Source organism: Balaenoptera acutorostrata, chromosome 6 (genome assembly GCF_949987535.1).
Source record: "Balaenoptera acutorostrata chromosome 6, mBalAcu1.1, whole genome shotgun sequence".
NCBI lineage: Eukaryota > Metazoa > Chordata > Mammalia > Artiodactyla > Balaenopteridae > Balaenoptera > Balaenoptera acutorostrata.
Window position 1 is genome coordinate 93638123 of NC_080069.1, and position 440451 is coordinate 94078573.

The following is a 440451-nucleotide window of genomic DNA, read 5'->3' on the forward strand; positions in this document are numbered from 1 at the left end:
CAGCAGGAGGTCCAGCAAGGCCTGAATTTTGGCTGGGTTGGGAGTGTGAAGTAGGATTTGCCATTTACTCCTCCTCTCCGCCCCCACTCTATGTCTGTTTAGTGTTTATCACACTGAGTTGTAATGATTAATTTTTAGATGTACGCCCTCCCCCTCCCCCAGCAAGGAAGGACTATTTCTTTCCCCCAGAGGCTATTGCGATGCCTAGCATGCAGCTGATGCTCACAAAGATTTCCTGAAGGAATGCAATGTTTTCCATGAATGAAGCTTTACTGGGGAAAAAACCAACTCACAGGAGAGGGCACTACCTCTGGCTTTTTTTTTTTTTAAACCTGAGCCAATAAATCTCTTTTAGTTTAAGTTAATTCGGGTTGTGTTTGTTTTCTATTACTTGGAACTGAAAACATTCTGATAGAGCATAACTAACGGTGTTCAAGTATGGGATCTCTGATAGAATATTGTTAAAAAATGTTCATTCCATAGTCACTCCTTCTTACCTCCATAAAAAGAATAGACTTCTCTACCCCTATGTCTTTGGGCTCAGCTATGAGACTTGCTTTAGCCAGTGGGATGTTAGCAGACATGTACAAACAGGGGTGTGAAAAGTGCTTGCACAATTGGGCATGCCCCTTGTACCACTACCTCCTCCATAAAAAGAGGTTCCCCCAGGTAGCTTCTGCCCTTTCAGCTGGGACCCCAAAGCGAATACTCCTGGAGAAGATCAGAACTCAACCTGTACACAGGAGCCAAGACAAGCTGAACCTGCAGTTTAGAGCAGAGCCATCCAGCCAAGCCTATAGTCAAGCCCCAGCCCTATGAGAAATGAATGTTTCCTATAGCACATTGCTGACATTTTGTGGTTGTTTGTTATGGAGCAATAACTGACTAATAAGGTTAGGCCAGGGGTTTCCAAACTGGCAGTGCATGTGAATTACTTAGAGAACATTAAAATAAATAAGGGATACTTGAGCTTCCCCCAGAATGTCTGGAGTGGTATTCAGAAATCTATATTCTTTTAAAACTCTCTGCGTGGTTTTTATGTAGTGAGTCCCCCACTCTTTTGTTATCTGACATTTTTGGGTCACCAATATTAAAGCATGTGATGGGGGTTCTATTAAATGACCACTAAGATTTTTTTAATTTGGGACGTTGGGATTGACATATATACACTAATTATGTATACAACAGATAACTAAGAACCTGCTTATAAAAAAATAAATTAAAATTCAAATAAAAAAAGCAATAAAAAAAGAATTTTATTGAGTTATAGTTGGTTTACAATATTAGTTTCAGGTGTACCACATATGGATTCAAAATTTTTATAGATTATACTCCATTTAAAGTTGTTATAAAATGTTGCTATATTCCCTGTGCTGTACAATATATCCTTGTAGCTTATTTATTTTATACATGGTAGTTTGTACCTCTTAAGATCTTTTTTCGTCTCTGAGACTGGATGATTGAAGTCAGAGAACTCCTGTTTCTGAAGTACAATCCTTTTCAATTTGAAAACTTTTGAGAAATCTGTGTTGAATTTTTCTTAGCTGATTTAGAGAAAGATGCAGAAGTAAATTAGCTGTGATTTATGGCCATAGGAGTTTTGTTTTTTATTTAAGGATTGTCTCCTCTTAGTATTTCTGCCTGGGCTACGGTTAGCAGTCAAATGAAAATTAAAAGCAGAAGACTGGGGCTGGGAGAGTCAAAACACATGGCAGGAAAAAAATTACTGGTGAGGTCAAGTTTAGGGGAGAAGCTGCTGAAGGAGTGGTCTGAGAGGAGCCTTCAGCTGTGGCTTAGCAATTAGGAACCTGAGATCACACCTGATGCAGAAGCCAGCTGAATTTTAGCTGAATAATTGCCATGCCACTGCCCAGTTTAGAGGTTTGAGGCAATCTTAATAAAATGTTACAAATGTGAATTTATATAAAAAGCATGATAAAAGTATAATTTAAAAGAAAATAGCTTTTTCAAGTTATAACAATAAAAATTTTCATTGACAAAAATTTGAACAATATAGAAAAGTATAAAGAACAGGAATCTTTTATTTGTAAGCCCACCTTTCAGAGATAACCACTGCTAATATATTGCTGTGTATTCTTCTGAACGTTTTTCCTATGGATGTGTACACACACATGCCTATTTCAGAAAAATAGGATTTTCTTATACATACTCATTAGTATCATTTTTTTCCATGTCAGTAAACACTAACCAATCATCACTGTTAAAACTGCATAATACTCCATCGTACAAAGAGGTACCATGCTGGGACTTCCCTGGTGGCGCAGTGGTTAAGAATCCGCCTGCCAATGCAGGGGACATGAGTTCGATCCCTGGTTCAGGAAGATTCCATGGTTCGATCCCTGGTTCAGGAAGATCCCACGTGCCATGGAGCAACTAAGCCCGTGCGCCACAACTACTGAGCCTGCGCTCTGGAGCCCGCGAGCCACAGCTATTGAGCCCGCGCACCTAGAGCCCATGCTCTGCAACGAGAAGCCACCGCAATGAAAAGCCTGTGCACTGCAACGAACAGTAGCCCCGCTCTCTGTAGCCAGAGAAAGCCCTCGCGTAGCAACGAAGACCCAACGCAGCCAAAAATAAAGAAAGAAATAATTAAAAAAAAAAAAAAAAAGAGGTACCATACTTTAGTTCCCATAGATGGATATTTAGATTATATTTACTATTATAAAAAGGCTGTGGTGGATATCCACACAGACATTTTGTGTACTTGTCCAGTTATTTCTTTAGGCAAAATTCCAATATGTGGAATTGCTAGATTAAAGGATAAACATTTTAAAGGTTTTGATACATAGTCGAATTGCCCTCCTCAAACATATAAATTAATAGTGCTAGGTTTTGTCATTTCTTTTAACTCTTGTTAGTCATCAACAGGAAAAAAAAAGTTTTGTAGATTTAATCTGCCTTTTACTAGTAGTGGGTTTAAGTATCTTTTCATACATTTACTGTCTGTATTTTATGTGAATAAGACATTAGCTTCCCATTTTTCTACTGTATCAACTTTTTCTTACTGATTTATATTAAGCATATTGCCTCCTATTTATATTGAAGACATTATCCCTAATGTGGCTTTGCTTGTAGTGGCTTTCCACACATTAAAAAATTTTATGAGTCAAATTTATCAGTTTTTCAATGAGATTTTAAAATTCCTTCTGAAGTGAGAGGCAGCATAATAGAATGAAAAAAGTAGAGGAATTTCAAACAATTCAGTCCATACTCTTACTGCCTGTGGCTGGGTCTCATTTCGCACAATGTGGTAGGAAGAGCACTGGATTGGGAGTCAGATCACTTTACCCCTCTGGGTCTCAACTTCCTCCTCTGTAGAATGGGGATGAGAATGAAAAATCCCTTGCAGGCTGTAAAAAAAGAACTGGAGGGGATTCATGTAAAGTACGTTGTCCAGGTCTCGTATGTAGCAAATCCTATCTAAATATTAGCTATTATTAGGGGGAGAGTGCAGTATAGAATTTAAAAAACTATTTTAAATTCAGTTGGCGTTTGTGGGAATAGGGTGGGGATGAGGATCCGAGTACTTTAGCCATTTATCCCCATCTCTAAGAACTATAAAGCTGGAGTCAGAACTTGAGTTCCAATTCTGGGGTCCTGCCCGTTTCCTCGTAGGTGACCTTGTAGAAGTCACCTTCACTTCTCCGCGGCTCAGTTTCTTCACCTAGAAAATAGCTATATCATAGACCACCTGCCCTTTTCCCACCCCGACTGCTGGGCCAAAGAAACGCTTCAAAAATGCTCGCAAAGGGCGGCAAAAACGTCTGTTAGGGTAATGCTTTCGGAGCCTCCTCGGCGCCCGCCAGCCCCCCGTGGCCGGACCGAAGGGCGACACCACCTCCTGCCCCCCGCGCTCCCGCCCCGCCGCAGGAACAATAGCTCCCCCGGAGGCGGCGCCGGCCGCGGGCGGGGGCGGAGCTGCCGGCGCGAGCGCTGGGGGTGTGCGCGGGGCGGGGTCGCAGCCACCCCTCCCGCCGGCGGCTCTGTCACGCTCCCCTCACCGGGCGGGCCGGGGTCTTTGTGACGCGGCGGCGACGGCTGCGGACACAAAGGGAAGGCAAGCAGGCGAGCGAGGGGCTGGGCCTGCCCCCGCCCCGCGACCCCCGCCCCACGACCCCCTCCCGCCGCGGGCGTGCCCGCTCGTCCCCCGGCCTCGGTCTCCCCGGCGCGGGCTCGAACCCTCGCGCGCACCCGTCCCGACCCTCCGACTCCGTCCCGAGCGCGGCGGGCCCGGGCCTGGGGGGCGCTGCGGGTGGGGCGGGGATGCTGAGGGGCTGCTCCCGGGCGCAGCGGCGCGGCTGGTAGTTGGCGCCGAGGCAGCGGCGGGGCTCCCGGTGCGCGGCTGGATGCCCGGGGCCTGCGCTTCCCTGCGCTTCCCGCCGTCCAGGGGCGCCAGTCATGGGCGCCGCGGCAGCTGAGGCGCCGCTCCGGCTGCCGGCCGCGCCCCCGCTCGCCTTCTGCTGCTACACGTCGGTGCTTCTGCTCTTCGCTTTCTCTCTGCCCGGGAGCCGTGCGTCCAACCAGCCCCCGGGTGGCGGCGGCGGCGGCGGGGACTGTCCCGGCGGCAAAGGCAAGAGCATCAACTGCTCAGGTAGGACTGGCCGGAGCGCGCCCCTGCGGCCCCTCCCTCCCTCCGCTCCCGCTGCCGCCTCCCTGCAGGTCCCCGCGACCCGGCTGGGCCGGGCCCGGGCGTGGGGGTCCCGGGAGCGGGGCCGAGGGTGAGCGAGGGCGCGGGGCAGGGCGCGAGCGCGCGGTGCGGGCTTGGGGACCGGCGTGGGGCCGGGGAGTGGCTGTGCGTGCGTCCGTGTGTGCCGGGTGGCTGGGCGCGGGCGGCCGGGAGTGTTGGGAGGAGGTGAGGCCCGGCCGGCGAAGGGGAGGCAGCGGCCGGGGCCCCCGGTGTGATCGTGGGTGTACACGCGGGAGCGCGTGTTTGTGTTGTGAAGGCTCAGGGGAGGGAGGGCGGCCCCAGGCAGGGATTTTCTGTGTGTATGTGTGACGGTGAGGGGCCAGGGGAGTGACCGTGCGCTGGGGAGATTCCTTCTTCGGGCACTCGGGTCTCAGAGGGGTCGTGTGGGTAAAGGGAACGGGTGGCCCAGAGGACGCAGATTGACCAAGTAGAGTGACAGTGTGTGTGTGTCTTTTGGGTTGAGAGGTGGGCGCTCGGAGCTTGGAGTGACCCCGGGTCTGTGGATATGAGCAGGGAAGGTCCTGGGGCCCGGGAAGTGACCCTCTGCTTTTGTGTGTTGCGCTGGGTGAAGCCAGGCGCTCTGGGATGTGCCGGGGGTATGCACTGAGCAGGAAGGGTGCGGGTCCTGGGGTGAACCTCGTTTGTGTCGATTCAGAGGGAGGTTAGCTAGGGAATCATCCTGTGTAGGATTTGGCTAATAGAAAGAGGCAGTTAGGTCTCAGGGAGTGCCTCTGTGTAGCAAGGTGTGAGCCGGGTTAAGGTGGTGTGGAAAGAGGGAAGCGGTTCCGAGAGAGTGATCGTGTGCGTGCGTTTGTCTGCTTTGCGGGAGGGCCTGGAGGTTGCAGCCACGGGAGCACGGGAGTGACCTCTCCCTTCTCTCCAAGGCCGTCTGCACCCCCGCAGCTGCTGGAAACAAAGAGCCTGCTGGGGACGAGACTGTGGAGGAGGGTATCCTGGCCGTGAAGTTCCCTTTTCCTTTCACAGCGGGTCCCAGAGGAGCCCTGGGGCAAGGAGACGCTTCCAGGTCTCATTTAGGGGTGGGGAGGTCCTCCTGGAGCTGGCCTGGCAGATACTAGTGATCATAAGCCACAGCCTTGCTAACTTGCCCTTTTATCAGTTCTCATTCTCCACTTGTCTTCTTTGAACCAAGGGTGGGAGAAGCAGCACGGCGGGTGGGGGAGAGGGGGAAAGAGAGGGTGGACAGGCCACAGGGAATCCCGCTGGTCTGCCTGCCAGACAATCTTTGTACCCAAAGGGCTGTTGAAGGGGCATTGTTTTTGGGGGAGTGAGGAGGGAGCCAGAGGGCCTCAGCACAGATGCTTATGCTACCCTACATTGAAGAAAACCTTTGGCCTGCTGTTAAGGTTTGAAGGTCTAAAAATCTTTTAATAATTTTCATAATGGCGTGTTTTATGATGGGGGAGGAGTTAGCATTGTAAACAACAGTGTGTCCATTAAAACTTTTCCATCCATGAAATAACTTTTACTTTATTTTTCTAATTAAAAAAAACTTTATTTATTTTTCGCTGTGTTGGGTCTTCGTTGCTGCGTGCGGGCTTTTTCTAGTTGGGGCTCACAGGCTTCTCTTGTTGTGGAGCACGGGCTCTAGGTGCACGGGTTTCAGTAGTAGTGGCACGCGGGCTCAGTAGTTGTGGCTCACGGGCTCTAGAGCGCAGGCTCGGTAGTTGTGGCACACGGGCTTAGTTGCTCCACAGCATCTGGGATCTTCCCCGACCAGGGCTCGAACCTGTGTCCCCTGCACTGGCAGGCGGATTCTTAACCACTGCGCCACCAGGGAAGTCCCTATTTTTCTAATGTTAAGTGGAATAGGGGATAGTACTTTAACCATTAATCACACTTTAATGGTTAAAAATAAAAGTCATTTGTATATTAGAGTGCCTTTTTGTAACAAATACTGGTTATCAAACTAGTAAGTGATCACACCATGTCAAAATATTTTATGGGCTAATGTGCTTATTTGTTCTTGCTGAGCTAATTTGTCCTTAGCAAAATAAAGTGTGTATTGACGGATGTTTTTGTGTATGCATTCTAACTCTTTGTGGATAGTACAAGTTTTAAGAAAGGACATACAGGGCTGGAAACCCACATGGTGTGGAAAAAAGGGACTGATTTGGGGATTTTGGCCCTTGCTAAGCAACTGTGTGATTTGGAGCAAGTTACTTAATTTTTCTTAGTTTCCTCTTTTATTAAAAGAGAGATTTGGATTTAATAATATCTGAGTCTTCTTTCAAGGGTATATTGATATTTTGATATATATAACAGTAAATTAGGCTCATCAAATAAAATGTTTCCTAATGCTAAGATATACTTGAATAACTGGCTCTAAAGCTAGAGTTTTTTTTTTTTAAGATTTATTTATTTATTGATTGATTGATTGCTATGTTGGGTCTTCGTTTCTGTGCTAGGGCTTTCTGTAGTTGCGGCAAGTGGGGGCCACTCTTCATTGCGGTGCGCGGGCCTCTCCTGTTGCGGAGCACAGGCTCCAGACGCGCAGGCTCAGTAGTTGTGGCTCACGGGCCTAGTTGCTCCGCGGCATGTGGGATCTTCCCAGTCCAGGGCGTGAACCCGTGTCCCCTGCATTAGCAGGCAGATTCTCAACCACTGCGCCACCAGGGAAGCCCTAAAGCTAGAGTTTTAACCAAATGATATTTGTAGATTCTTGTCCTCTTTCTAGGATGAAGATCTGGGAATGAGTCATATGAAAAATAAATTTTTTAAAAAAATTAATTAATTAATTAATTTATTTTTGGCTGTGTTGGGTCTTCGTTTCTGTGCGAGGGCTTTCTCTAGTTGTGGCAAGCGGGGGCCACTCTTCATCGCGGTGCGCGGGCCTCTCACTATCGTGGCTTCTCTTGTTGCGGAGCACAGGCTCCAGATGCGCAGGCTCAGTAGTTGTGGCTCACGGGCCTAGTTGCTCCGCGGCATGTGGGATCTTCCCAGACCAAGGCTCGAACCTGCATTGGCAGGCAGATTCTCAACCACTGTGCCACCAGGGAAGCCCTAAAATTAAAAAAAATAAATTTATTTATTTAGTTTTGGCTGCGTTGGGTCTTCATTGCTGTGCGTGGGCTTTCTCTATTTGTGGCGAGAGGGGGCTGCTCTTCATTGCGGTGTGCAGGCTTCTCATTGCGGTGGCTTCTCTTGTTGCGGAGCACAGGCTCTAGGTGCACGGGCTTCAGTAGTTGTGGCATGTGGGCTCAGTAGTTGTGGCTCGCGGGCTCTAGAGCACAGGCTCAGTGGTTGTGGCGCACAGGCTTAGTTGCTCCACGGCATGTGGGATCTTCCCGGACCAGGGATCGAACCAGTGTCCCCTGCACTGGCAGGTGGATTCTTAACCACTGTGCCACCAGGGAAGCCCTGGAAAATAAATTTTTTTAAGTTGATTAATTAGAAAGCTATAATACTCCAGTCTGAACATAGGCATCTTTAATGCAGGTTGAGATTGTGCATAGATTTTTTTAGTAGCTTTTATTACCCAGGTATTTTCCACAAAGTTTACTCCTTTACATGTTTGAGTTTTAAAATCTAAATGCTGGCCTTGACTCCCTGTTGATTTTCATTTTGGGTTTTGGACCATCATTTCAGCCTACTCTGACCTTTCTGAAGCCTGATTCTGTCTGGCTGTGTGAGTTGGGTCACTCACAGCTTTGTGGCCCTTGTAAATGTGAAGAGCAGATCTGTGGCTTTATTAAATTAATAGAAGTTGTCTAGATTGTGGAAAAGAATGGAACTATGTGATATTTTACTACAGACTTCCTTCTAAATCGGTTGATGTTGATACATTAATCAACCAGATGTTCAGCCAGCTATGCATCCTCCTAGTTGCATTTAACAGATTTTTGAGCTTCTGCTGTTCAACATTTTCCCATTTTGTTCGTCAGCCTATCATTAAAAGATTCTGTCAGATTGTCTTGTTTGAATCAGTATATATATATGTCTGTATCATCCATTTTCCATTTTAGTAATCATATCAAAAAGCAAATGTCGTATAGTCTGCCTTAATCAAGAGCACATGGTGGCTTTTTCTTTTTATTGTGTTCAAAAACTTATTTACCCATTCTAGAGTTTTTCAGTGGATATGTGATAACTTTACTTATGGATTTTTTTTCTGGATTTCCATTTCTCCTTTTTTGAAAATTGAGAATGCATTCTCTCATTTCTGGTCTTCTGGCACCTTGTCAAAATAGCTTAGATAATCAGCAGTCAGATCTTAAAGTTTTTTCAGTACCATGGAGTATGATTTGTTTGGATCAGAAAGCAAATTCTTTTGAACTAGCTCTCTATTCCGTTACTGTCCACTTTCCATGCCACTTACCTTAGATGTTAGCTTTGTTTTATCAGAGTTCTACCTTTCCTAGTTTGAAGGTCATGCTCTTTGGAGAAGATTATGTAAACAAAGAAGAAACTGAAAGGATCTGTATTATCCCTGCTATCTCTTGATATTACAACATCTTCCCTAAGCAATGGGCCCTTTGTTTATCTCTTCTTGTTGTAAACAAGACTTTAAAAAAAAATTGTCCTCTGTCTCAGTTCTCCACTCATTCTGGACTTTATATTTATTGTTTTGATTTTATATCTTTTTATTTGTACTTATTCTTTTAAAAATCTAACTTATCAGAAAGCTCCATGTTCATCCAAAGAGAAAAAAGTTTGGAAATACAGGATTTATGTGAAGAAAAATGAACCTTGAACCCAGGGGACCAGGTAACCTTAGACATGCCCCCCCCCCCTTTTTTCATTTATAATGTGAAGATAATGATAATAGTCTTTTTTGGCTCTAGGGTGTTAGAGAAGAAAAATGAGGCTAAACATGTGAGACATAGATGTCTTAGGGAATGGGGTTAAAGAGAAAGAAAAACATTCAGAGAGACCAACAAGCTGCATTGGTGAGAGACGTAAGGTGGAGAATTTGAAGTAGGTTTTTAAAATGTCACGGGAATTAGAAGTGGATCCTCTGGATTGTGGTGGTGGTAAGGATGGTATAAATGGATGATATAAACTTCAGATTAAGAGAAGTGCCTTGTTGAGAAATTAAGGAAACACTCCCATTTACCATCACATCAAAAAGTATAAAATACCTAGGAATAAACCTACCTAAGGAGGCAAAAGACCTATATTCCAAAAACTGTAAGACGCTGATGAAAGAAATTGAAATGACACAACAGATGGAAGGATATACTGTGTTCTTGGACTGGAAGAATCAATGTTGTTAAAATGACCATACTGGGACTTCCCTGATGGCACAGTGATTAAGAATCCACCTGCCAATGCAGGAGACACGGGTTCGATCCCTGGTCTGGGAAGATCCCACATGCTGCGGAGCAACTAAGGCCGTACGCCACAGCTACTGAGCCTGCGCTCTAGAGCCCGTGAGCCACAACTACTGAAGCCCACATGCCTAGAGCACGTGCTCTGCAGCATCAGAAGCCACCGCAATGAGAAGCACATGCACCGCAACAAAGAGTAGCCCCCACTTGCCGCAGCTAGAGAAAGCCTGGACACAGCAACGAAGACCCAACGCAGCCAAAAATAAATAAATTAAAAAAATAAAATAAAATAAAATGACCATACTATCCAAGGCAATCTACAGATTAAGTGCAATCCCTATCAAGTTACCAATGCATTTCTCATAGAAATAGAACAAAAAATTTTAAAATCTGTATGGAAACACAAAAGACCCTGAATAGCCAAAGCAATGTTGAGAAAGAAGAGCGGTGCCGGAGGAATTACACTCCCTGACTTCAGACTATACTACAAAGCTACAATAATCAAAACAGTTTGGTACTGGCACAAAAATAGACATATAGATCAATGGAACAGGATAGAAAGCCCAGAAATAAACCTATGCACTTATGGTCAAATAATCTATGACAAAGGCAAGAATACACAATGGTCTCTTCAACAAGTGGTGCTGGGAAAACTGCACAGCTATGTGTAAAAGAATGAAATTGGAAGGAATTCCGTATTGGTCATGGTTAGGACTTGGCACTTTCACTGCTGGGGCTCAAGTTTGATCCCTGGTCAGGGAACTAAGATCCTGCAAGCTGTGTGGCATGGCAAAAAATAAACACACAAACAAATAAACAAAAAAATGAAATTAGAACATTCTCTAACCCCATGTACAAAAGTAAACTAAAAATGGATTAAAGACCTAAATGTAAGACCACATACTATAAAATGCATAGAGAAAAACATAGGCAGAATACTCTTTGACATAAATTGCAGCAATATTTTTTTGGATCCATCTCCTAAAGTAATGGAAATAAAAACAAAAATAAACAAATGGGACCTAAGAGAAGTGCCTTGTTAGTGGCAATTCAGGATTTTGGGGAATAAAAAGTGAATTTTTCCTAATTAGTATAAAATCTTGATCAGAACACTTCTAGATCCCTGGTATGTAATATGTGGGTGTTTATTAACTTATTTAATGAAACTTGATTGAATACCTGCTTAGTATAACCTAATATGCTAGATATTAAGGGAATATATGAGAGGTCATCTCTGCCTTCAAGGGCCTTATGTTCCAACAGAGGTGGTTAGTTAGCCTCTTATAAATATACACAGGAAATTTCTATTTACTAGACCTGGGCTTTCTCCCTCTTCCCTCCACCCCACTCAAAAGCAAGCATTTATTGAACACTGACAGCGTTGGAATTTTTAAAAGGTGTACAGTTAAGTGATTTTTAGTATAGTCACAAAGTTGTACTGTCATCACCACTATCTAATTCCAGGACATTTCACCCCAAAAAGAAGTCCCATACCTATTAACAGTGATTCCATGTTCCTCTTTCCCCCCAGCCCTTAGCAACTACTAATCTTGTTTCTGACGTTATGGATCTGCCTATTTTGGACGTTGCATATAAATGGAATCATACAGTATGTGGCCTTTTGTGTTTGGCTTCTTTCACTTAGCCTGACATTTTCAGGAGTCATCCATGTTGTAGCATGTATCAGAACTTTATTCCTTTTTATGGTTGAGTAATATTCCACAGTATGGATGTATATGGCACATTTTGTTTTTCTGTCAGTTGATGGACATTTGGGTTGTTTACACTTTTTGGCTGTTATGAAAAATGCTGCTGTGAACATTCATGTACAAGTCTTTGTGTGGACATATGTTTTCAATTTTCTTGTTTAACATTTTGAGGAACTAGCAAACTTTCCTAAAGGAGCTGCAACCATTTTAGATTTTCCCCAGCACTGTATGAGGGTTCCAGTTTCTCCACATCCTCTCCAACACTTGTTATTGTCTTTTTTTTTTTTTTTTTTTTTTTTTTATTTATTTTTGGGTGTGTTGGGTCTTCGTTTCTGTACAAGGACTTTCTCTAGTTGCAGCAAGTGGGGGCCACTCTTCATCGCGGTGCGCGGGCCTCTCACTGTCGCGGCCCCTTGTTGCGGAGCACAGGCTCCAGACGCGCAGGCTCAGCAGCTGTGGCTCACGGGCTCATTTGCTCCGCGGCATGTGGGATCTTCCCAGACCAGGGCTCGAACCCGTGTCCCCTGCATTGGCAGGCAGATTCTCAACCACTGCGCCACCAGGGGAGCCCCTGTTATTGTCTTTTTGATTATAGTCATCCTAGTTGAAGTTGTGGATCAATGTGGTTTCGATTTGCATTTCCCTAATGATGTTGAGCACATTTTTATATGCATAACGGCCATTTATATACCTTGTTTGGAAGAATGTCTATTCAGATCCTTTGCTGGGCTTGATTTTAACTTTCTGTATTAAACATTCCCTTAGTAAACCATACTGTCCAAATCCCACAGCACAGAAATGCTCCAGCGGTAGGTTAACTCTGGTTTGTCTGTGTATCATTTGATTTCTCTGCTTACCAAGAATCAGTTGTGTTTGTTCTCAGATTTACTTATACCACTGGTACTTGTGAGTATAAATTAATAAATATTACTCAAGTAGATGAAATGTGAATGCACGAGGAATTGTTTTTATGCATTGCTTTGGAAAGACTTGATAAAGGCATGAAGCTGAAAGAATTGCCTTTCAATGAATTACATTGTGGTCAAGACAGCTGAAACAGATTGGGGAAACCTTATAAATCTCTGGAAGGACTCTGCTCCTAGAAAACTTTGCAAGTATTTTTAAGTCCTGTTCTACTGTAAAAGAGAGGAAAACGGACATTGTAGATAATGGATTATGAGTGTGGTTTATCCAAGGAAGGGGGGAGCTGCATTTGGCAGACCCAAAGGTCTTGATGCTACATGGGGAAATAAATGTACATTTATATGTTTAAAGTTAAAAATGGTTATAATATGTATGTGTCATTTTAAAAAATCATTCCTTGATCTAACTGACTTTTATGATTAATTCATCAGTGAGAGTTTTCACTATGCAAGGTGCCCTAAGGAAGATACAGATAAAGTGTTGAGGAAATGAATAATTCTGATTTCTAGGAATCAAAACAATGCTTTCTCTGAATAAGTGACACGCTAGCTGGGCTTTACAGGCAGAATGTCAGGCTGAAACACCAGCCCCACTTTTGCCTGAGGCCTTTGCTGTTGATGTTCCTTTTGCCTGTAACCTTCTTGTCCCAGTTATTTATCCCCTCAGCTCCTTCATGTCTTTAATATCACTTTCAAAATGATGCCTTAAAATTGCACCATTTTCCACCTTCCACCCCTTCTGCCCCTCTCCCACTCTAATCCTCATTTATGTTTTCTTCCTGCTCCAAAGCACCTTTTCCTGTGTGACCTGTTATACATGTTACTTATTCTCCGACTCCTCTGTGTAGATCCATGAAGGCAGGGATTTTTGTCTGTTTCTTTCACGGCTGTATTATCTGTACCTAGAACTGTGTCTGGCACAAAATTAGATGCCCATCTCATATATATATATATTTTAAATTAATTAATTTATTTCATTAATTTATTTTTGGCTGTGTTGGGTCTTTGTTGCTGCATGCGGACTTTCTCTAGTTGAGGCGAGCGGGGTCTACTCTTCGTTGCAGTGCACGGGCTTCTCATTGCGGTGGCTTCTCTTGTTGTGGAGCATGGGCTCTAGGGCGCGCAGGCTTCAGTAGTTGTGGCATGTGGGCTCAGTAGTTGTAGCTCGCGGGCTCTAGAGTGCAGGCTCAGTAGTTGTGGCGCATGGGCTTAGCTACTCCGCGGCATGTGGGATCTTCCCGGACCAGGACTCGAACCTGTGTACCCTGCATTGGCAGGCGGATTCTTAACCACTGCGCCACCAGGGAAGCTCCCCATCTCATATTTATTTGAGGAATTAATGACTGAATGAACGTAGAAACTGAGAAGAGTTGGAAAGGGTATTCTCTGGGCCATGGGAATGGTGTTGGAAAAGGTACAAAGATGCGACAGCGAGGGGAATATTTGGGGATACTGGGATGTGGGGATTAAGGCAGGAGGTGAGTCGCACAACTGCCACCATGTTAGAGGAAGGCCTTGAAGACTGAGCTGAAGATTTGGCACTTGCTCTGAAGACAAAGGGAAACTTAAAGGATTCGAGTGACATTGTGGTTTTAGAAAACAAAGTCTGGAATTGTTGAAGATGAAAGGGAGAAGGGAAGAGACTGGGAGCATGGTGAAAGATAACAATAGTAGAAATGGGGAGAACTCAGAGGACTTGTTTGGCCTGCACTGTATTTTTAAAAATTGCATTGGTTGTTAACCATTAAAAATCTTGAGGTGTCGCTTAAAAATCTGGATTGTGGTCTGCCTTTCTAAACTTGGAGGTATTGGTAACATTAGGCTCTTGCCACGTGGCAAAAATCCTCCAGAGTTGTCTAGTGGGGCATCAGCTGTTCGCTTTGTTAGTCCCTACCCAGCCATCCTTTCACTGATCTTTTTCTCCCTTAGCTTCTGGATCACCTGCCATAGGAGGCGGGATGAACTGTGATGCTCTTGATTTGGGATGGAGAGCCTGTTTGGAGGAGGGTCAAATTGGTGTGTATTCCTTCCCTTATTCCTGTTACTCACCATCACCAACTTAAATGCAAATCCTTATTTCTGCAGTTTCAAACCCTTACCATCTGAGCACCTCTCCTGCCTGTAGTCCTTGCAACTTCTGCTGCACTCTGTTCTTTTTTTTTTTTTTTAACATCTTTGTTGGAGTATAATTGCTTTACAATGGTGTGTTAGTTTCTGCTTTATAACAAAGTGAATCAGCTATACATAGACATACATCCCCATATCTCCTCCCTCTTGCGTCTCCCTCCCACCCTCCCTATCCCACCCCTCTAGGTGGTCACAAAGCACCAAACTGATCTCCCTGAGCTATGTGGCTGCTTCCCACTAGCTATCTATTTTACATTTGGTAGTGTATATATGTCCATGCCACTCTCTTACTTCGTCCCAGCTTATCCTTCCCCTTCCCTGTGTCCTCAAGTCCATTCTCTACGTCTGCGTCTTTATTCCTGTCCTGCCCCTAGGTTCTTCAGAACCATTTTTTTTTTTTTTTACATTACATATATATGTGTTAGCATACGGTATTTGTTTTTCTCTTTCTGACTTACTTCCTCTGTATGACAGGCTCTGGGTCCATCCACCTCACTACAAATAGCTCAATTGTGTTTCTTTTTATGGCTGAGTAATATTCCATTGTATATATGTACCACATCTTCTTTATCCATTCATCTGTCGATGGACACTTAGGTTGCTTCCATGTCCTGGCTATTGTAAATAGAGCTGCAATGAACATTGTGGTACATGACTCTTTTTTTTTTTTTAAATATTGGCAAATCAGATCCAGCAGTGTTTTTAAATTTTATTTATTTATTTATTTATTTATGGCTGTGTTGGGTCTTTGTTTCTGTGCGAGGGCTCTCCCCAGTTGCAGCAAGTGGGGGCCACTCCTCATCGCGGTGCGCGGGCCTCCCACCATCGCGGCCTCTCTTGTTGCGGAGCACAGGCTCCAGACGTGCAGGCTCAGCAATTGTGGCTCACGGGCCTAGTCGCTCTGCGGCATGTGAGCTCTTCCCAGACCAGGGCTCGAACCCGTGTCCCCTGCATTGGCAGGCAGACTCTCAACCACTGCGCCACCAGGGAAGCCCTGGTACATGACTCTTGTTGAATTATGGTTTTCTCAGGGTATATGCCCAGTAGTGGGATTGCTGGGTCATATGGTAGTTCTATTTTTAGTTTTTTAAGGAACCTCCATACTGTTCTCCATAGTGGCTGTATCAATTTACATTCCCACCAACAGTGCTGCACTCTGTTCTTTTCCTTCTCAACCTTTGCCTTGAATCCACCTCCTACCTCTTCGTATTTGAAAGCTACCCTGCTATCTCTGACTATACCATTTTCCTTGAAACACTCTCTAATGATATTTTTATCATATTTAGTTTTCCTTTATTAATTTTATATTTTAGTTTTAGTACTTCCTCTTTTTCAACTTTCCCTTTTTTTTCTTTCTAAATTCTTGAGGTGGAAACAGATCATTGTTTTTTTTTCCCTTAAGACCACAGGCATTTATGATAACACTCCTTTCATCATTGTTGTAAAATTTATGAATTTAGATATGTTACAGATAGTTTTGTGGTTTTGCATTATGGTCTAAGAATGTGTCATAGAATTTCTAGGTTTTCACATTAGAACTAGCTGTGTCTCTGCGTTCTAGTATGAGAACACATTTTATGAAATATACTTATACCTCAGAAAAGAAAGTATTATTTCCTTGGCTTCTTAGTCTCCTATTATATAACTATTAATTTTACTTAAACTTAAAAAAATTTTTTGAATTTCAAACTTTGAGATAAGTTGATGTAGTATACCCAGATTTCCCAGTTAAGGTTTCACCACATTTGCTCTATCGTAGTCTCTTTCTGTATCTAAGTCTATCTATCTCTATCTCTATCTATATGTATGTATGTCTCTATCTACCTTACATCTATATCTGTATCTATATTATATCTATATTTATGTATCTAAATCTTTCTTTTCTGAACCTGACTCTGCCAAGTTCGCTCCTACCAAGGGAAATGCTTTAATTTATACTTTATATCAGTTCTGTACTTTTAATTCTTTGTGTTGTCATCTATTGTTAATGAAACATTGAAGCCTCCAGTTATGATATAGGTTTATTTTTCACAATTTTTCTTATATTTTTGTTTTTCTGTTATTCTCTTAGGGACATATACATTGAATAGTTTTTGTGTCATGTTTTGTTGTACTTTTTATTTTTGTGCAAGGCAGATTTAAAGAATCTCCTGAAGTCATAATGTTGCCCATTCCTTTTTGGATTTGTGTTTGTTTTTTAGTTTTAAGTGTTGGGATTTGTTTCCCAATGTATATGTAGACCATTCTGCTTTCATAGGTATTCAGCCCATTTACATTAAGTGAAGTAATTATGATATTTGTGCTACCCTCCATTATTGTGATTATCTTTTAAAATGTAAAATCCAGTTGTTTTTAGTATAGCCACAAGGTTGTGCAACCATCACCACAATCAATTTTGGAACATTTTTTTCCTCCCCAAAGAGACCTCATATTCTTTAGCAGTCACTCCCCAAACCCCACTCCCACAGCCCTAGGCAACCACTAATCTATCTTTTGCTGTAGATTTGCCAATTTTAGACATTGCATACAAGTGGAATCATACAATTTGTGGCCTTTGGTGATTGGCTTCTTTCACTTAGCATAATGTTTTCAAGGTTCATCCATGTCATAGCATGTATCAGAATTTCATTCCTCTTTATGACCAAATAATAGTTCATTGTATGGATAATACCATATTCTGTTTATCCACTCATCACCTGATGGACATTTGGTTTGTTTCTACTTTTGAGCTATTATGAATAATGCTGCTATGAACATTCATGTACACTTTTTTGTGTGGACATATGTTTTCAGTTTTCTTGGGTACATACCTAGGAGTAGAATTGCTGGGTCACATGGTAAGTCTATGTTTAACATTTTGAGGAACTGCCAAACTGTTTTCCAAAGTGGCTGCACCGTTTTACATTTTCACCAGCAATGTCTGAGGGTTCTAATTTCTCCATATTCCGGCCAATACTTGTTATTGTCTTTTTTATTATAACCAACCATCTTTTAAGTTCATATATGTTATCCCTCATTTCCCCTATATATGTGATTTCTCTAATGGCGTGTAAATTTTCAATTTTTTAAAAGCTGAATTGGGAGATACTGTCAACCCATTTACCTCCTCCTTCCCTCTCCCCCCTTTTTTGCATTATTAGAAACATTGTTTTAGCAGAACTATTTTCATTATTCTTACTTTTAATTCCATTATTAGCTTCTCTCATGGGAGAAATGAAGCATCTAGGAGTTTGCATATTTTTCTTCTCATGACCTTTGAAATTCTATGTTTAAATCTTAAAACTCCCTCAGTATTTGCTTTTAGTTTATTAGATGATTTACTGTTAATCTTTTGTTACTATTTGAATCTATTTCCTTTTACAAGTGTCATGTATTTTTCATGGCTCAGTAGTTTCATCATTTTTTGAATTCTGAAGTTCTTAACATACTCTTCTGCCTTCAGAAACTTTTTAGCCATGGCGCCTTTCCTCTCATTTTTGTGCAAATATTCTGAGTCTTTCTTTTCCATGGTTTAAAAAAAAAAAAGCAAAGCAAAGAAAAGAAAAAGGAAAAAAAAACCCACACCTTTTTTCTTTGTTATAAAGGCAGTATTTGTTTGATATAAGAAACTTGAGGAATATGGAAAAATGTAAAGAAGAAGTCTGTGATGATTGCCGTTCTCCTCTGCAGTATCTTAATGTTTATGCTGAAACGATTTCAATTTATACCAGAAGAAGTTTGAACTTTTTCCTTGGTATTAGTGTTTGCTTTGGCATATCCTGTTTAACCTGGAGCCACTGTTGTTCACAGGACAGATCTTTTGGAATTTTTAAGTTTAGCTTATTTTGCCTTGTCAGCTTTCGTATAATACCGTTTTACAAGTGAATCTAAACTGCTGATATTTCTATTTCAATTCTGTTGTTTATAGCCTTATTGTATATTTAGATCCTCTATTGTTCACAAGTCAGCTCAGTCTTTTAGTGTCTTCTGTTCATTTTTTCATAGTTTTTTTCTCTTTAAAGTAGTTTGAGATATTTTTTAGATGGTGCTATTATGTTTACCGTTGTTTCCGTCTCCATGTTCAGGACATAAGTGCTTCCTAATTACCATTTAATTAAACTTAGTTTTTTAAAAAAATTATTCACTATTTTATAACAGTTTGCCGTGGTTTAAGGTTGTGGTTGTATCAGAGTTTCTGTCCCAAAGGGGAGAAGTAACCTTTACAGTTTCCAGTGGTCTTTTGTAAAGATGTCATTTAATCTTTGCAACCCTGTGAGGAGGGATTATTATACCCATTTTTACTCTAGGGAACTGGGATTTCTCAGAGAGATTTAGTGTTGGCCAAGATTATATAGTTACTTAATCAAATAATCAAAACTCTGACTCTGGAGCTCTTTCTAATGCACCAGAGTTTATGAAGTCCTTTTAAAGTTCTCTTTTAAAATAGTTAATATCAGTTTCTTCAGTGCCAATTTGCAGGTTGTTTTGTAGATTTTTGTCCTTGTGGGTGACTTCTGGGTTCTGGCTACCTCCCATTCCATTTGGTATTGCAGACACTAAGGAATAGTGGTTTGAAATAGAGCCAGAGATGGGAATTCCCTGGCAGTCCAGTAGTTAGGACTCAGTACTTTCACTGCTGTGGACCCAGGTTCGATCCCTGGTCGGGGAACTAAGATTCCACAAGCCTTGTGGAGGGGCCAAAAAAAGAAAAAAAAAAGAAAAAAAGAAATAGAACCAGAGAGTGTTTTTTTGTAATTAGATTTATTTATTGATATTTTAAATTTTTTGATGGAGGAAATACACTGAATATACATGCAGAATTTTAAAATACTTATGTAAACATGTATATGTTGCAAAATATAAATTGCATTATAACTATATAGTTTATTTTTCTTTATTTTTTTGGCTGCGTTGGGTCTTAGCTGTGGCATGCAGGCTCTTCGTTGAAGGATGTGGGATCTTTCATTGCGGCGAGGGCTCTTCGTTGTGGTGCACGGGCTTCCTTCTAGTTGTGGTGTGCGGGTTTTCTCTCTCTAGTTGTGGTGCGTGGGCTCCAGAGCTCGTGGGCTCTGTAGTTTGCGGCATGCAGGCTCTAGTTGAGGCGCGAGGGCTCAGCAGTTGTGGCGTGCGGGCTTAGTTGCCCTGCGGCATGTGGGATGTTAGTTCCCTGACCAGGGATCCAATCTGCCTCCCCTGAATTGGAAGGCGGATTCTTTACCACTGGACCACCAGGGAAGTCCCTATATAGTTTCATAATCTGCTTTTTTTCACTTCATAATGGATTTTGGTCTTTCCGTATCAGTGTATGTGTTTCTGCTGCATACTTTCATGGCTGCATAATATTTCATCAATAACTTATTTAATTAATCCCCAACATATGGACACTTAGGGTTTTTTCCACTTTGCTGCTATAAAAAAACAAAAGCTGATGTTACCAATCTTGTACCTACATTTTTGTATGTTTTGTCTTCTATCCCTATCATAATTTCCTAGGAATAGAATTGTAGGGTTAAGGCATAGAGACAATTAAAATTTCCATGTATACAGCCATATTATCCTGTGAGAGGTTCTGCCAATTTATACTTTTATAGTTGGTTTGAGTGCTCATTTTCCACACCTTCTCCAGAGCTGGTGTTAATAAAAAAATAATAGCAAACACTTAACATAGCACTTACGATGTGTCATGCACTTCTCTGAGCGCTTTCCCTATCTTTATTTAATACTTCATCAACATTATGAGATGGGTACTGTTATTGTCCCTAGTGTTATTGTCCCCATTTTACAGATGAGGGAACGGAGGCACAGAGTGGTAAATTACTAAGGTGTCACATATCTGAAAAGTGACAGAGCCAGGATACTGATCTAGGAGGTCTGATTCTAGGGTCTGCCTCTTAAACACTGAATTATAATGCCTGTTCATTTTTTTTTTTTTAACTTAGGTAACATGGTTATTTTCTCTTATTCTTAAACTTTTAAATTTTTTATTGAGATATAAATTCACATAACATAAAACTCACCATTTTAAAGTATACAATTCAGTGTTTTTTAATATATTCAGTATGTTACACAACCATCACCACTATCCACTATCTAATTACAAAGCATTTCCATTGCCCCCAAAAAGAATTTCCATACCTATTAACAGTCCCAATACTCTTCTGTCCCTGTCCCCTGGCAACCATATAGGACTTCAGTTTATGGATCTGTGAGAGTGAAGCACACAGGTTTGCCAAGCTAGTGAGAAATAGTAAGGGAGAGAGTGTTGAAGTTTGAGATCTTTGATAGGGCTAGAAAGACCCTGGGTACCATTAACACCCAGCTCGAGATCTAGGTATTTCTTTCTGATCCTGCAATAGACTGTCCTCCCCATCACCTTGCCTGAAGCATACTGACATAGAGGCATTTAGAATTGAAGTAGGCAGCAGGGAATGATTGTAGGTGTTGGGGTAGAGGATTGACATGATCAAAGTGGTGTTTAACAAAGGGTGGTTTGGCAGTAGTGTGCAGAATGGGATGAAAAATATTGGAGTCAGATAATTATGTGGCACATGTGAATTTCTTTCGTTAAATATAGCTTAGAGAACTTTTAGTCATCTCTGCTGCGGATGCTGTTTAATATTAATGTAAACTGCTTTTGGTTTTCTATCATGAAGTATGAGTACAGTTTATTTTCCCCCTCATATTTTTATAGCAGAAAATCACAATGTAATATGGTTAATTTAGTAAACAAGTTGAAGAGAATTTAATTCCTAATTCATCTAATTTGCTGAGACTGAAGTCAACATTTACTAGATAGATCTGTTGTTTGATTTTCAATGATTTGTGTCATTAAAGGTATCTCTCAAACTGGTCTGGGGAAAGAGAGGAAGTGAATCTTTGTTGTATACCTACTTGTTCTAGGCACTGTTGCTTTTTAATACATTATCTCATCTAATCATTACAATACCTAGGGAAGGTGGTATACTCTACAATGTGAAGCACCAGCATGTGAACCTGGCCCGTACTGACCCCCAAACTCACGCTTTGTGCATTGTATGGCAAGCTGTCTCTGGGGTTGTTTGAAATCACATTGAGTCTTTTCCCCCGTTAAATATAACTGGTATAGAAACTTTTAAAGAGAAAAAATCATCCATGTTCAACTGGTGCAAACACAACCCCTGTTAACCAATTTTTGTTTTTTCCTGGCTGGATTTTCCTATATGTGTTTTTTTTTTTTTTTTTAATTTTTATTTATTTATGGCTGTGTTGGGTCTTCATTTCTGTGCGAGGGCTTTCTCTAGTTGTGGCAAGTGGGGGCCACTCTTCATCGTTGTGCGCGGGCCTCTCACTGTCGTGGCCTCTCTTGTTACGGAGCACAGGCTCCAGACGTGCAGGCTTTGTAATTGTGGCTCACGGGCCTAGCTGCTCTGCGGCATGTGGGATCTTCCCAGACCAGGGCTCGAACCCGTGTCCCCTGCATTGGCAGGCAGATTCTCAACCACTGCGCCACCAGGGAAGCCCCTATATGTGTTTTTTATACATTATCTTGGTGTATGTGTATAGCTTTGTTTTCTGCCTTTTCACTTGACATTCATCAGCTATTTCCACATTGCTATATAATATACACAGCCTTTTAAACAGCTGTTTAATGTTTCGTGGCTGTGTCACACCATTTCCTGGTGATATTTTAATGTTTAAATATTTAATATTTAAACATTAAATATTCTTAATATTTCCACTGTTTTCAGTGTAGAGATCATGGAACTGTCTTGTAGGCAGTTGGATATGGGGTCATGAACAAGCTGGGGTTTTTCTGGGAGTGAAAGCATCCTACAGGGGTCCTGTAAGACTGGATTGGTATACAGGTTTTCCCAAATACTATTAACATCTAGAGAATGAGAATAAACCCATTGAAATTTTCTTAAGAACAAGGTACAAAGTTTGAACATGTCCTGAAAGGGAGTCAATAAGGAATCAACTGGCGATGAACTGAAAATTTCCACGTGTTGATAAGTACTTAAAGAATACTTATCGTTAAGTATTATTTAAGTATTCATTTATAGGACTTTGCCTAACAATGCTCTCTGAAGGCTGGAAATAGCACTGGCAAAAGCAGATGAAATGGCTTTAATAAGGTTGGGGAAAAGCAACTGAAGACTTGAGTGGTGGGAGTGCATGAGAATGCTGAGGGAGAAGAAGTAAAATGAGATATCACAACGGGATGGCTGAGGGCAGAATATTTTTATATATGGTAGGAGCCGTCTTGTCTCAGTGCTTTAAGATTCTGGTAGTTGGTTAATCAAAGTTTTTTAAGTGTGGAGTCACAAAATAATTCATAAATGCATGTAACATTTTAACTTAAAAATATATATTTATTAAACAGTATTTTGAAAGACGGCCCAGAATTTTTCTTTGAGAATAGCTGGAATTTCCCCTTTCTTGAATAAACCAGATTCATAATGCATTGAGTACACATTCCAGTTTTAATGTCTTTAAAAAGGAACTTAAAGACTTGTGTATACAAAAATCTAGATTTTTATCTTGCCTACACCTAAGGCAATAGCTATTTGTAAAAAGCAGCTCATCTTAAGTCTTTCTGTAGCATTCAATTTTGCTTTCATAGAAACAATTTATTTTCACTCTTATGAAGAGTTGAAACCACAGAATTACAATAACAAATACAGTTGGCATACACAGGCTATATAACATACATAACTGACTCTTGAAGCACAAGATCTGCTCTCCTGGTTGGAGCTAAAGTACTCATGAATGTTCTAGAGAGTGACCTAGTAGCCTTGAGGATTCATTGAGCCATGGGCATTGGTTTGTATGTTTTACAGAGAAAAGCACACTTTGGTTAATCTGGAGAGTTGATTAAATTGGGAATAAATTCTAAGAGTGACATGGACTGAGCAGTAGGAGAAGGGAAAAGGAGTGATTAAAAGGGAAGTGGTCAGAGAGTTGGGGGGATAATCAAGATTATTAGTTTGGAAGGGGAGGCCAGGTGTGTCAACTACTGTAGAAAGGTCAAGAAAAGAGTTGTAAGACTAAGAAAAAAGGTATGGATCTTTAGAATAGAGGTCATGTTGACCTTTGATAGAGTTTTGATATGAAGGGGGAAGAAGCCAGGCTTGCTAGAGGTTAAGACATTATTAAAGGAGGGGCACCCACTCTGAGCCAGGACTTGACATAAACTTGGAGGCAATATATTTAGGTCCTCCTGTTGAAATGAAAAACAGCCGTAGTAATGTGCAGAGATCTTGCAGATTGCTGCTTATTTGACTCACTTTCTTTATAATGATTGTGTTACAGAATTGAATGTAAAGCCTTTCATTTTATCTTTTATAGTGGATCTAACCCGGGGGTGATTTTGTTCCCTAGGGAACGTTTCGTAATGTTGAGACATTTTTGGTTGTTACAGCTGGTCCTACTGGCATCTAGTGGGTGGAGGTCAGGGATGTTGCTGAACATCCTGCAGCGAACAGGACAGCCCCCACCCCCAACAAAGAAGTAGCTAACCCAAAATGTCAGTAGTGCCGAGATTGAGAAGCCCTCAATTCTGTCGTAACATTTCCAAAGTTAATTCACTTTTGGCTCCTGTAATTACTAGCTGACTCATAAGATCCTCCAACTACCTTCTGTTTAATTGGAACGGTGGTAGGAAAGTCACATCATTCTGGAGTGCTAATAGGTCTCATTTTGAACTGCAGCCTGAAGCTAGTTAGTGCTGCCAAAAGTTGGGGATTCTGGCAGTTCAGGTTCACAGTAAGTAGGGTTCCTTCCCTTACTGTGTATTGTTCCCCAGCTTTGAAATGTTAATGAAAATTGAGACAAGTTTTACATTTAGAGAATTATATGACTGGCACATTTGTAACCAGAGCAAAGTATATCTGTTTTGAGCCACTCTGCTGAGTGATTCCTTGTGTAAAATATTTCTATTTGGAGAACTGAGTTTTGAGGGCCTTAGAAATGGCTCATCCTTTTTGCTGAATTTCCATTTTGGGCTCAGGAAGGCAGGTGTGTAATCATCATCATCACTGACAGGTAGTAGAGTGCCCTCTTGATGCCTGGTACTGAACAGAATACTTGAAAAGAAATAACATTCAGAAGATGATCCCAATATAGAATTCCTTCTATACTGAGTTTGAGCTAAGGCAGTAGTTCTCAAATTTGGGAGGAGTCAGAGCACCGGAAAGTCATGATGCTCTTGATAATGTAATTTTATCATGTAAACTGTGATGTAGCACCAGATTATTTAAGACTTTCCTTAGAAATGTTTATCTTAAATTTACATGCAATCATTATGTCAGGATTGTCTTTAACTTACATGTATTAGTGACCTGACCAATAGTGGCTTAAATGATAAGGACTTTATGTGTTCATTTCCCGTAACAGTAAGTCTGGAGGGATGAAATCCAGGGTGGGTGTGGTGATTCCATAATTCTCTCCACACTCTTGCTCCTGTCTGTCTGGTCTACCATCTTTAGCTCGTAGCTTTCACCTTCACGCATGTAAGATGGTTTCCACAACCTTAGGCAAGAGGTTTACTTTCCAAACAGAACAAAGAATGGAAGAAGGAAGGAGGAATGGACAGTGCTTATATATCAACTGTGGTACACAGCAAGGGATTTGGGGAAATAGATTACTTAGCTGAGTACCTTGTTTCCCAACAAAATTGGGGTTCCCTTACTAAGTAAGAAGGAGAGAATAGATCCAAAGTAGGCAATTAGCCACGACGGCCACAATGACAAAACAATTTAAAGTGTATGTTCGTGAGCTTGTGACATTCATTATCTTGTGTTCTCATAAAACACTGTTGGAGGACTTCCCTGGTGGCGCAGTGGTTAAAAATCTGCCTGCCAATGCAGGGGACACGGGTTCGAGCCCTGGTCTGGGAAGATCCCACGTGCTGCGGAGCAACTAGGCCCGTGAGCCACAACTACTGAGCCTGCGCGTCTGGAGCCTGTGCTCCGCAGCAAGAGAGGTCACGATAGTGAGAGGCCCGCGCACCGCGATGAAGAGTGGCCCCCGCTTGCTGCAACTAGCGAAAGCCCTAGCACAGAAACGAAGACCCAACATAGCAATCAATCAGTCAATCAATCAATCAATAAAAATAAATAAATCTTAAAAAAAAAAGAAATCTAAGTGAAAAAAAAAGAAATCTAAGTGAAAAAAAGCTCACTTAAAATGAGAAAATTCTCTCCATTGAAGTTTTTCCCTTTCAAATGAGAAACTGAAATTCTACTTGATTTTAATGAAGGTACACTATAGTCTAGGACACGAGTTTTCCTAAGGAACATGGTTTGGGAACCACTGATAATTAATGTTTATGTGTACTATTAAATTATTTGTGTCTCTGCTTTCACTTATGTTGTTCATAGATAAGAACATTCTTTTCTCTCTCTTTTAATATTACCACATGTTGTGGGCAATTAAAACAATGCCATTTCTAAATTTTGTGTAATGATCCTATCTATATTAGTTTTATAATCAGAAAAAGTCTTAATAATTTTTCAAGGTCAGTGCAAGTGTTGCTGTCTTTGACACTGCACCCTATACTTCAAATCCATTTTTATTTCCTACTACTTGAAACTCCTAGAGCAAACATAGTCTGTACAACACAATTTCCCCCTTATTATAGACTATATTTATATTGAATTAATCGCTTATTGTTCCATATGTTAGCAAGATCATAAGCTCCCTGTTATGTTCTTTCCAGTGTATACCAAATTCTTAGCATAATATTAGATACATAGGAGATACATAATTGCTTCCTGATCAACTAACTACATAATCACATTTACCACATTAACACACATGAAAATAGCATGGATTTGATAGCAAGATAGGTGTAAAATAAAACATGACAAGTAACCAGTATAATCAGAATTTCATGACTTTTCACCCTTACCTGTTAAGGTAGGACCTCTAGCTCCCACAGAATGCCTCCTTGCCAAGTTTATTTTTGGAGTTACCCAAGGGTGTACCATGTAGGCTCACTAATGTATTCTGGCCGCTGCCACACAGCATGTCTTGTTTTTCTTGTGATGTTAGCTGCCCCTGAAGTTGCGCATTGGTACCTCCCCCTAGATATCAGAGGTGTACCTCGGAGCCTGACACCACTACCTCCTTGGCTTTGTGCTGGCCTGCCCAGGTGAGCTGGGCTGGGGATGGTGAGGTGTCCTAGCCCCTTTTCTACCCCTCTTATATCTTGTCATGTGGGTATCAAAGTGGAGCTCTTTGTGTCTTGTTGCCTCAGAGCTTTTTTTGGTTTGTTTTTGTTTTCAATTTTTATTGAAGTATAGTTGATTTACAATGTTATGTTAGTTTCAGGTGTACAGCAAAGTGAATCAGTTATACATGTATCCACTTTTTTTTTTTTACATTCTTTTCCCATATAGGCCCTTACGAGAGTATTGAGTAGAGTTCCCTGTGCTATATATAGCAGGTTCTTATTAGTTGTCTATTTTATATATAGTAGTGTGTATATGTCAATCCCAATATCCCAATTTATCCCTCCCCCCCCCATCCCCTGGTAACCATATGTTTGTTTTCTACATTCGTGACTCTACTTCTGTTTTGTAAATAAGTTCATTTGTACCCTTTTTTTTTTAGATTCCACATATAAGCGATATCATATGATATTTGTCTTTCTGTGTCTGACTTACTTCACTCAGTATGACAATCTCTAGGTCCACCCATGTTGCTGCAAATGGCATTATTTCTGTTCTTTTTTATGGCTGACTAATATTCCATTGTATATATGTACCACATCTTCTTTTTCCATTCCTCTGTTGATGGACATTTAGGTTGCTTCCATGTCCTGGCTATTGTAAATAGTGCTGCAGTGAACATTGGGGTGCATGTATCTTTTTGAATTATGGTTTTCTTCAGGTATATGCCCAGGAGTGGGATTGTTTGGGTGCTTCAGAGTTTTTAGTGAAAGGCATTCTTTAGTTTCTCATTGTTAGCCTCTCTGTCTCCGTCATGATGACCCTTTGGGGCAGTCTGGATGAGATACCACCCTGTGCTTGGGATCACTCCTCCTTTCCAACCAAGGCTTTGTTTATCAGGCTGAGCTTTTCTGCCTCACTTTAGTAAGGATGATTATTCTCTAAAAATGTTCCTTCATCCCTCATGCAAACAGATGCCTGAACAACTCTCACAGACATGTGAGAATCTTAGTGGCAGGGAGGGTTTAGGCTCTAGATTGCAATCCCGTTGTGCTTTTAAAATGCAACAGGTAAAACATTGCAACAGGTAAAACATTGCAACTCAAAAGAATCTCAAGCCAGGATACCAAGTCTTAACTCAGAGCATGATCTTGACCCATGGACAAAATAAAAACTTTATTCTTGTTTGGTATGTGTGATTGTATTGGAACCCAGTGTGAACTTTAAGGCTACAAAGAAAAGAAATAAGAGAAATACACTAAATTTTATTTCTCAAATTGTGCAGTTGTTTTTATTTCTATGGTCCCTTAAATTGATGAAACCTGTGGTTGAGCAAAGATATTATGCATTCTTATCTTCTTTTCCAGAGCAGTTCTTTATTAATATATAGTTATCTTCCTTGGGTTTTAAAATGTACATTAGACAGTAACTGGAACCCGGACCTTGTGCAGGTTCCCAGTAGGAATGTAGGCAGATTGAAAAAAAGCAAACCCCACACTTAAGATTGAGCCTCAGGAGGTAATGCAAGAGGTTAAGGGGGGAAGGGAAGAACAAGCAAAAAGTGGGAGATGAGGAAAACCAAGAACATAAAGCCTCCAGAGCCAGGATGAAAGAAGAGAAAGATGGTCATTTGTGCCTTGAATAGTGAGAGAAACAGAGAGAGCAACAAAACAGCTGCATTAGTTTCCTGTAGTTTTCATTTCTACTCATCTTTTTTTTAAAAAATTTTACACATATGCTTGAACTTTAGAACAATCCAATTTTGTGCACCTGAGGTCCATTTAAGGAAAAGAAGAAAAAATTTTTGTAACCAATAGTTACATAGACATATGCTTACTTTAGTGCAGTGCTTGGTGCAGAGTGGTTTCTCAAATAAGTACTGTGACTATCAACTCCTTGTGTATTTAGGTACTTGACTGCCAACTTATTGGAGGGTCAGCTAAGAGGAGGAGACCTGAGACACATTGCAGAGCACTGAGGACAAGTGGGGCAGAGAGAGGAAATGATGGTCAACCAGGACAGATGTCACTAGATAGAGAAGTAGAACCTCCTTGACTTAGTCCACCGAGTCCTGATTTGAAGTCTAGAAGTAGAAAACAACCAGGGATGAAGGATTGCTGGAGAAAAGCTCGCTGAGATCTGTTTGCCAAGACCTTGTCTCCATCTAGAGCTGCAGGAGATCTTGTGCTCTTTCCAGAGTCTCTCAGCTGTTGAACCACAGGGCCAGAAGCTAACTTAGGCCTCTCTGCTCCCAGACGCATGAGTTCACCTCTACACTGGGATGAGTTTTTAAGCAACCGTTTGTTTACTGTTTGTGTAAGTGCATTTGTTGTTATAGCTCTCATTCCCAGTAGGGAGGATATGAAAATTGTCTTTGTAGTGGTTTTCACCCAATTCCATGTGATTGGCTGCTTTACTTAGCACTAACCTGGAAGCAGTTTATTAGGTTTCCTAGAGAGATTATTTTGATAGTTCCAGAATAAGACTGACAGTTTTGGAACAGGCACAGAATGACCACAGAATACTAGTATTATTGATAGGCTCTGCTTCCTGTGGTAGTAAAATTAAATCAGTCCTTTAAAAAATTTAAGTTTAGAAAGATTTTGAATCTTTCTTTGCATGTAAATGCTCCATATGTACCTATTGTATGAGATTCAAGCTTACTTCATAATTCTTTTGTAATTAAAACTGTTTGTTTGTTCTAGAGTGAATAATGATCATCCAAAACTTATTTTGGGTACCAGAAGAATCAAAATTATTTTTAGTTATTATTTTTTATCCTTAAAAGTAACTTAAACACTAGAAAAATAATCTAAAACGTTAAGACAATAGTAAGAAGACTGTCTTAAGCTCTTGGCAGGCAAAATAGAAAGATTCTTTGGATTTATCTTTGGGAATTATGTGAAATCCTGAAATTTTGAGTTTTATTTTTCTTTGCTTTTATATGCTTTTGGGCATATTATGCAGGACTCTCTTTGGGGAATCTTGAACATCTTGTGTCCTGTAGAACTTGTTTTTTGTATGTTGTGTCTTATTATTATACTTGTGAATGAGGTGTAAGGATTTTTTCTTTTATTTATATATGTACCTTTGGATAAAAAAGACAAATATATATGAAACAATGTTTCCTCTTTTACAGAATTAAATGTGAGGGAATCTGATATAAGGGTTTGTGATGAATCATCGTGTAAATATGGAGGAGTCTGTAAAGAAGATGGAGATGGTTTGAAATGTGCATGTCAATTTCAGGTAAGGAAATCAAACCTCTTTTCAAAATTTTTATATTTGTCATATTTTATAATTCCACATTTTTCAAATTAAAAAGCTTATTAAGGGGCTTCCCTGGTGGCGCAGTGGTTGAGAATCTGCCTGCCAATGCAGGGGACATGGGTTCGAGCCCTGGTCTGGGAAGATCCCACATGCCGCAGAGCAACTAGGCCCGTGAGCCACAATTACTGAGCCTGCGCGTCTGGAGCCTGTGCTCCGCAACAAGAGAGGTCGCGATAGTGAGAGGCCCGTGCACCGCGTTGAAGAGTGGCCCCCACTTGCAGCAACTAGAGAAAGCCCTTGCACAGAAACGAAGACCCAACACAGCCATAAATAAAAAAAAAAAAACAACAAAAAAAACTTATTAAAACACCTTGAACCCCACAAGAAATTTGGGTTCACAGACCACGGATTCTTTTTTGTCAGATGAAGCGCTCTTATTTGTACCTTCCATGCTTCTTTTCTTGAATTATGGGAGCAGACTGGCTCTAATAGAATGTGAAAATGCCTTGAAAAATATATTAAAGTTCTATTCAAATGTAAGGTATAATTGTCACTGAAAGGAAATAAAGGACAGATTGCAGTAGAGTCACTTATTTAAAATGTTGGCCTTTTTCTCCCATTTCCTTCTCTTTCTAGTCTGTCTCTTTCCCTTCCATTCTTATTTGCTGCTGTCTCATCTTTTTAGGCCAAAGAACATGACTGATTTGGTACCTCAGGGTAGATCAGGGTTAGAGATGGACTAGAAAGGGGAACCTCAAACCAAGAGTGTGAATATCTTTGCTTTTCAAATGCTGTTTTAGTTGTGATTTTGTTGTTTAAAAAAAGAAAAGGAATGGAAATGAAATGTGTTACATTCAATTTTTCTTCTTTTTTTTTTTTTTGGCTGTGCCACCTGGCTTAAGGGATCTTAGTTCCCTGACCAGGGATTGAACCCGCGCCCTAGGCAGTGAAAGCACAGAGTCCTAACCACTGGACCGCCAGGGAATTCCCTCAATTCTTTTTTTTTGTGATTAAGTTATAATCTGGCTTCAGAGTATTGTTCACAAGACGGTCCCTTATTAAGGATTTGAGATGAGACAAAGAAGGAACTAGAATTTTTTAAACTCATAATCTTATTCTAACTGTACCCACCATTTTGGATTTTAAAGGTAGGAAAGGGAACAGATCAGGAATAAAGGCATAGGATAGTCAGTTACTTCTAGTAACCCTGTAACTTCAGGCATGTTTCTGTATGATCCATCTGAAAAGAGAAGGCATATTTCCCACCCTTTCTTATGATACTGTAATGAGAATTAAAATCAGAAAGGGAGCTTGAATATGAAGCCTCTTTGAAAACTATTAACTATCATGTTTATTTTCATTAAAAGAAGTAGAAAGTTTAAGTAAAGGAGGAAGGGTTGGGGAGTGTACTGTTGACCAGCCAAAAAGGTTGTTCTTGGTCAAAAGGGACTTTACAATCCACTATTTATTCACACTAGCCACCTTTGAAGTCACTTAGCTAACCTTATGCCCACCCCTCCATGGTTGCTCATGTAACAATAGTCAGGCCAGTGTAACTACTATTTATAAAATAGATAATCAACATGGACCTACTGTATAGCACAGGGAACTCTATTCTGTAATAACCTACATGGGAAAAGAATCTGAAAAAGAATGGTTATATGTATACGTATAACTGAATCACTTTGCTGTACACCTGAAACTGACACAAAATTGTACATCAACTATATTCTAATATAAAATAAAAATTAAGTTAAAAAAAATAGGTGGTGATGTGTTTGACTGCCCTCCTTCTCCCTAAACCTTCTTAAAAATGATAGTAACTAAAGTGGGCTTCTTTCCTTAAAAGGAGGTGTTGGTGTACATGGTATATACCAAGCCCTCATGAACTTTCACTTCTTCCTATTCTTCACGTTATATAAGTTTTATTGACCTATCTCAAGGGTCACTAATCCTTTCTTCTGTCATCTCCATTCTGCCCATCCAGTGAGTCTTTAATTTCAGATATTTTTTTTAAAATTAATTAATTAATTAATTAATTTATGGCTGTGTTGGGTCTTCGTTTCTGTGCGAGGGCTTTCTCCAGTTGTGGCAAGCGGGGGCCACTCTTCATCGCGGTGCGTGGGCCTCTCACTGTCGCGGCCTCTCTTGTTGTGGAGCACAGGCTCCAGACGCGCAGGCTCAGTAGTTGTGGCTCACGGGCCTAGTTGCTCCGCGGCACGTGGGATCTTCCCAGACCAGGGCTCGAACCCATGTCCCCTGCATTGGCAGGCAGATTCTCAACCACTGCGCCACCAGGGAAGCCCCTAATTTCAGATATTTTATTAAGAATTTATAGTTTCTATTTATCTGAGATTTCCTGTCTTTTCATTCATTACAAGAATATTTTCTTTGAGCGTAGATATTGCTGCTTTAAAAATCTTTGCCAGTTTCAACATCTGGGACATCTTAGGGATCATCTCTGTTGATTGCCTTTTCATTTGAGAACGCATTATATTTTCCTGTGTTTTGTTTCATATTTATTTTGAATATATCCTACACGTTGTGAATGATATGTTTTTGAGTGTTTGAATTATGTTATGTTCCTCTGAGTATTGTCATTTTTGAAATAGTTAAATTGGCTGAACTTACACTGCAGACTCTATCTTTCCCGTTGAGGGTAGAAACACAAATATCATTTCTTTTAGTCTTAGCTGGGCTACTTGGAGTGTGCCCCCTGAGTGCTTGGTTCAGAGGTCAGCCACAGAATCTGGGACTCCGTGCTCCCTCTCTCCTTTCTGGGATTTTCTCTCTCACTTTCCAGTGGCTTTGGTTCTTCATGCCACAAAGATTGCAGGTTTTTTGTTGGTGTTTCAGGTATCCTGTATGGGGAAAACTGGGGCTGTTCCCTTCTTCCAACTGTCTTATATTTCCTTAGGTTAAATTCTTTGACGTGGAATTGTTGGGCCAATGAGATATTCATGTACAGGTTAACATTCTCACCAAGAGCAATATATCAGGCTGCTTGTCTCCTTTCAACCTCTTGGTAGTGGATTTTGTCAGTCCTTTAAAATTATATAAATCTGAAAGGGAAAAAGCTTTTTTATTTGCATTTGATTACTAGGGAAATTGGAAATGTACCATAAACTTATTAACCATTTCTTGTGAATTAATATTTCATATTCTTTGTCCATTTTTAGTATTTTCTTTTTCCCTTTGTTGATTTGGGAAGACATGTGTATATACTATATATAATATACTATTTGTGTCCTTATAATATTGCTTATTGTGCTGAGCATTTTATATCCATTGACTATTCTAAATATTTTATATATATATATAAGTTTACGTAACTCATAAACTCTCATGAGAACCTATGATGTAGGTGCCATTTTGATACATTTTTTAGAAGAGTGATATATGCCCATAGTAAACAACTGGAACATTATATAAGATATATAATGAAAAATGTCTTCCTTCCATTCTAGAATACCAGTTGCTCTTCTCAGAGGCAACATCTGTTAATTCTTATACTTCCTTCTGCAAATATTCTGTTATACAAACACATAGGTGTTTTAATTTCTCTTTTAAGTACTAAATCACTTCATATATTTACCTTAGAGATGGTTACTTTTAGTTTATATAGATTACAAAAAAGAGTTCTGTATTTTAAAAAAGTTATCCTAGTATCACTTTAATTTTCATTTTGTTTCTATTTTCTGATATAAAGAAGTTTTAAATTTTCATTTCATATTTATATTTGTCTTTATGATTCTGCTTTTCATTCTTTGAAAGTCTTTCCCTGCAGCTCTATGATTATGAAGCCTTTCTGACCTTTTGACCAGCTAGAGAATCTTCTCATGATCTGTCTGGAATCCCTTGTATTCTTACCTTGCGGCAAAGCAAGAAAGGAAAATAAAAGTTAGGAGTTTAGATCGGTAGACATTTATCCAGTGCTTACTTTGTGCTAGGCACTAGGCTAGGTGCTAGGGATATGAGGATGTTTAAAGACAAGTTGCTTGCCTTGTAGGAGCAAACTGCCTAAGGGCTTATAGTGTGATTTGATCCTGCTGCTGAGCGAACTTTCCTTTGACTCCTCTGCCTTCTTACAAGATTATAAATCTGTTCAAGTTAGACTTAGGTTCGTGCCAGTTTAAGAACAATGACCTCACATGCCCATTAAACACTCCTCTGCCGGATGCTTTAGCAGTATCTTTCGATTCATTTAAAAACCTTGCTTATGAGGAGATTGGTTCAAGATGGTGGAGTAGAAGGACGTGTGCTCACTGTCTCCTGCGAGAACACATGAATCACAACTAACTGCTGAACAGTCATCAACAGGAAGACACTGGAACTCACCGAAAAAGATACCCCATGTCCAAAGACAAAGGAGAAGCCACAATGAGATGGTAGGAGGGGCGCAATCACAATAAAATCAAATCCCATAACCACTGAGTGGGTGACTCACAAACTGGAGAACAGTTATACCACAGAGGTCCACCCACTGGAGTGAAGGTTCTGAGCCCCACGTCAGGCTTCCCAACCTGGGGGTCTAGCAACGGGAGGAGGAATTCTCAGAGAATCAGACTTTGAAGGCTAGTAGGATTTGATTGCAAGACTTCTACAGGACTGGGAGAAACGGAGACTCCACTCTTGGAGGGCACATACAAAGTAGTGTGTGCATCAGGACCCAGGGGGAAGGAGCAGTGACCCCACAGGAGACTGAACCAGACCTACCTGCTAGTGTTGGAGCATCTCCTGCAGAGGTGGGGGTGGCTGTGGCTCACCGTGAGGACAAGGACACTGACAGCAGAAGTTCTGGGAAGTACTCCTTGGCATGAGCCCTCCCAAAGTCGGCCATTTGCCCAACCAAAGAGCCTGTAGCTTCCAGTGCTGAGTCACCTCAGGCCAAACAGCCAACAGGGAGGGAACTCAGCCCCACCCATCAGCAGACAATCAGATTAAAGTTTTACTGAGCTTTGCCCACCAGAGCAACACCCAGTTCTACCCACCACCAGTCCCTCCCATCAGGAAACTTGCACAAGCCTCTTAGATAGCCTCATCCACCAGAGGGCAGACAGCAGAAGCAAGAACTACAATCCTGCAGCCTGTGAATGAAAACCACATTCACAGAAAGACAGACAAAATGAAAAGGCAGAGGACTATGTACCAGATGAAGGAACAAGATAAAACCCAGAAAAACAATGAAGTGGAGATAGGCAACCTTCCAGAAAAAGAATTCAGAATAATGATAGTGAAAATGATCCAGGACCTTGGAAAAAGAATGGAAGCAAAGATCGAGAAGATGCAAGAAATGTTTAACAAAGAGCTAGAAGAATTAAAGAACAAACACCTAGAAGAATTAAAGAACAAACAAACGAGATGAACAATACAATAACTGAAATGAAAAATACAATAGAAGGAATCAGTGGCAGAATAACTGAAGCAGAAGAATGGATAAATGACCTGGAAGACAGAATGGTGGAGTTCACTGCCATGGAACAGAATAAAGAGAAAAGAATGAAAAGAAATGAATACAGCCTAAGAGATCTCTGGGACAGCATGAAATGCACCAACATTCACATTATAGCGGTCCCAGAAGGAGAAGAGAGAGAGAAAGGACCCGAGAAAATATTTGAAGAGATTATAGTGGAAAACTTCCCTAACATAGAAATAGCCACCCAAGTCCAGGAAACGCAGAGAGTCCCAGGCAGGATAAACCCAAGGAAAAACATGCCGAGACACATAGTAATCAAGCTGACAAAAATTAAAGACAAAGAAAAATTATTAAAAGCAACAAGGGAAAAATGACAAATAACATACAAGGGGAATCCCATAAGGTTAACAGCTGATTTCTCAGCAGAAACTCTACAAGCCAGAAGGAAGTGGCACGATATATTTACGTGATGAAAGGGAAGAACCTACAGCCAAGATTACTCTACCCAGCAAGGATCTCATTCAGATTCGATGGAGAAATCAAAAGCTTTACAGACAAGCAAAAGCTAAGAGAATTCAGCACCACCAAACCAGCTCTACAACAAATGCTAAAGGAACTTCTCTAAGTGGAAACACAAGAGAAGAAAAGGACCTACAAAAACAAACCCATAATAATTAAGAAAATGGTAATAGGAACATACATATCGATAATTACCTTAAACGTGAATGGATTAAATGCTCCAACCAAAAGACACAGGCTCGCTGAATGGCTACCAAAACAAGAGCCATATATATGCTGTCTACAAGAGACCCACTTCAGACCTAGGGACATATACAGACTGAAAGTGAGGGGATGGAAAAAGATGTTCCATGCAAATGGAAATCAAAAGAAAGCTGGAGTAGCAATACTCATATCAGATAAAATAGACTTTAAAATAAAGAATTTTACAAGAGACAAGGAAGGACACTACATAATTGTAGGAGGGATCAATCCAAGAAGGAGATATAACAGTTATAAATCTGAATACATAAGGCAACTGCTAACACCTATAAAAGAGGAAATCGACAGTAACACAGTCATAGTGGGGGAGTTTAACACCTCACTTACACCAATGGACAGTTCATCCAGACATAGAATTAATAAGGAAACACAAGCTTTAAATGACACAGTAGACCAGATAGATTTAATTGATATTTATAGGCCATTCCATCCCAAAAGATCAGATTACACTTTCTTCTCAAGTGCACACTGAACATTCTCCAGGATAGATCACATCTTGGGTCACAGATCAAGCCTTGGTAAATTTAAGAAAATTGAAATTATATTGAGCATATTTGCGGACCACAATGCTTTGAGATTAGAAACCAGTTACAGGGAAAAAAGCATAAAAAACACAAACACATAGTGGCTAAACAACACGTTACTAGATAACCAAGAAATCACTGAAGAAATCAAAGAGGAAATCAAAACATACCTAAAGACAAATGACAACAAAAACACGACGATCCAAAACCTATGGGATGCAGCAAAAGCAGTTCTAAGAGGGAAGTTTATAGCAATACAATCCTACCTCAAGAAACAAGAAAAATCTCAAATAAACAATCTGATCTTACACCTAAAGGAACTAGAGAAAGAACAAACAAAACCCAAAGTTAGTAGAAGAAAGAAATCATAAAGACCAGAGCAGAAATAAGTGAAATAGAAACAAAGAAAACAATAGCAAAGATCAATAAAACTAAAAGCTGGTTCTTTGAGAAGATAAACAAAATTGATGAACCTTTAGCCAGACTCATCAAGAAAAAGAGGGAGAGGACTCAAATCAATAAAATTAGAAATGAAAAAGGAGAAGTTACAACAGACACTGCAGAAATACAAAGCATCCTAAGAGACTACTACAGGCAACTGTATGCCAATAAAATGGACAACCTGGAAGAAATGGACAAATTCTTAGAAAGGTATAACCTTCCAAGACTGAACCAGCAAGAAATAGAAAACATGAACAGACCAATCACAAGTAATGAAATTGAAACTGTGATTAAAAATCTTCCAACAAACAAAAGTCCAGGACCAGATGGCTTCACAGGTGAATTCTATCCAACATTTAGAGACAAGCTAACACCCATCCTTCTCAAACTCTTCCAAAAAATTGCAGAGGAAGGAACACTCCCAAACCCATTCTATGAGGCCATGACCACCCTGATAGCAAAACCAGACAAAGATACTACAAAAAAAGAAAATTACAGACCACTATCACTGATGAATATAGATGCAAAAATCCTCAACAAAATACTAGCAAACAGAATCCAACAACACATTAAAAGGATCATACACCATAAGGTTGCAGGATGCAAAATTAATGCACAGAAATCTCTGGCATTCCTATACACCAACAACGAAAAATCAGAAAGAAATTAAGGAAACACTCCCATTTACCGTTGCAACAAAAAGAGTAAAATACCTAGGAATAAACCTGTCTAAAGAGGTGGAAGACTTGTACTTAGAAAACTATAAAACACTAATGAAGGAAATTAAAGATGACATAAACAGGTGGAGAAATATACCATGTTCTTGGATTGGAAGAATCAATATTGTGAAAATGACTATATTACTCAAAGCAATCTACAGATTCAATGCAATCCCTATCAAACTACCAGTGGCATTCTTCACAGAATTAGAACAAAAAATCTTACAGTTCGTATGCAAACACAAAAGACGCCGAATAGCCAAAGCAATCTTGAGAAAGAAAAATGGAGGTGGAGCAATCAGGCTCCCCGACTTCAAACTATACCACAAAGCTACAGTAATTAAGAGAGTAGGGTACTGGCACAAAAACAGAAATATAGATCAATGGTACAGGGTAAAATGCCCAGAGATAAACCCATGCGCCTGTGGTCAACTAATCTATGACAAAGGAGGCAAGGATATACAATGGAGAAAAGATAGTCTCTTCAATAAGTGGTGCTGGGAAAACTAGACAGCTACATGTAAAAGAATGAAATTAGAACACTCCCTAACAGCATACAGAAAAATAAACTCAAAATGGATTAAAGACTGAAATGTAAGATGAGGCACTTTAAAACTTTTAGAGGAGGGCTTCCCTGGTGGCGCAGTGGTTGAGAATCTGCCTGCCAGTGCAGGGGACTTGGGTTCGAGCCCTAGTCTGGGAAGATCCCACATGCCACGGAGCAACTGGGCCTGTGAGCCACAACTACTGAGCCTGCGTGTCTGGAGCCTGTGCTCCGCAACAAGAGAGGCCGCGATAGAGGCCCGCGCACCGCGATGAAGAATGGCCCCCACTCGCCGCAACTGGAGAAAGCCCTCGCACAGAAACGAAGACCCAACACAGCTTTAAATAAATAAATAAATAAGTAAATAAATTTATTAAAAAAAAAACCTTTTAGAGGGAAACATAGGAAAAGCACTCTGTGACATAATCCACAGCAAGATCTTTTTTGACCCACCTCCTAGAGTAATGGAAATAAAAACAAAATAAACAAATGGGACCGAGTGAAACTTAAAAGCTTTTGCACAGCAAAGGAAGCTATAAACAAAACGAAAAGACAACCTTCAGAATGGGAGAAAATATTTGCAAATGAAACAGCAGACAAAGGGTTAATCTCCAAAATATCCAAACAGCTCATGGAGGTCAATATCAAAAAAATCAACAATCCAGTTAAAAAATGGGTGGAAGACCTAAATAGACATTTCTCCAAAGAAGACATACAGATGGCCAAGAGGCACATGAAAAGATGCACAACATCACTAATTATTAGAGAAATGCAAATCAAAACTACAATGAAGTATCACCTCACGCCGGTTAGAATGGCCAGTATCAAAAAGCTAGAAACAATAAATGCTGGAAAGGGTGTGGTGAAAAGGGGACCCTCCTACATTATTGGTGGGAATGTAAATTGATACAACCACTATGGAAAACAGTATGGAGGTTCCTTAAAAAACTAAAAATAGAACTACCATATGACCCAGCAATCCCACTACTGGGCATATACCCTGAGAAAACCTTAATTCAAAAAGAGATATGTACCCCAATGTTCATTGCAGCACTATTTCCAATAGTCAGGGCATGGAACCAACCTAAATGTCCATCAACAGATGAATGGATAAAGAAGATGTGGCACATATATACAATGGAATATTACTCAGCCATAAAAACAAATGAAATTGAGTTATTTGTAGTGAGGTGGATGGACCTAGAGTCTGTCATACAGAATGAAGTAAGTCAGAAAGAGAAAAACAAATAACCATATGCAAACATATATATATGGAATCTAAAAAAAAAAAAAATGGTACCAGTGAACCTAGTTGCAGGGCAGGAATAGAGATGTAGGCATAGAGAATGAATTTGATGACATGGGGTGGGAGGGCGAAGCTGGGGTGAAGTGAGAGTAGCATCGACATATATACACTACCGAATGTAAAATAGTTGGCTGGTGGGAAGCAGCAGCATAGCACAGGGAGATCATCTCGGTGCTTTGCGATGACATAGAGGGGTGGGATAGGGAGGATGGGAGGGAGGCTCAAGAGGAAGGGGATATGGGGACATGTGTATGCATATGGCTGATTTGCTTTGTTGTGCAACAGAAACTAACATGGTATTGTGAAGCAGTTATACTCCAATAAAGATCTATCAAAAAAAAAAGGATCATACGCCATGATCAAGTGGGACTGATCCCAGTGATGCAAGGATTCTTCAATATATGCAAATTAATCAATGTGGTACACCATATTAACAAACTGAAAAAAAACATATGATCATCTCAATAAATGGAGGAAAAACTTTTGACAAAATTCAACATCCATTTATGATAAAAACTCTCCAGAACGTGGGCATAGAGGGACTCTACATCAACATAATAAAGGCCAGGCTTACCTGGTGGCTCATTGTTTAAGAATCTGCCTGCCAATGCAGGGGACACGGGTTTGAGCCCTGCTCCGGGAAGGTCCCACATGCCGTGGAGCAACTAAGCCCATGCACCACAACCTCTGAACCTGCGCTCTAGAGCCCGTGAGCCACAACTACTGAGCCTGAGTGCCACAACTACTGAAGCCCGCACGCCTAGAGCCTGTGCTCTGCAAGAAGAGAATCCACCCAATGAGAAGCCCAGGCACCACAATGAAGAGTAGCCCCCGCTCATCGCTTAGCCTGTGTGCAGCAACAAAGACCCAATGCAGCCAAAAATAAAAATAAATAAATAAAATTAAAAACAAAGCAAAACAGAAAAACATAATAAAGGCCATATACGACAAACCCACAGCCAACATCATTCTCAATGGTGAAAAGCTGAAAACATTTCCTTTAAGATCAGGAACAAGGCAAGGATGTCCAATCTTGCCACTTTTATTAAACATAGTTTTGGAAGTCCTAGCCAGGGCAATCAGAGAAGAAAAAGAAATAAAAGGAATACAAATGGAAAAAAAGAAGTAAAACTGTCACTGTTTGCAGATGACATGATAGTATACGTAGATAATCCTAAAGATGCCACCAAAAAAACTACTATAGCTAATCAATGCATTTGGTAAAGTTGCAGGATAGAAAATTAATGCACAGAAATCTCTTGAATTCCTATACACTAACAATGAAAGATCAGAAAGAGAAATTAGGGAAGCAGTCACATTCACCATTGCAACAAAAAGAATAAAATCCCTAGGAATAAACCTACCTAGGGAGACAAAAGACCTGTATGCAGAAAACTATAAGACACTGACGAAAGAAAGGAAAGATGATACAAACAGATGGAGAGATATACCATGTTCTTGGATTGGAAGAATCAACATTGTGAAAATGACTATACTACCCAAAGTAATCTACAGATTCAATGCAATCCCTATCAAATTACCAATGGCATTTTTTATAGAACTAGAACAAAAAATCTTAAAATTTGTATGGAGACACAAAAGACCCCAAGTAGCCAGAGCAGTCTTGAGGGAGAAAAACGGAGCTGGAGGAATCAGACTCCATGACTTCAGCCTACAAAGCTACAGTAATCAAGACAATATGGCACTGGTATAACAACAGAAATATAGATCAATGGAACAGGATAGAAAGCCCAGAGATAAACCCATGCACCTGTGGTCAACTAAGCTATGACAAAGGAGGCAAGGATATACAATGGAGAAAAGATAGTCTCTTCAATAAGTGGTGCTGGGAAAACTGGACAGCTACATGTAAAAGAATGAAATTAGAGCATTCCCTAATACCATACACAAAAATAAACTCAAAATGGATTAAAAACCTAAATGTAAGACCAGACACTACAAAACTCTTAGAGGAAAACATAGGAAGAACACTCTTTGACATAAATTGTAGCAAGATATTTTTTGACCCACCTCCCAGAGTAATGGAAATAAAAACAAAAATAAACAAATGGGACCTAATGAAACTTAAAAGCTTTTGTGCAGCAAAGGAAAGTATAAACGACAAAAAGACAACCCTCAGAATAGGAGAAAATATTTGCAAAAGAATCAATGGACAAAGGATTAATCTCCAAAATATATAAACAGCTCATGCAGCTCAATATTGAAAAAACAAACAACACGATCAAAAAATGGGCAGAAGACCTAAATAGACATTTCTCCAAAGAAGACATACAGATGGCCAAGAAGCACATGAAAAGCTGCTCAACATCACTAATTATTAGAGAAATGCAAATCAAAACTACAATGAGGTATCACCTCACACCAGTTAGAATGGGCCTCATCAGAAAATCTACAAACAACAAATGCTGGGGAGAGTGTGGAGAAAAGGGAACCCTCTTGCACTGTTGGTGGGAATGTAAACTGATACAGCCACTATGGAGAACTGTATGGAGGTTCCTTAAAAAACTAAAAATAGAATTACCATATGACCCAGCAATCCCACTACTGGGCATATACCCAGAGAAAACCGTAATTCAAAAAGACACATGCACCCCAATGTTCATTGCAGCACTATTTACAGTAGCCAGGTCATGGGAACAACCTAAATGTCCATCAACAGATGAATGGATAAAGAAGATGTGGTACATATATACAATGGAATATTACTCAGCCATAAAAGGGAACGAAATTGTGCCATTTGTAGAGACGTGGATGGACCTAGAGACTGTCATACAGAGTGAAGTAAGTCAGAAAGAGAAAATCAAATATTGTATATTAACGCATGTATGTGGAATCTAGAAAAATGGTACAGATGAACCAGTTTGCAAGGTAGAAATAGAGACACAGATGTAGAGAACAAACGTATGGACAGCAAGGGGGGAAAGTGGGGGGAGGGTGGTGGTGGTGGGATGAATTGGGAGATTGGAATTGGTATGTATACAGTAATATGTATAAAAGAGACATTAATAAGAATCTGCTGTATAAAAAAATAAAATAAAATTCAAAAAAACCCCCTTGCTTATGATTCATTATGCTTTCAGTGTTAATATAAGCTTTCTGGGACATAATTTAAACACGTTTTAACAGATAATAACAGGATTTTAAATTCTAAAATTGTTTTGTTCAGCCTGTTGATAGGAGCTATTACATCTTGCCACATATATAAGCAAAGCTACTTTTATTAATGTTGAACAAAGAAGAATGATCAGTATTGCATCTTTTCATTAAAACCTGGGTAATATACAAAGAAGAGTGCCTGTGGCTTTTTCCCTGTTTTCTTTCTTCTTTCTTTCTCTTTGTTCTTCTGACTGGAGTTCTTGGGCCTATGTCTTTTTTCCTGAGTTTTTTAGTGTCTGCTCTTGCTAGGTACTGTGTCCACTTATTAGACCTTTGTATTAGTCAGAGTTCTCCAGAGAAACAGAACCAACAGGATGTATATATGGAGAGAGAGAGGAGAGAAAGAGATTATAAGGAATTGGCTCACTCAGTTATGGACACTGAGAAGTTCCACAATCTGCAGTCCACAAGCTGGAGGCCCAGAAAGGCTGGTGGTGTGGTTCCAATCCGAGGCTGAAGGCCTGAGAATCAGGGGAGCTGATATATAAGTCCCCGTCTGAGTCCAAAGGCCTGAGAACCAGGAGAAGACCAAGGTCCCAGCTCACCAGTCACGCAGAGAGTTAATTCTCCCTTCATTCACCTCTTGGTCTATTCAGGCCCTCAGTGGATTAGGTGATGCCACCCACATTGGAGAGGGCATTTATTCAGTCCACTGATTTAATGCTAATGTCATCCAGAGACACCCTCACAGATACATCCAGAAATAATATTTAATCTAGGCACCCTGGGGCCCAGTCAAGTTGACACATAAAAGTAACCATCACAAGTTTGTTAATATTATTTATTGTATTCAGCACAGTTCCTGACACAGTAGGTACACGATAAATGCTTGAATGAATGTGGCTGCAGAGTTGTACACTGCTGCACCTTTGTAAACGACTTCAAACCACTCTTGCAGCTAAAGAGAAGGTGTAGGGGAGAGTTCTTTCCCCCAGCAAGAGTGGCAGTATGGAGGAGGCAGACCTTAGGTTAGAGTCAGTGCCCAAGTCAGAAGTTGTATGTTGTTAAAATTGCCCAAATCCCTTAATTTTTCCATAGCATAATGAGAGGCTCTTAAAAGAGACTTCTGGAAACAGAATGGCCAAAGAACTGTAGGTCTGCTTTTCCCATCTCATGCTCACTCCTTGGTATGTGCTCGTTAGTTTGCATTTCAGGGACATTGCCTACACTGTTTTAAGCCCCCTACTCACTACCACCAAGTGACATATAGTGAGATCCTGCTGAAAAACTGGTGTGTAGTGGTGAGAGAACATCACTTGTCAGGAGTCATGGGTCTTCCATTTGTTAGCTGTGACCTTGGGCAAGACTTAAGACTCAGAAATGATAATAGCAGTAGCAGAACCAGCTAATGTTTGTTGTGAATTTACTATGGCTAGCTGTAAATGCTAAAGATGGATTTCTCTTATTTAATCCTCATAACAATTTTATTAGGTAGATACTATTATAATTACCATTTTATAGATAGGGGTAATGGCACTGGTGCTAGCCCATAGTCACATGGATGGTCAACCTAGGATTTGAACTCAGCATTTTACTTCAGAGCCCCAGCTCTAAGCACTAAGTCATGTGCTTCGCAGGATTGTTATATTTAAGTTAGTTTAGGACATTTAAAGTTGTAGCCAGTGTTTACTAGATAGAAACTCTTCAATAAATCTTAGCTATTACCATATAGATTCTCAGCCCTATCAGACTTAATAACGCATTTTTATAACCAATAATTTGTATTCCATTTCTTTTCTATTCTTAAATGAAATTTGTAGATAATGTAACCTACATAAACACATAATTAAAGAAATCACTATAATATACACTTGCAATGTAAAGGAGAAATGAAAGTAATTTATAGTAAAATAACTATTTCAAAATGTAAATGTTTGGGCATGATTACACTAGAAGACAATATAGTCAGATGCTTATATTTACTTATAATGAATATTTGGATTTTTAAAAAGATCATCAGTAGCAATTTCATACTAGTAGTATTTGAAAACAAAAAAGTAGAGGTATGGTGGATGCTAGAATAAAAGCTATTAGGAGAAGCTAGAACAGTCTTATTTGTATATGGTCTTACCATAGTTCCTACATGAATGGCTAGAGATGCATTCAGAAATTGTATGGTATGTATGTTGTGTGGAACTATCCTTTCCTTTGCCGTACACCGAGCACCATTGGAATCCATCTGCTAAATGACAGTAATGTCCCGTTCTCATTGTGACAACCAAAAATGCCTCCATAGGGGCACCCACCCCTAGGGGGCGATATTAGTACCTTTGCGAGCACTACGTTAGAAAGTTATTAAATGTTTGTTGAGTGAAGAGTTGGCTTGAGAAGTCCATGGACTTAGCATTTGACATCTTGGAGCTTATGGTCTTTTTTGCTAATTATACATTGTATAATTACAGAGTAACATTGATTCCTGTAGACATCATACAAGTTATTGTGTACATTTTAGGGGGGAGAGAATAAAGTAAGTGATCCTTGAAGAATTAGAGGAGTATAGGAAGGCATCCTAAAGTAAAATTTTAATTTTAACTAAAGTTGATGTAGGAGTCTGCTGATATTGTATAGCAAATCAACTTGGTTATAAAATATTTTATTAGAAATTGTTTTTACCAGTGTTTGACCTGGGGTAGCATGCCATATTTAAGATTCATAAAGTAAGTTGACCACTTTTTAAAAAGTAAATAAATGATAAAAGTAAGCCTTGTTCTTTGCAGAAAAATTGAGAAATACAAAAAACCATACACATGGAAATAAAAAACTATGGTGACAAGTAATGTGAAAAATTTATTGGTGTTTTCTTCCAGGATTTACTCTATGAATATTTATTTTTTCTAAATGAGATATATATGTGTATATATATGTAATTTATTTTCTTGCTATATTTTTATTTTATATTATCGAATTATTTAAGAAATTTGCATTCAGTTTTGTGGACTAGATAATACATTTAAAAATGGCAGGGACTTCCCTGGTGGCGCAGTGGTTAAGAATCCACCTGCCAATGCAGGGGACACGGCTTCGATCCCTGGTCTGGGTAGATCCCACATGCCGCGGAGCAACTAAGCCCGTGCGCCACAACTACTGAGCCTGCGCTGTAGAGCGTGTGAGCCACAACTACTGAGCCTGTGCTCTAGAGCCCGTGCTCCGCAACAAGAGAAGCCACCGCAGTGAGAAGCCCACGCACTGCAACGAAGAGTAGCCCCCTGCTCGCCGCAACTAGAGAAAGCCCGCGCGCAGCAACAAAGATCCAACGCATCCAAAAAAAAAGGGCACAAAATTCTCAGAAGTTACGTATATGGTATTATCACCTACTTTTCACCTAACATCTTTTTCTGTCACACAGTATTCTTATAAAGGGTAATGCTCAGTGACTCCTTGAACAGATATAGCATGGTTTAAATAAATATTGCCTGGTTGGATATTTAGGTTGTTTCTATGTTTTAGATATGAATACATTTCTATTTGAAATGATTGTAATAAATTTTCATCTATAATAGTTTCCTTCAGATATATCCCTAAATGTGTAATTCTAGATAAAAAATCACATTTCTTTTTTAGAACTCTTGAAATGTATTGTTAAATTATGTTCTCAAAAGATTGAGCCAGTTTAAATTAGCACAACAGGTATATTGGTATGCCCACCAAATTGAATTTTTTGTTTGTCTAATAACCAGTTTTATAAGCTAAATATAGCATTGTTTTCATGTACCACTCTGATTGCTAGTGAAACTCAGCATTTTTTATATATTAATTGACCATTTGTTATTTTTTGTAAATTTGTCTTTTGTATTAATTTGTACTGTCTCTCTTTTAGTAATAAGTTATGTCATATTATACTATTTTCCCCAGATTTTATTTTATTTTTTTTTCCCCAGATTTTAAAACTTTAGTTCTTTATGATATTTTTGACATTTAGAAGTGTTAAAGTTTTTTAAACATACCAATTCAGTGTCATTTCTCAAACATGAATCATCTTTTTTCTTTTCATCTACTAATCCTTCAAGACCCAGTTCACATATCACTTTCTCTGAGGAGGCTTTTCTTGAATACTTCAGTTTACAGTAATAGGTATTAGATATTACACTTATTGTCTATACTTTTGATTTAGTACATGATCATATATATATATATATATTTCCTATTTATATGGTTTGCTACCAAGATCGTAAGGTCTCTGAGAACAGAGTTCATTTTTCTACTCTAGCGTTTACCTTGAGACTTTGTGTACTACAGGTATTGAATAAGTGAATTTTGATAATAATGAAATGACATTACATCATTAGTGCTCATGACAAACATTGGCAAGCATTTCCTCTTATATTATCTCCCTGGATCACAAGCAAATGATGTAGATAGGATAGGGATTTTCATTCTCATTTTTATGGATAGTTGATAGTTAATTTTCATTATGAATGTGAAAAAAGGTATGAGAAAGTAGCATAACTCTTCTTTTTAAAAACCAAATAAAAGAACAAACTCTTTTGTAGTAGAAGTATGTCATAATACTATGGTATTGCTTTCATGAATATGAAATGAACTATTAATATTCATGCCTAGTCTGAGAATTTATTTTTGTTTCTTTTGCAGTGCCATACAAATTATATTCCCGTCTGTGGATCAAATGGGGACACGTACCAAAATGAATGCTTCCTCAGAAGGGCTGCTTGTAAGCACCAGAAAGAGATAACAGTAGTAGCAAGGGGACCATGCTACTCTGGTATGTGTGATATTCTTCTGAAAAAATGTTAGAAATGGTTCTGCCATACTTGTAAGAGGAAGTTTCCAGTCAGAGGTTTATTCCCAAAACTGCTGTATGGATTGGTGATGATTATGTGGGGAATGGGGGAGCTCTTTTTTGCCTCCATTTCGCGTTGCTTTTTAACCCCAGGTAGTCTTGTACTGACTATGTTACTTCTCAGGACATTTTTAATGCTTAATGCTTTTTTTTGGTGGGGACTTTGCATATCTTTTGCCTTACGGTTTGAATATAAGACAGGATAAGGTTTGGGGTGGGAAATGCTATGGGATCCATTTTGTTGATTTTTATCTTGGGGGGTGGGGAAGGAGTGGGGAGTATCCATAGGAAGTCTTTAGTAGCATCCCAGGATGTGTCTCTGTCCAATCTCTTCTCTTTTTATATCTTCTCATTTCTGTTTGCTAGCCCTCGTCATCCACCTCCCCCAATTGTTTGTATTTACTTCCTTGTCTTTTCCTTCCTGAATTGGTAATGGTTAATTTTAGAAGGCATTAATATTAGTATCTTACTTGCGTTTGTATTTGGGGGCAGGGATGCAGAGTGAGGTATTGTAATAGAATTATTGTATGAAGGTTAGCAGTAAAGGTGGAGACTATTCTTATATGATACTCCATTTCCTTTCTTTCCCTGTATATTACAGTGCCTGTGTTTTTATTGGGGCTCCATTACATAAGCGTAATTGATTGATGGTCCATGTGGTTGATCTCAAATTCCAGGTACACTAATACCACATGACTCAAAGCCCCCACTCTGAACTGTGTGGTTGGTATTTCTGGTGTGGCCAGCCCCTGCCCTAAGAGTATTGAGTGTGGCTTGTCCCACCCTAAGGTCTGATGTGGTCAACACCCTTCCTAAACATCGACTGCCTTCCAGAAGCTGAGGGCGAAGGCCAAAACTCTCTTTGGGCAAGGCCAAATTCTTTTCCATACACTAAATAATTAGATGCTCTTAGGCCAATAGACTATCATTTGATATGGTTCTTATACACTTCTCTAAGTACATTATGTTTCACAGACTTGATTTAGTAACTAAAAAGGAATATGGCGTTCTTTATAATCCCAAATTAATTATGCATCCTTTATGAGAAGTTTAAGACACCAACTGCTTTGATAAGCAGTGAATATTAAGCATTGGGAGGCAGAGTGGAAAGAGCTGGAAAGAGCACTGCACTAGGGTTACAAGACTTGACTTTAAAGTAACTCCAGCTCTTGTTTACTGTATGACCTTACACAAGTCACTTAGCTGCTTTGAGCCCCAGTTACATACCTAAATTGTTAGATGGATGTCATCTCCTGGGGTTAAGTGAGAATTGAATGAGCTAAGCTATAAGGTGCTATATTGATTTTGTTATCTTCTGGCTGGGGCCAGAGTTGTTCATGTCATTTGGTCTGGTGTTGGTCCTATTCCCTGTGCTAGGAACAACATTCTCCTTTGCTTATTTGAGAACTTTTTTATGCTTTAAGATTGAGCTTAAGCCTTTTCTACTCTGTGAAATCTTTCTTCTCTGGTATCTCCTGGCAGAATTTATTCACACTTTGTGCATATCTCTATGTAAATATCGTACTGTATTTCATTTATCCAACACATCTGCCTTTGGCCAGATCCTGTTTCTCAACAGGAAAGTACTATGTCCTGTCTAGGGAGGTATATCATAATCCCAGGGTTGGGGCAGGGGAAGGCGTGTGTCCAGTGAAAATATGATTGACAAGAAGAACTCAACCTCATTATCAGAATAGTCACAGTATATTTAATTTATTTCACAATTTTAAATGACCCTTAAGGAAGGTATGAGATATTATATTTATTAAAATTGGACATTAGTTGGAAAAAAGATTGGGAGTGAGTAAGTATGTCATGCACTGGAACTGTCTTATTTATCAGTTTATATCTACCTTTTACTTATTATGTGTATGTTGTCTAACACATAATAAGTACCCAGTCAATGTATATGGAATAGAAGGGACAAAGAGAGTTTTCCTAAGAAAAGTTTGGTAATAAAAATACTTTTGAGTTCCCTTTTTCCTTGTCTTTTTTTCTGCTCTTTTACTCTTTCTTTTCCTCTTTACTTTCTCAGAGAAGATATAATTTTTTTATGGTTGATCAATCAAAATGAATACAATGTAAGACTTTGTATAAAATCCCATGAAGAGTTGAAGTGGATGCTACATAAAATATGCATTTTTTTTCCAGTTCTTCCTGTTTCTACCACGTTTGGGACTTTTATTACAGTCTGCAGGAGATTGAAGGGAAGGGGGGAAGGGAGCGATATTGTTGAGGGTGTCTCCTACTCTGGAGAACTATTTGAAGAACTGGAATGGATTCTCTAGGAAATCCTCCTCCCTAGAAAGTGCTGGGTAAAGTGTTTAGTTCATCACTTGCCATCTCTGTTCCACACTTATGATACTGCACCATTGCCCTCTTTTCAACATGCTCTGCGCCATATGTTGGTTCTTTTAGGATTATAAAATACATATTTTAAATTAATTACATTTTACTCTGGCTTCTTGCTGGTAACTTTGAGGGAGGCTCTTTAATTTGACTAGTAACAAGTTTCTCACCTACACCTTGGTGAGATTCCCTCTGGTGAGGTTTCCTAGAGGAAGTTAATTTCATCAGTAATATGAAAACCTCAACCTTGAGGTTCTTTCCTTCTAAACCTTGGGGCTTTTCATATCTTTTGGCTTTTGGCTGTTATCCACAGATTTAATGAAGAAGATTTTTGGAGCAAGACCCAAAGCTCTTTTCCTCCCTTTTTAATAAAAGCAGTTTATTCTTTATTCCTTTCAAGCTTTAACAAAATTAAAAATTTCTTCTACCTTTTAAGTGAGTTATTTAAAGTTATTTCTATTTAGCCATTTACTTTATAATATTTATTGGTTTTTACTCTGTACAAGGCACCTGGGTATTTCCTGAATGGGCTACAAAGATGTATGAGGTATGGATTATGTATGTCCAAGTAATTTATATTTGAAGAAAGGTACAAAATAAGTATATAAGAATAAACTGTTAGATACCCAGAAAAAATGAGAAAAGGGGCTACATGAGAATGGATATCACAGTTTTATTTTTGATAAGAAATTTTACTATTTGATAAGATGAGATTTCCAGGAAAAGTATTCATATTCATTCTTTTTCTTCTCAGATAATGGTTCTGGATCTGGAGAGGGAGGTAAGTTTCAAATACCCGTTAAAAAGCATTTTTTTCTTTCACTTTTTAAAAACAGCTCTATTGAGATAAAATTCACATACCATGCAGTTTGCCCATTGAAAGTATGTAATTCAGTGGCTTTTAGTATATTCACAAAATTGTACATTCATCACCACAGCCAACTTTAGAACATTTTCATTACCCCTGAAAGAAACCCTGTACCCCTCAGCTGTCACCCCCAATCCCTCTATCCCCCTTAGCCCTTAGCATTCTTTTTTTCCTGCATTTATTTTTCATTATAGGTTTGTTGTCAGACAAAGGGGAAATGTTGCTCCTGTTAAACTGAAGTTACACCAAGGTACCCTCTCCTTAGGATCATCCCCAGATGATTTTAGCTTGGACCAGAGTATATAACACTCTCCCATCCCTTGCTTACAAATTTTTGCTCATAAGGAATTTTCAAGGTACAATATTTAAAAACTGTTTGAAAAACTAATATTTGGTAATTCAGTTTACTCTGAATTATTAGAATTGAGAATGACTGATCTATTTCATGGTCTAATGAGGCAGTAATTCTTAATGAGTATCCACTGTATGCAAAGTAAGTTTGAGGTGCTCTGGGGATGCACTAAAAGAAAAAACATACTCTGGTAAAATTCACACTTATGCAAATGAAAACTACAGTTGTGATCCTTTCAGTACTATCTGAAACCTTATTCCACCCTTCTACATTTCATAGAATCCTAACATTTTAGAGTTGGAAGGGACTTTGAAGGTCACCTAGAGAGTAGAAGAACTGTTCTGAGAAAGAATTTCAAGGATGACAGTTTGACCTTAAAAAAAAAAAAAAGATTTAAACTGTCCAACAATAGAATTTAATTTAAATGGACATGTTCAAGCAGAAACTTCGTGATCATGTGTGAAGGATGAGATCATAAATTCTGGATCTTAGAGCTGGAAAGGACTTTAAAGGATTATGTGGTCCAGCCCCTGTGGTCAGATATTCAGTTAGGAAACTGTCATTGTTACTATATTAAAGAAGTGGAAGTTGATCTCCAGATTTGCTTATATGGTACAAATACTGGATATCTTGCCCTGAGGATGTTGGTTGTTGGCAATTGTTTTTTAGGGAGTATGAGTTAGAAAGGCTAAGTGGTTTGCTCAGATTAATATACAAACTTTAGTGAGTTCATGGTGGCTGTATGATTTCTAGATCTCATTATGTTTCTGAGGCCTTAGAAATACTTAGGATTATGCTCCCTGGAATTGTTTTGGGAGTATTCATTAGAATTTGGGGAGGATTTCTACTTAAAGTGTAGGCAGACACACAAAATGGCAAGTTTGGTAATAGTACCAAACAGGCACTTAGGTTTGTGTGCTTTCCTTATAACATCTTCTCTGCTGATTGACACCCCTTCAATAAGGTGTGCTTTCCCAAACCAGACTGGGAAATCCCTTGAGTAAACTGTAATCCCTAAATTGGCTTCAGAACTGATCTCCCTGCCCAGTTTGCGGTTATCAGGGTAGGATCCACTCTAGTTAAGACCCAGAAGTGTAGGGTTCCCTAAATGTGGGATATGAGCTGAGTTGGGGGCTGGTGGTATGCACTGTTTTTTTGTGCTGGGTCATGGGAGACGCGTACCCTTCTGTATTCTGGGTGTTGTTGGCTGTGCTAGGTGGTAAAGTAGAAAAGGGCAAGTCCTTTGTAAATAGACCCCTTTCCTTTTTAAAATTTGGAGATAATTTTTAAGGCAGGTGTGAAACTGATGTGAGGAAAAGGTAGTGGTTAGACTCTGCTTTGTTTAATCACTTATTTGCTAACCAGGATTGCACAGGCTATTTCGATAGGGTAATCACTGGACTAAATTTATTGCTCATGTTTTTTTTTCCTCTCTCTTATTTAATGTTATGGTAATTCTTTTAAAGAATCAACAAAATCTAGCATACTGTTCCACTGTACATAGGTTAAGGGATTATTTTTCTAGCCCCAATACTTTTTTTTTTCACAGAATATGTTGTACTCTGTATTGTCAACATTTTTGGACTCAAGCATTGATAGATTTTTGGAACTGATTTTTTTCAAGAGCTTGGGTACATTTTCCCCAGAAATAGGATAATGGCTGCTGAAAACATGAAGCATATCTGGAAAGGATCCCAACTTTTGGTTGAAAATTTAATTTTTCTTTTTAAACAGATGAGGAAGGGTCAGGGGCAGAAGTTCACAGAAAACACTCCAAGTGTGGACCTTGCAAGTATAAAGCTGAGTGTGATGAAGATGCGGAAAATGTTGGGTGAGTTGATTGAGGGAAGGGGATAAACTTACTTGGAGGTTAATTATCAGCATTATTATATTATAGAAAGGTATCATCTAATTTGCTTCTGTGTATTTTGTGCGTGCCTTCTATGTCTTTTTTGTTTAATGCTCGTCTATTGGCTTTTAAATTGATATAATACTATAGCTATTTAAGTGTTTTAGAATGGAAATCCATTTATAATTTTTTTCATTTTACCGCTGCCTTTTTTTCACTGATAGTTTTGCATTTTTTTAAAAAATTTATTTATTTATGGCTGTGTTGGGTCTTTGTTTCTGTGCGAGGGCTTTCTCTAGTTGCGGCAAGTGGGGGCCACTCTTCATCGCGGTGCGCGGGCCTCTCACTATCGCGGCCTCTCTTTTTGCGGAGCACAGGCTCCAGACGCGCAGGCTCAGTAATTGTGGCTCACGGACCTAGTTGCTCCGCGGCATGTGGGATCTTCCCAGACCAGGGCTCGAACCCGTGTTCCCTGCATTGGCAGGCAGATTCTCAACCACTGCGCCACCAGAGAAGCCCAGTTTTACATATTTTATACCAAGTGCTAATTTTATTCATCAGAATTGCTCTTATTTGGAATTATCTTACTATTATATTTTTAACTAGTATCAATGATAAATAGTTTTTCTTTTTCTTAACTTGCATTTTTATACACAAACTTTTCATGTATTTCAGTGCATTAAGAAAAATTCAAAACATTCAAAATTTTAGAGATAGTAAGTAAATATTACATAATAAGTAAAAATTATTTCTGGAAATCTCAGCTGCACTGATTGACATTTTGTTTTATTTTCTCACTCATGTTCAGCCTTCACTAAGGTGGGTTTTGTAGCTGGACAGCATTGTTTGTCCAATTTCCTGTGCACACCCTGTGAGAAGGGTGTTGTTTGGTGGAGTAGTAACAATATAGACCTCATCAACACAGTCATGTTTGTTTCTTCCTTTCATCAGGTTCCTGTTTGTTTATTCCCAGTCTCAACCTTCTTTCATTTCTCTGTGGTGCTTGCTTTTTGCATAGGTGATTCTAAAAGCTTTAATGCTGTCTTTAGGACCTTATGTAGCACAAATGGATCTTCTTCACTTCCTCAATTTTCCCTTAGTGCATATTTTACAACACTTATTTTATAGAGATTTGCACTTTCTTTCTTACTCATATGTATTTTCACTGTGAATTTCCAGACTCATGTTTTATTCAGCCCTTAAATGCCTATTTGAGCCTTTTACTGATCAATGGTAGTATGGTTTAATTAGCATTTATGCCTGGAATGAGTTTTACAAATCAGGATAACCACATTTTCAGTATTTTGGTACAGAGTCACGTATTTGTCTGGCACTTGGTAAAATTAAATGTCTGATAATTTACTTGATAGATGTTTGAAAGTAGGTGAGAATTGGCAAAAGACACGGTCAATAAAAAGTGAATTCAGCAAACCCTGAGTTTGCTCTGTTTCTGCATATTGGTCACTTGGATTGACATGTCCATCTGTTTCAGTCAGAGTGGATTGGTTTGTAAGAACATGTTTTCCAGGGTAGATTTTGGCCTGTAGAACATGAGAGAAATGCTAGCAATGTGGACTTGCAGAGAGAACAGGTAATAGGTATTATGTTCTCTTCTTCTCTCTTTGTACTAATGACATGCATGATGAAACACCAGCATTTGTGTGTGTGTGTGTGTGTGTGTGTATTTTTGTAGCTATTTAGTTCTTTTCAGTATTTTTCCTCAGGACTGTTCTATAATAGTGTTCAGATTCAGAATAGCTGTCAGTGATTGATTGGCTTGGTCTGTTGATCTGTTGTTATTCCTTTGACAGTACCTCTCTTCAGTCCTATTTTTTACATTTCTCTGCTGTCATTTTTCGTCCCTTAATTGAAAGAGATAGAGATCTTTTGCTGGGAAGTAGAATGGATTCTGTGTAGTTTCAGAGGTGGCCCCAAGTATGACATCTCTATGATAAAATACACATCTTTCTATGTACCCCTTCTCTTGATGGAATATGTAGCCTATGCCCAATCAGAGCAACTCTGTTGTATATACTAAATTCATTTTGTGTGTGTCTGTTTGAGAACTTGTAACTGCTGTTCTTGCAGGTACAGGCTCTAAGCATAAGAAAGTGGGCATAGACCAGGGAAGGGCTTAGCGATAGTAAGGAGCATGCAGGCTGAGGAGCTTCCTAAGGAGCACATGGATAGATTGGGACAGGCAGCCAAGACCAGGCCAGGAAATTGATGCAGTAATAGGAGAACATTAAGGAAGTAAACTGTACCTTTACCTAGAAAATAAGTACATATATACATGGTAATAATAGATATTAAGTAAAACAAAATTCTATAAAATACTTAACCTTTACTAAAAATAATGTAGTCTAATATTTTCCATACTGATTATGACCTACAGTTTAAAAAAATTGCTCTGTAATGTAACTATAATAGATATTTTATTTCATATTACATTTTTAGGTATGGGTATTCATTTTTCATTTAAAAAAATATTTTATCTTTTCTCATTTTGAAATGTCTTTCCTATCAAAAGAAATGCTATATATAACCTATCTGGTTTCCAAAGGGCAGCTAATCTTTTTTTTTCCTTTTGTAGTTGGTTAATTTATTATTATTTTTTAAAATTTCTTTTTTTATTGAAGTATGGTTGATGTACAATGTTGTGTTAGTTTCAGGAGTACGGCAAAGTGATTCAGTTATACGTATATATATCTATCCTATTTCAGATGCTAGAATCTTTCTCTTGCTTTAAAACTCTTTCTTTGTTTCTTGCTAATAGTAGGAAAGAAAACTGGCTATTTGGGGGAGGGGATAAATGGTACCATGTAAGTTAATTTTCTGCTATTAAGAGAAGTATAGGGCTTCCCTGGTGGCGCAGTGGTTGAGAGTCTGCCTGCGAATGCAGGGGACACGGGTTCGGGCCCTGGTCTGGGAGGATCCCACATGCCGCGGAGCAACTGAGCCCGTGAGCCACAACTACTGAGCCTGCGCGTCTGGAGCCTGTGCTCCACAACGGGAGGGGCTGCGATAGTGAGAGGCCCGCGCACCGCGATGAGGAGTGGCCCCCGCTCGCCGCAACTAGAGAAAGCCCTCGCGCAGAAACGAAGACCCAACACAGCCAAACATAAATAAATTAATTAATTAATTTAAAAAAAAAAAAGAGAAGTATAGTTTTTTATTTAGCCATTTAAATAGAAATTGATTTAAATATATTGTCTTAGAGTATACAAAACATATTCTAACATATTCTTAGAGTCATATATTGTATAGTTTGTTACATTTTTCAAATGCTGTTATATAGATTATTTTTTCAGCTCTTTATGGCAGCCTGTCCAGTGGGTAGGGCAAGGAAGCATTATCCTGATTTTACTGGGGGAGCTGAGCTCAGAAGAAGCTGAATGGCTTGTGATCAAGCAGCAGAACCAGAACACAGGTCTCATGACAAGAGATTTATCCATTCTGTTGTGCACACACGTGTGTAATACGATGATCTTCTCAGAGGCCACTGCTGTTTTTAGTGGTAGCTGTTTCACACCTACTAAAGGCTCCATTCTGCTTTGTGTTTTGGGTTCTACATTGTTTTATAAAAATGATTTTTCTTCTCCTATGTCAGGCTCTTCGCTGTTGCATCTGGGTGCTGTCAGTATGCCTTGTCAGTGATTCTGACTGTAGATGACTCCAACTTATTAATTGCCTCTCTGCTTCCCTGAAATAGGAAACAGTATGCTTGTAGAAACTATATCAAATGTAGGAATAAATTCTAAATGTAAAATCAGAGTAAATAGGTTCTTAGTGAAGCGTATGAACTTCAGATATTGCATGAATTTTGTCTCTCTTGTCTGCTCAGTGGCTATTTTATTTATAATTTAAATTATTTTTGCTTGTGAGAGGCTTTTTTCCTCTTTCTTCCTGAAGCACACTGTGTCTCTCTAATGGCATCATGGGACTTTGCATGGGTTTGTGATGGCTGTCTTCATTGATGCTTACCTTTTGAATTTATACCTAGAGCAAGATAGTTGAGGTTCCAAGAAATTTGACTCCCACATGGGTGAGGTTTCAGTATTCCACTGCGACCGTTGTGACATACAGTGGCTAGACTTTCTGCTTAGTCTTAAAACTTGGAAACAATACCTGCTTTACAGAAAATTGTATTTCTTAAACTACATAATTGTAGCAACCACACCCCCTCTTTATCTAAACAGTATTTCTAACCTGTCCAAGGCTGAGGTTATTGCTGCAAGATAGCCCTCAGCTGTTTGTCTGGATGGTGGGGCCAGGTAATCATAGAACTGCTTCAGCCAGGTAGACCTTTTATATTACCTGACCTAAATCCCTGCCATGAACGATTTGAATAGTCTGTAAAATCATCTGGCATAATGTCAATACAGGCGAGTTATAAAAAACCTCCAATTATTCCTTTAAACTTTGCCATGTGCTTTATGGAAATTGTCCCTGCTCTTCTGCCTTTTTGATGTCAGTCATTTTGGAGATGCTGTTTCCCTTTTCCCCTGAGTGATGTAAGCTCTCAGAGTTGCTCAGAGAAAGAATCATGTAGGTGTGCAGTATGACAGACAACGCTGAGAAGCAGTTAACTCACCTGTTGGACATCTTTGTCATTTATGGTACCATTTTCTGTTTGGACACAGTTGCTGGCCGCTATCACAGTCTGATGAGTCTCTCCCTCAGAACGTGGAATGAAATTTTTTTGTTGTTGTTTAAACAGAGAGAGTAATGCTATACATCTGTCGTCTCCATTAATGTCCTCCTTTCTGGAAGTTGCATATACTTTAAAAAAAAAGAACAACCAAAGGAGTACTTTTCTACCATTATCTACTCTTCGCTTCTGATTTCCTCCTAATCAGAGATGACAATAATTTTCATCATTTAACATTGCCTGACTCTGGATATTTGGAATCTAGACTTTCAAAACTATTTAGGTTTAATAAATTTCTACCAAGGCCCCTTAGATTATAATGGAAAAATAATTGTGTGTTGTCCATTATGCTCTGATAACAGGAAATAAACGCTATTAAACATTATTTTATACCAAGTATAACCCAGATGTTAATAATGACAGGCTCATTTGTCCAGAAATGCAGAACACAGTATCCCCATGGCCTCCTGCAGTTTGCTGAATGCTCTGTTACTCTTTGATGATTTGCCTCTGTTATTCTGTCTGCCTGAAGTCCCACCCCTGTATACCTACTTGTTTAATTCCTACTGTTCCTTCCAGCTTGGCTGAAGTATGACTTCAGCACCTCTTCCTAGCAGCCTCCCTTGCTGTTTCTGCAGTCCCTATGAGTTAGGTGACTAACTCTGTGTTCCTCCCTTGGTCTTGAGAAAAACAACCTCCACATAGCACTTACACTGTTGGGATCACTAACAGATTGTGGGCTCCCTGAGTACAGGGACTTTGTCTTGCTTGTTTCTATGTTGGATGAACTAGCCATAAGGTTGGGTATCTTAGGGTCCCTCTATAGGTCTTGTTGAACTCGTGGCAGTTCACACAAGGCTTTCCTGTTCACTTAGAGCCGCACAAAGGGTCGTTGTGATGGTTTAACGTGTGAAAAGCACTAGTAGTATTGTGAGGAATTTGTAGCAGGTGAACTTGTTGCAGACTTCGTTAGGTGTTTCTGAAATCTAAATAACTTCACATGAATTAGTTTAAGCCAGTGTTTTCCTAACTGCTAAATAAAACTTATCATATGGAGAAGGAATGACACTTTCTATGTACAGTAAGGAGAAAGGAAGAGACAGGATAGATATTTTTCGATAATAATACCTTTCAGATGTACATAGTATTCGATAATTTCAAAGGGCTTTTTACAAAAGCTTATTAGATTCTGTCACCAGTGTTTGAGGTATTATCGCTATTATTAAAGACTCAGAGTTGTGATTTGCCAAAATCCTAGAGCTAAATCAGAGAAGTCATTGAATTTATTCATGTATGTATGTATGCATTCATGCCTTTGAAATTCATAGTGTTAGAAATGCAAAAGCTTTAAAAGGCTATACAGTAAAAGGTCTGTTTCCCACCCCACCCCTGATCCTCAGCCACCCAATTGTCTTCACTAGAGGCAGTCACTGTGATCTGTTTCTTAATCTCCCAGAGGTATTTTTTGCAGGTACAAGCAGGTATGTACACGTATTCTCTTTCTTTCCTTTTTTTAAACTAATGGCAGCGCACTATACGTACTGCTCTACTCTTTATTTAAAACTTTTTCTGTAAAATGTACATTTTGCATACAGATGTGTTTAAAACATACACATGCAATTTAGAGAATACTACACCTATGTACGTAACACCTAGGGTACAAAATAGAATATTGCCAAATTCACAGTACCGAGTGTTGACCTAGCCGGCACTGTTAGATGAAGGCTTACGGAAAAAGACACATTGAACAGGCTCTGTGTCAGAGTCTGACTTTTGGCTTCCTGGTTTACAAGATTCCCTTCTGGGGAAGTGGATGGGCAAGACCCTGAGTGAGTTATGGGGAATGTCATAGGGCTCATAGTTGAGACATCTGGCAGGATTCTCATGTCACCAGGTATGGATGATTGGCAGAAATGTGGTCAGAGAGTGGACTGCTCTGTGTTTTCTACCTCCAGCTCTCAGGAGTACGTCAGTTAAATGAGAGTGCTCGTTTGGTTCAGGTAGTTGACATGAAGGGGAGAGCAGGAACTTCATCAAGGCAAGTACAATTAAGAATCTGAGCCAGGCTTACCTGGGCATTCTGTCCTCTGGCTAAAAAGAGGGTAGTAGGTATCTTGGTAATGGCATCTAGCAATACGACTGTCCACAGAGTGCAACTATCAATATTTCAGTATGGGGACCTCCCTGGTGGCGCAGTGGTTAAGAATCCACCTGCCAATGCAGAGGACACGGGTTCGATCTCTGGTCCGGGAAGATCCCACATGCCATGGAGCAACTAAGCCCGGGCGCCACAACTACGGAACCTGCGCTCTAGTGCCTGCGTGCTGCAACTACTGAGCCCCCATGCCGCAACTACTGAAGCCCGCGTGCCTAGAGCCCAGTGCTCTGCAACAAGAGAAGCCACCGCAATGAGAAGCCTGCGAACTGCAATGAAGAGTAGCCCCCACTCGCCGCAACTAGAGAAAGCCCGTGCGCAGCAGTGAAGACCCAACGCAGCCAAAAATTAAAAAAAAAAAAAAAAAAAAGAAAAATTTCAGTGTGGACTGGTTGCCCTCTTAATATAGCTGTCATCTTGGAACCTTCCTTCAATGTTGTGTCTTTTCCAACAACAATCAGTTCTCCAGTTCTCCTTCACCAACTGGGTGTCCTACAGTTTATTTCTTTTTTTTTTTTTTTTTTTAAAGGATTTTCTTATTTATTTATTTATTTATTTATTTATTTTTGGCTGTGTTGGGTCTTCGGTTCGTGCGAGGGCTTTCTCCAGTTGCGGCAAGCGGGGGCCACTCTTCATCGCGGTGCGGGGACCGCTCTTCATCGCGGTGCGCGGGCCTTTCTCTATCGCGGCCCCTCCCGTCGCGGGGCACAGGCTCCAGACGCGCAGGCTCAGCAATTGTGGCTCACGGGCCCAGCTGCTCCGTGGCATGTGGGATCTTCCCAGACCAGGGCTCGAACCCGTGTCCCCTGCATTAGCAGGCAGATTCTCAACCACTGCGCCACCAGGGAAGCCCCCAGTTTATTTCTTTTATGCACTTCTTGGAGTCAGCACAGACCCCACAGGGTAAGGGCTTAGACCCACAAATTGCCCCTGCTTTAGACACCAGCTGCAAATGAGGTTCCTTGCACTTCTGCCCAGGATACTACGAATCTGGAGGTTCCTACGACCTCCCTTAAGGTTCTATAATTTGCTAAAATGACTTAGAATTAAGGAAAGAGCTGAGTCATCTCATTAGCATACAAAAGACTCTTTTGTCAAAGTTCCAAGGGTTTTAGGAGCTCTGCCAGGAACAGGGGACAAAGACCAAACATATTTTTTGTTATACCACAAGCATCATCCTAGAAATTCCTTTACCTCTCTCCTACATAGGATATTCTGTTTCTTGCATTTTTTACTTTTAACTTTTTTGTTTTACTCTCCCATTTTAGTATATCTTTCAGTAGCTTCTTGAAAAAGGGTACAAGGTGAGACCTTATATTTAAGGTGTTTTTATCCTACACCTAATACTTGACTTATAACTTGTTGAGTGCATAATTCTAGGTGGCAGATAATTTCCCCTCAGAATTGTGAAAGCATTGCTCTGTTGGCTTCTAGCTTCCAGCTGAAGTCTGAAGCCACTCTGATTCACGGTCCTTTGTACAAGATTTGTTTTCTCTCTCTTGAAGCATGTAGAATCTCCTTTTGGTCCTCAGTATAATGAAATTTCACAGTTCCTAGAATCTTACTGACTTCTGATTTGAGAAATTTTCTTCAGTTAGTTCTTTGATGACTTCCTTTCCTCTCTTTTCTATTTCTGGTACTTCTGTTATTTGGATGCTGGACATTCTGGACTAGTCCTTTAATTTTCTTTTCTCTCCTATTTTCTATTTAGAAAAATTTTTGCTGTTTTTTTGAATTTGTCATTTCTCCTGTACTTTTTAATTTCTTAGAGCTCATTTTTGTTCTCATGGTGCTTTTTCATAATCCTATTTTTGTTTTATGATTGCAGTATCTTTTTGTGGCTTGCATTATTGGTATTCTATCTGCTATAAGGATGAGGTTTTCTTTTATTCATTTTTATTCAGTGAGTTTTAATCTGTTACTTTAACTTGTTTTGGGGGTTATATGGCTTTATAAAATGAATTAGTAAGTGTTCTTTCTATTCTCTGGATGATTTTGTGTAAGAACAGAAATGTCTATTTATTGAATGACTGGAATGAATGTGTTCATGAACTCTTTTTAAAAAAACACCTGGATCTGATGCTGTTTTTGAGGGACATTTTTTAAACTGATTTCTTTAATGATTTTAGTACCATTCAGCTTCTATTTCTTTTTTGGTCAAATTTAACAGTTAATATTTTTTAAAGGTTATTCATTTCACCGAAGTTTTCAAATTTGCTGGCATAAAGTTGTTTACAATAAACTTTTATCTTTTAAACCATAATCTGTAGTCTTTTTAAGTCCAGATACTGTTTTTTCTCTCATCCTGTTTTGTTGATTTGAAAGTCTTTTCAAAGGACCAACTTTTGGCTTTATCGATCTTCTCTGTTGTAACTTTGTTTTCTATTTCTGTTTAGATGTATCTATAAATCTATATCCATATCCATGTCATCTTTTTTTGTTTTCACTGGATTTATTCCATTGCTCTTTTTCTAATTTCTTAAATGGATGCTTAGTGATTTAACTTTTGGCTGTTCGTTTAATATTTGAGATAAAACTTGAAAAAGGTGAGGGATCAAACCGAGTGGATGTTTGAGGGAAAAGTGTTCCGGGAAGAGGGGAAGCCCTGAGACGGGAGTGTTCCTGGTGTGTTTGAGAGAAAAGCAAGACCAATTTAGTGAAAAGATTTTTCATGATATAAATGTGGAAAATAACTACTTATCTCCTTTCATCTGTCACTTTCCCTGCTGAGATGTCTGTTTTATGTGACAGCTGTGATGAGTGGGGAGAACACCATCTCAGTCACTCATTAGATTTGTGATCTAAGGGTTTTTAATGTCTTTCACATTCAGCTTCCCTGTTCATAATTTGTTGTCGTGATTAAAGAGGCAAATGTGACTATCCCTGCACAGTAGGTGCAGAGTAAGTGGTTGTTAAATGTTTGGAATTTGATGTGTTTGCTGAAGCGATTTCTTTCCATTTTAGTGCACACTCCTGTGCTTGAGCATCCTGCCCTCTTCTGCCGTTGCCAGTGTGCAAACACCGGGAACCGCTGTAATCAGTAGTGTCAGCGGCCTTTAGGGTCTAATACTGTCCTCCCCTCCTCACTGTTTCACTGAGCTGGACGTTCCTTGAGATGGTGGTTTCATTTTCTTTCGTCACGTGCTATTGAAAACATTAGCAATGGTTGTTCTCACAGCTCTTGGTCTTACATGGACCTTTTCTACACGTGATCAAGGAGGTTCCTGTTGAGCTGCAGTGCCCTCTTCTGAGTCACTTGTTTCTCCTTACTAGATTGGTTCAGGATCTTGCCTTTGTTGCTCAGCCTTTTCTCATCCCTGAAACTGTTCTGTAATACTTTCTTCCATTGGTCACCATTTATTCCTTAAACCTAGAGTAGGCAAAATTTTTCTATAAAGGACCAGATGGTAAGTATTTTACGGTTTGGGGGCCACATATGGTCTCTGTCACATATTCTCCATCCCCACCCCTTTAAAAATGTAAAAGCCATTTTTGACTTGTTAGTAAATATTCTTATGAATTTAAAGTTTTTTTTATGGTGCCTTAATTTTTTTTTTTTTTTTTTTTTTAAGGATTTTCTTATTTATTTATTTATTTATTTATTTATTATTTTTGACTGTGTTGGGTCTTCGGTTCGTGCGAGGGCTTTCTCCAGTTGCGGCAAGCGGGGGCCACTCTTCATCGCGGTGCGGGGACCGCTCTTCATCGCGGTGCGCGGGCCTTTCTCCATCGCGGCCCCTCCCGTCGCGGGGCACAGGCTCCAGACGCGCAGGCTCAGCAATTGTGGCTCACGGGCCCAGCCGCTCCGTGGCATGTGGGATCTTCCCAGACCAGGGCTCGAACCCATGTCCCCTGCATTAGCAGGCAGATTCTCAACCACTGCGCCACCAGGGAAGCCCGGTGCCTTAATTTTTAAATTGTGAAACAGAGCATATATTGAAAAGTTTATGAAAAACTTACACATTTAGTTTAATGTGCAGAAATGAAACAAATTGTGACTCCTGCCTTCCAAGCCAAGAAATATAGGGTATTGTCAATACTTTAGAGCTCCCCCCAGCCCTGTGACCCTCCCCAACTGCATCTTTTTTTGATCCACCCACTCTACTGCATTTTGTGGAAATCATTCCTTTGCTTTCCTTATGGTTTTATCACATGATAACCCTCCTAATAATATATTACTTGGCTTTTGTTTGATTTTGAGTTTTGTATAAGTGGAATCATACTATGTGTACCTTCTTTTGTTCAGCATTATGTTTTTAAGATTTATTCATGTTAATGCTCATAGTTGCTTAGCTGAATTCAGTTGCTTAAAGTTTCCACATCCTTTTATAGTCCATTTTAATGTTGATGGACATTTGGATTGTTTCCAGTCTTCTGTTCTCATGAATAATGTTCTGTGAACATTCTTATGCATGTCTTCTGGTGCACATGTGTAAGAGATTTTCAAGGGCCTTACTCAGTAGTGGAATTATTGGGCATGTGCACGTCTAGCTTTTCCGGGTAATGCCTGTTTTGCAAAGTGGTTGTACCAGTAAGTTCTCCCTTCAGCAGAGGGTAAGAATTCCCTTTGCTCCTCATCCTTGTCAACACTTGGTATTGTTCTCTTAATTTTTGCTGTTTAGTGAATGTGATGGTATCTCTTTGTGGTTTAAATTTACATTTTTTTGATTATTGAACAGATTGAACACCTTTTTACATATATTGTTTTTATATGCTTCCAAGTTCTATGTCATTTTTTAAATTAATTTTTATATGTATTATGGATACTGATTATTTGCTGGTTACATGGGCTGTAGTTTTTTTGTCTGTTTGCAGATTGTCATTTTTATTCTCTTTGTGAGGTGTTCTTTATTTCAAAGTTCAATTTATTGGTCTCTTACATTTGATCTTGTAAGTCTTTTGTAGTTTTGCCTTTCACATTTAGGTCTTTAATTCACCAGGAATTAACGAAATCTTCAAACATGTAGAAGAGGAGAAAAAAATAAAGTGGACCCCTCCCCATATACCCATCACTCAGTTTCAGCTAGTGTAAAAAATCCAATTTTGTTTTATCTCTTTTTCCCTCCACCTTTTTTGGGGGAAGTATTTTAAAGAAAATCCCAGCATTATGTCCTTTCATCTCTAGTTATTTCAGTTTTACTGATATTTTCTCTGCTTGATATGTGAGTTACAGAGAGATGCATGTTAAAATCTACTGTGGTAGATTTGGCTGTTTCTCATTGTGATTTTATCAGTTTTTGCTTTATAGATTTTGAGGCTATTTAAAAATATTTAGAATTATTATATCTTCCTGGTGAATAAAATTTTTTATTATGAGGGATCTTCTTTCTCATAAATCTTTTCTGCCCTGAAGCCTCTTATGTTTGACATATATATAGATATATAGCCATACTAAGTTTCTTCCATTCCAGGTATGATATATCTCTCACAGTTCTTTTATTTTGGTACAATACAGATAATAAAATTAACCATCTTAACTATTTTTAAGTGTGCTGTCCAGTGGTATTAAATACATTCATAATGTTGTGCTATCATCACCACCATCCATCTCCAAAACTCTTTTAATCTTGTAAAACTGAAACTATATCTATTAAACAGTAACCTCCCCATTCCCCCCTCCCCCAGCCCCTGGCAACTACCCATATCATTACAGTTGAATATGTCCCTTACAAGCAGCATATAGCTGGCTTTTGTATTTTTATCCAGCCTAACTATCCTTGTATTTTAACTAGAAAGTTTAGTTCACTTAAATATATTATAGGGAATTCCCTGGTGGTCTAGTGGTTAGAACTTGGCGCTTTCACTGCCTTGGGCCCAGGTTCAATCACTGGTTGGGGAACTAAGATCCCACAAGCCCCGTGGCATGGCCAAAATAAATAAATAAATAAAAGGTAAGAATTAAAAAAGATATATATATATATATATATATATATATATATAAAATAAATACTGATGTACTTTGATTTTTAAAAAAATCTTATTTTGTACTTTTGTCTTGCTTTCCCTTCGTTTCTCCTTTCTTGCATTCTTTTGGATTTTTTTTCTCTATTAGTTTCAGTGTTATACATACTCCTTTTGGTGGTAACCTTAGCATTAACATGCTTATTCAACTTATCACAGTCTAAAATTCATCAATATCTTTGCTCTTCTTAAAATACTGTAATTTCATTCCCTCCCAATTTGTATGCTATCATTATTAATATTTTAATTTACTGTTTTAAAAAAAATTTAGCAGCACAGAGCATTGTTGTCATTATTTTATATTGTCAATATTTTGTTAATATTACCTATATATTTACACTTTTGTTCTTCATTTATGTTTGCATCTCAGATCTTACTTGTAGGATCATTTTTCTACTGCCTTTATAATTTCCGTTATTGACAGTTGGCAGGTGACAAACTCTCTAAATTTTTACTTCTTCCAAATTATTTTTATTTTACACTTAACCATGAAAGATAGTTCTTTTTACATAGAATTTTATTTTATCCCAGCACATTGCAGGTATTATTTCACTGTCTTTTGTCTATAAATAAACAATTTGGCTTCAGTATTGCTTTTGAAGACAGCTGTCTCTCTTCTTGCTTCTTTGAAGGTAATCTTTCTCTTCTTTCTGGCTGCTTTTAAAATATTATTTTGTTGCTCTTGTTACAGAAATTCCACTGTGATATTTCACTGTCTGGATTCCTTTTTAATAATCCTGTTTAGAATTTATTAGGCTTCTTGGTTATTTAGATTAGTATCTTTCTTTAATTTTAGAAAGTTTGAGAAATTGCTGAGAATATTGCCCCCACCTTATTCTTTTAACTCATCTGGAACTCCAGTCAGATTTTTATTAGCTCTTGTGACTCTGTCTTCCATGTCTCTTAATTTTTTTTCATATGTTCTCTCTCTTTGACTCTGCCATGGTCTGGGTAGTTTCCTCTGACCTGTCTTCCAGTTCACGGATTCACCTTTAGTTTATCTAATCTCCTGTTAAATCTGCCCATGAATTTTTTATTTCTAACAGTGCATTCTTTATTTATTAGAAGTTCTCTTTGCTTCTTTTTCATATCAGCTTGTTCTGCCCATGGTGTTTTATTTCCTTGTCTCTTGTGGGTATGGGAGTGAGTGAGCACGTGTGTGATATACTTGTTTTTCTCAGAACTGTATCTTGGAAGTGTTTGAGGTCTAGGATAATAAAGTTGTGTTTCTCCAGAGAGGATTGCATTTACTTTTGTCAGTTGTCTAGGGCCCCTTCCAGTCTTTGACTCTTAAAATAAATTCTGGACTTGAGGTTTTTCAGAACACCCAAGCAGTATTTTAAGTCGTAATTACTCATGTGAGGGCTGGCTTACAGTTTTGAATTCTCGGGGAGATGTTTTTTTCCCCCTGTCTTCAATGCTGTGTAAACCACAGCAGAATATTTTTTTCCTTTAAAACAGTCCCCTTGGAATATGGCAACTCATTTATACTCTACCCTCATGCTTTTTTCTAGGGTCTTTAGACTCTTCACCTTAGGTAGGTCAGTATTCTTCATCTTCTGTTCTCAGAGGCCTGCGAAACCAAAAAATTGATAATTGAATTTATCTAGTTTGGTAAATGCCTTCAAGGTGAAAATCAGCTTTAGTAAACTTAACTGACCTTTCTCTATTCCTGTCTTCATATAACTTTTGTCTTAAAATTCCTTGCTTTCTTGACAACTTACGAATGCATTTGAGGGCGTTTTGAAACATTTTGTCCAGTATTTTTTGTTGTTTTCATTAGGAGGATTAGTACAGGTTCTGAGTTCACCATGTTGCTGGAAGCAGGAGAGTCTCTGTGTTTTTTATTTTTATATTCCAAGTTAGATTTTACTGTCCTTGAGAGGAGTGACCATACCTTGGACTTTCTTGGCCTTCTCTATAATGCAGTCTCAGTGTTAAGTGGACACTCAGTTTTACAGGTGGATGTGCAGCTAGGAAACAATTTTGAGGGTCTTCTATTTTACATGTTTTATATCTATTATGTTCTTTAATCTTCCCAATTATTTGGTAAGGTTACATATATTATTACCTCTGTTTTACAGATCAGTAAACTAAGACTTAGAAGGAGAATATGGGCACAAATCTGGTTGTTAGTTGGGCTAGGATTTAGATTCATGACTTTTGACTTATAATTCTGTGTCCTTTCTGCTATACCATGTTGCTTTTTAACTAATGTCATTGACATTTGACATTTCTTGATTATTATCTCTAGATACGAAAATTTTAGAGAAACCACTGGATTAATAATATCTGGATGAAATTATCTCTAAATTCTCACCTGAAAGAAATTGTTAGCTGAGCGTTCACTTTGCTTAAACTTTTATCAGTGACTTAAAACAATGTATTGACTTCTGTTACAGAAAGCAGAAAAAGAGAATTGCTTACAAACTACTATGTATAAGATAAATAAGCTACAAGGTTATATTGTACAGCACTGGGAATATAGACAATATTGTATAATAACTTTAAATGGAGAATAATCTCTAAAAATATTGAAGCACTGTGTTGTACACCTGAAACTAATGTAATACTGTAAATCAACTATACCTCAATAAAAAGTTAAAAAGTAAAAAAAAAAAAAAAAAAAGAATTGCTCATTTTTGCTGTTACAGCATTGTGAAATACTTTTGTTGTAAAATATAGGTAATTTTTGTTTTTTTCCAACAGGTGTGTATGTAACATAGATTGCAGTGGATACAGTTTTAATCCTGTGTGTGCTTCTGATGGGAGTTCCTATAACAATCCCTGTTTTGTTCGAGAAGCATCTTGTATAAAACAAGAACAAATTGATATAAGGCATCTTGGTCATTGCACAGGTAAAATTCATTCTACTTATCTAGAGACCTGTTTTTAATATTGAATATCACATGTCTGCAGTCTTATTTGTACATTTTGGTAGTGTTCCAAATTTGGAAAATGAGAAATCTTTTTCTTTTTTTTTAATTATTTATTTAATTTATTTTTAGCTGTGTTGGGTCTTCGTTTCTGTGCGAGGGCTTTCTCTAGTTGAGGCAAGCGGGGGCCACTCTTCATCGCGGTGTTCAGGCCTCTCACTATCGCGGCCTCTCTTGTTGTGGAGCACAGGCTCCAGACGCGCAGGCTCAGTAGTTGTGGCTCACGGGCCTAGTCACTCTGCGGCATGTGGGATCTTCCCAGACCAGGGCTCGAACCCGTGTCCCCTGTATTGGCAGGCAGATTCTCAACCACTGCGCCACCAGGGAAGCCCTGGAAAATGAGAAATCTTTGATGCTTTATTTTTTTATTACTATATATTTTAGAATTTCTTTGTTCTGTTACTAACTTAGCTTTTTTTTTCCCACTTATTTTCATTATCTCAAGATACAAACAATGGTCTTGGTTTATTTATTTAGTTACTAAGCTGATCCTAACATGGACTTGTAGATATATTTATAGTTCTTAAAAATTGTCTCAAATTTGTAATGATTTTAGTTGTTTAAGAATTTGCTTATTTTAATTATAGTAAAACTATAAGTATTACCATATTTTTTTTCTTTGGCCGCACTGTGTGTCATGTGAGATCTTAGTTCCTGGACTAGGGATCAAACCCATGCCCCTTGCAGTGGGAGCACAGAGTCTTAACTACTGGACTGCCAGGAAAGTCCCAACCATATTTTTTTTCATCTTTTTTTCTAGAGAATAATAGTTTACTTTGTTTTCACATTTTCTCTGTAGCTTTTGCTCCTACATATTATACACTGTTAGAGATTTTGGCGTGAAGTTATAGAATGTAAGGAAAAATTATTACCTTCAGTTTAAAATTCTTTTTCTCTTCTTGCCATCATTTAGAAGCCATGATACCAACTAAGAATGAATTTTGGTTTCTTTTCCTACTAGAAATATCCAGTCACTAAAGGCACAGGTTTTCAACCTTTTTCCTCAGTAATACACACATGGGCTGAAATAATATATCATTTCCTAGTAACAAACAAGGGCCCCACACATTTTCATGGCCTAGGATTGTGCATCTTTTCTGCTTACGAGGTCTAACGACCCTCCCTCTAAGCCCCGTCCCTTTTTTGGACTTATTAAAGGGATATGTTTTTTATCTGAGCTAAGGGAAAGAAAGTTGCAAGCCAAAGTTTGCTACTTTATACTGATAGCAAGCTATTTGTGAAATACTGAACAACTGATTGCAATATCTGTGGTCTCAGCTACCGAAGAATGCCCAAGAAGCTCATCATAGGGTTTCCACGTGGGGGTCAGGTGTGCACATGGTACAGGAAACTGCTGATAGGGACCTCTTATAGGTGGAAGAAGTAGTATGGTTTGCTTTTCTTTCATGGGGTGGCATTTAGAGTGTAGGTAGGTTAAAGAGTAGCTTACAGAGAGAATATCTTTTTTGAGGAACTGGTATGTGATTGAATGGTACTGTCTGGAATTTCAAATTCAGAACAGTTGGTCGTTTGAGGATTTTGTTAATTGAAACTCATGCCGATTTGGAAGTGAGTTTGGAGTAGCTGGTCCTTAATTTTTGTCTTGGTTCCCATTTACACCTGAGTATTCCTTCCCTTTCCCCCCCGCTAGTACTGGGAAGCTGAAGCTTGTGCTTCTCAACAGGTGTTTATGGTTCATGTACAGTCTTCCTGTCCTACTACAATTAATCAGTCAGAGGTCATTTTTATAGTAAATTTTGTCTGATAACAGTTGAGGTTCCATGTTTATCTTAATCTGATATTTTTCCAGGGAAACTGGTGGGAGAAGGTAAATCTTGAGACCATTGTCCCTTGGAGAAAGGGCTGATCCTTTCTCTTCAGGGTATGTGTTATTTCAGTTAACACAGGGAAGACTTTTTTTTTTCAGGGAAGACTTTTTAAGGAGATGATATTTGAGCTGAAGTCTGAATGAAGTTAGACTGTTCATCACGCAGAGTGCGTTTATACCTGGGATGCCTTGAGACTGAGATGGAAGTGACACAATAGATCAAGAGAGTGTTAGAAAATGTGAGCAGGATAAGTGGAGAGAGTTGAGAAGGACCTGGAGCATTTGAAATATTTAGGAGTTTCATGGTGTGACTTATATATCATATGTATCTTAATTTGAAAACTTTTCTCTTACAGACACAGATGACACTAGTTTGTTGGGAAAGAAAGATGATGGACTACAATATCGACCAGATGTGAAAGGTACTGAATCACAATTTCCCAAATATTGGCCAACTACTGAAATATGGTCACTAGCTGTCCTTAGTAGTTCTATTTCTATTATAACGACCTTTCTAACTTTGCTCTCTGTAGCAATATACAGTTGAATATTAGTAATAATACTGAAATAGTTAAGGTACTTCTCAGTTTACAGAGTACTTTCACATACGCTTTTTTTAAATTGAAATTTTTATTGAGATAATTATAGATTCACATGCAGTTGTAAGAAATTATATGGAAAGTTCTCTCATATTTGCTTGTAAAATCCTCTTTACTTCTCTAGAATCTACTGTTAACACTTACCCTCTGTGCATGGGTCTTTGAACCTTGTTCCCTCTGCCTGGAACTCTTCTTTGCCTAATATTCATCTTTCCAGTCTCACCTTAGAAGTCATTTCCTTTTGGGAACTGTCCCTTGACCCTTAAATCTAGATTAGGTGCCTCTCCTACATGCTCCCCTATCCAAGCCCTTAACCTGCTCTAAGTATAACCATCTGTTCTACTCATCTGTGTCCCCCTCTAGGCTATGAGTTCTGTGAGGACAGGAGACTGTATCTATCATGTTCACTTTGGGATTCCTAACACTTAGCAGAATGTCTGGTACTTACATAGATGCTCCACACTTGTCAAAAGAATGGATGCAGCTCAAAGAAGCTGTAGGATTTATTTGTACAAAGTCTTACGTGTAGTAAAGGTCAGATTCTTAGGTCCTTCGACTGCAGGGCCAGTGCTCTTTCACTCCTCATTTTCATATTCATTATTTCATTTGATTCTTACAACTACTCTGAGGGGTAAGGACCAGTGGGAACACTGAGGCTCAGTGAGGTTATATCTAATGAACCAAAGCAGGTCTCCATCTTGGGATCCTAGACCAAGGCTTCTGTATAATTGCTTTTCCACGTGTGCATCTTCTACGCATTTGTTTGGTTATACTAATGGACAATTTTTTAAAGATATGTGATCTACCTTTTATGCCTAATTTCTAAAAAATATATAAAATGAGAATAACAGGCCCTATCTCATAGAGTGTCATAAAAGTAAAATGAGATAATGCGTGTCAAGTGCTTTGAATAGTATCTGACATACTCATAAGTGTGCAAGAAATGGTAGCTGTTATTATCTTTGAATAATTTGTTATTTCTGTCACTTGAATCAGTTATATCCCATGAGCCCCTGACATATCAGTTTCCTCTGTTGATAAAAAGTGCTATATTTAAAAGAAGAAGTCTCTGTATTCTCATAGGAGACATAATAGATCAGTGCTAGTTTTATTCTTTATACTGATAGTACATGACCAGAATAGGAAGGCTCTTTTTCAGTAGGTAGAAGCTCCTACTTAAGGCAATTTGGGGAATTGTGTATACCCAAAATACTTGTCTGCCTTTGATAAAATTACAGGGATAATTTAGTGCCTAAGCCATTTTTGAGATACTGAACATTCTTTACACATAAGAATTTGTCTGTAATGCAAATGAAATTATCATAATCAGTAGATATAATTTACTAAGTGCCTACTTTATACTGGTTATTTTACTAGAAATTATTGGTGGATAGAAAGATATCTAATACATGACATCCATCTTTAAAGAGCTTGTGATACAATAAGAAATGAATATAACCTAATTCTAACAAAGTAGAAATGGGTTATTGTCATAAATGTAGTGCTGTTAAAAAGTGCAGTGAGAACTCAGAAAAGAAGAGATTACTGTTTGGTGGGGGATGGTGAAGATGTGAGGAACTCATGGAAGAGGTGGAATTTGAGCTGAACCTTGAAGGATGGTTAGCATTTGAACAGAGGTCAAAAGGGTATTTAAGGAGGATGGAAGAGCATGAGCAGAGGTATGGATGCAAACAAACATTGTGATAGAGAATGTATTGGAGAATGATAAGGAATCCTTTTTTGGCTGGAGAGTAGGGGGCTTAAGAGGCAGAAGTGGAAGGCAAGACTGGAAAAGTAGCTTGGGGCCAGATTGTGTACAGCCTTTTTTTTTTTTTGGCTGAGTCCTAACCACTGGACTGCCAGGGAATTCCCATGTGTAAAGTCTTGAATGCTGTGTTATCCTAGGGCATTTAAACTTCATTTGTGGGCAGTGGCAGAATCATTATATATTTGAAAAAGGCAAGACAACAAAGTTAACCAGTTGAATGCATTCTATCTGGCAGGAGTTGTGCTTATTATATACTTTGGACTAGAGGCAGGGAGATCAGTTAAGTAAACTCAAAAGGAATAGATCCCTGCTTAGATATGGGGGATAAAGAGTTCAAGCTCAGATGACTTAGATGATGGATTCTATTTGTAGAAGTAAGAATGTCGGGAGGGGAAAGGTGTTTGGGGTAAGGTAAGGGAGGAGGTGATTAATTTTATTTTGGAGTTTGAGTTGCTTGTGGAACTCACCCAGGTGACTTTGCTTATTAGCATAAATTTATGAGTCAGTCAAGGTGATAACCGAAGTCATGAGAACAAGTGAGAGAGATTATAGAGCTGTATTGTCTAGTAGGGTAGCCACTGGACACATGGCTATTTAAATTTAAATTTATTAAAATAAAATAAAATTAAACGTTTTGTTTCTCAGTTATACTAGCCATATTTCAAATGTTCAGTAGCCCCATGTGACCCGTGGCTACCATATTGGACAGCACAGAAATAGAACATATCAAGAGTTGCAGAAAGTTCTGTTGGACAGCATTGTTATTTAGAAAGGAGAGGAGGCTAGGGACTTCCTTGATGGTCCAGTGGGTAAGACTCCACGCCTCCAATGCAGGGGGCCTGGGTTTGATCCCTGGTTAGGGAACTAGATCCTGCATGCATGCCGCAACTAAGAGTTTGCATGCCACAACTGAGAAGTCCGCATGCTGCAACTAAGAAGTCCACATGCTGCAACTAAAGATCCCACATGCCACAACGAAGATCCCGCATGCTGCAACTAAGACCCGGAGCAGCCAAAAATAAAAATAAATAAATAAATAAATATTTTTAAAAAAGAAAGAAGGAAAGAAAAAAGAAAGGAGAGGAGGCCAGGATGAAGCAGAAAGAGGATCCAGAGGGAAAAAATCAAGAATACAGTGGCACAGAAGTCAAACAGAAAGGTTGCCTAGTAGTTTAAAATGCTGCATGAAGGACTTAGATGACAAGCATCGAATTTGAAGACAAGGGGATCATTGGTAATCTTGGACCAAGGAGTTTCTATAGAGTTGTGAAGATGAAATCCAGATTGTAAGAGTTAACACATGTGCTAGTAGTAAGGAATAGAGGTCAGAGGTAACTCTATTTTGTATGTTTACCCCATTTGCTTTTGTTTTGCTTTTTTTGTTCTCACAAGCATTTATAGGAGCCCCTCAGTAAATATCCGTGTCCCCAGTACACAACCAAGACTAGGTAAGCAGGGTCTAGGAATGGAGGCTACAAAGTGAAAAGCAGGGGCACAGCATCAGCAAGAAAAATTGGAAGATAGTGCTCAGTAAGAACGTTGTAAAGCTGAGCTCTTGGAGAAGAGTGCTCCCAAAATGGAGCATTTGAATGTCCAGCATGGTGGCTGAATTAGTGCTTTTCTTGGGCTGTTGGAAAACCTGTGGTAAATATTGAAATTGCAGTGTTAGAAGCTTGGTTGCAGATGTTGAAGTCATAAAGGGATATGATGGCAGAGCATGAGGTGTGTGGGAGCTGGGTAGGTGACATTTTAAAAACTTGATTGTAGAAAATTTCAAACATGAACGAACAGGATAGTATGATGAACCCTCATGTACCCAACCACCGTCAACGGTTAAGAGCATTCTGTCTTTCTTGTTTTGCCTATATATCTCTACCCAGTGGATTATCATTATTCTTATTTTACAGGTGTTTTTTTTGAGGTGTAATTTACATACACTGAAATGCACAAATGTTAGCTATCAGTTTTGACAAATGGATATACCCCATCTGCACTACACCTTATCGTAGTCTATAACGTTTCCATCTACCCAGAAAGTTCCTTTGTGGCAAATGACATTTTAATGTGGCCATTTTTATCCAAAGACGTTTTCATACAGCCTAAAATCTAACCATATTAATACAGCTTGTTTGATATGCCCTTTTAAAAATGGCCTTGATAAATTTGCCTCATCAAAAGGTAAGCCTGAGAAGATTGCTAAAATCACTGAAGGAAGGTGAGAGTGTGTGTTGTGGAGCGTGGTGGAGAGTCACGATGAGGATGGTTAGAAGGCTGCGTAGGTGGATGGTACAGACCCCTACGGGAGGGCGGTCGTTGGGAGATGAGAGTGGGATGCTGATCTGGAGGTGACAGGTGGTGAGCACAGCAGGGGAAGATGAAAGGAAGGGGGATGGAGGAGTAATGTGATTTTGGTATATCAGGGAGATGAAAGGAGTACTTCCTAAGCAAACAGCTGTGGAGATGGATGAGTTTATGTGCATTAGAAAAGGTGTTTCACTGGGCAGAGTAGAAAGACCAGGAAAGAAAGAGTTAGGGTTGATAAGGAAAAGAGTGGGATTTAGACATGAGAGAATAGGGGGTGTTAGAGGGTAGGTAAGAGTTTCTACCTAGGTAAATAATTCTCTGTTGGGGTCCAAGGAGACTTGGGTTAGGGAAGGATGTGTTAGTGATGAAGCTTGGGGTGCAGGGTGGTATAGGGGAAGCAAGAAAGAGTATATTGAATTTCTTAACTGTAGGGATTTGTGGAAATAATGAGCCCTAGAGTTACCTATGCAGTATTGATGATGTTGTTTCCGCCTCAGCAGCACCTTCTAGGTGCATGTCTTGGTTGTTAATAGCAACTCCTGATGCTTTATTTGAGTGGAGCATGGATGGACCAGGACAGATTGCCAGTGAAACATGGCTTTGCAGATAAGCCATCCGGAGCTGGGCTTTCTTACAATACTATCACTTAGAACCATACTCCCCTTTGTATTTGAAAACATTGCCGCTGATGGCAGATTTGTTTCTGCATGCCTCTGTGGGTGGAAGGAGCCGATGGGTGACCAAGCACACTTTTTATAATTGTTCAGAGACTAACAGTTGCAGCTGTTGTTCATGGAGCCTGTCACAACTTGCCCGAGGGCATTGTTTGTGCTGGACTGTGCCCAGTTCTTGCTGTGAGGCTACATCTCTGCTGTGGTTTCTGAAACTGTGCTTTATTACATCTTTAATGCCTTTTAATCTTTCCTTTTTGAAGTTATCTGATTTACTTGGCCTAGAGAACAGGTGCTTGGACATACCACTTTTGTCCATTCCTTACCCATCTCCCAGCGTAGCTTGGTGAAGTAATAGTGTGATGGTTAAGAGCTTGTGCTCTGAAGTCAGACTTGGTCTACACTTAAAGGCTGTGTGGCCTGATTTCTCTGAGCCTCAGTGATCACTTCTATAAAATGGGGGCAGTGATATCTACTACCTAGGATTACTTTAAGTATTAAATGCTGTGTCACTGAATTCCTTATCAATGTTATTATGGTGATTGTAAATATTTTTGTTTTCTAATTTCATTGTTAGTAGCCTGGCTGTGTTAAAAGTTCTTGCCATTGGTGAGTCTGCCTGTCTATAGCATGTTTCATGTGGTTCATGAGTGACAGTAGGGTGTTCATCCACTCAACAATTCTTAATCATCACCGCCCTACTGTGTGCCAGGTGCTTACGCATATTTAATCCTCATCACAGCCGTATTATTGTCATTTTGCAGATGAAGAAGCTGAAACTCTGAGAGTTTGTGGCTCATGTAGAATGGCAGAGCAATGATCAGAATTCAGACTTTCTGACCCTAAGCCCTGGTGCTCTTTCTCTTGTATCACAACTGTTCCAGAATTCTGCACATTAGAAAAGGTGTTTCACTGGGCAGAGTAGAAAGACCAGGAAAGAAAGAGTTAGGGTTGATAAGGAAAAGAGTGGGATTTAGACATGAGAGAATAGGGGGTGTTGGAGGGTAGGTAAGAGTTTCTACCTAGGTAAATAATTCTCTGTTGGGGTCCAGGGAGACTCGGGTTAGGGAAGGATGTGTTAGTCATGAAGCTTGGGGTGCAGGGTGGTATAGGGGAAGCAAGAAAGAATATATTGAATTTCTTTTTTTTTTTTTTAATTTTATAGCTACTTTATTTATTTATTTATTATTTATTTTTGGCTGTGTTGGGTCTTCGGTTCGTGCGAGGGCTTTCTCTAGTTGCGGCAAGCGGGGGCCACTCTACATTGCGGTGCGGGGACCGCTCTTCATCGCGGTGCGGGGACCGCTCTTCATCGCGGTGTGCGGGCCTTTCACTATCGCGGCCCCTCCCGTTGCGGGGCACAGGCTCCAGACGCGCAGGCTCAGTAGTTGTGGCTCACGGGCCCAGCTGCTCCGTGGCATGTGGGATCTTCCCAGACCAGGGCTCGAACCCGTGTCCCCTGCATTAACAGGCAGATTCTCAACCACTGCGCCACCAGGGAAGCCCCTGAATTTCTTAACTGTAGGGATTTGTGGAAATAATGCCTGCTTTCTCTTGCCTGCTTTCTCTAATTTTCTTCAGAATATTTAATCTGCCCTCAGCTATCACCTTGGCGAACACTTGTTCTCTAGCTTTAATCTTTCTCTAAGAACTAGTTTCAGCTGCCTAGTGGGTCTTTGCACTTACATTTTGTTTGAACTGCCATTGCCTGAACCTCCAGGAACTACCGTCTTGCCTGGAACATAATAGGTGCTTAATAAATACCTTTCGGAGGACTGGAGGTCTGAATTTGAACTCAGTTTACTACATTCTCTCTCCTGTCATTAGGCTCACATTAGAGTCATTTTTGCAATTTTTTTTATTGTGGTGAAATATATATAACAACTAGTACCATCTTAACCACTTTTAAGTGTATAGTTCAATGGCATGAAATAAATTTATGGTGTGGTGCCACCGTCACCACCATCCATCTCTAGAAGTCTTTTCATCTTGTGAAACTGGAACTATATCCATTAAACAACAGCTCTTCATTTCCCCCTCCCCTCAGCCCTTGTAACCACCATTCTGCTTTTTGTTTCTATGATTTTGACTACTCTGTGTACCTCACATAAGTAGAAATCATACAGTGTTTGTCTTTTTGTCACTGGCTTGTTTCAATTAACATAATGTCCTCAGGATTCATCCATGTTATAACATATGTCAGAATTTCCTTCCTTTTTAAGGCCGGAATAATGTTCCATTGTATGACTATACCACATTTTGTTTATCCACTCATCCATTGATGGACACTTGCATTGCTTCCTGTTCTAGCTATTGTGAATAATGCTACCATGAATATGGGTATATAGCTATCTCTTTGAGACCCTGCATTTAGTTCTTTTTGGTATATATCCAGAAGTGGAATTGTTAGATCATAAGGTACTTCTACTTTCAATTTTTCGAGGAAGCACCATACTATTTTCCCTAGTGGCTGTACTGCTATATATTTTCACCACCAGTGCCCAAGGGTTACAATTTCTCTACATCCTTGCCAATGCTTGTTATTTTCTGGTTTTGGGGTAGTAGTCATCCTAATGGGTGTTAAGGTGCTATCTTATAGTTTTGACTTCCATTTCCCTAATGATTAGTGATGTTGAGCATCTTTTCGTATGTTTATTGACCAATTGTTTATCCTCTCTGAAGTAAAGTTGTTTTACACAATTCTGTATTAGGAGCATCTTCAATAAGGAGGACAGTTCTGTTGTACTAAGCACTTAAATGTTAGTGGGTTGGTTGTTTCAGACTATATAAAGGGTGGAACTGGGGGAGTTTGACCTTAAGAAAAAAAATTGGTAGGCAGTGGGTTAGGTGGTGAGCAGACATGGGGAAATCCACACAAAGTTAATGAGAGAGAGATTTCACTTAACATGAGGAAAATTTGATAGTATTGGAATTAACTGTATTATGTTGAGTTCCTTATCTCTGGAAGTATTTAAGTAGAAATGGCATCTCAAGGCTATAACTAAAGAAATTCCTTCATCAGACCAAATGGCCTCCAAGGACCCTTTCAGATCTGAGTTTCTGAGCTCATTTACTTTCCAAAGCATCTTCCAGCCATATTTATTTTTTTCTGTGTTTCTAATATCTATTCCTACTTCTGAGCTCAAGCTTTTCAGTGCCACAGTTTGGATTATGTAGTAACCTCCTAATTGGTCACCTGGTTTTACCTTTATCTTCCAATTAATTTTTAACAGCTTTTTGAGATATAATTTACATACTATTAAGTTCACCTGTTTAAAGACTGCAATTCAGTGTTTTTTTTAGTATATTTGCAGAGTTGTACTAGCATCACATCATAATCTAATTTTAGATCATTTTTCATCACCCTCAAAAGAAACCTCACACCCATTAGTCACTCCTCATTGCCTCTGAACCACCAGCCTTAGGTAACCACTCTCAGTTAACTTCTGTTGTAAAACGTGGCTTTCATTGTGTTGCTTTCCAGCTAGGAGGAGTTCAGGGTCCTCTCTGTCCGTATGATTAAGAAAACATTTCTCACCTGAGGTTCAAATTTTTCCGTACTCTGATTTCAGCTTATTTTTCCAACTTTGACTTACACCTTTCTCCAGTCTGAATATACAGCTCTTGCTAGGTCCATTTCACTCTCGTTCTTGAGAGTGAGAACAGGTGTGTTATACCTGTCTTTTGGTTTCCACCATTCCTCTATCTAAATCTGTCTATGCTTTGAGACCTAACTTGAGTCCTACCTTTTCTATGAATCCTTCCCTGGGTTATTTTGCCTAAAATGAGTTCTCCTTTGCATGTGAACTTCCTTAGCACCTAGTATTATAAAACCTTCTTTTGGTATTTTGTTGTGCACTCTCATGTGGGACCCCTTCCCTTTTGTTGTTCAGCTTTTTGTGTGATTCCCTAAATTGATTATAAGCTTCTTAAGGGCAGGGACTGTGACCACTTTTTCTTTATACCTTCTGTAGCTTAGCTGAGCATATGGATGTGCACAGAAATAGTATGTAAGGATAAAGGAATGAATAGTGCTGGCACTGAGCAGGATGCTGAATTTGGACTCTGGAATAGACACAGATTTCAAAGTCTTAATAGACGTGTCCATGTTTTATATGGCTTTGCTTTGTCTAGAGCTTGAGACCACATTCTTTATTAATTCATTCAATAAATGCTATTGGTGTCATGCTTTGTCTATTAATTTCTCAAAACCCATTATTAATTTAGTTAACTTTTTCTTATTGCTATCATGTATGTGAATTCTCTGATCGCTTTCAGCTCTGCATTATTCTTGAAATTTCCTGCTGTTTCTAGGACTCTCTTATGGTAGATTAGTACATTACCACAGCCTCTGTAGACCAATATGGTCTTTTTGTTATACACTTTATAGGACTTTGTTATTATAGGTTAGTACATAACCTCAGTCTCTATAATCCCATTATTATATACTTCCTGGTATACCATACCATGAAAATATCATGTTCTGAGAAGTTGCAGGGTGGTGATAAGCACTGTGGGAGACAGTTGCATTTCTCGAGTCACTTAATGGCTTGATTGCGAAGGTAGATTAGTACTTTTGGCTTGATACCATAGCAAGAAAGTACTACATGCTAGGTGTCAGGAGTTATACAGAAATGAGTAATACAAGCATCTAGATTCTCAAGGAGCTCACAGTCTTATGGTAGAGACTGATTTAAAAAACCTAAATAGTTATAAGACAATATCGTGAGTATTGCAGTACAGAAGTGGGTGCTAGAGTTATAGCAGCCCAAAGGAGGGATTGATTTCTTTTGCCACGGCAGAATTACAGTTTGGGAGCTGGAGGAGGCCCTATACGCCCTTTGAGGACAGGATATATCTTAACCGTTTTTCTATCCCTGGCACCTAGCAGAGTCCCTGGCATATGGAAGGTGATACATGATGATAAATGAGTAAGTCATCTATTCTGTGCTGTCCAATACAGTAGCTACTAGCCACGTGTGACACTATTGAGTATTTGAAATGTGGCTAGTCGGAATTAAGATGTGCTGTGAGTGTGGAGTGCTCATCAGATTTTGAAGACCTATTTGAGAAAAAAGAATGTAAACTATCAACATTTCATGTGTTGATTATATATGTTGAAATGCTATTTATTTGATGTATTAGGTTAAATAAAATATATGATTAAAATGTATTTCTTTTTACTTTTTAAAAATATGACTACCAGAAAATAAAAAATTATGTACATGTCTTGTATTATACTTCTGATAGACTTTGCTAATCTCATTCAACTCTCTTAGAAATGATTTGACTAAGGTTACAAAATAGCAGAGATACCCTTAAAATTGAGACTTTACGTGTTGGATTTCTCCTAGTTTAGTTCTCTTCCTAGGCATAAATTAGTATAATGTAAATATATAAAATTTGAGGTAAAGTGATATAAGTTTTGTCTTGTTAAGGATGACGTGATACTCCCTGCTGTAGTTATCTTTGAGCTTAATAATCATTAAAAATTTTTTCCTTTTGTGTGTAAATTTTGATCTCCAGAAAAATCTACATGTTCAGTTCTCAGTTTTTTCACATTTGGTACTTCTATTCCCATTTCTCCCTTGCTTTTCCTCTCCCCACACTTATATAAACAGATATACACATAGCCTCCTATTTATTCCTTCTTAATTTGTCTCCATTAACTTTCTTCCGATTATATTAACACTTTATTTGTATTTTGGGGAGATAAGCCTTTGCTGTTGCATGATGTGCTACATGGAGAGCTGGTTCGTTTAGTGGTCTTGTACGTGCATTAATTATCTCACATAATCCTCTCAAAACTGCACGAAGTATAGTCCTGTTGTGGTCCTAACTTTACAGTTGTGAAATCTCAGGCTTAGAGAGGGTGGTATGTTAAACGTCACACAGCTAATTATGCACAGAATCTGTAAGCTGGAACTGTACGAAACGGCAGGAAGCCTGGGAATTTTTCCTACACACGGACAGGTCTGTAAACATTGGGGAACTCTGGGTCCATAGAGCTGAGGACTAAAGTATTAAGTATATGCCAGAAAAAAAAGTAAAAAAAAAAAATCCATTCCAGATTGTGTGAGTATGTGAATGAGTACGTGTGTATGTAACTAGATGAGAGAAAGAGACAAATAAGGATAGAGAGAGAAATGAATGAATGAATGAATATCATTGATTTAGAAGACTGGGTCTCTATGCCTTCATGTTTCCTGCCCTTTTCTATCTTTCCTTCCTGACTCTCTTCCCATTTCTGATAGTGGTATTACTCACCACCCTTCATATTTTCTTCAGTTCAACACAATTCAGTTCAAATCAGTATGCCTAAGTCCAAACAGATGTTCATTAACATGTTTACAATGGTTCTCTTCGGTTAGAGGGATTTCAAGTGATTTTAAATTTCTTTTTTATTTGTTCTCTGTATTATTTGAATTTTTTTATAGTAACATATACGAAGAAAAGCTATATAAAAAGAACAGCAAAACTATTTTCATTTGGGAAAAAATCAGTATGCTGGATAGTTTTCATTCCAAAATAAACCTTTTACCCTAAAATTTCAGAATCTCATACTTGTTCTCTGCCATACCAGTGTTCTTTGGCCTCAGTTTCATAGCCTCAAGGTGAATGGTTACAGTAAGTCAGTGTTCCAAAAGCCAATGCTGTATACACCATCTCTCTGTCACAGAGGTGAGGTTTCTTTTAGAAGTAACATTTATTTTTATAGCAAAGATGTTGAAGGTTTTTTTTTTTTTTTTGGCAGATTGTTTTTAAACAGCAGTAGCTCACAGTGGTCACATCCTGCAAATATTTTAAAATGCTTTGAGTCTAAAGAGCCTACCTGCTGTGTTTGTGGCATAATGAGACCTTGGTTCTTGTCCAGCCTCCTATCTGATACATTTCCTTTCCAAATTACCCAGCAAGGGGTGAATTTATTTGTTGCCTTAGAACCTTTGAAAAGTCCATATTTTTCAGTTTGCTTTTCACTGTTTATTGACCTGTTTTATGTTCTTGTAAGATGCTAGTGATCAAAGGGAAGATGTTTATATTGGAAACCACATGCCCTGCCCTGAAAACCTCAATGGTTACTGCATCCATGGAAAATGTGAATTCATTTATTCTACTCAGAAGGCTTCTTGTAGGTAAGTCAGAGTACCTCCAGATCAGAGGTGAGACATTTTTTCCATCATTGGTCACTGCTCTATAGAAGGCAATGAAATGTGGATTAAAAATATTACTAAGAGGTAGTATTTATTTGCAGGTGAGTTAAAAAATAAATTAGCAGCATCATTTGGAAAAAACTGGCAAGTAATATGCAAAAACAAAAACAGATGTTCTGTTAGGGTTTTGAGATGGACTTAACATTTTTAATATTATGCTATGTATTTTTTAATATAAAAATATGCCATAAACCAACATTATTTTGGTTTTTAGGCAATCTATCACAGAGTGGTTTGAGGGACTAGAGAATGTGTTAAGAACCGAGGACATGTAACTCAAATAAAATTTATAGTAAAATAGATTTCTAAAAATAAGGGAATGTGGATGTAGAATCAGGTGTGATATGAGAGATGGAAACAGAAAGGGTGTGAATCTTCAACTGTGTGATTCCAGAGAGGCTATGTGACTTGTTCAAACTCAGTAGCAAGTTAGGAATAGAGCTGAGACAAAACTAGGTCTCAAATTTCCTGATACTCAACCTGATGGTCTTTGTGCTTTTTGCTCTTCTGTGTCTGTGCTGATAACACTTCTTGCCGCTGCTTCTGGGAGCTTGTCCTCCACCTCAGGATGGTCTAGTGGGCCAGGCAGTGTTTCCAGACTGAAGGAGATCACTCTCATTCTGCTCACTCCTGCCCCCCTGCAGTTTGGCCAGTGAATCTTTCTCTCAAGAAGTAAAAGAAAGCTGTGTGAAACCAGGTCTCCTGGTTCCTCTATTCCTTTAGCTCCATTCTCCTGACTCTTTCCCCTGCTGCCCCACTCTCCTCCTCCTTAAAAAATAAAACAAAACAAAACACTATAAACTGTTTTAATGGTTATTAAGAATTCTTTGTTAAGCTTTCCGCTTCTTCCTGATTGAAAGGTTTCCTTGTCTTTGAAGGAGCTAGCACCAGCCTCCCCCCCCACCCCACCCCTTTTCCTGAACATTGAAAAAAATACAGCCATGCAAGGGAGAACAGACCAGTTTTAAAATAAAATCATACAGTGGATTCCTCATACTTGTCTCACAGTGACATACATACCTTGAAAGAAGATCAGATCGTGTTGTCCTCTTAGGATAGAGTGTCTTTTAAGATACCTAACATTGAGGGATGAGAGAGGATGATGTCCTGATAATGAAGTGATACCAGGTCACTTTGTAGTATTTTACTCATTGACAGTAAGAAGACTGAATGGGGGCTTCCCTGGTGGTGCGGAGGTTGGGGATCTGCCTGCCAATGCAGGGGACATGGGTTCGAGCCCTGGTCCGGGAGGATCCTACGTGCCGCAGAGCAACTAAGCCCGTGCACCACAACTACTGAAGCCTGCACGCCTATAGCCTGTGCTCCGCAGCAAGAGAAGCCACCGCAGTGAGAAGCCCGTGCGCCGCGGCGAAGAGTGGCCCCTGCTTGCTGCAACTAGAGAAAGCCCGCATGGAGCAAGAAGACCCAACACAGCCAAAAATAAAAATAAATAAATAAATAAAATAAAATAAAAAAACAAAAACAGAAAAGAGAACTGAAGAAGAGACCAGATTTGTTAAAAAAAAAAAAAAAAAGAACACTGAATGGTTTAGTAGTTAAAGGCTTTGGAATCAGATATATCGGACTGGCCAGTTTTTGGCTATGCCCTTTGGAAGTTACTTAAATTTTCTAAGCCTCATTTTCCTTATTTGTAAAAAAAATAGTAATGGTACTTGTTTCCTAGTGTTGTTAAAATTAAATGAGCTAGTGTATGCAAAGTGCTGAGCACAATGCCTGTTACACAATGTGTGTTTAAGAAATAGCAATTGATGTTATTAGACTGTACGCACCATTAGGTTAGGGACTCTGCTCTGCTAACCACTCTCTCCCTAGTGCCTAGCACAGGACCGCTTCCAGTAGCTACTCAGTAAATAGTTTTTGAATGACATGTGATGATGGCCAACTTTTCCCTCTTCTTCAGACCAGAGGTGTTTCTTAAATGCTACAGAATCTCTTTTCTCCATTCTTGTAACTCCAAAAAGCAGGTGATCTTTTTTTTTTTAGTCTAAGCATTTATAGTGTCCACAAGAACCAGGCCATAGTATCACATGCATTTCCACTGGTAGGTGTATGTGTTTGAGTAGCAGTAAACAGGCAGGGATAAACACCCTTTAGGCACAGTCCTATTATTAGGTTAAAATCTTTTAGCATTATCCCATCATTAGTTTGTTTATTTATTGCCTATTTTGTACCAAATCCTACCTGGCACTGGGGTCTCAAATTCAAATATGACATGGATCTAGCCTTCAAAAAAACATACGGTCTGGTGGCAACGACTGACAAATAATACGCAATTAAAATATAATATGAAAAATGCTATCATACATAGATATGCATGAGGTGATTTGGGACTTCAAAAAAGCACTTCAACCTGAAGGGGGCATGGAGGACATTGCAGGAGGAGGGGCAGGTCTTACAGGGACAGTTGTGCCAACCCAGGAGGTTGTCCTCTGTCTTAAAGGCAGTGAGAAGCCATTTAAGGATTTAAATAAGAACGATGTGGTCAGATCTGAAAGCCACCCTGGTGGCTTGGGGAAAAATGGATTAGAAGACTTAATGTTAGGAGACTGTGTATGAGTGAGGAGTGAGAGCCTGAACCAAGTAAAGAAGTTGTAGTGGGAATGAGATGAGGAGATAAGTTGCAGAGAGAAAATAGGTGGCTGAATCCATAGGTTTTGGTGACCAGTTGAGTCTGAAGATGGGAATGTGGGAGTTGGTGGAGGGTCATGGGAAGGAAGAATCAAGAGAGTCTCCCAGGTTTCTGGCTGATGCAAAATTGGGTAGGGAAAGAGTAGGGAAAGAGAATGGGGGCAGGAGGTTTGTGGGGACATGATGTACTGAGCTTCGTAATGCTTGGTCTCAGGTGCCTGTGGGGTATCCTCTTACCTAGTAGGCTACTGGGTATCTGTGGTTTTGGAACTCATGAGACAGATGCACATTGAAGGTGTGTTTGGGAATCATTCCATCTCTAGCATATCCCTTCTAATTCCTACTCAGCAGTCCTTCCACCCCACTGGGCCTCCAATTGATTGATCTCTCACCCTGCATGTCCTCTTCGCCTCCTTACTCAGCTTAACTCGTGGTCAATCCTTGCAGTCCCTCTCTTGCTTCATCATATACTCACTTGACAAAACTATAATCCAGGTTCATTCCAGCTTCCCGCCTGCTGTATACCTACACCCACCAGACTGACTGGTCTCACTGACCTTTATACTCAGTGGGCCCTGTATGCTGCCGGCAGTCACTCTATAACTGCAGTCCATTCATCCTCCTCTCCTAGATAAGGTGACTGCTTTACACCGTCACCCCTCTCTTCAGACTGTCAACACCTCCTCTCTCATCCTCACTCTCAGCTGATGATCTTGTTTCCAAGTTCACTGAGAAAACTGAAGCAAGATGAGGAGAATGCCCACAGACTTTTTACTATCACTGCCAGCAGTGCTCCCCCTTTTTCTTCTTATCATATATTCTTGTGTACATATATTTTTTAATATATTTGTAAATATGTTTTTATTTCTTTTATCTTGAAAGATATTTCTCATTCTTACCTCTCCCAGCTACTGTCCCATTTCTGTCCTTTCCTTTGTAGAAGAACTCAAAACAGTTGTCTATAGTCTGTCTCCAGTTTCTCACTTCCCATCTCTCATGAATCCACCCCAATAGGCTTTTGCCACCCAGCACTTCACTGAGACTGTTCTTGTTACTAAATTCATTAGTCAGTTCTCAGTCTTAAATTACTTTTTTTTAAGATGATAGGCAATCCAAGACTTCAGCTTTCAACCAAGATGGAGTGAAAGAGAATAGATTTGCCCACCTTACTGAAACAACGTTTTTATAACATATTTTATTTATTTATTTATTTATTATTATTATTATTTGGCTGTGTTGGGTCCTCGTTTCTGTGCGAGGGCTTTCTCCAGTTGCGGCAAGCGGGGGCCACTCTTCATCGCGGTGCGCGGGCCTCTTCACTGTCACAGCCTCTCTTGTTGCAGAGCACAGGCTCCAGACGCGCAGGCTCAGTAGTTGTGGCTCATGGGCCTAGTTGCGCCGCGGCATGTGGGATCTTCCCAGACCAGGGCTCGAACCCGTGTCCCCTACATTGGCAGGCAGATTCTCAACCACTGCACCACCAGGGAAACCGTTAAATTACTTTTGAACGATCAGTGGCGTTTGACCTCCTGTGTGACAGGCATTCTTCACCTGGCTTCTGGGACGACACTCTCTTGGTTTTCTCCTACCTCACTGGCCATTCCTTTCAGCCTTCTTGCCTGGGTCCTCTTTTGCTTCCTAGTCTCTCAGTGTTGGTGTACCACCAGGATCCAGTCCTGGTCCTTTTCCTTAGTGATTCCATCCAGCCTCAGGGCTTTACATGACGTATGCTAATGACCCCCAGACCTCTCTCCTCAATGTGGGACTCACAGATCTCTCTCCCTCACTGCCATTTTCACTTGGTTGTCTGACACCCCAAGGTAACAGGACCTAAGCTGATCTCCTGATCTGTCTACCCTCCCGTAAACCTATTCCATCTATAACTTCTCCATCTCAGTTTATGCGAACTCCGTCTTTTCATTGGTTTAGACAAAACACCTCTGATACATCTTTGACTTCTCTCTCTGTCATACTCCATATTTAGTCAGTTGAGGGGTCCTGTTCGCTCTATTTCAGAATATATCCAGAATTTGATTACTTCTCATCATTGTCACTGCCATTCCTAGTCCAGGCACCATTTTTCCCCCTCTGGCATTATGCAGTAGCCTTCCTGATTGTATCCTAAATAGTCCATATTCACCACAGCAGCGAGAGTGAGACTTTTAAAATGAAAGTCAGTTCATGTCCTTCTTCTGCTAATGCCCTTCCAGCAACTCCTCCATCTTCTGAATGAGGAGAACTTCACAGGTGGGCCCCTTCACCTCTCTGTCTTGGTCCTCTGCTTCCCTTCGGCTGGCCCACTCCAGCCATACTTGCCATTTCTTGGACACACCATGCACTCATGCTCCCACCTCAGGGCCTTTGCACTGACTCTTCCTTTGCCTGTTATGCTGTCCTCCCACTTGTCCACATGGCAAACTCCCTGACCTCTTTCACATCCTTACTCACATGTCTCTTACTGAAGCCTACCTTGACCACCTTACCTAAAGTTGCAGTCCTCCCTTCCTGGCCCATACCTGGCACTCATGTTATCCCTTAGTTCTCTCTCTTCTCTCTCTTGTGTAGTACATGTCACCTTCTAACATAACCATTTAATTTGCTTATTGTGTTTCTTGACCCTCCCTCCCTGACTAGAGGGTAGACAGGCCAGAGATCTTTGTTCACTGATGTATCCCAAATGCCCGTTATAGTACTTGGCACATGTCAGGTGCTCAATCAGTGTGTTAAATGGATGAGTGAATGAGTCAGCCCATGAGGCCATGGGAGTGAATGAGATTACTATGGAGGGTATGGGGATGAAAGAATAGGCAGTAGAGGACCAAATGTCTGGATCTGCCTTTAATCAGCAACAGAAGAAGTAGTGCTAACCTAGAAGTTAATACTCTGGGTATTTGGAGAGTATAACCCTAAAGTCAGGTGCAGAAAATAATGTCCAGGGAGGATTGCCTGAATCATATATGGCCTATACATTCTTTTTGATATTCTGATTTTTAATCTTTGGGTTAAGCTAAAGTGTCAGAGAGCTGAATAACTAGGACATTGTTATAGCTCCCTATGGAACTATTTTTATTTCACTGAGCTTTGAGTTTTGGCTGTTAGCCTACCATGAAAGACATTATTTTAAATAATCCTATGAGACTTCATTATTGAATTTATTGCAGCTATATTATTGAGGATGATGTTCTCTGTATGAGAAAGTACCCTCTTTTTTTTTTTTTTTTTTTTGGTCACACCGCGTGGCTTGTGGTGATCTTAGTTCCCCGACCAGGGATTGAACCTGTGCCCTTGGCACTGAAAGCGCCTAGTCCTAACTACTGGACCGCCAGGGAATTCCCAGAAAGTACCCTCTTTAAGTGAGGACTAATGAGATAAAGTTCCCTTAAATTTACTGAAAATAGTAACTGTGATTCTTTATTTTTTTAAATTGAAGTATAATTGATTTATAATATTATATTAGTTTCAAGTATACAGCATAGTGATTCAGTATTTTTATACATTATACTCCATTAAAAGTTATTACAAAATAATGGCTATAATTCCCTGTGCTGTACAATATATCCTTGTTGCTTATCTATTTTAAGCATAGTAGTTTGTATCTCTTAATGCCATACCTCTATCTTGCTCCTCCTCCCTTCCACCTCCCCACTGGTAACCACTAGTTTGTTTTATATATCTGTGAGTCTGTTTCTTTTTTGCTATCTACATTCATTTGTTTTATTTTTTTAGATTCCACAAATAAGCGATATCATACAGTATTTGTCTTTCTCTGACTTATTTCACTAAGCATAATATTCTCTATGTCCTTCCATGTTGCTGCAGATGGCAGAATTTCATTCTTTTTTATGGCCGAGGAGTGTTCCATTGTACATATATAAAACACATCTTTATCCATTTGTCTGTTGATGCACACTTGGGTTGCTTCCGTATCTTGGCTATTGTAAATAGTGCTGCTATGAACATTGGGATGTATGTATCTTTTCAAGTTAGTGTTTTTGTTTTTTTCTGGATATATGTCCAGGAGTGGAATTTCTGTGTCATAAGGTAGGTCTATTTTAGTTTTTTGAGGAATCTCCATACTGTTTTCCATAGTGGCTGCACAATTTACATTCCCATCAACAGTGTAGGAGGGTTCCCTTTTCTCCACATCATTGCCAACATTCGTTATTTGTGGACTTTTTGATGATTGCCATTCTGACAGCTGTGAGGTGATATCTCATTTTTTTTTGTTTTTTTGATTTACATTTTGTTAATAAATAGCGATGTTGAGCATCTTTTCATGTGTAAGCCATCTGTATGTCTTCTTTGGAAAAATGTCTCTTCAGGTCTTCTGCCCATTTTTTTTTTAATTTTTAAAATTTATTTTTATTTTTGGTTGCATTGGGTCTTAGTTTCAGCACGCGGGATCTTCGTTGAGGCATGAGGGATCTTTCGTTGTGGCGCGAGGGCTCCTCGTTGCAGTGCGCGGCTTCTCTCTAGCTGTGGCGTGTGGGTATTCTCTCTCTAGTTGTGGCACACAGGTTTCAGGGTATTTGGGCTCTGTAGTTTGTGGCACGCAGTCTCTCTAGTTGAGGCGCGTGAGCTCAGTAGTTGTGGCATGCGGGCTTAGTTGTCCCATGGCATGTGGGATCTTAGTTCCCTGAGCAGGGATCGAACCTGCGTCCCCTGCATAGTAAGGCGGATTCTTTATCACTGGACCACCAGGGAAGTCCCTTCTGCCCATTTTCTGATTTTTTTTTTTTTTTGATATTGAGTTGTATGAGCTGTTTTATATTTTGGTATTAACTCCTTATCAGTCATATCATTTGCAAATATTTTCTGCCATTCAGTAGGTTGTCTTTTCGTTTTGTCTATGGTTTCCTTTGCTGTGCAAAAGCTTTTAAGTTTCATTTGGTCCCATTTGTTCAGTTTTGCTTTTATTTCTTTTGCCTTGGGAGCTAGATCCAAAAAAATATCGCTACGATTTATGTCAAAGAGTGTTCTGCCTATGTTCTCTTCTAGGTGTCTCGTGGTTTTCAGGTCTTATGCTTAGGTTTAATCCATTTTGAGTTTATTTTTGCATATGGTGTGAGGAAATGTTCTAATCTTATTCTTTTACATGTAGTTGTCCAGTTACTGTGATTCTTTTGAACAACTGGCTTGATTTCATTTTGTGGAGATTGTATTTTGTATCAGTGATTTTATCTCTTTTCCTTTTCCTCTTCCTTTTCCATTTCCTTTTCCTTCTCCCCCCCTTTCCTTCTCCCCTCCCCTCTCCTCACTCCCCTCCCCTCCCCTCCCCTCACTCCCCTCCCTCACTCCCCTCCCCTCCCGTCACTCCCCTCCCCTCCCCTCCCCTCCCTCCCTTCCCCTTCCCTCCCCTCCTCTCCTCTCCCCTCCTTTCCTCTCCCCTTCTTTCCTTCATCCAATGGTTTTTAGTATAGTCACAGAATTGTGCAGTCACCACAGTCAGTTTTACATTTCATTACCCCAAGAGGAAACTCTATACCCTTTAGCTATTACTCCCAAATCTCCCCATCCTCCTCAGCCTTAGACAACCAATAATCTACTTTGTCTCTATAGATTTATCTATTCTGGTCATTTCATTTAAGTGGATTATATTCATATAATATGTGGTCTTCTGTGTCTTTCACTTAGCATACTGTTTCCAAGGTTTATCCATGTTGTGGCATATATTGGTATTTTGTTCCTTTTTGTGGCTGAATAATATTTCATTGGATGGGTAATACCACATTTTTTAATCCACTTACCAGTTGATGAATAGTTGGACTGTTTCCACTTTTTGGCTATTATGAATAATGCTGCCTTGAATAATTTTTTGCAAGTTTTTGTGTGGACATATGTTTTAATTTCACTTGGGTAATTGCGTAGGAGTGGAATTGCTGGGCTAAATGCTAACTCTGTATTTAACTTTTTGAGGAACGGCCAGACTATTATCAAAAGTGGCTGCATCATTTTATGTTCTCTACAGTAACCTTGCCATCACTTGTTATTATCTGACTTTTTGATTTCTAATGGGTATATTAGATACCTCATCATACTGTGGTTTTGATATGTATTTCCATGATGACTAATGACGTTAGTGCTTATTTGTCATTTATCTATCTTGTTTGGAGAAATGTCTATTCAGATATTTTGCCTATTTTGTATTTTTTTGTCTTTTTGTTAATGAATTTTAATAGTTTTTTTTATATATTCTAGATACAGTCTCTTATCAGATATATAGTTTGCAAAAATTTTCTCCTGTGGGTTATCTTTTCACTTTCTTGATAGTGTCCTTATGTACAAAAGATTTAATTTTGATTTAGCCCAATTTAACTTTTTTGTTGTTGCTTTTGTTGTCATATGAAGAAATCATTGCCTCATCTAAGGTCATGAATATTTACTTTCCTTCCCCCCCCCCCCACCAAGAGTTTTGTAGTTTTAGCTCTTACATTTAGATCTGTGATCCATTTGAGTTAATTTGTGTATGTTGTGAGAAAGAGGTCCAGCTTCATTCTTTTGTATGTGGATGCCCAATTGTCCCAGCACCATTTGTTGAAGAGACTGTTCTTTTCCCATCAAGTTGTCTTAGCACCCTTGTCGAAAATCAGTTGACCATAGATGTATGGGTGTATTTATGGGCTCTCAATTATGTTTTCTGATCTGTATATCTACTGTACTACTATTTTTTGTCTGCTAGGAAGCTTAGAACCGAGTGTGCAACCTTCTGGCAGGCGGCTAGGAACCTCAAGGGTAGGATTGGTGGACTCACATCACCCCTGGCTTCCCCTGTTTACTTGCTTCCAGGTTTCTTTCTTGCTATGTGTGTTTTATTAAAAAAATTTTTTTTTGTAATGAAGTGTGGGTCATTAATAAATACCCTTATACGTCAGATGTTTTATTAATCAGTTCTAACCGAAGGCTGGCTAATTTACACATTTTGCTTCTGTCAACTAAAAAATGTGAATTTTCTATTAAGTATTTTAAATGTTTCCCCCTGTCAAATTACCATCATCACCTGATGTCGCCTTTTTATTTACTCTTAATTGGAATTCAGATAATTTCTAAGATTCGCACCTATTTGACTGCTTGGCTGTGTTTCTGTCATTAATAACTTATTTTCATCTCCCCCTCTGCATTTTAAATGATTATATTATGTGTACTGAAAAGTAACTTGAATATAATTTGGTGTTATGTTCAGAGAACTGTAAATGTTTATACCTATTTGTTCAATAATCCCACTTCCAAGTATCTAGCCTAAGGGATAACACTAAATACAGAAAAGTGAGCATTCATCGTAATATCCACCACACCTAATTCATAATTCTGAAAAATGGAAAATAACTGATATGTCTAAGAGCAAGAAATAGATAAGTTAGCTGTATTATAGCCACTGAATGGGATATTGTGAATCCATTTTTAAATGGCAGTAATAAAGTAGTATAAAGACTACTTAGCAGCTTTAAAATTAATGTGATATAATGATAAGTGGAAGAAGCACTTTATAAAATAGTCATATTAGAAAGAGTAGAAAGAAATACAATGATGGTAATGTTTTTTTTTAGATGGTGGGAGAGTGTCTGATTTGCTGTTTTTGTTTAAGTGTGTCATTCTTTTGTATGTTTTAATTTTAAAACCTGGAATTATTGAAATTTATAGGAATCCTTTTTTTTCCCTTTTTCAGATGTGAATCTGGTTACACTGGACAGCACTGTGAAAAGACAGACTTTAGTATTCTCTATGTAGTGCCAAGTAGGCAAAAGCTCACTCATGTTCTTATTGCAGCAATTATTGGAGCTGTACAGATTGCCATTATAGTAGCAATTGTCATGTGCATAACAAGGTAGGTAATGGCCTAAGAAACACCAACTTTCAATTAGAGGTGGGTGGCTGTTAAAGAAAAACCTTGAAACACTCAAAATGATAGGGACTTTACGTCCACCAGCCTATTAGGAAGAAATCCTAGGATCAGTTCTCTAAGGTTTCCATGTAGGTCTGACCTCTCAGTGTCGTGCTGCTTTAGAATTTGGTCAAGAAATCACTCCCAGGATTACAGGCTGCAAGCAGAGGAAGCGTGAGGATATTCAGTGGCTTAAAGGAATTTCGAGATCTTAGAACTATGTGTGTGCTTCAAGCACTGAATTTAGGGACAGCGATGGTAGCAGAATGGTCTGCACATGCACGTAAGAGCCATGCAGAAACTTTTTAAGTCCTGCAGAACTGATTAGGTCTTATGCCCTAAGAATATACTTTATCCATAGTAAATATAATAAGGGAAGAAATCAGAGGTTAAAGAAAACTGCTTTTTTATATGTTGTCTTAACATTACTTCATTTTCTGGAATACAGTCATAAATATTAAACTTCAAAATTCTCTATCATAACTATAAAACTGTTGGAGTTTATCATAACTAACCCCCAAACTAAAGGACATATTTGGAGTGCAGTTAGCCTAAAAATGGGTGTTTTCCAGGCTGAGTGGAAATATGTAAGTCAGAACGGAACTGGACCTGGGAGAAGTCAAAGCAAATTAAGTTCATCTTGTCTTTATGCTTCCCAGTCTCATGTCTTTTCTTCTTGCTTGCTTTGTCCAACCTCCTTTAAGGCTTGGTTCAGAGTCCCATAAACATCATCTCTATACTTTTCTGTATTATTCTGGGCAGAGGGTTGGAATTTATCAAGTGCAGATATTGGCAGGCCATAATGGATTTATGGCTCTTCTATCCAAAGTCTGGATAGAAGCAGATCTTCAGTGGTCTCAGCCATCTGGAGCTAAAATGATAAATCTAGAAATGATAAAAAATATTCTCTGAGTAGCAGATATTTTTCATAAAATTTAAGCACTAAAGCCAGTGGACTTTATTCTGTAGAACAGATGATCTGCCCTTAGGCAAGACTACTGAGTATAAAATTTGACAGTAGATTAAAGTAGAGACATAATATTATAAAAAATAATGACAGCACAAAGAGAAAATAGGAAAAAAAACTACCATGTAACAGCAGGCCTGCCTCTGGCTATTTAACATAGGCTCAGAGGTTAAGTAATTTGCCTGTGGTCATCCAGATAGCAAGTGGAAGTGTCTGCATTTGGATTTGGTGCTGCCTCATTTCCTAAATCATTCCTCTTTCCACTGAACCACCAAGAGGAGGAGGGTCTATGTTGAGTCATCTTGGGAAATATATTTGCCAAGTATGACCATTGCATGGGAGCAAGGTTCAAACCTGATTTTGTAGTGGTTCAGGGTTTTTGAACAGGGGAGGGACTTGGTATGACCCATTTTTCCAGAGCATTAATCTGAGTGTCATCTGAAAAATTCACCAGAGGAGAGAAAATGTGAGGTTGGGGGAGACCATTTGGGACATTATTAGAGTAAAGCAGGAGTGGAGTAATAGATGATTTGGAAGATGAACGAAAGAAATAAGGTAATAAGGTAAAGGTAAGGGAAGATTTTGAGGCCCAGTGATAGTGCCATCTTTAAGATCAAAGGATGTTAAAGTCAGCAGGAAGTTATTTTGCATTCAACCCCTTCATTCTAGAGAAGTGAGGAAACTGGAGCCCTGGGATGGGAAGTATCTTAGCCAAGATCACAGAGATAGTTCAGCCCTTTTACAAATCCTGTCCAGCGTTTTGTCCAACTCTGCTTTGATTCTCACTGTGCTGTAATCCTCAACGACTAAATTAAAGATACCCGGCAAGTAGTTTTCAAGGTAGTAACCCCCCCAATTTATACCCCAAATGCATTTGCTGCCTTCACAGACATGTCAGCATTGCCACATATTTATTTTTAACTGCGTTACAGTGTCTTCACTGCCCTCCATCTCTATGTCTGAAGGGTCATCTCATTGAATTTATCATAGATCTCTCCCTGAGGGCTTTTTATTGTGGCATTTTCTCCTCTAGAATGTCTTGCTCATGTGGATTTAGGATATTATAATTATGCACTTGGACTTATCTGCATTGCATTTTTAAGGAGTGCCTCTCCCACATAGTCCATTACGGGACAGCTGTTCGCTTATCCTGGGGTGGCTGTTACATATGAGGAATCTTCCTTTAAAAGGATGTTCTCACTGACCCACTTATCAAGACTGCATAAGTGAAATTTTCTTCTTTTATGCTTGTAATCTCCTTTCATGTTGAACATCACCTTAGCCAAACCCCTTTATTGTATAGATGAAAAAACCGTGGTCCTGGGAAGTTGGAACTTGTCCAATGTCAAGGTGAGTTTGTGACAGTTGCAGAGGGTTGCTTGCCCTCTCAACCAGTGTCCCCATTTATGAAATGGAGATGATTCCATCACTGTCTACCTCCAAGTGTTTTTATGAGGATGAGTAAGATAAAATTTGTGAAAAACAGTATGTAAGATGGAAGCGTTACCATCAAGGCTTTTAAGTCAAGACAAAGTAGTGCTCTTCGAAACTGAATAAAAACCTGGAACCTTACAGTAGAAGCACTCATTCTCTCAAGACTTTCTTTCCATTAGATTATAAGTTCCTTGCTGGCAGAGATTTTTGAGGTTCGTCCAACTTTAACATTTTGCTTATAGGAAGAGGAGGTTGCACAGCTAGTTTCTAGCAGAGCCCAAACTCAGAATTACTGGAACTCATCTCAGTCCCTTTATTCCATGTTGTGTAGCATAGCACTTTGTGCACAGTGAGAGCTGAGATGTTTGCATTCTAGTGGGGGCAGGCACAAGAGCAGTGACGGCACCATGAGCTTTATACCCCCGCGGAGGAACATGTACGGAACAGTGAGAGCAGAGTCGAGGAATATCCCTCATGCCCCGGAGGGCAGTTCTATTCTGGGTTCTGTGGTTGTGCCCTAGCAGGGTGTGGAATGACTTCTTCTTAGTTACTGTCTAAAATCGCTAGGCATTTCCTGTGTATTCTGATCTGAGGTTAATAAGCACATTTCTTCCTGATTTCTCCTTCATTGAAGCTGTCCTTGTCATTTTTGGGCGTGTCATCATGCTCAGGGGAAGTACATAAGCCAGGAGCCTTTCTGTTTATATGTTAGCAGTCACTGTGTCTTGGGAGCCGCCAGCCCAGAAGAAGGGTGGGGATTCCTCTCGGGGATGCACATGCAACAGGGGAGACCCCAGGAGTGAGTTTCATTTGTATTCATACCTGCATCATATATCTAACCCTCTCACCGCCCAGCTTTATAGAGAAGATGGCAGTCTGACATGTTGGTCTCTCATCAAATAGCGTCTGTTTCCCTTTCATGTGGTCACATGCAATATGGCTTTACGTGTGAAGTGTGTGTTACTCTGGAAACATTTGAAATATCCTAAACAAAATGACATTTTTCTTTTTCTTTTTTCTTAATTCAACAGAAAATGCCCTAAAAACAATAGAGGACGACGACAGAAGCAAAACCTAGGTCATTTTACTTCAGATACATCATCCAGAATGGTTTAAACTGATGACTTTTATATGTACACTGACCATGTGATGTACATTTGTCTTTTTTTAAAGAATGGAAATATTTATTTCAGAGGCCTTATTTTTGGACATTTTTAGTGTAGTACTGTTGGCTTGTATTTAGAATATTCAGCTACAACAGTTTTGGACTGTTTAGTAGTCTTTGTTTTATGTTTTTAAATACAGAAATTGATTTCACAAATTTGTACCACATGGTAATTCTAAGACTTGTTCTTTACCCATGGAATGTAATATTTTTGCAAAGATGGACCACTTCACAAATGGTTATAAAGTCAGACCCACTTCTTCCACAATGACCACAGCAAATGACCAAGCATGAACTGAAGGTAAAGATGTTTACAGATTACTTTTCTTACAAAAAAAAATCTAGAAGACTCTGTGTTTAGACATTTCAATGTTTTTGAGATTTATTAACCGATTTTTTAGACACTGCCTATCGCATGAATTGTAAAGCTGTGTGTGTTAGATGTAAAATATTTATAAGATGTGTGGACTGGATTTGATCCTTTCTCTCTTTGAAAAAATAATTCTGAATTTTTAAAAGTATATGGTAGCAATGATGGAACGGATCACTGAAAAGTAGATTTAGATGTCGTGAAAATAGTCTGTTTAACAAACAGATTGGAATAAAGCCTACTCTATCATTTAAATTACTTCTATACACATTCATTTTTAAAGAAATATTTGTTTTAACATAAATAAACCAATTGTATCAGTGTTTGTGAATAAATGCAAAAATGATTGTTAACGATTGGTGCTCTTCACATGAGCTTAAAAATCATCTAAGACCTCTATCCAAATTTGTCCTGTAGTAATAGCTATACTAATAGATTGTTGGTGTTTAAAGATCTGAAGTGTGAATAGAATGTATTCAGCTGTTTAACATGTAGTTTAGGTATTCAGAAGTATGCATGTAGAATTTAAGAATACGTTCAAAATATTAATTTTAATATTTGGTTTGGAAAAGCATGTTATAATATAATGTTTTCACTATACAGCCTCTGTTTTGGTGTGTTTATTTACTGCATTCTTTGATATTGACATATCAGTACGTTTAATATGTGAAATTAATAGAAAAAGCAGATTCCAGTTCAAAATTCCCATTTGCTTTTACAAATACTGCTTGAAATTGTCTAAAGATAGAAGTTTCACCCAGCGCTTGGAGTTTGCTTTTTTGGTTATTTGGCTTCTAGGCTTAATATTAGTAACATGGTGGCTTTAGGGAACTTTTTTTTAAAAAAGCTTTCCTCTTCTACCCACACAGTCTTATTTGAGTCCCTTAGTCATCAGTAAGCATGTTTGGAACAGCACCCAGTGCTTTTGCAAGGGTTCATATTGCAGAACAGTCACGTATGGGTATTTGTAGTTACAAATACTTGACCAGTCTCCAGGGGTGGGGTTTCCAACCCTTTAAACAACCCTGTTCCCTGTTATCAAGCTAACTTTTTGCTCTCAGTGCCAGAATTGATTGTGCTAAGACATCTTTCACTGAGAAATAAATAAAATGGAACATAATGGGTCTGCTTCAAATGCTGATAAAATCCACCAGAATCGCCTGTCGAGTGTGACAGAAGATGAAGACCAAGACGCTGCTTTTACCATCGTGACTGTGCTGGACAAAGTAGCTGCCATCGTGGACAGCGTGCAGGCCAGCCAGAAGAGGATAGAAGAGAGACACAGGGAGATGGAAAATGCCATAAAGTCCGTCCAGATTGACCTGCTGAAGTTTTCACAGTCACACAGCAACACAAGTTATGTCATTAACAAGTTGTTGGAGAAAACACGAAAGATCAGTGCTCACATTAAAGAAGTGAGGGCCCGAGTGGAGAAGCAACAAACTCACGTCAAAAAAGTTGAAACCAAGCAAGAGGAAATAATGAAGAAGAACAAATTCCGTGTGGTAATATTCCAGGTAAGCTTGCACCTGTGTTTAGCTCGATTACTGCTATCTCTTGCATCCTTTAATGGCCAACAGGTCCTATCAGACCTGTCACATGGTAACTATTGTGTATATGCGTGTGGTGGAGTTCTGTATCATCAGAGATCTCAGGATAAAACCATTTCTGTGTTAATTGGTATACTATCATGTCAGTGTTTTGAGCTTCTCAACCGTTTCATGTAATATGAACTGTGGATCGTAGCTGAGTCTATTTCTTGCCTTTGAAACTTAATATTGGTAAGCTGCTTTTGGCATATTAGCCATATTAGCATGATGCCCTCTCAAAGCCTTTGAGAAGGTTAGGACTAGAAGATACCTAAGAAGCCTCCAGTTTAAAACACCTCTTTGTTGTAGAGAAAAAGAAACTGAGGACCTGTAGCCCTGCAGTGTGGTTCTTTCCCTTATTATGGAGAGCCCAGAAAGCCCTAAGCAGTAAAATGTAAACTTTTCAGAATATAATTTGTCTATTGGAATTTTTACCTATAATAATGTATAAGTCACAATAATAAGACAAACGGTCTATTTCTTAATGAACAATCAGACAGTTGTTCTTTTTCTTATAGTTATATAAATGTAGGAGTCACATAAGTAATTCCTTATATTTGATTACCAAGTCTTTACTTAGCTGAATTCTTTTAGCTGCACCGCACAGCTTGTGGGATCTTAGTTCTCTGATCAGGGATCGAACCCGTGCCCTCTGCAGAGGAAGCACAGAGTCCTAACCACTGACCGCCTGGGAAGTCCCTACTTAGCTGATTTTACATGATAGTTTTTGTGTGGCGTTGTTTGTTGAGCTAATAAGTTCCTATCTTACTCTGCACTTGATACTCATATTTTTTGAAATAGGAACACATCCATGGCAAATGCCTAATATCTATAATATATTTAAAAACTCTTACAAATTAAAAGGGAAAAAGTTGAACTTTCATGGTAGAAAAATTGGAAAGTCATTATCAGTTCACAAAAGACAAAGTAAATGAGCAAAATTCCATTTTCACCTATGTAAATATTTGCAGTTACTGAAACATATTCGCAGAGTTTAAGAGTAGGAAATAATAAGCACTTTCATATTCTGCTGGTAGAATATTAAATGGTACATTTCTGGAGGGCAGTTTTGGTAGTATGTGTTAAGAACCTTAAAAATTTGCAAACCTTTTGGCCCCAAAATTTAATATCAAAGAATTTGTTGTAAGCATAAAATCAGGAATGTGTGCAGGCATGTTCATTGGTACAGATATGCAGTGTTATCACACTGTATTTTTAAAATAAATGTACGCCCATATGCATAGGGAAAAGGCCTAGAAGAATAAAAGCAAATTGAAATAGGAACACAGTTGGCAGGTATTTGTAAGATACCAGGGATGTGGGCCATAACTCCCGGGGCATTCTTTACACTTTAGTCAATTCTCCATAGCCCACTGTTGGCTGATAAGGTTACACGGGGATGGCAGAGTGGTATTTTGGATCTGTATTTAAGAGCCTGTTGGTTATTTAGGAGGAAGAATGGGAGGAGAGAGAGGGTTTCTAATTTCAAGGGTAGTCAAGTTCGACTATGCCATCTGAAGGCCTTTACCATTTCCCTCTCCTCCCAGGTCCCTGGAAGTCCTTCTCCGGACTTAAATTTTTGAAAAAAAAAAATTAGTCATCTTACTCTCAGAAGCCAGTGGTAGTATATGTAATGGGGATCTAAATTTATTACTGGAGAATGTAGTATACATTCTTGAATTCGCTTTTCCACGGGCATTAACAGTAATGGGTATAACTCACCCTCCACTTGTGTGGGGCATGCCAGGAAACATTCTTGGTATCCAGCATTTCTCCTGAGAACCTTTGTGTGAAGAGTAGACCAGGTTAACAATCAAGATTTACAAAGGCTAAAGAAAGCAGAGTTGCTGAGAAGTTCTAATTGACCCTTGTTTGTCTATTGACATAATTTTTTTTTAAAGTTGTTTCTATATTCACCTGTTTATTCCCTGAAAGTTGCTATTTTTTTCTTTGAGCGCCTACAGTTACTTGAATAAATAGAGATGGTATGAAAAAGGAAGCGAGAGGCACTAGTGAGAGACATAATGCTGTGAAGAGTCTGTGAAATTAAGTTGTTCAGAGTAAGCAGCACTTATCAATAAGCAGTGGCTATCTCTTGTAATGGGAGAGCATGTAAAGAAAAGATAAAGTAAATACCAATGGATTCAATGATTCATTAGATATTAGAACACTGTATACAGCATTCATATGGGATTGCTTAACAGTTAAAAGTCATATATATATATGTGTGTGTGCCTATATATATATATATATATATATATATTTTTTTTTTTTTTTTTGGCCAAGCTGCGCACCTTGCAGGATCTCAGTTCCCCAACCAAGGATTGAACCCAGGCCACGGCAGTGAAAGCTCCAAATCCTAACCACTAGACCACCAGGGAACTCCCCAAATTCTTATAATTCATCTTATAGTTAATATGTTTAAGTGGCTATATTGAGATTGCGCCTTCTACTAAAATTAACTTGAAGCTGAGTAATTCAGCTGTAGTATACTTTCATTTCGATTTGGGTTTTTCCTCAAAAAGATTTCCCTAGATATATCTTTTGGTGGCAGTCTTTATTGCTATTTTATCTCCCACCATTGTGTATGACAGAACTTTCACCTAATTCTGGACACTGGCATTGAAAAAAATTATCTGCTCTTTATCATACAATTATGATTTCTCTTTGAACGTGCTTTCACCTTAGTGACCTTCTCACCATGAAAGAAAGCCAGGAGGCTTACCATATCTTCTAACAATTTTGCTTACTAACCACATGCCCGTGCCTCCCAAATGAGGTATTTGGCCATTCCCTAATGATAAGTCCTGGACTTCTAAATATTCAAAATTCTCTTAGCAGTATTACTTTGATAATCAAGGCCATTATACTCTGACTCATAATACTCATTTTGTTACAAAAATCATCTTTTTACCTAGAATTTTACATGAAAAAATGTATAATAATTGTATTTGGAAATCAACTATAATTCAGCCCTATAATTTTCAATTATTATTACAGTGTATTTACCACTAACTCATGGTATCTCTGACTCATAGGAGTTGCAACAAATAGATTTACATAGCAGGTACTTTCTCTGTCTCTACCCCTGTTTTGTTTTGTTTTGAAGCCTGATTTTGTAGAGTTTGTTGTGCAGTTGAAGAAGGGTTTGTGATTCCTGAGTTAAGCCATAACTGATTTCTTCACAGCAGGATTGTGAGGGTTTTTCCCTAGGAAACAGTAATTATTGTTTGGCTCCTTTTCTAATTATACCTACTCAGTCCATACCCACCCACTCAGTGCTGCTGAAGCTACTCCCTGTAGTAGGTGTCAGGAAAGGAGAGGAATAATGTTGCTGCTTCTGATTCATCAGAGAGCTATGAGATACCCACCCTGCCTTTTTTTTTTTTTTTTTTTTTAAGTTCCTAGACTCTCCAATCCTGTAGCCAAAGAATTTAATTTTAAATAAGGATCCAGAGAAATAAAGTTCTGGGGATACATTCTTGACTATCAGGATGATAGGTTTTGGAATACGTATAAATGTATTTCTTACATAGTAAATTTTTTGGTTGAACAGATTTAATCTGGATCTCAAGTAGGAGCACAGTTTCTTTTAGAAATTTCAACTCGTGGATTCAGTTAAAAATCTCATGATCTTTAAAGTTTTTCCTGTTTAGTTTTAGAAATAACCCCTAAATAGCAAGTTGGGGTCCTTTAGCAGCCATGTTTCTGGCCTGCTTCTCAAGGTTACCAGTGTCTGCCATGTTCCCAAATCCAATTTGATGAATCCTTATCCATTTGACACATTTGACATAGTTGGTCCCTCCCTCTTCTTGAAACTTTTTCCCCCTTGGCTTCTGGGGGTTCCTCTCGCTCTTGGATTTCCTCCTGCCTCACTGGCTGATACTTCTCCTTTTTGGTTCTTTCTCATCTCTTCCTTCCTCCTCTTCTTCTTTTTTTTTTTAAAAATATTTATTTATTTATTTGGCTGTGCTGGGTCTTAGTTGCGGCATGCGGGATCTTAGTTGCCCCGTGCGGGATCTTTGTCGTAGCATGAGGGATCTTTAGTTGCAGCATGCAGGGTCTTTAGTTGTGGCATGTGAACTTTTAGTTGTGGCATGTGGGATCTAGTTCCCTGACCAGGAATTGAACCCGGGCCCTCCTGCATTGGGAGTGCAGAGTCTTAGCCACTGGATCACCAGGGAAGTCCCTCATCTCTTCCTTCTTATCTTCAGGTCCAAAATCCATTTATCTATCAATAACACCAAAATTCAAAAATCTGTAAAAATAAAGTTTTTATCGTAACTTATTTGGCAGACCTAGCTTTACCTGAACTCAATGGATGCCAAAACCCAACCTCAAGTAGCATGAGGCTGTTTATACTCTTTGTCCCACCTTAGAGTGAATATTTGTATTTTTTTTGCCACAAAAAGGTTTCTTCCCAAGATCTCACTGGGAATGTTATGTAATATATTATTTTCCCCAAATCTGAAATATTCTGATTTCTGAAAGGTAGCTTGGTTCCAAGGAGTTTTGAATAATGGAGTGTAGACCCATTCATTCAATCTCTTGGTGATCTCTTTCATCTGGTCTCATGATTTTTAGTTTCATCTTTATGTTAATGATACCTAAATTTATCTCTAGTCCAGATCTCTCTCCTGAATCCCAGACTTATGTACTCAGCTGCCCACTCAACATCTCTGCTTGGATGTACAGTGGGCATCTCAAAGTCAGCATGTTCAGATCCCATCCTTTCCCATCTCAGTGAATGGCTAATCTGTCCTTCAGCTGCTCAGGCCCTGGACTAGAGAATCATCCTTGACACTCTCCACATCTCAGTCTAGCAGCAGCAGATCCTGTTGGCTCCTACCTTCAAAGTGGATCTGGAATCAGGCCACTTCTCACCGCCACCTCTGTCAACACCCTGATCCATCTCTCACCTGATTGAGCTCAGTGGTCTCTAACTGCTGTCCCTGCTTCTCATCTTGCCCTCGATAGCCTCGTTTCAACAGGGTGACCCTTTTACAACATGGGTCAAATCATGTCACTATCCTCCTGAAAACTTTTTAGAAGTCTTCCTATCGCACTCGGAATAAGAGCCACGGTCCTTATGATCAGATACAGAGCCCTACGTGAGCTGGCCCTCCCACTACCTCTCTTACCCTCTCTCCTCCTCTTGCCCCTTGGTCACTCTGCTTCAGCCACGCTGCCTTCCTTGCTGTTTCTCATTTCCTCCCAGTTATGTGCATTACCTTCAGGTCTAGGCTTGGATGTCACCTTGTTAGTGAGGCCTTTCCGAGCACGCTCCCCAGTCACTGTGTATCCCCCTGCCCTGCTCTATTTTTCGCCTTAGCGCTTATCACCATCCAACATACTATGTAAGTAACTTGTTTATTTCTCTCTTCAAGAATACAAGTTCTTTTACTCTGTTTTATTCACGGGAGGTTCTCAGTTCCTAGACTAGTGACTGGTGTGTGGTGGGTGCTTAGTAACAATTTGTTGAATGAAGGCGTATGCTTCTTATTTGTTCCAACGGTCATTTGTTGAGTATACCTACTATGTACAAGGCACTCTGATAGATGCCAGGCATAAGACATAAATAAGATACAGCTCTGCTTTCATGGAAGCTATTATTTAGTGAAGGCCTCAGGGAGACATATATAAATGAGTAGAGTTCTAATTCAATTCAGACTGTGATAAATGTTATAAGTAGAGGAATGCATGTGTCATTTTGGTATAAATTGGAGACAGGTTTGACCTCTGGGGGAAGTTGGGGATATTTGAATTGACTCGAAGAAAGATTTTATTCACAAAGCTGGAAAGAGGTGAAAGGTAGCAAAAACCACGTTTATAAAGGCATGCAGGGATGAAAACAGTATGCGTTTAAGGAACTCAGAGGGGTTGTGTTGCTGGACTGGAGGAGTGGGAAAGTAGGTTTTGCTCAAACTGAAGAGCTTTCTAATTATGCTGAAGAATTTGAACTCTATCCTTTGAGTATTGGTGAGCTCCCCAATGTTTTAAAGTAGATAAAGCATGTGATCAGAGCTATGTTTTAGAAACATTTCTCAGGAAATACTTTGGTGATGTTTTGGAGGTATAGCTTATTGCACGAGTTCAGGCCTGAGATGACAGGGCCTGAATTAAGACGTTGGTAGAGGCAAGGAAGAAGGAGGCGGGAACAGAGGAGTTAGTAGTTATTAAGCAATATTATCGACAGCGCTTAGTGACCAGTTGGATATGGGATGAGGAGAGGGAATATTTGGGACCATGCTTCTGAGGTTTCTCTGGGTAGCACCTGGAGGTATTGATGCTGAGAGGTCCAGGAAAGGATCATGGCTGGGCCTTGATTTTTGGATATGTGAAGTTAGAGATTCCTGTGTTACATCTAGGTGGAGAAGTCTGTCTGACATTTAGAAATGGGTTTTCATCTTAGGGGAAGGGGAGAGGTGAAGGTAAAAGATTAGTGAGTCTGCTTGCTTGGATTTGAAGGTAGAGCAGTGGATAAGTTTGCTCGGGGTGAGCTTGGGAGATGAAGAAAAAGAAACCCTGAGAAATGCCAGCGTTTAAGGAGTGGGGGGAGGATAAGCAGCCCGTGGAGGAGATTGAAAAGGCATGGCCGGAAGGTCAAAGAACCCATTGCTAACACGCTTGCTTTCTCTTTCCTTCAGGAGGATATTCAGTGTCCAACGTCCCTGTCTATCATGAAAGACAGAAGCTTGACTGCTGAGGGTCCAGAGGAGGAGGACGATATCTTCGATCCCCCAGTTGATCTGTCTTCGGACGAAGAATATTATGTTGAAGAGAGCAGATCTGCCAGGCTTAAAAAGTCAGGCAGGGAGCGCATTGATAATATCAAAAAGGCCTTTTCCAAAGAAAACATGCAGAAGACACGGCAGAATTTTGACAAGAGAGTGAACAGAATTAGGACTAGAATAGTGACACCAGAGAGGAGAGAGCGGCTAAGGCAGTCGGGGGAGAGGTTAAGGCAGTCGGGCGAGAGGCTGAAGCAGTCAGGGGAAAGGTTTAAGAAATCTATTTCTAATGCAGCTCCTTCAAAGGAAGCTTTTAAGATGCGTAGCCTTCGGAAAACTAAAGACCGCGCTGTGGCCGAAGGTCCCGAAGAGGTCAGGGAGATAGGGGTGGACATCATTGCCAGGAGCGAGTCTCTGGGCCCCATCAGTGAGCTGTACACCGAGGTGCTCAGTGAAACAGACCCCGAGGAGGCCAGAGCCTCGCATCCTCCCCGAGAAGGCGGGGAAATCTCGGCTCCCGAGCCTTTAAAAGTTACTTTTAAACCCCAGGTGAAAGTAGAGGATGACGAATCTCTTTTGCTAGATTTAAAGCAGTAATTATAAAGAGGAATTAAGTATATTATAATTGTCAGTCTCCTTAATCACACAGTTTTAGTTTAATTAGTGTAGTCATTTACATGTATATGCCATATAGGAAAACATAAATGGTATGGCTGTCTCATTTCTGAGGTTTAAAATTTTAAAGGTAATACAATTATTAATATACATTTCCTTAATTAATATACACTTCCTGGGGAATTCTTTTTTTTTCCTCCCTTGGGGAATTTCTTTTTTCCCCTCCCCCAGGACTTAATGATTCTATCAGCTTTCTCTCTTAGGTCACCTCTCATGGCAGCTGTGGATTTTTAAGTTCCTTTCTCTTGCCCATCAGAAAAATACTTTCCTGGTGAGGCCCAATTCGGTGTTTGGTAGTCTACAATAAATGAAGGCCAAATTTATGGCCATCATTTATTTGCAAGTGAACTCTCGATTTTGGTCTAGATTAATATTGTGGCCAAGCTCAAAGGGGAATAAGTCACATGTGGATTTTATCTATATGTTCAAATCAATAGATTTTTTAGTAAATTAGCAGTCACACCCCTTTTTGATGCTTTTGCATAAAAACATTGAAGTGCTGGACTTCAGCATTTAGTTCTGGCATCACAGCTTTGCTTACAGGGAGCCACTTGGCAAGTCGTCTAATGGTCTGGTCAGTACAATGGAGAGGGTTCGCCTGTCCTACCCATCTCAGAGGACTGTTGTGAAGATAAGGAAATGTTATACATTCTGGGAGAACAAGAGCTATTTCCAGAGAAAACAAACCCCACCGGTTCCTCAAAAGCAGAATCGAAATAACTCCATCTTCTGAAAAAGTCCTGAGCTCCAAGCAGTGAGGACCTAGGTCAGACAGACACTAAAGTTGGTCTTCAGAAGCGTTTTCACAGAATCAGGAATCAAAAGTCAATGTTTGGGTGACATCTTTTTTGTCAAAGACTAAAACCAGACCTTGGGTTTGAGTTGGGTCTTCAAACGTTTCCTGGAAAATTCTTTTCTGATTTTCTTCTGATTCAGATCTCTGGTAGACCGGAGCAGCATTGTTTTGAGCAGCATGAAGCCTGCAACTGTGGCTGTGTCTTCTAGAGGCCTTTCTAAAGTCAGCCCTTGTGCAGTGCTTGGAGATGACCTCAGATGCTTATGATTTCCAGAGTGAACCCCTCAGGGCCCATCTGTCCAAAACAGCGTTCTTAGGAGTTCATCATAACTGCTTTGGGAGGAAGCCAGATTCCACTTATTTGTTAGCTGTAGATCTAGCCAATCTAGAAGTAGATATTATTGCTAAAGAAAGAGAAATGGTCATACTGGTCCTGCACTTGTGTATGTTTAAATCTTCTGGTTTGTAAAAGGGAAGAAATGATGGAATTGTGGAATTTGAAGAGTTTGGACAGCAGTCAGCTTTCAGTCAGTTTTGGATGCTCAAGTAGTAATTAAAAATTGTAATGTATACACACACACACACACACACACACACAAATCAGCTTTAAAATATTTAACTCAGTTACCCAGCTGTTTGGGTTTGAGAGTTTGATTCAGCATCATTTCCTCTTCACTCTGCGTGAATACATAAAATCATGAATTGTTAATCTCATTATCTTTTTTATTGAAAACTAAAGTGTATACAGCTTTGAACAATACTTTAAAAGGAATAATTTTTAAAATGTTACAGTTTAGAAAGAGCTTGGATGCCTAATCACACATTTCCTTAAAGCCATAATAAATTTGAATTTAAAAAAGACATTATTACAAAGTTTGATGTCAGTGTCCTATTTGTAAATATTTTTACTAATAATGAATGCAAACAGTATGGCATGTAGTTGATATAGTAACCCTACTCATAATAGATATGTTTCTAGGTTAAGCAGAATGTAAAGAAGTTATATGCTTTTTTTTTTCTGGCCCTACAGAGGATAAATATCAATTGAGCAAAATATCACTGTCAAGGAATTTTTGTAAAGTCCATTTGCTTACTGACCCATTATATAAGCAGACTTGATATGTTATGGAACATTTCCCACATAGGTATGTTTGAATTTTGATTTAGAAGGCATTATAGCCTGGTCAGCTCTTCATCATGGTAGGCGCTGAACAATTTCATGTTCCCAGAGGTTCATTATCACTTACACTGCTTTCTTGGCACTAGGATTTTCCCCTCTGTGTCACTTCTGTCTCTCAACATTTCCCCCCGTGTTTAGAGCATTCCTCAATTCCACATTCATGATTTTTTCTCCTTTCACCCCATTCTCTTGACGTAAAGAATGTCTGTTTATTATAGGCTGCAGAATCATACATCTTCATTTAATGCAAGGAATAGTCTAGTCAACATTCTCTATTTTTAAAGTTTCAGACAACACAGATTTTCTGCTCATTTTACTCTTCTGTGTTTTTGAAATTATATGTTAGATTTTAAACAGTTTATTGAAATAAAACCATTAGCAGGATTTGTCCCCTTTTCTTTCCGTGAGGCAGAACAGTGCAACATCCATAGACACCCAGGGCATGGAGCCCGCACTCAGGCTCTACTACAGAATAGACAGGCGAGAAGAGGGAAGTGCAACTCTGTCTCCTGCACGTGATGGATCCAGAGGCTTTCCTCTCAGGGTCTATGGTGGCCTGGTTCTGGGTCATAGGTTAGAGAAAAGGGCCCAGTGTGAAATAGTGATAAGAGGAGCATGAAAATTCAGCTTGTTGAGAACATATTTGTGGTGTGTGTAAACTCCCTTGAACAAGTTTTCGTAAATTAAAAATTCAAACCAAACTACAGTATCTCATTTTGACTTTATCGTTTGCCTTCCATGTACGTATAAGGGTTTGGTTCAGAACAGTCTGAGGTTCACTGTGATTCTATCAGCTAGAGAGCATGGGTCATGTTATGTAAAATATTTCACAGAATCACTGTTAACTCTACAGTCCCCATACATGAAATTACTGCACCTGTTTTTCTTCTGAGACATGTTTTCTATAGCTTTTATTGAACCCAACTAAAAATATTATAGGTTACAATCCCCAAATAATAGCTGTGGCGTATCTGAGTCAAGACTAGGGAGAATGACCACTGTGGTCTCATCCTCAGTTCTGTTGGAATTTGGGGCATGCTATTATCTGGTCTGTAGTGAATGAAAAATGAATAAGCCTTAGTGCTGAGTTTTGTGTGTCATTCTTGTGACCACTTCTGAGTTATGTGATTTCTGAGGATTTATAGCTGTCCTTAGCAAGTCAGAATCCTTCAGGGTATTTCTTGGGTGGATAGGCGATCTAGGATAACTAGCTCTTCACTGTGAGCCTCTTAGGACATCCAAGGATCCCCAAGAGGATAGCATGGAGTGGCAGAATATCCTCAGGCTTTGAATTTACTCTGGGCATCTTCCTAAAATCAGCTGTGCTTGTCAGGGGCTGTCCTAGACTGCTCTGTCACTTGATGCCTTTGCTCATGCCGTTTGTCTCTCTTGTGGTTTGGGAGATGAGTTTCAAGTTCAGTGATAATGTCCATTTCCTTCTTTTAGCTTTCCTTGCTTACCTTCCACCCCTTAGGAAGGGTGTGATTAATTACTCCATATAATCAATATACACAGCACCTTTGATCTGTCAGATTCTGTGTGAGGCACTGAGAATTCAAAGATGAATATAGAACATAGTCCTTGTTCCTTCCCCTTCCCCCCTCCCCTTTTCTTCCCTCCCCTTTCCCAGCCCTTATCTCAGACTCACTGTTTCTAGGAGTCCGTCAAGCCAAAATTCAGCAACGTGACTAGTGCTGTATGTAATACGATGGAACTGTAGAGATGGAAGATGTTGATATAGAATTTTGACTATACGTCAGTCATACCACTTATCATTACATTTTAGTTCATTTGTGTGATTGTCTTCTAGACCAGACTGTGCTGCTCAGGGGCAGGAACTCTATTCTATTCATCTTTTGGTCCCCAGCACTTGGAAGCCTCCCAAGTGCTAGGCATCATTAGGTATCATGATATGAAAAATATGGACCCTGCACTTAAGGAGCTTTTCCTCTGGTGGAGAAGACAGACATGTAATCCAACATCATTGCATAATGTGATTGGAGCCTCATGTCTAAGAAAGGATGATGGGAGCATAGAGGAAGAGCGTCTAACAAGCTGGGGAGGGGGTGTCAGGGAAAGCTAGAGAAAATGCTGCTTCACTTGCCATTTGAAGACCAATCAAGAGTCAGCTAAATAACAGAATTCAAGGCAAGATGCAGCTGGAGAGGTTGTATGAAGATGTTTTGGGTTTTATGTCAAAGGCCATAGAGAGCCATTGAGATCGAAAGCCGTGGAGTGCCATGACTGACGTTTGTGGAAGGATGCTCTGTTAACACAGCAGGGGCAGAGGGACCAGGTACTAGGCCCCTTACATTTTTCCAGATGAGAGTAGCACCTGACCTCAAGCATTAACAGAGCTCTGCAGGGGATAAACTTAGGTGTGGCTTGTGACAGGGAGCAAATGATAGCCAGGTTTCTGACTTGGGTGAGTGGTCCTGCCATTCACTGAGACAGGAAATGTGGTATCCTGTCCGGGGACTCTTAGTACTCTCCTGATGCCCCTCTTACTCTCTGCTCTGACAGCCTTTGTTGCTGGTCCCTTGCATAGCCTGAGAAACAAAGGGGAGCCATGCGTATACTCCAGAAGCTCCCACACTAGAGGTCTGCCTAGTCTAGCCATTGTGGCTCTCACCCGTGCTTGAAGAAAGCCTCATTTGGAGTGATCCTTTCCTGGTTCTAGCAAGTGCCTTGCCCTCTCCACTAGGACTCAAAAGTCCTTGGGAAGGAGCATTGCCTTGCAGATCTAAGGCCATTGTGAGAGCTTCTCTCCCATCAGTATCTTTGTTCAAGGCCAGATTTTTGCTTGCTCATTGTATGGTCCAAAGAAAAGCTGCCCTTGATCTTAGAATGGATGCTTTTGATTTGTTTATTACTCTTTTTTTAATCTCAGCTGTTGTTTGGCACCCAAGGGTTCTAGCCAAAGCTGTGCTTGGTATTGCAGCTGACACTACAGTAAAAGCTGCTATAACCTGGTATCTTGGCCAAGGCCAGTCACCCAGGTTCATGTAGCTACTCGGCGGCTGTGGCTACAGTAAGAGCCTCGATCTCATCATGGGTGCTTTGGTTTCAAACCTCATCCCTTGGTGTCTGTCGCATGAGATCTGAGTCATGGCATCACAAATGTATTAGGGGTTCAAGATGGGCTTTGATGCAACCCATTTTTCTTCTTTTCCAAGGTTCTGGCTGATGGAAGAGTTCATTTAAGGATCACCAGCAAAATGGAGACCAAGGTGTCATCTTATTACTGGCTGGGCAAATGTCTAATACTTCCCCCAAATGCAGAGCATCTGGTGGATTCTGTTGGAGAATGTGGCTTAGACCTAAGATGGGAGAGAGAGAGAGAGAGAGAGAGAGAGAGAGACCCCGCTGTGTCCCTGGGGACCTGCATACTTTGGTGTGGCCGTAGAGAGAGCAAGGTTTGTCAAGCAGAAGCAGGGTCCATTTTATCAGCTAGCAATGAAGCCCACAGGCCAGCCTCACATACTCAGCCAGGGGGAGCAGGGGATGGAGGGACCCCCTCTGCCCCCTGGCTCAGGTGGGCAGGTAGTAAGGAGATGGGAGGCAGGGAGGCTGGGGCTCCTGACCCAGAAAACCCACCATACCAGAACGAAGGGTCCGATTTGAAGCCATAGCCTGGTTTGTGCTGTTGCCTAACATGCAGAGTTAAACCTAGCCCACGGAAGGTAGCCATTACCCCTAAGGCCTATTTTGGACACACTAAATTGAGGTGCTGATCTTCAGTGAGGACCACGAGGAGCGCAGGCAAGTAGGATACTACAGATCCCAGACCAAAGGAGAGGGCTGGAGAAACGCACTTGTTAGACGAAGAACAGGTAAGTGAAATTCTGGGTTTTCATGAGAAAGTTCTGGCAGTTTGACTTTGAAAGAAACAGTGGATAAAGATCTTTCAAGAAAGGAATGGGTAAAGAAGTTGGCTAACTTGTAAATTAAGCTTTTCTTCTGAACAATTCTTCGTGGGCTCTTATTTCAAGAAGAACTTTCTCCTGGTCAGTCTGTTAACTATCTTTGTAAGGGCAAGAATTCTCTGTTAAACACTGTCTGGTTTCCAAACCTCCCTGATACAATTCACTTTAGGATAAGAGAAGCACTAAATATTGTTCTAACCTTAAATTTAGAACTACAATGGGCACCACAGTCTGGAGGGTTTCATTCAGTTTCTTGCTGTTAGTCCATTAAGGTATTACTTAATGGCTAAAGTTTGCCTACAGCATAATATTACAAAGCAGCCAGGTTACCCTTATAATCTCATGGGCTAATATTCACAACTTCTCAAAGTCTCATTAGGCCTTTTATCTGAATAAGCTTCAAATTCTCAGGCTGTGGTTATGTAGATAATGTTGTTTTAGGGTAATATAAAATCCATTGAAATGCGTTTTTCACTTTAATTGTATTAGTACCTTTCAAGTGGCCACATTTATTTGGAAAGTTTCTGTAAGGAGAAGAAATAAATTAGCAGAATTATGCATGGGATGTACTTGGCTCTAGTTCAAAGCAACGGAGAAGATTTCAGAGGGAAACATTTGTATGCTTGTCAACTGTTAAGAAATAGGACTAAATCTTCTTCAAGAGGAGAGAAAATATCCTATTAAACCATAGGTTGTAGATGCATGAGGAGAGTGCACCCAAATATTCTCTGCCTGAAACTCATACATCTGTCTCACATAAAAAATCACCAACATTACAGGCAAACCTGTGTTGGAGAGTAAAATCGCTTAAGATTTACTAGTTATTCTCCTGTATTCTTAAATAATCATCTTCCAGTGATAATCTACTTAAACATCTCTCTCCTTGTTTTTCCTCTGCAGAATGACAGCATCTGTGAGGGTAGAGGGGCCGGAAAGAGACTAAATCATTGGTTATAGGGACCAAAGGAGCCTGAATTTACTCCTATGGTTTGATGGAGGCCACATATACATATGGTAGATTATGTTTCTCTCAAAATTTTGTGCCGAAAAGGCAGTGATTATTACATTTTTTTTTTCCAGGGGCAGACGATATAGGAATGGAGAGAATGGACATGGAAATCATGAAACTTAGTCATGAGTCTTCTGGGCAAAAAACCAACTCTCTCAGCTACAAATTAAAGATCAAAGCCAGGAACACCTTGAAATAGTGCACGTTGAGGAATAAGGGTAAATGGGTGGTCTCCATTGTCAGTGAGGACAAAGCAAAATAAATGGGTTTCAAATGCAGGGGATTTCCACAAAGAAAGGCTCCTACTGTGCAGAAACATTTTCAGAGGGTTTAAGAATTGAACCCTCTTCTGTTTGGAGGTAGGGTAGTAACTGCAGTGCCTAGAGATGAATGCATGCATCATATTTTTGTTGTTCCATAGTTTCTTACAATGTGCAGCCATGATTGTCATATTCATATTGTTCTGTTTGTAAAGCCTCTTAAAATATTTTTCATGCCTGCTCACTGGGATTTTATGAGTTAAGAGCAAGAGACTGTATTTCCCACGAATAAGATAATGTCTTATCTTGTACCTCCCATAATTCAGTGCTTTCTTTATATTAGGTATTTACTAAGTAGTTATTGAATGAAAACAAATGATTCTTTGAAGTATGACATCTTTTCTTAATATCTTTGAATTAAGGTCATTTATTTATTTGGTATTTATTGAGCACCTCCTATAAGCCTGGCACTTTTCTAGGCTCTGGGGAAAAAGCAGTGAACAAGACAAAAAGTTCCTGCTTTCAAAGAGAGCTAAACTAACATTCCAGAGGGAGACAAACGATAAGTAAGTAAATGTAATATGTTAGGCGGTGAAAAGTGTTAGGAAAAAATAAGTCAGGGTAAGGAGGTGGGACATTATGGGTGGGGTGGTGCCCGATGGGTGCTGTTTTACAAAGGGTGTCCAGGAAAGCCTCTCTTGAGAAGGTGGCCACAGTCAGTGTCCTGAATCTAATGCAAGAATTTCTGGGAAAAGAATTTCAGGTGTGTTCAGAGGACAGTGTGGCTGAAGTGGGTGAGGATGGAAGAGTGAGACCAGTGGGGTGTTACATAGGCTGTGGTAAGGAGTGTGATTTTTACTCTGAAGGAGAAGGGGGCATATTAAGCTTGTTGAGCAGAGTGACAAGATGTAATTTATTGATCTATTTATACTTGTTGAAAAGTCAAACCATTGTGTTCATACAAAAAGCTAACTAGGGACTTCCCTGGTGGTGGTGCAGTGGTTAAGATCCGCCTGCCAATGCAGGGGACACGGGTTCGAGCACTGGTCCGGGAAGATCCCACATGCCGCGGAGCAACTAAGCCCGTGCACCACGACTACTGAGCCTGCGCTCTAGAGCCCGCGAGCCACAACTACTGAGCCCGCGAGCCACAACTAGTGAAGCCTGCGTGCCTAAAGCACGTGCTTCACAACAAGAGAAGCCACCACAATGAGAAGCCTGTGCACCGTAATGAAGAGTAGCCCCTGCCCGCCACAACTAGAGAAAAGTCTGCGTGCAGCAACGAAGACCCAATGCAGCCAAAAATAAAAAACAAAAACCAAAAAAAGCTAACTAGAGTTCCTGTCTTAGTTCACAGTGCAAAGGAAAAATCATCCAAACTCCAAACACTTTCCGTTCTACGCTCTCCTTAATAGTTTAGTCCTTTGCCACATCCCAGGAACCCCATTGCAGCTCAAGGCTGACATCTAGTGGATATTTTCACAATTGTTTATAAGCCGGCAAATTGGAACATTCCAGCTCTTGATTAGAAATAGAGGGTGAGCTTTAACGTAAAAATCACAAACAGGATGATAAAACAATCATAATGATCTTAGGAGAAGATTACAGTAGATTTGCCTCCTTGTTTTTCTTTGGATCATATTCTGGTAAGTTTGCATTCCTCTAACAAGTATTTGTTAAAACTGGTAGGTTTAGCTGCCAGAAGATTGTGGCAGGAAAATCATGGGCTGGTAAAGGGAGAATAAGTCAGGACTGGGTGGAATCACTAGGAGAAAGTGCTCTGGTTCCAGGAGTGGCCTTCAAAAGGTAGCCTGTGGTTTGTTGTGTGGTATCTAAGGGTGTTTGTGTTCCATACCTGACCTGGAGTCAGGTTGACACTGATTTACAAAAGGGGTCTGAGCTCATGAGCAGGGCATGATGGGAGGAAGTTCAGGGCAGTGGGGAAATACTCAAAGTCAGGTGCAGTTAGGTGGTTCCCAAAGCTTAAGTGGGGTATTGAGTGCAGCAGTCAAGAGCTTTAGCTTTATAATTGGACATCTGGCTTCATGTCTTATGCTGCCATTTACATACTGACTGTAAGAACTTGGGCGAATTGCACTCTCTGTATCTCAGTTTCTAAATTGTACCCACTTTGTAAAGGTGTTTTATTAAGTTAGGTAATTTATGCAAAGCACTTAACATGCTGGCACTTAGTAAGCAGTCAGTAGCAGCTAGGTGTTATTTTTCAGAAGAACCATGAGTAGCCATTAGAGGTAGAGAAGCAGGGTATTGTAGTAATAATAGTACCACACTAAAAACCTTTTTTTTTTTTTTTTTGCCCCCAGCACTGAAGATTAGCAGAATTGGGCTTCCCTGGTGGCACAGTGGTTAAGGATCCGCCTGCCAACGCAGGGGAACACGGGTTCGAGCCCTGGTCTGGGAAGATCCCACATGCCGCAGAGCGACTAAGCCCGTGCGCCACAACTACTGAGCCTGCGCTCTACAGCCCACGAGCCACAACTACTGAAGCCCGTGCGCCTAGAGCCCGTGCTCTGTAACAAGAGAAGCCGCCACAATGAGAAGCCCGCGCACCGCAGCGAAGAGTAGCCCTCGCTCACCGCAACTAGAGAAAGCCTGCGTGCAGCAACGAAGACCCAACGCAGCCAAAACTAAATAAATAAATATAAATAAACTAAATTAAAAAAAAGATTAGCAGAATTTAGGTTTTAACTATTTCATATATCTATATGATCCATTTTATCTGCATTGACTGGGGGTAGTTGAATATTCTGCCTAACTAAGGTATATCATTATACTACATAAATATTAAAATTGTTCAGTGGCTTTCATTACTTTTAGGGAAAAAGATCCAAATATTTAGCTCTGTGGGACCTGGCTCCTGCCTGCCTCTTCAGATGACCTCTTACTACTCCTCCCCCTCAGTTTCTGCATTCCAGACAGGCTGAGATGTGCTGGCATTTTTTTGGGTCCTCCAACACCTTGTTCCACCTGTCTCAGGACCTTTGCACAGGCAGTCTCCTTAGCCAGTCCACATCTCTCCCACCCTACCCACCCCAACAACCAAGTACACACCTACTAATGCCCACTCATCTTTCTGATTCCAGCTCAAATGACACTTCTTCAGGGAAGCTTTCCTGGCCTCCACCCCACTTCCATGCTGGGCAAGCCTCCCTTGTTATAAGATCTCATAGCATTCTGCACTTTTAGTTTTTCTTCAGAACACTTACAGTTTTAAAGTATATATTTGGATGATTATTTGCTTCCCAACTAGACTGTAAGCATCTTAAAAGCTGGAATGGTGTCTGCGTGACCCGTCGTTCTGTCCTTGCCAGAGTGCCTGATACATTTAGACTCAGATATTTTTTTGACTAGTAAAGAGAGTAGTGTGAAGGAGGTGGGATCTGATTTGAATATTAAAGTGCAGAAATAGGTAAAACAGTTGATGACTAACTCAAGTGTGAGGGGTCTAGTGGGTACTGTGGTGTGATGCCCAGGTTCCCTCTTTAAGACTAGGCATTCATTCCTCCAGGGTGCTGGGAGTTTTGATGGCTGATGGCAGTCAGCTTAATCCCTCCACAGGAATTACCCTCAGCAAGGAGAGCCACCTCACCTAAGGTCACACCCCCTCCTGAGAGCAGCCCACCACATCCAGTGACAGGTTAATTGGGGGGTATGTGTTCCACCCCCTTGCCTAAGTCTGGGACAATTTTGAAGGGCCATTCCAGGTCCAGAGCTCACCACGGGATTGGCTGAGGCTACCGTGAACAGTTCAACTCCCTCCCCCGATCCTCCCTCCCTCAGCCCTCACAGGTGCTGTTTCTGAGGGCACTCCTCTACCCCCAAACCACTTGCACATAAGTCTCAGTGTCTGTTTCCTAGGGAAACTGATCCACAACTGGGCGTGGAGGAGAGGGAGGAATCTAAGGTAGCGCCTCGATTCCTGGCTTGAGGCAGCAGATGATGCCATCCACCGCGATGAGGAACACAGGAAAAGATGTGAAGTTGAAGCAGGCTTTCTGGAAAAGATAAGTTTTGGAGGTTCTAAGTCAGAAGTTCCTTTGGGATAGCCAAGAGTCTGAAGCTCAGAAGAAAGATGTGGGCTGGAGGTATGGATCTGGGAGTCATTGGCACAGCAAAACAATGACATGAGACAGCTCACCCATGGAAGTGTGGAAAGTGGCACAGAGGACTAGTGTGACCTGGGAACCAGCAGAGGGAGGCAGGGCAAGGAAGACAAACCCGTGGCAGATAAAGAGCGATCAGAGCGGCAGGAAAACCTCTCAGGAGTGTGAGCGTTATGGATAGCAGAGGGAGCAGCAAAGGGGTTTACAGCGAATACAGGCAGATGTGTCAGGTGCTGTAGGGAACGCAGCACGGAAATGTCCTTTGGATTTAATGATATGGCCACTGAGAACCTTGCTGAGGACAGTTTTAGTGGAGTGAGTAGAAGCAGCCAGATGCCAGTGAAGGAGATGGGCTTGGAGGGACGAAGAAGAGACAGACGGGGTAACTTTTTGGTTTTTAGTAGACAGGAAGAGCGACAAAGGAGAGGTAGATACAGCAGTGAGGAGCCAAGAGAACAGGATATTTGTGTATAAATGATGGGAAGACGGGCTGAAGGAGAAGGTCCAGTTAGAAAAGTATAAAGTGAAGGCCACAGGAGTGACAACTGGCTAGAAGTTCTTGAGAAGGTGAAAGATGATTGAGCGCGCAAGAGGAATCTTGGGAGAGGTGGAAACAAACTACTACTGACGCTGGAAGGAAAATGAGTAGACATGGAGGCAGTAACAACAGCTACAACTTATTTATGCTCTATAAGCATCAGGAACTTTTAGTACTTTCTTTAACCCTCACAGATCTTTCAGTACAATACCACGCCACCTGTCCCAAACAGGCGATGCGAAAGGGGCGGGGCCTTGGCTCTGATAGGGTTCCTCCCTCCCCGGGGCCCCGCCCAGTCCCCCAGATTGGATGGTGAGCGCACGCTTCCGTTAGGGCAGGACGTAGGGGGCGTGGTCTCCAGGACTGGGCGGTTCCAGAAGCCACCCCTAACCGTCTGGAAACAGGTTCCTCTAGGAAGCAGGAGGAGTGAAAGCTGCATTTCTGGAAGGAGGCCCACGGGAGCCTGGAAGATGGATGTGAAAAAGCACTTCCTGGGTGATACACGCGCGCGGCAAGCGCGACCGTGAAGGGTCGGCTCCAGTGCGCGGGCGCCGAGGCTTGCTGGGCGTGGCGTTTCTCTTCTGGTGCGTTAGAATCCTAGCTCTGCGCCTGACTGGAGTCCCACGTGACTCCGCAATTTGGTTTCCAGGAATTGCGTTAATAAAATAAGTTGGTAGCAGTCGAACCGTCTAACAAATAGGGAATTTGTTAATTAAAATATAGTTATGTACCTAGGGTGGAATATTTTGTAGCCCCACCCATGCAAGCCAGAAATCTAAATTGTGTGTGTGGGGGTGTTTTGGTCTCTTTGCAGTCGAAGTACCAATATTCTCTCGTTGAGTTATTAATGGCTGGTGTCCAAGCTGTTAATTCAAAGCTTTGAGGGTGAGACAAGTGCAGTTTCTTTCCCTGGGTCGAATTAGATTATGAACACGTTGTTATAATGAGAGAAGGGCAATGATGAGTGAGTTTTCTCTGCGCCAAGTGGGTCTGTGGTAGGGAGCTAGCGTGGAGGTCACTTGGAAAAGAACTGTCCTTAAGGGCATTGCTCAGAGGTGAGGCGACCTCAGCAGAGGGCCTAGAGCTGTACGGTTAGATGCGGAAGTTGCGGAGGGTGGTGGGGTGTAGTCAGGGACTTGCTGGAGGAGAGGCATTGCAGGAGGAACCTCTGAAAGACCACAAGAAAAAGAATCAGCCACCTGTGGAAGGCACCACTGTTCTCCGGATTTCCCAGGTGGGAGTAGACAGCGATCCACTGGGACTCCTGAAGTGTAAGCTCTTTGGGTGGTCTTGCAGAGGTCCCCTTGCTAAGCTTGAAGTTAGAAAGGTAGGGCTCTCACACCCACCACCTCTGGTTGGAGGATCAGCAAGGCTCTCCGAAGAAATCCTCCAATTCCCTTCCAAACTTTACTCTGACCCTTTTATATCTTCTTTATGGGCAGGATGATGGATTGAAGAAGTTTTTAGCTGAGTCCTTCTTTGCAAATGCACCAGGATGGTCTGTTTCATGACTGATTCATGCTTCAAAATATTTTGATATATCGATTCACGCCTCCAAAACAGGAAGAGTTTGGGTTTGATGCTGCAGCATTATCAAAATTGACCTTCAAGAAGCAAGCAAAACTTACCCGGAATAAAAGAGCTTGCTGATCTCTATCTCAGGAACCAAGGCTACCCCTAGATTCAGACTTGTCCAAATCCTAGTTCCACTGAACAAGCAGAGCTCTATTCTACATAATTCTTTCTCAACGCTAGGGGTGCAGTTGTATTGAGAGCTGGAATCAAAAGGGTGCCAGCAGAGGGAAACTGTTCTTTCCCCACTGATTATGTCAGGCATATCCTATAACTTCTTTAGCCACTCTCAGATAGGAAGTCCTCTGGTCACTTTCAGACTCAAAAGTAATCTTCTTTGAGTAATTACAATTCCAGTCCAATGTCATAATCTAACAACTTTCTCTTATCCACTGGAAAGCTTCTCTCCACTTTCCTTTCAGGCCTGGTTAAAAAAATATCAAACCACATAGAAGGGTTTATTTAAAAATCACTGCCCCGCTCCCCTCCCCATCCTCAGTCTCACCTCCCAGAGGGATCCATTATACACTGTTGTTTATCTTTGTGTTTAGTAAGTTTTAGTTGTTGAGAAATTTACCTCAACCTTCGCTTCCCAGTTGGTACTCAAGTTCTACTACTTGGCGATGTTAATGGTTTGGAAAAATGAGGGGGTGACTCCTTACAGACAAGCTGTGGCACTTTACCCCCCTCACCTGGACCCTGCCCCCCTGATGATTTTGGTACAGTGGGTAGATTCAAGATCTGTATGAAAGACCAGAAAGTCAGGCTTGCTGGCTGTTAAAAAAAAAAAAAAAGACCACTCATTTAAAAGCTTTTTTAAAATGGGAGTGGATGGTTTGTCACAAGTCATGCTCACTTTTCTCTAGTAACTTATGAGACCCAAAAGGCCTGCTCTTGCAAGCCCGGCTGTGGTGGTATTTGCATGGATTGGGTGCAGCTTTGATTGCCCCTGATGTGTTTGTTAAGCCTGGCAAGTCTGTCTCTTGGGAGCAATACTACTCCTGTGCCTTTTGTATAGAAAGAGTTGCCTCAGTATGGCTGGTGCTGCCCATCTCTTGTCCTGGGACCCCTGCCAGCTGACCCTCCTCGTTCTCTTAGCCATGCTTTCTGAGGCAGCACTTCTGCAAGTCCATTGAGCACAAGGACATAAACTGTGCTTTTTGGTGTCTTTCCTGTAGCCCATGGGGGACTTGCAAGTGTATTTTGTCCAGCACCTTATAGATTATTACCACTTTCTCTTCTTTCTCCTGGACTACTTAAGTACCTCCTAACTGGTCTGTTTGCTCCTCTTTTAGAAGGCTCACCAGATGGAGGCCAGTGTGTGCTGGTTATCAATTTATAGCCTCTCAGCTTCAAATCCACTTGCATTGCCTGCTCTGCTGGGTCCCTTATATATTTTTCCTTTGCGGGCTGGCGTGATGCTAAGCTTTGTCAGTAGAGGGCACTAGAGAGACACTGTAGGAGGAAGGAGTTTTTTTTCCTCCTTGGGATGTCCTGCACTCTGCAGGTTCCGCTGTGTGCACTGCTTCTCCAGCCCTAGGATCCCAGGCCCAACTCCTGCAGTGCACAGTGGCCAGGAGCACCCAGCAGCCAGAAACTTCTCGTGGTGCCCCCTTTGGGTGGCTTCATAGCAGAGTGCCTCCAGAGAGTTCCTGCCCTTTGAACGGCTTCCCTTGGCACCCTAGAGGGGGATGGTGACCGGTTTCCAGCTCTGCAGCTTCTCTGCCATCCAGCGAGCCACAGAGGTTCCCTCTCCAACAAGGTCTGGGTCTCAGCCCTGGGAGTGGGAGGCCCTCCCTTGGGGTGTGGCTCTTCCTTGTAGCTGCTACACCTGTATTTTTTAGAATTCTCTTCCTGTCTTACAGGCCAGTCCCTCATTACTCTGACCTCCTGTTAAATAGTTAATAATTCCTGATATTAAACTTTCCCTCTTCAAATCACTGTGTAGTTTCTGCCTCCTGATTGGACCCTGACTGATACACAGTGTAATCTTTGTGAAATGTAAATCTGATTTTGTCATGCCTCCTTGCTTAAAACCATTTTATGGTTTCACTCTGCTTATAAGATAAAAAACTCCCCCCCCCCCCCACCTCATTTTCATGGTTTCTGAGGCCCTGCATAAACTGGCCCCTCTTTACCTCCCTGGCCTTATCTCAGACCAGAGTCCCCCTTGCTTTCCTCCTGCTACAGAGTTTTTACAGACACTGTTCCCTTTCTCTGAAATCATCTTCCCTCACTTTTTTGCCTGGTAAATCCCTACTCATTTTGAGTTAATCATCCCATCCTCAGAGAAGCTTCTCCACCTTCCCTGCCTCAGTCGAATCCCTTTTATTTACTTTCAGAGCACCTGTGTAAGGCTCCTTCAGACTATTTTTCATGGTTGTAATTTTACATATGTTTGTGCAATTTAAAAATTAGTATTCATCTCCTGTCTTACAGACTGTAAGCTCCTTGAGGACAAGAGACTGTGGCTCTTTTGGTTCCCTGTATAGACGCATATCTAGCACATGTTACAGAGTGGCTGTTATGAAGCAGGCATGTCACCTCGTTGCCCTTGTCTTTTTTGTTTTTAATTGAAGTATAGTTGATTTACAATGTTGTGTTAGTTTCTAGTGTACAGCACAGCAGTGATTTAGTTATATGTGTGTATATATAGATTTGTATATGTGTATATATATATGTATACGTATTCCTTTTCAGATTCTTTTCCGGAAACGGAGCTAAAGGGAACTGTTTTCAATATCTTGTTGCCCTTGTCTTGGTCCAAGGATTTCCCTTTGGAAATACTCCAATTCGCCACAAGATGGCAGGCTAAGACACTCTGGCACTTAATTTCCTTTGAGAAAGAAGTGGTGTTTCAGGTTAGAAGGCCTTTCTCTGAGCCAGAAGAGGATCCCTTTGAAGTGAGGTTGAGTCACATATTACAGAAGATTTCTCTGAAAATGTCCTCTGCATCTTCACTTCTTCACTGACTCGGAAGAACAATCTGGGATACTAATAAGCAAGACAAAGGAGAGATTCTCCGCTGCTTGCCTGAGGGGCTACTGTGCTATTTAGAAAACAGTTCTAGGGAGACACAAGGACCCTGAGCTCTGATTCACCTGGGAAAATAGGGACCTAGCAGTGGGTGCGGGGGCGACAGGAATATTTATGCCCCTCTCCTCAGTCTTTGTTTTGCACTAACTGTGAGTTCTAGAGGAAAGTCTAGAGCAATGGGGTCAACAAACTGTGACCCTAGGGCCGAGTCTGGCTCTCTGCCTGTTTTGGTAAATAAATTTAATTGGAACCCAGCCATACCCATTTGTTGATATACTGTCAGTATTTTGTACAACTATGAATACTGTGACAGAGACCCTGTGGTCTGCAAAGTCAAAAATATTTACTGTCTGGTCCTTTAAGACAAAATTAGGGGACATTTGGTCTAGAGGCAAGTAAACTTTTTAGAAGCCTTGATATCTGGTTAGCATTTAGCTGACATTCCTTAAAAAGTAGTGATTTGACCTTTTGGGGGAAAGACTTGTCTTTCTTTACAAGAAGCAAACATTCTGGGTGGAAATGATATGGATTCCTTGAGGTTACTTATAGTGGTACCCATATAAGTCAGAAATATATTTATTAATTCATTTCAAGAGTTGCACATTTAAGTGTGCTACATCTTTTCTTTTGTAAATGGAAATATGGGCATACATGATGTAATGCTTACCATGCTTTCCAACAGCAGGATTAGTAAGTCACTGTTATGCTAATTACCTGTACTTCATTTTTCATGGTACCAACCAAAGGTCTTGTAGCTATTTACCTTTCATTCAAGAAATATTCTTGGCATGGTTGTTGTGGCTTATTTATGAATTTGTAAGTGCTCAGACAACGCTGAGTCAGAATCACATTAATTCATTTTGCAAGTTTTAAACAGTAAAATACATTTGCTACAAACCCAGAGCTGTATTTATTTATGATTTAAATTTAAGGAATTTCAGTGTTAAACTTTTTTGCCCTTCTAGAGTTCTTTTTAAATATATTTATTTATTTATTTATTTTGGCTGTGTTGGGTCTTCGTTTCTGTGCGAGAGCTTTCTCCAGTTGCGGCGAGCGGGGGCCACTCTTCATCGCGGTGCGTGGGCCTCTCACTGTCGCGGCCTCTCTTGTTGCAGAGCACAGGCTCCAGACGCGCAGGCTCAGTAGTTGTGGCTCACGGGCCTAGCTGCTCCGCGGCATGTGGGATCTTCCCGGACCGGGACACGAACCCGTGTCCCCTGCATTGGCAGGTGGACTCCCAACCACTGCGCCACCAGGGAAGCCCTAGAGTTCTTTTTAAAAATTTTTTTATTATTTATTTTGGCCGTGTTGGGTTTTTGTTGCTGCGCGTGGGCTTTCACTAGTTGCGGTGAGCGGGGGCTTCCCTTCTTGCGGAGTTTGGGCTCTAGGCGTGCAGGCTTCAGTAGTTGTGGCACATGGGCTCAGTAGTTGTGGCTCACGGGCTTAGTTGCTCTGCGGCATGTGGGATCTTCCTGGACCAGAGATCAAACCCATGTCCCCTACATTGGCAGGCAGATTCTCAACCACTACGCCACCAGGGAAGTCCTTCTTCTAGAGTTCTTAATGTTGATTTATGCTTCAGTATGCTGATTTCTTCAAGCACTTTTAATAATGAAGGTATGTGTGTTCCATATTTTTTATATGTGTCTGTACCTTTACATGTGTGAGAATATCCTTGTGTTGTTTGTAAAAAGTGGGCATAAACATTTGACATAAAAACCCATTTTGACATTGGTTTTTTTTTGAAAAAAAAAGACTTATAATTATAGTGTTGAAGATACTTCAAAAAAAAGTGGAATCATGATTCTCATACAAATATAAAATGAAATGTGTATCAAGATTTTATTTAGCTCATTAGTTAATAAGAGAACCAGTAAGATATTACAATTGGTTCAAAGGGAAATTCAAAGAACCACATATTATATAGGCAAATAAGGAATGCTGGAATGAATCTACAAAGAGATTCAAAAAAGGTCTATTGGGGACTTCCCTGGTGGCTCAGTGGTTAAGAATCCGCCTGCCGGGCTTCCCTGGTGGTGCAGTGGTTGAGAATCTGCCTGCCAATGCAGGGGACACGGGTTCGAGCCCTGGTCTGGGAAGATCCCACATGCCGCGGCGCAACTAGGCCCGTGAGCCACACTACTGAGCCTGCGTGTCTGGAGCCTGTGCTCCGCAACAAGAGAGGCCGCGATAGTGAGAGGCCCGCGCACCGCGATGAAGGGTGGCCCCCGCTTGCTGCAACTAGAGAAAGCCCTCGCACAGAAACGAAGACCCAACACAGCCAAAAATAAATAAATAAGTTAATTAATTTAAAAAAAAACATTAAAAAAAAAAAGAATCCACCTGCCAATGCAGGGGACACGGTTCGATCCCTGGTCCGGGAGGATCCCACATGCTGTGGAGCAGCTAAGCCCATGGGCCACAACTACTGAGCCCGTGTGCCACAACTACTGAAGCCTGCACACCTAGAGAGTCTTTGCCAATTTTTCCTTACAATAATAACAATAATATTTAGTATGTCTGGTATAGTTATAAATATATTATATACACTAACTCAGTAAATGCTCACAAAATTAACTTCATTTTACAGGTGAGAAAACTGAGGCATTGAAGTTTTAATTTGCTTGTGGTAAAGTGGAAGACCCAGAAGTGAAAAAAATAACATGCATACTATTCCAGCTATATAAAATTATACATATATATATGCACAAAAATATTAGAACAAAGAAATTTGACCTTTATCACTGGCTAATATGTCCATGCTTTGTGTTAAGAGAAAAAGGGAAGGTGTAGAGTAATATGTATAGAATTATTTTCTTTCTTTCTCAAATTTTAATATTCATTTATTTGGCTGTGCCAGGTCTTAGTTGCGGCACACGGAATCTTCGTTGCGGCATTCGGGATCTAGTACCCTGACCAGGGATCGAACCTGGACCATCTGCATTGGGAGCATGGAGTCTTAACTGCTGGACCACCAGGGAAGCCCCTCCCACATTGATTTAGACCACCCACTTCTGCCATCTTTGCACTGCAGCCAAAGTGATCTTTATAAGGTAAATAATCACCTCTCGTTAGTTTTCCCATTGCACTCGGAATAAAATGAACATTTTTTTTAGCTTGGCTTCTAAGGCCTTGGATGGTTCACCCCCTGCCTGTCTCTTTAGCTTTATTTTGGAACATTTTTCTTTTCTTTCTTTTGCTTCAGGCATAATGTTCTCTCAGCTTCTACAGAATGTCACGATCCCTCCTGCTACAGACCTTTGCCCAGGCCATGTTTTCTGACTGGAATATTCTCTCCATCACCTTCCATCTAAGTTGGGTGTCTTTTCTGTAAGAGAACCATGTTCTTACTGATCCAAGTTTGTGGCCATTAAGTCATTAATGTTATTATTTGGTTACATCTGTACTCCGCAGTCAGGTTGTGCATTATACAACATATATGAGTGGTGGCCCTTCCTTTCTAGAACACAAACTTCCAGAAAGTCAGAACAATATCTTTGTGTACCACTTTATGCCCAGCACATAAAAGAACTCAATATACATTCATTGATTGAATAAATAAATGGCTACCAGAGATGTCTCTCTCTTTTTAAAAAAATTAATTAATTGATTAATTTTTGGCTGCGTTGGGTCTTCGTTGCAGTGTGCAGGCTTTCATTGTGGTGGCTTCTCCTGTTGCGGAGCACGGGCTCTAGGCACGCGGGCTTCAGTAGTTGTGGTGCACAGGCTTAGTTGCTTTGTGGCATGTGGGATCTTCCCAGACCGGGACTTGACCCTGTGTCCCCCGCATTGCCAGGCGGATTCTTAACCACCACACCACCAGGGAAGTCCCCAGAGATGTCCCTTATTCAGGCTCGTTTCTCTAGCTTAAAAGAAATTAAAGTTCCTAAAGTTTCTTTGACTCATTTATGTATATCATCCATTCTTGTATCTTCCATAAGGTTGCCTCAAACACTGAATTAGTGAATACTGCATAATTGCTCCTAAGGGAAGTACAGGGTTAGGTTCCTGAGAGCCTTTGGTCACAACATTTTTGTTAACTGGTCAATATATAACCAGTTGTTTTATGTGTGTTTCTATTTAAAGACACTTTATTTAATATCATTATTGATTTTTTAATATTGAACTCATAGCTAGCAGCACTATAACTCATGCCTGAACGAAGCTTATCTAACACACATATTTTCTCTGTCAGCCACATCAGAGCCTTCTTGCACTTAGGAAACTAGACGGCACTTCAGCACTATGCTTGGGGCTCGTGTAGAATCACCAACTAAAAGCATAAAAATGTGAGAAACGTGGCACTAAATAAACCATGAAAAGGACATTTGTTTAAGTAGGAGAGCTGAAACAAGAAGGTAGAATGTTGCCTTGTTCAACTTCAGCTGAGAAAGAGGGCATTGGGCAACTCAAAATTTTCCCTGCTTTTCAAATATCAATGAATGAGACTGCAAGGGTGCCATGAAGATTGATTTTGGGGTTACAAATAAATTTTGGCAAATAGACAGAATTGCAAATATGAAATCGAAGAATAATAAAGATCAACTGTATCTATAATAACAATGTATACTATATAAATGCATTTTATATATATTTATATTTCCTATGTAAATAAGAAATATATAAAATACATAATAACACAATTGTTACTATCTTATATATAGTGTCACACTACTTGGCAATATATTGAATGCATGTCAGTAAGCATATTTACAAATAGATTCCAAATCGTGTTTCCCAGACCAGCATTAAATGTGTCTTGGGTTATAAGGATTCTATGAGAGATCAGTTTGCCAAATGCTGATATCAAGAAATCCTCTAAGTGTGTGGCATTTGAAAAAAGCCCAGGACTTCCCTGGTGGCGCAGTGGTTAAGAATCCACATGCCAATGCAGGGGACACGGGTTCGATCCCTGGTCCGCGAAGATCCCACATGCCGCGGAGCAACTAAGCCTGTGCACCACAACTACTGAGCCTGCACGCCTAGAGCCCGAGCTCTGCAACAAGAGAAGCCACTGCAGTGAGAAGCCTGTGCATCTCAACAAAGAGTAGCCCCTGCTCGCCACAACTAGAGAAAGCCCGTGCGTAGCAATGAACACCCAATGCAACCAAAATAAATAAATAAACAAATTTATAAAAAAAAAAAAAAAAGAGAGAGAATAGCCTGTGCCCCAGATTCTTATAGTTATGCTTTGACAGGAACAGGGGCACATGTGCCAAAATAGAGGCTAGAGTCAGTTTCCCTTTTACAGTTGTATATTTTACCCATCTTTTGTTACTTTGCTTTTCGAAGCTCTCATAGCCCATTATACTGTATCTTATTGGATAGGGCCTTGTTCTGGGCTTCCTCATGTCCTATCTCTCTAGGCATCTAACAGGAGCTTAATTTAACAAGAAGCCATAGCTGTCCTCAGTTGAAATAATTTCAAAGTCTCTCATCAGATGGCTCTTTTGGAAATGTCAACAGTTTTTAAACTGTCAGTGCTACAATATAAACAATGCTACGTACACTGTTAATCATGGAAGTGATTTCTGGTTTCAGTAAAACAGACCCCAGGGAAGTTTGCTGTGGTGACATATTTTTCACTTGAGATTGCTAAAGACTCAACTACAGCTGGCTGTGGACACAGCCTGGCATTGAATTGTCTCATTTCCTGAGACCTAAGCATTATAGATTACATCTGGTATGTTGAAACATTATTTGATAATGGGTGCAATATCATTTTAACTACATACAACTTCTGCCAGTGAATATGTATAATTTTTGCTTTTAGAATTTATATTCTCTCCCTGCTCCTGTATGTTTTTTTTTTTTTTAACCTTTGAATTGGGAAGAAGCCCAACCACTCTAATTGAGAATATCCTCATAGTATGGTTTTTATGTGCTTTGTTTAATATTCTATTATTATTAAAGAATCAAAACCTAACAGATAATGTGAATGGTAATAGTGCTGTTCTGATTTTGTTTTTTCTTATATTTATGTACTAAACCCAGATACTATGAAAAACAAATTGCAGATGCAAAAAATTGAGAAGATAATGATGATGAGAAAACTCCCTGTAAGAACCGTAGGATATGACCAAAATTGCAGTCAGAGACAAATCCATAGCCTTAATGCTGTCACGGTTAAATGAGAATGAAAGTAAATAAAACCTAAGCAGAATTAAAAGGTAAACCACAGACTCTATAAAGAGCTCTTATAAATCAATATGAAAAAATACAATATCCCAGAAGGAAAATGGAGGAAAGAAGAGCTGTCAAGAAGAAGGCCCATGTGCAAACAATTTTTGGGTCCCCAGAAAGGGAAGACTAGCCAAAAAATTTTCAGGTCGTATTATTTGGAGAAGGTAATAGAGAGGACGTGACCGCTGGTTGACTTGTGAGCTGTACCTGGGCAGTCAGAGGCTCCTCATCCCTCCCCTGTCCTTGGAATCTATGTTCCGCCCTCCGTTCCCATGTGGGAGTGTTTTCAAGGCTGTAGGCTTGGGAGAGCAATGTGTTGCTGAGACCATCTGGATGGTATACGTGATCGAACCCCAAGAATTCCATATAAACCTTCTGGCGGGTGGTACAGAGGTCTACTAGTTATGCAGCCGCCCAAGAGAACTCTCATGAGTAAGTCCCCTCGCTGTATAAACCTGCCCCTACCATTCTGGAATGCTGTGCCTCTTCAGTCTCTGCTTGCCCTCCGCATGCTGGGGCCAGTTTGCAAACCAATGTGTATTTGCCTTGGGGCCCTTGACCACCAGGACTTTGTGATTTGCCAGTTTTCCTCCCTCTCTTCTGCTGTGGTGAAAGGTAGGAAAAGGCAGTTTATGAAAGCCAAATTACATGTTTAATAGTAAATAAAATGCAAAATACATATAATACTGATCTGCCACTTTGTCCTGCCAAATTGGCAAAACTATAAAAGGAAAATATCGAAGTGGACAAGAGTGTAGGGAAATGAGCATTTTTATACTGTTTTTGGAAGTGTAAGCTGATTTAGGTTTTCTGGACAATGGACCCTGTGCATCATGAATCTCTTTTGGTCCATCAATTTCACTTCTAGGATTTTATCCTGAAGAAATTAGGGATACGTATAAAGATAAACAGGATTTTCTTATAGTGTTTATAAGAGGGGACAATAGGCTACTATGCAGTCATTAAACATACTCATTGCTATCCTTATCAACATTTCTTAGATCCACAGATTGTACTAAGTAAATGAAATATCCCATCGCTGGGGTCAGTATTTAAAAAAAATTGTGGCATAAGAAGGTTGTAATAATTTATTAAAGGTCACATGGTTAAGAATTATTAAAGCTTAAATGAAACCCCAATCTTAACTAACTGCTATAATTAGTGTCCTCTATAACTGAACAAGTGACATAAGGAAATGTTTATATAATATATTGCTCTATGAAAAAAATCAGGCTATATTCAATTTCTCTAATGGATATAGGCCTATGCAGATTTCTGATGCTTTTGCTAAGTTATGTTTTCCTAAGGACTATTTATCACTTCAAATTTATCAGCATAAAGTTAGTAATATCCACTTATATTTTAATGTCTGTAGACACTATAGTTGATGTCCTTTGTAACTCTTCCTTTTTGCTATTTTTCTTGGTCTTGGCAGGGGTTTGTTAATTTTATTAGGGCTTTCAAGGAACCAACTTTTTGCTTCATTGATTCTCTCATATGGATGTTTTTTATTTAATTAATTTCTGATCTTATCTTTACTTTTTCCTCTCTTCAGTTTTCTTTGGATTTAATTTGATATCCTTTTCTCTTTCTGTCTTCTTAAGGTGAGTGTTGAGATAATTGATTTTCAGCCTTTCTTGTTTAAAATATGCACATTTAAGACCATAAATGTTCTTCTAAGTGTGGCTCTAGTTCTTCATCTGCAAAAATGCATATGTAGTTTTAAAAAAATTATTGTCATTCACTTCAAATATTTCTCATATTCATTATCTTCTTTAACCCATGAGCTATTTAGAAGAGTACTAGTTAATTTCCAAACATATGGGGATTGTTTAGTTATCTTTTTGATATTAATTATTACTTAATTCCACTGGTTTGCTAGGACATAAACTATATTATTTAAATCTTTTGAAATTTGTTTGGTTTTTGACTCAGATTTTGGACAATTCGGTAAATGTTCTGTGTGGCATTTGAACAGAATGTATATTTGACACTAGGAGTGCACTGTTCTGTATTTGTCCATTAGGGTCATTTGTTCATCTTGTTCAAATCTATATCCTTACTGACGGTATATTTGCCTTTTCTAGCAGTTACTGAGAAGGATGCGTTAAAGTCTCTAAGCATGATGTGAATTTTTCTATTTCTTCTTTTATTTCTGCCAGTTTTTTGTTTTATATATATTTTAAGGTAATGTTCTGAGATTCATACATATTTAGACCTCTTGTATTTTCCCTTTAAATCTACTCTTTTATCATCATAAAATGTCCCTCTTTATGTCTGTCTAGTAATGCTTCCTGCCTTAAAGTCTGCTTTGTCTTATAGTAGTCAAGGCGTACCAGCTTTCAATTGGTCAGTGTTTGCATGGCATTTATAATTTTTCTATCCTTTTATTCTCAACCTCATTTTCTTGGGGATTAAGTTGCTCATTTTTAATCTGACAGTCTGACAACCTTTTCTTTTATCTATGTATTTGATCTATTCACGTTCAATGTATTATTGATATATTTGGGTTTAAACTTATCTTAATACTTATTTGTCCTACTAGTTTGTTCTTTTTTTCTCCTTTCTTGACTTCTTTTCTTTGTATTTAATTATATAAACTATTATTCAGTATACATAATTTTTTTCACATGCTTCTTTTATTCAACAATAGATTTATATCTAAAATACTTATAAAATACTACATAATATTCTAATGTACAAATATGTCAGTTTAGCAGTTACCTTCTTAAAAATTTTTTTTGTTTTTGTTTTATTTCTTCAATAAAAATCCTGTTTCACGTCTTGTAAAAGTGCATTAATACTTTTCTAAGGAAGATGCTTCAAAGAATTACTGGATCATGTGGCATTTGTACTTCGTATTTTTTTTTTTTTTTGGCCATGCTGTGCAACTTAAGGGATCTTAGTTCCCCGACCAGGGATTGAACCACAGGCCACGGCAGTGTGAAAGCGCCGAGTCCTAATCACTGGAGCCCCAGGGAATTCCCTGTCCTTTGTATTTTGATAGCAGCTCCACATTGCCATTTAATTTCCCTGTGCCAATTCCCCCCCACAGCAGTGTGTAGGAGTTTCAATTCCCCAACAAACCCACCAAGACTTGATATTATCAAACATTCGAATGTCTGCATTCTGATATGTGAAAAATGGTATTGTTTAATCTGATTTGTCTGATTGCTAGTAACTTAGAAAATCTTATTCAATGTAGTATGACAGTTTTTTTCTTTTTTTGCCTTCCTTTTGATTAATCAAATAATTATCGAAGTATTATATGTCTTACTACTTTTAGTAGTTCTGAATAATGTAAAAATGGTAGACCAGCCCCTTCCTGCCTTATGTGCTATGAATGTCAAGGATATTAGTGATATATTTTAAACTCCATATGACATTGTTACTATTATTTTGTAGTCGATTTTACTTAGAATAACTGACATATTTACCCTTTTTATTGTTCTACATTCTATTCTGTATCTTGGTGGTTCTTTTGGGGATTATTTTCCTTTCTCTTGAATTGTATTTCCATGAGTGTATTTGTGCTAATCACAAATCTTCTCAGTTTTTGTATTAACTGTATTTTGCCTTAAACTTTGAAGGATATTTTTGGTGGATATAGAATTCTATGTTGGGAGTTATTTTCTTTTAGCATTTTGAATGTATCATTCTGTTATCTCCTTGGTTTTTTTTCTTTTCCTGTTGAGAAATCAGCTGATGGTTTGTGTTATTCTTTCAAAGGTAATATATCTCTTTACCTCTGGGAGACTTCAAGGTCTTCTCTTTGTCTTTGTTTTTCAGTAGTTTGACCGTAAAGTGGTTAGGGCTGGTTTTATTTATATTTATTCTTCTTGGAGTTCGTCATACTTCTTGGTGTTTCGGTCATTTTTGGGAAAATTTTTGACAGTACTATTTCTTCAAAAATTGCTTCTGATTTATTCTCCTCTCTTATTCTTGGACTTTTCACCATGTCCCATGTGTCCTTTATGTTCATTTCTGTGTTTTTTCCTCTTGATTTTCCATGTTCCAGCTTAGATTTTTTTAAAAAAATTTTTTGAATTTTATTTTTATTTATATTTTATACAGCAGGTTCTTATTAGTCATCCATTATATACACATCAGTGTATACATGTCAATCCTAATCTTCCAATTCATCACACCACCATCCCCACCCCTGCCACTTTCCCCCCTTGGTATCCATATGTTTGTTCTCTACATCTGTGTCTCTATTTCTGCCCTGCAAACTGGTTCATCTGTACCATTTTTCTAGGTTCCACATATATGTGTTAATATACGATATTTGTTTTTCTCTTTCTGACTTACTTCACTCTGTCTGACAGTCTCTAGATCCATCCATGTCTCTACAAATGACCCAATTTTGTTCCTTTTTATGGCTGAGTAATATTCCATTGTATATATGTACCACATCTTCTTTATCCATTCGTCTGTCAATGGGCATTTAGGTTGCTTCCATGACCTGGCTATTGTAAATAGTGCTGCAATGAGCATTGGGGTGCATGTGTCTTTTTGAATTATGGTTTCCTCTGGGTATATGCCCAGTAGTGGGATTGCTGGGTCATATGGTAATTCTATTTTTAGTTTTTTAAGGAACCTCCATACAGTTCTCCATAGTGGCTGTATCAGTTTACATTCCCACCAACAGTGCAAGAAAGTTCACTTTTCTCCACACCCTCTCCAGCATTTGTTGTTTGTAGATTTTCTGATGATGCCCATTCTGACTCGTGTGAGGTGATACCTCATTGTAGTTTTGATTTGCACTTCTCTAATAATTAGTGATGTTGAGCATCTTTTCATGTGCTTCTTGGCCATCTGTATGTCTTCTTTGGAGAAATATCTACTTAGGTCTTCTGCCCATTTTTGGATTGGGTTGTTTGTTTTTTTAATATTGAGCTACATGAGCTGTTTATATATTTTGGAGGTCAATCCTTTGTCCATTGATTCATTTGCAAATATTTTCTCCCATTCTGAGTGTTGTCTTTTCGTCTTGTTTGTAGTTTCCTTTGCTTTGCAAAAGTTTTTAAGTTTCATTAGGTCCCATTTGTTTATTTTTGTTTTTATTTCCATTACTCTAGGAGGTGGATCAAAAAAGATCTTGCTGTGATTTATGTCAAAGAGTGTTCTGCCTATGTTTTCCTCTAAGAGTTTCATAGGGTCCAGTCTTACATTTAGGTCTCTAATCCATTTTGAGTTTATTTTTGTGTATGGTGTTAGGAAGTGATCTAATTTCATTCTTTTACATGTAGCTGTCCAGTTTTCTCAGCATCACTTATTGAAGAGACTGTCTTTTCTCCATTGTATATCCTTGCCTCCTTTGTCATAGATTAGTTGACCATAGGTTCATGGGTTTATCTCTGGGCTTTCTATCCTGTTCCATTGATCTATATTTCTGTTTTTGTGCCAGTACCATATTGTCTTGATTACTGTAGTTTTGTAGTATAGTCTGAGGTCAGGGAGTGTGATTCCTCCAGCTCCATTTTTTTGCCTCAAGACTGCTTTGGCTATACGGGGCCTTTTGTGTCTCCATGCAAATTTCAAGAATTTTTGTTCTAGTTCTGTAAAAAATGTCCTTGGTAATTTGATAGGGATTGCATTGAATCTGTAGATTGCTTTGGGTAGTATAATCATTTTCACAATATTGATTGTTCCAATCCAAGAACATGGTATATCTCTCCATCTGTTTGTATCATCTTTAATTTCTTTCATCAGTGTCTTATAGTTTTCTGCATACAGGTCTTTTGTCTCCCTAGGTAGGTTTATTCCTAGGTATTTTATTCTTTTTACTGTAATGGTAAATGGGAGTGTTTCCTTAATTTCTCTTTCAGATTTTTCATCATTAGCATATAGAAATGCAAGAGATTTCTGTGCATTAATTTTGTTTCCTGAAACTTTACCAAATTCATTGATTAGCTCTAGTAGTTTTCTGGTGGCATCTTTAGGATTCTCTATGTATAGTATCATGTCATCTGCAAACAGTAACAGTTTTAGTTCTTCTTTTCCAATTTGTATTCCTTTTATTTCTTTTTCTTCTCTGATTGCCATGGCTAGAACTTCCAAAACTATGTTGAATAATAGTGGCGAGAGTGGACAGCCTTGTCTCGTTCCTGATCTTAGAGGAAATGCTTTCAGTTTTTCACCATTGAGAATGATGTTGGCTGTGGTTTTGTCGTATATGGTCTTTATTATGTTGAAGTAGGTTCCCTCTATGCCCACTTTCTGGAGAGTTTTTATCATAAATGGTGTTGAATTTTGTCAAAAGCTTTTTCTGCATCTATTGAGATGATCATATGGTTTTTATTCTTCAATTTGTTAATATGGTTTATCACATTGATTGATTTGCATATATTGACGAATCCTTGCATCCCTGGGATAAATCCCACTTGATCATGGCGTATGATCCTTTTAATGTGTTGTTGGATTCTGTTTGCTAGTATTTTGTTGAGGAGTTTTGCATCTATATTCATCAGTGATATTGGTCTGTAGTTTTCTTTTTTTGTAGTATCTTTTTCTGATTTTGGTATCAGGGTGATGGTGGCCTCATAGAATGAGTTTGGGAGTGTTCCTTCCTCTGGAATTTTTTGGAAGAGTTTGAGAAGGATGGGTGTTAGCTCTTCTCTAAATGTTTGACAGAATTCACCTGTGAAGCCATCTGGTCCTGGACTTTTGTTTGTTGGAAGATTTTTAATCACAGTTTCAATTTCATTAGTTGTGATTGGTGTGTTCATATTTTCTGTTTCTTCCTGGTTCAGTCTTGGAAGTTTATACCTTTCTAAGAATTTGTCCATTTCTTCCAGGTTATCCATTTTATTGACATAGAGTTGCTTGTAGTAGTCTCTTAGGATGCTTTGTATTTCTTCAGTGTCTGTTGTAACTTCTCTTTCATTTCTAATTTTATTGATTTGAGTCCTCTCCCTCTTTTTCTTGATGAGTCTGGCTAAAGGTTCATCAATTTTGTTTATCTTCTCAAAGAACCAACTTTTAGTTTTATTGATCTTTGCTATTGTTTTCTTTGTTTCTTTGTCATTTATTTCTGCTCTGATCTTTATGATTTCTTTCCTTCTACTAACTTTGGGTTTTGTTTGTTCTTCTTTCTCTAGTTCCTTTAGGTGTAAGATTAGATTGTTTATTTGAGATTTTTCTTGTTTTTTGAGGTAGGCTTGTATTGCTATAAACTTCCCTTTTACAACTGCTTTTGCTGCATCCCATAGGTTTTGGATCATCGTGTTTTCATTGTCATTTGTCTCTAGGTATTTTTTGATTTCCTCTTTGATTTCTTCGGTGATCTCTTGGTTATTTATTAACGTATTGTTTAGCCTCCATGTGTTTGTGTTTTTTTACAGATTTTCCTCTGTAATTAATTTCTAATCTCATAGCGTTTTGATCAGAATAGATGCTTGATATGATTTCAATTTTCTTAAATTTACTGAGGCTTGATTTGTGACCCAAGATGTGATCTATCCTGGAGAATATTCAGTGTGCACTTGAGAAGAAAGTGTAATCTGCTATTTTCTGATGGAATGACCTATAAATATCAATTAAATCTATCTGGTCTATTGTGTCATTTAAAGCTTCTGTTTCCTTATTAATTCTCTGTCTGGATGGTCTGTCCATTGGTGTAAGTGAAGTGTTAAAGTTCCCCACTATTACTGTGTTACTGTCGATTTCCTCTTTTATAGCTGTTAGCAGTTGCCTTATGTATTGTGGTGCTCCTGTGTTGGGTGCATATATATTTATGATTGTTATATCTTCTTCTTGGATTGATCCCTTGATCATTATGTAGTGTCCTTCCTTGTCTCTTGTAACATTCTTTATTTTAAAGTCTATTTTATCTGATATGAATATTGCTACTCCTGATTTCTTTTGATTTCCACTTGCATGGAATATCATTTTCTATCCCCTCACTTTCAGTCTGTATGTGTCCGTAGGTCTGAATTGGGTCTCTTATAGACAGCGTATATATGGGTCTTGTTTTTGTATCCATTCAGCAAGCCTGTGTGTTTTGGTTGGAGCATTTAATCCATTCACGTTTAAGGTAATTATCAATATGTATGTTCCTATGACCATTTTCTTAATTTTTATGTGTTTGTTTTTGTAGGTCCTTTTCTTCTCTCATGTTTCCCACTTAGAGAAGTTCCTTTAGAATTTGTTGTAGAGCTGGTTTGGTGGTGCTGAATTCTCTTAGCTTTTGCTTGTCTGTAAAGCTTTTGATTTCTCTCTTGAATCTGAATGAGATCCTTGCGGGTAGAGTAATCTTGGTTGTAGTGTCTTCCCTTTCATCACGTTAAATATGTCATGCCACTCCCTTCTGGATTGTAGAGTTTCTGCTGAGAAATCAGCTGTTAACCTTATGGGAGTTCACTTGTATGTTATTTGTCATTTTTCCCTTGTTGCTTTCAATAATTTTTCTTTGTCTTTAATTTTTGTCAATTTGATTACTATTTGTCTCGGCGTGTTTCTCTGTGGGTTTATCCTGCCTGGGACTCTCTGCGCTTCCTGGACTTGGGTCGTTATTTCCTTTCCCGTGTTAGGGAAGTTTTTGATTATAATCTCTTCAAATATTTCCTCGGGTCCTTTCTCTCTCTCTTTTCCTTCTGGGACCCCTATAATGTGAATGTTGTTGTGTTTAATGTTTTCCCAGAGGTCTCTTAGGCTGTCTTCATTTCTTTTCATTCTTTTTTCTTTATTCTGTTCCACAGTAGTGAATTCCACCATTCTGTCTTCAGGTCACTTATCCATTCTTCTGCCTCAGTTATTCTGCTATTGATTCCTTCTAGTGTATTTTTCATTTCAGTTATTGTATCATTCATCTCTGTCTGTTTATTCTTTAATTCTTCTAGGTGTTTGTTCTTTAATTTTTCTAGGTCTTTGTTAAACATGTCTTGCATCTTCTCGATCTTTGCTTCCATTCTTTTTCTGAGGTCCTGGATCATCTTCACTATCATTATTCTGAATTCTTTTTTCTGGAAGGTTTCCTATCTCCACTTCATTTAGTTGTTTTTCTGGGGATTTATCTTGTTCCTTCAACTGGTACAAAGTCCTCTGCCTTTTCATCTTGTCTATCTTTCTGTGAATGTGGTTTTTGTTCCACAGGCTGCAGGACTGTAATTCTTCTTGCTTCTGCTGTCTGCCCTCTGGTGGATGAGGCTATCTAAGAGGCTTGTGCAAGCTTCCTGATGGGAGGGACTGGTGGTGGGTAGAGCTGACTGTTGCTCTGGTGGGCAGAGCTCAGTAAAACTTTAATCTGCTTGACTGCTGATGGGTGGGGCTGGGTTCCCTCCCTGTTGATTTTTTGGCCTCAGGCGACCCAACACTGGAGCCTACCCAGCTCTTTGGTGGGGCTAATGGCGGAGTCTGGGAGGGCTCACGCCAAGGATTACTTCCCAGAACTCCTGCTGCCATTGTCTTTGTTCTCACAGTGAGACACTGCCACCCCCCGCCTCTGCAGCAGACCCTCCAACACTAGCAGGTAGGTCTGGTTCAGTCTCCTGTGGGGTCACTGCTCTTTCCCCTGGGTCCCGATGTGCACACTACTTTGTGTGTGCCCTCCAAGAGTGGAGTCTCTGTTTCCCCCAGTCCTGTTGAAGTCCTGCAATCAAATCCTGCTAGGCTTCAAAGTCTGATTCTCTAGGAATTCCTCCTCCCGTTGCTGGACCCCCAGGTTGGGAAGCCTGACGTGGGGCTCAGAACCTTCACTCCAGTGGGTGGGCTTCTGTGGTATAAGTTCTCCATTTTGTGAGTCACTCACCCAGTAGTTATGGGATTTGATTTTATTGTGATTGCGTCCCTCCTACTGTCTCATTGTTGCTTCTCCTTTGTCTTTGGATGTGGGGTATCTTTTTTGGTGAGTTCCAGTGTCTTCCTGTCGATGATTGTTCAGCAGTTAGTTGTGATTCTGGTGCTCTCGCAAGAGGGAGTGAACACATGTCCTTCTACTCCGCCATCTTGACCCAGTCTCTGCCATCTTGAACCAATCTCTGCCATCTTGAACCAATCTCCCAGCTTATATCTTTTCTTCCGATGTTTTACCTTGCTAATTGTCTCTTCAGTTGCATGTAATCTCTTATTCAGTCCATCTCTTGTCAATTTACATTGTTTTGTTTTTCAGTCCTAGACTTTCATTTTGATTTATTTTCTGCTTTCCAGTTCTTTGCTGAAATTCTCCACAGGACATGAAAATTAGTGTATGTAATAAGATACTAGTAGCAGCATTTATTTAAAATTGTTTAAAAATATTATTGTAACAATAATAAAAGATATATAAACCAAAACATCACAGATAATCTGCTCACTAAACTTACCTACTTTATTTTCCACTCTGTGCCTTTATTTCATGTACAGATAAAACAGTGCACATGTTAAGTGAGTGTTGAAACATTGAATTTTAATGATATACTTTGTTAAAAAATAACCTCTCTCTATTTTTTCTAATACCACATTTCTAATTGTGGTCTAATGTCTTATCATTCTTTGCCCAGAATTATAAAGATTGGCAATTTAAAGATTTCTTGTTCTGTCCATTAGGTATATAGTTAAGATGTCAAATAAAATGGTTAAAAAGATTAACATCACCACAAGATGTATATGTTATCTTTCTACAGATATTTTTCTTTTCAAATCAGAGGAGACATAGGAGAATTTTGCTTCAGAATATTACATTTGACTATGCCCGCCTTTAAAAGCTTTCTTTCAACCTGGATAGATTAGTTTCCATTCTTCTTTGTTTAAAATCCATTTATCAAACTCCAGATGTATTTCCCTTCCCAGAACAATGCCTTTGTGTCATTAATGGTGACGGTATTGATCTTTAATAATGCTAGACTCTGAAGACTTGAAATCTTTTGATGATATCTCTATTATCACATATAAACTTTTAAAAAAGCCAAATTATTAACAGATTCACATTAATATTGGTACATTTATAGGCATCTTAAATGAAATTCATGACAGTGTAAGAGGAAGCTAAATTTTAGTTGAAGATTGCCCTTAAAAATGGAAGAATTCCAAGATTTTTGGTAGTTAGATAATATTAAGTAGGTAAAAATAGGAAATAAAAATTGGCTTGTTCTCTGAAATAAAAATTTTTAAACACTAGTGAACTGAAAGACAGTCTTCTCTGAAAATGGTACTAATAATTCTTGGTTCGTTTAAAATATCAGTCATTTTATGAAAAAACATAGGGATTTATCTAGCCCAGATTATCTATTCCCTTGAAAACACGGTGACTATAAACTATGTAGTGAATCTTATTTTTATGAAAGGCTCCAGTAAGGAACTCATACAGGATGCCAGCTTTGGAAACTTACTTAGAGGCCATAGAACCTTAGCCTCTCATTTTCTAGATGAGACTAAAGGAGTTGTTTCAGAATCAGGTTGGTGGGTAATTTCATGAAAATTCCTAGAACAGTTGGAGTTTGGCCTAGAGCATATGTTCTATAAATATTTTCTTTTTTTTCTTTTTTCCCTAGAACACAGAAACCTAGTTTCCCTGTTCTTGGGATCGTTATGATTTGTGTGTTGCATTAATCATCTAACCTGTGATAAGAAGCAACCCCCAAATCTCAGTGGCAAATAACAAATTTTTTCTTTGTCTCATTGCGTGTCCTCTATGGATGGGCTTGAGAGCTCCGCTTTTTGCTGTAGGTTGCCTGCGGTTGCAGCTGTGGCAGGGGCTCTGTTCCATGAGTCTTCATTTTGGAATGCAGGCTAATGGAGCATCCCATCTACAATAAGCTTTTCGTCAGTTAGTTAGAGATGAAAAAGCAAGAGCAGGCCTCTTCAAGAAGCTCCTGCTTGGAGAGAGCACACTGTCATTTCTGCTGACATTCATTGACTAGTCAAGTCCAAGGCCAAGTCTGACAATATGCAGTAAGATGTGCTCCTCTGGCAGGAGTCATGGCAAACAACAAAGATGTTGCAAGGTAGGGAGCAAATAGTTGTCAACATTAATATGAGCTACCCCACGATTGATGATTATTTTAATGTGGTACCTTTATTGGGCCTACTATTCCTTCTCAATTCCACCTTGGGAGAAATGCAAGATACTGGCTCTTGCTACATTTTCTATGGCTGAGCTGCGTTCTAATTTTTTCACTTTAGACTCACAATGCAGATCACTTTTTGGCTACTCAGGAAGAATATTTTCAAAGCTGCCACAGAATTTGAGGACCAATTGATTTTCCTTTGAATCAAATTGTTCTTACTAAACTTGAGGATGTTTATTTTATTTAAAAAAAAAAGCTTGATGGAAGGGGGACATTGTGTGCAAGAGGCTGTTGTCATTTATATTCTGAAAGAAGACTTGCAAAGTCTTCAACTTAATCCTTAGAGAAAGTTTAAACTTTAGGTGGTTTAGTATTGCTGGTGTTACTCATATAAAGATGAAAAGCCATGGGAAGGAAGGGTATGTTTTCATGAAGTCTTTTAAAAATGTTTTAAAGCTAAATTTAACAATCAGTAGGGTCATAACCATCCCTTAAGAGCCTTCTTCAAAATTTATTTTTAAGAAGAGGAAGGCTCTGTGTAAAGGAATGGGGAAGAGAAGGGAATGAGCTATTTAGATTTTATTGTATATTTCTCTTACACTTCAACAATGTGCTTGAACTTCACAACAGTCCTTTAATGGATGGACAGGTGAAGACAGGAGTTGAGAGTGAGAGGCGGGAGAAGGGTCACCTTCCTCCTGCCAGAGACTTGGATGATTTCTTCAGATTCTTACCATTACAATCTGTCCATCTATCAGGTATCTGTCTATTGAGTGTGAGAACATTCACTTGTAAATTCTTTCCTGAGAGAGGAGAGAATAGAACCTCAAAAGATGTAAAAGGGACTATAAGAAGAAGTCTTCTTGACTATAAGGAGGAGTCCCCCAGCCACCCAGTTCCCTTCCAGGGAGGCAATCTGTGTTGTCTGTTTCTAGAGTATTTTAGGCATTTACAAGTAAATACATTTAACTAGATATTTCTCCCTTTTGTGTACAAAATATATCTGTTCTACACTTAGCTTTCACTTAATATATTTTGGAGATCATTTCATATAAATATACGAGTCCCCTCCCCATACCCTTACGTCCTCTTTTTGTTTAAAGGCAGCTTATGTGTTAACTTTGTAAGTTATACCATAAGCTACTAAATGGTAGTGTGTTTCTTCTTTCTGGAAATATATGTTAAGTCTTCTCTGTCCCCAGAACGGTGACACCCAGAGGACACTCACTAGGGGACCTCAGGAGTCTTATCAGTTTGTACCTTACGTGCATTTTTTTAACTGTGGATAACTCCTGCTTGTTTTCCCAGAGTGATAAACAGCAAGACCCTCAAGAACGCTCCTTGGACTTCCTTTGCGAGATCATACCCAAGGGAAGGGGAGGGACCCAGGAAACAGAGTCCTATACCTCAGCACAAGGGGAGAAGTTCCCTGAGGAGCGCTCCAGGTGATAGTAGCTCTAAAATGGGAAGGAGAGCAGGCAAAGCCCTGACATGGAGGTGAAAGGGGCTTGTAGGGGTGGAGAGGGCAGAGTGATGATAGGACAAGCAGCTGAGGTCAGAGGTCCTTAGTTCCCTTGGTTCCCTAGTACGCTCCCCTTTACTGCATACATTATCATTATGATTCATCCTACAGAAGAGCCTTTCTGGTGGAAAGAGAATGTACTGTGATCTTGAATGTAAATGGGAAACGTGCATCTGTTCAGGGTGCTGTTAAAAGGAGAATCACATCAAATTACAGGGTATGAAATGGTAACTCATTTGAGGGAATTACCTGTTAAATGTCCGTCATGACCTATTAATATGTTTTTCTTCATGTGTAAGGCAATGGCACTCCTCTGCTATCAGTAGGGCTATTTCCTCTCTGTCGTACTTTGTCCCCCTTGCCACCAACTGGGGTGAGGGGCCAGCAGGAAGTCATGAAACCCAGTGACCCTGAACAGCCTTCCTAAGGACTGACCCTTGGCCATGGCTTCATTAGTAGCTTGTCTGGTGTTCTGCAATTAATCAGCCTCAGACAGTAATCCGATAGTTTAATAATTACATAATGCTTATTTCAATAATACTCAAGAGCACAGGTTATTATGAAAGAATGTATACAATTTTTTCTCTTAATTGTTCTAGGAAGAACTTTTATAGATGGCAGATAGTAATATAAACAGTTAAAATGAGATTTTTCAAGGCTGAATAACATTCAATTCAGATGAAAGAATTTTACTATATCCCATTTAGTCTGAGTTTTTGAAAATACCTTTTCTTTAGAAGAGGTTGCATCTGCTAGTAAGTGGTCACAAGCATCCTTGATGTTTGTGGGCACTGATCATCTATCTACTTAACGACTTAAAAAGTACCACTCAGGAGCTTATTCCCCAAACTACCCTTAGCTTATCATGCTTTCAGCTCAAAAGATCTTCTGAACTTGTCTTCTATGTAAAATCCAGAAAATATAAATTTTATAGAGCTGTGTCCTCCAGACCTATGTAGTGGGATTTTTCAAATACCATGGCACGCTGTGAAAATCCTGATTTCATCATCCTAATGAAAATTGTGCACTAGATGGTGGGCTTCAGCCTATCAGCGAACTTTGTGTAACCATACTGGCTTCTGAGCTTCCCTGCCTGCTCCTATTGAAACCGCACAACTTAGATGGGACTCGAACCCAGCCAAAACCCAGATTGGGACTTGAAGCCACTGCCTTTTAATTGCGATCGCACACCTGGCCTCAGGACTTGCTGAAGTTCAGGTTCTTTTTGTCTCAGCACAGAAGGAATTCAGCGAGAGGCAAAGTGATAGGTAAGAAGCTTATTTACTGAGAGAGATACATATTCCACAGACAGAGTGTGGGTCATCTCAGAAGGCAAGAGGCCTTGGGAGATACATTCCATAGACAGAGTGTGGGCTGTCTCAGAAGGCGAGAGGTCCCGAAATATGGGGGTGGTTAGTTTTTATGGGCTGAGTAATTTCATAGGCTAATGAGTGGGAGGATTATTCCAAGTATTTTGGGGAGCTGGCGGGGATTTCCAGGATCTGGGCCACCGCTCACTTTTTGGCCTTTTGTGGTGGGTCTCAGAACTGTCATGGTGCCTGTGGGCGTGTCAGTTAAATATACTAATATATTACAATGAGCACATAATGAGTCTCAAGGTCTGCTGGGAGTTTAATGTTCTGCCATCTTGGACCTAATCGGTTGTAACCAGTTTTTGTTGTATCCTCAAAGGCTATGTCATTCTTTTAAAAGTTGTGCCCTGCCCCCTTCCCTCCTGTGTCACTACCACAGATTCTCTGACTTTATTTTCTCCCTCAACTCCCTGCAGCTGGGCTCTTGAAAGCCCAGGATTGTTCCAGCGCCCGAGCCTATTCAAATGGCGGTGTGGGACCAGCCGCCTCAGCTTATCTATTTTGTGAAACTTGGAATTAAACCTTGCTTCAGAACAGACCTTGGATGTGTCCTCCCTGAGGTGTGTTTCTGCAGCAGCTTATCTACTCTCAGCCCGTATTTTACGTTCAAATGAATAAGGAACTTCAGGATCTCAGTCAAGTCTCGCTCCTTGTTGGTCTTGTGTTGTTATTTTTGCTTCATGCCTGAGCCTGGGTGCTTTGAAATTTATATATCCTAGTGGATAAGAGTTTGGGTGCTGGAGTCAGGACGACATGATTTTAAATTCCAGTTCTACAGTTTACTAGCAGAGTGACCATGGGAAAGTTACCAATCTCTGTACAAGCATCAGCGTTTCTCATCTATAAAATGGGGATAATAATAGTACCTCCCTTTGGGGGGTATTGAAGATTAAGTGAAGTAATGCGTGTCAAATGCTTGGTACCCAATGATTGTTCAGTAAGTGTTAGCTATTATCATTCTGACTAGGATGTTGACTGTTGTCTCCAACCAGCACTGGTGGATGTGATTCTAAAGCTTCTTGAGGGTAGAGACTATGAGAGGGCCACCTGGCATATTAGTTCGTGTTTGTTAAATGAGTAAATCATGGGAATGCTCTTGTTATTTAGTTAGTTAGCTTGGAAATTAGAGACGCCACTAAACATGAGCTTGTAATCTAAAAGTAAAAAACATGCATGGAAACAATTCACCTGGAGTAAGAGTCACCAGAACAATAATTAGCAGAATTAGAACTTCAAGAATTTGAATGATATAGTTATTGGGTACAAAATAAAAAATAAGTTAAGATGCTTCTTTAAAAAAAGGATGGAATAGAGACCATGAGAACGAAACAAGATGTGATCATAGTATAGTAATTTTCTACAACCTCCTTCTTCCCCCCTTAAAATTTCCTGAGAATCATTTTTCCTCCTAAGAGAGTGCATGGCCAGGACATGGTCAGCTTATCACTTCAGCATCATATAAACAAGAGAAAGGGGAGAGGAAGTGCACTCATATGCTGACCCTTTTATGCATGGTGGCTTCACCCACTAGCAGATGTGGTCTGATCTGTGTCCTGTACTATGACTTAGAATTTCCCCTCTTTGGAGAGAATGGGGTATGAGGAGGGTACAGGAGGTAAGAGAGATACCTAAAAAAGTATGTCTTCTCATAAAAGACCACAACATCAGAGAATGTGTTTAGGGAAAATAATGATTTCATTGAATTGTTTAATTTTAATGAATTTATTCTTGCTGTTTATATTGTAATCATGTTAATTAAAAAACAATTTCAAAGTGTGTTTCAGTAATGAAGACCCTGACCTGTTTATGTGATGATTAAAAATCAAATTATCTATAATCCCCGTTTGCAGAAGTCCTCAGGAGTGCTCAGTTTGAGAACTGATAATAATGTTTTCCAGCTTGTGGCAATACAAGGAAACTCCATGTGTGAGCGTTATACAGCATTGACTGCTGTGTGTTCCTTCCAGTCTAGGGTTTCTGCTCATCCTCTCTTATGTTGCTGACTTGGTTTTTTTTGTTTGTTTGTTTGCTTGTTTCTTTTAGCTTTTTATTTTAACATAACTTTTGATTTACAGTCAAGTTGTAAGGAATTCCCATATATCCTTCACCCGGATTCCCTGTATGTTAACAATGTACCACATTTACTTTATCTTTTTCTCTCTTGACATATTTCTCTTAACAGAAGTTTAACAATAATTTCTTAATATTTATACTAATAACATTATACATTAAGATATACAATACTAACAGTAAATATAATCTAATACAGCATAGTAAGCTTAGTATATTAAATAGCCTTTCATATTTCCTGTCCATATTTCTCTGGTCATCTTGAAAATTTTTTCAACATAACATAACAGACCATACTTTGCAACTTGCTGATGTTCCCCTAAGACTTCTAAAATCTAGATCCTCATCCTGGCTCGCTCTCTCTTTCCCCCTTACAATTTAGTTGAGTGAACTGGTCATTTGTCGTGTAGCATGCCCACAGTCTCTGCTTACTGTTTGCATCCTCATGGGGCTGTGCAACCCATTCCTCTGCCCCTCTGTATTCCCTGAAGACGGGTTGTTCCATGTAGAGGCTTGATCAGATTCAAGTTTGATTTTCTTGGTGAGAATATTTCATATTGTTGGATTCTAATTCTATCATACTTTCTTTAGTAGCTGGAATAGTTCCATAAGGAGAATATCCATCAACTATTTGGTTATGTTGTCTAGATTGTTTTTAACTTTTGCAGAAAGGAGTCAATGAATTCTGGTACCTAGCTCAATAATTAAAAGTCGTTTGGGCTTTTTATAGCTTATGAAGAACAACATCCGAATACCAAGCAGGAGTTCATTGGAAAATCAGATTTACTTGAAGTGATTCACAAATATCTTTAATAAACTATTATTATCTCCTTCACTTAGCTGTGCCTCATGACTTCTCCTATTTAACTAAATCCAGTTCATGATTCTTGACAAACTTTAAGGTATTCATTTAAAATGAGTAATGAAATAATTTAACAGTGAATCACCTTTACTTATTTATTTTTATATTGAATAGCAGAAAACTAACAGAGAAATTTGTCACTTTTGTTTGAGAACGCAGTTAAATTTATTACTTGACTCTTTCACCCTGGTTGATTAACCAGTTATGTTTAATTTGAAAGCTTATAAAATTAAGTTTCTTATCAGCACAGAACAAGGCATTTTATAATACAGCATCTGAATTTAAAAGTGCTGACTTGGTTTTTGATCCCTCAGAAGAGAAAAGGCACTGCTTCGTTGACATGGGCATTTCTGTTCTGCATGGAGGTTTAGGAAAGCTCCCTCATCCCTTAGGAATTCATAAGTATGCTGGCTTCTTCCTGCCGAGGTCTTTCTTCCCACTCCAGGTGACTCTATTGGACAATATCTAAGAAGACCTATGTTAGCTCCTGTGCATGGTCCCATCTGGTCCACAGGAAATAATCACATACCTTTGTTCCACAGACTCTGGGAATATAGGCTGCCCCATGCAGCCATCTCACATTTGCTTTTCTATCAAAGCCTCTAGCCAGCTGGGTCTCACCCTTTAGATTTTTCAGGTGGGAGTCAGTCTGTATATTCCCATCTCTAGAGGCCAAATATCAAACTCTCCAAGTGCTCTCCTTAAAGCCCCTCTATTTTGATTTGCAGGGATGCGGGAAACACTCCTTAGTTTGCTACCTTGGGAGCAGGGTTGGATCTCTTGGTACACCAACAGCTTTCTCCTAAATCTCCTAATCTCTGACTTCTGACCCTTTTATATCCTGATATAGCTGAGGGGGTAGGAGACATGTAACTTTTTTAAAATTAAATTTTAAATCTGACACAGTTATAAATTTACATGCAGTTGTAAGAAATAATCCAGAGAGATCCCGTGTACCCTTTATCCAGTTTCCCCCAATGATAGCATCTTCCCAAACTGTAGTGTAATATCACAACCAGGATTCTGACATCAGTACAGTTAAGATGCATTAAAGTTCCATCCTTACAAGGTCCTTTGGCTAGAGAGCAAAGGCTCTTGGGGAACTTTTTAGTCTGTGTCCTGGGTTTCTGGGTGGCTGGCTTCTTCAGCCCCTACTCTGGGATTTATGAGGCAAAAAGAAAAGCCAGGAAACTCACCACTGTGTTATTCCCTAGCTTGTCTATCTTCTTTTCTCCAAATTTCAGCGTCTTCTTTCATTCGTTTTATATATAATGTCCAGGGTGTTTGGTTGTACTTAGTGGGGAAGACAGGGAAAAGTATGTCAACTCCACCCTCCCAGAAGTGGAAGTCTATGTAACTGTTTTTTGATCACCTCTTTTGCAGTTTCTCAGCATAGCTTTGCACTTCACTTGGAATTTGAGATTGTCTTGGTGCCTCAGCTAAAATTTCCTATTAGCAATTAGTCATATACATGTGAAGAAGAAAGGGTTACAAAAATACATTCTCAACAATCATGACTATAAAAAGTACCTGGGTTTTCATTGTTTTAGTAACAACATGTAAACATGTTCCTAGATCATTCTGGAAAGGTAGGTCTTGGGAAAAATATTAAAGAAATGACTAAATTCCATTGTTGCAAAGATGAATATTGTTACTATGCATTCTCTTTCACTTGTTATAACTAACTGGGGAGCTATTTATTACTTCTGGTAATGGGGCAGCCAGAGTATAGTATATATAGTGGTGGGCTGGGGTCAGTTTGTACTGGCTTGTGAGAGGTGATTGTTTTCAGGAATTCTGCAAGGTAATAAACATAGCCATTGTTAAAAATTAAATTGTATAAAATTTCAATAAATTGTATTAAAAACAAAGGAAACAAATACTCAGTATTTACCACTTTCTAGTTATTTTACTATTATCTATGTTCTTGAGATTATTTATGCCTATTGTATGTGTGGTGGAAATACTGTGTAATGGCTTCCAACTGTAGATCTCTCTCCAACTCTGTGTTCAGTGGTATTACATTGGTAGCTTGAAATCAGTCATGGTAGGAATATTTACAGCATAGAAACTGGAAAATTCTATAAATCAGGGCTTTCCCCTGGAGAGCCTGTTGTTAAACATTTTCTGGAATACCACTGAGTATAAGCCATTTTCCCTGATTCTCTCTATCCCTGAAGATAATTGTTCTTATTCTCCAATAAGAACAGTCTCCTATCTCAGCAGCTTTTGAATTTCCAGACCTAAATTACTTGCATTTTATATAATGCAGTAGCAAGATAAGAGCAAGTATTTCTTCATCCCTCACAATCCGTAGTGGGAAACAGATATGTTTCCTATTATTCTGCCTTTTGAGAAGCCTTGACGATGGAGCTGATGCTATGTTCAGATTAACTACGTGAGCAGAAGTGTGGGAAGGGAGAAGACAAACTACTTGTTTTTTTCAACACAGCTGCCCTAGGTATTGTCTTTAATTACACTCCTGCTTGGCTGATAAGGGAACTGGCTTCTGAGAGCTGTGAGGAGCTGCAACGCCACAAAGCCTAATATTTCTTTTGGGGTGTAAGTGATGTCTTGTGCACTAAGCAACATAGACATGAATTATTTTTGAGGATCGTGATTGGCTATGTTTCTACTATGTTTAGGGCCTTAGTTTTCTTAAAGCTACATGGCCCACATTTGGAAGTTTTCATATTGTATTTAGTGAGGCAGGAGATTTTAGCAGTTAAAACATAGTTGCATTTTTTCAAGCTTTTCAGCATATTCCTTATTCATATGCCTTTTAACTCCACATTTAAACAATAGGCTGATATCTGCTTGAAGGCATGATTGATAACTATCTTGATGCCTTTTAAGTTTGGCCAGAATTCACCCAGGCTGTTCTGAATGTCCCTATACTGTGAAACCAAAGCAAAGATATATGATGTAGAGACCATGTGACATTTAATTTTTTGGGGGGAGGCAGGAGGAAAAAAAGGTAGCAGAGCTACTTTTCAATCTTTTACCTGGTTGTCCTCACCTCCTTTGTGGTAAATGGCCAAATGCCGAAGCAAAAAGCAGTATAGAAAAGACACATGTGTTACTGTGTGACCCAAGTGCCAAGGGAGTATGAGCTGGAGAAAAGATACAACTGGTGCTCTTGTTGTGAGCTGCAGGGTGGAAATTCTAAAACAATGAAGGTAACTGGTGATTCCATTTATTAAAGTGTTTTCAATTTAGAATCTATTACATGTGATTAAAAAGCCGTGCTCCCTATTATAGTATTCTAGAATAATCTATACAAAATAGGGCGTGAAGTAATTGAACATTTTATGTGGGGTCTTAAATGGTGTTTCTGTCCAATGAGGGCATCATTTTAACTTTCCACTTCAAGGAGAGACATACTCTTCATGACAAAGGGCCTTTGAAGTATGCTAATTCAGTTGCTGGAACTCAGCTATGGGGTAGGGAACACCCGTGCCAAAAGAGTCAGCTGCATGGTACACAGTGTGGAGGGACAGGGAGCTCCAGCACCAAGCACAGCAATACCTAGAATCTGTGGGAGCACCAAGCTGATCTCCCTGTGCTATGCAGCTGCTTTGCACTAGCTATTTTGCATTTGGTAGTGTATATATGTCCATGCCACTCTCTCACTTTGTCCCAGCTTACCCTTCCCCCTCCCCATGTCCTCAAGTCCATTCTCTACGTCTGCATCTTTATTCCTGTCCTGCCCCTAAGTTCTTCAGAACCATTTTTTTTTCTTTTAGATTCCATATGTATGTGTTAGCATATGGTATTTGTTTTTCTCCTTCTGACTTACTTCCCTCTGTATGACAGACTCTAGGTTCATCCACCTCACTACAAATAACTCAATTTCATTTCTTTTTATGGCTGAGTAATATTCCATTGTATATATGTGCCACATCTTCTTTATCCATTCATCTGTCGATGGACATGTAGGTTGCTTCCATGTCCTGGCTATTGTAAATAGAGCTGCAATGAACATTGTGGTACATGACTCTTTTTGAATTATGGTTTTCTCAGGGTATGTGCCCAGTAGTGGGATTGCTGGGTTGTGTGGTAGTTCTGCCAGACAATTTTTAAAGATCAGGGCCCATAGCAGTGAAAAAGACAAGGTCCCTGCTCTCATAACTTTTACATTATCCTTGGGGGAAACAGGATACATGCTAAAAGAAAAAATATCAGATAGGAATATACACTGTGCAAAAACTTGAAATAGGGAGATGATTTGGGGGAATAGTTGGATGGCTATTTTATATAGGGTAGTCAGGAAAGACTCATTGAGGAGGTAACATTTGAGATGAGACTTAAAGGTTGAGAAAGAAGATTAGGGGGAAAGCATTTTAGTTAAGAGAGAAAAGCCAGTAGAAATGTCCTAATGCAAAATGGAGATTGGCATGTTCCAAAGAAGGCCAGCATGGCTGGCACATGGCAAGCCAGGTAGGGACAAGGATGGAGAGCTAGGAAGAGGCAAGAAAGTCTCTGAAAGCCAGCAAAGGAGATTGACTCTCATTCTAAGTGCAAAGAGATGTCACTGATGGGATTTAAGCAGGGCAGTGACATGGACTAATTTACATTAAAATGCACTTCTGGTTGCTGTGTGAATAGATGATTGGAGGTGGTTGCAATATTCTATGTGAGAGATGGTGGTGGCTTGGATTGCAGAAGAAGCAGTAGATGGGGAGATAGAAATGCATTTGGGTGTGTTTTTAAGATAGAGTTGATAGGATTTGCTTATAGGCTGGATGTGTGGAGTGAGGAGAAGAGGAATGAATGCAAGGTAAGCTCTTAGGTTTTTGGCATGAGCAACTGTTGATGGTGCAGTTGACTGGGATGAAGAAGCCTGGGAAAGGAGAGCAGCGTGGTTTTTTTGGGGGAGGGAGGGGCAGATGCTGGTGTGTGGGATGAAGTGGAGGATATTAGGGGGCTCCAAATGGCAGTGTGGTGTTTGAGATATCTTACAAGATGGAACATGCCTTATCCACTTGTGGGACTGGCATAGCAACTGGCACATTGTAAGTTGGGTCAATCATGATATTTGGATGAAAGAATGAATGAGTGAAGTGGATGGTATCCTGCTCTGTCACATCCTCACTATCATCAGATGCTGCCTCATCACACACAGGGAGCACAGAAAGATACAGACTAACTCAACAGGTAACACGTTCAGGCAAAAATAGGCTTGATAAGCCTGCAGTTTGTAAAAGGGCTGCAACTTGTTTCTTCTCCCTACAAGTAGTAATTTGGATATACTAATCTGGAATCCTGGGGAGAGGTCAGATTTGCTGAGAAAGATTTGGTAGTCTTGGAATATAGATGGTTTTTAAAGCTACAGGATGCCTTGGGGTTCCTTTGGAAGAGCATATAGATAAAGGAATGGGGCCTGGATTAGTGTCTTATTGCGACTGTAACAAATTACTACACACTTAGTAGCTTAAAACAACACAGATTTATTATTTTATGGTTCTGGAGGTCAGAAGTCAAAACTGGGTTTTACTGGGCCCAAATCAAGGTTTTGGTTGAACGCTCTCTGTAGACTCTAGGACAGAATTCGTTTTTCTCACCTTTTCTAGCTTCTCAAAGCAACCTGCTTGCATTTGTTTGTGGCCCCTTCCTCATATTCAAAGTGCAGCCAACCTCTGTTTCCATTGTCACACCTTTTTCTTTTTTCTTTCTTTCTTTAATTAGTTTTATTGAAGTATAGTTGATTTACAATGTTGTGTTAATTTCTACTGTATAGCAAATGACTCAGTTTTACATATATATTCTTTTCCATTATGGTTTATTACAGGATGTTGAATATAGTTCCTGGTGCAGTACAGTAGGACCTTGTGTTTATCCATCCTATATATAATAGTTTGCATCTACTAGTCCCAAACTCCCAATCCTTCCCTCCTCCATTCCTCCCCCCTTCCTTGGCAACCACAAGTCTGTTCTCTATGTCAGTGAGGCTCTTTCTGTTTCATAGATATGTTTATTTGTGTCGTATTTTAGATTCACCTATAAGTGATACGATATCTGTCTCTTTCTGACTTACTTTGCTTAGTATAGTAATCTCTAGGTCCATCCATGTTGCTGCAAATGGCATTATTTCATTCTTTTTAATGGCTGAACAATATTCCATTGTATATGTATACCACATCTTCTTTATCCATTCGTCTGTTGATGGACATTTAGGTTGCTTCCATGTCTTGGCTATTGTAAATGGTGCTTCTATGAACATTTGGGTGCATGTATCTTTTTGAATTATAGTTTTGTCTGGGTATGTGCCCAGGAGTGGGATTGCTGGATCATACGGCAACTCTATTTTTAGTTTTTTGAGAAACCTCCATACTGTTTTCCAGAGTGGCTGCACCAATTTACGTTCCCCCCAGCAGTGTAGGAGGGTTCCCTTTTTTCCACACCCTCTCCAGCATTTATTATTTGTAGACCTTTTTTAAAAAAAATTTTATTTATTATTTATTTATTTTTGGCTGCGTTGGGTCTTTGTTGCTGCGCGCAGGCTTTCTCTAGTTGCAGTGAGCGGGGGCTACTCTTCGTTGTGGTGTGCGGGCTTCTCATTGTGGTGGCTTTTCTCGTTGCGGAGCATGGGCTCTAAGTGCACGGGCTTCAGTAGTTGTGGTGCATGGGCTCAGTAGTTGTGGCTCATGGGCTCTAGAGTGCAGGCTCAGGAGTTGTGGTGAACGGCCTTAGTTGCTCCGTGGCATGTGGGATCTTCCTGGACCAGGGCTCGAACCTGTGTCCCCTGCATTGGCAGGCAGATTCTTAACCACTGCACCACAAGGGAAGTCCCGAGTGTGGTTACTTTTTGAGAAACTTTCTCAGAAACACCTTCCGGTCACTTCGGCCTACATCTCATTGGCCAGGTTATATGGCCATCTCTAGTGGCATGAGAGGAGTTTCTTGGCCAGAAGGAGGGAAGAATGAATATCAGGTAGGCAGTTTACAGAGTCTGCTGCTGTAATATTTGGTAATCATAGAATTTTTGTGAAGAAAAAGCCATCAAGAGGTCTTTCATTCACAATCACTTCTTCCAAGGGGGTTGCGGCTTTAAAAATAGACTTAACTCCTTTTCAAAGGACTTTGATGATTGGTGTTCTATAACCTTCACAGAAATTCTTGTAACGTTTGATTCATACACTCATGAAGCTTTTTCCTTCTGTCTCAGAATTTCCTCTCAGAAGTGATTTAATCCCATTTCTTTTTGTTCACTCTTCTGGAGAGATGGAGTAATACCAGTCAGCATCAATCAATTGTCTGGACCCTTGAAATAGTTTGAACTAGTAACCCTCCAATGAATTAGTGGAAAAAGGCATTGGGGTGAAATACAGGTGTAATTCTGTTAGAGCTTATTGAGGAAATTAGTGACATACAAAGTGAGGAAAAGTACACTCTGTTTTTATTGGGAAAGAACTGGTTGAGTGAATTTTCATACAAATTGGAGGGGGAGTGTTATATATGGTCTTTATTGATGAGGATGGAAATTTGAATACGTAAAAATGGAAATGAAATAAGTACTTTAAAAGACTGCAGAGAGCTGATTGCAAGGCAAGAGAGAATTGTTGGCTGTGCTGAAAAGTGTCACCTCCAGGAGAAGGGAGAGAAGAGAACATGGTGTTTCCATGAAGGCACTTCTGTGCCTGAATTAACTCAAGTTGCCGTGTGTCAGTCTCTTTTGACAGTTGGTGTTTTTCTGGTTTGGTGGGTTTTATCTCCTGTGTGTGCTCATTGGCAGGATGAAGGCTAGTACTGAGCAACCATTAGAAAAGAGAAACATTTTAAAATGTCTTCTTTTGGTGAATTTTCCTAGTATACCTTAAAAGGTGGAAACAAATGTGCTTTGAAGTTCGTTTTTTTCCTTCACATGCTATTCTTGGCCAACCTTCCAGGCTAGAAAATTGCTACTCTCTCCCCTCACCACCAGTGATCCAAGCTTCAATTCTGGAACTTTTAAAAAATGTTATCAGTGGTTCCACAATCCCAGAAATGTCTTCTCTTCAGTATGTGTTACTCTCCCTCATTCCCCAATACACACATGCACACACACATGCTGAGTGCTGGTACATTAATCTTGAATCGAAACCCCCATGTCTCACACACACACACACACACAGTTCTGTGTTAGGATGGAGTTGAGTGAACAGTATATCCTAATTAGAAGGCCAGTGAGTAATTGATGCTTTGATTTCTGATTGATTTGATAGCAGAAACTAAAATGCCTGAGTATTTGAAAATATAAAAGGGCTTTAATCTTTAGTATTCAGCAGACTGATTTTCATCATTGATTGTAACTTCATGGCCCAGAGAAGGTGGTATTTGAGTTGGTGTTGAAGGATTTTGATAAGAGGAAAGGGAAAAAGAGCATTTCAAGCTAAGGGCACAGTGTGAGAATGGGTAGGAAAGCAAGACATGGCATTGTATACACAGCAAGTGGCAAATAATCTGGCGAGGCTTGTGCATGTAGTTTGGGTAATATTGTGATGGGACATGAAGTTGGAGATATACTTCAGAACCATGTTTTGAAGGCCTTGAATGCCAGACTATGGGGTTGAGTTTCATCCGTTAGGCAAGGAGATTTTTGAACGGGGAAATGATCTGATCTGTGCCTTAGGAAGATAACTTATAAAATAATAAAAGTAATTTTAGGGTACAGAATTCTCATCGGTGTACAGAGTTCTGAAGTTTACATAGCTTTTCCATCTAACATGTGATCCTGTAGAATGAAGCACATGAAGAAAGCTGTACGTGGGGTTGGGAATTCACGTCATGTGATGTCTGTTTGAAATCAATGGAATGGACCCTCACTATTTGAAGGGTTCTATATATAAAGGGTATAGATTTGTTATGTATTATCTCCGTAAGAAAGGTGTAAGCCTAAGATTAATTCAACTTCTCCACAAAGTCTTTATTTATTTATTTTTAACATCTTTATTGGAGTATAAATGCTTTACAATGGTGTGTTAGTTTCTGCTTTATAACAAAGTGAATCAGCTATACATATACATATATCCCCATATGTCTTCCCTCTTGTGTCTCCCTCCCTCCCACCCTCCCTATCCCACCCCTCTAGGTGGTCACAAAGCACCGAGCTGATCTCCTTGTGCTATGCGGCTCCTTCCCACTAGCTATCTCTTTTACATTTGGTAGTGTATATATGTCCATGCCACTCTCTCACTTTGTCCCAGCTTACCCTTCCCCCTCCCTGTGTCCTCAAGTCCATTCTCTATGTCTGCATCTTTATTCCTGTCCTGCCCCTAGGTTCTTCAGAATCATTTTTTTTTTTTAGATTCCATATATATGTGTTAGCATACGGTATTTGTTTTTCTCTTTCTGACTTACTTCACTCTGTATGACAGTCTCTAGGTCCATCCACCTCACTACAAATAACTCAATTTTGTTTCTTTTTATGGCTGAGTAATATTTCATTGTATATATGTGCCACATCTTCTTTATCCATTCATCTGTCGATGGACACTTAGGTTGCTTCCATGTCCTGCCTATTGTAAATAGAGCTGCAGTGAACATTGTGGTACATGACTCTTTTTGAATTATGGTTTTCTCAGGGTATATGCCCAGTAGTGGGATTGCTGGGTCTTATGGTAGTTCTATTTTTAGTTTTTTGAGGGACCTCCATATGTTCTCCATAGTGGCTGTATCAGTTTACATTCCCACCAACAGTGCAGGAGGGTTCCCTTTTCTCCACACCCTCTCCAGCATTTATTGTTTGTAGATTTTTTGATGATGGCCATTCTGACTGGTGTGAGGTGATACCTTATTGTAGTTTTGATTTGCATTTCTCTAATGATTAGTGATGTTGAGTATCCTTTCATGTGTTTGTTGGCAATCTGTATATCGTCTTTGGAGAAATGTCTATTTAGGTCTTCTGCGCATTTTTGGATTGGGTTGTTTGTTTTTTTGATATTGAGCTGCATGAGCTGCTTGTATATTTTGGAGATTAATGCTTTGTCAGTTGCTTCATATACAAATATTTTCTCCCATTCTGAGGGTTGTCTTTTTGTCTTGTTTATGGTTTCCTTTGCTGTGCAAAAGCTTTTAAGTTTCATTAGGTCCCATTTGTTTATTTTCTCCACAAAGTCTTTAAAAGTTAATAAGATGGAAAATGCAATTAAGTGTAACTTAGAAAACATGAAAAGTTGTCTTTCAAAAACAGTCATTCTCAAAAATTTAATGCATTACTTTCCATTTCTTTTAGTACACATATTCATTTGTCCCTCTGTTCCCTTACTTATACACAACAAATATTTATAGATATTATGGTAGATTATATAGATATAAGGTAGATAAGACAAACATGATTGCTGTAGATACATATTTTACCTTGTTGTTACCACGTATTTTTTCCTACTCTTAGACATTTAGATGGCTTTCACTGTTTTTGCTATTATAAACAACTTTGCAATAAACAATATACCTTGCTTTTTCCTACATCTTAGATTATTTCCTTAGAAAAGATTCCTATAAGAACTGTAGAGCCAGAGGGAGTAAACATTGATAAGGCTTTTGATAGTGGTTATTGCTTAACAGAAAGTGCATACCTTTATTCTCTATTCAGCAGTATAAGTCTATTTCATAGCAACCCCACTACATAGGTCATTACTATGAAAAAATTAATTTGGCTTGAGAAAAGGAGGCCAATATCCTTACTCTTCATTAGAAAAGACATTTAGATGATTCCAGTTGACAGAAAATGCAAGGGCATATCTTTTGCTGCTGTGAACTCCTGTGACTGAAGGTGTGCAAGTTCAGACTATATAGTCCTGTGATTATCAGTCTAGAATCACTCTAAATTATCCCTTCTCTCTTATGAATCCTCTTCTATGGCAATGGTCCAAAGTGATCATTAATGAAAATGTGCTATTTTACTGATGATAGAGAGATGGTCATTTGATACAGAAACATGGAATATGTGTGAAAAAAAGAAACTTTAAATAATCTCAATAGGCTATAATTAGAAACAGTAAGGAGGCTTATAAGAATTGGTAATGAGAAGCACCACAGAGAGGAACAGAAGCAACCCCAAAAGCAGAAAGGATGGAAACCAAGAGACAGAACAGGTCGCTGGGGCTTCTGATACAGATATGCCACAGTATTAATTGCTTTATTAGAAGAGGAACGGCCTAAAAATATGTGAAGGAGGCTGGGCCCTAGAGGTACTAATGACAGTGGAAACCGTTGCCATGACAAAGGCAAGGAAAAGTCAACCAAAGGAATTACTAATACATATGAGTGTAAATGTGTCTGACATTGAATAATGTGAGCTGATTCCTTGGCAGATTCCAACACTATTTTTGAACCTGAAAAAAACATGTTTCAGCATTTGTCACATGCAGGTTTAATTTTATGGATTTCACAGTAAGGAGTAACTAACTTTCTCATAAGAGGTGGGTTTTGATTTTAAAATAATTTTATTATAAGAATATCATAGGAACATTAAAAGGTATTTTCAAGAGAAAAAAAAAAAAAGAAATTGCTTATCATCCTCCCTGTCAATACAACAGCTTGCCTTTTCCTTCTCTACATCCAGTTGCATGTTTACATATCTGTAATCTTAGTGTTCTGACAGTTTTGTATTCCACGTTTATTATTTAACCTCATGTCTAAAGCATTTTCCATATTTTAAAATGATCTTTGTAGTTAACAATGAAAATTTCTGTGCAATAATTTATCAATTGCATTGTATCATTTACTCAACCATTCACCTGTTGGAAGGAATTTATGTATTATTCACAAGTTGTGTTATAGGCAATGTAGAGGGAATAGGTAGAGTTCAGATTAATATTACTAAAACACTGGCTTTCAACATTACGTAGAGTTGAGTTTGTGTTTGTGCCATGGTGCATTACAATACACAAATAACTGCTAGCTGGAGGGCGGGAGGGGTCAGTTATTCTTGATTATCAGGTAGTGCCAACAATTAATAGGATAGGGAAGAATGCTTTTCTCATTATGACACATATTGCTTTATAATGCACATCTGCTCCCATACCCTGGGCTCTGCTGCAATCCCCAAGTGTTTTTCTGAAAGACCATTTCTTACCCCAAATGAATCTGTCAATAATAATTATTATGGTAAAAGTGAAAAACCCAGATAACATGATTGAAACATTTCCTCATAGTCTTCAGTGAAGAAAAGTAACTCTGTATCACAGGATGACAATTGTCTCTTGCATTCTTGGTAAATCAGGTGTCTTTTTCATCCTGTATTGAAAGGGATTCTGCTTGGCCTCATATACTATACCATTCATCTTGTTCTGTGTACATAATGGTGCTACTGGCTCGGAATGACTGTGCCAGTGTTTCAGGTTGTTAATAGAGCTGCTTGCTTCTGTGAGGATGCCTTCTGAATGTATGTCTATCCTACTGTCAGCCTGCATGGTTAGCAAATCAAAGGGCAGCCCCATAAGTCACTATGTAGAGGTGCTGCTTGAGCTTGGGAAATTCAGTGCAAGCTTAATGCCCCAATGATGGATTAATGGCAGATTGAAAGTGGAAACAGTTGTTATCCAAACGACTGTTTTGATGGCCATTCAATTACTGAAGAGTTGTGCTAATTCAAATTGATTAAAGGACCTTGGTTTTGTGTAATTGTCATTAAAAATACATGCTGAAGAGTTGTAAATCAGCATTTTGTGTTCCAGTAAGTTATCTGGCTGGAAGGAAGAATAGAGGGTTTGAGGAGGTAAAGGAATAAGTAAGAAGGGGTTGGGAGAATGGAATAAACACAGGAAAACCAATAAACAAACAGGATGAGGTGATTGATCCCAATCACCAGACACTCTCACTTAGGAAATTTTTTGGATACTTAGTTATTAGCAAACCACCTGGTCAGAGGACTGTTCTGGGCTTTCTTCTATGTTCAGAATTGCCAGGGGCAGCATTTGAGAGTCAGACTAAATTTCTGCCACTTAACTTAAAACACTTTGAAGTGAATAAGTTCTAGGTTTCTTTTTCCCAAGTCAGAAAGGGCCATTAAAGAAGAGTTTATTTTCTTGTGTTGAGTATATGCCTAATGTCTCTGCCAGGAAGCTAAAATCCCAAGGAAAGGGGCATTCCACTTGTCATTGCAAGAGGAACAAAAAGGGTGGAAAGGGACCTCAGAGATCTCAGAGGACAGGGTACGAGGAAGGAGGGGTTAGTGCCGTGACTTTCAAACTTCAGCCCCAACTCACTGTAAGAAACATATTTTACATGGTGACCTAGTGTGGGAGTGCATAAGCATACAACACCAGACAAGCTTTTTATAAAACGATGTTTATACTTACTGTGCAACAAACACTGACATCTTTTCATCAAACGCATCACCACCACCAGCCTACTGATAAGACAACATGCATTACTTCATCTAATTTAGTCCTCACATTAACCCTAAGCAGGTACTATTGTTACTGTTTTCTAGATGAGGAAACAGGGCTTTGAGAGCTGAAATCACTGGCTATGTTCATGACAGTTAAGTGGAGGAGCTGGGACATGGGCATGTATCTGAGTGATCAGAGCGGAGCCGTTCTCCTCTGTGCTAAATGGCCTTTCCCCAGGAAGCACTGAAAATTGGTCCCGACTTCCTTAGCAACTAAAGAAAGGAGAGAAAGATGATCAGTGAAAAGAACTGTAATATCCCAAGAACTGCTCAGAAACCTAGGCTTTCAGAGTCAATATGGCGGCAGCAGAGCCCTGTGATTCAAAGCATGGGCTCCATGGGTCAGGCAGCCCAGTCTGACTATTGCTGCCCGACACTGACCAGCTGCTGCACTTGGGCAAGTTAAAACTCTCTAAACATCACTTTCCTCATTTATAAAGTGCTAATGTTAATAGCGGCCTCCTTGTAGGTTTGCTATGAAGAGTAAAAGGGAGGACCCATAGAAGTATTTAACATGGTATTGAGAACAGATTTAGCATTCCATAAATGTAGTTGTTACCATGGACATAGAGAAGGTACATGAGTGTGTTAGAAACCCCTTCATTCAAAGTCAGGCTACTTCAGCTATAAATGCATAACTTTTCTTTTGGTTTACGGCAATCCAAATCCTACTGAGAAGCCAAATGTGTTATTTGAGCCAATTAGGGCTAGATGGAAATTTGTAATAAACATTTGCTAATCACGCAAATACCCCTAAGCAGTTACTGAGATGATGGGGACAGAATTGCCTCTAGGTCATTACTTTCATTATAGCTCCTATAATTCTGACTAAAAACAATCATGAGTTCTCTTGTTGATAGCCCCATTTATATGAATTAGTGGCTTCAGTTCAGTTTCCATTACCTAGGTCTCTCAATTACCAAATTATAGATTCCAAAATTTGAAACTTATATTCTAAAATGAATGGAGTAAACTTAGAAAGCTTGGAAGAAACTTAGAATCTCCACCATGACAAATTGCTACAAGAATTTGTTTGTAAGATATGCTGTTAGAACAGCAGAGGGGTGATGTTCTTTTTTTTTATATTAAATTTATTTATTTTATTTATTTATTTTTGGCTGCAATGGGTCTTTGTTGCTGCGCGCAGGCTTTCTCTAGTTGCGGTGAGTGAGGGCTACTCTTCGTTGTGGTGCACGGGCTTCTCATTGTGGTAGCTTCTTTTGTTGCAGAGCACGGGCTCTGGGTGCATGGGCTTCAGTAGTTGTGGCTCAAGGGCTCTAGAGCACAGGCTCAGTAGTTGTGGCGCATGGGCTTAGCTGCTCCGTGGCATGTGGGATCTTCCTGGACCAGGGCTCAAACCCGTGTCCCCTGCACTGGCAGGAGGATTCTTAACCACTGCGCCACCAGGGAAGCCAGGGTGGGGTTCTTTGATTTGGATTGTGCCATAAATACCTTGTCAAGCTAGGCACGTGTACCAAGCATTGGAGGAACTTGGACAGAATGCAGAAGTGAGAACAGTATCTTTCTCTCTTGTTGAAGCACCCCCAGTTTTGTCAGCTAGTGACAATCCAGTCCACAAGGTATGGGAATTATCATCAAAAACTTATAAATAATACTGTCATTGTTCAAAAGGAAACCAAGCTATTGAGATAATGCTATGCATGAAGTTTCATTTTGTGAGCTAGATCTTATCAGATAATATTCCCACCTGTGCCTCCATCTTGGGTAAGTTGTATAAAACTCGGTGAAATCTCTGCTCATGATCTTCTCAAATTCTTGGAACAAGTTATTTGGGACTTGGGTAACTTCACCAATGAGGGCCCCTAATGGATCTACTATTTGGAATGAATTGCAAGGGGACAAGTGCAAAGACTGAATCCATATAAGTGGTTTGAATCTTGTTATGCTCTCATGATTTCCAGAACATGTTCTGTCCCATATAGATGCTTTTTCTCCAAATACATACTGTGTGGCATTGATAGGCTCTTAAAATATCAAGAATTTATATTGGTGATAATAGTGGTTACATTTTTTTTTTTGAGTGCTTACTCTGTGCCAAGCTATGCTAAGTACTCTACATTCAGAATTTCATTTCCTATTCACTGCAATTTTGTAAGGTAGGTCCTACTACTATCCCCATTTTACAAATGAGAAAACCAAAGCACAGAGAAGTTACTCATTACCCGTGGTCATGCAGCCAGCTCTGTCTCATGTTGACAAACTATCAACAATGCTTTACCTCCTATTTCTCATCTTTGATTGACCCTTAATACATCTTCTGAAAAATAACATATTGCAGTGGTTCCTAGTCACCAAAAAGTCTTCCAAAATATATTTTGTCTTTGCTTTTTTACTGTCACATGGATATCGCTAACAGTTGTTTGTGGGTGAAAGCCATAGCCTGAAGAAGCCATTGGTGCCAGGGCTCCTTTTCCACCAGCTTCAGTATTTGTTGACATGATCTTCTGCCCCTGCAAAAGCATCTCTGATTCTAGAACCCAGAGGCCACTGATCCTACAACAATAGATAAGCCTATGTGCACAGTAGTGCCTCAGTGACCTCTGTACCCACCAAGATCATACCTGGAGTGGCTTTCATCTCCTTTCTTTTAAGACCCAGACATGGAACTCTGCCTCTGTGAAACCTTCCCTGACCTCTCCATGTGTTCCCCGGTTGAGGTGGCATCGTGCACTTCAATAGGCAAGTTCAGGGCAGCTGTCTGGTGTACCTGGATCCTAGGGCACTTGGTGGGGGTATCAACAGAAGGGGAGGAAACTTATTGATTAGGGAGGGCCTTGCATGCTGTTCTAGGAAATTGGGATTTTATCCAGAGGGCAAGAGGGAACCACCGACAGGTTTTAAGCAGGGGAATTGACAGAAGCATATTTGCATTTAGGAAGATCATTAAGGGAAGGTGCAGTGACAGGGAAGGAGGCAAGACGGGTGACAGATAAGCTAGGATGCTATTGCAATAAAGTAGTAGTTCTCAGACTGGAAGCCATCAGAACGTCCAAGAGAGCTACCCCAGAGTCTGGGTGGGGCCTGAGAATTTGCATTTCCAAACAGTTCTCAGGTGATGCTGATGTTACTGGTCCGGGAGCCCCACTTTGAGAACCACGAGAACTAATGATTTGAATCAAGGCTGTGACAGGTTAGGGATGAGGGGATGAAATAATGATTTGCATTAAGATTGTGACAGGTTAGGTATGAGGGGCTGCATTTAGGAAGTATTTAAGAGGTAGAACTTGATTGTGTTGGTGATGAGGTGGAGGGAGGTGAAGAAGAGGAGGGTTTTAAGCTGGGTGACTGGGTGGGCAAAGGTGCCACCAGGGCGCTGGGGCCTCAGGAGAAGTGGAATCCTCACAAGTGCAGTCCTCTCAGGGTTAATGCTTTCTGCCTTATCTCACACTGAGGGTTTCCTTTTAAGGATGACTCCATTTTTCCACTTCAGCGACTTCTACATTTCTAAGCATTATGGAAATATTTTATGAGGGCCTTTCAATAAATTTAGGGCCTTCTGTGGATGGTTTTTTGTTACAAAGTAGGAATGTGTAAGGGAGAGGAATTCCAGGATCGATGAACCAGGCTGTCAGAGGGGATGTGTTTGGGGCTACATCACGTTCTTTTCTCCTCGTCCCCTGCAGTGCTGTGATTACAGCGGCGGTAGGAAATACCTACAAACGGATTCTCCTGATCAGAAGCAGTGATGAATATTATCACTCAGCAACCATGAAAGTTGTTCACCATTTAAAAAATTACTAACAATAATTTATTGTTCAAGTATGGTGTAATGGAAATAGTGCTTGAAAGGGGAATCATTAAATGGGAATCGAAGTCAGCAGCAGTAGGATTTCCCTATGTTTGCAGCCAAGCAGGAAGGAAAGAAAACCCTGTTCATCTTGGCTTTGAGAAAAGAACATAAATACACTGCCTGGTAAACTCTCAGGCAAAGGATTGGGCAGCAGACATAGGAGCTCTTTTCACCCAGTCATTTCCGCTGGAGGCGCCACCGTGACCGCAAATGAGAAAGGATATGCTCGTGGAAAGATGTTTGTCAGCCAAGCTGGTCAAAATTCATGCTCCAGCGACGCTATGCCTGAACCAAGGGGAATGAAACATTTATGAAAATGGCTCTTCCCAGCTGCACATCATGTTTGTCAAAGGGAAGAAGGCAAAAAAGCAGGAATCATCTCCCAAGAAAGATCATGCTGGTTTTGATTTGTTTGTATCTTTAGGACTAGACTGTATGTCTGAGGTTTTGAATGTGAACCCACTGAGTGGTTCATATCCTTGACTATACTGTTTCACCACATCTCGAAACATCCTCCTGAACTCCCCGTGAGGGCAAAGAGAGTGAACTTGATCTCCAGAGGGTGGAGGTGTAGCCTGAAGCATCCACAGCAGAAGTGAGAAATTTCTTTGCAATGTCACTTAACCCTAAAAAAAAGCATGCATATTTTCCATTCTATCCGATGATACCCCCACATTTGTTGTAAAAGTAAAAATCATCTTACTCTCCCACTGGAAACATAAAATTGAAGACACTCTCCCCAGGTGACACTAAGGCAATAACATTCTGCAATTCTTCCTGCCACTCATTGAGCAATTAGAGGCGTTTTTCTGAGACTCATGGTAATTTTATCCAAGGAGAAGGCACAGTACTTAACTGTAAGGAGTAGAATCCAACTCTGGTCAGAAAATAACGAGGTCTGTTTTGAATAAGAACAGTGGTTTAATCAGCATCGGCCCTGTGCTCACACTGTTTTGCTGACCCTTTTTTCCCTCTGATAATTTTAACAATGCTCAAGTTTTCTGGTATTATCTGAGAATGTGTGGGAAGAGCACTGGGTTGGCAAATGAAGTGCTGCCGTGAATGAGCCTTGTGCCCTCTGAAAGCCACTTAACCTTAGTCTTCTCTCCCATAAAATGAGAAGCTTAAACTCAGCCATCTCTGAAGTCAACCCCAGCTACCAAGTCCCTGTTTTCAGACTAGAGAACAATGTTAACTGTCCACAGGCACTGACTGTACAAATACTTGGAGAAAACAGTTGAGGGAAAAAAAGCAGTTTCAAAAGTTGGAATTTGAGCTGTATTTTCTTATCTGTTGAATGATGAGGCACAAGTATAGGGCTTGAATAATACTTATTTTTCAAATTTTTTAAATTGAAGTATAGTTGATTTACAATGTTGTGTTAGTTTCTGGTGTACAGCAAAGTGATTCAGTTATACACACACACACACACACACATATTGTTTTTCAGATTCTTTTCCATTATAGGTTATTACAAGATATTGAATATAGTTCCCTGTGCTATACAGTAGGACCTTGTTGTTTATTTTGTATATAGTAGTGTGTATCTGTTCATCCCAAGCTCCTAATTTATCCCTCCCCACCCCTTTCCCCTTTGGTAACTATAAGTTTGTTCTCCAAGTCTGTGAGTCTGTTTCTGTTTTGTAAATAAGTTCATGTGTATCATTTCAAAAAATATTTTTAAACAAATATTTAGTTAGTGCCAGGTACTCTTTGAAGTTCTTTACAAGTACCTCCTCACTGAATTCTTATGTTCTTGCTATGAGGTAAGGGCTATTATTGAGAGATGAGGAAACTGAAGCATGGAGAGGTTAATTAACTTGTCAAAAGTACAACAGAGTGAATGGAGTGTAGTAAGTGTAGTAAGTAAGTAAGTGGATCCAAAGCTCAGGGATTTCCACCCGAGTTGAGTATTGCCTAGAAGGGAGAGTTAACACATTTGTATTATTTAAACGTTCTACGTTAGGCATGTATTTCTTTTATAAAACCAAAAATAAAGCTATGCTATTTTAAGGCACAATTGTTCGCTTTTTATATTTATTTATTTTTGTTCACTTTTTAAAACATTAACTTTTCCCTGTTCTTTTAGAGAAATCAAAGCTATATTATGTACATGGCTTTCTTAAAACATGAGATTTGAAATAAAATTCAAGCCCTCCACTCATTGCCTGTACGGCCCCATCTTTTCTGGGCTTCAGTTTACTTTCCTATAAATTGGGGATGGTCATAACTACTCTGCTGGCCTGATGGAAAAAATAAATGAGTCAATGAACATAAAATATAAAATAACTACCACAGCTTGACACAGAGGAGATCAATAAATATTATTTCCCATCCCCTCGCCTTTGTAAAATAGTTTCCCCACGTATGTTGGGTCAAATCTTGGATCGTTTACTTAAGTGGTTGAAGAGTGCTGAGAGCACGGCTTAACGACCACAGATGAACTTGTCCTTAGCCACTCAGCTCCTGTGGTATCAGCAGGTACATGAGACACAGGTATCTTAGGTAGACTCTAATTAGCCTTCTCAGCTTGGTATAGCTCCAGGAGAAATCCTGACATACAGCCAAGAGCACTTCCTCCAATATGTGGGGCGCTCTCCTGAGCCCCACGCAAAGCAGTGACATAGGAGAAACATAAGGGCGCAGTAGCAGTAGTACCTGCTCTGTTAGATGCCTGTGCACATCGCTCAGCTCTCTCCCTCACAGCAACCCAGGAATGCCCCAGGGTTCTGTGCTTACTGAGTCAACTTCTGTTGTCTTTTCACAAGACTGCACTGCAAAAAGATGCATTTGATTTCCTATTTGTAATTATCCACCTATTTTCTTTACAGTTATTTTGCAGTATGCTCTTAAGAAAGATTGATATGGTCCAGGCCACCCTCAGGGGGACTGCTCTATAGCCTCCTCCTGCAATCCTCCTCTTCCCCGTGAGCGGTTCTCCACCCTGAAGCCTGAGTGATCTTTAAGAAAGCCTCACCCTGCTTAAAGCACTCCAGTGGCTGCCCATGCACGAGAAGAAAAGCTGAACACTCTACCCTGCCTTACAAAGCCCTTCCCGAGTTCCTTTAGCATTATCATTTGAGAAGTTGGAGTAGGACAGTGGTTGATATTTTTTACCCTGTACAACAATAAAATACAAAAGTTGTTTTTCTCCCAGAGTAAGGATGGTTTTTTGAAGTGACATGTTTCTCTTGAAGAGTCTACTGTTATGTTGGACAAGCAGAAGGAAGCTCTAGACATAGAAAGAAAAACACATACACACATTTCTTTGACATAAAATTACTCATGAGGTCCTGTTAGGATGACCTTACAGAAGATCGACATTTAGAATGTATCACCAAAGTGCGGGTTGTGACTGCAGTAAGATGTGTGTTTATGAAACCAGATGTAGAGGGCTGTATAGATTGCCCAAAGAACTGCCAATAACAAAACACTGCATTGTGCTTTAGCTGATACATTGTGAAGTGCGTGATCTTTGAACTGTGAAGCATTCATTGAGTTCTTACTTTCTATGACGTAGGGAAATTGATCCTATGGGGCAGTGGAAGGGAGTGTGTCCGGAAGATGGAACAGGTGCTTTCCTGAAGGTATTTATAATTAAGGAGAGATAAAATATAGGTGCATCATAAGCAGCTGGAGAACAACCATAAAGAAGGGAGACTAGAAATTTCAGGGCAACGAGCACAGACCTAGTGTGTATGTGTTGAGGGGTGAAGATAGGTGGGGAGGGATGGCTGGCTGCTGGGGAAAGAGTCTCACAAGAGGTGAATTTTGAACTGGGACTTAAATGATTCAGATTGTTGTAAATGATTGTTCAGGAGGTCATCTGAGAAGGCGGTAATGGCTAGAGCAAAGATAGTGAGAAGGATCCTAGGGAGATTCATATAGGAGAAAGCTCAGAAAGACAGAAGCTGGGGGGAGGGCTATGTTGGCAAAGAAAGTTGTGCTTTCATAAATGACTGTCCAATATCTAGAGAAAGATGAGCATTATGGAGACAAATAGAAAGGTACAAGAAATATACCGGTACTTCAAAACAAACGAATGACTTTGGGCTTTGAGTATTTTGCAATATAATTCCTGGGGAAGAGATTCTGAGTCGCTTTGCTGAACCATTCATTGCTCCAGCATCTGCTGGGTACTATGTTCCAAGCCTCAGGTTAGGTGCTCCATCCTAAAATATCACATAAACACAAACCTGTTTTTGGAACAAGGGATGGTGCAAAAGACAAACGAATACTCACGCACCCTACCATTGGTAGTAACGCATTCATTTCCAGAATAAAATGCCTGTGTGAATAAGGAAGAAAGATATTTTTAGAGAGCTTCCTTTCCTCTTTTGGAATATGGGGACAACACCTGCCAAATCTGGCACAACATGATCACTGCTCCCCAGCAGACATGCACTGAACAACTGACTCAGCCGTTCGGGGCTGTTTCAAAACCGACAGCAATTTCTGGGCATAGGATTTTGGCTCCAAGAGCCTGTGGTAACCCTGTGCTAATTCCTTCAATATTTTTAGTAACTTGTAGTTGCAAGTACAAAACAGTTAGTAGCAGGAGCATAAAGGACAGGTTTTATAACCCCTGGAAACTGAACACTGAAAGTGCACTTCAGTTACTGAAGAATCAAGTCAAAAATTTTTTTAGAGAATATTCTTTCACAGGCCACACTTAATTAAGCTGTAACTTTTCACCAGATGACTTGGAAGAAGGAAAATGCATTTTTTGGTCCATTGTATTTAGTTCATTAATGAATGACTCTCATCATTTACTAGTATGAGCTGTTAATTTATAACCCAGATCACATTCTGCTCTCTCAGCATTCCTTTTTATTGAATTGATATTTTCAAGAAGAAAATTGTAAAAAGCCCATATAAATAAAGATAATTACACCAGCAACCATGAAAAGAACTGAGTGACACTAGGTCTTCTCTGTCACCTTGAATTATAGGCTCTGAATGATCTTTCCTTCAGGTTAGAGGAAGTGTTTGTCCTTATGACAAAACTCATCCTTCTAATTAACCTCAAATTAATGCATTTTAAAACTGTGGCTGTTTGTAGCAATTTATCCCCATTTGACCTCTGTGAGTTCCCAGGTTATTGTGTCTATAACCTTTGCGGAGGAGGCTCAGGGGTAGGAGAGGGGTGGGAAGGTCAGTGTGCACCATATATTTCACAGACCCTGTAATTGGCCTAATGATAGAAAACTGCAGTGTTTGAAATGGTATTAGGTCAGCAGTCTCTGACATAGCTTTTCACAACTTTGTATGAAAATGTCTATGAGGGCACAAAAAAATCCTAAAACTGTATTATCCCACCTAAAAAGATTAAAGGAAAAAAGCTTGTTAACTGAGGGTGGATTAAGAAATACCTCCTCATCTTCCTGTACTGGCACACTGATGCCTAACCTTATGAAACAGACCCTATTTGGAAAAAGGGTAAAAAAAGATAGAAAAATTCTGTGATTCCTTCTATTTACCATCTTCCTTGTCTTAGGGACCCAGTGTTTGTTCTTCTTTTCTTCAATGAATGATTTTTTAGATGACAAAAGTATAAAATTTTCTAATTTTTCTACAGTAAGAATGGTACTTGGTGGTTTGTAAGAGGACCGGATGTACATGTGATGACTGAGAGGCAGAGCATGGAGGTTAAGGGGATTTTGGTGCCAGATGACCTCTGTTCCAATCCTGGAATACTTCTTGTGTGACACTGGACAGTTTAACCTAACCTCTATGTGCATCAGTTACCTGATCTTTATAATGAGGATAGAACCTACCCTAAAGTTGTAAGGATTAAATGTGTTAATATATATGCATGGCTTTTAGAATAATGCCTGCTCTATAGTGAGCACTCTAAGTGATAGCTTTTATTTTCTAAGACCTTCCTGGTTTCAACATGATGCAATTCTATGGAGGACTAGAGAGTGAATGGGAGCTAGGAGCAAACTACTCCTTTCCCAGTAGAATAATTGACTTCAGAAGAGGGTAACAGATTGTAACAAATTGTGCTTTTAGCTCAAGGTATAAGAGAAGCCTGTAGTTCTAGGAACTGGTCAAATGTGGCCAGCTGTTAGGGCTAAAATTACATTACTGACAAAAGAGGAAACAGAACAAGAGATCAGTATCTTCCTTTTATTTTCTGCATAAGCAAACCAAATATATAAAATGACAGCATGAATTGTATGGAGGTGGGAGGGAGTAGGTGAGGAGAAAGGTTCTCTTTGTTCTCACACATGGACAGTAAATGCAATTCCAGTTTCCCCTAATTTTCTTCTCTACGTGAAAGCTGAAATTCTGGATATACCTGCTGCAAAAAACTCCTTTTCTCAACTTAGTTTGACCCTGTGGAAGTGTTGATGAGCTGCTTCATTTTTTCTCCGTGCCTGCCCGTATGACACACACCTACCAGAGCTGTGATGAAAATAATAGATGGGCTGAGGAGAGGGCCAGTAATTGTACACGCTCCATGTATCCACATGATATCTGCACCAGGGAAAAGAGAAATAGCAATTAACTGAAATACAGCTGTTTTGAAGTTGATTGGGAAGAAACATGACCAAAATACATACTGGGTTTAGAGGCTCCCCCTGTTTTCTTTTAAAATTATTGTGTTCTTTTCTTAGTACAAAAGCAATATATGATAATTGTAGAGAAAGAAAGGAAATACAGACAAGAAAAATATCATTACCTGTAATCCCAACTCCCAATCTTGTAGAGGATTGAAGAATGAATGGGTACAAAGAGCAAACTACTCTTTTAAGAGTAGAATATTTTGGTGTATATCCCTCTGATCTTTTACTTCATCTTTTTACAAAAATATAGTCAAATGATATTTGGTGTTTTATACTTCTTTTTCACTTAATATATTACAAATATAAAACAATAGGATTGTAAAACATTTATGAGCCAAATTTTAACAGCCACATAAAATTCTGTTATAAAATCTATTATAAATATCATAATTTTTTACCTATTTCCTGATTTTGACATTTAGATTACCTGTGTCCTGTGACTATTGTTGTAGAGAAATCTTTGGGCACCCAAGTTGTTTCCTTAGCATAAATTCTTAGAAATTAAATTGCTAGTTTAAAGTTTGTATATATTTCAAGGAACTTGATCCTTTGTCAAACTGCTCTGAACAAGGTACTATCAATTTATGATTTACATTTATATACCAGCTTATATAAGAATGCCTAATTCTCCTTATAGGTATTATAGGTATAGGACAATTCTAGGTATTGCAATTATTTTTTATGTTTCCATTCTGATTGGACTAGTCTTGCCCACACAAAGATTTCTAGTGGTTCTGGGAGAACCGATTAAACACATGGAAAAAAATGAACTTCAAGGTCTACTTCACACTATAAACAAAGCTTAATTAAGAATAAATCATTGACATATTTAAATGGTAAATTATAAAGTTTCTAGAAGAAAACATAGAATATCTTTGTAAACTCAGAGAAGGCAGATTTCTTATGAAAATCACTAACTATAAATAAAATATTGATGAGTTAGACTTTATTAAAATTAAATATGCCTTCTTATTAAAAGACACTGTGAAGAAAATGAAAAGAAAAGCCTGAGATGGGAAAATGTATTCACAATACATATATCTGTATGTATTTTATATGTACTTGTACATATACAAAAGGGCTGTATCTAGAACATATAAAGAACTTCTACGACTCAACAATAAAAGACAAACAACCCAATTTAAATGGTATTAAGGACATGAAAAGAGGTTCAGCATCATTAGTTATTGGGAAAATGCAAATTTAAATCACAGTGAGAAACCATTTCAAACCTACCGATGTGGCTATAATTACAAAGACTAAACCAGATGTTGGCAAGGATGTAAGGCAACAGGAACTTTCATATTTTGCTTGTGGGTGTAGAAAATGGTATAGTCATCCTGGAGAAAGTTTTGGCAGTTTCTTAAAAAGTTTGAATCTTCACCTACCCTGAGATGTGTCATTTCTACTCCTAGGTATTTCCCTTGGGAGAAATGAAAACATCTATCCTATTTGTCCAAAAAAAGATGTGCATGTGAATGTTCATGGAAGCTTTATTAATAAGATCTCCAAATTGGAAACAACCCAAATGTCCCTCAACAGTAGAATGCGTAAACAAACTCTTATATATTTATACAATGAAATACAGCTTAGCAATAACATGGAAAAAAATCTCAGAAACATTGTATTGAGTGAAATAAAATAGACACAAAAGAGTTCACGTTGTATGAGTCCATTAATAGGAAGTTCAGTGATGGGCAAAAGTGACATGTGATAGAAATCAGAACAGTGGTTGTCAGTGAGGTCCGCTAATTGATGGCAAAGAGCCACATGAAAACTCTTTGCAGTGATGGAAATGTTCTGTATCTCAACGGGTTTTTGTTTTCTTAAAATTTAATTAATTAATTAATTTTTGGCTGTGTTGGGCTTTGTTGCTGCACGCGGGCTTTCTTTTTTCTAGTTGCAGCGAGCAGGGGCTACTCTTCCTTGCGATGCACAGGCCTCTCATGGCGGTGGCTTCTCTTGTTGCGGAGCACGGGCTCTAGGCGCGTGGGCTTCATTAGTTGTGGCACGTGGGCTCAGTAGTTGTGGCTCACGGGCTCTAGAGCGCAGGCTCAGTAATTGTGGCGCACGGGCTTAGTTGCTCCGCGGCATGTGGGATCTTCCCGGACCAGGGCTCTGAACCTGTGTCCCCTGCATTGGCAGGCAGACTCCCAACCACTGCGCCACCAGGGAAGCCCCGGGTTTTTGTTTATATGGATGTATACATTTGTCAAAGCTCCTAGAATTGTACCCTTAAGATCTGTGTTTTTCTCTGTATGTGTATTTTTACCTCAATAAAAATGCATTTCTGGGCTTCCCTGGTGGCACAGTGGTTAAGAATCCACCTGCCAATGCAGGGGACATGGGTTCGAGCCCTGATCCGGGGAGATCCCACATGTCGCGGAGCAACTAAGCCCGTGCGCCACAACTACTGAGCCTGCGCTCTAGAGCCCGCTAGCCACAACGACTGAAGCCTGTGTGCCTAGAGCCCGTGCTCCGCAACAAGAGAAGCCCCCACTCGCCACAAGTAGAGGAAGCCTGCGTGCAGCAACAAAGACCCAATGCAGCCAAAACTGAACAAATAAATTAATTTAAAAAAATACTTAAAAAAATGCATTTCTGATATATTAAAGATTTCAATGTAGAAATATGAAATAAAGAAATTTAGAAGCATATTTTCATAATCTTGGGTAGGGTAAACTTCCTAAGCAAGACAAGAAACCCAGTTGCAATAAGAGACTGATATATTAAACTTTGAAAAGCTTAAAAATGTTTATGTTTAAACGTAACATAAATGAAAGCAAAAGATACAAGATGAAAGGGAAACAAATATTTCAACATCTATGATGGGCAAAATTTAACAGCCCTAATAAACAGTGACTTCCTATAAATGGATAAGAATTAGGCAAATGACTTAATAGAAAAAAATTGGCAAAGTATATGCACAGAAAATTCACATAAAGAAGAATGCAAATAAAGGCAGAAACTGAGACACAGATGTAGAGAACAAACATATGGACACCAAGGGGGGAAAGCGGGAGGGGTGGGGGTGGTGGTGGTGGGATGAACTGGGAGATTGGGATTGACATATATACACTAATATGTATAAAATGGATAACTAATAAGAACCTGCTGTATAAAAAATAAAATTAAATTTAAAAAAAAGAAGAATGCAAATAGCCAGTAAATACATGAAAAGATGCTCTGTTTTACTAGCACTCATGGAAATAAAAATTAAACCATTAGTGCAGTAAATACAGGATATTTTGGAAACACTAAGTGTTGGTAAAAATGGAAAATGGGTAGTCATACATTGCTGGTTGGAATTTGAATTGCTGGAACTTTTTGGGAAAGCATCTGGCAATATTTGTCAAGACAAAATACATCATATCATTTGATCTTGTACTCCCTTTTTGATAATCTCTACTATGGAGCAAAAGCACAAGTACTTAAGGATATATGAATAAGGATGTTTATTTAATGTTGTTTGTAGTGGTAAATAAACAAGCTGGGAACAATCTGAATGAACGTTAATAGGAGACTGGTAGAATAAATTATAATAATCTTTACTACAAAACTGTTACACCAAAATTAAAAAGAGTGAATCAGATTTACATATATTGACCTAGAGGGATTCCGATGATATATTATTATGTGAAAAAAGCAATTTGGAGACCAAAGTCGAGCATATTATCCCATTCCAGATTAAAAAAACAAAAGAAATGCAAATACAAATATGCACCTTATTGGAGCATAAACATGTAATGTTTCTGTTTTCTACAGTAATTGTCACTTTCATATCTTTTTCAAATTCCTCCCTGCAGAGTAACAGAAATGCTTAGCAATAATATTCAGCCAAATTCCATAACTTTTCAGTCTTTAAAGTCTCATTTTGGTTCTCAAGACTCAACCAAAGATATATCTGAGCTGTGCATTTTACCCCAATTTCAACAATTGGATAAGACGCTCCTCCTCTCTTCCAGAAGAGATCAAGAAGGAAGCATGGTTGATGGAAATTTCTCAAGAGGGTGGATGTGTTGGTGAAAGTTCCTATGTTATGAATTCACATAGGACTTCAAGGGAAGAAAAGACTGGCCCACCCTACACTGATTCTCATCTCTTGTTGAAAAAGAATTACTAGATTGCTGCTAGTGATCATTCCACTTGCTTTTTCACTATATCAATTTAATTAGTTCCTCGCTAAATTGAGATGATTTATAGTAGTAAAAGATAAATATCTTCCTGGAAAAATAGTCCCCATGGGTGCATGATATGAAAAAGACTATTTGGTAAAAAGAACATCTAGTGAAGTAAGTTAATAAAATGTCTACCTTTTTAAACCTGCATAGAAATTATGACTCCTAGCTTCCAAAGTCTGTCTGTCCAGTAATAGGGGCACATTTGTCCCCTGGGGGCTCCCAAAGACTCACAATTGATCTTATTATTATAAATTTATTCGTCTTTCTCAGGGTATTTGGACTACTTTTAAGTGAGATAGGCCTGATATATAGATGCAGGAAGTCAATTACATATGCTTCTTTTCCATCTAATCTACTTTCCTTGGTTCATATGAGTGTCCCTATTCCTTACCCTACTGTATGTAGCAATTGTCATTCTCCACTGGACCTATATTCTCAGACCAATGCTGGGATATCTTTGTTGACTTCTCTTGGGTCTCTTCTGTTCTTCCTTAGTCCCAGGATAAAGCCTTCTCTATCCCAGGTCTTTGCTTTTATTCCCTTTGTCCGTAGTTAAGATTATTTACTCTCCTCCTCCTCACATGGCTCAATGTCACTATTCAAAGTAGCTGAGAGCTTGGCGCAGTAGCTTGGGCACCTGATACTGGCCCTGGCCATAATTCTGATTTCTGATGGTGGTCCATAAAGCTGGCAAGATACATGGTGCTGAGGATTTGCTGCACATAAAAAAATCACATACAGGACATCTCTGTATGAGCAGTTGCCTTCACTTTCGGCCTGATCCTATTAGCACAATACCCACTGCTGCTGCCAAAGAGAAAAATATTTGAAATGTTTATAAAAAGTCATGATTTGTAAAATGCAAATTATAAAGAAAAGACATTTAGAGCTGGAAGGGACAGAAGCCAAGCCCTCTCGTTTCATAGTCAAGGAAGGACAAGCTCAAGTGACTTGTCTGAGGTCACACAACTAGAAGAACTAGGAGTCACATCTTGGAACTTGCTGTTGGTGAGCTATTTACTTGTGAAACTGAAAACAGAAACAGTATAGGAAAGCAAATCCTGATAGCCCATGTTTTTTCCTGCTCACTTAATACCTCCCCAAACAACCTGAAAGTTTAAAATTGTACTTAGTCACACTATCTGTTCCATCAATTTGAGAGCCATAAGAAGAAATCCCTTTGTAAAATACTTGGGTCTTTTGTGTGTTAAGGTGCTCCAGGTCTTTCAAAGATATTGGAAATTAGCTCATTAACATTTCTGTCTTGCTAACACCTTGCCCTTGTCATTTAGGGAACAGTAGGTAATTTTGTAATACGCAGATACCGGGTTGCACATTAGAATCATTTGGGGGCTTTTTAAAAAATATAAATGTGGCCAGGTCCCACCCTTAGAGATTGTGATTTTATTGGTCTGGAGGGAGGGCCAGGAATGCGTATTTTTTTTAATTAAAAATTTTTTTATATTGGAGTATAGTTGATTTACAATGTTGTATTAGTTTCAGGTATACAGCAAAGTGATTCAGTTTTACATGTACATATATCCATTCTTTTTCAGATTCTCCATATAGGTTATTACAGAATATTGAGTAGAGTTCCCTGTGCTATACAGTAGGTCCTTGTTGATTATCTATTTTATATCTAGTAGTGTGTATATGTTAATCCCAAACTCTTAATTTATCCCTCCCCCCGACCTTTCCCTTTTGGTAACCATAAGTTTGTTTTTGAAATTTGTGAGTCTTTTTCTGTTTTGTAAATAAGTTCACTTGTATTATCTTTTTAGTTTCCACATATAAGTGATATCATATGATATTCATCTTTCTCTTTCTGACTTACTTCACTTAGTATGTTAATCTCTAGGGCCATCCATGTTGCTGCAAATGGCATTATTTAATTCTTTTTCATGGGTGAGTAATATTCCATTGTATGTATGTACCATATCTTCTTTATCCTGGAATGAGTATTTTTAGAAAGACCCCTAAATAATTCCAATGTACAGCCAGATTTGAAAACTCTAATTCTAGAATAGTGGTTCCCAAAGTGTGGTCTCTGGTCCAGCAGCTTCCCTATCACCTGGAAACTAGTTTGAAAAGTATAAATCCCCAGACCCATTCCTAAACTTTCTGAATCAGAAACTTTGAGGGTGGGGACCAGCAAGCAGTGTTTTAACAGGCTCCCTAAGTGAAGCTGATGAACGTTAACATCTGAAAAAGAAAAAATGCTGGTCTAACCCAGGATGGGCAAACTATGTAGCCTGTTTTTGTAAATAAAATTTTACAGGAACATGGCCACACTCATTCATTTATATATAATACAATGACACAGTTCAGTAGTAGTGATGAAGACTGTATGACCCACAAAGCCTGAAATATTTACTATCTGGCTTTTTAAAGAAAAAGTTTGCTGACCCCTGAACCGTGCTTTTCAAATTTTACTGTACAGATGACTCACCTGGGGTTCTTGTTAAATTGTGAACTCTAATTCAGTGGGCCTGCGATGAGGCCTGAGATTCTGCTTTCTGCTTCCAGGTGATCCTCAAGTTACTGGTCTGTGGACAACACTGTGGATAACAAGAGCCTAAAGCAATGCTGCCCAGCAGAAATACAGTGCAAGCCACAAATGCGAGCTGTAAATATAATTTAAAATTTTCTGGTAGCCATATTAAAAGATTAAAAAAAAAAGCTAATTTTAATAATATATTTTATATAACCCAATGCACCTAAACTATTACCATTGAAACATCTACTTAATGTGCAGAATATTGAGATATTTTACATTCTTTTCTTGGTATTAAGTCTGAAATTCAAGTGCTCAATTATTACATGTGACTAGTGGCTACCAAATTAGATAGGGTAATGTACAGTTCAACTGTTAGTTGGGGTGGTGGGGGATTTTAGATTTAGGTGAGTAGGAGGGAAATAGCGAGACAAGACTAAGGAAAAAGATGCCTAGTACGACTTAACTCCCTGCAGAATTTTGCCCATGGCTGAGCATGTTAACCTCTTCCTCTTTACTCTTTGCCCTGGAATACAGGGGGATTCTATGCTTACTCATATTATAGGCAAGTGATGTGCTTTAAATGGACTGAGCTGGTACACTGTTATGTATAATATTATTACAGAAAAATGTGATATGAATTTGAATCCCCAAATAATTCTGTTAGGAAGGAGGATATATTCCAACAATGCACTTCATTTTCATGCTCTTTAAGTATTTGAATTCCTTTATAGTTGAGCTGAGAAGGGTCCAGAGCAGTGGAATAAGGGCAGTTTCCATGAAATGGGGAGAAGTTCTAGGGCTGGACCAAGGGGAGTTTCAGTTGTGAGTTACCAGTCCATGGAGACACCATAGCAGGAATGAGCATGCTAGATGGAGTTTAGAAAACTAAGCCAGAAGGTCAAGAGCCAAGAGGCCAAATTGGTGAGTTAGTTGGGCTGTGGGAGGGGAGATGGAGAATGAAAATGTGGTTGGCAAAAAAGGAGAGAGTTGGAAATGGGATAGCCAGAGGCAGGATGAGGTACTGATAGGTTAGAGGGAAGTTTAAGTTTATTTTAATAATCTACTCTGATTATCCCGCTACCTCTTTCACTTTGAGTGAGAACGCAGAGTACATCGAAGAGTAGCAGATATAACAGTAAGATGGAGGGATAGGAGTCTGTTCCAAAATGTGGATGCCTTGCTTGCTCTGCCTTGATCCTCCATTCGTCATAGAATTGAAGTCAAGGTTTTAAGTGAAAACACAGTTTTTGGTTTAAAGAGCCAGTTACACAACTTTAGGCAGGGATGTGGCTGGTTGGAAAGAGAGAGGAGAATGTGGGCAGAGGGAGAATATGTGTTACTGAGGAGATTGGAAGGTATATTAGCTTCTTATTGCTGCTGTAACAAATCACCACCAACTGAGTGGCTTAAAACAACACCCATTTATTATCTTACAGTTCTGGAGGTCAGAGTCTGAAATGAATCTTATGGGGCTAAAATTAAAGTGTCAGGAGGGCTGTGTTCCTTCCGGAGGCTCTGGAGGAGAATCTGTTTTCTTGCCTTTTCCACCAGCAGTTAGATGCCAACTGCATTCCTTGGCTCATGGCGCCTTCCTCCATCTTCAACCACTGCGCTGTCCTCACATCTCCTTCTTTTGACTCTGATCCTCTTGCCTTCATCTGATAAGGACCCTTGTGATTACACTGAGCCCACACAGATAATCTAGGCTAATCTCCCCTTCTCAAGATTTTTAACTTAATCACAACTGTAAATCCCTTTAACCACATGAGGCAACAGTCAGAGGTTTTGGGGATTAGGATGTGGACATCTTTGGGAGCCAGTAGTCAGCCTGCCACAGGAGGTCAGTACTGAATCTGTTTCAGTTATCAGTCCTCTGGTCAGTGTTATGGACATGTGTCTGGGTCTCAAGGAGAGAGCCTACAACAGGGGGCTTAAACTCAGAAGCCTATAGGAGTCAGGCAGGTAATGAAAACATAAGACACAGAGGGTAAGACAATAGGGAGTGATGAGTACTGTGCGTGAACTGGAGACTGTGCCTGTCTAAAGGGAGACAAGACATTACCTCAGCTCCAGCCAGCTCCAGTTATTGGGTGGCTGTATAGGTACAATATTACCAGATTTGACTTTTCAAGAGAAGCCTGAAAATGAGGATATTATACAATGTTGTGCTGGTGTTTAACAACAAAAAGTGTGTGTGTGTGTGTGTGTATGTGTGTGTATGTATATGTATATATATACATATACATACACACATACAAATAAATATACATATATGATACATATTGTAAATTTTACTGATATAAAGAATATATAGTAGCATGCAACTTGCAAATATCCATAAAATTTAACATACTCTGTGTGACTTGCTATTTCTTACCACATCCACTCTCAGTTTTTATAATTTTATCAACAACAATAGGGTAAAAAATAAGACTATGAATAAAAGCTTGATTATTAGCTTAATTCTGACATACATCTTTGTTTCAGTTTTGTCTGACTTGTTACGGTAAATGAAAATATCAACCAACACTCGTAAGTACACTTGTTCATCAGTAATGTGACTTCTGAATTGGATAACAGTTTTCAAATGCTGGAAGAACATTTCCTCAATATTTGGTGCTATTCACAATGTAAAGACTACAGGCACAACACACTTTAAAGTTTTATCTGCATTATTAACGTTTTTTTCCCCATTATATTCTTAAGTATAGACAGTCAACAAACAATGGACCAAGGCTTGAGTTGAAATATTTGCCTATTTCTACTGTGTTATAATTTCATCATGGCTTATTTCAAGGGATGTTACAGAATGTGGAGCTGGGAAGAGATGAGCATTCTATTAGATGACATTTCCACCCCACAGATGCAATAGATGTAAATAACTTCAAGAGCATAGATCATAGTAAATTGTAATAATATAATTAAGAAGTAATGACTTTTGAGTATTTATTACCTTTAAAAATTTTCTTTTCTTTCTTTCTTTCTTTCTTTTTTTTTTTTGGCTGCACCGTGTGCCATGCGGGATCTTAGCTACCCGACCAGGGATCGAACTCATACCCCCTGCAGTGGAAAGCATGGAGTCCTAACCACTGGACTGCCAGGGAATTCCAAAAATTTTATTTTTTAATAGCTTTATGGAGATAAAATCTACATACCATACCATACCATATATTTTGTGTCCATTTAAGTTTAATGAATTTTTGTATGTTTTCTGAACTGTACAACCATCAACACAATCTAATTATTGCCTTTGTTTTTAATAGTATTTATTTACGTGTGTTAATATAATTTAAGTTTTAATAATAGCTGTGTTTAACAATGGCTTACAAAATTGTTGAAAATTTAACATTCGGTTCTTACAAGTGGTTCTTTTACAACAGAGATTTTCAGTGAAATCTCCTAATTTTAGTTTTTTCATTACTGACTTTATTGATTTGGCCACTCTCTTTTTCTCTAGGAGTCAAAATCTCCTAATTTTAAATTGTTGCCCAACATGAAAAAAACAAAAAACGTGGTGAAAGAAGCACACCTGTAACCTAGGTTGGCTGACAGGCCGTCATTTCGCGGTGTCTGTAACAGGGGCACGAGCAGTAAGAGGAGGTGTTATGCAAGAGAGACCTCTGGGAGTTGCTGCTCCCCAGCCTTCTGTGAATGTGGCACCGGCAGGTGTGTGGGATTCTCTGCCTCCATCATGCAGAATCGGGGGCAGTTTGTGTTGCTGCTGTGCCAGGGCCACTGTGGCGTCATCCACTGGCAGCCCCTTCGGTGGTGGGAGGTGCAGGCGCTGGGGCGAGGGGTCTTCTCTCAGCGTCTCTCTATGAAGAGAGACCCTGGGGGAGGCAGCGCAGGAGAGGAGGAAAAATGGAAACTGCTGTGTGTAGGCTGAGGCACTTATGAGACAGTCCAGTCGGGAATCTTAAAACAGCATGGGGAGACTTTTGTGGGGAAGAATCTAGAAGTCCTGAAATCTTTGGTGAGGGTGTGTTAAAGTTCACGTTAGATCTGGAGGAGACTTTATAAAGGGAGACCGTATATTTTATACCCCAAACTGGGACACTTCTGAGAGTGAAAGGGAATGTTACTAATAAAATAGACAGAACAACAGGTGTAAGTTGAGACTGTCCCGCACAAATTGGTGTGTGTTCACTCTGCTTGTAAAGGATCTAATCCAGTAGTCATTGGAGAGGGTGTGCTACAGCCTGTGAGGAGTTTTTTCCCAAAATGAACATGCAGTTGGGAATGGGGGAAGAGTGGGGTGGAGAGAGCAGTTGTTTACCAGAATTCGGTGACAGGAAGGGTGTGTGGTTTACAACAGCTCTCCAGGTGACTGTCTTGTCCCCTCTACCCTGAAACCCACACTGAGGATCACAGAGGTATTCGGGTCACAAGGTGGCAAAGGAAGGACTAGAACCCAGAGCTAGCACTGCGCTTGGCACAAAGAAGGTTATGATTGTGCATTGACTGGCTGACAGAACTCACGTGTCTTGGTTTCTAGTTCGGTCAATTTCGGGAGCAAAACAGCTTCCGTGTGTGCGTGCGCGTGCGTGTGCGCCTGCGCCTGCGCAGACTCCAGGGATGGAAGGGGCGCTCTCGGCTTCCTCGAGGCGGTTCCGTCCTCAAGCTGTGGTCTTGCCTTCCTGGGACTCAACCTGTGTATGTTCCTGAGGGGGACACAACCCCACCCCCACAGGACCAGGCAACCTTTGTTAGAAATTGCTTTGCTCGCGGAGACTCTGAGGACAAACCTGTTCGTAAGCTTGTCCTGGTAGCCCCATGACTGTGAGGTGCTGGGGGGAAAGCCTGCGTGAGAGCGAGGGTGGTGGGAGCGAAGGACCGGAAAACAGCGCCTTCCAGCCACAGCCTAACGACCCACGTGGTACCGGGCAGCCTGTGCCATACAGGGGCCGTATTTTCTGGGTCTAGTCTGTCAGTAAATAATATGGCACAGATGTTGCTGCATATTTTATGGTTAACTTGCCCCAGGGGTCTCTGAATGTTTTATAATTTCTGGGTAAAGAAAGCAAGCATCCACGGCTGTGTGCTCTTAGCAGCAGGTTCAGCGTTGTTATAATGTCTCAGATAGGAGACGTTCCTTCTAACCCCAGTCACACTTTGAAAAGACAATAGCCATAAAGGTTAAAGCTTCAGTTCAATGTGAGCAGTGCGAACACAGGAAATTAACATCTAACCGGAGGGGTGGAGACTATTTTCAGGACATTGCAGTGATTCTGTGGCTTGATTTCGGACAAAATCTTGAAAACTGAGATTGATGTTTCTTGCTTTTTTGGGTTGAAGCCTTTTGGGATTGACCTATGGAGCAGGAGTGTTTTCTTTATGATGGGGAGGTACAGTTTGTTTAAAAAGGACAAATTCGTCTCAAGATTAGGTCAGCTCTGTATAAGGAGGCCCTCTGAATTTTCACGGTCCTCTGTTCCTAACCCACTTCGGCATCATGAGCAGCAGAGGGCGCCCTACTGACAGCAATCTGAGAGATCGCCCAAGTGAGGACCAGGTGATCTGAGGTTGTGTGCCTGTGTCTACTCTTAATTTACATCTTCACATACCTTCAGTGAACTCCAGGTGGACTCCTGCTCCACAGGTCAAGGTAGGGAGTGTGGGGGTGTGGGAGGAAGACAAGATCTAATTAGAGAGTGGGGATGAATGGCGGTACGGTATAGGGAGATGGTGAAGCTCATGGCCTTAGGAGACAGAACTTCAGATTCTGGTGCTGCTTCTTACTAGCTGTGTCCTTGAGCAGTTATGTTTCCTCTCTGCAGTTTACTCGTTAATAAAATGGTGATAAATACTAACCTATTTGAAATAAGTGTTTGGCAAAATGCCTGGCTCATAGGACATGCTCAATAAATAATAGCTTTAAAAAGAAGCAAGCAAGCAAACAGACGTTCTCAGGTTCAGGTAGGGGGAAAGAGAGGCAGAAAATGAGTAGGAAGCCTGCTCATCTACCATGCTGGAATAACTCATTTTGGAACGTATAACAAAGACTAAGGTTTTATATATACATGCCTATTAACTGATTGATTAAAAACAATCCTTAATGAGGTGTGGATAAGTTTTGCCTATTATTTCATATTGGCTGTTTATTTGGGAGGTGCTGGTTTTCTTTCACACCTAAATGATTTGACAGTGTGAAATTCTAAAATAGATGTTTGCAGTTGTTCTCTAAAATAATCCTATAAGGCTTCCCTGGTGGCGCAGTTGTTGAGAATCTGCCTGCCAATGCAGGGCACACGGGTTCAAGCCCTGGTCCGGGAAGATCCCCCATGCCGCAGAGCAACTAAGCCCGTGCACCACGACTACTGAAGCCTGTGCACCTAGAGCCCGTGCTCTGCAACAAGAGAAGCCACCGCAATGAGAAGCCCGGGTGCCACGACAAAGAGTAGTCCCCGCTCGCCACAACTAGAGAAAGCCGGCACGCAGCAACAAAGACCCAACACAGCCAAAAATAAATAAATAAAATAAATAAATTTATATAAAAAAAATCTATCCACCACGAATTTTTTTAAAAAAAATCCTATTTTTTTTTTAGGGAGAAACTTGATATGCCCAAGAATAAAACCAACTTGAAGAATGATATGAACTGTTTAGAAGTGCTTTCCAAACCTCGTTCCAGATTTGGGGACTGAAGATGCAAAGGAAATGGCTTTTACCGCATTTCACTTCAGATGGTAGGAACCTTCTTTGACACAGTTGATAGAATTTCAGAGCCAGAAGCGTCCTTGAGGTTATCATACTTTAATACCTTACCTGCCTCCCTCCCCCAACCCAATTAAATAATCTCTTAGCAGTGAGGCTAGGTTATCAGCACTTTTACAAGTGTCTCAGGTGATTCTAATATGCAACCAGCGTTGTGAATCCTTGATCTACACCAGCTGATTTTACTGATGGGGAAAGTACTTTTTGCTGGTGGGGAAAGTATTGACGCTTGTCCATCTTCCCTGCGGCCTCCAAAATATAGAGGCTTAAAATAGAAATTAAATGAGTTAAAAGCCTTCAACGACTCCCCCCACCCCCTTTCTGCCATTTCCCTTCAGTTTTCAGGACAAAGTTCAGGATCTTCAGCTTAGCTCACAACTCTTTTCAATGTTTGCCTCGTGCTACACGTCTCACCTCAATTTTTCTATTCCCCTACTTCTCCCCCTACACCCTTTGTCTAGTCATGCCCAACTGCTTGCATTTTTAGAATGTGGCATGATGCTTCACAGTGCCACACTTTAACACATGCTTTTCCTTCCTCCTGCTGGGCTGCCTTTATCTGTTTCCTCATTTTCAAAATGAAGTTCAAGCTGAGATTCTCAAGTAGAGAGGCAACAGGGGAGCATTAGCTGTGGCTGCCTGGGTCAAAACACTGTAGATTCTTTTAAAGACTGGGAAAGACTCTAAGAGTCTTTAATTTCAAGCTGGAATGCTTTCAGGGCTGGATTGGTATCACAGATATATTAAGGAGGACCAGGTATGAGACAAAAAAAAAATGACAGAGCCCTGGCTGCCTGGAGAACATGTACCCCATTTAAAGATGACTAAATTCCACTTTTTGAAAAACACAGAGCAGTCAGCACAGGGGTTGCCAATTCACAACCCTTGCAATCACCTTGTTTTATAGATGCGATCGAGGCTGGATGTTTCCTCTGCCCTGTTAGCTACTGTACTGGCTGAGCTCTGCAAGCTTCCTTGCTAGGAGAAAGGTAAGCCTTTATTCTGACACATGAACACCCTGGGCCCATTTGCCTGCTTCAGGGGTCATTGTCCAACCTAAGGTATGGAGAGTACCTGCGTCTGCTTTGGCTCTTCTAAAGGGATCTCTCCTAACTCCGGTTTTCTATACGTCTCAAGGGACAACTGAAAAAATAGCTTTGTTTGCTTCTTTGCCAAGAGACTCACTGTTGGAGACAGAGGTAAGTCTTACATATCATGCCATCAACAGGGATGGGAAAGAGCAGAAATAATAAGCTGTGAAAGGTATGGTGTGTAGGATAAAATCATGTCTCTTACTTGATCAGGAGATGGCACAGGTTTGGAGAGGAGAGGCTGGGAGTTTGGGATGTCCATTGTTTGTCAAGATGACAACCCCTTGTCCCCTACATTAAAAGCATCTCACAATAGATGGGAGGTTTCCTTCTTAGTTCCTGGGCACTTGCCATTTCTCTATCTTGCTCTTGTGTTGTTGTGACCCATAGTGGTTTATGAGATGCAGGCAACTTCCTGGGCTGGTTTTGCTGAGTGGCCAAGTGTGTCCTCATTCATGCTGTCGTCACAGAAGTGATAACTCTTCTTCCAAAGCAGGAAAGTCTGTATTTAAGGCAAACTTTCCTCAGTCAATACACATTCTCACCTTAAAAGTCTTGGTTGAAGAAAGATAAATTTTTACAATAAAAGGAAAAATATAAATGTAAAATAAAAATAAAACAATAGGAACTGAGAAACAGTAAATTATTTATCACTTAATAAAAGAGAAGGACCAAGTCGTAGGTTTATTTTATTTATTTATTTTTAAAAAATAAATTATTTATTTTTGGCTGCATTGGGTCTTCGTTGCTGCATGTGGGCTTTCTCTAGTTGCGGCGAGCAGGGGCTACTCTTCGTTGTGGTGCGCAGGCTTCTCATTGCGGTGGCTTCTTTTGTTGCTGAGCATGGGCTCTAGGCACATGGGCTTCAGTAGTTGTGGCTCACGGGCTCTAGAGCGCAGGCTCAGTAGTTGTGGCGCAGGGGCTTAGTTGCTCTGCGGCATGTGGGATCTTCCCAGACCAGGGCTCGAACTTGTGTCCCTTGCATTGGTAGGGAAGTCCCCACAGGTTTATTTTAAATAACAAGATCTCCAATAATTTTTAAACATTTCCCTTTATATACAACTTTTAAAAAACAATGTTATTTTATTTGTATTTGTATATTATTTACACTCTTCTCACTGTTCATTTTAAATACAAAGCAGATATTGAGATATATGGAAACCTAAGCCATCTTTAAAGATGAGAAAATTCATATTTATAAAGGCCTTTCTATTCTGATTTTATGATTTTCATAGTTATAACTAAACGGATATGTTACATGCCATGGTTACAAGTTTCAGACTTGTATCCATAACTTGATAAATTTGTACTTAGACATCGTAGTTATGCAGTCTAGTCCCTGTGTTGCAATGTCCTTACTTCTCTGACACTATGGCAATGACATTTTCTGGATTTACTGCTGGAGATAACCTGTCCTCACAGTCCAGTTCTTAGAAAATTTTTAATATTCAAAAGGAGCTAATGAATGGGAGGCATCACGTTTGTTCTTTAAAAGATTTTAAATAAGAAATTAATCCATTAAACAATCTGCAAGGAGAGCTATCTCTCTTGGTGGTTTCCATGTTCGTAAAATTCCCCAAATGTGCAGTTTTTCTTTGGTAATTTAATTTCTGCTGCAGATGTCTATCCAATTTATTTGTGATTTATCATAGATTTTAATTTATAGTGAAAGTGCTGGGCCAGATTTGCAGAGATAATTTTTTTCCTAACCTCATTCTAGTTTTAATGAATAATTCATTTTCTCCATTATTATTACTTTGTCTTTGGATGTTAATGCTTTTGGACAATGACTAGCTTCACAAAGTTCTTCTCCAGCTGTTACGTTGCAGACCTAACACACCTGGAATCTTCTCTTGCCAAAGTATCTTTATCTTAATTGAAAATTTTTTCTAGTCTTAAGACTTTGAGTCTCTCTACGTTAAGAATGAAGTTATAGAATCAAAGGTTTGAAAAGAATCTTAGAGGCAAATAAAGCATGTAATTTATTTGATTCATGAGTGTTACCTGTATTATACCTGGAATGTGATCATCTTAGCTCACTATGATCTTCTTCAGAGATAAGGAACTTACTCCTCATAACAGACATGACCATTCAGTCTTAATATTCCCAAAATAGAACTTGTGAGTCCTTGAGCAGGTTGCTTACCCTTATTTGAGTTACAGTATTCTCATGTATATAGTGAAAACATAATGCTTGCCCGGCCTACTTTAGAAAAAGACTGCATAGCCTGCTGATTGAGAGAAATGAGCTCTGTGGACAGATGGACTGGCGTTTAAGTCAGCTCTGCTACTTAGTACAGTGTTATTCTGGGAAAGTGACTTAACCTTTCTGAGCCTCAGTTTCCTCATCTAGACAATGGGGAAAATATTAAAACCAACCTATGGGGTTGTTATGAAGATGGAATTCAATCATGTATTTTCTTTTTTCTTATAGCTTTGATAATCTAATATATATATTTTTCCTTTTTTATTTTATATTTTTAACTTTTAATTTTATATTGGAGTATAGTTGATTAACAATGTGATAGTTTCAGGTGTACAGCAAAGTGTTGATCATGTATTTTCTGTGCTTAGTGTAATGCTGGACATATTGTAAGTTTTCTCAATTAATTGTGGAATATTTATGCATCTATAGGTATATATTTGTGAAGATCAAATAAAATATACACAAAGGTGGTTTATAAGTGTTAAGGAGCTATTCATATGTGTTGACATCATTATTTGAGCATTTTAGTATTTTTTCGAGCCTGGATCTTGAGTTACAAACCTTCCAGAACCTGAATGAAGCAACCACTGAGCAAGAGGAAGGCCAATCCTTATCCACTTTCTGTCTCTGGCCCCAGGTAGCACCTGCCAGCTATTATGCAGTCACTGTATTCCAGGTCCTGTGCTTCGCCTATTTTATAATTAACCCTCCTAACAATCCTCCAAGGTAGGTGCGATGATTCACATTCTATAATAAATAGATAACTTGTGTATCTATAATAAATAGATAGATAAAATAAATATAATAACTTGTTTAAGGTTTGTCTTAAACAGCTCTTAACTTGGAGAATTAAACCCAAAACCCAAGTTTATCTTGTTTTAATGTACATGGTGGGGGGACCTTCAAGTTGGCTGAGGAGTAAGACGTGGAGATCACCTTCCTCCCCACTAATATGTCAGAAATACATCTACATGTGGGACAACTCCTACAGAACACCTACTGAACGCTGGCAGAAGACCTCAGACTTCCCAAAAGGCAAGAAACTCCCCACACACCTGGGTAGGGCAAAAGAAAAAAGAAAAAACAGAGACAAAAGAATAGGGATGGGACCTGCACCTCTGGGAGGGAGTTGTGAAGGAGGAAACGTTTCCACACACTAGGAAGCCCCTTCAATGGCGGAGATAGGGGGTGGTGTGGGGCAAGCTTTGGAGCCATGGAGGAGAGCGCAGCAATATAGCGTGCAGAGGGCAAAGTGGAGAGATTCCCACACAGAGGATCAGTGCCGAGCAGCACTCACCAGCCTGAGACACTTGTCTGCTCACATGCTGGGCGGGTTGGGGCTGGGAGCTGAGGCTCGGGCTTCGGAGGTCAGATCCCAGGGAGAGGACTGGGGTTGGCTGTTAGAACACAGCCTGAAGGAAGCTAGTGCACCACAGCTAGCCGGGAGGGAGTCTGGGAAAAAGTCTGGAACTGCCTAAGAGGCAAAAGACCATTGTTTCGGGGTGCGTGAGGAGAGGGGATTCAGAGCACCACCTAAACAAGCTCCAGAGACGGGCTTGAGCCGAGGCTATCAGCGTGGACCCTGGAGATGGACATGAAACGCTAAGGCTGCTGCTGCTGCCACCAAGAAGCCTGTGTGAAAGCACAGGTCACTATCCACACCTCCCCTCCTGGGAGGCTGTGCAGCCCACCACTGCCAGGGTCCCATGATCCAGGGACAACTTCCCCTGGAGAACACATGGTATACCTCAGGCTGTTGCAATGTCACGCCAGCCTCTGTCACCACAGGCTTGTCCCTCCTTCCAATTATGACTACCGTACCTCTCCCTCTCCCTGGCCTGAGAGAGCAAGAGAGCCCTAATCAGCCGCTGCTTTAACCCCCTCCTGTCTGGGCAGAAAACAGATGCCTGAGGGCGACCTACACACAGAGGTCGGGCCAAAACCAAAGCTGAACCCCAGGAGCTGTGTGAACAAAGAAGAGAAAGGGATATATCACCGTGCAGCCTCAGGAGCAGCGGATTAAATCCCCACAATCAACTTGATGAACACTGCATCTGTGGAATACATGAATAGACAATGAATGTTCCCAAAATTGAGGCAGTGAACTTTGAGAGCAACTGTAGACTTGGGGTTTGCTGTCTGTGACTGATTTGTTCCTGATTTTTATGTTTATCTTAGTTTAGTTTTTAGTGCTTGTTATTATTGGTGGATTTGTTTATTGGTTTGGTTGCTCTTCTTTTTCTTTTATTTTTTTAAAATTTATTTTATTTTTATTTATTTATTTATTTTCTTCCTTTTTTTTCTTCTTTTTCTTCTGAGCTGTGTGGCTGATAGGGTCTTGGTGCTCTGGCTGGGTGTTAGGTCTGGGCCTCCGAGGTGGGAGAGCCGAGTCCAGGACACTGGACCACCAGAGACCTCCCAGCCCCATGTAATATCAATTGGTGAGGGCTCTCCCAGAGATCTTCGTCTTAACACTAAGACCCAGCTCCACCCAATGGCCAGAAAGCTCCAGTGCTGGATGCCCTGTGTCAGACAACTAGCAAGACAGGGACACAACCCCACCCATTAGCAGAGAAGCTGCCTAAAATCATACTAAGTTCACAGACACCCAAAAACACACCACTGGACGTGGCCCTGACCACCAGAAAGACAAGATTCAGCCCCACCGACCAGAACACAGGCACCAGTCCCCTCCACCAGGAAGTCTACACAAGCCAGTGAACCAACCTCACCCACTGTGGGCAGACACCAAAAACAATGGGAATTATGAACCTGCAGCCTGTGAAAAGGAGACCCAAAACACAGTAAGTTAAACAAAATGAGAAGACAGAGAAATATGCAACAGATGAAGGAGCAAGGTAAAAACCCTCCAGACCAAACAAATAAAGAGGAACTAGGCAGTCTACTGAAAAAGAATTCAGAATAATGATAGTAGAGATGATCCAAAATCTTGGATATAGAATGGAGAAAATACAAGAAACGTTTAACAAGGACCTAGAGGAACTAAAGAGCAAACAAACAATGATGAACAACACAATAAATGAAATTTAAAAATACTCTAGAAGGGATCAATAGCAGAATAACTGAGGCAGAAGAATGGATAAGTGACCTGGAAGATAGAATAGTGGAAATAACTACTGCAGAGCAGAATAAAGAAAAAAGAATGAAAAGAACTGAGGACAGTCTCAGAGGCCTCTGGGACAACATTAAATGCACCAACATTCAAACTATAGGGGTCCCAGAAGAAGAAGAGAAAAAGAAAGGGACTGAGAAAATATTTGAAGACATTATAGTTGAAAACTTCCCTAATATGGGAAAGGAAATAGTCACTCAACTCCAGGAAGCACTAGAGTCCCATACAAGATAAATCCAAGGAGAAACATGCCAAAACCCATATTAATCAAACTATCAAAAATTAAATACAAAGAAAACATATTAAAAGCAGCAAGGGGAAAACAACAAATAACACACAAGGGAATCCCCATAAGGTTAACAGCTGATCTTTCAGCAGAAACTCTGCAAGCCAGAAGGGAGTGGCAGGACATATTTAAAGTGATGAAGGAGAAAAACCTACAACCAAGATTACTCTACCCAGCAAGGATCTCATTCAGATTTGATGGAGAAATTAAAACCTTTACAGACAAGCAAACGCTGAGAGAGTTCAGCACCACCAAACCAGCTTTACAACAAATGCTAAAGGAACTTCTCTAGGCAGGAAACACAAGAGAAGGAAAACACCTACAATAACGACAAAACATTTAAGAAAATGGGAATAGGAACATACATACTGATAATTACCTTAAATGTAAATGGATTAAATGCTCCCACCAAAAGACACAGACTGGCTGAATGGATACAAAAACAAGACCCATATATATGCTGTCTACAAGAGACCCACTTCAGACCTAGGGACACATACAGACTGAAAGTGAGGGGATGGAAAAAGATATTCCATGAAAATGGAAATCAAAAGAAAGCTGGAGTAGCAGTTCTCATATCAGACGAAATAGACTTTAAAATAAAGACTATTACAAGAGACAAAGAAGGACACTACATAATGATCAAGGGATAAATCCAAGAAAAGAAATAACAATTGTGAATATTTATGCACCCAACATAGGAGCACCTCAATACATAAGGCAAATGCTAAAAAGCCATAAAAGGGGAAATCGACATTAATGCAATAATAGTAGGGGTCTTTAATACCCCACTTTCACCAATGGACAGATTATCAAAAATGAAAATAAATAAGGAAACACAAGCTTTAAATGACACATTAGACAAGATGGACTTAATTGATATTTATAGGACATTCCATCCAAAAACAAGAGAATACACTTTCTTCTCAAGTGCTCATGGAACATTCTGCAGGATAGATCATATCTTGGGTCACAAATCAAGCCTTGGTAATTTAAGAAAATTGAAATTGTATCAACTATCTTTTCCGACCACAATGCTCTGAGACTAGATATCAGTTACAGGAAAAAATCTGTAAAAAATACAAACACATGGAGACTAAACAATACACTACTAAATAACCAAGAGATCACTGAAGAAATCAAAGAGGAAATCAAAAAATGCCTAGAAACAAATGACAATGAAAACACGACAACCCGAAACCTATGGGATGCAGCAAAAGCAGTTCTAAGAGGGAAGTTTATAGCAATACAATCCTACCTCAAGAAACAAGAAACATCTCAAATAAACAACCTAACCTTACACCTAAAGCAATTAGAGAAAGAAGAACAAAAAACCCCCAAAGTTAGTAGAAGGAAAGAAATCATAAAGATCAGATCAGAAATAAATGAAAAAGAAATGAAGGAAACGATAGCAAAGATCAATAAAACTAAAAGCTGGTTCTTTGAGAAGATAAACAAAATTGATAAACCATTAGCCAGACTCATCAAAAAAAAAAAATGGAGAAGACTCAAATCAATAGAATTAGAAATGAAAAAGTAGAAGTAACAACTGACACTGCAGAAATACAAAGGATCATGAGAGATTACTACAAGCAACTCTATGCCAATAAAATGGACAACCTGGAAGAAATGGACAAATTCTTAGAAAAGTACCACCTTCCGAGACTGAACCAGGAAGAAACAGAAAATATAAACAGACCAATCATAAGAACTGCAATTGAGACTGTGATTAAAAATCTTCCAAGAAACAAACGCCCAGGACCAGATGGCTTTACAGGCGAATTCTATCAAACATTTAGAGAAGAGCTAACACCTATCCTTCTCAAACTCTTCCAAAATATAGCAGAGGGAGGAACACTCCCAAACTCATTCTACGAGGCCACCATCACCCTGAGACCAAAACCAGACAAAGATGTCACAAAGAAAGAAAACTACAGGCCAATATCACTGATGAACATAGATGCAGAAATCTTCAACAAAATGCTAACAAACAGAATCCAACAGCACATTAAAAGGATCATACACCATGATCAAGTGGGGATTATCCCAGGAATGCAAGGATTCTTCAATACACGGAAATCAATCAATTTGTTACACCATATTAACAAATTGAAGGATAAAAACCATATGATCATCTCAATAGATGCAGAAAAAGCTTTTGACAAAATTCAACACCCATTTATGATAAAAACTCTCCCGAAAGTAGGCATAGAGGGAACTTACCTCAACATAATAAAGGCCATATATGACAGACCCACAGCCAACATAGTTCTCAATGGTGAAAAAGTAAAACCATTTTCTCTAAGATCAGGAACAAGACAAGGTTGCCCACTCTCACCACTGTTATTCAACATAGTTTTGGAAGTTTTAGCCATGGCAATCAGAGAAGAAAAAGAAATAAAAGGAATCCAAATCAGAAAAGAAAAAATAAAACTGTCACTGTTTGCAGATGACATGATAGTATACATAGAGAATCCTAAAGATGCTACCAGGAAACTACTAGAGCCAATGAATGAATTTGGTAAAGTAGCAGGATACAAAATTAATGCACAGAAATCTCTTGCATTCTTATACACTAATGATGAAAAATCTGAAAGAGAAGTTAAGGAAACACTTCAATTTACCATTGCAGTCAAAAGAATAAAATACCTAGGTATAAACCTACCTAAGGAGACAAAAGACGTGTATGCAGAAAACTATAAGACACTGATGAAAGAAATTAAAGACAATACAAACAGATGGAGAGATATACGGTGTTCTTGGATTGAAGAGTCAACATTGTGAAAATGACTATACTACCAAAAGCAATCTACAGATTCAGTGCAATCCCTATTAAGCCACCAATGGCATTTTTCACAGAACTAGAACAAAAATTTTCACAATTTGTATGGAAACACAAAAGACCCCGAATAGCCAAAGCAATCTTGAGAAAGAAAAACGGAACTGGAGGAATCAGGCTCCCTGACTTCAGACTATACTACAAAGCTACAGTAATCAAGACAGTATTGTACTGGCACAGAAACAGAAATATAGATCAATGGAACAGGATAGAAAGCCCAGAGATAAACCCACGTGCCTATGGTCACCTTATCTTTGATAAAGGATGCAAGAATATACAATGGGGAAAAGATAATCTCTTCAGTAAATGGTGCTGGGAAAACTGGACAGCTACATGTAAAAGAATGAAATTAGAGCACTTCCTAACACCGTATAGAAAAATAAGCTCAAAATGGATTAAAGACCTAAATGTAAGGCCAGACACTATAAAACTCTTAGAGGAAAACATAGGCAGAACACTCTGTGACATAAATCACAGCAAGATCCTTTTTGAGCCACCTCCTAGAGAAATGGAAATAAAAACAAAAATAAGCAAACGGGACCTAATGAAACTTAAAAGCTTTCGCACAGCAAAGGAAACCATAAACAAGACAAAAAGACAGCCCTCAGATGGGAGAAAATATTTGCTAACCAATCAAGTGACAAAGGATTAATCTCCCAAATACACAAGCAGCTCATGCAGCTCAATATCAAAAAAACAAACAACCCAATTAAAAAATGGGCAGAAGCCCTAAATAGACATTTCTCCAAAGATGATATACAGATTGCCAACAAACACATGGAAGGATGCTCAACATCACTAATCATTAGAGAAATGCAAATCAAAACTGCAATGAGGTATCACCTCACACCGGTCAGAATGGCAATCATCAAAAAATCTGCAAACAATAAATGCTGGAGAGGGTGCGGAGAAAAGGGAACCCTCTTGCACTGTTGGTGGGAATGTAAATTGATTCAGCCACTATGGAGAACAGTATGGAAGTTTCTTAAAAAGCTAAAAATAGAACTACCATATGACCCAGCAATCCCACTACTGGGCATATACCCTGAGAAAACCATAATTCAAAAAGAGACATGTACCACAATGTTCATTGCAGCACTGTTTACAATAGCCAGGACATGGAAACAAACTAAGTGTCCATCGACAGATGAATGGATGAAGAAGTTGTGGCACATATATACAATGGAATATTACTCAGCCATAAAAAAATGAAACTGATTTATTTGTAGTGAGGTGGATGGACCTAGAGCCTGTTATACAGTGTGAAGTAAGTCAGAAAGAGAAAAACAAATATTGTATGCTAACACATATATATGGAATCTAAAAAAAAAATAAAATAAAGAGGTTCTGAAGAACCTAGGGGCAGGACAGGAATAATGACGCAGACGTAGGAAATGGACTTGAGAACACTGGGAGGAGGAAGGGTAAGCTGGGACAAAGTGAGAGAGTGGCATGGACATATATACACTACCAAATGTAAAATAGCTAGTGGGAAGCAGCTGCGTAGCACAAGGAGATCAGCTCGGTGCTTTGTGACCACCTAGAGGGGAAGGGTAGGGAGGGTGGGAGGGAGGTGCAGGAGGGAGAGGATATGGGGATATATGTGTACATATAGCTGATTCACTTTGTTATACAGCAGAAACTAACACAACATTGTAAAGCAATTATACCCCAATAAAGGTGTTTTAAAAATTAAAAAAAATAAAGTACATGTACTTTTCACTATAGCATGTCTTCAGTGGGAATGTAACAGTAATTGTGAGTCAGACAGATTTATACCTTGTCCTTGATCTGCCACTCACAAGCCCTGTGTTCTCAGGGAACTTGTTTTACTACTCGAGCCTAAGTTTCTTCATCTGTAAAAGAGCAGTAGGTACCCCATGGGAATGTTGTATGTATTAAATTAGAAAGCATATAGTAAGTGACAGTAAATAATAGCTGTCCATATTTTGTCTTCTGGTGCATTCCATCTCCCAAGGGGGTGCTGCAGAGCTGCTCCTCCCTTTCCAGGCCATCAGGGGGCAGTAGAGACCATAAAGGATAGGACCAAACCAGGGCTCTAGCCTTAAACAGGCCCCAACTGGTGTCCACCTAACAGTCTAGGCAACCCTGTGTCAGATCAAGTTAGTGGTCTTCGATTCTGGCCCTTAGAGGGAAAAAGAAGGAAAAAAACCCCGTTGTTATACACAAGAAATAGACAAAACCACCACAGCAATCATAATCCCTAGCGTTTGCGTAGGACTCAGAATAGATGGTTTTATATTCTACATGAAGCCATTCACAGTTGGCCTGTGTTAGCAGTTTCATTAACCTCATGAAGACATTAATATCATTAGGAAAACAGAAGGAGAATACCTCCAACTCCTGCATTTGACCCAGTTAGCAGAGCACTGCAGCACAAAGGGGGTCCATGCCATGCCTGTCTGTGCTCGCGCCCGCAGCCGTTGTGTTCCCCGGTAGATTACCACTAGTTGGAGTCATTAAATTAGCCTCATTTGTGATATGGAGGCATCCTTCCCGAAATAGGTTGCTTTCAAGAAAAGAATATTGGTAAGTGATAATGATGATAAATTAACACAAGATGATACAGTAAATGCAAGACAGATTGGACCAAACATTGATAGATGGAGTGGGGGTGCTATACCTCAGTTGCTTTGAAATGTTATTTATTCTTTCTTCATTTCTTATGACAACCCCATGAGATCCTTATTACGTTTATTTTTACTCTGGCTTCTCTGGCTTGCTCCCACTTGCTGTCAGGAGCCCCTGCAAAGTCCTTTATGTTTTTCTGGTAGTTCTCCAAGGTGGCAGTGGTGTGGGGTGTCCCACATGCTCCGTGAACAATTACAGCTGGTTTCCACATGGCACGTGCAGTGTTATTCCCCTTTCTTCTGCCCTCCTATCCCCATATGCCAGGGGAGTTACTCCCACTGGCCACACTTCCCTCTGCTCTGTAACATGGCTGCTTGCTGCTGGTTATTACCGTGGGTGCTCGCCAGCTCTGGAGGTGCCATACTGTGGTGTTTATGTTCAGGTGTGTATGTGAAAGTGGTACCTCATTGTTTTTAAAAAAAATCACATCCTCCTACACATTGTCAACATGGTACCAAGAGGCCCCTGGATTCTTTATGAAAACAGACATCTTTTGGTCCATGCTGCCAATTTCTTATCCTTCCAGATTGAGCTTAGATAGCCTGTTTTCCAGGCAGTCTTCCCCAAATCCCAGGTTGCTCTGTGAGCATCGCCCACCTCTCTGATCCCAAAGCACCTTGCTTACCACTGTCTCAGCACTATACATCCACCAAAGCCTAGCGGCACAGATGACATGTGACTCCTTATTCACTTTTGTATCCCCAGCACCTGGAACAGTGCCTGGTCCATGCTTGTGGAGTGAACCTAATCTCCTCTTTGGTTTTGCTCCTGGTCGTGTTCCCACCACCCTGTTAACTTTCTCTAATTTGCTCTCTTGCTTCCCTTCTTTGGCATCATACCTTGAGTGCCTCTTTTTCCCTAGGCCTCTGGATTAGTGGTCTGATTTTCAATGGTCCACTGGGTTTTTATTTATTTATCTATCTATCTATCTATCTATCTATCTATTTATTTATTTATTTATGGCTGCATTGGGTCTTCATTGCTGCATGTGGGCTTTCTCTAGTTGCAGCGAGCAGGGGCTACTCTTCATTGCAGTATGCGGGCTTCTCATTGTGGTGGTTTCTCTTGTTGCGGAGCATGGGCACTAGGCTCTCAGGCTTCAGTAGTTGTGGCATGTGGGCTCAGTAGTTGTGGCTCGCGGACTCTAGAGCACAGGCTCAGTAGTTGTGGCGCACGGACTTAGTTGTTCCACGGCATGTGGGATCTTCCCAGACCAGGGCTCGAAGCTGTGTCCCCTGCATTGGCAGGTGGATTCTTAACCACTGTGCCGCCAGGGAAGTCCTGGTCTACCAGGTTATGAACCAATACTTTCTTTTGATGTTGCATTAGTTCCCTGAGGCTGCTGTAACAAAGCACAACAAGCTCAGTGGCTGAAACACCAGAAATTTATTATCTCACAGTCTGGAGGCTAGAAGTCAGAAATCAAAGTTCAGTAGGGTAGGTTCCTTCTGAGGGCTCTGAGGGAGAATGTGTTCCATGCCACTTTCCTAGCTTCCAGCCTCAGGCATTCCATAGTATGTAGATGGTGTTTTCTCTGTCTTCACATCATCTTCCCTCTGTAAATGTTAGTCTCTGTGTCCAAATTTCCCCTTTTTAGAAGGACACCAGTCATATTGTATTAGCCCCTTCCTTCCCTCAATGACTTTGTCTTAACTTGATCATCTGCAACTATTCAGTACTTTCCATGAGGTCACATTCACAGGTACTGGAGGTTAGCACTTCAGTGTCATTTTGGGAGACACAATTCACCCATAATGGATGCCTCATCTGCTAACACCTCAAGAGTAGATAGCACCATAGCTGCCCTAGGTTTGGCCAAAGCTTCCCATAGCAGCTTCTCTTTTCCGGGAGGCAGTTCACACAGTGTCTCATAGTTGCCAGCTCGCTTTCCTTTTCTACCTTCTCAAGGAGAGCACAGAGCTCAGACTAGCACCTGTTTCTTATTTTTCACTCTTAAAGGGAACTGGGCATTTATTTTGGGAGGTGAAAAAAATTGCCTATGCTAATCAGCATTGGCACCCAGCCAATTAAACTTAGTAATATCTTGTGCTGTTCAGGGTGTCTGCCCTTATAGCCCATTTGTGGGATGACAGTGTATTATTAACTGTAATGTTACAGCAGCCAGTTATTCCAAAGTTTATATAGTTTGCTACCTCTGAATGGATTGGGAATCCTCTGAATAATCCAATGGGTTCTACTGAGTTCTCTTCCACTTACTTCTTATGTAAATTTGTCCAACACATGAGAGAAGTCATGGGAATGGTCAGCCCTTCCTTCCATCTAGTTCCCTCAGCAGAGTAGTTTGAAATACGTCAGTGTTTTTTTGTGTGGCGATGTCACACACTTTTCCCTATTAAATATTTTTTTTTATAATCTAAATTGGCACCAGGAATGAGACATGCCCAGATTTTCACCTTATCTGGAAATCTAACATAGAAGATAATGAACTAAATGTCTGGGTTCAGAAGGTAGACACTCTGTGTGTTGAGAGATTGATGCATGTTTCCCGCCAGCACAGCTTCTTCAATAGGCTAATGTTGCCCCTTCTTCAAGCTGGGCTGTGTGGATCCTGCCTTTGCATCAGCATAACCGGTATAACTTACTTTTTAATTCAGGGTGCAAATATGGTCATATCATCTTAATTTTGTTAAGTTTATTGGATAAGACTTAAGGTATTCTAGTAGGAGGATGTCCAGTGTTTGCCTTGAGGCCTATACTCACATGTAAAAGTTTACAAGAACTCTGAAGGTTTACTTTGTCCAAATTGGAGAAAGGATTATTTGTCCTTCTAATACCAGAATCAGAGGGAAATGGGAAGCCTGATATTCATTTGATATTAACTCGTGGCACTGCTGTTGAAGCTCGTCCTATAGTGTCCCATGGATGCCGATGTTTCCCTTTGCAATATAATAATGTTCCAGGTACCGGTATAAAGCACTATGGTCGCTCATGATTGGGCTCCAAGATCACTGTTACCTTAGTCTACATTCAGAGGTCTTCTAAACACAACATTACGCAAGGATGGCTGGGTCCTCAGAGATTTCTGTTATCAGTATACATTGTGCCATTACCAGGCCTCCTGGCTTACACATTTCAGGCCTATCAAGCCTAGATCGCTAACCTAGGCTACCCCTTCCCACAGGTAATTTTATTCCAGAGGTCTTGTCTTTCTTTCCTATGGGCCTTATTCTGGACTACCCCTGTCTGCCCTCATGGGTCTTCCTGACTTTGAGTCAGGGAGCAAGGTTTGGGGGATTAGACCATCCTCTCTTGGAATATGCAATATGCAAATTGGTCCACCTTTCCACCCAGAAACCAGCCCTAGTTGCCAACAGATATTTTGAGGGGTCTGACTTGGTAAAACACAAATGTTTATATTATATTCTTCTGCCAGAGCAAAGGTGCAGGCTCATCATAAGAGAGACTACTCAAATGATTATTTGAAGAACAGATGTCTAGTTCAAAGTGCCATTCTGCTTCTGCCAATATTTAGAAGCAGTGACTTTCAGTGACAGTGCTTCAATGCAGTGACTATGAATATGAAAGCAAATGCAATCCCTGTTTCTCTTGGTATTATTCCATAATTCTGTTTATTTGGTAAGATAGCATGACTAATGAGGATATAAAGAGTCACAGAATCAGAAAAGGCAAACAGGTAAGTGGTAGAGCCAGAACTTGATTCCATCTCCTTGACTGTAAAGCCAGTGTCTGGTCAGTCAATCAACAGTCATTATTGGGCATCTGCCATGTACCAGACATGTGCTTGGTAGGTGCTGGGGATACAAGGATAAGTAAGGCATGGTCCTGGTGAGGGACTTAAACAACAAGAAAGGTTTTTTAAGTGCAACCTTAGAGATATGAACAGGGTGTTGTAGGAGCATGTGAGACAGGGCAGTGGAGGGATTGTTTCCTGGAGAAGGAGATGTCTAAGCTGACTCTGGCAGGAAGAACTGGGGAAGGCAGGTAGAGGGAGAGAAAATAGGTTCCTTTGGTTAGCTGAAGCAGTAAATTGTGACTACAGAGCTTTCTAGTGACCAGATACACTTCTTCATATTTGGGGTAAAGAGTACCTGCTATGGTAAAGGCTTTCTAAGGGATCCTATTTTTTTCTTCTTTTTTTTCTTCAAAACAACTTTACTGAGGTATAATTGTTGTACCCAAAACTGTATGATTTGATGATTTTGAACCTATGTATCCACTCCTGAAACCATCACCACAAGCAAGGTAATAAACATTCCATCACCTCCAAAAGTTTCCTTGTGTCCACACCTCAACTTTTTTTTGGTAGTAAAGAACACTTAATATGTTATCTTCCCTCGTAACAAATTTTTAAAATTTGAAGTATAATTGATTTACAATGTTGTGTTAGTTTCTGGTGTACAGCAAAGTGATTCAGATATATGTGTGTGTGTGTGTATAATTTTTCATATTTGTTTCCATTATGGTTTATAACAAAATATTGAATATAGTCCCATGTGCTATACAGTAGGTCCTTGTTGTTTATTTTATATATAGTAGTTCATATCTGTTAATCCCAAACTCCTGATTTATCCCTCTCCTAGCTTTCCCTTTTAGTAACCATAAGTTTGTTTTCTATGTCTGAGTCTGTTTCTGTTCTTTAAATAAGTTCATTTTAATCATATTTTAGATTCCACATATAAGTGATATCATATATTTCTCTGACTTACTTCACTTAGTATGATGATCTCTAGGTGCATCCATGTTGCTGCAAATGGCATTATTTCATTCTTTTTATGGCTGAGTAATATTCCATTGTATATATGTACCCCATCTTCTTTATCCATTCATCTGTTGATGGACATTTAGGTTGCTTCCATGTCTTGGCTATTGTAAATAGTGGTTCTGTGAACATTGGGGTGCTTGTATCTTTTCAAATTAGAGTTTTCGTCTTTTCCAGATATAGGCCCAGGAGTGGGGTTGCTGGGTCATATGGCAACTCTGTTTTTAGTTTTCTGAGGAACCTCCACACTGTTTTCCATAGTGGCTGCACCAGTTTGCATTCCCACCAACAGTGCAGGAGGGTTCCCTTTCTCCACACCCTCTCCAGCATTTGTTATTTGCGGTTAGCAGATTTTTTAAGTGCACAACACAGTGTTATTAACTGTAGGCACTATGTTGTCCAGCAGAGCTCTAGAACTTACTCGTCTTGCATAACTGAAACTTTATACCCTTTGAACATTAACTTCCCACTTCCCCCTCCACCCAACACCTGGCAACCACCATTCTACTCTCTACTTCAATAAGTTTGATTATTTTTAGATACTTCATATAAGTGCAGTGTTTCTTTATAAGGACAAAGTTGTACTTAATGGGAATTAATTTGTTGTAACAAATTACCGTTTGAACTTATGGGATAGCCTAATCTGTGTAAGACTAAAACTCAACAATTCTGAACCCATCATTGTCTGGTTTTCATTCCCATTCTTTAAGTCCCGTATGATCAAAGTTGGGATGATATATTAATAGTTGTTTTAACATATTTTTGAGCAGTGTTCATAAATGAACTAATGCTGGTTGAGTACGTGCCATGTATTAGACTTTTTATATCAATGTTCTCATGAGGTATTATTATTATTTTTTTTTAAATTTTTTTTTAGAAATTCACGTTCTTTATTGATTGATTGATTGATTGCTGTGTTGGGTCTTCGTTTCTGTGCGAGGGCTTTCTCTAGTTGTGGCAAGTGGGGACCACTCTTCATCGCGGTGCGCGGGCCTCTCACTATCGCGGCCTCTCTCGTTGCGGAGCACAGGCTCCAGTCGCGCAGGCTCAGTAGTTGTGGCTCACGGGCCCAGTTGCTCCGCGGCATGCGGGATCTTCCCAGACCAGGGCTCGAACCCGTGTCCCCTGCATTGGCAGGCAGATTCTCAACCACTGCGCCACCAGGGAAGCCCTCATGAGGTATTATTATCTTTGCTTATAGTTAGAGAAACCAAGGCTCAGAGAGATTAAATAATGTGCCAAAGGTCACTCAGCCACCAAATATATAAGCTGGAACATAAACCCAGGCCTGGCTCACTCCAAGGGAATAACCAGAGCTCTTACCACCAAACTCTCAGTTGCCGAAAGTTTGAGTTACTGGCATGGAACACAATTAATTACACATGCATGAAAATAGACTGGGGGACATTAGGTAGGTGTGACTATAAAAACTGCTCAGTTTCAGTGGATTTCATTGTTTCCCAATATTGGCTTGAATTGGTTGTGAACACACTGATGGAAGGTAATCAAAGAGCTGAATGAACTGGCTGTTGTAAACGGAAGCACGGGGTCCCCATCGGGCCAGCAGAGAAGTGAACGAGTCCATTGTTTTTAATAGGCCAAATGCTTCTTTCTTGTTCCTTAGGAGGCAATTGGAAGAGACATGCTGATAGCTCCCCTTGGGGCATTAACCGGAATCAGATTAGTGAAGTGAAGCTTAAATTGGTCATTTTATTCCCACTTCACAAAAACAGGAAGTGAATGGTAGTGGGAGCAAAGACACATTTTCTAATTCATCAAAGATTGCAGATTGTATTAGTGAGATATTTTCATTATAGTAATTAGTTTGTGGGCATAGTAGTAGAAAGTATCACTTCAGATAAATTCCCATTTTTCTGCTGTGGTTCTTTTAAGGCATATCTTTTCTACTGTAATGATAATCTTAATAGCCAGCACAGACATTATACCCTTGCTTAGGTTGCTGATTCCCATGATCTACATTCAGTTTGTGCTATATAGGCGATAAGCACCACTGCCCTGTCTGCAGGACATGGATAGCCTTTATGAGAGCGAAGTGTGTATACCCTCATCAACTTTGGGCCCATATGTGTTGAGTGCCTTATGGTCATGACTTAATTTTCAAGACATCATTCGAAGAGTCAAAGAAAAAAAGCCAACTTATCCCATTTGTTCCTTTAATATTATTTTTCTCAAGATAAAGACAGAGAAGTTGAAATATCATAAATCAGAAAAGAAGTTCATGGGCAATGGGAAGCAGTTTGGGGATATTTCCATTTTGGGCATTTAGAAATGTTTGATGTGCATGTGTTTGGGACATCAAGTTGCAACCAGTAGCAAACCTCTAAGAATCCATGTAAACAGAGGCCTGAGAAGAGAAACAAGACAGGCTTTTAGTGCCTCAGTGCACTGTGTATTTTTCATCATCCACTAAATTATAAATTTAATGAAGTTACTCAGATACCTATGAAGTCAAATGAGAGTTCAGTGTATTCTTCAATTGAATTATCCAGCTTGACTATTGGCATGTACAATATTTAATTTAATTTATTGCTGCTTATATAGTTATGGACACTCAGTATAAATGAAAACAATAAATTTGGTTGCATTTTCAAAGCAGTAGCCTCACTTGGGAATATGAACAATAAATAAATGTGGCAGCTCTCAAAGGAAAGAAACTTTTTTTCATGGATATTCCGTTTCATGTCATAACAGTATTTATATAACTATTGAGTTGAACAGCCATTCATTTTTAGAGCTATTAGCACATTCCTGGCCTTGTGCTAGGTAGAGTCTGAGGTCCCCAAAATGAGTAAGATAGTCCCTTTCTCTCAAAAAACCTTATAGTTCTTTATTTAAAGACTGAATTATTTATCTTTAGTAAATTGAAATGTCTTAAACCTGTTAACACTGCAATGAATTAAGGTTCCGAGTGATAACTTATTTTGTAAATAAAGGATTATTTTTGTAAAAAGAAGAGTTATTATACATTGATCTTTTAATATCCTATCTCTTAATGTGGGGGCCTATCTCTAATGTAGTGGCCTCTAAAAACAGGTGTTTCAAATAATGGGACGGGGGAACTTCAGACTTGGTGAGCTTTCAGTATTCTGGCCACTTATCTTTCCACTTTCACCGGACCCTCCACTTCAGGGGCTGCTTCCTTTATTGGTTCGCACATAGCTCTTTCTCGTCTTCCTTGATAATTTGCTCAGTATGTTCCCTTCCTCCAGGATTTCTTCTTTTCTTTGATAATACAAATCTTTCATTGGTTTTAATGTTTAGTTCATTTCCTCTTCCTCCTTAAAGCTTTCCCTACCCTTATCCAGAACTCTTATTTTATTCATTGAATTTTGGGAGCTATCAATACGTCAGACTGATTAGCAGTTGGTCAATATCTAGTGTTTTAATAATATTAATGAGGACAAAAACAAGAACAACTTTTACTAAGTGTTTACTGGGTACCAATGTTACAACCACCTAACATGTAGGTACTATTATTATCTTCATTTTTATAGATGGGAACATTGAAGCCCAGAGGACTTTAGTAATTTAATCAAGGTCACCCAGCTGGGAAGGGGTGGAGCTGGGAATCAAACCTAGACTGTTTAACTCCCAAGTCTGAGCTCTTATCCACTGGCATTTCTCAGTGTGTGGTCTCCTAACCATGGGCATTGATTAGAAACACCTATGTGGGTGCTGTTAAAAATGCAGATTACTAAACTCACCCCAGATCTTAGAATCCATGGGTCTAGGTGTGGAGCCTGGGAATGTGAATGGTTAACAAGCTTTCTGAGTGATTCTTACAAACTGTACTTTGAGAATCACTGTACACATTTTGCTGGGTTATCATTTTTGTATTTACCTCTATAATCAGACTGTAAGCTTTTTGAGATCAGAGATTATGTTATCTACTACCTTCTGAATCACAAAGTCTGCAGTAGACATTAGACACTTATTATGTGCTTACTCAATACTTGCATTTTTGATGTAGGCAGCAAAATTAAATGTATGCGTATAACATTCAATATGATGGAACTTCCCATTAAAGCATCTGGTAATAATTGAAGGCCCCACAGAATTAGGACCCAATCTCATGAATACTTCTCTAGGTTCTGACACTGACTCACTGCATCTTTATTTCCTGCTTCAGTTCGCCTGCCTTTAAATTGAGGCAATTTTAATAACAAACAAACAGAGATATTGGTGGGAGTTAATGATTGTAATTAGAATATAGATTTTTTTTATTTTTTAACATCTTTATTGGAGTATAAATGCTTTACAGTGGTGTGTTAGTTTCTGCTTTATAACAAAGTGAATCAGCTATACATATACATACATCCCCATATCTCCTCCCTCTTGCATCTCCCACCCACCCTCCCTATCCCACCCCTCTAGGTGGTCACAAAGCACCAAACTGATCTCCCTGTGCTATGCGGCTGCTTCCCACTAGCTATCGATTTTACATTTGGTAGTATATATAAGCCGTGCCACTCTCTCACTTTGTCCCAGCTTACCCTTCATCCTCCGTGTCCTCAAGTCCATTCTGTACATCTGTGTCTTTATTCCTGTCCTGCCCCTAGGTTCTTCAGAACCTTTTCTTTTTTAGCTTCCATATATACGTGTTAGCATATGGCATTTATTTTTCTCTTTCTGACTTACTTCACTCTGTATGACAGTCTCTAGGTCCATCCACCTCACTACAAATAACTCAATTTCGTTTCTTTTTATGGCTGAGTAATATTCCATTGTATATATGTACCACATCTTCTTTATCCATTCGTCTGTCGATGGGCATTTAGGTTGTTTCCATGACCTGGCTATTGTAAAAAGAGCTGCCATGAACATTGTGGTACATGACTCTTTTTGAATTATGGTTTTCTCAGAGTATATGCCCAGTGGTGGGATTGCTGGGTCATATTGTAGTTCTATTTTTAGTTTTTTTAGGAACCTCCATACTATTCTCCATAGTGGCTGAATCAACTTACATTCCCACCAACAGTGCAAGAGGGTTCCCTTTTCTCCACACCCTCTCCAGCATTTATTGTTTGTAGACTTTTTGATGATGGCCATTCTGACCCGTGTGAGGTGATACCTCATTGTAGTTTTTTTTTAAGATGTAAAAAAAAAAAAATTTTTTTTTAAAAATTAATTAATTTATGGCTGTGTTGGGTCTTCGTTTCTGTGCGAGGGCTTTCTCTAGTTGTGGCAAGCGGGGGCCACTCTTCATCGTGGTGCGTGGGCCTCTCACTATCGCGGCCTCTCTTGTTGCGGAGCACAGGCTCCAGACGCGCAAGCTCAGTAATTGTCGCTCATGGGCCCAGCTGCTCCGCGGCATGTGGGATCTTCCCAGACCAAGGCTCGAACCCGTGTCCCCTGCATTGGCAGGCAGATTCTCAACCACTGTGCCACCAGGGAAGCCCCTCATTGTACTTTTGATTTGCATTTCTCTGATGATTAGTGATGTTGAGCATTCTTTCATGAGTTTGTTGGCAATCTGTATATCTTCTTTGGAGAAATGTCTATTTAGGGCTTCTGCCCATTTTTGGATTGGGTTGTTTGCTTTTTGATATTGAGCTGCTTGTAAATTTTGGAGATTAATCCTTTGTCAGTAGCTTTGTTTGCAAATATTTTCTCGCATTCTGAGGACTGTCTTTTCGTCTTATGGTTTCCTTTGCTGTGCAAAAGCTTTTAAGTTTCATTAGGTCCCATTTGTTTATTTTTGTTTTTATTTCCATTTTTCTAGGAGGTGGGTCAAAAAGGATCTTGCTGTGATTTATGTCATAGAGTGTTCTGCCTATGTTTTCCTCTAAGAGTTTTATAGTGTCTAGCCTTACATTTAGGTCTTTAATCCATTTCTGAGTTTATTTTTGTGTATGGTGTTAGGGAGTGTTCTAATTTCATTCTTTTCCATGTAGCTGTCCAGTTTTCCCAGCACCACTTATTGAAGAGGCTGTCTTTTCTCCATTGTATATTCTTGCCTCCTTTATCAAAAATAAGGTGACCATATGTGCATGGGTTTCTCTCTGGGCTTTCTATCCTGTTCCATTGATCTATATTTCTGTTTTTGTGCCAGTACCATATTGTCTTGATTACTGTAGCTTTGTAGTATAGTCTGAAGTCCGGGAGCCTGATTCCTCCGGCTCCGTTTTTCTTTCTCAAGATTGCTTTGGCTATTCGGGGTCTTTTGTGTTTACATACAGATTGTGAAGTTTTTTGTTCTACTTCTGTGAAAATTGCCAGTGGTAGTTTGATAGGGATTGCATTGAATCTGTAGATTGCTTTGGGTAGTGTAGTCATTTTCACAATGTTGATTCTTCCAATCCAAGAACATGGTATATCTCTCCATCTGTTGGTATCATCTTTAATTTCTTTCATCAGTGTCTTATAGTTTTCTGCATACAGGTCTTCTGTCTCCTTAGGTAGGTTTATTCTTAGGTGTTTTATTCTTTTTGTTGCAGTGGTAAATGGGAGTGTTTCCTTAATTTCTCTTTCAGATTTTTCATCATTAGTGTATAGGAATGCAAGAGATTTCTGTGCATTAATTTTGTATCCTGCAACTTTACCAAATTCATTGATTAGATCTAGGAGTTTTCTGGTAGCATTTTTAGGATTCTCTATGTATAGTATCATGTCATCTGCAAACAGTGACAGCTTTACTTCTTCTTTTCTGATTTGGATTCCTTTTATTTCTTTTTCTTCTCTGATTGTTCTGGCTAAAATTTCCAAAACTATGTTGAATAATAGTGGTGAGAGTGGACAACCTTGTCTTATTCATGATCTTAGAGGAAATGGTTTCAGTTTTTCACCATTGAGAACGATGTTGGCTGTGGGTTTGTCGTATATGGCCTTTATTCTGATGAGGTAAGTTCCCTCTATGCCTACTTTCAGGAGGGTTTTTATCATAAATGGGTGTTGAATTTTGTTGAAAGTTTTTCTGCATCTATTGAGATGATCATATGGGTTTTCTTCAGTTTGTTAATATGGTTTATCACATTGATTGATTTCTGTATATTGAAGAATCCTTGCATTCCTGGGATAAACCCCACTTGATCATGGTGTATGATCCTTTTAATGTGCTGTTGGATTCTGTTTGCTAGTATTTCATTGAGGATTTCTGCATCTATGTTCAGCAGTTATATTGGCCTCTAGTTTTCTTTCTTTGTGACATCTTTGTCTGGTTTTGGTCTCAGGGTGATGGTGGCCTCGTAGAATGAGTTTGGGAGTGTTCCTCCCTCTGCTATATTTTGGAAGAGTTTGAGAAGGATAGGTGTTAGCTCTTCTCTAAATGTTTGATAGACTTCGCCTGTGAAGCCATCTGGTCCTGGGCTTTTGTTTCTTTGAAGATTTTTAATCACAGTCTCAATTTCATTGCTTGTGATTGGTCTGTTTATATTTTCTATTTCTTCCTGGTTCAGTCTTGGAGGTTGTGCTTTTCTAAGAATTTGTCCATTTCTTCCAGGTTGTCCATTTTATTGGCCTGTAGTTGCTTGTAGTAATCTCTCATGATGCTTTGTATTTCTGCAGTGTCAGTTGTTACTTCTTTTTCATTTCTAATTCTATTTATTTTTAAATTGATTAATTAATTAATTAATTATTTTTGGCTGTGTTGGGTCTTCATTTCTATGTGAGGGCTTTCTCTAGTTGTGGCGAGTCGGGGCCACTCTTCATCGCGGTGTGTGGGCCTCTCACTGTCGTGGCCTCTCTTGCTGCGGAGCACAGGCTCCAGATGCGCAGTCTCAGTAGTTGTGGCTCACAGGCCCAGTTGCTCCACGGCATGTGGGAGGCCAGGGCTCGAACCCGTCTCCCCTGCATTGGCAGGCAGATTCCCAACCACTGCGCCACCAGGGAAGCCCCTCTAATTCTATTGATTTGAGTCTTCTCCCTTTTTTTCTTGATGAGTCTGGCTAATGGTTTATCAATTTTGTTTATCTTCTCAAAGAACCAGCTTTTATTTTGTTGATCTTTGCTATCGTTTCCTTCATTTCTTTTTCATTTATTTCTGATCTGATCTTTATGATATCTTTCCTTCTACTATCTTCGGGGTTTTTTTGTTCTTCTTTCTTTAATTGCTTTAGTTGTAAGGTTAGGTTGTTTATTTGAGATGTTTCTTGTTTCTTGAGGTAGGATTGTATTACTATAAACTTCCCTATTAGAACTGCTTTTGCTGCATCCCATAGGTTTTGGGTTGTCGTGTTTTCATTGTCATTTGTATCTAGGTATTTTTTGATTTCCTCTTTGATTTCTTCAGTGATCTTGGTTATTTAGTAGTGTATTGTTTAATCTCCATGAGTTTGTATTTTTTACAGATTTTTTCCCTGTAATTGATATCTAGTCTCATAGCATTGTGGTCGGAAAAGACACTTGATACAATTTCAATTTCCTTAAATTTACCAAGGCTTGATTTGTGACCCAAGATATGATCTATCCTGGAGAATGTTCCATAAACACTTGAGAAGAAAGTGTATTCTGTTGTCTTTGGATGGAATCCTATAAATATCAATTAAGTCTGTCATGTTTAATGTATCATTTAAAGCTTGTTTTTCCTTATTTATTTTCATTTTTGATAATCTGTCCATTGGTGAAAGTGGGGTGTTAACGTCCCCTACTATGATTGTGTTACTGTCCCTTTCCCCTTTTATGGCTTTTAGCATTTGCCTTATGTAGTGAGGTGCTCGTATGTTGGGTGCGTAAATATTTACAATTGTTGTATTTTCTTCTTGGATTTATCCCTTGATCATTATGTAGTGTCCTTCCTTGTTTCCTGTAATTGTCTTTATTTTAAAGTCTATTTTGTTTGATGTGAGAATTGCTACTCCGTATTTCTTTTCATTTCCATTTTCATGGAATATCTTTTTCCATCCCCTCACTTTCAGTTTGTATGTGTTCCTAGGTCTGAAGTGGGTCTCTTGAAGACAGCATATATACAGGTCTTGCTTTTGTATCCATTCAGCCAGTCTACATCTTTTGGTTGGAGCATTTAATCCATTACAGTAATTATCGATGTGTATGTTCCTATTACCATTTTCTTTTTTTTTTTTTTTTATTAAATTTTTTTTTTTTTTTAATTTTATAGCTACTTTATTTATTTATTTATTATTTATTTTTGGCTGTGTTGGGTCTTCGGTTCGTGCGAGGGCTTTCTCTGGTTACGGCAAGCGGGGGCCACTCTTCATCGCGGTGCGGGGACCGCTCTTCATCGCGGTGCGCGGGCCTTTCACTATCGCAGCCCCTCCCATTGCGGGGCACAGGCTCCAGACGCGCAGGCTCAGTAGCTGTGGCTCACGGGCCCAGTTGCTCCGTGGCATGTGGGATCTTCCCAGACCAGGGCTTGAACCCGTGTCCCCTGCATTAGCAGGCAGATTCTCAACCACTGCGCCACCAGGGAAGCCCTACCATTTTCTTAATTGTTTTGTGTTTGTTATTGTAGATCTTTTCCATCTCTTGTGTTTCCTGCCTAGAGATGTTCCTTTAGCATTTGTTGTAAAGCTGGTTTGGTGGTGCTGAATTCTCTTAACTTTTGCTTGTCTGTAAAGGTTTTAATTTCTCTGTCGAATCTGAATGAGATCCTTGCTGGGTAGAGTAATTTGGTTGTAGGTTTTTCCCTTTCATCACTTTAAATATGTCTTGCCACTCCCTTCTGGCTTGCAGAGTTTCTGCTGAAAGATCAGCTGTTAACCTTATGGAGATTCCCTTGTATGTCGTTTGTTGTTTTTCCCTTGCTGCTTTTAATAGTTTTTCTTTGTATTTAATTTTTGATAGTTTGATTAATATGTGTCTTGGCGTGTTTCTCATTGGATTTATCCTGTATGGGCCTCTCTGTGCTTCCTGGGCTTTATTGAGTATTTTCTTTCCAACATTAGGGCACTTTTCAACTCTAACCTCTTCAAATATTTTCCCAGTCCCTTTTTTTCGCTCTTCTTCTTCTGGGACCCCTATAATTCGAATGTTGGTGCATTTAATGTTGTCCCAGAGGTCTCTGAGACTGTCCTCAATTCTTTTCATTCTGTTTTCTTTATTCTGCTCTGCAGTAGTTGCTTCCACTATTTTATCTTCCAGGTCACTTATCCGTTCTTCTGTCTCAGTTATTCTGCTATTGATTCCTTCTAGAGAATTTTTTATTTCATTTATTGTGTTGTTCATCATTGTTTGTTTGCTCTTTAGTTCTTCTAGGTCCTTGTTAAACGTTTCTTGTATTTTCTCCATTCTATTTCCAAGATTTTAGATCATCTTTACTATCATTATTCTGAATTCTTTTTCAGGTAGACTGCCTATTTCCTCTTCATTTGTTCTTTGGTCTGTTGGGTTTTTACTTTGCTCCTTCATCTGCTTTGTGTTTCTCTGTCTTCTCATTTTGCTTAACTTACTGTGTTTGGGGTCTCCTTTTCACAGGCTGCAGGTTGGTAGTTCCCACTGTTTTTGGTGTCTGCCCCCAGTGGCTCAGGTTGGTTCAGTGGGTTGTGTAGGCTTCCTGGTGTAGGGGACTGGTGCCTGTGTTCTGGTGGATGAGGCTGAATCTTGTCTTTCTGGTGGGCAGGACCATGTCCAGTGGTGTGTTTTGGGGTGTCTGTGACCTAATTATGATTTTAGGCAGCCTCTCTGCTAATGGGTGGGGTTGTGTTCCTGTCTTGCTAGTTGTTTGGCATAGGGTTCCAGCACTGTAGCTTGCTGGTTGTTGAGTGGAGGTGGGTCTTAGCATTGAGATGGAGGTCTCTGTGAGAGCTTTCACCATTTGATATTACGTGGAACTGGGTGGTCTCTGGTGGACCAAAGTCCTAACCTTGCCCTCCCACCTCAGAGGCACAGGCCTGACATCCAGCCAGAGCACCAAGACCCTGTCAGGCACATGGCTCAGAGGAAAAGGGAGAAAAAGGAAAGAAAATAAATAAAAAGAAATAAAGTTATTAAAATAAAAAATAAAAAAATTATTAAAAGTAAAAAAGTTAAAAAGTAATAAAAAAAAAAAGAAGAAAGAAAGAAAGAGAGAACAACCAAACCAAAAAACAAATCCACCAATGGTAATAAGGGCTAAAAACTATACTAAAAAAAACACCAAAATGGACAGACAGAACCCTAGGATGAATGGTAAAAGCAAAGCTATACAGACAAAATCACACAAAGAAGCATACACATACACAGTCACAAAAAGAGAAAATGGAAAAATATATCTATCTATATATGTTAAAAAAAAGAGAGCAACCAAATCAATTTAAAAATCTACCAATGATACTAAACTCTAAATACTAAACTAAGACAAACATAAAACCAGAAACCAGTCAGTCGCGTACAGCAAACCTCAAGTCTACAGTTGCTCCCAAAGTCCACCTCCTCAATTTTGGGATGATTCGTTGTCTATTCAGGTATTCCACAGATGCAGGGTACATCAGGTTGATTGTGGAGATTTAATCCGCTGCTCCTGAGGCTGCATGGAGAAATTTCCCTTTCTCTTCTTTGTTTGCACAGCTCCTGGGGTTCAGCTTTGGATTTGGCTCCGCCTCTGCGTGTAGATCGCCTGAGGGCGTTTGTTCTTTGCTCAGACAGGACGGGGTTAAAGGAGCAGCTGATTCGGGGGCTCTGGCTTGCTCATTCGGGGGGAGAGAGGGGTACGGATGCGGGACGAGCCTGCGGCGGCAGAGGCTGGCATGATGTTGCAGCAGCCTGAGGCGCGCCGTGCGTTCTCCCAGGGAAGTTGTCCCTGGATCACGGGACCCTGGCAGTGGCGGGCTGCACAGGCCCCCAGGAGGGGAGGTGTGGAGAGTGACCTGTGCTTGCACACAGGCTTCTTGGTGGATGCAGCAGCAACCTTAGCATCTCATGCCCGTCTCTGGGGTCCGCGCTGATAGCCGCGGTCACGCCTGTCTCTGGAGCTCGTTTAGGCCGTGCTCTGAATCCCCTCTCCTCACGCACCCTGGAAACAATGGTCTCTTGCCTCTTAGGCAGGTCCAGACTTTTTCCCGGACTCCCTCCCGGCTAGCCGTGGCACACTAGCCGCCTTCAGGCTGTGTTCACGCAGCCAACCCCAGACCTCTCCCTGGGATCCGACCTCTGAAGCCCGAGTCTCAGCTCCCAGCCCCCGCCCACCCGGCAGGTGAGCAGACAAGCCTCTCAGGCTGGTGAGTGCTGGTTGGCACCGATCCTCTGTGCGGGAATCTCTCTGCTTTGCCCTCCGCACCCCTGTTGCTGCGCTTTCCTCCGTGGCTCCGAAGGTACCCCCCGCTCTCCCCCCACCCCGCAATCCCCGTCTCTGCCAGTGAAGGGGCTTCCTAGTGTGTGGAAACTTTTCCTCCTTCACAGCTCCCTCCCAGCGGTGCAGGTCCCGTCTCTATTGTTTTGTCTCTGTTTTTTCTTTTTTCTTTTGCCCTACCCAGGTACATGGGGAGTTTCTTGCCTTTTGAAGTCTAAGGTCTTCTGCCAGCATTCAGTAGGTGTTCTGTAGGAGTTGTTCCATATGTAGACGTATTTCTGATTTATTTGTGGGGAGGAAGGTGATCTCCACATCTTACTCCTCTGCCATCTTGAAGGTCTCCCCCAGAATATAGAATTTTAAAAGTGATAAGACTGACATACCATTTAGAAATTCAAGGCAATAAATGAAATTAGCTTATTATTGGAGTGAGAACATATGGGGGCTAGGAAAACCCTCTTCTAATCCATTGTGGTAAAACTGCCACATCAGTTCAGTTAGATAGATACTGGGGGCCACACAGAAGCTTTCCACACCCTCTGACGGTTGTTGGGCAAGACACTAGAGGCTTCTTGATTCTGTGTGGTGACAGGCGCTCTCCTTGCCCACACCGTTCAGTCCACCGTCTTTGGTATCATCCAGTCCAGCCTCCTTGTTTTAGAGATGAACTATGTAATTTCCCAAGGTCACGAATTTTAACCTAGGCCTTAATATTCCAAATTCAATGTTCTCCTACTACATCATGCTGCCTCCTTTGCAATACATGTTACTGAATATGTGAGTCAAAGAGTAGCTTAGGTAAGATCCAAATAAGATCAGTATCACAGACAAGAGAAGACTTACTTTGTTCCCCATTTGTTTTTGTCAACCAGTCTCTTACGTGGCATCAGCTCCTGAAGGATTGTTGAGAGTGTATTAACCATTTAAATCTTATGCACTTACACTCAGACTTACGACAATTCAAAACTTTATTTTTAATCTAAATGCTGATTATCATCACTAGGTACTTGTTCCCATTAAACCTTAGCAACAGGCTAATGTCCAATTAATAATTTAAACCTATGGAACTTTGTGGATTACTATCCTGCCACTTAGGATACAACACTTAGTGTTGCTAATTCTTATCAAAATCTTGTTTAAGGAATAGTTTTTGAAATAACAAGTGAAAAATATGAACATCACCTTCCATACTCTATTGAGGATGGAAAACATCTAATATTTATTTAGAGATTCAGTGGACTGGGGATAGATTGTCAGCAGTTAGCCTCTACATATGTGCCCTTTTTCTTTCTGGAATTCATTTGTTAAGTTTTTGCCATTATGTCTCTGTCTACCACCTGCCTGTAAATATGTTTTCACATTGACTTCAAAGAAGCAGTTTAAACATAATAAAAATATGTAATTAAATAATTTCTTAAGGAAATACTCCAAAAAGCTGTTGTTCTCCTTAGAGACATCTTAGGATGAGTTAGCCAGTGTGAATGCTTTGTTGAAGCCCATCCAAATAAAAGATGAAATCGGCAACCTTGTTCCCTTAATGGCCTCCTGCCCAAAATAAGACTGGCCAGCAAGCAATATTTATCTTAGCAATGCTGCCATTTTGTATCACAAAGTGACCATGTAGTCTCATAAACATAGTCTAAAAGTGCTGACTTTTAAAGGCAGTTGATTTTTTAACTTGCTACTGTTTTATAGCTTTGCATAAAATGCTAATGCCATGACATTTGTGGAACTATTAAATCATTTTAATGAAAAAGTAAAAGTTATACACTAATTTGTTTGAGTGCATTTCCTTTGCAGAATCCTTTAGTAGTTGATTGTAAAAGGAAGGGACTTTTTTTAGCTCCATAATTTTGTTCTCCCATGGAACCAAATCCCGTTATTTTGGTGTGCTTTGTACCCAAGTCTAATGGAGCCAAATCCATCGACAGAATTTGTTGTCCCAAATCTGGGCTCATTTGCTTCCTGGCCCCCAATTAATTTGATCTAGTGTCTGCGCAAGCCAAGTGTGTTTTCTTGAGAAATAGGGCTTTCTGTTTCCCTTTTAAGTGTTTAAGGGTAAATATATAGTCATGTATTTTCAGCTACTGAAAAATGAGCTCAATTGCCATAACGCCAAATCAAGGAAAATATTTGGGCTTTAAAAATTATCTTGTGATGCATCAGAAGACAGCTGGGATTGATTCTAGTCCTGGGCCCACATTTCCTTGTTAGTGGCCATCCCACTCAGCATATGCTGTCATACTGGAGCCTCTGTGGAAGGAAATGGCTGGAAATTCCTTGAGACATGAAGCACTATGAGTGGTAGAGTTAGACCTCCACTGCCCAGTAGATCACCACTGTCTGAACCTGCAGCTTTCTTCTAGAGTGACAATGATTCTTGTTTCCCTCTCTGTCTTTTCAAAGCCCTCATTTGTAGAGAATTCTTATTTCTTGAACATAAATTTTCTTTCAGGAAACTGCATTCCCTGGCACCCTCAAATGCTTGGGAGATACAGAGAATTGACTTCACTGTCAACATATTTTTTACCCTTTATGAACGTGCATATTCTCGTGAAATGTGGGATCCTGCATTTACTTTGCTTACCCTGACTATAAATTTTTGTTTACTTTTCGTAGTTGTGATTTTCTTCTGAACTAACTAATCTCATTATCATTCTACTATGAGTTAGAGGGTTTTGCTGCTAAAATGTTCAACCATTTGGTCATATCTTTTTCTTCACCTTAGGTTTATCTTGAGCATAGATGTAAAATATTGCATAGAGAGATGTGGGAACTAGAATGTATTCCCTCAGGATGAACTGATTCTTTATTCAACCCAGTATCTGGAACAACCATGCTTTTCTGCATCTTTATCTAGCTTTGATTAATCATTCTGGGACGGAATTTTCTTCTAAAATAATGCCCATTCAGTACCATTCCAAGAATATAACAATGAAATTGATGTCTTTTTGATTTTCTGATGTTCAGTAGTTTTACCATTCACACAGTGTTATTGATTAGATGAAACACATCTGTTAAGGCTCTCATTGGTAGCCTAGTTTACTGTATTCCATTATTTACAGTGAGTTGCTGTTTGTATTTATGTAGGTGCTGAATTGAACGTGTACAATTTTATGAATATTTTTCAGCTAGCTCATCAGGATACAAATTTTGTTAAAATGTCACATTTCTTTGTGTTAATGTCATAATCATTTCCCATTTTTTATTAGTTGTAGTAAAAATGAAATGAAATTGCCATTTATTCCTATATATCATTAACTATACATTAAACTTTAGAGGTCTGATACTACTAATAACAACTAACAGTTATATAGTAATTGAAAGTTTATAAAACACTTCCACAAATATTTGACCCTCACAATAACCCTGTAAGGTACATTTATAATCCCAGCTTTACTATTGGGAATACTGAGGTATCTAAGCATGTAATCAACTGGATGTTTTCCTGTTTCCTTTTCCAGTTTTATTGAGGTATAACTGACAAATAAAATTGAATATATTTAAAGTGTACAATCTAATGCTTTGATATATGTATCCTTTGTGAAATGATTATCACAGTCATGTTAATTAACATGGATGTTGGTTCCTGATCAGTGTAATGGAAGAGGTCATTTACTATATGTTGCTGAATGACCTAAAAAGTTACATTTAAATTGTTACCAGAATTAAGGATGAGTATAAAGGCGATTTGCATGGGGATATTTTGGCCACAGGAGGACTAGTAGTGTGTTTCCAGGAAGTTGTCACCCAGGTCTGCAGCATAATATCAATGGTCAACTTGGTTGCTATGAACTCAGATGCACCTTAGGTAGCGACTGCCATTGCCAATCTAGCACCAGCCCATGGAAAGACCAGGATTCTTTAAACAAGATATAACTTATCTTGTTAACTTATAACAAGTTAACAGGTACTTCCAAGAGGAGAGCATTATAGGACTATAGATTCAAAGACTAGAAAACACCCCACAGACCACTATCACTTTCTCATTCTTTCAAGAAGACCTAAAGAATGTAGCTGGCAGTCAATGTGGGTACATTTGAGTGCAGAGAACTTTTACTACTTTTCAGTACTTTTTCCTTAAGCATGATCTGTCCCTCTCACCCTCACCTATTCAAACATAAGAATCACTCTATTGGGTATTGCGCATTTGGCTGAAATGTCTGCATAGTTACTTTCCTAGTCATGAAACATCTTTTCATGTTAGATAAATGTAGTCTTCTCCGGGTCTGTCTCTTCCTCCTCACCACCCCCCTACCCCCAGACATTTTCCCTGGGAGATTTTGTGAATTCCCAAGTATTCAAATATTACTAATATAATTGATTTAAAATTCTGTAGCACAACCTCATTCTGATGTTCCAGGTTTTTTGTTTTTTCATATTTAAATCCAATTCATAATCTTGTCCCCCAAATCTTCTCTTTTTAAAAAAAAATTCATATAATTTTTCATTTCATATAAATGGAGGCATACATAAGGTATTCTTTTGTGTATGGCTTTTATCACTCAGCACTTTTTTTATGTATCCACTTTGTTGCATGAATAACTAGTTTATTCTTTTCTTTTGTTTTGAATTTTTGAATTTTATTTTATTTTTTTATACAGCAGGTTCTTATTAGTCATCAATTTTATACACATCAGTGTATACATGTCAATCCCAATTGCCCAATTCATTACACCATCACCCCCAGCCCCCCGCCACTTTCCCCCCTTGGTGTCCATATGTTTGTTCTCTACATCTGTGTCTCAATTTCTGCCCTGCAAACCGGTTCATCTGTACCATATTTCTAGGTTCCACATACATGCGTTAATATACAATATTTGTTTTTCTCTTTCTGACATACTTCACTCTGTATGACAGTCTCCAGATCCATCCACGTCTCAACAAATGACCCAATTTCGTTCCTTTTTATGGCTGAGTAATATTCCATTGTATACATGTACCACATATTCTTTATCCATTTGTCTGGCAATGGGTATTTAAGTTTCTTCCATGACTTGGCTATTGTAAATAGTGCTGCAATGAACATTGGGGTGCATGTGTCTTTTTGAATTATGGTTTTCTCTGAGTATATGCCCAGTGGTGGGATTGCTGGATCATATGGTAATTCTACTTTTAGTTTTTTAAGGAAGCTCCATACTGTTCTCCATAGTGGCTGTATCAATTTACATTCCCACCAACAGTGCAGGAGGGTTCCCTTTTCTCCACACCCTCTCCAGCATTTGTTGTTTGTTGATTTTCTGATGATGCCCATTCTAACTGGTGTGAGGTGATACCTCATTGTAGTTTTGATTTGCATTTCTCTAATAATTAGTGATGTTGAGCAGCTTTTCAAGAGCAGCTTCTTGGCCATCTGTATGTCTTCTTTTGAGAAATGTCTATTTAGGTCTTTTTTTTTTAAACATCTTTATTGGAGTATAATTGCTTTACAATGGTGTGTTAGTTTCTGCTTTATAACAAAATGAATCAGTTATACATATACATATGTTCCCATATCTCTTCCCTCTTGCATCTCCCTCCCTCCCACCCTCCCCATCCCACCCCTCCAGGTGGTCACAAAGCACTGAGCTGATCTCCCTGTGCTATGCGGTTGCTTCCCACTAGCTATCTATTTTACGTTTGGTAGTGTACATATGTCCATGCCACTCTCTAACTTTGTCCCAGCTTACCCTTCCCCCTCTCCATATCCTCAAGTCCATTCTCTAGTAGGTCTGTGTCTTTATTCCCGTCTTGCCACTAGGTTCTTCATGACCTTTTTTTTTTTTCCCTTAGATTCCATATATATGTGTTAGCATACTGTATTTGTTTTTCTCTTTCTGATTTACTTCACTCTGTATGACAGACTCTAACTCCATCCACCTCATTACAAATAACTCAATTTCGTTTCTTTTTATGGCTGAGTAATATTCCATTGTATGTATGTGCCACATCTTCTTTATCCATTCATCCAATGATGGACACTTAGGTTGCTTCCATGTCCTGGCTATTGTAAATAGAGCTGCAATGAACATTTTGGTACATGACTTTTTTTTTTTTTAAGAGTGAATGACATTTGAAAGCACGAAGGTGTGCTGGGTGTTATGATGTTTAGGCATAAGTTGCTAAGGTTTGGGGGTGTGTGTGTGTGTGTGTGTGTGTTTTTAAAGTATTTGTTTATTTATTTTATTTATGGCTGTGTTGGGTCTTTGTTTCTGTGTGAGGGCTTTCTCTAGTTGCGGCAAGCGGGGGCCACTCTTCATCGCGGTGCGTTGGCCTCTCACTATCGTGGCCTCTCTTGTTGCGGAGCACAGGCTTCAGACGTGCAGGCTCAGTAGTTGTGGCTCACGGGCCTATTTGGTCTGCGGCACGTGGGATCCTCCCAGACCAGGGCTTGAACCCGTGTCCCCTGCATTAGCAGGCAGACTCTCAACCACTACGCCACCAGGGAAGCCCCTAACATTCTTTATTTTAAAGTCCATTTTATCTGATATGAGTATTGGTACTCCAGCTTTCTTTTGATTTCCATTTGCAGGGAATATCTTTTTCCATCCCCTCACTTTCAGTCTGTATGTGTCCCTAGGTCTGAAGTGGGTCTCTTGTAGACAGCATATGTATGGGTCTTGTTTTTGTATCTATTCAGCAAGCCTGTGTCTTTTGGTTGGAGCATTTAATCCATTCATGTTTAAGGTAATTATCAATATGTATGTTCCTATGACCATTTTCTTAATTGTTTTGGGTTTGTTTTTGTAGGTCCTTTTCTTGTCTTGTGTTTCCTGCTTAGAGAAGTTCCTTTAGCATTTGTTGTAAAGCTGGTTTGGTGGTGCTGAATTCTCTTAGCTTTTGCTTGTCTGTAGAGCTTTTGATTTCTCCATCGAATCTGAATGAGATCCTTGCGGGGTAGAGTAATCTTGGTTGTAGTTTCTTCCCTTTCATCACTTTAAGTATATCATGCCACTCCCTTCTGGTTTGTAGAGTTTCTGCTGAGAAATCAGCTGTTAACCTTATGGGAGCTCCCTTGTATGTTGTTTGTCGTTTTTCCCTTGCTGCTTTCAATAATTTTTCTTTGTCTTTAATTTTTGCCAATTTTATTATTATGTGTCTCGGCGTGTTTCTCCTTGGGTTTTTCCTGTATGGGACTGTCTGTGCTTCCTGGACTTGAGTGGCTATTTCCTTTCCCATGTTAGGGAAGTTTTCGACTATAATCTCTTCAAATATTTTCTCGGGTCCTTTCTCTCTCTCTTCTCCTTCTGGGACCCGTATAATGCGAATGTTGTTGTGTTTAATGTTGTCCCAGAGGTCTCTTAGGCTGTCTTCATTTCTTTTCATTCTTTTTTCTTTAGTCTGTTCCGCAGCAGTGAATTCCACCATTCTGTCTTCCAGGTCACTTATCCGTTCTTCTGCCTCAGTTATTCTGCTGTTGATTTCTTCTAGTGTATTTTTCATTTCAGGTATTTTATTGTTCATCTCTGTTTGTTTGTTCTTTAATTCTTCTAGGTGTTTGTTAAACATTTCTTGCATCTTCTTGATTTTTGCCTCCATTCTTTTTCCGAGGTCCTGGATCATCTTCACTATCATTATTCTGAATTCTTTTTCTGGAAGGTTGCCTATCTCTACTTCATTTAGTTGTTTTTCTGGGGTTTTATTTTGTTCCTTCATCTGGTACATAGCCCTCTGCCATTTCATCTTGTCTATCTTTCTGTGAATGTGGTTTTCGTTCCACAGGCTGCAGGATTGTAGTTGGTCTTGCTTCTGCTGTCTGCCCTCTGGTGGATGACGGTATCTAAGAGGCTTGTGCAAGTTTCCTGATGGACGGGACTGGTGGTGGGTAGAGCTGGTTGTTGCTGTGGTGGGCAGAGCTCAGTAAAACTTTAATCTGCTTGTCTGCTGATGGGTGGGGCTGCGTTCCCTCCTGTTGGTTGTTTGGCCTGAGGTGACCCAACACTGGAGCCTGCAGGCTCTTTGGTGGGGCTATTGGCGGAATCTGGGAGGGCTCACACCAAGGAGTATTTCCCAGAACTGCTGCTTCCAGTGTCCTTGTCCTTGTGGTGAGCCACAGCTGCTCCCCGCCTCTGTAGGAGACCCTCCAACACTAGCAGATAGGTCTGCTTCAGTCTCCCCTTGGGTCACTGCTCTTTCCTCTGGGTCCCGATGCGCACACTACTTTGTGTGTGCCCTCCAAGGGTGGAGTCTCTGTTTCCCCCAGTCCTGTCAGAGTCCTGCAATCAAATCCCACTAGCCTTCAAAGTCTGATTCTCTAGGAGTTCCTCCTCCCATTGCCGGACCCCCAAGTTTGGAAGCCTGATGTGGGGCTGAGAACCTTCACTCCAGTGGGTGGACTTCTATGGTATAAGTGTTCTCCAGTTTGTGAGTCACCCACCCAGCAGTTATGGGATTTGATTTTACTGTGTTTGCACCCCTCCTACCGTCTCATTGTGGCTTCTCCTTTGTCTTTGGATGTGGGGTATCTTTTTTGGTGAGTTCCAGTGTCTTCCTGTCGATGATTGTTCAGCAGTTAGTTGTGATTCTGTTCTTGCAAGAAGGAGAGAGAGCATGTCCTTCTACTTCGCCATCTTGGTTCAGGCTCACCCAAATCTTTTCTTATTTCTTTGTCTTCATCTCACTTTTCCACTACCATCTCATTTATCCTCAGTTGCTTAAGTTAGGAACCTCAGTGTTTCTTTTCCTCCATGTAAAATAGGTTATTAAGTTGTGTTGATTCTGCCCTTCAAAGACTCCTGAAGCTGTCTTTTCCTCTCCCTCCCCATGACCACTGCCCTGCTTTAGCCACTCATCATCTGCATGGATTGTCATAACTGACCTGTGATGAACCTGGTCTCTGTGCTGTGGTTCTCTCCTTCCAATCCATCTTTTGCATACTTTAAAAAAAATTATTTATTTATTCGTCTGCGTCGGGTCTTAGTTGCGGCACGTGGGATCTTCGTTGCAGCATTCAGCCTCTTCGTTGTGGAGCATGGGCTTCTCTCTCTAGTTGTGGCATGTGGGCTACAGAGCGCGTGGGCTACAGAGCGCATGGGCTCCAGAGTGTGCAGGCTCAGGAGTTGGGGCGTGCAGGCTTAGTTGCCTTGCCGCATGTGGGATCTTAGTTCCCTGACCAGGGATCAAACCCACGTCCCCTGCATTGGAAGGCGGACTCCCAACCACTGGACCACCAGGGAAGTCCCCATCCTTTGCGTTCTTATCACTGATTTTACAAAACTGATTGTGCTTCTCTGTTTGCTTAAAATCTTTGAATGGGTTTCCTTAAGGTCAAGTTCAGTTCCCTAAGGGTTCTAGTTAAAGACCTTCACAATCTAAAGTTTAACAACAACTATATATATATATGAGTGTGAGTGTGTGTGTGTACGTGTGTATTGCTATTTCCTACCATGTTGCCTATATGCTAATCACACTGGACAACCCACAAGTCCTAAAGTACAATGTATATTTTTAATCCTCCTTGCCTTTGTTTTTGCTGTAACCCCTGCTTGGAATGCCTTTCTTCCTATATGCTCAATAATCAAGCTCAAATGTCATCTCTTTTCTGTTGACTTTTCCTTCTCAATTCCGTGTGCAACGTTCTGCTCCCAGGTGGAACTAATCTCTGAGCGTGCCCCTCCCCCCATATAATGGACTTGAGTGTTGCATCTAGAATGGATTTGGTCATAGCAGTCCTCCCTATACTATAAATATGCCCTCTCCCAAAGGAGGGGAGTAATCAAGCTTTGTTCATGAACTTGGTCAGTGGTCTTCTTAACCTTAGCCCTTCAGATGCTGTCCAGTTACTCCTCCTTTGAATGTCACATCCCTTTCATTCTCAGACTTGTGTGGTTAACCACACCTGGACAAAACTATGCCAAATTTGGCGAGGGACATTCTTCAGCAATCCAGGCCCTTCAGGTAAAATTATTCAGTTTTTAATTCATTCCTTATTTCTCAGACTTAATATTACTGGTTTTCTGACCCTGTGCCTGACCTAACTTAAAATAGCTGAGCCTGTGCCGTAAGCCACCTGCCTGGTTATTTTCTCCCGTCAATTAACTGCCATCTGAATCCCTAGGTACTGGACTGCTGCCATCTGTACCTGCCATATCTTTTGGCCATCTGCCAAGCTGTCCAACCTTCTGTGCTTTTGAGGTCATCTGAAATCCTTTATCTTAACTCTCCTTGTTCTGACCAGTGACCTCTAGCTTCCAATCTTGGGAGCCAAAATGATAATTTGTTACCTTTGAAGGGAGATATGCTAAGGCACTTATAATTAGACTATTTTGTGGATAATTTTTTTGCTGGAAATAAAAAATATGAGAAAATGAGACCCTGGACAGATTATTTTGATAGGGACAAAAATGAGACTGGGAAAGGTCTGGAGTTTAGGGGTTTCTGTATGGGCATGTCTGGGTGATACATGACAGTAGTAGGGTGTCTAGAGAGAGGTACCACAGAAGAAGTGAAGAAATATCAAAGACAACTACAGCTATTTCAGGATTTGGCGTATGCCTGGATGAGTTCCAGCTGTATATGCCCTCATTATGCGATGCAAAACAGAACTCTCTTACAGCTGTGGTAGATATAAATTTACTAGACAATTTATTCAAACTTTTGAAATTGGGACTAGGTCTAATTATTTAAATACATAATAAATGTTCCATGTATATCCTTGCACATACCATCACACCTTCCAGAATCTTGTACTTGAAAACCATTAAAAAGAATAGTTTCATTGGAATATTTAATTTCATAGAAAAAATTCAAATCTAATTGCATAAATTACTATTATGCAATTTATTATTATTATTATTATTTTTCACACACACACACACACACTGTATTTTATTTTTACAAGAGATAAATAGACTGACACCAAGCATTGTACATGGATGACCACAACAAAAGCAACAATGATTGCAATTACCAAACATGAAACACACTCATACTATGTCATAATATTGACATTCAGTCCAGTAATCCTCCACTGTAACAGCTCCTTTACTTTGCAGTGAAAATTGATTTGTATATTCTTTGCCTCTGAGTCCTTGTGGGATTTTTTTTTAAATTCAGACAGAAAGTCACAAAAATTATACTCATTCTCATCAGTTCACTCAGTCCCATGTAATTAATTTTTTTTTTTCATCTTGATATTTTGTTAGCACTTTTATGAGTTCATCAGTTTTTCATTAGAGTTCTGAAAATGCTTATTCATTCAGTTCAGCAGTACAGTCAGTTACCAGAAACCTGTACTTGTCAGAGTCTTTTCCATGAATTTCTTGAAGATGAAAGCCTTTTATAGGAACATATTTGCAAAAGCATCAGAGTACACCCAGAACTGTCTGTAAATGACAAAAGACTTAAAAATGACCACTGTTAAAGATTTGATGAAAGTTCATAATAATGCAGTTGACAAGAAAATTAGTTATTTCTGAGATATACATTTTAAAGTAATAACTAGGATTATTACTTATAACATTATACCAGAACATATAAGATTTTTAGAAATTTCATGTAATGTCTGAAACATTTATATTAACATATTTCCATACAAATACAAATATAAGATTTTTAGAAATTTCATATAATGTCTGAAATATTTATATTAACATATTTCCATACATATTTCCATACAAATACAAATATAAGATTTTTAGAAATTTCATGTAATGTCTGAAACATTTATATTAACATATTTCCATACAAATAACCCAATGAAAGTTTAGTATTAGTTGTTTTGTTTGTTTGTTGTTTTATACTGCAGGTTCTTATTAGGCATCAATTTTATACACATCAGTGTATACATGTCAATCCCAATCGCCCAATTCAGCACACCACCATCCCCACCCCACCGCAGTTTTCCCCCCTTGGTGTCCATATGTCCATTCTCTACATCTGTGTCTCAACTTCTGCCCTGCAAACCGGCTCATCTGTACCATTTTTCTAGGTTCCACATACATGCATTAATATACGATATTTGTTTTTCTCTTTCTGACTTACTTCACTCTGTATGACAGTCTCTAGATCCATCCACTTCTCAACAAATGACTCAATTTCGTTCCTTTTTATGGCTGAGTAATATTCCATTGTATATATGTACCACATCTTCTTTATCCATTCGTCTGTTGATGGGCATTTAGGTTGCTTCCATGACCTGGCTATTGTAAATAGTGCTGCAATGAACATTCGGGTGCATGTGTCTTTTTGAATTACGGTTTTCTCTGGGTATATGCCCAGTAGTGGGATTGCTGGGTCATATAGTAATTCTATTTTTAGTTTTTTAAGGAACCTCCATATTGTTCTGCATAGTGGCTGTATCAATTTACATTCCCACCAACAGTGCAAGAGGGTTCCCTTTTCTCCACACCCTCTCCAGCATTTGTTGTTTGTAGATTTTCTGATGATGCCCATTCTAACAGGAGTGAGGTGACACCTCATTGTAGTTTTGATTTGCATTTCTCTAATAATTAGTGATGTTGAGCATCTTTTCATGTGCTTCGTGGCCGTCTGTATGTCTTCTTTGGAGAAATGTCTATTTAGGTCTTCTGCCCATTTTTGGATTGGGGTGTTTGTTTCTTTAATATTGAGCTGAATGAGCTGTTTATATATTTTGGAGATTAATCCTTTGTCCGTTGATTCATTTGCAAATATTTTCTCCCATTCTGAGGGTTGTCTTTTCATCTTGTTTATGGTTTCCTTTGCTGTGCAAAAGCTTTGAAGTTTCATTAGGTCCCATTTGTTTATTTTTGTTTTTATTTCCTATGCAATTTATTATTAAGGAGTTGTTTAAGGTGGGACAGTGTTCTTCCTTTTCATTGGTACGATTAAGCATTCAAAGATTTACAGTGAAATAACATGACTCAAGTAGACATGCTTTGGGTGTACTAGGTATTCAGAAATACTGGGCTGTTACAGAGGGAGTGGGATCTGTTCCCCAGGATACAAGATAGGGGCTGGAGAAGTTGTCCAGTGATAGGGGTGTGGCCTGGAGCAAACACCTGGGCTGCTCAAACATGATAGTCTCAAGTTCATTCTGGAAGGAAAAGCTGGGCATAGCTCCAGGTAATCCAAAATCAATGCAGAGTATCCACTACCACGTGTTCTGGGAAATCTTCCCATATCCATATGGAGAAATTGGAGATAAATTCCGACTCTAGGGGAAGAGACTGGAAAGAACTAGAATCCAGGAGGCAGTATGGTGCAATGGAAGGGTTATCACCTTCTTACTAGCAGTGTGAACTTGAGTACGTTTCTTCAGCTCCCTACGCCTCAGTTTTGTTATCTATAAGATGATGATAATAGCACCTCATCTGTGGTGCTGCTAAGTTAAAGAAATAATATGACATGTATTAAATATGTGAAGAGCTTAGCATAATACCTTACTAATAGTAGATTCTCTCAGTAAATCATTCACTATCCATACCACCTAGCCATCCTCAAGTCTTTTTATTGAGCCTGGAAATCGAGGTCACCTTCATTTAATAGGACTCTAGCCAAAAATAATGGAAATATGGGCAGAGCTCCAGTCCTAGAAGCAGGTCTGCACCATGGAGAGGGTCATAGGTCGGAATGAATGGGACAAAGGTGGGTGAGCCATAGCTGCCTGAGGCTTTCATAATGTGCTGGTTTCTGTTTCTGGCTAGCAAAATGAAGGAATCAGAAAATAGTTGATCATAAAAATATAATTCATATGATTTATGGATGCCAAATGTGCATAGGAGATGATTTTTTTTTGGAATGGAAATTTTTAATACTTATCTAGACATTTTTATCCCCAAATCCCCTTGGGATTTCTTTTTAAAAAATAGAATAATAATAATAATGACGATGACGTTGTTGAAATGTTTCCTTCGAGAATTTACCATGGTGAGGTGAGGCTGTGGAAAACGCTAGAAAGAAGAGGTTGAGAATCAGATGGTCTTGCCTTAGAAACTGGCTTGGTCACTTAACTGTGGAAGGGTCTTAGTTTCTTCTTCTATACAGTGGGGATAATAGTAAGTACTGACTTCCTAGAGTGTCGTGGCATGAAATGAGATAACGTGTGTAGAGCATGTAGCACAGTGGCTGCCTCGCAGTATCTACAGTAATGGAGATGGCTTTCTTACTACCGTCCAACTTTTGAGATGGAAGAGCAAGCTGATGTAAATCTCCCTGGTGGTGGTGATGGTGGTGGCCCTGTGTGATGGTTCTGACCCAAATGTGGCAGAAGGAGCATGTCTGCCATCCTTGGAGACAAGCAGAGCGCCCATCTTGCTTTCTCCAAGGAACCGCACCTCACCCAAGAGCCTGGGGCAGGAGAGGCACAAGGCTGGCTGAGCTGTCTCCTGCTCATTTCCCATTAGCACACCTGGGATAGCTGCCTCCCCATGCCTAGAGATATTTCCACCGCACTGTAAACAAAGTGGAGAAAAGCATGTGAAGCCAGAAATCTGCAAGTACATACTGAGATTGAGACAGCAACAGAGGAAGGGGGAGAAGTGCTTTCTCTTGGGCAGGAGATTCTTAGAACATGAGAGCAGCGAAAGGGACCTTTGACGTCAATGTTATCAACTCCCTCCCTTAAGGAACAAGGAAACTGAGGCCAAGAGAGATGGGGTGGCTTCCTCCAAACCACACAGCAGGTTAGGCACCATGCTTTCCTATCAACCACACTGCTTCCATAGGAGATGATCTTAATAAAGACAACAGTTGTCAAAAATGGCCACATCATTCTTTGGAGTTATATTTCTGAGCCCTAGAATGAAAAGAACCATCATTTTTTATACTCTCTATATAATGTTGTCTTGTTCTTTTTGCCAGGAATGATAAAACAATTTTTTCTATTTAATGCTATTATTATTATTAGCATTCTCATGTCCCATTAACTTCTTTATGAAAGAGGGCACTGTGTACATCTCTAGTGGCCAGACTAAACTCAGGGAAGACACTAGAGATGTCTAAAATCAGGCCAAAGAATGCCTTCCTTTATTACCCTGCCAGAGTGCTTATGTGACAGGAGAAGAACAGCCATGATGGGGTGATCTCTGGGGGAAGATAACAGGGATGAGCACAGAAATGAATGGGGTACTCCCCTGTGTTGTAGATGCAGTGTCCATGGGGATTATCAGTTTCATTGGAAATGTGATTTCAGATCATAATGCATTCATGGTAATGCTGCCTATTGTTACGAACAAGGCTGATTTTCCCCATATAAATGAAAGCAGGGGTTAAGAAATTTAGAATCACTTATTTTTAAAGCAGTGCACATTGGAGATTCTGTTGAACACTTTGTTAGAAAGAACTACTCATGAAACATTAGTGAGGTTTTGAAAGTTTCTATTTGCTTATCCTGTAAAATGGACTTAATCTGGTGACTGAAGCATGCAGGGTAAAACAGCAGGTTTCATTTACTAATGGCTTGTGGGCCACATCTGGCTTGCTGCTTGTTTTTGTATGGCCCAAGAGCTAAGAATGGCTTTTACATTTTTATATGGTTGAAAAAAAATCAGAAGAATATTTTGTGACATCTGAAAATTATATGATATGCAAGTTTCAGTGTCCATAAATAAAGTTTTATTGCAACACAGTCACATTAATTAATTTTCACCTCATCTATGACTGTGTTTGTGCCATGATGGCAGAGCTGAGCAGTTGCAACAGAGACCTTATAGCCTGTAAAGCCTAAAATATTTGCTTTCTGGCCCTCTACAGAACAGGTTTGCTGATCCCTGATCTAGATTTCAGTATAGCTAAAATAACATAACAAATCATAACTATTTTACTGTCTCCCAGGTATAAAAAATATAGATCCCTAGAGTTTGACGTACATTGGATGACAAGGATTGACAAGTATCTGCACTTATCAGTTGAAAATGTGAAATGACAGTATGTGACACATAGTGGGTCTTTTAACTATTATTATTGAATGAATGAAATGACCATGACTTTTGAGGCAGATGGTTTTGGTAATAGGAATGGGAATAGAAACTGGATCATGATATATATATTCTTAAGCTGTTTATCTGGGGAGATGATATTATGCTAATATTTCTTCCTTGGAATGGTGATGGAAACCAAGACAATGTGTAATAGCACTGTTAAATAATGGTGGTGTTCTTAATATTAAGAAATGACCTGGGACTTCCCTGGTGGTCCAGTGGTAAGACTCCGCGCTCCCAGTGCAGAGGGCCCGGGTTTGATCCCTGGTCAGGGAACTGGATGCTACATGCATGCCGCAACTAAGAAGTCCATATGCTGCAACTAAGAAGATCCGACGTGCCTCAACTAAGACCCAGCGCAGCCAAAATAAATAAATAAATTTAAAAAATATTAAAAAAAAAGAAACAATCAAGAATTAATTTCAGGGACCTCCCTGGTGACGCAATGGTTAAGAATCCGCCTGCCAATACAGGGGATACGGGTTCGAGCCCTGGTCTGGGAAGATTCCACATGCCGCGGAGCAACTAAGCCTTTGCGCCTCAACTACTGATCATGTGCTCTAGACCCCGTGAGCCACACTACTGAAGCCTGTGCCACACAAATACTGAAGTCTGTGTGCCACAACTACTGAAGCCCACGCACCTAGAGACTGTGCTCCGCAACAAGAGAAGCCCCAGCAATGAGAAGCCCACGCACAGCAGCGAAGACCCAACACAGCCAAAATTAAATAAATAAATTTATAAAAAACAGAATTAATTTCATTTCTTTTGCAAGTGATGCATATACTCTCAGACTAAAAGGCAACTAATCCTTTTCCCCAAACCTACTGTATCAATAAGGAATATGTTCTGCTGCAACTACTGACAGCCTGGCTAACAGAGGCTTAAACAATAGGTGTTTATTAGTTTGTTTATCTTTTTGACTCAACTATGTTATTAGGGACTTCAGCCTTTTCTATCTTTTCCCCCTTTGTTCTTGGTATGTTGACTGGTAATTTCATGGTTGCACTATAGCTATTGAAGGTTCAGACATAATACCTGTGTTCAGGGATGGAAGAAAGTGCTATGGGGTGGGTTGGGATGGGTTTGGGATAAGTCTTGGGGAGTGTATAAATCTCATCAGAATAAGCAGAAGTTCCCAGAAACCACTGTCTGACTTCTGTTTATGTCCCAATGGCTAGAATTGTGTCATGTGGCCACTCCTAGCTTCAAGAATAAGCTGGGAATGTACTGAAACTTAAATGAAGGCAGGCAGGTGGAAGAGGAATGGCAGGCAGGAATGGCTGTTGGGCTTATCTGCTACACCCACCCATAAATGTAAGAAACATTTGTTTGAGAAAAATTGCTCCATTTTTTTGTTTTGTTTAAATACACTTGAAAAAGATACAAATATTCTTAAAGGCCAATGCCAAAAGGGGAAATAAGCACAGCAAGATTCCACAAGCATCTGCTGACTTAGATACCAGTGGTAGCTATTTCAGAGAATATTGGCCATGTTCGTTTCCAGATTATCCAAAAACACCATGTTTTCTATATTGTACAAGCATAGTTAATAGTTGTATACATTTGGAGAGGAAAGAGGCATTGAATCATCTTTGTGACTTCTGCAAGGCAATTAAACATTTTTGTGCAGAAACATTTCACAGGAAACTGGGACTGGGTGTGAAAAATGTTCATCTGTTTCCATTTTAATTCTCATTCTACAATAAAAATGTAAATCATAGAATGTTGGAGCAAGTGGGCGGGCCTTCACTGACTGTTTAGTCAAAAGCCCTCATTTGTGATTCAAAATGAGCCCCCTTGTGCTGGCCCTATGGGAAGATGGCTGTATCTTACCCGGGACAACAGGACAGAGATGCCTGCTTTTTTACTGTTGCCTTAATGACTTCCCTGAGTTGATACACAATATACAGATCAGTACTTTTCCTTCCTGGGAACCTTCCAATGTACAGCAGCTGGAAACCTATGGAATACCAAGTATTTCTTTCTTCTGTTATTGCTTCTCTGTATCTGTTTGAATTGTGATTTAATTGTGCCCAGGTGCAAGCCCTACTGCTGCTCTGGAATCACTTTTGAGGTGAGGAAACTTTTTGTGTTACCTCTAATCTGATTCACAGGAAATCATAGATGCTAAAGAAATTTAAGAGATTATCCAGTAAACCTCCTTATTTTTTTGGATGAAAAAAGAGAGTCCAAGGTTCGAGTAACACAGATATTTTAGTACCAAATATCTAAGGGTTACACAGATATTTAGTACCAGAATAAAAATTTGGTTCTGGTTTCTTACCCAGTACTCTTCTCGTTGTACCATGTTACAGCAAAGACTGTATTATTTGAGGATGTACATAGAAGCAAAGGCAAAACCAAACAAAATGAAAAGGGATCTTTTTTTTTTTAAACCAATCAAAGTAGTCCATTTCCTTTTTTTTTTTTTAACATCTTTATTGGAGTATAATTGCTTTACAATGGTGTGTTAGTTTCTGCTTTATAACAAAGTGAATCAGTTATACATATACATATGTTCCCATATCTCTTCCCTCTTGCATCTCCCTCCCTCCCACCCTCCCCATCCCACCCCTCCAGGTGGTCACAAAGCACCAAGCACATCTCCCTGTGCTATGCGGTTGCTTCCCACTAGCTATCTGTTTTACGTTTGGTAGTGTATATAAGTCCATGCCACTCTCTTACTTTGTCCCAGCTTACCCTTCCCCCTCCCCATATCCTCAAGTCCATTCTCTAGTAGGTCTGTGTCTTTATTCCCGTCTTGCCACTAGGTTCTTCATGACCTTTTTTTTTTTTTCCTTAGATTCCATATATATGTGTTAGCATACTGTATTTGTTTTTCTCTTTCTGACTTACTTCACTCTGTATAACAGACTCTAACTCCATCCATCTCACTACTGAAAAGGGATCTTGAGATATAAGACCAAGATGAAAATCTATGCTCTTGTCTCTCAGCCGCCCTTTTAGAAACAGCTTTATTGAGGTATCACTGACGTACAATAAACAGCACATATTTCAGGTATACAGTTTGATAAGCTTTGAGTTCTGTGCACAACTACACCACCACACCTAGCCGTATATATATAATACCATGTGAGGTGATAGCTTGAAGCAAGACAGTGAACATATCTATCGCCCTCAAGAGTTGCCTAGTGCACCTTTGTAAATCTCTCTCTTTTAAATATAATATGTCTTTTTTTACTGATTACTCTTAAACTTTGTCTTTTTCACTTTTTTTGCAATTTGATTCTGATGTACTTTGGTATAATTTTGTTCTCATTTCTTTTATCTGGAGTTCATTGAGTTTCTTGGATGTTTGAGTTGATAGTTTTTTTTTAAATCAAACTTGGAAAAATTTCAGCTACAAGTTTTTCAAACATTTTTTTGTCCTCTTTTTATTCTCCCTCTATTTCAGGGCCCCTAGAAACACATATATTAAGGACACTCGAATTCGTCCTTCAGTTCACTGATGCTATGTTACTTAAAAAATTCTTCTTTTCTCTTTGTTTTTCTTTTTGGATATTGGTATGTCTTCAAGTTCACTAATCTTTTATTCTGCAATTTCTTTTCTTCCATTAATCCCATCAGTGTATTTTCATTTTATGCATTGTAGTTATAATCTTTAGAAATTCAGTTTGGGTTTTTAAAAATATCTTCTATGTTTCTACTTAACTTTTTAAATTTATGGATTACAGTTGTAACTCTTTTAATGTCCTTGTCTACTAATGCTAACATTTGTGTCAACTCTGATAGATTTTTCTCCTCAGTTTAGATCATAGTTTCCTGTTTTTTGTAGGCTTGGTAAACTTTGATTGGATTCTAGAAATTTTGAATTTTATTTTGTGGGTTCTGGGTATGCAGTATGTAATTTGTGGAGGAATACTGGCTAAAGAATCAGTGAAACCATCAAAACTTAAATATCATTTACATGCAGAATTTAGTAACATTTGCGTTCATCAAGAATATGTGTAATTTGCACATGATGGTGATAAGAAGGAAAGATTAGCATATTTTTTCAGCTTAGTTGCCATCAAACATAGTGAACTCTAAAATGTACAAAACTGTGGATCATTACACTGTCAAAAATATGGTTTGGAGTTAAAGTTTTGCATAGGGGTATCTTCTGATGGTTCAACTACAATGACAAAAATATTCTGCAGTAGTTACTCAGATTGTATGAATTTATATATTATATGTATATTTATTTATTTTTCAGATAAACATGTTGACATCACACTGTACCTATAGTTTTTTAGCCTTTTTTTTCCACTACCAAGATAGTAGTAATTTACCAGTATTATATTGGCATCTTTCTTTGTCGTCAGAATTTATTGTTGGAGGAGGTTATTGAGAGGATGTGACCACTAATTGACCCTCGAGCTATATCTGGGCAATTGGAGGCTCCTTACCTCTTTCCTTGTCCTTGGAATGTACATCCCATCCACCATTCCCATAGCCAGAGCTGTTTCAAGGAGGTAACCTTGAGAGAATAAGGTGTCTTTGAGACCATCCACTGAACCCAGTTAAGGACTCTGTACAGACTTTTAAGATCCTGGTGGGCAGGTATGGAGATTACTGTCTTGCAGCTGCTCAGGGTCAGCCTCGTAAGTTCCCTTGCTTATTAAAACTGCCACCTGCCAATCTGGAATGGTCTGCCTCTTTCTTCAGTCTCTCCTTGCCCTTCATGTATGGAGGCCAATTTATGAATCAGCATTTATAAAGGTTGTGTAGTAGTCCACTGTAGGTTTTCTCTTATTTATTTAAGCAGTCTTGTATTCCCAAACAAGTTGTGCCCTTTAAATTGTTTTTACTCTTTTAAACAGCCCTATAATGAACATCCTTATGCATATGTCGTTATATTCTTATCCAATTTATTAGGCTAAATTCCCATAAGTTGGGGAATGAAGCCAAACGATAGGATACATATTGCCAAATGTGCCTGAACACCCTCTTAGACAATGGGAGTTATTCAGTTTAAACTTAACCACATCACAAGAAAAATTGATAGCTCATAATTGTTGTAATATTCGTGGCCTTCATTAATTAGGATGTTGCTTGCTTTGCATGGTTATTAAGGATTTGTTTTCACTCTTTTGTGAGATGTCAGATCTTATGCTTTGCTCATTTAAAAAATGGAGTCATTGTCCTTTTAATTTTGATTTGTATGAGTTCTTAATTTATCTCCTGATCATTTATATTGCAAATATTTTTTACATGTGTTATTTTATACTACCTTTCTTATATCTTTGACAGTTTTTAATTAGCACTAAATCAGTATTTTCTTTTGTGATTTCTGACTTTGCCATCATGTTAGAAATATCTTTGCTATCAAAAATTGTCAAAATTTTGTATACATTTAAACAGTTTTGTCATTTAGTTTTATATTTAAGTTTTAATAAATCTGGAATTCAAAAAATGTAAGATGTAAGATCTGCCTATTTATTTTTAATTAGTGTCTGGCCAGTTTTCCTAATATCATTTATTGAATAATGCATCATTTCTCCTCATAATTTGAAATGACATTGTGTCATTTAATATATTCTCAACTAGGTTTTATAGTAAATATGTGTTTAAGTATAACCATATACTTCCTAATATATTTTCTCAACATTTCTTCTCAGACTTTCTACCTGGGATTGTCTTCTTTCTGATGAAGTACATCTTTTAGAGTTTTTAAAAAATTTTCAGTCTTTGAAGGTAATCTACATATTTTGTTATATGTAGAACTTTGTTTTAGCAAGATAGTTCCACTGGTTTTATATTACTTGAGTTTGGCAGTTGTTTTCTCTTAGCATGTTGTAATTATGTTCTGTAACCCATTGTTGTTATTGAAAAGTCAGTTGTCAATCTGATTATCGTTCCTTTGTTGGTGCATTGTCCTTTCTTTCTGGCTGTATTTAATTTATTTTCCCTCTTCATGCTCTGTAGTTTCACTGTGATGTGTCTGGGAGTGTATTATTCTGGAAGTGTATGTGAACATGGAGTACACTAAGCTTTTTGGATCTGAGAAGTGGAGTCTTATTTGGTAAAGTATTAGCCATTACCAGTCCAAAATGGAACTTGCTTGGACATATATTAGACCCTCCCACTGTATACTCCATGACTCAACCTTTTAAAATTTTTATTTTCTTGGAAAGATGCCTTTGTTATATTTTTCCTAACTTTACGAGATATTATATAATTGACATATAACATTGGGTATGTTTACGATGTACAATGTGATGATTTCACATACATATATATTGCAAAATGATTACCACAATAAAGTTAGATAACACATCTATCACCTCACATAGTTACCTTCTTTTTATTTTTTTGTGGAAAGAACTTTGAAGATTTACTCTCTTAGTAATTTCAAGTATACAATACAGTATTGTTAAGTATAGTCATCATGTTGTACATTAGCTCTCCAAAACTTATTCATCTTATAACTGGAAGTTTGTATTCTCTGACTACCTTCACCCATTTCACCCACCCCCTTGTCACTGGCAACTACCAATCTACTCTCTGTTTCTGTGAATTCAGATTTTTGGACTCCACATATTCAGTATTTCTTTCTCTGATTTATTTCACTCAGCATAATGCCCTCAGGGTTCATCTATGTTGTCCCAAATGGCAGGATTTCCTTCTTTTTAATGGCTGAATAATATTCCATTGTATACATGTTCATTTTCTTAATCCATTTATCAATTGACAGATGCTTAGTTTATTTCCATGTCTTGGTTATTGTAATAATGGTGCAATAAACATGGGAGTGAAGATAATCTCTTAGAGATAGTGATTTCATTCCTTTGGATATATACCCAGAAGTAGAATTGCTGGATCAAATGGTAGTTCTGTTTTTAATTTTTTGAGGGACTTCCATACTGTTTTCCATAGCGGCTGTACCGGTTTACATTCCCACCAACAGTGAACTAGGGTTCCCTTTTCTTCACATACTTGCCAATACTTATCTCTTATCTTTTTGATAATGTGATAGTTATTCTAAGAGGTGTGAGGTGATATCCCATTGTGGTTTTGATTTTCATTCCCTGATGATTAGTGATGTTGAGCACCTTTTTATGTACCTGTTGGCCATTTGTATATCTTCTTTGGAAGAATATCTATGCAGGTCCTTTGCCCATTTTAAATTAGATTATTATTATTTTTAAATTTTTTTGCTATTGAGTTCTATGAGTTCCTTATATATTTTGGATAATAACCCCATTTCAGATATATGGTTTGCTAATATTTTATCCCATTCCATAGGTTGTCTTTTCATTTTGTTGCTGATTTCCTTTGCTGTGTAGAAGCTTTTTAGTTAGATGCCGTCCCACTTGTTTATTTTTGCTTTTGTCGCATGAGCATTTGGGTTAATATCCAAAAAAAATCATTGCTAAGACTAACTTCAAGGAGCTTTTTCTCTGTGTTTTCTCTAGAAGCTCTGTGGTTTCAAGTCTTGCATTTAAGTCTTTAATCCATTTTGAGTAAGTTATTTTGAGTGTTATAAGATAGGGACCCAGTTTCATTCTTTTGCATATGGCTATCCAGTTTTCCCAACACCATTTATTGAAAATATCTTTTTTCCATTGAGTATTCTTGACTTTCTTGTCAAATATCAATATTAGTTAACTGTATATGCAGTGGTTTATTTCTGGGTTCCCAATTCTGTTCCACAGATCTGTGTGTGTGTTTTCATTCCATTGCCAAATTGTTTTGGGTACTATAACTTTATAATATAGTTTTAAATCAGGAACTGTGGTGCCTACAGATTTGTTCTTCTTTCTCAAGTTTTCTTTAGATACTTTGAGGCTTTTCAGGTTCCATAAGAATTTTAGGATTGTTTTTCTATTTCTGTGAAAAATGCCATTGGAATTTTGATAGGGATTGCATTGAATCTATAGATGGCTTTGGATAGTATGGACATTTAAGCAATATGAATTCTTCCAATTCATGAGCATGGGATATCTTTCCATTTTTCTGGTGCTTTCTTCAGTTTCTTCCATCCATGTCTTATAGTTCTCAGTGTAGAGATCTTTCATCTCCTTGGTTAAATTTATTCCTAAGTAATTTATCGTTTTGATGCCATTGTAAATTGGATTGTTTTCTTTATTTTTTTCAGGTAATTCATTGCTAGTGTACAAAACACAGCTGATTTTTGTATGTTGATATTGTATCCTGCAACTCTACCAAATTCATTTATTAGTTCTAATAGTTTTTTGGTGGAGTCTTTAGGGTTTTCTATATGTAAGATCATATTATCTGAGGACAGAGATAATTTTACATCTTTCTTTCTGATTTGGATGCCTTTTATTTATTTTTCTCTCCTGGTTACTCTGGCTAGAACTTCGAGTATTATGTTGAATAGGAGTGGTGCGAGTGGGCACCCTTGTCTTGTTCCTGACCTTAGAGGAAAAGCTTTCAACCTTCCACCATTTAGTATGATATTAACTGTGGACTTGACATATATCTCCTTTATTACATTGAGGTACATCCTTCTGTACCCAATTTGTTGAGAGTTTTATCGTGAAAGGATGTTGAATTGCATTAAATGCTCTTTCTGCATCTATTGAAATAATCATTTGATTTTTATCTTTCATTCTGTTAATGTGATGTAACACGTTTATTGATTTGTGTGTATTGAATCCTCGTATCCCAAGGGTGAGTCCCACGTGATCATATTGTATGATCTTTTTAATGTGCTGTTGAATTCAGTTTGCTAGTATTTTCATGGGAATTTTTGTATTTGTATTCATCAGGGGTATTGGCCTGTAGTTTTCTTTTCTTGTAGTGTCCTTATCTGGCTTTGTGTTCAGGGTAATGCTGGCCTCGTAAAATGAGTTTGACTGTATTCCCCACTTTATAGTTTTGAAAGAGTTTGAGAAGAATTTTGGTATCTACTCTTCTTCAGATGTTTGGTGGAATTCATTAATGAATCGTCCTAGTCCTAGGCTTTGTTGTTGTTGGGAGGTTTTTGATTACTGATTCAGCTCCTTACTCATTATTCTGTTCAAATTTCCTGTTTCTTCATGATTGAGTCTTTGTATGATTGAGTAGGTTGTATGTTTCTAGGAAGTTTTCCATTTCTTCTAGGTTGTCCAGTTTATTGGCACATAATTGTTCATAGTAGTGTCTTTGATTTTTTGTATTTTTGTAGTGTCAGATCTGAGCACTGGTTGCTATAAACCCTGTCCTCTCCCCTGTCTCTATCTGATCCCCAGTGCTTGGGTCCAGCAGGTTCCCCCTGCTTTGTGAGACCTGAGTGGGCCTCCTGGAAAGTGTCCTGCAAAGCTGGGGAAGTCACATGTCCACCTTGGGATCTCTTCTAACAACTGAAGAAAATGTAGGCCCTCTTAGTGTGATGCTGTGCCAGCCTGAGGGAGGGGCAATGTGTTCAAAGTGAAACCTCTCCTCTTACCCTTCTAAGGTGGTCTTTCTTGGTCTCTGTGGTCCAGGGGTGTGTTTCAGCCTTACCCCCAGGGTTCTGGGTTATTCACAGTGGCAAGCTATCTATGGATAGATGCTAGATGGTCTTCTTGCGTCAGGGACTGAGGTCAAGAACAACCTATGTCACCATCTTGATGATGTCATTAACCTGGGTTTCATTATTTTCATCTCTTATCTCTCTAGATTTCATTTTAGGTCATTTTAAGTATCTATTTTGTTGTCTACTAATTCTCTTTTTAGCTGTGTTTTATTTTATCCCTTCATTGAAGTTTTAATTTCATTTATTTTAATATTTATTTCTAGAATTCTACTTGGTTCCAATTCTGTGTGCCTAATTACTCTTTCTGGGCTCTTGTTTCTTTCTCATATTTTCAAGCCTCTCTTTTATTTATTTAAATTATATTCAATATGGTTATTTTATTTTTGGTACTTGAGAATACCATTTGCAGATCTTTTTTGGGTCTGTTATATGTTTCTCACTCATAATGCATTATTTTCCTTGTGTGTTTAGTAACTTTTCTTTCTACTGTGGTCTCTTCTTTTTCTTTGGAATTTTATCTCTGGGAAATAGATGAGCTCTGGATTGACACTGGGTTCCTCTAGGAAGGGTTAGCATTGGTTTCTGCCAGTTGCTTAGTGGAACTACCAAATTGGGACCACCTTGAGTTAAATTCTCTGCTTGAGGATTTTTGTTCTCAAAGGTGGTGTGAATTCGGACTGTATATAAACTCATGTGCAAACTAGCTTGTTATTAATTATCAGGGGATTTTTTTTACCCCCTCTATCTAGTAATAAAGCAAAAACAGTCAAGATTTGGCCATCCCTTTTTGTGCAGTGGGGCTCATTTTGCTGAGACCGAGGTGCTCCAGCTTTATGTGTAGTTTTATTTGTTTGCTCATTTTTAATAAGTTATAATTTATTTACAACAGAATGGGCATTGATTGCAGATCAATTGGGAAAACACGGTGTTTTCAATAAATGGTTGCTGCAACAATAGGTTTTCCATACATTACGTTCCATAATGTAATGAGATCTTATATCACAGCATAAACAGTAGACCCTAGGAATGAGCTTCTTTCCATTGAGATCCATGTGGTCATCAAAGCAGACGCTTAAGGTCCCTACGGTTCAGCAGAAACCTCAAGATAAAAGCCAGTTTTTTTTTTAACATCTTTATTGGAGTATAATTACTTTACAATGGTGTGTTAGTTTCTGCTTTATAACAAAGTGAATCAGCTATACATATATCCCCATATCTCCTCTCTCTTGCCAATCAAAATCCCAATAGAGAGTCTCATGAAATACCACAAACTGATCTTAAAATTCTCACAGAAGAGCCAAAGATTAAGAAGAGTTATGGGGGTGAAATATACAGCATAAGAGATATGGTTAACGACATTGTAATAACTTTGTATGGGGACAGGTGGTTACTATACTTATAGTGGAGATCATTTTGTAATGTATTTACATGTTGAATCACTATGCTGTACACCTGAAACTAACACAATATTGTATGTCAACTATTATTTCAATAAAAGAAAAAGAAGAGCTAAGATAAGTTTGAAATACAAAAAAAAAAAAAAAAAAACCAGTTTTGGTGTCTGCTTATCTGCCTAAGCCTGTTTTCACTGCATTTTTGGGCTTTGTATCTTACTTTCTTACCTGCTCAGTTTTACATTGAATTGCATTTAAAAAATATTTCATAATTTTATCCAACACGTTACTGTTTCAACCCTGAGAGGGCTGTTCATCCACTCTCATCCACCATAGTGCCATAAATGGAAATTCTATTTCTCTTTATTTACTCTTTAATCTTTTCCCTGTATTTTTGACATTCACTTTGATAATAAGAAACTTCAATGCAACTATAAAGTGAGACTTTCTGGTGTTTAAATACTAACTGGGAGTATTTGAAACTTATGGAAATAACTTTATTTCTGAACCATGACAATATTTTAAAAATAGATGAGTTTCCAGCCCCTAGCTCTCTTGGTAAACTTAACATTGACTTCTAAATATTCATTTATTTCCATGTTGACTTTCTATTTCTTTCTTTTTTAGTATTAACAAATGATTTTGTTTTAAGTTTATTATTTATTTTTGACTGCATTGGGTCTTCGTTGCTGCGTGCAAGCTTTCTCTAGTTGCGGTGAGCAGGGGCTACTTTTCGTTGCGGTGCGTGGGCTTCTCATTGCGGTGCGTGGGCTTCTCATTGTGGTGGCTTCTCTTGTTGCGGAGCAGGGGCTCTAGGCGCATGGGCTTCAGTAGTTGTGGCACGTGGGCTCAGTAGTCGTGGCTCGTGGGCTCTAGAGCACAGGCTCAGTAGTTGTGGTGCACGGGCTTAGTTGCCCCGCGGCATGTGGGATCTTCCCGGACCAGGGCTTGAACCCATGTCCCCTGCATTGGGAGGCGGATTCTTAACCACTGCGCCACCAGGGAAGTCCCAGCAAATGATTTTTAATTAAAGATAGAGAGCATCCATCCTCCATTAGCTCAACCCTTGATGAACTTTTGTTTTCCCTGCCACACAGTCATACTTTAATGCTAACGATTTTTATTATTTAGGCAGGAGCATTAAAATCATCAGTTCCCTTCAAAAGACCTCATTTAATCAACTGCATTAGTAACCTACTTAATGCAATCATAGGCTAATTGAGTGAAAAAGAGAAAACCAATACATTATGCTGGTTAAGCTATTAAAATCTGTAGGGTTTGATGGGAAAACAGAATTAAATTATAAATTCTTTGTTATATACTCTACTTCAGTTCTTTCTTCCTCAGTGGGAGAGAATCTGTATTATAGCATTATTAGTATGTAAAATACTTAATGGTGCCTGTAAGTGTGCACACCTACATTTACAGTATTTTTATTCATGCTATACTTTGGCGTAAAGAACTATCTACATTTAAAAACATATTAAAGATAGTTTAAGACAGGAGATTAGAAAGACAGTAAGCTGATGAGATTATTCTTCTTAAGAATTTTTTTTCAGGTCACACTGGGAGAAGGTATATTTGATATTTTCCTCCAAACTATTGGTTATTTTAAGATTACGTTAGCTAATTTCTCATAGGAGTACATCTTTCTTAGGTGGTCAAAAGCATCGTTATATCACTAAGCACATTACTATAAAGTGAAGAGCATTTTAAAGTTTGGGTATCTTACTGTTCTGATATATTGAGTTAGTTTAGCACAAACTTCCAGATAGATATGAAAGGCCAGAGGAGGGTTTTCTCTACCTGCCTATGGTTTTCACCCAAAGGTCTTCAACATTGGCTTTGGTATTGCTTAAGAAGGTATTTCAAATGCTACCCTTGCCTTGGAGAGCCATCTGAAATATTTGCAGAGTGGTCCTTTTGTTCTGCAGGTAATCTAGTCCAGACGTGGTGCCCCAGCTGGGTTAGGTGATCTTTTGTGCTCTGTAGCTTCCTATAGGAAGCACGGGTCATGTAATCCTGATTTCTAAGTGTCTCTCCCACTAGATTACCAGGTCCTTTGCTCTGCAAGGTATCATGCACATAATAGGCATGCAATAAATGCCTATTAAGTAACTGAATATATGAATGCTTAGACTTTTTTGGGGAATGAGTTTCCTGTAGTCTTTCTTTTGTCTCTCTCTTGCCCTTATCTCAGAATGACCCCTAAAGAAAACTAAATCTAGAGAAATCCTTTATCATTTTCAGTATGGATTTGCTGGCCAAAAGAAGGTTTCAAACTCAGATTTGTGCCTATTTCTTGGAAACTGGCATTTGACTCTGCATTAATACTCATTTTTGGCTTTTGCAACATGTGAAACTAAAACCACATGCCAATTCTTCACTTACTTGGTGAAAAGGAGCTGTGCTGTCATATTATTAAGGCCCTTTACAGTTAGGTTTTATAAGTTTGTTTTATGTGATGAATCTTGATTCTTGCTTTAACTTTTTTTAACTCGCACTTCGATTCTACACATATTTTGTCATGCATGGAACACTGAATATTCCATGTGAGACATGAAGAGTTAAGAATTAGACTCTCCTTATTCATATTTTAGAACTAATGGACAAGGAGGTGGTTGAAGTTATATCCAAGGTAGAGATGCTCTCTGGAAATGAAGGCATGTGTTTGTCATTAACCTGTTATAATTAAAGCACTAGGGAGGAGCCAGTACTCTTTCTCCACCTGTGAACACCTTTATCCCAGAAGGCAGGGCTAGGAATTTCCTAGGTTGTTTAGGTTTCTTTGTTCCCCTATTCAACAAATATTAATCGAACATCTGGCACATGCTAGGACTGTGCTTGGGGCTTGGAATCAGTACTTCTGCAGTTGTTTTCTCACTGCTGGGGAAGGGCAGACATTGTTACCACAGTGTCTGGCATATGGTAGAAACTCCATACATATTAGTTTTTGTGATTGTTATTATTCAAGTAGTCCCACATTGTGCACAGCCCAACAATGTCAGTTATACTGTGATTCCATCTCAGAGGCTTGGACAGAGGGTAACCAGATTTCAAGAAGAAAATGTGGGAACTCCACTGTATTTATTTATTTCAAATTATTTATTTCAAAGAGAACCCCTGCCCCAGGAAGAGCAACAACCCACATTTGCTGAGTCAGTGCAGCAACTTCAGGGGAAGTCCAGTAAAATTGGAGGCCCCTTGGGGGCCAGTCCACAGCAGGAAGTGTAGTAAGGATCTTTGTAGACAGTATCATCCAGCCCTCCTCACTGCTGCTCAACTGTGCAGGGCCCCTCATCCATTCACTGCAGGCAACAGCAGCAGGTGCCCTGGCTCTCTGTCCATTTCCCTGCTCCATGCTGCCTACCTCTCATAGTAGCCCACACTTCATCCAGGTGGTCTAATATGCTTTAGTATATTTTAGTATCTTTATTTTGTTATTGCTTATTTCTCTTTTAGGAGATGCTCTTACTTACTTCTTTTGGGAGATCTTTTCTTTTCTTTTATACCTTGATGGCAAATTGGAATTCCAAGACCTAATTCAATTTGTGATACTGGTGCCTTAATTTATGAGCCTCCCACTTTAAAGGAGCATTTGGATTCAATATGGGGCTACCGTCTTAATATGAATATTTTGGTTCTGAGATTCTGCCCTAAAAATCATACCAGTGTGCTAAACTGTTAGTGACGTTTTAGGCATGCTAATCTTGGTTTATGAATTGATGTCACAGGGAAGGAGTGAGTCAGATTCCAGTCACTACTTTTTCATGTCTATAGTACCTCCTATGTAATGTTCCCCCACACATGACTTTTCATTGTGAACTTTCAAAATAAAGTCATGTTCTGCTTTTTTTTTTTCTATTTGAAATAAACAAAAAACCAATTTAGCAGTAGGGAAGAAACTTTATTAATGAAATGACAACATATTTTTTAGAAGGCTCAAATTAAGGAAAACTGTTGGATACTCACCAACCACAGTGATGTTCTATCAAAAAACAGAGTGAATTAAAATTATGATCATATTTTTAGCACATTATCAGATATGTCACCTATAGGGATTCCCATGTGCAGTGGTGATATTGTCCAATAAAATATGTCACTTTAATATGTTTTATATTGTTTTAAGTAAAAACTTGTTTAAAAGAAAACATGCATGTAATCTCAGCATTTTCCTGCACATTTTTAAGATTATCAAATTTTCAAGTCACTCCCCCATCTTTATTTTCAGTATTAAATGCCCTTGTTCAATTTAATTCAAACATTGATTGCACATTTACTATGTGTCAGTTATATCTTTCTCCCTTTTCTAAGCTCCAATAAAACGTGCTGTCTGAACCACTTATATGGCACTGATGTATTTTGTTTTTTTGAGTTTGTCTTATCTACTCGACTACATTTCAAGATCTTGAAGGTTAGGGAATTATATATTTTTTATTCCCTTTACAGTGTCTAATACTTATGTACACAGTAGGCAGTCAGTAAATATTAGCTGATTGGATTATGGATTAAATGAGTTAATCTGTGTAACAGCACTTAGAACAATTCCTGGGACATGATAAGCAATGTTTGTGACTGGTTAGTAAAATATGAAATTATTAACTAAATAAAAAATATTCCTGAGGCTGGTATATTTTGGGAAGTGTAGTTAGGGTCTGACATGATGTTGGGCACACAGAATGGACAATAAATTTTTGGTAAATTATTCAATTGAAGATTCATATAAATCTATATAGTAGTAAGTTCACTGAGAAATTAGATCTGTTAGGAGATCTGTTTGGAGTCAACCAGACAGGACTTCAGTCACTTGGTAGAAATATTTGGGCCAAGGAAAAAGTATAGTGGGGATTAATCAGAAGGTGATAGGAAAAAGGATAATTTATCCTTGGCTGAGCATATGTTGATAAGAGTAAGGGATGTTGGAATGAACTAGAGAGGAGGACTGGGTTTCCTTCCTGGTTAGGACAGGTGGGTGGGTGGGTGGAGAATCAAGTGCTGGGAGGTAGTCAGTTCTACCTACCAATGTTCAATCTTAGATTCTATCCAGTAATGACTCTCAGCTGGCATTGTGGAGGAGGGGGTAAGGAATCTAATGCAGAGCAGAGCAGGACCAGATGCCCGAGGGTACCCCAAAATATAGTCTCAGTTGCAAGGGTAGAGTCAGATCTGGATGGGGTCATTCTAGTTGGCATCTGCTGGGGAAGTTGGTCCCTGTGCTCACACCATCATCTTTTTTGGAAGAGCTCAGTTCTTATTATTTATCATAAGTTAATGTGTCCTGAGGCCTGAAGGCATCAATTGATGGGCACCACAAATTGAATCAGACTTTCATATTCAGAGTAGTTGGTTACCAGCAAAAACAGAATCTGATACAAATTTTAACATCTAACAAAATTCTTTTCCATTTCCTTGGTGTTAATAGATGTGGATATATTGAAGGCTGATACGATTCTCTCTCTCTTTTTCTCTCTCTCTCTCTCTCTCTCTCACACACACACACACACACACACACACACACGTCTGTGTGTGTACATGCACATCCAACACATTTAATTTTTTTTTAGCTTTTTTGTTAGAGCTTCAGCTGCAGCACGTTTGTCTTTGAAATTGAATGCACTGCTTTTTGTTTTTTGTTTTTTTTTAAATCCAAACTAAAATTAAAATTTCCTTTTATACTTTTAACTGGTTATGTGCCTCATCTGTTTGTGAGAACACATTTGCATGAATATCCTATATCCTATATTCAAAGTCTTTTATTACTTCTACTCTGGCTTCCAGCAATAAATACAGTCTTCACCAGGTTCTTTGGAAACCCAGATGCTAAATCCCATACTAAAAAATCTGTCCTATTGTCAAGCCATCTGGCTTTGGAGTTTTGGCCTCTCTGTTGCTCTGTACATAAGCCTTTGCTTACTCTGCTTTAGATCACCATAAGATTCCTGACTGGCAGCTTTTGTTTTACTTCTTTGCATGAGTATGGGCACAAGTCTTTCCCAGAGTGTGTTGCCATGAGATGGCTGAGGCCAGACCACAACACTGACAAAACTAATGATGATTCAAAAACAGTGGAAGGGAAGTTTTCAACATAGAGTGTAACCTAAATAACTTCTAGATGAGGATTCTCTTATCTTCTGTAGGCCTGGATCCAGAGTGTTGGGTCCCTGATGGTGTCCTCAAGGCTGGTGACACTTTGGAGGCCAGATCTAATTACCAGATAGATAAAGGATTTTATCTTTGCCTCACTTCTCAACCCTCATTTTCTGCCCCAGGATCTGCTCTTTCTGTGAACAATTGGCAGCTAAAATATTTACTCCTTTTAAGGAAATCCCAAAGGCAAGTGATCTTGACCAGTGGCTCTCACCAGGATAATTATACCAAATTACAATAGTCCAGCATCACCACACATAGGGGTTTTCAGGTTTAAGTAACATGGCATATCAGAGGAAGTTGTCCATATTGAGCCGTGCTGAGTTCAGTTTAATTTGCTTTTAAAGCAGTTGAATATCATACCTGCTGCCTTTCTGCTGTTGTGGGAGTCTCATATCCTTATCTACATAAGCAATTCTCAGTACACCTGCCTTTTCCTATCCCTGAACCCAGCCATTTCCCTGGGAAAAACAATGGTATTATTTAAATCCATGTATAGGAAAGAAATAGTACTCTAAAAATAAATAGTAAAGCCTTAGAGACATAATCCTGGCAAAGGCCTTTTTACAATAATCCATATCACCAATAGAAATTGTATCTTCTCAGACTAAATATCTACATTTGTGTTATTTCACCATTTCCCCCAAGAATTATGCGTGAGAGCATTTAATTAACCGAAGAGCTCATCTGAGATTATTTTTCCTTAAAAAAGATAGAATCAATCACAAAGGTGAATTCAGGTCTTCTTTAGAGAGACCAAGATGACCTGCAGCTACTTGACCAGCTGTTCTGTTTTCCTTCCTCCTTTTTGCTTCTTTCTGCTTTCGCTTTGTCCACTTTCCCCCTGTGAACTTCCTGTCCATCCGTGGATTATGTTAATGGGGACTAAACTAAGGGACCAACTTGCCACAGCAATTCCCTCTCTCTCTCTTTTGGATCTTTTTATTATGGAATATTTCAAACATCCATCATCGAATAGTAAAATGCACCTTCATGTACCCATTAACCTTTGCTCATCTTATTTCATCTGTTCTCCCCACATCTTTATTTTTTGGTAGCATATTTAAAGCAAATCCATATTATTTCACCCATAAATACACCAGTATGTTTACAATAGATAAGGACTTAAAAACACTGCTACACAGTAACAAAGATTTTATATTATCTGATTAAACAATACCTCTGAAAAATTTCATATTTGTCTCCAAAGTGCCTTTTTACAGTTGTTTTATTTGAATTAGGATCCAAACAGGGTTCATACATTACATTTGTTTGCCATCTTTCTGAAGTCTCTTGATCTCTAAAAGCCCTCACTCCACTTTTTCATGCTGTTTATTTCTTAAAGAAACCAGGACATTTTTACTGTGACATTTTTCCTGTACAGTTTTTCTTATTTTGAAGTTGGCTCATTGCATCCTCATGCCGTCGTTTAACATCATCCTCAATCTTGTTTTTTGTAGACTGGTAACTTGATCTAGAGGCAACTAGATTTAGATTCAATTATTGGGCAAGAATAATTCACAGATGGTGAAGCACAGAAGGACTGTTTTTTCTACTTTTCATACTATTTTAAGGTTGGTTACTGGGTTCAGGTGATTTAAACCAGAGTGTGTAATGTAAAGTTCACCATCAACCTGTCACTTAATGGTCTTAGCTTCCATTGGTAACTGAGGTCCAGTTCCTTTATTCATTATTATTTACATAAAGGGTGATTTTTCTAGTTCTGTTATTTCTTTTGCATTATTAGCAGGTATTCTTCTGTGACGAAGAACTTTCCTTCATCATCTCTTTGGTTTATAAAAACATTTACTAATCCTGATGGAGCATATAATGCTTTTGCTCTTGGCAGGCTGCCTCTCCCAGAATCTGCTCTGAAGGCCCTTCCCAGCTCGATGAGCCTGATGGAACACGCCAGCTGCTCCCTCACATCTCACCACTGATCGGTGGCTCCCCTCCTCCCACCATCTTCTATTCCTTGGCAGTCTATTTTTATAACCAACTGGTGCTCAGAGGGAAGCATGGAGCCTTTTGACAAAAGAGGCTTTCCTAGCCAAAACTATGGGGTGGGACTTTTCAAAACACTCTCACACCTGTGAAGATTGCCTGCATTCATTTTGTTGCCTGCACGTTCTTGACACGTGTGTTGCAGTCCCCAGCATTGGGTGTTTTGTGAATTTTCAGGGTGTTGCTGAGTAGGCAGGCATGACATGAACTTTGCATCGTTGTTTAATACTGTCTGGAAAGCTCCCTGCTCAGGAACCCTGGAGCCGAGCCTGTCAGCCTTCTGCTTTGTGATTTCTCTATGTGGGAGGACTCCATTTGCTGTGGGCTTATAAAAAGTGCCTCGATCTGTAGCTAAAGAGAAAATTCATTGCTCTATTAACAAGTAAATGTGACTCATAAATTCATATTCTGTATTGGTGCAAGTAAAAAAGAGGACAAAAATCTGTATCTTCAAATTCAGCTGCTAATTTCATAAAGTCCTTAAACATATTTTCTTTCCCTCCAGAATGGAGCAGTTAACAAGGAACGCTCTCAAAAACTAGTTACATTTTTATCCAGATTCTTCCCCAGTACACTGGAAAGCCACAGCATATTTCATTACAATTCCAGATATTCTGACATTACACTCCTTTCTTCAGATTCTCCCTTTGAAAGAGTGGTTGAAAGACTTGCTGTACAGAGATGAAATCCTCTCTCCTATCCCTGAATCAGTTTTATAGAGTTTGCTCCATGGGCAAATTGAGTTCCACCTTTTTATGCTCTAGGATAGCTTTTAAAACATGAGCTCCAGGGTTTTCAGTGCACTTATCCATTGCTATATTTGAATTAAATTGAAAAAAAATTCCAAGAATTTTGATTTCTATGTGTTTTTAAAATATTTTTCTATGAATTTCTTTAGGTTAACACTTAGTATGAGTTGAGAAGGATTGATGGCTCTGCCATTGCTTGACCAATAATTATATATGTTGAAAGCCTTTGAGCAAGGTAAATATCTTCTTTTCCAGTTGCCTTTTTCCCAGAGTCTCCCCATCTGAGACAGTTGGAAAAGGCATGAAAAATGAATGTGACAGGAAGTGGCTTTAGCTCCCTGACACGCCGATATTCTGGAACTGCTTGAGATTTATTGAAGCAGAATCAGTGGCAAGAAGTATCCAGTGCTGCCAACATGTCCAGTGGGCTAAGGTACTATAAATCTATGGAATAAATAGCTGCATAGTGGTATTTTTTCACCTATTTATTAACTGGTAGATAAGTCTCTTTGTTGCCATGGCAACATGAGAGTGGAGAAAGGAAATAGTTGGCAGGTTGTTACAAAGTATCAAACTTCTTTTACTCCTTCCTACATTCAATTTTTTTCCGTTTTGTGGGCTTGCGGCTCTACTGGCAAGTGTATTTTTGAAAAAGGCATTGTTTAGGAATTCTCAATGTCACCTATGGCATCTGAGGGGCTCTACAGAATGCCCCTAAATACTGAAGCTCTTACCCTATAGGAGCTCACATTAAGAGCTGTGAGACTTGACATCTCACAAGACAGAGAGGGACCTGGGAGGATTACTTAGGGATAAAAAAAATTTTCCTTTGAAAATTGTCCTTTGATTAAGAAAAGAGAAATGGATTTTCTGTAGCAGAGTCTTAATACCTAAAATTGGATTTTCCTAAATACAGTAGTATTAGGACTCTAATTTATAATAAGAGTGTTCATGTATCCTTTTCAAAGAACTTTCCCATCCTCTTCCATACTAAGCTTTTCTAATTCCACTGTGATAAAGGTAAGCCTTATCTCTACGTTCCAGACAGAGATGCTGAAGCAGTAAGTGTAGATGAGTAGGTACAGAGCTACAAGCATGATTAGTGTTTTCTGTATCTTAAACCTGGGCCCAGTCTGTTAGGATTTTCTTGTTCCCTTCTTCCCAACCAGGATACACTGAGTATAAATATTCATTGGTGATGCTGAATAAATTTTGAATGGTTTACACAGGGTGTAACTTTCGGTTATGTTTCAATATCCAGTCACACTCCAGGTTCAGTTTCCTTTGACTCACTGTAAAAGATTGGATGCACTTGTAATCTCATAATTTTTTGTTTGGTTTGTTTAAATCAAGGTTCAACAATTCAAATGCTTACAGGGCTGAGGCTGTGTAATTTAGTGTAATAGAGTGGTTGTGTGGCTTGTGGCTAATTGGAATCTCTACTTAGTATTCAAATTAAAAAAAAATTAGAGCAAGGTTCAACCCTTTGTCTGGGTTGAATTCAACCAGCAGTTTCAAGACTGGCATCTCCAGAAACATTTAAATGCTTGAAAAATTATTTGCTTAACAAAAAAATATGACTCAACTATTTATATTACTTTCTTAAACATTGACAATTATACTGAATTGAAATTATTGGAATATTTGAAATATATAATTTTCTTAAATGTTGAGAGAACATAATTAATTATGCACTTTAAAAGTCACACATTTCTTGCAAATCAAAACTACAATGCTATATCATCTCACACCGGTCAGAATGGCCATCATCAAAAAATCTAGAAACAATAAATGCTGGAGAGGGTGTGGAGAAAAGGGAACCCTCATACACTGTTGGTGGGAATGTAAATTGATACAGCCACTGTGGAGAACAGTATGGAGGTTCCTTAAAAAACTAAAAATAGAACTACCATATGACCCAGCAATCCCACTACTGGGCATATACCCTGAGAAAACCATAATTCAAAAAGAGTCATGTACCACAATGTTCATTGCAGCTCTATTTACAATAGCCAGGACGTGGAAGCAACCTAAGTGTCCATCGACAGATGAATGGATAAAGAAGATGTGGCACATATATACAATGGAATATTACTCAGCCATACAAAGAAATGAAATTGAGTTATTTGTAGTGAGGTGGATGGACCTAGAGACTGTCATACAGAGTGAAGTAAGTCAGAAAGAGAAAAACAAATACCGTATGCTAACACATATATATGGAATCTTAAAAAAAAAAATTGGTCATGAAGAACCTAGAGGCAAGACGGGAATAAAGACACAGACCTACTAGGGAATGGACTTGAGGATACGGGGAGGGGGAAGGGTAAGCTGGGACAAAGTGAGAGAGTGGTAGTGTATATATGGACATATATACACTACCCAATGTAAAATAGGTAGCTAGTGGGAAGCAGTCGCATATCACAGGGAGATCAGCTCCGTGCTTTGTGACCAGCTAGAAGGGTGGGATAGGGAGGGTGGGAGGGAGGGAGACGCAAGAGGGAAGAGATATGAGTATATATGTATATGTATAACTGATTCACTTTGTTATAAAGCAGAAACTAACACACCATTGTAAAGCAATTATACTCCAATAAAAATGTTAAAAAAAAGAAAGTCACACATTTCAGAGGGAAATGACATGCCTCAGTATTGGGTATAATAAGGCCAAGTGCCTCAGTCTTTAAAATTATCCTAAGAAAATTACTTAAGAAAATACTGGTTATTATTGCCTTGAATTTCCAAAATTTTCCTAGTCTTATATGCCTCTGTCCCTCCTTCCCTTCTTTTCTTTCTTCCTTCTCTCTCCCCTCCTTTTTCTCTGTCTTTCCTTCCCTTTTCCTTTCCTTTTCTCTCCTCTCTTCTCCCCTTCCTTCCTTCCTTCCTTCCTTCCTCTCTCCCTCCCTCCCTTCCTGTAGTAAAACTACTTTTAGTACTATTTTTCATAAACACACATCAGATATTCTAAGATGTCTTTCCTGGAGCAATCCATATAACTTGGAGACCCCAGTAATCTTGCAGTAAACTTTAGGCGGTAGACAAATGTCATCCTGGGACATTTCTTTGTTGCTTTCATGTTGGGGTCCTTATATTCTGTATCCTGTGTTTTCCTATTTTTGGGCTAACTCCCTTGTTTTGCTGTATTACATTTTCCAGTAACTTCCTGAGAAAAAGTGTGTAGAAGGTAACTTTATATTTTTGTATAATTGTAAATGCTTATATTCTATCATCACACTTAACTGGTAATTTGGCTAGTATAGAATTTACATTTGGAAATAATTTTCCCTCAGAATTTGGAAGGCGCTGTTTCATTAACATCTAGTTTACAGTATTGGTCTGGAGAACACATCTGATTTCTGAGGTTTTGCACGTGACCTGTTTTTTCTCTATTCAGTGTTCTAAACTTTTGGAATGGTGTGCCTTGGTGTGGTTCTCTTTCATTTACTGTGTTGAGAACTTGGGTGGGCTCATTCACTATTAGAAATATTCTTATTTATTCGATAACTTCCTCTCCTTACTTTTCTGTTTTTATTTTCCTGGAAAAACGTTAGAGGTTGTACTTCCTAGAAAGATCCTTTTCTTAATTATTCTTTTGTGTTACCTGCCCACCCATCCCTCCTACCCCCCCCCCCCCACTCTCTAGGAGAGCTCATTGACTCCATCTTCCAAATTTTCCATTGCATTTTTCACTTCTGCTATTGTATCTTAAAGTTTTTAGAATTCTTTCTTCTTCTCTGCTTGTTCCTTTCTTGGGTTACATCTCCTGTTTATTCATGGATGTAATAATTTAACCTTTCTAATATATTTGAGGATATTAGTTATAATTTTTTCCCAAAGTTGTTCTGATGCATGAAATTTTTCTGTTGCTTCTATGTTCCTTTTATCTGTTTGTTTATGATCTTCCTTTTGTGTTAGAACAGTCTTTCTCGATTTTTTTTTTCTCTGAAAAAAATCCTTGAAATAATTTTCAGGTCTCAGGGAACTTCTGCATAAAATTATTAAATCTTCAGGTCAAGATATATAACATGACCACTAAATTTTGGATATAATAATTCAATAATAATTTCCAATGCTCTTTTGAGTAGAGGATAATATTTTTCCTGCAAATTTGCTTATTTTGTTCAATATATTAGCTAATTCTTTTTGTGTAGTGCCCTTTCCCATATAGGATGTCGACTTTATGTAAGTCAGTAACATAGATAGTGGTAACTTCAGATTTTTTTCTTTAAACATTTCCTACTTGATTTTAAAAACTTTATCCAAATAGCCTGAAGTCTTATTCAAATTTCTGCTATATAAAATCCTAATGAGTTATGATATGTGGTATAACATGTATGGAAGAATAGTTTTCCTCCTATTTTAAACTAGAAATGGCTATTCAATATTTTTTTGAAACAACTAGGTAGTAAAGATGAGCTTATCTTTCTTGAAATTAATATTTTTCTCTCTTTTTAAAATAAATTAAAAAATCGCATGAAGCAGATATAAATTCTATTCAATAACTGGTTTAAGCCAACGTGGGATTTGATTTTTCTAAATATGGGTTTGTAGATTTAAGAAGAGGTTATGTATATGTATAGCTGATTCACTCTGTTATACAGCAGAAACTAACACACCATTGTAAAGCAATTATACCCCAATAAAGATGTTTAAAAAAAAAAAAGAGGTTATGAATTGATTTTAATTAATGGTATTTACAACATGAAAATTTATTGACAATGTTGAATAGTGATGCTATTACAACCATAAGCAAAAGCAATATGAATGAAATGCATTGTAAGAGACAACTGTATATAAGACTGAAAAAATATTTTCTTATTGCATTCATGACCAGGATTAATTTTAATTTTAGCAATTACATATTATTATAAATATGTGTTGGTTTCTGTTTCTCTCTTATGGACTATATAGGCATAAAAGAGTATTATTTTTGAAACTGAAAATAGAGAATAAAATTTATCTAATTACTTTGAAACCTGTGCTTCTTTCTTCCCACACAAATACTGAAGTCTGGGTCAAATTTAAGATAGGCACACATGTATTTCATTTTCACTCAAAATGAAATGATCTCTTGATGATTGCTAAATAAGAAAAGTTTGCTCAGACATGTTGAAAGTTGAAAACTAGAGCAACATATTCATTGTCTTTCTGTGAGTGACTGGCCTTTTTTTCAATCACCTGTTGCACCATTGCAGTGAAATGAATCTTGAGATTATAATTCTTTATCCCTAATTTATTGGAATTGCCCATTGACAGGTTTAAAATTCTTCTTTTCTAAATCATACCTCATCTTCAAAAATAACCATTTTGAGCCATCAGATATGTTTGTTAAATATAATGCTAATAAAGTATAGGATAAAGACAACAAATAACTATACAAAGTATCACGAAAAATGGAAGCTTCACAGTACAATTTATTTCTAACCTCTACAACCCACGTCTTGCATGTTTAAAATAATAGCAAAATGACAGGGAGGCAATTGAATCACAGTACATAAAAATTTGTTCTTTAGAATGAAAATTTTTCTATAATTATTTTATTCACCAGCAGAACTTATTTATTCACATAGCAGTCCATAAATAAAGATGGTTGAAGTAATTTGATGTCATCAGCCTACCATAGTCACCTCCATGCAGTGTAGCACTCACCAGTTATCAACAGCCTTCTCTTTCATGTCAAATACTGAGAATGGGCTTAATGCAATAAACATGATCCTATACTGCACTGCTGAAAGATCTCTTACTAAATTGCTAATGGAGCTGTTGGGTCACTGTCCATCATTTTTTCATAAGGCATGTGAGGTTCGAAACTGCTGTTTATTATTACTTTTTGAATCACGACCTTTCACAGAGGCCCTAGTGACACTTTGTAGAACCCTAGGGTTCCTTGAGAAATACTATGTTGGAGATATTTATCTGCTCTTCGAGGTTAATTGTACATAAAGTTTCTGTGAAGTATTATTGGTTGGGACCTTTCTTTTGTTGGGGATCCCCATGTGTCAGTACCTATGTCTTTTCTTGGGGCTATTCAGGACCCTCAAAATTTCTGCCTGGAGATTAGGGGTTATATGCTTGGCTTCCAGTACTCTTGGATCTCAGCCATGCAAGGAGACTGGATGAAAACCTCACTATTCAGAATGTAGACTTTGCACTTACTACCCTTGTTTTTAGCATGGTACCTCTTCCCTACCTTCCACTGTATCTAGTGTATAGACTTAGAGAATCTCTGGTTTAATTTCTTCAAGATTTAATTCGCAGTCTGACCACTCCTTGTATAGATGTTCAGCCAATGCTATTTTCAGTCACAAACTTCGTCTGCAATTTTGTATACCTGGTGCCACTAGTCCCTAAGTTTTTATGGGGCTTATGGTATGAATTGGTTTATTTCTCTTCTCCTTATCACCCTCCATTGCAGGTTTTTTTGTTTTTTGTTTTTTTTGTTTTTTGAGGTCTTTCTTGTATTCAGCTTTCTCAGCTATGATAAATCCTCCATTCATTTTCCATCTGCCAAAAGTTTGTTGGCACCTCTCATCTGTGTTGTCTCCTTTCCTGTTGTCTTTATTATTGTGGTTTTCTCTACTGTTCTTAGTCCTTATGGGATTCTACCTCTTTATTTCTTTATTCTCATCAGTGGAGTTCCAGGAAGGAATAGAGGTAAGAACATGTGTTCAATATTGCCTTGATTAAGCAGATGTCCTTCATTGAAAGTCTTAATCCCTTTCTTGTTGAGGAACAATTCAGCAAGGCAAAGAATGCTCATGAAAAGTTTTCGAACTCAAGTGAAAGAAGTTCAGGCTTAGGCTCAACCCAGAAGTAGAAAACTGTCAGCCTGCAGGTCCAGAACAGTCCCCAGATCTCTTTTGTTTAAATATACAAAGTTTGTTCTTTATTTAATTAGTACTATTTTTTAAATGGGGAAGAGTTCACATTATAACCAAGAATTCAGACATCTTTAAAACAAATCAGAAGATCTGGTTGTACATTATTGCATGGTAACAATTGACTAGGTGTGAGGAGTGAATGCATTCGCTCACTGGCTTGCTACATTTATACCCCAGTCGGCTCCAGTCATAACTCTGAAGCACTTGATTTTGCCCTGCCCCCACTGCAGAAGAGTATTTCTTGGATTTAGGAAATTCACCACAGGTTATACATTTGTTGTGTTATCTTCTGTCTACTGAAAAATGTCATCAGTAACCCTTTTCACTGAAAATATATCATTTCCTCCCTCATTTTTTCCCCCAATATGATATCTTTTCTTTTTCTTTTTTTTTTTTTTTTTTTTGATTGATTGATTGATTGATTGATTTTGGCTGTGTTGGGTCTTCGTTTCTGTGCGAGGGCTTTCTCCAGTTGTGGCAAGCGGGGGCCACTCCTCATCGCGATGCGCGGGCCCCTCACCGCCGCGGCCCCCCTCGCCGCGGAGCACAGGCTCCAGACGCGCAGGCTCAGCAGTTGTGGCCCACGGGCCCAGCCGCTCCGCGGCACGTGGGATCCTCCCAGGCCAGGGCTCGAACCCGTGTCCCCTGCATTAGCAGGCAGACTCCCAACCACCGCGCCACCAGGGAAGCCCTCTTTTTCTTTTTAAATTAATTTTTATTGGAGTATAGTTGATTGACAATGTTGTGTTAGTTTCTGATATACAGCAAAGTGAATCAGTTATACATATACATATATCCACTCTTTTAGATTCTTTTCCCTTATCACCCTCATTCACTTTATTTTTTTAATTAAAAAAAATTTTAACATCTTTATTGGAGTATAATTGCTTTACAATGGTGTGTTAGTTTCTGCTGTATAACAAAGTGAATCAGCTATACATATACATATATCCCCATATCCCCTCCCTCTTGCGTCTCCCTCCCACCCTCCCTATCCCACCCCTCTAGGTGGTCACAAAGCACCGAGCTGATCTCCCTGTGCTATGCGGCTGCTTCCCACTAGCTATCGATTTTACATTTCGTAGTGTATATATGTCCATGCCATTGTCTGACTTTGTCCCAGCTTACCCTTCCCCCTCCCTGTGTCCTCAAGTCCATTCTCTACAGCTTAATCTTTATTCCTGTCCTGCCCCTAGGTTCTTCAGAACCATTTTTTTTTTTACATTCCATATATATGTGTTAGCGTATGGTATTTGTTTTTCTCTTTCTGACTTACTTCACTCTGTATGACAGACTCTAGGTCCATTCACCTCACTGCAAATAACTCAATTTTGTTTCTTTTTATGGCTGAGTAATATTCCATTGTATATATATGCCGCATCTTCTTTATCCATTCATCTGTCAGTGGACATTTAGGTTGCTTCCATGTCCTGCCTATTGTAAATAGAGCTACAGTGAACATTGTGGTACATGACTCTTTTTGAGTTATGGTTTTCTCAGGGTATATGCCCAGTAGTGGGATTGCTGGGTTGTACGGTAGTTCTATTTTCAGTTTTTTAAGGAACCTCCATACTGTTCTCCATGGTGGATGTATCAATTAACATTCCCACTAATAGTGCAGGAGGGTTCCCTTTTCTCCACACACTCTCCAGCATTTATTGTTTGTAGATTTTTTGATGATGGCCATTCTGACTGGTGTGAGGTAATACCTCATTGTAGTTTTGATTTGCACTTCTCTAATGATTAGTGATGTTGAGCATCCTTTCATGTGTTTATTGGCAATCTGTATATCTTCTTTGGAGAAATGTCTATTTAGGTCTTCTGCCCATTTTTGGATTGGGTTGTTTTTTTTTTTGATATTGAGCTGCATGAGCTGCTTGTATATTTTGGAGATTAATCCTTTGTCAGTTGCTTCATATGCAAATATTTTCTCCCATTCTGATGGTTGTCTTTTTGTCTTGTTTATGGTTTCCTTTGCTGTGCAAAAGCTTTTAAGTTTCATTAGGTCCCATTTGTTTATTTTTGCTTTTATTTCCATTTCTCTATTTCCATTTCCATTTCCATTTCCTTTTTGAGGTGGGTCAAAAAGGATCTTGCTGTGATTTATGTCATAGAGTGTTCTGACTATGTTTTCCTCTAAGAGGTTTATGGTGTCTGGCTTTACATTTAGGTCTTTAATCCATTTTGAGTTTATTTTTGTATATGGTGTTCAGGAGTGTTCTAATTTCATTCTTTTACATGTAGCTGTCCAGTTTTCCCAGCACCACTTATTGATGAGGCTATCTTTTCTCCATTATATATGCTTACATCCTTTATCAAAAATAAGGTGCCCATATGTGCGTGGGTTTCTCTCTGTGCTTTGTATCCTGTTCCATTGCTCTATATTTCTGTTTTTGTGGCAGTACCATACTGTCTTGATTACTGTAGCTTTGTAGTGTAGTCTGAAGTCTGGGAGCCTGATTCTTCCAACTCCGTTTTTCTTTCTCAAGATTGCTTTGGCTATTCAGGGTCTTTTGTGTTTCCATACAAATTTTTTGTTCTAGTTCTGTGAAAAATGCCATGGTAGTTTGATAGGGATTGCATTGAATCTGTAGATGCTTTGGGTAGTATAGTCATTTTCACAATGTTGACTCTTCCAATTCAAGAACATGGTATATCTCTCCATCTGTTGGTATCATCTTTAATTTCTTTCATCAGTGTCTTATAGTTTTCTGCATACAGGTCTTTGTCTCTTTAGGTAGGTTTATTCCTAGGTACTTTATTCTTTTCGTTGCAGTGGTAAATGGGATTGTTTTCTTAATTTCTCTTTCTGATCTTTTGTTGTTAGTGTATAGGAATGCAAGAGATTTCTGTGCATTAATTTTGCATCCTGCTACTTTACCAAATACATTGATTAGATCTAGTAGTTTTCTGGTAGCATCTTTAGGATTCTCTATGTATAGTATCATGTCATCTGCAAACAGTGACAGTTTTACTTCTTTTCCAATTTTTATTCCTTTTATTTCTTTTCTTCTCTGATTGCCGTGGCCAGGACTTCCAAAACTATGTTGAATAATAGTGGTGAGAGTGGACCTCCTTGTCTTGTTCCTGACCTTAGAGGAAATGCTTTCAGTTTTTCACCATTGAGAATGATGTTTGCTGTGGGTTTGTCATATATGGCCTTTATTATGTTGAGGTAGGTTTCCTCTATGCGCACTTTCTCAAGAGGTTTTATCATAAATCGGTGTTGAATTTTGTCAAAAGCTTTATCTGCATCTATTGAGATGATCATATGGTTTTTATTCTTCAATTTGTTAATATGGTGTATCACACTGATTGATTTGCATATACTGACGAATCCTTGCATCCCTGGGATAAATCCTACTTGATCATGGTGTATGATCCTTTTAATGTGTTGTTGGATTCTGTTTGCTAGTATTTTCTTGAGGATTTTTGCATCTATATTCATCAGTGGTATTGGTCGGTAATTTTCTTTTTTTTGTAGTATCTTTGTCTGGTTTTGGTATCAGGGTGATGGTGGCCTCATAGAATGAGTCTGGGAGTGTCCCTTCCTCTGCAATTTTTTGGAAGAGTTTGAGAAGGATAGGTGTTAGCTCTTCTCTAAATGTTTGATAGAATTCACCTGTGAAGCCATCTGGTGCTGGACTTTTGTTTGTTGAAAGATTTTTAATAACAGTTTCAATTTCATTACTTGTGATTGGTCTGTTCATATTTTCCATTTCTTCCTGGTTCAGTTTTGGAAGGTTGTACCTTCTGAAGAATTTTTCCATTTCTTCTACGTTTTCCATTTTATTGGCATAGAGTTGCTTATAGTAGTCTCTTAGGATGCTTTGTATTTCTGTGGTGTCTCTTGTAACTTCTCCTTTTTCATTTCTAATTTTATTGATTTGAGTCCTCTCCCTCTTTTTCTTGATGAGTGTGGCTAATGGTTTATCAATTTTGTTTATCTTCTCAAAGAACCAGCTTGTAGTTTTATTGGTCTTTGCTGTTGTCTTCTTTATTTCTATTTCATTCATTTCTGGTCTGATCTTTATGATTTCTTTCCTTCTGCTAACTTTGGGTTTTGTTTTTCTTTCTCTAATTCCTTTAGGTGTAAGGTTCGATTGTTTATTTGAGATTTTTCTTGTTTCTTGAGGTAGGCTTGTATTGCTATAAACTTCCCTCTTAGAACTGCTTTTGCTGCATCCCATAGGTTTTGGATTGTCGTGTTTTTGTTGTCATTTGTCTCTAGGTATTTTTTGATTTCCTCTTTGATTTCTTCAGTTATCTCTTGGTTATTTCATAACGTATTGTTTAGCCTCCATGTGTTTGTGTTTTTTACGTTTTTCCCCCTGTAATTCATTTCTAATCTCATAGCGTTGTGGTCAGAAAAGATGCTTGATATGATTTCAATTTTCTTAAATTTACTGAGGCTTGATTTGTGACCCAAGATGTGATCTATCCTGGAGAATGTTCCTTGTGCACTTGAGACGAGAGTGTAATCTGCTGTTTTTGGATGGAATGCCATATAAATATCAGTTAAATCTATCTGGTCTACTGTGTCATTTAAAGCTTGTGTTTCCTTATTAATTTTCTGTTTGGATGATCTGTCCTTTGGTGTAAGTCAGGTGTTAAAGCTCCCCACTATTATTGTGTTACTGTCAATTTCCCCTTTTATAGCTGTTAGCAGTTGCCTTATGTATTGAGGTGCTCCTGTGTTGGGTGCATATATATTTATAATTGTTATATCTTCTTCTTGGAATGATCCCTTGATAATTATGTAGTGTCCTTCCTTGTCTCTTGTAACACTCTTTATTTTAATGTCTATTTTATGTGATATGAGTATTGCTACTCCAGCTTTCTTTTGATTTCCATTTGCATGGAATGTCTTTTTCCATCCCTTCACTTTCAATCCGTCTGTGTCCCTAGGTCTAAGTGGGTCTCTTGTAGACAACATATAGATGGTTCTTGTTTTTGTATCCATTCAGCGAGCCTGTTTCTTTTGGTTGGAGCATTTAATCCATTCACGTTTAAGGTGATTATTGATATGTATGTTCCTATGACCATTTTCTTAATTGTTTTGGGTTTGTTTTTGTAGGTCCTTTTCTTCTCTTGTGTTTCCCACTTAGAGAAGTTCCTTTAACATTTGTTGTAGAGCTGGTTTGGTGGTGCTGAATTCTCTTAGCTTTTGCTTGTCTGTAAAGTTTTTGATTTCTACATCAAATCTAAATAAGATCCTTGCCGGGTAGAGTAATCTTGGTTGTAGGTTCTTCCCTTTCATCACTTTAAGTATATCATGCCACTCCCTCTGGCTTGTAGAGTTTCTGCTGAGACATCAGCTGTTAACCTTATGGGAGTTCCCTTGTATGTTATTTGTCGTTTTTTCCTTGTTGCTTTCAATAATTTTTCTTTGTCTTTAATTTTTGTCAATTTGATTACTGTGTGTCTCGGTGTGTTTCTCCTTGGGTTTATCCTTCCTGGGACTCTTTGCCCTCCCTGAACTTGGATCTCTATTTCCTTTCTCATGTTCGGGAAGTTTTCGAGTATAATCTCTTCAAATATTTTCTCAGGTTGTTTCTCTCTCTCTTCGCCTTCTGGGACCCTTATAATGCGAATGTTGTTGCGTTTAATGTTGTCCCAGAAGTGTCTTAGGCTGTCTTCATTTCTTTTCATTCTTTTTTCTTTATTCTGTTCCATGGCAGTGAATTCCACCATTTTGTCTTCCAGGTCACTTATCCGTTCTTCTGCCTCAGTCATTATGCTATTGCTTCCTTCTAGTGTATTTTTCATTTCAGTTATTGTATTGTTCATCTCTGTTTGTTTGTTCTTTAATTCTTCTAGGTGTTTGTTCTTTAATTCTTCTTGGTCTTTGTTAAACATTTCTTGCATCTTCTCGATCTTTGCCTCCATTCTTTTTCCGAGGTCCTGGATCATCTTCACACTCACTATTCTGATTCTTTTTCTGGAAGGTTGCCTATCCCTACTTCATTTAGTTGTTCTTCTGGGTTTTTATCTTGTAACTTCATTTGGTACATAGCCCTCTGCCTTTTCATCTTGTCTCTCTTTCTGTGAATGTGGTTTTTGTTCCACAGGCTGCAGGATTGTTGTTCTTCTTGCTTCTGCTGTCTGCCCTCTGGTGGATGAGGCTGTCTCATAGCATGTATTTTAAAAGAGTTTGTAAGTTATGTGCATGAAGGTAATTTTTAAAGTTAACTATAATAGCAGGAGGGAAAGAAAAGGAGGGGAGAATATTTAAACACCTAATGAAAGAGAATGATTAGGTATCCTGTGATGTAGTAACACAAAGGGAATATTATGGGTTTATTTAAAAATATAACCAAAATCTCTGTTTTATGTTAGAAAGATTATAACACAGTGCTTGATGAAAAAAACCAGAGTATTCCATTGTATATTTATATCTTTTACAAATTATGCAAATTAAAAGCATACAGATCAAGACCAGAAAGTTATTATTATTTTTTTAATGTAATATAAAGTAGAAAAGTTACTATTTTTTTCTGATTTTAGATGTGATATATTTATTTATAAAAGTTGTGAAATAAAGTGAAGTATATAGAATAAAATAAAAACCAGTCTTAATTCTACCACCCCAAAATAACCACTGGCAACACTTTGATACATATGTGTATATATATTCTTCTGTTACAGCTTTATTGAGGTATAATTAATATAATAAAGTGTACTTATTTTTTTAACATCTTTATTGGAGTATAATTGCTTTACAATGGTGTGTTAGTTTCTGCTTTATAACAAAGTGAATCAGCTATACATATACATATATTCCCATATCTCCTGCCTCTTGCATCTCCCTCCCAGCCTCCCTATCCCACCCCTCTAGGTGGTCACAAAGCACCGAGCTGATCTCCCTGTGCTCTGAGGCTGCTTCCCACTAGCTATCTATTTTACGTTTGGTAGTATATATAAGTCCATGTACATATTTTTAAAGTGTACAGTCTCATAAGCTTTGATTTTTTTATATCATGATGTATACACATATATATCCACAAATGATATGTATATCAACACAATCAAGATAACATATCCATCACTCCCAAAACTTTCCTTGTCCCTCTATTATTCTTTTCTCCTATCTCATCTTTTAAAGGCAATCATTGATTTCTGTCACTATAGATTGGTGTGAATTTTCTAGAATTTTATATAAATGAAATCATACATGAACCCTCTTTTTGGTCTGGCTTATTTCAACCAACATGAATATTTTGGGATTCATCCATGTTGTGGCCTATATCAATTGTTCATTCCTTGTAATTGCTGAATAGTATTCCATTGTATAGATTTACCACTATTTGTTTATCCATTTACCTGTTGATGGACATTTGGATTACTTGCAGTCTGGGTATTACAAATAAAGTTGCTATCAACATTTGTGCAGAAGTCTTTGTGTGGACATATACTTTTACTTTCTTGGCTAAATATCTAGGAAAGAAATGGCTGGATCATGTAGTAGGTGTATGTTTAACTTTTTAAGAAAATGCCAAAATATTTTCCAAAGTGGTTGTACCATTTACTTTCCTACCACCAGTGTTTCAAGGTTCTAAATCCTCCACATCTTTTCCAAAACGAAATATGTTCAGTTTTTAAAATTTTAGTCATTCAGAAAGGTATGTAGTGCTTTTTTCATTGTGGTTTTAATTTGCATTTCCCAAATGACTAATGATGTTGAACATCTTTTCATGAAGATGTGTCTGCTCAAATCTTTTGCTGATTTATTGTTATTGTTTTCCTATTATTAAGTTTTGAGTTCTTTATATATTCTAGAAACAAGTCCTTTATTAGATATGTGACTTATAATTATTTTCTCCCAGTCTGTGGCTTGTCTTTTCATTCTCTTTACAGTGTCTTTTGAAGAGCCAAAGCCTTAACTTTGATGAAGTTCAATTTATCAGTTTTTTCTTGTATGGGTCATGCTTTTGGCACTGTATCAAAATTATTTTTACTTAACTTAAAGCTTTTGTTGTACAAAGTTTACAGTATTAGGTTTTACATTTATGTCTGTTTTGAGTTAATTTTTGTATGTAGTTTAGTTATGGATTGAAGGAAGGTCCTTTTTTTCATATATTCTTTTCGGGATTGCATTTGCATCTTTGTCAAAAATCTACTAACCATATATGTGTGCATTTATTACTGGACTCTGTTCTTTTTTACCTATATGTTTCTCTTCATGCCTATACCACACTGTCTTGATCACTGTAGCTTTATAATAAGTCTCTGAGTCAGGTAGTGTTAGTCTTCTTTGTTCTTTTTAAAAAGTTGTTTTGGCTATTCTAGGCCATATGCATTTCCATATAAATTACGTGATTTGGCTTGTCAAGTATTGATATTACAAAAGAGTCCTAGAATTTTGATTTGGATTGCATTAAATCTATGGATCAATTTGGATAGAATTAACATTTTAACAATGTTGATTCTTCTGATCCATAGGCACAGCATATCTGTCTATTTACTTATGTCTTTTTACGTTTCTGTTAACAGTGTTTTGTAGTTTTCAGTATCCAAGTATTCATTACCTATCTTTGATCAGATTTATCCCTAAGTGTTTCATATATATACAAATAGAGTTTGTTTTTGTATTGATCTTGATAAATTCACTTAGTAGTACCTCCCTCTTCTTCCCTCCCTCCCTCTTCCTCTCTGTCTCCCTCCTCCTTTCCATCCCTCCTTTCCCTCTCTCCTTTCTTTCAATGCATTATGATTTCCTACATAGACAATCATGTTATCTTTGGATGAAGACAGTTTTACTTTAGTTAGAACCTCTAGTACAATATTAATAGATGGGGGTGAGAGCAAACATCCTCATTTTATTCCTGGTTTTAGGAAGAAAGTAATGATGTTTCCTTTGTCATGGAATTTATAAAAGTTGCTTATTTCGGAGAACCGCTTGGAATTCCTGGACGTAAAACCCGTGAAAATGCGGTGGCTCTTCTAAGATTGGGCCCCGGGGGTGTTTAACACTAAAGTTAGTCCACATTTGGCCTCCCGCAGTTCACCAGCATTATCATTTGTGTGTGTTCCTACCAGTTACAGGCTCCAGAGGTGTCTGTTCCAGTCTTTTGTGGAGTCTTCTCCTACATTGACTCTTGAAAATTCTCTCGTGCTATTGGGAGCTCTTCTTCCACCATACGAAGAAGACTGGCTAGCTTGTTGAAGACATGGGGATCAACCCAGAGCCAACAGCAACCAGCAGACACAAAATAAAATTAAGAGAGGGCAGACAGCAGAAGCAAGAAGAACTACAGTCCTGCAGCCTGTGGAACAAAAACCACATTCACAGAAAGATAGACAAGATGTAAAGGCAGAGGGCTATGTACCAGATGAAGGAACAAGATAAAACCCCAGAAAAACAACTAAATGAAGTGGAGATAGGCAACCTTCCAGAAAAAGAATTCAGAATAATGATAGTGAAGATGATCCAGGACTTCGGAAAAAGAATGGAGGCAAAGATCAAGAAGATGCAAGAGGGGCTTCCTTGGTGGCGCAGTGGTTGAGAATCTGCCTGCCAATGCAGGGGACACGGGTTCGAGCCCTGGTCGGGGAAGATCCCACATGCCTCAGAGCAACTGGGCCCGTGAGCCACAATTGCTGAGCCTGCGCGTCTGGAGCCTGTGCTCCGCAACAAGAGAGGCCGCGATAGTGAGAGGCCCGCGCACCGCGATGAAGAGTGGCCCCCACTTGCCGCAACTGGAGAAAGCCCTCGCACAGAAACGAAGACCCAACACAGCCAAAAATAAATAAATAAATAAATAAAATTAAAAAAAAAAAAAAAGAGTCAATTTGTATTTGTAACCTAAAATATTAAAAAAAAAAAAAAGAAGATGCAAGAAATGTTCAGAGATCTAGAAGAATTAAAGAACAAACAAACAGAGATGAACAATACAATAACTTAAATGAAAACTACACTAGAAAGAATCAATAGTAGAATAACTGAGGGAGAAGAATGGATAAGTGACCTGGAAGACAGAATGGTGGAATTCACTGCTGCGGAACAGAATAAAGAAAAAAGAATGAAAAGAAATGAAGACAGCCTAAGAGACCTCGGGAAAACATTAAACGCAACAACATTTGCATTATAGGGGTCCCAGAAGGAGAAGAGAGAGAGAAAGAACCTGAGAAAATATTTGAAGAGATTATAGTCAAAAACTTCCCTAACATGGGAAAGGAAATAGCCCACCCAAGTCTGGGAAGCACAGAGAGTCCCATAGAAGATAAACCCAAGGAGAAACACACAGAGACACATAGTAATCAAATTGGCAAAAATTAAAGACAAACAAAAATTATTGAAAGCAGCGAGGGAAAAACGCAAATAACATACAAGGGAACTCCCATAAGGTTAACAGCTGATTTCTCAGCAGAAAGTCTACAAGCCAGAAGGGAGTGGCATGATGTACTTAAAGTGATGAAAGGGAAGAACCTACAACCAAGATTACTCTACCTGGCAAGGTTCTCATTCAGATTCAATGGAGAAATCAAAAGCTTTACAGACAAGCAAAAGCTAAGAGAATTCAGCACCACCAAACCAGCTTTACAACAAATGCTAAAGGAACTTCTCTAAGCAGGAAACACGAGAAGAAAAGGACCTACAAAAACAAACCCAAAACAATTAAGAAAATGGTCATAGGAACATACATATCGATAATTACCTTAAATGTGAATGGATTAAATGCTCCAACCAAAAGACACAGGCTTGCTGAATGGATACAAAAACAAGACCCATCTATATACTGTCTACAAGAGACCCACTTCAGACCTAGGGACACATACAGAGTGAAAGTGAGGAGATGGAAAAAGATATTCCATGTAAATGGAAATCAAAAGAGGCTGGAGTAGCAATACTCATATCAGATAAAATAGACTTTAAAATAAAGAATGTTACAAGAGACAAGGAAGGACACTACATAATGATCAAGGGATCAACCCAAGAAGAAGATATAACAATTATAAATATATATGCACCCAACATAGAAGCACCTCAATACATAAGGCAACTGCTAACAGCTATAAAAGAGGAAATCGACAGTATCACAGTATGCACAGAAGTCTCTTGCATTCCTATACACTCATGATAAAAAATCTGAAAGAGAAATTAAGGAAACACTCCCATTTACCATTGTGACAAAAAGAATAAAATACCTAGGAATAAACCTACCTAGGGAGACAAAAGACCTGTATGCAGAAAACTATAAGACACTGATGAAAGAAATTAAAGATGATACCAACAGATGGAGAGATATACCATGTTCTTGGATTGGAAGATCAATATTGTGAAAATGACTATACTATCCACAGCAATCTACAGATTCAATGCAATCCCTATCAAATTACCAATGGCGTTTTTTATGGAACTAGAACAAAAAATCTTAAAATTTGTATGGAGACCCAAAAGACCCTGAATAGCCAAAGCAGTCTTGAGGGAAAAAAACGGAGCTGGAGGAATCAGACTCCCTGACTTCAGACTATACTACAAAGCTACAGTAATCAAGACAATATGGTACTGGCACAAAAACAGAAACATAGATCAATGGAACAAGATAGAAAGCCCAGAGATAAACGCACACACCTATGGTCAACTAATCTATGATGAAGGAGGCAAGGATATACAATGGAGAAAAGATAGTCTCTTCAGTAAGTGATGCTGGGAAAGCTGGACAGCTACATGTAAAAGAATGAAATTAGAACACTCCCTAACACCATACACAAAAATAAACTCTAAATGGATTAGAGACCTAAATTTAAGACCGTACACTATAAAACTCTTAGAGGAAACCATTGGAAGAACACTCTTTGACATCAATCACAGCAAGATCTTTTTTGATCCACCTCCTAGAGTAATGGAAATAAAAACAAAAATAAACAAATGGGACCTAATGAAACTTCAAAGCTTTTGCACAGCAAAGGAAACCATAAACAAGACGAAAGGACAGCCCTCAGAATGGGAGGAAATATTCGCAAATGAATCAATGGATAAAGGATTAATGTACAAAATATATAAACAACTCATACAGCTCAATATTAAAAAAACAAACAACCCAATCCAAAAATGGGCAGAAGACCTATATAGACATTTCTCCAAAGAAGGCATACAGATGGCCAAGGATCACATGAAAAGCTGCTCAGCATTACTAATTATTAGAGAAATGCAAATCAAAACTACAATGAGGTATCACCTCCTACCAGTTAGAATGGGCAACATCAGAAAATCTACAAACAACAAATGCTGGAGAGGGTGTGGAGAAAAGGGAACCCTCTTGCACTGTCGGTGGGAATGTAAATTGATACAGCCACTATGGAAAACAGTATGGAGGTTCCCTAAAGAACTAAACATAGAATTACCTTATGATCCAGCAATCCCACTATTGGGCATATACCCAGAGAAAACCATCATTCAAAAAGACACATGCCCCCCAATGTTCATTGCAGCAGTATTTACAATAGCCAGGTCATGGAAGCAACCTAAATGCCCTTTGACAGACGAATAGATAAAGAAGATGTGGTACATATATACAGTGGAATATTACTCAGCCATAAAAGGGAACGAAATTGGGTCATTTGTTGAGACGTGGATGGATCTAGAGACTGTCATACAGAGTGAAGTAAGTCAGAAAGAGAAAAACACATATTGTATATTAACGCATATATGTGGAACCTAGAGAAGTGGTACAGATGAACCGGTTTTCAGGGCAGAAATTGAGACAGAGATGTAGAGAACAAACGTATGGACACCAAGAGGGGAAAGCCATGGGGGTGTGGATGTGGTGGTGTGATGAATTGGGCGATTGGGATTGACATGTATACACTGATGTGTATAAAATTGATGACTAATAAGAACCTGCTGTATAAAAAAAAAAGTTGCTTATTTCTAGAGATCAATAATTAGGTCACACTTTAAGCAACAAATATATTGTTTAATAAAAAATTAGTTTTCAAACCAATTTTACTATAATTTATATGAGTGTATATTGCAGTTTCTTCCCTTTCAGGATCTAACAGAATACATGTAAATATTTAAGATTTGGAAGGTGTCATAGTAACTACTTTCCAGTAATAAACATGTCTTTCCTATTTAAAATTTAAATAATGTTTGAAGGGGCCAGTAGCAACATCTTAATAAAGTGGTGTTTGTAGTAGCTGAGGAACAGCTAGAGTTGGATAAGCAGTGGTGGTTCTTAGGAGATTAGCAGAAATTTTTGCTTTGTAACATTCAGACTGTACTGGACAAAAGAGTAAGATTTTCCAAATCTATAAAGCTGTTCTTTTCTATGCTACATACTTCAAATGCTGACCATGGTAGCAGAACCTGATTTGAGCCTAAAAAAAACTTAGTTAATCATGAGCCTTGATGGGAAAAGCCTACATCATAAAATTCATCTTTGTCCTTGGGATTTTGCTGTCAGACTCAGCAGAGTTCAAACATTTACTGAAGACCAAAAGAGTCTTCATCCTTGGTAACCATGGGGGTTGTCATCTAACAAGTAGAATTGCTTGAGCAGTCCTTGAAAGGGGTTTCAGTCCCAGAGGATAAAGAGGCTCTTAAAAACACTCTGCCCAGAATTCATCATATTTACTTGAAACTTCTGTTAGTTCCAAGAATTATTTAGAGTGCTGTCAGAGATCTCCAAGGAGCTATAAAACACCTTGTGTAATATAGTATCTGTACCAGCTAAAATGGTTACAACTCTTAGAAGCTCACCTATGGGGTCTGAGAATGTTAGTTGAAGGTGTGGCTGTCTTTTATGCCAGAAACAAATAAAACGAGCCATGCTGTTTCGTCTCCCCATCCCACCCTATACTTTGCCTTTCAACTCTTACTCATCCTTCAGGTCTCTCTGCACCCTGCTCCTCACCCTGGGTTAGATGTCCCTACTTTCTATTCTGTTAGCACTGTCTACTTCCCCTAGCACACATTTATTGACTGTATTGTGATTGCTTCTCAACTTGTTTGAATGTTCTACTAGGTTATAACTGCTGAGAGGGCCCCTACTGTATCCAGCTTATTCATTATTATGTCACCAGCAGCAGTGCTTAGCCCGTAGTTGGGACTCCTAGACATTTGTTGGATGAATGAATGTATGAATGAATAAATGCATAGAGCAGACCCTGAGTGGGTAGGAGTATTTCAGTGCCCAAGTAAAAATAATAAGACAAAGGTCTCCTTGTTAATGGATTGAATTGATGAGAGATCAGGGTTTGAAAAGTAAATGAAGGAATAAACCCAGACTTTTAGGAAGAGAGGAAGACAACCATTGCTATATAGATTAGAGGAGCCTAACATAGGAACCTGTGAAGGTCTGGTAGTGAGGTTACCTGCTTGTGACTAGGGGTCTGGAGCATGATGTAGGCACAGTGTCTATGACTTTGATGTTTAGATAGAAGTGTGCTCTTATAAAGCAGGTTGATGCATAGATGTGGGTCACTATGGTAAAGACTCAATCTGTTATGAAAATTTAGAATACTCTGACAAAGGGGAAGGGGATGCTGCTTGTTCTTACTTGTATGTGACCATTTGTATTGATCCTTGAAATGTTTCTCAATTTTTCTGAACTCTGCCATTGTAGTGGGGAGTCATAAGATAGATAACTGGTGCTCTTTTGGTATCTTTATGTTTCCTGAAATGTTTATGTGTCTAGTTTTCTTTTACCTTCATTTTCCTTTAGGTTTTCTCAACATGATTGGGTTCTAGCTGGGGAGAAAATGGATATAACTGGCATATACAAAATTTATCTTTCAATATATATATTTGTTTTTAAAATAGCTGTATTACTGAACTCTCCTTTTAATTCCGATATTTATTTCAATTGATTGTCTTGGATTTTTTTTCAGGTAGATATATTGTTATGTGCAAATAAGGATAATATTTCCTCCTCTTTCCTAATATTTTACTTCTTTTTAATGCTAGTGGTCTTATTCAATTGCTTAGGACTACCAGAAGGATGTTCAAATACTAGTTGCGATGGTGAGCATTTTTGTCTCACTTTTTATATTAATACAAATGTCCATAGTGTTTTTCTTTTAAGTATTACATTGCCAATTAATCTGACTACAAATATTCCATATCACATGAAAGAATACCCTTCTATTTCTAGGTCATAGATTTAAAAGATTATCACTTGCTTTGTAAGAAACATCTATTGAGATACTCAGATGGCTTTTCTCCTTTGACCTATTAATATTATGAAATATAGATTTCCTAATATTGGCCATAATTGCATTAATTCCTGGAATAAATCCTACTTTGTCATGGTGTATTATTCTTTTAATATCCTGACAGATTTGATTTTCTAATGTTTTATTAATGATAAATGTATTTATAGTTACAGTTGAGATTGCCTAGGAGACTGTGAATTTGCCTCACAGTTACTACTCCCTGGCCAGTTCTTGCTTCCAACCCCTGCAGTTCTGAGCTGGGGTGGGGAGGCTGTTTATGACTTTTTCCTTAGGTTCTGGTCACTTTCTTCTCAGCTAGATTATGTTCTTATCCTTCCTTTATTTTGTCTTTGTCTGTTGTCTTTGTAGTAGAATTTTCTTGAATCTTCTCTCCTGATTTCCTCTAATTTAGTTTGCTTCTCTTTTCCCTTTCTTTTCTATTTTCCTTTGGATTTTATTCATCAGACACTGGGAAAGTGAGGGGTAGGCAAAACACATTTTATTAATCCAAAAGCCCCGATCTTGTGCTTCAAATCTCAGAGCAATATGCAAAACCAAATTACACAGTATTTTCATTCAATTCACATTTGAGACTGTAGCATTTCTGAAAATCTGGTATTAGCTTTCAAAATTTCATATTAGTAAAGTGTCTGCCTCAGGGAGGGGACAGTATCACTCAACTACTTCCCTAGGAGTTGCGAGTGTCTCAATGGTTGGCTCAAGATTGAAGCTGAGGATGTTGACGTTGCAAATCTTGTACGCTAAGCCTTGTGCCTTGAGGAGTATCTTTAATTGTGAAGGCTTTTGTGTAGGTGCAATAGAACATTTGGTTAACTCTGGTAATTGGAATAAGATGCATACTTTTGCTTAAGACCAATAGACTTCTTTTTGCTTTAATTGTGCTTTGGGAGACACATTCTGAATCTTGTGTATATTTGCTCTTAAGCCCTGAGATATCTGGAAGAACATATAAGCACAGTCCTCAAAAAAACCACTCTCACACCAGCAGCCAATTGCAAACACCAAGGGTGTACAGAGCTCGTGCTAAACAGCACTTTACCATCTGTGTGGGTCACCTGGGGGATGGTCCGTACAGTGGATGCTGCACTCGAGGGTCCCTTCTCAGCAGGGTCTTTCTCCCTTTTCCTTTTCTTTCTCCAAGTCCTCCCCTGGGGTCATACTTTCTTCAGTTGGTGCTCCTTGTAGTCAAGGTCAGAAACTCTAATTCTAAATTCCATCCTGGAAAAAGATTGAGGCTCTTCCTGGCTCAGGAATTTGAGGTTCTTTGGGGTAGACCATAATTTTGACAAACAAACCCTTCTCTGGTCAAGACTGATTTTTTTTCAGTAATGCAAATCTGCTGTTTAGCCAAAAAAAGATCCCCTCTCCACCAGAAGTGAATATCTGGAGGGATGAAGGATACAGAGGCCCTTCCTGTCACATGTTTTAAGTAGTATGGGCCATTTTGACAGTGATTTTACAGAGCGTGGCTAGGCTGACTAAATGGATGTTTCACCCATGGGTCTTTGAGCCCAGGGTGTTGAATTTGTTTTTGCAGATCCAGTAGTGGGTAAGCAGTCTGGGCAAGAGTTCCAGGGCTATGGTCTCTCCAAGCCTCTGTGTCCCTGAATGACCTTAGGCAAATGCATTAACTTCTCCCTCTACTGTAAAAGAAAGGTGATTGTGCTGTCTCCTCCATTCTACAGCTGATGGGAAGAAGAATGTGAATGTGACAGTAAAGAGCTCTGAGCTTCCCTGAGAAGGGTGCCACGTAATCGCAAGATGTTACTATCACCATTTCTGTTAGGTGAGTTGAGATTGTATGGCTGGAACTAAATCAGTTGCACTTACCTGTCTTTATCTACAGCTTTAATGCTTCTGGTCTCCCACACAGCCTATAAGCACATAAATATTATTTTCCTAGTCAGGCTGCCTTCCAAGGAGCCAGGGCTGCCTCTCGCCTTATACCCTCGAGCCTGGTCTCTTTGGTTGGGTATATAGTGAAGTGGATTCTTTTCTTGGGCAGATAGCCCCTGTCTCACTGCTGTTGAGCAGGGTGACCTTGGACCTTTACTAAACCTCTCTAAGGCTCTGTGTCTTCACCAGTAAAATTGGGTTACTTAAAACTATTTTATGGATTAAATGAGATTAGTTCTCTAAAACTCCTGGCAAACAGAAGGTGCTCAATAAATGTTAGTGTTTTGAAATTTTATTTTCTTTTATTCTCTCCCATTTTGGCCCTGACATTAATGTGACATGTGCATTGCTATCCCAGCATCTTGTTTTGGGTAGCAGTAGCTACTTTGGGTGCTTTGAGATATGACATCATTATTTCTGAAAGACTTCATTTTGAACCATGTGTCTTCATTCTCAATGTCTTCAAAGCAATTTAAACAAACCAAATGTATAAAAGCATTTACTTTGTGACATTTATTTTCTATAGCTTGTGAGCCCTGACATACTCTTAATAGAAAGTGAAAGCTGCAAAAGCTGTTCTGGCTGTTAGGAGGTGCTATTTAAAGCCTTAGTGGGCCAAAAATGACAATTTTGAAATTGACTGTGGAGTGTGACGATGCCAAGTACTAGCAGACGCTCAGGAAACCTGTCACACTTGCCATGTGTTACCAGAAATCTCAAGAGTCTGCAGAGGTTTTAGAAGAATTTTTGTCTTAGGAAGCTTTTGCCATCTTAATCTCTAGATTTCCCTTTTGCTCTGGATGGAACATGCTGCAGCAGAGGAATCTCAGGCTGCAAACTGGGGTCTGTGGATAGGGAGGGTGTCCCCCATGCAGAGATATTTGTAGGCTTCCAGCTGAGCTTAGCTACATGACAGCTTTATGCCTGGGAATTAGTGATTTCATTGAAAAGTGGCTATTTCTGCTGCACCCAGTTGTTTTACAGTGGTTTAGAGGTCTGCTCTGCCTCTGACTAGCTAGGTGACCTTGTAGGGTTATTTAGCCCAGGAGTCTCAATTTCACTGTCTATAAAACTGTGATAGTGGTACCAACCTTGTGGTATTTTTATACAAATTTGTTGTAAAGTATATAAAGCTCCTACATTGGTATTTGACATATAGAAGGAGCATCAATATATTTTAGCTATTATTTTTAATAAAACCAATGAAAAATAATCATTGTGGTAGGCTGAATAATGACCTTACAAAGATATCCTCATCTTTGGAACCTGTGACTATGTTACCTTTCATGGCAAAAAGGACTTTGCAAATATGATTAAGGACCTTGAGATGAGGAGGTTATCCTGGGTCATCTGGGTGGGTCTAATCTAATCACTTGAACCCTTAAAAGGAACCTTTTCCTTTTGTGGTCAGAGAAAAAGACGTGACAGCATAAGCAGGGTCAGCAACATGCTATGTTGCTGGATTTGAAGATGAAGAAAGGGGGCCACAAGCCAAGGAATGCAAGCAGCCTCTAGAAGCTAGAAAAGGCAAGGAAACAGATTCTTCCCTAGAGACTCTAGAAGGAACCAACCCTCCCAACACCTAACTGCAGTCCAGTGAGACCCATGTCAGATTTCTGACCTATAGAACTGTGAGAGAATAAGTTTGTGTAGCTTTAAGCCACTAAGTTTGTGATAATTTCTTATATAGCAACGATGGAACACTACTAACACATAATTGAAGAGAATGTCAAGGACTTGTGCAGCTGTAGAAAGGATGAGACCCATGATGCTCTGTATTTGGATAAGCTATTAGGGTATATGTGCTAAATTCGAGTCTCCTTGAAATCCTTCCAACTTCTCTTCTGGGCAGGAGACATGGCTTGCTTCACAAGAATTGAAGTGTTTTGTTATACCCCCAAAGATCTGAATCTAGTCTGAAAAAGTTGCATTAATTATATTTGAATTTTGGAACTACTGTAATTGCACAAATGCCTTGTTTCCTCTGAATAAACAGCAAAAGAGTTTTGCTATACCTTATTCTGTGGAGGGAAGAACTTAGAAGTCAAAGTCAGAAGATATGAGTCTGAGTCCTGCTATCCTGGAAAAACAAATCATGTAACCTCCAAAATGGATCTGTAGAATGGAGATGATAATACTTGGTTTATTTACATGTTGTGTGGGTCAAGGAGATAATGTGAGTAAAGAGGCATTGAGAACTGGCCCACTATACAAATTTCAGGTGTAATTGTCATTATATTTGTTGTTGTTATCATCATGTGACAGAATCATAGAATGTTAGATCAAGAAAGGGCACTAGAGATCATTTAGTCCACTAGCCTTGGAACTTGGGTCAGGAGAGGCTAAATAACTTGAAAATGTTCTCTTGGCTCCCTAATGTCCAGCCTCTGACATGGCCCGGATAATTACAGGTAGATGGGCCAGGCTGGGAACTTTATCTCATTTGAATGGTACAGGCCAGAGTGGGAAAGGATACAGCTGTAAGAATTGAGAGGCACTTCACTATGTGATAGGCTCACATTCCCAGAACTTGGATCTGTAATTTTTGTCCCGAAAGTTTGTTTAATATCCAGACTCATCATGGGTAATCAGGTAAAACAAAACAAAACAAAACAAAATAGAACTCTTTATAAGGCAATAGCAATACTAAATTCTTCTCTGGCTCCCAAGGTCTCCTGAATGTACACATACTCAACCAAACACATACTTACACACATCATACATGTGGACACAACAGTCATACCACACTCACACACACAACTCACACCACACTCATTGTACATGTACACACACTCACACTCAAATACACACACATACCACACATGAATACACACTGTTAAAGAGAATTATACTACCACTGGTTTCAGGATCTTTTGTGTATTTTGTTTCCAAAGTAATATACTGAATTTTATCCCAATATGTGCTATGTAGAAATGTGACCTATATACAATATATTTTCTTGGATTTTATTAAGTGACCATTTGCGAATGAAGAATGGATTGGAAGTGGAAGAATGAATTGACTACCCCTAGATTCTAATCTAACAGTAACAGTTCTTTATGGTTTTATATGGAGGTAGAATTCGGAGGGCTTTCATATTCTCCAGTGCATTGTATCCCCCAACAATCCTGTGAAAGAGTCAGGGAGGTGTCTTTATTCCTGTCCCACAGATGGCACTCAGGAAGGTGACCTGAATTCACCAAGGTCAGAGTTGGGTCTAGAAGAAAGGACAGGTGGCCACTTTTCTGTAACCATGAAGCTGTTTCCCTCATCTAGTTGCTGAAGAACCACAGCAATAAAGAAATTTTAAATGAGGTTTAAAATTGATTTTAAAATATAGATTATTTAAAGATTTTCCCAATCTAAGTGTTAAACATGTTTGCTATGCAAAATTTCAAAAACTTAGAAAAATGGAGAAAATTACATTTAGAGATGACTATTGTTAAGATTTTTGGTATATTTCTTTTTCTTTTTTTTGTCCATGCTGCATGGCCTGCAGGATCTTTGCTCCCCAACCAGGGATCGAACCCAAGCCCTCAGCAGTAAAAGCTCGGAGTCCTAACCATTGGACTGCCAGGGAATTCCCCTGGTGTATTTCTTTTAAAATATTTTCTATGCATAGAACTTCTTTGTCATTTGATTTGTTTACTTAGTAGGGTAAGACTGAGTTATAACTTTTCTTATTTTTTTCATAAAACATTTGTCATATATTTTCTTGTATGTATCTTATAATCATATGAGATATATATATATATATCTTATATATGTATCTTATAATCATATAATAGTTGCAAAGTACTCCATCAAGGGGCTGTACCATAGTTTATTTAGCAATCTCTGTCTTAGGATCTAGGTTGTTTCCAATTTTTGGCATTTCCACATTTGATTTAATTTTTCAGGGTAGATATCAAGAATTGGGATTATCAGGCTAAAACAAATTGGATATATATTTGCCAAATTACTTTGTAAAAGTGTTATGCCAATCTATCTCTTGTATTATAGAAATGAAATGAACTTAAGATGGAGTACTGTTCTTAAAAGACTTCCAGGCACAGGTAATTTCCAACTGGCCGCCTTGCCCACAGGAGCCAGCATCTGGCTGTGTTGTTCAGCTCCATCGCTCCCTTCTTCAATCCCATTTCCAACCTTTCACTACTCACCCCACCTCAACATTCCATTCATTTCTAAGGCACAACAGTTTGGTTTTGCTTTTTCCTTACATTATAAGCTCTCAGGAGCCTCATCTTTCCCTCAGGACCTCATCTTTGTCATCCAGAATGGCTCATCAAAGTATTTTTCTAAACAAAGTTAGCTCCCTCCCTACAAAAGGCTCTGGAGTTAGCTGTAAAGATAAATTTTAAAAATTGAAGTATAGTTGATTTACAATATTATATTACTTTTGGGTGTACAACATAGTGATTCATTATTTTTATAGATTATAAGCCATTTAAAGTTATAAGAAAATATTGGCTATATTCCCTGTGCCGTACAGTATATCCTTGTAGCTTATTTATTTTATTCATAGTAGTTTGTAACCCTTAATTCCCTACCCCTATCTTGCTCCTCCCTGCTTCCCTCTCCCCACTGGTAACCACTAGTTTGTTCTGTATATCTGTGAGTCTATTTCTGTTGTGTTATATTCATTCATTTGTTTTATTTTGTAGATTCCATGTATAAGTGAAAACATACAGTATTTGTTTTTCTCTGTCTGACTTATTTCACTAAACGTAATACCCTCAAGTTCCATTCATGTTGTTGTAAATGGCAGAATTTCATTCTTTTTATGGCTGAATAATATTCCATTGTGCATATATACCACATCTTCTTTATCCATTTATGTGTTAATGGACACTTAGGTTGCTTCCATATATTGGCTATTTGTGAACAGTGCTGCTGTGAACATTGGGGTGCATGTATCTTTTCAAATTAGTGTTTTCGTGTTCTTTGAATATATACCCAGCAGTGGAATTGCTGGATCATATGGTAGTTCTAGTTTTAGTTTTTTGAGGACTCTCCATACTGTTTTCCATAGTGGCTGCACCAATTTGCATTCCAACCAACAGTGTAGGAGGGTTCCCTTTTCTCCACATCCTCTCCAACATTTGTTATATGTAGACTTTTTGATGATAGCCATTCTGACAGGTATGAGGTGATCTCATTGTGGTTTTGATTTGCACTTCTCTGGTGATTAGCAATATTGAGTATCTTTTCATGTACCTGTTTGCCATCTGTTTATCTCTTGGAAAATGTCGAATCAAGTCTTCTGCCCATTTTTTAATCAGGTTGTTTGTTTTTTTGATATAATGTTTTCGACACTCCATATCACTCGTCAATGCTTGAAAAACATCTATTTATTTATTTGTTTGAAAAACATCTATTTATTTGTTTGTTTGCTTATTTAGGCTGATGGATTTCAGGATCTTAATAAGGATGAACTTTGTAGTTATAACAGGTGGCCTAAGGAGAGAGCGGCTTGCAGGAGGTGATGAGTTCTCTGCTATGGGAGATGTCCAAGCAGAGGCTAATGATCACTTGTCAGGACAATTGTAAATGGAATTCAAGCAACAGCTGACCATCGGGTTAGAATAGATAACCTTGAAGACCTCTGTAATCTTGGGATTCTGTGAATCCACAATTTTCGCCTTCTCTAAATATTTAAAACACTTATTCATTAATGATCCATTTTAAGGCCTCTCCCTTTAATAACAGCAAGCATAAATCGTTGAGCTAATGGGTCAAACACCTATGTCATGTTGCTTCCTCACCTGCGATTCAATATGATTAGCTCCCTCTGGCAAGGTTCCTCCCAGTGGAATCCTTTTTTAGGTAATTTTTCTGCCTCTGAGACATTTCAGCCCTTTAACTATTTTAGGAAAATAGTGATATGGCTGACACAAAGGCCATAACACCTTGCCAAGAGGAATTCTCCATGAATGGAATAAATTAAGAGAGAAAGTCTGTGAAATATGTGTCAGTGCAGCTGCTCTGACTTTCCCAAATTCAACACAGCTTGAGGTTGAGGATTCCTGATACTCAGGGCCAGATGATGCTTTTCATATCTGGAGTTAGTTATATCAGCAGAGCACTGATACCTCAAGTAGCCTGGGCTTGGAGATGCTGGTGTGGTCGCCAGCCCTTGTCCACCAGAAAGTCACCTTTCATTTCAACATCATGTCTCTGTTCAGAGTGGCTAAGGAGCACATTACCCTAACTTGAGGTAATTATTCTACTTTGCTAAGAAACAATCTCCTAGGCCCCTTTCATAATAAGCCAGATGTTAAATATTGCAAAGAACTCTGAGTGATGTAAGTACTGAGATTTAAAATGTACCAAAAGGTTTAAAAGTGAATATACCTTTTATCCCAACAACTTCACTTCTTCGTAAGGAAATAATGAGAGATATGTTCAAGCATGCCCAATTGCAACACTTTATAGTATCCATATCTGGAACTTTCCTAAATGTCCTCGAATATGTTAAATGAGGTACATCCATACTATTAAGAATCATGTTGTAGGAAAAGCTTTAGAGGTATGGAGTTGTTTATGATACATTACTTAGTAAAAGAATCAGGTTAACAAATAATTGACTTTTTTCTTTTTGTTAAAAATATATACGTATTAAAAAATTTTATTTATTTGTTTATTTAATTTGGCTGTGCCAGGTCTTAGTTGCGGCACGAGAGATCTTCGTTGTGGCATGCAGAATCTTTTAGTTGCAGCATGCGGACTTCTTAGTACGGCATGCATGCAGAATCTTTCCCCAACCAGGGATGGAACCTGGGCACCCTGCGTTGGGAGCGTGGAGCCTTACCCACTGAACCACCAGGGAAGTCCCCCAAAATATATATGTATTTTTAAAGAGTGTGTTTGATACAGATATAATAATAATAGTTAATATTTACTGAGTGCATACTGTATGTCAGGCACTGTCCAAATTGCTTTACATGTATTAACTTATTTAATCCTTAACAAAACTCTGTGAGGTACTATTATTCCCTCTGTTAGCTAACTGCCTTGAAGGGACTGAACATTGTGATAATGATAATAATAATAACAGTAATAGTCACAACAATAATAGCTAACACGTATAATATAGTGTTTTCTATATGCCAGACACTGTTCTAAATACCTTACATATGCTAACTTGTCTAATCTTTACTGTAACCCTCTGAGGATGACTGTGGTAGGCTGAAAAGTGGCCCCCCAAAATGTCCATGTCCTAATCTCTGGAGCCTGTGAATATGGTACCTTACACGGTCAAAGGGACTTTGCAGAAGTGATTAGATGAAGGACCTTGAGAAGAGGAGATCATCCTGGATTATCTGGGGAGGCCCAACATAATCACATAGGTCCTTAAAAAGATAAAACCTTTCCCTGCTGTGGTCAGAGAAAAATATGTGAAGACAGAAGCAGGGTCAGAGAGAGATTATGCTACTGGCTTTGAAGATGTGGGGAGGGGAGCCATGAGCCAAGGGAATGCAAGGAACTTCTAGAAGCTGACAGAGGCAAGGAAATTGATTCTCCCCTACATCTCCAGAGGATCTAACCCTTCCTACCTCTTGATTTTAGCTTGGTGAGACCCACTTCAGACTTCTGACTTCCAGAATTGTAATATAATAAATTTGTGTTGTTTTAAGCCATTAAGTTTGTAGTAATTCATTACAACAGCAATAGGAAACTAATAGAGAGGATGACTGCCAAGTTAATAGATGAGGAGACTAAGACTTGGCGAGGGGAACAAGCTTGCCGAGGTTTGCACAGTAATAGCTGGGAGTTCAGCACAGGTAATCTGATTTCCAGAGCCCATGCTCCTCACCACTGTGCTGTACTGCTTATGAGAAAAGGAGGCCTGGCAGTGACTGTCCCCACCACCTATGCTGATGTGACAAAATGGAACTTGGTGAGCTACTGGTAAACAGTGACTCAAAAGGGAAATAAACACTCATATAAGCTCCTCAGTCTTTGTCATACCAAGTTTTAAACTCTTAAACTCTGCTGAGAACTTTGAGCCTGCATTAAAAGTTGATCATCCTGACACTTTTGAACTTAAATTCCTATTTGCTTACTTTGCCAATGGGTATTTTTTGGTCATCCCTTTAAATTTTATAATCTCTTTATGGTTTACAAAACACATTAGTCTTTGTTACTTATTTAATTCTCATAATAATCCTGTGTGGTAGATAAAGTAGATGGCTCTGAAGCTTAGAAAGTTTATTTTGCAGCCAAACAACCAATAAGGGTCAAAGCAGGAATTCTGGAGTTCCATTCCAAATCTAAAGCTATCTCCAATACATCTTTTTTTTTGAATGATAGGTTTTGTTCAAAGATGTAAATCTACCATTGTATTTTCTTTTATATTGAGACCAAGCACCACCACCTCTTTTTAAGAAATTGTTACTCAGAGAGTCTGATAATGATGCATGAGTGTCTTTAAGAGCGTATCTATCACTTCCAGTTACAAACCCTAGGAAATGAATCTCAACATCGGAGATAACTAAAATCCAATTTCTCTCTTTCTTTTGTCATTTGCCAGTGAGTTATTCATTATCTTCAGTCATTAGTCTGTAGTTGTTTCATGAAGTCACTGTATTTAGAATAACACTCAAACTGTCTTATACAACTGGGTCCAAATCAGTTTTGTGTATGTATGACAGGCAAATCCAGAACATTGAGAAAAGAAAACTCTGTGTCAGATGTAGTTTTTTCTGTTTGAAGAGCTATCCTATGGATATTGAAACCTCAATGATGGGAGATTTTAGTAGTGTCATAGCTTGCTCACACTCTGGGAAAAGTCATAGAAACACTCATCATAAAATAACTGTGCCTGCATCAGCTAATTAACACATTAAAAATCTTCTACAAAGGGCTTGTTATGTGCCAGGAACTGTGATAGTTATGAAGGAGAATCCAAAAGTGAATTAGACACAGTTACCACTCTCAAAGAGCTCACAGAATTCCAGAGGAATACAGACCCATAAAGCATAACCCTCAAGGCAGTCGGGTCGTAGAGGATCTGTGAGTCTTTTGCAGGTAGATGGTAGGCTAAGAATAATCTTTGAAAATAGGAGGTACAGTTCAAGCAAAGGAATCAGAGCATGAGAAGGGAGAGAATTTTTAAGAGTTGCCAATGGAAGCTAAAAAGTTGTACCTCTGTGTGTGTGTGTGTGTGTGTGTGTGTGAGATATGTTGTGTGGCCATGCCAGGAAGTGGGGGTATGTTCAAGGAGGTAATATGAGTCATTGAAATATTTTAAGCAGAAACAGATAAAATCATTTTTACAAAATTTAAATGTATTACTTTGGTTGCTATGTGGAGGCCTAGCTGAGGATCAGTTATTAGATCCATTGCTGTAGTTAAGGTGAGTGAGGCTAAGGGCCTGAACTAAGATCGTGGAAGTGAGAATGGAAAGGGGTAGAATTGAGGGGTCTCTTAGAAATGAAAGCAATGGGAATTTGTGAGTAATTGAATGGAGACAATGTTGAAGGAACTAGTTTTAGTGTTGTGTCATTAATTTTTCTGAAAAGATACTCTATATAAGTATAGTCTATTTAGTGTCCACATGGTTTAGATTTTCATTTAGTCATTCATTCAACAAGCATTTATTGAGTAGCTCCCTTAAAAGCAAAACCCAATGTTTTAAGCATGATGGGACTTGCATATTGTACATATTTTATATATTATTTGGTCTTGAACCTTAAGGAACTTATAGTGTAGTGGAACTTATTTAAAGATTTGGGAAATATTGCTTTATTCTTAAATCATGTTTCCAAGCTTGGACAATTGGATACTCTCTCCTGGGACTTTGCAACTTGAGCAAGTGGCATAGAACCAATGGGCGGTGGTCCCTTGTCGGCTGTGCCCTAGAGCCTCTTCTGTCCACAGGTAGACCAAACTTCTTGCATCTTTACCCTCTGACGTTCTCTTAGTCCTGTCTGTTTCCAAACCTGGATTTCCAGCCTTTATTGATTCTGTAAGCCCCTAGAAATCCATTGAAATCATTCCCTTTTCCTTATATTAGTCAGTTTCTTTGGCTTGCCTTCCTCATGTGCTCGTATTTTCAATTTTCTATCTTTGCTTTTTCCCCCTCTACATTTGTTGAAAAATTTCAAGTTTGTCTTCTGCATCATTGATTCTGTTTTCTGAAGTATCGATTCTCCTCTGCCTCCAAAGCTGATCTTAATTCCTCAGTTGCTCTTTGCTCCTTTCATATCCTTTTCCATTGCAATCTCATCCCTATTGTTTTTAGTTTCAAACTGTTCTCTTCATATGGATATCTTTTCCTCTTTCACAGGGGATTTGCTTCCTTCTTACAGTTAAGATTGCCAAAACATTTTATTCCCATCAAATATTTTCTCACCACAGAAAGAAGTTTCCTTGAATATTATTTAATTCCTTAAATCAATTGCGTTATTAGGGAGAAAGCCTATGGTCCAGAAATGCTGCTTTGAAGATTGTATCACAAGGAAACTCAAGTACATTCCTTTCTACTGCCCACATCAAAATATCTTGGATTCAGATACAAAAAAAGAAAAACAAAACAAAAGAAACCATAGACACCAATGGCTCTGTGGCTGTCAGTTTGCGGTGTTTAATCTCCCCCCCCCCCGCCACCCCACTGTATATAGCATCTACTTCCCTAGGATTCACAAAGGCCATTTCTTCAACAAGCAAGGCTCATCAGCACATTTTTACCCCTGCCTTGCCATGTTCAGACCTCACATACATCAAAATATTTTAATGGACTAGAAAGACTTCTTCACATTGTTACTAGCTGAATCTATTCTGAATCATCAATTTACTAACATTCTCAGGTTAGTAAAGATCCTAATCTGTCCACTGAAGAGTTATGGCTCACACCCAATTCCCACTTTCCTTAGCATTTCTATCATTTTCTACAAAATGGGAAAGACTCTCCTTTGCCTCTTTTGAAAAAACAAAGAATATCTTGCTCTCTTTATTCTTGTCACTCCTGTTATTTCAGAGGCTGAGAATAGGCTGACTGCAGGAGATTATATAGACTTGCTCTTTTATGTCTGTTTGAAGGAGAGTGAGAAATGGAAGTAGAAAAAACTTACGTAGTATTATTTTATTACTTCTTTTTTATGTGCCTTGCATGTCTAGCTGCCTATGCCGTTTCCACTTGGATAGCTCATAGGGTTTTCACATTCAATGTGTGCAAAACTCTGCTTATCTCCCTTATCCCCGAACCCAACCCAAAGCCTGCTCCTTCTTCAGTGGTCCTGAATTCAGGAAATACCACCACTGTTCACCACCCAGAAAACTAGCAATCATCCTTGACACCTCTTTCTCTCTCAGACCTCTCATTACCAAATTCTATTGAGTGTATCTCTTAAATAAATCTCAAATTTGTCACATTTACCCACGTTTACTGCTACAACTCTAGCCCCTGCTAATGGTGTCTCTATCCTGGAATACAACCACCTTAGAGATAACTCCGTAAAGAATCTTTTGGTAGCATGTAATAGAAAACAGCCTAAACAATAAAGGACTTTCATTGCCTTATATAATTGAAAAAGGCCAGAGTTAGGATTGGCTTTGGGCAAGACTTGATTGAGAATGTCAATAAGGTCACCCAAATCCTGGTTTCTTTCCATTTCTCCTTTCTACCTTCCACTGTGTTATCTCCCTGCTCAAACGGGATCACCCTGTCAAATAAGGGGGCTGTCGGGAGGTCCTAGGTCCTCATGCTTCTTTGTTCATGATCTTTGGGAAGGGAAAACATTTCCCCCAGTAGCTCTCATAGAAGAGTGACAAAACTTCTTTCCTAGTAGTCTTTAACCCCCTCCCCTCCAACTCATGGGTCACATGTCCTTCCCTGAATCAATCACCATAGTCAAAGAGATGGATTTTGTTGATTGGAGGCTTACACTAAGAGTTAAGGGGAGATAAATCCCATTCAAACTCCAAGGCAAAGAATGTCACAGGGGAAATAACTTGAAGGAATTTGGGGGACTTGTTAACTGAGAAGGAAAGTAAAGTAAAGCACACATGAGTTATCCATGACACCACATTCACTTTTGCTTCCCTCTAATCTTTTACCACAGTGTAGGCAGTACTGTCTTTTAAAAAAAGAAATGGTGTTGCGCCACTTCATTATTTAAGCCCACTTTGCTCCTTGGATAAAGATAAAAATAATCCTTAACATGCTTTACAAGTTCCATCTGGCCCTTCCTACCCCTCCCGCCTCATCTGTTACCACTGTCAGCTCTTGATCACCATCCACTCACACCCCTGGCTTTTGTTCATTTTGTTGGATTATCTGGCTTTTTCCTATCTCAGAGCCTTCAAATCTGCTGTGCTATCTACCTAGAATGACCTTACCCACACTCTTCACATGGACAGCTCCTCTTCACTTATGCTTTTCTGTTACAGTCCCTTTCACTGTTTAAAATAAATTGTAAGGAGATTGTCTACCTAATGCTTATTTTTTCCAGCTAGTCTGTAAGCATCACAAAGGTAAAAGTAGGGCTTGTACTTGTAAAAAGCACTGTGTCTGTGGCATCTAGCATAGCTCTTGGGCCTTGTTCAGCAAAGACACCCACCACTGACAGCATTGCCCACCCTGCTCTTCACTTTGAGGAAAACCCTTCACTTTAAAGAGCATTAAGTGTCCTCATATCTAACCTGGGAAAAAGTTATTTACCTCTTAGGATGCTATAAAATTAAATTAGTTAAAGTGTGTATAAATACTTAGAGCACTCGATATAGGCTGATGAATAACTGCAAACTTAAAGTTGGCATATTTATTTGGAGCACTTTCTACCAGGTGGTGTCTGTCCTAGTATTAACTTCTGGAAAATAACTGAATGACCCTTGGAAAGTTATTTTGCCATTTATCTTCATAAATATGTGTTGAAATGTGTGGCGTTTTCCCAAGCTATTCAGGGACAAGTGAGAAAGGGAATCTGGAAGACAGAAGAGATACTCTCCAGAGCTGCTGGTCTTATTTGCACTTCATCCCAACTTGACATTAATATACACATTTTGCATTGAAATCGTTTTCTGTTATTGAAACCTGAATTTCATTATATACCAATCTACAGGGTCTTTGTAAAGGATTTTAGTTCTTTGATCTTGTTTTCATTTTTCAGGTTGTATTTATGTTTGGCTGGGTGTATTCTTCAGATGTGCTTTGTTAAAGGCACTATCATAAAACAGTCATTTTTATATGAATTATAATTTCAAGAATGGATTTCTTAACCTATTCCTAAATACTCACTAAGGAGATTCCTAGGAAAGGAGTGGCTAATATAGCTGGGCACCTTAGCATTCATTATGTCATTTCATCATTTTAAAAACTTACCTTTTTATTATAAAAACAATTCACAGTCACTCTAGAAAATTTGGAAAATATAGATAAGGAAAAAAACAAGCATTTGAAATCTTACCACCCAAAGAGATAACCACTGTTGACATTTTGATGGTCTCATCCTACACATGCGTGTGCATACACACACATGCACACATGCATGGACCCTATTTCAAATGATCAAAAAAAGTCAAAATATTCATCAAGTGTTTTAATGTTTTCCAGTTAACAATAAATTGTGATCTTCATTAACTCTTTTAATCAGTTCCTGTAGTTTACCATTGATTTTCTTGCATTTGTCAGATAGACCTATCACAAACAAATAATATTTTGACCTCATTTTAGCAAATACTTATACTGCTGATTTTGTTTTCCTGCCTAATTGCGTTGAATTTCCAGAACAATGATAATTAATTTTGATAGTATTAGCTTATCATGTTCTTGACTTTAATGGAATGGTACAACTATGTGTATATTATGAGTGTGTGCATGTGTGTGCTGTATGTGTGTGTCAGTGTTGATGATATTACATGAAAGGTGTCCTGAGAGTCTATGGTTGGTGGAGTGGGATAAGTAACCATCAGTACAGTTTAAGGGACTGAATAAATTTAGAGGAAACAAATTGTTCCAGCTTTGGGGAGTTAAGAAAGGGTTAACGATGGAAAACTAAAGGCTGATTCACCACTATACTTTCTAAGACAGTAGCAACTGGTAGAAATTCACTTATATGCCATTTTTTGGGGGGGAGGAATGGGTGAGTTGGGATATAGAAAGGAAACAAACCACCTAGAATCCCTTTTGCTGTCCTGGAGCAACAACACTTGAAAGCAAGCCCAGAATCCATGCTAAATCAAGCACAAGGCTGGCAGCACGGCAGGGCTTTTGCACCCAGCAAAAGGTCCAGAAAGGAGGCCTTTGAGGGCCAAACCAGGTAATTGGCTCAGAGGCCAGGCTAAGCATAAAGCTTTTAAAAGAAAGCTGGCCTCTGTCACAGATGTGTAAGCAAACACAAGGAAGAAAAGGCACATGAAGTTTCCTTGCTACGGCTGCCATTCATTCACAGAACTGTTACGTAAAGCTATGTAAAACAGAATTCATACTTAAGCTCGAAGAAATTCCAACAACAGCCAGGTAGGCAGTGAGGGAAAACCTAGGCCTTGGCAGACCTCTTCTAATTCCAGTGTGAGCAGATAAAGGAAAACTAATATGGGATTCTTCAAAAAAAATAGGAAGGTAAAACAAAGATGTTATAAATTCAGAGGAAGCACAAACTTTTTGAAAAATATTTGCTATGGGATTTATAAAGTATTTTGATAGCATCTGTTTATGGGATTAACTAAATTTGTAGTGTTTCATCAAGTTTATGATGAAAGGTGAAGGACAGTATAATGAGACAGCCTATTCACGTGACCAAAGAGCTTCTTGAAAGGCATACAGAAATAAAGACCTGGCTTAGAGTTTAATTAAATTAAAAACATAATCTCAGATTTAAAATCAGAATTAGGAACACACAAGGCAAAAGAGATTTTAGGAAATTACATAAGATATGCAGAAGACAATTTTGAAATGCTTTTTTAGAATATAGAGAAAAGGATATGGAAATGTGAAGAAGACAGAAAAATCAGAGGAATGGAAAATAGAGCAGGTATTAAAATATGAATAAATGCCATAGAAAGAGATCAGAACAAATGAAAAATAAGTTGCTTTAAGAATTTTTTACGTACTGGAAAACCACCTGAGTTTGCAGGACTCACTGCGCCTAAAGTGACAATCCTGGTAAGATGAATAAATTTTATGGATAAAGGAAGACTCTCTAGTGAGGGCCATGCCACGTGGAGCTCCTTTTTTCACTATAGATCAGTAACATTTGGAAGCGGCTCTGATGGGGCTCAAAGATTATTATTGTCATACCAAATAGGAAGACAGCAGGTATCAGGCCTTTGCTTGGCATGACTTCTCACTAATAAGATGGTCACCCCAAAAATGATGGGCAGTAATGTGAGGAAGAATGAGTACAAGGAGTAGAGAGTCAAATACGGACAGGTGGCTGTGGCTTCTCAACAAAGACATGATTACCAAAAGATAACTGCTGAGACTCTCCGCAGTCCCAGATCTCTTCCTCAGGCTACTAGATTATGGAACTTTCCTTCATTTTGGGATTTAAGAGGAATTTAATGGTGTCCAGGGAAGGGACTCAGGGAGAAATTAACAAGATCATTTTAGGGTAAAGAACAGTTCAGGTTAAAGTTGTCCTCATTCAAGGATGAAAATAAAGCAAAACAAAACAGATGGAACCTGACAGAAATTATGAAATGATTATAAGAGATAAACAAAGAAAATAGAAAGGGATAGAGAAAAAAATACTTTTGAGAACAATTTTTAGCAAGAAACAGAATGTACCTATACTAACTATGAGTTAAAGAAAACATGAGATTTTGAGACAAGAGTTAATTGATGAGATATTAGAACAAGGAACTGAATTAAAAATGGAGCCATCCCAGCAAAGCAAAGAGTATAGGGCAATGTCCCAAAACACCTGTTAAATTGTAATTAGAGAAGTACAAATTAAAACCACAATGAGATATCACCCTCTAGAATGGCTATAATCCAAAAGACCGACAATATCAATGGAAAATAAGTTAAAATTAAAATTTTTTTTTACTCACTGGAAAACCATTTGAATTTGTAGGTCAAAAGGACTCACTGTGCCTAAAGTGAAAATCCTGGTAAGATGAGGGAATTAATTACTGGTGGGAATGAAACGTGGTATAGCCATTCTGGAAGACAATTTCATGGATTCTTAAAAATTTAAACATATATTTTCCAGATGTCCTAACAGTTCCACTCCTATGGACCTATCCAAGGAAAGGCTTGCATGCAGATGTTCATAGCGGCATTATTTGTAATAGTTCAAAAGTAGAAACAATACAAATGTCTGTTAACTGATGAATGGATAAACAAAATATAGTATATACATACAATGGAATAATATTCATAATAACAAAAGGAAACAAGCTACTGATACATGCCACAGAATAGATGAACCTGAAGCACATTATACTCTCCTGTCCCTTGTCCTTAGAATGTATCTGTCAGGGGCAAAACCCCACCACTAGATGAGCCCACTGTCTGCCTTTGCCTTATTTGCACTCAGCTTTCTAGTCCTGTGAGTAAAAAAGCCACAATCCGATCAAATTGGTGTCAATATAAATTTGTGGTTACGAACCTCCACTGGTCTGTGCTTACCAGTTTCCTCAACAGCTCAAACTCTAGTCCTCCACAACTGTTTTATACTTTCTCCCTTCTCCTCAATTCTGACGCCTTCTTTTCCCAATTCTCCTTAAATTTGCAGCAGATTAAATTACTGCCTACTTCATAGAGAAAGTAGATTTTTTCAAATAAGACTTCTGTAAACCTCCCTTCAATGAGCTTGTTAACCTGTAATTTTCCTTTTCCTTTTATCTCTCATCCTTCCCATCTATTTGAAGAGTTGTCTCGCATCTAATTTTTCCACCCTTGTGCTAGGAATTGTAGCGAACAGATCTTTGCCTATATGGACCTTACCTTCCGGTGGGAGGAGAGAGCGTCAGTTCTTTGGGGAACCCTTTTCTAAATCAAAGACTATATAAATCTTTGATTGATGCACCCAAAGTATCCAGAACCACCACAGTAGAACTATTGATCAAATTTTCAACTACTTGTTCAGTGTCGTTCTTTCCTATCACACTGTTAGCTTCATGAGGGCAAGGGTTGGTCCCTGTTCACTGCTGTATTTTTTAGCACTTAGCACAATATTGTGTATATGGTAAAGTCACAGTAGAATTTTACTGAATGACCAACTGAAATAAATGTCTTTGTTAACCATGATTATTTCTAAGTGATGGAAGTACTGCTGATAATTTATTCATAATTTAAAAATGTCTCTATATTTCCTTTAGTTTATATTATTAAATTAACATTTTATATTAAAAACAATAAACAAAACATAATTAAAAACCAGTGGATTTGAATCCAAGTGATTTTTGCCTACATAATCTTGGGAGGAATTTCTTAGAATTATTTTGTGTTTATTCAAACTGAAAAAGCAGAAGCTAAATAATCTGCTTAGAATTGAGAAGCAAATTTTTGGTGGGTTGTTAGGTAACAGAATCAGATACAAAAATCCAGTAATCTTTCTACAATTAAATGATAGAAACTTGCATTTAAACTTCTAAAGGGACTGTGAGGTCATGCTAATTGGCTTTTTAACAATTTGTTGCTTATTAAATATTTAGCAAGACTCTGAGGAGTCTTGCTGTGGTATCATATGAGTGGCTTTCAGACTTTTGCCCATAAAGTTGAAGAGTTCAAAATGATCCTATATGACAATGATGCTGCAAAGAGTTAAGATTATAAATATGTGTAGTATAAAGGTCTTGCCACTGAAGGGCCAGAGAAGGCATTCAGGAAATGCTGCAGTGAAATACTGTAGTTTTGCGTACTACTAATATCATTATATTTAGGTGAATTAACTTTTAATTTCATTATAAAATTCCCTTATTAAGTACCAGCAATTTCTCAAAGCTATTTATTCATTTGCCTAGTTTGTTTTTATACAGTATCTAATCTCTGACTTTTGTTAATGAGTGTTGACATTGCTATAAACTGGATCACTTAATCAGTGGATGGCATAAAATGGAAAATCATTCTTCATGCTGCATTTCCTTTTGCGATTATATAACTCTACAGGCTCTTTTAGGGCAAATAAGAAAGCCAAAGGGATAAGGATTATCAAATATATATTATGAACAAGAAAGAAGTCCTTCAGTTTCCTTCAGTATATAGTGCTCTTTGAATTACTTTTCAGATAAGCTGTACTGAGCCCTCTGCTTACACCATCATGGTAACAATATATTTTACTATATTATCTTTGGCTTTAGTGTTATTTTGAATCCTCCTCTGTTATAGAATAGGAGCATAGAGTAGACTGTCATTATGAATTATATGTATTTATTTACATATGCACTCACATAGAAATACATTTGTGATATCAGCATCACCGCTTTATTACAATGTCATATCTGTGTACATTTGACTCTTTTTATGCTGTAGCATCAGGAAAAAGTATGGAGTCAAAAGAGTTGTGTTCTCATCCCCAATCTACCATTGACCGACCATGACTGGGTACATCAACGTGCCCTTCATTTTAGATCCCAGAGAAGGGATGTGATCAGCATCCAAATGTACAATGAACAAAGTCAAGGAAATAAAAAAAAGAACAAACCAAACCTGTCTGTTGACAAACATGCTGTCTGGGCAGGCTGCTTCTCATTTTATGATGAAAACAACCACTACCGCCACTTCAGCAACATCTGCCACAACAACATGAAGCCAATGGAAGAACTGCGGCAGAGCCTGGGAGAGGAAGAAAGGATGCAGCCTGACTCGGAGGCTGAGGCTAAAAGTTTTGTGTATCTGTAAATTATGAAGCTAAAAATTAAAAATATATGTATTTATATATATACACAGACATTTTAGAAAACTATTTGTTAATAAGAGTTATAGCTGTTTTGAGAGAGAAAAGAATAGCATAAAGAAAGAATAGACATAAATAGAAACAGAAGCAATAATGGGGATGTACAAGTGGAAAAGTTTCCTGGAAGGAATCTATAAAAATGAAAAAGAGAATTAAAAAATAAAAAGAGAGAATCACACCTGCATATTTACTGGCAAAATGTACTTAGATGAAGAGAGACATCTCAATGCATATAATGTTTATCTGTGAAGGAATAAAGCTCTGGCTGGCTCAGAATTCTCCTGAGGAATGATAAATGCTGGAGAACAGTGGAGCAATGGGTTAAAATTTCTATGAGGAAACTCTTGAGACCTCACAAATTTAATACCTGTTTGTTAGATTTCATGTGTAAGGGCAGGAGAAACACATTCTCATATGTGCAAAGCATTGAGAAACACTTAAAGTTATTGGATGTTTTACTCCAGTGGCCCAAGAATGAGCAAAACATGGTATAAAAGAACTTGTGGTTATTTGAAACCAAACACAGGAGTAAGCCAAATATTTATAGTAAAATGAGTTTTTTAATTAAATGCAAATTACAAAATTTTTCTTGAAAGAGAAAAGATGTACTCTTACAATTTTATTAACAATAATTTGGACCTAAGATGTCACGTAAGGTGAGGGTGTATATGGTGAGAAGCATTCCATATTTTACACACACTGTTCTTATGTACTCAGTTGCTGAATGCAGGGATGGAAGGTGGTCAGCACACATGCACCAGGTGCCCCTTGCTATTGTTCCATTTGTTTATAACTGGTATCTCTTCTGATTGGCCAAAGTGTACCTTCTGATTGGTTGTACCATACCAGTTGCTAAATGTTTTGAATATCAACCAGGTTGAATAAATGAATGGATTAATGAATGATCAGAGTTGATCTCTTCTTTTATCCTTACCCCTATATTGTTTGGGGTATTTTTACCCTCACATTTAAGAATCTCTGAGCAGGTGTATATTTTATTCATACTCAGTAAAATTCTGCCTCTCCTTCCTTTACATCAACCACAATATTCCATTTGTGTGCAGCTGCCTACCAAGTCTGAGGACAACAATAATGTTGCATTTGACTTTATTATTTTTTCTTAAATATCAAGATTTCTTTGTTCTCTATCCATACTCTACATAATAGTGTATAATCATCTGAGACTGTATTATTTCTGAATCTACTCTTAGTTACAGTCTTGTGGACACCACTGGGTACCTTGGGCATTATTGTAATTCCTTCTATGTCATGCCTGCTAGGACTCCTTAGTAAGTGGATCCATACCTCACTTTTTCATTTTCTCATCTCCCTTTAGAGATACATTTAATATTAAGATTAAAAAAAGATTAGAAAGGCTCATAGGCATTGTATTGTCATTTTAAAAGTGACTAGGATGAAATGGGTACTGTGATTTGGTTTAATTATGCTTAATTGATGCAAAGCTTAAACCAGTGTCCAGATCTCCTGCTCCATTGCTTTTTTTTTTTTTAACATCTTTATTGGAGTATAATTGCTTTACAATGGTGTGTTAGTTTCTGCTTTATAACAGAGTGAATCAGCTATACATATACATATATCCCCATATCTCTTCCCTCTTGCATCTCCCTCCCACCCTCCCTATCCCACCCTTCTGCTCCATTGCTTTTAATCAGGGTAGTTCATTTTCGGACAAACATATGCTTCCTTGTACTACTAACATGTGCTGCATTTCTAGCCCAAAGCTTTATCATTTTGCTGTTTTAGATTGTAGTCCAGAAACCTAAATTTTCTTCTTTGACACCATCTGCATAGCTAGTCTTTCACCTCCCATAGCCTCCTTTCTCTTTGAAACTCCCAACTGTTAGTTGGAAGAATCAATGACAACACCACCTGTACCCCCACAGATTCCTAAGCCAGATTCTCTAGTCCCAAAAGATGTTTCCTGGAGACTACTTTCTTGCCTAATTAATTAATTAATTAATTAATATTTATTGAGCAGCTATTGTGTGCCAGGAACTGTGCTAGTTGGTTCTTTCCCAACTGAATAGTAATTGAACTGATAATGAACTTAAGGGGAATTTCTATTGCAATATGCAAACAAATAAGTTACCTTTCTCCCCACTAAGGGCATTTCTGTCTTGTTTTCCCCTTAAAATTCTAGAGATACACTTAAGATATCTTACAATAAAATTTCCATTTCATTTTTTAAGCTTCTATTTTTTTCATTTTTAGGTAAGTTATGTTCATTCAGACACATTAGAAAATTCAGATTAAAAACAAGAGGAAAACTGGCAAAAAAAGGAAAAAAAAATTTTTTTATGATCATATGGTTTTTCTTCTTCAATTTGTTAATATGGTATATCACATTGATTGATTTGCATATATTGAAGAATCCTTGCATCCCTGGGATAAATCCCACTTGATCATGGTGTATGATCCTTTTAATGTGTTGTTGGATTCTGTTTGCTAGTATTTTCCTGAGGATTTTTGCATCTATATTCATCAGTGATATTGGTCTGTAATTTTCTTTTTTTGTAGTATCTTTGTCTGGTTTTGGTATCAGGGTGATGGTGGCCTCATAGAATGAGTCTGGGAGTGTTCCTTCCTCTGCAGTTTTTTGGAAGAGTTTGAGAAGGATGGGTGTTAACTCTTCTCTAAATGTTTGATAGAGTTCACCTGTGAAGCCATCTGGTCCTGGACTTTTGTTTGTTGGAAGATTTTTAATGACAGTTTCAATTTCATTACTTGTGATTGGTCTGTTCATATTTTCTATTTCTTCCTGGCTCAGTCTTGGAAGGTTATACCTTTCCGAGAATTTGTCCATTTCTTCCAGGTTGTCCATTTTATTGGCATAGAGTTGCTTGTAGTAGTCTCTTAGGACGCTTTGTATTTCTGCAGTGTCTGTTGTAACTTCTCCTTTTTCATTTCTAATTTTATTGATTTGAGTCCTCTCCCTCTTTTTCTTGATGATTCTGGCTAATGGTTTATCAATTTTGCTTATCTTTTCAAAGAACCAACTTTTAGTTTTATTGATCTTTGCTATTTTTTTCTTTGTTTCTATTTCATTTATTTCTGCTCTGATCTTTATGATTTCTTTCCTTCTGTTAACTTTGGGTTTTGTTTGTTCTTCTTTCTCTAGTTCCTTTAGGTGTAAGGTTAGATTGTTTACTTGAGATTTTTCTTTTTCTTGAGGTAGGCTTGTATAGGTATAAACTTCCCTCTTAGAACTGCTTTTGCTGCATCCCATAGGTTTTGGTCATCATGCTTTCATTGTCATTTGTCTCTAGGCACTTTTTGATTTCCTCTTTGATTTCTTCAGTGATCTCTTGGTTATTTCATAACATATTGTTTAGCCTCCATGTGTTTGTGTTTTTTACGCTCTTTTCCCTGTAATTGATTTCTAATCTCATAGCATTGTGGTCAGAAAAGATGCTTGATATGATTTCAATTTTCTTAAATTTACTGACCCAAGATGGGATCTATCCTGGAGAATGTTCTGTGTGCACTTGAGAAGAAAGTGTAATCTGCTGTTTTTGGATGGAATGTCCTATAAATATCAATTAAATCTATCTGGTCTATTGTGTCATTTAAAGCTTCTGTTTCCTTATTTATTTTCATTTTGGATGATCTGTCCATTGGTGTAAGTGAGGTGTTAAACTCCCCCACTATTAATTTGTTACTGTCGATTTCCTCTTTTATAGCTATTAGCAGTTGCCTTATGTATTGAGACGCTCCTATGTTGGCTGCATATATATTTATAATCGTTATATCTTCTTCTTGGATTGATCCCTTGATCATTATGTAGTGTCCTTCCTTGTCTCTTGTAACATTCTTTATTTTAGAGTCTATTTTATCTGATATGAGTATAGCTACTCCAGCTTTCTTTTGATTTCCATTTGCATGGAGTATCTTTTTCCATCCCCTCACTTTCAGTCTGTATGTGTCCCTAGGTCTGAAGTGGGTCTCTTGTAGACAGCATATAGATGGGTCTTGTTTTTGTATCCATTCAGCGAGCCTCTGTCTTTTGGTTGGAGCATTTAATCCATTTATGTTTAAGGTAATTATCGATATGTATGTTCCTATTACCATTTTCTGAATTGTTTTGGGTTTGTTTTTGTAGGTCCTTTTCTTTTCTTGTGTTTCCCACTTAGAGAAGTTCCTTTAGCATTTGTAGTAGAGCTGGTTTGGTGGTGCTGAATTCTCTTAGCTTTTGCTTGTCTGTAAAGCTTTTGATTTCTCCATCGAATCTGAATGAGAACCTTGCCGGGTAGAGTAATCTTGGTTGTAGGTTCTTCCCTTTCATCACTTTAAGTATATCATGCTACTCCCTTCTGGCTTGTAGAGTTTCTGCTGAGAAATCAGCTGTTAACCTTATGGGAGCTCCCTTGTGTGTTATTTTTTGTTTTTCCCTTGCCGCTTTCAATAATTTTTCTTTGTCTTTAATTTTTGCCAATTTGATTACTATGTGTCTCGGCATGATTCTCCTTGGGTTTATCCTGTATGGGACTCTCTGCGCTTCCTGGACTAGGGTGGCTATTTCCTTTCCCACGTTAGGGAAGTTTTCGACTATAATCTCTTCAGATATTTTCTCGGGTCCTTTCTCTCTCTCTTCTCCTTCTGGGACCCCTATAATGGGAATGTTGTTACATTTAATGTTGTCCCAGAGGTCTCTTAGGCTGTCTTCATTTCTTTTCATTCTTTTTTCTCTATTCAGTTCCACCGCAGTGAATTCCACCATTCTGTCTTGCAGGTCACTTATCCGTTCTTCTGCCTCAGTTATTCTGCTATTGATTCCTTCTAGTGTAGTTTTCATTTCATTTATTGTATTGTTCATCTCTGTTTGTTTGTTCTTTAATTCTTCTAGGTCTTTGTTAAACCTTTCTTGCATCTTCTCGATCTTTGCCTCCATTGTTTTTCCGAGGTCCTGGATCATCTTCACTATCATCATTCTGAATTCTTTTTCTGGAAGGTTTCCTATCTCCACTTCATTTAGTTGTTTTTCTGGGGTTTTATCTTGTTCCTTCATCTGGTACATAGCCCTCTGCCTTTTCATGTTGTTTATCTTTCTGTGAATGTAGTTTTTGTTCCACAGGCTTCAGGATTGTAGTTCTTCTTGCTTCTGCTCTCTGCCCTCTGGTGGATGAGGCTGTCTAAGAGGCTCGATGGGAGGGACTGGTGGTGGGTAGAGCTGACTGTTGCTGTGGTGGGCAGAGCTCAGTAAAACTGTAATCCACTTGACTGTTGATGGGTGGGGCTGGGTTCCCTCCCTGTTGGTTGTTTGGCCTGAGGGAACCCAACACTGGAGCCTACCTGGGCTCTTTGGTGGGGCTAATGTCAGACTCTGGGAGGGCTCATGCCAAGGAGTACTTCCCAGAACTTCTGCTGTCAGTGTCCTTGTCCCCACGGTGAGCCACAGCCCCCCTCCGGCCCCCCCCCCCCCCGCCTCTGCAGAAGACCCTCCAACACTAGCAGGTAGGTCTGGTTCAGTCTCCCCTGGGGTCACTGCTCCTTCCCCTGGGTACCGATGCACACACTACTTTGTGTGTGCCCTCCAAGAGTGGAGTCTCTGTTTCCCCCAGTCCTGTTGAAGTCCTGCAATCAATTCCCACTAGGCTTCAAAGTCTGATTCTCTAGGAATTCCTCTTCCCGTTGCTGGACCCCCAGGTTGGGAAGCCTGACGTGGGGCTCAGAACCTTCACTCCAGTGGGTGGACTTCTGTGGTATAAGTGTTCTCCAGTCTGAGAGTCACCCACCCAGCAGTTATGGGATTTGATTTTACTGTGATTGCGCCCCTCCTACCATCTCATTGTAGCTTCTCCTTTGTCTTTGGATGTGGGGTATCTTTTTTGGTGAGTTCCAGTGTCTTCCTGTCAATGATTGTCCACAGCTAGTTGTGATTCTGGTGTTCTTGCAAGAGGGAGTGAGAACACGTCCTTCTGCTCCACCATCTTGGTTCCTCCAAGGAAAATATTTTATATGTGCATGCATTAAAACGATCTGAAAGAATGTACTCTTCATGGAACCTCTCTGTGAAATGGGACTCGAGACAAGGAGGGGAGGAGGCTGGAGAAGGTATTTTGCTTTGCTCCCTTATGTATGGCTTGAATTTTTATGATCATATATTGTTTTTATAATTAAAGATCTAAATGCAGAACATGAAACAAAAAACATCAAGGCCATCTAGAGTTGGCAATCTTTTTACGACAGTGGCACATAGGAACATAAAAGACTAAACTATACTTGCATCTAATTGTTAGGATTTTATTAGATTCAGAATGTGGCTTGTAATCTATTGATGATGTCTAGATCTTGCCTTGAGGACACTATTGAGAGACAGTTCTGAAGGATGCTGGTATCATCTAAAAGATGACATTGGAGCCCTAACCCCCGTACCTCAGAATGTGACCTTATTTGGAGACAGGGTATTTCCAGAGATAATCAAGTTAAAATGAGGTAATTAAGGTGGGTCCTAATCCAGTATGACTGGTGTTCTTTTGTTTATTTATTTATTTTTTAAACATTTTTATTGGAGTATAATTGCTTTACAATGGTATGTTAGTTTCTGCTTTATAGCAAGGTGAATCAGCTATACATATACATATATCCCCATATGTCTTCCCTCTTGTGTCTCCCTCCCTCCCACCCTCCCTAATCCACCCCTCTAGGTGGTCACAGAGCACCGAGCTGATCTTCCTGGCAAGATGATTTTTTGAACAAGAAGAAAACTTATTATTTTTTGGGAAAAGTAAGGGCCTTGTTTGAATCCCTGATCATATCCTTGTGAGATATATAGATATAGATAGATATATATAGACATGTGTGTGTGTGTGTGTGTGTGTATAGCCATTTAATGATAACCATTCTTACAGGTGTGAGGTGATACCTCATTGTGGTTTTGATTTGCATTTCTCTGACGATTAGTGATGTTTGGCATCTTTTCATGTACCTGTTGGCCTTTAGTATGCATTCTTTAGTTTTGTCTGTTTTATTTACTTCTGTCTGCTCAGGCTTAGAGTGGAACCTGGTATATAAAATTTACTCAATAAATAGTTGTGGGAAAAATAAAGACCATGTGATAGCGTTTTTTTTTTTTTTTAATTATTTATTTATTTATTTATGTTTGGCTGTGTTGGGTCTTCGTTTCTGTGCGAGGGCTTTCTCTGTTTGCAGTGAGCGGGGGCCACTCTTCATCGCGGCGCGCGGGCCCCTCACTATCGCGGCCTCTCTTGCTGCGGAGCACGGGCTCCAGACGCGCAGGCTCAGTAGTTGTGGCTTACGGGCCCAGTTGCTCCGCGGCACGTGGGATCTTCCCAGACCAGGGCTCGAACCCGTGTCCCCGGCATTGGCAGGCAGATTCTCAACCACCGCACCACCAGGGAAGCCCCATGTGATAGCGTTTTAAAAATACTTAGGTGATTCTGATTCAGGTGGTTCTAGGAATATTCAACTACTGGTTAAAATTGTAGAATATTTAAAAGAAATTAAAACTATTTGCAGGGACAAATAATTAATAGATCAGAGGAAAGATTTATTATCTGATTTGCTTCAGAGGTGGATATGATTTCTTAAAAGATAAAAAGCATTACCCATGAAAGAGGTGGATAAATTCAGTTACCTTAAGATGAAGAACTTTTATTCAACAACAGACACCATGAAAAGAATGAAAAGATAAGTCACAAATCAAGAGATGTAATTTGCAACACATGTAACTGACAGAGGACTAGTATCTGCAAATAAATAAGATTTTATTTAGAAATAAATAATACCTATAAATCAATAAGAATAATACAAGCTGATATAAAATGAACGAAAGGCCTGGGTAGACATTTCCCAAAAGAAATCCAAATGACCAGTAAATATATGATAATGTGCTCATTTTACTGGTAATTAAGAATTATAAGTTAAAATCACGATATGACATTACACATTCATTAAATTAACAAAATTAAAAAGACAAATCTGCCAATATTAACTGTTGGAGTAGATATGGATCAATGGAGAATTATACCTTGCTAAAGGAAGTAAATATTGGTACAGCCATTTTCAAAATGATTTTTAGCACTATCTTTTAAACTTGAATATATCCCAGCACCTGGCATTTCCTTTCCTAGGTATATTCTAGAGAAACTCTTGCATATAAACACCATATACATGCAAGGATGTTCATAGCTGTTTAGCATGATATTTGTGAAAGAAAATTATTGGAAATACCCCAAATATCCACCACCATGACAATAGCTATATAAATAAAATGGAATATTATATGTAGTGAAGATGAAGAAATCACAGCTACACTGCTATAGCATGCCTGAATTTTGAAAACATAATATTGAGTGAAAAAAAGCAGGTCACAAAAGAACCCACACAGCTAAATACGATTTTTAAAGTTTATAAGCAAGTGAAACTTAATTTACTATTTAAGAATACATACATATGGAGTAATACCATAAGAAAAGCAAAGGAATGATAAATACAGATTTCAGGATAGTGGTTAGTTCTGGTGGGGGTGTAGGAAGAGGCAGCTGAGGGGATTAGAATGGGGCGTGTGGATTAGTACAGGGATGTTGGGAATATTCTAGTTCTGAGGGTAGGTGGTAAAGTCATGAAGTAATTATTTTTATGCTTCACGATTTATGTGTATGTGACCTTCTTTTGTATGCCTATGAGATAATTTTAAAATCCAATCATAAGAATGATTTTTAACTATGGAAACTTTTAGTTTGTAGTTAACAGATTGTAAATTCCTTGAGTGTACCTGTTTGGCACAAAGAAAATAGCAACAATGATTTGATGAAGGAAGATTTTTGTGATATGTGTATACCAATACTTCTTGAAAAAACGTAGTTAGAAGAGATTGAAGACTCATGTCCTCTGTAGTCCTCTTATTACTTTGTCTTAATTTGCTTAAGATAGTCATTTTTTTTCACAGAATATAGCTAAATCACCATCCTACTTCATGAGAATATCAAATTAATGGGATCTGAATGAATGTGCTTTTACTAATCTGTATAAAATTGATAACTAGCTTGTATGGAAACATCATTTGGCCTAGCATATGCAATTCATGTCTTGAAAGGTGCTGATGGAAGGAATTAGAAGATATAATTAATGCTGTGAAAATATTCTTTCTGAGACCTCTTTATATGGTGCAAAGATTTCTTAAAGAATGTTTTATGATTATCTCAACCTTGGGATGGAGTGTAAGGGGATGGAGTCATAAAAAGGTAAAGATGTCTAGGATTGGAATGAAAGTAAGAAGGTAAAATATTCTACTCCTCACCAAATGCATCTTTTGTTTTTATGTTCTGGGTTTTTGCTTCACTAAGCAATAGAAAACAATTGAAGTAATATGAAGAAAGCCCCTGCTTCAGGTGACTCTGTCTTGGAAGGGAATATGGTATTTAGAAAAGGGATTCTATTCATATTCTCTGGGTTGATGCTGACACTTGACACCTCTACCTTGGATGAGCTCCTGAAGTTGGAACTTAATGGCAGTTGAGCTTGGTTCAAGAAAGATCATCAACACTAGATGCACTACAGTTTACGTCCATTCCTAGGGAGGATGCTTAGACCTAGGGAGTGTACTGCTGTGGGATTAGTGGAGATGGATCCTTGGAGGCATTATTGTTTTTTGGACTAGTGTCTTCCAATGTATAGGCCTTTGCTTCAAGATCCAGGGTGTCTTAGGTATTCATTTGGCTCAGATGGGTCAATTTAAGAGGCGTGATAGAAAATGCTCCCATTCCCTCTAGGTAACTCAGTAACCAGAAGAATGATTCTAAGCATCAGACTCCAGGAAGGAATAGCCTGAAGGCCTCTGAGGCAATCACTGTCATCCCCAAATTAGTTTGGGAGCAGAAGACATAGGTAAGGAAAAAGAACCAGATCTGTAAGAAAACTTAAGACCCTAGTTATAAAATATTAATCTAATCTTATTCAAATTCTTACTTAAAAGAAATTAAAGATGATACAAATAGATGGACAGATATACCATGTTCTTGGATTGGAAGAATCAACATTGTGAAAATGACTCTACTACCCAAAGCAATCTACAGATTCGATGCAATCCCTATCAAACTACCACTGGCATTTTTCACAGAACTAGAACAAAAAATTTCACAATTTGTATGGAAACACAAAAGACCCCGAATAGCCAAAGCAATCTTGAGAAAGAAAAACGGAGCTGGAGGAATCAGGCTCCCTGACTTCAGACTATACTACAAAACTACAGTAATCAAGACAGTATGGTACAGGCACAAAAACAGAAATATAGATCAATGGAACAGGATAGAAAGCCCAGAGATAAACCCACACACCTATGGTCAACTAATCTATGACAAAGGAGGCAAGGATATACAATGGAGAAAAGACAGCCTCTTCAATAAGTGGTGCTGGGAAAACTGGACAGCTACATGTAAAACAATGAAATTAGAACACTCCCTAACACCATACACAAAAATAAACTCAAAGTGGATTGAAGACCTAAATGTAAGGCCAGACACTATTAAACTCTTAGAGGAAAACATAGGCAGAACACTCTATGACATACATCACAGCAAGATCCTTTTTGACCCAGCTCCTAGAGAAATGGAAATAAAAACAAAAATAAACAAATGGGACCTAATGAAACTTAAAAGCTTTTGCACAGCAAAGGAAACCATAAACAAGACGAAAAGACAACCCTCAGAATGGGAGAAAATATTTGCAAGTGAAGCAACTGACAAAGGATAATCTCCAAAATATACAAGCAGCTCATGCAGCTCAATATCAAAAAAACAAACAACCCAATCCAAAAATGGGCAGAAGACCTAAATAGACATTTCTCCAAAGAAGATATACAGATTGCCAACAAACACATGAAAGAATGCTCAACATCATTAATCATTAGAGAAATGCAAATCAAAACTACAATGAGGTATCACCTCACACCAATCAGAATGGCCATGATCAAAAAATCTACAAACAATAAATGCTGGAGAGGGTGTGGAGAAAAGGGAACCCTCTTGCACTGTTGGTGGGAATGTAAATTGATTCAGCCACTATGGAGAACAGTATGGAGTTTCCTTAAAAAACTAAAAAACTAAAAATAGAACTACCATATTACCCAGCAATCCCACTACTGGGCATACACCCTGAGAAAACCATAATTCAAAAACAGTCATGTACCACAATGTTCATGGGCAGGACATGGAAGCAACCTAAGTGTCCATCAACAGGTGAATGGATAAAGAAGATGTGGCACATAGATACAATGGAATATTACTCAGCCATAAAAGAAACGAAATGGAGTTATTTGTAGTGAGGTGGATGGACTTAGAGTCTGTCATACAGAGTGAAGTAAGTCAGAAAGAGAAAAACAAATACCATATGCTAACACATATATATGGAATCTAAAAAAAAAAGAAAAGTGGTCATGAAGAACCTAGGGGCAAGACGGGAATAAAGATGCAGACCTACTAGAGAATGGAGTTGAGGACACAGGGAGGGGGAAGGGTAAGCTGGGACAAAGTGAGAGAGTGGCATGGACATATATACACTACCAAATGTAAAATAGATAGCTAGGGGGAAGCAGCTGCATAGCACAGAGAGATCAGCTCGGTGCTTTGTGACCAGCTAGAAAGGTGGGATAGGGAGGGTGGGAGGGAGGGAGACACGAGAGGGAAGAGATATGGGGATATATGTATGTGTATAACTGATTCACTTTGTTATGAAGCAGAAACTAACACACCATTGTAAAGCAATTATACTCCATTAAAAATGTTAAAAAAAATTCTGTGTTAAAACAGAAAGGTAGTGATTGGAGATTGATTACAGATGCAGTTTAAGATCTTAAATCCAAGATTTGTAATTGCTAGAATATAAGTTGTCATGGCAGGAAATTTCAGTATTCCAGTCTTGGGAAAAAAGATCATCTTTCCCCAGGTTTAATCTTTTCCACTTGAAGACTGCTGTTATGAGCACAGTTCCTGGTCCTTAGGATACAATGATAGTCTTGTAATCTCATCCCACTTGGTCACAGGACCTCTACAGTGGACCCGACAAAGCACTGAATAGACTTAAATAAAGTTCTGCTGACTGCACAGTAAAGAAATGATTAATAGCAAAACAGCCAGATAGGCGCAAAGTGATTTGGCGTAGTAGATGAGTTTGTAGCTCATCTTCTCAGTTTCTCACATTTTTTATTAAAATGGTAGATTGAGTTTTCTGCTTTCACAGCTTCTTCAGTGTAAGGTGATGCATGTTTTGCCTGGCATCAGCAGCAGCCTGCAATTGTAAGATTGAGTTCCTGTTACTCTGTGTGTGTGTGCGCATGCATGTGCATGTGCACACTCATGCATGGGCTATAGTGCAAAAGTTCTGGACTGAGTGTTAGGACACCCAGGTTTTATTTTTGCTTTCTGCACTCACAATCCAGATGACTTAGTGAAAACCACTACTCTTTGAACTTTTAAATTTTGCAGCAGCAGCGTTTCCTTTGGTTCCTCAGAGGTGTGTGCGAGTGCTTTGTCATGGTTGCTGGGTGAGCCCACGAGGCACTGCAGTGCAATGGTTAGGTTCACTGGTGCTGGAAGCAAACAGATCCTGTTTTGAATCCTGGTCTTGCCATTTACTCTGTGTGAGTGTAGAGAAATTGCTTCTCAGATAGTGTTTTCTCATTTGCTTGAATATGGCTATTGTGAGCTTCAAATGAGAACCTGTCTGTACCAGAAAACCAACAGGCGTGGTGACAACTTGTCTTCTGACAATTATGAATCTTGATGCTCTTTCAACATAAGATTATACCTGGTAATACATCTGACATTAATCTCTAATCACTACCTTTCTGGTTCAAGAGAGAATTCAGAAGAGCTCAGTTAAATATCTTAAAGGTAGGGTTTAAAGTATATGTATGTGGTTCTGGTCCTTTCTTTTTTCTGCCCTCTAAAATTCTTGGGGTCTGCAGTGGGCCTCAGTGACTGACATTGGAGGCTTTCAGATGGACCCTGCATTTGTTGAGTAGATAAATTCATTAATATTGCCACCGTATTATCAATCAACAATAAAGCCTTGATGACCCATCTAATCTCCAAGACATATTCCAAGTGTCCATATTCAATCTTTGTTCCTGACCAACTACGGGGACTTTTATTTTAAAATATTCTCTGTCATTGCAACCAGCTTCTGTTTTCTGGGACACAGCCCCCTCCCCAAAGCTTGCATTGGTGCTTTGAGGAATTATTTATGTTCTCCCCAATTTGCCACAAAATAAGTAAAATGTACATCATAATTATCTATTATTCCTTTTTACCAAAATGTGGCAATATTTTTTTGCACTTTGGACAAAGAGGCATTGCTAAACTTCTTTTTCCTTGTAATCATGGAAAGCAGTAAAAACCTTACAGAGAGTAAATAGGATTTGTTTTCTCAACAGTGGCTGTTACTCAGAGTTAAGGACATTTCATCATTATCACTGCATTTGTAATATGGTGCTTGATGGTTGGTGTTCAGTTAACAATGGAAAATACCAGGTGTGAATAAAGTCAGTAAAAAGAAGATGTTCACTATGAGGAAGCTAATTATTTAACAAAAATGTGTTTCACGTCTAATAGGATTTCTTGGCAATCTCAATGCAAGAACCATTTTGGAGTTTATATCAGGAAAAGAGACCACATTATGAGAGACAAAATAAGTAAACACGTTATCTGGTCATTCTCTGATGTTTAGGTTATTTATATCCTGCCAGGTTCTTAAAATGATTTAAGGTATCTTACAAAGATCCATATATGGTAACAAGATAAAATAAATTGAAAATGAGAATGAAAAATGAAGCAAAGGAAAAACTAAAGATAGGAAGGTACAGTGGAGCCTGGAATTACCTTAGTACAAAAAGACAAGCTGTGAAATCCTATGCACTTTCCAGGGAAGGCCCCAAAAGTTGGCTTAAAGCTTCCTGTTGGCCAGTGTTAAAGGGAAATGTGATCTACTGTGCAGTTCACAATATTAGTAATATAATGAGACATTCCTCCCATGGATATTTATAGAGAGGGCATTTTGAAATCTAGTTAACAACATCCTCAGCAACAAGATAAGAAAACGCAATTTAAAAAATTGTGACAAAATACACGTAACATAAAATTTATCATTTTAACCATTTTAAAGTGTACAATTCAGTGACATTAAGTGCATTCACATTGTTGTGCAGCCATCACAACTATCTAGTTCCAGAATTTTTCATAAAATGAAAATCCCGTACCCACTGAGTAGTCCCTTGGCAACCACCAATCTCCTGTCTGTCTTAACAACATTCCTATAGTAAACATGATAAACACTTTTATAACCCTATGCATTATAATGCCACGGGTAGAAGTGGGTGACAGCATACTGTTTTCATATTTATGTTTGTCTTCTATAATTTTGACTATCTAGAAAAAAAATAAACTGACTTGACAGAAGAGAGGTTAGATAGCCTCCCTCACCTCTGAAACCACCAGGGAGAATACCTGGAGAAGACTTGTTCCACCTAAGTGATTGGGTTGGAAGAACTTCTACAGAGAGACATTCACCAGGATATTAAGGAGGTTAGTTTGGAGGAAAAGAAAGGCTTGGATCAAGTTTGTTGAAGAGTGACTTATAGCCAAGAATTACCTAACTGTCTTAGCATTTATCACAACCCTAAGGGTCAATTGAATTCCTCCTGTTGGAGGCTCATCTATCATGAGGGAGAGAGGGAAGCCACATTTGTTGCCCTGAAGGAAAAAGAAGTAAAGATTTGGGAAGCTGGAGGTGAAACAAGTATGATTCAGCCCATTGAGCTAAATTCTAGATAAGCAAGGTTTTGGGGAAGGGAAATGGGATAGATGGGAATTAGCAGAGAAAAAAGGATTATTCAGAAAGTTGAGCTCAGGCATGTGTATTATTTAGGGAAAAACGCTACTTAAATCCTCATCCTATGTCATAATAAACTGTGGATATATTAATGAAATAATAAAAGCACTCGAAGAAGATATAGGTGAATATTTTTCTGATTGAAGGTTAGGTAAGAGACTAATGGGAGAAACCATAGAGAAAAAAAATGATTGACTTGACAACATGAAAATTTTAATTCTCTAGGTCAAAAATATAAATGGAAAGATATGCACGAAGCTGGTCAGAATGCATGATGAATATAAGAGATCCCTGCTTTTTTATTCTCTAGTCCCAGTCACACTTACCTTGTGGCAGTTACTAGAAACAGTCAGACACCTTTGCGTGTGTTGTTCCTGCTGCATGGAATGCCCTTCCTGAACATCCTCCCGTGACTGGTGCTTCCTAATTCTTTAGGTCTAGGTCAGATATTCTCTTCTTAGAAAGGTCTTCCCTGTTAACCTTCTGTAAAGTAACTAGCCCTCATTGTCTCACCCTTTATGACCTTCACTCTGTCACATTACTTGTTTTGTGTTCTTCATAGCTGTCATCACTGATGGATTTGTTAGTGTTCTCATTTGTTGTCCTCTAGAATGCAAGCTGCATGGATGTATGGATCTCACCTGTCTTGGTCAGCAGCAGCTAGACTTCTTTTTGAAACAGAATAGGTACTCAATAAGTGTTTGTGAATGAATAAATATGTCTCTATGTAGATAAAAAGATGGGAAGGATATGTAACAGAATACAGTAACGGGGTTATTTTTAGGTAGAATTTTGTAGATTAATTTTTTCTTTTTTTTAACTTTTCTGTCTTTCCCAAATTTTCTAAAATGAGTGTGCATTACTTTGTCAGAATTATAACTAAATAGTATTTAATAAAAGTCATATTTTATTAAACAATGGCAGCTATAGTGTTAGATCCTTAATCTCCATTAGCATTGACAAAAGATGATAAACTATGCAGACTATAAAGAACAAATTTCCTAGAAACAAAAGTGTCAGCTTGCATCCTCTTAAAGTATTCACACATTTAACACATCCAGTTAGCATAACTGAATAATGAGGAAATCATGCCAAAAAGTACCATCCAAATTGGATCTTCTTTTAAGATTCTAAAATAAAACTCTTCAAATAAGAAGAAAAATAATTAAAAAAAAAAAAAGTACCACTTCCTAGTTTCAAAAAATAGTTGTCAGGGGTTTAGTCTCCCTGAATCTACCAGACATTAAAAAGGGCAGTTGAGGAGAAGACCTGAATATAAAACAGTTTGAAAAATAGCACAGTGGAACTATCTACATTGCCATCTGCAGAGATACTATGACTCTGGAAAGGTCTGTTATAGTCTTTTACCCATTCTGAGCAATTCTTTGTCATTTACTAACCTTTTTTAAACTGATCAGTTCAACATGGGAAAAAAAAGCATCAGTTTTTTTTTCCTCCAGAATGCAAATTTTTTTGGCCATGAGTGAGACTTGGTCAGGTTTTTTATATAAAATGATTATACTTTATATAAAATGACCTCAAATGGTCAAGTTGTTAGGAGCAAAAGTAAAGCAAGATGTAGCAGCCCTGTGTTTCATTTATTCACTCACTTGTGAAATCTTTATTCAGCACCTAATATGAATCAGGCACTGTTGGGTATTGGGAATGTGATAGTGAGTAAGACATATGATACTTGTCCTCAAGGAGCTTACCTTCTAGTGGAGGGAACACAAGTAAACCACATAGATACCAATTGTGATAAGCTTTGGAGGAGTAATAGTTCCATAAATAATAAAAGGGTAAGGAGCAATAGACAGATATAGAGATAGGGAAGACTTCTTCAAGGAGATAACATTTAGGCTGAGACCTAAAAGGATGAAAAGGAGTATGCTACGTGAAGAGCCAAAAGATGTTCATTCCCAGTGCAGAGATGTCTAGGAAATGTCAGAATCCTGCATGATCAAGTAAAGTGAGAAGTCGAAACGTGAGATGAAGTTGGAAATGTAGATAGAGGCCAGTTCACACAGGATATTGTAGTATTTAATTTTAAATACCATAGGAAGCCACTAAAGTATTTTAATCAGGGGAGTGACAGGATTTAAAATACCATAGGAAGCCAATAAAGTATTTTAATGGAGAAATGACAGAATCCAATTTTAAATGACCACTCCTGCTATTACGAGGAGATTGGGTTTTAAAGGGACAGAAGTAAAAGCAGGAGGACTAGTCAGGAGACTACTGTAGTCATCCAGAAGAAAGGCGAGGGTTGGACCATAGTATTAGCAGTGGAGATGGCGAGAAGTGGATAGATGCAGGATATATTTTGGAAGTATACTCAACTGGAATGCTGTGGGATTGGATACAGGAATTTAGAAAAAAATCAGGTGGAGTCCCAAGCTCTGGCTTGATCTTCTGGGGGCAAAGCATAGGATGAGAAGATTGGCGGAGGAACAGAGCTTTTTGTGAGTGTGGTGAGGAGTTAAGATTTCTAATTTTGGTACTTTAAAATGGAGATGGCTTAAAAAATATTCAAGTGAAGATGCTAATTAAGCAGTGAAGATACCAATTCAAATGGTCGAACAGAATCTTGAAATTTTCAGTAATATTTTGTCACAGACACTGTTAACCCTTCACCATATTCTCTTGGATCCCTTTATCTTTTTTGAGTATAATGGCCCCAGTGTACTTTCCCTCCCAACAGCCAGCACCTGGATCCATTTGCTGAGGGCTGCCCTAAGGCTGCTGGAACCTGCTTTGCCTGCCCAGATGGAGAGCAGGGAGTGCTTTCAAGGGTCAGATGGGGGCAGCCTTAACCAATAATTAAACCATGTGGAGCTATAAATATTCCATCTCTATTTCTTTGAATTGGGATGACTACACTGTCTCTAGAATTCCCCCATAGCCGGAGCTCACTGCAGGACTTTCCTTGATATGGTAGCCTTGCTTGGCTTCCTTTGCTCTCTGATCCCACTTCTCCACTCTTCCACCAGTTTTCCTTGAGAAATTCCCTAATAAAATACTTACCCACATATCCTCATCTCATGGTCTCCCTCTGGAGACCATAACTTAACCGAACATCAACCTGGTCTATCATTGTCCAGCCTCATTGTGAAACAAAAACCATGCTACTGAAACACTGTCTGAGTCATTTATGACATATTCAAAGAGGTTTTCTTTGCTTTATTTGGTTTCCATTAAATGAAAAAATATATTTAAATGTATATGAAAAATTGATCACATTCATTATATACCTCAAATACATTTTCTTAATTTTTCCTGAAATGGAGCAAATTAAGGAAAGCAGAAGTAGAAGAATAACTAATGTATTTTAATAGTAAACATTTCTGCAATTATGCATACCTCTAGTTTACTTGGTTGAATTTCACATATTTATCGTTACTTTAGATTTGGGCTTTATTTAAACAAATAATTCATTTCTCACTCTTCAACTTATTTAGAAGCTGAGTTCTGATGTTTCCTAAGCCATTCTTGATGCTGTTAAAGATGGCAGGTGCCATGCCAAGAGGAAAGTCTGCCTTGGCTCTGTTGATGATGTCATCATCGCTGTGGTCAGTCAGTTTTAAAACCTTGGCATCAACTCTCCTTCTAGTCAGTCACTGAGTCCCATTCTTTATATAATGACATCTCTGCCATATTTGTCTTTTTACCTCTCCCAACTGGCTCCACCCTATTTCAAGCCCATACCTCTTAGCCAGACTTTCATAGTAGCCTTCTAATCGATTCCCCTTCATTCAATCATTTCTCTTTCCCTTCTCACCTACACTGGAGGTCAGAAGGGGCTGAATATTCTTCCTGGATCTCACTTCCCACGTCAAAGACCTTCACAAACTCCACACTGTCAGCAGAGTAGAATCACTTCCCACACCAGTCAAAGCCCTGGATCAACTTATGTATTGACTGAGTTGTTGGACCAGGTGCCCTCTAAGTTTCCTTCTGTATTAGTTTCCTATCCCTGCTGTAACAAATTACCACAAACATGGTGGCTTAAAACAACACACATTTATTTTCTTATAGTTCTGGAGGTCAGAAGTTTGAAATGGTTTCATTGGGCTAAAATCAAGGCGATAGCAGGGCTACATTTCTTCTGAAGTTTCCAGGGGAAAATCCATTTTCTTGACTTTTCTAGCTTTTAGAGGCCACCTGCATTCCTTGAATTGTGGCTCCTTTCTCTATCTTCAAAGCCAGAAATGTCAGACTTAGTCCTTCTCGTGTTACCATCTCTCTGGTTTTCCTTCTTCTGCTTCCTCCAGGCTGACTCGTACGCTGACATCAAGTAATCTCACTTACCCTTTCCTCCAGGTTAGGTTAAGGGGAGGCTTCAAGAGGAGATGGAGGAGGAGTGAGCTTTGGGTCTTTATTTTTCTGTCTTCCTTCCTGCTGGGTATCTGTGGGTTGGGTGTCACTCCTCTTCCAAATGTCAGCTCTTGTGATGTGGCCAGCTCCATACTGCTTTCCTCTCTGGGTTCTGGTAGCCACTCTCTTCCCATGTCCCTTCAGGCCTAGGATACTAATGGTTCCTGGTTATAACTGAGTGTGAACAACTCACCCTGGGTTTGCCTGGTACTTTCTAGATTTTAGCACTAAAAGTCCTGAATCCTGGGAAACCCTCAGTTTCCCACTGGGGCAGTCGGCTGCCCTACTTTTAGTAGACCCTAAATCCTGACCACTCCTTTGAAAATGATTTTTTTCATTATATTCTCAATTTCCCAGTTTGAATGTGTCATGAGTTTCCTGCTGGGACCCTGATAAAGCCGTGTTTGACATGTAAGGTATTTAGAATTTATCCTTAACTTCTTCACTTTAGAAAGATTACTCTGGCTGTAATATGGAGAACCAAATGAAGGGGGTTAGGGTGGATGCAGGGAGACAGAAAGTTGTCAGAGTAGCCAATAAGGTGTGGTCATGCCTGCACTAAGGCAATGGGAATGAAGATGGAGAGGGTGGTGGTGGGGGAACTGAGAAATATAAGTAAGGCAGGTAGAGCAGGGTAAAGCAATTAATTGGATGTGGGGGAACAGAGATAGGGAAGAGACAAGGGCGACATCCAGCCAGTTGCTGGGACACTTGGGTGGACTCTGGTGCTGCTCACTGAGACAAGAAACACCAGGGAAGGGTTAAGTTTGATTGCGAAGACTAGACTGTGAGTGTAAAGTTTCTCTCTGTGCAGCTTTTATTTTCACCTTATTAAAAAAGCCTCTGTTAGGGATTTTGTTCAATTAAAACCTTATGAATTTGTTAATGTCCTGAGTTTGCATGTGATAGAAAGTGACCATAGCTGTCATTATTAGTGCCATAAAAGCCAGCAAAACCTACTCTTTGTGGAGAAGCTTTCACCACTTTGTGAGTTTCTGGAGGTCAATCTAGCAGATTAGCCTGTACTTGATGAGGGTAAATGTGAAAGACCAAAGTTGGAGGGGGCCCTCCCTTTGAGATCGAAAGACTTCAGACAGAATCTTATGAGGAAGGAAGATTCCATGAGAGAATGAATCTGACTGAGCTGCTGAAATTCTCCCTTCAGCAGTCTGGCTAAGCAGGCAGTGAATAGAAACTTTTGAATTGGTGTGTGACCTATGAGCATGTGTAACAAATGACTTTGTACATCTTGGGAACATTTGGAATGCTTGAGTGTCTGTGTGTGACATTTAAATATGAGGAACACTTGAGTAAGTCTCAGAGTTAGCTGGAGTCAATAAATGCTTTAATCGATATGCCGTGGCATTTATAACTAGTACTGCAATTCCTCCTAAATCTCTAGGTGATTATGTCCTGTAACACACCACTTCCATGCTCTTGTTCACATGGTCCCAGCTGCTGCAAATCTCCTCATCTGGAAGTAATTTCTTTTTACTCTGCATTTTCATAGTATTCAACTTGTATATTCCTTACAGTGTACTTCATGTCTTGCCTTTTGTGATGGAGGCAATTTGTATGCATACCTTTTCCCCTAGAAGATGTAACAACTGTCAAACTCTGAGCCCACAGAGATTCCTGATGAATTCCTGGGAGCCTATCTCTTAGTGGCTCATAAATTCCCATTGGCTATTATTAAAGTCTTCTCCGTAGCTTCTGGTGTCTGATCTCCATTCTACCACCTGGAAATCTTGATATCCTACTTCTCTTGCTCTGACCCAGCTACTCCTAGTAGGCCTATTGATTCCAAAGAGGGCCATTATACTCTCTCTGCCTTTTATAACCCTCTTTGGATGTTTGGAATATAAGGCTTGTATCCCTGAGCCAGCATGGGAAGATAATCTATAGTCCTCCACAGTATCTTACCTCCAGTAGTTCTTTCCAAGTCTGGTATCCCATGTCCCATGAATGATTTCCAGATAAGTGTCTTGCATCCTCCTTTTTCTTTTCAGTTTTTTTTTAAATTGTGATAAAATATACATAATTTAAAATCGATCATTTGAACCATTTTGGGTGTACAGTTCAGTGGTATTAAATATGTTCATATTCAACTATCATAACCATCCATCTCCAGAACTCTTTTCTTCTTGCAAAACTGAAACACTGTACCTGTTAAACAAAAACTCCCTATTCCCTCACCCCCACTAGCCTCTGACAAGCACCATTCTACTTTCTGTCTCTATGTATTTGACTACTATAAACACTTAAATTGAATCATATAGTGTTTGTCTTCTTATGACTGGCTTATTTCACTTAGCATAATGTCCTTGAAGTTTATCCATGTTGTAGCATGTGTCGGAATTTCCTTTCTTTTTAAGGCCGAGTGATATTCCATTGTATGTATACACCATATTTTGTTTATCCAGTCATCCATCAGTGGACAAGTGGGTTACTTCCATGTTTCAGTTATTGTGAATAATACTGCTATGAATATGGTGTATCCTTACATTCTCTCTTATTTTAGGTTTGTTTCTTTTTTATCCATGGCATTTCCTAAGAGACTGGATTTATTCTATTTTGATCTCTGTCAATAAGACTCTGAGAAGAGGATTTGTGTGTAAGTGATTGATTAAGGAAGTACTCTCAGGAGACTTAATAAGGCACTGGGGGAAGTAAAACTGGGAAGAGGACGAAGCCATCCATGTGTGCAATTTTAGGGAGCCCCACAGAAGGTAGCATCAGCTCGATCCCCCAGGAGAACTTTTGGAATGTAGATTATGCTTTGGTGCTTTTACTCAAAACAAGAGCCCTGAGTTTCATACTCCTATACCCTCGGTCATCCTCTTTGGGGATGTAAACTCCCAGGCACTTCTGGCTTTCTGTGTGCTTGGGCAAAGCGGCTCCAGCAGTCCCAGGGAAGTTCTCCAAATTAACATTGCAAGTGTGGGCTGTTGGAAGCAAAAGCACACCAGAGCTTTTTGGGAAAGGGGCACGCAGAGAGAGCAGAGGGGTCTGGGAGGATCGGGTAGAGCACCAGCAATGTCCACTTGAGCTTCTCACTGGGAGTTTATGTTCCAGTGTCTTGGGCACAAACCATCATTTACAATGCCCTTTCCATAGCCTTTCCAGGATGCCCATTGAGCATTCATAGAAATATGACTCCTAGTCACCTTCTCCAGTATACATTTCTGAGAGCATTTCTGAACATCACTACGTAAGCCGTCTGAGAATAGCAATTATGTATTTTCAGTTCCGAGACTCCAACCTCTTGACAGTGCACCCTGAATTCAAATGAATTTCTGCTTTTCCAGGCATAGGATCAATTAATTCAATAGCACATGAGGGAAGCCCCAAACAAAAGCAAAATTAGGAAGAAAAATTAGCCCATGTGTGCTTACTGGACTGAAGGTCAATTTCATGGGTTGTATTTCTCGCTTTGAAACCAGGCATTAATGAAAACAACCTTCTTGGGGACTCCAGGTACATTCTGCTTCACATGGGTGAGACCTCCTTGAGCAAATGATCTGTTCGTACTTGGGACTTTTCTTGATATTCAGAACTGTGAAACCGCAGATCTGATTTTCTAAAGCACTCCTTACATGTCCATTATTATCTTTGCAAGCCTGCTCCCATTGAAATTAATTTTGAAGGTTGTTCACAAAGTTATAAGACTGATTTTCCTCTTACCAGCTGTGGAAGGAAAACATTTTGGGACAATATGGCAGACAGGGACATTATTAATATTACTTTACAAACTCATATATATAACCTTGATTATATGAGTACACACTGACACCAGTGTTCATGTTCCAGTGACTTCCTGTTGCTGGCAGTGCTGCATGGAGGGGAAGATGTTATTAAAATCCACAAATTCATCTCTCCCACCGTGAACATAACTTTTAAGTTGACACTCATAAAAGTCATCAACTATAACCATAACCACCATTTTAAAGATAGAGGAAGTGAGACAGAGAAAGTTAATGGCATTTCACTGAAGTTATATTAATACAGTGGTAGATCTTTCCATTATCTACAACTTATTCATTTTCAGTCCAAAATAAATTTCTTTCATGGGACATGACTATTATTGATTAGCAATATGGTTTAACTTTCCTCAAAAATGTGTCTCCTTTCTAGCCTCTGTTCTTTCTATTTGCCATATAAATTTTAGTTAATCCAAATGAGTTTTGAAACTCGATGGTGAGATTGTGCTTTGTGCCATTGGAGCCTAAGGATCTTTGACTTTTGTAGTTCAGGATATGGAAATAGAATTGCACTGAGTGAAGTTTAAATCAGATTTAGAGTCAACCATTAAGTGATTTCTCTGTGCCTTGATCTCATCCATCTTCCAAGTATTATTCAACTTAATCCATACAACACTCTTATGAGAAGAGGTTATTGATCCCAATTTTACAATTGAATATAATAGTTGATCTTGAATACAGATATAATATATAATCATTTTATCACAGTATTCAGCAATATCATTTTCCTAAGTCCCATGATCATGTGGAATTTCTCATTTAAGAACCACATAACTGGTACTCATTGATACTTTGTCAAAATGGGTAAAAAAGATTAAGAAAAGTGATGACCTGATACTAAAAACAGTCCTTAAATATTATGAATATTACAAGTGGTATCTATAGGATTGGGAAATTTCTAAACATATATTTTGGAGAATAAGAGAAGGTAGGAATAAGTAGAGATTATGGGAAAAGATATCAGACTGTGTAAGGGCTTCCTAGTTAGCTCTTGCCAATGTAACTGAAGTTACCAATGGAATGTAAAAACAGTGTAACTGTGATATTAAACAAGCACAGTGCATGGCATATAATAATAAATCAGCTGTATTTTAGAGTCCTAGTGTATCTTATGAAGAGAATTCTCCTACTGGGTGAACACCCTCGTAGGACCCATTGCTTTTCTAGTTACCCTTCGATAATAACATAATCCTAAGGTCAGTTTAAGACATAAAACACAGTTCAATAATTAAAATATCTAGTCTGCTATCATATTAAAAACCTCATACTTTAATCTTGAAGTAGTAAAATATCATACTTCAACCTTGATTTGAAGTTGAGACTTCTCTTCCTCCACAATTAGGTATTTTTAAAGCAGAAAAACTGTAGTTGGGGAAGAGAATCTTGTGCTGAGTTTCTTTCTTTCCCCACCTAGCACATGTGCTCCTCTTCTATTTTGCTAACCTTAGTTTCTGAGCACTGCAGAGTGGACCACAAGGAGGGACATGAGATCAGAGAAGCAGTAAAGTTTTTCATTAACTGAATGGCACTGTCCTAGTTATCTAGCATCTGCATCACATAATGTGGGCCTAAAGTTGACTCTTAACTCTCATGGGCACCTTCATGGCTTCTTTCATGGCTTATCTTCCCCTACTGCAAGAAATTTCTTCCCTGTAATTCCCATGAGGAGGGCAAATGCATGGCTGATAGCTTACTTTTTTGATAGCTAGGCATCTGGCAATACCTGGATCTTCTATAAGCCAAGTTTCAGCAAAGGTCGCCACATTAATTATTTTGAGCAGTAACGGGTTTAATATAGGGAATTATTGCTTTAAAAGATTGTTGCAAGCATTGAGAGAGAAGATTCTAGGTTGAACGTTAAGGAATGACCATCAGAAAAATAAAGAACTGGCTCACCAGGAGAGCTACTACCTCTGATATCACTACTGGAGCTACGGCGGAATTCAGAACCAACTGCTGCCATTGATTACTGAAAATGTCTTTGGGAGCACAGGGAACTAGAACATGGACATCGTAGCCTTGACCATGGGTCAGCTAACCAAAGCATAACATCAGTGCTGCCACTCCAGCCACCTCTACAACTGCTCATTAACAAGGGAACGGGAGAATGGACACTGCTGCGGAGAAAACTCATATTCCCATGACTTGGCTTGCTAGCTGAAACAGCCAAATAATGTATAGGAAAATAGATTCTGCTTTACTCATGCATTCCAAGTCTCAAACAAGTGTTTCTAATCATCAGAAACACATTTATATACAGAAGTATAGCTCTAAGGGAGTCTGGGAGGTGATTTTAGCTTTCTAAGTTTTCTAACCTGTGTGTGTGTATTGTTTTTCCCCAGCTTTGTTGGGTATAACTAACAAATAAAAATTGACATTTTGATATACATATACAATGTGAAATGACCACAATCAAACTAATTAACGTATCCATCACCTCACATAATTACCCCCCTTTTTTCTTTTTTGGTGTGATGAGAACACTTGAGATCTATTTTTTTTTTAATCAGTCATCAATTTTATACACATCACTGTATACATGTCAATCCCAATCACCCAATTCAGCACACCACCATCCCCACCCCACCGCAGTTTTCCCCCCTTGGTGTCCATACGTTTGTTCTCTACATCTGTGTCTCAACTTCTGCCCTGCAAACTGGTTCATTTATACCATTTTTCTAGGTTCCACATACATGCATTAATATACGATATTTGTTTTTCTCTTTCTGACTTACTTCACTCTGCATGACAGTCTCTAGATCCATCCACGTCTCAACAAATGACTCAATATCGTTCCTTTTTATGGCTGAGTAATATTCCATTGTATATATGTACCACATATTCTTTATCCATTCGTCTGTCAATGGGCATTTAGGTTGCTTCCATGACCTGGCTATTGTAAATAGTGCTGCAATGAACATTGGGGTGCATGTATCTTTTTGAATTATGGTTTTCTCTGGGTATATGCCCAGTAGTGGGATTGCTGGATCATATGGTAATTCTATTTTTAGTTTTTTAAGGAACCTCCATATTGTTCTGCATAGTGGCTGTATCAATTTACATTCCCACCAACAGTGCAAGAGGGTTCCCTTTTCTCCACACCCTCTCCAGCATTTGTTGTTTGGAGATTTTCTGATGATGCCCATTCTAACTGGTGTGAGGTGATACCTCATTGTAGTTTTGATTTGCATTTCTCTAATAATTAGTGATGTTGAGCATCTTTTCATGTGCTTCTTGGCCATCTGTATCTCTTCTTTGGAGAAATGTCTACTTAGGTCTTCTGCCCATTTTTGGATTGGGTTGTTTGTTTCTTTAATATTGAGCTGAATGAGCTGTTTATATATTTTGGAGATTAATCCTTTGTCCATTGATTCATTTGCAAATATTCTCTCCCATTATGAGGGTTGTCTTTTCGTCTTGTTTATGGTTTCCTTTGCTGTGCAAAAGCTTTGAAGTTTTATTAGGTCCCATTTGTTTACTTTTGTTTTTATTTCCATTACTCTAGGAGGTGGATCAAAAAAGATCTTGCTGTGATTTATGTCAAAGAATGTTCTTCCTATGTTTTCCTCTAAGAGTTTTATAGTGTCCAGTCTTACATTTAGGTCTCTAATCCATTTTGAGTTTATTTTTGTGTATGGTGTTAGGGAGTATTGTAATTTCATTCTTTTACCTGTAGCTGTCCAGTTTTCCCAGCACCACTTATTGAAGAGACTATCTTTTCTCCATTGTATATCTTTGCCTCCTTTGTCATAGATTAGTTGACCGTAAGTGCGTGGGTTTATCTCTGGGCTTTCTGTCTTGTTCCATTGATCTATATTTCTGTTTTTGTGCCAGTACCATATTGTCTTGATTGCTGTAGCTTTGTAGTATAGTCTGAAGCCAGGGAGTCTGATTCCTCCAGCTCCGTTTTTTTCCCTCAAGACTGCTTTGGCTATTCGGGGTCTTTTGTGTCTCCATACAAATTTTAAGATGATTTGTTCTAGTTCCATAAAAAATGCCATTGGTAATTTGATAGGGATTGCATTGAATCTGTAGATTGCTTTGGGTAGTATAGTCGTTTTCACAATATTGATTCTTCCAATCCAAGAACATGATATATCTCTCCATCTGTTGGTATCATCTTTAATTTCTTTCATCAGTTGTCTTATAGTTTTCTGCATACAGGTCTTTTGTCTCCCTAGGTAGATTTATTCCTAGGTATTTTATTCTTTTTGTTGCAATGGTAAATGGGAGTGTTTCCATAATTTCTCTTTCAGATTTTTCATCATTAGTGTATAGGAATGCAAGAGATTTCTGTGCATTAATTTTGTATCCTGCAACTTTACCAAATTCATTGATTAGCTCTGTAGTTTTCTGGTGACATTTTTAGGATTCTCTATGTATAGTATCATGTCATCCGCAAACAGTGACAGTTTTACTTCTTCTTTTCCAATTTGTATTCCTTTAATTTCTTTTTCTTCTCTGATTGCCGTGGCTAAGACTTACAAAACTATGTTGAATAATAGTAGTGAGAGTGGACATCCTTGTCTCGTTCTGATCTTAGAGGAAATGCTTTCAGTTTTTCACCGTTGAGAATGATGTTTGCTGTGGGTTTGTCGTATATGGCCTTTATTATGTTGAGGTAGGTTCCCTCTATGCCCACTTTCTGGAGAGTTTTTATCAGAAATGGGTGTTGAATATTTTCAAAATCTTTTTCTGCATCTATTGAGTTGATCATATGGCTTTTATTCTTCAATTTGTTAATATGGTGTATCACATTGATTGATTTGCATATATTGAAGAATCCTTGCATCCCTGGGATAAATCCCACTTAATCGTGGTGTATGATCCTTTTAATGTGTTGTTGGATTCTGTTTGCTAGTATTTTGTTGAGGATTTTTGCATCTATATTCATCAGTGATATTGGTCTGTAATTTTCTTTTTTTGTAGTATCTTTGTCAGGTTTCGGTATCAGGGTGATGGTGGCCTCATAGAATGAGTCTGGGAGTGTTCCTTCCTCTGCAATTTTTTGGAAGAGTTTGAGAAGGATGGGTGTTAACTCTTCTCTAAGTGTTTGAGAGAATTAACCTGTGAAGCCATCTGGTCCTGGACTTTTGTTTGTTGGAAGATTTTTAATCACAGTTTCAATTTCATTACTTGTGATTGGTCTGTTCATATTTTCTGTTTCTTCTTGGTTCAGTCTTGGAAGGTTATACCTTTCTAAGAATTTGTCCATTTCTTCCAGGTTGTCCATTTTATTGGCATAGAGTTGCTTGTAGTAGTCTCTTAGGATGCTTTGTATTTCTGCGGTGTCTGTTGTAACTTCTCCTTTTATTGATTTGAGTCCTCTTCCCCTTTTTCTTGATGAGTCTGGCTAATGGCTTATCAATTTTATCTTCTCAAAGAACCAGCTTTTAGTTTTATTGATCTTTGCTATTGTTTTCTTTGTTTCTTTTTCATTTATTTCCGCTCTGATCTTTATGATTTCTTCCCTTCTGCTAACTTTGGGTTTTGTTTGTTCTTCTTTCTCTAGTTCCTTTAGGTGTAATGTTAAATTGTTTACTTGAGATTTTTCTTGTTTCTTTAGGTAGGCTTATGTAGGTATAAACTTCCCTTTTACAACTGCTTTTGCTGCATCCCATAGGTTTTGGATCGTCGTGTTTTCATTGTCATTTGTCTCTAGGTATTTTTTGATTTCCTCTTTGATTCCTTCAGTGATCTCTTGGTTATTTAGTAATGTATTGTTTAACCTCCGTGTGTTTGTGTTTTTTACGTTTTTTCCCCTGTAATTCATTTCTAATCTCACAGCGTTGTGGTCAGAAAAGATGCTTGATATGATTTCAGTTTTCTTAAATTTACTGAGGCTTGATTTGTGACCCACGATGTGATCTATCCTGGAGAATGTTCTGTGCGCACTTGAGAACAAAGTGTAATCTGCCGTTTTTCGATGGAATGTCCTATAAATATCAATTAAATCTATCTGGACTATTGTGTCATTTAAAGCTTCTGTTTCCTTATTTATTTTCATTTTGAATGATCTGTCCATTGGTGTAAGTGAGGTGTTAAACTCCCCCACTATTAATTTGTTACTGTCGATTTCCTTTTTTATAGCTATTAGCAGTAGCCTTATGTATTGAGGTGCTCCTATGTTGGGTGCATATATATTTATAATCGTTATATCTTCTTCTTGGATTGATCCCTTGATCATTATGTAGTGTCCTTCCTTGTCTCTTGTAACATTCTTTATTTTAAAGTCTATTTTATCTGATATGAGTATAGCTACTCCAGCTTTCTTTTGATTTCCATTTGCAGGGAATATCTTTTTCCATCCCCTCACTTTCAGTCTGTATGTGTCCCTAGGTCTGAAGTGGGTCTCTTGTAGACAGCATATGTATGGGTCTTGTTTTTGGATCTATTCAGCGAGCCTGTGTCTTTTGGTTGGAGCATTTAATCCATTCATGTTTAAGGTAATTATCAATATGTATGTTCCTATGACCATTTTCTTAATTATTTTGGGTTTGTTTTTGTAGACCCTTTTCTCCTCTTGTGTTTCCCACTTAGAGAAGTTCCTTTAGCATTTGTTTTAGAGGTGGTTTGGTGGTGCTGTATTCTCTTAGATTTTTAGGGAGTGATAAGGATCAATAGACATGAATCCAGAAATAGTTCCTCACGAATATGGTCAACTGATTTTCAACAAAGGTGCCAAGGTAATTCAATAAAGGAAGAATAGACTTTTCAACAGAGAGTGCTGAAACAAGTATACATCCACATTCGAAAAATGAAATGACCCATATATCATACCGTATTTAACAGTGAATGCAAAATGGATCACAGGCTTAAATGTAAAATTGGAAACTATGAAATTTCTAGAAGTAAACATAGAAGAAAATCGTTGTGACCTTGGTTAAACAAAAATTTCTTAGCTGGGACACATGAAACATGATACACAAAATAAATATACATAAAAGAAAAAGATTAATAAATTGGACTTCATCAAAATTCAAAATGTCTGTTCTTTGAAAGATACTATTAAAAAAATGTAAGTAGGGGCTTCCCCGGTGGCGCAGTGGTTGAGAATCTGCCTGCCAAGGCAGGGGACACGGGTTCGAGCCCTGGTCTTGGAAGATCCCACATGCCGCAGAGCAACTGGGCCCATGAGCCACAACTACTGAGCCTGCGCATCTGGACCCTGTGCTCCACAACAAGAGAGGCTGCAACAGTGAGAGACCCATGCACCACGATGAAGAGTGGCCCCCACTTGCCGCAACTAGAGAAAGCCCTCGCACAGAAACGAAGACCCAACACAGCCAAAAAAAAAATAATAATAAATAAATAAATAAATAAAATTTATTAAAAAAAATGTAAGTAAAGCCATAGACTGAGATAAAATATTTGCAAAACACATATCAGGATTTGTATTCAGAATATATAAAGAACTTTCAAAACACAATAGTAAAATAACAAAATCCAGTTTAAAAAATGAGCAAGATATTTGAACAGATACTTCACCAAAGAGGAGGTTCTGATGGCTGATTGCAAATAAGCACATTAAAATATATTTAACATCATTAGTTACTGTGGAAGTTTATGAAAACACAAACTGAAGCAATGAGATACCACATATATTTAGCAGAAGAACAAAAAGGCGAAAAGAAAGAACCCTGTGCCTATACTCTTCCCCCACCCCAACCCCAATCTGACAATTGCAAGTGTTGGTGATTATATGAGGATATGGAACACCTGGGATTTTTTAAAAAATTTTTATTTATTTATGGCTGTGTTGGGTCTTTGTTTCTGTGCGAGGGCTTTCTCCAGCTGCGGCAAGTGGGGGCCACTCTTCATCACGGTGTGCGGGCTTCTCATTATCGCGGCCTCTCTTGTTGCGGGGCACAGGCTCCAGACGCGCAGGCTCAGCAATTGTGGCTCACGGGCCTAGTTGCTCCGCGGCATGTGGGATCCTCCCAGACCAGGGCTCGAACCCGTGTCCCCTGCATTGGCAGGCAGATTCCCAACCACTGCACCACCAGGGAAGCCCCAACACCTGGGATTTTTATACACTCCTGGGGGGAATATAAAATAAAAGAGCCATTTTGGAAAGCAGTTTGGCAGTTTCTTATAAAGATAAACAAATAATTGCTATAGGGCCAGAAAACCCATTCCTGGGTATTTACATAAGAGAAATGAAAACATATGTCTACACAACGACTCGTATGCGTATATTTATAGCAACCCAAATGCGCATCAGTTGGTAAATAGATAATCAAATTTTGGCACACCTATACAATGGAACACTACTCATTAATAAAAAGAAACGAAGTGCTGATACATGCAACAATAAAACATGCAGGAAAAAGTAAAACTATAGAGACAAATTACATCAATAGTTGTTAGGCACTGGGGGCAGAGGGCAGGAATTTAAATTTACTGCAAAAGGGCATGAGGGAACACTTTGATTGAAATAATCAATATCTTGATTGTGATGGTAGTTACAAAACTGTTTACATTTGTCAAAATGCACAAAACTGTACACTGAAAGTGAATTTTACAGTATGTAAATAAAAAAGTGGTGGGGAGTAATGAAAAGATTTAAACATAGAATTAAGTCTAAATACTAGTTGCAAATTTGGTTGCAGTATCATACTCAGAGTGATAATTCTTGCAAAAAAGATATTAAAATAAATAATATTAATCATTTGAAATAAGGAACTGGATTCAAAATCTGAGTTTATGCCTTGTATTTTTAAATTGCTAAATTAGAAATAATAAAAATAAATGTACCTAAGCGTTCAATTCAAGCAGTTGTAAAGAGAATGATGAAATAAGTCAAAGGAGACCAGGAGGAAGAAATTAATAAAGGTAAAAGCAGACTTTAGTGGATTAGAAAATAGGAACAAGAAGATTTGGTTAATAAATCCCAAAAATATTTATTGAGGAAACTATAAAATAAATTGCTGCCCAAATACTGAAGAAATCAAGTGATACCAGGAAATAGAATAGGTTGTAACCACAGATAAGAAGATACAAAATATAAGAGAATGAGATGAAAAACTTAATGCTGTGCTAACTTTTCAATTTCTTTTATTTAACATAACATTTATTTATCCTGTTTAAGTAATAGTTTTCATGGCAGAAATACGTGGAAAATAATACTTAAAATGAAAAATCACTCATAATCCTATCAGTAATAACTATCAATAATTTGGTGTATGTTATTGCAGGTATAATTTGCTACCTGTCTATCTCCATATTTATCTATTGATACATTGTAGTTTTTATAAAAAGAGGATAATTCTCTACATTATGAATATTTCTAGAAGCAAAATTCCTGGATAAAATTACATAAAAATTTTAAGAATTTTGATTTTGTTCTCAAATTGTCCTCCAGAAATAACATAATCCTTTATTATCTTGTGAGCAGAGTATGAGTGCCTACTTCCCTACCCATTTGCCAATACTGAGTATTAGATTTTTTTTCAATCTTTGCAATTTAACATGTGAAAAGTGGCATTTAATTTTTAAAATAAATTTTATTTTTTTAATAATTTTTTTAAAATTAATTAATTTTTGGCTGTGTTGGGTTTCTGTTGCTGTGCATGGGCTTTCTCTAGTTGCGATAAGCGGGGGCTACTTTTCGTTGTGGTGCACGGGCTTCTCATTGTGGTGACTTCTCTTGTTGTGGAGCACGGGCTCTAGGTGCCCAGGCTTCAGTAGCTGTGGCACACGGGCTCAGTCGTCGTGGCTCGTGGGCTCTAGAGCTCAGGGTCAGTAGTTGTGGTGCACAGGTTTAGTTGCTCTGCGACATGCAGGATCTTCCCAGACCAGGGCTCAAACCCGTGTCCCCTGCACTGGCAGGCAGATTCTTAACCGCTGTGCCACCAGGAAAGTCCCAATCTTATGCTTTTTATACCCAAATATTACATGTTCTTCAAAGAAACCCTAGAAAATCAGATAAGAGATGAAATTAAGAAAATAAAAACACCCATAATCCTGTACCTAGAAAAAGTTTTGGTGTATATTTATATTCTAAGCTTTATTAAAAGGTGGTATGTATTTGGTCATATTTAAAATGATTTTCAGATTTCAGTAGCTCTAATTCCTGCCCCTTATCTGCCTATATATGAAGTGATTTCTTTCCCTAAACATTTCTAAGACTCCCCAAGATTACTTACACATGTAAAATAGCTGTTTCTCAACTGTGTCACTTCCCTTCTGGGATTCTCTGGCAGAAGAAAAATGTTTTCTTATAGGAAATCAAAGCTTCTGATGTGAGCTCTTTGCTTTCCTTTTATTACCATGTTCATTGGTCTCATTTGTCCCTAAGCAGTGCCCAGAAACCTGCTGTTGCTCTTCTGCTCTTGGATTATTTACCTCACTGAATGCCTCTCACCAGACCTCTGACCCCTGACTGCCTTGCCACCTTGGGTTGTTAGCATTGTGCCACCTCCTCCAACCTTGTGAATCTGGGCTGCCGTGGACTGCTGTCCTCATTGTTGTCCTTCTCTAGCTGGTACCAGTCTCTATGGCTTCACCAAACCTGTTGTCCCTTGATTTTCATTGCTCACCTCTCTCACCAGCCAGGAGGACAATGCCTTCACCTTCTTTTCTTGTGTTCAACTCTTTTCAGAGTGGCGTCCGCATAGCAGAGTTGTTTAGATGTCCAGTACATAACTTTTATTTCTACCACAGTCCTTTTCTTTCTAGGGATTTTTGGGCTCTCTGGGCTTAGGGGAAGGCTGGGGAAACTAATGGGAGTGAGGTCAGGTCCTTCTGCCCTTCCTTCCATTGCCCCTTCTAATCCCTAGGACCTGCTGCTATCTCTGGTGCAAGGTGCCAGATTTCCTCTTTCATGTTGATGTATTCTTTGGACCTCCACGTTCTTTCTTATGTTGAGTCTGGCCTGGCTTTTCTCAGGTCTTCTCTCCTCACAGATCCTCTCATTTATGTCTACATATCTGATGCCCAATTGTGGACAGAGTTTCAGTTGTTTTCTATGGGTCCAAAGAACAAGGGACCTCTTTAAGGTGTCTAAACATTCCATGAAGGTTAAGCAGTTTTCCAGTATTCTTTGACAGTCTTACTCAACAAGTGGTTTGAGAAATTCTGAGATCAAGAGAAAGTGTCCCAAGGAGTTCATGGTATCAAAGGCAATAATGGTGCCTGCTTACATTTATATTAAAGATCAGCAGGTAAAATAATTGTTTAAAAAATATCCCTTTAAAAGTGGACATATAGTTCTTCAATATGTAGTTAGTGCACATCGTGGAGATCAAATGAATGTGCTTGTGACTCAGTCACTTAGCCAGACACGGTGAATTGAATATCAACCACCAGCCATTGCTGGGCTTGGCCATCACACAGCTGTAAATTATTTTTATTCATAATTATAAGTATAAAATTATTATTAAGGCTAGACAATTATTTAAGACCGTGACATAAGGAACACAGAAACTGCTATATATCAAGTTAATAAAGAATATAAAATATTAATAATTCTCAAATTTTCTTCAATATGAACATCACCAAATCTGTAAGCTGCATCCATTTGATCAAAATTCTCATGTAGCACATTAGGAGATATAAGAATAATTTAAAAATTATTATTTAAATGGAGAATGTTAGAAGACTTTTCATGTGTGGGAATAAAGACTTTTTAACCACATGTGTTACAATTAGGAGAGTGTGCATAAGCAGACAAATGAAACAAAATATGAAAATACTAATTGTATTTTTTTGCATGTAAAATATAAGAATATCAGACATCCATAATAAAATAGTTTTTAATTTATTTTATGCTGTAATTCATAGTTAAATTTAAATTTTATTATACTCTTGGCTCCCAAGTATCAATATAGTACACTTTAAAAATGATACTTTTTCTTACACAATTAGTCTACATTAACTGGCATGTAAAAAGTCAAAACTTGTTTTTGTACATAGTGGGTATAAAGTATATGTAAATGTACAATTGTTGAAGATTACATTTAAATGGAATTTATAATACATTTTCAACCTCAAATCATGTCATTATAACATGCAGTACAAAAAAATGGCAGACCCATTAACAAATATCTAAGGGATTGAAGACATTCTATCTCTGTGCTGTTCAATGTGGTAGCAACCAGCTGCATGCAGCTATTACAATTTAAATTAATTAAAATGAAATAAAATTAAATTTAGTTTCCTATTTACACTAGCCACATCCCAATTGCTCAAATAGTGTGTGTGACTGGTGGCTATCATATTGGATGGTGCAGTTGTATGACATTTGCATCATTGTTCATAGAAAATTCTATCTGACAGTGTCGATCTATATTATTGTGAAAGGAATTTGTTAGTTAAAATAGTAGGAAAGACTGCTTTATGTGTTAAAGTTATTCTTGCTAATGTCTTTTCCATGATTATAAGCATTTAGAGAGTAGAATTTATGCCTAACCAGGACTGGTCCATGCTGGATGCTAAATACATACAAATACACTTATTGTATCCCAGTACCAATAATGAAGACAACAACAGCAGAAGGAACAATGTCACCATATGTTTTGATACACTTTATGTTGTATGAAGTGCTTTTGTGTAAATGTTCTCGTTTGAGTTTAAAAACAGTTTCAGGAAGTTGGCAGTGATTATTACTCCCATTTTACAGTTGAGAAGTCTGAAATTCAGGGAAGTGAAAGGACTTTTCTAGATGATAACAGCAAAAATATTAACAGATAATGTTTTTTGATCATAAATTTTAAATGTTTGTTAACAGCTAATGTCTATCGACAGTTAATATTATTAGCTATTGATATCAATAGATAGCGTTTCTTGGCCCCTCAATGAATTATGTAATTTAATTTTCAGAAACCTCTGATTAGGTACTACTTTTACATTTTCCTATTTTACAGATGAGGAAACTGGGGCTTGGGGGAGTTAGGCAACTTGCTCAAAAGTCTGGGATTTGAACTCAGGTAGTCTTTTATGCTTGTATGTTGGGTTAGATTCATACTCTGGCTTTTCCTCTGCTCTAGCTTTGGCCTTTGAGATCCAAAACAACATGAGCCCACTTGGTAACTTGGTGGTCCCAATTCGACCATCTTGTAAGGAAAGAAAATTTAACAACTAGTATTGTGTCAAATAATCCCACAATATACATTATACTGAATGTAGCCAACCTTGAGATGCTGTGTACTGATGGCATCTTGATGGGACAGACTGAATCTGTTGATCAAAGGAAAAATGACACGTGCCTCTTTAGAGTCAGCCTTACATTTGTTTGCAGCTGGAAACAATTATGAGTTTCTGCTACAATAGAGCAGAGTGACAATATGCTGTCAGCCAAAGACCTAGAAATCTCACAATTAAGCCAGTCTCAACTTGGCATTGAGATGCCTCTGTAGTCATGGGTGAGGACCTCCAGGTGTTTACATCATTTTCAGCCCAACATTTTCGGGTACTTCATGTGACTCCAGCTCTGTGACAAATGTGAGTTAAGTTTTCTGAGTCTCAGGGCTTGGGCAGAAATGATGCTATACAGATGGAGGGCTGATGCAGAATTTGAAGAATTGTCACGTTTGTGTCAATGGCTGAAAAAGTTTCTGCAAGCAGTCAGAACATGTTGCTGCACATCAATTAGATAAAAAATGGCTGAGTTTCAGTAAAATTCTGCTGGCCATGAAGGTGAAAACCATATGGTCAGAGTTTTTTGTCATCTATAGGACAAATACTAGGCTTCTTAAGCACTGTGTGTCTGTGTGTATGTGAGAGAGAGAGAGATAGAGAGAGAGAGAGAGAGAGGGAGAGAGAGAGGGAGAGAAAAAGAAATTTCACAAACAGAAGATATTAAGTCTGTGGATATATATGTATATTGGCTGTACTCTCTCAGTTGCAAAAGTCAAATGCAGTTCAGGCTGGTTTAAACAAAGAAACACAAAGTGGAATCCATTGGCTCATGTGACTGGTATTTTCAAGGGATCAAGCTATATTTAGAAATGGCTGAATTATGAGGTTAGATTAATATCATTAAGAAGCTTTCTCTTTTTCTTTGTCTTGCAAATTAAAAAATATACTATTTTTAAATTTGAATTCATTCTCAGGAAGGCTCTTTTCATATGGCCACAAAGCTGTCCTTAACCACATCATCTTAAATGGTTCTTAGCCTCTATAATCCTATAAAAGGGAGTACTTCTTTACCAGTAGTTCAGAAGAAGTTCCATGGAGGGTGCTGATTAGTCTGACATGGGTCATCTGATCATCTCTGAACCATCTTTGAAGTAAACTGGAAGGATGGACACTGAGATTGACTAGCCTCAGTCACGTGCTCACCTCTGAAAAGAGACGGTAGAGGCCACCCTCCTCAAACCACATAGTCTGAGAGTATGGGAAAGGTGTTTCCTAAAATGAAAAATGTGTTTCTGATAGCAGCTAAATAAACAGATGGTCACTACTTGTGTGTGTGTGTGTCAGTGTGTTTGTTGTATTGTGTGTGTTGTTTAAGACCAAGCCCTAACCAAAGTTCACGGGTGACATTATGAGATTCAATTCAAATACCATTTATAACTTTGTAATCTTATCTTTTGTTAGTTTAGAAAGTTTATGCTTAGCTACAATTCCAATGTAAGAGATGAGTGACTGATCTTGGATTGCTGCTAAGAAGTGCTAGAAATGAAATTCAAATGTCATTATGAATTCATATATACCAGCTAGTATTCAAGTAAATTATTCATTTTTTTATACAGATAACTTAAAATATAATAAAATAGTTAACTTTGGTAATATTAACGTAACATTTAGATGTTCAATATATTTCAATAAATATTGTTGACTTCTCAATGCACACATAAGCAAAATCCAAGTTAGTTTTTCTCTATTACCTCATGCTCTTAAAAGAATTTGAGACCAGAGGGCAGACAGCAGAAGCAAGAAGAACTACAATCCTGCAACCTGTGGAACAAAAACCACATTCACAGAAAGATAGACAAGATGAAAAGGCAGAGGACTATGTACCAGATGAAGGAACAAGATAAAACCCCAGAAAAACAACTAAATGAAATGGAGATAGGCAATCTTCCAGAAAAAGAACTCAGAATGATGATAGTGAAGATGATCCAGGACCTCGGAAAAAGAATGGAGGCAAAGATCGAGAAGATGCAAGAAATGTTTCACAAAGATCTAGAAGAATTAAAGAACAAACAAACAGAGATGAACAATACAATAACTGAAATGAAAACTACACTAGAAGGAATCAATAGCAGAATAACTGAGGCAGAAGAATGGATAAGTGACCTGGAAGACAGAATGGTGGAATTCACTGTGGTGGAACAGAATAAAGAAAAAAGAATGAAAAGAAATGAAGACAGCCTAAGAGACCTCTGGGACAACATTAAACACAACAACATTCGCATTATAGGGGTCCCAGAAGGAGAAGAGAGAGAGAAAGGACCTGAGAAAATATCTGAAGAGATTATAGTCGAAAACTTCCCTAACGTGGGAAAGGAAACAGCCACCCAAGTCCAGGAAGTGCAGAGAGTCCCATACAGGATAAACCCACGGAGAAACATGCCGAGACATATAGTAATCAAATTGGCAAAAATTAAAGACAAAGAAAAATTATTGAAAGCAGCAAGGGAAAAATGACAAATAACATACAAGGGAACTCCCATAAGGTTAACAGCTGATGTCTCAGCAGAAACTCTACAAGCCAGAAGGGAGTGGCATGATATGCTTAAAGTGATGAAAAGGAAGAACCTACAACCAAGATTACTCTACCCGGCAAGGATCTCATTCAGATTCGATGGAGAAATCAAAAGCTTTACAGACAAGCAAAAGCTAAGAGAATTCAGCACCACCAAACCAGCTCTACAACAAATGCTAAAGGAACTTCCCTAAGTGGGAAACACAAGAGGAGAAAAGGACCTAAAAAAAACCCCCAAAACAATTAAGAAAATGGTAACAGAAACATACATATTGATAATTACCATAAATGTGAATGGATTAAATGCTCCAACCAAAAGACACAGGCTTGCTGAATGGATACAAAAACAAGACCCATATATATGCTGTCTACAGGAGACCCACTTCAGACCTAGGGACACATACAGACTGAAAGTGAGGGGTGGAAAAACATATTCCATGCAAATGGAAATCAAAAGAAAGCTGGAGTAGCAATACTCATATCAGATAAAATAGACTTTAAAATAAAGAATGTTACAAGAGACAAGGAAGGCCATTATGTAATGATCAAGGGATCAACCCAAGAAGAAGATACAACAATTATAAATATATATGCCCCCAACATAGGAACACCTCAATACATAAGGCAACTGCTAACATATCTAAAAGAGGAAATCGACAGTAACACAATAACAGTGGGGGACTTTAACACCTCACTTACATCAATGGACAGATCATCCAAACAGAAAATTAATAAGGAAACAAGCTTTAAATGACACAATAGACCAGATAAATTTAATTGATATTTATAGGACATTCCATCCAACAACAGCAGATTACACTTTCTTCTCAAGTGCGCACGGAACATTCTCCAGGATAGATCACGTCTTGGGTCACAAATCAAGCCTCAGTAAATTTAAGAAAATTGAAATCATATCAAGCATCTTTTCTGACCACAATGCTATGAGATTAGAAATGAATTACAGGGAAGAAAACGTAAAAAACACAAACACTTGGAGGCTAAACAATATGTTACTAAGTAACCAAGAGATCACTGAAGAAAGCAGAGGAAATCAAAAAATACCTAGAGACAAATGGCAATGAAAACACAACGATCCAAAACCTATGGGATGCAGCAAAAGCAGTTCTAAGAGGGAAGTTTATACCTATACAAGCCTACTTCAAAAAACAAGAAAAATCTCAAATAAACAATCGAACCTTACACCTAAAGAAAGAACTAGAGAAAGAAGAACAAACAAAACCCAAAGTTAACAGAAGGAAAGAAATCATAAAGATCAGAGCAGAAATAAATAGAAACAAAGAAAACAATAGCAAAGATCAATAAAACTAAAAGCTGTTTCTTTGAGAAGATAAACAAAATTGATAAACCATTAGCCAGACTCATCAAGAAAAAGAGGGAGAGGACTCAAATCAATAAAATTAGAAATGAAAAAGGAGAAGTTACAACAGACACTGCAGAAATACAAAGCATCCTAAGAGACTACTACAGGCAACTCTATGCCAATAAAATGGACAACCTGGAAGAAATGGACAAATTCTTGGAAAGGTATAACCTTCCAAGACTGAACCAGGAAGAAACAGAACATATGAACAGACCAATCACAAGTAAGGAAATTGAAACTGTCATTAAAAATCTTCCAACAAACAAAAGTCCAGGACCAGATGGCTTCACAGGTTAATTCTGTCAAACATTTAGAGAAGAGCTAACACCCATCCTTCTCAAACTCTTCCAAAAAAATTGCAGAGGAAGGAAAACTCCCAAACTCATTCTATGAAGCCACCATCACCCAGATACCAAAACCAGACAAAGATACTACAAAAAAAGAAAATTACAGACCAATATCACTGATGAATATAGATGGAAAAATCCTCAACAAAATACTAGCAAACAAAATCCAACAACACATTAAAAGGATCATACACCTTGATCAAGTGGGATTTATCCCAGAGATGAAAGGATTCTTCAATATACGCAAATTAATCAATGTGATACACCATATTAACAAATTGAAGAATAAAAACCACATGATCATCTCTATAGATGCAGAGAAAGCTTTTGACAAAATTCAACACCCATTTATGATAAAAACTCTCCAGAAAGTGGGCATAGGGGGAAGCTACTTCAACGTAATAAAGGCCATATATATATTAAAAAAAGAATTTGATTTATTTTGTAAAATATTCCAGATGTTTGCCCGTGTGTAATGAAACTAGGCTAATGATCACTAGATGCTGTTTATTTTATTTGATTCCCATGGTCTTTCACTTGTTGAGCTCATGAGAAGAAAGACTGCTTTTCCAAACAAGAAAGGAATTCTTGGTGGATAGAATTAGGATTCACTGAATCATAAAATATGAGCAAAGGTAACTGATGGTGATCAAAATGTCTAATTTTCTTTGAACAAGGAATTATTTTGCAGCATTCTTCAAATTAAATCCATAAAATTTCATGCTAATTATGCTTGAAATGTGAATTTTGATGTGATTTTAGGAGCTACTACAGCTTTATTCTGTATCATGTTTCTTTCAAATGGCAATCATAAAACCCTGAGAGATTTTCAGTATAGGATCTTATTTCAGAAATCAACAGCATCCAGAACGATGACTCATTGGAAAAGAAAATTCATATTATGCTATGATTTAGATTATTGAATTGGAATGAAATAATGTTCACTTCTCTTAAATATACTATTTTTTAATTAAAGAAAATAGCTAAAGTTTCAGAGTGCACAGCCATAGAATTGTCTTTTAGAATTTGTTTGTAACTATCCCTATTAAAAGATCATACCACTATGACCTTCTGCACTCCTTTCTATTTATTGCTTTTGAATGCTGTTCTCCTCAAATTATCCTATGATGTATAGTGAGATGAAGTTGCTAGTGTGTAAAATTTGGTATCCCAAATGGTAAGTAAGCTGATAAAGTAGGGGTATCTTCCAGAAGGTGGATTATATTTCCCCTCTCAGGCAGCATTCCATAGGAGCACCACATGACTATTTTATTTAGGCACCTCCAAAGGCTGTCAGCAGTATCCTGTCTACCTTGACCCTAGGCTGTTATCACACTTGTATATAGAAAATCTCAAAAAACCAGTCAGGGCCTCCCAGTTCTTTACATGGGGAATGCTCTGTAACACCTCCTTGGTTCCTGCCCTGCCTCTGCTCCTTTCTAGCTGCTCTATGAGCTGATTCAGCCACTAGCCTTTTGGCCTGTTTTTCACTTTCAGCTCCATCAGCCCTTGGATCTAATTGCACAGCTGCCTCTCTGATTCCATTCTCTTCATTCTTTTCAGTGCCTTGTGGCATGCCACTAAAACTGTCCTTGGTAGACAGCAGTCTTTGAAGTTTATTAACAACTTTAGGGTATTAACTGTTTTCATCTTAAGGCTATTGTAAGGCTAGTCAAAGGCAGAGAGATCAAGGAGCAAAATCTAGAGATACTAAAAACTCAAAATCAAGAGCTGATAAGAAATGAAGGGGCAGTGGAAGGAGAGAAAGTTTGCATCACAAACCAGGTTTTACAGTCAGAGAAGTATTAATTCTATGGAGACTCTGGCGGCATGGGCAGAATCTGAGAGGACAGTTCAATTAGCAAGCTGCGCTGAAAGCTGATGTCAGGAATTAGCAGAACAAATGTGATGGGGATCCCATTGGATCAGTGCCACACAGGCCATCAGAGTCTGGATGGACTTGCTCAGAGAGCCAGCCAGGTTAGTGTTGGAACTAGGACTTCATCCCAGATGTTTTTAAAATCTGCATTGCATCCACATGTGGTGCAGCCCTTTCTGCCCTCAACTCTCAAGAGAGTGAGTAGGTGTTCTTTGACAGTGTGATGATTCAGCCAGCAACTAATGCATCCAGTTGCAATGGAGACCAAGTAATATTTCTCTGTTCTGTTCGGAGGGATATTAGGAGAGGCTTTATCAAATGCTCTGCTTATCTCCAGATAGTTTATGCCTCACATTTCCCTAACCTACCCAACCTATTTACTGGTCAGGATGACTTTTTTTCTGGAGAACTGATGTTTGTCCCTAGTGATCACAGTGATCAGTTTTACATTGTGATGTTCTTCATTGAATATTGGAATTATATTTGTTCCACCTCCTATGTCCTGGCATCGTTTTCACTCTGTGACTCATCAAAGATTACTGAAATTACCTGATTATCTAATTCCGTATCCATGAATATAGTATATCCAGGCTAGGAGACGTAGGGTAATATAATGCAATTGATGTTTCCTTATGATTAATTTATCTGATTTTATTCATGTTAAAAATTGGCCCAGGAAGACAAATGGAATATAGGAGCTAAGAAGTTCTGATTTTTAAAAAACGTCATCCAGCATCACTGTACCGTTGACCACATACTGAGTCTATCACTGCTTTGAGTCTATCACTGCTTTCATGTTTGTACTAAAGAAAAAAAAGTGAAGGAGAGAACCAGACCTTTTGTTGAGCTCGTCTTCTTTTCAGGTGTCATCAGCTCATGGGTCTTTAGTTCTCTAGGAAATAGTCTTGCATATCTGAGCTGCCTTAAGATGAGTATCACTGTAAGGAGTGACTGGAAGACAGTGAGAATTGCCCTAGCATCAAAGATATTTTGCTGAACTATCAAATGTAAGCTTCATTTCTGGAAAAAAATGTGAAAATTTATAAATCCTACTAAATTTAAAACATTAATAAAGTAATTTTTGTTTTGAACAATACAGGTTCCCTAGCCCCATCCCTTTCCATTGTAAGGTAACTAGAAAATCAGAACCCTTGGCAGTGTAATCAGTTACATTAAAATTATTATATTTTGTAGAGGTACTGGGACCATTGTTGGTACTTCAAATATATATATTTTTCCTTTTTTTAAAAAACATCTTTATTGGAGTATAATTGCTTTACAATGGTGTGTTAGTTTCTGCTGTATAACAGAGTGAATCAGCTATACATATACATACATCCCCATATCTCCTCCCTCTTGTGTCTCCCTCCCACCCTCCCTATCCCACTCCTCTAGGTGGACACAAAGCACCAGGCTGATCTCCCTGTGCTATGCAGCTGCTTCCCACTAGCTATCTATTTTACATTTGGTAGTGTATATATGTCCATGCCACTCTCTCACTTCATCCCAGCTTACCCTTCCCCCTCCCCATGTCCTCAAGTCCATTCTCTATGTTTGTGTCTTTATTCCTGTCCTGCCCCTAGGTTCTTCAAAACCTTTTTTTTTTTTTTTTTTTTAACATTCCGTATATATGTGTTAGTATACGGTATTGGTTTTTCTCTCTCTGACTTACTTCACTCTGTATGACAGGCTCTAGGTCCATCCACCTCACTACAAACAACTCAATTTCGTTTCTTTTATGGCTGAGTAATATTCCATTGTATATATGTGCCACATCTTCTTTATCCATTCATCTGTTGATGGCCTCTTAGGTTGCTTCCATGTCCTGGCTATTGTAAATAGAGCTGCAATGAACATTGTGGTATATGACTCTTTTTGAATTATGGTTTTCTCATGGTATATGCCCAATACTGGGATTGCTGGGTCACATGGTAGTTCTGTTTTTAGTTTTATAAGAAACCTCCATACTGTTCTCCATAGTGGCTGAAGCAATTTACATTCCCACCAACAGTGCAAGAAGGTTCCCTTTTCTCCACACCCTCTCCAGCATTTATTGTTTGTAGATTTTTTTGATGATGGTCATTCTGACTGGTATGAGGTGATACCTCATTGTAGTTTTGGTTTGCATTTCTCTAATGATTAGTGATGTTGTGCATCCTTTCATCTGTTTGTTGGCAATCTGTATATCTTCTTTGGAGAAATGTCTATTTAGTTCTTCTGCCAATTTTTGGATTGGGTTGTTTGTTTTTTTGATATTGAGCTGCATGAGCTGCTTGTATATTTTGGAGATTAATCCTTTGTCAGTTGCTTCGTTTGCAAATATTTTCTCCCATTCTGAGGGTTGTCTTTTCATCTTGTTTATGGTCTCCTTTGCTGTGCAAAAGCTTTTAAGCTTCATTAGGTCCCATTTGTTTATTTTTGTTTTTATTTCTGTTTCTCTAGGAGGTGAGTCAAAAAGGATCTTGCTGTGATTTATGTCATAGCGTATTCTGCCTATGTTTTCCCTTAAGAATTTTATAGTGTCTGACCTTACATTTAGGTCTTTAATCCATTTTGAGTTTATTTTTGTGTATGGTGTTAGGGAGTGTTCTAATTTCATTCTTTTCCATGTAGCTGTCCAGTTTTCCCAGCACCACTTATTAAAGAGGCTGTCTTTTCTCCATTGTATATTCTTGCCTCCTTTATCAAAGATAAGGTGACTGTATGTGCATGGGTTTATCTCTGGGCTTTCTATCCTGTTCCATTGATCTATATTTCTGTTTTTGTGGCAGTACCATACTGTCTTGATTACTGTAGCTTTGTAGTATAGTCTGAAGTCTGGGAGCCTGATTCCTCCAGCTCCGTTTTTCTTTCTCAAGATTGCTTTGGCTATTCGGGGTCTTTTGTGTTTCCATACAGATTGTGAAATTTTTTGTTCTGGTTCTGCGAAAAATGCCATTGGTAGTTTGATAGGGATTGCATTGAATCTGTAGATTGCTTTGGGTAGTATAGTCATTTTCACAATGTTGACTCTTCCAATCCAAGAACATGGTATATCTCTCCATCTGTTTGTATCATCTTTAATTTCTTTCATCAGTGTCTTATAGTTTTCTGCATACAGGTGTTTTGTCTCTTTATGTAGGTTTATTCCTAGATATTTTATTCTTTTTTTGCAATGGTAAATGGGAGTGTTTCCTTAATTTCTCTTTCAGATTTTTCATCATTAGTGTATAGGAATGCAAGAGATTTCTGTGCATTAATTTTGTATCCTGCTACTTTACCAAATTCATTGATTAGCTCTAGTAGTTTTCTGGTAGCATCTTTAGGATTCTCTATGTATAGTATCATGTCATCTGCAAACAGTGACAGCTTTACTTCTTTTCCGATATGGATTCGTTTTATTTCTTTTTCTTCTCTGATTGCTGTGGTTGAAACTTCTAAAACTATGTTGAAAAATAGTGGTGAGAGTGGATAACCTTGTCTTGTTCCTGATCTTAGAGGAAATATTTTCCTTTTTCACCTGAGAATGATGTTGGCTGTGCATTTGTCACATATGGGGTTTATTATGTTAGGTAAGTTCCCTCTATGCCTACTTTCTGGAGGGTTTTTATCATAAATGGGTGTTGAATTTTGTTGAAAGCTTTTTCTGTATCTATTGAGATGATCATATGGTTTTTCTCCTTCAATTTGTTAATATGGTGTATCACATTGATTGATTTGCATATATCCAAGAATCCTTGCATTCCTGGGAGAAACCCCACTTGATCATGGTGTATGATCCTTGTAATATGCTGTTGGATTCTGTTTGCTAGTATTTTGTTGAGGATTTTTAAAATCTATGTTCATCAGTGATACTGGCCTGTAGTTTTCTTTCTTTGTGACATCTTTGTCTGGTTTTGGTCTCAGGGTGATGGTGGCCTCGTAGAATGAGTTTGGGAGTGTTCCTCCCTCTGCTATATTTTGGAAGAGTTTGAGAAGGATAGGTGTTAGCTCCTCTCTAAATGTTTGATAGAATTCACCTGTGAAGTCATCTGGTCCTGGGCTTTTGTTTGTTAGAAGATTTTTAATCACAGTCTCAATTGCAGTGCTTGTGATTGGTCTGTTTATATTGTCTGTTTCTTCCTGGTTCAGTCTTGGAAGGTTGTGCTTTTCTAAGAATTTGTCCATTTCTTCCAGGTTGTCCCTTTTATTGGCATATAGTTGCTTGTAGTAATCTCTCATGATCCTTTGTATTTCTGCAGTGTCAGTGGTTACTTCTCCTTTTTTATCCTAATTCTATTGTTTTGAGTCTTCTCCCTTTTTTTTCTTGATGAGTCTGGCTAATGGTTTATCAATTTTGTTTATCTTCTCAAAGAACCAACCTTTAGTTTTATTGATCTTTGCTATCGTTTCCTTCATTTCTTTTTCATTTATATCTGATCTGATCTTTATGGTTTCTTTCCATCTACTAACTTTGGGGTTTTTTTGTTCTTCTTTCTCTAATTGCTTTAGGTGTAAGGTTAGGTTGTTTATTTGAGATGTTTCTTGTTTCTTGAGGTAGGATTGTATTGCTGTAAACTTCCCTCTTAGAACTGCTTTTGCTTCATCTCATAGGTTTTGGGTCTTCGTGTTTTCATTTTCATTTGTTTCTAGGTACTTTTTGATTTCCTCTTTGATTTCTTTAGTGATCTGTTGGTTATTAGGTAGTGTATTGTTTAGCTCCATGTGTTTGTATTTTTTACAGATTTTTTCCTGTAATTGATATCTAGTCTCATAGCGTTGTGGTTGGAAAAGATACTTGATACGATTTCAATTTTCTTAAATTTATGAAGGCTTGATTTGTGACCCAAGATGCAATCTATCCTGGAGAATGTTCCATGAGCACTTGAGAAGAAAGTGTATTCTCTTGTTTTCGGATGGAATGTCCTATAAATATTAATTAAGTCCGTCGTGTTTAATGTGTCATTTAAAGCTTGTGTTTCCTTATTTATTTTCATTTTGTATGATGTGTCCATTGGTGAAAGCGGGATGTTAATGTCCCCTACTATGATTTTGTTACTGTCGATTTCCCCTTTCCCCTTTTAAATGCTGTTAGCATTTGCCTTATGTACTGAGGTGCTCCTATGTTGGGTGCATAAATATTTACAATTGTTATATCTTCTTCTTGGATTGATCCCTTGATCATTATGTAGTGTTCTTCGTTGTCTCTTGTAATAGCCTTTATTCTAAAGTCTATTTTGTCTGATATGAGAATTGCTACTCCAGCTTTCTTTTGATTTCCATTTGCATGGAATATCTTTTTCCATCCCCTCACTTTCAGTCTGTATGTGTCCCTAGGTCTGAAGTGGGTCTCTTGTAGACAGCATATGTATGGGTCTTGTTTTTGTATTCATTCAGCCAGTCTGTGTCTTTTGGTTGGAGCATTTAATCCATTTACATTTAAGGTAGTTATCAATATGTATGTTCCTATTACCATTTTCTTAATTGTTTTGGTTTGTTATTGTCAGTGTTTTCCTTCCCTTGTGTTTCCTGCATAGAGAAGTTCCTTTAGCATTTTTTGTAGAGCTAGTTTTGTGGTGCTGAACTCTCTTAGCTTTTGCTTCTCTGTAAAAGTTTTAATATCTCTAAATGAGATCCTTGCTGGGTAGAGTAATCTTGGTTGTAGGTTTTTCCCTTTCATCACTTTTAATGTGTCCTTCACTCCCTTCTGGCTTCATATATATTATTAATGATTTTTTCTTTCTTAACCATAAGTGGTTACTCACCAAGAGTCAATCAAGTCTAATTTTGTGAAAAAACCTCAAATAAGTTGGATATCTGTGTCTGTATGACAGGTTTAAAAAATTCTGGAAAACAGATATATAAGGTAAAAAGTGTTAAAGGGTAATCTGAAGCAGTTTTATACCAATTTAAAACAAATCCTTAGCTAGTTTCAAACTTCAGGAAGTCAGAACATTCTAGAAAGTATGGTCAAAAGACACTCATACCACCAGGGATACTAAGTTCTCTTCTCTGTTTATAGGGTAAAATATATATGGAAATTACAATATGACATGGAAAAGGTTTGTTTCCTGTTTGTGGAGCACCAGCTTCTGAGATCACCGTGCCACCCTGCCATGTGTTCTCCCAGCTTCTGGGAGTGTACTGAGCTGATGGCACACAGCTATTCCTCCCCAGGAGCTGCCTCAGTCAAAGAGAGCTATCTTTCCTAAGGTTATGCCCTCATTGGGGCAGCCACATCCAATAAAAGGTCATGTGGATTTACAAGGCCTGCCCCTTGCCTCATTTTCAGACAACTTTGAAGGGCCATCCTCTCTCCAGAGTTCCCTGGGGGGTTAGTGGAGGTCTCTGCTACAACTGCATTTTGCATCACAGTTCAGCTTCTCCTGCTACCTAGTCCTCACAGGTGTCATTCAGGAAATCCCTCTCCAATAAACCTCCTACATGCAATTCTTCACTCCAGAGTGTCAGGTAACCACACCTATGGTGGTATAAGAAATTGTTTTAGGGAGCTGTCTCTATAATGCAGTTCTGGAGATGGATGACTCAAAACCCATGATGGGTAGAGTACCAGTAACCTCTGGCAGGCTGGTATCCTGCCATTGGTAAAATTTTCACTGATGGTAAAATGGGATGAGATAATATGGGAAGGGAATGCATTAGCTGGTGCGATATGTCAGGCATTGAGAGTTGTGGGAAAAATAATTATTACAGGAATTATGAAATTGACCATCTGTTGCTGTGTAATATTGATGCATTAGAGAAGACAATGAAAGGCTGTAGGTTGATTAAGGCAAAATAAGAATATCAGAGGGCCTCCTTGGCAGTATATAAAGAGACTCTTTTTCTTGTAGCTGGAAGGGCAGAGAATTCTGAGAATCAGATCTAAGACTTAATTATAAGAGTAACAGGACTCCAGAGAGATTTGAATTATCTGCTCTAACAAGTTGGCTATGCCAAAGTCAGGGACCTGATCGAAAAGCTGTGGGACTTTGAGATTTGGAATGAGGAAATATGGATTACTGTACTCCGTAAATTTGAAACCTCAGATCCCACTGCACCTTGTGGGCCTGCATAAGCGACCCCTCCTTTCTGTTAATGGCAATAATCATTCTTGCTTAAAGACAAAGGAGAGGCCTCTGCTTGGCAGGTCAGTACATGTCCCTATAAGGACATATCCTCTACTCCCCCTCCTGGCCGCCAGACCCATGGCTAGGCCCAAATCTCAGCACTCAACTGGGGAGTGCCTGGGAAGGAAGAAAAGGGACCAAATGCTAAATGAAAAAGGAGTTGCAGGCTCTAGACAAAATGTATCAGGGCATGTAGGTAAACCTTATTAATTAAAATATTCAGCTCCTTTATATCTTTACTTATTTTTTATTCACTTGATCTATAGAAAGCTTTCATTAGTGTCTTTTTCGTCAATTTTTCAATACATTTCCAACAGATTTTCCTTTAAAAATATTTTGAGGCAGCACTGTTTGGCACAAAGTTTTATTGTGGATATATAATTTTCTCCTTATATCAGCAGCTTGGAGAAGTTGTACCTGACCAGCTTAGCTCTTCTTTATTTAGATAAGTAGTGAAACCAGCTTTGTGATTTTTATTTCAGGTATTGAGTCATGATCTCACCCTTTAACAATACTTACCTTAACTCATTGGGTTATTGTGGAGGTTAAAGTGAAAGTAGTAAACACTCAAGTATTAGCTATTATTATTATTTTTTTATTGGAGTATAGTTGTTTTACACTGCTATGTCAGTTTCTGCTGTACAGCAAACTGAATCAGCCATACATATACATATATCCCCTCTTTTTTGGATTTCCTTCCCATTTAGGTCACCACAGAGCACCGAGTTCCCTGTGCTATACAGCAGGTTCTCATTAGCTATCTATTTTATGCATAGTAGTGTATATATGTCAATCCCAATCTCCCAATTCATCCCACCCCTCCCCTTTCCCCTTGGTATCTATATATTTGTTCTCTACATCTGTGTCTCTATTTCTGCTTTGCAAATAAGATCGTCTATACCATTTTTCTAGATTCCACATACATGCGTTAATATACGATATTTGATTTTCTCTTTCTGACTTACTTCACTCCGTATGACAGTCTCTAGATCCATCCACGTCTCTACAAATGGCACAGCTTCGTTCTTTTTATGGCTGAGTAATATTCCACTGTATCTATGTACCACATCTTCTTTATCCATTCCTCTGTTGATGGGCATTTAGGTTGCTTCCACGTCCTGGCTATTGTAAATAGTGCAGCAGTGAACATTGGGGTGCATGTATCTTTTTGAATTATGGTTTTCTCTGGGTATATGCCCAGTAGTGGGATTGCTGGGTCATATGGTAGTTCTACTTTTAGTTTTTTAAGGAACCTCCATACAGCTGTTATTTTTTCCATGCTATGTTACTTAATACATAAATGTTTAACATAGCTTGAATCTTTTTATCAATACAAGATAGCCATTTTTCCCCTTCAGGGCTTTTAATTGCATTTTTGTCTTATGCTAGTATTACAACCCTTCCCTCTTTCCTTCTTTCCTTTCTGAAATTGCCTGAAAAATGTTTTGAGCCTTGCCAATTTGCTTGCCTTTAATCCTTTTGCTTTTCTTATTTTTGTTCACAAGAATCTTTGAGGCAGAGAGTCAATTTAATAATTAATATCTTATTTTAATTGAATATTTTGTTACCACTAGAGTTACTTATTGTGTTCATGCCTAACTTCAGGTCCTTCTAGGGAGTTAATTCAGTTCACACCATTATTAAAAATCTTCTAAATCTTCAAAGCCAGGACATCAGTATTTTAATTTAGACATTTAAAATAGGAGACGGAAATGGTGAGGTGAGAAGTTGACAATGACCGCAGTAGGAAGCAGGTGAGGGCTGGTGTATATTCTATAATTATGTGTCTGAACTATAATATTCTACAGACCTGGGACCTCACTGACCAGAGTTTTGGGATTACCTACATTTGGTTTGAGACCAAATGGGAGTACTTTCATTCTCTTTTTACCTGAAAGCCAAATAGACCACCCATCCCATGGTTTTTGATGCTCAGCAAGTGGAGCCTTTTCTCTGTGAAATAATATTGCATATGAAACCAAACAGAGGTCTGATAATTACTTGGTAAGTACACAGACTGTGAAATGAATTAAATGTGCAGGTCGAGACCTGTATAAGTCTATAATAATGGTGCATTTGGACACAGTCCTTTCATTCTTGCTTGTATTGATGGCATACCTTCCAAGATTCTCTCCCCAGTTTTCAGTATTTGAAAGTAATCTCTTTTTTTTCTGAGTGGCATCAAATGACTCCCTATGTCATTAGGTGAGCCTTATGTGCCCCAAGTGCCTTATGTGAGCTCCTATTTTATTTCAGTAGAGTATCTTTATTTCATAATATATATTTGATAGCCCTTTTTACAAAAAAATATAGGCTAGATCAGGGTTTCTCAACCTCCGCATTCTTGACAGATTGGACCAGAGAAGTCTTTGTTGTTAGGGCTGTGGCTCCAACGCCTTAATGGCAGATGTGATCTTATCTTTTTCTAGCATCTCCCCCAATTTAGGAGGAAAGATGCATGCACTGATTATGTCATATGAATAAGTGTCAGAGATGACAGGAGCCTTCACAGCGCTTCGAACCTGTAGGAAAAGTACAGGGGTCAAAGATACCAAACCTTGGTTTTAACTCCAGTTTTGCTGTGTGGTGTTGGACCAGTGGTTGGATTCTTGGTTCTTTCAGTTTATCATCTGTCATATGGTTGATCACTAAAGTTGCCTTTAGCGATGTGAATTATTCACCTTTAGGTCCCCAGTACGTCCTGTACTGTCTGGTGCATAGTAGGCACTTGATGAGGTTTATTGAATGAATGTTTTGTGAGTCTAAGATTGTGTTTTCACTAGCATTCAAAATTATGATACTTATATACTTATTCACCACTGTATCCCCAGAATCTACCACAATGAGAGTGTAGGTACTTGGTAAATATTTATTTGATAAAAGCATGAATAAATATCATAGAATTCTTAGATTAAATTATCACTAACAAGAATATGAATCCCAAAACTTTATCATTATTACTTTTATTCAAACATCTCTCAGTGAAGGGCATTTGCAACAAGATATACATGTATTTCCACTCAAGTCATTGTATTATTCCCACACAAGCCGTGGTATTATAATACATGTTTGTCCACAAAGTGAGCATTAAATTTGAACTTGTCTAGGCAAATTCCACCTCCTACAACAAGCTATATAGTTGCTCAAAGACACTTTCCTTGGTCTTGGGGAGAGCCTCTGTTAGAAGCTAGCCAAATTTTGGTCCCATAAGTAAAGATGACACAGAAAGATATAAGCAGAAAATTCCCAGACTTTAGCATAAGAAGGACTATGGTTTCAGATTCATTTCTTCTGCCTGCTAGGGATGTGTGTTTCAGGAATTTATTGTCCAGTGTGAGCCTCAGTTTTTTCATCTGTTAACTAGTGATCAGCAGTACTTGCCTCATTGACTTGTCAAGGTACATGAAAGAAAACGATAGCATTAATATCCATTCCTTTTTAAATAAGCCTACTCTTTTACTTTGTAGTACCTAATGGATGTGTTCCAAAAATTGGCATGTGTACACAATCAATTTTCTGGGAATTGTATTTAATTTGTTGGGAAACAGAGAAATTTTCCTTATAAAAGTATCCTGCTGCAACACCTTTTGAAATGGGAGTAGGATGCCCCTAGTTTGTTTTGTTTGAGATTTCAAGTTTGGGTATAAATAGTTTTACAGCGTAAATTCTCAGTGTTCTCCATTAGCAAATAATCCTTTTAGATTTGTATTCACTGTAGATTGAAATAAATTTGGCTTCTTGGCCTCCCAGTGAATTCTGGTCCCCAGACCTTTCATTGTACATATCAAAACAAGTCAGTATATCATAGTGATGAAGATCACTGGAAGCAGACTCCCTGGGCTCTTGCCCAGCTCTGGTCTTTGTGGCATTGGGAAACTACTAACCTTGTTCTATCTCAGTTTCCTAATGTGCAAAGTGGAGATAAAAATATTACCGACCTTATGTTATCATTGTAAGACTTAAAATGCCTGTAAGTGTCTTGTGTATGATAAGTGGTAAAAATAATTAATTAATTAATTAATTAATCTCTAAAATCTATCCTGGAATTGATATGCTTGTAGATTGTAAAGGCGGAGTTAGCAGACGGCATCCAAAACCTGGGTTAATTTTTTCAATTTACTCAGAACACTATTCACAAAGCAGTTGTTTAAAATGGGGCTCTCCATAGTGTTTTTGAGATTCTCTGGTGTATATTTAATTTACTGCTCTTCCTAAGTGCTTCCAATGCACTTAGATGGCTTCACAGTTGAATTTTTCTCTCATCTGTTGTGGAATTCACTAAAGATAGTATATAACTATAAATAAGCCTACCCATGCAATTGTAACCATGGCAACCACCAGCCTTCAAATGGGGAGAGTGGGGCTCACAAGGCTGGTCTCAGCTTCACAACAGCCTGATATGTCCCCTTTCAAATTAGACAGCTCAGAATTGTGCTTTGCACACAACACAGCCATTCATTGCTCTCTATCGAGTGTCCATCATTTACTTCAATCTAATGCAATTCATTTTTGACTCTTACACATTCTTTGAAAGCACTGTACTAGGTTCTGGGGGAATAAAAAAAATGACTTAAGCTAAGTCCTTCCACCCACATACAGTGTCATCTTCCTAACATTTATATATCTTAGGTTACTCCCTCACCAAAACCTCTTCAATGGCTCCCTGGTGGATATAGAATTTGGCCCTTGCTTACTTTTAACTTCATTTCTCACTGTCTTTCCCATAGCACCTTAAACTTCAAGCTTTGTCTGAAAATTCTATGCTCTCCAATGCTATTCTCTCTCTCTCTCTGAAATTTTCTCCCAACTCTCTTATTTGCCTTTCAATTTTTTACTTTTTTTCCCATCTCAGCTCAAGTGCTTCCCCTTGTAAAATTTTCTGTTATGATGTGCTCTTAAGATTAATTTACATAGAAGTCAATTAATTCTCCCTTGCTCACATGAATGAGTCAATGGGATCAAGCACTTACCTTACTAGGTACCAGTAAATGAAAAACAAAAACAAAACAACAAAAAATTCAAAACCTCTTTTATCAAAAAGAATGGAAATGGCAAATGTTACTTAGGCTAGTCTCAGCGTATAAGATGTTTCTGATCTGATATTCTTCTTTAAATTGATATGGCTGGTGAGAGTTGTGAATGCAGGTATTTGGTGAAAGGCATTGGGTGGGCATTGGTGATAAGACACTGAAAAAAAAAAGGAATTCATAGAATTTGACTGATTATAAATGAGAGATTAGAAAAAGAGGGAAGTAAGATAATTGTAAGGTTCAGGTGACTGAGAATAATGATGCCATTATTATAATACTTATTTATAATTATATATTATAATAATAATGATGTCTCACATTATTGGGACAGGAAGCAGAGGAAGAATATATTGGGTTGGCCAAAAAGTTTGTTTGGGTTTTTCCATAAGATGTTATGGAAAGAACTTTTTGGCCAATGCAATATTTGGGGGTGGAGTTATATTTGATTTTTGACCCATTGCATTTGAGATATCATTAGAACATAACATGTCTAGTACAAGATTGGAAATTACTGCTTAGACCTCAGGAGCAAATCAGAACTAGAGATGTAGATTAGAAAATCATCAAAATATAGATGGAAGTTTAAGGCAGTGGCATGAACAAAACAGCTGAAGGAGAGTGTAGATTGAGAGGAGACACCTACATTCAAGAAGGAGACAGAAGGAATCACTAAGAGAGAGACAATCGAAGGGGCAAGGGGCCAGGCCAGGTGAGTAGGAGGAGGCAGTCTGCCTTTGAGCCAGGTGGGAAGGAGCGGAATTACATGGGAGTACAGACATTGTCCTCTCTCCTCTCTGAACAAAGTAGGAGTCAAAGCATCTGTGGAGAGTGAAGGATGTGGGAGCAGGTCCGTCACCTTGATAAGAATAGAGAATTGGAAGTTCGGCTGTGGGAAATGACTTAAGAAAGGAAGAAAATAACTAGGTGGACTAAAGCAGCTGAGATTGGATAATTTATCTCTGAGTAGAGGCCATCAATTTATATGATTTCTTTCATTGGGATTTAATAGCTTGGGAGTGAGAATGAAAATGAATAAGAATGAGGAGATGACCTTCTCTCCTACTGCTTGATCTCTCACTTGCTCTATTCCAGCCACCTTGACCTCCTTCCTGCTCCTTGAACACACCTGGTACACCATCTGTTTCCTCTGCAGGAATGCTGTTTTGCACATAAGCTAACCATTTGGCTTCTTCACTCCTGTCTTTCCTCTTTTTGGGCCTTCTCAGTGATGTCTACCCTGACCATCCTGTTTAATACTGTAATGGCAACCCTCTGCATCTTTGACCTCTCATCCCTCCTGTCCTTCTTTTGGCCAAAGCACTTACCTCCTAACATATTAAATAATTTACTCATTTACTATGTTTACTACTTTTAGTCTGTCACCCTCCATTTTTTTTTTGTCTATCTCCCTACTCATTGGTATTGAGTTCCCTGAGGACAGGGATCTTTGTTCTGTTGTGATGTATCCTAAATGACTAGAACAGTGCTTGTTGGCACATAGTACTAGCTCAATAAATATTTGTTAAATAAAATTAAAGTGACTTAAGAGGTGTGGGTCTCAGCGAAGACATATAATGGGTATTAGTTTTTACTGAACCAGAAGCAGAAAACCCATATTAAAACTATACTTTTCATGGTTACTTTTTGGATTTAATTTGTAACAAACTTCTTAGGTTATGAAATTAAATTATCCCCCCTCCTTCTTCAGGCACCCACTTCTCTTATCTCCTTCCATATATAGTTGTAGTTATAACCTACTCTGATAGATCACTCACTCACATCTGGAATAAAGTCCTCTCAATATATTTAAATCTCATACAGGCATTTTACATTTTAAATTTCTGTTTCTCTTATTTATTGATTTAATTAAGAGATCTGGGTTAGTTCCAGATGTCTAGAAAGTCTCTGAAAGTTGGAGGAGATATATTTTTTGGTGGTGGTCAAGGAAGGACCATGATTGTGGCAAACTAAGAACTGCCTCTTCTGCCTCAAGGTGAAATGGCTCAGTTTTCCACCACACTTCTTTTTTTTTTTTTAACATCTTTATTGGAGTATAATTGCTTTACAATGGTGTGTTAGTTTCTGCTGTATAACAAAGTGAATCAGCTATACATATACATACATCCCTATATCCCCTCCCTCTTGCGTCTCCCTCCCGCCCTCCCTATCCCACCCCTCTAGGTGGACACAAAGCACTGAGCTGATCTCCCTGTGCTATGTGGCTGCTTCCCACTAGCTATCTATTTTACATTTGTCTACCACACTTCTGTATGGAGTGCTGACACTTACCCTAGAAAAAGATTCTCAGTTTTGCCCAATGAATTTTGGGTAACCAAGTAACTCAACTCAATTGCAAGAATCAGTGAACTACTTTCGTGTTTTATAGAGTTATTCTATACAGTTACCTAAAAAGTAGCTTTGAGATTGTTAGATAATATAATTTACTTTTCCCCGTATTTGAGAATCTTGTGAAAGTGATCAAGACAACTTTAGACCAAAGCTGGTTTCTTACAACTTAAAAAGAGCAGTGACTTTAGATTGAGAGATGGGGACTCTGCTCAAACGGCAAATGAGCACAGTAAGCTTTCCTGCTCTCTCGCAGCAGCAGAAGACTCTGCCTCTTACTCGTGAAGCTTCTGGATCAATGGAGACTTGCTCTCATTCTCTTCTTTACCCTCACACTTAGGTATGTCTTTACCACAGAGGTGATCTCTTTGAACTCTCCTCTCCTGCCTCTAATCTTTTTCATAAACATTCCATGGAGATCAGGGGAAATGAGTTTGTGGGTGAATGTAGACTTCCGTCTCATCTGGAACTCCCAGACATTCTAAACCATCTCTCCAGCCCAAACCTGTCCCTTAACATTTAATTAAAATCTCAGATGTTTTCTTGCCCATTTGTGTCATGGCTTCCTACTATCTCTACTGCTCTGCCAAAGGCAGAACAGTCGTGGGATTCATTTCTCCTTGGAGAACATTGCCATCGTTTTGGATTTTAGTTCAGTAGCTCACATTGTGACCTCAGCTCTGTGAGGGCCTCAAACATGATTTTTATAGGCGATCTGACCTGTTCCTATTGTTAGGGTAGGAGCTACTTTCTCAGCTTAATTTCTATATCCTAGGTGGAAGATGTTTTTAATATATGGAAGGATTATTTGGTTCTTTCCCCAATCCCTTTGGTTATTTCTAGATCTCTTGGTTTCCTACTCACATTTCAAAGCTTTTTTTTTTATTCTTTAAACATATCAGACACAGTCATTTTATATTCTGTGCCTAGTAATACCATTATCTGGAATCTGTGCAGATCTGATTCTGCTGTCTTATTGCCTTTGATGTCTCTCAGTGATTGTTCTTTGTGTTCTTGTATGTTTTGGTATTTTAGACTGTGAGCTCATATTTTTTTTGAATGTTATCTGTGGGAATTCTTTGAAACCTGGATTGAAGGTGAATTCCTTTAGAGAGGATTCATGTTTTCTTCTGCATGGAGCATAGCCAACCATTTTATATTAAATTATTTGATTGAGGTTTTTCATACCACACTGGTAGCATGAGAGGTAATTTGTGGTTATGTATTCTTAGGGAGGGTATCTTTTTTTCCTTTACCCAGCACCAAAGCCAAGACAATTTGATTTCTTTATCATGCCATTTTGGAAGGTGGATTTACTTTTCATTCACTATTTTACTTACAATACAGCTCTTAGAGGTCCCAGCTTTATTTGGGGTGGAGTTTAGCCTAAAAGAGCTTAGCCTAAAAGCTGCCATAATAAATATTAGCCACTATCAATAGACAAATTAGTTGTTGCCTTTGGGTTCTGACATTTATTATTTTTTAAGTTAAAATTTAACTTAGTTATAATCTTTATCACACTGTGCTATGGTTCTCAAAGGTATTTATGTATTCCTCCATCCATAGATTGGATCATCCTTGGGGGCAGCTTGGTCCTAGCACTCCCTGCCCCTAGCTTCCTATTCCATTAGAGTTATCTCTGGTTCACATTATCTCTTGGACAAAACATAGTTGAAGAACTCAGTCTGTCTTTGGAGGAAAATTGCAGAAACCTCTTAACTAATCTCCCTTTACCCAGGGTCTTCCCTGTCAACTGTCTCAAGCAACAATTTCTTACTTTTTTCTCTGTTGCTAGAGACACTGCAAAAACTGTTGTTAATGAAATGATTCTTTATTTACAAGTTCAGCTCGATTTTAGACTATGAACTCTTTTGAGGGCAAGGTCTGTGTCTCATTTCATTTGCACATCTGGCTTCTTTCAGTGTCTAGGAACATAGTAGGTGCTCAGTTTGTAGGGAGGAAAAAAAAAAGGAAGAAAGGAATTTGGAGAGAATTAGATGGTATTTTTGAGGCTGTTTTAAAAGTGTGATTGAAAGCAGCCTCCAGTTTCAAGAATTTTGATAGAACAGAAGGCAGATACAAACATTCAGAAAATTTCAGACAACATAAATTTATAAATCATGTTACAGCTGTCAGAGACTAAACTGGAGGAGTTTTTGAAGCTTCAGTATTAATACTCTAATAATTTCTTAAGCTCTCAATAAAACTTTCTAATTCTCTGCCCATTACTTCTCCTTCCCAACTCCTTCCATATTTGCTATTTACCTAAGCAACTTTTATGTCATGCCTCAAGGTTGGAGCACCATAATTGGGTTAATTTCTTACACACAGAATGTTGGATCACAGTGGTCCTTGGAAAACAGAAATTTGAGAAGATAAAGAGAGATGTTAAGTTCTCTTTGCCAGAGTGTGATGAAGAATGCTTCTGGGGATATAATAATAATGCTGAAAAGAGATATGACTATACAAAGATGCTGAAAAGAAATCTGAATTTAATCTGTGCATTCTTTATGATTAAATGGAAAATTAAAACCAGCTTAATAGTCATGCTGTTCAAGTGTTTTGTGACATTTTAATAGCATATTTCAAATTTTAGTATCAAACTCATTATAAAATATTTCAAATATCTACATTTTACCATAACTACAAGACCATTAGAATGTACATTGTTCTTCCCCTGTGGGAATTATATACCACTTCTTATTTATTAGCCTGGGGGCATGTTTCAGAGTACTTAGTACTACTATTTATGATCCAAAGGAGACAAAATAAAAATGAACTACAGTCTCTGTTACTTGTAAAATTTAGATGATGTTGTAAGGTACTTTTTATTTCTATTTCTTCTTCTGTTTTCTTTTAAAAGAAACAACATCTGTCTTGTTTCTGTTTAGAGAAGTAATGTAGGCTAATTACTTAACACTTTGAAAGCAAATAAGAACAAAACAAAGTAAATGAAAATCTCTCATAAGCTCATGACCCAGTGATGATGACCAGTGACATTCTGTTATTTTATACTTTATTTCAGCCCTTTTTTCTGTGTGAAAATATATTAAAGGAAGTATCTTACAGATATTGTTACATACCTGCAAGTTGAAATTTTAAAAATGTTTCTGCAGCTTAACTTTTATGTTCATTGGTTGCTTCAGTGGAAGTTGGGGGAAAAGGTATAAGACATGTATTATCCTAGCACCATCTCATCCAGAAATCTTCCATAACAGCTTTTGAACAAATGAATTGAGAATGAGAAGGAACCAGAATCTGGCTGCCACATGAAAGCTAGGAATACAGGTGGAGATGGGGGTGTCAATTTGGCTAATGTGAGAAACAGTGGAATCAGAAGCAGGAAGAAAGGTGAGACCCATAGGTCAGAACAGGCAGGGCCAGAGAAGTAGATCCCAGATAGAAAAGGGAGTCTGAGGATCCTACATCTTTTTTTTATTCTGTCCTATTTGACATTAACTACAAAAGGAGAGCATGAGAGACAAACTGTCATTCTCTTTCTCTGTGTAGATTAAAGTGCAAATACTCTAATCACTCTCTCCTCATCTCTACAGTGTCTTTATTTCTGAAGGCAAAGTTTCATTGTTTTGACCTCCAAGGAAATAAGGGGATTGGGTGTGGGAGGGTCAAATGTCCAGTCAGGATTAGGTGGAGGTGTGAGCTCCACTGGGGTAACTGATACTTGATGCTTTTGCAACTCTTGGGCAAAACTGTTGCCTGTTTCTTCCTCTGTATTAATATCTCATCTAATTAACTAGAAATCCCATGAGAGAGCTACCATGGGCCTCATTTACATCCAAGGAACAGGATGTTCAGAGAAGTTAAATCATTTGTTCAAGTTAATACATATAATGATTTAAATTCAGGTCTATTGACCATGAAGGATGGTGTATGATTTTTTAAAATCTTTGAAATAATTGAGAGGAATTCTGGAAGAGTAAAATCATGGGAACTCTGTAAGCTTTAAGGGTGTGAACAAAATCCCTTAATGGGAAGAACAACTTCAAATCATATATGTGGAACTCATTTCCTCTAGACATAATATTATCTAAGAAGATCAATCTGTTCAAGAAAGATTTTCAGAAATTTGCCATAGGAAAATTATAGATGTTTGTATACATTTCCAACTTCTAAGGCTTTGTGTTCTTGGGAGTGAAAAAAAGGCTTTGTCCTCTCACAAAATTCTCTGTGAGACAGTAAGGTACACCAGAAAAAATGTGAGCCTTGGAGACAAATGGATTGAGGTCCAAATTTCAATAACACTATTAATTATTTTTAGGTATTGAGCACATTAATGTTTCTGAGTCTGTTTTAATTTCTACATTTGTATAAGGGAATAATAATTACTTTCTCATAAACTTGCTATACTGATTAAATGAGATTTTAGATTATGAAATGCTGTTGGCTGTAAACAGCTATTGCTATACAGTGAAAAAAATCATTCTCCCAAAAAATGCCAGATGTTATTCTTGGTTGTGTTTCAAAGAGCACCAAATGTGATTGCATCCTTGGGTGATTGCTTTGTAAGCCAGGTGTGAAAAGGAGGCACTTTACTAGAGAGTTTCAATAGTCATACCAGCCAGCTCACGTAATTCTGGACCAACTCAAGATACCATGTGGACCTGGTATCCATCTGTTGTTTGAGAATCATCATCTCAAATGATCATCTAATTCCTATTTGCAGTTAAACAAAATAGACAAGAGCATCTACCATTGCTTATTCATTGACAGTTTGTCTGCTCCCTGTATGATTATAACATCTCAGTTGATTGTCTCTAAATCTCAGCTTGGAATAGCCTGAAATGAATTTCTTTAACCTTGGTCAAATATTGAAGGAGTTAATAGAAAATGCAGATCTACTTTTACCTAGACACTCAATTAACCTTGTATTATATCTGCCTGATCTTCACCTTCCCAAAATATTCTTGACCCACAGAATAACATCAAAGCTCTTCAACGGTGTACGTAAAGGCATTCACAGATTAATCTTTGCTGTTTCTGCGCCATATTCCCTCCTCTTTTCTCCATGCTTTCTACTTTCTAGTCATAATGACTTCTCAGAGTCCCCAGCTGCCTCCTGCTTTCTCCTTCTTGGTTGTCACACCACCTGCAACAGGTCATCCCCTTACTTTCAAACTTGGATGACCATCACACCCCAGTGTGGGATCTGGATTCTTGATCAGCTGTCAAGGGGCCAGCTGACCCACTGTGGGGGGACCTTGACTGATGGGAAAACTGACAGATAAATTTTTTTCCTTTCCCTTATTTGTGAACTACTCCCAGGTGTGGTTCATCTGGAGAGGTACTGAGGGAACATGTTTGCTGAGTGACATGCTCTGTGTCTTTGCTGTAGCTATTGTAACTCATAACATCACCTTGTATTGTATCATCCTTTGTCTCCTTTCTTTTTTTGTGTGTTACTTTTATGGTCTTGGGCTTGTACCTCCCAAATGAAGTATTAACTGCTTAATTCTTATTTTAGGTTCTGCTTGCTAGGGGACCCAGGCTAAAACACTATCATTCCTCAATCCACCACACTCTTCCACATTTCCATGTTTTGTGCATAATCTGCTTGGAGTGTTCCTCCACTCTCCGTTATTCTTAAAGATCCAGTTCAATGGCCAACGTCTCTGTGCTCCCAGGGTACCTGGCACCTCTACTACTGCTAAAGCATGTGTCATGCTATTTTGTATATATGAAATGGTGGACCGGTTTCCCTTAACAGACTGTAATCTCCTTGAGGACAGAAGATTGCCCTATTTTTCTGTGTACTTCTTGCATTTAGGATAGTGCCTGTCACCTATGGGATGCTCCATAAATTTGTTTAAGGAATGAATTGGACCAATTCAGTTCTGTGCTTGCTTTGGGTTCTCTTGAGCATGATGGTTTAATGCTAAGCTGTTTTAATACCTTAAGGCATTTAACTTAAGGTAAAATAACCTGGAAGCATTTAACTATTTTAATCTAGTTTCTTTGGGACAAACTGGTGAAAATGATCAGTGCATTTCTAGGTGGTGTTTCCCTAAAATCCTTTGTGTTGTGTGCAGTCTTCTGGGATGCCTGACTTACTAGGATTCCATAGCTAATCTAAGGACAAAACATGGCATTGTTAGAACAGTAGCAATTCAAATGGGTTTATGTGATGGATCTGGAGGATAGAAATTTAAGAAGGCTTCAATGGGGTTGGGAAAGTATTTTATATTATTTAGATAAGCATTATAGGTCTGGAATTATAGAAGCTCTAGAATTGGGTAAAGCCTACCGTCTTGAATTTCCTTATCTAATATGCAATGTTCTCTGATTATACCTCCTGCTTCTCTGCCTTTCCCTACGTTGATATGTAGGATATATGTAATTGGGGTATTTTCCTGTTGATCCAAAGATGCTGGACAAGAGAGAAGAACCCACAACCAACATGCTTTAGTAAATGTCTTTATGAACAGATGCTAAAGACCATGAAATGCCAATAAATAATGGAAAAATATGGACAGAGATCTCTTAAGACAAAGGATAAGGATCCATCTCTTCTCTCTCTAATATATTCCCTCCATAGTCCCTCCTCTTCCCCTTGCTGTCTCCTTTTGTCTGACCTTCATGTTGCCTTGGAGGGTTTGATTGCAAAATTCATGTGAAAATCTTTTACTTTGAGTTAAGCTAGTACAGGGGCATTCCTTAACTCCTCTAGTGTAAGGTACAGCGGGTATCAAAAAAACTTCCTAAGATTTTCCCAGCCCAATAGTGTTGACCATTTATAGTTTTGTACATGATCCCATGACCCCTCAAGGAGCATCGATACACAGAGAAATGGATTCAGGTAATTGTTGGGGCAGGGTTTACGGGAGGAGCTCATGAGTCAGAACCAGGAGGGAGGTACTAACATTTATTGAATGCCTAAGTACTATTCTGGGTGTTTTACATATGTAATTTTCCCAGTAGCAATATTGTAAAGTAGGCATTATCTCTTCATTTTACATATGAGGAAACTGAGAACCCAGAAGGTTTTAGTAACTTGACCAGTGCTGCACAGCCAAGAAAGTACTGAATATTAAAGGTTGTCATTTGCATACCTGCTGGTATCACCCTTTTCATATGTGGTGTGGCGAGGGCTCTCAGGAGGAAAACAGTTTTACTCTTTAGATGAATTTTCACCCTTTGCTGCCATCTGTTTCCACTTTTGTTGAAGTACTCATTCTATATTAAATTATTTCAGGCACAAGACAACTTCCTGCAAAGGGAGCCATTTCTCATATAACTCTTCTGGGTGGCTAAGACCATGAAGGTTTAACAGTGGTAGTTGAGACTGGCAATTCAACAGTTAATGCCTGGTGGCATAAAGCATCCCATGGAGATGAACAACGGAGTGAGAATTTCAGCATATTGGACTTTGGCAGGCATAGAGTGCAGCAAATGAGCCTCTTGACATATGAAGGCATCCCATTTGATTTGACATCAATTGAAAAGCCTAAAGAATGTTCTAAACCTTCCCAATCTCTTCTCCTGCAGAGATAATATCACATCATTTCTGAGGAGAGCAGAAAGTTTATTTTGTGCACTTTTCAAATTTAAGAACTCACACACAAATTTTTATAATTTTAACGGTTCAACAGAATATTTAGATGAAAGGTTGTGAAAACTTTTTTCCCCCCGTTGTCTTTTAGTTATTACTGTTGAGAAGCCACTTTAAGAGAAAGACCTTTCTTTTCTCTTTTCAAGATAAGACTCAAGCCCCAAAAATCCACCAAAATAAATTATTTCACATAATTTATTCAGAAAAGAAGCACATGTGACTATTTCTTAATCTTCCACAAAGCTCTCCTACTTCCATAAAAAAGGAAATATTAAAATGAAATAATAAAGAGTTGGAGCCCAACAAATTGTGATTGTTGAGAGAAAAATATAAAAGCAGAGGTTTTCTCCAGGTGGGTCCATTTCAGAGCTCTCTTTTTTAATGGCATTGTTTTTCATGTCTATTCGCATGTATTCAAGAGAAGCCTTTCTCCTTATCTACTGTCTGTCTGCCATGTTTCGCTTTCTTTTAAAATTTAACATGACTGAAGTGGACTGCATCTACCTTACCTGAAAGCCCACTTTAACTCATGGCCCCCCACCTATTTTTAAAGGAATGGTCTTATCCTCATGCAATTCAAGAAGCCATCTTGAAGTCCCCTTCTCTGTGAGATTGCCTCTCCAAATCATCACCCTTCTTAATAGCCACTGTTCTCTCATGAGCTTTTGCCTTCCCATTCTCCAAGCCATCATGCTCTTTTAGGCCATTCTCACTTCACAAATAAATCACTGCCACGGTCTCTTAGTTGAGTTCCCCTCATCTGTTCCAACCTTCACTGCTTCTCATGGCTTCTAGTAGATGATCCCAAACTCTAATTTTCATTAACTAACCCTACTGCCTATGGAACTTCATGATCCCTCATTTCTAGCCAGGAAGTTTCATTCATGGTTTTCCCAAAGCATAATGATTTCCCAGGCACTATTTTAAGCACTTTTCACATACCATCTAATTCAGTTCTCACAAATGTATAGTGAACAAGAGTGCTGGTTGGTTGCATTGGGCCTTGAACTTGGGCAGGTAATATAATCCGTTGTATGAACTTGGGCAGGTAATGTAACTGCTCCATGTGTTTGCTTCCTCATCTGTAGAATGAGGATAATACTAACACCTACCTTACTGAGTTATTGTAAGGATTTAATGCAGACACATATTAACAGTGCCTAGCCCACAAAGCATGTTCAGTAGATGTTGGCTGTTAGTATCATATCATACAGAAGGAGACACAGACAGATTAAGGCACAGACAGATTAAGCTACTGTCAAGGTGCTGTAACTGTTAGTGAAGTTGGAGTTTGAACAAATCTGACTTCAGAATGCACCTAAACATTATGCTATGCAGCTTCTCTTCATACCATTTATACCCACAGTCCCTCCTCAATCTCTTTCCTTTAAGGAATAGCTTAGACCTCCAGGACCATTAGTAGCTGCCTCTACTCTGAGATGCCATGGAAGCCATGGAGAGGGAGCAGGTGGCCCTGTCTGTGCCTCTAGCCACTTCATCTTGACTCCTGGCCAGGAAGCTGTGATTGCCATCCGCTGATCCCTCTTGTACTCTGAACACTTTGAGTGAAAATGCCTGGTTTGGGCAGAAAGTGTAGGTCTCTCGGGCGTAAGATGCTGGATTGAGGCCCTCACTGAGGGAAGCAGATCATTGCATTATTTTCATATCACAGAAAAGACTTCTAAAGAGGTGCAACCTGTACTTTAGGATGCCAGAGCTGGCTGAGAGACCCGGTGCCCACCTAAGGATCGTCCTCCGGTGAAAAGAGTCCTTTTCAGTGCATAGGTCATGTTTATGGCTTGAAGATCTCTATTATACAACTGACTAGTCAATTCCCAAACGGCAAAAAAACTCTTGAGATTCATAATTATTAACGTAGGACCAGGTTAGGTGGTTTAGGCAGAGAAAGATCCCTAGAGTGCTAGAGGAAAGAAAAGAAAGGATGAAACTAGTATTTTATTATATGAGGATCTCCTCTGTGCCAGCCACTATTCCATACATTGTCCTATAGTCAAGAAATCAGTTTATAAAATTTTAATGAGCACTTTTTATGTGTCAGGGAGGCACATGATACTTCCTGGGGCTCCGAGGTTAATACGGCAGACATGCTCCTTGCCCTCATGGAGCTTACAGTCCAGCAGAGGGAAAGATGTAGATCAAACATTTATTTATTCTCTTCTTCAACTCCTGAGAAGCAGGAATTATTTCCATTTATAAATGTGGAAACTGAGGCTCAGAGATGTGATCCATCTTGCTTAATATTGCAGGTCCATTAAGTTAAGAAAGGGAGTTTCATACCCAGTTCTTTCTAGACATTAATTTTGATATCCTCCCATTTGCCACAGAATCTCTTCTGCCATTAACTTTATGGTTAGCTTTGTAGCTAACATTAGGTTAAACAATAAATTTCAGAGGCAAGCTTGTGAGATTTTGACTTATATTGGATTGTTCTTCAGGAAATAAGCCAAATCCTTTTATTCAGCCTACAAAAAATTCTCAGCATCAGTTTTGAGTATTGACTCTTTTGCTTAAGCACTGGGTATATTAGACATAATTATTTCTGAATAACTCAATAACAATCAAAAAACTTTCTACCTAATCCCTTAAAAGGTATATATTGATTTCAAATAAAATTAGGTCCAGGTTAAAAAGTGGCTCAAATGGTAGTATTAAATCCTCCTCCTCTCAGCCCCAGCCAATAGATTCCCACTGAAATGCCTGAAAAGATATAAAGATAGAGACATTTTATATCTACCCTGGCAAACAGGAAAGGGTGTGTGATAATCAGAATAAGTTTGAGAAGGCTTCTCTCATGCTTGTCTGCATGTCTGTTATAGCAAAGGTTTATTCCTCAATCCTCCTCTTCTTCACATCTTTATTTGAACATTACCTTTCCAGTGAGATCATATATGCAAAATTTCCTATCCCTCTTCCTCTGATGCTACATTTTTTCTTCCCTGTTTTATTTTTCTCCATAGCTTAAAATAATCACCTGCCATACTATAAATTTAGCTTTTAAATTTTATTGTATATCTTCCTGTTTTGTACAACTAGAACATAACCTCTATGAAGGAAGAGTTTCTTCATTTTCCATTGCTATATCCCTATTGCCTAAGATCCTGGTACACAGTAGGCACTCAATATTTCTTAAATGAAGGAATCCCTGTTTTACTGATGAGAAAACTGAAGTTAGAGAATACTATCATTCTGCTTCATTTCATGTTCATCATCATGTTTCTGAGATTTCTCCATGTTGACATACATAAATCTAATTAATTCTTCTTGGCACAATATTACAGAATTCGTATGGGTCAATCTTAGTTTTCTATTTCCCCATGGATGGGCATTTATGCTGTTTCCAATACTAATATAACAGCTTGATGATAGGTGTTGAGCTGGGTGTTTCCAGTTGGCTCAGAAATGCAGAAATCAGTAAAGGTCTAAAGCTAAGGACAAAAGGAACTAAGTCCTCCATATTCTATGTGGACAGAACTGTCAGCCACAGGTGCCGCCTCCCCCTCTGCAGGGCTTGCCTCTCCCAACCGGATATAAGAAGAGGCGTGCGAGGGGGGAGGTGGCCTCTTGGCGAGTATTGTGTTCACAGAGAAGCTCTCTCCTCACCTACCCGTGTGTGTGGGTGGGGGCCAGGGGGCATGTGTCCCTTTCCTGAATCCCAAGGAAGGAGTTCCAGGGTGCCCAAACTGTCCACCCTACACTGCATTTTTGAGCTCAGGAACTTCTCTTCTGAGAGTTGCTGATGCCCTGAGATGTCGGAGAAAGGGGCAGGAGAACAAAGACAGCTCCAAGAGAAGGACCGCCAGGAAAGCCACCTGAATCTCCTTTACTTGGCGTGGCAAAACTGTGTGCTTTTTCTGTCTTTTAGGTGATGGGGACATTTCTTTGACAGTCTTATTTAAAGATTTGAGTTGAAATTTGGTACATTCACTGTTGGTCTTTCATCTCTCATCATTGACTTGAAAGTTGTTTTCTTTCTTCTTATTTTAACTATATTCTCCTAAAGGCCCAATGTTTCAAACAAAAGCGCTGCTGTTAAACGACTTCATGTGTGGTTGTGTCTTACTGTGAAGACACAATGCTTTTAAAATATAAAATGAGGAAAGTCGTGCTGTATTCAGGAGTTCCAATGGGACAGAAATAATTTTTGGTTGTGCATAACTAAATAGTACTACTTGAGGGCTTGAATAACTTAGAGTAGATGCCTAAATAGATTTGATCATATCTTCTACCCAGGGTCCCTCCATGTAGAATATCTTGCATCATTATGTTTTCCTCTAGTGCTGGGACAGTTAATGTTTGTTAAAAGACTGATAGTTTTTATTAAAGTTATACTGAACTGAAATCATGCATTTAAAGACTGACTATTCACACTGTGGTTTCTTCTCACACTTTTCCAAATCTGCTTATTGCATATTGTGTTTGAATTGGTTTTCATTGCCAAAGTTTTGATTAAGTAAATGCCATCACTAGAAATTAAATTAGAAGCACTTATCAAATTGCAGCCAAGTGATATCGATCTCTAAATGTAACCTATATATTCAATGTAGCGTGCAGGGCGTGGGCTTGCTATCTGTGAAATGAACTGTAGTAATAAATTGGGTATACTACATTCCTCATCATGCTTTTAGCATCCATTAACCAATTACTAAAAAGTGGGAGGGGGGATGGGCGGAGAAAGAGGATGTGAATGCTGCAGATTTTTAAATGTATAGTACCAGCAGCAAGGAGAGGGCTTTGCACTATTCACTTCTTCGTAGTTCCTTCCGAGGAATTCTTTCCTAAAGTGTTTCTTTACTGCCCATCATCAGATTGTTGGGTATCTCTAACTTACTGTATGCACTCAGGGTGGTTCTTCTCTGGAGAAATGCAACTACAGGCAGCACTTCTTTTACACTACATCTCCTTGGGAGATTTTGTCCACTCACAAGGCATTAGAGGAGCTGCTGCCAATATTCCTCCACCCACCCCTTGCCCATCACTTTCAATTAGAGAGAACAGGTATCCCAACAGACAGCTGTAACTGCTGAGGGGGCCTCTGCAGCTGCCAGGTCAGTGGCAGGATTCTGCAAATGAATGGCCAGATTGCTGCCTGAGGGTGCGGAGACTTAGGATTTCCTGTGCAGGGGCAATTACCTCCAACTCAGAGGTGAAAAGAACTTCTGTTGAGGCTTTCTCCCTTAAGGGAAGGGATGCCAGCACACAGTGAAGCCCTGAATTAATTGGATGTCAGCCCCGACTTTGCTGTCGGGAGGACTGTGATAACTGGGTCATTCTTATTTTAATCCCAGCTAAGGAAATTGCGGGATTAAAATAATTGCATGGATATTTCTAGGGCAAATTAGAGTAGCAACTGAGGTTCATGGATAAGCTGATCTCTTGGCTAAGTCTCATCTTACTCTCTCTTCATTCTCTTTCTCTCTCCTCCTTACCTCCCCAGCCCCACCCTTTGCTCCTTTACTTACCTGCAATTTTGGATGGTAGTGAAAAGAGCTTTGGAGTTAGATTTGGATAACATTCCCAATTTTCTGCTTATCAGCCAGTGTGACTTTGGACAAAATGCTTTATTTGTTGATCCTCCATTTTCTCATCTACCAAATGGGTTGCTGTGAGAATTAAATAATGAGTTAAATGATGCAAACAGTCTTGCACCTGGTACCTCATTGGCACATCATTGAGGACTAACTCCTGTATTTTTCCCAATATTATTTCTCCATTTTATTCTTACTAGGGATTCACAGCTCTAGTCTACAAAGCTTTAAAGCTTTTTCTGATGCTCTGAGAACATCTTGGATTGTTAAAATAATAATCCACATCAAGTACTGTTTAATTCCAGGCCAAATTAACTCCATGGCTGTTATGTCGCTCATTGACTAATTGGTTGATTGATTGATTCATTGAGAACTTGTCTCATAAGCAACACTGTATTCCGGATGATGGCTGTACCAGGAGGTGGGGAAGAGGAAGTCTTTTCGAGGAGATAAATGAGAGTTAAGTCTGGGAAGGTAGAAAATTTTCTCATAAAAAAGAGAAATGTGCTATGCGTATATGGTACTCTATTTAAGACTAACTTTCTGTGAAATAACAATAATAAAATCCTACGCCAAATGATTTGTTTGGTAATTTTATATTTTCTTCTCCTTGTCTTTCTCAAGGTGGGTATCTATCTTCATGCAGGGTGTAGAGGTTATGAGCACAGACACATAGACTCTAGTCTAGAACTAGACTTGCTGGTTTTACAATTCAGGCTCAGTCACTTACTGGTTGCATGACCATGGACAAGTAACTTAGCCTCTCCGTGCCTCAGTTTCCTCATTTGTAAAATGGGGTCTATAACAGATAATTACCTGATAGGGTTGTTGTGAGGATTAAATGGGCTAGTATTTGTAAAGCATTCAGAACGGTGCCGGGTACACAGCCCTAGAGTATTGACAGTTAGCCTAGAGTTACCCCTAAAATATTAATAGTTAGCAGTGTAGAGCAGTGTTTTTAACCCATGGTTACACTGCATCTTTTCTGTATTCTCACTAGTCCAGAAGATTTTGTCCAGATTTGCTTTCTTTAATTTGTATTACAAAACAAGAGGATATGGAATACTCTCTTCTAAATTACACACCTGACCTTAAGATTCCTATATACCTTCTCTATCCCTTTCTCTAGCTGTCCTCTATTAGGAATCACAGAATAAAATCAGTCAATAGATAATAAATGTTGGGTATTTGGTGGGCTGTGGAGGGTGGTTAGTGATCTATCTAAAAGCTGAAATGATGGAGTGAAATTGGCTGGATTATTCCTGTAAGAACTTTCCCAGCATTAATGAAATGCAGTGGACCCATTTCCCTCTACAGAACACATCTGGTGTGATTTCCCCTTTGGCCATAAATTTCTGCAGCCACAGACATCTGAACAATAAATTCTTTGTTTAATTTCTCATAGCCGCCTGTTGGGAAGGGGTTCCTTCATATGAATATACTTGATGTGAAAAAGAAATGACAGTGTTCCTATTCAGTTTTAATCAGTTTGTTTCTCTCTATGTTATATATAATGCTTAGGTTATTTTTATGCACTTAAGCATAATGGGATAATTAAATAGAGTTCTAATGGTTTTAATTCTCCCTGTCTTTATAAAATTGTATTTCTTTTAATAGTATTGAGTTTGAGAAAATGAAGGCATATATTTTATGTAGTTATCTACTTTTGTGATTTGTATTTATGACATTAGGTAGCCCTTACCCCCACAGACTCATACATACTCATTAACCGTATTTTCAGGTGCAATATTGCTCAGGGTCAGGGAAGGATTTAACTCCTGTGTCTTAGGCTGTCATATGCTCTCCCTGGAAGATGGTCCACAGCAACAGGTTAGAGCTGATGGAGTTAATGTCATTCTCCCAGTTCTCTCTCTTCCTTTATGTGGAATTAAAGCTTCCACTCTAATCATTCTTCATCAATTTTATTTGGTTTTAATAATTTGAATCTACAATGCCTTAATTTTCATAACTTCCAAGTTTCATTTAGAATCCTTTACAGTAAGCATTGCACGGTAGTGCACCAGTACATGGATCTCTGGGGGGAAATGCCTTGGTTTGTAGCGAATGTCCCCATGATATAAATACTTCCATCATGGCTGATTTCAGGATGCTGACATGACATCACTGAATGTAAAGATGGGAAGAGATGTGTACACTTGTGGCTTGAGAGCCAATGAGGCAGCTCCAGTACACCACAGCCTCTATAATTAACAGCATATTTTAACCAACAAAATGAATCAGTATTCCAAAATTATTCTACACTAGTTGAAAGACATTATATATACATATGTATAAATGTATGTGTGTATATGTATATGGGTGTGCATATATATGTGTATATATATGTATATATGTATACAGGATATATTTTCTATCTCTATATATCTAAATATCAAAATCTCCTTTTCTTTTGTAGCCAGAATTTTAGGCATTTTGATTTCCTTGGCAACCGGGTATCATGTGACTGCAAGTGAAATCCAGCATAACAGCTTTACTCCTTTGGATAAAGCCTAAATGAATAAGGATATTAGGTATAAAAACTCTCCAAAATCGGAGAGATGCCTTCTTCTCAGGTTGCTTTTCTAACAAGCCAGGTGTTCTTAGACTAAAAAAAAGAAGACAGAGCATTGTTCTGTTAACCTGATTTTTAGTTTAACTCTATTTAAATGAATAAAAGGTCTAATCAAAGAGGCATCTCCCTTTACACTTACTGAAAACAGACCCAGATTGCTGTAAATTGTGAATTTTTTTTTTTATCATTCAAGTACTGCTCTCCAGGGAACTTCTCTTAGGCTGACTGAGGTTACACCTGGGATGGGCACAGCTTGGGAAGCTCTCAAGTGCCTTGAGAATTCTGTCTTTATTATCCTGAATGCACTGGAGTTTAGTAAAGGAGTTGTTCATGGTGCCTAGTAATATTCAGCTGGCTGTGGTTGTGTGTCTGACCATAACTTCCCAGTGTAATGGTCCCTTGGACTTCTCTGAAATTCGGTTTACCATGTATGCAGTCATAGGTGTGATGGTTGGAAGAGATAAACTGGCTTTGCTGCACTGAAAAACTAGACCTGATAAAACACTGAGGCTCATTCTTGTCAATAGGGATTATAATGTCAGCAGGGCTGGCTACCTGATTTACAGGGCCTAGTACAAAATGAAAGGGTGGGACCCTTTGTTAAAATTGTTAGTAATTTTGAGGCAGTGACAGCAGAGCCTTAAGGCAAGTGTGAGGCTCTTCCAAGTGTGGGTGAGTGACTGCACTGGTCATATGTCCATGAAACCAACCCTGGATGTCAACATGGGTCCTCCACATCTTCTTTCCACCATCCCATGGAGTCCCTGTGATGATGAAGCTGGACAGTTTCAGGAGGGACAATACGTACCTGGGTTATGGGAGGCCTCCATCAACATGGACAAGAAAGTTTCCAGCCTTTAAATGAAAAATGGGAGTCAGCATTTCCTTCCGAAGACAGCCTGGGCAGAGAACTACGATATACAGCAGCAGAATCATCAGTCAGTAGAATTTCAATAAAAAGGGAATTGCCATGATGTAAAGTCCAAATGGTAAAACTTGGGGCTTCCTTAGCCAAAAGAAGTCAGAAACCTTAAACCAAAAAATGAGATTGGTTTTCAGTGAGAACAATCTGTGTAACCTACCATCTAAGCAAGAACGACTAAGCAGAAAAAAACAGGCTCATTTTCTGCTATGATTTCTATAAAAACAGCACTAAAACAAGACTATAAAATCTGTGAAACCAGCTGCTAACTGACTTCGTGGAAAATGCTTAATTAGTAACATCCAGAGGTTAAAATACAGTTTAGACTCTCTTTAAAAAAAAAAAGTCAACATCCTCTTATGGCCAATGCATTACACAGATCTATTGGGAATGATTTTTCCCACTATAAAAGGATTCTCCAGAGCAGAATTGTGTCTAAAGCCTCGCTATCACTTAAAAGTGGAAAGAGTTGACAGTTCTTATTCTTCTACCTTGATATAAATGACAGTTGGGGACAGCACTAGAAAATGTAGAGGCAGGAGACTATAGCTAGCTGAGTCAGAGTCTGGATATTAGGGGAGATAAAGTGTGATGAAGCTTGTCCAGAGTTGAATAGGGTGTTAAGAAATAATCAGGTCCATTGCAGGTTCGTAGGCTTGTTAACAGATAAACTGAGGCATATTAAATTTTTTAACAGTTCATTTGAGCAAAAATCAATTGGAATCAAGCAGTGCCAAACTAGAAGTGGTTAGGAGCATGCTGCTGATAGGAGCCAGGAGAAAGGTTTATAAAGAGAAATTGTGGAGGGAAAGAAAGGAAATATTTGATTGGCTGTAGCTTAAAAGCCTAGTTGGCTGTGTGTGATTGGTTGTCCTCAGTGTTTTGATTTTGTAACCTTGAGACATTTATGGGCTTAGATTTTTTTTTTTAACATCTTTATTGAGGTATAATTGCTTTACAATGGTGTGTTGGCTTCTGCTTTATAACAAAGTGAAGCAGCTATATGTATACATATATCCCCTTATCTCCTCCCTCTTGGTCTCCCTCCCACCCTCCCTATCCCACCCCTCTAGGTGGTCACAAAGCACTAAGCTGATCTCCCTGTGCTATGCGGCTGCTTCCCACTAGCTATCTATTTTACATTTGGTAGTGTATATATGTCCATGCCACTCTCTCACTTCGTCCCAGCTTACCCTTCCCCCTCCCCGTGTCCTAGACCACCACCACAAGTGCCATGTCAGTCTGATGGCCTCCCTGTTTAATTACTTTAAGACTATATTTCTTGCACTACACAGCCTAGGGGATGTGGTTGTCTTCCATGGCTTCAGCAAGGTCCTTGAGGCTGAGGACTTGCAAAGGTCTGGCTCTAGCTTGTAGCTCTTTTCTGAGCTGCAGACTCAGACCTCATCCCCCACCACATTCCCAGGGACACTGAACTTGTGGGACTTACACGGTGCCTTTCCCCTTGCTGTGCCCTCTGCCTGTCCTTCCATCTTGGACATTCACCACCAACATCCCCACCATACTGTCTTTCTAACTTGCTGATTCCTTCACATTCTTCTAGACTCAGTTCAAATGTAGTTCTTCCTGGAAGCCTCCCTCACTTCTCTTTCTGATTTTTATGTCCTTCCTCCAGCATCCTTCACCACTTCCTGCTTACCTACAATGCTTATGGCAAATTGTGGGTTAATTAATTTGTCTCCTTTCCCAGAACTAAAGCTTCTCAAAGGGCCAGGACCAATCACGTCATGTTCTTTTTATATTTTCAGTTCCTTAGTCCAGTGCCTGAAGCAAAGTGTGTGTGCAATAATTACATGTTGGATGAATGAATGAATGAATAAACAAATAAATAGACATTGTAATTCCAGAGGGGCAAGTGAAGAAGTGGTTTCTACATTCTGGGCCCTTTGTCTAAGAAAAATTGTTCAGGAGTGGTTAGTGGTTAGTGGAGAGGTAGGAAATGTTAGCATTATTTACATGTAGCTTAACTAGTAGGTTGCTACTGAGAACACGCTTAGCTAGAGTAAACCTGGAGCTTGTTTCCTCACTGCTTTTGTAAGGGGTGATGGGGAGAATTGTTTCACATTCCTGTGCTGGCTGTATATCAATGTGGCCTTTAGTTCTGGCCAGGCTTCAGGGTACGTACTCACAGCTGGGGCCTTCTTATTCATTCACTCCCTTGCTCCTTCAAAAGTGTTTCTCTCTGCACCACTTTTGACTATATTCATGAAATTGCTATGATGGCTGAAGGGGATGGAATGGGTTCCTGCTGTGTGATCTCACTGCTCCCAGGGCCATGACGGGGCTCTGGGAAGCAGTGCGGTTGGTGATTGATTGGCTGCTGCCCGCTCTCATCTCATCTTCCCTGCTTGACACTGACTTTCGCCACTCAAGTTTTTTTGGGACAGCCAAGTCCTCGGTGCTGGGTTTGCTCCCTGCTGAAACAGCCCCAGAAAAATGGGACCACCTGCCTCAACTGTGCAGTTGCCCTGAAAGGCTAGACCAAGAGACCAAGTGGCAGATAAATGAGAAAGTGATGGAGTGAGTTAATTTAAATGACCCAGGAGACCCACAGGGTCAGGGTCACCTCCTGTGGGAACTCCTGCTTCTTGGTTTCAGCACTTGCACAAGAATCTTGGCAGTGGACATACAGGTGATTGACAGGCAAACATTTTTTATTTTCTTGTGCTCTCTCCACAGTGTGTTGAAAGAAATATACTTAAAAGGAAATAAATTTGTAAATCCTGCAAGTTATGAAAGAAGTAGCTTTTGAAAATCCTGCTTTGTAGACCCACCCAATAGCACCAAAGACTGTTAGGATGAGAAGGAAATTTGAAGAAAATCCAACCCCTTGCTTTCTTAGGTAATCATAATAACTAGCATTCCTTGAGAATTTACTGTATACCAGCATAAGTATCATCATTCTATTATCTCATTTAATCCTCAAAATAACTCTGGGAGGTAGGTCTTATTATTCTCATTTTAAAGATGAAGAAATTGATGTTCAGAGAAGTGAAATAAATTACTTGATATCATGTAACTAGCGGGCAGTGGAGCCAGAGTTAGGACCCATAAGACCCTTAATTTTACGTCTATAATATTAGCTGCTATTTATTTTTTAGTGTACTAGACACTGGGATGAGCTCTTTACAAAATCATTACGTCTTCATGACTTTGAGAGACAGATGTTGTTATGTCCACTAGACAGACTAGGAAACTGAGATTCCAGGAGGTTAGGGAGTCTATTCAAAGTCAAGCAGCAGAAATGGACTAGACATCAGGCCTTCTTTCAGGGAAGTGTTCCTTTAATTCTTTCAGGTTATGTCGATGTCTTAAAGTTTAGAAGGAATTTTTGACTATTATTTTCAGATCCTAGGAGGGAAGGTGGGGGAAAGTTAATGTGCCAGATTGCCTATTGGTATTTAGCATTTTTTCTGCCCACCTATGTTCTCTCCCAGGTATCAGAGGGGTTGGAAGCCTGGAACTACATTTCCCAGAATCCTTTGCCAGCAAAGTTCTCCTACTTTAGATTCCACAGATGAAAGGAATTTGCAGATTTGGGAAAGGAAGAGAAGCAACAGTCATTATCCCGCTTCATATCCCATCTCCTACTACTTCCTGTCCCCTCATTTACTCCACTCTAGCCCTCTCATCCTCTTTGCTGTTTCTCAAATACTCCAAGGATACTACACTCTCGGGGATTTTGCACTTGATCATCCTTCCACCTGACTTCTTTCGTAAGATATCCACATGGCTTTCTCCCTCACCTCTTTCAGGTCTTTGTTCAAATGTCCCCTACTTACTGAAATCTTCTCTGAGTACCTCATTTAAAATTGTAAAATCCATCCTGGAAAATGCTATCCCCCATTCCTTGCTTCAGTTTCCTCCTTAGCATTTATCATCATCTGATATTTATTTTACTTTTTAATTTATTTCAGTCAATTTCCACTAGAAGGTAAGCTCCACAAAGGCAATTATTCATGTCTGTTAATTACTGATTTCCTAGACTGGGAACATATCTGACTCAGATTAGGCACTCAATAAATATTTTGCAAATGAATGAGAATAAATACTGCCCCTGACAGGTGACCACAGGTGGTGACTCTCTGCATGGGGCACTGATGCGATCCTGAAGTCAACTGTAGGAGTCTCATTTGTTGTTTTGATCCAGAACCTGCCCTTACCTTTGCCTTTACTTTTACTCTTTCATGCTACTCTGATCTGTGAGGGCATCTATGTTGGATAAAAGATCCAATTTTCCATAAAAAATGCAGATGGCATTATTAGGAAGGCTGTGCACAGCAGGGAGCTTCACGCTGCCAAGCATTTGTAAGGTCTTTATTGTGGCGGTCAGTGGTGCACCAAAGGGGAGGCAGGAAGGCTGTTTGCCCTGATGGGGAGGGTAGGTATTTCATCACTGACATTGTTTAGAATTGCCACTGCATGGTGATAATAGAAAGCTGACTTTTAGTTGGCTTTATTTATAGTCTTTTACAGAAAAAGTACCCTGTTATTGCCTTCACAGGAAGTGGGCCACTCCCACTGCCCTACCCTTGGTACACTACAGATAGCAGCATAAAGGTGGCTGAGGGTCTGAAGCTGACCTCTAGCTGGTATGCCCGCAATGATTGGGAGCTCACTGTGGTAACACCTGTACTACTGAACACACTGTTCATTTGCAAGGAAGGTTAGTGTGGGCACTAATGCACATCTTGAATTTGTTCAATTTGTTCACTGCTTCCTGATAACCCATTCTTACTTCCAAGTCCTGAATTTCCATGTTGGGGGAGGTTTCTGGGTTTGTTGTCTATTGCTTTGTAACAAATCACTCTAAAACTTAATAGCTTAAAACAACATTAATTATCCTAGAGTTTCTGAGTGCTTGGAATCCAGGCAGCTTAAGTGGGTCTTCTGTTTCAGGGTCTCTCTGTGGGTGACAGGCCTTTCTGGGATCTTAATTGTTGGAGCCTTGTTAGTATCATACTTGACTATCAGGAAATGGAGATGAGTTATGAGTTACTGAGACCAAATATGTTAATAGAACCAGATTACACTACTAGGCTGTGATCAAGGTGTAGGCAGGGGTTGCAGTGTTATCTCAAGGTTCAACTGGGGAAGCGTTTACTTCCAAGCTCACTCACATGGTTGTTGGAAGACCTCGGGCCTCAGTTCCTCAATGGCTATTGGCCAGAGGTTGCCCTCAGTTCCTTGTCATGTGGGCCTCTTCATAGAGCATCTCACAACATGGCAGAGTAAGCAAGTTAGAAGGTAAGACAGAGCACCAGCAGGAAGGAGAGGACTAGCAAGACAGAAATCACAATTCTATAACCTAATCTTGGAACTGATATCCCATCATTTTTATTGCATTCTATTAGAAGCAAGTCACTAGGTCTGTCACACATACATACATGGGAGGGAATTCCACAAGGGTGTGACTATCAAAAGGCAAGGATTATTGGGAGTCATTTCAGATGCCGCCCACCACACTGGATTTCTTTTTTACCAGTTACTCTACATATTTTAAGTATTCAATCACTGGACCTTGGGAGTAGTATTTTCTTAAGCCAGGTCCTATTATTGCTATATCTTATAGAAATTCCTTGAAGTGTCTGGCTGATTAATGGGTTTATTTTCTGGGTTACACTGAGGATGAAAATTTTTTCTGCTCTGAAATTTCAAAGGGATCAAATATTATTTTTATGTGGAAATTTTTTACTCTTCTTTACAAAAAGATAGGTGCATGGGCAATACAGTTTTTGAGGTCTTGCATGGGAAGATGTCTTGCTGTTAACGTTTATCCATAAAAGAGTTGTGTGGACATCAAATACAGCTGTCCCTCGGTATCCACAGGGGATTTGTTCCAGGACCTCTCGCGGTTACCAAAAGCCGCAGGTGCCTAAGTCCGTTGTGTAAAATGGCACAGTATTTGCGTATAACACACACGCATCTTCCTGTATACTTTAAACATCTCTAGATTACTTACAATATCTAATATAATGTAAATTCTATGTAAATAGTTGCTGTCATGTGGCAAATTTAAGTTTTGTTTTTTGGAACTTTCTGGAATTTTTTTTTCAAATATTTTTTATCTTCTGTTGGTTGAATCCACAGATGCGGAACCCATGGATGTGGAGGGCCAACTGTATTGATACATATTCATTTCTCCTCAAGACTTTGCTGACAGTAATTCACTACCTTCTATCATTTTTGTTATTGTCATTGTATGTCTTTGGTCATTATTAGTAGGTGATTTCAGTGCCGTTCTCACATCACCTAAGTATTCACCATTTTAGTTTGTGCCAATAGTGTCCTACTACAATCATTTGTGACTTTCTGTCTGAGGACTTTTCCCAGCATATGGGCTGAAGATGGATGGCAGTTCAGGATAACTATCCCAGCTTCCTGGCTCCTTAGGTGGATAATACTGAGGTGTGCTCTATATTCCTAGATTTCTCCATTAGGACTGAGCCCCTGTTGCCCATATCTGTAACCAGCTCAATAAAGATCCCTTTGAGGATTCCTTTCTCTGCCTTGTCTCATGTTCCATGCCCCTACAGGTGCTTCCTGGGATCACCAAACCCCTGTTTTAGAATGTGCTTTTGGGGGAACTCACTGGAAGACAGTTCTTTATAGATGAGTTTGTTCAGGTATGGGTAACCTTGTTCAGATGTTTAAAAGATTTTTAAATTTGTATTTGTCTTGATTACTCAAAATTTTGTCAGGTTTGGAGGTTGTGTTCCTTTAACTCATTTTTCCTGGATTTAGGAGCCCTTTTTAAAAATTTTTTTACTTTGTTAAAATTTTATTTATTCTTTTGACTGTGTTGGGTCTTCGTTGCTGCGCGCGGGCTTTCTCTAGTTACGGAGAGTGGGGGCTACTCTTCGTTGCGGTGCGTGGGCTTCTCACTGCGGTGGCTTCTCTTGTTGCAGAGCATGGACTCTAGGCACGTGGGCTTCAGTAGTTGTGGCATGTGGGCTCAGTAGTTGTGGCTCACAGGATCTAGAGCACAGGCTCAGTAGTTGTGGCACATGGGCTTAGTTGCTCCATGGCATGTTGGATCTTCCCGGACCAGAGCTCAAACCTGTGTCCCCTGCATTGGCAGGTGGATTCATAACCACTGTGCCACCAGGGAAGTCCCTAGGAGCCCTTTAAAAAGTATATGCACTGGTCTTTCCTCAGCTCAAAGATTTGATTAAACTCTAGCTTGGATAATTTTTTCTTTTTCAATTTATTCTGATTTAATCTTTATGAAGTTCAATTTGTTCTGGTCTCTCCTCTACTATCACTAAACATCACTAAACATCTGAATATTCTTTCTCCTTTTTCTTCTTCCGTATCTGTAGTCGTCTTTCTCATTACTTACATATACTTGTTCTTATTCCCTGCATTCTAAGAAAGCTTTTCAAATTTGTTAACCACATCATTCCTTCAGTTTTCTGCAGCATAAGTTCTGCTCTTTACTCCCTCAGTGTGGTCTTAAATTCTGCTTCTGTGTTTTTCCAGTTCCTCATTATCTCATCCACATCCCCCTTTCATCTCATCTCAACTTTTAAAATGACTTGTTTTGTTTCATATATGACATAACTTTTATACTTTACTAAAATTTTCTTTTAGATCGTACATTTAATGATATTTAGAGGTATGCTCCTCTCTAGGTCTTCTGGATGCTATTTTCCCCTCTTGTTCTGTAGTTTGTATTTAGTTTTGTTTCATATTGACATTTATTCTCAACCTTGGTAAAAATGACATCTATCTAGATTTAGTGTTTACCAACAAATAGGGAGATTACTTTGGCCTATGTGCTTCTTTGTGCAGAGATCAAATCCCTTTCTCAGATCCCTGTTGGAAGAGGGAAGGTTCATATACACAGGACCTAGAGAAATTTCTGTTTTTCTAGCAAGCATGAATCCAGTGAGGGCTTCTCCTTTACTGCCTAATTTTCTGGGATGTTAAAAACCGTAATTAAATTTCCTCGGATGCTCCATGCCATTTCTAATTGTGCCCACTCTTAACCCCTCCCGCTATTTCCTGCCCAGTTATTTTCTAGGAGTTACAGACCCTGCAAGGATATAGGAGACTACCAGTGGAGGTGGGAAGGAGTAGTTTCAGGAGTTCAGAGATCGCCACACTGCACTGTACAGTGTTCTAAGCATTATAGAGGGATGATTTCTCAAAGCAGACCTTACATGTCTGTTTAAGAAGCATGTTATATTGCAGAGGTTATAGTAGATTTTTCCTACCTTATTTTACGTGGTCCTTTTTTCATAAAGCAAAGCTGGTTAATGCCATGTCCATATTTCATATAATTGTTACTAATTTATCTCAGATTTTGGCATTAGATTGTATGACAGCCTTCATTTCTAATGGCCTTATGAATTATCTTCTTTTAATGTGTTATCATTAATATTTCTGTGTAAGATTGGGAGATACTGGGTAAGTAAGTATTAACTAGACACTTTTTTGAGTGAGAACTCTCACCTTCATGTATGTTACAATAAGTGCATAATAGATTTTGTCTAATTAGTTGAACACAATGTATAACAATAAGGCTTTGTGATTCTTGTGTTTTAAACGTTACTTATAAGAAACATTGTTTTTCTATGATGGGATTAAAATATCACCTATGACAAATATCTCTATAAGCCTGCTTTGTATAGCCTATAAATGTCTACCTTAAAATTATTTTTGAGGTAACCACCACCACTTTAATCTATCTGCCAATCTTGAGGAATATTGCTGTCAAATCTTATGACCAGGTACTCCAAAGTGTACATATTCATGGCCGTTGCTTCGTGTCTGTCCTCAGAATTCATGATTACATCTAACACAGTGACAGAGACTCAGGGGAAGAGATCCAAGAAAGCAAAATATAAGCCATGCAGAGTACGTTCCCCATCTTTATCAGGTGTTAAAAACATCAGCCCAAGAGTGACTGATGAGCAGGAGGATATCATAAAAGTGCAAGCTTTTTTTTTTTTTTTTTTTAATTTATTTATTTATGGCTGTGTTGGGTCTTCGTTTCTGTGCGAGGGCTTTCTCTAGTTGCGGCCAGTGGGGGCCACTCTTCATCACGGTGCGCGGGCCTCTCACTATTGCGGCCTCTCTTGTTGCGGAGCACAGGCTCCAGACGCGCAAGCTCAGTAATTGTGGCTCACGGGCCCAGTTGCTCCACGGCATGTGGGATCTTCCCAGACCAGGGCTCGAACCCGTGTCCCCTGCATTGGCAGGCCGACTCTCAACCACTGCGCCACCAGGGAAGCCCAAAGTGGGGGCTTTTGAAGGTGTTTTCTGATACGCTGAAAATCAAAAAAATGGAAAGCCAGACTTCAGAATTCATGTGCTTGTTCATCTGAAGTTTAAACTTTGGCCCTGGCCACCTTTGATTAAGATTAACCATAGAACTACAAGACTTTTAATGGTATAAATAAACACACCTGTGGACCAGAGATCAAATGTTGCTCAATCTATTGATAAGTAGAAAAATCTACACATTTATTTATTTCTAGGAGTGTGCTGGAACAGCTTTTGCTGGTTCCTGAGAACCATTTGTGTGGGTCTCTTCCGAACTCTGCATTCAGTGACATCACAATGGTAGCCTGAAACTGACCATGTTAGGAGCATTTATGTCATACAGATTGGCAAATGCTATAGTTGGGGCTTTTTTTCCTCCAGAGATCCAGTTGTTAAACATTTATTAGCACACCACTATCATTAGGGCCCTTTTTATACTTTCTTCCCTGGTGATTACATGATTATATTTAGTTATTTATATTAAACCTGTCAGCCTTCATTATAGCAATTGAGTCAGCAAATGATATTAAATTTGGATTTTCATAAATTTGCTTTTATACAAGAGCAGAAACGCATATCCAAGCAGTGGTTTTGTACCTTTTTCATAAGGAATTGTTGGTTGTAGCTAAGAATTACAAAGAGGCAACAACTGTAAGCTAGGTCCTCTTTGATTTTTTTTTTTTATCATTAATCTTTCCAAACTAAAAGATGCACTTCTATTTCAGTTTTACTTAAGCTTTAATATCAGTTAGAGGTTGAATGCCTCCAGTTATATTAATAAGGGACTTAATTTCATTTTCCCTAGAGTGTGTTTTGTAGATGAGTGTTCCTAGCTTAGGGTCCTGCTTCCATTTCTACTCCATCACCTGGAGCATGGAGGCCCCATCACCCTGGAGTATGGGGGCAGGTTGTCTGAGAGGATCACCCTAAGAAGTAAGGAAGCAGGGGTTCCAGGAAACTGCTGGCCTTGGCACTGCTGTCCCCTCCATTTCTCTCGACCTCCTCTATATTTCTTTCTTTCTCAACCTTTCCAGTCTCCTTTCATCATGATCTAATTGATTGTTCATTGTACTTATTAGGTTGCATTTATATCTCTGACTTTAATTTAAAAAAAGAAACAGTTGATGGGAAAGACAGCTGTACAGTCATGTGGGTGACCTGGGTGAGAAAGCAATTTGTCATCTCTTTAAATAGACATTTTAAAAATGCATGTTTAATATTAATTTGAGGACGAGGGGATGTCAGCACCTGTTAAGAATCCTTTGTTGTTTCAACATGAAATCACTATTCTCGTCTCTTCTACAGGACCAATTTACATGTGGTTAGCTGTGAAAGGATCTGAGGACACAGGGTTCAGTTAACCGGCACCTTATTTCAAGTTAATTCAGTAGTATTTTAATGTTCCTTAGAGAAATACTTCTCAACTTATCATGTGCATATCCATCACCTGGGAATCTTATTAAAAGCAGATTCAGGGAATTCTGATTCAGTCCGTCTGAGGCAGGGCCTGAGAGTCTGCATTCCTTACAAGTTCCCACATGACACTGACACTGCTGGTCCGGGAGCCGCACTTTTGCAGGGGTGGGTGCGAGGGTGTGTGTCACATCCCCTTTGGCTCGAATGCAAGGGTCAGTATTTCTATATGAAAAGTGGGTGGGTGGGAACGTTAAGCTAGTTTTCTTTTTTTAAACTAGTTTTATTTATTTATTTTTACTTATGAATCCTTAAAACATTTTTTGGGAGGTGAGTGGTTTACTGGCCCCTCCCATTAAAGAAATTCCTAGCTTATTTTAGGTATCTTGCCAAACACAGAGGCTTATCCTCTTAGGAGAGAATTATATGATTCTGTGATTTTAGAATTTACATTTCAAAGTTCCTGCTTAGAACATGCGATATGAAAGCTCTGATAGGCCTATACTTGTGACTATTTTAAAAATGACAAAATTTTGATCTACTCAGTGGGAATCTTTGTGAAAAAATTCTTTTAAAAGGAGTAATAAAGGGCATTGAAACGGAAAAACATGAAACATAAAGCCCACCCTTTGTGTGATGATTTAAAGTGAACACCTAGCTATCTAAATGGTGATATTTCCATAAGAATTGTTGTTATGATGAGCATGTAAGTTTACATCTTCATGTACTAGGGCATTCTGACTTATGACTATGGGGATATGAAGCTGCCATACATCAAGCAGATTCCCCACCCCACATGCAGATTTCAAGTCTATAAATCTGAGCAAACCACAAGCAAACCACAAACCATATTAGATGCCACAAGCATCTAATATGTGTCCTTGCCAGGCACATATTAGATGCTCAATAAATACTTGTTGGATGAATTGAATCCAAAGGAAACTTGCGTGCGTAACTTGCTTACCAGCCTGCACAATTTAAACAATACCTGCCACAAGCAAGTGCTTCAGAAATGAATCCTCCCATACTAACCTCTTCAGACCTGTAAGATGGGCAACATCCTTTTGTTGGTCTTTGTGATCTGGTGCTACCTGTGTCTACAAAGCTCCCCTCAATCACTTCAGCCAACACTGAGTTTTTCTCATGCAAATACCCACAGCACTTAACCTAGTTCATATTTCTGCCATTTGTACTTTGAAAATATTGCATCTCCAAAAACACTGTGAAATTCTTAAAAGCAGAGATAATGTCCCATTATTCTTGTGGGTTCCATTGTACTTATCACAGAGCAGGAATTCAATAAAAAATTTATTAAATTGATTTTCCTGCTTTGATAAGTGATTGCTGATAACTGTTTATTTGTTAAATATTTCTGTCACACATTTCAGGCAAGGCTGAAACCTTCCAGACTCAGCCAAACAAAATATGTCATTGCTTTAAGAAATTTTCTTATGACAGCCTTCGAAACCCCCATAATATATCTCTCGATAAAAAAAGGCATAGGCATGTTTCTCCAAGGCTCAGCTAGGCATGGTTGTCACTGTATTTCCCCAAGGTAGAGGTGAGAATAACTTTTGTTATAGTTCCATCAGGTACTTCTGGTTGATGTTTTTTCTCTATTTTTTTAAGGGTCAACTGAGCATGATTTTGGCATGATTATTTCAACCAATCAATACTCTGAGAAGAGCAACCCTTCTAAATCATGAGGAGACATAAGTAAGTATTTTTAAATGTATTTAATAGCTGATATTCCTGGAAGTTTAATCTAGATCATATCCTCTTCTAGGGGCTTCAGTGAGACTTTATTTTATCTTTGCAGCAGCACTGTGAGCTGAGTAATGTATTACTTCTAGATATAGCTAGAAACTGAGGCTCAGAGAATTAAAGTCACTTTCCCAACGTCATGGGGCCGGGAAATGCGGAGCTGGGACTTGGACCCAGACTGTCTCTAAAACCATTAATATTCCATTAATTGTTATTAATGTAGGCCTTGCCAGTACTGCTAATGTAAAACACAAAGGGCTAATTTTTAGAAAATTAGTACTACAGTGTCATGAACATAAACAAACTGGAAAAACAAAAACCCAGAGGCTTCTTTAGATTGGTTGAGACAGCTGAAAGCTATCAGTTAATTCTACTACGTAAGTAACACTCTTGCCAGCAATGTGTTGAAGACCAAAGAATTTGGAAAATGATTAAAAATTAAAGAAGGTTCTCTGAGCGTATGGTAGACGTGACATCAAACTCAACGCCAAACACAAGTCTGTCAAGTAGGGGCAATTTCTTACGTATGAGGTGATTGGGAAACTTAGACCAACTGCAAGATGCCACATTGGGGGTTTTTGAGTTGTTTCATCAACCTAAATAAGAGGCCAAAACTAAACTGCAATTTTGGGGAAGTCTATCAGGACCGCAAGGATGCAGCACAGTTGCACGAGGCCATGGGTGGAGAATAGATTGCAGCAGTGATAAACCAATTGGTACTGCATGGGCTCAGATGAGGCTAACCCAAGAGCAAGGACAGGACTTAAACTTATAAGACCAGCTAAGTTATAGCGTCAAACAAGGCCACTTTGGGTAAGTATGACTGGGAGAATTCAAAGGCTGAGGGAAGCCTCTGAAAACAGCGCTGGTGTTCACAAAACAAATGCCGTCTTCAGCGGTGGTGATGAATCATGTGTGACAGCCACACCCGCACGAGCCCTCAGCCTCATTCCTCAAAGGAGGGTGAATGAGCTAAAGATTATAAAGACTCGTTTCAACCTTAAGCATGTGTAACATTTATTAAGGCTGATGGGGTTTATACCTGCAGAACATTAGTCTTTTAAATGTGTCTTTTGAGCTCTAAGAAACCTAAATATCTTGGAGGTTGGTTTGTTTGGTGTTTGTTTATTAAGAATCTGGAGAGGCTTAAAACAAGAATGTAAATAAATCATGGTAAAATTTAAGTAAAGAGTATAGGAAGGCAAGAGCAGGATAAATATAGGTATGCTTGGAAAAACAAGTGAGATTTTCTCTAGGCTGATCTATTTGTCCCTGTAGTCCTCACACAGTGTAGGCCCCTGCCCAGTAAAGCCTGTTTGGCAAGTGACAAAGGGTGGTTGGAATGAGCAGGTCATGTGGATTGCCACATTTGGCTTGAAATCCAGAAATTTAAACAATGCCACTCACAGAGGGCAATAACCAACACTCAGCCGCCACACAGTTATTTCTTCATGTAATAGATGTATTTATCATATAGCATAGAACAGTCTGAAAAGTTACACTCTCTCATGTGACTGGTTTTATACATGGTAGAAAAAAGTGCCCTTTGAGCCAAAATTTAATAGATATTAATTATATAGGAAGTAATGATTTTAGGAAAAATGTCCACAATTAAAAATTAAATTAGGTTTTATTCGTTTCTGGTTCTGCGTGTAAGAGCTTAGAAGTCGCCACACTGTCCTAACAGCAAGTGTAAAGCTGAACAGACTGAAAAAAATCAACTTTTCTTGAGTCCATAAGAGAGGTAGAGGACACAGGGCTAACCACTGCCCCAAAGATTGGAGAGACAGACCTGCGAATGCTGGTCGTTAGGGCTTCCCCCAGCAGAGACTCAGGAGTGGAAATGGCCAGGGGAACCAGTGCTGCTGGGGTGGGAAAACCTGAACTGTAGTTGACGAAATGCTGGCCGCTCAGTGCAGCAACTCTGAGAGTGAAAAACTCTGGGAGGACCCAGTCGCGGGGCCCGGGAGGACTATTTTGTGAGATTTACCTCCAGGAGTTTGACCAGGTTCTCACAGTAAAAATGAGGAAAATCCCCTCTTGTTTGCAGCAGGGGGTGGGAAAGGAAGCATTCTGAAATCCACCAGTTCTTAAGGAGGCCTGCCCTCGGGAGAAACTAGTTAACTAGAGCCAACTTTTTGGGGCATTATTAGAGAGTAAACCCTCAAGGGGAAGGGAAATCCCCAACTCCAGCCCCCTCTAGCCATCCTGCGCCACCTGAGGGAGGAGGAGAATACTGAGAAACACTTGAGGGAAGTTCGCAGTACAGAGGCCTAGTCTCACTAAAAGGACCTAAAACTGCTCTGAAAAAAATCAAGTATAAAAAAAAAATCAAGTCAGTTGTTCTTTTACTGCCCAAACCAGAATCCAACTGTCTTTTTTCCTTCAAAAGGTAATTAAAAATCCTATAGGCAATAGTCTCTTAAACCCAGGGAATCAATGATTTTTCAAAGGAAGGCTTTTGAATCTGAACAATATTTGAATAAATAAAGAAGAGGTGGAAAAATTATGTTCTTTCTTTTTTTAATAATATAAATGCATTTATTCTACACCCACTACTATTCTGAAGGGAAACGTAAGACAAGACTTTGCATAAATGAGTCTACCTACTTCCTTGAAAACTCTTAGGGTAGTCGTGCTCTGGATTTTCCCCTAGCAGAGAAATTGGCTGATAGTGTTTTCACAAGGCTGCAGCCTAGCCAGATAATGATTGCTATCAAGGAAGAGGGAGTTTGGGGGACATAAATGACAGAAGTTGAAAAATTAAATTACATTAAAAATAAATATAGTCAATTTGAGTTTTGTAAATAATTCAGCTCCTGGATTTGGTTTACTTTGATGACAGATCTATTTACTTAGTTTTTAAGAAATGAAGGTTTTTTTTCATTTCCAAAATATAGCTATAGAAATCAAGGGTTGGTTACATTACTCAGCCTTCTGGAAAGTGGTGAATGGTATCAACCATGATGTTTTTAAAATGGAAAAGAAATCAAAAATTAAATTCTTTCTTCGTTCCCTCTCTTGCTCTCTCCCTTCCTTCGTTCATTTCTTCCTTTGTTCCTTTTATTAAATCAGTTTATTTTGATGAATTTATAACTACTGATCCCTGGTTAGAAAAACTAATTTGTGAAATACACGGTTGGTTTAATACACAGTTGGGAAAGTGGTTTACTCTGATGTCCTACTTAGTTTTTTACTCATACTCTCAACTGTTGGTCTACAGTTTCATCATGTCTCTGGGGTGCAGGGGTGCAGGTCCCTGGGGAGAGGCCAGAGAGTGCAGACCCTCAGAGGTGGGGCAACTGGATGTAGCCTGGGAAGCTGAAGGAGACTGACTAGTCTTTCTACTCCAGGGCCTTCCAACAGCAGGCTGATGGATGAAGTTGGATTAACAGACTGACAGAGAACACTTCCCTGTTTGGTCTGCTCACCATTTGTAGTTTTGCATTTGACTATCCCAAAGTGGAAAATCTAATGAAAACATTTGGAGAGAAATGTGAGGTGAATTGTTCCCCCCTGACACCCTTTCTTACACTACCTGTGCTCCCCGAAGTATTCTAAAGGGATAAATGGGTTGAGATTGGTCTTGGCAGCATGTCCTCATGCTTATGTCTCTTCTGGGTTAACGTGTTATGGGAGAAAAGATGGCTTCTTTTAACATGTGACTCATCAGTGGGGATCTATTTTCATTTTAGTGTCTTTGCATATCTAAAAATCTCTAATGTTGAAGGCCATTGCTTGGGCTGAAAGTGATTGGAGTGCCAGAACATACCAAAATCTGAAAGTAGCTCATTCATTAATTTATTTATTCATTCAACACACATATATATATATATATATTAAGTGCCCATTCTATGACAACCAGGTTATAGGCAAACTATTAAAAGAAGAAGCCTTCTACCCAGAGAGTAGAAGATGAGTCCATTGTCAGGAATTGTCCAATGGGTTGTCCACCTAGGTGATATTCAGTTATATACCTAGATCCCAGACTTCCAGTCTCGGATTTGGCAAGTCCTAGGTATGGTTCATTATCTTCAAGGGTGCACAAGAACCATGGTTATGAACTATCAGATGATTTCTTCCTTGAAGTTTTATACCTTTTCCCTTCGTTTATCGTTATCAAATTTCTTGAACAATGTGTTTTCAGACAAGGGGTCCTACCTTAGAATTTTAGCCAAATCCAACATTAACACATATGCAGTATAACTTTAACAACACAGAACAGTATTTAAAATAATCTAACAAACAGTCCTTGCTTGTAGCTTTACTGAGAAGTCCCATGTATCTAATTTCAGTTAGGGACTCTGCTACAAACTCTTACTACCACCTACTGGGGCTGAATTGAGAAACAGATCTGAAGGCCCAGACCAGGAGGTTAGGAAGAATATACAGCTTTCTTTACATAATAATGGTAACAAGGAAAGATATCATGTACTGAGTATATACTAAGTGCCATATGTGAATTATGATCTTGTCCATCTTTCAAGTTTGGAGGGGAAAAAAAGAGCCATTCTAGAAGCCAGGAAGGTATGCTTGTTTGTCTTTCTGAGTATAAATTTGTTTGATGGTTACACATAGGCCTACTGAAGCAATGTTGTACTTGGACAAATAATAGCCCAAATATCTCAAGATATGCAACTAAATACAGCTCTGCTTCCACTGATGAGGAATTGAAAAAGCTGCATTTATTTTCAGTCATTTATTGTTGTTGCTGGTTTTCTGTTTAAACTACAAGAACAAAAGGAGGATCTCAAATAAAGATTATTGGGTTCAGCTCTCAAATCCCGAAGAGCTGACGAAAACTAGAATCCCTAGATTCAACCATACCTGCTAATAGGAATACAAACCAAGAGCTAGTGGGGCTCCCACAAGGACTCCTTGGAGAGTATATCAAGATTTTGTGCATGCACAAGTCCTTGAATCTGTAGACTGAGGATTAGAAATGTCCTTATTTATTTGTTCAACAGTATCAGCAAAGTAGTCCTTAGAGTATATTGCTATAATAGTACCAAGGCAGCTGTAAAAAAAATCACATCAAGATGAAAATGCTGATGATTACTGAAATAAGTATTATGTGTGTAGTGTATCTTACCTTCACAGACAAATCTAAGTGTTTGGCTTAAATAATTGCAAGACTTTCTAACTCGTTTGACTTGGGGAAAGGAAAAATTAAGTATCAAGTGATCCTTGTCACAGAGGAGGGATACGCTACTGTAAAACACAGAAACAAAGAATTTTCTGGCTTTTGTTTCCAAAAACCTAAAATTTTAGGAATCTGTAGAGGCATAGACAAAATCTGTAGGCATAGACAAAATATTTGAGAGTTTTGAGAGAGAGGGTTCCCTTCCTCCATCTCCCAAACCAGACTAGAAAATGTTTCTTTAGAAGAGTAGGGGGTGTGGGGGAATAATGGAGGGGAAATGAAAGAGTAGAGGTGTGGAGGGTTTGCAGAGAGTGGGCTTGTATCCTGCTCCCAAGGCAGATCCTGAAGCTGGAACATTCAGTGATTTCCATCTCCTTGTCCACTTGGTTCTGGAGTGACAAATCAGAGTGAATCTCGAGACTCCTGTGAGTAAGTCTGGAACAAAGGCTCATTCTCTCCCTTTGGAGAGTGTGATGAACCATTTTCGTCAGCATGAGGGAAGCTGCCTTCAACCCAGAGCTGACTCACAAATGAGAGAAAAACCAAGGCAAGTTCAGCACACCATTGGAGCCCTGATCGATATCAAGAACTGATGTGTTAAATTGCATGTGAAGCCCACTCTGTCTTAACATTTTTCATCTACATAATATAGCTCCCTTATTATTAATTAAGCCAATCTGAATTAGGTATTCTGTTACTTGGAATCAATAGTATCTAACCTGGTAAGCCAAGTACTATTTTTTATGTACTTTCTGTGTGTGTCCAAAACTTTAAACATAAACTCAGTCCCCATGCCACCCTGGGAAGTGAACATCATTAGCTCCATTTTACAAATCAGAAAGCCAAGACTCAGAATCATTGCTTAAGGTGGCAGAGCAGAGATTTGGATCTGGCTCCATCAAGACCTAAAGCCTAGACTCTTTCCTCTTTTGTCATATTATATCCCAATTATGGATCCCAGATCACCTGCAGATGTTTCATTAAAGTTCTGTGTTCATTGTGTTACATGCCTTTTCTGACTTCTCTCTGGAACGACTTCCAACAACCAATGCTTTTGAGGTACAGGGCACACGAAAGCACTTTTTCTTTTTCTTCTTTTTTTTAACTACCAAACCCCCTGAGGAGATTCAGGAAATACAAATCAAAGTTGTAATAACGGATTAGAATCTATTTTGAAATAGACTCAAATATTTAGGGAGCAGAATGCCTGCCTGAAATGGCAACAGGAAGTAGCAGAAAGGGTGGGCATTTGGAGTTAGATAGACATGGGTAAAAATTCCAGCTTTAGGACATATGGGTTTACAGGTGGCAGATTAGGTGTGCCTAACAGATATGCCATCAAAATCCCATTGAAAATCCAAAAGAATATGAAAAAATAGCAAAATTAACAATAACAATGACAATTGAAGAAGAGACTATAGTTCAAAATCTGGCCTGCCTTTTCTTAACTGCATCATTGAAGGTGAAGGATTGAGAAGCACTTTCCTAGAAGACATACCATGTGCTCTACCTAAAATAGTCCCTCCAGAAGGTATTGAAAAACTCTAATCGATCCTCCCTCTATACACCTACTCCAGGATCATGAAGGGTCACACAGTCAGAAAAACTCAGAGCCATTACACAGTTATGCATGAAATGTCTTCTAAGCCAGACTAAGCTGGCTGCTAAGCTCTTCCCCGCTCTGACAGTTTCCCAGCCTGTCAGCCTTCAAATGGTGAGTCCCTCTCTAATCCATGTAGTGTGTACAACTCCAAAGGCACAATATTGCAGGAGGGAGAGAAGCCTGGAGAAAAGTGCATTGTATGATGCACTATGAGAGTAGTCTCTTGTGTGGATGTTTTTTTCAGCCAAAGAAATGAAAACAGAGGTGGAGACAGAGTAGTGAATACAGGGCGCTGAGAGAAACTACCAGTTTAAGGAAGGGAAGATCCAACCTCAACCTAGTGGACCATCACTAGATGAATATCTGCTAGGAATCATACATGAAGCTGTGGGCTATGTGCAAACCTTCAAGCCCTCTGTTTAGATGTGTGAAGGAAAGTGGCTGCATCTGGATGGGTAGTAAGGGGAAGGAGTGACAATCCGGCAAAGCTGTTTCATGACAAATATTGGTTTTGGATTGAAAGATGAGTAAACAGAAAAACAAAACACACAAACTACAGGAGGCAATTTAAAAAATGTTGACAAGGGATGGATATTCAATAAATGTGAGTGTGGTGAAATAACATTTTGAGATATTAACCTATTTTTTTTTCCCCCTGATACTTCACTTTTTCCTGTACCTTCCACCGCTACCCCATTCAAGGAGCTGGCAATTCTGTGCTCTTTGCTCAGGGCAGGGATGGGATAGGACAGAAGACAGAAACAAGGGAGTATTATACCTTTGTCTCCAAGAGCCTAGGCCCTTAGGTGACTGGAGAAGACTTTAGGCATGGCCGAAATGTTAGGGTTAAAGAATGTTAGAGTTAAAGAGAAAGAGGTCTACCTTTCCACCCCAACTAGAGGAAGGGAGATGGATTGTCTCAGGGAGATGGACCCTCTATCCTGCTTTCTGGAGGAAGCCTAGGGTTCAGAGAGAAAATAGGTATGGTAAATTTAGGGGGAATGGGTCTTGGCCAGTTGGGTGCAGATTTTGGTGTCCTAACGTGATAGGGAAAGATTCAAATATATTTTGTGCCTGTAAACTGAAGGGAAATAGGAGAGAGAGCCATTAGACCTGAAGGGGGCAGGTGGGGAGAAGCTCGTGATATTTCAGTGGTGACCTGTGCAGATTAATGACAGAGAACCAGAAGAGGTAATAGCTACCTCAGAAGAAATCTGCATGGACATAGGACATTGAAGACCAGATTAGAGTACCACCCCTTTCATCAAATGCCATGGCACTGTGTAAGTCACTTAAAACTTAGACACAACTCTAAGGCAGGGGAAGGGAACCCCAAATTATCTGAGATTAAGTTTCTGCCATCTTGGTAGAACGGGAAATAGGCATTAGGTCAAGTTTTTAATAATTATTATAAAATTTATTTTCACATCTGAGATATAAACTGAGATACATATTAACTACCTTGGCTATAATTATTATTACTTTTATATCACAACCTTCACCTGAGTCCATTCTTTGCTCAATAAAGGCAGTCTTTTAAAATAAGGTAAATAAAAACAAATTTTATTGATAATATTATGCCACTTTTTGAGGTAACTGGAGATTTCAACGTAGGTTGTACTTTGCTACATAATAAAGACTTGAGACTTAATCTAGAGACTTAATTCAGGTGGTTCAGCAGTTTATTGACCCAAGAGTCAGAAAAAAATGTAAGTGCAAACTTGACTTCATCATTTCTCACTCTTGTGAGTCAAGTATATATACCCAATGGTGTAAAATCGGAATTCCTCTTAATGTAATACACTTGCATGCCAGTTCCCTGACCTTGGGCTAAACGAGAGCAGTAGAAAGCTCATTTATATAACTGAAAACCATCTGTAAAAGCAGCCAGCTTTTAAGCTGCCTTTAGATCAAAGTGGATATTTGGAGAGAAGCTGCTTATGGGTCCATAGAACACTGATGTTGGTCGTTTTCTCCTTGAGATTGGAGCTAGCCAGCCTCTGAAACCCCATCCCAGCATCTCTACTGTTTAACTGGCAGGTAAACTTTTCAAGTAACCTTGTGAGACAAATAATTCATATGATGATGTGTCGCATTTTATTACGGTCTTCCAAAAATAAAAGATAGAGAAATATATTTGCTGCCACAATTTCCAAATAACAGAAAAAAAATATAATCTGTTTCTGATTTTTATTCCATTGTGCTAAAAGCTTCAGAAGAACTGTGTGCTGATCTTTTAAGTTGTCTGTATAGTGTCATTTTGTGTACTTTGGATAGCTTTTCTCATTCCTATTTTTCTTTATAAATCCTCACAAATATTTCACTTGGAAGTGTTCTATTCAGTTGCTTTTTTCATTTTATAATTCTAAGTGCTTCCTATGTGCTAACCACGGTGCTTTATGCTGACTTTGTGGAAATAAATAAGACACAGTCTTTTCCTCCCTCAAGGAGGAAAGAAGTTCTTGGGGGACGCAACGGGTGCACAGATCATTACAATTCCATGATATAAGAATTTTGATAAGGACTTGGAGTCAGCACACTTTGTGTGTGGAATGGCTAAATGGGAAAAATCTCAAACCATCAGTGTTGGTGAGGATGTGTTATGACAGGCAGACCATGGGAAGAGCTGGGCTCAGCTGCCTGCGCCCATTTGTAGCTCTGAAGTCCTATCAGAGAGTTACTCTTCTCTCCAAAGGAGCTACTTTTCTCACCTCTCCCATCCCAGTAGGGCTGGTAAAAATGTGTGTAGTGTGCCCAGGGGCAGAATTCAGGACTCAGAGGTTCTCACATGGGAGAAGACAGGCAGAGGCCCAGACAGTGCCAGGCAGCAGAGTGAGAGAAGTCATTACCAGAATCAGAGAGGTTACTGAGAATTTAACAGGCAGGGGAACGCACTGGGAAATTACCTTGTGTTTTGTTTTTCATTGCTGTGGCCTCATCAGCAAGAATTGAAAGTCATGTGGATTACCACCTTAAGAGGCTAATGAAGGCATAGCATGCCTAAGGCCCAGGCTCTCCTTACTTCTAGAAAAGGCAAAAAAGCTTTTAGGTAGTCCTAAATCCCGCTGGCCACATCAAGATGTTTCTGGCGATAATCAGGGGCTGTTATGGGAGAACAAGAGGTAAGGACAAACCCGTGTGTTTCAGACCACTGGTACCATGTGGCCACGAGGAGGGACATCAAGTAACCACAGACTGAGAGGCAGAGCTCCCTACCCCAAACTGGAAGTCTCATGGATCTCTCTTCAGGCTCATGTAAAAAGGGAAGAGAGGGAAGGGGGAGAGAGTCCCTGGGTGACCAATATTAGACTTTTCATGAATCTTGACAGGTGACTCTCTGAGTTGGTTATAAATCAGACTTAGCCTTGGAACTATTGACAGTTTGGATGAGATAATTACTTTTTGTGGGTGCTGTTCTGTGCGTTATAGGATGTTGAACAACATCTATGACCTTTACCTGTGGGATGTCAGTAGCACGCACCCCACCAGTGTGATCACCAGACAATGCCAAATGTCTCTTGGGGTTCTTCAGTTGAGAATCATTAAATAAATATGACAAAATGGGAAAAAGACATTATTTGAACATGAGCCCTGTAGAACAGGTCAGATCCATTACACCTGAGTAACAAGTAACGCGTGGCAGGCATTTTGTATACTTACTGGCATAAGCAAACTTCTTTAGCAGTGATGGAAGAGGACATTAAGAGATCCCAAACAAACAGAGACATCTCAGTGCAGGCAGGGTTGGATTTGGGGAAAGAAACCAACAACACATACACAGTGAGAAAAAATGAACCAAATCAGAACAGAGCAGAAGCCTTTGGTTACATCTGGTCAAGGCTTTTTACCAGGTACCTAATGAGGAAGAGTTCAACATTTATATCAATTTCCAAATAAATATTCATTACAATTTTTAAATATAAGTTACCCATAAACCATGTTTGTAGAGTTTTTATTCCAGAACACCTGCATTATCAAGAACACCTCTTGTTTTCCTTATATAGTCCTTGATCAAAGAGTACATTAGCTAGTTTTGAATCCTGGGTAAGCCCTAATTGAATACTAGAGTCAGGTATCTGGTGCTTAGGCTTCTTGGAGCAAAGCTACGTGAGCTGGGAGAGCCTTTTAGAGGGCATTGCTTCTACCCTGCTTCTCTGAGTCAAGAAGGAAGGAGTCAACACATCCAATTCCTCATCCAGACATTCCTCAAGCCTCCCTTTTGTGAATTGTTTCCTTTTTTCAAGCTGCCTTTGGTGTTTATTAGAGAATCTCAATGGGGCCCAAAGTGGGTGGGATCCACAGGATTTTGGGGCCCCACTGTGAGGCCCTCCCTGGGCTCTCTCTGAGCTGTGGCACCTGATTCTCTCATGATGTCCTTTCTGAGATTCATTCTCCTGAGCCCATCTTTATCTCATCCAGGATATATACTTTTTATCCCCACTGTCATTTATTGCTTCTGAATTATTATCACAGAATTTGAAGATGGGATTTAACCTGAAAAATTATCTAGTTCAATATCTTTTTCCCTTCACATATGTGTAAACTGAGGACCAGAGAGGCAGCCTAGATTAAGGAGAGTATACAGGAAAGAAGGGTGAAACATCAGGAACACCAACATTTAAAGGACAAGAAGGCAAAACAAGCTAAGGAGAGTCAGACACGTTGAAGGAAAACCAGGCTTGAGAAGTGATGGGGAAGCCGAGGGAGGAGTACAGGTCAGGAAGAAAGGAGGGGCTGAGAGCTCAGTGCTGTGAGAGGGGAAAGCATACTTTGGACAGGACCTTATGTGGGGAAAGCCAGGTTGCAGGGATTGAAGAAAGGTCAGAAGGAAACTCAGGAGTTGAAGTAACTTTGTCTTGGAAAGGAGGGAGGATTTCACTCTCCACTTACCTGTCTGAATGCTCCTGAACACCTGGAGCATTTGGTGGGCTTCACGGCCATGTAAACAGCAGGAAAAACTGACTAGTGAGACTGTGAAGAGCTAGCCTTGACTGCAAAGCCTCCTTGGGAACTATAGGATTCTTGTGGGGTAGAGGAACGGACTGTGGAGAGCAGGGGGGCAAAGCAGAAAGAGTCAACTTTCATACTTTTGGGTCATTGTTTTTTTAGTGGAGCACAATAGACTCTCAACTCTTTTAGGGAAATCGATGCTTTTGCAATATAATTTAATGGGTTTTTTCAAATTTCTGTAGCTTTCGTTTGAGTAGTTGATGAAACAGACTACCTGCTAGTTACATGTTGCAGGGTTATTTTTCTGCCTGGGGGTGATTTTATTCTTAGGGGAAAAGGATACTATTTCCGTAAATCTCAAACATTACATGCATCAGAGAACTCAAGGAAAAAGCTTTTATTCTCTTGAGACAAACACAAATAGCTCCAGTTTCTTCTACCTCTTGTTTGAAGCCACCTCATAAAGTGCTATCACAAACAAGCTCCAAGGATGAATTGTTTAGTGCTATAAAGTTTATTTGTGTGCAAATACACACACATGTCGCATTTATACTCCACATGTAGTTATACTCTCTAAGAGCACTTTAGAAGACTCAATATAGATTTTATTCCGTGGAAAATAATAAATACAGACAAATTAGAAACCCACATGTTAAGATGTAAACAAATGATGGATATAAAAATTTCAAAATTTTCTACTAAAAGACTGAAATCTAGCCATTTGGTAATGGAATGCTGATTTCCTACTCGTGATGTTTTCCCTCTTTAAACCAGATGGTATTTCTCAAAATTCAGGTTATAAAGGCATAGCACAACTTGCATTTTTTTCCTTTTTATGTTAAATGGTAAATTTCACATTGGCAGAGTGGCACCTCTGATGACCTTCTTATGGGAGAGACTTCTCATTCAGTACATGTGACCTTGTGACCATAATCCCTTACACAAGGGAATTAGGTCACCTCATTCCATCTCCACTTCAAATACCTTATGTTAAAAGTCTTCCACCAAAGTGAACATCGTTTTTTTCCTTCATATTTTCTACATAGTCTTCCTTTTGAAAATTCTTCAGCTGGTAGTTAGGATTCCATCAATATCCCCAAGGTGGGTGGGGGTAGGAGTGAGCTTAGGAGAGTTTGATAGGCCTACAAGACCCAAAGCGATCAGGCAACTTCAAAACTAAGACACTCTATTTTGCATACTCAGAATCGAACCTCACATGTACTTTTAATTCCAGGTATTGTCTTATTTTCCCTGCTTTATTTCTAGGCCCTAGCAGAGTATCTGGCAGATAGTAGACTTTCACTAAATAGTTCTTGAATAAATAGATGAAAGATAATTCTTCTGCCTCCAAGAAACAAACATTTTCAAAGAAATGAACATATTCAATTGAGTCTAGGTGGCTGATTTTGTCAATTTTGGTCCCATTCCGAAGCAAAACATTCCATTATTTGGCCAAAAAAGAAAATACACACACACACACACACACACACACACACACACACACACACGGAGAACAATACACAGGTATTCAGAGCTAATAGCCATAATATAGGTGTGTGGATGATTGGGCAGCAATACCCCTTACTGTGTTTAGGAGTAGGGCTTATCCAGCTGATGTCAAGAAATTGGGGTGCCAAAGTGAGTCACTCAGTCTTCCTGAGGTCACAAGGTTTTTTTTTTCACAGGTTTAGGTATACATGGTTATGTTCTAGCCTGTTCTATCAAAGCAGAAGATGAAACAGTGGAAAAATTGCTACATGTATGTGTAGATGACCTGGGGTTTGATCTCACTTCAATTGCTAAATTCCTCCTGCTATCTCCTCTGCCATCCATGAAAACTAAGGGAGAATCTAATGTTTCACAATCGTAAAACCTCTTATGGGGTAGAGAGTCCCCATGTTGGAAGGTGTCTTTTGCAAAGACAAAATCATAACTGCCTGAATTGTAACAGATGTGAGGATGTATGTAGTCAGTACAGAATTTACAGCCTGGAGTACCCAGCATTGGCATGGTCACAAAAATAAATAACCGCCCCCAAATCAATTCTTACGTGAGCCAGTGATTTAACGTTCTTTCAATCATTCTCAAAGCTATGGGATAAATAATATGAAGACCTGCTCCTTCAGTGAATTGTTTAGTGTCTTTTAGGAGAAAAATAGTAATCCAGCAACAACGAAAGTATAGTAACAAAGCATTGTCCACCAGAGTTGTCAAATAATTACCCCAATTATCTACTTCATTTTTCAGTGGACATTTGAAATAGCCTTACAAATGATTGGCAGTGTTCCATGATATGAAGAAATTACCAGCCAGCATAAAATTTGTAGATTAAATTTTGATTCAACAACTAGCTCAAATGCCTGCTTTGAGGTAACCATTGTGCTCTCCAGTATGACATGACGGATCCTATAATAATGTACTTGTTATAGAACTTACTTGGCCGTGTAGCTACGTGGGGAGTCCCTCTGCTTGTCAAACCTCGCTCAGCAGCAGCGCTGAGGCTGTTTGGAGATTCTCGAAGTCTCTTGTAAACTGTAACTAAAGTAAGGTCAGTGGTGGAACTGAGGCAATATAGCCGACTGCGTTGCATCAGGGCCCCTTGGGCTATGAGGAACCTGTGTGACTTGACAAGTTTCAAATGGTAATGAATGTGGCTATTGAATAGTCTGTCTAGCTTATTCCCGTTTTATCCCTGAATCTAACACACTGCCTAGCTTGTAGTTGCTGCATATATTTAGCATACATTTGTTGCGTTAATCTATTCAGAGCTAAGCAAATTGCGGCAAGGAACATGCAGAAAAGAAGAAAAAGATCATCCTCTGCCCAAATAAGTTTGTTTGTTAAATATTCAATAAAGTTAACAAACTTCTTTTTCACTCTGGAGCATCAAATCTTTAGTTTGTATTGTGAATCTTCAGGAGAAGGATTTATTTAGCAAAGCAATTTCCTAACCTTTTTTTTTATTTTTGAGTATGAAAGTTCTCAAAGTACTGATTAGCCTCTCTCTGCAGTACTTGGACTAATGTATTTATAAATCAGTATGATATAATAAGAAAAAAAAAGAGCTTCAACTGAATTTTGTTTGCTACTTTTAGAAGAACTGTGTGTGTGTGTGTGTGTGTGTGTGTGTGTGTGCGCGTGCTGGGCCTCCATGACAGTAGAATACGTAAATTCTCTAAATATTTGAATGTATCTATGACACCTATAATGTATTCTGATAATGATTGGAGTAGTAAATTATTCTGTGAGCTCTGAAGTAACAAAGTCCTGATTTAATCTGCTCTACACTTGAAAAACCAAATTATGTTATACTGAAGATTACACAAGCACTGGGTAGGGGGGTGGCGGTCTGGTGTGCGTCTACATCCAAAACATTAGGGGGATTTGTTAATTGTTAAAGATCACTGTGCCCCATTTCCCCTCCAGAGTTTCTGGAGACAGACATAGGGAGGCCTAGGAATCTGCATTTAAAAGGATCCTAAATGATTCTAAAGCAGTTAAGTCAATGGACAACAGTCTGAGTAATACTTATATAAACATCACAATATACCATTATGCTGGTCAAATGTATTGCTTTCCTAATCCAGGGTTTCCCTCTTTTGCTGGTTCATACCTTTTAAACACTTATATCTCCACTGGTTTTGGAACAAATTATAGGACCCCTAGATTATGATACAGAGATTTATGTCCTTACAGAGAGAAGGAAAGTCTAACTCAGACTTTTCTTTGAGACTTATTTTTACTAGTTATACTTATTTGTAAGAGCTTGTTTTAGCAAGGATTGGTCTTATAGATTGAGTTGGAAGCTATAGGAATGATGGGGAGGGGAGGAATGCCATCTAAGCAATGGAGATTGGACAAATGCCCTTCAAGATCAGACTCCCTCATACCTGTCAAGTTGACAAAATGGCAGAGTTATGGTTTCTGTAAATGATATAGCCCCATACCTGGCATATAGTAAGCAGTTAATATTAGCAGTTATTATCTTGAGTGGCAGTGGTCTATAGCTCCTCCATTATAATATTTGCCATCTTAATTGAATCCAGTGATAATGATGATGCTGTCATTAAAAATAAAACAAAACTATATAATCTTACATGGAGTACAGCCTTGGATCTCAATAAATTCGGGATTGAATATTAGCTCCATCCCTCAAATTTACAAGTTTTATGAACTTGGGCAAGTTATTTAACTTGTGTTAACCTGTTTCCTCACCAGTAAATAAGGATAGAGTACCTAAGGATAAATGATGCTGTCATCATTGCCATTAACTTTGAGTTACTTAAGTACTTGGCAATCCAGTGTCCTCATGAGATCGATGTAAGTGTTCCTGAATTTTTCTAAACTTCATTTCACTACCTTGAGTTCATTGAGAAGATTCCTTGACTTTCCCAACAGAAGTAAGAGAATGCCCAGAGCTCAGGGCCAGCTGGATTTCCAGGATCCACTCCAGTCAGGGAATGAGTGAGAATAGCAGGCATCTGTGAGGTGTGGGATGGAGAGGAACCAGATTCTAATCCAAGGCAAGGATGAGCTCAAGTAGAAAGAGAAGGTCTAAAGTGTCAAGATCAAGGTGGGACTGAGGAGAGAAAGCAATGCATTGAAGCAAAAGTTTGGAAACAGTGGTTAGGCAAGGCAAACTGAGTGTGTCCCAGAGGAAATATCTGGAAATATTCTCCCAGGCAACTCGCCAGCATGGGAGGAGCCTTTCAAGAAAGTGCTAGATGCAGCCCTTGGTAGATAAAGAAACTGTTAAGGGAACCATGACAGTTTGGACAATGCCAAGTAGTATATAAGTTATCATTACTCTTACTTTCCGTATTATACTGTGAGCTCCTTGAGACCAGGACCTGTGTCTAATCCCATTTTGAACCCCTGAATTGCTAGACATCAGAGAGTAAATGTTTAATATAAATTGGTTCAAAGAGATCAAGGGTTAGCCTTATATATCCCATTTCCTTCAACGTCTAGGCCACTTTTTAAATATCTAGGACTCCTTAAGCTTGATTATAGGTTTTGAGAAAGTTTTTCATATTTTAATCAGTCCAATATTCTTTGTAATAAGAACACAAATTTATTTTATGTATCTAGAATAGTTATTGGGCCAGAATATATTTCCTACTTAGTAATAGTGTGTATATTGTAACAGCAAGGGAAATCTAGGAGCATTTTGGAAGCTTCAGTGTTTTCCATAACTTTTTTGTTTTTTAAAGGCTTATAAAGATATATGAAAATAACAATGGAAAAACTAATTATTACTTTTCCAGATAAAATCTGTATTATTAGTTTGATGTGAACTTGATAAATCTAAAACTTGGCCCAAATGAGGAAGTACAATTTTGGATTGCAGTGACCATGTTCAAGGATATCTTATAAGTCAACAGGTGTGCAATAGAGAGGCATATATTTGTGATATCACTGATGGAAAATGAGAAAATGGGTGGTACTTAAAAATAAAGATGTTAAAAAAAAAAAAGGAAAGGAGATTAGGAGACATTTCTTACAAATCTCATCGTTGTCTCTTAATTTTCAAAGAAAGTAATCACAGGAAAATTTAGGAATATTTACGTAAAATTTTAAAGAACTGGATTATATTATAATATCTTTTTCAAACATCAACATACTTCACAACCTGCAATATCCTTAATCAGAGAAGATTTCTTTTTCATTCTCTTGGTTGGGAGCAGCACTTAGATGCAGAGGTTTAATTCTTGATAAAGCAGACACTCAAAGATAGAGTCTGTGATTAGGAGCTGTCTGCTTCTCGATTCTGAAGGTGGGTTGCTCTGGGCCCTCCGGATTGTAACTGAGGATGGAGAGTGTACTTGGCTTTCTGGTGTGTGTTTAGAATGGAAAGAACTCTTGCCGTGATGGTTGCCAGAATAAAGATGGTTAAAGTCAATTAATGTTAAATTCCGATATAGGAAGTATTGCATCTTCCTTTTACTCTTTTTGTCTTACATCTTTTAGCCCTTCTCTGTTTTAGAGTACATCATCACCATTATCTTTAAACTCACTAAAAATAGAACCTGTCATGTACTGAATTTCTACAGTAGTTTGCCCTCAATTTTGGTTCTGCTTTTCTTTGCCGTTAACTGTAATAATAATTTTTTAAAATATTTATTTATTTATTTTTGGCTGTGTTGGGTCTTCGTTGCCGTGCGTGGGCTTTCTCTAGTTGCAGTGAGCAGGGGCTACTCTTCATTGCAGTGCGCAGGCTTCTCATTGCGGTGGCTTCCCTTGTTGCGGAGCACAGGCTCTAGGCACACGGGCTTCAGTAGTTGTGGCATGCAGGCTCAGTAGTTGTGGCTCGTGGGCTCTAGAGCGCAGGCTCAGTAGTTGTGGCTCACTGGCTTAGTTGCTCCACGACATGTGGGATCTTCCCGGCCCAGGGCTCGAACCCATGCCCCCTGCATTGGCAGGTGGATTCTTAACCACTGTACCACCAGGGAAGCCCAACTGTAATAATAATTTTTTAAAAAAATGACAGCTATCACTTATTGCATATTTACTCTGTTCCCAGCATGGTGTTAAGTAGCACATACATATTCACCGTTACAATCACCTCTCTCGTAGTCATTCTAAATGTAAATGATTACTAACTACACTGAAACTACAAGAAGGCTTAGTCCTTGTTTCTGACTCAGGAATCTTATGTTTTTTCAAGGCCTTTTCCCCCTTGTGTTTACTGCGACCCCTGATAATGCTGCAGTCAGTTCTCTAAGCCTTTGGTGGTTCCTGTCACCTACAGTTTTCCTTCTAATGGTTTTCTCAAGGAGCAGGATCCAGATGTCTCTCTGGATCTTATTCAGCTTTGGATTCTACTATTTTTTTCTCCTTTTATTATTGTTGGTATAATTTTGTGTTTCTTGTTTAAAGTTACAGTTGAAGGAAAAAAATCATCATCATTTTCAGACTACCCAAACTTCTTTATCTCTACAAGCAGGTTATTTTGTCTTACATAAATGTCAACTTTTCATCTATAGTTATTAGGTAAGAATATTAATAGTTCTGAGCAAATATAAAACTAATTGAACTTCCATGAACATGACTGTATTTAAAGTTTGATTGAATTTTGGGTCAGGCAGTTCTGTTTCGTGCCAGTGTTCCCACTGCCATCAGAGCCATGGCTGAGCGCTGGGCGCTTGGCTTTCAGTTCATTCTCTTCTACCACTCCAAGTTTTCTCATTTAATACTTACAAAGTGCTTTACAGTCACAAAATACCCTATAATAACCAAGACTTTATCAGGAGACTTGCTTTATGAATGAAGGAGGGAGAGCTGCACATCCAAGGGAGCACCGATGTCTTCCGATTCAGAGGCAGTGGACACAGCACCAGGTACAGTAGTTTGTCCAGTTCATCACCCTGGCCGAGGGAACAGGTGACCAGGGACCTCTGTGAAGCTGCCTTTGAACACTGAGATAACAGAAGTCACAACTCTGCCTGCAGATCTCAGCTGCCTTTGGAACGCATTGTGACTGCTAACACAAATGAGCGCGTTTCTCTTCAGTGTGGCAGCACTTGTGCAGCTGAGCTGCAAAAACACATGAGGTGACTGGCCTTAGGCTGGGATGATCATGTCTTCTAATCAACTTCAAAAATCTTTGCTCCAATTTTAGACAGACTCCCCTGACCCCTCCTCACCCAGGAGGAATGGACACCTCTGGTTTCATTTCAGCAGGCAGTGCTCCAGGTCCTAGAAAAGGAACCCATGTATTCTTACATATATACATACCACTAAATATATGGTATATTTGTAAATGCATTGAAAAATGTCTGGAATTCTATCCAAGAAGATCTTAAGAGTGGTAGTGTATATACATATAAAACCACACTCATATTATCTTTGTGTCATTGAACCATGAAATGCACAGTCCTTTGAATGCCCTGCAAGAGAGCTCCTGTACAGTTACCTAGTGCTTACTCTGGGAAGAATGTAAGCCCTATCAATCCTGTCCATCTCTTTAGCCTCACACAATCCCAAATGCCCATTTCTACAACCTTCCAACATTCTTCCATGGAAGAGGGGGAGGTAAAGGTGATAGGACTTTGAGCCAAGAGCAAGAGGTTTAAGGCATTTAAGAAATTGCCCTTGTGATTTTTAAAAATCTGAGACTAAATCTATTATTATTTAGTCAAAAACTAACATTTTACAAATCATTTAAAGATACACAATAAATCAATTGTGTCTTGTAATGGAACCAAGTAGCTTGGGGACAAAAGTATGGGGACTTTTCATGTACACATTTTCAAATTTTTTGAATTTTGAATTATGTGAATATACTATCTACTTTTAACGATAATGAAAATTTTAAGTCTTTCCAAAATCTTTTCTGCCAATTATTTTACATTCCCCTGCCAAAAAATCAGTGTGTGGTTGTGCTGTGCGGTGGGGCCTCCAAAGCTGGGATTCAGGGTCAGAACAAAAGTTTTAAAACAGTTCTGTTACTATTTCGACTGAATTTTTGAGGGGCACCCCCAAAATAAAAGATTAAGTGACAATAAAAAGAAGGAAATTTGTGAAAGATGGTCCAAGAGTTCTCTCCTCTGGGCCCAGATTTGTTTACAACTGAGTTTCAGCCAACCTTTTAAATGGGTTATTTCTATGCTAGTTAAACTGTTTCTGTTTATGGAAAAAGGTGTTCTTCAATCCATTTTAAAGGATACCTCTGACATCAAAACCTGATGAAGACAGCATAAAAAAAGAAAAATACCTGCCAATTTCCCCTTTTTTTTGAACAGCACAAGGTTTTCATAGCTTCACTGTCCTGCTGTATGATCGCCCACTATTGAGAATGAGATTCAGAAGCATCTCTCAGAGATGCTGTGTGTTCCTGTCTACATTTTTTACAGATGCAACTTTAGATGCAGATAGGAAGGAAGAACAAAGGGTGTGGGGGGAAGTAGATCATCAGCTCTAGCCAAAGATTAGGCTTCTGTTTTTTCTTTATTACTGTTACAAACTAGATTCCAGTGGAAATCTTCCCTGCAATACGCACACGAGTGCACACACACGCCATACATACATCACACCACATGTGAAACCCACTTCTCTATTTGTTTTATTCATTTCTACTTGTCCACATCTCTGTAGTGGTCTTCAGTATCGGGTCCGTGGCTGCCAGGCCACAAAATGCTTCTGGTGGTGCATCTCCCACCAACTCCTCAGTCTACCCTTGTCCTCAAACTCTTACCCTCCAATCTGGGAGCTTTCTCTCATTTGCTTTCCAGGTATGCTACTTCTCAGTAACCCAGCTCCTGTCAGTTTGCAATAGGTTCCATTAATCTCGTTCATTTAGTACTATTCTCTCAGGGACCCATTCCCATTTTCTTATGTGTGGATCCTTTTTGTACATCTTCTTGGGAACTTGGGGAAAGGCAGCCCTTGCTACCATCTTGTCTGGAAGTATCTTTACAGCACTTAATTAAATAATGTACCTGTACATTTTACTGAAACTGATTCTTAGATTCTCTGTCTGAAGCATCCCTCTTATCGTGAAATGAGAAAATGAGGGCATGCTTTTTATCTTTTCATAGTACTTTTTATTGTGAGAGCAATTTGATTTTACTTTGAATGGAATTTCCTTCTTATAGAATTAAAAATAAAGAAAAAAATGTATTTCATCTATTTCTCGCTTATGTGTCTTGAGTAATGCTGTCTCATATTTGTCTTCCTCTTGCATATCAGGCAGAACAATTAGCTGTCCCTGTACAATTATTCTTGCTCCTGTATAAAGAATTAGCGGTGGTTCCCATGCATTTTTGGAATTCTATTTCTTATCTTTTATACCACACTACTCTCTCATAACCAGTTCTAGCTGCAAATCTATTACGAATTATTTTACGGGCAATTTATTCTTTTCTTTCCAAAGTCTGAGTATGATTTTTTTTTCCCATTACGATGATGTGACAAGTGTTTCAATTCATAATTTCCCAGGAATTCCTTTAATGTCCAAAGTGTCTGATAAAATACACATGGGCTCTCAAGCTTCCATTTCCTTCAGTATATTTTCAATTATAGATAGTGAAGCGCTTGGACTTCCTGAGCTCCTATATATATTCTCCCATAACTGCTGCAGATCTCCAGCTGCTTCCTTCATCACTCAAACTGGAGGTCTCAGGTGGGTCGGTGTGCAAGATAGTCCACTTGGGATTTTAAACTGCGTTTGTTTAGAATTACAGATTGATGCTTGCCACCACTGCCTCTCGAACACATTCAGAAAGAATAATAAAAGCTCTAGCAGCCTGGTTTATTTTCCCATCCACCCCAACATAACTACTGGAGAGGAATCATCATGGTGAAGTGGAAATATTACAAACTCAGAGTCAACAGAACTGGACTGAATGCGGCTTTACCACTTATTACATGCATGACTTCAGACAAGGCACTTGACTTTCCTGAGCCTCAGTAAAATGGGGTTGATATTAGAAGCTCCCTCAGAGCCAGGACTCTTCTGAAGATTGAAAAGGTAATGAAGGAACTTATAAATGAGAGCTTTTTTTTTTTTTACTCTACAGTTGACATTTTATTTATTTATTTATTTATTTTAACATCTTTATTGGAGTATAATTGCTTTACAATGGTGTGTTAGTTTCTGCTTTATAACAAAGGGAGGAGATATGGGGATATATGTATATGTATAGCTGATTCACTTTGTTATAAATGAGAGCTTTTGAAATAGGGTGAAGTGCGGCAATGCTCTGACTTGTGTTGAAGCTTATATAATCAAGATCCATAGGCCCAGGTCTTAAAGACTGGTGGTGAGAGCAGCTCTCTCCCTCTTCCCCAATTCCCACTCCCATCAGTCGCTGTCACTTTGCTCTGCCAGCAGCTCACTGGCTCATGCTTGAGGACAGGTTTGTCCTGAAACAGAAAACGCATCAGAGTGCCTAGGCTGAGCCAGGGGTGGGCTCACCCTCAGCACTGCTCGGCTTGGGGCATGTTAATTTCCAAGCGGAGGAGTCCAGTGGGCAGTTAGATTTAGAAACAGGGAGCTCAGTAAGCTTAAAAGTCAACAGTGAGGACTCGAACCAAGGAAATAATCCCCAATAGAAAATAAGCCTTTTGCATTAGTATACCTGTATAGTATTCTTTACAAAAGAAGGAAACAATTAGAGGCCACCCAAACATCCTGTAATAGAGGATTAAGTACACTGGAAAAAAATCACTTGGTGATACTGTATACAATTTTAATGGTTATATTTATGGATACTTTAGGCAATTCAGAAACTATCTAGGTTGTAGTGCCTAATAACAAAGCAAAATGAAAAACTAAATATACAGTTTGATCTCAGCTATGTAAAAAAAAAATTGTAAAAAAATATTTCACATGAAATACACCAACGTGTTAACAGTGAGTGTCTCTGGATTGTGAGTTTAAGGTGATTTCGAGTCTCTGAATAATTTTCTATAATTTTAGATCTCCAGTCATGGCCATATTTTGTAGGCAGAAAGGGTGGTTTTGCTAGAACAGTGGCTGGGGTTTTATGAGGGTCATTATCTTAGAGTTTGCCTGGCCCGGGTCAGCCCCTCAGGCTGTCACCTTCCAGTGTTATCAGAAGGTCGCTAGCAAATGAAGGTGGCTAGTCGAGCCAGCAAATGAAGTTGGCTAGTCGAGAGGTATTTTATCATGGCTAAAGGGAAAGGCAATAAATCACCCCTGCCCACAGCAGAAATCACCTCCCCAGTGAGGGAAAGCTTGGGCTCCTCGGCCTGAACAGTGCTGAACAAAACACAGGCAACTTCTGGCTCTTGGCATTTCCCTTTTCATGCATTATGCTGACCCTCCTCGTCACATGTAATTAATTAGATTTCCACTTACCGAATAGTATCACAATCCAGGTCTGCGTCCCTGTGTTTACTCCCAAGTCACATCTGTGTCTTTCACAGGCATTCTTCTGGCTCACTTCCATCGCTGATTATTCATATCCATTGTGTGTGAATTTTATTCCTAAATTCTTAAAAAACACTTTAGCATCATCCTAATATACTAATAATGGCATACATTCATTTCCACAACTGGAAAATAACTTTTGAAAAGGTGCAGAGACTGATTTGTTGGATTGTTTTTTAAACACTCCCATGAATGCACCTAGTTGTGTGTTTTTAAAGTAATCATTCTGGGGGGCAAATACTATTGTCATTGCCAAAAGCATTCTTGAGTTTGTCCCTCTAGCTTGATCATCTGCCAAATTGTCCAAATTCAAAAATCATTTTTGACAGTTTCCAAATTACTAATTGACACTCAGAGGGCATAGAAGATGTCCTGAAAAATCTACAAGAGACTCTGGAGGCAAGATCCACAGAGGAGACCCAGAGATTACTTGTGCTGGGTTGTAACAGTTTCCCTGGAACGAGTGTCCACTTGGAAGAGTAAAACAATCAGGATCCACAAACCCCAGAAAATCAGCCGAAATATCACTTGGTAACTTAGAGGCAAATCTCATTATCACTCAGAGCTTGACGTAACCCCATCTTCAGGAGAAACTAGAAGTCGCCGACTCCTGGGTTCACTTCTAGTGTATAGCAAATGAAATTCTTCTATGGCCCGTAAGAAGGTTTTTATCACCCTCAATCCCATAGTTCCAGAAAGTTAAGAGGAAGAAGGCTAGGATTTGATGGGTACCATTTGATGAGCACCTACCATAGACAAGATATAATAAGATATATGTATTTGTCAAATATGTAATATTTTAATTTTCATAGCAACGGTCAAAAATATATTAACATCCATATTTTACAGAAGAGATAGAGATGAGTAGTTTGTCAAAGGTTATTTTTAGAAAATGGTTGTGCTAGAATTTGAATCCAGTTTTCTACAGCCCAAACTTGCTCTACTGCCCCATAAAGTAGAATTCTCACAAGATTTATTCTTGCTCTTTGGGAAAGGGCTTTATTTTCCATTTTGGGAATCTGAGAATTAGTGCATCATACAAAGGAAATTTGTCAGAATAAAATTGGTCCCTCTGGTTCTGTGGGGAGTTACAGGCCTGCAGCACCAGAGAGATAGTCCAATGTTAATAGGGTGACCTTTATGAGATGCTTGGAAAGCAAGGATGTACTCTTCCCAAGTGCAGATTTCTACTTGACACTTTAAGAAAAATGCAGACAGCAACAGTAATAATAATAAGAGCTTACATTTATTGAGGGTTTTCTCTGCACCAGGCCCTGTGCCTAGAACTGCACCTGCAATGGTGGTTAAATGTGGGCTTTCCTCAGCCAGAAATATACTTTCCCAAGGGACAAAGTATCAAATGTGTCTCTTGAGGGGTTGCTTAAGAACAATATTTAATTATGGAAAATAGCACTTTAAATATTTTATATATATGTGTGTTTTATATATATATGGAAAATAGCACTGTAAATATTTTATATATGTGTGTGTTTTATATGTATATGGAAAATAGCACTGTAAATATTTTATATATATGAATTTGTTTACATAAGTATATATATAATTGGAGACTGGGGCATATGCCTCTCTCAAGACAGTGTTAAGGAATCACTAACAGTTTCTCCAGGAACATTTAACTGCTCTTTAATTTAGCTAGTTATGCTCTGAGAAGTGAATGAAAGCTGTTGGAAAGAGAGTGCAAATTATACAGATTCAGTCCACTTGTAGTGATAAGCATAATGGATCTGGCAATAATGAGTGTAAATTGCATGAAAATGTAAATGAATTAGAAAATGATGCAGAATTAGGCTATGAAGGTGAAGATTTCTCTTTGTTTCTGTGGGCTTTTTTCTTTTTGTGAGCTAAGGCTAATGTTTACCCAAAGCATCGTGGCTCCCACCCATTCCTTTCTCATATTGGCAGCATTTAGCATCGATACGTATATACATATACTTATGGGCCATATAAACAGCACACGACACAGATAAGCAGTAGTAGTTTATCACTTTTCTGTCATTCTAGATTTAACAGTGAAGAATCTCCTCTAATTTTAAGGGACTTCACTCCCATAAAGTTTCTCTTGTGTTTTCTGGGGCGTAATTCTTCTACGCAGTCTACATTTTCTGTTCTCTGTGACCCTGATGCTACATTCTTTCCTCAGGCAAATGTCTTATTGATGGTACTCAGGGTTTTGCTTAAACAGGGAGGCCAGGGTAGCCCTGGGAGTGTGAAATCAGTGTATTCACAGTTCTTGTGTCTCACTGTGACTCTATTAGACCACCCCTTAAGAGTCTTAATTTAAGTAAATCTATGATTCTGGATAAACCATGCTAGTGAGAAAAAAGTTATTATATACACTGTCAAGAAACAGAGGCCTGTTGATTCTAATATTAACAAAGTACAATGATTTTCCAAATTATTTTTATTATAACTTCAATGACTTCTATTTTTATAGTTCCATAGATTGTACAAAATACTTTTGCATATGTGATGTCACTTTGCCACCACATGAGTTAGTTATTGTTATGCTCATTTTGCTAGTGAAAAAATTTAAACTCAGGAATGTTATAATTTATTTGTCATCACAGAAACATTAAGAGGCAGAGCCAGAAGTACAACTTGGATTTTTTTTTTAAACATCTTTATTGGAGTATAATTGCTTTACAATGGTGTGTTAGTTTCTGATTTATAACAAAGTGAATCAGCTATACATATACATATATCCCTATATCTCCTCCCTCTTGCATCTGCCTCCCTCCCACCCTCCCCATCCCACCCCTCCAGGTGGTCACAAAGCACCGAGCTGATCTCCCTGTGCTATGCAGCTGCTTCCCACAAGCTAGCTATTTTACATTTGGTAGTGTATATATGTCCATGCCACTCTCTCACTTCGTCCCAGCTTACCCTTCCCCCTTCCCATATCCTTAAGTTCATTCTCTAGTAGGTCTGCGTCTTTATTCCCGTCTTGCCCCTAGATTCTTCATGACCATTTTATTTTCTTAGATTCCATATATATGTGTTAGCATACGGTATTTCTTTTTCTCTTTCTGACTTACTTCACTCTGTATGACAGACTCTAGGTCCATCCACCTCACTACAAATAACTCAATTTCGTTTCTTTATATGGCTGAGTAATATCCCATTGTATATATGTGCCACATCTTCATTATCCATTCATCTGTCGATGGACACTAAGGTTGCTTCCACGTCCTGCCTATTGTAAATAGAACTGCAGTGAACATTATGGTACATGACTCTTTTTGAATTATGGTTTTCTCAGGGTATATGCCCAGTAGTGGGATTGCTGGGTCGTATGGTAATTCTATTTTTAGTTTTTTAAGGAACCTCCATACTGTTCTCCATAGTGGCTGTATCAATTTACATTCCCACCAACAGTGCAAGAGGGTTCCCTTTTCTCCACACCCTCTCCAGCATTTATTATTTGTAGATATTTTGATCATGGCCATTCTGACTGGTGTGAGATGATATCTCATTGTAGTTTTGATTTGCATTTCTCTAATGATTAATGATGTTGAGCATTCTTTCATGTGTTTGTTGGCGATCTGCATATCTTCTTTAGAGAAATGTCTATTTAGGTCTTCTGCCCATTTTTGGATTGGGTTGTTTGTTTTTTTGATATTGAGGTGCATGAGCTGCTTGTAAACTTTGGAGAATAATCCTTTGTCAGTTGCTTCATTTGCAAATATTTTCTTCATTTGCAAATATTTTCTGCCATTCTGAAGGTTGTCTTTTCATCTTGTTTATAGTTTCCTTTGCTGTGCAAAAGCTTTTAAGTTTCATTAGGTCCCATTTGTTTATTTTTGTTTTTATTTCCATTTCTCTAGGAGGTGGGTCAAAAAGGATCTTGCTGTGATTTATGTCATAGAGTGTTCTGCCTATGTTTTCCTCTAAGAGTTTAATAGTGTCTGGCCTTACATTTAGGTCTTTAATCCATTTTGAGTTTATTTTTGTGTATGGTGTTAGGGAGTGTTCTAATTTCATTCTTTTACATGTAGCTGTCCAGTTTTCCCAGCACCACTTATTGAAGAGGCTGTCTTTTCTCCACTGTATATTCTTGCCTCCTTTATCAAAGATAAGGTGACCATATGTGCGTGGGTTTATTTCTGGGCTTTCTATCCTGTTCCATTGATCTATATTTCTGTTTTTGTGCCAGTACCATATTGTCTTGATTACTGTAGCTTTGTAGTATAGTCTGAAGTCAGGGAGTCTGATTCCTCCATCTCCGTTTTTCTTTCTCAAGATTGCTTTGACTATTCGGGGTCTTTTGTGTTTCCATACACATTGTGAGAATTTTTGTTCTAGTTCTGTGAAAAATGCCAGTGGTAGTTTGATAGGGATTGCATTGAATCTGTAGATTGCTTTGGGTAGTATAGTCATTTTCACAATGTTGATTCTTCCAATCCAAGAACATGGTGTATCTCTCCATCTATTTGTATTATCTTTAATTTCTTTCATCAGTGTCTTATAATTTTCTGCATACAGGTCTTTTGTCTCCTTAGGTAGGTGTATTCCTAGCTATTTTATTCTTTTTGTTGCAGTGGTAAATGGGAGTGTTTCCTTAATTTCACTTTCCGATTTTTCATCATTAGTGTATAGGAATGCAAGAGATTTCTGTGCATTAATTTTGTTTCCTGCTACTTTACCAAATTCATTGATTAGCTCTAATAGTTTTCTGGTAGTATCTTTAGGATTCTCTATGTATAGTATCATGTCATCTGCAAACAGTGACAGCTTTACTTCTTCTTTTCCGATTTGGATTCCTTTTATTTCTTTTCCTTCTCTGATTGCTGTGACTAACACTTCCAAAACTATGTTGAATAATAGTGGTGAGAGTGGGCAACCTTGTCTTGTTCCTTATCTTAGAGGAAATGGTTTCAGTTTTTCACCATTGAGGACCATGTTGGCTGAGGGTTTGTCATATATGGCCTTTATTATGTTGAGGAAAGTTCCCTCTATGCCTACTTTCTGGAGGGTTCTAATCATAAATGGGTGTTGAATTTTGTCAGAATCTTTTTCTGCATCTATTGAGATGATCATATGGTTTTTCTCCTTCAATTTGTTAATATGGTGTATCACATTGATTGATTTGTGTATATTGAAGAATCCTTGCATTCCTGGGATAAACCCCACTTGATCATGGTGTATGATCCTTTTAATGTGCTGTTGGATTCTGTTTGCTAGTATTTTGTTGAGGATTTTTGCATCTATGTTCATCAGTGATACTGGCCTGTAGTTTTCTTCCTTTGTGACATCTTTGTCTGGTTTTGGTATCAGGGTGATGGTGGCCTCATAGAACGAGTTTGGGGGTGTTCCTCCCTCTGCTATATTTTGGAAGAGTTTGAGAAGGATAGGTGTTATCTCTTCTCTAAATGTTTGGTAGAATTTGCCTGTGAAGCTGTCTGGTCCTGGGCTTTTGTTTGTTGGGAGATTTTTAATCACAGTCTCAATTTCAGTACTTGTGATTGGTCTGTTCATATTTTCTATTTCTTCCTGGTTCAGCCTTGGAAGGTTGTGCTTTTCTAAGAATGTGTCCATTTCTTCCAGGTTGTCCATTTTATTGGCATTTAGTTGCTTGTAGTAATCTCTCATGATCGTTTGTATTTCTGCAGTGTCAGTTGTTACATCTCCTTTTTCATTTCTAATTCTATTGATTTGAGTCTTCTCCCTTTTTTTCTTGATGAGTCTGGCTAATGGTTTATCAATTTTGTTTATCTTCTCAAAGAACCAGCTTTTAGTTTTGTTGATCTTTGCTATCATTTCCTTCATTTCTTTTTCATTTATTTCTGATCTGATCTTCATGATTTCTTTCCTTCTGCTAACTTTGGGGTTTTTTTGTTCTTCTTTCTCTAATTGCTTTAGTTGTAAGGTTAGGTTGTTTATATGAGATGTTTCTTGTTTCTTAAGGTAGTATTGTATTGCTGTAAACTTCCCTCTTAGAACTGGTTTTGCTGCATCCCATAGGTTTTGGGTCGTCGTGTTTTCATTGTCATTTGTTTCTAGGTATTTTTTGATTTCCTCTTTGATTTCTTCAGTGATCTCTTGGTTACTAAGTAGTGTATTGTTTAGCCTCCATGTGTTTGTATTTTTTACAGATTTTTTCCTGTAATTGATATCTAGTCTCGTAGCATTGTGGTCGGAAAAGATACTTGATACGATTTCAATTTTTTTAAATTTATGAAGGCTTGATTCGTGACCCAAGATACGATATATCCTGGAGAATGTTCCATGAGCACTTGTGAAGAAAGTGTATTCTGTTGTTTTTGGATGGAATGTCCTATAGATATCAATTATGTTTAATGTGTCATTTAAAGCTCGTGTTTCCTTATTTATTTTCATTTTGGATGATCTGTCTATTGGTGAAAGTGAGGTGTTAAATTCCCCTACTATGATTGTGTTACTGTCAATTTCCCCTTTTATTGCTGTTAGTATTTGCCTTATGTATTGAGGTGCTCCTATGTTGGGTACATAAATATTTACAATTGTTATATCTTCTTGGATTGATCCCTTGATCATTATGTAGTGTCCTTCTTTGTCTCTTCTAATAGTCTTTGTTTTAAAGTCTATTTTTTCTGATATGAGAATTCCTCCTCCAGGTTTCTTTTGATTTCCTTTTGCATGGAGTATCTTTTTCCATCCCCTCACTTTTAGTCTTTAAGTGTCCCTAGGTCTGAAGTGGGTCTCTTGTAGACAGCATATATATGGGTCTGTTTTTGGATCCATTCAGCCAGTCTATGTCTTTTGGTTGGAGCATTTAATCCATTTAAATTTAAGGTAATTATCAATATGTATGTTCCTATTACCATTTTCTTAATTGTTTTGGCTATGTTATTGTAGGTCTTTTCCTTCTCTTGTGTTTCCTGCCTAGGGAAGTTCCTTTAGCATTTGTTGTAAAGCTGGTTTGGTGGTGCTGAATTCTCTCAGCTTTTGCTTGTCTGTAAAGGTTTTAATTTCTCCGTCGAATCTGAATGAGATTCTTGCTGGGTAGAGTAATCTTGGTTGTAGGTTTTTCTCCTTCATCACTTTAAATACGTCCTGCCACTCCCTCTGGCTTGCAGAGTTTCTGCTGAAAGATCAGCTGTTAACCTTATGGGGATTCCATTGTATGTTATTTTTTATTTTTCCCTTGCTGCTTTTAATATTTTTTCTTTGTATTTAATTTTTGATAGTTTGATTAATATGGGTTTTGGCATGTTTCTCCTTGGATTTATCTTGTATGGGACTCTAGTGCTTCCTGGAGTTGAGTGACTATTTCCTTTCCCATATTAGGGAAGTTTTCAACTATAATGTCTTCAAATATTTTCTCAGTCCCTTTCTTTTTCTCTTCTTCTTCTGGGACCCCTATAATTCGAATGTTGATGTGTTTAATGTTGTCCCAGAGGTCTCTGAGACTGTCCTCAATTCTTTTCATTCTTTTTTCTTTATTCTGCTCTGCAGTAGTTATTTCCACTATTTTATCTTCCAGGTCACTTATCCGTTCTTCTGCCTCAGTTATTCTGCTATTGATCCCTTCTAGAGAATTTTTTATTTCATTTATTGTGTTGTTCATCACTATTTGTTTGCTCTTTAGTTCTTCTAGGTCCTTGTTAAACGTTTCTTGTATTTTCTCCATTCTATATCCAAGATTTTGGATCATCTTTACTATCATTATTCTGAATTCTTTTTCAGGTAGACTGCCTATTTCCTCTTCATTTGTTAGGTCTGGTGGGTTTTCACCTTGCTCCTTCATCTGCTGTGTGTTTCTCTGTCTTCTCATTTTGCTTAACTTACTGTGTTTGGGGTCTCCTTTTCGCAGGCTGTAGGTTCGTAGTTCCCGTTGTTTTTGGTGTCTGCCCCCAGTGGCTAAGGTTGGTTCAGTGGGTTGTATAGGCTTCCTGGTGGAGGGGATTAGTGCCTGTGTTCTGGTGGATGAGGCTGGATCTTGTCTTTCTGGTGGGCAGGTCCACGTCTGGTGGTGTGTTTTGGGGTGTCTGTGAACTTATTATGATTTAGGCAGCCCCTCTGCTAATGGGTGGGGTTGTGTTCCTGTCTTACTAGTTGTTTGGCATAGGGTGTCCAGCACTGTAGCTTGCTGGTCGTTGAGTGGAGCTGGGTCTTGGCATTGAGATGGAGATCTCTGGGAGATTTTCACCATTTGATATTACATGGAGTTATGAGGTCTCTTGTGGACCAATGTTCTGAACTTGGCTCTCCCACCTCAGAGGCACAGCCCTGACGCCTGGCTGGAGCACCAACAGCCTGTCATCCACATGGATTAGAATAAAAGGGAGAAAAAAAAGAAAGAATGAAAGAAGAATATAAAATAAAATAAAGTTATTTAAAGAAAAATTAATTATTAAAAAATTTTTTTTAAGTAATTAAAAAAAGAAAGAAAGAAGAGAGCAACCAAACCAAAAAACAAATCCACCAATGATAATAAGAGCTAAAAACTATACTAAAAAAGAAACCAAAAAAAATGGACAGACAGAATCCTAGGACAAATGGTAAAATCAAAGCTATACAGACAAAAGCACACACAGAAGCATAGACATACACACTCACAAAAAAAGAAAAAGAGAAAACAAAATATATATCGTTGTTCCCAAAGTCCACCTCCTCAATTTGGGATGATTCATTGTCTATTCAGGTATTTCTTAGATGCAGGGTACATCAAGTTGATTGTGGAGTTTTAATCCACTGCTCCTGAGGCTGCTGGGAGAAATTTCCCTTTTTCTTCTTTGTTCGCACAGCTGCTGAGGTTCAGCTTTGGTTTTGGACCCGCCTCTGCGTGTAGGTCGCCTAGGTCGTCTATTCTTCGTTCAGACAGGACGGGGTTAAAGGAGCAGCTGATTCGTGGGCTCTGGCTCACTCAGGCCGGGGGGAGGGAGGGGTACAGATGCGGGGCGAGCCTGCGGCAGCAGAGGCCAATGTGATGTTGCAACAACCTGAGGCGTGCCGTGCATTCTCCTGGGGATGTTGTCTCTGGATCACGGGACCCTGGCAGTGGCGGGCTGCACCGGCTTCCGGGAGGGGAGGTGTGGAGAGTGACCTGTGCTTGCACACAGGCTTCTTGATGGCGACGGCAGCAGCCTTAGCGTCTCATGCCCGTCTCTGGGGTCTGCGCTGATAGCCGCGGCTCGTGCCTATCTCTGGAGCCCCTTTAAGGGGCGCTCTTAATCCCCTCTACTCACGCACCAGGAAACAAAGAGGCAAGAAAAAGTCTCTTGCCTCTTTGGCAGCTCCAGACTTTTTCCCAGACTCCCTCCTGTATAGCCATGGCGCCCTAGCCCCCTTCAGGCTGTGTTCACGCAGCCAACCCCAGTCCTCTCCCTGGGATCCGACCGAAGCCCGAGCCTCAGCTCCCAGCCCCCACCCGCCCCAGCGGGTGAGCAGAGAAGCCTCTCGGGCTGGTGAGTGCTGGTCGGCACCGCTCCTCTGTGCGGGAATCTCTCCGCTTTGCCCTCTGCACCCCTGTGGCTGCGCTCTCCTCTGCGGCTCCGAAGCTTCCCCCCTCCGCCCCCCGCAGTCTCCGCCCATGAAGGGGTTTCCTAGTGTGTGGAAACCTTTCCTCCTTCACAGCTCCCTCCCACTGGTGCAGGTCCCGTCCCTATTCTTTTGTCTCTGTTTTTTCTCTTTTCTTTTGCCCTACCCAGGTACGTGGGGAGTTTCTTGCCTTTTGGGAGGTCTGAGGTCTTCTGCCAGCGTTCAATAGGTGTTCTGTAGGGGTTGTTCCACATGTACATGTATTTCTGATGTATTTGTGGGGAGGAAGGTGATCTCTGCGTCTTACTCTTCCGCCATCTTGAAGCTCCTCCCTAATTTTAGTTTTTTAAGGAACCTCCATACTGTTCTCCATAGTGCCTGTATCAATTTACATTCCCACCAACAGTGCAAGAGGGTTCTTTTCTCCACACCCTCTCCAGCATTTATTGTTTGTAGATTTTTTGATGATGGCCATTCTGACTGGTGTGAGGTGATACCTCATTGTAGTTTTGATTTGCATTTCTCTCATGATTAGTGATGTTGAGAATCCTTTCATTTGTTTGTTGGCAATCTGTATATCTTCTTTGGAGAAATGTCTACTTAGGTCTTCTGCCCATTTTTGGATCAGGTTGTTTGTTTTTTTGATATTGAGCTGCATGAGCTGCTTGTAAATTTTGGAGATTAATCCTTTGTCAGTTGCTTCATTTGCAAATATTTTCTCCCATTCTGAGGGTTGTCTTTTCATCTTGTTTATGGTTTCCTTTGCCGTGCAAAAGCTTTTAAGTTTCATTAGGTCCCATCTGTTTATTTTTGCTTTTATTTCCATTTCTCTAGGAGGTGAGTCAAAAAGGATCTTGCTGTGGTTTACGTCATAGAGTAGAACTTGGATCTTATGCACCCAAATCGTATGCTTTTCCTAAGGATCATGCTGGCTCTTTTGCAAAAAGGCTTTAAATTCAAGTAGACCTGCTGATTTTTTCCAGGACGTTTTGAATTTGGCAATAAAATAATAAATTAGTAATTTCAATATGCATATTGCCAAGGAGAGAAAAAAACTAGTTTGATTGATATTCTGTGAGATTAGCCATTGTTATTTATAGGGCTTCAAGTAAACATGCAAAGGTTTAACCTTATAGACTGTTTATTAGAAACTTCTGGTTGGCTTCTTTGAATGCAGCTAAATGGGTGGTTGTAGAGCAATAAACAGGGGCTGCTTTCATCCCCCACCCCATGCTTTTATTTATTGAACACTGACTATGTGCCAGGCCCTGTGCTGGCTGTTGGGAAGAAAGCCGTTGAAGAGAACTGGTCTCTCTGCTTCTGACTTTTTCTCTCCCTTTCCTCAATCCGGTTTATTCTCCACAAGTTCTACAGAGATCCAGAGCCATCTTCTTTTTTATAAAATTTATTTATTTATTTTTGACTGCATTGGATCTTTGTTGCTGCTTGTTGGCTTTCTCTAGTTGCTGCAAGTGGGGGCTACTCTTTGTTGCGGTGCGTGGGCTTCTCATTGCGGTGGCTTCTCTTGTTGTGGAGCACAGGCTCTAGGCATGTGGGCTTCCACAGTTGCAGCATGTGGGCTCAATAGTTGTGGCTCGTGGGCTCTAGAGTGCAGGCTCAGTAGCTGTGGCACCCAGGCTTAGTTGCTTCGTGGCATATGGGGTCTTCCCAGACTGGGGCTCAAACCCCTGTCCCCTGCATTGGCAGGTGGATTCTTAACCACTGCACCGCCAGGGAAGTCCCTAGAGCGATCTTCTTAAAATGTAATCCTGACCGTGTCCTGTTAGTGTCACCAGGCTGTACAGCGACAAGGGGTCACATCTATCTTATATACCATTATATCCTCATTGTACACGTGATGGATTGAGTCCAAGGACCTACACAACTTGGCTCCTGCATCCCTCTTCCAGACCCATCTCTTTTTCTTCACCTTTTACTCTCCACTCCAGCCACACTGAATTGCTGTAGGCAGACCAAGGAATGTGCCAAGTTCTCTCTCTTCTCAGTGATGCAGTGCTACTCCCTTTGCTTTGAGGCCTCGGGCCACAGTCTCTCACCCTGTCCTTTCCCCTTTTTCACCAGGTAACTTCTATGCATCCTTCTGCTTCAGTTCAGACCTCACCCCCAGTAGAAAACTTTTCACAACTGCCCCAATTCTCTCCTTTTCGTTCTGCTCTTAGGCCAACATAGCATGTACCATATGGTACATGACCTAGTACATAATCTATGAAATTATATACAAGTTCCTTAAACAAAATTTTTAAAATATAATATAGTTTCTAAAGGAAAGGACACATTCCTCAAAAGGGGAGGATTTCAGCCAACATCCATGTTCTCTGATAAGTTCTAAGATCTTCAGCGTGTAGGGCACTATATTATTTTCAGAGCGTTAGCTGAAAATAATTCATAAGCATGGTGTTTTGCATCACAATCCTTATTTTTATACTGGTATTTCCATTATCTACATGCTTCTTTCCTTGATCAGAATCCTACCCTACTGATGACTAATGGTAACACAGAGGCAGAAAATGGAGACATTGAAGGAGCATGTATACATTTTATAGCTATAAAATTTTCACTGAAAAGTTGAATGCTTGAAATAGAGCACAAATATAATTGAAAGCTTGAAACAGAACACAACAGTAATTAGTGCTAGAGTGGGTTTGGTTTCCAAAAATTATAAAAATTATTTAGTTTTAAATGTTTGGGATAGAAATATTAATTCTAGGTTGTGATTTAAGAATGCGTTTAAAAGATGCAGACGTAGAGAAAGGACTTGAGGACACAGGGAGGGGGAAGGGTAAGCTGGGACGAAGTGAGAGAGTGGCATGGACATATATACACTACCAAATGTAAAATAGATAGCTAGTGGGAAGCAGCCGCATAGCACAGGGAGATCAGCTCGGTGCTTTGTGACCACCTAGAGGGGTGGGATAGGGAGGGTGGGAGGGAGAAGCAAGAGGGAGGAGATATGGGGATATATGTATATGTATAGCTGATTCATTTTGCTATACAGCAGAAACTAACACACCATTGTAAAGCAATTATACTCCAATAAAGATGTTAAAAAAAAAGAATGCATTTAATAAGAACTGAACAGCTAGAAGTATAGTTCAGATAAGGTATAAATGTTCTGTATGTGAATCGAAAGCAAGTTGTGTTGATAATGTTTAATATTCGTGCTATAATTAAAATTAATCAAGAAATGTATCACATTCTTTTATAAAATACATTTAATTAATGAGATTTAAAAATTAAGTTGACGGACTTCCCTGGTGGTCCAGTGGTAAAGAATCCGTCTTCCAATGCCGGGGACACAGGTTCGATCCCTGGTCGGGGAACTAAGATCCCACGTGCTGCGGGGCAACTAAGCCCTCACGCCACAACTACTGAGCTCACATGCCTCAAAGAGAGAGCCTGCGTGCCACAAACTACAGAGCCCACGTGCCCTGGAGCCCACACGCCACAACTAGAGAAAGAAAAACCCGCATGCCACAACTAGAGAGAGGCTCGCATGCCGCAACTAAGACCTGACGCAGCCAAAAAAAAAAAAAAAAAAAAAAAAATTAAGTAGAGTTTAATGGCAAAATGTAATAATAATTGTAATTGTAAGTAGGACTTAGAAGATGAAAAGGAAACTATTTGCTAGACATGAACCTATATTAATTTTGAGCTGCCTGAACTGTACTAACGTTTTCCCATGTAAACAGCAGCTTGTATTCTAATTTAATCATTTGAAAAAAGAAAATTACTGGCTGGCCTTAAACATGTATGAGGCTTCAAATTTAGCAAATTTGGATCATTAGTTTTAAAAAGTTACTTTATATCTCATAGTCTAGTGAACAAATAATTGTTCTAGATAAATAGATCAGTGGAACAGAGAGCCCAGAAATAGACACACATAAATATAGCCAACTGATCTTTGACAAAGTAGAAGAGGCAGTACAATGGAGCAAAGATAGTATTTTCAATAAATGGTACTAAAACATTTGGACATACACACACACACACAAAAATGAATCTAGACACAGACCTTACACCCTTCACAAAAATTAACTCAAAATGGATCACAGACCTAAATGTAAAATGCAAACCTATAAAACCACCAAAAGATACCATAGGAGAAAACCTTGGTTATGGTGATGACTTTTTTAGATACAACACCAAAGGCATGATCCATGAAAGAAATAATTGATAAATAAGCTAGACTTCATTAAAATTAAAAACTTCTGCTCTGTGAAAGACAATGTCAAGAGAATGAGCAGACAAGCCACAGACTGGGAGAAAATATTTGCAAAAGACACATCTGATCAAGGACTGTTATCCAAAATATACAAAGAACTTTTAAAACTCCACAATAAGAAAACTAAAAAAATGGGCCAAAGATCTTAACAGACACCAAAGAAGATTTACAGATGGCAAATGAGCAAATGAAAAGATACTTAACATTATATGTCATCAGGGTCATGCAAATTAAAACAAGATATCACTACACACCCATTAGAATGGCCGAAATCTGGAACACTGACCAAATGCTGGTGAAAATGTGGAGCAACGGAAACTCATTCATTGCTTGTGGGAATGGAAAATGGTGCAGCCTTTTTGGAAGACAGTTTGGTGGTTTCTTACAAAACTAAAAATATTCTTACTGTACGATCCAGCAATTGTGCTCCTTGGTTTTTATTCCAAGGAGTTGAAAACTTATGTCCACACAAAAACCTGCACATGGATGTTTATAGCAACTTTATTCATAATTGCCAAAACTTGGAAGCAACAAAGATGGTTTTCATTAGGTGAAATGGATAAACAAACTGGCACATGCAGACAATGGAATATTATTCAGTGCTAAAAAGAAATAAACTATCATGCCATGAAAAGACATGGAGGAATCTTAAATGCATATTGCTAAGTGAAAGAAACCAATCTGAAAAGGCTACATAATGTATAGTTCCAGCTCTATGGTATTCTGGAAAACATAACACTATGGAGACAATAAAAAGATCAGTGGTTTCCAGGGGCTGGAGGTTGGGGAGGGATGAAAAGGTGGAGCACAGAAGACTCTCAGGGCAGTGAAAATACTCTGTATGATGCTATAATGATGGATTTATGTCGTTATATATTTGTCCAAACTCATAGAATGCACAACACCAAGAATGAACCCTAAGGTAAACTGTGGTTTTTGGGAGATCATGGTGTGTCAATGTTGGTTCATCAGTTGTAGCAAATATACCATTCTGGTGGGGGATATTGACAATGGGGGTGAGCTATGGAAGTGTAGGGCCAGGTGGTGTAAGGGAAATCTTTGTACCTTCCTCTTGATTTTGCTATGAACATAAAACTGCTCTAAAAAATAATGTCTTAAAAAAATCATAATCTTATTCCTGTTCTCATCCCCATGTTCTGGTCTTCTGCTTCCCATTACCCTCAGTTCATATCCTTACTATGCAAGAAAATTATTGCTTTCTCTTAAAGTTAAGAGTAATTTTTTCTATAAGATGCTCTATATTATAGAGCATTATGCTCTTTATTATAGCATAACTGAAAATATGTTCTTCAGTTGTTTTGTGACTAGTTCATAAGATTTTTTAATATCAAATTTGCAGCATAAAAAGGTGAGAACGTCCCGAAATTTTTGTATGTGATTAGATATTTACCCCCGTGGATTTTCCTGAAGTCAGAAGAGTGCGGCACAGTCATCCTCAGATCTGAAATAGTATCTCACACATATACACTGAGTAATGTGACACACTGAGAAGCAGAGGATCTGATCAATTGTGCATCAGATCAATAATAATAATAATAATAATAATAACTGTGTTCAGCATGTCAAGATACCATTCTAAGTAGCTTACATCTGCTGAGTCATTTAGTCCTCAGAAGAACCTGATGGGGAAGACAGTGTCACAGTTCTCTCCCTCTCTATTTCAAAGATGAGGAAACGGAGGCCCAGGGAAGTTAAGTAAATGTCCCAGGGTCACAAAACTACCAAGAGCAGTGCTCAGAATTCTAAACTGGAGGTAGTCTAGATCCCGAGTCTTACGGTTCTCACAGGGTTTTCACCTGCATGGTGACCTGCACCCCAGGACTTAGTCAACGGCAATCACTGGAGGTGGAGGTGGGTGGGCATTTGTATTGATAAGCAGCTCTATAGTTGATCGTGATGTATTGGTGTGTGTGTGTGTGTATATATATATATATATATATATATATATATATATATATATATATAGACATCTTTATTGGAGTATAATTGCTTTACAATGGTGTGTTAGTTTCTGCTCTATAACAAAGTGAATCAGTTATACATATACATATGTTCCCATATCTCTTCCCTCTTGCATCTCCCTCCCTCCCACCCTCCCTCTCCCACCCCTCTAGGTGGTCACAAAGCACAGAGCTGATCTCCCTGTGCTATGCGGCTGCTTCCCACTAGCTATCTATTTTACGTTTGGTAGTGTATATATGTCCATGCCACTCTCTCATTTTGTCACAGCTTACCCTTCCCCCTCTCCGTATCCTCAAGTCCATTCTCTAGTAGGTCTGTGTCTTTATTCCCATCTTACCACAAGGTTCTTCATGACCTTTTTTTTTTTCCCTTAGATTCCATATATATGTGTTAGCATACTGTATTTGTTTTTCTCTTTCTGACTTACTTCACTCTGTATGACAGACTCTAGGTCCATCCACCTCACTACAAATAACTCAATTTTATTTCTTTTTATGGCTGAGTAATATTCCATTGTATCTATGTGCCACATCTTCTTTATCCATTCATCCAATGATGGACACTTAGGTTGCTTCCATGTCCTGGCTATTGTAAATAGAGCTGCAATGAACATTGTGGTACATGACTCTTTTTGAATTATGGTTGTCTCAGGGTATATGCCCAGTAATGGGATTGCTGGGTCGTATGGTAGTTCTATTTTTAGTTTTTTAAGGAACCTCCATACTGTTCTCCATAGTGGCTGTATCAATTTACATTCCCACCAACAGTGCAAGAGGGTTCCCTTTTCTCCACACCCTCTCCAGCATTTATTGTTTCTAGATTTTTTGATGATGGCCATTCTGACCAGTGTGAGATGATATCTCATTGTAGTTTTGATTTGCATTTCTCTTATGATTAAGGATGTTGAGCATCCTTTCATGTGTTTGTTGGCAATCTGTATATCTTCTTTGGAGAAATGTCTATTTAGGTCTTCTGCCCATTTTTGGATTGGGTTGTTTGCTTTTTTGTTATTCAGCTGCATAAGCTGCTTATAAATTTTGGAGATTAATCCTTTGTCAGTTGCTTCATTTGCAAATATTTTCTCCATTCTGAGGGTTGTCTTTCAGTCTTGTTTATGGTTTCCTTTGCTGTGCAAAAGCTTTTAAGTTTCATTAGGTCCCATTTGTTTATTTTTGTTTTTATTTCCATTTCTCTAGGAGGTGGGTCAAAAAGGATCTTGCTGTGATTTATGTCATAGAGTGTTCTGCCTATGTTTTCCTCTAAGAGTTTAATAGTGTCTGGCCTTACATTTAGGTCTTTAATCCATTTTGAGTTTGTTTTTGTGTATGGTGTTAGGGAGTGTTCTAATTTCATACTTTTACATGTACCTGTCCAGTTTTCCCAGCACCACTTATCGAAGAGGCTGTCTTTTCTCCACTGTATATTCTTGCCTCTTTTATCAAAGATAAGGTGACCATATGTGCGTGGGTTTATCTCTGGGCTTTCTATCCTGTTCCATTGATCTATATTTCTGTTTTTGTGCCAGTGCCATACTGTCTTGATTACTGTAGCTTTGTAGTATAGTCTGAAGTCAGGGCGCCTGATTCCTCCAGCTCCATTTTTCGTTCTCAAGATTGCTTTGACTATTCGGGGTCTTTTGTGTTTCCATACAAATTGTGAACTTTTTTGTTCTAGTTCTGTGAAAAATGCCAGTGGTAGTTTGATAGGGATTGCATTGAATCTGTAGATTGCTTTGGGTAGTATAGTCATTTTCACAATGTTGATTCTTCCAATCCAAGAACATGGTGTATCTCTCCATCTATTTGTATTATCTTTAATTTCTTTCATCAGTGTCTTATAATTTTCTGCATACAGGTCTTTTGTCTCCTTAGGTAGGTTTATTCCTAGGTATTTTATTCTTTTTGTTGCAATGGTAAATGGGAGTGTTTTCTTAATTTCACTTTCCGATTTTTCATCATTAGTGTATAGGAATGCAAGAGATTTCTGTGCATTAATTTTGTATCCTGCTACTTTACCAAATTCATTGATTAGCTCTAGTAGTTTTCTGGTAGCATCTTTAGGATTCTCTATGTGTAGTATCATGTCATCTGCAAACAGTGACAGCTTTACTTCTTTTCCGATTTGGATTCCTTTTATTTCTTTTTCTTCTCTGATTGCTGTGGCTAAAACTTCCAAAACTATGTTGAATAATAGTGGTGAGAGTGGGCAACCTTGTCTTGTTCCTGATCTTAGTGGAAGGTATATTTTTGAGTTGGATAAACTAGGGCTTGAATTCTGACTTCCACATTTACTGGCTATATGAAATTGTGCAAGTTATTTAATCTTTTGGAGTCTCGATTTTCTTGTAAGTAAAATGGGGGGATATTTACTTTACTGTTGTGATAAATGAGTTATATGTGAAGCACTGGTATGGAGTATATGTTCAGTAAAGAGAAGGTATGGTTATTATTCTAGAGAGTTTCCCAAATCTTTTTATGCTCAAGTAACACTCTTTGAGAAGCATTCTTAGGAGGCTGTGTGTGTGTCTGGCGGCGGAGGGGGGGGGGGGGGGGGGAGTGGATGTCATTATTTCTGTAGCTTTTTGTTTGGGGTCTGCTTTGGAATTATGCTTTTTCATTAATTCAAGAAGAAATACATGTATAGTCTCTGTTTTATTACTACTTCCAGTAAATGCCTTGACATGATTTCAGAAAAACTCTTAAAACAGTACCTCACAGAAATATATTGCTTAATGTAGCACATCGTATAATAGAGAAAATGGCTCTATGCCAGTGAGTCCTGGCTCTCTCCTGGTCCCCTTACAAATGGGAAGAAACAGCTTAGCCTGTGAGCAAGTCCTTGAGCAGAAGAGATGAAAATCAGAAGGCTATCACCTCATTCTGGGCCTCCTGCCTATTAGAAAAGGCTCCAGAGAGCACTGACTAATGTCAGGAGATAATATATTGGAATATGCCAGTGCACTCATATCCTATATATATCACCTTTCCCTAGTTCCGCTGAGACACTCATTATTTTGAGAATGGTTGGATTATTATGAAAGAGAAACTGTTAAATTTTTATCTTCCAAATTTGGCTTTTGCAGTCCAATGCAGAGAAACAGTTGTGAAAGGTGAAGCTATTGATGTGTAAGACCCAAGCTCTTTGAGAAGAGAAAAGCATTTCAAAAATCCAAAGGGAAATCCCGGAAGGAGCAGTGCCTAAAGTTAATCCGCCCACAGTAGAAATGAAGAAGAGGATAGATGACCAGTCATAAGTCCCCACCCTAGGGGATAAAGGGAGGGCAGGGCTGGGGGAAACCCACAGAGTGAAGAGAGGAGAGAGACTGGGGAGGAGGCCAGTGGACTCCATGTTTTGGAGCGTCCTCATGGAGGGGCGGGGTCAACCTGACAAAACGCCCATTCTCTGCCGGAGTGAGACTTTCCATGGCCACAGCCATGAGGCTGCAGGGCGTGAGTCTCACTGGCAGACTTTCCATCACAGTTTGATGGCTGCTGCTGAGGTGCTGTGTTAGCGCCCTTACTATGTCTATGAGGGCTCCCTACAGAAATGGCCTTCGACCCTCTGGCAGGAGTGATGCTGTCTGCCTTGACACTTCACCTGACCCATCTAGAGTAAGTTGTGTGGCTAATCCTCCACTTCACAGCACAGGACACTCAACAGCAGCCCCTGAACAAAAGAATGGGGTCCTGAATTTACCACTGGGCGTGCTGGCCTCAAGCCCCAACATCTGGACCTAGGAGGTTGAACAGAAAAGGCTTTATTTTTCCCAGTGGGAAAAATAGCCAAACATACTGCCAGTTTTTTTTTATATATATACAAATTATAGCCATAACTCTCTGTGAAGAATAAACATGATATACTTTGTAAGAATGATATATGTCCTGTTTTTCACATTAAAGTTGGGTACTTTATTAGTTTATGAGTAAATAGTAGGAAAACTATTGAACAGCAGAGACTGTGTTTAATAAGAGGCAGCCGAGTCTTCAGTGGGAGGAAAAGCAGAGATAATAAAAGGTGAGTTATTTGATTTTCCATTCCAGAAATCATTTTGAGACAAATGCTGCTTGCAAGGAGATCATCCTTCCTATTTAACTTGTAGCATGTTACTTAGAAAGTTTGCTGGACTTGGCTGTATGGATCTTTCAGCTTCAAAGTACCTTCATAGGTATTATTCCATTTACTCCTTTTTACCCTCATGAAGGAGGAAAACAGATATTAGTAAATCCTATTTTACAAAGAACAAAGTAGGGTTTGTAGGGTAGGGAAATTGAGAAACAAAGGAACTAAGTGATCTTGGAAAAAGCTATTGCCATGGATCCCTTTTGACACTGACAAGGTGGTGTTGACAATCATTTGGTAAATGCATGTATGAAGAAAATGTATATTGTTCTGAAATGAATGTTTTCAAATCTTCCGGGAGTGTTGCCGAATCTGAATTTCTCCAGGAAATCGTATATACTATTCCCATGCAATTTAGGGACTTTGGAAGGGGAACAGCAGCTTTGATTTTATAATAATACTGTTAGTTCCTCATTTTTTTTTTTTTAACTGGCTTTTGGATATTTTATTTTATTTTATTTTTTTAATATCTTTATTGGAGTATAATTGCTTTACAATGGTGTGTTAGTTTCTGCTTTATAACAAAGTGAATCAGTTATACATATACATATGTTCCCATATCTCTTCCCTCTTGCATCTCCCTCCCTCCCACCCTCCCTCTCCCACCCCTCTAGGTGGTCACAAAGCACAGAGCTGATCTCCCTGTGCTATGCGGCTGCTTCCCACTAGCTATCTATTTTACGTTTGGTACTGTATATATGTCCATGCCACTCTCTCACTTTGTCACATCTTACCCTTCCCCCTCCCCATATCCTCAAGTCCATTCTCTAGTAGGTCTGTGTCTTTATTCCCGTCTTGCCACTAGGTTCTTCATGACCTTTTTTTTTTTCCCTTAGATTCCATATATATGTGTTAGCATACTGTATTTGTTTTTCTCTTTCTGACTTACTTTACTCTGTATGATAGACTCTAACTCCATCCACCTCACTACAAATAACTCCATTTCGTTTCTTTCTTTTTTTAAAAAGAATAACTTTATTTATTTATTTTTGGCTGTTTTGGGTCTTCGTTTCTGTGCAAGGGCTTTCTCTAGTTATGGCGAGCGGGGGCCACTCTTCATCGCGGTGCGCGGGCCTGTCACTGTTGCGGCCTCTCTTGTTGCGGAGCACAGGCTCCAGACGCGCAGGCTCAGTAGTTGTGGCTCATGGGCCTAGCTGCTCCGTGGCATGTGGGATCTTCCCAGACCAGGGCTCGAACCCGTGTCCCCTGCATTGGCAGGCAGATTCTCAACCACTGCGCCACCAGGGAAGCCCCATTTCGTTTCTTTTTATGGCTGAGTAATATTCCATTGTATATATGTGCCACATCTTCTTTATCCATTCATCCGATGATGGACATTTAGGTTGCTTCCATGTCCTGGCTATTGTAAATAGAGCTGCAATGAACATTTTGGTACATGACTTTTTTTTAATTATGGTTTTTTTAAGGGACTTCAGGTGGAATTTGAAGGGCTCTTCCTGCCCAAATCAAAGCTATTTTGGTAAATAATTCTTCACTAATACTTCCCAGCAGTAGTCACTGCATCAATTCTTTATGTCTTAGAATATTTTGTCTTCACCTTCCTTGGCATAGACACATAGGATTTAAATAACTTTATATTTGTCTGATTTGCAAATGCTGGAAACTTGGAAGGATGTTGTTGCCAAAAGGCAACGAAAGCCAGAATCCCTCTGGAGACCTTTACATACTCTCTGCCACAAAAGACTAATGAATGAAGAAGGTAGGACACTTGTCAGGACAAACATCTCTCATTTGGGAGTGATAGTTTTCGTTAGTAGATTCATTCCTCCAATATTAACCCTGCTGTTTATCACAGGGTGTAATTATGGTGATGTTGGTAGAGGTCAATGGCAGTGTGAAAACTAGACTGAAAAGGATTTTAATGGCTGATGTGGGTTTTGTGACACATATAAGCCTAAGTTAAAAAAAATAAATCACCCATTGCATCTCATCAAGATCTATGGAAAAGGTAAGGAAGGTATTATTATCTCTATTTTATGAATGAAGAAACTGTGGCTCAGGAAGATAAAATGACCTGCTCAATGCCATATACTCAACCATCCATATTTCTCCCTGTTGCAGAAAATGTAACATTGGATTCAACGTGAGAATTCCCCAAGAGATAGTAGAAGGTTTTGGTAATACTTACCTGTAACTCAGTTTCATTGCATGATTATGCAGGAGGCAACACTTGAGGCTTACTTTACTTGCTGGGGCAATGGAGTCTCCAGTGATCTTTTGGGTTGTGAGTGTAAGTAGGAAGGAACCTCAAACTCAAGGTTAAAGACCACTGTTGTAATCTAACCTTAACAGTAAGTGGCCTGGGAAGGAGACCTCAGCTGGTGCATTTTAACATCAGCACAAACACCCGGAACAGACACAGTGAATCAGCTGAGGTCCAAGAGAAATGGGGCTCACTTACCTCTGCAATCTCTGAGAGGTGAGAGAAAAATGGACTCAGCAGGATTTCAGGCAGAATTAAGGAAGTCCTCAGGTCTTTGGTTCATTTTACGTCCCTCACTTACCTGAGCTGCCAAAACACTTCTTTTGCAAACTCTACTGAAATGATTTCTGCTGCATTTGCCATTATAGTGACTCCCTTTGATTTTAGGAGAGACTCTAAACCTGAAGTTGGCAAACACTGGGCCATGGGCCATATCCAGCCCACTGCCTACCATTGTAAATGCAGTTTTATTGGAACACGATCACCCCCATTTGTTTGCACATTGTCTATGGTTGCTTCTGTACTACAAATGCAGAGTTGAGTAGCACAACAGAGACCATATGGCACACAAAATAAAAAATATTTACTCTCTGGCTCTTTACAGAAAATGTTTTCTGATCTTTGTCCTGGACTATTAATGGCAAAATGCTTTAATCTTGATGCCAGCTCTAATTAGTTAGGAGTTACTGCCTAGACTACTGTGTTGTTGAAAACTCTGAGATTATGTCGCTGATCAATGAGAAAGAGTGCTGAGCTCAATTAGCAATGTCTGCTATAGACACAGAAGTCAGGATTGGTGGCACTTGTGCCAAGTATTATTTGTCATTCCCTACTGCAAGCTTTCGTTTCCCCACACTGCTGTGATACCACCCCAAGCCAAGAGATTCCCTGATGCCTTGAGGACTGTCCTTAATAGAAGGCAGAACAGATGACTTTAAATATAAGGCAAACCCAGCACCTTCCTGAATACATTAATTAAAATAACCAGTCATAGATATGACTTGAATGCCATAACTTTGCTCTGTGCTTTACAAATGCTTAGTTGTCCCTACAAATCTGGTGGAAGGTAGATATTTGTCTTTATTTTGTGGCTGAAGAAATTAAGATACAGGGAGATTCAGTAACATTTAGTGTTGAAGCCAAATATGGTCCAAAATTGTAATTTCATATATCTGTTAGGTTGAGTTAAATTTGAAAGAGATCACAATATCATTATCAGCCCTTTCTGCTGCATAAAATTCAACAACTAGAAATTAGAGCTGTATTTCTAAGAGAAATATCCCTAATACCTAAGAGGCTTAAGCTATAGAGCATTTACACTTTGACGTGTAATACCTCAGTAAGACCACATTACCTCTTAAGAAAAACAACTGTAACTTTGAACATTGTATAAAGGGAATAGGAAGTTGTTTATTGGTGTTTTTTGCTTGCTTGTTTGTTTAGCAAAGAAAGTGAAGTAATGCTGGAGCATGAGGTGTTCTTAAGGGAAGCCAGAATATTCAGAGATCTAATGTTCACAAAGGGCTGTTTGAGTCATAGCTGGAGTCCAATGGGTAGGTATGAGATAAATTATCTCTGGCTAGTGTTTTAGTCAATGTTTTGATTGCAAGTAGTGGAGACTTGTCAGAGCTAATTTATATGAAGGGGTATTCGTATGTTTTCTCATGGAATTTAAGGGCAGAAAAGAATAGCTGGTCTTCAAAAGGACCTTGATCTACTGATTCCCTCTCTCTCTCTTTCTCTCTGTCTCTCTCTCTCATTCTCCCCTCCCAAATCCCCCCACACCCTACCCCCCACCACTGCCTGCTTCATTCTTCATTTTCTCTGTGTTTGTGGTAGAAAAATAACTGTCTCAGATAAGGACAGCATTACCTTTCAGACTTTATCACGGATCCAGTGTGGGGAATTAGATGCTAGGTCAGGACCTTAATTCTCAAAACATGACCAAAGATGAAAGGACCAGCAAGTTATTTAAGGCAAAGTTTCAAATAGTCCCGAAGAGGGGACAATTTCTATGGAACCTGAAGAGAGACTAAAATTATATACATGCATATATATATATATACATATATATGTATATATATACATACACACATATATTTAAAAAAACAACTTTTTGAACCTCAACATTTTGAAAGTGAGTTCAGTGGTTCAGTGTCTTGGGGTTGGTGAGGGAATGAGGATGAGTGTGGCAAGGTGCAGCCTTTTCACAGATCCATCTTATCAGATCCTGTTGGCTCTTCTTGATTAGGAGGTAGAAATTTCATGCATTACCAATCCTTGGAGACACTAGGAATGAGGCTTCTCAGGGTTAGTTTCCCTTGCTAGATCAAAGCTTCTTCAAGACTCAAGAATCTACTTCTAATTATTCTCTTTCTGCTTCACACCATTCTGGGATTCAAGGGCAACATCGTAATAGCTGTTATATCAGCCGTTAAGTCAAGTTCCCCAGGATGAACAATATTAAAGAGAAAAAAAAGAAGGCAGACTCACCCATGACTTGTTCATTCAAACATTTCTACGTTTTGTTTCAAGCTTCTTTTGCACAGCCTTCTCCTGGCATCTCCTAATTCAACCAGTGATCAGCCACACCACTGTCATTTTCTCTCCTTTTCACCCTCATTCTTTCTATCCTCAACATGTACAATGAAATATTGGAATCTGGCAAGATAATTACAAATAATATTTATAGATATTCAAGAAAATAAGACCACACATAAATTTAATTGCTTAAGGAAAGAAAGAAATTGAAGAAAAACTTCTATAATTATGGAAAAAATTCTAAAATTTACATGATATACTTCTAAAAAAGTATAGACTGTTTAACTTATGAGTTCTCTCAAATTATGAAGCAACAAATAATTCCTATCATATATAAACTGTTTCATATGTGAAATAGATGGAAAATTTTATTTAATCCATAACAATATTACAAAAACAAAGCAGATTGCAACAATGAAAAAAATTATAGATTAAACTTCCTCTGACTGCAGAGACCAAAATTCTTAATAAAATACTAGAAGGTTGAATTCAGCAGTGTATTTGAAGTCCATCCATAATTAATAGGATTCATGTGATAATTTCAAGAATGATTTAGTATCAGGCAATCTATTTATATAATAATTTGAATAAATAGGTTCAATTAGAATAAATACATTTGAGACTATATATATTATAATTTTAATGCAATCCAAAAATGCGTTTGATAACACACAGCATCCATTCTTATAAAACAGTCCCAAAAGCTAGAATAGGAGTATTTATTAATATAATAAAGATTTATATGAAACCGATAATCAAAATTTTACTTTATATGAAACACTGAAGACCGTACAAGAAACTATATAACATGCTTGGCTTTACAGAGGGGAGCGAAACAGACATCAGCCCTTCTCCATATCACAGTGCAGCACTCCAGTAGAGCATATACAAGAAGTGGGGGATTATACAATTTTCATTTTGCATATGTACCATTTTCATTATGAGAAGTACTATAAACAAAATTAGCAGGATGATAGGATAAAGTTAATGGGAGGTTTGTAGGATGCTACATAGAGATTTGGTCAGAGATTCTCGCTGAAGAGGTTACATTTACACTAAGATTGGAAGGATGGGAAAGCAGGTCTATTTACTACTATTTTTTTTTATGATATCCATTAACCATAGCTCTTGAATTTAAGGGAAGAAATAGATTTAAAAGTTATAACCCTTTAAAGGAAGAGATAAAATCGTTATTACTTGTAGATAATATGGCTATATATGCACAGATATAGGAAGAAAATTACCTAATTATTAGCATCAATAAATATAATTCAGTGAAGTAATCAGACATAAAATAAGCTTTTTGAAAAAAACTGGCTTTCCTATATACCAAAAATAAGCAATTAGAAGATTAATGGGGATAAAGTTTCTCATTATCAATGGTGATACAAATCAGAAAATATTTAGTAATTATTTTTACAAAAAAAGTGTATATGAAGAAAACTATAAATCTTTACATGAAGGTATACAGAAATACTTGAATTAGTGGGGAGTTATACCTATTTCAGAAGAGAAGACAAAGTATCTTAAATGTATCATTTCTCCCCTAATTTATAGACTTACGGTTATTCTAATTAAATGTAATTGTTTATAACATGAAAAATAATTCAAAAATCAAGATTAAAAATATGGGTAAAAAGGGAAGAACTTACTCTACCCATTATTAAAGTGTATTGTAAAATTATAGTGGTTACAATAGTGTGGGGTTTGTGTGAGAATTACCTGCCTCATCAATGGAACAGTAGAGTTAGTCCTGAAAGAAATCTCACTGTAGATAAAAATGTAATATATTATATGGTAAATATTATAAAACAATGAAGAACAAATTATTCAACAAAAGGTATTGAAAACAGTTTGATTTTAACTTCATACTATATAGATTTATGTATCTAAAAATAAAACCCAAAACAATTAGATGTTTTTATATATAAGTATTGAACTGATATTGAGATATAAAACTACATATTATGTACAAAAACAGTAGAAAATATTAACTATATAGAGTTATGTGCTTAAAGTAAACAAATGTAAAATACTCTTGGCAAATTGGGAAAAGATTTTTAGGAAATAATACAGATATATTTTTTAAATCCCTACATCTATGAAGCCCAGAAAAAGAACAGGACGATAGCAAGCAATAGACAAAATGGGCAAGGAAGATGAACAGACATTCTAAAAGATACTACATGCCCAGAAAAAGCTTATCATTATTAATAATTCAGGAGTACATATTAAAATAATAGCATGCCCTTTTCACTTATCAGTTAATACATGCATACTTTTTAAAGGTTTAAACTAAATGCAGTGGCAGATATAATTTAAAAAGTATTCTAATATCCTGTTGTAGAAATGAAAATTAGTATGACCTTTCTGCAACATAATTTGGTCATATGAATTAAGATTTTTTAAAAAGTTCATATCTTTTGTTCTAATTTACAGTTCTAGAAAACTTAGAATAAGTTAATCAAAGATGGTAACAATGATTTAGGTACATGGATGCTAGTTATAGCATTATTTATAACCAGAAAAGCTTGAAAACAACTAAAATGTGCAACAATAGAGGATTGATTAGATACTATATATGAGAAGTGTTTCTCATAAATTAAATGTATTTTTGAATAATAATTACATGAATAACATTCATGAAATTTTAAGTATGAAGAAAGATAAAACAGTGTACAATATCACCAAATTTTGAAAAAACATAGTGTGTGTGTGTATGGATATAGATATAATGTGTGCATACGAAAAATAAAAATATTAAACAACAATTATTTCCAGATAATAAGATTATGAATATTTTTTCTTTGTTATATTCTTCTGTACTTTCTAATTATTTAAATCTTTATCGTGTATTTTTTGATGTTCAGGCAAGTCATCCAGTAACAAATAACATTAAAAATAAAAATGGGGTTTCCCTGGTGGCGCAGTCATTGAGAATCTGCCTGCCAATGCAGGGGACACGGGTTCGAACCCTGGTCTGGGAAGATCCCACGTGCCGCGGAGCAACTAGGCCCGTGAGCCACAATTACTGAGCCTGCGCGTCTGGAGCCTGTGCTCCGCAACAAGAGAGGCCGCGACGGTGAGAGGCCCGCGCACCGCGATGAAGAGTGGCCCCCACTTGCCGCAACTAGAGAAAGCCCTCGCACAGAAACGAAGACCCAACACAGCCATAAATAAATAAATAAATAAATAAAAATTAAAAAATAAATTATAAGAATGGATAACAATAAAGATTTTGCAACAGCAGTCATTTTATTTGTAGGCTCAAATGAGTATTCCATGTGTACATGATGAAATTTAAGAGGAAATAGAGGAATCAGAAGTTTTTATTGCTAATTTTATTAACCATAACACTTCAGCTAAGCAAGTTTACAATCACAAATCCTAGTAAAAACTGAGTAAATATTTACAAACCTTTTTCTAAAGACAATTTCTCACATTTTTTTGACAGAATGGGGTTATGCCAGATTTTCAAAAAGCATATTATAAATGAATTAATATTTAAAAATACCAACCAGCTTACTATGAATTTCACAATGTTATTACAAGAAATCGATGCAATGCCCTTCAGTTTTGATGCCATCAGTACAACAGAAGTTCTTTCAGGATTACCCTCCCTCCTTTTTCTGTGTATGTAAATTATCGAAGTCTTGCTCCTGGGTTAGTGATATTTCCTTCTGAAACACAGACAGAAAAATCCTTAATTCTGGTGAGTAGTCTTCCACTGCAGTCTGTTCTTCTGCTGTTTTAACAAGGAACTGCATTTTCAGGGTTGAGTCTTTTCCATTAGCAGTAAGAATGTATGTTTCTAATCCTCTGTAGGAAAAAAAAAGAAGGAAGGGAAGGGAAGGAAAGGGAGGAAAAGAAGGAGGGGAGGAGGGAGGGAGGGAGGGAGAGAAGGAGGAATCCCTAACATGTCATGATGCCTAGCATGAAATTCCTTTGAATGCAATTGAAAGCAAAAATCTGAAATTGATTTCTTATGGTATAGCTCTTAGTATTTTTTGTTTGTGTTTTGTTTTGTTTTTTAACCCTAATGTCTTGGTCTGAGCTTTCCCCAAGTTGCTCGAAGATTCGGGGAATGGACCTGAGGCACCTGAAGCTGAGAAATGTGCTCGTATTTGATTTCTGACATGTCTCTAGGAGAAGGGAGGATGCATTTACCTTTAAAGTTTAAACTAGCTTCACCACTCATAGGCAGTTCTCTTTGCCCTGGAACACTCTTGTCATCATATAGAAAATAAATATTATAGATTCTCTATGTCAATTCTGGAATGAATGGATAATTAGAGATTTATATGAATATTTTTCATTCAAATTTAACCTTGTCAAAGAGTAGCTCTCAGTTTTCATTCTGAAATAGTTTAAAAAATGTATATAATTTAAAACAAGGCTTAATAATTTACAAATTTCTTCCACATCTCATATCAATTCATTTTCTTACTGAACAAGTGGAGTAGGTAAAGTTGTATCATGATGATCATTCTCATTTTATGGAAGAGAAAAGAGAGGTTCATTGCATTGCTCAAAGTCACATAGTTGAAACCTACAAGAAAGTATTCAAATCCAGGCCTTCTGACGCTTTCCACTGTACAACATTGTTTATTTATTGGACACCAAAACATCCAAATGTAATTGCCCAGGTAGAAAATATCCACTGTGGCTCCTTTTGTAACTCACTAATACTTCTTGTAGAAGAAGAAGAAATCCTTGACTGTACCAAATCCCTGGATACCACATCACAAATCAGTAATTTTTAAGAAAAAGCTTAATTTATTCCAAGTATTTATGTTGATGCCAATTTGCATTTTTGTGACTCATTTCACAAACCATGTCATCCCTTTGAATCTGGAAAGCCTAAGAAGAATATTTATGAAAAGCATTTAGCTGCATGGAATCAAGGGAACGGCCCAGTCCCTGGATAACTGCAGGATTCAATTCTGCAGAACCGTTACTGGTAGTAGACTCTGACCTTTAATTCACTGTTCCTAAATAGAGTCCCAAAATGGGAATATAAATATAAAAAATAAGTTCCAAGGTACTATAGAAAACTAAGGTTGATGGGGGAATATAATACAAGAATATGAGAGAAATTTCCACCAAGACAGAGCAGGATTGAGAAACAACCTATTAAGTCTTCACCTCTTGAAAGAGACCCAATCTAAGAAGTTAAGAAGAAACTTTGTACTTCTTCCTTCTGTCTCCTGAACTAGGGAACCAGCAGCTAGGCCAATGAGTCAGAAAACTTACCATTGTCCCTGATTATAGGTGCTTCTCTGTGAGATGGCTAAAATACTATACCTCATTGTTGTATATTTACTTAGAAAAAGTAAAAAGTGAGAGATGTAAGAACTTTAATTGCAGTAAGTGCTTTGAAAGGGATTTTTAAATTCTAAATTTTAAATTCTTTCAGTTCAGAATCAGAAAGAATGAAGCAGTTGGGATAGGATATTTCATATAAATAGAGCAAAGATGCACCAGAAGATGGAAGAAACTGCTGGAAAATTTGACTTGGAATGCAAACTATGCCACATTGGGCCCTCTAGTTGAGGATAAATCTGGTTAGCAGGTTTGTTGTTTTTTTGAGAAGCGGGGCTAAAAACAACCAGTTTATCAAGTCTGGATAGACTTTACCTAGTTGGAAGATAAAGAGACAGAAACAAAACTAAATAAATAGGGGCTGTAGTAAATTAATACAAAACAATGGGAAAGAAATTTTATTCCGAAGGGTCAAGGATAAGTTTGTCTGAGGCTATAATTAACTGTAGGATTCAGAAGAATATTTCATAAAACCCATCTTCTTCATTAGAAAGCAAGAAAGCATAGTCCCTAAGAGGCAGAGTACTATAAAGAAAGCTGTAAAGAAGCTATAAGTGATAAAGAAATCATAAGGTCAGCACAAAGGAAAACAGAACAAGATATAAAGGAATATGGATAATAAGAATTTGGAGGCAACAAAAATTCAATAACAACGCTAGAAATATGCTTCTGGTCATGGCGGACCAGATTGATTGGATCAGTCTTCTTGCTGAGAACAACTAGAAAAGCTAGATGAAATATAAACAGTATTTGTTTGAAGGCATTAGAGAGCTCCTGAAATAGGTATTTTCAGGAAACAAGATCTGGGAAAGAAGCAAATTGCTTTTCTCATCAAGAAACTTGCTGATTCTGAAAGTGTTAGTCTAGAGGTTGAGAAATTGATCAGAGTTTCTGGCAGATTAACAGGGCTGGTGGTGTGGAAAATGAAGTTCAGAGTCCACCCAAGCTGGGAGGACCCGGTCCACATTCTTGGCTTTCAGGAAGGATCATGAAAGGCTACAATCTAGGAATAAGAATAAATCAGAGAGAGAAAGAGAGCAGCCTTCTATATTGGGATCAGCAAACTTTTTTTTTTCAGGGCCAGATGATAAATATTTTAGACTTTGGGGGCCATACAGTCTCTGCTGTAACTCCTCAACTCTGCTGTTGTAGCATGAAAGCAAACAGAAACAATATGTAAATGAATGAGCATGACTCTGTGTTCCAATAACACTGTATTTACAAAAACAGGCATAGAACTCTGTTCTTCATTAACACCTGGAATCATGGAGTAAATACTGGCCACGATACCAGGATCAAACAAGCAGCTGGAGTTGGACACCTGCTTCCTGAGTGGGAGGAGAAGACAAGGGAGGATTCAGGTAACCTCTGTAGCAGTGTGGGATTACTCCTTGTGTAGTAGGCAGAATAATGCCCTGGCCAAAGAGGTCCTGGTTCTAATCCTCAGAACCTATGAATATGCTTTTTTACTGGCCAAGGGGAATTAAGTTCACAGATGGAATTGAGATTGCTAACCAGCTGACCTGAAGATAAGGAGAGTACCTTGAATCACTCAGATGGGTCCGGTGTAATCACAAGGGTCTTTCAAAGTAGAAAAGGAAGGCAGAAGAGTCAGTGAAAGTCAGAGAAGGAGATGTGACTATGGAAGCAGAAATTGGGATTGTGCAATGTGAGAAAGACTTGATTGACCATTCTGGCTTTGAATATGGAAGGGGGCCACAAGGCAAGGAATGCTGGCAGCCTCCAGAAGTTGGAAGATGCAAGAAGATGGATCCTCTCTTAGGTCCTCCCAAAAGGAATGCGGCCTTGATTTTACCCAGTGAAATTTACCCATTTCAGATTTCTGACCTCCAGATTTATGAAAGAACAAATGTGTGTTGTTTTAAGCCACTAAGTTTGTGGCAATTTGTTACAGCAACAGTAAGAAATGAATACACTTCTCATACCTGGGAGTGGGGCTGACAATGCAAGTCGGGTGCAAGGAGCCCCATGTATGAGGAGAAGGGGGAATGCAGAGATGGAGGAGGAGGCTGAGACCAGCATAGCTCACTTCCTTTGCAACTGAATTATGCAAACTAACAAGGTGTCCGTTCTCCAAGCTCTATATTCTAGGAATTAAGATCAGGAACAATTACTTGGCTATTCATAATCCTTCATAATTTAATGTTTCTTTAAAGTGAGCAAGTCCATAATTAACTCAGTTATTTATTTATCTAGCTCCAGTTATTTCCACCCTGCTGTTTCTTTGATTAGAACACAACTGATGAGATTGTGACTTATAAAATTCACAAATCAATATTGCTTCTATAAAAAAGTCTATATGTGTGACCTGAAGCTGGATAAGTATTATTACATATAAGTTCATAAAGGGGCAATAGTGGCAGGATTTTACCTTTGTAGGCACCAGATGGTGACTGAAGGACAAGAGGGAGAAACATGAAGGTTACCTTGTAAAACTCCTTCAATTAAGAAAAAAGGATATTAACATGGGATACATCCTCTCTAGCTTTTGATCAAGGCATAAAGACAGTAGATAGTACGTTCCAAGGTGACTGGTTTTATAGAACTAAACAACTCACACATATTGAGACTATAAGAGGGGAATGTTATTGAAGGCTGCAGAAAATTTTGTGAAAATTTCTCTGTATAGACCTGATACTTAACTCAACCAAAGGGGTGGGGATGCATGGGAGGACTGTATTTCCCTCGCCTCAGGTCTAATGAAGGGGAAGATTCGTTCCTGCATTTTGACGCTGTGGACTGATGTCTGATCCATGCGTGAGAATATCAAAGAAAGATGATGTCTGAAGCTACTTTCTTGTAGTGGGAGGCAGAACAGAGGCTGCATCTGGAAAGCAATGCATTTCCCTTCAGCAGTAGCCAAAGATACCGAGATCCTGAGGAAAAGGATGGACTCGTGTCCATCATAAGAATGTTGGCCTGGGATCATTTAAAAAGACTTTCTGCCCAAAAGGGTGTCTGCCAGAGTAAAAGATGGATCTCCGCAGATAGAAGTTGAGGGTGAACCACTGGGTACAGAAGTTGAAGGGTATTTGTGACGGCCAGCTGATGGAGAGCCCCTGCCAGGTCAAGAGAATTATGGTCAGGAAGGTCCAGCAGGAAGTCATCAACAGATGAGAAAAGTACCCCAAGAGCTGGAGTCACTTTTGAACATCTGCCAGGTCCAATGAAGGCTTTGTGTCCCCCACACGTCACCCCCTGACTGCTTCTTTTGCCTCTCACTGCTCTGAACCCAGAGGGCCAGGAAAGGAGTAGTAGCTGCCCCTTAAATCTGGTGAGAGAGTCTTCAGAGGGACACTCAGAGAGCCCGATATGGCTAGAGGCTATGGTTACTAGCCTGAAGCAGAATAGAGGGAAAGGGAGAGGATAAAAGGCTAGCCTGGAGTTGGAGCTGTACATTTGAAGGTCATGGGACATAGCTGAGTGCATGGGACTGTGCAAGATTCCCCAGGGAACCTTCTCCCTCCCCCCAAAATAGGAATACGGAGAATGAATCTGTGAGAAACACCACCAATTAAATGGTGGGAAGTAGAGGGGATTGTTTTAAATACTAAGAATGGCTCCTCATCAAGCCCTTTTGGTCAAAGGCCCCCATTTATGACACCTCTTCCTGACATCAAGGCTTCTGTCTGTGATATAAGAGGTCGTGGGTAAAAGGTCACCTAGGAATTAAATCTGTAAGCTTGATGTTTGTTCAGTCTGTAGAACTAATGAATGGAGCCATTTAGTCAGAGATGTAAACGGGAATAGAGCTACTATGAAATGAACTTAGGGTTATTTATTAGACCTTTGAATCACACTCATATTTGCTCTTATATATGAATAGTAATACTGCTAGTAGTGTCTTCTAGATTGCAAGGAAATGATAATAACTTTTGTAGCAATAACTACGATTTACTGGGCTACACTTTTCCAGGCCCTAACTAGGCCTTTTTTGCACAATGTTGTTAATCTTCCCTGGAACAAAGAAGGGAAAATGTATTGGCCAAGGACACAAATTAGGTCATGGCAGAGAATTCTTATTTCCCATGCATAGCATCAGTGGATGATTTGTTCCAGCCTGTTAATTATTTAAATAGTTATTATCTATGTTTGTCCTTCTTTGAAGCAAAAACTGCTGATCTAAGCTTATCCGCATAACGTCTTGTAGCAATACAGAGAGTGTGTATGGGATCGTTTTTAGCAGAGAAGAAAGAGGAGGGTGAATGTTACTATGGGCTGGGCAGCATGCCAGTCATTTTCACATACATTATCTCATTTAATTATGACCACAAACTTGTAAAATAAGTATCATACCTTTTTTTTTTTTTTTAATAAATGCAAAGACCAATATCCCTAAGTTAATCAGTGGCAGGGCTCAGGATATGATCCCAGTGTCTGATTCCAGACCTTAGAGTGTAGAATTAGGCCCTGTATTCTTTCCATGATAACATTCTGAAAGTGCTTTATATGTCATATCTCATTTTATTTCTCCACATACCCATGAAGTAGGCAAGAATTAATGATATGATGCTGATTTTACAGACTGAGCTTTTGTAGAACTAAGCATAAGCGCTAGCATAGGGAATCCAATGAGTCAATGGATTTTATTTTATTAAAAAAACTTTTTTTGATTGAACCATTTATTTTATGGTTAAATTACAAAATGGTGATTTTCTAATTCTAAATTTCCTTCTACTTTTTTAAAATATCTTTATTGGAGTATAATTGCTTTACAATGTTGTGTTAGTTTCTGCTATACCACAAAGTGAATCAGCTATATGTATACATATATCCCCATATCCCCTCCCTCGAGCATCCCTCCCACACTCCATATTCCACCCCTCTAGGTCATTACAAAGCATCGGCCTGATTTCCCTGTGCTATGCAGCAGCGTCCCACTAGCCATCCATTTTACATTTGGTAATATATATATGTCAGTGCTACTCTCTCACTTCGTCCCAGCTTCGCCTTCCCCCCTTGTGTCCTCAAGTCCGTTCTCTACATCTGCATATTTATTCCTGTCCTGCCACTAGGTTCATCAGTACCGTTTTTTTAGATTCCATATATGTGTGTTAGCATTTGTTTTTCTCTTTCTGACTTACTTCACTCTGTATGACAAGACTCTAGATCCATCTACCTCATTACAAATAACTCAATTTCATTTTATGGCTGAGTAATATTCATTGTATATATGTGCCACATCTTCTTTATCTATTCATCTGTCTAGGGACATTTAGGTTGCTTCCATGACCTGGCTATTGTAAATAGTGCTGCAATGAATATTGCGGTGCATGTGTCTTTTTGAATTATGGTTTTCTCAGGGTATGTGCCCAGTAGTGGGATTGCTGGGTCATATGGTAGTTCTATTTTTAGTTTTTTAAGGAACCTCCATACTGTTCTCCATTGTGGCTGTATCAATTTACATTCCCACCAACAGTGCAAGAGGGTTCCCTTTTCTCCACACCCTCTCCAGCATTTGTTGTTGGTAGATTTTCTGGTGATGCCCATTCGGACCAGTATGAGGTGATACCTCATTGTAGTTTTGATTTGCATCTCTAATAATTAGTGATGTTGAGCAGCTTTTCATGTGCCTCTTGGCCATCTGTATGTCTTTGGAGAAATGTCTATTTAGGTCTTCTTCCCATTTTTTGATTGGGTTGTTTGTTTTTTTGATATTGACCTGCATGAGCTGTTTTTATATTTTGGAGATTAATCCTTTGTCCACTGATTCGTTTGCAAATATTTTCTCCCATTCTGAGGGTTGTCTTTTCACCTTGTTTATAGTTTCCTTTGCTGTGCAAAAGCTTTGAAGTTTCATTAGGTCCCATTTGTTTATTTTTGTTTTTATTTCCATTTCTCTAGGAGGTGGGTCAAAAAAGATCTTGCTGTGATTTATGTCAAAGAGTGTTCTTCCTATGTTTTCCTCTAAGAGTTTTATAGTGTCTAGTCTTACATTTAGGTCTTTAATCCAATTTGAGTTTATTTTTCTGTATGGTGTTAGGGAGTGTTCTAATTTCATTCTTTCACATGTGGCTGTCCAGTTTTCCCAGCACCACTTATTGAAGAGACTGTCTTTTCTCCATTGTATATCCTTGCCTCCTTTGTCATAGATTAGTTGACCATAGGTGTGAGGGTTTATCTCTGGGCTTTCTATCCTTTTCCATTGGTCTATATTTCTGTTGTTGTGCCAGTACCATATTGTCTTGATTCCTGTAGCTTTGTAGTATAGTCTGAAGTCTAGGAGCCTGATTCCTCCAGCTCCGCTTTTTTCCCTCAAGATTGCTTTGGCTATTTGGGGTCTTTTGTGTCTCCATACAAATTTGAAGATTTTTTTGTTCTAGTTCTGTAAAAAATGCCACTGGTAATTTGATAGGGATTGCATTGAATCTGTAGATTGCTTTGGGTAGTAGAGTCATTTTCACAATATTGATTCTTCCAATCCAAGAAGATGGTATATCTCTCCATCTGTTTGTGTCATCTTTGATTTCTTTCATCAGTGTCTTATAGTTTTCTGAGTACAGGTCTTTTACCTCCTTACGTAGGCTTATTCCTAGGTATTTTATTCTTTTTGTTGCAATGGTGAATGGGATTGTTTCCTTAATTTCTCTTTCTGATCTTTCATTGTTAGTGTATAGAAATGCAAGAGATTTCTGTGCATTAATTTTGTATCTATAACTGAGGCTGAAAAACAGATAAGTGACCTGGAAGACAGAATGGTGGAATTCACTGCTGCAGAACAGAATAAAGAAAAAAGAGTGAAAAGAAATGAAGACAGCCTAAGAGACCTCTGGGACAACATTAAACACATCAACATTCACATTATAGGGGTCCAAGAAGGAGAAGAGAGAGAGAAAGCACCCAAGAAAATATTTGAAGAGATCATAGTCGAAAACTTCCCTAACATGGGAAAGGAAATAGCCACCCCGGTCCAGGAAGCACAGAGAGTCCCAGGCAGGATAAACCCAAGGAGAAACACACCGAGACACATCATAATCAAACTGACAAAAATTAAAGACAAAGAAAAATTATTAAATGCAACAAGGGAAAAACAACAATAACATACAACGGAACTCCCATAAGGTGAACTGCTGATTTCTCAGCAGAAGCTCTACAAGCCAGAAGAGAATGGCATGACATATTTAAAGTGATGAAAGGGAAGAACCTACAACAAAGATTACTCTACCCCACAAGGATCTCATTCAGATTAAATGGAGAAATCAAAAGATTTACAGACAAGCAAAAGCTAAGAGAATTCAGCACCACCAAACCAGCTCTACAACAAATGCTAAAGGAACTTCTCTAAGTGGGAAACACAAAAGAAGAAAAGGACCTATAAAAACAAACCTGAAACAATTAAGAAAATGGTAGTAGGAACATACATATCAATAATTACCTTAAATATGAGTGGATTAAATGCTCCAACCAAAAGACACTGGCTCGCTGAATGGATACAAAAACAAGACCCATATATACGCTGTCTACAAGAGACCCACTTCAGACCTAGGGACACATACAGACTGAAAGTGAGGGGATGGAAAAAGATATTCCATACAAATGGAAATCAAAAGAAACCTGGAGTAGCCATACTCATATCAGATAAAATAGACTTTAAAATAAAGAGTGTTATAAGAGACAAGGAAGGACACTACATAATGATCAAGGTATTAATCCAAGAAGAAGATATAACAATTATAAATATATATGCACACAATATAGGAGCACCTCAATACATAAGGCAAATGCTAAGAGCTATAAAAGAGGAAATTGACAGTAACACAATAATAGTGGGGGACTTTAACACCTCACTTACACCAATGGACAGATCATTCAGACAGAAAATTAATAAGGAAACAGAAGCTTTAAATGACACAGTAGACCAGATAGATTTAATTGATATTTATAGGACACTCCATATGAAAACAGCAGATTATACTTTCTTCTTAAGTGCACCTGGAACATTCTCCAGGATAGATCACATCTTGGGTCACAAATCAAGCCTCAGTATATTTAAGAAAATTGAAATCATATCAAGCATCTTTTCTGATGACAATGCTATGAGATTAGAAATCAATTACGGGAAAAAAAAGTTAAAAAGTCAAACACATGGAAGCTGAACAATACATTACTAAATAAGCAAGAGATCACTGAAGAAATCAAAGAGGAAATCAAAAAAATACCTAGAGACAAATGACAATGAAAACACGACAATGGAAAACCTATGGGATGCAGCAAAAGCAGTTCTAAGAGGCAAGTTTATAGCAATACAATCCTACCTGAAGAAACAAGAAAAATCTCAAATAAACAACCTAACCTTACACCTAAAGGAACTAGAGAAAGAAGAACAAACAAAACCCAAAGTTAGTAGAAGGAAAGAAATCATAAAAATCAGAGCAGAAATAAATGAAGTAGAAACAAAGAAAACAATAGCAAAGATCAGTAAAACTAAAAGCTGATTCTTTGAAATGATAAACAAAATTGATGAACCTTTAGCCAGACTCATCAAGAAAAAGAGGGAGAGAACTCAAATCAATAAAATTAGAAATGAAAAAGGAGAAGTTACAGCAGACACCGCAAAAATACAAAGCATCATGAGAGACTACTACAAGCAACTCTATGCCAATAGAATGGACAAACTGGAGGAAATGGACAAATTCTTAGGAAGGTATAACCTTCCAAGACTGAACCAGGAAGAAACAGAAAATATGAACAGGCCAATCACAAGTAATGAAATTGAGACTGTGATTAAAAATCTTCCAACAAACAAAAGTCCAGGACCAGATGGCTTCACAGTTGAATCCTATCCAACATTTAGAGAAGAGTTAACACCTATCCTTCTCAAACTCTTCCAAAAATTGCAGAGGAAGGAACACTCCCAAACTCATTCTACGAGGCCACCATCACCCTGATACCAAAACCAGAGAAAGATACTACAAAGATACTACAAGAAAAGAAAATTACAGACCACTATCACTGATGAATATAGATGCAAAAATCGTCAGCAAAATACTAGCAAACAGAATCCTACAGCACATTAAAAGGATCATACACCATGATCAAGTGAGATTTATCCCAGGGATACAAGGATTCTTCAATATACACAAATCAATCAATGTGATACACCATATTAAGAAATTAAAGGAGAAAAACCATATGATGTCAATAGATGC

The 440451-nt window shown here is 38.8% G+C and overlaps 2 protein-coding genes and 1 long non-coding RNA gene across 5 annotated transcripts; all 3 read left to right on the forward strand.

Annotated features, from left to right (window-relative positions):
* The first annotated feature begins 3972 nt into the window (after positions 1-3972).
* TMEFF1 (transmembrane protein with EGF like and two follistatin like domains 1) lies at positions 3973-98430 on the forward strand. 2 transcript variants are annotated; one of them, XM_057548692.1, is made up of 10 exons: positions 3973-4612; positions 30026-30135; positions 47654-47783; positions 50965-50991; positions 53165-53261; positions 68756-68904; positions 71167-71232; positions 83162-83285; positions 93676-93834; positions 97324-98429. In XM_057548692.1, the coding sequence occupies exons 1-10, from the start codon at positions 4420-4422 to the stop codon at positions 97406-97408; spliced, it is 1140 nt and encodes a 379-aa protein (XP_057404675.1). In that variant the 5' UTR covers positions 3973-4419; the 3' UTR covers positions 97409-98429. The 2 variants fall into 2 exon arrangements, with proteins under 2 accessions (XP_057404675.1, XP_057404676.1); XM_057548693.1 differs by lacking the exon at positions 3973-4612 and adding an exon at positions 14562-14644 and having other exon boundaries at positions 97324-98430.
* A 367-nt stretch (positions 98431-98797) lies between these two features.
* CAVIN4 (caveolae associated protein 4) lies at positions 98798-109507 on the forward strand. The gene is made up of 2 exons (XM_007197075.2): positions 98798-99344; positions 106064-109507. The coding sequence occupies exons 1-2, from the start codon at positions 98937-98939 to the stop codon at positions 106742-106744; spliced, it is 1089 nt and encodes a 362-aa protein (XP_007197137.2). The 5' UTR covers positions 98798-98936; the 3' UTR covers positions 106745-109507.
* A 16631-nt stretch (positions 109508-126138) lies between these two features.
* LOC103004685 (uncharacterized) lies at positions 126139-377720 on the forward strand. Of its 2 annotated transcripts, none has more exons than XR_009008707.1 (4): positions 126139-126316; positions 184244-184382; positions 185318-185399; positions 377643-377720. It is a non-coding gene; the product is annotated as an uncharacterized LOC103004685 (long non-coding RNA). The 2 variants fall into 2 exon arrangements; XR_452440.3 differs by lacking the exon at positions 377643-377720 and adding an exon at positions 272924-272995.
* The last annotated feature ends 62731 nt before the right edge of the window (positions 377721-440451 follow it).

Coding starts and splice junctions, on each gene's coding strand:
- CAVIN4 (XM_007197075.2), top strand. CDS start 98,937: ATGGAACATAATGGGTCTGCTTCAAATGCTGATAAAATCCACCAGAAT. Junction 99,345..106,063: donor TCCGTGTGGTAATATTCCAG/GTAAGCTTGCAC, acceptor TCTTTCCTTCAG/GAGGATATTCAGTGTCCAAC.
- TMEFF1 (XM_057548692.1), top strand. CDS start 4,420: ATGGGCGCCGCGGCAGCTGAGGCGCCGCTCCGGCTGCCGGCCGCGCCC. Junction 30,136..47,653: donor AATGTGCATGTCAATTTCAG/GTAAGGAAATCA, acceptor TTTCTTTTGCAG/TGCCATACAAATTATATTCC. Junction 71,233..83,161: donor ATATCGACCAGATGTGAAAG/GTACTGAATCAC, acceptor TGTTCTTGTAAG/ATGCTAGTGATCAAAGGGAA.